The sequence below is a fragment of the Bos indicus genome, chromosome 15 (assembly GCF_029378745.1).
Source record: "Bos indicus isolate NIAB-ARS_2022 breed Sahiwal x Tharparkar chromosome 15, NIAB-ARS_B.indTharparkar_mat_pri_1.0, whole genome shotgun sequence".
NCBI classification, from domain to species: domain Eukaryota; kingdom Metazoa; phylum Chordata; class Mammalia; order Artiodactyla; family Bovidae; genus Bos; species Bos indicus.
The window spans coordinates 75,138,988-75,700,754 of record NC_091774.1 but is presented as its reverse complement, the minus strand read 5'-3'; the positions used below and the strand labels follow the sequence as shown (position 1 = coordinate 75,700,754).

Below are 561,767 nucleotides of genomic sequence, written 5' to 3'. Positions count from 1 at the left end.
GGACACAGGAATAACAACCCTCATTGCCAGCTCCATGTGAGGAGCCATGAAACTGTTTAAAGAGCCTAGCACCAGACTGCTCACAGTAGATGCTCAAGTAACGATAATTAACATCAGAATTATATGACTTTCAATATAACTATAAAAAGTTTCCTGAGTGTCTTTCTGCTCAGTGCCAGGCAGAGTGTTGGGTACTGGGGAGTACTGAGGTTAGTTAGACCTGGTCCTTTTAAGAGGTCTTGGTCTGGCCAGGAGATGGAGAAACTGGTAGTTAACTCAGATTAATTCAATAATTAATGCACAGCTTTATACTGGAGGCCAGGTGCTTGGGCAGAGAGAGGAAAGGACACCAAGGAGGAAGCCATGTATTCCTTTTGTGAAGGATTCACCAAGGAAAGGGTGTCAGGTGGGCCCTGACAGGGTTGGAATTTCCACCAGCAGTAGGATGGCGTTCCAGAAAGGCGAACAGCACTGGCAGAGACCTGCAGGTCTCAAAGCGGCAGGGTGTGTAACACGTGGCCAGCTATGATGACTCAAGAGTGGGTGGGGCAGAGGAGCCCAGATGAGGCCAGAAAGCCAAGAGGATAAAGAGAGAAGGTGGTCACAGCCTCCAAAAAGCAAAATGGTCTTTGAGAGAAAGAGCTGAGGAGTGAGGCAAAGAGGGAATTTTTCCATGTGGTGCTGGTTTTCTATTTAAATCTCCCCATCCATTTGGCCCAGTCTGGCTTCTCTTTGCCAGGAACAGTCGGTCTCCAGGCTCCAGCTCTGGAGTGAGGCTGGGTCCTTGGGCATTGCAGGCCAGGAGTCTCCAGTCGTCACGCTTGGTGGGCACAGAGAGTCTGCATGGTTCAGAGACCCAGGTCTGAGGTCCGGCCTGCCACCCCCTGCCATGGAACCTGGGGCTCGTGACTCTTCTGTCTGAGCTCCAGCTTTTTCCTGTGCGACATAGAATTTGCACCAGGGGTCCTACCTTGTTCCCTCAAGAAGTGCCCTGTAGCCACGTGATCAACACCACGGCTTGGGAAGGCATCTGAAACAAGACTGGGAGACTCTCTGGGAGCCCAAGACAGGCAAGGGCTGGGACAAATGCCTGGGGTCAGAGGGCAGAAAGTGGTAATTACCTATAGTGATTATCCCAGGGCCCGAAAGTAATCACTGTAGACAAGAGGTCTGGACAAGGTAGGCCTTTGAGACTATGCCTCAGCCTCTTCCCTCTGTGGGCTGAGTTGGGCCTGAAACACAGAAGTAAGGATGAAGAGGAGCTCCACTCAGATCCCCTGAGAACTAGCTGGGGGTCAGGCGGTACGAAGCGGGTTGACATGAATAGGGCACGTGACACACACTTTCAGGGACCTTACCATTTGACCCTCTCAGTAATCCAAGGCAATCGGCATCATTGCTGTTATTGCAGACAGGGACACTATGCTCAGAGAGGTTAAGAAACTTACCCGAAGCCGCACAGCTAGATTCACAGCCAGATGTGTCTGACTCCATTGCTCCATGCTCTCCACCCTTGGACGACATTGGTTTGTCGTCCTTCTCCATAAGACAACTTTTTAGCCTAACAGTTGGTAAAATATTTCCCTGGTTTCTCCTTTGTGCATTTCACACAATAGGAGCTGACCAGAACTGTGCGATGGGATGTCAGGCTCTTCATGATCGCCCCCTACAAAAAATTTACCAACAATCCCAGTCACTTCCAGGTCCCTGTGAGGACACTGACATGTTCTAAATGAATGAAGCTCAGATCTTCAGAAAGAAAAGCCAATCCGAGACCTTTCTCATCTACTACTGATACCCAAGTAAAACATTTATGCAACGAGCTGCGATTTAAATGCCCCCTGGATCACTAGAGATTCACTTCCACATTTGCTGTGAAGCAAGGACCAGTGTTTATTGCATCAATCAATGACCCTTCTGAAAGCCTTGAGGGAGAAATTTCATTCAGGATTTAGTGCCTGTAAAAAACAGACCAAAGATCAACTGCATTTCCCTCGAGGAGCTGGCAAGCATCTCCCTTGCTAACAAGAAGAGCTGCATAACTGATCAGGTTTCCCTTTTTACGCAGGTTGCCAGGAAGCTCAGGGCCAGATTCCACCCCCATCCCCAACAACTTTGGCAGTTGCTCCCTCCTCATTCCTCCTTTCCCACTTCTAATCCTACTAACTCAGCTTTGTTTTCTCTGCCTTTTATTAAAGATTCCCCCCCACCTTTAATGGCAAGAAATAAATATTTAAAATAAATCCACATTTGGAAGAGTTGCTGAAGGGAGTTGGATTCCATGGGCCTTGTGTTAAGCCAGGCATGGTTCTCTTTTGGTCTTGTCTTGTCCACTCGCCCAACAGCTGAGGGATTCCTCTCTTGGAAGGGAGGAGGGACTGGCTTATAACCAAGGGATTCCTCGCTCAGCTGCTGATGACTAAGATCAAATGCCCTGGGTCAGATTATCATGGCTATTTTTTGGTTCTGCTGACAAACAGCTTGCCTCTCCTGTCAACTGCCCAGGAAGCACAAACCTCTATCCCCTACCCCCCACCCCGCCCCCACCAAGCTATCCCTCATTCGTACCTCCTGCTGAGTTTTGGCAGGAAATAGATTCCTCTTTTCTACAGAAGCTACTGCCCCTCATGGGCTGTCTACCACGTGCCCGGCAAGGTGAGATGATTAAGATGCAGGTTGAAGGTGAAAGAGCAGCTTTAGAACCTTGGACAGGGAAGGTCTCAGAGATGTGGCATCTCATGGGAGTCTTGATCAGTGGGAAGGAGTCATCCCCATGCACGGTTGAGTAGTCGAGTCCCCTCAGCAGAGGACACAGCCTGGGGAAAGGCCCTGAGGCAGAAGCTAGCTAAGCTTGTTGTATGGGGTGGCCCAAGGCTAGTGTAGAGCATAGTGTAGAAGGAGAGACGGGGAAGGAGATGAGCAGAAGAAGGGGTTGGATCTAGGCGACGCTTTTCCATGGATTATTTGAACACCAGCAGCAGCCATCGATGCTTTACAGCTGGGGAAACGCAGGGCCTCACTTATGTTTTCACACCATCACCTTGGCTGCCATGTGGCTACTAACACTGACCAAGTGCCAGATGAGTCAGTAGGTATGTTCATAAACCATGTTATTTAACTGTCCCTCCTGCTTATGAGGTTGATGTGGACCTGTCTTTTATCTGGCTACCTAGTGTCTGACTTCCCTTCCAGTGACTGGGGAAATTCCCACCCTTCTGAGCCCTGGAGAGACCCAGGGTGTGTCCGCCCCCATGCCCACTAGAGAATCTGAAAACATCAAAAATTCCCTTTCAGGGGATGCATAGGTCATGAAGGTGGGGTCCTTATAAATAAGATTTGCACCCTTAGAAAAGAGACTCGAGAGCTCTCCTGACCTTCCCACCATAGAACACAAACAGAAGACCGCCATTCAAGAAGCAGGAAGCAGATTCTCACTAGACCCAATCTGATCTTGGACTTCCAGCCTCTAGAACTGTGAGGCATAATTTTCTGTGGTTTCTAAGTTGCCAGCGGTATTTTGTTGTAGAAGCTCAAAGGTAAGGTACAGACATATGATGGAGCCTCAGCCAATTAGATGAGATCCCCCACCTTTGGACTGAAATCTAGTGACATGTAGAGACAGGGACCATGGACGGTCCTTTCTGGTGAGAGTCGGGGTGCACTAGAGTCAGTTCTCGAGGGCAGGAGTGCCTGTAGCTGGATACGGAAGGGCTGCAGGGGCTGGTGGTACAAGCTATAGTGCCTCTCGGCAGTATCGGGCAGCGTCCGCATGGGCTCTGTGGCATGGTCTTGGCTGTGACTCTGTCTCTGCGCACCCTGCACTTGGTTCTTCAACTTTTCAGAGGGTTATGAGCTACCTGAACTCCTTTCAATAGGTTCCCTGTTGCTTAAATCAATGTTTTTGTTCAGTTAAGTCATGTCCCACTCTTTGCAACCCCATGGGCTGTAGCTCTGTCCATGGAATTCTACAGGCAAGAATACTGGAGTGGAGAGCCATTCCCTTCTCCAGTGGATCTTCCCTACCTCACGGTCTCTGAGAACCAGGAATCCTGGAAGCAGCTTAACTGGGTGGTTCTGGCCCAGAATTGCTCGTGAGGTTGCAGTCGGGTTGTCAGCTGGGGCTTGCCAGGTTGTCAGCTGGGCTGAAGGCTTGCCTGGGGCTGGCGAGTCCACTTCCAAACTCCCTCACATGTAGGATAAACCATGATGCAAGTTTGGCCGGGAATGAGGAAGATTCCCAGGATATGGGATTTTCAGCTTTAAAAGCAGGTTGGCTCCAGGCAAACCAGGGCAAGTTGATCACCCCATTCCTGTGATTGTTGAAGAGAGAGCTTAGATTCTTGATTTGGGCATCTCAGTATCACTGCTCCTGATACGGCAGCTGGTCTTCCTTGGAGTGAATGATCAGAGAGAGAGAGGCAGAAGAAAGTCATCATCTTTTATAACCTAACCTCAGAGTGGCATACTATTCCTTCTACTGTATTCTGCCGTCAACTACAAATTGCTGCTTTTCAAGGGCATTTAAAATTCTTAAAGAGCTGGGAATACCAGACCACCTTACCTGTCTCCAAAGAAACCTGTATGCTGGTCAAGAAGCAACAGTTAGAACCTTACCTGGAAGAACTGACTGGTTCAAAATTGGGAAAGGAGTACATCAAGGCTGCATGTTGTCACCCTGTTTATTTAACTTATATGCAGAGTACATCATGTGAAACGCTGGGCTGGATGAATCACAAGCTGGAATCAAGATTGCCAGGAGAAATATCAGCAACCTCAGATATTCAGATGATATCACTCTAATGGCAGAAAGTGACGAGAAACTAAAGAGTCTCTTGATGAGGGTGAAAGAGGAGAGTGAAAAAGCTGGCTGAAAACTCAGCATTCAAAAAATTAAGATCAGTCCCATCACTTCATGGCAAATAGGAGAGGGAAAGTAAAAGCAGTGACAGATTGTGTTTTCTTGGGCTCCAAATTTTGCAGCCACAAAATTAAAAGATGCTTGCTCCTTGGAAGGAAAGGAAGAGACGTCACTTTGCCAACAAAGGTCCGTATAGTCAAAGCTATTGTTTTTCCAGTAGTCATGTACAGATTATTGGACCATAAAGAAAGCTGAGCACCGAAAAACTGATGCCTTCAAATTGTGGTGCTGGAGAAGACTCTTGAGTGACTGAACAACAAGGGCATTTGCCATCTGCCTCTGCAGAGATTGATCCCTGTGCTGCTGCAGCTCTGACCTTCAACATGCCCTGAAGGGAATTCAGGGTGGAGAGTGAGGCAAGTCTGTGCTCCAGGGAAACTGGTGGAAGAGGTCTTTGTTGTTATTCAGTAGCTAATTCCCGTCTGACTCTTTGCCACCCCATAAACTGCAGCATACCAGGCTTCCCTGTCCTTCACTATCTTCTGGAGCTTGCTCAAACTCATGCCCATTGAGTCGGTGAGGCCATCCATCCATCTCATCCTCTGTTGCCCCCTTTCTCCTCCTGCCCTCAATCTTTCCCAGCACCAAGGTCTTTTCCAGTGAAAAGATGTTCTTCGCATCAGGTGGCCAAAGTATTGGAGCTTCAATTTCAACATCAGTCCTTCCAATGGATATTCAGGGTTGATATCCTTAAGGATTGACTGGTTTGATCTCCTTGCTGTCCAATGGACTCTCAAGAGTCGTCTCCAGCACCATAATTTGAAAGCAACAATTCTTCGGCCCTCAGCCTCCAGACACACTTAGACGTATGTTTTATGTGCTTCTCTCATTATTCCTTTGAAATAATTTCCAGAAGTGGACAAAGCATGTGCCAGGCTTCACATCCTGAAAAATTTTGCCAAAGTGCCTTCCAGAAAAGTGGTACCAATGTCAGTTCTCATTGGCTTTGTGAGAGCCTGCTTGATTCTCTAAACCCTTACACTGAGCATCATCCATCTGCTTAATCTTCAGTAATTTGATGTGAGAGAGATCTGTCTCATTGTTTCTTTAAATCACATGGTATTAATAGCAGGATGAGCATATTTTCATGTGTTTATTAATCATGGTGTCTCATTTGTGAATTGCTTGATCACATTCTTTGTCTAAGGTTGGGATCTTGTGTCTTTTTTATTGATTCATAAATGTAGTTTACATATTAAGGATAACAAAAGTCTTTGAAATTTTATCACTATTTTCTCAATTCAGAAACATTTGTAAATGTATTTATGATGTTTTTTTCTGTATGGAAATTAAAAGGGTTTGGTTTTCTGCTGTCAGAAAGACTTTCTTCTTCAGGAAATTGTAAAAATATTCTCTTAAATTTTCTTCTAATTTTAACATTAAAAAAAAAATGTGGCCCATCTGGAATTTATTTTGGTGCAGAGTGTAAGATGGAGATCGAATTTTTTTTTCCTTAGTGAATAAGTAGTTGTCCTAACACCAATTATTGGGTCATTCATCCATTTCTCATTGTTCTACAGTGCCATCTGTATCCCATGTTAAATTTCCGTATCACACACAAGCCTACTTCTTCTCTATTATGTATCATTGATTATTTGCACAGTACCAAACTGTTCACATTGCTATAGCTTTATAGTATATTTTAGTATTAGACAGGACACAGCCTCCACTTTAACTAACTTGATCTAATTCCCAGAGGCAGAGATTTTAACTCCTAGATGATATTTGCCTTCACATTCCAAATTATATGTTTATATTGCTAGCTGTTGAGTAAGTAATCTCAAACGTTGTCTGTCGATTTCCTGACATGGAAGATGAGTCTTCCACTCATTCACACTCCCGATTCGCGGATGCCCGCCCCACCCCCCCGCCCCGCACCCTGGGCTCATTCTGCTAACATCTTCATGGTGACTTGTGTCCCTGCACAGGGTCTTCATTGTAATGAGTGTATCAGTGTTGTGAATTGCTAAGCCAAGAACACACTGTTATTAAATTGCCTTGATTTTACAGCTTTCTGTTTTTCCTAGAGTTCATAATGGACCCATTTTTTTTTTTTTTGCATTTGCTTAGTTTTTTTTAACATCTAAGGGTTTATTCTAACATTGTAGAATGCCTTTCACTACAATTTTCAATACCCTCAAACCTTTTAGATTACGTATCAGAGCCTTTTGTTTTTCCTACACTTTTTTCTTACATGATGGATCAGAAATCTTTCTGAAGAGTTAGATAGTGAATACTATAGGCTTTATGCGCTCCCTGGAGTCTCTGCCACATATTCTTGGTTTTTACTACATTATATATTTGTTTTTACAACTCTTTGTTCAGGATGTTTTGAGATTCATTTATGTTGCTTGAGCCAGCAGTTTGTCCATTTTTGGTTTTGAGTAGCATTTCACTCCATTGATATACCACAGGCTTTGGGTTGTTTTTTTTTTTTTTTGTACTTTCTGGGAGATTTCCATGACCTTGTCTTTCAATACTTAACCTTTTTCTTAAAAAATTTCAGCCTGGGGACTTCCCTGGCAGCCCAGTGGTTAAGACTCCCTGCTTCCACTGCAGGGGGCATGGGTTAGATCCCTGATCTGGGAACTAAGATCCTGCATGCTGTGTGGGGTGAGGCCAGTATATATATATATGTGTGTATATACATATATATATGTGTGTGTGTGTGTGTGTGTGTGTATTCATCTTTCATAGTCTGAATTTCCATCAAGAAACAAGATTTCTTGTTCTTTGTTTGTTATAGCTTCTTTTCTTTTTAATGGAGGCAATGTTTTTTTTTTTAGAAATATCCTCTTCCCCCTCCTATTCTGTGAATTAGCTGCTTTCTTCAACTTCTTTCTCTCCTATTTATTGTATTCTCTTTCATGGTAGGATTGTCTTCAAATGTACAATGATCCTTGGCTGTCTTTCATATTTAAGAGTGAAGCTCCGAGTGTCCTCTGGGAGGTGTCGGGAGGGTGGGATTTGTGCACAGGGCTTACTGGAAGCTGAAGTTGGCTGATGCCCCTGGTGGCACAAGTCTTCACTGCATTTATAAAGAATGTTTCTCCACCCTGCTACCAGGGGACGTATGTGCAGGGGACATGGGTGGGAGTTGGAGGCAGTAAGTCCAGTCCTGGGCTGACTTCAAAGTGATGCCAGAGCAGAGGGACCTCTCTCTAGTTTGGGACCTGAATGAGGAGGAAGCTGGAGGTCTCTGATGTCTCCTTACTCATCTGTTTTCAATTCAGCACCTTTCCACCTTCCTCAGTGCCTGCTGAAACCAAGTTAGACTTTCTGTGTCCATTTCTTTAGAAAAGGAATCTCTAGCAGTCTTCAGAAACAGGAAAAGAATAGCCTCTTGGCTGCCATGGGTGTGCTTGGGACCGGTGATCTTGGGGTCTCACTGCATCTTGTATAAGGTTTTGAAAAAACATCCCTTTGTTTTCAGCCACAGGCTTCCCCACGACTTTCTTGGGGACCTGTTCCTTTCTATTCCCGAGCCGGTCAGTGGTGGTGAACGAAGTGGCTCCCTGCTGTCCCGGGGCCTCCACCGGACACTCAGGTTTGGTTCTTGCTCCTCTGCTTCTGTTCCTCCAGCTGCCTCCCATCTGCTCACCTAGAGATCTTAGGTTTCCGATGCATCCTCTTCTCAGGCAAGGTGGGTTTAGTGTTGTTTTTTTTTTTCTTTCTACTTTTGGTTTGGGCTGATCTTCAAGACGAGAGGAGGTGGAAACTCTCTGCACTTCACCTTAATTGGTAGGCACTCATTAATCGTAAATAGAAAATTTGTCATCATCCAGGTATCATTTCAAGTAAACTTTAAAGTTGAAAGTTTCTCCTTCTTTCCACCCCCTCAAAAATATCTCATTGGGATTTTTTATTTTTAGAACATAGGTTTTATTTTTTGAAAACAGTTTTAGATTTACAAAAAAATCAGAGCGTTTCCATATATTCCTCAGTCAGTTTCTCCTGTTGGCACCTTCCCTCAGTGTGGCACACTGGTTGCAATTCCTGAACCAACGTCGATACATCATTATTAACTGAAGTTCATAGTTTGTTGAGATGCCATTACTTTTTGCCTAGAGCCATTCTTCTGTTCCAGGATCCCACCCAGGAGACTACATCTCCCTGGGCTGCTCCTGAGTGTGACAGTTGCTCTGGCTTTCCTTCTCTTTGATGGCCTCAGTTTCGAGGAGCATTGGTCAGGCATTCTGTAGAATGCCTCTCTACCATCGTTTATCTGATGCCTTTCCCAAGTTTAGAGCGGGATGATGGGTTTAGGGGAGGAAGCCATCAGGATTTTGGTGAAATGCCATTCAACTGATAGAATAATTGGAGGAGAATTGACATTTCTACAATATCGAGTTTTCCTTCAGGGATGTCGCCCATTTCTCCTTTGTATTCAAATAATCTTTTACAATCTTCAGGCAGGCTTTATAATTTGCTTCTTATAAACCTAACATACTGCTTGCTTATTCCCAGATATTTTATAGCATTTGCTGCTCTTGTGGGTAAGATCTCCACAATTGCTTTTACTTCCTAATTTGTCCTTGCTGTTACATTGGAAAGCCACTGACTTGTATAAATGTATATTCTGACTAGCCATCACATAATATTTATAACAGTTTTGAGTTGATGCTCTTGAATTTTTTGATAAACAAGATCTCATGCAAATAATTATTTTGACTCATTCTTATAAACATTTGTGAATTTTAGGCAACCCACTCCAGTGTTCTTGCCTGGAGAATCCCCAGGACGAGGGAGCCTGGTGGGCTGCCGTCTGTGGGGTCGCACAGAGTCGGACACGACTGAAGCGACTCAGCAGCAGCAGCAGCAGTCAATTTTCTTATATTATCACATTAGCTTCAAACAATGATGATTAGGATGGAGACAGTGTTTTGTTACTGATGCCAGGTTTTCACCTGCTTTTATGTTTTCTATGAGTGCTGTGTGCTAAGTTGCTTCAGTGGTGTCAGGCTCTTTGCGACCCTATAGACTGTAGCCCTCCAGGCTCCTCTGTCCGTGGGATCCTCCAGGCAAGAATACTGGAGTGGGTTTCCATTTCCTCCTCCAGGGGATCTTTCCGACCCAGGGGTCGAACCCAAGTCTTCTGTGTCTCCTGTATTGGCAGGCGGGTTCTTTACTACTAGCGCCATCTGGGAAGCCTACAGGTTTCTGATAATCTCTTTCTTATCCTTTGGGAATGTCCTCCTATTCCTATTTTAGTAGGGGTTTATATGAGGAATGAAAATTGAAGTGTATCAATGCCTTTTTTTTGGTATGTCAGAATTGGTACCTGTTTTTTTCTACATCACCCTCTTATGTAATCATACAGCCATAATTACATTAATAGCTGCTGTGTTTCCCTTCGTGGTGCCAGTGTGCTTCCTAGCTCAAGCTTCCTGGAGGGAGCTCTGCCAGCCTTTGTGCCATACAGTTGGGGCACAGCTCACCTAAGTCTCCTTATACCCCTGGCCACATATAGACATCAAACGACGACTTGCCTACACAATTGTTGAGGGAGCTCACGTCAGCTACTGGTGGTGATCAGTCCAGTCTTTTGTTTTAAACAGGAACGGATAGTGAAAACTCCTTTGATGTGTGAAGAGAATCCATAGTCTAAACTGAATAGTCAGACCAAATGGCCCATGCTGAAGAAGAGTTAATACAGGGAACAGAAGAAAACTTTAACCTATGTTCTTTAAGATTCATGAGCATATTGCATTGACAAATAATCTCCAGCTGTTACAAAAAAGAAGCAAATGGAAACAAAAAGTTATTGAGGTTAACACAAACCTGATTCCAAAACTAAGAAAACCCACTCATACCAAAGTCAATAACATGAGCAATTTGTAAAAATGTTATTGAAATATAGTTGATTTACAATGTTGTGTTAATTTCTGCCGTACAGAAAAGTAATTCAGATATATACATATTCTTCCTCGTATTCTTTTCCAAATGCTTTATCACAGAATGTTGATATAATCCATGGTCCCCTTTTCTATACAGTAGGACCTTGTTGTTTATCCATCCTATATATATAATAGTTTGCATCTGCTAACCCCAGACTCCCAGTCCTTCCCTCTGCCACCCATGCCCCATTGGCAAACACAAGTCTGTTCAATACAAGCAATTTGAATGCAACAACAGTGAAAGTGAAGTCGCTCAGTTGCGTGCAACTCTGTGACTCCATGGACTGTAGCCTACCAGGTTCCTACGTCCATGGGATTTTCCAGGCAAGAATACTGGCGTGGGTTGCCATTTTCTTTTTCAGGAGATCCTCCCGACCCAGGGATTGAATCTGGGTCTCCTAAATTGTAGGCAGATGCTTTAGTGTCTGAGACACCAGGGAAGAATGCAATAATATATCAAAGGAATTACTTGACATATTTTACTCTAGGAATTCAAAGATGATTTGAGAAATATCAAAGCCAATAATGTATTGAATGTTTGCAAAGTATTGCAGATATAGGATTCCCATCTTAGTTTTGGTGGTTGTGGGAGTGTTCAGGTGGCAAATACCCATTTGACTTAACATGCTACCTGCATCAAATGAGACCTTAGAATTGGGGTGTGTGCTGAGACCAGTTTCTTTGTGTGGAGCACCTGAGAAGTTGCCAGTTCTTAGATGGCTCCTCATTAATTATACTCCTAGCCTCAGCTATGTGCTCTTTGAGAATGTGTATGTAGTTAGTACTATAGTTAGTGCTGCCAGTACCAGTAGCAGAAGGAAAGGAGTTATCAAAGGAGGAGATTTCACTGCTGTGTTCAGCTCCATTGGCCAGCCTCAAAAACCCAACTAAAACTAGTTTGAGGAAAAGAAAAACATGTTGGCTAGTGTAACTAAAAAAAAAAAAAAATCTAGTGTGGGCTTCAGGCATGGCAGGATCCAGGTGTTCAAACAATGTCACCAGGAATATATCTTTATCCATTTCCTTTCCCATGAAAAAAAAAGTTGTGGACAGAAAGTTATGAGGACTACATAGAATAAGATATCCTGAGAACAAAAAGGGTAGAGCATTCAGAAAGAGAAAGTAACCAATAGAGTTAAATGCAAAAAAGACATGCAGTAAGATAGAACTTAAGGAGATCCTCAGATTTCATGATAGGAGGTCACTGTCCTTGGCAAGAGAAATTTCAATGGTATGCCAGGGAAGACAGCAGATAAGAATGAGCTGAGAAAATTGAATGTGAGAAATTAGAAGAAAAAAAAAAAGACATGTAGATAAATCTTTTGAGCTATTTAGATAAAATGCAGTGGAGAGAAAGGGCAGGGTTAAAGGTTTTGTTTTTGGTTTAAGGATGGGAGAAATCTGGGCATGTTTCCAGCCCATGGGACTGGAGCCAGTGAAGAAGGCAAGGTCAAAGGTACAGCAGAGAGATGATACTACAGAGAGAAATTTACCTTTAATTTGGGGGTGGTTTGGAGGAGCGGGTAGCCCATCCCTAGACAGGCTATTACTCCTCTCTCCCCAGTAAGATGGCTGAGCCTTTGGTGTGTCTAACTCCTGCTCAGCCTTTGCTGCCTCCTGGATGACTTCAGGAACTGGAGCTGTGTATCCATCAGGGGATTTCCAAAGCATTCACTGCTGTGTTTAGGAGCTTCTCCACAGTTAGCTGGGTGACCTTGGTAAGTTGAACAAGCTTGGTAAGTTGTTCTCTTTCTGGGTTTCCTGTAAGAGATTGACCTCAATGTACTTAGAAGTTCTTCCCACTAGAGCACCACTATGAAGCCAGATTTTGAATAGCCCAGGGGCAGATTGTGAGAAGGTCATGGAACAAAATGGAAATAAAAATAGGAAATGACTGTAGCTTCTTAAACCATCATTCTACTTTTTAGAAACATATCTTTCCAATCTACAAAGTTCTAGGGAAGTAGTTAAATAATTCTCAAGGTCATTTTCATTTTTAAAGTATTATTTTAAAAATAACTTTTAGAATTTTCTTTGAGTAATGAGAACCCATTCTCCTGTCCCTCTCCCATGATTGGTTTAGGCATGGATGTGTGATACAGTTTGGCCAGAGAGATACAGCAGGGAAGACTTTGAGGAAATGTTTCTCTTGTTCTAAGAGATCCACAGGAGGTGATGGTCCTCTTTCCACCTAGACTTGGCTCTGTGAGGGGCAAATTCTGGAAGCTACCGTAACCATTTGCCAAGCAAGAAGGGACTAGGCTGAGAATAAAAACCAACACCCAGGAAGAAACTCAGGTCCTGGAAACATTATTGAACAACTTAATGAGCCAACCCTTATTTTTGGACTCCTGTAAGGTGAGGTAATAAATTGCCCTTATTGTTAGAACAAGTTTTAGGCGGGGGTTTTCTATTTGCAGCTGAAAAGCGTTCTAACTGTTGTAAATAGCATCATGTTGTATGTATTATTTTGCGCATGCTCTTCTCATTGAGCAATATGCCATGAACATTTTCACAAGTCAGTAATTTTTTGCCCCTAATAGGACTTTTAATAGCTGCATTGTATTGTGAGATATTTAGGTGTTAATAATTCTTTTTTATCATGGTAAATGATGGTGTAATGATTTTGATGGCACCTTTTGATGACATCGTTGTGTATTTATCTGGTTTAGGGATAATTTTCTCAGGGAAGAATTCATGAGTAAATATTAATAGTATATGTAATATTAAGATTTTCCTTAAATTTCCTTCCAAAACTTTGCATTGATTTTTAATTATACCAACAGAGTATGAATATGCTCATTTCCCCCCTCCCATTATAACTGACTTTCCTTAGTAGCGTGCTATCTTTTAATTTTTCTATCTTTTAAATTTTCACCGATGTATAACATACACATAGACAATTGCATAAATCCAATTTTTGCTCACAAATTGTACCCTCCATATAACCAACACCCGAGTCAAGAAATAGGACATTTCTAGCCCCAGAGAGACAACCACGCTCAGCTTCTATCACAAGTAAGTTTTGCCAGTTTGAACTGCAGGCAACTAGAACTTTGGAGTATGTGGATTCTGATGTCTACTCCTTGTGATTATCATTACATCGGAGATTCACCCATGCTGTTGAAAACACAGACGTTTGCCCCTCTGATTGGTGTGCAATGTTCACGTGTATGGATACACCAGTGATCCATTTCACTGCTGATGGGCATTTAACTTTTGTCCAGTTCTTGGCTATTTTGAACAAAGCTGCTGTAAATGTTTTTGTGCCTTTTTTGATGGACGCGAACTAATACCTCTTGCATAGTTACCTAGGATTCAACGTGCTTGATGATAGGGTAAGTATATGTTTAACTTTGTGCAAAATTTTCAGAGTTCTCTAAACTAATCATATCAATTTACTTTCCCCAAACCAATGTATAAGAGAGTCCCAAATGTTCCACATAACTGGCGACATTTAGTATTGTCGAGCTTTGTTTTTACTCATTTTAAATGTGTAGTCGTGTTTCCTTGTGGCTTTATATTGGTTTTTTCCTGATGAATAATGACATTGAGGACCGTCTCGTGTGTTTCCTGGCCATTTGGAGAGCCTGTCTTGTAAAATGCTTAAGTTCTGTGTCCAGTGTTTAACTGATTTTGGCGGGGGGCTTGGGGGGGGGGGTGTTTTATTTACTTTTCAGATAAATTTCTGTTGTGAATATCTTCTTCCATATGTGGCAACTTGCTTTTTCACTCTCCTGGTGTCTTTTAATGAACAGAGTTCTCCGTTTCAATGAAGTCTATTTTATGGTTCATGTGTTACATTCTCGTTAGGAATTTGCCCATCCCAAGGTCATAAAGATATTCTTCCATGTTTTCATCTAAAAGCCTTGCTGTTTTGTCTTTCACACTTAGATCCATGATCTGTTTCAAATTAATTTTGTACAATATGAGGTATACATCAAGGCTCATTTTTACCCATATGGAGAGCCAAGTGGTTTAGGAACGTTAGAACATTTATTCTAAAGGCAGACTTTATCCCCTGAAATGCAGTGGCCCATTGTCAAAAATCAATTGACCATATAAATGTGGGTCTGTTGCTGACTCTGTCCTACTTAATTCTTCTATTTGCTTATCCTTGTGCCAAATCACACAGATTTCTTAATCACTGTAGCTTTATATTTAAGTTGTAATATCTAGTTGTATGAATCCCCCAATTTTGTTCTTCTTCAAGACCATGTTGGCTGTTCTGGTTTCTCTGCATTCCCCTGTGTATTTTAGAATCAGATTTTCAACGTCTTTCTGGGAGTTTGATTGAAATGGCCCTCAATCTCAGTTAGGAGAGATACTGGTATTAAGAGAGAAATGGTATTGAGTCTTCCAATCAATAAATATGGAGTGTCTATCCATTTTTATATCTTATTTAATTTCTCTCAACAATGATTTATAGTTTTCAGTGTATATATCTTGACATTTTCATTGTTTCTATTTTTAAAGTATTTGATTTTTAAAATCCACTTGTTCATGGTGGTTTTATGCCTTTTAAATAAATTAAGAGAATAAAACATGTTTTTTCTTCAATAAATACTTACATGTTTACCATTTGAGGAATCCATTCCTTCCTGTAAACATATTTCTTTTAAGGATAATATCCCTTTAGCCTGAAGAACTTCCTTTGGTATTTCTAGTAGAGCAAGCAGCTCTGCTGACAATGAGTTCTCCCAGTTTTTATTTATTTGAACTATCTATTTCCCGTGTTTAAAGGATATATTTTTTCCTGGATATACAACTCTGGATTCATTATTTTTCAATCTCTAATGAAATAATTTTTTAAACACTTTGTTCAGAGTATTTAATTATTACCTGAAGGAATGTTTAATTCAATGAAAGCCATTTCACCATTACTGGATATAGAACCAAATCACACTGTTTTATTGGCTGAGTTTTTGTAAGACATTTTAATACCTGGCAGTCATGCTTCCCCTTTGCAGAATATTTTCTTGAGCGCTGATGAGTTATTCTTCCAGGTAAACTTTAGACTTACTTTGTTGTACTTAAAAAAAAAGGCCCAGTAGGATGTTTACTGGAATTTCATTACATTTGTAGATTTATATGGGGCTTCCCTCGTAGCTCAGTTGGTAAAGAATCTGCCTGCAGTGCAGGAGACCTAGGTTTGATCTCTGGGTTGGGAAGATCCCCTGGAGAAGGCAATGGCCACCCACTCCAGTATTCTTGCCTGGAAAATCCCATGGATAGAGGAGCCTGATGGGCTGCAGTCCATGGGGTCGCAAAGAGCCAGGCACGACTAAGCAACTAACACTTACTTACTATGGGTTATTATTGATATCTCGATAATATTGATACTTTCTGCCTATAATAATATGTGCTTTCATTGGTTCAGGTCCTGTTTTCTGTTGCTCACTACAAAACTACATTTTGTAATTTTCTTCATCTAGATTCTACTCACATTTTGTAAAGTTCATCACAAAGTACTTACGTATTTGGCAAAGAAAAGAAACATTTTTATAAGAATTGGAGGATAATTTGTCTCCTTTTTAAACCCCAAGCATTAAAAGTTGGATTTACCATATTGACTTACTCATGGCTGTATCAGTTGGGATCCAGCCATGAAACAGAAACCACACTCGTTTATGACAGAACGAGAAATACAGAGAGAATTGGTTAAACAGGTCCTGGAGGACAGAGCAGAAACTCTGAGGAAACACAGAGATGGTCCCTGGGGAAACATCTACCCGCCTCAGGGTAGACGGGGAAGGGAAGGGATCTTTTTGGAGGAGGTGAGCCCAGGGCTGGGATTCAGATCTCTTTGGAGGGATTGCTGCACGGTCAGGGCTGGCATCTCTGGAGCTCAAAGAGGGTGCTCTGCATGGCTGTCACTGAGACTTCTGAGCTGAGGGTGCTGGCTGGCTGCTGACGGCATCCCACATAGCTGGGTCGCTGATCCCTAAGGAAATGGGCTTCTTCCTCCTTAGTTTTTCCCTTGGGAGCAAAGATTTCCAAATCAGCAGAGTTCAAAGTCATGGGGACAAGAAGCAGAAATTCTGCAAGTGATTATTAGGTACAGTGGTGGGAAAGCGACTTCCGCTCAGTGTTTCCTGGCCCAGTTACTGTGGACTGGGGTGGGGAAACACCTCACATTGATTGCTGAATGGAAGCACATTCTGCCTGCTGTTAAGGCAGAACCTCAGCCTTTCAGGATGTTCTCTCTCAAGTAGCATTACCCGAGTCTTTTGAAGGTCCTTCCATTTACCAGTTAGGCTCCCGGTTTCCAGACGATGGAGTACATGGTGAGGGGCCAAAGCCCACTGCCACTTTTTCGCTATGAAATGAGTGTCTTGGTCAGAAGAAATGTAGGGTGGAAAATCATGATGGTAAATAAGGCATTCCATCTGTGTAGAGATGGCAGAAACATTACAGGCAAAGAGGCAAGTAAATATCTAGAATACTGATTTAACACAAAATGGAGAGACAGATCATCTATTGGATCATAGAAAAAGCAAGAGGATTCCAGAAAAACATCTCCTTCTGCTTCATTGATTTTGCTAAAGTCTTGGATTGTGTGGATGACAACAAACTGCGGAAAACTCTTAAAGAGACGGGAATACAAGACCACCTGACCTGCCTCTTGAGAAATCTGTATGCAGGTCAGAAAGCAACAGTTAGAACAAGGAATGGAACCATGGGCTGGTTCAAAATTGGGAAAGGAGTATGTGAAAGCTGTGTATTGTCACCCTGCTTATTTAACTTATATGCAGAGTACATCATGCAAAATGCCGGGCTGGATGAAGCACAAGCCTGAATCAACATTGCCAGGAGAAATAGCAATAACCTCAGATATGCAGATGACACCACCCTTTTGGCAGAAAGTGAAAGGGAACTAAAAAGCCTCTTGAGGGTGAAAGAAGAAATTGAAAAAGTTGACTTAAAACTCAACATTCAAAAAACTAAGATCATGGCATCTGGTCCCATCAATTCATGCCAAATAGATGGGGAAAAAGTGGAAACAGTAGCAGATTTTATTTTCTAGGGCTCCAGAATCACTGTGGACAGTGAGCGCATCCATGAAACTAAGACGCTTGCTCCTTAGAAGGAAAACTATGGCAAACCTAGACAGTGCATTAAAAACCAGGGACGTTACTTCACTGACAACGGTCAGTATAGTCAAAGCTAGGTTTTTTTCTGTAATCATGTATGGATGTGAGAGTTGGACCATGAAGAAGGCTGAGCGCCCAAGAACTGATGCTTTCAAACTGTGGTGCTGGAGAAGACTTGACAGTCTTGTGGACAGTAAGGAGATCAAACCAGTCAATCCTAAAGGAAATTAACCTTGAATATTCATTGGAAGGACTAATGCTGAAGTTGAGACTCCAATACTTTGGCTACCTGATGCAAAAAGCCGACTCACTGGAAAAGATCCTGATGCTGGGAAAGATTGAGGGCAGGAAGAGATGGGGACAACAGAGGATGAGATGGTTGAATGGCATCACTGACTCAATGGACATGAGCTTGAGCAAACTCCAGGAGACAGTGGAGGACAGGGAAGTCTGGTGAGCTGCAGTCTGTGGAGGTGGCAAAGAGTTGGACACGACTTACTGACTGAATAACAACAACAGAGAAAAAAACATGCTGGGAAAGAGGAGAAAGTATGTGTGCGTATGTTTGAGAGAGGAGAGCTTGAGGAGATTCAGTTCAGTTCAGTTCAGTTCAGTCACTCAGTCATGTCCGAATCTTTGTGACCCCATGAACTGCAGCATGCCAGGCCTCCCTGTCCATCACCAACTCCCGGAGTCCACCCAAACCCATGTCCACTGAGCCGGTGATGCCATCCAACCATCTCATCCTCTGTTGTCGCCCTCTCCTCCTGCCCTCAATCTTTCCCAGCATCAGAGTCTTTTCAAATGAGTCAGCTCTTCGCATCAGGTGGCCAAAGTATTGGAGTTTCAGCTTCAACATCAGACCTTCCAATGAACACCCAGGACTGATCTCCTTTAGGATGGACTGGCTGGATCTCCTTGCAGTCTAAGGGACTCTCAAGAGTCTTTTCCAACACCACAGTTCAAAAGCATCAATTCTTTGGCGCTCAGCTTTCTTTGTAGTCCAACTCACACATCCGTACATGACTACTGGAAAAACCATAGCCTTGACTAGACGGACCTTTGTTGACAAAGTAATATCTCTGCTTTTTATTATGCTGTCTAGGTTGGTCATAACTTTCCTTCCAAGGAGTAAGCATCTTTTAATTTCATGGCTGCAATCACCATCTGCAGTGATTTTGGAGCCCAGAAAAATAAAGCCAGCCACTGTTTCCACTGTTTCCCCATCTATTTGCCATGAAGTGATGGGACCAGATGCCATGATCTTAGTTTTCTGAATGTTGAGCTTAAGAAAGATAAATCTCATCTTCCATCATAGTCGTCAAAGATGACGTCTAAAACTAGGAAATCAAGAACCGGTTCTTTAGAAATCTGGAGATTAACAGAAGAAAGGTTGAAAGCATTTGAAGTGGTTGAAGGTGGGGTGTGGATGAGAAGAGGAGCTGCTGGCTTTTGTTGAGTCTTAGAGACCATTTTCACACTTTTAAAAAGTGAGGTATTGCTTTGATTAAAATTAGTGCTCTGTAAATAGAAAAAAGAATCTGACTTTCAGGTTTGAGTCTGGAGGGTTGTCCTTTCAAGATTCCTGCTGCCTAAAGAACATAATGGTTTCCCTGCTCTTCAGAAAAAAGCGCCTCTTCCTTGGAGCACAGTACTTCCCTCTGCTGGAGAACCGAAGTAATACCCGTGTAAACCGGCGCCCAAGCTCGGACTGAAGGCGCCCACTGGTTCATGAGATGCGCTGGGCTAGGATGCGCGGCCAGTGCATTGCGGCTCTGAGACACTTTGACTGGGCCGGTGAGGTCGTTGTGCCCGGGCGACCAGAGCAATGTGACCTGTGCTATGCCTGGGTGCTGCCACCCCACAGTTCAGGGAGCACTAGCCCAGCAGATGCTTGGGGTCAGGGAGCACCTAGGGTTCAGGGGCTTTTCCCAAATTGCCCTCATCTACAGTACGTAGTGGAGAAGGGCATGGCAGCCCACTCCAGGATTCTTGCCTGGAGAATCCCATGGACAAAGGAGCCTGGCAGGCCACAGTCCACGGGGTCGCAAAGAGTTGGACGCGACTGAGCGACTAATGGTACTACACTACGGTGTGTAGAGGGCTCCCCTGGGGCCCCAGGTGGTAAAGAATCCGCCTGCAATGTGGGGGACCTGGGTTCCAGCCTTGGGTTGGGAGGCGGGCATGGCAACCCACTCCAGTATCCTTGTGTGGAGAACCTCATGGCCAGAGGAGCCTGGAGGGCTACAGTCCATGGGGTCGCAAAGAATCAGACACGACTGAGAGACTAAGCACAGCACGGCGTGCAGAAATGCCTCAAAATGCAGAATGTGAACCTCTTTTCCTTTCTAATCCTCCCGCGGTCCTCACTGCCCTTCCCCTGGCATCACCCCCTCCCCCCGCCACCTGCCCTGCACAATGTATGTTTTTTGGTTATTCCAGTCAGGGTTGGCACGAGAGGAGGGGATGTCAGTACTTCCGTCTTACTCAGGCCTGTACTTTTCTGGCTCCAACACTTGGCCTCCACTATGTGGCTCTGGTCTCCTCTCCGAAGTGCTCATCTTTCCTGGGGAAGAAGCTGCCCCTAGAATAAGGGCCAGGAAATTCTTGGCCTTGCCAAGATCGTCTGCCCTGCCCCTCAGGGATGTTTGCAGGCAGAGGACATAAACCACTGAAATAAGGGAGAGATTCAGACAGGCACCACTTTGGGTCATTGAGTTTTCCTGTTCTAGAATTCTGACATGTGGACAGCCAGTTACCACACCTGGGCCGAGAACAGGCTCACAGGCCCCGAGCACCCACCTGTCCACCCCCGGCCCGCCCCATGCTTCCAGCTGAGAGGTGACTTTGAGCAGGCCTGGTTGCTGGAGCAGGGAGGTGACATCCTTGGACAGGGCTTAGAGAGTAGCGTAGAATCAGAGACTCAGGAGAGGAAGCAACTTTATAGGCTTGTAGTCCACCCGTCCCCATCTCATGCCTGGATTGCTCCACCCTTCCCTAGCAGGGGGTCTTCAGCTCGCTCTCTGTTGAAGCCGGTCCTGCTGTCTCTGGAAGGATCTGACTCAGAAAGCACTTCCTCCTTCCACCCTTCATCTGCCTCATTCCATCTCCCATGTCTCGACCCCAGTTCTGGCCCACATTCCCCCTTCCCTATGATGGCCTCCAAGTGTTTGAGGAAAGGGAAAAAGCCCCCCACCCCCACCCCGACCCACCGCGAGTGGTCTCCTCCCTAGGGAAGGTTGACTGACAGGACTCTGCAAGTGATTAAGCTTAGCTCTTACTAGCTTAATTGAAACAAGGGGAACCTATGGGCGCCACCCAGGGACAGCCAGGGCAATGCGGGACAGCTGGGTTCCATCCCTGGGTTCGATCCTTGGGTTGGGAAAGTCCCCTGGAGGAGGGCATGGCAACGCACTCAAGTATTCTTGCCTGGAGAATCTCCATGGCAGACTACAGTCCATGGGGTCGCAAAGAGTCGGACATGACTGAAGCGACTAAGCACAGCACCCTGGGACGGCCAAGGAGCTGTTGGATCCAGGAGGGTGAATGCCTTGTCTCTGGGCTTCCCCTTCCCTGGCTGTGCTGCTTCCACCCCCAAGCAGGGTGGGAACCAGGGCCCTGGCACTGCCCAGCCTCTGTCCATCCGAAGCAGAAAGAGATATCTCTCCTGATGGCTATAGGGCACTGGTCAGGGTTGACTACGGTTTCAGAAAGGCCGAAATGGGCGGTGGCTCAGAAAGGGTGTCTGTGTACTCCTTTTACAGAGGTGGAAAGTCAGAGATTTAGTCTATCTGAGGCATGCGGGGGGTGGGGGGCAACCTTCTCAAATTTCCAGACGTGAGCGTCCAGAGGCCCATGGCAGTGAGCTGGGTGTCTACAGAGTCACAGGATGAGCCTATCATCTTCCTGGAGAGTCAGTTTTGTTCAGTGGAAGCTCTATTTTTAGATTTTCACGAAAATGGAAACATCGTGGAGCAGAATGCCGAATCTGTAATTTTGAAAGAAGACCCAAGACTTCGAAGAAATCTCGCACTTGTGTCAGCTGCTTTGGGCTGGCTGCCTGCGCTGCTGGGCAAACTTGTTCATCCTTGCACGAGCAGACATTCTGGGGAGACGAGGCCTGGGGACCCACAGTCTGAGGGGCGCTGGGCCTGGGTCTCCACACAGCTGCAGGGCAGGCCCGAGAGGAACTGGGCTTGAGGGCTTCAAAGACAGCTGAGCTGGTGGGCCCTGGCTGGGCTCCAGCTTAGCTCATGCTCAGCTCCCTGGATGTGCAGGCCCACCAGGAGGACATAACTACCTCTAGAACCCTACCCGAGGGCAGGAGCCAGAGTCCACGCGGAGTGAGGGATCCTCAGGGCCTCTATAGGACAGGGCAGCTGAGAAGTGCAGCAAACACTGCTGACTCCTCCTAAGAGCTTTTCACAGGGCTGTGGGAACGTGGGCAGGGTGACCCCTGAAACATTTAACCCTAGAGGCTCATGGGACCAACCAACAGAACAGACTCCAGCCTCATACCTGAGCAGGGTCCTGGACCAGGCTCATGCCTCAGGGTGCTGGATCTGGTGGGGATTTGGGAATCCCAGGTTAGAGAGACCACGTCAACTGGGGCAGTGGGGAGCACTCGGGGCTGGGGGGACTGGGACAGCAGCTGTTCACCAACTGGTAGGGACATGTTTTGATATCCTAACAACCTAGACAGCTATCCTGCTGCAAACAAGCCTCGTATATGGATCTGATGCAGCAAGATCAAGACTCAAATCCAGCCCACGTTTATTGAGCACCTATTATGTACCGAAAACAGTGCTGCGAGCCTTCATGTGTATTCCCTAGCTTCATGTCAACAAGAGCACACAGATCCACTAACACATATCCAGGTTCCTGAGGTCTAAACGGGTAGCATTCTGCCTCCACCCTGCCAGGCCCCCACCCAGCACTCAGTTAGGGGCTCGACATTTTCTTAAAGGCAGATGGTGTGACAGCTGGGCCATCTGTTCCCAGCTTCCCCTTTGCCCCTCCCTGTTCTAGCTCATCAGTTCTCCAAATTTAGTTTTCTTTAGAATCACTCCACACGATTGTAGATGCAGAGCCTTGCAGATTCTTTACCAGCTGAGCTACCGGGGAAGCCCTGCATACGTGTTGGTGGGGAGGAAGCTAAGAGGTTTTCAAGGATGGTTTTGCCAGCATTGGCTTTTTGCCTTACTGATTTAGAACTTGCCCTAAAATAGCCCATGGCTCTGTGACTTAGAATTATCCCCATTTTGCAGATGAGAAAGTGGGGTTTGGAGATGTCATCCATCCAAGGTCACACAGATGGTGGAGACCAGCGTCCATGACCTTATGCCTAGCCATCTCGGCAGTGCCTGGCCTCTGTGCTGCATTATTTGCTGAGATGTCCAGATACACCCAGCGGCCCCAGCGCAGGCCTGATGGAGCACTGCACTTCTAACCTGGAGCGTACGTGTATGTGTTACTGCCTAGCTGAGGCTCCCAGGCCTTCCCCAGGTAGGTACCCATGGCTGACTACCTTCTGCCAGCTGTGCTGACCTAAATGACAAGCCCAGGTATGGCCCACCCACCAACCAATCACACTCAGCAGCTCTGATTTCCTCCCTGAGACAGAAAGAGTTCTGGCTTTTGACTTTTACTGACCTGCTCCATTTCTCCTCTCTAGGACCTCATTCCCAGAGCCTGCACTCTGCTCTGGACAGGGTTTCCTGCTTGCGGTCATCCACTCTGAACTCTATCTCACATTCCCCTCCGCGGGAGCAGCAGGTAGCCCAGTGCTGACCTGCCTTGCTTCTGGCAGTTTAGTGTTGCGTCTAGTCAAAGCTATGGTTTTTCCAGTAGTCATGTATGGATGTGAGAGTTGGACCATAAAGATGGCTGAGTGACAAAGAATCAATGCTTTCGAACTGGAGAAGACTCTTGAGAGTCCCTTGGACAGCAAGATCAAACCAGTCAATCCTAAAGGAAATCAACCCTGAATATTCATTGGAAGGACTGATGCTGAAGCTGAAGCTCCAATACTTTGGCCACCTGATGCAGAGAGCTGATTCATTGGAAAAGACGCTGATGCTGGGAAAGATTGAGGACAGGAGGAGAAGGGAGTGACAGAGATGGTTGGATGGCATCACCGACTCAATGGACATGAGTTTGAGCAAACTCTGGGAAACAGTAAAGGACAGGGCAGCCTGGTGTGCTGCAGTCCCTGGGGTCACAAAGAGATGGACACAACTTAGCGACTGAACAGCAGTGGCATACACAGGCCGGTGGTTGTTCTCTGAAAATGTCAGCTCTGGGTGAGGTGACATGGCAGATGGACTTTCTAAAGACAGTCACGACAGAATCTCCCATCCAGACGTTCTTACTGGGTGACCCTGAAACCACGGCCGTTGAGGGGTAGGGCCCGTGACCTGGGCAGACTTTGTGACCGCCTCCACCAGTAGGGTAAAAAAAAGGATGGCTGTGTAGCTTCCGAGGTTAGATCTGAATAATGCCGTGTATGTCTGCCTTGGCCCCTTGGGATGCTCACTCTTGGAATCCAGCCACCACATTGTGGGAAAGTCCAAACTAACACATGCAGAGAGGCCTCATAGAGAGGACACCCTAGAGTTCCAGCTGAAAGCCAGTGCTGGCCACCTGATCGGTGGGCGAAGACATCTCTGCTGATTCCTGCCTCTGCCATCAAGTCATTCCCAGCCTTCAAGTCTTCCAGCAGAAGCCCCAGGTATCATGGAGCAGGTACAGCTGTCTCCACCGTGCCCTGTCCAAATCTCTGATCATAAATAGGTGACTGTCTGATGACTCAGTTTGGGGCTGGTTTGTAACACAGCAATACTAACTGAATCAGGTGTAAAGTGACAGGAGCTAAAAGCAAAGTCTTCCAGCAGAAGCCCCAGGTGTCATGGAGCAGGTACAGCTGTCTCCACTGTGCCCTGTCCAAATCTCTGATCATAAATAGGTGACTGTCTGATGACTCAGTTTGGGCCTGGTTTGTAACACAGCAATACTAACTGAATTAGGCGTAAAGTGACAGGAGCAAAAGCTAAAAGCTCTTGCCCCTGGCCTGCTAAAGGGCAGAGGAAGCAGGACAAGAGAGGAGCTGGAAGGGTACCCTGTACCCTGAAGTACCCCCAAGAGATGCCAGGGCCTCCCAGGGGAATGACTTCACAGAACACCGAATGGAGGTGGACCCCAACCTGGGGCTGCCAACCTGGGCAGACACTCCTGAACCCAGGTAGACACAGGAGCGCGGGGCCTCCTGCCTTCATGGGCCAGGCATACTGCGACCTGTGATAACCCCCAGAGGCCCTGTCTCCATCTTTGGGGCTACAGAAACCTCTGTTTTGTGTGATCCTAGGTGGGAATTATTCAACCATGGGTAAGATTTCCCCGGTGGCTTGGTTGGTAAAGAATCTTCCTGCAATGCATGCAGGAGACCCAGGTTCAGTCCCTGAGTTGGGAAGATCTCCTGGAGAAAGAAATGGCAAACCACTCCAGTATTCTTGCCTGGGAAATCCCATGGACAGGGAAGCCCGGGAGACTACAGTCCATAAGGTCGCAGAGTCAGACACGACTGCGCGGCTAAACCACCATCAATCCCAGGAGGAGAAACTCAGAAGAAACTTTGGAATAAAACATGAAACAGGTGATTTCTTGACACCTGAGTTTGTGGACTAGGAGCCTGTGCAGTGCCGGGGGCTCTGTGTTGACCAAAGGAAATTGTGATAGAATGTTCCGCCCTGAGCCAACCCAACCTTGTGGTCTGAGATGCCTGACTCTGACCCAAGAAGAGACCCCTGTCCTGTTTACTCTGTAACCTGGGGGTGCAGCAACAGGCACTCAGAGATGCTGCCCACCAGAGCCAAGGGCTTCTGGGGAGAGTCACGAGCTCCGTCCTCCCTGCAAGCAGAGGCTGGCACAGCCCTGAGGGAGAGGGAGGCAAGGCCGGGCTGAAGCTTCATCCCGGCAATTCTTCCTGTGGCCACCAGATGGCAGGCCAAGGCCACACAGGGCTGCTGGGACAGGCCGTTCCGGGACCAGGAACCCAGTTTCCTGCAAGGGCTCCGGTGTCACCACCGCTAGGAGACGGCAGGGTCAACTGCAGCTGTGGAGGCCAAGGCTGTTGCCCTGATCTGAATTAATCAAAGGGCCATCACGTGTTCCTGGGCGCCCCACCCACCCATCCTTTTGGCCGCATACATCGTCCCATTTAATTGGCAGCGCTGAGGTTTCTGGACTGGCCGTAGAACTCCACAATCCCAGAACTTCGCTCCACTTTTCTGGGCTGTGTTTATGCCATGGCTCACGTTGGGGCTGAGGTCTAAGGTGGGAGCTGGGTAGGGGTCTGCAGCATCTAAGCCTCAGTTTCTTCATCTGTAAAATGGGAAGATTCTTGCCCCGCCTGCAAGATCAGTGGGAGGACGGAAGTGTCTTTGCCCCGACAGTGTCACTTTGCTCTCACAATAATCCCGAGCACCAGGAAGGGCCTATATTCTTATGCCCTTTTTACAGAGGAGGAAACTGATCCCCATGGATGAGAAGCAACCCATCTTCCATCACTCAGCAGAGCCTGGATTTAGACCCAGATCTGCCCTGATTCTCTCCGCTCCCCCATACTCCCACTTCTCCCCCGTTCTTTCCCTCCTCCCCCGTTCCTTCAGTGGACTGCTTGGCTCTTTCTCATCCACTCTGTTGAGAGGGGCCCCTCTGGTGCCTTGAGACCCAGAAAATACAGGTCTTCTGGGAACCTGCAGTCAGTACCTTAACCTGATGCATTGCTGGGCATAATGGCCCTTGGATCTGCCCAGATAACTGTGATGACCTGGGCCTTGTGCGGCCCAAACTGGCTTGAGAGCAAGGCCCAGGAGAAAAAATCTAGGAAATGGAATTAGACAATCTGGAGAACTTTTTCACCTCAATTCCCCAGCTATAACATGTAAGTCAACTTAGGACTGCAATAAAACTGGAACATAGCTGTACTTGAAAGTCTTTGGTGACAATAATGCTAGCCTTCATTGCCTCCTTAGTGTGTGCCAGACTCCAGGCTTAGTCCCTTTCCTACGTGATCTCACTTAGTCCTCACCAAAATCCTGTAAGACTGATGTTATTGTTGTTTATATTGTATTTTTATTGAAATACAACTTATCTAAAGTGAACCTGCCTTAAATGTACAGCTCTATGAAAAAGAGAAGGGGATAACAGAGGACGAGATGGTTGGATGGCATTGCCGACTCAAAGGACATAAGCTTGAGCACGCTCTGGGAGGTGGTGAAGGATAGGGAAGCGTGGTGTGCTGCAGTCCAGGGATTGCAAAGAGTTGGATACCACTGAGCAACTGGACAACAAATGACCTTTCAAAACTGCATAACAACCACCGTTATAGAGATCATTTCCGGCTCCCTTCAAGGCCCCTTCAAGCTCCTCAGTCAACACGTCACCAAAGGTAACACTATAAGGGTGGGGTTATTTACACCCATTTTACAGATGAATAAACTGAGGCCCAGGGAGGGTCTGTGCATAGCTGCTATAGGTTGGGACCCAGATTAGTTTGCCTCTCACCAAAGTGCATAGTGATCCATACAGGCTATAAAATAGTTACTTCTTTCTGTTCTCACCCTTCCTCTTCTTTTCCTCCTCTTCCTCTGCCTCAAATGTTTCCCTCTGCCTGACAACAGGTGGCCCTTTAGAAGAGACTACCTCCTCCACCCCAACAGCCTCAAGGGCCACCTGTTGTCATTTCACAGATTTACCACCAGATGGAGGCAAAGGACCAGCTGCAGAATTGGCTGGCCTCTAAGGAGCTGGAGGCCTTGGGCCTGGCGAGCCAGGGTTTCTGAGCTTTGGGAGTGGGAGTCAAGAGCAGAGAAGTCGCTGGTGGTGATCTTGGGCCCTGCCCAGCAGACACGGCAGAGGTGACCCTAACCCAGTCCCAGTCCATTGGCACCAAGACCAACAAGAGGGTGGAAATGCAAGCTAGGGCTCCTAGAACCCTGGGCTGCGAGCAAAGCAACCCAGGCTGTGGTGGTAACGGTGGTTTAGTCGCTAAGTCGTGTCCGACTCTTGTGACCCCATGACTGTGTCATGCCAGGCTTCTCTGACCATGAAGAGTACTGGAGTGGGTTGCCATTCCTTCTGCAGGGGATCTTCCTGACCCAGGAATTGAACCTGGGTCTCCTGCATTGCAGACAGATTCTTTACCAACTGAGCTACAAGGGGTTAACCTGTCAAACACCCTCAAGTTATCTGCCTACTTGACCTCAAGAGGTGGTCTTTTCCTTCTACAAGGTAAACTCTTGTCTCTCTGTTATTCCCTGTACCCAGCATGGTCTCCCCTCTACAGTTACCCATCCAATCAGCCAGCTTAAGAAACCCACCCCAATGGCCACTACCTCCAGGAAGGCTTCCCTGACTGCACTGTTACTGAATAGGTTATCTCGGGTGTGCCCTGTGCAGTGACTCAGTGAGAGGGAGTCTCACCCCGAGGCTCTTGGTCTTTTATCCCTCCTTCTGAGGGTGGCTGGATGGTAGAGGGCAGGGGTGTGCCTGGGCCCCTGCTGGGTTGCTGTGCCCTATGTCAGGCGAGGGGAAATGCTGAAAGGCTCAGCTTATGTCATCTGTGTCCAGCTGGCATTTGCCATCTCTTGCCCCTGGAAAGTCAACCTCGCAGGAGGCAGGTCAGAAGGAGCCCTCGGGGCCCGCTCATCGTACAATGGCCCCGGTCCCCCAGCACCTTGGCAACAAGACCTTGGCTCAGCACTGCCTTGAGACCCCAGCTCAGGGCTCCCTGGAGGCGGTACAGGATCCTCCCAGATTTAAGGACCTGGTCATACCACCTGGCCTTCTCCATGGGCTGGAAGTTCTTCTCCAGTGTCCTCCTCCAATGGAGCTGATTCATCAGGGACTTCTCCCCGCCAGCAAGAATCTGCAGGACGCTGTGGAATGGGGTCTGGAGAGGCTGCCTTCCCAGACTGAAGTCGTGGGGGTCCCCACCCAAGCCCCAGCGAATGCTCACTTGTACCGCTGGTGGGAGACCCTAGAGCTGTGGAGAGCCCAGCATTTAGAGTCAGACAGTCTTGGGTTCAAACTCCTTCTCTACTACTTGTCATCTGCATGAACTTGGCCACATTATCAAACCTCAAATGTTTCTTAATCTGAGAAACGGGAATAAGAATAGTTTCTACGTCAGCCAGCTGTGCATGTTCAGTGAGGGAACATATGCAGAACTCACAGCGCAGCCCTCACACCTTAAGGGTCACATTTGTAGTTGTCGTGAGCTCAGTCCCAGTGAGGGAGCTGGAACCCGACAGAGATGGATTGCCTGCTGGAGAAGTGAGTGCTGATTGGCTGATGGGTATGCAAATGAACCCGTGATGTTGCCACAGAGATGGGAGGAGAGGGCGGCTTCTCAGGGCATCGCACCAGCCAACCGGCTGCAGCAGGTGTCGAGTATTGGTGGGGGTATCGGTTGGGGGCGCTGGGGGTTGTGGACTACCCCGGAAGGGGAGGGAGGAAAAGGAAGGCAGATGGGGCCCATTGACTGGGAGTTTTGGGCTGCCAGTCCAGAGACCTGGGCTCCAAGTGTTACCCCTAAAGATGAAGAGCTGTTTGGACAGGTGGTGAAAAGACAGACGAGCATGAGTTTCTCCATTTGTGACATGGAGGTGGCCTCTCTGCTTATCTCCCTCATGGAATGGGTGTGAGGATCAGGTGAGCTGATGGACAGGAGAGGGTTCTGAAAGGCGCTCTGAATATGCAAAGCTCATAAAGGTCTCATTTCCTGGATCCTGGGAGCAAGTGGCCTATCTGTACAGCTAAGAGTTTGCTCCTTTAACCAAACTTTCAAATTTCATTTTAGCCTTTGGATGAAAATGTTTTTTTTTTTAAATATAATCTATTTCCCTAGTTTATTAAACAGAGTACCCTTTAACATAAGTTGTATTGTTTTTGAAATCTACCAAATGATGCATCTCTATTGTGATTTTTGAAAAAGTTTGCCTCTTAGTGTCAGGTATCATTCTTCACTGCTCTCAGTGTACCTATTCTTGGAAAACTTTTTACTTCTAATTTGCTGTAGGTTTAGGAATCAGGCCCTTGACTGTCAGAATGATATGTGAATTAAGAGTAAGTGGGCCCTGAGCAAGAAGGACTTATGAGTAAGACACATGAACTCGAAGGAGGCTATGCGGCAGCTGCTTCCTCACTCCTGGCCTTGGTTATGAACCCAAGAGACATGGGGCCAGAGCCTGTGGTCTTCACCACGTCCTCCTCGAGGGCTCGTGTGGTCATACCATCCACTCCATCCCCCACCCCAGCCTCCCCTTGCAGAATACCTGGTGTTCTGCAGCAGCCCCCTGGCTGGACATCCCACTTACCCACGGTCCCTGGCCAGTCCACCCCCCAATACACCTCCAGCCATTTCCCAGAGGGCAAATCTGATCACCTGCCTTCACTCCTTGAAACCTTTAGCTGTCTCTGCAGAGTTTAGATTAAAGCCCAACACTCTAGCTTAATACGGTAAGTCCCCTACATACAAACGAGTTCCATTCCAAGAGCACGTTCCTAAGTTCAATTTATCTAAGTCCAACAAAGTTATCCTAGGGGCCCAACTAACACAATTCGCTTATGTTGTTGCTTTCATACTTGCTTCTGTATATCCTGGGCTTGAAATACAGATACTATACTGCCGTGCTCTATACAGTCCGGTACAGTAAAGTACACAAAAGCACAACCACTTGTAGAAGACGCACGCACGTGACAGTGTGCACCAGACACGTGAACTAACTCACATGACTGAGCGTGCACACACACGTTCACATTGCTGAAAGCTCACAACTCGAAGGTTCATGTGCAGGGAACTTGCTGTACAACACTCCCTAGGGTCCCACCTTCTGGGACCCGTCCAACCTTTCCTTCCAACACTTTCCTGCTCCCACCCCACTTTGCTGCAGCCACAGGAACCAGTACAGGATGCTACGTTTCTCTGGCTTCACATGTGTTATTCCCTCTGCTGTTTCCTCACTTCCCCTCAGCTGGGAAAATTCAGCCCAGGTGTCATCTCACCCAGAAATTCTTCACTGCCTCCTCCTAAGCTTAACCAAATGCTCCCGCCTGCCACTACCTCATCGACTGTGGTAGTGGTTTAAATCACAGATTCTGGAGCCTGACCCCCTGGGTGCAAATCCCAGCTCTGCCTCTTCATCACTTTATGACCTTGGACAAGTCCCCTGACCTGGTTCCCCACCTGTACAATGGTACTAAGAACGGTACTTAGCTCATTCTCATCACTATTGTGAGCTGTTAGCAGGCATTTTGCTTATCTGTCTTATAATCACTGGTTTCCAGTCTCCGCCACTAGCCCCAAGCTTTTCAAGGACAAGCACCGTCTTTATTCATTTGTAATCTTCCTCCTCGGTATCTGGTGCCGAACCAGGCACACAGCAGCTGTTCAATAACAGCCAAATGCATGAATGGAAGTTAAGTGCAACATTGGCTGGGAGGGTCCTTTTGCAGTATGAGTGAGCACCCAGCACCGTGTGAATGGGTTTTCTCTGATGTAAGTCTTCTCCCTGAAACCAGATGGTAGGCTCCCATGGATGTGGGAGCAAGACCGTCCCTTCCGTTGGCCATGGTGCCAGTCACCGTGCCTGGCACTCTGAGGCCTGGTGGGTATGTGAAGGCGGATCTGGGGGGTGCTGTCCATGGTGCTGAAGAGAACTGCCAAATGACTAATTCCTCTGCCTGAGATGGATGTTGGGAAGTGGAGGGATTTGCTTCAGGGAAGCCAGGAATGGATTTCTCATCTCCAGATCTCAGCCAGCACATTTTGTTCTGACATTTCCTTGGCACCTTTGCAAATGACGTGACGTTGCCTATGCAGCTCTTTCCCCTGTTTTAAGAATTCCTTGGGGAACTATCATATCTATCCCTTCCCCATCCCCTACCACCACTGCAGGCACCTCCGAACTTAGATGTATCACCCAGAGACCTGGACTAATAAAGAGACTGGAATTCAAGCTGTGGTCCAACTTGCCAGCCAGTTCACTCCATACTCTCTACAAACTGCCTGTCTCGTCTACGGGTTGTCCCAAGCCCTGGCAACCTCCTGACAGCCATGTCCTCAAAAGCAAACAAAGCAGGAAACCCTGGTCATAAAATGGGGTGAAAATAAAATTCAAATCTTGTGCACACAGTGGAGGAAAATGGTTCAGACAGACACCCGAGTTAGAGTCCCACCACCCTTGTGGGATCTTGGCTGATTTCTCTCTTTCTTGAGCCTCAGTTTCCTCAGCTGTTAAATGGGAATAATAATAATACCTTCCTCAAGGGTTATTGTGAAGACAAAATTAGACAATATAGGTAAAAGGACTGACAGTTTTCCCTGGCAAATGATAAATGTTCACTGTTGCTGCTGCTGCTGCTAAGTCGCTTCAGTCGTGTCCGACTCTGTGCAACCCCATAGACGGCAGCCCACCAGGCACCACCGTTCCTGGGATTCTCCAGGCAAGAACACTGGAGTGAGTTGCCATTTCCTTCTCCAATGTATGAGAGTGAAAAGTGAAAGTGAAGTCGCTCAGTCATGTCTGACTCTTAGCGACCCCATGGACCACCAGGCTCCCCCGTCCCTGGGATTCTCCAGGCAAGAACACTGGAGTGGGTTGCCATTTCCTTCTCCAATGCATGAAAGGGAAAAGTGAAAGTGAAGTCACTCAGTCGTGTCTGACTCTTCACGACCCCATGGTCTGCAGCCTACCAGGTTCCTCCGTCCCTGGGATTTTGCAGGCAAGAGTACTGGAGTGGGGTGCCATTGCCTGATAGCTATTACCACCCATACTTTTCTTTGATAAAGAAGCTTTAGAATTTTAGAGCTGAAATGGAATCTAATCCAACTCCTTCAGTTTACATATAAGGAAACTGAGGCTCAGCTAGGGGAAGGGAGTTGTTTAAGGTCACATAACCAGGAAGGGAGAAGACTCAGGATAGAAGGGGATATTTAAACTTGTGAGCTGTTGATGTGTTATAATATCAGGAAGGCATAGTCAGGGGTATGGGGGTTGCCCACAGGTTGGAGGTCAGATGTTTTTATTTAGACACAGAAAAGGTCCTTGATTTAAACCTTAAAACCAAACCCCCTTGCCCTACCATCATCCCATTTACTCCTCAACCACACTGCCAGATGGGTATCAACATTATCCCCATTTTCCAGATGAGAAAACTGAGGCTTAAAGGGCAGAGGAGATGAAAGCAAGACCACACAGCTGCCTCTGTGCCAGGGATGGCAACGAAGATGAGACAGGAGTTCCTGCAGCGGGGCCGGCAGGAAGTGTGCTTTATTCCCCTCTTGAAGGAACCAGTCTTCACATGTCAGAGTTGGGAGAAGCATCTCTGTGGAATCCAGTATGTCTATGATGCCACAGGCTTAGAGCACAGTCTCCTCAGAAGATAACAGAAAAGATGCTGAAAATCAGAGCCAGTGAAGCAGCTGCCTAGGAGGTGAAGGGGAGATACTTAGCAAGTGGGGTGAGAGGATGGGATGGGGTGGGGGGCATTAGGGACCTCTGAGGATCCTTGTGTGTCCCAGAGCATGTAACCAGGCCAGAATCATGAAACCCTACTGAGCTCTATCCAGGGAACCTGAGCTCAAACCGCAGCACTTGTGTGTAGAGCTCTGGGACCTGAGAATGAATCACCGTCATCTCAGAACCTCAGTTTGTAGATCTGAAAAATGGGACTAACCAGCAAGTCCTACCTGAGAGTGTTAAGGAATGAGATGATTTACGAGAAGCATCCAGCACAGCACCTGGCCCATAGGAGGGTCTTGATAAATGCCAATTCCCTTCTTGTCCTTCCAAGCTTACCTATATGTAGTCTTTGCGTTTTCATTGAGCACTTAATGTATGCCAGACCCTGTTTCAGGTTCTCATGATCTAGCAGTTAATGTGGTGGGCGCTTGCTCTCACGAGTTCACATTTTGCTGAGAAAGTCAGAAACCAGAAGCAAATAATGAACAAGAACATTTCAGGCACCAGTGAGTCCTATAAAGACTTTAAACTTTGTTGCCCTAGGGAGGGAAACATGGCAACGTTAGGTGGGGGATTTGGGATGGACCTTTCTGAGCAGAAGATAATGAGCAGAAGTCTGAATAAAGATCTGGAGGGAAGAGCATTCTAGACAGAGGGGACAGCATGTGCAAAGGTCCTGAGGTGGATGCAAGCTTGGTGCCCTGGAAAGGAGGCCAGTGTAGCTGGGTCGGAGGCAGTAAGGGGGAGGGTCACAGGAGATGTGGAGGGAGGGGTGGGCAGGGCCCGATCAGCTAAGGCCTGGAAGCCCTAGTGAAGCACTTCCTTGCTTTACCCTCTCCAGTCCTGATGGACCTTCAGCTCTTGGTGACTTTTCTATTTTCTAGAATCTCCTGGTAGTCCGTAACATCAGTTCTTTATAGTGCAAGACTCTTGTTCAAATAAGTCAACTGAGACCCAGAGGCAGAAGGTGACTTGCCCAATGTCATATCACAAGTTAGGAAAAAAGTGAAAGTGATATTCGCTCAGTCATGTCCAACTCTTTGTGACCCCATGAACTGTAGCCCGCCAGGCTCCTCTGCCCATGGGATTTTCCAGGCGAGAATGCTGGAGTGGATAGCTGTTTTCTTCCCCAGGGGATCGAACCCAGGTGTCCTGCATTGCAGGCAGACTCTTTACCATCTGATCCACCAGGATAGTACGTAGCCAGCCCCAAATTAAAGGTGGCAATTCGTCAGAAGAAGGGGAAGACAGATAGTGAGGGACAGCTGGCCATCTCTGCCATAATGACAAAGACCAAAGCACACATGTCCTGACACCCTTGTGCTGTCTGCACGACTCCTCCCCTGCCTGCCCCCTCTCTCATTTTGAGCAAACAGCAGCCCAATGTAGAGAACCTCTTGGGGAGAGGGGCCTGGAGGACTTACAGGGTTGGGGAGGGGCACAAGAGGGAGGAGCCAAGACTGAGGGCAGCCCAGCTGCTGGGCCCTCCCCCACTGGGCTGGCAGCTGGCCCTGAGGCCCAGGACAGGGAGACGCTGCCCTCATCTCCTCTGGGGGAGGCAGCTGATGGCACACCTCCTGACAGCTCGCTATTGTTCCCAGTGGACAAAATGGTAGGTTGAGAGGATTCCCCTGTGGCGGCAGGTGGAGGGGCGGGGGTTGTTAAGCAGGGGGTCAGGCCAGCCTGCCCAGCCCCACCTCTAGCTTCCCCCTCCCCTCGCTTATGCCCGGGCTGGTTGCTGGACTGGGCGGCCTTTCTCCTCTTGACACTGAGCATCAGGTGCCTCCTGCTCATTCTCCTCCCTCCCTTTCCCCCATTTCTCCTGCCTCACTCCCTCCCCTTCTCCTTTCTCTGACATCTTCTCCACTTCCTAGTGTCTTTTCTTCTTCCCCTTCACTCCCTTCCCCTCCCTTCTTCCCACATTTTCTTTCTTCCTGCCTCTTTTCCTTCTTCCCCTTCCAGGGCTCCTCCCTCCCCTCTCCTGGCCTCCCCCACCCTCTCACTGCCCATGCCCTCCTCTCTGAGGGTCCTCCCTGCCTCTGGTCATGGGACAAAATCAGAAGACACTGAGAAGCAGCCTGGCTGGGGGGGTCACATCTGCTGGGCTTTCCTGGAGCCTCCTGTTCCCTGTCCAGCATCAGGAGTCAGGAGAGAGTATGGTGACCTGTCACAGCTGGGGACAAGGGACTCAAGTTCATTGAGTTTCAACTACACGCTAGCCACTTGCCTGGCACTTGATCCTCACCACAGTCCATTGAGGCTGGTTACTATTATTCCCATTTTAGAGATGAGAAAACTAAGGTTGACCAAGACAGAGTTGTTAGAAGCCACACAGTAAACTGCTGGGAGCCAGAGTGTGGTGGATTAGAGCCTCATTGCTGGCCTCTTGTCAGTCCCAGCCCTGGGCTGACTCTCAGTCCCCACGCCTGTTTGGCAGGCCAGCCCCTCAACCTTTACTGAGATTGAAAAATGAAGACAGAAACACAGTATCTGCTCAGTGAGGAGGATCCCGTTCTTTATAGTCAGCTTCTTGACTGTCAGGGCTGCTCAGCCTCAAACTCTTTAAATAGCCTCCCCCACCCCACCCACAACAGCCATTCCATCATACACACAGATGCACCCCCCCACACATGAAACCTCCATAACAGATGTGACATCCCACTCAGGCTGCCTGTGTAGATGGGAAGGCTTTTACACAGTGATAGTGATGGTGATGGAGGTGGTGTTGGAGGTGGTGATAGAGGCGGGGATGATGATGGTGACAGAGGTAAAGATGATGGTGGTGATGATGCTGGTGATGGAGGTGGTGATGATGGTGGTGATGGAGGTGGTTTTGGAGGTGGTGATGGTGTTAGCGAAGATGGTGGTGACGGAGGTGGTGATGGAGGTGCTGATGATGGTGGTGATGGAGGTGGTGATGGAGGTGGTGATGATGGTGGTGATGAATGTGGTGATGGAGGTGGTTTTGGAGGGGTGATGATGGTGGTGATGGAGGTGATGATAGAAGTGGTGATGATGGTGGTGAAGATGGTGATGGAGGCGGTGATGACAGTGGTGATGATGGTTGTGATGGAGGTGGTGATGATGTTGGTGTTGGTGATGGTGATTCTTGTGATGAACATCTTGTTTATCCATACATAAAACATAATATACATATTATACCTACATGTTACAAAGAAAAGAAAGGACATAATTGCTACTAATTGATGAGAAACTGTGCTGACAAATGGATGGCATTTTTAAGAAACCATGAGCTGTGCTCAGCATAGACGTGACAGGGCTACCCTGCAACCCCACAAATGACGTGGCACTCTCCTCTCCACCACCTTTCTGAGCAAGGGCAGCTCCCTCACCAGTGACAATCTGGCCCTGCTTTCATCCTCCAGCCTCCTAGCTCAAGATGATCAGATGCCAAGTTTTGAAGACTACTCAGTAACCAGACTGGACCAGCTTCCACAGTCCTCTTTGGGACCATCCAATGCCAGGCCAGACCATGAAGAGGCTTTTCCAAAGCCCCCTCATCAAGACACTCCCGAGCTCTCCCTGGGCTGCGCTCCCTTGCAGCTACAGGCTTAAAGAAATCTAACATTTTCCTACCACAAGTGTGTTCCTGGGTCTTTGGCTGGCTGGCTTCAATAGCACAGCCTTCAGCCCAGTGCTAACTAGGGCAAATGAGGTGGGGGGTGGGGGTTGTGCACAGGGGCAGGGAACATGGGGCATTCAGAGGAACTTGGCAATGTCGCTGAGGCTAGTGGTGAATATCAGGCCTCCATTTGTTTATTATTTTATAAGTAAGTATATTATTCTCTAAAACAAGCAATGTGGTCGCCCTTGCACATGCGATCACTGCCCAGGGGTGCACCCCCGGGCTCCCCTCCCTCTTTCTGGAGCTGAGAGTGGCTTGGCACCAAGTGCAAGGGCCCTCCCTCAAGATGGGCTGGGAGTGGGGAGCGGGGCCACAGAAGCAGCGGGAACGTGCAGTTAAAAAAGTAATCTGTATGTTATATAAATTATATGTATGTAATGTTTTACAATAAAAAGTACAAATAAAGTTAGTGTAAAAGGAAAACAGAAGCCATGCCCCTGTTGAAGGCCCAGAGGATAAACAGACTTACTCAGGGCACTGCTTGGCCTGAGACCAGCAGAACATTCTCAAAGCTGGTTCTCAGGGCCTGAGGGCAAGATCCCCTGGAGGGAGGGAGTCTGGACCAGAGTGAACTGCCTGCTCCCCTCTCCCCCCATTCAGGACTCTCCCCACCCATTCACGTCCCTGACCCGGGCCCCAGTGCTACCTCCCTTAGGGAGGAGAAACCTTTGAATGTCTGTTTAGAGACCTGATGTCCTTAAATGGCTGGGTTTGTTTTTATTTTGTTTTGTTTTGTTTTTTAAATCTATGTGCCTGCAGCTAATTTCATCTCCCCAAAGCCAGGGCATCAGCAGCCAGAGGGCAGGCTGGAGAGAAGGTGGGGGTGGGGGATGCAGCTCCTGGACAGACTTGGGACCCCCATTCCCTGACTTAGGAAGGAAGAGACACTGCCCAGAGAGATGGGAGGAGAGCTTGGGGAGCACAGGAAGGGAAGGCGTGCCCCCCACCCCCCGGCAGGTCAGTGACATCCTGGAGATCCCAGGCAGTTCATCTGCTCTGTTGTTGCTGTTGTTCAGTTGCTAAGTCGTGTGTGACTCTCTGCGACCCCATGGACTGCAGCACGCCAGGACGCCCTGTCCCTCACCATCTCCTGGAGTCCATTGAGTTGGTGATGCCATCCAACCATCTCATCCTCTGTTGCCCTCTTCTCCTTTTGTCCTCAATCTTTCCCAGTATCGGGGTCTTTTCCAGTGAGTAAACTCTTCGTATCAGGTCTCCATTAAATCTTTTCCTGCCCTGGGGCCTTGGCACCTGCTATTCCTTCTGCCTGGGCCATCCCTTCTTTGGCGCTTCTAATGACAAGCCCCTTTTCCTTCTTCAGGTCTAAAAATGACCTTCTGAACACAGCTTTCCTTACCCATGGTGTCTAAAGGAGGCACTATCCTACACGCCTGGTCCTGGGTGGCCACGCTGTCCTGGGTGAGTGGAGTGTGCTGACTACAGGTGAGACGGGTGTTACGTTTCCTATTGACAGCCACCTACTATATTTTTACACAGTGATTTCTTTTCTGTTTTCTGTTTACCTTTGCAGCTACATCTGAAAATCAACTGCTACTTTTACCATTGTATTTGCCTAAGCTATTTGAAGCAGTCATTTATTTAGATGTGAACTATACACACACCTCTCAACAGGTTAATCACAGCTATTGTGAACATTTGAGAACGAATGGTTCCTGAACTGAATCCAAGCCAGAAAATGTTTTATTTAGCCAAAAGAATGCACTTTGGCATTCCGGTTATTTTTCTTCAATGAGGCTTGATGTTATTTTAACAGACATAAGCTTTAATTTCTGAACTTTTAACCTTTTGGGTTAGAAGTATGAAATGAAGTCATTTTTAGATAGAACTTAAATAGAGCAAGTTAGGCTTGGTCAATGAGAAATTTCAAATTTGGGGGTAGGAGGTGAATTCTGTTTTTGTTTTCTTGGTTTTCTCATTGCCAAGAAAAGCAGTACAAGATTTCCTGTTTTTTAACTTCCCAGATGATTTATCGATTTAGTGCAATGTTATTTACGGGCAGACATCAGAAGAACATAATCTTTCTGTATTAACAGAAGGAATTTCGAGAGACATTATTGAATTCATAGTCTTCCTGTATCCCTGGTCAGATCCTTCCCTGCTTGGAACTTTTCAGAGGATCCCCCACTCTTAAGACAGATACTGAACTCCTTTGGAATTCACAGCCCTTCTTTGCTCCTCTGCTGCCCCAGTGTCTATGCTTCAGTCTGATTGGCATGCTCTAGTTTCCCAAACGAAATCTGCCCTGTACGCTTTCCTTCTGGCCCTTTATACACACTGTTCCCTCTGCCCGCTCGCTTACCCTCCTTACCCACTATTCATCAGTCTTTCCTTTTACAGCTTAGATGTCACTTCTTCCAGGAAGCCCTCCCTGATACTCCTGAATGAGTGAGTGATGCATGCCTCTTCTCTTCGCTTGGACAGCCTCCCACACATTCTCTATCATAATGCTTATCCTGCTGTGTCCTCTTGGCAATTTCTCTCTCCTTTGCTAGACTGTCAGCTCTGTGGGGTTAGGCACCGTGTTTATCTGACCTCTAGGGTCTCCCATGATCATCGTAGGTGTCTAGTTAGTGCCAGGTACGTGAATGTCTAAATGGCTGGAATTTGATTGGTATCCACCAAATGCTGTTATCACATCACTTGTAGTTTATCATTCTTAAATGATTTCTCCTTGGTCATTAATTTGGTTATTCACTCCATCCAATCATCTGTATATCCATCCAGCCATATGTTTCTGTGACTAGGCAGAAACAAGGAGGTTGGAGTTGTAGTAAGTCTTAGAAAAAAAAAAAAAATCAGGATCTCTGATGTTAACATCAGAATATAGGTCAGAGTCAGCAAGTTAGAACCTAGGCTGGGAATGCAAGGCACAGCAGAGAAACGGATCACCCACCAGAAGCTAAAGCAATTCAAGCCTCACACATATGGTGACCCAATAAATGCCGACTCTCCCCTCCCCTCCCTTCTTCCCTCCCTTCCTCCTCCCTTCCTTCATTGAACTTTCACGGAGACCTCTCTCTCTGGGCCAGGGCCAGTTCTGAGAACTGTTGAATCAGACCTGGATTTCAGTTCTGCTGATGCTCTGAGTTCACAGAGTAGGTGTGCGCGCGCACACACACACACACACACACACACACACACTCTACAGGATTACAAAGTGGCCTGTGCTCTAAGAGAGGCCTAGATAATGTTTCCTGAGGAGGGAAGGCTGCTTGGAGTAGGAGTCATTTGAACTGAATCTTGATGGATAGACAGGATTTGATTTGTGAGTATGACGGAAGAGCATTCCAGAAGGAAGCAATCAAATGAGCAGAGGTACAGAGCTGGAAAAAATCCAGCCATGTCTAGGGAATCCGATCGGCGGGGTGTGTGTGTGTGTGTGTGCACGCGTGTGTGCAGGAACTGGGAAGAAGAGGAGAAGCAAGGAGACAGTTAGCGAGGGGTCTTGGGGCCAGACCACAGCCTCAGCCTTGGAGGTCGGCCAAGGAACGAGTGATTCGAGGAACTCACTCACCCAACAAGGCCGCTTGAGCATTTGCACTGCCTGAGGGGCCTGCTGCCCTCCCAGGGCTGCAGTAGCCCCCGGCCTGCTCCACTGCCTCCAGCCTCGTCCACCCTACCCGCCAGGCAGGCACACGCCACGGTGCCCTTCTCTGCCTAGAGCCAGTCACAAGCTCGAAGCTCCTTTTCCTGGACTCCAGGCAGCCCCACACCCCACGCCCCGCAGACAGCCTTCCTCCCCCCAGTCTTCTTAGGCCTTGTGGGGTTTCCTACATTTCCTCCGATGGTCCTGGGGTTTTCACCTGTCTGAGCCGGTCCGCAGCCCCCACCGCCCACCCTGGGCTGGGCAGATAAGGATTCCTTGGAGACCTCGCGGCACTTCCTTGAGTTTATAGAGGAGGCTAGAATGTGCGGGCGGGCGGCTGCGCGCGCGCGCGCACACACACACACACACACACACACAGACACACGTGGGCCCACTCCTACATCACCGCACGTGTCATTGCTGCCTGTTTACCCTCCTCCCCCGCTGACCTGTGAGCCCCTGAGAAGACAGACTGTGGTCTTCATTCTACATCCGCTCCGACCCCAGCTTGGCAGCCCCGGGCAGAGCAGGCCCTGCTTTTCCTGGGGATGGAGGGCAGGAGACAGGCCTCAGCCGGGCATCCGCCTCCCGCCTCCCAGCTCCCGGCATCCCGAAGGCCGGCCGTGGCTGCCACCACTGGGAAGTGTGAAGTGGGACAGTCGCACTCAGGAGGAGGCCCTGGGAGGCTGCCTCCCGGCGGGAGGAAGGTTCCAGCAGCGCTGGAGAAGGAGGCCGGGATGCGGGGCAGGCGGCAGCCTAAGCTCAACCGGCAGCCCGGGTTTGGGTGGGAAGGGGCCGCCCCCTCCCATCTCTGGTCTAGCCAAGAATCCCGGGGACTCGGGACTCTGCTTTCATTCTGCCCTTTCTCCCTCTTTCTCTGTTTATCTTTCCAGCTAGGCCCGCCTGGGGCTATTTTTGCTTCCTCCTGGTTCTGCTGCCTGAGCAGCCTTGTGGCTTTAATTGGCCCATTTTCTGCTTGCTGGGAAGACAGCGTCCTCCTGGTCTTGCTGCCCCCCCTCTCCCCCCATGGGGCTTGTGAGTAAAAGCTAGGAGCGAGGCTAATTATGGAGAGAAAGGCAGACAAGACAGACAGCTCAGGAGAAAGGAAAAGGGAGAGACCCAGAGACAGAGAGGAGATAGAGACAGGGGTGGGGGGAGGGGAGCAGCACAAAAGGGTGGGCGCCTGGAGAGACAAAAGGCAGATGTAAGTCGCTGGGGTAAGAGAGAAAGAAACACAGAAAGGCAAAGAGAGATACAGACCCGGATGGACTGCTGTTCACACTGAACAAAACACAAAGATGGCCAGCCACCTCGAGGAGGGCGATGGGGCGAGTGGTGGGTCCAGGGAGGTTGGAGCGGGGGTGGGGGGTCTCCAGCCAGTGTCCTGGGCCTAATTGTGACACAGGGAATACAGATGACAGGTTCGGGCTCTCTGCAGGGGTTCTGGCAAGGATGTTGAAGTGTTTTGTTATGAGGAAGGAAAGGAATGGGCCGAGCTGACTCCATCTTGAAAAAGAAGGAAACTCCGTCTTGCACTTGCAGTGAGCTTTGGACTATGTGCCTGGTAGCCATGGGGATAACATACCTACAGCCAAACTGGCCTCCTGGACTGATAAACACCAGATTCCATACCAAGATTTCCCGTCACCAAAAAGAATGTAATACTCCCCTATAAGGTCAATCGCCTTTGTAATCTGGATGGCACCCATTGGTGTAGGCTACAGTATATAACCAGCTGACCCTTCCGATTAAGAATCATGGCTGTAACTTGACTGCATCTCCCTTTAACACTTTCCAGGCTAGGTTTAAGGAATTTGGGGATGTGGGCTTGAGCAGTACACTTAAGGTATACAAGGTTTTCACAAAAGTCGGTCATGGCCCTTGGCCAAGAGGAGACTCTGCCTTGGGCCCTCCACCATCTGCATTGTTCTTCTGAGTGAGTTTCTCAGAACGTGTGGCTACAACAGTAATAAATGATGAAGTGAAGTGAAGTGAAAGTCTCTCAGTCGTGTCCGACTCTTTGTGACCCCATGGACTGTAGTCCATGGAATTTTCCAGGCCAGAATGGGTAATTCTGGAGTGGGTAGCTGTTCCCTTCTCCAGGGGGTCTTCCCAACCCAGGGATTGAACCCAGGTCTCCCTCATTGCAGGCGAATTCTTTACAGCTGAGCCACAAGGGAAGCCCAAGAATACTGGAGGGGGTAGCCTATGCCTTTTCCAGTGGATCTTCCCGAAACGGGGTCTCTTGCATTGCAGGCAGCTTCTTTACCAACTGAGCCATCAGGGAAGAGGTCTTTACAAATGAGGGGCGGGAAGGGCTCTTTATTCTGAGAGGGGGGCTTTACGAGTGTTTATCTTCGGGCCTCTTGCCTTTTATACAAGTTAGGGTCGGGGAGGGCAGAGCTGACCACACTGATTTGTTGTTTGTTCCTGAAACAAACACTAGCTGATCACCTTCTGCCCCGCTTCCAGCCTCCTTTCCGAGCCCGGGAGATACAGAAAGGGCAGGCTGCTGTCCTCCTGCTGAAGGTGGGGCTGCATTAGTTATGAGCAGATGTTTGCGATTTATTGAAAACAATGCAGTAAGTAGGGGCTAATACTGAGAGCGCCTCTCTCCCCTGGCCTTTGTTGTAAATGAGGGGATGTCTGGAGAGAGCAGTCCCTACCTCCCCCTGAGTGCAGTCAGGGACAGCTTCCCAGAGGAGGCAACGTGGGAGAAGGCTTTCCCGCGTGACAAGTGATGAAGGCAGGGAAGGAGTTCCAGGTAGAAAGATCAGACTGCACAGTACAGGGATCTGGATGTACGCGGAGGACGGCACCTAGGCAGTGGAGAGTGAGGGCGGAGGGCAGGGTGCTGAGGCTGGGAAGGTAGGCGGGGCTAGATTGTGGGGGCCTGGAATGCCAGGCAAAGAGTTGGGGTGAATTGATGGTGATGTCCAGCAAAAAAAAAAAAAAAACAAACAGATGGTCAAGTCTAGGTTTTTCCCACAAGCAATGCCACTGACACAAGCCGGGATAGAAGCAGGGTGGTCTCGAGCTGGGAGAGCAGAGTGTGAGGAGGCTAGGGCAGAGGTCCAGGGGGGAGGAGGAGGGTCTGGATGGGGAAGCAGTGCCCATGGGTGAGCATCCTGCCCTGGGTGGCTGGCTAGGAATACCGGGCCTCCTGCACCAGCCCAGGTGTCTCTCCCTGGGCTGCCCCGGGAACCCAGGGCCACAGAAACCCAGAGAGGGGCTTCAGGACAGCTCCGAGACTGGCTAGCCCCAGTGCTCCACCTCAGGTGACCTCAGAGGCCAGGAAGGTGCTCGGGAGTGAGACAGGGAGAGATGGCGGGGCCACCCTGGGGTACACCCTTGAGGTGGAACTTTTGGAAAACGAGATGTTGGTTAAAAGAAACGGCTGGTTGACTTGGTTCCTGCGGCACCCCACATTTTCCATCTCTGGCTTCACCCCTGCCCCACGTTTCACAAGTGAGGGGATACTGAGGCACAGAGTGGGCGAGAGACTTGTCCAAGCGTGAGCCCCTTGTACCTCGTCACCCAGGTGGGTGGACACCCCCATTTACAGAGGAGGAGACTGAGTCTCAGAGAGGTCAAGTGGCTTAGCTGAGAACACCCAGCTCTGGGAGGGCGGGGTGGGGCAGGGGAGGGGTGGACCATATCCTCAGGCAACATTCATATCAGAAAATGACTCAGCCCCTTCCACCAGCGCAGACCGAGGGGAGGAGAAACCTCAGGGATGCAGGGAACTGCTAATCAGCTCACAAGAAAGAACTGGTGATGGGAGGGGGTGGTCGGCTTAATGAGAGGGCGGCTGGAGTGGACACATCACAGTATAAACCGACATGGGTGTGGGGGGAGAATGAGGATCCCCAAACGGGGAGGGGGGATGGTTTCCGACTCCTGGACGCAGCTGACTGTGGACCAAGGAGGCCCATAGTCCCCAACCAGCTGCAGGGCAGGGGGCCAGGCCCAGCCGAGGGCAGCTTAGCTTCAAAGGCCCAAATAGCCTCAGGCTGGGGCCTGCTGGGCTGCTAATTATTTGAGGTGGAAACCCTGCCAAGCTGGACTTTAGAGAATAATCATCACAACCAATAATAAAGCCTCCCACCTGCTCTGAGCTTTTAACTTGTGCAGCTACCAGCAAGAACAAGCAGCTGGTCTCATCTGGAGAGAATGGGCAGCGGGGTTGGAAGCAGGCCCTAAGGGCAGGAAAGAGTCTAACAGGGGTCCTTGAGCCTTGGCTTCCTCAGCTGTAAAATGGAGATGTTGGTCTTTGTCTCTGTTGATCTTTTCAGTCTCATCTTTTACCTTAGACCTCCCCAGTCCCTCTCACCCCATTCTCAAACACACACACTCCTCATTACCATCCAGACCCACAGAACCGTTGATCGACTCCTCTGAGGTCTCTGCTTTGTTCTGCATCGAATGCCAACCTGCTTCAGGATCATTACAGTGAACTCTTCTTTATCCTACAAAGCCCAGTGCCACCTTCTCTGTGAAGCCCTCCCTGATTCTCTTTCAACAGACGAGTTAATCTCTTCCTTCTGGGATGCCACTGTTCTGTGTACTTTATAGTGAGATATTATACCTATATCTTTGACCATCTCTTTCCCCTCCAGCCTGGAACTTCCTTTTTTTTCCCTTTTTGTTTATTTTATTTTTGACCACACCAAATGGTATGTGGGATCTTAGTCTCCCAACCCGGGATGAAACACACACCCCTTGTATTGAAAGTGTAGAATCTTAACCACTTGGCCTCCAAGGAAGTCCCTGGAACTTCCTTGAGGCCAGGGAGACTAGACCTTACTGATTTCTGTATTCCCAAAACCCAGACAAGTCTAGGTCACAGTGAGTACTCAAGCAATAGTTCCTGAATGGAATGATCACACCAGCTTGTGCTTGCCTCTGTGTCTGTTTCCTCCACTAGACTGGGAGCCTCCTGAAAGCAAGTCTGAGCCCTGTTTATCTTTATATATAGTACCTGGCACAGAACAGGTTCTCAGTAAAGGTTGGCAGGTGGCTGAACAAAGGAAAGTACTTTGTTCATTGTAAAGCAAGATCTGTGGGAGAGGAAAGGCATAGATATCCTTAGACGGAAGAGAAGCTGAGCACATAATTCAGAGCGTGTGTCCTTAGGGGGTGTGGGTGTGTCAGCATGTCCATGAATACATCTGCATTTGTGTGATGGGTCTTATTTGCAGGGTATGTGTGCAGACATGTAAGAATGTCAGTGTTGCTTGCTGTGTGTACGTGTGTGTATTATTATTGTGTGTGATGTATGGGTATTATCGTATTACTGTGTGCAAGTGTTCTTTGACTAGAATCTATGGATAAGTCTATGTGTTTATAACATGTATGTATCTGTGGTTGGCATGGAGATGTGTGCCTGTGTGTGTGTCTGTAGATACACCGTTTCATCAGAGTTTGAAAGATGAAGTAGGAGGGAGAGGAATAGACAGAACTTGTGAATGTCAGATGTCAAGTGCAAACAGCAAGAACACAGGGGTGTTCCCAGCAGAGACCCATCCCCAGGGTCTACTCCATTCATTCATTCCTTCACTCACGGATGCTAACTCTGCTGGCCCCTTTTGGTTGCCCAGGATCTGACAAGCCTCCTCCCTCTAGGAGTGCCCGACTTTCTCAGGGAAGCTCTGCAATAAACAGTCCAGGAAGTGTGCAATCAACACCACGACAGAGGGACCCAGGGGATGTGGGAACACCAAGGGGGGGCCCTGATGCAGCTGAGGGTCAGAGCAGGCTTCCCAGAGGAGGTGCCATCCCAGCTGAGCCTGGCAACAAGCGTCTTTCCTGGAGCGACTTTCCTGGGCAGCCAAGGTCTGCTGCGGACCCCTGCCTGGGGCTCCCTGCTTGGTGGGCCCCGCCTCTCCTCCGGGTGCTGGTGCAGCCTGGTTTGCTGGAATCCCCATCTTTGCTGCCTCCTGCCCCCTCCCTCTGTCCACCCTCCCAGCAAGGCCCTGTGGAGAAGAGGGCTATTTTAACCAGGGAGGAGTGCTAGGAAAACCAGCCATGAGGAAAGGGAGAAGGCTCCTGGCACTTCCTTCCGCAGGGGCCCTGGCCACGTGCCCCTCCGCCCTAGTATTGATGGACATGGATTTTGTGTGCCCAGCTTGACTGTTTAGCCTGGCAGTTCCTGGAGGGCAGTGGAGCATTTTCCATAGTCTCTTCCTCACCCCACACCCAGGGCTAGGGTGGTAGGAAGTTCAGACCTGTGTGGCTGCACTGACCTGCCAGTTTTACGGCCAAATGTAGACCAAAAAACCCAAACTGGCTGACAAAGGAAGCTGGTCCACAGACAGACTCTGGGAGAGAAAGGATCAGGTTCTTGTGATGAACATGACTGTAAATCCTTATTCATGGACAGGCCTAGAATATTTTTTTTTTCTTTTCTATTTAAGAAAAGAGCTTGAGAGAATGAGGTGGCAAGCATGCCAGAATTCTGAAGGCTACAGTTCCATTTAGTGTCTCTGTCTCTTATTGAGCATCTATTACGCAGCAGAGATCACGCTGCCAGAGCAGAGCCTGGAAGCAATGGCCCGGGGCAAGGGAGGAGACTGGGGTATGACTTAGGCCCCCACCTGGGTCTGCAGACCAAAGGTAGCTTCTTTTTTGATTGGAGGTGAATCTCAAAGAGCTTCAGGGGAGAAGGTGCTATTGAGACACGCTCCAAAGAAGGAAAGGTGTTTTCGAGGAAGAGCTCAGCATGTGCAAAGGCCTAGAGGTGGGAACGGCAAGTATTTTTTCAAAAGATGGCAGCACCCTTTGACTTAGACTTCCCTGGTGGCTCAGGTGGTAAAGAATCTGCCTGTAATGCAGGAGACCCGGCTTCGATCCTTGGGTCAGGAAGATCCTCTGGAGAAGGGCACATGGCTACCCACCCCAGTACTCTTGCCTGGGAAATCTCATGGACAGAGGAGCCTGGCAGGCTATAAGCCATGGGGTCGCAAAGAGTTGAGTAAGCGACTAAGACGTTCACACTTTGACTTTGGACCCAAATGCTGGTAGATCTCGGGAGGCGTGGAGAAGGGCAGTGAGCTCAAACGTGAGGACCAAGTGCCGGCCCTGGGCCCCAGTTCTCCATGGGCTGCTGTGTGGCGTTTTCATTTGCTTCCTGTGTGTGCTTTTATGGGTAACAGACCACAGACAAGGAAGCATGCCTGCAGAACCGTGTGCCGGTTCTTGCACCCCTGCGGTGCACAGGGCGGACACTCCTCTGTGTGTTGTGTTTGAGGAAGCACAGTGTGGTACAAAAGGGCAGAGGCTCGAGGATCAGATGACATAGGGTCAAATCCCAGCTCCCACAAGCTCAGTGAGTCCTGGGACAAGCCTCCTAACCTTTCTGTGCCTCAGTTTCCTCATCTGTAAAGTGGGGACAGGAGGGAAACCTCCTTTGTAGTGGCACTGTAGGGGAGTGAGCTCAGTTCAGTTCAGTTCAGTCGCTCAGTCGTGTCCAACTCTTAGCGACCCCATGAATCGCAGCACGCCAGGCCTCCCTGTCCATCACCAACTCCCAGAGTTTACTCAGACTCCCGTCCATTGAGTCAGTGATGCCATCCAGCCATCTCATCCTCTGTCGTCCCCTTCTCCTCCTGCCCCCAATCCCTCCCAGCATCAGAGTCTTTTCCAATGAGTCAACTCTTCACATGAGGTGGCCAAAGTACTGGAGTTTCAGCTTTAGCATCATTCCTTCCAAGGAAATCCTAGGGCTTATCTCCTTCAGAATGGACTGGTTGGATCTCCTGGCAGTCCAAGGGACTCTCAAGAGTCTTCTCCAACACCACAGTTCAAAAGCATCAATTCTTCGGCACTCAGCTTTCTTCACAGTCCAACTGTCACATCCATACATGACCACTGGAAAAACCATAGCCTTGACTAGACGGACCTTTGTTGGCAAAGTAATGTCTCTGCTTTTGAATATGCTATCTAGGTTGGTCATAACTTTGCTTCCAAGGAGTAAGTGTCTTTTAATTTCATGGCTGCAGTCACCATCTGCAGTGATTTTGGAGCCCAGAAAAAATAAAGTCTGACACTGTTTCCACTGTTTCCCCATCTATTTGCCATGAAGTGATGGGACCAGATGCCATGATCTTCGTTCTCTGAATGTTGAGCTTTAAGCCAACCTTTTCACTCTCCTCTTTCACTTTCATCAAGAGGCTCTTTAGTTGCTCTTCACTTTGTGCCATAAGGGTGGTGTCATCTGCATATCTGAGGTTATTGATATTTCTCCCGGCAATCTTGATTCCAGCTCGTGCTTCTTCCAGCCCAGCATTTCTCATGATGTACTCTGCATAGAAGTTAAATAAGCAGGGTGACAATATACAGCCTTGACGTACTCCTTTTCCTATTTGGAACCAGTCTGTTGTTCCATGTCCAGTTCTGTTGCTTCCTGATCTGCATACAGGTTTCTCAAAAGGCAGATCAGGTGGTCTGGTATTCCCATCTCTTTCAGAATTTTCCACAGTTTATTGTGATCCACACAGTCAAAGGCTTTGGCATGGTCAATAAAGCAGAAATAGATGTTTTTCTAGAACTCTCTTGCTTTTTCTATGATGAGCTAATGGATGCAAAATGCTGAGGAGAGTACCAGGCACACACTCTGCAAGGGTGCGACTGTCTCCCCTCGGCCCCACACACCCCAGTGTTTCTGAAGACCGTACTCCAGGCAGCCACTGTCCACCAGTGCTTGCTTTACCTGATTTAACTCAATCTCCTCAATGTCGATGGGAAAAACTAAGTTCGGGTCAAGAGAAGTCCCTGCCTGGGGTCTCAGTGACATGGAGCTGGAGTTCATTGTTTCCTAATCTGAGACCAGAACTGGTTGCATCACAATGAGTTATAGGAATGTGCTTGCAGACAGAATCCTGTAAGTGCTCAAGATGGAAACTTCTGGAACCTTAGTCTCCATCTGTGAAGCGGCTAGCTGATTTCCAGGCCCTCCCAGCCCTGCCGGCTGCGACCATCACCCCAGGGGAGCAGCACTGGGGCTGGGGGCCGGCCAGTACCCCCTCCTCTCCTGCACGGTGGCTCCTCTCCATCTGATTGCAGCTCGAATCTGAGCACATTCTCCTGGCCCCATTATTTTGACCCTTCTCAGAAGCTCCCGGAGAAGGCAATGGCACCCCACTCCAGTACTCTTGCCTGGAAAATCCCATGGATGGAGAAGTCTGGTGGGCTGCAGTCCCTGGGGTCGCTAAGAGTTGGACACAACTGAGCGACTTCCCTTTCACTTTTCACTTTCATGCATTGGAGAAGGAAATGGCAACCCACTCCAGTGTTCTTGCCTGGAGAATCCCAGGGACGGCACAGCCTGGTGGGCTGCCGTCTCTGGGGTCGAACAGAGTCGGACACGACTGAAGCGACTTAGCAGCAGCAGCAGTAGTAAAAGCTCCAGCTCCAGCCAGGGGTCTGGGACTTCTCAGGGAAGAATGTGTATCCCCTCAGCTGGCCCTTGAGGAGAGGGGCCAAGCCCCCATCCGAGGACCCAGAGGGGTCCACTCCAGTAGCCAGCACCAGCCTTCAGAGACATGCTGGAACCAAGTGACCTGGGTAAGAGGGGCCTCGGGCAAATGAATGGAGCCTCTCACTTTACAATCAGAACCTCTTCCAGATAAGCACAGGGGCTTCCAGCTTTTAGGGAGAAACCCAAAGAAGTGCTTCCCAGGTGGAGTTCAAAGCACAGTGCACCGGAGTCACCGGGATGGCGGGAGTAAAGGACGTTCATTGAAAACGCAAATCCCTGGACCTCCCCCAAGACCTTCTCCACCAGATTCTGAGGGCTGGTGCCCAGGAAACTGCCTGTGAGCCCGTTCCCCACACGATCCCGCACACGCAGGCGGGAAGAGCCTCGGGCTCCAGGGACAGCAGAGGTGGGGAGCCTCGGTACCCGGGGATCCTTAGTACCATCCGTGCCCCATCACCTCCCTCCCCCGGGGGGACTCCAGGGGCTCCGCTGGTCCCGATGAGCAACCCTGAGCCTTCTCTCCTTTTTCCCCAGCTGCCCACACTGCTCACACGTTCCCCGCAATTTCTAAATTCAAAGTGGGGCAGTTTTAGCTGTGTATCAACTCCCCTCCCCTGGGCAGCCTGCGTCAGGAGCCGCCCGCTGGGGAGGGGTCTGTGCGCCTCTTCTTCTGAGGCTTGCGGGCAGGGGACGTGGGTGGCACCCGAGGGGCCTGCTGCAGGTCAGAGCTGGGTGGGGGGGCGGCGGGGGGCGGGGGCGAGGCTCGAGGGTGTGGAGGTTTCCTGACCCAGAGCATCCTCTGACCTTCTGGACACACTGAAGCCCCACCCACCGCCCCTTCCCTCTAGAAGTCTCAGTCTTTCCCATCCATCCCCTTGGCAGCTTGGGACCCAAGAGGCTCACCTGCGGAGGGACGCCCAGGCTGGGTGCTGGAGCTGGTGCTGGGTGGGGGCGGGGAGCCCGACACCCACTCTGGCCCCTGCAGATGGTCCGATGTCTCATTCCCTCGGCAAGCGTTCGTGGAACACCTGCTGAGTGTAGCTCGCTGTGCTGGGTGCTGGAGGGGGGCGGGAAGGGAGACCATTTGGGGGTGTAGAAAGAAATAGAAGACTGGGGGAGTGGAGAAGCCCACACACGGCTTTAGAACAATCGCTAAGCGGCACGCCCGGCAGAGCGAGACGCGCTCGTCTAAATCCAGGCGGCACATGCTTGGCTCAGCCGGCCCCGGGCTAAACTGTCTCAGAGTGTGGCGTGGGCGCCGGGGTGGAGCGGGGCAGGAGAGAGGCAGGGACTCACACAGGACTTGAGTTCTAGACCTGAGGCCACTGCGGACGTGCTGTGTGGCCTTGGGTAAGTCAACACCCCTCTCTGAGTCAGTCTTCCTCCCCGCCCCCAACTGAGGCTCTCCCCCATAGATACTACCTGGAAAACGGCAGACCCAAACCAAGTTTGCCTGACACCGGGCAAACACTCTGGCTTCTTGGTCATCTGAATAGATACTCAGCTGGAGGTCTGACATCATCCCAACAGGCAATATCAGATAATGGTTAGAAACCCTGTGATTTGGGTCTCAAACTTGCAGGGAAAGCCAGCTGCATCACTTTCATGTCAGTGTCCCCATCTGCAGAATGGGCAGATCTCAGGCATCATTGGGAGGAGGATTGGGTGCAGTAATCCTGACTCAGGGGAGGGGATGTCTGGGTGGGCACTCAAGGATGGGGTGTGCGATATGCGGTTCATAAACAGAGCCCTGGTTTTCTCCTTTGCTTTTATTCATTGTTAATCACAATATTTGCTTTTTGAGGGATTGCATAGAGTACGAAAGCAAAGAGAAGCTTACTTCTATCAAAGACTGCATGCATGAGGTCAAGGAATCCCAGGATGAAGGGGCAAGTCCAGTGCCCAGAACGTGGGATGCTCCTGTGGCCTTCCCAGGAGCCTCCTGGCTCCTCCCCAGCTCCTCTCCTTAATGTTTCCCTCTGATTCTTTTCTGATCCTTCTCCTTCTCGGCCATATCTACTCCCTGAAGACAGTTGGGGCACTCCATTTTGTTCAGTAGCAGCTGGCTTCTCCCCCCAAGCAACTTGGTCCTGGTCTAAGCCTGGTCCCTCCCCTAACTGGGCAGCATATAGTTTAGGGGTTATGTGGTTATGTGTGCAGTGTTTGAAAGTGGAGACCCATGTTCCAATTGTGGTCTGCTATTCACTGGCTGTGTGATCTGGGACAAATTACTTAGCCTCTCTGTGCTTTAGCTCCCTCCTCCATAAAAAGGACTAATGAACTGACACCGTAGGGTTCTTGTGAGGATAGCCGGGGAGTTTGGGATGGACATGTGCACACTACCATGTTAAAATGGATAGCCGACAGGAACCTGCTGTAGAGCACAGGGAACTCTGCTCAACGCTATATGGTGGGAGGGGATGGGAGGGGAGTTTGGGGGAGAATGGGTACATGTGTATGCATAGCTGGGTCCCCTCCCTATTCACCTGAAACTGTCTCAACATTGTTAATCAGCTATGCGCCAATACAAAATTTTAAAAAAGGAGAGAGAAAATGAGCAAGTGCCTGTAGCACAGCGCTTACTAAACACTTGATCAGCGTGTTGGCTGTTCTTCAGACTGAAGCCACACACGCTATTGGCGGCCTTCTGTTTTCTTAACTTTAGCAGAGCTGTCTCTCTGCCTGTCTTGCTGGAAACTGGAGGAGTGAATAAGGAGAAGGAGCCTTGTGAGCATGTGGTCACGTAGAAGTTCCCCTGGAAAGGCAAGAGGGGAGGCGTCCAGGGAGAGCCTGTCTGGATGTCTTCAGCTGTCGTGGACCTGCAGGGTCTCATGGAGTGAGCAGCTCACTGACGCTTCTGAGAAGTTTGCAGTGTATACGGACCCGGGGCCTCTGGGGCCTGTCCGGTGAGCCTGCCAGGAGCTGGATTCCGGAGGGAAGTTTCCTCTGCACAAGGCTGGAGCAAGGAAGAGCAGCTCAAGATGGATTCTAGCCAGCAGAGAGGAGGAGCAGAAGCTGTGTGATGGCTGGAGCAGACTGATCTGAGCTGTGGGGCGTTAGGATCCTTCCCCCTCCCCTACTTCCCTCTCCTCTCTCCACCGCCCTCAGAAAAGTGATTTTGTCATGGCCAAGCGAAGAGAAAATTCAATCCAATAGCATTTTATGTAAATATCTTTAAGAGTTGTGGCATCCTAAGAAAAAGCAGAAAGAAAGAAAGTGTTCTTGTCTGACTCTGCAACCCCTTGGACGATAGCCACCAAGCTCCTGTGTCTATGGGATTTCCAAGGCAAGAATACTAGAGTGGGTTGCCATTTCCTCCTCCAGTGGATCTTCCTGACCCAGGGATCAAACTCGGGTCTCCTGCATCGCAGGAGGATTCATTACTGCCTGAGCCACCAGGGACACCTAAGAGGGCAAAAGAAAGAAGATTCCATCCACTTCACAAATCTTGATTTAAAAGTGTAAATACATGAATGCATGAATGAAGGTTGCTCAGTTGTGCCTGACGCTTTTGGGCCCTATAGACTATACAGTCCATGGAATTCTCCAGGCCAGAATACTGGAGTGAGTAGACTTTCCCTTCTCCAGGGGATCTTCCCAACCCAGGGATCGAACCCAGGTCTCCCGCATTGCAGGCGGATTCTTTACCAGCTGAGCCACAAGGGAAGCCCATGTAAATACATGAAGATACAATCAAATGTATGCAAGCCATCAACCTCCTGTAGGCACAGACAGATGAATAGAGGAGTGTATATATTGCCAGAATCCGGAGATTCGGCCAGGGACCTGCAGAGATAAGCCCTTGGTGTTTTGTATTCTTGAAATCCGTGACAGAGAACCTGGAGACAGGGTTTGGAGAGGCCTTGGGGCAACAAGAACTCAACCAACATCTCAGGAGAAATGTGCTGCCCTAAGCAACCTCAATTATCTGGCTCATAACTGCCTGCTTTGGAGTAGGCAACCCCAGTTAACTGGGATAGTGGTTTTTTTTTTTTTTTTCATGGCTGGACATTTTTGAACTCCAGAAGAATTAGGGTTACATTTAGACAGGCTTATGGGAATCAAAACCATAGTATTTGATTTTTCTGTTATTTGCTTACTACTTGTAATGCTAAGATAATTTGGCCCGGGACTTCCCTGGTGGTCCAGTGGCTGAGACTATGTCTTCCAATGCAGAAGGTGTGGGTTCAGTCCCTGCTCCAGTAGCTAAGATTCCCACATGCCTCATGGCCAAAATACCAAAAAAAAAAAAAAAAAAAACCCAAACATAAAAAACAGAAGCAATATTGTAAGAAATTCAGTAAATACTTAAGAAAAGGTCCACACCAATAAAATCTTTAAAAGAAAACAATTTGGCCCATTAAAATGAGAGTCTAATCATTTTAATTTAAAAATGTAATTGAATAATTAACTTTGATGTGTGAATTTAGGTTGAAATCTTACTAAGCTCAGAAATAGAGTATTTAAGAGAATTGTAGGTTCACCACACATGCACATTTAATTGACTAGCTGTAAAAGAATTAGTTGAGTACCTAGGGAGATTTTGCTAAACACAGGCAAATGAATTAAAAAAGAAATCTAACAGATGACTGTAAGAACTCTTTTGAGATAAACCATACACTCAGAAAAGTCCCCAGATCATAAAGTGAGCCTGAATCAAGTCAAGAAATCTAGCTTTGCTAGAACCCCAGAAGGTCCCTTACCCCCCATCCCACATCTCCTTCAGTCACTACCCCTCCAAGGGAAGCTACTCACACCAAGTACCCCATTTATAAATACAATATGAATTGTTTGAGACATGTCTAATTAATTACTTCCATTTATAAACAGGACCAAATATCATTCAAAGACTTCTTAGAAGCAGTGGCTAAAATCTGCTCAGTATAAACAAAGAAAGGTTTGTAAGCAGATTTAAAAGCTTAAGAGAGAGCTGGGGTTAAGAACTTGTCAGTTTAATAAATTGAGCCATAGTTATTTAAACTTGAAGTAAACTTCTCAGTAGTCTTTTTTGGGCACAAAAGCCACTTGTGAAATCGCCACAAAAATTAAATGAACATTCATCAGGCCTGGTTCAGAGTCACGGTCCGGAGGCTTAAAGGAATCTTCTTTAAATTGCACACTGTGGCTCTGTGCCTGCCTTAGGGGAAGGGCACATCCCCTATTCCCAAGGCTTGCTTCCAAAGCCACATCTTTGTCTTTATAGCTCTCACTCTCCTTTAAATGGCATTTAGTTGCCTGTAATTTACTTCAAAATGCTTCAGATAGACACTGTGACATGTCTTTTAGGCTACTTTTAATCTACACTCAAGGATAGTCAGCTGAAGCAAATAGGAGTACATGCTCCCAGGATGAGTGGTTAGTATTCGAAAGACCAGAAGTCCACGATTCACAGGGGCAACTATTACACGAGCATTTCAGTTGTCTTTTATCGCCAGTCGGCACCAGGGGCTTGCTCATTTGCATAATGGGTATAGAATGACTTTTCATTGGTGAATGCAGTGTGTAAGCAGTGTGTTGATTGGCTGGGGGTACGATCCAAGCACTGTTACTCTTGTAGAACAAGGTCTTAGAATCCAGTGGGTCCTACAGTCTACAGGATGTGTTCTGAAAGTGAAGTGAAGTCACTCAGTCATGTCTGAGTCTTTGCAACCCCATGGACTGTAGCCCACCAGGCTCCTCCGTCCATGGGATTTTCCAGGCAAGAGTACTGGAGCAGGTTGCCATTTCCTAATCTTCCCGACCCAGGGGTCAAACCCAGCTCTCCCACATTGCAGGCAGACGCTTTTACCATCTGAGCCATCAGGGATGTGCTCTAGGTTCAGAATTTCCATCTGCTCTTGTGCGTGACCTGCTTCTAGAATCGCAGCTGAATTAGGCACTAATACTATCGCATCTGCCTAGGGTAAATCTTTCATTCAAGAAACTTCTAGCAGGACAAGAGCTAAGACTTTACAGAGATCTAAAACAGAAGTTTGGGGGCCCTCTTGGTAATATATAATTATGCTTGCTAATAAATGAGTGCCTGTGTGGCTAAATTTGGTGTGAGGCTTGCTTTTATTGTAATTGACTGCCTGGTAACCAGGTTGTGGAGGAGAAGGAGATGAGCCCTCCCCTCCCTCCACCTGTCAAAAACTAATGATGTTTACTGCAGGGAGTCCAATATTTGTGGATGACCCAACTGGTTTAGTAGAGAAGCCTGGCAGTGGGGCTTGGGTGGAAGGGTGGGGGTTGGGACCCCATGGAGCAGGTTGGGGGACTGTCTTTGGGTGAGGGTGTTCCTGGCCCTTCCACTCCCTGGCTACTCCAGCTCTGGGTAGGAGTATCTGGGGCTCACCTCCCTCAGACTCTGTGAAAGCCTGCCCAGCAAGTCCTGGCCTCCCCTCTTACCAATCGCACGCCAGGACATGGAAGTTTGAGGGTGGGGTGGGTTTACTCGTACTGGAGCCTGGGGTTCTGGTGGGATGCTCTTTCCACTCTGACACTTGACAGCTAAGTGCCTGCTCTGACGACATCATACAGCCTTGAAGGGTCCGTGACCTCTCTTGGAAGTGATCCTTGGAGGTCGTCTGGAAATGGTTCTCTGGAAAAGGAGACCGAAGGCACTTAGCAGATGCCCCCCTGCCCCACTCCACTTCCTTTCTCCCTTCCTTTGCCCTCCCTCCCTGTCTTTCTTTCATCCTGAGTGTGGCACTCTCTAAGCCCAAGTTCGGTACAGATCCATCAAGCATACATTTCGTAACTCAGTTCTCTGGGACCCACGCTCAGCCTTAAAGGACATGGATGACTTTTTTTCCCCCCACTTCTTGTTTCCTTCTCAGCTTCTCCCAACAGCAGAGAAGTTCAAACTGGGGCCCTGATTTGTTTAAACTCTCAAGGTCACTCCAGGCAATCCCCTGACCACTCCAACAGTAAACAACCACCCCCCACCCTCACTCCTACCAAAACCTCCAGGCACACAGGGCCCAAGCAGGTTCCAGAACACTCCAGCCTTTCCCGGGGTACCCCTGCCCCCCAGGACTGCCTCCGCTCTGACACTACAGGTGTCCTAAATGTGTCACCCAGCTGAGCCCTGGTCCCCAGCGGACTGGGAGGCAGTATATCGTCTTCACATCGTCCACCACTCCCCTTGTCCTCCCAGCTGGCCAATCAAGGTCACGGCCGTAGCTGTGGCTACCTTGAGGAAAATAAGCGGGGTCCCCCCTCACCCCGTCTGTCGTCTGTCTCCCATTCTCTTCTCCCACCCATGCTCCCAGCCACAGCTCACAAGATATGGGGAAGGGTGGGGAGGGAGAAAGAGAGCCTGGAGTGGGTGATATTTTGGGAACAATTTTTAGAGGTAATATGTAAATATGCCCGTTGTTAGGATCCGTGTGGGGAAACACAGAAGGGAATGGTGTCAGATAGCCCTGGTGTCAAATGGCTCTGTCAACAACTCTGCCTGAGCCAGACAGGGAAGGGGGTTAAAAGACAGTTTATTTTGTACTCAATGCCCTTCCAGCAGAAAAAGCAGGCTCCCCCCTCACCCCACCTGTCGTCTGTCTCCCACCTCTGCTCCCAGCCATTCTCTCCTCTGTCGGGGACCCTGGCTCTGCCTCTGGGAGGTGACAATGGGCGGCCCCTGCCTTCAGCCTCTTCTGCGTGCAGCCTGGTGTAGTGACAGCCCATGCTGGCAGGCAGTTTCCAACAGCAGGAGTCGCTTTGCCCACAACATCCACACCGTCTGCAGTCTGACTAGGAACTGGGTCGTGTTAACCCGTCCAGATGGGGGTCAGTGTTCTGCACTTTGACATCTGTTCAAGTCACGCACTATAAGAACTCCTTAACCCAAAACCTTTTTTTTTTCTTCAGAATTCTGGATCTTGAAAAGAATGTGTCCAAGACAACTAATGGCATCTGGCTCAGAAGGGTGACAGCCTCAGCTTAGGGAGACCTGGGTCTGAAGCTGGTCCCTTGAACTCACTAGCTGGGCAACTTCGGGCGAGTCGTGTAACCTCTCTGAGCCTCCATTTTCTCATCTGAAACACGGAGATTTGCAGAACTGTGCTGGGGCTTAGCATCAGTTTTTTGGTCAATTTCTGATCGCTTCCTCTGGCTGCCTGGATATAGAGGCGTAGAGAGGCCCCAGGGCTCGTGGTGAGTCAGCCCGGCTGCTGGCTCTGAGGCACGGGCCGCAGGGCGGAGCACAGCTGAGGGTGGATTCTGCCAGCCACGCTTCAGGCTGTTTCTACAGCTGGGGAGGCCCCAGTCCCAGAGTGCAAAGAGGTCTCCAAGTCCCCACCCCACGGTGGGGAGCAGCCCAACCCAGGGAGCCTCGCGGTGAGTGGGGGCAGGGCTGAGCATTGCTGCTGGGCCTGCCACCCTCCTGAACCAGCTGTCATTAGTTGTTCTGGCCCATAATTGGGCTGAACCCACCCTTTGGGACCGTGATTATCTGTGATTAGCCTCTTCGTGCCTGGGAATTGCTGATCCTACACTATCCGCTCCTCTGCCTCCCCAGCCCTTCTGGAGGGCTTTGCCAGAAACAATCAGACAAGAGCTTCTTGCTCAGAGAGACCCGCGCAGCTAGCTCCTTGCTGCACTTTGCTACGCCCGTGCCAGTCAGACACCAGGAAATAGACTCTACTGAATTGCTCTGTTTCTGAGCAGCGGGTGCCAGATTCCTTCCTCTTCAGCTAGTGGGGGATGCAGGCTTATAAAAAAATAAAATCCAGCCCAGGGCAGCGTGGCCTGATGGTGTAGGGTGCAGAGTGAAGCTAGATGAACCCGGCATCCCACACCTGCTCTCCCACTTATGAGCTCTTCAGGCCAGTTAGGAAGCCCTCTGGGACTTTTCTCACCTGTTCAGTGGGGGTGCCTGCCTCTTGAGGCTGCAGCGAGGATTGTGTAGACTAACAGGTCAGTTATTCAGCTGGCCAGCTAGGCACAGCGTGCTCTTCAGCGAGCACCTGTAATGGGCAGGGTATGCACCTGCAGGTAAGGGTGAGTGGGACAAAGACCTCAGGCTCAGAACACACGCATCCTGGGCAGACAGAACAGACGGGCACGTTAATGAGTCAGTTTCAGGTTTGAATGGTAACCCCAGGGCCCAGCAGGTGTCGCAGCAGATGTGAGTGGGAGGTGCTGTCCTAGTAGGCAGGGAAGGGTTCTTCAAGGCGGCAGCCTTTGATGGGACCTAAGGCATGAGCAGAGTCCAGCCAGGCAATGAGGGGCGGCCCAGACAGAGTCCTGAGAGGTGAACCAGCTTTGCTCCGCTGAGGTCAGAGGAGCCCTGGGCTCACTGCATCCTGGTGGAGGTGGCAGGCGACATCGAATGGGGTCTTGTTGGGCCCCGTGGGGCATGTGGATTTCATTCTGATCACAGTGCAGTGGGATGTGGTTGCTCTGGAGGGCTTTCTGCAGGCGCGTCAGATCAGTGTTCGGCTTCGTAAGTAGTACTGTGGTGGTGTTTGGGGGATGAATTCCAGGGGTGCTGGGTGGTGGCAGGGAAGCCAGCTAGGAGGCTGCTGCAGCAATACAGGCCCGAGAGGGTGGGAGCTTGGGCCGCGGTGTCCAGTACAACCGGCAAGGAAAGGAAGGCTTTGAGATTTATTCAGCCAGCAGGACTAGCCTTGTGATTGGATGTTGACATGGAGAAAAGAGAGAGTTTCTGTTTTAACTTGAGAACTGGATGGGTGGTGCCATCTTCCATGAAGATGGGAAAGGCCTGGGGGCTGGTACAGGGTTTTGAGAGAACCGAGAGTGAGATGCCCATTAGACGTCGAAGCGGAGATGCCAAATCCACAGCTTGAGGTATCAGATGAGAAGTCAGGGACAGGGAGGCATGTGCTGAGTTGCCTGCGTGTAGGAGGCGTGGAAAGACATGTCCAGGTAGAGGTCATCATGGCAGTAAGTGCAGAGGGCTGGACCCAGGGCGCTGGGGTGTCCCACAGCCCGCCTTCAGGTGAGGATGGGGAGACCACAGAGCAGAGAAGGCTAAGAAAGAGTGGTAGGAGAGCAAGAGAAGGGCCAGGTAAGGCAGGGCCAGGGAAGGTGGCGGAGGAGGTCAAGCTGACCAATGTGAAGTGCAGAGGACAGCTGGCATGCAGTAGCTGCACCAGAAGTAACAGCTGTCCTTATCATTGTAGGCAACCAGTGATTTAATCGGGTTTCTTTCACTGAATTTTGGGGAACACAGGAGAGAGCAGTCTACCAGTGCAGTCAAAGAAGGCTTCTTGAAGGAGGTGGCATTTAACCTAGATTTTGAGGAACAAGTAGACATTTGTCAAAAAGAGGAAGCAATTTCTTTCCTTCCTCCCTCCATCCCTTCCTCTCTGCCTTCCTTCCTTCCTTTTTTCCTACCTTCCTCCAAGTACTTATGAGACCCACTGGGTATAGTAGAGGCCCTGTTTCAGGTTCTGGGGAAACGTCAGTGAAGGAATGCAGTTTCCTGGCATCTTGAAGGGTATGTCTTAGTAGAGGCCAGACCATAAGCAAATTAACGTGTCGTGTCTGGTGGTGAAAGATCCTCGCAGGGAAAGTATAGCTGGTGAAAGTGCAAGAGAGCCAGGGAGGGGCTCTAGGGACAGGAAAGGCCTCTCTGAGTGGCTGACACTTGAGCAAAGACCTGACTAAAGTGAGGGAGACCAGCTTGTGGTGGTCTTGGGAAAGTATGTTCCAGGCAGAGGGAACAGCGTGGCTTGGGAGTGTGTGTGCTGTGAAGGAAGAGGGGAGAAAGTGCATGGTCAGAGAGTCATGGGGGCTCTGGCAGGCCAAAGGGTTTGGAGTTACTTTTAATGCTGGGAGCCACTGAAGGGCCGCAAGCATCCCTGGAGGAGAGAGTGAGGCTGAGAGCCGTGGGCTGTGTGCTGGAGTTGGGGGGTGGGAATAGGTCCTTTAAACCTTGCTCCTCTGACCAAAGCTGGTGCTTTCTCAGCCAGAGCCAAGGCTTGTAAAGCTCTGAACCCTGGAAGGCTTCGGGCGCCCGGGGAGGGAGCTGGCACTGCCCAGGTCCAAGTGCAGCCGGGCCCAATGCCAGTGCCCCGCTGCCTCCCTGCCCTTCCTCCCCCTGCTGAGCCCTCTTCTGTGGTTTCCCTCCTGCAGCATCTGAAAGCAATACGCCTGATACTCGCCCTTGACCTGGGCTGCCCAGGCTTTGCTCAGAGCATCTGCTGATTTGCTGGCTGAGGAGCTTGGAGGTTGGAGACATTAGAATGATACTCGAACCTCAGCTCTGGAAAACCACCTAGGCCAACCACTCACCTGATGCTTCATCCCCTCTTCAGCATCTCTGCTAGCATACCTGCAGAGATGGAGAACTCACCACCTTTCAGAGCAGCACATCCCCTGGAAACACTGTCTCCTAGTCTTTTTATAGTCAGTTGAATTTTGCCTCCCACTGACTCACACAGAGAACAGTCTAAGCCTTCCCAGCCTTTCAGAGATGCGGTGCGCTCAGCACCTGCTTGGCCTCAGGCTCCTACCACGGAACCCACTAGCGGGTGACTTCACCTCTGCTTCTGGCCACTGTGCCGAGGAGAGCTCCTGACTCCAAAGGAAACTTCTGACCTCCATCCCCTCTTCCGAGATCTCGGGGCACCCATCAGCCCCTCTGTTCTGAGCCTCTCTCCCCAGCGCCTCTGAGAGGGCTGAGGACCACTGGACAGAGCTTGGCGACCTCTGAACCCACTGCCTCTGTAGCTGACCTGGGCAACCTGTGTCCGCTTTGAGCATCAGCCACTCCTCATCGTCCCCTTCTGCTTCCTCTCTGCACAGCTTTCCTGGAGACTCCAGGACAGTGCTCTCTCAGGAAGCTGCAGGAGGGAGCACTACTGAGGAGTCAGCCTCAGGGCGGTCTGGGGCCCCAGGGAAGAGAAGGACCAGAGAGTATTGTCTATCATCCTCTTCTCTGCCTGTGGTGGGTGCTTCCCAGGAACTGAGAGCTCACTTTTACGGAGCGGCGATCTTTTCTCAGGCACCGTGCTAAGCAAGGCTGCCAAGCACAACTGTGGAACTGGGCACTGCTCAACTCCCTTGCGTTTGTGCAGTGCCCAACTTGACACCCATACGTGGTGATCCTGGAAGCACTCTGCCCACTTTGTCTTCTTTATTCCTCACAATAGCCCTAATGAGAGCAGTGTTATTAGGATTCTGTCCCGTAGGTGAGGAAATGGAGGCAGGTCAGAAATGTGTGATAAGTCCAATGTCGAAACAGGGAGGTAGTGACCAGGTTGGGACTAAAACCTTCAACTCCAAAGTCAAGGGCTTCACTGATGTGATCTCATTGCAAGGACTCACACAGTAGAGTGTTCGTGGGTACAGACTATTGACCTGACCTTGCTTCAGAGCCTTGCTTCATCGTTCCCACCTGCTCTACCTGACTTTGGGAAAGGTAGTCTGAACTTCTGTCTCCTTTTCTATAAAAGGGAGACGTGAGCTCCACAGAGCCATCAACCAGACTCAAAAAGACAGTACAAACCAGAGCTGCCGGCACAGCCCAGGACCTTGTATGAGGAAAATAAATGGTGGCCTAAAAAAAAAATCATACTGTCCAGGGGTCCATGGCAGGGCTGGGGGACACCCAGGAGCGGCACCAGACTCCTCCTACCCACCAGCCTGGGGGATCGAAGCAGCCAGCCTGGCTCTACCCTCTGCTACTCCGCTAAACTTCCCAGGTCCATCCTCACCAGGGCCCATGAGTGGATTTATTTTGGAAGTGGCTGGTTTCAGGCCAGCAGCAGGACACTGCAGTCTTCTGTGCAGCAAGTGGCCTCTTCCAAGGAAAGATGTAATCATCAGCTGTGTTTAGCACCTGCCTTGTGAGAAGAGAAGAGCTCAGTCTGCTCCTTGGGGGGCTTGGGAGCTGAGGATACAGTGATGGGTAGCAGGCTGCTGGTTGAGGCTTTTCTGTCACTTTGGAATTGCCACTCAAGGGATGAGGCTGAAAACAGTGGGTGCTGTGTGGTCCCACATTCAGAAGAGCGAGCTGTGGGCTGACTGAGAGCAAGCTGGACTGCCCCCCTAATGTGCCCACACGTATATATGGACCCCACAAGGCCTTGGGATTCGGGGAGAATTCTGAGAAATGAATCACCAGCCAATGGGGGACATGCTATGCTGTCCTATGCTCTTTCCACGTGTGGTCCTTCCACGAAATCTAGTGGATGGGTCCAGGTGGACATCACAGAAAACAGGGGTGCCTGGAAAAGGCTGTTAGCATCTTGACCCCCTCTGGGTGTCTGTGGTGCTCATTCTACTCCAGGCAAGGCCAGGAGCCAAGAGCTGGAGAAATAACAGAGACAGAGAGGTGTCGGCAGGGGGTGGCGGGTGAGGACTGCATTCTGGCCCATTACTTGGTGGCAAGGATGCAGACGTTTGGGGTGAGCCCTTGGCTTGAGCCATCCTGCTGAACTGTCTGAAAAAGGGCTGGTCCCCAGTGAAAGGGTCCCTGAAGCAAGAGGTACCCCAGGGGAGAGGTGAATGGTGTGTCTTGCTTCCCCTCCAACCCCTCAGGAAAAGGGGAAGAGGGAAGAGCTGACTTTTCTATCTCCCTACACACCTCCTCTGGGGCAGGCCAGGGAGAACTGTTCTTGGGCCAAGCCCAAGCTGGACTGTTCTTTAGGAAGACGTTGAAGTTCAAACCTGTATCACTCTGGATTGGGTCTTTTTCTTAAAATATTTTTTATTTTATATTGGAGGAGCCAATTAATAATGCTGTGATAGTCTCAGGTGGATAGCAAATGGACTCAGCCATAAATATACATGAATCCGTTCTCCCTCAAACTCCCCTCCCATCCAGGCTGCCATAAAACATTAAGCAGGTTCCTGGATGATGTCTCTTATCTTCACAAAGTGCCTGGGAGGCTATGAGACCTGCCTGGATGCCATGAAAGCATCAGATGGAGAGTGGACAGAGCAGGGCTGGGGCAGTGACGGAAGAAAATGAAATGGGGTCCTGACTTCATGTACTCGGTTCCGACGCTTCCATCGAGGAAACAGTGTTTGACTTTTTTTGATCTGTCTTCTTTAAAAGAGGCCACGTGTAAATATATATAAGTTTGCATGTGTGTGAGAGAGACAGAGAACCCGAACCCTACTTCTCCCCGAGGGAAGTATAGCCGTTCCCTCCCTTCGTCACCCCCTGCCCCCACTCCACCACACGGGTCATGGAGCAGGACTGTGGAAGAAGCTGATTGAGCAGATGTAGGATCTGGTATGATGGGCTGGACGCCAAACCTGAAAAACGCAGGTGAAAAAAGGAAGAGGCAGGTCAGTTGAGTGTTTCACAGCATAGCTTTGGGGTTCATGCTCTGCCCCCAGGAGGCTGTGTGGCCTTGGCAAGTCCCTTAACCTCCTGGGTTACCTGGAGGCCTGCTTTGCAAAAATGCGGAAAATAAAGCTTATTCTCTAGAAGAATCACTGTAAGGGTTAAGTAAAATTATCTCTGAAAGCCTTTAGCTCAGTGCCCAAACAAGAAAATACAAAGGAAACAAAAATGAAGCAGTGATGAAAGCACTCTATAAAAGTATATATGTAAGAAAAGCCACTCCCACTCTCACAGTCCCTTCTTGGTATATATTCCTCTCGTGCATTTGAAGTCAGGTCATTCTAAATTTAACTTACAAGCTCCTTTTCAGGAATAACAGAAATAGCGAGCGTGGATTAAACTCTGGTGGAGTGCCAGATGCTGTTTTAAGTGTCCCATTTGTACAAACTCAACAGCCATTGCTGAAAGTGAGGTCTACGTGGGTGGCGGAGGTTTCACTCTCCAAGCTGGACCCCTGGCTACCGCCTCATCTGGACCTGAACCCCTCAAGGGTCATAGGGAATGCTGGTGAGTTTGCCAGGTGCCAGGGATACGGGTGCGTGAGCAGCAATGAGGGTGTGCAAGCACGTGGGCACCAACGCAGAGGCACCACCGTGACAGCAAAGATGTTTGTGACGGTTCCAGGCTCTCTTACCAGAGCACCGAATTATCCATGGCTAAGGGACCTCGGGTCCTCTGTCTAATGTGGTGGTCAGGCCCTAAGGCGACCTCTTGTTATCCTGTCTCCTGGTATCCACAGCTTTGTGTGATTCCCCTCTCCCTGGGTGCAGGCAGAACTTACGACTCGCTTCTCACCAACAGAACATGGCAAAGGTGATTGGATGTTGTGTGTGTGTGTGGGTGTGTGTGTGCTTAGTCACTCAGTTGTGTCCAACTCTTTGTGACCCCATGGACTATAGCCTGCTAGGCTCCTCTGTCTGTGGGATTTCCCAGGCAAGAATACTGGACTGGGTTACCATTTCCCCTTTCCAGTGAATCTTCCTGACCCAGGGATCAAATCCGAGTCTTCTGTGTCTCCTGCATTGGCAGGTGGATTCTTTATCACTGAGCCACCCAGAAGCTTGATTGGACGTTACTCCTGTGATTATATCTTACTATATGAAACTCTCTTGGCTGGTTGAAGACAGTCAAGAAGAGACTCTTGTTGGCTTTTCAGAAGTAATCTGCCACGTTGTGAGAGGGCTTAAGGAAAGGGCAATATGGCAGAAAACACCGGTAGGCTCTAGAGACTGAAGTGGCACCCGGCGGGTAGCCAGTGAGGAAGCAGCACTCTCAGCCATGGAGCTCCAAAGAGGTGAACTCCGCCAGCAGACTGAATGAGCGTGAAGCAGGTCCTTCCCCAGCTGAGCCTCTGATGAGACTGCGGTACCGGCCAACACCTGGATTGCAGCTAAGCCATGTCTAGACTTCTGAGCTACAGAAACTGTGAGATAAGAAGTGTGTGTGTCAAGTCTCTCTGTTGGTGGTAACTTGTCATGAAGCAATAGAACATAAAGTCTGTCTGTGTAAGTTCCACTTTTGGTGAAGTGGGGAAGACTAAGAAACTTGGCTTCCTTCTTTCATGACACCTGCCCACTGGTCTCACAGAACACAATGAGGTGATTTGGATAAACAGCTGTAAATTCTTCTAATATCCTGCAGAAAAGCACTAATACAGAATGTAGTGATTATATCATCAAAAGAGCCTTTTAAATTCATCCAAAGAGCAATTCTAATGAATTATATGACTAGCGATTTGGGGGAGGTTTGCAAAAATATAGTAAATGGTAAATGCTAGAAATTAGGAAGGCTTCTATTAGAGGTGCGCAGTTCTTATGATGGGTAATTATGGAGGCAGAACAGGATCTGCAAAGCAGCCCTTCCTGGGTCTAACAGCAGACAAAGAAGAATGAGGTTAATAATCCTTAATGAGGAAGACAGCTGACGTTGGTGTCTCAAAGAGTAATTGTTATCCCTACGGACAGCAGTGCCTCCTTGCTAATGTTGCCTACTGGGGCCAAAAGTTCAGATGGTGTACCTTTTGAAGGTGGCACAGCATGGGGTAGACATTATTGCTTGTGGGGAGACCACATCATTAGGCTGGGATTTTTTCCACTTCACCTCAGAGCTCTGGGTGTCAGCAGAATTTAAATATAATCAGTAGAATGTGGTAGTTAAAAGATCTTGGGCTTTGGAATCAGGTCTGACAGAATTCAAATCTCATGTGTATCTATAACACTGTATCAGTTAGCTCTTGCTGCATAACAAACAAGCAGACATTTAATAACTTAAAGCAACAAGCATTTAGTTAGCTCACAAGTCTGCAGAGTGCTTGGGAAGTGATACTGTTCTGGACTCAGCTTGGCTGATTTTTGATGGGCTTGCTCATCAGTGGTTCAGCAGAGGTATCGCTGTCTATCAGCCTCCTACAGGCTAGCTGGGGCTTATTGACAAGGCAGCTGGCAGAGCTCAAGGGAAAAAGCAGAAGCTTGCAAAGCCCCTTGACTAGTTTTAGACTATGCACGATTTCCTTTCTATTGCATTACATTGATTAAAGCAAGTCATAAAGATAACTCAGATTCAAGGGCTGGAGAAATCAACTCCATCTCTTGATGAGAGGAGCTTCAAAATCACATGCGTGGGGTATAGATCCAGGAAGGCTACTAGTTGGGGTCCCCAGTGCTTTTTCCCAAGGCAGCACTGCTCCAAAAGCAGCAAAAATGAGCAAGCCTCTGCTTGAGTCATGTTTGTTAAAGTTCCATTGGCCAAAGCAAGGTCCGTGGCCAACCAGATCATGAGTGTAGGAATAAACTCCACTTCTCAATGGGAAGGAAAACATTTGTGATCATTTTTGCCATTCTAAGGGTTATTTGGGAAAACCTCAACCATCACCAAATAAATGGATCCCCAGATGAGACAAATGTGGAAGAACCTTGACAACTGCTGAACCTGGGAAGGCAGCAGTCAACAAGCTGGTGAACATGGGGTCCAGCATTATCCTAGGTGTCTCTGGACCCCATGTCTTCACCCCACCACTTGAGTCTTCTCCAGCTCCTGCACAGGCAAGGCTCCTGCCCTCCGTCCCACACTTCAGGGCAACACCATGCGGTAGAAATCAAGTATGAACCATGCTGTCGTTGTTCAGTCGTTCAGTCACGTCTGACTCTTTGCAACCCCGTGGACTGCAGCATGTGAGGCCTCCCTGTCCTTCACTATCTCCTGAAGTTGGCCCAAGTTTGTGTCCACTGAGTCGGTGATGCCATCCAACCATCTCATCCTCTGCCGCCCTCTTCTCCTTTTGCCGTCAATCTTTCCCAGCATCAGGCTCTTTTCCAGTGAGTTGGCTGTTGGCATCAGGTGGCCAAAGTATTGGAGCTTCAGCTTCTGCATGTGTGAACCATGTATGTTGTTTTAAATTATTTAGTGTTTGTGTTTAAAAAAAAAGTAAAAGGAGACAGGTGAAATTCATTTCTAAGATAGATTTTATTTAACTTATATCTAAAATATTACCATTTAAGCAAGTAATCAATATAAAAGCGACTATGAGTTATCTTTTTTACCTGCTAAGGCTTCAAAGTCTGGTATATTTCTTGCCCTTACAGCTCATCTTGATTTGGACCAGTCACATCTGAAGGGCTCAATGGCCACATGTGGTGTGTGGCTACTGAACTGGACAGTGCAGGGTTCGAGGGTTCTGCTCTGGCTCTGCTCCAGCTGTGTCCCTCTCATGGAGTGAGGAGTCCAGGGAACCAAAAGCACATGCCCCCTTGGAGCTCATACCCCTTGTTTCTAGACCAGACTCCAAGTACACAGGACCCCAGAATACCCTGAACATCAGCCCTAAGCTGATGCTTCTAGGGATTCTTCTGCAGGTGCACCCTCCAGGTAGATGTTCTGGTGCTTACCCTTTAGCTTGGGTGGCCACAGGATGACTGTGGCTGGAGGGATGCCTTGGCCGTTACTTGGACGTTCCTAGGTATGAACCCCTTGTTGTGGGAGATGGAGGCGGAGGTGAGAAGAGAAGGGGCTGAGAGGCCTTGATGCAGGCCCCCAGATGTCGGCAGGCCGTCACTGCCTGGAGGAAGGGGCAGGAAGGCAGGAGTCCCCTCTGCTTCTTCCTTCTCCCTCCATACCTAATTCAGTGGGCAAGTCTTGTTGATTCCACTCTCAAATACAACTGATGCTCATTATTCACAGTAACTGTCCTGTGAAGTGAAGTGAAGTGAAGTGAAAGTCGCTCAGTTGTGTCCAACTCTTTGCAACACCATGGTATTCTCCAGGCCAGAATACTGGGGTGGGTAGCCTTTCCCTTCTCCAGGGGATCTTCCCCACCCAGGGATTGAACCCGGGTCTCCCGCATTGCAGGCGGATTCTTTACCAGCTGAGCCACCAGGGAAGCCCAGCTAGGTCGTGTTCTATAAAGGTGGGCAAATGATGGATGAGGGAATACGGGACCATTGCTCCTAGGAGAAATATAGGGTTAGGTTCCTGTGAGTCTCTGGCTGCAGCATTTTCACCAACTTCTCATCCATAACCTTGTTCTATGTGAGTTTCTCTTGAAAGACATCCCGTTTAACATACACTGCTTCATTAACACTGAACTCAAGGCCAACAGCACTATGTCTGAACAAAGCTTATCTAACACAAATATTTTCTCCATAAAGCACATCACAGCCTTCTTGTGCTTAGGAACAGTAGACAGCACTTCCGCACTATAATTGGAGATGGCTTTAAAGAGCAAAATCACCCAAAAAAGCACAAATGTGAAAAAAAATGCAGTGCTAAATAGCCTGCATAAAAGACGGTTGCTTATAGTAAGAGCTGAAACGAAGAGGCAGACCATTGTTCTGGTCGACCTCAGCGGGGAACAAGCATGTGGGCAACTCAAACATTCTGCTGCTCTGTGCGTATCCGAGAATGACCATGAAAGCATCAAGAGTATTGATTTGAAGTTATAAATAAAATGTTAGCAGGAAGGTGAATTTGCAAGTACAGAACCTGGGAATAGTGAGGACCGGCCATATATCCTCACTCTGCCTGGGCGACTGTCTCTCTCCCAGAGGAAGCCGGGGCCTCCTGGCCTGTCTCCCTGTGTCTACGATTAACCTACCACCTCCATTACACACTTTCCACTTAGCTGCCAGAGTCATCTTTCTGAAGATGTCCTTGTGTTCTCTTTCTGTTGTAGCCACGCGTTCCGGAAAACAAACTCACTCAGAAGGACAGTGCAGAGAGTGGAGTGCACTTTATTACACTTGCGGGCCCAAGGCAGAGTCTCCTCTTAGCCAAGGACCCCAACCAGTTTCTGTGAAAACTTTATATACCCTAAGTGTATGTGCCCAAACCCACCTCCCCAAGTCCCAGAAACTAGTCTGAACAAAGGACAAGAAAGATACAATCAAAGTTAACCGTGATTCATGTGCCTTAAGCCCAGGTATTTGACAGAGGACAATTATCAATAGGCCTGTGGTCAAACCCCAATAAACACAATAGAATGTACGATTCTATTCGGTTACACAGATAATTAGGGTATCCTTCCAGGCAAAGGAGAGTCTAGGTATGAGCCCTGGGGCTCTTCCTTCCGGGGGCCTGGTTTTCCAGTTGGTGTGTCGTTTCCATAGATCCTGGGCATATAGCTCAAAGTCCACAGTCCGGCCCGAGAAGGAGTCCTGCTTTCAAGATGGAGCCTGTCCTGTCCATCTTCTCCTTCATTTCCAGTTCCCTCAGGACTGAGTCTGAACTCCTCACTGTGGCCTGTGAGGAGTCCTCAGGTGTAGCCTCTCTCCATTCACATTGGTCCCCTAGTTCCTCCCGCCCCCCGACCTTTCCCCAGAAGATCACTGCACTTGCATCTCTTCCTCCTTTGGGTCCCGGTTTAAAAGTCTGCCTCCTGGGAGAGGCCACCCCTGACCACCCTGCTATTTTAAGGATACCACCCCTCCATCATTCCTCCAGCAGGGCCTGCGAGTATCCTTCCTAGTGATTAAGGTTTGCAAGGCAACAATAACTTATTGTGTTACTTGGTAGATGGTGCCTTTAATGCATCCACTGTGGCCTCTTCCAAGGCAAAACCAGAATGGTTTTATTCATCATGGACCGTGAGGTCTGGGACAGTGACACATGGCAGCGTGTGCGCCCCACGGCTGAGTGGCCTGCTATACTTAACTCCCCCAACTCACTGGAAAGAGACGTCTGGGTGAACGGTGAAGGCAGAGGGCCAGAGTTCACCCTTGTCCACGTGGCTGCCTGTGTCTCCTCCAGGCCCTGGGAGGCAAGTTTCTGATCGGGAACACTTGACATCGGATATCCAAGGCCTTTGCAGCTGTGGGCTCTCGTGGCCTCGACGTGGCCTCGCCTGAGAAGCCGACCTCTCCCTGAGGGAAAACCCACATTCCTAAATTTGGAAACCACAGGGTTTTGTGATCTCAAATAGAACATCCTTTAGAGTTTCACAAATCTCAGCATCTCACGGCCTCCACCCAAGAAACCAATCATGCTCTTGTCTTCCCAAACCCTCTTTTGGGCAAGCACCATATTTTTATAATTATGATACAGCAGGATCTCATGGTCCACCCAAGTGTCTGACCACATTTCTAAGACCCAGATTTGAGTAAACAACAGATCCTCGTGTTTCTGAGGCCACAGACCCTCAACGGCCCCGCCAGTAAAGACAGGCTCCTTGTTTTCCTGAGCTGCCCTTTGGATAAACACCACAGGATGGATGGACCCTGTGGGGCAGCATAAAGAGATGTTTTGGCATTATGCACAATTTGAAATAAAAACACAAAAGAAAATAGAATATCCCCATGGCATAGGCTCTGTGCCAGGAAAACTTGGGCTGTACTTGGCCAAATATGCAGAAATGAAAACCATCTCAGTGTCAGGACAGGGGATGTTTCATTCTCTCCTTCCTACATTTTCAGCAATACTGCTGCTTTTATGATAAAGAAGACCAAAAGAGGAAGTGCTTTGTCCTCCCCGTGGGGTAATGAAGATAATTTATCAGAGTTTAACAGCGGAGTTACCCCTCTGCCTCCAGGCTTCCTGACCTTTGGGAAATCACTAAGATTTATCATTATTACCAAAATTGATGCCCTGGGTCTGTATGTGGTACATGTTTGTTCTGCACAGTAAGTGGATGAGAGTGTCAGGGTGAAGCAGTGCATCTATCTTATCAGGGCACGTCACAACCAGACAAATTATGGTCCATTTCCTAGGGGGGACCAGCTCCTCCAGGATGAGGGCTCAGCCTGTTTTCTGGGGGAAAGCCCATCATCCCTGCAGTGACTGAAGTAGGGAGGGGGCTGCCCCCAGGGGGTGGATGAACATGCAGATCATGGGTAGAGGACCCAGGAGGTCTGCATCTGGGCCCTGGGGGAGGAAGGCCCCATTGTGGGGGGTAATTTTGCCCCCACCAGGGAATATTTAGTTATAGCTAGAGACACATTGGGCTTCCCAGGTGGCACAGTGGTAAGAATCCACCTGCCAACGCAGGAGCCTCAGGTTTAATCCCTGGGAGGGGAAGACACCCTGGAGGAGGAAATGGCAACCCACTCCAGTAGTCTTGCCTGCAGAATCCTATGGCCAGAGGAGCCTGGTGGTCTACAGGCAGAGAGTTGCAGAGTCGGACGTGACTGAGCGGTTGAACGAACAATGGATTCAACAGAGACACACTTAGGTTGTCACAACTGGTGAAGGATGCTACTGGCGTTGAGGGAGCGGAGACCAGGGATGCTGCTAAACCTCCTAAGTGCATAGAACAGTCCTTCCACCACCAAGGATTATCCTGCCCGAATGTCAGTAGTGCTGAGGTTGGGAAACCCTGCCCTGAAGTAAGAGAAGGCCTTGTCTCAATGGGACAGGGGCCTCGGGCATCATCAAGGTCCTGATAAGGAAGCAGGCCTGGCACTAACAGAGGTGCTGTCAGCGCCTGCTGACACGGGGCATAGAGAGCACCGGGAAGGCATCTTCTAAGCTGGTTCTATTTAAAGCTTCAGGGGCCAAGTCTTACTAGCATCTCCTAGATGTTGTTTTTTTTTTTAATTTTTATTGAAGTATAGTCGATTTACAATGTTGTGTTAATTTCTGCTGTAAAGTGATTCAGTTATACACAGATGTTTTTTTGTTCTTTTTCATATTCTTTCAAATTCTTTCATATTCTTTCAAATCTTTTTCATATTCTTTCCCATTATGATTTATCACAGGATATTGAATTAGTTCTCTGTGCTAGATGGTAGGACCTTGTTGTTTATCCATTATATATATAACAGTTCGCATCTGCTAATCCCGAACTCCCGATCCTTCCCTGCCGCAACGCCCCTCCCCCTTGACAATCACAAATCTCTTCTCTAAATCTGTGAGCCTGTTTCTTTTTCATAGATATGTTCATTTGTGTCGTATTTTAGATTCCACATATGAGTGATGTCACACGGTATTTTGTTTCTTCTTCTGACTTTGCTGAGTATGATCATCTCTAGGTTCATCCATGCTGCTGCAGATAGCGTTCTTTCTTTCTCTTCCTATGGCTCAGTGCTGTCCCATTGTATATATGTATATGTACCATATCTTTATCCATTTATTGGTCAACAGAAATGTAGTTTGTTTCCATGTTTTGGCTATCGTGAACAAGGCTGCCATGAACATAGAGAAGTGAAACGCAAGTGTTAGTCGCTCAGTGCCGTCCAGCTCTTTGTGACCCCATGGACTGTAGCTCACCAGGCTCTTCTGTACGTGGAATGCTCTGGGCAAGAATACTGGAGTGGGTAGCCATTCCCTTCTCCGGGGGATCTTCCTGACTCAGGGATCGAACCCAGGTCCCCTGCACTGCAGGGAGATTCTTTACTGTCTGAGCCACCAGGGGAGCGCCTCCTAGTTCTGAGTGACTCCCTTACCCCCTCCTGCCCACCCACCCCCACAAGAGGGACCAGGTGGTGCCCTCCAAGCATAGTCTATGCTGGGGTCCTCTGTGCCCTTTCCCTGCTGCACGTCTGCTTCTCCCTTCCCTCAAGTTTACCTGTTTAATCAGGCCCATCTTTCAAGGCTGAAATGCCACTTCCTTGTAAAGCCCACTCTGATGATTTCCTCCCCCGTGTCAACATCCGTGACTACCTTTCCTTCAAGGGGTTGAGTAGGGAATCACCTCCAGACTGGGGAGCCGTGTGTAGTAAGGTCCTGACTGGAGGAGGGGTGTGTAGTAAGTTCCCATGGTTAAATCAGATTTTGGTTTCCCAGCAACTGAGCTGACATCCTGTTTTTGCTGTTTATTCCTTAGTAGGTGTTAGACAAGTCACTTTAACCTTCTGAACTCTTTCACATACCTGAAATGGGGCTCAATCAAGGGCTTTGGGGAAGATTCGGTGCTTTAAAATGTTTCTGCAAAGCTGCTTCTTCGGTAGGAGAAGTAGGAAGGATAACACCTCAGAGCTAACCTTTACCATCATTGCCCCCACTTTCCAGGTGAGAAACTGAGGCCCAGAGAGGGTGGGCAGCCTGCCTGGGTCACAGCCAGGAAGCAGGGCTACAGTCCGCCCAGGGACGCCGGACCTCCCTGACGTGTACGGGAATCAGATGTGAGCACTTCCCTTTGTTGGGTGATCGCAGGCTCAGACTCTTGGCTGATCCAACCTGCTACTTTCTAAATGCATGGCACCGTCTCTCAGCTAGGCTGCCAGGTCCGTGTTCCATTCTGCCATTCCATTCTCCCAACAGGTCTTTGAGGTTGGTGCCACCATCCAGCCATTTTGCAGACGAAGAATGGGAACATCAGGAGGCGACTGGGCAGACGCAAGGCAGCAGAGCACCTAAGAGCTAAGGCCAGGTTCAAACCCAGGTCTGCTGATTACAAAGCTAACGAGGCAATGTTTTGATGATAACAGCTTAGTAACCATCACGAATGGATAAACATAGCTCACCTCAGACCGCACCGCATTCCAGGTACTGCACTCAGTTCTCTGCAAATATAACTTACACCGTAAGTCTTACAGGTTCCCTGTTGTCACCAACATACGAGTCAGGACAAGACTTTCAGGGAAAATGGAAAGATTCCCAGCCACGCTGCCTCTTACACTTCTGTGGCTTGCCGTGAAGTGTAAGCTCTCGTCCTGTCTCAAGAACTCTGTTCACACAGCCAGGACCCCGCCCAGAGCCCTTCGTGGACGGCCCTGGCCATACCACGCACCCCCGCTGGCCTGGTCTCGCCCTTGGAGCCTGGGCTCAGCTGCTCACTAATGAACGTCTCTGGGGACAAAGGCAGCTGGAGCTCCTTGTGCAGGGCCCTGTTGTGGAGACAAAGGCAGGAATTGACGTGTTCTCTGTTCTTTTGTACTAAAAAAAAAATTGGCTTCAATTAAGTGGGCTGGATGGAGTGAGGCACTTGGAGGAGCAAGAACGTGAAATGTTTGATAATGGAGGTGTGGGGTCAGGGGGAGCTGGGAGGAGGATGCTCTGAGCCCTGGCCGGGGAGAAAGTGGAGGGGAACCAGGGGAAGGACTCTGTAGAGGGGAGAGAGGAAGAGAGGAGCTCTGGCTGAGCAGGGAGGGGTTTAAATTGCACTTGGCAAAGGCCTGGGGGGGTCCACAGAGGTCTGGGGGTGGGCAAGACTCCGGACAGAACCCTCTGGAATTCAGTTAGGAGAGCGCCTTCCCTCTGTGCCTGTTTCATATACTAGGCTGTTTCCATCCGCTTTAGTTTGAGGAAAAGACACCTGGAAAGAAAGAAAAAGAGAGAGAGAAAGGGAAGAAAGAAAAAGAGAAAGGGAGAGAGAAAGATGGAGGGAGAGAGAAAGGGAGAAAGGAGTCTGAAGCCACCAGACAGAGGGTTTTTAGGGTCCACCCCAGCTTTGTGTGCGTGTGTGCTAAGTCGCTCAGTCGTGTCCATCTCTGTGTGACCCCATGGACTGTAGCCCACGTCCGTGGGATTCTCCAGGCAAGGATACTGGAGTGGGTTGCCATGCCCTCCTCCAGGGATCTTCACACCCAGGAATCGAGCTTGGGTCTCCTCTATTGGCAGGTGGATTCTTTACCACTGAGCCACCAGGGAAGCACCCACTCCAGCTCTAGAGCTTTCCAAACACCTCCTTGAGGTTTGAGAGTCTTAAAGCATAGGATTGGCATATCTGTCATCAAGGAGGCTTGGTCCAAGCGGCCTGATCTGTGACCTTGACCTGGCCTGACCTCTCTGAGCCCTGCTTTCTGCACTTGAGAGAAAGAAATTAATGGTGATGACGACAAGAGCAGTGACAAGACAGTGACTTCTAACCTTTCTATGTGAAGCCACGTGCCCACAGGTTGAGCACCAACCAGCAATCTTCACTGAACCCAAACCCCAGTGAGGCAGGTGCCAAGAGCCCTCACTCACCCACTGGGTCATTAATACGTGTTTATTGAGTGCCAACTACATTCTAGGTGACATGAAAAAACACCACAATCCCTACTGTCATGGCGCTTACATTCTAAAGTGGAGACCAACAACAAAATCATTGATAAGTAAAACAGAAGATCAGGCTGAGACGGGGGAGGGGTGGTGGGTTGGGTGGGAGGCTGTAATTTAAAGTCAGGTGCCAGGTGGCTCAGATGGTAAAGAATCTACCTGCAACGCAGGAGACCTGGGTTCAATCCTTGGGTTGGGAAGATGCCCTGGAGAAGGGAATGGCTACCCACTCCAGTACTCTTGCCTGGAGAATCCCATGGACAGAGGAGCCTGGCAGCTACTGTCCATGGGGTCGCAAAGAGTCGGACACGACTGAGCAACTAACACTTCCACTTCCAATCAGGAAAGGCCTCTGGAGAAGGTGGGATTTGATCACAGAGCTGAAGGAGCCATGCAAGTGTCAGAACAAAGTGCTCCAGACAGAGGGAACAGCCATCGTGAAGGCTTTAAAGGAGGGGGGTGCCCCTTAAGGAGTGTTTGGGGAGCAACTGAGGGTCTGTGACTACAGCTGAGTGAAGAGGAAGACAGACGAGGGAGGGGAGGAGTCTTTGTCTGGGATTTTCACACTGTCCTTGGTAGAGACTCAGAGACATGTGGACATCTGGGACTGGCACACCTAAGGCCTGTGGTCCCAGCCAGGGACCTGGGCTTTTACCTTGAGTGAGACGGAGCATCTTGGAGGGGGTAGTATTTGGGGTGGAGAAGTGACATGCAGGGATCACGCTGCAAGAAGAGGGGAGGAAGAGCGACATGGCCAGATTAGACGTGCATCCCGAGTGTGTGATGGACAGGAAGTGCTGACGGATGGGAACGGAGATCAGAGGGAAAATGCTATCCAGGTGTCTGGATGAGTGACTGGAAAGGGGAGATTCCACTTACTGAGATGAGGAAACAGGGAGATTCCGGCTGAGAGCATGGCAGATGTTAGATGCCTATTGGCCTCGGGGATCGGGCGTCCACCAAGCAGATGGGTCAGGGCTCAAGTCTGGGCTGGAAGGTGTCACTGTATAAATGGTATTTGGATCTGTGATCCCCGAGGAAGTGGGTGTAGACGGAAGAGAAGCCCATCAAGTCCCCGGCCCTGAGTGTTAGTGGAGAATAAGGACACGGGCAGCCAGGAGGTGGGAACAGAGCCAGGAGCCCTGAGTCCCCAGGAAGAGGGCGCCATCACCATGTAATGGGAGGTCAATAAGAGGAGGCCCAAGAAATGGCCTTGGATTTAGGGACACGGAAGCCTTTGGCGGTTCAGGTGGAATAGTGGGAACAAAAACCGCACAGAGGTAGGTCCAAGGGAGAGCAGGAGAGGACATGGAGAGGGTCTCTCTCACAGGGGTGGTCTGGCCAGCTCCTTCAGAGGCCACAGAGGACATGCGGGGGAGAGGACATGGAGAGAGGTTTTACAGTTGCTGGTTTGTTTGAAGGTGGGAGAAATCTGAGCGTTTGTCTGCTGCTGAGAATAACCCAGGGAAGGAGAAAGAGGACGGTGCAGGAGAGAGACAGGGAGGAAGTGACGGAACATCACCTTGAGGTTGGCTGAAAGGGGCTGGCATCTAGGGCGTAGGTGGAGGGCTGGTCTTAAACAGGCTACAAAGACAGAAGCTGAAGCTCGGAGAGGTAGCGTGACTAGTCCAAGGTCACACAGCTAAGCAGGGGATTAGCTTGGGATTGAACCCAAGCCATCTGGTGCCAGAGCCCCATCCCCTCACCACCGTGCGCTAAACAAAACCTTGTCTCCCTAGTTCAGGGATGTCAGTGAAGCCCACGGGGGTCCCCGTGCCCATGGTGGGGCATGGCTCAGAGGCAGGGCCACAGCGGCTGCGGCAGCTGGACTGGGGCCCGGGTCTCCCACACCTGGTGTGGCCACGCTTCCTACTGAGCAGGCTCGATCCGCCTGCTAATAGCGTGCTGACATCAGTGTGGGCTAAGAGAATCTCAGAGTTCCAGGGCTGGTGGGACCCCAATAATCCCCACTGCCCAGAGAAAAAGCACCCAACGGCGTGTTGAATCATCAATGTGACGAACTCCAACTGGACATTTGATTGAGTTGGTGTGTTTTGCTCTGAGCTGATTATGTTGTGACTGAGAGGGGAGGACATACCACCTTCACTTTCCCCCGGGTTCCTGCTGGAAGAAAGGTGGGTGCAGGCTCCCAGACTCGGGTGATAATTAAGGTCCAGCGAGGGCTGCAAACAGTCTGATGACACACTGCCCCGGACTCCAGCCATGAGGGAGAGTTTGTCTATGAATTTTAGTTTGTGTGTTTGTGACACGTATGCAACACACAACACACAGGTAGGTGGGGGAGCGTGCCTTCGTGTCGTTTGGATACATGTATGTGCATGGCTGCATTTGCCAGCCAAGGCTGTGATAATGCCAAAGAACAAACAGCAGCATCTCAGTGGCCTGCAGGAACTGGTTTTTCTCTTTCTCCCTTTTGGGTCTGGAGTCGCTGGGGTCAGCTGATCTCAGCTGGGTTTGATCAAAGTTTGGGAGACGGGGCCAAATTACGTAAGACACTGAAAACCTCACAGAAGGGCCACTCACATTCCATTGGCCCAAGGGGTCACGTGGGCAGGTTCTACCTGTGAGAAGTCTATTTCCCTTATAGGAAGGGTCCTGTTGAGTCACATGGCAAAGGGCATGGGTGTAGATTACAGGGGTGGGATGTTCATTTATATGAGGAGGGTGGGGAGCATTTGTCAGCAGCTTCCTAACCCAGTCACTGTCCTCACTTACAGCAAGAGAGGCTCATCTAACCCCAGAGAGCCCCCGGAGCCACTAGCCCCACACTAGCTCCATCTCCCAACTGGGCTTGTGTGTGTGTGTGTGTGTGTGTGTCTCTGTGTGTGTGTCTCTGTGTGTGTGTGTGTCTCTGTGTGTGTGTCTCTGTGTGTGTATGTGTCTGTGTGTGTCCGTGTGTGTGTGTGTCTCTGTGTGTGTGTGTCTGTGTGTGTGTCTGTGTGTGTGTCACTGTGTGTATATGTGTCTGTGTGTGTCCATGTGTGTGTGTGTGTCTGTGTGTGTGTGTGCCTCTGTGTGTGTGTGTCTGTCTCTGTGTGTGTGTGTCTGTATGTGTCTCTGTGTGTGTCTGTGTCTGTGTGTGTGTGTGTGTGTGTCTCTGTGTGTGTGTCTGTGTCTGTGTGTGTCCGTGTGTGTGTGTGTCTCTGTGTGTGTGTGTCTGTGTGTGTGTCTGTGTGTGTGTCACTGTGTGTATATGTGTCTGTGTGTGTCCATGTGTGTGTGTGTGTCTGTGTGTGTGTGTGCCTCTGTGTGTGTGTGTCTGTCTCTGTGTGTGTGTGTCTGTATGTGTCTCTGTGTGTGTCTGTGTCTGTGTGTGTGTGTGTGTGTGTCTCTGTGTGTGTCTGTGTCTGTGTGTGTGTGTGTGTGTCTCTGTGTGTGTGTCTGTGTGTCTCTGTGTGTGTGTGTCTCTGTGTGTGTGTCTCTGTGTGTGTATGTGTCTGTGTGTGTCCGTGTGTGTGTCTGTGTCTGTGTGCACGCACTCAGATGCTAAGTCGTGTCTGACACTTTTGTGAGCCCATGGATTGTAGCCCACCGGGCTCCTCTGTCTGTGGCCTTTTCCAGACAAGAATACTGGAGTGGGTTGTCATTTCCTCCTCCAGGGGATCTTCCTTACCCGGGGACTGAATCTGCATCTCCTGCCTCTTCTGCAGGGGCAGCCTGGGAAGCCTGGGAAGCCATGGGAGGGGACCAGTTCTAATTTTTAGGGTTTTTGAAGGAGGGAGTGTTCTGGATGATCCCGGGTGTGGCAGAATCTCACAGTGTCCAGTGTGCAACCCCTGGTAAACCCGAGCACTGCCAACAGGTTATGGGTGATTCGCAGGCTGTCCCCCGCCCTCCCCGCCCTGCCCTCCACGGGCCCAGTCCCTGCACCTGGCTCAGCCTGTGCAACTGCCCAGGAGGGTCTGGAAGCCAGAGAGGCCACACTGTCCCAAAGGAATCCTTCTGGGAAGCCGGTCTTTGGGCCCAAAGCACCCACTGGCGATGCCCCTTCCTCCCCAGGGTTTCTGCAGGCAGCTCCCCTGAACTGACACTAAGTGTTTAATCTCCTTTCTCCACAGTCCCGAGCCTTGCTCGATCGCTAGGGGAAGTGGCAACATCACCTTTGCACTGGGGGCTCGGCCAAGAGTTTCTGGATTGGCACTTTTCTCTCCCGCTTTCCTGCTCTGCCATCCCCCCGATGGACATTTCCTTGGCAGCTGGGATGAGAGCTGCCGAGCAGGAGCGATGGCACAGCTCCTGGTTTGGAGTGGGTGTCCCCCAGACAGGAGAGGAATTGGAGTCAAGCACCCTCTCTCCCTGCAGAGACACACCAAGTCTTCCCTCTCTTCTCCTCCACGGAGGATACTTATTTCAGAGGGGCAACGGTGCCCGTGGCAACCCTCAGAGCGGACCTATCTCCTTGTCTGTGGGAGTCCCCCCACCCTCCTGAAATGTCCCCAACTTTCCCTACCCGGCCTGGGCCACGAGGGCAACGGGCAGCCAAGATGCCCATACTAATGGCTGATGCTCTTGGTGGTGGTAGATTCTAGCCTTGGTTTAAAGATAAGGTAGAGTAATACTCCATTGTGTATATGTACCATAGCTTTCTTATCCATTCATCTGCTGATGGACATCTAGGTTGCTTCCATGTCCTGGCTATTATTATAAACAGTGCTGCGATGAACATTGGGGTACACGTGTCTCTTTCCCTTCTGGTTTCCTCAGTGTGTATGCCCAGCAGTGGGATTGCTGGATCATAGTACATATACACAATGGAGTATTACTCAGCCATTAAAAAGAATACATTTGAATCAGTTCTAATGAGGTGGATGAAACTGGAGCCTATTATACAGAGTGAAGTAAGCCAGAAGGAAAAACACCAATACAGTATACTAACGCATATATATGGAATTTAGAAAGATGGTAACAATAACTCGGTGTACGAGACAGCAAAAGAGACACTGATGTATAGAACAGTCTTATGGACTCTGTGGGAGAGGGAGAGGGTGGGAAGATTTGGGAGAATGACATTGAAACATGTAAAATATCATGTAAGAAACAAGTTGCCAGCCCAGGTTCGATGCACAATACTGGATGCTTGGGGCTAGTGCACTGGGACGACCCAGAGGGATGGTATGGGGAGGGAGGAGGGAGGACGGTTCAGGATGGGGAACACATGTATACCTGTGGCAGATTCATTTTGATATTTGGCAAAACTAATACAATTATGTAAAGTTTAAAAATAAAATAAAATTAAAAAAAAAATAAAGATAAGGTAGAATCCCAGGGACGGGGGAGCCTGGTGGGCTGCCGTCTCTGGGGTCGCACAGAGTCGGGCATGACTGAAGTGACTTAACAGCAGCAGCAGCAGACTCCATAGAATGGAATATTAGTCAACATTTAAAAAAAGGAAGGAAATTCTGACACATGGTACAACAGGCTGGACTTTGAGGGCACTGTGTTAAGTGAAAAAAGCCAGTCATAAAAAGACAAATACTCTATGATTCCACTTACATGAAGTACCTGGAGCCGTTAAGGTCACAGACACAGAAAACAGGATGATAATTGCCAGGAGCTGAGGGGCAGGAGAGAATGGAGAATTAGTGTTTAAAGAGTACTTAAAATTTTACAAGATGAAAAGAGTTCTGGAGAGAGATGGTGGTGATGGTTGCCCAACAATGTGAGTGTATTAAAATACCTGTACATCTGAAAATGGTTAATTGGTACATTTCCTAGTAGGTATATTTTTATTATAATAATGAAAAAAGATAAGTTGAAACCCAGCAGAGTGATTTGCCCAAGGTAACTCAGCCACTAGGAAAGTGAAAGTCCATCAGTTGTGTTCAACTCTTTGCAACCCCACGGACTATACAGTCCATGGAATTCTCCAGGCCAGAATACTGGAATGGGTAGCTGTTTCCTTCTCCAGGGGATCTTCCCAACCCAGGGATCAAACCCAGGTCCCACGCATTGCAGGCGGATTCTTTACCAGCTGAGCCACAAGGGAAGCCCAAGAACACTGGAGTGGTTAGCCCATCCCTTCTCCAGCGGATCTTCCCGACCCAGGAATCAAACCACTAAGAGGTGGAGCCTGAATCTGAGCCCCTAAGAGGTGAGGTTGGGCTGTTCCTCAAAGGAAAACCAGAGTGATGCTTCCAGGAGGAATGCTAAGCAAGTAAAAGTACCAGATGGCCTCTACAGGTAGCAAGAGCCAAGGTTGCGAAGAGAAGCCGTCCTTTAATTCACACCACTGTGCCCTCCCCCAACTTTCTCAGCGCCCCCCTCCCCCTCCAGTCTCCCCATCCTGTTCCGACAAGATGTACTCATTCGCACCTCCTTGGTTTCTCTCTCCCAGCCTCCTTGGATGCTGGGCGTAATCTGGTCCCCATCAGAGGTGCTAGCAACACCTTCTGGCAACATAGCATCTGCCAGCTGCCAGCCCCACCCTCACTCCAGTCGTGGCGACTTTATTTGAGTTAATGGGGGCTGGGGGCATGAGTGTCTCAGGCTGACCCCACCTCGTGTCGGTGAGATCCTTGACCATCCAGGGGAGCACGCGACTGTCTGGCCCAAGCCAGCCCTAATCAGATTTTTGAGCACAATCCCAGAAGTCCCTTGCTGTCTCTGCTGCTATGCCAGTACCAAATATAGAACAGGCCCAGCCACCCCACCCCTTAATTCTGTAATTTGCTCGAAATCAGAAGATAACGCCAGCCTGGAGAGATTTAATTTGTGATAACTGAGCCCCGCCCCCTGGGTTTGGTCCAAGAGGAAGCCAATGGAGAGAAGCGCGCCTGTGGTTTCGGCCCCCTTCCCTACATCATCTTCCCTTTTTAGCCCCTGATTCCTGGTCCTGAAAGCTGTCTACTGTGCTGCCTCTCTCCCCTCCCTCCAAGTCCCTGGAACACTCATTCAGTGTGGAGGAAACGGGCCGTTTACTTACTCATTCACCCTTCAGATGATTCCTGGGCTCGTACCACGTGTGCAGACACGGCAAGGTCCTGGGGACAGGCAGGACGTTGTCATAGACGGGCGCTGGTGGCTCAGGGCTGCTCAGAGATTACAGCCCGGTAAGGGAGGGGAGGCGGTGCCCCGTCTTGGGAAGATATGGGGTCTTCAGAGACAAGCCTTGCAGTGAAGCAGAGCTGAGGATGTTGTCATTATTTTGTTGCTATTATTCAGTCGCTAAGTCGTGTCCAACTCTCTGTGACCTCCTGGACTGCAGCACACCAGGCCTCCCTGTCCCTTACCATCTCCTGGAGTTTGCCCAAGTTCACGTCCATTGCATCGGTGATGCCATCCAACTGTCTCATCCTCTGTCACCCTCTTCTCTTTCTGCCCTTAATCTTTCCCAACGTCAGGGGCTTTTCCAATCAGTTGGCTGTTTGCATCAGGTAGCCTAAGTGTTGGAGCTTCAGCTTCAGCATCAGTCCCTTGGGAGGATATTGGGTCTTCAGTGACAAGCCTTACAGTCAAGCAGAGCTGAGAAGGATGCTGTCATTATTAGGGAAGCAGCAGAGACTTGGGGAGAAGTAGAGGTTTTCCCAATGTGAACAGCTGGACGTGCAGGGCTGGAACTCCAGCCCTCAGCCTCCCCCGAGAGCTCTGGCCCCTTGACCATGGCCACGGGCCCCCGTCCTGTCCAGAAAGCTAGGTTTGGATATGGGTTTTTCTCTCAGGGGAGATGTGAATACATGAGTGCCTCAGACCTTCCTTATCTGCCTCCTCCCCACTTCCTGGAATAGATGCTGTTCCGTCACACAGTGAAAACGGCAGCAACACCTGTTAACGCAGGACAAGGCCAGATGCTGGGGACAGCGGGGAGCCAAAGTGACTGCACAGAGAGAGCCTCCAGGGCTTCTCAGTGAATGCCAGACGATCCCTGCCCACACGGAAGCAAAAGTTCAAGGGCTGTGAAAAGTGGTAACAGAGCAAGCTGACTCCTGTGGGAGGCCAGGGTGAGGACCGAAGTGAGCCTTTGCAGTTTGAATTACGTTGGGGAGAGCGCGGAGCAGGGGTGGGAATGATCTCCCTCCTGGCCAGGGCCCTGCAAGGGTGAGGTCTGGAGGCTTGAGAGTGGGGTCGGAGGAAGAAGGGCCAGTGAGATTGAATGAAGCTGGGAGGTCGGGGTGTCTGGCCCTTGGCCCTTGGACTTCACTGGGGAGCAATGAGAGCCCCTTTGAAGGGGCAAATCCTGGGCAGGCGATCTGGGGCTCCCCTGCCAATCCAGCTCCCTGCCTGCACTCAGGAGACCCAATTATATTTGGGTGTTAAGTAAATAAAGAGTAATTTTTTAGGATAAGTAAGTCCTGGCTTCTCCATACTTACTATAAAAAAATGATTTGCAGTTTATCTGAAGTTTCAATTTAACTGGGTATCCCATTGGGTGTTTTGTTTCTTCACTAAACCTAACAGCCCCCAGTGCAAAGATGGAGAAGATTTCTGCTCCTCCTCGGGGCCACACTGTCACCTCTCAGATGGGAAAGTTAGACCTCACCCTGCCTGAGACCCTCACCTGCCCCTTTGGCTCGGTCTCCCCCACCTTCATCCTGCTTCCCGGGGTTCCCACTGGGGGAGCCCTGGGAAAGAGGAGGAGGCAGGACGGACAGACAGTCTCCAGAGGTCACAGTCAGGAGCAGGGAGAGAGCTAGGACCTGCTGGTTTGTGCCCTGCGGGCCAGTCTCACCTCTGAGCTTTTGCACCTGCTGTTCCCTCTGCCTGGCATGCCATCCTCGCCTCCCCAGCTGCCCGAGTTCCAGCCTGTCACCAGCTCAGAAGAATCTTTTCTGACCACGCCGTCTGTCCTGGCACAGGAGGCTCTGATGACAATGGTAAGGTCAGTTACCCCTTGCCTGGCACTGACCATGCTGGTCCTTCACATACCCCGAGGAGGAGCAGAAATCTCCATCTTCCCACTGAGGGCAGTGAGAAGGGGCAGGCTCCTTCCTCCTTTACTCCACAGATGAGAAAACGGAGGCTCAGAGAAGCGAGATAACAAGAGCAAACCTGGGCTGTGAGGTCTGGGGACCCCTCCCCACTCCCAGGGAACCAGGACACCAGGAACTTCAGCAGCAGGGGCTGTTTAGGACAGCGGCATTTTCTGGCCACAGAGACCCCTGGTTGCCCTCCCCACCTTTCTCTTTCCAATTATAAACCCACTTCCTGCTCAAACCAGCAGGAAGCCAGGTTTCCTGTTTCCTTTTTAAAACCCAGCTAGATTTTTCTTTGACCCCTGATTCCTGAAGCTGGATGAGCAGAAATCCATGAAGAATTCTTGACTGAACAAAATAGCAAGTCTGCCGTCTCCCGAGCCTTCGTCTTTCTTCTGTTGTCATAGAGAGCGATTTCATGATGCTTAGCCTGTGACTCACACGCCCGGCATGGCGAGTGGGGTGCGGGGAGATCTTAGCCCGCCCTCCCCAGCCCGTGGCAGCAGCCTAGGGGTCTCTGCCTTAGCTCACACACTATCTTGGCCTCTGCTAAATGCCATCTAGAGCGGAACCTCTCAAATTGTCTGGGATTAATCAGGCTGATTAGTTTTTAATCAGTTCCCCGTTGCCAACAATCTACCAGGGAGCAGAGTGGGGTTGGACAGGGGAAGGAAGTCTGCTTCAGGGACAGGGACTTGCTGTGTGTGACTTGCAGAACACCTGCCCTCTCTGAGCCTCATTCATGTAAACTGGAGAGCGCGCATATAATTCTATGGTAATAGAGGAATTCATTGATGAGGTGTTTCTGTGCGTATCCCACATGGGCTAGAAAATATTTTAGGCCCTGGGATCTATCTACAGATGAAAGGGTCAAGCTTTCCCCCCACCCCCAAGGACTTGTATTCTTCAGGGGGAGACAGAGATTATACCTGCACTGCCCACTGTGGAGCCCTAGCACGTGTGGCTATTTAAATGCAGAAAAACTAGAATCAAAGATAATGGCCAATTCCATTCCTCTGTCATCACGATCACGTTTCTAGTGCTCAGTCGCCACAGGTGGCCTGTGGCTATGTAATGAGCAGTGAGGATTATAGCATGTCTACCCAGCAGGAAGTTACTGGACAATTTCTAGAAACTAATAGACCACATGACCTCAGAGAGAGTGATGGCAAGTGAAGCAGAGGAGGAGGGGAGACATGGACAAAGTGATGTGTTTTTTTTAGAAAGAAGGAAATATTTGAGCAAATATGAGAGCTGTGCGGGAATGCTACCTGTAGAAATCTGGAGGACGACTGTTCATGGCAGAGGAAACGGCAAGTGCAAAGGCCCTGAGGTAGGTGCACAGCTGGGGCCTTGAGGGAAAGGCAGGCCGGCATGGCTATAGTGGACGAGCCTGTCAGCTTCTCCAGCAGTGAGCAGGGCGTGCATGCTGGGTGCTCAGTCACTTCAGTCGTGTCCGACTCTTTGCGACCCTATGGACTGTAGCCCACCAGGCTCCTCTGTCCATGGGATTCTCTAGGCAAGAATACTGGAGTGGGTTGCCGTGCCCTCCTCCAGGGGCTATTCCCAACCCAGGGATCAAACCTGAGTCTCCTGCGTCTCCTGCCTTGCAGGTGGATTCTTTACCCACTGAGCCACCTGGGAAGCCCCGTGAGCAGGGCAGCATTGCAATTCCAGGTCAGCCCTGTTGCTCCAGGAAACATCTCTTTCCCGGGACAGTCCTTTTTCTCCTTCCTCTCTGTCTGGGCATGGTGACAACTCTGTTCCCTCTCCCTGATCTGAATCTGGAGACTCACAGGACCTCAGAGCAGGAAAGGCCTGCAAGATGATCGTTCGGAGCAATCCACTCACTCACTTGAGGCCAGAAAGGTGAGTCTGGACTAGAATGCTGCCTCCAGTGTCCTTTTCTGAATCACATGGTCTGGAAGCCGTTCTTCTCTTTCACCATCTCAGAACTGACACTGTGCAGCTCAAAGTGAGTTTCCCCAGGGCAGCAGCCTCAGAACCACTCAAGCATAGCAGGAACGCAGTCCCTGGGCCTGGGGCCCAGCAATCTGCGCTCCACCAAGCCCGCCAAGTGATTCTGGGGCTGCCAAAGTTTGACATCCAGAAACTCTGGGCTGGCCTTCTTCATGCGTTCTTCCCTCCAAATCAGCTGAATTGTTCTAAAATACACAATCCACCTACAGTCACTACACTTTGCTGCCCCAGATCTTCAATAGAGTCTGGAAACAGATAACTTTGGGCATCCCTTCAAATCCTTTTGTTCTTGTCGCTCCCTCCAGCTAGCTACAGCTGCAATGCTCTGCTCTGCGCGGATTTTGTTTGTTTGTTTTTCGTACAGGTTTTTACCCACTTTGTGCAGGAGCAGCCTGCCTCTCCTCAATCTTGCCTGCCTCCTTCTGATCCTTCCTGGGGCCTGGGCCATTGTGGCCCCAAGAGCCCATAAGGGGGAGTGATTCTGGCCAATGGGGGACAGAGCCTGAGAATGAATGTGTTCTGCATTCTTCCTGGGCTGAGCGCTCCTGGAAGCCCCAGGGGACCCAGCAGCTTGGCTTGGGGCCCCTATCCCAGCACCCTGGCCAAGTCCCTGGATCACACTTTCTAAGTAATCACACTTAATAAGACTTTGTCGTAGGCCCTGCTTTCCGGAGACCCCAGACTAAGACATGTCCTTTATCTACCCACATTCAGCCAGGAGATGTTCACGTTCTACAAGGCTGGACTCTAGGATGGAGGTTACACCCTGAACAAGACAACCCCTGCCCTCCAAGGCCCCTAGTACCCAGTGTATCATGGGACTGGGGAGGTAGGGCACCTCCAGGAGGCCTCCTTCCTTGCCTTAGAAGTGAAATGACAGTGATACAAAATGATACCCACGCTTTCTGGGACAGGAGATTTCCCCTCCTGTGACCGTCTGTTCTTAGACTTGTTTATTCTTCCTGCGTTAGATGGGCACCTCTCAGTCCCGCCGCAGCCCCCAAACCCAGCGATCTCTAGATGCCCCAGAATCTCTGTGTCCCAACACAAATTGTTACCAGCTACTGAGCCTTTCCCTCAACTGGCCTCTGTGAGTAATGGTTGACAGAGTGGATTTGGGAACAAGACTCCTTGGGTTTGCGTCCTGGCCCCACCACATATATCACCTGTGCAGCTTTGGGCAACCTGTGACCCAGCATCCTTATTGGGAAAGTGGGGGCAAGAGCATCTCCCCCATAGAACTGTTACGGGAGCAACGTTAATATGTGAATACACACATATATGCTGAGAGCCACACAGGCACACCGGCAGTGCTATTCAAGGGTGGCTATTATAACTGCTAAGTCTATTCTCATCACAACCCTATGATCTAAACATTATCACCTAATTGTTCAGATGGAAAGCTGGAGTTCAGAGAGGTTAAGTGATGCCGACGTGCCCATGGTCACCAGCTGCTCAGAGGTGGAGCTGGCACCTGAACTCTGTCTGTCCCAGTCCAGAGTCCTTGGCATCCAGGGGCTGTTTCCTGGTGTTCTGGGGCTGAGCTGCAGCGTTAAACCTTTCTTATACCTTGAGGGGAGGACTGCTCCCTGCTCGAGCCCCCCACCTGTGGATGGGCTTTGATTATTTAATGGAGAGAGAGCATCCAGGGGGAATAAAGGGTTTCCAGAGGCCCTGGGGGTACCAACCATCCCCCACACCTCGAAACCTTGTTTGTTCCCTTTTCTCCTGATTCAATCTTTGTCCCCCAGTATCAGCTGTAACTGTGTGGTGATGTCTGGGCTGCTGGGATCAGAGAAAGGATTTTGTTCATAATAGTATTTCCAAGATTGCCTTCCAAGGAAAAGTTACGCCTTTGGAGGCCCAGTGGAGTTAAACCAAGAACAGCTCTGGGGTTTAAAACATCTAGAAAATGTTGGGTTAAATAAAGTCAAAAGATCTTCTGGCCCCTTTCCCACCCAGGAAGTCTGAGGACCTTTAACATGTCAGCGTGGGCTGGGACTTTCCAAAGGGGACTGCAGCCTACGTGTTTCCCAAACGGTTACCCGAGGAACCCTCTTTCCTGAAGACGACCTTTCAGATTTGCCGAACCAGCTTTGGGCACAGCTGCTGTAGAGTTTGGCACACTCTATCCTCTTCCAGAAGGACAGATTACCACAGCCAGATGGGGGCTTCCCTGATCCGGCTGCTCCTGCCTGGGAAGTCTGTTCCCTACTCTTGGGAGAAAGTGTGAGTCATCCATCTTGGGCTTTGGGTGCCAGTGCTGGGGAGCAGGAAGGGTGTGCTCAACGGGAAGGCAAGGGCTTTCTGTGTCTTAGAAAGGGCATGCCATCTCCAAAGCCAGGCCCAGTGGTGGCTAGGGTTCTGCCATGATGCCTTGTTTATTACAGCTATGAAAGTGAAAGTGAAATCACTCAGTAGTGTCCGACTCTTTGCGACCCCATGGACTGTAGCCTATGAGACTCCTCCATCCATGGAATTTCTCAGGCAAGAGAACTGGAGTGGGTTGCCATTTCCTTCTCCAGGGGATCTTCTCGACCCAGGGATCGAACTATGTCTCCCGCATTGCAAGCAGACGCTTTTATCACCTGAGCCACCAGGGAACCTATGCTGGTTACTAAAGTGGAAATTCCTCCATACCAGTTAAAAGCTGCTGCTCTGAGCCCTCGAGTTCCCTCACCTCGACTGCTGTTCCAGCCACTACAGCCTCTCTTGTGGGACCCTCGGCACCTTCCCATGATCTGGCAGCCAACGGGTTAATGCTTGGTGCAGGCTGGCACCCCTGGGGACCCTCCCAGCCTCCGGCGGGCCTGGGTCTATTCCAGCTGGTCACAGCTCTGCTGTGTTTTTGTTCTATTTGTCAGTTGCTCAGTCGTGTCCTACTCTTTGCAACCCCATGGACTGCAGCATGCCAGGCTTCCCTGTCCTTCCCTATCTCCTGGAGCTTACTCAACCCCATGTCCTTTGAGTCAGTGGTGTCATCCAACCACCTCATCCTCTGTCATCCCTTTCTCCTCCTGCCTTCTATCCTTCCCAGCATCAGGGTCCATACCACTTGATATAACTATAATATCATCCTCGGTGTCAACCATTAGCGCCCATCAGATGCTCTAAGTCAGAAGACATGAGCAGATGAAGAACACAGGAACAACGCCGTACTAGAGGAGAGAGAGCACAGACTTGGGACTGACCCCTCAGCCTCTTTCTCCGCCGTTCCTAGCTGTGTGCCCTGGGGAGGTTGTTCTCTCTCCCCGAGACTATGTTCTCATCTGCGCGCCAGGTGGTGCAAGGGTGAAGGAGACCCGTGGCCAGCACAGGGCCTGGGCCACAAAGAATGTTGGTGGCTTCTTGCTTCCCCACTGTGCCCAGTGAAGGTGCCAGTGGGTGGCTGGTGCCTGGAGGGATGATCCTCCAAAGTGCCTCTTGCCCAGAGCACCCTCCTTGTTAAGGGAGCTGTTCCATAGTCACATCTAATTACCCTCTAACTGCCTGCTCCCCACTGGGCCCTGCCTGGGCAGGAGCTGGTGTCTAATTGGAGCCACTCCACTGTCCTGGCAGGGCTCCATTCCTGCTAGGGGAGGCAGTCTGGGTGGGAGGCTGGCTCTGCCTGGCTCCTGCAGGCCGCTTCCAGCTGAGGGGTAGGACAGCAAAGGTGAGTATGGTTTCCCCTGAGTTACTGCTCCTGGTGAGAGCAGGACGCAGGACGGGGAAGACTGTCGGCTGAGCTCATGGTGTTGGAGGCTCTGCGTAGTTTATTTCCCCGTTAAAGCCGTCTGGATAATGTCTAGGGGTGCTTGCTTGGAGCCCAACAGACTTGGCTTGAATCCTTGCTCTCTGTTTACCAGCTTTGACTTTAAAATCTTCATCTGATCCTCAGTTTTGCCATCTGAAGAATGGGAATGTAGGGAGGAAAGAAGAGAAGGACATAAAGGGTTTCATACTGAGCCCAGGGCATACACACTTTTCTTGAGGCTATTGGTACAGCTTCACACTTCTGATTCCATCCCACCCACCAGGCCCAAAGGCCTCAGGCTGGATGCTTTCACATCTCATATCTCACTGAATGCTCACAACAACTCAGTGGGAATAATTTGATTTTTTTCATCAAAAGGGAGACTGAGATTCAGAAAGTTAAAGTGACTTACTTAAGATCACCCAGCCGGTAAGCTGAAGAAGTCCAATTTCAATGTTCTTTCTGCATCCACTCCTGACATTCATACATAAATAAACACTTATTGGGTGCCTATTAGATCCAGCAAGGATTGGCCTCCAGACTTTGGGTCACATCCAGAGACCTTCATATCTGTAGCTTCATTCCCTACCCCCTTCTTCCTTCATGCCTCTACTATAGAGTTGAGATTCAATTTCCCAGTCTCTTTTACAGCTAGAGATGGCTCATATATGTATCTGACAATCTGGCAGGGGGAGTTAGGGCCAGCATTAGTGGGAGGTGGATTGATCTTTCAAGGAATCCTGGTAAAGATTTCAAAAAGCTTTGAAATCCTGGTAAAAAATTAAAACCACATTAGTACATAGGTTAACTTCTACTCTCTTTCTGCCTTAAATACAGACATGACTTCTGGAGTTGCAGCAGCCATCTTGTGACCATGCGACTTCAAACATAAGAATGAAAACCAATAAGCTAAGAATGTTCAAGAAGAAGGATGATAATTCTGGGTTCCTGATGGCATTGCTGAGACCTGAACTACCACTCCAATCACCTACTAAAAGGTGAAAAGAACAAGCCCCTATTTGTTTAGGGGCTAAACTTTAGGCCAGTAGTTCTCAAGGTGTGGCACTTGCTTGAACAGCAGCATGGGCATTACATAAGAACTTATTAGGAAACCAAAATTTTGCCCTGCTTCCATGATTCGGACCTGCTAAAGCGGAAACTCTGAGCAAAATGAATTTTTACAAGCCCTCTGGGTGATTCTGATGCATACTGAAGTTTAGGAACCATTGACCTAAGCACCTCATTGATCTGGTACTCATTTACTTGTATCAGAGAGTAAATCCCACTGACACTATCTCTCTGAGCTTTTGCTCAAAGACTTTTCCCTGCCTAGAATGCCCAATTTGCCCTTCTCTTCTAGGATTTTTCATTAAATGAATTAATTTTAATAAGAGAAACCCAGAATGGCAGAAAATTCAGCTGCTGCAGCTTGGCAAGGTGCACGATTATCTTCTGGATTTGGTCTCAGCCGTCTCAGAGGGCTGGATATAAGCGCAAAGCTATAAAATTGTGCCATTTAAGAAAATGTCTGGTTCCAGCCGGAAAACCTAGAATTGGAGTTTGTCTCTCTTCTTTTTACATGAGACCAGAAGGAGTGATCAGCGTGCTCCAACATCCTTCCTTTCAGCTCCACAAGTTCCCCCAGGCCTCCTCGCAGTGAGGCCTCGATCCGAGCCCACATGGTCCGTGGTGGGCAGCTCGGATGCTGGGCTGATGGTCCAAGGAGGCAAAGGCAGAAGCTGAAAGACCTTCTGAGACCTAGGCTCCAAAACTCACACAACCTCACGTTGGCCAGATTCTACACTCACAGGCCAGGCTGTATTCAAAGGGATGGAGAAACAGGCTTTTCCTCTGGCCGGGACATTCAGTGCCTCACGTTGCGAAGGGGCCAGTGTCCTGGGATGGGAGGAAGGTATGGCCAGTACACCACTTACCACAGGCTCTTCCTTGTCTCTCACTCTGCTTTAATCTTACAGACAGCTTCATGTTTCCTCTGAGACATTATTGCAAATCCACTCTTGGTTCCAATTTTTCTGCGAGTCAGAGATTCTTTAGTTGCAAGGAATAGAAACGACTCAAAATAGCTCAAGGAAGCTGGGAAGAGTACAGATATCGTGGAAATGAAATGGATTTGGACCTGGCAGAACCCGGAGCTGGGAGGAACCAAGAAAGTACCTTTTTCTAGATTACTTTGCTTCCTCTCTTCTTTATCTATGTGGTCTTGCTTCTACAATTCTCCCTTTTCTGTCTACATACCCTGCATCCTTGTGGCTTCTTTCCTTCCCTGTCATTTTGGTCTCAGATACGCAAGCTAGAGTCTGCTGGTCTGTGGAGGAGGGAATGTGAAAGGCAGCTGGCAAGTTTGTGGTGTCCAGACTGGCCCCAATTCCACAGTCTGTTATAGACCCAGAACCCCAGTTAACTAGAGACTTCTTGTTTCTGAGTTCACATTTTTATGGACAAAGGGCTCCCTGGCCCTGTAGTGGGCCGGCACCCTGGGATTAGTTTTCTACTCCTCATCCCATCAGCTCATCGGCTGCAAACATCAAGGGAGGTGTGACACGAAATGGCTTCCCAGGTACAGCCCTGCCCCTGGGCTGTGAGTGTGCTGTTCTTGGGGGCAGCAGGCTGTCAGAATTTAACTGTGACTTCCCTGGGGTGCTGGGGCCCAGGGACAACCCTCAGTGTGTCTCCCAGGACCACAGTAAGAGGCAGCTTTGCTGGTTGACCCAGCAACCCTCCCCATGAGCACCTTGTCTTCCAGGCCCTCCCAGGGATTGCTCTTTTGCTCCCAGAAGGGTGAGCCCTTTCCTACTTGTGCTGTGGAGGTGCCCGAGGTCCAGCAGGAACCACAGGCTTGCTGGTTCTGCACTGTATGAATTGTGTAACCATAGGTCCATCTTCCCAGGCATCCATTTCTCCATCTGCAGGACAGGTGTGGGGTCCCTACCTCCCACTTGGGAAGGCCAAAGGTAGCAAATGTTAAGTGTCTAATGTATAGACAGTCCCTATATCTCAGGGAGTGTGTTTCTACTTATGGTTTTTCGACTTTACGATGGTATGAAAGCAATAGCATTCAATAGAAACCATACCTCAAATTTTTAATTTTGATCTTTTCCCAGGCTGGTAATATGTGGTACACAATTTCATGATGCTGGGCAGCCGCAGCCACAGCTCCCAATCAGCCACGTGGTCAGGAGGGCGAATAATTGATATGGTTACAACTGTTCTGCACCCAGACAACCATTCTGGTTTTCACTTTCAATACAGCGTTCAATCAATTACATGAGAGAGGCAACACTTCCTTATGAAACAGGCTTTGTGTTAGATGATTTCGCCCAACTGTGGGCTGATGTAAGTGTTCTGAGCATGCCTAAGGCAGACTGGGCTAAGCCACGATCTTTGGTAGGTTATCTGTAAAACTGCATCTTTGATTTATAACATTCTCAATTTACATTGGGTTTATTGGGATATAATCCAGTTGTAAGATGAGGAAGATATGTAGTGGGTGGTACTGGAGATACTAAAAAGTGACGGCTGAGTAACAATAATGGTACTGATAATAATGAACATACCTGACTAAGAAATGAACTCCCTCGGCCTGTTTTTTTTTAAGATTTGTTCATTTATTGGCTGTGGTGGGTCTTTGTTGCTGCACACAGGTTTTCTCTAGTTGCAGCGAATGGGGGCCGCTCTTCAGCTGCGGTGGCTGCTCTTGCTGGGGAGCACGGCATCTAGGCGCGCGGGCTTCAGCAGTTGCAGCGCGCGGGCTCTAGAGCACAAGCTGTGGCACAGGCCTCAGTTGCTCCTTGACATGTGGGATCTTCGCGGACCAGAGATTGAACCAGTGTCCCTGCATTGGCAGGCAGATTCCTAACCACTGGACCACCAGGGAAGCCCCAGCATGTGAGTTTTAAGGGGATGAATCTCTTACTGCTTGCAGAAGAGTAGGACCGCGTTGGCCCTGGGGACATAATCAGTGGGTATGGTACGACTCAGTTAAGCGACACCTTGGGTCTCCTTGATGCCTGGGGCAGGTGTGTGTGTGCATATGTGCAGATGTGTGGGCATGTGTGTGTGTGGACGGTGGGCCTCTGGTGACCCACAGCTCCTAACTTCCTGGTTCTTAAACCTACACAGCTAGGGATGCAAGCTTCTCTGCTGCATTTTACAGCAGTGTCGCTAAAGCTGGGCTCCCTCAGGGCCTTTCTACTTCCTCCCGAGGTCAGTCAGGTCCCTGCGAGATCCAGGGCCCCGCAGCATGGGCTAAGTCCTGGGACACGCTGGGTGGATTCTGGGACAGGTTGATGAATGTTGCAGACCCCTTTTTCTTCTTTTCTCGACCTTCTTCCTTGTGGTCACAGCCCGCTTGGAGCACCCCTGTGGGAACATGGGGTCTGGGTCAGGTAGAATTCAGATTTAAGAAATCAGTTCCCAGGCAGCGCACAGGGACTGAAGACTCAGGCTGCCTGTTGGCAGGCAGGGGCAGGAAGTCGAGCCCCTTGCGTGCTGGCTTTAGAGTTCGGGTGACTCAGACAACAGCTATTGGCCAGCTTGCCTCTGAGGTCTCCCTGAGATGGTCTTTAAGCCCTTTGTCCCAAGACCTGCTGCTGCTGCTGCTGCTCAGTAGCTTCAGTCGTGTCTGACTCTGTGCGACCCCATAGACGGCAGCCTACCAGGCTTCCCCCGTCCCTGGGATTCTCCAGGCAAGAACACTGGAGTGGGTTGCCATTTCCTTCTCCAACCTAGTGAAGTTCAAAGCCTTCTCCACTTTTGCTAATTCCCAGAAATGACTAAGGACCACAGGAAGGGGAGGGGTTCACCTGTCCTGGATATTCTTCTTCCTTCTGGGCCCATGCTCCCCAGACATGCTGCCTCTGAACTGTGCCTCACTGATCCTGATGTGAACCTGGCTTAATTTCCAGAAGAGAAGCACCAAACATTTACATAAAATATTCATGAATGCAATATCTTCTACTGGAAAACCTGGGGGGAGGGTGGGCCTTATCACAAAATGCACATTCTCATAACTTCAGCTGCTGCTTCTTTTGCCAGCTGTGTCGTATAGTGATTACCAGCTAGGGGGTTGGAGCCAGACTGTCTGGGTTCAAAGCCCAGCCTCACTGCTGTTTATTAGCTGTGCTCCCCTGGGCACCTTCCCTACCTCTTTGTGCCTCTGTAAAATCTTCCTGGAAAGTGAAGTTGCTCAGTCATGTCTGACTCTTTGTGACGCTATGAACTGTAGTCCCCCAGGCTCCTCCATCCATGGGGTTTTCCAGGCAAGAATAGTGGAGTGGGTGGCCATTTCCTTCTCCAGGGGATCTTCCTGACCCAGGGGTCAAACTTGGGTCTCCTGCATTGCAGGCAGACTCTTTACCATCTGAGCCACCAGGGAATCGCCTGTATAAAATGGAGATGCTAATAGGATCTGTCCTAAAAGGTTGTTCTGAGGCTCAGGCAAATTAATGTGTGTTAGTCGCTCAGTCATATCCGACTCTTTGCAGTCCCATGAACTGCAGCCCGCCAGGCTTCTCTGTCCATGGAATTCTCCAGGCAATACTGGAGTGGGTTGCCGTTCCCTTCTCCAGGGGAGCTTCCCAACCCAGGGATCGAACCCAGGTCTCCCGCATTGCAGGCAGATTTTTTATTGTCTGAGCCACCAGGGAAGCAGGCAAATTAATGAGTTCATAATTGTAAACTGCTTAGAGAAATGCCTAACTCAGGAGGTGCTCTAGAAGCAACTAGTAAATTTAACCCCTTTCACTTGAAAACTGGGACTTATCATACTGGTTATGAAGAAGAAATGACATTAAAAGCATTGTGGACTTTTTTTTTTTTTTTTTTGCTCTTTGATGGGGCCCATGCACCCGGAAGTCCAACTCCCAGCTTATTTGGGGAAGAATTCTCAGTCCCTGAGGTGTGGGTGGACCTGGAGCCCCTCCCCTGCCACCAAAGCCCTTGGCAGCTGAAGTTCAGACCTATGACCTTGCCTCTGTTGTCTGAGCCCCTCCCCTCTGGAACCTGATGCCAAGTTACAGGAACAGATGGTACGTCCTTCCCAGCGGCAGCATTGGCTATACGTCCCCGCCGGCTTGTCTATTAACACGACTGTGGTTGTGGGTCCTACCCCATGGCCTCCCTTGGTTCCTACCTGTTTTCTGAGCCTGATTCACCCAATTTTGTAAGCTCCCCAAGCTCTATCTGTGGCAGACTTCCGCCCTACCCCTCAGGAGCATCTCCCCCACTCACTTAGGTAACAGACTATTTAACTGGGCTAATGGCTGCTAGGCACACATCTAGACTCCCCGGCCTCCCTTGCCACAGGTGTGGCTGTTGAACAGGCTCCAGCTGATGGGGCGAGGTGAGCAGCAGTCAGGGTACACCCTCCAGGGGGGCCTTGCAGGGAGAGACCACTCCCTCCCCTCCTTATTCCCCTTCCTGCTAGCGAGCAGTGAACCTTCCTGGAGCATATGCTGAGGGCCTGAAAAATTCATGGAGCAGAACCACCATTACATTTCAGCTACTTCCTGAAAAAGAAAGAAACTTCTCTCATTTAAGCCATGTTATTCCCGGCCTCCTTTCTCTGGAGTTCCCTGCCTTATAGGTAGCTAGTTCAGTTCAGTTCAGTCACTCAGTCGTGTCCGACTCTTTGCGACCCCATGGACTGCAGCATGCCAGGCCTCCCCGTTCATCTCCAACTCCCGGAGTTGACTCAAACTCACGTCCATTGAGTCGGTGATGCCATCCAACCATCTCTAATACACCTTCTAGTAGATTTCCTCTGTGGCTTCAGCTACCGGAGGTGGTTCCTTTATCTTTGTTGTTTTTTTCTGCTCTGTGCTTGTCTTATTCTCTTTCTTCCTCTTTCTTTCCTTTCTGCTCTTTTTCTGGGATTGAGCACCTTGGTTCCTGCAATGCACAAAGCGCGGAGTGTACACATTCCTTAGCGCAGATCCTGGTATGGATAAATACTAGCGATTGTTTGCATTGTTCCTCGCCCCCGCCATGCTGGATGCCCTGGGAGCTGGCGAAGTCTCCCTTCTCGCAGGGCAGCCTCCTCCCTCACTCTGAGGCTTGGGCACCAGGCCCAAAGTTCTTACCTCTCTCCCCAACACTTGTCAAAATATTTTTTCCAAACAACGCTACATATCTTCCTGTGAGGAGCTCTGGCGCCAGCTGTTAAGTTAATAAAAGTCCCTCCCCTCGGATGGGCTTTTTTGGTTTTGTTTTGCCCGTGAGCCTGTCGTCCACCATTTCTATTCCTTTGATCTCTAAATGGAAAACAAAATTCAAGGAACCTGAGCCCATGGCCCATGGAGAGAGGCCTGGAGGGTAGAGATCAACAGGGCCTGAGCCAAAATGCAGCATCAGGTGGCAAATCAGAGAAGGCCAGACCCAGAAGAGCCTCGAGGGGCCAGATGGGAAAGTGATCACTGGAGGTCAACAGTGAGCCAGAGGCCACACTGGGACTCCTGCTCCCTCAGTTTCCTTACCCATAAAATGGGTATATTAGTATCTTCCTCACCTGTTGCTGAGGAGAAGTAACACAGGTAAAGTGCCTGGCACATGTTCCCCCGGATGGTACTTGCTGTGACTGCTTTTGTATTATCTGTTCTGAATTATTATTTTTTTAATTGGAGAATAATTTCTTGACAGCATTGTGTTGTTTCTGCCGTGTATTAACCTGAATCAGCCACAGGTATACGTATGTCCTCTGTTGTGAGTTAGGTGTTCCCAACTTGCCTCATCTTCCTACCACACTGGTTCTCAAACTTGAACATGCATCAGAGTCACCCAGAAGGCTTGTTGAAAAAGGGGCCCACCCCCAGAGCTGCTGATTCAGTAGGTCTGCAGCAGGACCAGGAATCAGCACTTCCAACAAGGTCCCAGAAGGTGCTGATGCTGCTGGTTCGGGGACCACACTCAGAGAACCACTCTTCTACTGCACCAGCGGCCTAACGACATACCTGAAGTTGATCTGGGAAGGCGAACGCAAAAGAAGAGAGCTGGAAGAGCTCTAGCAAAGCTTCTTACGGGACAACTCAGACCTGGGGGAGAAGCGCCTTTGCAGGGGTTTCGGGTGGAAGAGGAACTGGGGAAGGTGTCACAAAAGAAGTAATACTTGAGTGGAACTTGAAGAGCCAGGAGAAATTTGCCAGGCTGGCAAGACAAGGAGCATCCCCAGCAGAGGGAACAGCAGGTGCAGAGGTAAGAAGGCAGGAGAAAATACAGCACGTGTGAGGCACAGCGCTCCTTTCTCCTAACTCCCGAGGCATCTTTGGAGGGCACAATGGAGCTGACGGGACACGCTTAGCAGCCTGTGTGCGCATTTGAAGACTCCTAGGAAGGTATGTGAGGATCCATCCCCGGGATGGGCAGCTGAAGCCCTGAAATCGAAAGGCTTGCCTTCACACCCACCGGACACGTCATCTTTGATGATGCTTGTGGACTTCAGTGATACCACGCACAGACAATTCAAAAAGCGTTAATCCCAGGACTGCCCACTGGACGGATGTATTTCCATACCTTTACAGGAAATGGAGCGTGGAAGCACAAACGCTGGATTTCCAGACGTGTTTGGTGGGAGCAGCAGGACAGATTGTATAAAACAAAGTTTGGATTCAAAAACCCAGGTTGCAAATTCACTCAAGGACCCAGCTTTCCTCCCTGAAGGCTCCTTTCCCCCTGGTCCCCCAGCTTTCTCTCTCTTCCCATCTCCATCACGCCTGTTGCTCGGCTGTTTCCTGCTCTGCTTGTAAATCTCACCCCAGAGAACACAGCTACTCACCTGCAATAGCAATTACACATTATTGGAGGGTCAGTGGTGATGTGCGCAGGCAGTTTCTAGGCATTTGCAGGTGTCCATGGGGAGCTCAGGGTCCCAGGGGCCTACTGGGCCCATGCACCCCTCTGGGGGATCAGCAGGCTGGAGACCTCCAAATGTCACCACCTGCGTTCACATCCCACGTTAGCTCAGCCCTTACTGTGTGTGAAAGTCAAGGCGAGTTGCTGAAGGATGCCTGTGGCTCTGTCGGCTCCATGCAGTGACCTCTCCCATCAAATGCCTACTACTCACGGGCCCTGTGTGGGGGCCTGTCCATACGTTTGTGCTCTTGTTTCACCTTCTACTTTTCCAAAAGAGGCAGGCACTAACATGCACCTTTCATAGAGGAGAAAAGTGAATTTCAAGCAGCTTAAGTAACCACAGGAGCTGAGAGGCAGTATGGTGCAAGAGTTAAGAGCAGAGACCCTGGAACCAGCCTGCCTGAGTTCAAGTCTCAGCTTAGCACCGACCCGCTGTGTGACCTTGGGAAAGTTATTTAACCCCTGTGCACCTACTTCTTCCTCTGTAAAATGAGGGTCCCTTTGATGGTGACATAAGTCAATGTATCTTAAACAGTGGCTGCCATATATATGTCAGTTCTTCCTATTATTGATTCATGGAACTCAAGTGGGCTGACCCATGCTGGTTCCAATCTCCTCTCTGCCCTGCTGCCACTAAGGCTGGTTTCTGGGAAGAGAGAAGATAAAGACATGAGGGACCATGAAGGTGTCTGCACTCTCTACTATAGAGAGTCAGACTGACATGGTTTGAATCCTCAAGTCTCTTGACTCTCTGAGCCAGAATTTCTACATCTTTACAATGTTGTGTCTTCACAGTTAAGAACCAGGTGCTTAGGTTACATCCTCAGTTCTGCCATTTTTCCAGCTGCAGGACTTTGGGTGAAAGACATTCTCTCTTTGGGCCTCAGTTTTCTCATCTGTAAAATAGGGATGATACTAGTTCCCACATTGTAGGGCTGATAGAGGGATGACATGAACTGTCCCATGCAGTGTCCTTTGGGCTGTACTGGATGCACAGCAAGTGCTACCCAAGTGTGTGCTGAGATCCTAATGTACATAGTGCAACACAAGCCCGGCACAGAGCAGGTGCTCAGTAAGCAACAGCAATGATGAGGAGGAGGCAAGGAGGCTGCAAAGTTCCGTCTTTCCCCTTACTAACTGAAAAGCCTCTGGGCCAAGAATTCTCAATCCTGACTGCACATTACAAACTACATGGGGATTTTTTTTTTAATGCCAGCACCCAGAGATTCTTACTTAGTTAAGCCTACACAGGGCCTGGCCTCAAATGATTTTTTAAACCACCTACCACCCCGCCCCCCCCCCCCAGGAGATTCTAACAAGCAGCCGGGATTGAGAACCACTGTATTGGGAAATAATTGAGGGGCCCACTTAGAGGAGATATTTTAACTAGGGCAAGGCAGGCCTCTTGGAGGAGGGGGCATTTGACCTGAGATCTGAAAGGTGAGAAGGAGGCAGAAGACCTGGAGTCGGGGTGGGGGTGGGGTTTCACACAGCGGACAGAGCAGGTGCAAGGTCCTGAGGCGAGTGTGACCCTCAGGTGTGTTAGAAAAAGAGCAGGAAGGCCAGGGTGGCAGAGACGCCCATGTGTGAGAGGCAGCAGCGGAGGATCTGAGTCCAGGATGACAAATAAGGGAAACTGAGTTCCCCTCTGTCCAGAGGGACAGGGGTTAGCATTTGAATGAGGTAGAGAGCAGCTGAGGGCATCCAGCTGTCGTGTCTATAGCTGATTTAAGTCCCTCAAGTATCCTCAACTTCTTAGGAATCTGTTGACCGGGGTCTCAACCTCCCTGGGCCAGTTCTGTCCTGGCGCCCTCATCGGTAGGCCATCAGCCCTGGAAGGATCCTTTGGGACAGGAAGGTTGGGGGCCATTCCAGTGACCAGAGAGGGAGAAGGGCGACAGAGGCTGAGCTGACCGCCCCCTGGGGCCCATCACAAAGGCCACTTGGGCTGCTGGCTGCTCTGGCAGCGAGGGGCCGCAGGGCTGCCAGGAAAATGCCAGCCTCCTGTGAAGGCTTAATTAGTCTAGTCCTGCCACTGCCGGGGGATGGCTCGGCGGGGAGCAGGTGTTTCTATTTTCTGGCACAATTATCCGGGAGGTGAGGTCAGGGGCATCCGTGGATGTGTCTGCGGCTTCGCGTGTGTGGGGAGGAGCGCCCGTGTGGAGGTGCGGGTGCGTCTGCCTGGTCGTGCAGCGTTGCGGGATTGTGTGCCACGTTCTCGCGGGAGAGCGCCCCGCGGAACGGCGTCGTCTGTGCGTGCTTCTCGCGGCTGCTGCGCGTTGCCGTGTCTTTGTGTTTCCTGTCTTGCTATAACAGAGCCTGTTGTGTCTGGATCTATCTTCACTACATGCAATTGTGTGTGCGTCTCTCTGTGTGATCACGTGTCTAGACGCATAGGCCTCGTCGGAGGGTGCAGTCTGGCGCGGGAAGCACGTCCCTCCCAGGGCAGGCTGGTCCCGCCTCGGCGCCCCGTTCCCTCGGCTGTCCAGCAGGCCCGGTGGTCTCCATCCCCCGGGGTCACACGAGCACTTGTGCTGATGCTCTGCCCTGACGGCCGAGTCTAGTCTTGCGAGGAAGCGGCCTGCCTCCAGCTCCTTTGTCTGGGCAGTGGGTGTCCACTCCCCAGGCCTCGTCGGCAGGCTCATTTCCTGCTGGAGGCCCAGGTGGGGCCCAGCTGCATCCGGGCCGGGCCTCTGATGCGGGCTTGATGGCGGCAGGGGCCTGGACTGCTGCCGCCTGGGCCCCACACGCAGTCTGTGCGTGCAGATCGCCTTCCAGAGGAAGAGCCCTCCCGCCCCCAGTCTGCAGCCTCCTTAACAGCTGGGGCTCAGAGAGTTGCAGAGGAAGGGGAAGTGAACCCCCCTCCTCAAGAGCTCAGGAAGTGTTATCAGCTCAGAGCCAGCCGGGGCCAGGGGATATGAGACCTTGGGGAGCCTCTGGAGTCATCAGCCGGGAGCGTGATGGGTTTCCATGGAAATACTCCCCAGCATATGCCTGGACGTTCCCTCAGCACCACTCGTCCAGCTTGGACCGAGCCTTTGCTCTGTATCCGGCCCTGAACCCGGGCTGACGTCAACACCAACAACAACGATAACAAAGCGGCCCGTTTGCTTCTCCCATTAGCACCGGCTCCTCCACTTTGCTCCTCCCAGCACTTTGCGGACCCCCTCTCCTCCTTGCAAACCCTCTGGATTCCTGAGTCTCACCCACCTCTGTCTCTCCTCAGGGCCTTTGCATATCCTGTTCCTTCTTGTTAGAACACCCCTCAGGACTTGACAGGGAATAATTTATGAGACAAAGACTGTAGGTGGGGGAGGGGGGTGGGGGGAGCAAGTGCAAAGGCCCTGAGGTTGTGGAATGGGCTTGACATAGTCAAGACACAGCCCAGCAGCCAGTGTGACCGTGTAGGCCATGGGGAAGAAGGTGGACTTTATCCTCGCAACAGTGGCAAGCTTTTACATGTGGGAGAGGTAGGATAGGTCTGTGTTTTTCAGAGTTCAGTCTCCATGCGTTGTGAAGAATACACTGGAAGAAGGTAGGAAGAGAAGTCGGGCCGACTGAGAGCAGCTGCTACTTACTGAACACGTGTGTGTGGATGATTCTGATGTATTATCTCATTGAATTGTTCCAACCAGCCTGTGAAGGAGATGCCGTCAGCCTTGCTTTACAAACTTAGCAGGGCTCAGAGAGGTTGAGTGAGCGGCACAAAGTCACTCAGCTATTTTCTTGGTGTCCACGGTCTAAACAGTAAAGAGAGGCTACTGTCCTTCACTCCCTCCACACGCGCACCTTGAATTTCACTGAGCTGGGAGACACTCTGAAGGGGCGACTCTTTCGGCCCCTGCTTCTGGTCTGGGGGCCTGGGTTGCAGCACCGTGTTGTCTGCCGACCCATAGAGCTGCTTATGGACCCTGTCTCCTAGGCCTTCCTCCTTGGGTCTATTCACTATCCATCTACTATAACCTGCCATCCCCCAGCCTCATAAACTCCACCAATAAGAAAACTCACCTTCCTGTGCCCCCTCCCCTCTTCCTTCACAGCCACATCCAACTGGTCGTTCGGTCATTGTTGGCTTACCCGTGTCCCTCCAAAGGTTCTGAGAAGTGAGGATCCGTATCTGTGGCTTAGCCATATCTCAGCACAGAGACATAGCAAAGCCTCCCCTATTGCTGAATGAATGGATGTTTTCCCACAGTCTTGAGAGAGTAAAGAGTGGCAACTTAGACCTCATGAAGTCCAACCTCCAAACTGTCCAGGTGAGGAGCTTAAGGCACAGAGAGGGCCGGGAGCTCATCTGAGGTCACACAGCAGGTGAGCAGCAGAATGGGGGCTGGACTCCTAGTCCAGTGACCCCCACTAGGTCACAAATTCAGGGAGTGGAGAGAGGGATAGCCATCCATGGCACGTCAGGAGCTGTGCCCTGTAATCTGCGTGGGGGTCTGCAGAGAAGGGGGCATTAGTCTCATGACCACTGTAGCTGTCTTAGTCCATTCAGGCTGCTGGAAAAAACTATCACAGACTGAGGGGCTCGTAAACGATGGAAATTCATTCCTCACAGTTCTGGAGGCTGGAGTCTAAGATAGGCGTGCGGGTATGGTCAGGCTCTGGTGAGAATCCCCTTCTGGATTGCAGACCGCTGACTTCTTGCTGTACCCTCACGTGGGGGAAGGGCAGGGGATCCCTCTGGGGCCTGTTTAATGAGGGCACTAATTCCACTCACAGGGGCACCAACCTCATGACCTAAGGATCTCCTAAAGGCCCCACCTCCTAATACCACCTCCTTAGGTTTCCAGTGTTGCAAAGTTTAGGGGGACACGAACATCCAAGCTATAGCAATAGCCTCCAGCTTACTCATCCTTGAGCTAATCCCCAAGGCTGTGGCCTTGCTGCTCAGTCCTTCTGGGGGCAGGATGCTGGAATCCAAACCCCACTGTCCCCCAACCCCAGGATCCTCTCCCCTGTAGAGAAACTTGCTCAGGTTCCTGACTGGAGAGTGATGGAACCTCCCTCTGGCAGCACAAGCTCACAAAGGTCTCTTCATGCCTGTCAGCTGGCTGGCTTATCTCATGTCTGACACCTCCTGCCTTCCTGAGGGCATGGACTGATTTCATTCACAGCAGCACCTTCAGCTCTTAGAATGCTGCCTGGCACGTAGGAGGTGCTCAGTCAGGATCTGGGGACACCCGATCGGACGCCACGATACCGTGGCAAAGACTGCAAAGGGTTTGCCTTCTGGTGGAGCCATACTTTAAACCCATACCAACAGGGCACTCTTCCTGGCTGGGCCCCTTCTCTGCTCTGTGATCTTGGGCAAACAGCTTAACATCTCTGGGCCACAGTTCATCAAATGTAAAAGGGCGAAGTGCCGGGGCCCTGTGCCTGGGGACAGGCGGACATTGATTTCCAGCCTTCACACTGGACATTCATAGTTAGGTGAAGAAAACAATGATCAGGAAGTACAAAGCTCTTGCCCAAGGATTTTACGCTATAGATAGATACCTAGGATCCGGCCGTCCTCGTGTGTAAACTCAGATATGTCTAACTCCAAATTCAATTCTTCCTGCCTCCCTTACGCTATTTGTTCATCTGTCCCACGAGGACTGGACAAGAGAATTTGGCAGGCAGACACCACTCAGCTCCTTGACCCTGGAGTACCCCAGCTCTCTCACTGCCTGCGGCCACAGAGCCACAGCCTGGCGAGAGAGCCAACCGAATGAACTGCTGTTCTTTGCAGACGCTGCCTGGCCGTGTAATGAATCCTCATTTTCCTTCCTCTGCAAAGACTGACTTTGGAGACGGCATAGTCTCCTATTGAAACTGAGGTTGGTTGTTGTTTATGTAACTATTTAATTCGAAACCGTATGACACACAGAAGTTGCAGAGATATCTCAGGGTTCCCAGGTACCCTTCACCTGGCTTCCCCTCATGATAACATCTCAAGTAACTCGTGGTGCTCGTGGTAAAGAACCCGCCTGCCAATGCAGGAGACTCAAGAGATGCAGGTTCCATCCCTGGGTCAGGAAGATCCCTTGGAGGAGGGCGTGGCAACCCACTCCAGTATTCTTGCCTGGAGAATCCCCAGGGACAGAGGAGCCTGATGGGCTACAGTCCACGGGGTCACATAGGGTCAGACACAACTGAAGTGACTTAGCACACACATGCAGGCAACCTAAGTACATCGTCAAAGTCAGGGAACGGATGTTGGCACAACATTAGTAGCTCGCATACAGACTACTCAGATTTCACCATTGTGCATGCACGCCCATGGCATTGTTTTTAATTTCCAATTTTCGTCAGTTACCAGGCTCCTGGTTAAGAGAATGAAGCTGGTTTAGGAAGTTAGTTAAGACAAGTGGTCATTTCCAGCCCTTCTCCCCTCCCCTCCTTCTTCTCTAGAAACGGCCACTTCACTTCCTTCAGCTGATTTTCTGTGTTTAGCTCCCGATGGCCCCAAGCCAAATTTGTATCGCTGTGTGTATTTTTCAGTGTCAGACATCCTCCACTGCTTCCCTGCCCTGGGACATGCAATGCTCATTCAACCTCTGTCCTCCGCGCCCCACCCCACTCTTTCATTCCCCCTACCCTCCCTGAATAGCAGTGCCATCGTTTTGATGACATTGGCATTCAACGTTACAGCTGTTAGGATTTCTTCCTTTGCTTGGTTTTCTGCGCCGCGTCACTAATTTTTTCAGCTTCTTTGCCAGTTGTCTGAAGCTTTCTTAGTACTTTGATTTACAGCTAACTTTTTATCCATTTCATCATCATGAGAGAAGTCTCTCCTGGAACTTTCTGGCATTTCTAAACTGGATGCGTTGCTCTCTGTTGCTAGCACTCTGGGATTCCCGCCCCCACGCCCCACCCCCATCTCCACGGCCCAGCCCCCCATCAGCTTGAGGATTCCTCCTCATCTCTCCGGAGCTGGATTTCCTGCTTCCTGGATTGCGCATCTTCCTGTTTCTTGCCTCACTCCGGCTGTCAGTGGACAGCTTCCTCTCTCAGCTTCCTGGGGTAGAGTTGTTGGGAGACACCTTTCTCCTCGTTTGTCTAAGGATATCTTTACATTTTTGGTGTGACCTAGAATTTTAGGTTTTCTTTCAGAATGTAAAGGCTTCATTTCTTTATCATCTCTCTTCCAGAGTTTCTCACGAGAAGTTTTAAGTTATTGTGACTCCATTTTCACCTCTGGAAGTCAGTCAACTCTTCCCTGAGATCTCTTGACCTTCCTCGACGGAAGGCTGGCTTGTGTGCTGTGCCCAGCACTTGTGGGGTCTCTCTCATCTTGGGATTCACACCCTCCACTTGGGGGAAATGTTCCGAAAAGCATTTTATTGATATTTCTTCCCGTCATTTTCCTTCTCTTTCTAGAACTTCTATGATTTGAATGTTATAGTCTTTGTAGCAGTCTTCTTATTATCTCGTCATATATCTCCTGGTTCAGTGACTGATTTTGCTACATGTTCTTGAGGAATTTCCTCCACTTTGTCTCCCAAAGCTTTAACTGAGCTTTATGTTTCTGCTGTCATATGTTTTCCCAAGAGTTCTTCTTTTCCCCTGTAGTTCTTTTTTACGGCATCATGTTCTTTTTCGTGGATGCATTATTGTCTATCTTTCGACCTAGAGATTTTTTATTTTATTATGATTGCATCGTCTATGATTTTCTCCGTGTCTCCTATCTTTCCTGTTCTGGTTCCTGTAGTCCATGTGTCTGCTTAGGTCTCCGGTTCACATCAGCGGCTTTCAGCCATGCGCAGTGAGCCTTCACTGTCTGCTCTTGGTAAAGAGCCAAATGCAATAGAGGGTGGGCGTGTTGAGCATCTGTAGGGGATGTTGGGGTCCTTAGATCTTTCCTCCTGATCTGTCAGCTCCCCAAAGAAGACCCTTCCATTCTCCCATCTAGATATTAGAGGTCTGGCTGCCAGTCGTCTTTATGATACATTCATTTAACCCTCCTGCGTTTTTTTTGTTTGTTTTTTGTTATTGTCGTTTTGGCCGCACCACATAGCATGCAGAGCTTCCCTGACCAGGAATTGAACCCATGCCTCCTGCAGTGGAAGTGCGGAGTCCTAAGCACTGAGCCACAGGGAAGTCCCTCCCCTGTTTTTTATAAGGTACCCCCAGTGCCTTGTGCCTGGAGCTCTCCAGGACAGACGCCTGCTTCACAATCATCAGAGAATAAACTTGGGGTCCTCCGTCGGGTGGGGAGGGGCGTCACCCTGCAGCAGGGAACTGGGGAGAGGATCTGGGTGTCCTCCTGCTTCTTCAGCAGCTTCCCTGACGGCCCTTTCCTCTCCCAGGACACCCCACTGGCTCCTGGTCTCCCCTCCCCACAGGAGCCCAAGAGGATGTGAGCATTTCCTCTTTTACTATGTCCCCAGGCCTGTCCTGGGTTGGGTCCCCAAGGAAAAAAAACTGGCTTTTTAGAATGAATCAGGCCAGAGAGGGAGCTCCAATGTCAATCGGGACAGGGCTCCTTGAGCCCCATCTATGGGTTCCCAAGTCTCAGGGCACTGCAAGATCATCAAGCACAGGACTTCATGTTACTTTCCTGAGTTTCTGTTCCCCGGTTTGACCAACAGGAGTTACAGTGTCTCCTCTCTCATTTAAAGGGAATCTTAAAGTCCAGATTGAAATCAAAGCTCAAAGATTAGAATCTACAAGTGGAGACCCCCGTGCTCTCACCACCCTCCTCCCACCACTGCGCCAGACATGGTTAATCACTCACGACACTCTTTCCCACTGAGCCTAGAGAAAAATTTCTCCCCTTGGCATTACTGCCATTTGGGCTCAATAATTCTTGGTTGTGGGGGGCTGCCCAATGCATTGTAGGAATTCAGCAGCACCCTGAGTTCTACCCATTAACTGTCATCATCCCATGCACCCCAGATGTGACAACTTAAAATGTCTCCAGAAATTATCAGATATCCCTTAGGGGACAAAATTGCCCCTGATTGAGAACCAACCCTGAATATTCATTGGAAGGACTGATGCTGAAGTTCCAGTATTTTGGCCACCTGATGGGAAGAGCTGACTCATTGGAAAAGACCCTGATGCTGGGAAAGATTGAGGGCAGGAGGAGAAGAGGGTGATGGAGGATGAGATGGTTGGATGGAACTGACATGAGTTTGAGCAAACTCCAGAAGACGGTGAAGGACAGGGAAGCCTGGCGTGCTGCAGTCCATGGGGTCACAAAGAGTCAGACACAACTGAGTGACTGAACAACAAGAGCCTCTACCCAGGCTCAGCCCCAGCATCCCTGTGGACATAGCACTCCAAGCAGCCACTGTCAACCTGAGTCGGCCCATGGAATGAAACCTGTTTGGCCAGCAGAGCCACCACCTCACATAGGTTTGGAGCCTAGTAGGTTAGCAGCTTAATTTGGCAATTCTGTGAGCCAACTTCAGATCAGATCACATCAGGCGCTCAGTCGTGTCCGACTCTTTGCAACCCCATGAATCACAGCACGCCAGGCTTCCCTGTCCATCACCAACTCCTGGAGTTCACTGAGATACATGTCCATCGAGTCAGTGATGCCATCCAGCCATCTCATCCTCTGTCGTCCCCTTCTCCTCGGGCCCCCAATCCCTCCCTGCATCAGAGTCTTTTCCAATGAGTCAACTCTTCGCATGAGGTGGCCAAAGTACTGGAGTTTCAGCTTTAGCATCATTCCTTCCAAAGAAATCCCAGGGCTGATCTCCTTCAGAATGGACTGGTTGCATCTCCTTGCAGTCCAAGGGACTCTCAAGAGTCTTCTCCAACACCACAGTTCAAAAGCATCAATTCTTCGGCACTCAGCCTTTTTCACAGTCCAACTCTCACATCCATACATGACCACTGGAAAAACCGTAGCCTTGACTAGATGAACCTTTGTTGGCAAAATAATGTCTCTGCTTTTGAACATGCTATCTAGGTTGGTCATAACTTTCCTTCTAAGGAGTAAGCGTCTTTTAATTTCATGGCTGCAGTCACCATCTGCAGTGACTTTGGAGCCCAGAAAAATAAAGTCTGACACTGTTTCCACCATTTCCCCATCTATTTCCCATGAAGTGATGGGACCGGATGCCATGATCTTCATTTTCTGAATGTTGAGCTTTAAGCCAATTTTTTCACTCTCTTCTTTCACTTTCATCAAGAGGCTTTTGAGTTCCTCTTCACTTTCTGCCATAAGGGTGGTGTCATCTGCATATCTGAGGTTATTGATATTTCTCCCGGCAATCTTGATTCCAGCTTGTGCTTCTTCCAGTCCAGCGTTTCTCATGATGTACTCTGCATATAAGTTAAATAAACAGGGTGACAATATACAGCCTTGACGTACTCCTTTTCCTATTTGGAACCAGTCTGTTGTTCCATGTCCAGTTCTAACTGTTGCTTCCTGACCTGCATACAAATTTCTCAAGAGGCAGGTCAGGTGGTCTGGTATTCCCATCTCTTTCAGAATTTTCCACGGTTTATTGTGATCCACACAGTCAAAGGCTTTGGCATAGTCAATAAAGCAGAAATAGATGCTTTTCTGGAACTCTCTTGCTTTTTCTATGATCCAGTGGATGTTGGCAATTTGATCTCTGGTTCCTCTGCCTTTTCTAAAACCAGCTTGAACATCAGGAATTTCATGGTTCACATATCGCTGAAGCCTGGCTTGGAGAATTTTGAGCATGACTTTACTAGCGTGTGAGATGAGTGCAATTGTGCGGTAGTTTGAGCATTCTTTGGCATTGCCTTTCTTTGGGATTGGAATGAAAACTGACCTTTTCCAGTCCTGTGGCCACTGCTGAGTTTTCCAAATCTGCTGGCATATTGAGTGCAGCACTTTCACAGCATCATCTTTCAGGATTTGGAATAGCTCAACTGGAATTCCATCACCTCCACTAGCTTTGTTCGTAGTGATGCTTTCTAAGGCCCACTTGACTTCACATTCCAGGATGTCTGGCTCTAGGTCAGTGATCACACCATTGTGATTATCTGGGTCGTGAAGATCTTTTCTGTACAGTTCTTCTGTGTATTCTTGCCATCTCTTCTTAATATCTTCTGCTTCTGTTAGGTCCATACCATTTCTGTCCTTTATCGAGCTCATCTTTGCATGAAATGTTCCTTTGGTATCTCTGATTTTCTTGAAGAGATCCCTAGTCTTTCCCATTCTGTTGTTTTCCTCTATTTCTTTGCATTGATCGCTGAAGAAGGCTTTCTTATCTCTCCTTGCTATTCTTTGGAACTCTGCATTCAGATGTTTATATCTTTCCTTTTCTCCTTTGCTTTTTGCTTCTCTTCTTTTCACAGCTATTTGTAAGGCCTCCCCAGACAGCCGTTTTGCTTTTTTGCATTTCTTTTCTATGGGAATGGTCTTGATCCCTGTCTCCTGTACAATGTCACAAATCTCATTCCATAGTTCATCAGGCACTCTATCTATCAGATCTAGGCCCTTAAATCTATTTCTCACTTCCACTGTGTAATCATAAGGGATTTGATTTAGGTCATACCTGAATGGTCTAGTGGTTTTCCCTACTTTCTTCAATTTAAGTCTGAATTTGGCAATAAGGAGTTCATGGTCTGAGCCACAGCTCCTGGTCTTGTTTTTGCTGACTGTATAGAGCTTCTCCATCTTTGGCTGCAAAGAATATAATCAATCTGATTTTGGTGTTGACCATCTGGTGATGTCCATGTATAGCGTCTTCTCTTGTGTTGTTGGAAGAGGGTGTTTGCTATGACCAGTGCATTTTCTTGGCAAAACTCTATGAGTCTTTGCCCTGCTTCATTCTGTATTCCAAGGCCAAATTTGCCTGTTACTCCAGGTTTTTCTTGATTTCCTACTTTTGCATTCCAGTCCCCTATGATGAAAAGGACATCTTTTTTGGGTGTTAGTTCTAAAAGGTCTTGTAGGTCTTCATAGAACCGTTCAACTTCAGCTTCTTCAGCGTTACTGGTTGGGTCATAGACTTGGATTACTGTGATATTGAATGGTTTGCCTTGGAAACGAACAGAGATGATTCTGTCGTTTTTGAGATTGCATCCAAGTACTGCATTTCGGACTCTTTGGTTGACCATGATAGCCACTCCATTTCTTCTGAGGGATTCCTGCCCGCAGTAGTAGATACAATGGTCATCTGAGTTAAATTCACCCATTCCAGTCCATTTCAGTTCGCTGATTCCTAGAATGTCGACATTCACTCTTGCCATCTCTTGTTTGACCACTTCCAATTTGCCTTGATTCATGGACCTGACATTCCAGGTTCCTATGCAATATTGCTCTTTACAGCATCAGACCTTGCTTCTATCACCAGTCACATCCACAGCTGGGTATTGTTTTTGCTTTGGGTCCATCCCTTCATTCTTTCTGGAGTTATTTCTCCACTGATCTCCAGTAGCATATTGGGCACCTACTGACCTGGGGAGTTTCTCTTTCAGTATCCTATCATTTTGCCTTTTCATACTGTTCATGGGGTTCTCAAGGCAAGAATACTGAAGTGGTTTGCCATTCCCTTCTCCAGTGGACAACATTCTGTCAGATCTCTCCACCATGACCCGCCCATCTTGTGTTGCCCCATGGGCATGGCTTAGTTTCATTGAGTTAGACAAGGCTGTGGTCCTAGTGTGATTAGATTGACTAGTTTTCTGTGAGTATGGTTTCAGTGTGTTTGCCCTCTGATGCCCTCTTGCAACACCTACTGTCTTACTTGGGTTTCTCTTACCTTGGGCATGGGGTATCTCTTCACGGCTGCTCCAGCAAAGCGCAGCCATTGCTCCTTACCTTGGACGAGGGGTATCCAACTTAAGAGCCTTCTATTTGAGGGTGAGAGCAGCCCCCACCTGCCACTTCCTGAGAATAGAAAGAGGGAGGGGCTGGACTTGAGGGTCCCAGTCCTGCTGTGTTAAGTCTCATGCTGACAGCTGTGGAATTGATCCCCAGGGCTCCCAGAACCAGCTAAATATACCCGTGATGTAGGCTAAGGTATTTTTTGTCTGCAGAGTCTGGAGAGCAGATGTGCTGGTGACCAGATGTCTTAAAAGTCCCCCTCCAGACCCCTATCTCTGCACAGTGCCTAGCTCCAAGAAGGGAGGTGAAGCAGCCTAAAGGGTGATCTTTGAGGTATGACCCAAGATCTGTATCCAGATCACCTTGGGTGCTTGTCAACATGCGAGTTCCTGGGCCCTACCTCAGTTCTTCTGAATCAGCATATAGAGGATAGGGTCTGGAATCTGCCCTGTTAACCAGCTCTCCGGGTGAAAACTAGTACAATGGGTAACACACACAGACATTGACCTTGATTCAAATCCCGGCCCTGCTTTTCGGTAATATGCAATCCAAATAGCAGATACAACTGCTGCTGCTGCTGCTGCTGCTAAGTTGCTTCAGTCGTGTCTGACTCTGTGCGACCCCATAGACGGCAGCCCACCAGGCTCCCCCGTCCCTGGGATTCTCCAGGCAAGAACACTGGAGTGGGTTGCCATTTCCTTCTCCAATGCATGAAAGGGAAAAGTGAAAGTGAAGTCGCTCAGTCGTGTCCAACTCTTCGAAACACCATGGACTGCAGCCCACCAGGCTCCTCTGCCCATGGGATTTTCCAGGCAAGAGTACTGGAGTGGGGTGCCATGCCTTCTCCAAGCTGATATAAGTAAGAATGGTTAATATTTATAGAATGTTTATCATGAACCAAGCAAACCTGACCGTGCATTGGCTCAGTTGATCAATCACTCTGTGTAGTGATTGATCTATACTTAATCAATCACTGTTTTTAACCTCCATAGTTTAATGGGAAACTAAGATTCAGGGAGGTTAATTATGCTGCTCCAGTTTGCACACTTGGGAGTAAATAAAGCTGGGATTCGAACTGGGTGTTCCTATGCAGCGACCTTTGCAATTGTACTCAAATCTAAACGCTGAGGCCGGGTTCCAGCCCTGGTGGCCACTCAACATGCAGCGCTGTTCTTTGTTCCCACCCAGGGATGACTTGGCTGGGGCCATTGCTCCCTGGGGTTTAGTAACAGCCCCAGGGTGGATGGACCTCGGGTAAGATACCCAGCCCTGCAGTCTCCAGTCCCTAGTGAAGATGCCACTGGGTCACTTTGGAGCCAGGAACCCAGTAAGCTCCAGGGACAATAGCTGAGAATATGAAACCATTCAGAAACTGAGATTTGTCCTCTCTGTCCCCTTGCTTAATTCCCCAGAGTCTCTGGCTGTCAGAAGAGAAGGAGGAGGCAGCTCAAAAGAGACATGACAGTAGACTTAGTGTTTATGAAAGATCATTCTCAGATCCTTTGAGGCATGAGGCTCTTCGAGGTCAAGAGAGGGTGTGTGTGTGTGTGTGTGTGTGTGTGTGTGTGTGTGTGTGTACATGCGTATGTGTGCTATAGTGGAGATTTATTCACTCATTCAATAAATATTTGTCGAGAGGACTCCCTGAACTGTGTCTCCAGCCCCTGATCCAGTTAAAGTCAGGCATTTTACATTCTGCCAGTCACTGAATGTTTACTAATTTACTTCAAGTAAATTAAATGTAAATCCTTCTTTTACAGCAGAATGGGTAAAAAGGTAGATTCTGGAATTGGATGACTTGACTTTAAATCCCGACCCGACCCCTTTCTCTGCCAGAGATGAGACCTTGCACAAAATACTCAGTTTCTCTTCACCTCATCTGTAAACGGGCATCTTGCCAGAAAATACTCTCACAGAACCATGTACTTCTGCATCATAGCACTAATCTTCACTGCAATTATATTCTTTGTTGTGTGCTTATTTTATTCATGATTGTGTCCACTAGTAATAATAACAAAGAGATTCCTATTTCCAATAAGGATATAGAGAGATCTGAAGGTGGGCTGCCGTCTATGGGGTTGCACAGAGTTGGACACGACTGAAGCGACTTAGCAGCAGCAGCAGCAGCAGCAGCAGCAGCAAAGACCTTTGTTCCTGTGGTAGCAACAAGAAAAACCCAGAAAAAATAAAAACTAAAGCTTTCTGTGGTTCTAGGGAAGAATAATAGAATCAAAGAACTGAATCCCAGAAAGAAACGAGCCCTTCATAGGAGAGCAAGAGTTGTGACAGCTTCCATACCTGGCGGAGGTTCTGGTCTGTGTATAGGTGGAGAGAGGCACATCAGCCATAGATGGAGAAACCTTACAGGGACAGAGAAAACCATTCTAGACTTGGACCAGAGTATGGGACGGCAGGTCAGGTTGGGGTCTGGATGCATCCTGAATGAAATGAGACATCACTCATCCCATCAAGTTGGATGAGGCACCTTCTCAATGAAAGAAAAGATCATCTGGTCCCACAATTCATCCTCCCCACCTGTCCTCCCTAATCTTTTCTGAAAGGCAGTGGTGGAGGAAAGGTACATAAGGAGAGAAAAATGACATAGTCTTGTTTATTCTCACAGTGACTAGAATGCAGGTAAACCAAAAATATCTGAAACTGCAGCCAACCCCCTCCTAGCTCAAATCCTGACAAGACAGAAAAGGCAAGGGTGTTGGTGGTTGGGCTAATTACAGGTAACTAAGAATAATCGAAGCTATTTCTCAGTCCCAGCTCAATTACACTCCAAAAAAATCTGGACGAGCAGCCTCTCAATCCAGCCATTAGACAGAAAAAAGGGTTTAGACTTTCTAGGAAATAAATAAAACAAACATAAAATCAAACTGCAATCTCAATTGTTCTTTTATACACACTTTCAAGAATACAATAAAATTGAACACTAGACAATTAAACACTAGACAAGAAAATAAACAGGAAATTGGGACCCATAATTAAGAGAAAGCAGAAGTAATAGAACCAGATGTGTTATTAGAATTAACAACAAAAAGACCTTAAAAACAAATATAAACATATGAAGAAATTTATAGGGAAATAAATAGAATGGATGATGAGATGGGATTTTTCAGGATATCAATGGAAATTCTAATAAATAACCAAATGGCCATTCTGGAAATAAAAGTTAAAGTATCAGAACTTCAAAACACTGTATAGACAGTGGATCTGACACAGCAGAAGAAAGAAGCAGTAAACTTGAAAAGTGGTCAAAATAAATTCAAACTGAAGCATAGAGGGAAAAAATACTGAAAAATAAGGAATGAAGCATCAGCAACCTACAGGATAACATCAACCAGTTTGCAGACGTATAGTTGGAATCCTAGACAGAAAGATGAGGGTTGCAAAAACACAAAGAAAACCACAACTAGACATATAATGTTGATAGAAACCAGTGATAAAGAGAACTATCTCAAGAGTATCCAAAAGAACAAGAAAGAGCGTTACTTGGAGACAGGATAATAAGATTGATGGCTGACTTTTTACTGGAAATACTGCAAGTTAGCCAACAATGGAAAGCATCTTTAAAGTGCTGGTAAAAGTGAGAAATTATCTTTCAAAAATAAAAGTAAGATAAAGATTTTTTCAGATAAAAAGAAACTGAGAGAACTCATTGCCAGCAAACCCACACAATAAGACATGCTTAAAGAAGATGTTCAGGCTGAAGAGAAATGATAATAAATAGAAACTCAAATCTATAGGAAGAAATAAGGAGCAGCATAAAAGCTAAACAAGTGAATAAACAGAAAGGAATATTTTTCTCTTTGCTTCTTTAAAAAGCAATTGATTGCACATTGCAGACTAAATATACAATATTCCAGACACTTTGTAATAACAGTTTGGCAGCCTTTAAAAGTTAAACGTAAACTTACTATATAACCCAGCAGTTCCACTCCTGAGATGTTATCTAGGAGAAATGAAAGCAATTACCCATGCAGAAGCTTTTACAGAAATGTTCATAGCAGCAGTGCTCACTATGTCCCCAAAGTCGAAACAATCCAAAATGCCCATCAACTGATAAAGGCATAAACAAAAGATGTGATACAGTCACACGTTGGAATATTATTTAGTGATAAAGAGGAACAAACTAATGATAAAAGCTGCAACATGGATGAACCTCAAAAGTATTGCATTGCATAAAAGAAATCAGCTTGGCAAGACCACATATTCTATGATTCCATTTACATAAAATGTCCAGAAAGGGCAAAACTACAACACATCAAGTATATTGGTGGTTGCCTAAGGCTGAAGAAGGGAGGGCAATGGTGAGTCACTAGAATGGGCTCAACGGATCTTTTGGGGGTGATGGAAATTTTCTGAAATTACGTTGTGGTAATGGTTGCACAACTCTGTAGATCTAATTTTAAAAAAAACCATTCAGTTGTACACTTAGAATAGCTGGATTTTATGCTAGTAACATGTGAAGCAAACCTCTATTGAGCTGTTAAAAATTAACTCTGAGGAGCAAAAATAATAGCTATGCAGGGTTTTACATCACATATGGAAGTGAAACAGTTGACCAGAGCACAGTAGGTTGAAAGAGGTTAAGATGGAAGCATAATGTTTCAAAATCTTCCATGATACAAGAAAGTGCATAAATTAATTCAAAGTAGAATGTGATAACTGAGGACATTTTAACCCCTGGAGATGCCCCTAAAAATAAATAAATAAAACAAAAATATATACTTTAAGGGTCAATGTAAGAGATAAAATGGAATACTAAAAATTTAATGATACTTGAGTAATTTAAAAGAAGACTTCCAGGAAAGGCAAAACTAAGGGACAAAGAGCAGACGATTACAAACAGAAGATAAACAACAGAAAGTTAGACTCAAACTCAGTGCATCAAACTTTACAGTTATATTAAATAAATGGGCTCAACACTCCAGTTAAAGGCAGAGGTTTTTCAAAATGTATTTTTAGCATTTGATTTACTTATTTTATTTTTGGCTGCACCATGCTTGTGGCTTACAGGATTTTAGTTCCTGACCAGGGATCGGCAATGACAGCACCAAGTCCAAACCACAGGACCGCCGGGGACTTCCCTTTAAAATGTATTAAAAAAGCAAAACCCACTCTATGCCATCCACAAGAAACCGATTTTACATACAAGTACACTTTTTTCCAATGAAAGGTTGAGGAATGATAACCCATGCAAACACAAAGCATAAGAAAGATGATGTGGCCATACTAAGATCTGACAAAACAGAATGTAAGATGAGAAATATTATCAGAGCACTTCTTCAGGGTAAAGTGGCCGATTATCAAAAACAGCCCATAACTTGAAATGTCTATGTACCTAGTTACAGGTCTACAAAATATGTGAGGCTGAAATTGACAGAACTAGAGGAAGAAATAGGAAAAAAATTATAATGATCATTGGGAATTTACCAGTCTTCTCTGAGTAATTGAGAAGCAAAGTATCAGTAAGATTAAGAAGATGTAAGCCAGCTGACATTTTTAGAAATTATACTCAAAAACTGCAGAATATACATTTTTTTTCCCAAGTGCATGTGGAAACGTACAGATGATATGCTAGGCTAAAAAATGTTAAAAAAAAAAAGAGAAAGAAATGTCAAATGATTGAAATCATTTCTTAAAAACTTAAACATCCACTTATCTTATTACCCAGTTGTTTTTCTAGTATCCAAGAAAAATGAAAACATGTCCACAAGGAGTAGGATATAAGAAGGTTCACTGCAGTTTTATTCCCATTACCCTCAAGCGTGAACAACCAAACTATTAATCCACAGAAAAATGGATAAACAAAATGTGGCATATTTATATGATGGACTGCTTCTTAACAATAACAAAGAAAAAACCACTGGTACACACAACAAAAATGGATGAACCTTAAAAACATTAGGCTGAGCAAAAGAAAGCCGACCCAGAAGAGTACATTTTGTGTGAGTCCATTCACATGCATTCAGAAACCCTTTCGAGTGATAGCTGCTATTCTAGTGTCTATTACTATAGATCTAGCAGTCTCTTGGGGAATGGAGATTATCAGGAATTAACTGGGAAAGGGCACAAAGATCTGTCTGAATGGTGAGATGATCCATACCTTGATTTGGGTGTGGTTATGTGGATGGGTTGGGAAGATCCCCTGGAGAAGGAAAGGACTACCCACTCCAGTATTCTTGCCATCCTCCATGGACAGAGGAGCCCGGCGGATTACAGTCCATGGGGCCTCAAACAGTGGGACACAACTGAGCGGCTAACACTACGTGGGTGGAGATGGTGTATCTAATTTGTCAAAACTCTTCTCGTTATACTTTTAAGATATGTGCAAATCACATAACTTTGATTCTTAGAGTACAAATAAAAATAAAACTCTTGAATATTATGAATGCCAGGCACAGATCCAAATAGTTTGCATGCATTAACTCACAAACACTTCACAAATCTTACAAATGGGGAGATACCTACAAGTAATGTCACTTGCTCAAGGTCACACAACTCATAGCACCACCCAATGGCAAGGTTTGTGCCTGGCGTGCCCACCATTGCACTGCAATGCTCAAAGAATGAAGGGTAACTTTTGTTACTTAACAGGGCTTCCCTGGTGGCTCAGACGGCAAAGAATATATCTGCAATGCAAGAGATGCAGATTCGATCCCTGGGTCAGGAAAAGCACCTGGAGAAGGGCATGGCAACCCACTCCAGTATTCTTGCCTGGAGAATTTCACGGACACAGGAGCCTGGTGGGCTACAGTCCATGGGGTCTCAAAGAGTTGGACACGACTGAGTGACGAACACTAACGACCTTTTGAGGTAAGAATCATTCGTTGTGTTGTCTGAAAGCAACTGATCCTCAGAGAGGCTACGTGACTTCTAGAAGGTGGGTTTGAACTCAGGTCTGTGTGACTTCCAAGCCAGGCTCTCAAGCTTCCTGAGTTGAGCCAGTCCCCTGCCCACTTTCAGGGGGCAGGTATGACCCACACACAGCTCTTTGTATACAGCCAGGTGAGTTGACCTTTGCACCTCCCCTTTGGGACATAGTTTCATGCTCCATGCAGGAATTGGTCCTGTGTCATTTCTACCATGACCCAGAAGGCCTCAGACACTCTGTGGTATGGGAGTGGGTTTTCAATGAATATGGTGAACTTCAGGGAAGGGGAGTTAAGGCTTTCTCAATTTCTCAATACACCCATTCAACAAATTCGGTTACCACGTGACAGCACTGGGGATCCAACAAGGAACAAAATAATGGAGCTTTTAACTACTAGCATGAAACACACAAGCCAGGGCACAAAGAATACATTATACAACTTCTGATGGTGTGATGAAAACCAAATTAGGGGAAGGAGAGAGAGAGCAGCAGAATGGGGTCAGGACTCCTTCTCACAGGAAAGTCAATTGAAGGGGTGACATTTAGGAAGCCGGGGAGTGGGCTTGCGTCTCTGGGGGTGAAGGACAGACTTCAGGACTGCAGGGGAGAAAGTGTGTGAGAGAGGGTGGGGGGTGGCGGGGTGAATGTATGCCATCCCTGCGGAAATGGTCCCGGCCAAATTCACTGGAGTCCTCCAAGACAATGAGGGGAAAGAGAAGTCACCAGGTCTGGCCAGACCAAAATTAGGTGACAGCTGAGGAGGGACCAGAGCCAGGTTTTCTGCAAGAGGAGCAGAGAGACTTCCTTTCCTGGTGGCTTTGAGCACTTTTGCATGACAGCAGGTCCGGGGGTCCCTGCTTGCCCCCCCACACATGGAGCATTTAGAGGATGTTCTGCCATCGAGCAGGTATTGAGGATCTGCCATGTTGTAGGAACTCCATCAGGGGCTGTACACACTGCCTCCCTAAATCCCCATAGCAATCCAGAGGAAGGAAGTGGTGACTACATTTTACAACGAAGGCAAGTGACAGTAAGCTCATGGCTGGAAGGTGGCAGGAGAGGGGCTTGAGCACAGATATGTGCAGAATCTGGGTTCTTTCTATTCCGTGGTACAAAGAAGACCAAGAGCTTTAGAAGCGATGACCCAGGCAGCAAGGTGAGAAGGTCAGAAGGTCCTAAACGTTCAGTTCCTGTTGACTGGGTAGATGGATGGATAGATGGGTGATGGATGCAGAGATTAAGGGACAGGTGGATGGATGGATGATGACACAGATCCATGTAGGCAAGCAGACCTTTATCTATAACTTACACGCATATGTTTTAAAATACATATATAACTTCCTTTTCTAATTTTTAGGGTCTCCATCTAGAAAACTAGGTGGCTGGACTTGAGCACTTGTTTCCAAGCTTTTGTTTTAGTGGTGAAATTCTGTCTTCAGAGGCTACCTAACGGCCAATGTTGGGCATGATGAGAGAGGAAAAGCGGAGGGGGAGAGAGGTAGACAGAGCGCCAGAATCTCTGCTTCTGGACCTCGCCGCTGCTCTCTGGAGAAGCATCAGAGTCACCTTTGCAAAGCCAAGGAAGGCCTTGGGCAAAGGTGATCCAGAACATTCTGGTTTCAGAAACTAGGACAGACACTGGGGAAGGCTAGCAGAGGGATGGGAGATACTAGCCAAACCCTTGGCCTTTCCTCGATTATCACTGCCTGTTGGGTCAGCAAGGGCCCACCTACCTAGGAGTAGCCCAGGGGAACACAGTCATGTCTGCTTCTGACTCTCTGAGGATTACAAATGGGGGAGCTAGGTGTCATCTGAAACTCTGCCAACTCATTCACTCAACCCAGGGAGCCACAGAGGAGTCAGTCTGAGCAACCCCTGCCACCTACTGTGTCCCATTTGAGGATCAGATAGCACAGTGGGAGCTGGTCAACATGACCAATCTCATACATTGGGTGATGGGCTTCTTTGGGCTGCCCCAGAATGTGGGCCTAGCTGGACCAGGCAGGATGCTCACTCATTTTGAGCTGGCCCCAGCACAGGACTTGAGATGCAGCTGTAGCTGGATGGAGGTGATCATTCTGTGTGCTGGCCTGGGCCGGGGACAGGAGACAACACTCTAGCTGGGGGTGGGGTCCAGGCCCAGGAAACTGGAGAAGGAATCCACATGGGCAGGATTCTCACAAAGTTCTCAGGATGTGAAAGTCCTAGTTTCTCTGCTGTACAACTTCCTGTTGAAAGCAGTACCGAGTGCTTCGGTGCATGGAGGCGGCAAGACCTGGGCTGGATTTCAGGGCTGCCGTCTACTGTTCAGATGACCTTTAGGAAGTTACCCATCTTCTCTGAGCCTGAGGGCCGAGAGGGGCAGGCCTAGGGCCACCTGGCCTGGCTACACTCTACTAATTTCGGATGAAGTCCTAACTTCTTGGCAAGGCTGACCTGGCCTCAGTCCACCTCCCAGTCTTCCCTGGCATCACGCTTCTCTCCCTCTCTCTCTCTTGATCCCCAGGACTTTATACTCAAGGTTTCCTCTAAACCAGTCTTCTCCCTTTCCTCTCCGTCTCTCTTCATGGGGTGTATTCTTTATTCCTGTTAAAGCACATCAGCTACTATAATAAGTGAATTTCAAACACCCATGGCTGAAGGTAATGGGAATACAAGTGAGCGATGCTGCCCACGGGCAGCTCCTCTCCCTGCGGACTTGGGGACCCAGCCTCCTTCTGTCTGTGGCTCTGCCATGCCATCAGCATCTGTGTCCAGTTTGGGGAAGGAGATACTGGATAAGACACACCTGCTTCTTAAAAGCTTTAGCCCAGGACCTTCCTGGTGGTGCAGCGGCAAAGAATCTGCCTGCCAACGTGGGAGACACGGGTCGGAGCCCTGATCTGAGCTGATCCCTCTTGCCGCCACTGAGCAACTAAGCCCGTGCGCCACAACAGCTGAGTCTGTGCTGAGCCAACGTGTGGCCACTGCTGAAGCCTGTGGGCCCGAGAGCCCGTGTCCACAAGAGGAGGAGTCACCACAAAGGAAGCCTGAGCACCATAACCAGAGAGTAGTTCCCGCTCTCCACAACCAGAGGCAAGCCCATGCCGCAACGGAGACCCGGTGCAACCAAAAATAAATACATTTTAAAATTATTTTTTTAAAAAAGGCCTTAGCCCAGCAATGCCACAAGTAACTTTCCCTCATGTTCCACCCGTGACACCTCATCACCGGCCCCACCAGCAAGGAGCGGGAGAAGATACCCCCTTTCCAGGGACAACCCTACACCTTGGAAGGGGAGCCTGAGCTTTAGGAGACAGCCACGGTTGGTGGCCAGCTTCCCCCCATCCTTCGGGTGCCAAGTTTAAAGTTGCTTCCTCCAGGAAGCCCGCCCTGAGTCTCCAGGTACAGCAGTCAGGGGTTTCTCCTTCATGCATCCAGCACGCTGTCCTTTCCTGTATCACACTGTACTGTTTGCCGGTTTGCATCTAGAAAGATAATATAAACATGTTAAGTTAAATTCTGTGTTTCACAGGCAACCCTGGGATACAGCCTGACGCCTGGCCCATGCTGGGCACAACACACTATTGGATGGATGGATGGGTAGAGAGGTGTTATAAACAGGAAGGACAGACGTGTCTTCCTCACACAAGCCTTCAAGCTTGCCCATGCTTTGGCTCTTTCTTGCCTCTCTGAAAGCTGGCAGAGGACTGGAGGACTCCTGGCTACGTATTCTCATAATAGCGCCATGAAAAAGCTAAAACTGAAGAGCCTTTCTTTCTCCTTTTAAGCAAAGAACTCCACGAACCCCACCAAGTCCCTCCTTCTTCCTTCATCCCCTGGACAGCTTCTGTGTTCCCTCCTGGCCACTCATACCGCTCCAGTGCATCACAGACTCATTCTAGACAGAAATGGCATCACTCGCTTGTAACAGTGCTCTGTACATGGACTCTGTCAGGGGGACTAAACCCCCACAGCAGGTAGCGGGCAGGACTCTACCTGAAGGATGAGGTCACTCCTGGGGGAGTGCCCGGTGCAAACACATGGCCCTCCGACCAGGGACCGAGAGGAAGGGACATCAGCGGAGGACAGAGGGCTTGAGAGCTCTCTTATCTTGTTCAAGATGGTGAACTATCTAGATGGTGGGTGTAAAGATGGCATCCTCCCTATAGAGGATCATCCTCCTTACAGGCTAGGGAGCAGAGAGTCTAAGAGTGGGCATGCAGGTGGAGACAGGTGGAGCTCATTCGGTGAGGTCCAGACCACCCTGGGGAGGTCACACGGAGTTTATTTCCGTCCCTGTCATCTTCCTGGATTGTGTGGTCTTTGTGAATATCCAGTGAGTCTCAGATATGCTGCAGGAAGTCTGTGTCCACCCTGGTGCCAGCGTGCTTAAGTGGAACAGACAGCAGCTCGAAGCCACAGGAACCAAAGAGAGGAGAAGAGCCACAACCATCATAGCAGCTAAGATTTACTGAGCACGTACTGCGCGCCAGGCAACGCTATTCTAAGCTCTTCACTGGATTAACTTAATTCTCAGGCAGACACTACTACCACCCCCATCTTACAGCTGAGGAAACTGAGACAGAAAAAGCTGACAACTTGTCCATAGGCACGCAACTAGTAAATAGCAGGGCTAGGACTTTACCCCGGAGAATCCCATCACCAGGGGCCAGTGAAACTCACACCTTAATATTTGGCTCTACATCCCCTCCCCCACCAGGAGGAATCCCTTCCAGTGAGAGTGCTGGAAACTTCCAGTAATGTTGTATTAACGCAAATGTTTTCTTTTTAGAGTTTTGCCCCATATCCTTTTAAAAATACAGGTATAATTTATATGTAATAAAATGCACAAATCTTAAAGTACAGGTCAACTGCTGCTGCTGCTGCTAAGTCGCTTCAGTCATGTCCGACTCTGTGCGACCCCATAGACGGAAGCCCACCAGGCTCCCCTGTCCCTGGGGTTCTCCAGGCAAGAACACTGGAGTGGGTTGCCATTTCCTTCTCCAATACATGAAAGTGAAAAGTGAAAAGGAAGTCGCTGAGTCGTGTCCAACTCTTAGCGACCCCATGGACTACAGCCTACCAGGCTCCTCCATCCATGGGATTTTCCAGGCAAACTTCTAACAAATGTACACACTGGTGTAAGTATTACTACAGTCAAGATAGTGCAATATTTTTAATCACCTTCTAATCAATCTCCCACCACTAGAAGCTACCACTATTTCATGTTCTCTCTCCTGAAACTGGATGTAAATGAAACTGTACTACGTACCTACCTTCCTCTTTTGCCCTTCCCCTCCCTGGTGGCTCAGATGGTAAAGAATCTGCCTGCAATGCAGGAGACCTGGGTTTGGACCCTGGGTTGGGAAGATTCCCAGGAGGAGGGCATGGCAACCCCACTCCAGTGTTCTTGCCTGGAGAATTCCAAGGACAGAGGAGCCTAGTGGGCTACAGTCCATGGGGCCACAAGCAGTCGGACACGACTGAACATACACACACACATACACACACACACCCTCCCTCTCTCAGGTCAGTGTCTTCCTATTCTCGGGGCCTCGGTTCATTCTGACCAGGCAAGAATTGGCCACAGGGACAGCCATGAACCTGGTCCACGCTCGCGCATGCCATTCCCAGAGACTACAGCAGACATCACGAATCACTTAATACACTCATTCCCACCAAGCCCAGATACAGCCACGGAATCCTTCATATTGTGGGTTCTGATCCCAGAACACCTATCAGCTGGTTGCAACTAGCACAGAAGTTGAAATTTATTTGCCCACTCAGGATTACAGTTGATCCCTATCTCTTGGAGGCAGCAACATTTAAAACAAAACAAAACAAACAAAAAAATCCCGCTTTATTTTGAAATACGGGAAGCTTTTCAAGGAGTTGTAAAGTTGTTACAGAGAGTTGCCATATAGTCTTCTTCCAGCTTCCCAGTGATAACATCTTACACAGCCAGAAGTGATGATCAGAATCAGGAAACTGACTTTGGTAAGACACTGTTAACTAAAATGCAGACCTCATTTGGATTTCACCAGTGCTGTGCATGTTCATTTGGAGAGGAGGTATAGAGTGATATCAAATGTTATCACATCTGTAGACAAAGAAGTTCCCCTGTACTCACCCTGCATAGTCACACCGCCTCTCCCAGCCCCAGAAACTGATCTTCCATTCATGTCTGGGTCTCTCCCTCTGCCAGGATCTTGATTGCTGTCTTGATTGCTATAGCAGCAGAGTAAAAGCACTGCCTTTTAATAGGAATTCAGAACTTGGGCCATAAGTAAGAAGCTCTGATAGTGAAGTGTTGTGAAATTTGGATTCCAGGCTTGACTCTGCGTGATTTGGGGCAAGTCACTTCACGATTTTGGGTATTTTTTTCTTTATTAGTAAAGTAGGGATAATAACAATAGCCTTTTCATTGCAGAGCTGAAATGAGGAATCCAGGAAGCTATAAATAGTCTTTGACCTCTAAAGTGCTATCAAAGTGTTGTTGTTGCTCAGTCACTAAGTCATGTCTGACTCTTTTACACACCACAGATTGCAGCTTCCCTGTCCTTCACTATCTTCTAGAGTTTGCTCAAGTTCGTGTCCATTGAGTCGATGATGCCATCCAACCTTCTCATCCTCTGTCGTCCCCTTCTCCTCCTGTCCTCAATCTTTCCCAGCATCAGGGTCTTTTCCAATGAGTTGGCTTTTTGCATCAGGTGGCCAAAGTATTGGAGCTTCAGCATCAGTCCTCCCAGTAAACATTCAGGGTTGATTTCCTTTAGGATTGACTGGTTTGAGCTCCTTGATGTCCAAAGGACTCTCAAGAGTCTTCTCCAGCACCAGCTGGAAAACCTCACTTCTCCGGTGCTCAGCCTTGTCTATGATTCAATCAAGGTGTTAGTGTTGATGTTTTTGAGGGGGACTGATAATTGCCTCTGCTCATCCCTCAGTTCTGAACCAACTGAGAAGCAGAAAAATATCAGCGTTTTTACTGATGAAGCTGATACTGGAAATTGTAGCTTATCACCCGGGAGAAATGAGCTGCCTAACTCTGAATGCTGGAATCAGGCAGCACTGCCCCGACCCCAACCCCCACCAAGGAGTTCTGTGTACTATTCATCCGCCCTGGGGTGCCTTGGGCTGCAGTATCAGTGCCGAGATGGAGAGAAGTGGGTGATTCTGAGATCTCACACGGAGGCGGAGCTGCTGACAAGGTTTGCTGATGGATTAGAGGTGGGTGGTGTGGGAACAGAGGGAATCCAGGATGGCTCTTCTGTTCATAGCTTGGGGAATTGTGGGGAGGTGGTACCATTTACAGAGATGGGGGAAAATGGGGATTAGGACAGGTTACCTGGAAGGGAGGGAACCAGTTCAGCCACAGACTACGTGACGGGCCACAGTTGAGCCCTGACCCCTATTAGATTGACCCTTAACCCTGGCCACTCTCTAGGTCCTTTCCCTACTGATGTCCCCAAACTTGTGCCTTTGGTGTCCAAGTGGCACTCGTCTGTGGACAAGCATCGGCTAGAGAGGGCAGGACCCTGGGAGCACCGTTCAGTGCCCTTCTGAAAGGTCAGCTATCCCTGGGCATTCCTCTGCCCAAGCCCACATGGCCCTCACATTCTCAATGCAAGGAGCACCCCTAGGACTGAAGGTGCATAGGCCCTCTAGCAGGCTGTGGGGACCCCAGATAAAGAGGACACTGGTCTTGTCCTGCAGGAGGGCATAGCCTGGTGGGAGAGGCACACTGCAGTTATATCCTCTTATAAGACGCTGAGTGGTCTAAACTCGGGCCTCATGACCCCTGACCAGCGCTCCTCCTCCCCCATCGGCCTCCCACTCAGAACGATCCCCTCTCCTCCCAGGACACCATCCCCCAGGGGCTCCCCTCACCCCCATCAGAGGGGACAGGTGTAATGACAGTTCCTGGGCACCTTTGTGGGCTTCCCTGGTGACTCAAATGGTGAAGAATCTGCCTGCAATGCGGGAGACCCGGGTTAAGAAGATGCCCTGGAAGAGGGCATCCAACCCCCTCCAGCATTCTTGCCTGGAGAACCCTATGGGCAGAGGAACCAGGTGGGCTACAGTCCTTGGGGTCACAAAGCATCAGACACGACTGGGCACCTAAGCACGCACAGCACAGGGCACCTGTGTGACGTGGCTGGGTCACAGGACACTGAGGATTTCATTGTGCTCTCTGCCTCACTCATTCCTCGCAAACATCCCAAGGTCACCCCGGGAATGTCACTCCAGGTCATCTACAGACGGTGTTCAGGAAAATATTGTCCCCTCCCTGTAGAGAGCCCAGGAGTATTGAAGGTGGTGGTGGATGGGGGGAGGCGTGGAAAGGGCCCCCCACTGCGTGCTGCCTGAACTCGGTCCTGCAGGGAGGGGTGCATCTCGGGCACTAACAGCCAAGAGCAAAGGCCCTGCCCCCACAGGGGGAAGTCTGGGCAGCCTTGGCTCCCTGGTCTCGGCTTCTGCCTGTCTGACCTGTGAAGGTGACAGAGAGGACAGCTCTGTGATTCACAGTTGGGAAAAAAACAACCGCAAGGAAACCAGAGAACCACCCGGAAGGTGAGCTTAGGGCAGAGGAAACAAATCTCAGTTCAATACTACTCAGGGTCCCACCTCCCAGCTGCTCAGAGCTTGCCCAGCACAGGTTCAAACACGGAAACTGAACCAAGATCCCAGCAAGGACTGAAAAATGCAACCTACTCTTGCTCCGCCCATAAGATAGTTAATGATGTACTTATTCAGTATTATTTTTAGTGGATAAAATAATGTCATCTATTTAGAATTTACTCCAGGCACCAGTCTAAATCCACTTATGCTTCAGCTTATTGGATTCCCTCATCAACTCCAGGGCCATTATTATCCTCTTATTACTGAAATGAACTAGAGAAGATAAGTACACAGCTAAGAAGGGGGAGGTGAGAATTGAACCAGGTTTTTCCATGCAAAACTCACACTGGTTTAATTATTGTCACTTCATACTATATTTTGGTACTAATAAAGTAAAATCTCCTTGCCACATCTTTTCATCACTATCTGTCCATAATTTTCTTGGCTGTTTGCAAGCAATTAGTTTTCCAAATTAAGTTTACATTTCCACTACTCTTTTCCTTGGAATTACCTTATGTTTATTAATTATAGGAGAGACAGTTGACATCTTTACATTTAGGACTTTCTTTCTAGAAATATGATAATGTCTCTACTTATTCAGATATTCTTTCTTTTTTCCTGTTCTGAAGTATTAATAGATTTCTTTCTAGAGCTCTTGTAACGTTTCTTGTGAACCAAATTCCTAATAGGGTTTTCAGCTTCCTATTATAAGCAAAATCCTTTTTCAAATAAACTTAATCCTTTTTTCAAATAAATCAAAGGATTTTGAAATAATCCTTTGAAATGAAGTATACTAACTAGATGGGAAAACAATTTTTACCTAATTTTCATATCTACATCTTTTAACAAACATTTTTTACCAGCATCGCTCATTGCTATCCAGGCATAGTTGTCTGGATTTTTCAACTTAGAAAAATCACATCATCAGCAAATTGTTACCATTTTTGCCTTCCTTTCCAATGTTTTTCATCTCTATTTGTGTTTTCTTGTTCTTGGGACCACCTGGAGCAATCCTCTCATGCGCTGAGACTGGAACCAAGTCCTGGCGGGTTAAGAGCCTAACGCCCTCGTTCATATCCTTTACATTTCATATTTTGGAGTGCCCTCACGAACACTAGCTCATTTGATATTCACAACAATCATTTTGTGAATCGAAGGCTGTGTGCCAAGCACCTCCTCTGTGCCGGGTGATCCAAGACGTGTGTTTCTTGTCTCCATGGGGCGCACAGCGTGAACCCAGGAAGCAAACAAGCACACGCATTAGTTAAACAGTCACAGGAAAAGAAAACACAGGCCAGAAAAAGCGTGAAGCGTCATCACCTCCAACGTACAGGTGAGGAATCAAGGCCCAGGATGGGGCTGTGACTTGCACAAGGTCACGTGGCAAATTGGTGGCCTGGCTGAGATGCAAACGCTTTTTTGCCCCTTGAGGCTAAGGGCAACCTCCCAGCTTTCTCCAGCCTGTGCCGGTGGTCCTTCCTGGGCCCACAGGGCCAGCTGTCCTCCAGGCAGCGCCAGTGTCCAGCCGAGGGCGGAGGAGAGAGCTCTCTGCTTTCTTTGCCAGCCAGCCAGCGAGCCAGGGAGGTGAACGCTGCCATTGGCAGAGCTTCCATGGAAAACCTTGAACCCCACAGCTGTTGCTACTCTCTGGGCACCTCCTGCCCTCAGAGTTTGCCCTGCTGAGGAGTCCCGCTTCCCTTCCTAGAAGGCTCTGCCCTGGGAAGTGAGGTCTGGCTGTAGATTGTGACCTGGCTCCAGGACATGTGGCTTCAGGCCTGGTTGAGAACTGAGGCCAATGCCAAGTCTTGTAAAGTGGGAATGAGTGTGGCCATTGGCAAGGAGGCTACACTCATCTGCAAGTTTCCAGGGACTCCACAGTGGCTCAGAACAGGGGGGATGGAATAGAACCTTCTATGGCTCCACCTCCAAGACCAATCCTAAAGCTCCCACCTTTGACCCTCCTCCATCTGGCCCGGCCACACTTCACCCTTCATGGCCTTCATGTTCAAGGCCAAAAGGCGCTATTGCAAGTTCTCCAATTGCCTTCCTAGCTCACGCCCTCTGTGCATTTGCTCACTCTCGTGCCTCCAGTACTAACTTTGTCCCCCTCTAGCCCCGCCCCAACCCTTTGTCCACATGACCAGATCCTCTCCATCCCACGCACCCCAGCCCAGATGTCTCCTCCATCAAGCCTCCTGCACCCACCCACCGCCCTGCTGGAAGTGAACTTGCTTCCTCTGAACGCCCGGTCAGAAAGCCAGGTATTCTGATCAGGAGAGTTGGTGGACCTCTCAGAGCCTCAGCTTCCCTCTCTACAGAACTGGGATGCTCGTCCAGTTACCTGGGAGAATCACAGGCTCAGAGGATACAGTGGAGACTCACACAGCGCTTGCTACCTGCCAAGCACCATGCGAGGCGCTTGGCAAAGGTGGTGCTCCTCTTGTTCCTGGCCTACAAAGAGAGACTCAAGGCCCAGGGAAGTGAAGGAACAAGCCTAAGGCCTAATCAGCAGCCAAGGCGAGACTGTGCGAGGGGAGTCTCAGGTGATGCTGGCATGACCAATCCCCATGCCCCGAGCAGCCAGGTCCTAGCGCTGTGGCTGTCAGCCATATGGACTCAGAAGCTCCGGGGCGGGGCCCAGTGGCATGGGTGTTAGAGGGTGATTCGGAGACACGCTGGACTGCGCGAACCTCTGCTCCAGAGCTGTGTTAAGGGAACCAGCCCTGGAGCCAGGGCTGCCTCGATTCAAATGCCAGGGCGACTCTACTTGCCTGCACCTTTGTCCTGCTGTGTAACGGGGATGGGGGCGCTTCCCTGGTGGCTCAGTGGTAAAGAATTCACCTGCCAGTGCAGGAGATGCAGGAGGTATGGGCTTGATCCTTGGGTCGGGGAGATCCCCTGGAGAAGGAAATGGCAACCCACTCCAGTATTTTTGCCTAGAGAATCCCATGGACAGAGGAGCCTGGTGGGGCTGCAGTCCATGGGGTCATAAAGAGTCAGACACAACTGAGCAACTGAACAACGCAACAATGGGGATGATAACAGTCTCTTTCTCATGGGACTGTTTGAAGATGGAGTGAGTTAACACGTGCTTGCTGTCACCACTCTGGTGATTTGTCCAATGAGTGACTGGGTGTCAGCCAGAAGCTGTCAACAGGAGGTGATGGGAGTCGCAACTGAAGGTCGTGCCAGGCTGGGCATGACTTTCCAGGCCAGCTGTCTCGCTGGCTGACAAGGATTCCTGTTGCACTGACTCCAGGCTCCAGCAAGATTATAGGGTTGACCTAAGCACCAAGCCACACCTGCTCTGTGGCATTTGCTGAAGCGTTGGCCACACGGGAAAGGAGAGGTCCTGGGTTGCCAGGAGTGATCCTTCACCTGGCCTTGTTCCAGGGGTGCTGGCTTGGGGGTTGCCTGGGTACCATGGAGGAGGAGGGGTGGCTCTGTCACCAGCCCAGATGAAAGGCTTGACCCTGACACATTTCCCAGCGACCTCATTAGAGCATGTGTCAGTCTGTAAACTGGGCATTATCCCAATTTTACAGACAAGGAAATCGAGGCTCAGGGGAGCACCTGGAAGGATCCACAAACAAAGCTACTACTGATGGGGAAGCTGGAAGGGCTGGTCCTGACCCAGAGGGAGGTAGGTCCAGGACCCCTGCCCTAGGCATCCCCATCCTTCATCCACCAATCCCTGGAGACGGAGGGCAGCACCCCCAAACAAACTCAGGGTCCCAACCTGCCTTGTAACTTAACATACGGCCACAAGCCTGGCCCCTGATGACTGACGGAGGGCCAGTAACAAGACAGTGATCTGCCTGCTGGGGCAGAAGGGGAGCCAGGCTCTGAGACGAGGGCACGCCCTTGTCTCTGCCATACACCTTGCTAGCCGCCTGACCTACGGACACTTTCCCAGAGAAATTTTGTATTAATTCATAAAGCAAAGTATACATAATTATATAGGAAAACAGTTATGTTAAAATGTATAAAGCAAACAAAAAATTGCAATATAGTAACATAGAGGCTTTGTTGTTGATTCACTAGATAGCAAGATCCAGGGCAGCTCTAACATACTAGTGTGATTTCAAAGCAGTGATGATAAATGATGAGCACAAATGAGATTTCAAGACGCCTGCCACACCTAGCATGTGTTAATAATGTGGAAATACCTGTCATTTCTTGTGGCAACAAAGTCACAGGTGCTGCTCATCACTGCGGTTTGTTGCCTACACACTCTTGAAGGAAGTGGTAAATTTCAAAGAAGAAAGATGGAAGTGTTTTTCTCCATTCCGATCCGTGGATCTCAGTCAGAGCTCTTTAAAAGAGGCTGGAGCCCAGGGGTAGAGCCTGGAGGGGTGATGCCTGAGAGAGCTGCGACTATGGGTGGAGGGAGACAGAACCTCACCAGGGCCCTTTGGCTTTGCTGGTCTGCTCTCTGCACCATCGGTCTGACCATCGGTGCTCCCATCCCCTGTTTCACCCCACTTCCTCCACTGACTTCTCAGCATGATCTGAGCTCCCTTTGGTAAGGTCCCTTTGGGGAGAATGGGCTCATGGAGAAAGTCCCCTCCCAGAGTCTGTATCCCCTGGGTTTGTACCAGTTGCCTCCCCCCAATGTCAAGGCCAGCGGCGCCTGGAGGGAGGTGTGGATGGGGCAGGGAGGGCCTCCTAGAGCTGAGATCCAAAGGATGAACAGGAGGCAACAAGATGGGAGAGTATCAATGGGGGCAGGGAGCAGCTGTGCAGAGAAGGGGTGAGCTGTGCTGGCTCTGGGATCAGGTTGGTTTCAGATCCTGGGGGGTCTCACTGACTAGTTGTACAAATATGATAAGCCTTTCACACTTCGAGCCTCGATTTCCTGAAAATCAGGATGATAATAAACATACCTACTTCATAGGAGTGTCATGAAGATTTAATGGGGTGAAAGGAATAAAACTCAGCATGATGCCTGGCCCCTAGCAAAGGCTCTGATTCAGCCCTTTAGCTTTTTTTTTTTCTTTTTTTGGCATGCATGGTCTTAGTGTCTCAATCAGGGGTTGAACACATGCCTCCGGCATTGAGAGCACAGAGTCTTAACCACTGAACCACCAGGGAAGTCCCCAGCCCTTCAGCTTTTAGTAAGTGTAGACACAAATAATCACATCCATAAAAGCAGTTCACGAGAAGGTCTGGCCACAGCATAAACTGAAGGGGTGTGTGGAAAATTCTACTGGATCGCCCAGCAGCAGTTCAACCTCAGCCACATATTAGAATCATCCAGGTGCCCGGGGCATACCCCATCTCAGTTAAGTAACCAGGTTCTCTGAAGGTCCATCCCTACTTTATCCCAGTATCCAGCCAGGACCCAGAGCTACTGTTTTGGAGGGAGGCTTCTTTACTGTCTGCCATGGCTGGAGAAGGCTTCCAGGGCTGTTGGTGATTGAAGGCACCCTCCAGGAACAGATCAAAAAACTAAGATCATGGCATCTGGTCCCATCACTTCATGGCAAATAGGTGGGGAAATAATGGAAACAGTGGCAGGTTTTCTTTTCTTGCCCTCCCAAATCACTGTGGACAATGACTGCAGCCATGAAATTAAAAGACGCTTGCTCCTTGGAAGAAAAGTTATGACAAACCTAGACAGCATATTAAAAAACAGACACATCACTTTGAGGGTAGAGTCAAAGCTATGGTTTTCCCAGTAGTCAGGTAGGGATGTGAGAGTTGGACCATAAAGAAGGATGAGCACCGAAGAATTGATGCTTTCAAAAGGTGGTGTTGGAGAAGACTCTCAAGAGTCCCTTGGACTGCACGGAGATCCAACCAGTCCATCCTAAAGAAATCAGTCTTGAATATTCATTGGAAGGACTGATGCTGAAGCTGAAACTCTAACAATTTGGCCACCTGATGTGAAGAACTGACTCACTAGAAAAGACCCTGATTCTGGGAAAGACTGAAGGCAGGAGGAGAAGGAGATGAGATGGTTGGATGGCATCACCAACTCAATGGACATGAGTTTGAGCAAGTTCCAGGAGTTGGTGATGGACAGGGAAGCCTGGTGTGCTGCATCCACGGGGCTGCAAAGAGTCAGACACGACTGAGCGACTGAACAACAATAGCCAGGAACAGAGACACTTTAAATACACAGAAAAGACCAGGGAAGGAGTTCCAGACTTTGGAAAGAGGCTGAGAAAAATCTTAGAGATTGGGGTGTGGCATGGCATTTGGAAAATGAGATATTTCCTTCTTTCTTTGGCTGCACTCTGTGGTCAGGGATGAAACCTGTGTCCCCTGCAGTGGAAGCACAGAATCCTAACCACTGGACTGCCAGGCAAGACCAGGGAAAATGAAGTGAATGAAGGAGACTGGACTGGCTAGGGGAGAGGCTCACACAGCCAGGGGGCTGAACACAAAACTGGTATCAATTGTTGAGGAGGCCTGAGGACACAGAGAGGCCTTGGTCTGAGTAGACTGGAAATATTGTTGCAAGTGGATGGATTTGGAAAAACTCATCTGACCTGGGGCTGCCTCACTGAGAAGAACAGAGATAAAAAGGAGTATCACCTTAACATGCCAACTTCTGCTGACTGGAGTAGCTGCTGAGAGCGCTGTGTTAAGAAGGATTCTAAGCCTGCATCTGAGTGTGGCAATTGATTAGCAATGGTGACCAAGCATGTGGTGCCCATCATGGTAGCACAGATGCCAGGCACTTCCTAGCCTGGCTGGGTGGGGCTGCGGGGGGTGCGGAGCAAGGGCAGACAGTAGGGGTTGGTTTTTACTTTTCTTCTGTGGTACTTCCGCTGAAGTTGCTTCAGGAAGAGGACCTTCCCGACATGTTGGATATTAAGGAGCCAGCCAGGGGAAGGGAGGTGGGTCTGAATTGGGTAAATTACAAGACAGGAAGAGGTAGGGTCAGGAAAAATGGAGGAGTGGGCTTAGAGATTCTTAAGATTCCTTCTAGTTCTGATATTCAGTAGAGAAAAAATTCCCAAAATGCCTTTGAGAGGTTGTGAGATTCCCATCACTGGAGGCATTCAGGAAAGAGCTGGAAGACCAGTGGACTGGACTGCAGAGAGAGCCACATTTCAAACAAGCGCTGGCTGAGAGAACCTCTTAGGGGGTCCCAACACGGTGGTTCGGCAATACAGCCAACAGCTGACCGGGAGACTGGAAACTGGCCTGTTCCTGGAGGCAAGAGCAAGGATTGCAGAGGACTGGATCTGTGCCTCGGAGTCCCAGAGAGCAGAGATTGGGACACAGAGGGAGAGGAGTGGGCAAGGAGCGGGGCTCAAGGAGCCCAGAGCCTAAAATAAAGAATGCTGACTGCATGTTGGGTTCACCCAGCCGTCCCAGGCACAGGACCCAACCGTCAGCCAGTGGTCTTCTTGAGCGTCTTTCCTCTGCGCCGCCCTCGGCCTTGGAGCGCTTTGGGACCTGGGCTAATCTCCCTGGAGTCTCTCTTCTGAACAAGAGGCTTGTAGACTCTTGTCCTCTCTCTCCTCTGCTGTTCCAACAGACACAGCCTGGAACGGCCTGCTCTGCTGTGACCAGCCCTGTTTGCAGGGGGCTGGACAGGAGAGGAAGCGCTGTCTCTGGGCCTGGAAGGTCACCATGCCCATCCATTCTGCTGCGGACTTGCAGAGGCCAAGGCGATGGCCTAGCATCACCACGCACTGCTGCATGCATGCTTTGAGCCATGGGCTCAGGATGCATCCCCAGGAAGTGGCCTTGCTCTGACTCCTCCGGAATGGCACAGGGCAGCCACTAAGAGCCAGCGTGGATACAGAGCCGCCTCAAGACAGACACGGCTGCACACAACCAATTCTCCTCCCGTTTGTGGAAAACCTGAATCTGAAATACACACGTGGGTTCAGTGTTGGTCTTGATTTCACAAAGTAGCTTGCACTTTCAGTATTTTCTAAAATAAGGTACAGTGTAGAGCCACTGCAGTGCATCCATAACACGGGTAAATGTTCTGATTAAAAAAATAAAATACACGTGTATTTATGCACAGATGATCTCTGGAAGGGTGTTCAAAAGCCAAATACGCGTGGTGGATATTTCTTAGGAGGGGAACCGGGTGGCTGAAGGACAGGGTGAGAAGAGAGACTGGTCTCTCGTCACATAACTTACGAAAGTTTTTGAATCTTGGACCATGGGCATGAATGGCTGTTCAAAATTAAATCAAGCATAGGGCGCTGTTCTTCGGTCAGACTCTGGGGTGAAGACGGAAGCCTTGAGCGCATTACTTAGCCTCTGTCTGTGCCTCAGCGTCCTCTTCTGTGAAGAGAGGATGTTGACAGCATCTGGCCCGGAGCAGGTTGTGAGAACTCACGAGAAAGCGCGGTCAGGGATGCCCGGCAGACAGGATGTCTATGAAGATGCTGCTCTGAGTTCACCGCTGGTTAGCGGAACCATTCCCACCCGGGGAAGTTTCTAATAAGGAGACTGCGTCTCAGAAAGGTTAAGTGACCCAGCTAAAGTCCTTGTGTCAGGGGCCCGTTCTGGATGTGAGATCCAGTGAGATGCTGTCCCTTCCCGCACTGGAGGGTGCGGTGGGAACAACTGTACCCAGGGCGGCACGTACAAGGACCGATACCCCTACAAAGGGCTGTGCAAACGCAGAGAGGGGGCCTTGGATTCTGCCTGAAGAAGGGGCGGGCGTGCGGGAAGATGAGGGGGTTGCTGAGGACGGGGTGCATGGACAGGCATGCCAGGTGGAGGGCACAGCATACACGAAGGCTCAGAGGTGCTGATCAGTGGCAGGTGAGGGAAAGCGGAGAACTTGAGTGTGAAAGAAAACAGTGGGGAAAAAAAAGATGACTGGGGAGACGGCGAGTCAGCGCAGAGAAGTAGGACATGAGGAAGCAAACAGGAGTGGGAGACCAGCGTGAAGCCAACGGGAGGGGAGGCTGAGCCAGGGCAGAAAGAGAAGAAGATTTTCTCTTCTCTGCCTTCATCTTCCATCCATGTGATAAGGAGTAGGCGTTTCCTGTTACAGACACACCCAGACATGCACACATACACACACACACTCATACATGCACAGAAGCACACTCAGTCTTCATGCTTCCCTTGTCTGGGGTGCAGGAGAAGTCACAATTGGGCACCGATTTTAGGGAAGCAAATGCGAGAACATCAACACACGGACGGATGAAGCAAGATGAAGCTCAGAAACCAACGTCTTCTCCTCTGTGGGGCCGTGCGGACCACCCTGCGTAAACCACAGTACCCCTACTCCACAGCCCCATCCTCCTTCGTGTTGGTCATCTTCTGACCTTCTGATAATTTACTTAGTTGTTTATTATCTGTCTGCACCAAAATGAACACTCCATGAGGGTGGGGCTTTGTTTTGTTCTCCAGTTCATCCCCAAGACCTGGAACTGTGCCTTGGACACAGTAGATGCTCAAAGAGCAACATTTATCATGGTTGGGCAATTACCTGCTTGTCAATTCTCATGCATATTTTATTTTACTAATTGTCTCAATCCCACCCATTGAGGAAGGAATTTTGATTTCCATTTTATGGAAGAGGAAAGTTAAGAGGGATCCAGTAAGTCACCAAGATTTGAATCCAGCTCCTCGGGTTCAGTCAAACCTTGAAAAACCCCTGAGTGCCTTTCGAGCCCCTCTGAAGCAGGGAGGGGACAAGCCAGGCTTCCACCACCCTACCCAAGTTGGGCACAGAAGCCTGCAACTGGTGGGCCTATGGGCATGCAAAGCTTAGTCACTTCCACCAGGGACCCCCTTCCCTTGGCACCAGCCCCCCGCCCTTTCATAGTGGAGGCAGCAGCCCACCAGATTATCACACAGGCTTTGGACCCAGAGTGTGGAATGCTACTTCTAACTGTTGGCTGTGTGACCGAAGCCCCGCTCTCCCCTAAAGGGGAAAACAGATCATTAGGTATAAATAAAATAATTGAGTACCGTGTCTGACACGTGTTGGTAGCTGCATTAGTCAAGATCCCACAGGAAGCAGAGGCACAATCAAGGATTTAACTGAAGAGAACTGAAGAGCCTCTTTACAGAAGGGTCAAGTATTAGTTTCCTATTGCTGCTGTAACAAATTACTACGGGTGCTTATCCCTTAAAGCAATACAGGGCTTCCCTGCTGGCTCAGTGGTACAGAATCCACCTGCCGATGCAGAAGACATGGGTTCGATCCTTGGTCCAGAAAGATCCCACATGCCACGGAGCAACTAAGCCCGTGTGCCACAACTATTGATCTTGTGCTCTAGAACCTGGGAGCTGCAACAACTGAGCCCACTCGCTGCAACAACATGTGTCCCCTGAGTCCTTGAGCCTGTGCTCTATACCAGGAGAAGCCACCACAGTGAGAAGCCAGCACCCAGAGCTAGAGCGTAGCCCCAGCTCGCTGCAACTAGAGAAAAGCCTGTGCAGCAGTGAAGACCCAGCACAGCCAAAGATAACTAATTAACAAACTAAAAAATACTTTTTATAAAGTACAAATTTACTCTCCTGGTGGTCGGGAGTCCAAAATGCTGGTTCCTTCTGGAGGCCCTGCGGGGGTTCAGTTTCTTGTCTCTTCCAGCATGTAGAGGCTGAGGGCATTTTCCTAGCTCCTGGCCACATCATTCCGATCTCTGCTCCCATCATCAAATCACCTTGCCCCTCAGCCTTCCTCTTATGAGAACCCTAATGATCACATCATTGCACCTGCCCGATAACCCAGTAATAATCTCCCATCTCAAGACCCCTGATTTAATCACACCTGCAAAGTCTTTTTGGCCGTATAAGGTAATATATTCAGAGGGTCCGGGGACTAAGGCGTGGACATCTGGGGGACCATGATTCAGCCCATCACATGTAGAAGCGGATGGAGAGGCAGCCAGGGATTAGCATCTATAGGGAGCTCTTACCATCCCTAGGCCAGAAGCAGGAGAGGGGGAGATGAAAACTGACCTTTTCTCCTGCCAGTGCCTCCTGTTGGCTGAAGCCCAACCAGAGACAGAGGCGCAGGGCAGGGCAGGAAAGAGATGGGGGTGAAGAGATGGAAAACCAGCAGCAAAACGTACTGGAGTTGTCTGAGATATGCCTGGTGTTCTGAAGGGGGGCCCAAGGTCTGGGTTGCCTGCCTCTGTGCTCACCTCCCCCTCCAGGAAAAGCAGAGCCTCCCACACCATCCCAGCACCCTGGGTGGAAAGTCTATTCTCCCCAAGCCACACTGTTAGGATTTGGGGCGAAAGAGCTGCTGGGGAAATTCAAAGCAAAACAGCCAGCAAACTCTTCAAAGCCCATCCCTGCAACAAAAGACCAAGAGAAGAAAAAGGCGCAGGCCAGCAGGCAGTTAAGCAGACGCCACGGCTGCCTGAGAAGCAATTAGAGCCTCACAGCCTCTCTGATCTTGCACAGAACCCCTCACAGGCCCTTAAACAAATCCCTCTGGCGAGCTGGAGGCTGAGCAGTGAGGGACAGGGAGCCCAGAGCCAGGAATCTGGAAACTATGCTCTTGACTCACTATTTGACCTTGAACATGTGCTCATTATCCTCTCTGCACCTCGGTTTCCTCATCTGTACAATGGGGGCAAGGGGACTCAGTGACTCAGGACAGAGTCTCTAGAAGCAGGGACTGAGATGAGGGTTCTTGTGCAAGTGGTGTACAGGGGGAAAACTGGAGGGGAGAAAAGGAAACAGGACGGGCTGGAGAAGAAGCCAAGTGAAGCTGTGGGTTCAGCTGAAGTCTGGGTTTAGTCTGATCCCAGAGAAGTCTCAAGAACACCACAGACTTGTTCCCCTTGAGACAGACGTAGGGCCTTTGTATCTATGTTTGGGGAGGCATGTGCCTCCATCCTTCCCCCAAAAGAGTAGACTGAACAGTAACCCCCAGGGATGTCCACATTCTCGTTGTCACAACCTGTGAGTACATTTCCTTCTAGGTTGAAAAAAAGTAGAGTGGGGAGACATTGCAGTTAAGGACATTGAGACAGGGAGATTATTCTTGGTTAACTGAGTGGCCCAGTGTTATCACATGGGTCCTTATAAGGGGCCTAAGAATGTCAGAGGCAGTAATGGGAGAGGTGACATTAGGTGTGAGTGACGGCAGTGACGTGCGGAAGAGGCCACAAGCCAAGGAATGCGGGCAGCCTCTGGAAGATGCCAGAGGCAAGGAAACAGACTCCTCCAAGATGGCTGGGAGGAGCTCAGTTCTGATGCCACCTTGATTTTCGACTTCTAACCTCCAAAATGGTATGGAGCTTGCTCTATCTGGTGGCCCCCATTATACCCCGAGATGGGCAGGATGACAATTCTCATTTTACAGACAAAGAAACTGAGGCTCTGACCGCTCCTGACCACAGGGGTTATTAAGCCAGAATCAGAATCCACACACAGGAGAGACAATGCTTTCATCCACGGACCCTACCACTTTGAAAAGGTACCCTTCCCCCTGAGGTTGGGGGGAGCTCCTCTAGCCCTTGGGAATAATCGTCTGCATTTCCTGGGGGCAGGAGTGAGTGGAAGCAGACAGCTGGGCTCTGTTGGTGTCTTACCCTTCTGGCCCCAGCCTGGGTCCCCAAAGTGGGACAGTGTGGAAGGAGAAGGTCTAGACCCTGAAACTGGGGTTTCAAAGCCATGGCTGTATGACGCCATCAATTGCTGAAACTCACACAGTCTTCAAATAGATTCTCGGACCAAATCCTAGCAAAGGATTTATCCCTGGCAGGTAATTTATCTCCCCTTCCTTTTTCCTCTGTGCAAGAGGCTCATAGTCCTGTGACTTTCATCCTAGTCCAGGATGAAAGGAGTAACAGATGGGAACTGGCTAGGACAGACTGGTATGGTGTGGGGGAGGGGGGCAGGGGGGCTCCTTCCCTGCTTAGCTAATCTTGCTGAGCCTCAGCTTCTTCACTCGGAAAATGGGGATAATAGCATCTGCAGTGCAGTCGCAGTGGAGAGAGGCTCACCATACGGAGAAGCTGCTGTGGGGGTTCAGGAGTATGGCTGGGGGACCATGGACTAGTCACCTCTCTCTGTGTCTCTGCTTCTTCCTCTGGGTAGTAAGAACCATGCGAGTATACAGATGTGCAGAAGGGCGCCCAGCACATAGTAAGTGCCCTTGTTATCACCTATACAAAGGGCTCAGGGGCACCTAGTACGTGAGAAGTGCTCAGTCTTATTATCGGTGTTGCCTGGCCCCTGGAGTGAATGTCACCTCCCTACTCTTCCAACAGCTCTCTGGCTTCAGCCTCCGAGGCCCAGGGCCCCAGCAGACTGGTCAGGTCTAACTAGATGGAGATGATTTTGAGAGAAGCGTGGGCCCTCCTTGTCCCCTCCACCTTCTCAGGACCTTTTCATGCCTCCAGCTCTCACCCCAAACACTTCCCCTCCACCCTCTTTTTGCCCAACCCAAGGGCTCATCCTTCGCCCTCCGGTTCCCCACCCACCACCAGCTAATCCGCTGACTCACAGCGGAGCCCGGCCGATGCTGTGATGCCGGCGTAGGTGTGCCAGCCTTCCGGAGTCTCTCACCGTCTCAGAGCTCCTGCGGCACGGGACCTGCCTCCTCTGAAAGTCTGCCCACCCCGGGGCTCTCAGGGGTGCTGCGCTTTCTCCCCAGAGAACCTTCTAACGTGGCAGGAGGTCCCGGTGAGGTCGGCAGACACCCCCGCTGCTCCCACAACTCCAGACGTCTGCCCGAATGGGAGAAAAGCAGCTTCCGGTATCTATCTGACACCTCCGATACGGAAAACAGAGCTTTGGGGCTTTTACCTTTCTTTTTCTGGATGAACAGGCCCGGATTGCGGGGCTCATCTTCCTCCCTTCTTGAGGCTCAAAAGCCCAGGACAGACAGAGTAGCCCAGAGAAGGGATCCCCTTTCGCCCTCCACCTGCTCAGCAGCATGCCGGCCTCCCATCAGGAGCTCTAGAAGATTCTAGACCAGAATCCCCGCATCACCTCCATCACACCCAGGAGCTCAGCTGGGAACTGGGCCAGTCTGAGGGCGCTAGGCCAATCCATGTTCCAGGCAAAACCGAAATGGGGCAGGGGAGGATCTGAGTCTGAACCTGAACCACCTCCTTTGTTAAATGAAACGAACCTAGAAAACTAACAGAGTGGAAAAACAAAAACCCTCCAATTCCACCCACAGGGCTTCCTGCACGGCTGGTTGGTGGCAGTCCAGTGATGTGGACGGTACTGATGGTCTCGGCTCCGGCGGTACCTGGGCTCAGGGATAAAGCCACACATTCCCACCCCTGGAATTGTCACAGCCAGGTGGGAAGGAGAGCCTGAAGGGGTGCGGTGGAGGCCAAACAACGCCCAGGGTAGACAGAACGCGGTGAGGTCTTGCTGAAGAGGTCAGGGCCTCTGCTGGGAGCAGCGCCCCAACACAGCACACCTGTCCCCACACGGGCCGCTCTGCCACTGGGGCCTCTGCTGGCTCCTCTGACGACAGGCAGGGCCTTCTTATCCTTCCCTCTTCTGCCCCCAGAAGCAGCTCCAGCATCACTGGCTTCAGTCTCCCCTCTCCTAGACCCTGCTTCCCGCATCATCCACCCCCCGCTTCCCTCCTCACACACTCCACATCCCCGCCGTATTACCTTTTCTTACTTAAGTGTCCCCTCTGATCCCCCCACTGTCACCACCACCCTCCTCCCCTCGCCCCCTGACCAACCAAGAGAATCCGTAAAAGGAATGCCGATGACTAAGGGAAAGGCTACCCACTCCAGTATTCTGGCCTGGAGAATTCCATGGACCATAGTCCATGGGTTGCAAAGAGTCCGACACGACTGAGCGATTTTCACTCACATAGATATCTTAGCCTGATTTCAAATTGAAAGAAGCTTGGCTTTATTAAGAGTTAAACAGCTCAGGAATTTTTAAGCTCAAACACAAGGCTTCAAAGGCATTCCCTGCTAATGGGATTAAATGAGATAATGTGTGGAGCTCAGCGCACTCCCTGTGTGGACAGAGGCTGCTTGGGATAAAGCCCTCGGACCACAACCAACCGGGCTCCTGGCTCTCCTTTGTCAGGGCACTTTGGACGGGGTGTATGATGCTGGGGAACACAGCGGACACAGGAGCCCAGTCATCCGGGCACCTTCAGGCACAAGTGTGTACAGAGGGACGTGCATGCGTCTGACGGAGAGGTGAGGAGAGCAGGGAGGCTGATGTGAGAGCCATCTGACCACGTCCTGCTGAGTCTCGTCTCTCCCTTGGCGTCTCACTTAGCTGCTGTCTTGCTGCCACAGTCATGCTGGACTTAGGAGGTCACTGTGGTCAGCACGGTTCCCTCTGGCTTGGCCAGAGCCCTTTTCCCTTAGACCTGCTGTCACTTCCAAAATGATTTTGTAGGAAGAACAAGGTGAAAAGCTGATTATGTCTGTACACTTGATAGTTATTCCTTAAGGCCAGGTTTCTGGTTCCAAGAGACCCCCAAGGAATCAGAAAGACATCTTTGAACCTCCGATGCTCCCACTAAGATAACCACAAAGGCACATTTGGGCACACAAGCATTCTTCTGGACATTGTCTACTAAGAAGAGTCAGCCACGGTCCACGGGCATCAAGCAGGGGACAGACACTCCCAAACACTGAGTTCCCACGCTGCCCAGGCACTGTGCTAGGAGCTCCAGTTCATGAACTCACTCATTTCCCGTAACAGCCTCACGACACAAGGTCCAGCTAGACAAGGCCCTGGCCTAAGGGCCAGAGCTGGAAAGAACGACTCCAGCTCTGGAATGTCTTCTGGGCTGAAAGCTAATCCATATATGTGAGAGCACCGGACCCTCTCAAACCCGAGGTAAAAGGTTAAGTGCTTTCATTGTCTCCATCTTACAGATGAGGAAACTGAAGCTCAGGGAGGGGAAGGGATCCATCCAAGATCCCCCAGATGGCCAGAGTCAGCATTCTGGGACTGGAGAAGCTACTTCCCTTTATCCTCCCTGGCTTCTTGAGGAGGAAATGGGCTAATTTTGGCAGCTCCTAACTTTCTGAGAGTTTTGTGTGACTATCGTCACTTCAAAGATTTACAAGGGCTCAAGCTCAGACTAGGCAAGAAGCAGGGGTCTTTGTCGGGTGGCCCAGAGCCCAGCTTGGCCAGTGGCCCAGTTGAGTCGCAGGTCCTTCCCTTGGACTCAGCTGGAGGAGGAACGTTGGATGCTGAGGTCCTGTAAGCCTCTGCAGGTCTCCCTCCCCCGCTTCCCCTCCTCGGCTTCCTGCCTGACCTGGGCCACCCCTGGGTCTTGGGCAGCTCTCCCTCCAGGCTGGCAGGCTCTCTGCTGTCCTCCCAGCAGGGTGGCCGGGCAAAATAGGGCCAACACAGCTTCTGGCACCAGGACCAGAAGCTGATTTTAATCCCAGGTCTACTGCACACAGCCTGTGTGACCTCAGATATGCTAACTCACCTCTCTGAGCCTGTTTACCCCCACGCAGTGATTAACAGTAGTACTCTACTCCAAAAGATGATGTAAAACTTTCATCACTTCCACCTCTTCTTTTATTTTTTTTTCCATTTTCAGGGAACAGTATTTATATAGCACTTACTTTGTGCCAGGCACTGTTGTAAGTACTTGTATTCCTAATTTAAACCTCATCAAAACCCCATAAGGAAGTCACTGTTACTATCTTACTTTACAGATGAGGCTTCTGAGGCACAGAGAGGTTAAGAAACTTGCCAAAGGTCACACAGCCTTTGTTCAGGAAATATAATTGACATCTAACATTACATACAGCTTTTGAGAGGCAGAGACAGGATTCAAACCCTAGAGTTCACGTTTTTAACTTCCTACTCTGTACTGGGGCTTCCCAGATGGCTCAGCAGGTAAAGAATCTGCCTTTGGTAGAGGCTGATCCGGCCAGCTGGGACATCTTAGATGGATCACTTCCCCTCCCTGAGGGGGCAGGGCCCGGCTAGAGTGTGTGTGGGGATTCCCTCCTGACTTCCAGAGAAGGGCAGGGGGTGCTCGCTCACTTCTGCCTGCCCAAGCCCCCAGCAGACTTCCCCCACGTGCATCTCCTGTGCAATGCGGGAGACACAGAAAACTCAAGTTCAGTCCCAGGTCAGGAAGATCCCCTGGAGGAGGGCTCAACAACCCACTTCAGTATTCTTGCCTGAGAAATCCCATGGACAGAGGAGCCTGGTGGGCTATAAATCCATGGGGTCACAAAGAGTTGGACATGACTGAACGACTAGCCCAGCACAGCCCTCTGTACTGAGACAGTATGTATAAAGCATATTAGTATGAAATTTAACAAAAGGGAAATAATAAATGGTAGCTGTGGTGGCTGTGTGATCTTGGGCAGGTCATTTTACCTCTGTGTCCATTTTTTTAAATCTCCAGAAATGGGACTGGTGCTTCTTCTCTGACAGTCTTGTGAGAAGCGTTGAATGCAGTGATAGGTGTGGAGTATCCTTCGTAGATACCAATGCAGAACCAGGTATGGATTCTCAGGGGTCCTCCTTGCTGGAGGGGAGTGGGGAGAGGGCTCAGGGATGACTTTAGTTAGACACATCTGCAAATCCAGCAAGAACAAGGTGTAGAAAATCCACAGATCTGGTGGTGGAGGGGACAGGTGAAGCAACAGCTGACACAGCAGGTGTGCAGAGCATAGGCAGGCACAGGGCATCTAAGGAGGTGGCATCTGGGGGTCCAGGCAGGGGGCACTGGGGAGAAGAACGTGAGCACTGATGAGGCCGTGTAATCCTCACAAGCCTGACACAGAGGATGTGACGAGGCCACGCTTTTAGAAGAGGTGGCGATGGACTTTGCAGCTTAGCACAGCTTTGTGGTTTCTCTCCCACCGTCAGCAGGGTGAAGCATCCCAACTGGGTCAAGGTCTAGGCCAGGAGGCCTTGTTTCCTCCGAGGGTCCATCACAAAAAAAGGCGAGAGTTCCTTCTGGAGGAGCATCCTAAACAGGCCAGGGCTGCAGCGGGGCCCTGGGGGGCTGGCGAGGAAGAGGGCTCCAGCTAGGAGGGGGCAAGCAGGTTGGGGAGGCAAGCAGCAGGGGGACGTGGGCCGGGGCAGGGGCAGGACCCAGCTGGAGTGTGTGGGGGGATTCCCTCCTGACTTCCAGAGAAGGGCAGGCGGTGCTCGCTCGCTTCTGCCCACCCAAGCCCCCCTAGCAGACTTCCCCTAAGCACATCTCAGAGTCACGGCTACCCGGGCACCCACAGCCAGCGGGCGATGGGAGCCCTTTCCGAGGAAGCTGTCTGTTGTCCTCAGGGGCAGGAAAGCCACTTCCTGTGGCCCCAGCTGTATCCTGTAAGAAACCAATCCCTGGCCCAACAGCCTCTCTCTTAACTGTAAACCGGAGGTGGCCTGGGGCGGATTCACCCAGAGCCCGTGCTCGAAGAGGGCGGATTCCTGTCTTTGCAGCTTTTCCATTTCCCTGGTGGCGATGACAGCACAGCCAGAGCCCAGCAGCCCCAGAGTAAGGTCACCACACCGAAGTCTGACCTCAGTGTTGCCATGGGAACGCTAGGGATGCCACCGCCACCTGCGAGTGGTGGCAGGGAGGGCAAGCGGGAGGGGACAGCGGCTGATGATGCTCCTGGCTGCTGGGGGTGTTTGCCGCCAAACGAATGTTGTCAGATCTCAACCAAGCGGGTTGGGCAGTGGACACTGGGTGGGTAGGGGGGTTGCTGCTGGCTCCATGGTGTGTGTCTGCGTGTTCAGGGCATGGGAGAGAGGTGTTTATGAGACCTCCCGGGGTGCTTCACTTTCCTCTCCCCCTGGACCCAGCTGATCCCTGTGCTTTTTCATGGACCTAGACTTGACATTCACAGACCTGGTCTCCATAGCAACCAGCTGTGACATCACAAGGAACCTACAGACCCCGTAGCCAGAGCGAAGAAAGCATGAATGCATGTTCAGGGCAAGAAAGACTGCCTGCTTTCCCTCCTGCAGCCCCTCACAAGATAGGGGAAGTGGGCAGGATAGGGAAAAGGCAAGAGATTCTGGTTAGGAAACCAAGTTTTCCTGTGAGTTGCAAACCGACACCCCTTTGGAGGTTTGAATGGAGTCTCAACAAAGTGGCTCCCTCCCTCTCATTCTCTTCTCTCTTGGCAACCCTTAGAAATTACATCTCATTTCCCTCAACTTTAAAACGAGGATAATAATATCATTCTTTATTGAAGACTTGCTATGCGCTTCTTACCTGTCACCGTTTTTAAGCACCTCATGTGAATTTCCTCCTTAACCTCACCACAACACAGTCTTAAATAGTATTTCCCTCTTAGTATTCCTCATTTATGAGCAGAGAAGAATGAAACACAGCAGAAGAAATTGAACGCAGTCTGGTTGGAGAGCCCGTATTCACAGCCTCCCAGGCGCTCAGCGGCACCTCTATTTTCAGCCACGCTGTGGCACACAGTTTCACGCGGGCTTCGATTCACTTTGCACTGACAGCGTCTCGCCTCATGTGAGCACCAGGCATTTTTCTGTCTCCGCCCTAGAGCTTGTGCAGTGCCCAACATGGGCTGCTGGCCCAGGAGTACGCTTGGCATGAGGATGTGTGGAAGGAAGCTGTCTTTCTCTGGGCCAGCTTCAACCAACGAGGCCCGGAGTTGATGGATGGCTGCTCCTGCCAGCTCGCCATCTGGCTGACAAGCTGGAGGGCCCTTCAATACGCTGCTTTTGGAAGGTCCCAGCAGCGCTGAGCCCCAGTCACCCCCAGCAGTGACCTGGTGATGCTCCGTCACTTTGGATTTTCTGCTTTTCTTTTTTCAGTCGGATTGGTCCCTCATTTCTGCTCCCTGGGATCACCTCCAAAATAAAGTCCTTGGACACATATCCATTCATTGGGTTCTGTTTTGAGGGGACTCTAGGCTAAGACAGTTGGCCCTGTGGCATGCTGGACCGGATTACTTGGTGAGACACAGTGAGGACCCCACTGCAGTGGGACTGGGTGGGGGTGGGTATGACAAGCTGCCATACTGAGCATCACAGACTTTAAGACAGTGCGGGGCTGGCTGGCTACTGTTAACTGCTTTGGACGCCTTAAAGAAAGAAAATAACAGGCTCAGGCCAATCAAGTATCAACTCATGGCATATGGCAAACACCCAAACCCTCAATGGTACTGTTTAAAGACTCTCTCTTCCTGCAGCCAAAGGGAGCCCTGTACTGATGATCAGGCTCAGGGGGGACTTGGAGAGGGGCAGCGCTGCAAGGGAAACCAGTGTGCAGTCTAGACAGGTCTCCAAAGCAAAGCCAGAGCCCTACTCAGGAGAGAGGGGACCCTGACACCTGAAATGGGGACCCTTGGGTGAGTGATTCTGAGAACCTTAGAGGCCCAGACTCCTCTGAAACTTTGAGCACTGAATCCCTACAACTCAGCAGAGCACTTCTTGGCTAGCTGAGGCAGAGGGGCAGGGCTGGGCTGTCTCCGTGAAAGATTGCCAAGTCTCCCCACCCTGTCCCCTCTTCTGAGTCAGGCTTGATGGAGAAACCTCAGTCAGGGACAGGTCATGCATGTTCTCAAACAGAACACCAGGCCCTGAAGCTCATCTCGTTTCAAATGAGCTTGGGATTCAGATTCATCCAGTCTTGAGTGGATACACAACCTGGGCTTGAGCTCAGCTGGACCTGGGCTCCGTCCCACTTGGGGCCCAGGAAGCACGCTGCCTGGTCAATCCCATTGGTGGTTGGGACTCAGGGAATTTTGTGGATCCAAAACCCATTACTGCTGACCGTGCAGGTACTTACAGTATGCCAGGCTCTGTGAAATGGGGGGCTGCAGCCATAAATAGCTCCTATCCTTTCAAAGCACTTACAGTCCAGTGGGGAACACAGACATGTATAAACTAACACTAAAAAAATGGACTTTTTTGAAATTCCACTAAACACCAGGCTTTGTACTGAGCTCTTCAGGTATGTGGTATTATAAGATCCTTTAAAGAACTCAGTTGGGGGAATTTCACCCCGGTTCACAAATGGGAATGAGCGGTAGGGCTCAGAAGCATGTGCTCTGCTCTGTCCACAGTCTGCTTGCCTTCAGGGGTGTGACAGCCACAGCTGATGGATGTCCAAGATAAAAGGGAGAAAGACCACGTTGGTCTAATGGGAAGGTCCAGGAACATCTCCCAGAGGATGACAAGACAACCCACACACCTAAAGGGATGAATAAGTGGGAACCATGGTTAGTTTTTATGCAGCATCTGTAATAGGGGCTCTGTCTCAGGAAAGTTTTCAGAAATGGCTCAATCCCGCACATATCAAAGCAAGGAGGAGTTCTGGCTGCTGCCCCACACACAAATGGTTGGAGGGCAGCCCCTGGCCTTGGCAGCTGCTTGGGTTATTATTCTTCAGTCGTTAAGTTGTGTCTGACTCTTTGTGACCCCAGGGACTGCAGCACGCCAGACTTCCCTCTCCTCCACTATCTCCCGAAGCTTGCTCAAACTCATGCTCATCGAGTCAGTGATGCCACCCAACCATCTCATCCTCTGTCATCCCCTTCTCCTCCTGCCTTCAATCTTTCCCAGCATCAGGGTCTTTTCAAATGAGTCAGCTTTTCGCATCAGGTAGCCAAAGAATTGGAGCTTCAGCGTCAGCATCAGTCCTTCCAGTGAGTATTCAGGGTTGAATTTCTTTAGGATGGACTGGTTGGATCTCCTTGCAGTCCAGGGAACTCTCAAGAGTCTTCTCCAACACCATAATTCGAAAGTATCAATTCTTTGGCGCTCAGCTTTCTTTATGGTCCAACTCTCACATCCTTACATGACTACTGGAAAAACCATAGCTTTGACTATACTGATCCTTATCAGCAAATTGATGTCTTTGCTTTTTAATATGCTCTCTGGGTTTGTCATAGCTTTCCTCCCAAGGAACAAGAGTCTTAATTTCACGGCTGCAGTCAATGTCCACAATGATTTTGGAGCCCAAGAAAATAAAACCTGTCACTGCTCCCATTTTTCCCCTTCTATTTGCCATGAAGTGATGGGACTGGGTGCCATGATCTCAGTTTTTTTAATGTTGAATTTTAAGCCAGCTTTTTCACTTTCCTTTTTTACTCTCATCAAGAGTTTTTCAGTTCCTCTTCACTTTCTGCTTTAGGGTGGTATCACCTATCATCTGCATATCTGAGGTTGTTGATATTTCTCCTGGCAATCTTGAGTTCAGCTTGTGATTCATCCAGCCCAGCATTTTGCATGATGTACTCTGCATATAAGTTAAATAAGCAGAGTGACAATATATAGCCTTGACGTACTCCTTTCCCAATTTTGAAGCAGTCCATTGTTCCATGTAAGGTCTTAACTGTTGCTTCTTGACCTGCATACAGATTTCTCAGGAGACAGATAAGGTGATCTGGTATTCCCATCTCTTTAAGAATTTTCCACAGTTTGTTGTGATCCACACAGTCAAAGGCTTTGGCACAGACAATGAAGCAGATGTTTTCCTGGAATTCCCTTGCTTTCTCTATGATCCAGTGGATGCTGGCAATTTGATCTCTGGTTCCTCTGCCTTTTCTAAACCCAGCTTGAACATCTGGAATTTCTCAGTTCACATACTGCTGAATTCTAGCTTGAAGGATTGTGTGCATAACCTTGCTAGCATGTGAAATAAGCACAATTGTTCAGTAGTTTGAACATTCTTTGGGATTGGAATGAAAACTGACCTTTTCCAGTCCTGTGGCCACTGCTGAGTTTTCAAAATTTGCTGACATATTGTGTGCAGCACTTTAACAGCATCATCTTTCAGGATTTTAAATAGCTCAGCTGGAATTCCATCACCTCTACTAGCTTTATTTGTAATAGCGGTTCCTAAGGCCCACTGCCTGGGTTACAGAGCCCCACTTCTGCCCCCAGAGGAGACCAAACACTTCCATTCCCAGATCTTCTCTTTCAGGTTTTCTGATGAATGAATCCTGGAGATGGGGACTCCTGGGTTGGGTGTTTTCTGGCCTGGATGGAGGCAAGGACATAGTGGTTGGGCTCCAGAGTTTTGAGACCAAGAAACCAGTTCACGCTGGGTTCAGTGACCAGGGGGACATCTTTATGAAATCCTAATGATGTTTTCCAGATTGCCCATGCGGTACTGGCAGGTAGGGCCGGGTCTGGGAGAATGAGAGCTGGGCTCAGAACCGTGAGGAATGTCTCTCTCTCCTCATCTGGGTCCCCTCTGCCAGCTGGCCTTGCTCCTCTCCCTCTTGGCCAAGAGCAGTTTCCATTCCTCAGAGGCCATGGCTGCCTGGAGCAACTGGGGCCCCTCTTCTGGCTCCATCCCAGCCCCACAGAGAGACCAACCTGCTGTGTCCCTCCCTCTCCTGCCTGTCCCAAATCCCAGTGTTCAAGAGCAGGAACGACCGGCCCAGATGGGGTCACAGGTCCACCTTGAGTCTAATTACCCCTAGCTAGGGTGGAGTCACACAGTACCATCCCGCACCCTCCCTTGGGGAGGTGGACAGAGGAGTTGCTATAGAAAGGAGGGGTTTTCTCCTCCTAGGCTCTGCAGATCTTCCCAGGAGTGGCTGAGGCCAGGGACATACCTCTGCATCCACCTCCTACCTGCTCCCCTTTCCCCACCCCCACCCTGGTCAAATGTCCATAAAGACCCTTTTTAAAAAATATTCCACCAGCCCTAGATCTCAGGCAATGTGTAATTCATCAGCTAAAGCCCTAGCCCATCAATGGAATTAATACTTTCACCTTTCTCTTGATCATTATTACTGTCTAGCATTATTGAGGTCTTCCTATATTTCAGGCACTGGGTGTAGCCCTTTACACAAATTGCTTCTTTTAACCTTCACAGCAACACCGTGAAGCAGATACCATAATTATCCTCACTTTATGGAATTAGAAGCTGAGGCCCAGAAAGGTGAAGCAACCCGCTGACCATCCCTGTGGGTTGGCAGGGCTGCCATTGAAGCCCTCTGAACCAGCGGGCTCAGCTCTGTGCTGGAGGCTGCCAGGCACAGAGCTGTGGGGTTCTGCTTAGTTAGTGAGGCTTTTCTGGACACAACAAAGTCACGGACAGGACTGACTGAGTGCACAGCTGCGGGCTGGCCGGAAGAGATCACAAGAGGAGCTCAGAGAGGTCCTGATCAATGAAGAAAGGTTTCCTGGAAGGTGGAATGTGAGCTTCAGAGGACAACTGAGACTAGGGCAGTGGAACAGAGGCATTTGAGAGAGAGAGACCTGCATTGGGCGGCGGCTGGGAGGCGGCCAGGCTGGCTGCAGAGCAACCTTAAGGGCAGACGCTGGGGCAGGCGGGCAGACCCCGGGCTCCAGGCAGCTCTGCTTCCAGAGGCGCCCCTGCATCCCAGCGCTGCTAAGCGCGCATGGCTGCGACTAGCATTTCTTGAACTGTAAGTAAAGGCGACCCAGAGTGAGAGGAAGGTGGTAGGAGCTATGGCTGAGCGAGACCAAGTCCTCTTACAGGTCCTTTATTTGGGTCATGTACCTGCAGTGTCTCTCCAGGTAGATCCTCACAAGTCAGTAATGTCGACAAGGATCACTCCTCCTCTTTCCCAGACGATGAAACCAAAGCGCAGAGAGGTGAAGCAAGTTGTCACAGAGCAAGTGGGGGCCCAAACTCCGTGCCCTTTATTACAAATCCAGGCTTCCAACTAGGAGGATGTGGCATCCGGTCCCATCACTTCATGGCAAATAGATGGGGAGACAAATGACAGACTTTATTTTCTTGGGCTCCAAAATCAATGCAGGTGGTGACTGCAGTCATGAAATTAAAAGACGCTTGCTCCTTGGAAGGAAAGTGATGACAAATCTAGGCAGTGTACTAAAAAGCAGAGATACTACTTTGCCAACAAAGGTCCATATAGTCAAAGCCATGGTTTTTCCATGTATGGATGTGAGAGTTGGACCATGAAGTCTGAGTACCGAAGAACTGATGCCTTTGAACTGTGGTGTTGGAGGAGGCTCTTGAGAGTCCCTTGGACTGCAAAGAGATCCAACCAGTCCAACCTAAAGGAAATCAGTCCTGAATATTCATTGGAAGGACTGATGCTGAAGCTGACACTCCAGTACTTTGCCTACCTCGTGGGAAGAGCTGACTCATTGGAAAAGACCCTGTTGCTGGGAAAGATTGAAGGCAGGAGGAGAGGGGATGACAGAGAATAAGGTGGTTGGATGGCATCATAGACTCAATGAACATGAGTTTGAGCAAGCTCCAGGAGATGATGAAGGACAGGGAATCCTGGTCTGCTGCAGTCATGGGGCCGCAAAGAGTCGGACAGCACTGAGCGACTGAGCGACAGCAACAACAAGAAGGGGGGGTTTGAGAAAACCTGGGGACGGTTTCCCGGTGTCTAAACAAATCATGAAATGCTAAAACATTGACATTTAGAGACACAGGGAAGTGTTCTGGACCCACAGCAACCAGGGTTTGGATTTTAGCATTGTCACTTCCTGGGTGATCCCGGGCAAGTCGCTTATCTTCCCTGTGAGGACAACGGCTGGGCCTTCAAGGGTCCTTGTGAGAATTAAGGGAGTCGATCCATACACACGATGCACTCAGTAAATGTTAACTATTATTCATGACCACCGCACGTTGCTTAAGCTTTGAGCCTTGGTTTTCTCAGCCATGAGATGGGGGTAAACGTTCCAAAGGGATCCTAAACACGACAGGTGGGAAGACAAACGAGACAGTACGCCCCGGTCCCACCCCAGTGTCTGGCTGAACGCACATTCCTTCCATCCCCCTGCAATCCTCCGCTGTGTTGGACTCACTCTTCTAACGTACGTGACACACCGCTCGAAGAAAAGCACCACTTGAGAACTTGAACGCACAGGCGTGAGCTGAGGAGGCTTAATGCATGTTCCCAGCCCGACCTGGTGAGAAAGCCTGTGCAGACGTCAGGGTGAAATGGCCTGAGTGGGTGCACGGGTGCCGGAGGGATCATGCTGGATTCAGCTTCCAAGATTCCCCTCGGGGCCCGGGGTGCAGGCACTGGGGCAGAGGTGCTAGCTCTGGCCACGAATTTAGGCGGTTGGGGTGCTTCTGCCCAGAGAGCTTTTTGGTTGGCGGTGGGTTGACCAGGGGTAGGGCAGAAACTTTTGGGTGCAAGGCAAGGACAGTGTCCTCTCCCCAAGACTGAGCCACAGATCTGAGCTCCCTTTTTCTTTTCCTTTTAAATAAACTACCAAGTTACTAAGTTTCAGGCACTGTACCAAGATGTTTACCTGAATCACAGCCACAATTCTCTGAGCAGCCTCTGGCAAATCACCTAACCTCTCTGAGCTTCGGCCTCCTCATCTGCTGTTGTCGCTGTTCTTTAGTCGCTCAGTCGTGTCCGACTCTTTATGACCCCTTGGACTGCAGCCCGCCAGGCTCCTCTGTCCATGGCATTTTCCAGGCAAGAGAACTGGAGTGGGTTGTCATTTTCTTCCCCAGAGGACCTTCCCAATGCAGCAATCGAACTCACGTCTCCTGGACTGGCAGGCAGATTTTTTACTGCTGAGCCACCAGGAGAGCCCTCCTCATCTGTGAAATGGGCTTAATATGATGTCTGTATCCTAGGGTTGTGATGAGGGTTAAATGAGTTCATACACATGGTCTTAGTGATTAGATTTTGGTGTTTTTAAGTACATTCCTCAATTTAATCTTCATAATGATCTTGAAAGATTAGAACAATTGTCTTCTTTCTCACCTTACCCCAGTTTATTTGATGTGTTTTGTTTTGTTGGGGAGAGGGAAATGAGAACTGAGAGGTTGAATTTGTGGCTCCTGAGTGTTGACCTGACCGCAGACCAACACATGGTAGACACGGGATAAACAAGGTTCCCCGGAGTCCAGGGTGGGCCCGAGGATACGAGATGTGTTTGCAGTTGAGTGCAGCATCCCAGGTGGTCTGGGAGTGGGAAACTGGGCTAGATGATCTGGCAAAGGCCCCACAAGGGTAGGATTTGACTGTTGCGGTGGCATCATTTTCACGAAGAGCACTTTCGCTGGTGGGTGGATTCTAACCCACTCTCCAAGGCTCCCTGGGGCTTGGGAGAGGTGGGGAGTCGGGGTGTGGTTCTAGCCTGGCCCTCTGTCTCAGAGGAGAGCTGCAAGGGGCTGTCTGGAGCAAGGTCTTCTAAGCAGCCTTTTGCAGGCCACCCTGCCCCCGTCGTGGCTTCCTTTCCCAAAGCCACCCAAGGCATTTCATCAGCTCTTGTGCATTCAGGAAGGTCTTACCAAGGATCAGGGACCTGGCCCCCTTTGGCTCCACAGACTTCCTTTCCAGGACCCCGTCTCTGCCCTCTGGTGCCACTGGGCACGTGGAGAGCCTAGGGTAAGCTCCAGGAGCTGCCGAAGCACTTGGTTCTTTTGCTCATTTTATTAATAAATGTGCACTGATGCCAACAGCATGGAGACTGATGCCTGGGAACAGGAATGCGAGCTTGCTCTGGGGAGCTCTCTGGCTGGATCACGGTGGCAGGAGTGACAGGGATCGGGGCGGGGTGGGGAGAGGGGAGGCAGGCAGCCTGATAGCCAAATTTAGGGCAACTGGGGGCACCCAAGGACCGCTGGAGTTTGTGAAGACCTTTTTGGGAAAAGGAGAGCTTGGAGGGACCTGATGGGAAGGAGCCTGGTGCCCTGACCCTTCAGCCAGAGGACCTGGAGCTGTGTGGGGCTGAAGCCTGGCTTAGCCCAGCTGCAGGCAGCTGGACACATCTTTCCCCGGGTCTGCTGGACTCTGGGTGTGTGATGAGGGGTGGGGGAGATGGCAGCAGGGTTGTACCTGTGGAGGAGCTTAAGCCTGGAAGGCACGAGAAAGGCAGGGAGGCAAATTCCCCAGGGGCGCTGCCGGCCTCATGCTGGGCTCCAAGGGAGGCAGGCAGGGATGTGGAACGAAGGGCCTGGGGCCTGACACACAGCAGACCCTCCGTACTCACAGCACAGCATCAAGCACCTTTCCAGGATGCTATAAACAGTTAGCCCTGGTGTGGCTGATAAGGTCAGGCCAGAGAAGTGGGTCTTAGTATAGAGGTAGCCAGCAGGCAAACCTCACAGGGGCAAGCTCCCAGTCTCCAGGGCTCCAGCCCCATGTACAACCATCAGAAGCACCCTCTCCTTCAGCCAGGATATGTGTTCACTTCTATTACTGGCCGGTGAATAAATAAGCAGAAAGACTTGCCAGGATCTGCCGTTTACCCTTTAAGGGAATGAACTGTTTCATTGGGGAGTTAAAAAAAAAAATTCTTTCCAGACGAAAGCCTCACATCACAGTCCAGGGGTGTCTATCAAGCTTGCTCATGCCCCTGACACAACAAAAAGTTTTGATCACACCTACTGAATATCTCTCTTCATTTATAAATAATAATCATGCATAACTATACTCATGCAGGCTGAATGTTATTGAACATGCACAAAAATGTAAATTGAAAGTGCAATCCAATTAGATTACAACAATATTTTTAATGTTTTAATAAATGTGAATGGTTTTATGCCATCATTCCCTAAGATCACAAACCAAAAATCTACATTTATAATTGGAATCCACGGCTCAGTGGGTAAAGACCCATCCTGAAATGCAGGAGACTCAGGAGACGCAGGTTTGATCCTTGGGTTGGGAAGATCCCCTGGAGAAGGAAATGGTAACCCACTCCAGTATTCTTGCCTGGAAAACCCCATGGACAGAGGAGCCTAGCGGGCTCCAGTCCAAGGGGTCGGAGACAACTAAGCCCACAGGCACAGTCATAGTGCTGGATAGAAATTCTTATTGCAAACTGTCTTCTCACTCATATCTGAACTTTGGGGACCACTCTTAGACCCAGTTGGATCATCACGACGTTTGCTCCTCCGTGGCTGTCAGAGCGGATGCTGGGAGGCAAAGGGCCCGCACCAGCCTCGTTCTGGATTCAAGCGCTTGCATTACACTCAAGATTTCTTACGTTTTTGCCCTTCCTTTACGCTCTCAAGTCCTCATTCCGCTTGGTGAAAAACCAGTCAGAGAGAATTCTAATCTAGAGATTTGCTGAACCGGTCTCCAATGAAGAGAAAATTCTTCAAAATGCAGACAGGAAGGGAAAAGGCCGGGCTGCCAGCCCAATCTTTTCTGCAGTAACATTTGACATAGAGACCAAATATGGACATCAGCGTGAATCCATAAATACTGGTAAAACGAAATTCTCCTCGCGCCCCTTTTTGGATAAATGGAAGTAGAAATATCAGTTTTGAATATTCCTTTCTCCTCAGTGAACTCCCTTGCGCATCTCCCTGGGGTGTTTGCACCCCACTTTGGAGACCTCTGTGTCAGGTTCCTCGCCATCACAAACAGGAGCCGGCGGGAGCTCAGGAATATGCGGGAAATGTGGGTTTGGTCAAGTCACTGCCACTTCCTTGCTTCTCACGGCTTCCCAGCGGTCTTGGGAAGAAAGTAAAACTTAACCGGATCTGGCTACTTTTCCTACCTCCACTACAGCCCCGCTTCCGGATTCTGTCTCACTTTGCCTCCATCGTGAGGGCCTCCTGGAGTCCCTTGACCCCTTCACCTACCTCCGTGTAAAACAACAGGTGGCTGGCTCCCTCTCACCCTTCAGGTCTCAGTTCTAAGATCACACCTTTAAGAGGCCAGGGTCAGCCCCTCACCTAGAGATTATTAACCATCCCTCCCCTCTGCAAGTATCCTCCGTCTCCGTGCTCCTTCGCAACCTCCAGAGCACCCACCACATTTTGTCACTATGCAAACCCGTTTGCAGACTTTTCTGTCTCTTCTACCAGAGGATAAACTTAGGGGACCACGGGGGAGCCCCCGGGTTCGCCTTTTTCACTGCTGTGTGCTCGGAGCCTACCACGGTCCTTGCCACACTGTAAGGGCTCACTAAGCGAATGAATAATGAAATGAATGAATCTGGTCTGGGTGGATCCACAAAGGTTCTCTGGATCAGGCTCGTCTCTTGGCCACCGCCAGAAGCTCCACAATATGGGAACCAGCTGTCCATCTCTGGCCTCAGGCCTCTCCAGCCTTGCTTACATCAGGGGGGCCAGATGTCCCCGGACCTGTCCACGGTGCTCAGAGAAAGCTTGGAACAGCTCTCCAGGGCCGGCAGTCTTTGAAGAGCGAGATGTCAGCGGCCCTCCTTCGAGGGCTGAGAAACCAGAGTATCAGAGAGGGCCAGGGTTGTAGCTAGACACACAGCAATGTTGGGACAGGGAGCACTTCCAGGTGAAGAGACAGTTGGTGTTTCCTTGGCGCAAAGGACTGCGGCACTCGGGAAGTGTGTGGTCATGGAGGACAGTGGTGTCATCACCTGGGTGGGGCCCTACAAGGGACAGGGTTTGAGGCCTGACATCGCCCTCCCTGAGGACTGGTGTCTGTGCTCACGTGACCCTCCTGGGACCCTCGTGAGATGTCCCTACAGCCTGGTCAGGGAGGCACAGATGAGGTGCAGAGAGGGGTCTAGGCTCACGCAGGTTGTCAACAGTGGAGCCAGGACCACACCCGGGCTTCTCGGCAGGCACAAGGTGACGGCCCCTCCCCTCCCCACCTCCAGCTCCTCTTTCTGAGCCAGTTGAGTTGCATCGCCCTGGGGCCTGCTTTTCCTCGGCACACAGGGGAGGGACAGTCGCCAGCCTCATCTGGGTGCCGCTCCACTGGCACCCACCCCAGCTTCTCCTGCTCAGCGCTTGCCTCTGTAAAGGAAGGAAATCTGACCCTCTAGGAAACCTTGGAGAGAAAACAGAAAATTTCTCTCTTCAAGAAAGAGACCCAAAAGGACCCTGTTTCACCAGATTCCTTGTTAGCATCTGGGATAGTGAAGCTCGCATATATTTTTAAAGAAAACTTGAATCCCACAAGGTAGAACGTGGTGGGAATCATTTGTAAACATCGTTCCCTCTTTGGATATCAGTTACTCCTTTACCATGAAGGGAAATGGCCTTTATCACCCAAAGCTAACAGCACAAGCCTCCCATGTCAGATATCTAGGCTCCAAGGAATGTTCCTCAAACCTGGAAGCTGGATTTGGGTCTGGAAAGATTTGCAGGAGGAAAAGTTCGAGCAAACACACAGATGGGCAGGCCAGGGCCAGGTCTGGGGAGGTGGCCAGGGCCTGATCACAGGGTGGGGAGAAGGGCAGAGGGAGGGGGATGAGGAGGCTGTCGGAAGGGAAGGGGCAGGTGTAACAGGAAGAGCCTCAAATCCTGACCCTGGGTTCCACTCCCGGCTCTGCTGCTGACTTGCTGGGGGACGTGGGGTGGGGTCTCTGTCCCTTTGCAGGCCTCAGTTTCCCAACTGGCAAAACCAGTTGGGACAGGTTTAGACTTGTTGTTCAGTTGCCAAGTTCTGTCGGACTCTTCGAGACCCTGTGGACTACAGCACGTCAGACTTCCCTGTCCTTCACCATCTCCTGGAGTTTGCCCAAATTCATGTCCATTGTGTCAGTGATGCCATCCAACCATCTCATCCTCTGTTGCCCCCTTCTCCTTCTGCCTTCAATCTTTCCCAGCATTGGGGTCTTTTCCAATGAGTTGGCTGTTTGTATCAGGTGGCCAAAGTGTCGGAGCTTCAGCTTCAGCATCCGTCCTTCCAGTGAGTATGCAGGGTGGATTTCCTTTAAGATGGACTGGTTGGATCTCACTTAGACGAAGTGAGCCCTAAGCTGCCTGGGCCAGAGGTGGCTCTGACAGCCCCTCCCCTCCCCTCCCACTCCGTCCTGGCTCCAGCTGAAGCTGCCTGTGTCACAGGACTTCTCAGGCCTCTCCCAGCAGCAGCTTGCAGTGGGCCCCCGCTAATCTCCTTAAACCCACATCTTCCTGGCTGTGGTCACCACGAATGGCCTGTGGGAGCCTCCTCTCCCTGGAAGAGAGGACTTTGTGACTTGGCAGGAGCGAGGGGGGCAGGCCGGGCCTCTGCCCGCCCCCTCACCTGCCAGCGGCCCCCTGGCCATCTGTTCTTCAGGCTGGGTCCCAACAGAAAGGCCACTCAGCACTCCCTGCCTCCCCCGCCCCGGCCCAGGCCTGAGCAGATGGCCCGCTGCCACCCCTCTCTGGAGGCTGGGGAAGCCTTGAGGCCCAGCTGGAAGCTGGGGGTTGGTGGGGTCTGCCCCCTCTCTTAGAAGTGGTCAGGGCCCGATTCCAGGTCCTGGGCCCCAAACTCACTGGGCCTCTGTGCCAGACCCACGCCCTTTTCACCTCCTACTGCCCAGGCAGCCCCACCTCTGAGAACCCAGAGAGGCACCGTGAGGGCGTGGACACCCTTCAGACACGGCCCGGCCCCGGGCCAGTCCCCTGAGCTTGCACAACAGACGTCAGCCACCCACTGAGGCCACACAGTTCCTCAGAAGTTAAGCCAAGACGGAAACTCAAATTTCTGGCCCCTGGTGAGTGCTCACCACCTCACGGCTGTGGTCCTCAGTCTGCCTGGGCCTCAGGGTGACTTGGGGTAGGGAGGGGTGGCTAGATTCTGACCCGGAAGGCCTAGGGAGGGCCCTGTGAATCTGCATTCTTTTCACTGGGGCGTCGGCCGTGCTGGGTCTTCACTGCTGTGCGTGGTCTTTCTCTAGCTGAGCCGAGTGGGGGCTGCTCTTCATCGCAGAGCCTTCTTTAGTTGCAGAGGACAGGCTCCAGGGCATGAGGGCCTCACTGGCTGTGGTGCACAGGTTTAGCTGCCCTGAAACACGTGGGAACTTCCTGGACCAGGGATTGAACCTGCGTCCCCTGCGTTGGCAGGTGAATTCTTAACCACTGGGCCACCGGGGAGTCCGGAATCTGTGTTCTTGGTAAACCCTCCAGGTGATTCCCTGCAGGCCTCACAGGCGTGGCCTTCCTGGCTGTCCTCTGTGTATTTTTAGCCTGAATGGCAGTTAAAGTTTTGTGACACAGGCAAGTCACCATTCCCAATTCACAGGGGAAGAAACCGAGGCCCCCAAAGACAGGCGATTTCACAAAGTAAAGCTCACACAGGAAGGTCCTGCCAGAGGCTGGTCTGGTGTCAACACTTCTGGCTCCTTAGTTAGTGGCTCTTGGGGCACAGTCCCCTGCCATCTCCCAGGGGAGAGCAGGGGTGGCCCTGAGACCCTCCTGCCACTTCTCCCCTCCCCACACTTAAAGCAAGTCCTGAGAAGATGATGGCATCTCCCTCTATCCCCAGGGAAACTCTAAATAAAACATTAAACTCTAAAGTAATTGTAAAGAAATCCCATGATGACAATAGTACCTTGCATTTAAAAAATATTATTAAATCCTTTAAAAACACCTCCCCTCATTTTGTGGCCCTCCTTCTATGGCACCCAGAGCAATAGCCCCACTTCTAAGAGGTAACTCATTGTTCCAGGGGCCCTTTCCAACCTGGGGGTCTGAGTGAGGGGCCAGCCGGCCACTGAGAGCTGCCCTCTCTTCACTGAGCCTCGTCCTCCCCCTCTCTCCTCCAGTTCCACCCAATGTCCTCCCCACAAAGCTAGAATCCACTTGACATTGATCTCAGATGGGCCCTGGCAAGGCAGACTCTCATTGGTGGGGACTTGAAATACCTGCCTCTCATCTCCCTGACCATCAGCCTTCTCTTCCTGAGGAGGCCCTGAGGGAAGGTCCAGGCTCCCTCCTCACGCCTTTGGGGAAGGGGTTCCTCCTTAATCCTCTTCAGAGAGGAGAGAGAGGGCAGCCCTCCCAGGGATGGGGGCCCCTGAAGCTGCCCTCTCTCCTCTCGGGACCACTGGTTGGAGAATGGAGAAACCGAGAGGGACTTCAGGGGGCTAAGAAAGCCAGGCTGTGTGCCCTAGAATAGGTCATTTAACCTCTCTGAAGCTTACTAAACTGGAATAGGACCTGTATTCTAATCTTACCTTACACTGTTATCCAAAGGTGGAAGGAGATAGTACACAAAGACACACACACACACACACAGAAGGCACTGAGCAGAGCCTGACTCAACTCAGCACTCAACACGCTGTCCTTATTATTGCTGTGAGCTAGAGTGACATCAGAAGAAAGAGCACTGCAGAAGGAGTCAAGGCACCTGCATTCTAACTTGGGCTCTGCCACTAATGGGTAAGCCGTTTTGAGCAATTCCCACAGCCTTCCTGGGCCTCAGTTTGCCCACCTGTAAAATGACAGAGTGGGGCCAAAGAGGTCTCCAGTCCCTTCCAGGGCTGGTTCTCCATCACTCCACCACTTTCCATAGCTCCTTCCCTGCTCAGTTAAATGTCACCGTTTCTAGGAAGCCTGTCCCAAGAGTCCTAACTCACAAGCCTTTCCGGAAGCCCTGACCCCAGCACTGCATTCCTCCCACTGGCCCCGGGTAAGCTGACCATGTCCCCTGATGAGTTCCATACCGGCTGTGTGCGCCACCTTGACCTCTGACCCTCAGCCTCAGGGAGAGTCATGAGATGAAGCAACCCCTTGTCCCTTCCTTTGGGCCGGTTTTCCCTCCGCTCCACAGACGCAGACACAGAGGTCAGGGTATTAAACAGCCCAAGTGGCACGACTCAGGGAGCCCGGGAGACCCAGCGCCTCCCCCTGATGTGCTGTAGTGACTCAGGGCTCTGACAATCATTACAGGAGCGATTACTCCTCAAATTGGGTATTTTTCACTGTTGACGCCACCGCTGCCGAATGGGATTTCTTTTCTCTTTTTTTTTTCTTTTCAGTTTGCATTCACCAGGGCGGGGGAGGGACTCAGTGTGAAGCAAGGCAGAAGGAAAAGAAAGAGAAAGCTGGACTGAGCAGAGAGGTCAGGGTGGCTGAGGGCTGCCCTGTGTCTCTGGTGGGGGGAGGGGGAGGGGACAGGGAGGTGGAGGGGAAAGGGAGGGGAAGGGGAAGGGGAGGGGGAGGGGGAGGGGTGGGTCAGGTTGGGGGGAGTTGTTCAAAAGCTCGCTGCACCCACTGGAGGTCAGGCTCCTTGGACTCCAAGGGTTACGCTCTGGGCCAGGGAGCTGGATGTGTGTTGGAGGGGGGCTGCCGAGACCAAGATCACCCCTGCTCTCACAGACATCCCCCCGCCCCCGACACATACTCCCTACACTCCTCAGACACTCACTACATGCCGACTCTGGGCTAGGCACACAGATACGACAGTGAACTGGACACAGTCCTGCCCGGAAGTAGTTCTCAGCCGGCCCTGGGCACTCCGAACCTAACTCTCAAGTCCACCAGGGTGTCTTGAGAAAGTTGCTGGGGTCACCTGCATTCTAACCTGGGCTCTGCCACTAATGGGTAAGCTGTTTTGAGCAATTCCCACAGCCTTCCTGGGCCTCAGTTTGCCCACCTGTAAAATGAGAGAGTGGGGCCAAAGAGGTCTCCAGCCCCTTCCAGGGCTGGCTCTCCATCACTCCACCACTTTCCATAGCTCCCATTCGTCCTTCCTGGCTCAGTTAAATGTCACCGTTTCTGGAAAGTCTTTCCCAAGAGCCTTTCCAGCAGCCCCGGCCCCGGTTTGGGGAGGGTCTTTGGGAGCCCAACCTGGGACTAGAGTATGGGAGATGCAGGTGAGTGGCCAGGAAGAATTCTGAGAGGAAATGAGCTGAGCTAAGAGAGGCATGAACAAGAGCCGCTAGGTGAAGACTGGGCGTGGTGGGGGAAGAGCATCCGCGGAGGGAACAGCACACAGGATGGATCCAGACAGCAGGACCCGGCAGGGCCCAAGAGGGCACCTGGGAGTAGCATCTGCTCGGCTGTCTGCCTCCCCCATCAGATCACAAGCTTCTCTGTGGCAAAAACCACTTGTTTCATGTATGTGTATTCTCATATTCTTTTTAGCTTAAACATTAGAAGTTCATTTAAAAATCTCGCAAAATGAAATGACAGGTCTATGACAGCCTTTACCCCCGGGCTGTTGGGTACTGCTGCATAGGCTGTGCACTCCAACATTCCCAGCGCAATAGGGTAGGGTTAATATCTGGCGCTTCTGCTCTCCACTATTATTTATTCTCAATTATTCTCAATCCCTCTATCAATCTCCCCACCTCTCTCTCTCTATCTCTTATGTAATATGTACAGAATAAGGTGCTAGGAATACAATGGTGAGTGAAACAAATCAGGTTTCTATAGGCAAGGAGGGTATATTTATTGGAGGCAGATAAAAGAAACAGATACATTTAAAAATGGAAAGGTGATATTAGACGGTGACACCCGCCATAAGGGTAGAGAACAGATGGACCAGTTGGGTGATAGGGGTCAACTGTGATACGGTGACTGAGTAGGCTCTCTGAGATGACCTTTCAGTTGACACCAGGGTTGAAAGAGAGAGAGAGAGGCTGCCATGGGAAGGCCTTATGGGAACAGCATTCCAAGTAGAGGGAACAGCATGTACCAAGCGCCCAAAGTAGAGATAAGTTCAGTGGACACAAGAACTGGGAAGGTGGCTGGGGAATTCCCTGGTGGTCCAGTGGTTAGGACTTGGCACTTTGACTGCGGAGGGCCCGAGTTCAACCCCTGGTCAGGGAGCTAAGATCTCGCAAGCTGCACTGCGCCGCCAAAGAGACAGAACTAGGAAGGTGAACACCGTGTGGCTGGTGCAAGGGAATGAGAGGAGGCGGGCAGAGGACGAGGGCCAAGATGCTACAGCGATGAGTCTGGATTTTACCCGAAGCAGCAGGGGAAGCCATGTTTCATCTTCTCCAATCAACTTTTTCAAAGCTCTCTTGGACTGCTGAGTGGATGGTAAGTTGGAGAAGGCAAAGCCGCGCGCTGGAGGGGGACAGACAGCAACTGAGGAGACAGAGGACAGTGACTTGGGTTACAGCTGGGGAGACAGGGTAGGCGCCGGTAGCTGCGGTGAGGCAACACAGAGATGGGCACTCTCACTGCTCTGAGTGATTAACACCACCACCCACAATATGGTGCCTCATGAGCACAAAGCACTTTCACAGCCCCTGTTCTCTCCTTGTGGCAGGGACAAGGCCCTAGCAACAGGCCCATTTTCAGCTGTGTAGACTGAGGCTCAGAGAAATGAAAAGTCCTGCCCTTCAAATCCTAATGACCTGGAAGGGACCCCCAGGAACTCTCTCCCCACCCCAGGACCCCACTGGTGCCTCCTCTCCCACAGCCCTGCCTGGGCCGTGTCCTTCCCCGCCTCTGGAGTGCAGCAGCAGCCAGGCAGAGTGGGCCACTGTTTACTGCCTTGGGCTGAAAATATATTTTAGCAATTGGCAAAACACAAGGCGTGGCAGCTCAACACACTTAGATTGGCAAATGCACACTGTGCCCTCCTCTTAATATAAGGATATAAAACAATAATTTATTCTTACTCAGAAACCAGAACACTTCCTTCTGCCAAAGTCTTCCTGCAACCCCTTCCTTCAGCCACACCCCAACAGAGGGGCTCCCAGAATGCCCCTGGGGGGAGGGGCAGTGGGCAAATCTTGGGAGCTAGAGTGGAGGGGCACACACATTATTGAGCACCTGCTGTATGCTGGGCCTTCAGTATTTCTCATCTAATTGCCAAAATAATCCTGTAAAAGGGAGATTAGAAACATAGGAGTCATCGAGACTAGGGTTCGAAGCCAGGCTGTGTCCCTTACCAGCTGGTGATTTGGGGGAGTTTACGTATCTATGCGGGCTTCCCAGGTGGCTCGAGTGGTAAAGAACCTGCCTGCCAATGCAGGAGACGCTATTCGCTGTTCGATCCCTGGGTCAGGAAGATCCCCTGGAGGAGGGCTTGGCAGCCCAGTCCAGTATTCTTACCTGGAGAATCCCATGGACAGAGGAGCCTGGCAGGCAGGTGCAGTTACCAGGTGCTGCCAGGGCTGGAAGAGGCAGCCTTGAAGGCTTCCTGGTACATGTGTGATGGAGGGGGCAGGGGGGAGGGCTGGGAAGAGACAGCCAGGTGGGTGGAAGGAGGGCACTCCTGGCAGAAGGCCCAGCCTGGGCAAAGGCCAGGAGGGCTGAAGCGCTGGAGTGTTTGGGAGGTCTGGCGGTGTGGCTTCTCAGGGTCTGGGCTGGTGGGGAGTGTAGGGGCCGGGCCGATGTGCTGATCCCCACTCACCCAAACAGGCAACATCGTGGCCTTGGCACCCTCTGCTCAGTGAACACCAGCGCTTCCCAAGGGGAACCCCTTCCCCAGACCCTACCGGGGAGATCCACAGGAAACAGAGGCAACAACTGATCCACGGTGGTTGTAAAGACCTCTTGCAGGGTACCAGGGGAAAACCGTGGGTGTGGGAGTTGACAGATTGAAGGGCTGGAATTTCTGGGGCGCGAAGCCGGCCCTCTCTGGGACTCAGGTTCCCATCTGCAAAATGGGCCATGTCACAGACGGTTGATAGGTAAGGCACGGGTCTTGCACCCGCAGGTTGCCCAGCGTGTCGTCTTTTCTCTCTCTACCTCGACTCCAGTAAGGATTGGACAAAGACAGCGGCAGCCGCGGTGAGTGGGGGGACAGGAAACCCTGGTTCAGCCTGCTGGGGTGGGGGTGGGGGGGCGTGTAGGGAGACTGGGGATCTGCCTCTGGGGGCTCCCACCCCAGGAGCAGCAGGCTGCACCCAGCCACGCAGGGGTTAACCCGCCTCGTGGGTGGGTTAACCCGCCTCGTGGCTCGGGCGTGGGAGGAGGAGCGCGTGGGGTGAGGACTCCTCGGTAGGTGCTCCCTTCACCCGCTCGCCGCCCTCCTGGGGTCCCCGCGCCCCTGAGCCCAGCCTCCCAGCCGACTGAGTCCCCCGCCCGCCAAGTACCGGCGGCGGCGGCCGCGGGTGCCGAGCCTCCGGCACGCCCAGCCCTGCTCTCCTCCTCTGAGCAATTACATAATGGTGCCTCCGGCGCGGTGCGCGGCGGCAAAGCCGCCTTTGTTATTGCGACCCGCCTCGGCAGCGCCCCGCGAGTATTAATAAACCGATCCCGCAACACGCCAGGCTGGGCTGTATTTATGTGAATTTGGGCTGCGGCACCTCCGAAAGAATAATAAACACGGCCCGCCCCCTCCCCTGGAAAAGAGGGCATCTGGCTCCCCGCTCCCACCTCCAGTCCCTAGCTCTGAGCCCCTCTGCCTCCTCGCCTTGGTCAGCATTCTATACCCAAGAACGGAAAGAAAAAAATAAAACCCACAGGACCGAAGACTATGGGTCTCAGGCCCATCTTTTCCACTTGCCTGGTGGGTGATAATCTGGCAAAGGGGGATTCATTACTCTTACCTGTAGAATGGGCCGAATAATTGCCAAGTGTCTGTTTAAATAAGAGCGTCTAGGAACTTACTCTGCTTTGTAAACTCTGAAGCCATGTTCTTAAACTTTAGCTTCATCAGAATTTGCAGGGAGGACTGGTTGAAATGCAGATTGCTGGCCCAGCAATTCTGTCTCTTCAGAGTTTCCATTCCGTGTAATCTGAGGTGAGACTAAGACTGCATTTCTAACCTGTTTCCTGTAACGATGCTTTGAGAACCACTGCTCAAAAGCCATTTATGAATTACTGTTATAAATGTAAACGTATGCCCTTACTCCAGACTTGGATGACTACACTGGAGATGTCTGTACCCGTGCTAAGTCGCTTCAGTTGTGTCCGACTCTTGGCAACCCCATGGGTGTAGCCCACCAGACCCCTCTGTCCATGGGATTCTCCAAGCAAGAACACTGGAGTGGGTTGCCATTTCCTCCTCCAGGGATTCTTCCCACCCAGGGATCAAACCCTTGTCTCTTACACCTACCTTCATTGGCAGGTCGCTTCTTTACTAGGGCCACCTGGGAAGCCCCATACTGGGGCTAGGGCGGGGCCAAGGGTCTGCTCAGCCTTGCAGGAGATTCAACCATCTGTGCCCTGGTCAGCCTCACAGCCAGAACCATCTGCAGCACTGGGCCTGGGGTTCCAATCCTGACCTCATTGCTTCCTGGGGTGTGGCCTTGGGCAAGTTATGTAACTCAATGGGCCTCAGTTTCCACATCTATAGAATGGGGCTAATACTGGGTACCAACCTCGTAACATTTGTTAAGATGTGTGTGTGTGTGTTAGTTGCTCAGTCGTGTCCGACTCTTTGCAATCCCATGGGCTGTAGCCTGCCGGGCTCCTCTGTCCGTGGGATTCTCCAGGTAAGAATACTGGAGTGGGTTGCCATTCCCTTCTCTCCAGAGAATCTTCCCAACCCAGGGATCAAACCAGAGTCTCCCGCATTGCAGGCAGATTCTTTGCCATCTGAGCCACCATTGATCCTTTGTTATGATGAATATCTGTAAATCACCTAATAGGGGTCTGAAAGCTATCTACTTAGATAGAGCCCTCTGGGGTGTGGTACCCAAGTGGTCTCACAACCTCCTGGGCAGGAGGCGGGTGAGGTGCTGCTCATGGCCCTCGTTGGCTACCCAGGGACCAAGGTCCTGACCTCACAGCCCAGAGTGGCTGCTGTATGCTATCACTGTGAAGAAATGCTTGGGGTCTCCCAAGCTGAAGATCCATTATCTGCTGTCCCTGACCCCATAGCAATTCTTTTTTTGGTCAGGCAGGGTTCAGAGCTTTCAGAGAGTCTGCACCCATCCTGAGACTCTTATTTGATTTGCAGAAATGTCAGCTGTACCCACAAGCAGTAATCCTTACTCCATTCTGTCTGAGCTTTGGAAGCTGCCTTCTTCATACCAGCACAGAAAAACAGGTGTCCTGGGCCCCAGACAGCACCCACTCACCCTCCCCGTGCCCCGCAGATGGCAGAGGTTGGCTTTCCCAAAGACAGTCATATGCACCTCCTTCCACCCGACTCGTTGCCATTTTCACACGTTCATTCATTCACTGAGTCAATAAGCATTAACTGACCACTTACGTGAGCCAGGCTCTGAGCTCAGGACTTGGAGGTTGTGCTTCACTTAATCCTCACTTAATACCCATGCCTCGTCATGATTTTTCTCTTTCCATTTGACAGGTGGAGAAACCGAGACTCAGGGAGGCCGAGTCACTCGACTATGGCCACAGACCTAATTAAGACCTAAGACTAAGGCCCCAGAAGACTGGAGCCTTGACCCTAAACGCAGGGTGGTCTAACTCCCAAGTTCTGCCCTCACCTGCCCCCTTGAGCTCACTCCATGGACGTAAGAAAGGGCTGGCTGGGGTCGGCCGGTCCCAAGGCTGAGCTGTTACCTCCTTCCTTTAGAAGAGCTGAGCCTGCCTGCTTCCACCCCCATCGTAACTGGCAGCCTCTCCCCCAGGTGAGGTGCTGCTTGACTTTCTGTGGTCCTGGAGCAGCAACAGCAGCGGTGGGGATGATTCATAGGAGGGAGGGCGGCCGTGGAGGGAAGGAGCCTGGGCAGCTCTCCCTGAGCTGGAGGCAGGGGCCAGGCAGTGTGGGGGAGGCCGGTCCCAGGGTCCCTGAGTTCCCAGCAGCTCCTCCCAGTCCCTAAGGCTACGCTCAGCCTGGGCCTGCTGGGACTGGAGAGGAAAGACTCAGAGATCTTCTTACCAGACAGGCTCACAGGGAAGGAAGCAGCTCTGGAGGAAGTGAGGCAAACCAGGAAGGGAAAGCGGCAGGAGTTATGAGAGCCCATCTGGCCTGCTTTACGAAAGCCCTGTGTCCTGGGACAGCAGACTTTCGCCTGGGCCAACGCGGTGCTCATTGCGGCAGTTTCCACCACCCCCTGGCTTGACAGGGTTCACCCCAGAGCTAATTTTCCAGTTTCCAAAGCATCAGCCCCTCGGAGGCCCTCTCCCCCACTCCTCTTATGGGCTTCTTACTAATAATATCAGCCACGGCAGTTGGCTATGTGCCTTCTCTTTCTAAGGGCTTACCAAGCATCCTCTCTCTTAAGTTTCCAATAACCTCTAGGAGATAGGCTCCACTATTACTCCCATTTTACAGACCAGGAAACTGAGGTTTAGAGAAATGAAATCACTGGCCCAAACCAAGGATTTGAATCCAAGTCAGTCAGTTTTTGCAAGGAGATCAAAGTAGTCAATCTAAAAGAAATCAACCCTGAATATTCATTGGAAGGACTGATGCTGAAGCTGAAGCTCCAATACTTTGGCCACCTGATGGGAAGGACTGACTCAATGGAAAAGACCCTGATGCTGGGAAACATTGAAGGCAGGAGGAGAAGGGGATGACAGAGGATGAGATGGTTGGATGGCATCACCAACTCGATGGACATGAGTTTCAGTAAAGTCTGGAAGTTGGTGATGGACAGGGAGGCCTGGCATGCTGCAGTCCATGGGGTCACAAAGAGTCGGACACGACTGAGCGACTGAACAACAACAGTCTGTTCCAAAACCCCTGGGCTCAAGCACCACAGGCCTCTGACATCTTCTTCCTCTACAAGTCCTGCCCCCTGCCCCCCTCGCGTCCCTGGAGAGGGGACCCTGGCGAGACCTACCCCCAGTCCCTAAGACCAAAGACTAGACCAACCGGCACTCCCCCCAGCCTCTCTCCTCATCTCTTGGGTGCCAACCCTGCTTCCACTGCTGGAATTTTTGAAATCTAATTGCATCTGCATCCTTCAGGGATTCACAATCCACAAGTGATTTCTACCCACAGACACTGGCATTCCCTGTGCCCACGCCACCTTCCAACACCCACCTGCGCGTGCCACACAACAGACACTCGGGCACAAAGGAGGTGCAACCGCCCCGCTGCCGGCTGGGCCCTGGGCAGATGGAGCCCCAGCTGTCTCCAGGTGGGAGGCGGGAGGGGAGCGACCCCAGCCGCTCCACCGCACCCCACCCCACCCCCCTGGGGTTTTGAGGGATTCATTTCACAATAATGAGAATCACAGTACGAATGGTAGTAATAGGAATCCGCGTTTCCCGTTTGCAAACCGTTTGCATCTCATCACCTCACGTGACTCTCACAAGCACAAGAGGCAGGTAGTTTTCTATTTCCATTTTTCAGGAGCAGCAGAGGGCCCCATGGCTGATTAGAAGCAGAACCCGGGTCCTAACCCCTTTCTCTCTCCCTGTCAGTTAACGTTCCCTGTCTGGCACTGTAAATCATCAGGACATCTCACGGCTACCACGTGTCAAGCATCTATTCTTGCCTAGATCTGGGCAGCACTTTAAAGTGCTGGTTTTGAGGAATTCGCCGGCAGTCCAGTGCTTAGGACTCTACACTTCTGCTGTGGGGGTGCCGATTGTACAGTCCGGGATCTAAGATGCCTGAAGCTGTGTGGCATGGCCAAATCAAATAAATAAAATCAATGTGTCAGTTTTTATACTCTTTACATTTATGTTCATTGTAAAGATGAGGTAACTCAGAAATGTTAGGGGTAGAATGGAAGTCTAAAGAATGTTTCTGCAATAGGAGCACATCACTTTAGAAAATTGTATAGGAAGAAAGAGAACAGAACTTCTATTGGGCACTTTAGGGAAAGTGGACACCAAGGATAATGCCTTTTCCTTCTCCTCTGCCCCCCACCCCCACCCCCAAGCACTTTGACTGTTACTGTCAGCTGCTTCTACTGCTGCTGTTGACTATATGTGAGTGTATCTGTCTCCCAGGATCTGTGAGCTCTTCAAGGACAGGGACTGGGACCTTCGCAGCCAGCACCTTGCCTGGCACACCAGAAGGGCCCAGTCAACAATGCCTCCTTCACAAAGGATGAAGGAGCTTGTGCTCACTCCTCCCATCTGATGGGCTTAGGAAACAAGAACACAGACTCGAGTCACCCAGGGCTCAAGGTTTATCCACATCAAACACCACTAAGGCATGAACCCCTCCTTTAGCACCCTCATCAACTCTTCCCTGGCTTCTGCTTGTATGCTGCTAGTGACAGGGTGCTCGCCTCTACTGAGGCAGCTCCTTCTGTACTGGAGGTCTTGGAGCCATCCCTATAACCTCCTTCTACTGATATAAGGCAAGCTCTTGGGTATATGCAGGAGTCACACCGAGGGGGGCACTAGAAGTGTCCCCAAGTCAGTGGGGGCAATCAGGGGTGACATTGCATACCAGTGAGGCTGGTGCCTGCCCTTGGGCATGCTGCTGGGAAGGCAGGAGGAATAACCAATGAATTCATCATTCCTGCTTGAGCCAGTTCTGTTTAAGGCAGTGAGCTGAGATTCTAAGTGGTCACAGAGGCCACCACCAAGCCCTGAGACTCTGGTCAGGTAGATTTTGGGTCTGTGCTTCACACAGCACACCTAGGAATAATCCTGATCTGTAGTCGAATTCATACATTCATTCACTCGTTATTGGCTGTCACTGGCCAGGCACTTGGCTGGCAGCAGGGATGGTGACGCTGTGGGCACCGCCTCAGGATCAGAGTTGTTACCTTGCTAATTAGACAGCTAACCGTCACTGAGCGCTTCCTGTGAGACAGGCACTTCCTGTTTACTTCCGTATAAAGGGCATAGCATTTCCCACCCAGTCCTAACTCCCAGGAGGGTGATGCCAGTCTGCTGGGCACCCCAGCTCTGAGCACCTGATATAGTCAGTAAGTGTGAATTCCTGCCATTTAACTCTCCACAACCACCACAGCGGCTCCTAGTTTTGGTTGTCCCATTTTGTACACTGAGAAATTCACACCGCTAGAAGTTGGGTAACTCGTCTGGGGCCACACAGTTCCCAAAAGGCTGAGTCAGGATTTGGATCTGGGCCGTCCAAGATCCTGAAACCTGATTAAGGAATGGGTGCAGAAAAAAAAGAAAAAAAAAAAAAAAAAAATCAGAGCTGGAATCAAAATGCCCACCTAGCTAGAAGCCTGGGGGAACCACGCACCTTTCTCTGCCCCCTTTGTTTATCTTATGAAGAGGGAGTTTGCAGCCTTGCCTTCCTCTTCCAGCCACCTCCTCCCTCACTGAGTCCATCAGCCAAGATAAAGAGGTAGGTGTTTTTTCTAGGGAGGAGGTTGGTGGGAGGTGGGGTAGGGAAACACATTACTGGTAACAAAGGATTGAAATGAACCCAGAATCTTGGTGTGTGTCAGGGGAGTTGTTGCTGTAGGAATCTAGTTTTAGGCTGAAAGGTTTCCAGAAAGCCTCTGAGATCCCCGAACTCCATTCTCATCTCTCTTCCCCACCACAGGATGTGTGGACAGAAAAGGACTCACCACAGTGCCCCGCCCTCCCCCTAGGGTGCCAACGAGCCCCAGATAAGATCTTTGTCCCCTGACAGTGCAATTTGCAGCAACCTGGCTGAGGTCGGATATTAGGCTGGAGGATGGAGACGTGTGAGTGTGCGTGGAGACGTGTGAGTGTGCGTGGGGGGGGGGGGGTGTTTATGGTGTCAGGTTATTTGACAAAGTCACACCAAATAAGGGGCGACCAGAAGAGTGAGCCTAGGCTGGAAGCCAGAAGCCTAAATGAAATCAAACATTAATGAGTGCCGTCTACAAAATGGGATCCATCATCCCGGCCCCATAGGTGGTTGTGGGAATTACATGAGTTAATACTTGTTAATTTCTGCAGCACGCGGTGCCTGGCACAGAGCGGGCGTTCAGCAAGACGGGGACCATTGTTGTACAACTGTGTTCTTACGCATTTCGTTATCTACCAGTCAAAGCAGAGTCCTTTTCATTTTAGATACTGGCCTAGGCCCCAGGGGATACCCCAAGGATATTTAAGACAAGGTGGCTTGCCAACCTATGGGGGTGTTGATAGTCTGACGAAAGGAGAACTTGCCACGAAAGTCTTCCCTGGGAGGCACGGGCCCTCCGTTAGGATTCCCGACCGCCTTCCCCCCGGGGAGTGAGCGCGCCCCCCGTAGGCCATCTCCAGGAACGCCTCTGCTGGGAAGCCCGGGGGGCCCAGTCCCCCCAACCCCTCTCTCCCGCCCGCCCCGGCGGCCACCCTCGGGGGCGAGGCAGCCCGGCGCGTGGGAGGGGACGGCGCGCCATTGGCTTGTGCGCGGAACTGAGAGGAGGGACCAGCTCGGGCCGCCAGACTCGGGCAAACCCCGGCCGCACAGGGCGCCGCGCGCAGTCCAGCCGGTCCTGCCCTGCCCTGCCCCGCGCGGGCGGCGCGATGTGAGGCGCCCGAGGGCCCGAGTCCCCCAGCTCCGCGCAGCGCCGGCGCCAGCAGGCGCTACGAACGTAAGTTCTGCTCCCCGCCGCCGCTTCGGAGCCTCGCACTTTCCCTTCCCGCCGCCAGCCGGCCGGGTGCCTGCGCAGCACAGCCCAGCGGGGCTCTTGGGGCCGCAGGGACCGCCGGGGACAATGAGGACCCAGTGCGCGCGAGCCGGGCGCCCCAGCACCTCTCGGCGCCGGCAGGCTCTGCCGGGACCCCGGGGATCTCCGCCCCCACCCCCATCCTCGGCTCTCCCGGGCGCTGTCCCGCAGCCCCTTCTGGTCCTCTCGTTCGCGCTCTCCGCTCGCAGCCCTGTCCGCTGACTCGGTTTCCCTTTCTCCTCCGTCTCCCCGCTCCTGGACTGTTGATTCCGCCCTCGGCCTCCCCATCTCGGGCTCGGGCTTTCTGCTTCGGAGCGAGGGAGAAGCCGAGCGGAAAGCAGTTTCTCCCGCTCTGGGGTCTGACTCGGTCCCCGCGCTCGATTCTCTGTCCCCTCCCCCGCTCCATCCCCGTCCCCATCCTCCTCCTCCCTCCATTGTTCCCGGGTCCGGGGTGCGCGCGGCACAAACTTGCGAGACCCTTTCCTCGACCCCGCTGGGTCGAGGCTGGAGATGGCGGAGTTCCCGCTGCCCACAAGTCTGTCCGGATCTTCTGGTTCGGGGGGCCGGGGGCGGGGAGCACCGCAGGCGCCCAACCGCCCAGAGCTACCGCCTGGAGCCCCACGGCTCGCAGACTCGAGCCTCAGAAAGTGGGTGGGTGTCTGGAGCTGGGAGATAAAGGACCCATGGGAGGGGGGAGGAGCCAGACCGGGAGACCCCAGTCTCCCGGGTTGGGGGCAGCAGAGGCGGGAGCCGCGCCTAAGCCCCAGTTGTTGGGAGGGGGTTAGGGACTCACAGGTGGAAACCGGCGCTCCCCACTCTCTCCCGAGCCGCGCGTTTAGCGGGACGGGGGCAGTGCGGGGCCATTGTCCTGGCGCTCAGTGACCGGGGACTGCCAACCCTGGGCCGTGAATTCGGTCCGCCGGGGAGCCGACAGAACGCCGCGCCCACCACCCGGCGCCTCCAGCGCGGTGGGGATCTCGCTCGGCGTCCTGTCGCCCCGCCCTCCCCCGCCCGGTCCCGGGCTCCCGCCGCCCCCGCGAGGCCTCGGGGGAAGGGGGTTTCTACCCGGGAGCGAAGGGGGCGGGGGCGGGAGCTGGGTGGAGGGTGGAGGCTGAGAGCCCCGAGGCTTCTCCCGAGCTCAGAGCCCAGCGCCGACGCCCAAGGCGACCTAGACGCCCCACGGGCTCTGCACTTCCTGCTTGATTTCCTTCCGACAAACTTTTCCTGGTGGGGCCGTCCTGCGGGGAGGGCACCGTGGATGCCCGCCCCCACTGAGCGGCCTCTTGGACCTCCAGCCCTGGTGGCCTGTAGGGAGGGGGCTGATACCTTCTCTTCCTCCAGTCCGCAGATACCAGGGACTCCGTCATCACCTCCAGGCAGGTCCATGGCTCTGAGTTGCCACCTGGAAGGAGGTGGTGAGTGGGTTGTTGGAGAGCCAGGAGGGGGCAAAGTCCATTTTTCAGCCTCGTTCCGTTTAGCCCAGGGGGAGCGAAGATTTTTCTTGTTGGATTGTTAGTGTAATAAATAAGACCAAGTATTCTCCAGGCCTCTGTTACCCTATCTGTAAAATGGGCCCTCTGGCCTCCAAGGTCCCCTCCAGGCCCCATTGTCTTGGGAACCTGCGGCTCTGACTCCTCCTTTTCTGCCCACTTGCTGTCAGCTTAATATATCCTTCTAAATTTGGAGTGGAGGGCTGAGGCCCAAAGCCCTCCACCCATGTTTGGCTGTCAGCACCTGCTGGATCCTCAGCTCAGGCCTGTTCTCTGCAGATCTGTCAATCCCACCCCCTCCCCAGGGCCTCCGGCCCCACACTCAACTGCCTCCCCTCCGCCAGGATCTTTCCGTACTCTCTCCTCTGTCTACTGGAGGAAGGGCTTGCTGGTGCTTGTTGGTCCAGAGGTTGGCATGGGAGGGACAGTGGAATTAGCAGTGACCTGTGATATTCACACAGCCCAGAACTGTTCTTTCCTTTCTTTTATTTACTGAACAAAACTGTAAGTGAGGGCTAGGCCAACGTGATTTAATGAACAAAGTGCCAGATATAGTTCTGGGCACTGAGACAGCTATGAACAAAATTGAAAGATTCTTGCCCTTCTGGAGCTGACACAGAGTTGGGGAGGGACAAATAACTGATAAAGTAAATAAGCAAATTATATAGTATATTGAGAGGTGAGGAGGGGGGAAGTTGAGTGTTGAGGCCAAGGGTGGGGTCACCATTTCAAATAGGGTGGTCAGGGTGGTCTCCCTGAGGAGGTGACTTTTCAGCTAAGGTTTTGAGAGAGTGAGCTTTGGGGAGAGTTTCAGGGACTAAAGGTCTGGCAGAGAACAGCCTGTGCAAAGGCCCTGAGGCTGGAACATGCCTGCTTTTTTTGAGGGATTGTAAGGAGCCAGCGGCTTCTCTGGTGGCTCAGTGGTAAAGAATCCGCCTGCCAATACAGGAGACCTAAGAACTGTGGGTTCGATCCCTAAGTCAGAAAGATCCCCAGGAGGAGGAAATGGCAACCCACTCCGGTATTCTTGCCTGGGAATCCCAAGGACAGAGGAGTCTGGCAGGCTACCATCCATGGGGTTGCAAAGAGTCAGACAGGACAGAGTGACTGAGCACGCACACACAGGGAGCCAGTGCAGCTAGGTTAGAGTGAGAGGATGGGGAAGAGACAGGAGACGAGGCAGGCTGAGAGGGCATAAGCATTCCCATTTCACAGATGAAGGAAATGGTGCTCAGAGATGACATGTGAGTAACCCCAGGGCAAGCCACTCAGGAGAGGCAGCTGCAGGGTGGGGTGCCCAGTGTTCTAACTCCAAGCCCATAATATTTTCCCTTCACCGTGCATCGCAACCATTTATTCACAACAGTGGTTGCGTCTCTCGCAGGGTCAGGCCTGGCCAAATGCTGGGGACACGGAGGGGAGCCACCCAGGCTCAGTCCTGGCCCTCCCCAGGTGCTCCCTCCCCACCTGTGGTCAGTACACTCAGGCTGGCATCTTCAGGCTGGCGTCTTCCTCCTGAGCCAGAGTGACCCGAGTTCTCTCTTCCCACTTCTTTCCTATGGCCCCTCCCCTGTAAGCACCCCCACCCCGTATCCACATGTGGCCACTCCAGAGAGACCTGTACTGAAGCTGATATGGCCAGGGGAGAAACAGTTGAATTTCCTTGTCTGAAAATAATAGCAACATAATTTCTGAGCGTTCACCAGAGATCAGCACTGTTTTAGGTGTTTTTGTGCCACTTCTCATCGGTGGGAGGTACGTGTCATTATGACAGAGGAGGAAACTGAGGCCCAGAGAGGTGGTGTCACAGGCCCAAGGCCATGCAACTAGCAAGTGATGGAACCAGGATGTCAGCACAGGTCTTTTGAGTCATGCCAGAGCCCCACATCCTGGGGAAGGTGGTTGGTTCTGGTCTGTGGTTCTGGCCCATCCAGGCCCCAGGAGAAGTACCGGGACCTTTCTGCTTGCCTCTCCCAACCCACCCAAAGGGCAAATAGCTTCTTGCTTATGAAAAAGTTGGCTCAAAATAGTGGAGCATCTCTTCAGGGAAACTCCCTTTCTCCTCCCCTCCAAGTCTCTGAGTATCTTCATGGGTGGGGGAGGTGGGAGGAGTCAGAGGGGCGAGGGCTATGTCCACTGCCTTCTCATAAGAACTCGTGGGATCTGGAAGCCAGGCTGTCCTGATGACTGTGGCCCCACAGGGTCTGGAAGCACCAGCTGCCTTTGAGGGCCCTGACGTGGTCTCTGGGCTAAGGGGGAGGCTGGCCCATTCCTGGGTTGAAAAGGACAGGAATTCTCCATGTGTTCTGCCCTTTATGACAGTAGGGACAGGGATGCCCCTCGCAGTGACTCCTGAGTGGTGGTGGATGGCCGTCAAAGGGCTGCCCCCTCACTGTGACCCCCGCCCCCTAGGTCCCCTCCTTCTTGCCCCTTGCCTGCCCTGCCCTCTCACCCTCTCCAACACAGCAGGGGATGTTTATTTTTTTTCTGTCCCTAAGGCCTTAGAGATGTTCGTGATGAAAATGTGGGCTTTCCTCTGTCCTGGAAATTCTGTAGCTTCAAAAGAAAGAGAACTAGTAGAAAGGCAGCAAGAATGTGTGTTTCCAGAGCCAATGAGTGAGGTGCTGGTGGGACTTGGGGGCGGGACAGCCTGTGCTGGATTCTTTGCTGGAACTGGAGTGTGGCTGGTGAGTGACAGGGTCTGGAAACCAAGTCAGGAATATCACAGCCAGGAGGGGCCCTGGAAACTACACTTCCATTTTTGAGATGGAGTAAACAGTCCCAATATCAGCTTACCCTCTCCTACCGGGGCAGAGTCTGTTGTTGACCTCAGTTGTCCGGTCTCCCAGCCCAGTGACTCAGGACTCAGCCTTCCAGCTTCTGTCAAAGCCTCTGCTGCCAGCTCCTGTGTTCCTGGAGGTTCTTGGAAATGGGTCGTGGAATTCCTTTCTTGACTACTGAGCCTTGTCATGGGGGCAGGTTTATGTCCCTGCGGGATTCGAATCGTGTTCTTTCCTCTCCTCGGCCGGTTCTACTCTGTCATCCTCGCCCTTGATACATCCTTAGCCCGGGTGGTGAAGCTGGTACCCGAGAGAGGTGGATGGCGAGGCCCCGCCCTCCCCTGACCCACTGGCTTCTTGTGAGACAAGGCGGGCTGGCCTTTAGAATAACTGCGCTCTGCTCTCGAGGGACATGCTGCAAGGAAGTCCTGCCGCGTGGTACCCTCACCTCGGCTTCTGCCCTTAGCCCGTGTGCGCTGAGAAAACCCCCAACCCTGGCACAAGCCTGCACCCCAAAGGCCACCGTGGTCGTGGCCATGATGCAGCTGTGTAACCCTGCTGGCAGCCCAGTCAGGCGTTGCAGGAAGTCAATCTGCCCAAAGGCACAGGACTCGTAGGGCAGAGCCCAGAGACTTGGACCCTTGAGACTGGAGACTCACTCTGCCTGAGGGCCTAACCAAGCGGAGGGTCAGGGCTGGGGGTCTTTAGACCCCCACTCTTGCCCAAGGGGCTGATGGGCTGCCCTAGGGAAGGACTGCAAGAAGGATGATGCTGGCTCTGGATCTTAGCCCCCAAGGTGCCCTTGCTGGGGCTCTCCCTGCCCCGCTTCCCTCTTCGCAGAGCCGGGAGACTCCGGCTCTCACTTCCCCCACTCCTCCACTGCATGTTCCAGTCCCCATTTCCAGCTATTCTGTACCAACGTGATAACAGAACAATGGGTCTCCCTGCAGCCCTCCCCGGGTCCTGCAAGAGTCACAGGGCCTTCATCCAAGGGAGGCTGGACCCCAGGGCGGGGTTCACGTGCTGGCAACCCGCCAGGGACTTTCAAGGGGAGATGTGATGGGGAAGAAAGCTTAGAGCTCGGTTCTTGTTGGATGTCATGTTCAGCACACCACACCCCCAGCCCACACATGGGCATGTGGACGCACACACACACACACACACACACACATATGAGCTCCTCTCTGAATATCCATTAGGCACCATTAACTTGGTTGGAATTTCGGCTTTGTCACTTAGCCCGAGATACACATGTGCATAAGTCACTTGGGCCTTAGTTTCCTTATCTGTAATACAACCGTTCTCATTGGGCTCTGGGGGTGAGTGCGGAGTTCCTGGTCTGGAAGTACTTGTTCACTGCCTCCTTTCCTGGCATGGATGATCGGGGGGCGTTTCTCCTTACAGGTGCACTGGCCCTCTTGCAGAGGGTCATGTTTGCAAAGGAAGCAGCTCTTGGCTCTGATACTCAGCAGCAGTGACTCCCCACTGAATCACCAGAGGCTTGGCAGCTGGTGGGTGTTTTGGGCCCCCTCCCCTGCCGGTTAGGTTCCTAAGCCAGCCCTTGTGGGGGCACAGTCTTCAGGAAGGGGACTGCTCTGCAGTCCATCTGTTTCTATGGAAACCAGGCTTCCCTGGAAGGCTCTGGGGGGGGGGTTGGGAGAGAGGTCCTGCAAAACTGGCATGGGAGTGATGCCCCAGCCCCACGGATCTGCTGTGGGGGCAGGGCCTGGACAGCTGCCCCATTAGTGTTGTTAATTGCTGTCCTTTGGGGAGCATCAGGGGCCACGCCCCTCCACTGCCTTTTCTCAGTCTGTCTAATCAAAACCCTGAGAGCTAAGAATTCGTCCTGTGGTTTCACAAATGAGGAGGCTCGGAGAGGTTAGGTAACTTTCCTGACATCACAGAACAATTGAGAGAAAGGGTTGGGGGTTTGAACCCAAGTTTGCCCAATCATTAAGTATATACTCACCCTCCCATCCCCCTGCCCCGATCCTTGTAACACCCCCCCACAACACTCCCCCACCCCAATGAGCCCTTCTCTCGGTGCAGTCTCTGGGGGCGTTGCTCAGTCTCTGTCCCATCACAGCTCCTTCCGTCTTTCAGGCTCTGGGAGCTGTTTGCGGGTATTCTTTTCTGGCCTCAGAAAAGGAAGGAGGAAGGGCCTACGGGGGCGGGGGGGAGGGGGTCCGATCTTGGCCAGCAGGGTGCCTCAAAACCCTTCCCCCCAACTTTTGTCACAAATTTTTGTTGAACTCCTCCCACACCCCAACCTGTCCAGGCCCTGCCCTGTGGCACTCCCCTCCAGATGGCTGCGCTTTCTGAGGTCCGGGGAGGGGGGTCTCATCCCATGCTCTCATCCAATCACCACCCATTTCCTGGGCACCCCAGATGCCAGGGAAAACCCGAGTCACTCTCAGGGAGTCTTCAGCACCCCTGACCTGCTTGCCCAAGGCCGCCTGGCCGGAGGAGGTGTCAGATTGGAACCCAACTCTGCCTGACCACAGAGTCCCTTCCCTGCCCTTTCTGTGTCACCAGCTCAGGCATGGCCCGGGGCAGGGCCTGCCCGCGCTGGGCCTCAGGTGTCTGCCTTGTCCTACCAGTGTTTGGATCAGAGCCTCCCCTCGGGCCCTGCCAGCTCAGAGGGTGATCCTGAGTCTTCTGCAGGGGGTGGGGGAGGCCTGCTTGCCTTGGCCCCACTGTCTGGTCTTCTGTGCCGTTGAGTATCTCTGTGTCTGGGGGCCCGCGGGACGGTTCTCAGGTGGGGAGATTACCAGCTCTACCTTCAGATCGCTGGGTCCTGGGGAGGCCAACTGGCCCTGAAACCCTGAGAAGGATGGGCCAGAAGTGGCCTGTGGCCGCCACTGAGAGTTCAGAGCGACGAGGGCACTGTGCCCTGGGGAGGTGCCCTGGAGGAGGGCGCTGCAAAGCCCTTGAGAAGCCGGGGGCCTCGGGGTGGGAGGAGCAGAGGGCAGTGGTTCAGAAAGGGGAACAACTGTTCGAAGGCCCATGATTTGCTGGTTTATTGGGAATTGAGGTCAGAGAAGCTGGCTGGAGGCAGCATGCAAAAGGTCATGAACGCTGGGTCTGGGGGCTGCAAGCCGAATTTCCCCTTCTCCTAGCCTGGCTGGTGGAGAGGCAGCCCTCCTCCCGCCCCTCGCTCACTTGCCTTGGGCAGCCTGGCACCCCCCGGGGGAGCCCTAGGGGCCCTTCAGGAGGCAGTGGGGCCTGGGAACGGAAGCGTGACAGCTGTGACAGGCAAGCTTTTTCCACTTGCACGGCTGGGTGAGGAGAGGGGAGGCGAAGGAACTCGGCCTGGCCTGGCCCTGGGCAGGGCGGAAGGGCACTTTGCTGTTGGCACCTGCCCGTACACACTCCCTCCCTCCCCCGCACTTCCGCAGAGTGCCCCTTCTCATTAGCACAGGGGCAGAAACTGGGAGAGCTTCAGTGCCTTACAGAAGCAGGATTTGAACCCAGGTCTGGCTGTCCCAAAGCCAGTGTCTAGCTGGGGTGCAGCAAGGGAGCGGGGGACACTCCCTCCATCCTCTCTTAGGTTAAAGTGGGGCCACTCCTAAAAAAGATACCTGGAGAGGCCTTGAAAGGGAGGACAATTCATCGGCAGATGAGGGTGTGTGGGGTCGTCTTGGGATTGGGTGCTTAAGGGTTGGTGAGAGCTGCCCACCTGCCCTCCCTGGGGGGATAGGGCCTGGTCCTGGGGTGAAGGAGCCCCCGGGACTCAGTGCTCAGAGCGGTTAGCTCCATAGGGCCGGCTGGCTGCTGGGGATCCTGCTCCCTGGAGATAAAGTTCAGGATCTCACTTTGCCTGGGAGGCTGCAGGGTCCGTTGTCAGTGGTGAGCTCACTGCCGGGACCCGGGGGGCCTCCAGGGGTGGCGACAGTGGGTCCCCCCGGCCCAGGTGCCTGATGGCAGTGTCTGTGGATAAGGCTTATCCCACCTCAGTGATGCTGGACGTCCGATGGTGCCCAGGACGCTGTGACCTCCCCCTGTCCGTACCAGCCATGGGCCTGTGGTGCCAAGGGGAGCATTGTGCTGTGTTGGTGGGGAGGGCACAGGGGGCAGAGGAAGGCAGCCGACCCTCCTAGCAGGGATCGCTGACCTGGCCCGTAGCGTCAGTCTTAGGCGATGGGATTGAGATCTTGGGGCTTTGTCCAGCCGGTGGAGACGTTAGGAAATGCTAGTTCGGCCGTTCTCCTGACCCTCCCCAGTCTCCATCCGAGCCCCTGCCGCATGGGGGGCGTGGGGAGGAGGGGGTGTTTGTGTATCAGTGCTCATCTCAGCCGAGTGCTTGGCGTGGGCCCGGCACTGCCCTATGCTCTCCCCACACGTGTTTTCTCACAGCATCCTGGTGAGGGAAGACCCTTGGCTTTCCCAGCTGCAGATGGGGCCACTGAGGCCCAGAAAGGTTAAGTGACTTTCCCACAGGCACACAGCTAAGAAGTGGTAGACCTGGGCTTTGAACTCGGGAGAGTATGGCTTCGGCAGCTAAGCTCTTCCGGCTTTAGCAGTTAGCTGGCCCTTTATAAACTACTTTCTGGCCATTATTTAGTATCCTTTGACTAGCCCTAGGGAAGATGTAAGGATTATTGTTTCCATTTCACAGATGAGAACACTGGGGCTCAGAGAATCAACTTGCTCTGATTGGTGGCTGACAGATCAGCTTCCCCACCCCCACCCAGGCTGTAAGCTGCTTAAGGGCAGGGCTGGGTGCTACCACCCCGTGCCCGGCTCACAGCTCAGCCTCACTAAATGTACTTCTTTCCTTTAAACGTGCAGGTGCTCTGCTGTGTGCTGGGACCAAGCTTCCCTTTTTGCCCCTGAATCTCTAGGAGCTGAGAATTACAGCTCCATTTCACAGATGGGGAAAACTGAGGCTCCGAGCTACGTGACTTGCCCACACAGCTAGTAACAGGCACAGCAGTGAGTCAGGCAGCCTGGCCGGTCTAGGTGAGAAGGGTTAAAATGCCAGGGAGACCTATATGAAGGGTCAAAGTCAAGTTTGAGAATAGCTGATGCTGGGGAGACCAGGAAGGAATAGGAACACGCATGCGTTGTGAGGATATGTAAACGGTTCGCTGCTTTGGAACGCAGTCTGGCACTTTCTCCTAGAGTTGACTGTAGATTTACTGTATGTTGTAATTCAGTATAATTCCACGCCCAAGCATTTACCTTAGAGAAATGAAAACTCATGGTCACCCCCCCAACCTGCAACGAATATTTATGGCAGCTCTATTCTCAACAGTCAAACTCTGGAACAACTCAGATGTCCATCAGTGAGCGAGAGACAGGGGAAACGAACTGGTATGTTGGCATCCGGGAATACCACTCTCCTGCCAAGGGGAAGGGACCGTCCGTACACACAGCATGGATGGGTCTCAAAGGCAGGATGCTGAATGAAAGAAGGAAGCGGGTCTCTGAGGTTATATACATAAATGATTCCATTTGTGTAACACATGTGCACAAACAAAACTATAGTGACAGATGCCAGGTAACAGATCGGTGGTTGCCAGGGGTTAGGGCAAGGGGAGGGTCCGAGTGGTAAGGGTCCTGATGTGGAGGAGGTGGTTACCTGCCCCTGTGCTATGATTGTTAGCACTACAGACCACAGAGAAGGTCCATTTTGCTGTATGCAAATAAACAAAAGACCAAAGGGGAGGCTGGAAGCGGAAGGGTGGCTGCCAGGTGCTTCCTTGGTGGAGGGCCGGATGGGGGCCAGGTCTGGGCTGTTCCTCACAGTGGCTCACTGACTCCCGTGGGCAGCCTCCAGCGGTCCATCTGGCATCGGGAGGGATGCAAATCTAATTATACCTTCTACCTGGATCTCCAAGAAGGTGGTAGCAAGTGACTGAGCTGTGATAGTGCCTGGGCCGCCTCCCCCCGCCTCCCGCCGTGAGGAGCCCAGTTACACCCTGGCTGCCCCAGGCTGGGGTTGGCGGCCACCCCCGCTCTGACCGGCATTGGGCATTGGGCTGCCTTCTGGGTCACTGCCAGCTGCCGCCTCCCACTCCCCGAGCGTGTATATACAAAGGAGGGAAGAGCATAGCTGCCTTCTTTTAGATGAGGTGCTAGGCTGCGGGGCTTAGGAGGGCTGCTGGGTCTGGACATCACTCACAAAAGACCTCCAGTCAAAAGCAGGGACATTACTTTGTCAACAAAGGTCCGTCTAGTCAAGGCTATGGTATTTCCAGTGGTCATGTATGGATGTGAGAGTTGGACTGTGAAGAAAGCTGAGCGCCGAAGAATTGATGCTTTTGAACTGTGGTGTTGGAGGAGAATTTTGAGAGTCCCTTGGACTGCAAGGAGATCCAAAGTCCTGGGTATTCATTGGAAGGATTGATGCTGAAGCTGAAACTCCAATACTTTGGCCACCTGATGCGGGAAGCTGACTCATTTGAAAAGACCCTGATGCTGGGAGAGATTGAAGGTGGGAGGAGAAGGGGACGACAGAGGATGAGATGGTTGGATGGCATCACTGACTCAATGAACATAGTTTGGGTGAACTCCGGGAGTTGGTGATGGACAGGGAGGCCTGGCGTGCTGCGGTTCATGAGGTCGCAAACAGTTGGACACGACTGAGCTACTGAACTGAAACTGAATGACCATTATCTCCAGACTCGGGGCTGGTGTGCGCCATGCCCAGTTCATCCGGTCTAAAGCCACAGTATCTGAACGTCCCGCCGTTTGAGTCTTTGTTCTGATGTTTGTTTGCTGGGCGCTTTATTTTGTTCTGAGACACCGGGAGGCTGGAGGGCTGGAGGTGACCTGAGGATGTGTCCGTGCCCTCCCTCTGGAAGCCCTGGCTGTGGCTGGGAGGCTGAGACGTTGGCTAGGGCCACACAACAGGAAGACCTGCATCTGAGGCCTGGTCAGGGGCGTCTGGCAAGCCCACCTCGGGTCCCTGGCTGAGGCACAGGCAACTTCTGAGCCTTGTCGGTTATCGGGGGGTGGTTCTCCTGCCCTGCTGGAGTTACTGTGGGTGGGAATGAGGTGCAGGAATGTGGGAGGCACCCAGCATGCGTGGGGCACCTACTGCGGGGGGGGCTTGCTAACCATTTTTTAAACCTGGTCTCTGTTGAACTTCATTGAACTTGGCTTCCTCATCTGTAGAATGGGTACAAGCGGTATCCATCTAGCAGGATGGCTGTGGTCACAGGAGGCCCCCTCGGGGCCAGCTTCTGGACACCTTGACCTCACTGTGGCTTCCACTCTTGTCTCCTTCGCATAGACTTTGTGCTGACTGAAGGTGAGGACGGCCACTCAACTCACCTCAGCGTCCCCATCGCCCGGCACACAGTAGGTGCTCAGGATCCGGCCGGAGGTGGAGCTGGAGGGAGGCTGGCGACTGGGGGCCTTCGCGGTTTATGGGCTGGAGGTGGGGGAGAGCAGGGAGAGGCAAGGCCAGATTGCTGCCCCCGAGCCCGGCCAGCCCTCCTCTGGCTCGGCTGGGTCCTGGGGTCCCCCCTCCCCTTCTTTCCAGTGCTGGCAGGCTGAGTGGAGGTTGTCTGGGAGTGTGGGTGGGTGGGTGGGGGGGCTTGCTGGCAGTAGGAATTGTATGGGCAAAAATTTAGTAGGGGCCTGGACCCCAGCACTCAGGACCCCTACCCAGGCTTGGGCAGACCTTTCCCTTTTTTGGCAAGGCTGACCCAGGCCCCAGTTAACTCCTTGCCTCCAAGAATCTTTGGGTCTGGTCTCCATCTAGGCCTGAATGCCTAGTCCTAGGCCTACACTTCCCCTAGGACTGTCTGTAAGGCTCCCTCCAGCCTGGTCACTAGGGGTAAGCCACATCTGTTTAGGCCAGACAGGCTGATAGAGCTGGAAGGCCTTAAGAACATCTGCCCTAACCCATTTTACAGATGAGGAAGTTGAGGCCAGGATAGGGCAGTGAGTTGCCTGTTTCATCTCACAGCTGGGTGGTTAGGGAGCCCAGAACTAAGCCCAGGCCCTCAGAGTCCTCCTCTAGGTGTCCACCTGCTGCCCTAGGCTGACGGGGAGGCCTCCCCCAGGCCCCAGGCTGGGGTCTGGCTGCCTTCTGAGATCTGGATGCCAGTCAAGGTCAGTGTCTGAGACCGGTGTTTCCCCGCAGCTCTGCTGCAGAGGCCGGGCTCCAGGACAAGATGGCAGCCAAGCAGCCCCCACCTCTCATGAAGAAACACAGCCAGACGGACCTCGTGAGCCGCCTGAAGACCCGCAAGATCCTCGGTGTGGGCGGGGAGGACGACGACGGGGAGGTCCACCGCTCCAAGGTGGGCCGGGCTTGAAGGAGGGGCCTTGAACCAGCCACGCGTGGGGGTCTGCCTCTGAGCACCAATTTGAGGAGGCGGGTCTGGCCCACTGTTTGGGGAGAAGAGTAGCTGAGACCCGTATAGCTGCAGGGGGCCCCTAGATTCAGCTCATATTTTCTGGAACTGTAATGGATATGTCAGAGGAATAGCAGCAATAATGAAAACGGATGGTTAGAATTAGTTGAGTGCTGATTATTTGCTTGTTATGGCACCAGCTGCTCTATAAGCATTTTTTAATCTTCCTGTTAGCCCTGGGAGATGTAGGTTCAGTTATTAACCCATTTTATGGATGGGAAAACTGAGGCTCAGAGAGATTAAAGATTTGCCCAGGACCACACCAATAAATGGTAGAGCCAGGCTTCAAGTCCACAACTGGCAGATGCCTGAACTCACATTCTCAGGCCCCATATTTTCAGCTTCCTCTGGGCCCTGGTATCAAGAGGAGGCAGAGTGTGGCCTCAGTGTGACCCTCCCAGCCTAGGTCACTCTGGCTAAGCAGAGGCACCCAGGTGGGTCCCTGGGCATCTGGCAGGCTCTGGGAGGTAGGGAGTGAGCTGGGCAGACAGCGCTGCCTTCTGACCCCTCTCTGTCCACAGATCAGCCAGGTCTTAGGCAATGAGATCAAGTTTGCTGTTCGAGAGCCTTTGGGGCTCAGGTGAGCATTGACTTGTGAGTGTTGGCGGGGGGCAAGGCTGTGGGGAGGGGCCCTGTGTAGTCTTGTCCTCGGTTCCCTCCTCCAGACCAGCTATCCCTCCATCTTGCCTGGAGAAGGGAGGGTCCGGGGTGGGGCCTGAGGGTGGCAGCGAGCGGTCTGCCTCTGACCTTCCTCTCTGCGTCTCCCCAGAGTCTGGCAGTTTGTCTCTGCTGTGCTCTTCTCCGGCATTGCCATCATGGTGAGTCCCTGCCCCAGCCCTGGGACCCGGCGCCCTCTGCTGCCCTGGGACCCCCTGCTGCCGTTGCCCACAGGGCCATCGGACCATCATACTGACGCCTCTGCTGTCCAGGCTCTCTGGCCGCCTCTCTGACCTGTGCGGATGCTCATACCCCCTGTGCCCTGCCCTGGGGCATCCAAGGTCCCCTGGTCCACAGTCCTGACTGTTTGTCCTTGGAACCTGAGATCTCTGTTGCCATGGACGGGGTGGGGGCAGTCAGGGTCCTGGCCCTGGACTGCTGCTGGGGAAAGGAAGGAGATGACCAAGGGGAAGGTTCCACAGGGAGTCACCCCAAGCCTCCCGCCCACTGTCCACAGGCCCTTGCCTTTCCTGACCAGCTCTACGATGCGGTCTTCGACGGAGCGCAGGTGACCAGTAAGACCCCCATCCGCCTCTATGGCGGTGCCCTCCTCAGTGAGTATTGCTGGGCAGACGCCTGGAAGGTGATGAGCAACTGCGGGGGGACCATGGAGGGTGAGGGAAACCTGGGGGGCCTTTCTTTTCTTTGTGCTGGGGCTCCGCTTCCCCTTCAGCTGCCGAGTCTGTCTCTGCTGGGTGTGTGCTACCATCTTGCGGCCACTGGTGGAGCATCGCCTGTAGTTTGGGGCTGTTCTTACCCATCGTCTGAGACAAAGCACTTACTGAACGCTTGCTGTGTGCAGTGCTCCACCAGGGCACTGGGATAGAGAGATGAAGGCAGCCCAGGCTCCGCCCTCCAGGGTCTCACAGCCTAGACGAGGAGGCGGAATCAGCACAGCGTCTGTAAAACCCTCACTGCTTCTGTTTCTTCTCCAGCCTGAGTTACACGCAAGCAGTGCCTGTTAGGAAACTGCATTTAAACCCCAGCACCTGTGGTGCCCTTCGCGCCGCCAGAACTTTCTATGGCTCCCTATTACCTGCAGGCTAAAGTCCCAGTCTGACATTTCGGGTTATCAGTGGGGTGCAATCCAGCCTCCCTTCCAAAACCTCCCTGCCTGTGAGTGGGGGCAGGGGATCCCTGGGGTCCCAGCTACTTTGCCGAAGGGAAGAGGAGCAGACCCCTTGCCCCCATCTCAAGAGGGGGGATCAGGCCGCCCCGCACCCAGTCCCCTCCTTGTCCTTCACCCCAGGCATCTCCCTGATCATGTGGAATGCTCTCTACACGGCTGAGAAGGTCATCATCCGATGGACTCTGCTCACTGAAGCCTGCTACTTCTCGGTCCAGTTCTTGGGTGAGTCCTGAGCTGGACAGTTGTGGGGTGGGGGGGGGGCAGTGGGTAGCTGATGGGGTGCCAGTAACTTGGTCCCTGACCTCCCAACTCTTGCCACTTGATTTCTGGGAAGTGATGAAAACCTGTGTGAGGGGGAGGGACCCATGTGGCCGCGTTCACCTGTGAGCCTGCACGCTGTGCCCACACGGCCGACGTGCGCCTGTGCCCTCCTGAATGCACGTCCATGCACCCACCACCCACTGCTCCCTCGTGTCCCCAGCACAGTGGGGGACAACACACGCCCATCCGTGCCCACATGCTTGCCCCTGTCCCTGCCACACGTACCTGTGGGGTTGGGTGGCCGGCCGGACGCCCCAGCTCAGGACGGGGGTGGGGTCAGCCAGGCAGCTGCACCGGGGCCCCTGGCCTCCCGTGCTGGGGGGTGAGGAACAGCGCTCCTGACCCCTGCCCCTCCCGCCTCTCTCCCACAGTGGTCACTGCCACGCTAGCCGAGACAGGGCTCGCGTCTCAGGGGATCCTGCTGCTGCTGGCCAGCCGCCTCCTTTTTGTCGCCATCAGCGTTTACTACTATTACCAAGTCGGCCGAAAACCCAAGAAGGTGTAGCCACCCGCAGGGCCAGGGGCCCCTCAGGGGCAGGGAGGCCCTGGGACCGCCCTCGGGTCCCCTTTGGTTCTGGAAGGCAGGAAGCACCCTGCCCCGGGCAGGCAGGGCGGGCGCCTTCCCCTTCCTCCCTGGATGCTGTGATCTTGGGCCCTCAGGGCTGGGGAGGGGACGGGCCCTTCTACCCCGTCCTGCCCCCCCGCACGGTGAAGCCTCCTTCTCGTGGGTCTCCCGGCCTCTGGATCCCCTGGACAGACGCTCACGGGAGAGCTTGAGTCACAGGCCTCCGGCCAGGCCAGGCCCCTTCTTCCCCTATCATGAGACCCTTCTTTCTTGAGAGGCTGTGGACCGCCTCCCTGTCCGTCCCCTGCACCCCCCGGCCAACGATGCCCAAGCAGCCAGACTTGGCTTCCGCCCCTGCTTGGAAAACCCGAGACCTCGACCCAGGGGCCCTGCCCTTCCACGCAGGCCCTCTCCGCACACAGGGGCCCCTGTGCTCTTTAAGCACCCAGCACAGCTGTGGGCTGGCAGGGAGCCCTGTGGGGGGCCGCCTTTGAGCCGACACCTCCCTTTCCGCCTCCCGGGAGCAGCGGGGCCCTGTCCTCAGCCCAGCCTCACTCTTGGCTTCTCTGCCTCGGCCCCAGCTCGTGGAGGCCCCTTCCCCACCCCGGCCCCAGGCTGGCCCTGACAGATGAACACCCCAGTAACCCCGGATGAAGGCCACCTGTCAGTGATGGGGCTTGGGGATCAGGCAGAGAGAAAACACTTCCTCCTCACTTGGGCATGTCCTCTGGGGTCTGCTGCACACCTGACTCAGCCCCCTCGTCCACCGTCCCCCCTTCCCCAGCGTGCTGCCCTGAGGCCCGGCTGTGGGTGTGACTGGGTACCCTTCAAAGCTCAGCAGGGCAAAAAAAATAGAAACAATTCAGCAGGCCGCCTCCACTCACACCCATCTCCCCCAGTGCCCCGGAGGGGCTGAGACCCCTGCAGGTCCAGCACCCTGTGCCCACCACCCACCGCGAGTCCCTCACCCGACGCCCTCCCTCGCTCCGTCACACAGGGATTGGCGGCCCCGGTGTCCTGGGGACGCGTGTGCAGGGAAGCAGGCCGGGCCCCAGACTTGCCTCCTGTCTAAGCACCATGTTGAAGGGGCGGAATGGTTGGTCCTGAGGTGTAGCCCAGCTCCGGCTGCTGCCACGTGGGGGGCCTCCCACCCCGACCCTGGGCCTCACTGCCCTCCCCTACACCCACAGCCATCCCAGCGGCCACAAACCCGGCCACATGGCCTTTGCCCAGTGATGCCATCACTGTTAACCGAGGCCCGCCCGGCAGGTTGGGAGCCCAAGGCTGCTGACTGCGGCCGAGGGCAGGGGAAGCGGGACCCTGAGGACGGGCCATTCCCGCCTGGCCTCCGTCTCTTGGGCTGAGGTTCTAGTCTCTCTGTAGAATCCTGTCCACCCCCCCGCACCCCTCCACCGAGTCCCAGGCAGGCCCGGAGTCAGTGCAGCCTTTGGGAGGTGGAGGTGGTGTCTGGCGGGCCACGCCTTCCGGCCCTGCTGTGTTGAAGCTGACCCATGCTTTTTGAGGAGGTGGAGGTGGTGTCTGGCGGGCCATGCCCTCCGGCCCTGCTGTGTTGAAGCTGACCCATGCTTTTTGAGGAGGTGGAGGTGGTGTCTGGCGGGCCATGCCCTCCGGCCCTGCTGTGTTGAAGCTGACCCATGCTTTTTGAGGCCTGGCTAATGCGCCAGCAAGTGATGGACGGTTTGTCCTAAGAACCAACCGCTGAGCAGGGGAGGGATGCTGGCATGGAAGGGGGAAGCGTGGGCGCTGGAGCAGGGCCAGGCCAAGCCGGCCAAGCTGGGGTGGGCGGCACGGCCGTGGCTCCGGAGAGGGTGGACGAGGGCCCGCAGGGACAGCGCTGTCCCTCCTAAGGTTCAAGAAGATCCAGGATGGCTCTACTTGGTTCACTCCCGCCAAGCTCCTGCCCTGGCCCCAGCCTCCTCTGCCCCCACCCCCAATCAAGACCACCGTTCCTCACGGTCACTATTTATTCTTCGTTCCTTTTTCTTTTTGTAAGAAACAGTCACAAAAACCAGTGCAAAACCATCAGTGTGGGCGTCCTGTTTTATATTACAAAAACTCCTCTTGATAATATAAAAAAGGGAGGCTCACGGGGGATAAACATGATAAATTAGCTCTGCTACCTACGGCAGGGAACATGTACAGTTTCCAAAATAGACATATAGGACCCACCAGGGGAGGGACGACGGTCTTCTAGGGAGGTGGGGGGTTGGGGCCTCAGCTGGCTTGGAGGATCCTGTCTGGGCTTCTTAGGCATGGAGAGGAGAGGAGGGATATGGGATGCTGGGCAGGGTCCCAGCCCCCGGCCCCTAAGCAGGAAGGTGGCCTTCAGTACTGGGCAAGGTATGTGACCAACTGCAAGGTCTCCCTGGTTCCTGGTTTTATTTTCAGGCTCAGGAAGTCTCAGCAAAGAGACTTCATGCCCCGCCCTGCCCTGCTCCACCCCGTGTATGCATGCTAAGTTGCTTCAGTCGTGTCCTGATTCTATGACCCTATAGACTGTAGCCAGCCAGGCTCCTCTGTCCATGGGATTCTCCAGACAAGAATGCTGGAGTGGGTTGCCATGCCATCCTCCAGGGAATCTTCTCAACCCAGGGATCAAACCCGTATCTCTTACATCTCCTGCATTGGCCGGCAGCTTCTTTACCATCAGTGCCACCTAGGAAGCCCCACTTCCACCCCAGTAGCCCCCAAATTGCCATTTGTACCCATTGAGGGCTGTTGGGGCTGGGCTTTGCCTTCTCAGACCTGTTCAGAATGGTCGCAGACAGCCTTGCAAATAGCTGCCAGCCTGCGATAATGCTACAGAGCAGAGGCCTGCTTCCCCTTTCCAGCCCCAGAATGTAGTTGGTGGGGGAAGATCCAGGCTCCTTGACCCTTTCTGGAAAGCGCTTGGTGATGAGAGACTCTCACATCCGCCTTCAAACCCATCTCCCCCAGGTGTTCCTCCATGACCAGCCTTTCATCTCAGGGGCCTGGGGGTGGGGGGTGGTGCCTGATGCCTGGTTCTTCTTACCTTGAAGGCCCCAAATTCTCCTGGGCAGTGGGGACTGGATGGGGCCATGATGCCTAGGGTACCCCTAAACTGAAGCCACACAGTTGTCCAAATTGACTCTAACCCCTGCTTAATCAGCCTCTTTTTTTTTTTTTTGTCCACCTCATACCAGCCCTTTGCCTCTGCTAGGAAGTTGGAGCCAAGTGGGTCTAGAGACCTCTCTGGGGTCCTGGGGATGCCGGGTCTCTAGGGAGTTCATAACATCTTTATGGAGGTGCCAGGGCAGCCAGATACAGCACTATGGAAAGATTCAGACCAGAGAGGACAGTGGGGAGGGTGCAAGGGGGGGAAGGCAGCAATAAGGGGAGGGTCAAACCCAGTCTTTACAGCAGACACCGAGCTCTAGTGGTATCAGGTGGCAGGGCAGGGGGGCATGAGCTCTAGGCTGCTGCTCCGTCTCCTGGAGGCTGGAAGGCTGGAGGGGAGGCTGGAAGCTGGCATAGGGCCTGTGAGACAGAATGGGCCCTTCCCAGACCCCAAGGAGGGACAATGATAGGAGGAGAGCAAGCAACATACCGCCCCTTCCACGCCCATGCCATGGCAGACATCACCAATCCAGCCCGAGTTGCTTGGCAGACATTACTAATCAAGATCACACTGTCCTTGCCCACTGAGCCCAGACCAGAGCTCAGATCCTCTGCACAGCTGCCACTCCTGACTGGTCAGGGTTGAGACATCTTGCAATGCAGTTGCCAACACTGCTCTAGAATTTGAGACCTGCATATATAAGGGGCTGATCTGTGGGTGCTGTGTAGGTGTGGGTGAGTCTGTGAGGAAACCTCCCCCTGCCAGATCCTTGAGGAAACACTCAGAAGTGTGTGCTACAGACGGTGAAGGGACCGGAAAACGATGTCAGAGCAAAACTGACTAGGTGGTCTGGGGTTCTTCAGCCTGAGGGTAAAGGGGCTCGGAGGGGGGTGCGGACCATGTGTGGCCTTCACACTTTGGGACAGAGAGAGAGAACAAGTGGCATGACATGGAGAGAACCACAGAAAAACAGAAACCTCTTCATGTATTAAGCTGATGCTAAAGTCAGAGCAGTCCAAAGAGAAGCCTGTCTTGGGAGGTAGTGAGCTCCCTGTCCTTGGAGGTGTGCAAGAAGATGGAGAAGCCTTGGCAGGGATCTTGTGGAAGGCATCCAAGCGGCAATTCTGAGTGAGGAGAGGCGAGCCAGATGATCCTGGGGGTTCCTTCCAGCCCTGGGAGCCAGGGAGTTGGTGGAGACCAGGGAGGGCCTTGTGAGGAAAGGTGGGCAGTGTGGAAAAGGGGCTGTGATGTGTGTGTGCATGTGTGTGTGTGTGTTCCTGGGACTTAGAGAAGAGTGTGTGGGGTGGACAGCAGTGTGTGGGGTGGAGAGCAGGGAGGGTAGAGCCCAGAACATTCTTAGCTGTGGAGCTGGGAGGAGGCAACTCCTGAGCAGCTTGCCCTCTCTCTTCTGGGGAAACCAGGACGTGGAGGCCAGGGAGCCGTGAGAACATCAGATATGCTGGGACCAGCAGACCCTGGGAGGGGCGACAGGCAGCCTTGGGGAGACGGGGTTCTTGTTCGGAATGGCCATGCATGTGCTGCGTGACTGTGGATGAGAAACTGCCCCTCTCTGGACTTTCCAGATTCTTTGGTCCGACAGATGGGAAAGCGTGGACCCTACCGGCTGGGACATTCTTCGATCCAGTGTCTGGATTCTAATCTCGGCCCCAGCCTGAGGCAGGACAACTCCATCTTAGGGGGACCAGGGATTCCGAGGAGGTTTCAAATCCTCGAGGACGTGGTGACCAGGTCTCCTGGGTGCCCCTGGGCTTCGCCAGTCTTCCTCCACCATCTCCTTTTGCTTCCTTCTTGCCTACATCCTTACGTTCTTGACACCCAGTCCTGAAGCCCAGGTCCCAGGCTACCGGATCTGGTTGGGCCGAGGAGGGGACCTGGTTGCTTTGGTCTCCAGCACAGACTGCCTCCTGGGTGTGCGCGGGTCCATGCAGAGAACCTGCGGTGCCCACTCTGAGTCCAGACGGGCTGTATCAGTCCATAGTTTTGTCTTCATTTTGTTTTGTTAAAAAAAAATAGCTATTTTCCTCTGCCCCTTTTCCTGGCCACTCACGATGGCCTCACCTCCTCCCCCGGGGCCAAGAGGGCAGGGGTGCGGGGGAGGGGAGGGCGTTGGGCGCTGGGCAGTGGTGGGCGGGGTGAGTCTTCAAGCTTCAGGCCACACCCTCTACTGGATGATGCCCCGGAAGAGGCACATGGCAAAGATCATGGCAAAAAGCTGCAAAGAAAGTAGGATTTGGCTTGTCAAGCTGGGTTCACAGCCCTCCAGGGGGCTGTCCCACCCCGAGGAGAAGGGGCTGCCTGCCCTGGCACAGGAAGGGGGCTCACCCGTCACTCTTGGGACGCTCTTGCTGCAGGCACTCCTGACACTGCCTTGGGCAGGGGGCAAGCCCCTCTTGCCAGCCACTGGTCCCCTCATGCAGTGTGGTCATGAAAAGAAGGGGCTTTGACCATAGGTTCAAATCCAGCTCCCTTATTTTCCATCAGCAAACATGGGCCAAACACTTCCCTTCTCTGGGCCTCAGTATATATCAAGAGCTTACCATGTGCTGGGCACAGTTCTAAATGCTTTCTCAGAAGTATTTTCACAGATCAGGAAGTGAGACCCAGAGAGGTCATGGAACCCACCTAAGATCACACAGTGACAATGAGGAATCCAGGGTTGGAGTCCAGCATTCTGAGTCCAGAGGCCAGTCTCACAGCCCCTGCCCTCCCCTTCTTTTAGCTCACAGGACGGGGGTGAGATGGGAAGTCTAAGGTGATTAACAATGTAATGAGGCCTATTATATAGTAGATGTTTAATTAAAAGTTACTAGGAATCCGACACGACTGAAACGACTTAGCAGCAGCAGCAGGAATGTTATTGACTGGCAAGAAAGACGTAGCCCTTCCCCAAATTAGGAGCACAGTCCACTGAACACCTGTCCAAGGGTTCTGGGAGGGTGGGGTATGCAGAGACCCTGACTCAGGGATGCCTATTTATTCAGGCTGGCTTGCACCCCGATGCCAGAGCTCCTGAAAGTAGCACAAGGCACAGTCCCCAGACCACAGGCTCACGACCGAACCTCTGGGAGGGACTCTGGGTGGGGGAGGCGAGGCATATGGGAACCGTCCCTGCTGAGGTTCTGCTCCCCCACCCCCCGCCAGAGGCCGCAGCTGGGCTGGGGGGCTGGGTGTGAAGGCAGCAGGCTGGGAGCACAGACACTGCTTGATGAGCCCTGTCTCAGGGCCCCCACCTCTTGACGTCCACAGTGCTGTAGGAGCCGGCTTTTAGCATCATTTTGCAAATAGGGAAACTGCGGCTCGGGCATCCTATGCGCGGGGAGAGGCAGAGCTGGGAGCTGAACTCAGAAGCCCGTGTTCTTCCTGCAGGGTACGCACGTCTGCAATTTCCCAGGGGGCCTGGTACTGAGCTATGTTTCTTGATCATTGTTTCCTCCCAGGAGGGGACTTGTTCACCTAGAACAGTGCTGGTGCACAGCTGGGGCTCAATCTGTGCTTGATGAGTGAATGAACGGGTGAATGAATAAATCCATCTCCCCGTCCTGCAAAGTCTCCACAAAGCTGCTCTAGGACTGCAGGACACAGTACTCAATGGACGTGAGTCTAAGCAAGCTTCGGGAGACGGTGAAGGACAGGGAAGCCTGGCGGGCTGTGGTCCATGGGGTCCCCAAGGGTCGGACACGACTGAGCGACCGAACAACAGCAAAAGGCACAGTAAGGAGCTAAGCAAGCCTGGATTTGTGGTGCTAGGTGGGAGGGGGAGGCTGAGGATTGCGTTGCCTGATTTCATTTCCCCGCTGGCCAAGGACTGGCCTCCCCTTTCTTCATATCAACCGGCGTGGGCAAAACTGTGCAACCTCCCAGGACAGGGGATTTGAGATCCCAGACGGGGGTGAATAGAAGGAAGGGGGCAGCTCCATCGTTTGACCACAGCGCCACCTAGTGGCGGCTCTAAGCGTCTGCAGTGGCCTTCCTTTTAAGGGGGCTCAGCGCCCTTCTGATCTTCACGGCTGGGACTCCATCTGCAACTTGTGAGGTTAACAAGGCCCCGCGGCCCTGAACATCCCACAGAGAAAAGGAGGCCTGATCTAGAAGCAAAGGCTGCGGAGAAGGCAGTGGCACCCCACTCCAGTACTCTTGCCTGGAGAATCCCATGGACGGAGGAGCCTGTTAGGCTACAGTCCATGGGGTCGCTAAGAGTTGGACTCGACTGAGCGACTTCACTTTCACTTTTCACTTTCATGCATTGGAGAAGGAAATGGCAGCCCACTCCAGTGTTCTTGCCTGGAGAATCCCAGGGACAGAGGAGCCTGTTGGGCTGCCGTCTATGGGGTTGCACAGAATCGGACACGACTGACGTGACTTAGCAGCAGTAGCAGCAGAAGCAAGGCTGTAGCCCCTCCCTCAAATCAGCTGCACTGATCCTTCAGAGTTCACTCTGGACCTTGGGTGGGGTACAGGGGTTGGGGGTGAGTGACTCTCAGGGCCTATCTACCCCCATTGCCCGGAGACTTGCTCAGATGTGTCCAGAGCCCCATAACAACTCAGGGAACAGACAGGCACGGCTGGGCTTATCACCTCATAGTCCCCGAAGTGGGGTCCCACTGGGTCCTGGGCTAGGGATCTGGAGGTGGAGGTAGGCTAGGGGTGCAGGCTGTAGGGGAGTGTCTGCCCCAGACCCTGTGAGGGCGTCTTGCTTCTGGGGAACTGCAGAAGTGGGGGCCTTCACTTACCTCGATGGCCAGCACCCCTATGGCCAGGGCTCCGGCCAGGTAGACATAAGTCTCAAAGGCGTTGAGGATCACCGTGTAACAGCCCTGGAGGGGAAGGACCGGAGGTGAGGCCAAAGCCAGGAGGGACAGGGGTCAGGGGCCAGCCTCCCGACTGGGGAGTGAAGCCCGGGAACTGGCATGTGGCCCCAGAGCTCAGGCAGCAGCCGGCCTACCCTGTCCCACTGCTGTTGGGATAGTTTAGCAGGGAGGGGCTGGGAGGCAGGAGGCCCATAAAAACAGCATCTTGGCAGCAACGCACTAGAGACCCACCTGGCCCTTCAGCCCCTAAGGCAAGGCTGAAAATGGCCAGCTTGACTGCTGCTCAATCAGACACAGACCCTTTTTTCTCTTTTGATGGGAATATTGGAAAATTTCCAGTAAATGTCTGGACTCCCTTCTGTTCTCAAAAAGATCAGATGATCCAGTAAGGTAGGCCATCATTTCTATGTAGCTCTCCCTGGGGACAGGTACTCCCTGGGGATTCACAGTCCCCACCATCATCTATCGTCCCACACCCACCCTTTCTACTCCTCCCTGTTACCAGCCTGGCAGCAGGATTTTGGTTTGCAAACTCCACCCTAAGGAAAGCCAGCCCATTCTTCAAGACCTAGCACATACCTCACCACCTCCAGGCAGCCTTCCAGGACCAACTCAGCTCTCACAGTGCCCCTTCTAAATGGATTGAATCCCTGTGCTATTACTGTTTTCTCAAGCAGTCCTCAGGATATACGGACTGAGACAGAGATGGAGCCAGTGAGAGATGAGACAGAAACAGAGGGCCAGCATTATCAGCATGTGACTGCCACCCCATCTGACCCTGCGTGCCTCACGTCTTGGGTCATCTCTGTGCCCATGCTCCCTCTCTCTGCACCATGCTGACCAGAGACTGATGCATGGTATTTGCTTTGATAGGAATGTATTTTTAAAGGAGAGAATTTTCTTTCTTTTAGGAGAATCCGCATATTCCTTGGGCCCAGCCAGAGGACCTGCAAGGGAAGGAGTCGCCAGGGTGGGGGTTAGGGAATCGCACCTGGTCCCTTTTGGGTGACAGTGGCTGCGTCTGGGTCCTGTTGAGATTTGGGGGTGCTTCTTAGGTGATTCTTGGGGGCTCATATGCATTGTCAGTCACCCAGAAGCTGTGCCTCATTGGCTGGAAGTGGGAGTGACATGCCACGAGGCTGCACTCGGGCAGGCGGACAGCAGGACCTGACCTGGGCAGAGTGGCCAGGTGGATGGCATGGGGCCCTCCTGCTGGAGGCTGGCGGGGGCTTGGCAGGGAAGGCCTCCACAGGCCCCTCTTTGAGCACCCCGCAAACATACAGGATGTACCCAGATGAACAGACCCCCCAGCATGGTGAGCTGGATCCAGTGTTCTTGGGGCTGACGGTATGTCAGAATCACCTGGGAAGTAGTTAACAATACATATGCCGAGAGGGAGCTAAGATGGCGGAGGAGTAGGACGGGGAGAACACTTTCTCCCCCACAAATTCAGAAGAAGAACATTTAAACGCCGAGTAAATTCCACAAAACAACTTCTGAATGCCGGCAGAGGACATCAGGCAACCAGAAAAGCAACCCAAGTCTTCGAAAGGAGGTAGGGAAAAATATAAAAGACAAAAAAAGGGACAAAAGAGGGAGGGACGGAATTCCGTCCCGGGAAGGGAGTCTTAAAAAGAGAGAAGTTTCCAAACACCAGGAAACCTTCTCACTGCCGAATCTGTGCCGAGCCTTGGAAGCACAGAGGGCAACATAACAGGGAGGAAAAATAAATAATTCAAACCCGCACATTGCGAGCCCTACAGTAACTCCCCCAGCGGTAACTCCCCCAGCGGAGAAGCAGCGCAGACACCTGCACATGCCATTAGCAAGTGGGGGCTGGGCAGGGAGGCGCAGCGCGGGCTGCATCGCAAGAATCTGGCCTGAATACCCCGAGCACTATCTGAGCGAAATAATTTGGGCTAGCAAACCAGACTGTGGGATATCTACCACGCGAAAAGCCAGCCCTAACCTATGACACCGCCAGGCCCGCGCACGGAATAAAGGACTGAACAGAGATAGCCGGCAGCAGACCATCCCCCTCCGGTGACAGGCAGCCAGAGCCGGAAGGGGACAATCGCAGCCCCAGAGAGACATTATCTATAAAACTGTAAGCAGGCTTCTTTGCTAACTAAAACTTCTTGGGGGTCTGGACGGTCAACATCTGCCTGAGAAGGTGTGCCAGTGCACAACTAGATAACCGAGCGGCGGATAACCGAGCGGCGGAGAGGCGATAAGTCGCAGCAATTGCGCGCTCAAAACACCTGACCACCTGAGCTGCTCGGATCTGGGAAGGGCACAAAACGCAGGCCCAACCGAGAGTCTGCGCCTCTGAGGACTACCCGAGTGCCTGAACCGGAGCAGCTTGGACCTGGGAAGTACAGGCAGCCCAGGGCTGGCTGCGGATGGTTTGCAGCGGAGCAACCTAGAGCCTGAGCAGCGTGGGCAGAGAGGCTACACGCGCCGTGATGGGGGTGGGGGGGGGGGCAGACCCAGTGTGGCTGAGGCACTGCGAGCACACGCCAGTGTTATTTGTTTGCAGCATCCCTCCCTACCTCCCCTCAGTGAGACTGAACAAGCCTATAAAAAAAAAAAAAATTAAGTCCTCTATTATTCCTTTAATTTCCACTTTTATAACCGATTACTTTGCAAAAAAAAAAAAAGACCCTATTTTTTTTTAAAGCAAACTTCATATATATATATTTTTAAAATAATTTTTGACCTTTTTTTTTCTTTTTCCTTCTTTTCTTTAACATTGTATTTTTGAAATTCCAAACTCTACTCTAGATTTTTAATTTTAGCTTTTTAGTATTTGTTATCAATTTTGTACCTATAGTTTTTTTTTTGTTTTTGTTTTTATATAATTTCTGTGACCCTGTTTTATTTTTTCTTTTTCTTTTTCTCTGTTTCTTTCTCTTCTTCTTTTAAATAACATTGTATATCTGAAATTCCAAACTCTATTCTAGGTTTTTAATTTATGCTTTTTGGTATTTGTTATCAATTTTGTACCTGTATTTTTTTTTTTTTTTTATAATTTATGTGACCTTGTTTGTTCTTGTTTGTTTTTTTTTCTCTTTCTTTTTCTTCTTCTTTTTTTAACATTGTATTTTTGAAACTCCAAACTCTACTCTAGATTTTTAACTTTTGCTTTTTGGTATTAGTTATCAATTTTGTACCTATATTTTCTTTATAATTTTTGCGACCTTGTTTGTTTTTGTTGTTCATTTTTTCTCTCTTTCTTTTCCTTCTTCTTTTCTTTAACATCGTATTTTTGAAATTCCAAACTCTACTCTAGATTTAAAATTTTTGCTTTTATGTATTTGTAACCAATTTTGTACCTTTAAGAACCCAATCTTCAGTACCCATTTTTCACTAGGGAGCAAGATTACTGGCTTAACTGCTCTCTCTCCCTTTGGACTCTCCTTTTTCTCCACTAGGTCACCTGTGTCTCCTTCCTAACCCCTCTCTACTCTACCCAACTCTGTGAATTTCTGTGTGTTCCAGACGGTGGAGAACACTTAGGGAACTGATTACTGGCTGGATCTGTCTCCCTCCTTTTCATTTCCCCCATTTATCCTCCTGGCCACCTCTGCCACCTTCTTCCTTCTTCTCTTCTCTGTATAACTCTGTGAACAACTCTGAGCGGTCCAGTTGTGGAGTGCACATAAGGAAGAGATTACTGAATAGCCCACTCTCTCCTCTATTGATTCTACCTCATCTCATTCGGGTCACTTCTAACGCCCTCCTCACTCTTCTCTTCTCCATATAATGCTGTAAACCACTCTGGGCGAAACAAGTTTCAGGGCAAGACATACCAAGCAAATTCTCCAGCAGCAAGGAACACAGCCCTGAGCTCCAAAATACAGGCAGCCCAAGTCACTCCAAAACCATAGACATCCATAACTCATTACTAGACATTTCATTGCACTCCAGAGAGAAGAAATACAGCTCCACCCACCAGAACACTGACACAAGCTTCCTTAACCAAGAAACCTTGACAAGCCACCTGTACAAACCCACACAGAGTGAGGAAACGCCACAATAAAGAGAACTCCACAAACTGCCAGAATACAGAAAGGACACCCCAAACTCAGCAATTTAAACAAGATGAAGAGACAGAGGAATACCCAGCAGATAAAGGAACAGGATAAATGCCCACCAAACCAAACAAAAGAGGAAGAGATAGGGAATCTACCTGATAAAGAGTTCCGAATAATGATAGTGAAATTGATCCAAAATCTTGAAATCAAAATGGAATCACAGATAAATATCTTGGAGACAAAGATTGAGAAGATACAAGAAAGGTTTAACAAGGACCTAGAAGAAATAAAAGAGAGTCAATATAAAATGAATAATGCAATAAATGAAATTAAAAACACTCTGGAAGCAACAAATAGTAGAATAACAGAGGCAGAAGATAGAATTAGTGAATTAGAAGATAGAATGGTAGAAATAAATGAATCAGAGAGGATAAAAGAAAAACGAATTAAAAGAAATGAAGACAATCTCAGAGACCTCCAGGACAATATTAAACGCTACAACATTCGAATCATAGGGGTCCCAGAAGCAGAAGACAAAAAGAAAGACCATGAGAAAATACTTGAGGAGATAATAGTTGAAAACTTCCCTAAAATGGGGAAGGAAATAATCACCCAAGTCCAAGAAACCCAGAGAGTCCCAAACAGGATAAACCCAAGGCAAAACACCCCAAGACACATATTAATCAAATTAACAAAGACCAAACACAAAGAACAAATATTAAAAGCAGCAAGAGAAAAACAACAAATAACACACAAAGGAATTCCCATTAGGATAACAGCTGATCTTTCAATAGAAACTCTTCAAGCCAGGAGGGAATGGCAAGACATACTTAAAGTGATGAAAGAAAATAACCTACAGCCCAGATTACTGTACCCAGCAAGGATCTCATTCAAATATGAAGGAGAAATCAAAAGCTTCTCAGACAAGCAAAAGCTGAGAGAATTCAGCACCACCAAACCAGCTCTCCAACAAATTCTAAAGGATATTCTCTAGACAGGAAACACAAAAATAGTGTATAAACTTGAACCCAAAACAATAAAGTAAATGGCAACGGGATCATACTTATCAGTAATTACCTTAAATGTAAATGGGTTGAATGCCCCAACCAAAAGACAAAGACTGGCTGAATGGATACAAAAACAAGACCCCTACATATGTTGTCTACAAGAGACCCATCTCAAAACAGGGGACACATACAGACTGAAAGTGAAGGGCTGGAAAAAGATTTTCCATGCAAATAGGGACCAAAAGAAAGCAGGAGTAGCAATACTTATATCAGATAAAATAGACTTTAAAACAAAGGCTGTGAAAAGAGACAAAGATGGTCACTACATAATGATCAAAGGATCAATCCAAGAAGAAGATATAACAATTATAAATATATATGCACCCAACACGGGAGCGCCACAATATGTAAGACAAATGCTAACAAGTATGAAAGGAGACATTAACAATAACACAATAATAGTGGGAGACTTTAATACCCCACTCACACCTACGGATAGATCAACTAAACAGAAAATTAACAAGGAAACACAAACGTTAAACGATACAATAGACCAGTTAGACCTAATTGATATCTATAGGACATTTCATCCCAAAACAATGAATTTCACCTTTTTCTCAAGCGCACATGGAACCTTCTCCAGGATAGATCACATCCTGGGCCATAAATCTAGCCTTGGTAAATTCAAAAAAATAGAAATCATTCCAAGCATCTTTTCTGACCACAATGCAGTAAGATTAGATCTCAATTACAGGAGACAAACTATTAAAAATTCCAACATATGGAGGCTGAACAACACCCTGCTGAATAACCAACAAATCACAGAAGAAATCAAAAAAAGAAATCAAAATTTGCATAGAAATGAATGAAAATGAAAACACAACAACTCAAAACCTGTGGGACACTTTAAAAGCAGTCCTAAGGGGAAAGTTCATAGCAATACAGGCATACCTCAAGAAACAAGAAAAAAGTCAAATAAATAACGTAACCCTACACCTAAAGCAACTAGAAAAGGAAGAAATGAAGAACCCCAGGGTTAGTAGAAGGAAAGAAATCTTAAAAATTAGGGCAGAAATAAATGCAAAAGAAACAAAAGAGACCATAGCAAAAATCAACAAAGCCAAAAGCTGGTTCTTTGAAAGGATAAATAAAATTGACAAACCATTAGCCAGACTCATCAAGAAACAAAGGGAGAAAAATCAAATCAATAAAATTAGAAATGAAAATGGAGAGATCACAACAGACAACACAGAAATACAAAGGATCATAAGAGACTATTATCAACAATTATATGCCAATAAAATGGACAATGTGGAAGAAATGGACAAATTCTTAGAAAAGTACAACTTTCCAAAACTGGACCAGGAAGAAATAGAAAATCTTAACAGACCCATCACAAGCACGGAAATTGAAACTGTAATCAAAAATCTTCCAGCAAACAAAAGCCCAGGTCCAGACGGCTTCACAGCTGAATTCTACCAAAAATTTAGAGAAGAGCTAACACCTATCCTGCTCAAACTCTTCCAGAAAATTGCAGAGGAAGGTAAACTTCCAAACTCATTCTATGAGGCCACCATCACCCTAATACCAAAACCTGACAAAGATCCCACAAAAAAAGAAAACTACAGACCAATATCACTGATGAACATAGATGCAAAAATCCTTAACAAAATTCTAGCAATCAGAATCCAACAACACATTAAAAAGATCATACACCATGACCAAGTGGGCTTTATCCCAGAGATGCAAGGGTTCTTCAATATCCGCAAATCAATCAATGTTATACACCACATTAACAAATTGAAAAACAAAAACCATATGATTATCTCAATAGATGCAGAGAAAGCCTTTGACAAAATTCAACATCCATTTATGATAAAAACTCTCCAGAAAGCAGGAATAGAAGGAACATACCTCAACATAATAAAAGCTATATATGACAAACCCACAGCAAACATTATCCTCAATGGTGAAAAATTGAAAGCATTTCCTCTAAAGTCAGGAACAAGACAAGGGTGCCCACTTCCACCATTACTGTTCAACATAGTTTTGGAAGTTTTGGCCACAGCAATCAGAGCAGAAAAAGAAATAAAAGGAATCCAAATTGGAAAAGAAGAAGTAAAACTCTCACTGTTTGCAGATGACATGATCCTTTACATAGAAAACCCTAAAGACTCCACCAGAAAATTACTAGAACTAATCAATGATTATAGCAAAGTTGCAGGATATAAAATCAACACACAGAAATCCCTTGCATTCCTATACACTAATAATGAGAAAACTGAAAGAGAAATTAAGGAAACAATTCCATTCACCATTGCAACGGAAAGAATAAAATACTTAGGAATATATCTACCTAAAGAAACTAAAGACCTATATATAGAAAACTATAAAACACTGGTGAAAGAAATCAAAGAGGACACTAATAGATGGAGAAATATACCATGTTCATGGATTGGAAGAATCAATATAGTGAAAATGAGTATACTACCCAAAGCAATTTATAGATTCAATGCAATCCCTATCAAGCTACACGGTATTCTTCACAGAGCTAGAACAAATAATTTCACAATTTGTATGGAAATACAAAAAACCTCGAATAGCCAAAGCGATCTTGAGAAAGAAGAATGGAACGGGAGGAATCAATCTACCTGACTTCAGGCTCTATTACAAAGCCACAGTTATCAAGACAGTATGGTACTGGCACAAAGACAGAAATATTGATCAATGGAACAAAATAGAAAGCCCAGAGATAAATCCACACACATATGGACACCTTATCTTTGACAAAGGAGGCAAGAATATACAATGGATTAAAGACAATCTCTTTAACAAGTGGTGCTGGGAAAGCTGGTCAACCACTTGTAAAAGAATGAAACTAGAACACTTTCTAACACCATACACAAAAATAAACTCAAAATTGATTAAAGATCTCAACGTAAGACCAGAAACTATAAAACTCCTAGAGGAGAACATAGGCAAAACACTCTCCGACATACATCACAGCAGGATCCTCTATGACCCACCTCCCAGAATATTGGAAATAAAAGCAAAAATAAACAAATGGGACCTAATTAAACTTAAAAGCTTCTGCACAACAAAGGAAACTATTAGCAAGGTGAAAAGGCAGCCTTCAGAATGGGAGAAAATAATAGCAAATGAAGCAACGGACAAACAACTAATCTCAAAAATATACAAGCAACTCCTACAGCTCAACTCCAGAAAAATAAATGACCCAATCAAAAAATGGGCCAAAGAACTAAATAGACATTTCTCCAAAGAAGACATACAGATGGCTAACAAACACATGAAAAGATGCTCAACATCACTCATTATCAGAGAAATGCAAATCAAAACCACTATGAGGTACCATTTCACGCCAGTCAGAATGGCTGCAATCCATAAGTTTACAAGCAATAAATGCTGGAGAGGGTGTGGAGAAAAGGGAACTCTCTTACACTGTTGGTGGGAATGCAAACTAGTACAGCCACTATGGAGAACAGTGTGGAGATTCCTTAAAAAACTGGAAATAGAACTGCCTTATGATCCAGCAATCCCACTGCTGGGCATACACACTGAGGAAACCAGAAGGGAAAGAGACACGTGTACCCCAATGTTCATCGCAGCACTGTTTATAATAGCCAGGACATGGAAGCAACCTAGATGCCCATCAGCAGATGAATGGATAAGAAAGCTGTGGTACATATACACAGTGGAGCATTACTCAGCCATTAAAAGGAATACATTTGAATCGGTTCTAATGAGGTGGATGAAACTGGAACCTATTATACAGAGTGAAGTAAGCCAGAAAGAACACCACCAATACAGTATACTAACACATATATATGGAATTTAGAAAGATGGTAACAATAACCCTGTGTACAAGACAGCAAAAGAGACACCGATGTATAGAACAGTCTTATGGACTCTATGGGAGAGGGAAAGGGTGGGAAGATTTGGGAGAATGGCATTGAAACATGTATAATATCATGTATGAAACGAGTCGCCAGTCCAGGTTCGATGCACGGTACTGGATGCTTGGGGCTGGTGCGCTGGGATGACCCAGAGGGAGGGTAGGGGAGGGAGGAGGGAGGAGGGTTCAGGATGGGGAACACGGGTATACCTGTGGCAGATTCATTTCGATGTTTGGCAAAACTAATACAATATTGTAAAGTTTAAAAATAAAATCAAATTAAAAAAAAAAATAAAATAAAACAGGAAAAAAAAAAAAAAACAATACATATGCCAAGGCTGCACCCCCAGGACCCTGGATTGGGGGGTCTGGTGTGGAGCCCAGGAACCTACGTGGCGAGCAGATGCCCCAGGCGATTTCTAAGGCCTGTGCCATGGTCAGGCTGAGACACACCAGGCCTGGCAAGGACGACAAGGAAAGAAGGCCTTAGCTGACTGGAAGCCCAGCCAAGTGCTGTGTGATTGGAGCCCTAAGGGTGCCCTCCCACAGGCCAGCTGGTCTGGAACCCAGTGTGGCTGGAGGTGGCTTCAGAGCTGGCAGGGAAGCCCCATGCAGCCGGCCAGGCCTGGGGCCATCCTGGATCTGCCTGCAGACCCGTGTTGGGGCGGAACTCAAATCGCCAACCCCCTTGCTCTGTTTGCCTGTGTTTGTGTTAAGTCACTTCAGTCGGGTCCGACTCTGCCAGGCTCCTCTGTCCATGGGGATTCTCCAGGCAAGAATTCTGGAGTGGGTTGCCATGCTTTCCTCCAGGGGATCTTCCTGACCCAGGAATCAAACCTGTATCACTTTCAGTTCAGTTCAGTTGCTCAGTCGTGTCCGACTCTTTGTGACCCCATGGACTGCAGCACGCCAGGCTTCCCTGTCCCATCACCAGCTCCCAGAGCTTACTGAAACTCATGTCCATCGAGTCGGTGATGACATCCAACCATCTCATCCTCTGTCGTCCCCTTCTCCTCCTGCCTTCAATCTTTCCCAGCATCAGGGTCTTTTCACATGAGTCAGTTCCTCACATCAGGTGGCCAAAGTATTAGAGTTTCAGCTTCAGCATCAGTCCTTCCAATGAATATTCAGGACTGATTTCCTTTAGGATGGACTGGTTGGGTCTCCTTGCAGTCCAAGGGACTCTCAAGAGTCTTCTCCAGCACCACAGTTCAAAAGCATCAATTCTTCGGCACTCAGTTTTCTTTATAGTCTAACTTTCACATCCATACGTGACTACTGAAAAAACCATAGCCTTGACTAGATGGATCTTTGATGGCAAAGTAATGTCCCTGCTTTTTAATATGCTGTCTAGGTTGGTCACAGTTTTTCTTCCAAGGAGCAAGTGTCTTTTAATTTCATGGCTGCAGTCAGCATCTGCAGTGATTTTGGAGCCCAAGAAAATAAAGTATCTCACTGTTTCCATTGTTTCCCCATCTATTTGCCATGAAGTGATGGGACTGGATGCCATGATCTTAGTTTTCTGAATGCTGAGCTTTAAGCCAACATTTTCACTCTCCTCTTTCACTTTCATCAAGAGGCTCTTTAGTTCCTCTTCACTTTCTACCATAAGGGTGGTGTCATCTGCATATCTGAGGTTATTGATATTTCTCCAGGCAGTCTTGATTCCAGCTTGTGTTTCATCCAGCCCAGCGTTTCTCATGATATACTCTGCATATAAGTTAAATGAGCAGGGTGACAAGATACAGCCTTGACATACTCCTTTCCCGATTTGGAACCAGTCTGTTGTTCCATGTCCAGTTCTAACTGTTGCTTCTTGACCTGTATACAGATTTCTCAGGATGCAGGTCAGGTGATCTGGTATTCCCATCTCTTGAAGAATGTTCCACAGTTTGTTGTGACCCACACAGTCAAAGGCTTTGGCATAGTCAATAAAGCAGAAGTAGATATTTTTCTGGAACTCTTTGGTTTTTCGATGATCCAACTGATGTTGGCAATTTGATCTCTGGTTCCTCTGCTTTTTCTAAATCCAGCTTGAACATCTGGAAGTTCACGGTTCACATACTATTAAAGCCTGGCTTGGAGAATTTTGAGCATTACTTTGCTAGTGTGTGAGACGAGAGCAATTGTGCAGTAGTTTGAACATTTATTGGCATTGGCTTTCTTTGGGATTGGAATGAAAACTGACCTTTTCCAGTCCTATGGCCACTGCTGAGTTTTTCAAATTTGCTGGCATATTGAGTTCAGCACTTTCACAGCATCATCTTTCAGGATTTGAAATAGCTCAACTGGAATTCCATCACCTCCACTAGCTTTGTTCGTAGTGATGCTTTCTAAGGCCCACTTGACTTCACATTCCAGGATGTCCGGCTCTAGGTCAGTGATCACACCATCGTGATTATCTGGGTTGTGAAGATCTTTTCTGTACAGTTCTTCTGTGTATTCTTGTCACATCTTCTTAATATCTTCTGCTTCTGTTAGGTCCATACCATTTCTGTCCTTTATTGAGCCCATCTTTGCATGAAATGTTCCCTTGGTATCTCTAATTTTCTTGAAGAGATCTCTAGTCTTTACCATTCTATTTTTTCCCTCTATTTCTTTGCACTGATCACTGAGGAAGGCGTTCTTACCTCTCCTTGCTATTCTTTGGAAGTCTGCACTCAAATGGGTATATCTTTCCTTTTCTCCTTCACCTTTCACTTATCTTCTTTTCTCAGCTATTTGTATCACCGTATGTCTCCTGTATTGGCAGGCGAGTTCTTTACCACTAGCGCCACCTGGGGAGCCCTTGCTCTGTTTAGCTCTTTTTAAAGCGTCAGAACCCTGACATATAGAACAGCAGCAGCAAGCGGGCCTGCTCCAGAGGGAAGGGAAGGAGACTGGGAGAGGCCTGGGAGAGGTGCTTCCAGCCTCCCATCATTCCCTGAGGCTGCCACTCATCTCCTCCCCCAGCCCCCGAGTCCGCTTCCTGCCACCAATACCCCACCCCCACCCCCATCCACTCCCTCTACCCAACACAGCCTGGACTTACCATGTGCTTTGAGGGGCCACCCAGACAAGAAGCGCCAGTAAACCGGGGAGAAGTGGTTATACAGGTAACACCGGCCACTTGCTTACTGGGTGAACTTACAGGCACGTTTTGTTTTATTGCGCTTCACGGATATTGTATGTTTTTAGAAATTGACGGTTTGTGGCAGCCCTGCATTGAGGAAGGCTATTGGGGCCATTTTTGCAACAGTGGTTGCTCACTTTGCCTCAGTGTCTCATCTTGGTAATTCTCACCATATTTCCAGCATTCTAATTCTTATCAGATGTGTCACAGGGATCTGTGATCAGTGATCTTCGATGTTACTACTACCTCTTGCTTCCCAGGTGGGACTAGGGATAAAGAACCCACCTGCCAACTCAGGAGACGTAAGAGATGTGGGTTCGATCTCTGGGTTGGGAAGATCCCCTGGAGGAGGGCATGGCAACCCACTCCAGTATTCTTGCCTGGAGAATCCCGTGGACAGAGGAGTGTGGCAGGCTGCAATCCATGGGGTCGCAAAGAGTCGGACACGACTGAGCGACTGAGCACACCCTGCCTCTTGCTGATGGCTCAGATGACAGTGAGCATTTTTAGCAATACAACATTTTAAAATTATAGCACGCATACTGATTTTTTTCTTTTGACATAAAGTGACTGCACACGTAACAGACTAAGGTGCAGTGTAAAAACCATTATTTAAAAAATTTGCGGCATCCAGATACTGGTATCTCATCTAAGGCCATGGGTATCATGAACTCCTTCGTGAACGACATTTTCGAGCGCATCGCCGGCGAGGCGTCACGCCTGGCGCATTACAACAAGCGCTCGACCATTACATCCCGGGAGATCCAGACGGCCGTGCGCCTGCTGCTGCCCGGGGAGCTGGCCAAGCATGCTGTTTCTGAGGGTACCAAGGCCGTAACTAAATACAGCAGCTCCAAATGAGTACCTGCATAGGCATTTAATTCAAAGGCTCTTTTCAGAGCCAGAAGAAAAAAAAATAAAATATAAAAATAAAAATAAAAAATTTGCCTATTTCTTTGGCTGTGCGAGGTCTTGGTTGTGGCATGTGGGATCCAGTTCCGCAGCCGGGGATTAAACCTGTGGCCCCTGCACTGGGACTGCAGTCTTAGCCACTGGACCTCCAGGGAAGTCCCTGAGCATAATTTTTATGGACACCAGGAAACCAAAAATTTCCTGTCCCTCGCTCCATTGCAATGGTCTGGAACCGAACCCTCGGTCTCTCCGAGGTGTGCCTGTACTTAATTTTTCTCGGCCTCCTTTGCCCCGTCCAAAGACTGGGGCCTGTGTAGGACTACTTCCTAGGACTGGTGTGAGGATGAGATGAGATGCTACGGACAAAGCACGTGGAACAGTGTTGGCAGGTCCACCCCTCAGTCCCGTTAGGACCATGTGCTTTCTCTCTGGCCCCCCAGAGCACAGCCTGGGGGTGGGAGATGTCCGAGTGCAGAACTGGGTTGCCCTCTACAACCCGGGGAGCAGTGGACCACACACACACACACACACACACACAAAAGCACGCATGCACCCCTGTACCATAAGGGGATAGGAGAAGCAGTAAGCCCCTTCTGAACTTGATGTTGACTTTCACATGCCTCACCTGGGCCTGGGGGGCCTTCTTAGGCCTGGAGGGGGGCCTTATCTAGCAGAGGGAAGTTGTCCCTGCACCCCTCGCCTGCTGCGGGTGGGGCACCCGGGGCCTAAACTGCTCATCTGCCCTCTGTCGGGCTCTGACACCAAAGGTTCACCCTGGGCTGAACCAAGCAGATGGCTTGGCTGACGGAGGCCCTGCTACTGAGACGCCCTCAGGGAGAGCAGCCAGGGCAGAGGGCGGACGGAAGATGCCGCCAGGACTCAGCGAGTGTCCCCTCTGGCCAGGCTCTGCTGGGTCCTCATGTGCTTCTTCTGGCTTGGACCCCATTCCAGCCTCTTGAGGAAGAGGAATGGAAGGAGGGGGCAGATGACCACTGGCTCAGGGTCACCGCTGAGGAGGCAGAGAAACGGGTTGGTCCTAAGGGGAGTGCAAGCGTCTTCTCTGCTCTATTCTAAAGGAAAGCAGTCGCATCAGGAAGCCCTGATTCCTGCTCATCTGGGCGGGGTCCCTGGCTCAGGGGCCAAACTCCAGCCGGTACCCCTGGGTATCACCTCTTCCTCCCCCTCAGGACGGAGGCCCACCCCGACCCCTCCCCTGCCCAGTAAGACACTGCAGGGACCATCTTCCCCACCTGCCACCAGACTGTGCGTCCCTGAGCCGTGCTGCTGTTGGCAGCACCTCCCCTCATCTCTGCAGGGAGGGAACATGCCCCCACCCTGACTCCTGGCTGCAGTCACCCGCCCTCTGCAACCTCATCTGACAGAGGCCAGAGGGGCCACCAGGAAGACCGCCACGTTTCTACGTCCAGCACGGACCTTCCCCCGAGCCTGCGAGTCCAGCTGCCCACTGCCTGCAGGCCCCAAAGGCAGCTGACAGTCCACTCGCCCCAGGGCAGATCCGAGGTCCCCCCCAACTAGAACCTATGGAGTCACTCCCAGCACAGCCTCATCCTCCCTTCCCCAGAGGGAATCTGCCGCCGTTTCACCTCCTGATTCCTTTCTCAGATATATACACTTCTCTCTGTCTCCTCTACCGTCATCCTGGTCTAACCCATCCTCATTTCTCACTGGGACCAGTGTTCTATTCCCTCCTGTCTACTCAGGCCCATCTCTAACCCCTGGCCAGTAAGCAGCCAGAGAGCCAACATGGCCACAACCCCACGTAGAACTCGGGCTTCTTTGCTCGTCTAGCCTCTTTGCCCTGGGTCCACAGGCACTGCCTGGTCTGGCCCTGCTGATACCCTCGCCTGGAGCTAGTCTTGCCTTATTCACTGTCCTCCAGCCGTACTGGCCTTCCCTTGGTTCTGGGACACACCGTGCTCCCTCCTACCCTGGGGCCTTTGCACAGGCTGCTCTCACTCTCTGGCTGGAGTGCTTTTCCCTTGTCAAGAAGATAAGAGTGTAGAAATTTACATTTATGAGAGTCACAGCATCACCCATACTCATGACCACCCAGGAAGCAGGTGGGGAGCCATGAGGATAAAGCAGAGAATCAGTGATGCTATGCGGCAAGAAGACTTAAGACCACCCTGACAAGTGGGGGAAATAGATGGTTTCCTCTTGGGTCATGGTCTAGCTAGGTCACCACCTCCTGGGACAACCCCTGATTTTTTTTTCCAGCAGGGAAATACATTCTTGACTTGCCCATATGACTATCTTAACCCAGGGAAGGCCCAGGAATGGGCAGGGGAAGCTGCCATGGTGGATTCAACTCATACCAATGGAGGAGCCTGATTTTTCATCTTGGATCACGTTCTTTGGGGACTTCCTCATTTCTCTTCATTGGCATTCAGTGATAAACAGGGCTGGTGGACTAACTCAGTACCCATGGATGAGTGCCCTCTGCCTCAGCTCCTGACAGCCATGTGACTGAGTCCTGGCCAATGAGACCTAAGCGGATGTCTTAGGGAGGTTTCTGGGAAAGAAGCACCACCTTTTCAGTTTCTTCCCATCTTCAACGAGTGGAATGTCTGGAGCCATGGCAGCCGTTTTGCCACCGTGAAGTACTAAGCACAAGGAAAGGTTGCAAGGATTACCGAGACTAGGCCTTGGCTGACATGATGGAGCCACTGATAAACAGAGAAGCCACCATCTTCCAGAATTCTTACCGTGTGAAACACAGAGGCATTTGCCTTAAGTGTAGATTTTCAGTTTCAAATATTTTGCTACTGACTCAGCATTGTGACGAGGATGTGAGGCAAAGTCAGAAATGCATCGTGGGCTTCAGGGAACTGGGCTTTGGAGAAAAAACAGAGCGAGTCCCTCAGCAGAAGCTTTTAAAAGGAAGAGTACTCGGGGGGATGCTAGTGCCTCGGAAAAGGAATCCCAGAAGTCAGTCTCAGGCAGTCCTCATGAGGAGCAGGGGAAGAGTCACGGAACTAATGTAGCTGCACAGGGATCTCTCTGATGAGCTTCGATTTCAAAGCCTCGCCTGGGAGAAGGAAGGAGGCAGTGTAGTGGAGGATGAAGCCAGAAAAGAACAGGGCCCATGAGAAGCCTCCCTGAGCAATTCACAAGTGGCTTTAGGAAAGAGCTTTGGCTGCGGGCAGCAAGCAGTCCTATTGGTAGGAGTTTGTTTGTCTTTATCAACCCCTGTCTTCATCAAAACCATAGTCAAAGCTATGGCTTTTCCAGTAGTCACGTATGGATGTGAGAGTTGGACTACAAAGAAAGCTGAGCGCCGAGGAATTGATTCTTTTGAACTGTGGTGCTGGAGAAGACTCTTGAGAGTCCCTTGGACTGCAAGGAGACCCAACCAGTCCATTCTAAAGGAAATCAGTCCTGAATATTCATTGGAAGGACTGATGTTGAAGCTGAAACTCCAATACTATGGCCACCTGATGCAAAGAACTGACTCATTGGAAAAGACCCCGTTGCTGGGAAAGATTGAAGGCAGGAGGAGAAGGGGACGACAGAGGATGAGATGGTGGGATGGCATCACCGACTCGATGGACATGAGTTTGAGTAAGCTCTGGGAGTTGGTGATGGACAGGGAAGCCTGGCGTGCTGCAGTCCATGGGGTTGCAAAGAGTCAGACATGACTGAGTGGCTGAACTGACTGATCAACCCCTGAGTTGCTGGCTGCTCCGCTCCATATGGTTGTTGGTGACCCAAGCACCTTCTCTCTTGATGCTTGGATATTCTAGGGGATCAGCCTCCTCTGAAAGGTCTGAGATGGCTGTCAACCATGAGTTGGGGGTGGGGTGATGAGAAGGAGAAGGGGTGGGCACAGCGCTTTCTCTTAAGGACGTGGCTCAGTTGCACAGATCACCTCTACTTTCCTCCCTTTGGCTAGAACTTGCCATGTGGCCTAGCTGCAAGGGAGGCTGGAAGAGCAGGTTTACCTGGTGGTCACTGGGTCTGTAAACCTCCTCTTTCCAAGGAGGAAGCCTCAACCGAACACGAGGGCAGCCAGCTGTCTCTGCCATTGCATGGGGAATCTGAGGTCCAGAGAGTGAGTCTTGGCCAAGCTGACATGGCTGCTGATAGCCCAGGTCTGCCTGCCATCACAGCCTGAAATGGCCCCCCTCCCCATGCTCGGCAGCCTCTCCTCAGAGCTGAAACCTAACCCCTGGGGTTGCTGTCCCTGCCCCCCTCCCCATGCTCAGCAGCCTCTCCTCAGGGCTGAGACCTAACCCCTGGGGTGGCTGTCCCTGCCGCCCTCCCCATGCTCGGAGCCTCTCCTCAGGGCTGAGACCTAACCGCTGGGGTGGCTGTCCCTCCCCCCAGCTCCCAGCAGCCTCATCCCAGGACCTTTGTTTCTGCACTTAGGTCTCTTTCACTCAACGCAGGGACACAGGACCATAAGGGATGGAGGAACGTGACTCTCCGGGCCTGGGGAACCCTTTGAGATGACGTGGGCAGGTGCAGGAGGAGAGGGTGCTGTTTATGAGGCAAAGCTGAAGCTGGAAAGAGTCTCATCAGATGGCCAGGGTCAGGCCTCAGCCCAACTCTCCCCTTCCCCGGGGGGACTCTGAGAGGCTTGCCTTAAGCCCTACCCCCGTCCCACCCTAGTCCCTTCTAGCCCATCATCCGGTTTTATTTTCTTTATAGTGAAATGATTACTTCATGTGAGATTATGACTTCTTATGTGCTTGCTGCTTGCTTATCATCTGCTTCCTCTAGCCAGACTGTAGGCCCTGCAGGAACAGGGCTTTGCCTCCTGTCCCCTGCTGTGGTTCCCGGCATCTGGAGCTCTCCCATGGGAGCCTCATCGAAGGCCGAATCAAGCACAGGGTGCGGGGCTCAGTTCACCCTCATTCGCCCCCCACTGCCCTGCCCTCCCCCAGCCTGGCCTCACACATCCCCCTGAGGAGTGTGGAGACTGGTAAATAGGAAGGGGGATCAAGGTCAAGGGCACTGTGAGTCTCACCGAGGGGACATAGCAGGAAGGGAAAGGGCCTCTTCTGAAACTTAGATGAAATCCTTGGGTTGCGAAAGAAGCCAAGAAGTCTAGGAGCTTCCCTGACTTTGGAGGCTAAGGTCAGGGAAATCTTATTCTCTTGGGGCCCGGGGGTGCTTCCACATGACAAATGTGAGTTCTCCCCAAATAAAATGCACCGCTGAGGAGGGGCCCTGCTGTGTAACTCTGGTTTTCATTCTTGAGACCTGCAGTACCAGAAACTCAGGGAGTGCTCTACTTGGAACACTGGAAAACTCCTAGTTACCCTTGAACCCCAGTCAAAATGCCCACTCCTCTGGTCTGCGACGCTGACGGACTGTCTGCCATTCTCATCCTTTAACCCCTTTGGCTGGCTCTCAGGGGCATGAATGGAGCCTTCCTTAGCTCCCGTTCAGGGGTCCCACATCACAGCCAACATTTCCACGGGATTCCCCGAATGCCTTCAGATCTTCTGGGCTCACATTGCCACCCACCCAACTTGGCCAGCCACTCCTGATGCACAGGTCTCCCTGCCAGGGGAAGCAGGGCCTGGTACCTGCTTGTTCAGGAACAGGTCCCTTCCCAGGAGGCATTCCTCTCTGCTCAGCAGGACCCCGTCCCGACTCTGGGGTTCTCTCCGGCAGCAGGCCTCTGGCACCTCATCACTGTCCAAAGTCAGGAGTCGGAAAACTGATGCATACTTAAAGTCTTCGGGCCCGTTGACCCCACAGCAACCAAACTAGGACAGAGAAAAGAGAAGAGGGGGATAGAAGCTGGAGCCAGGCATGAGAGTGAGGAGACAAACGCAAAGCCTGTCCACAGGCCACTGTGAGGCAGCGTAGTGGGGGGTAGTCATGATCCAAGTGGGAGCTGGCTCCACCTGCTGCTCCTGTGCAACCCCAGGAAAGCCACTCAGCCTCTCTGAGCCTCCAGTGTCCTCACGGTAAAATGAGAGTGCTGGCAACAATTCCTACTTCACCGGCGCTGAGCACTCAGTAAGTAGCTGCTATGGTTACCGCCACTGATGACAGTTACGATTGCTTGAGGACTCAAGACAGGGAGGGCGAACAGCTTTCACCCTGAGTTCGGACTGTGGCTGATGGGCAACGGCTGCCCAAGATGCTGTGCGGATGGATGCCGGTTCTGAGGCTGGGCCTGGGCTGGCAGATCAGTGCCTGATTGATTATTGATATCTGCATAGGCGCAGAGAGCAAGGCTCTGGAGGCCAGATAATGGCTCCCCTGGGCGTCAGGGCTCTGAGGGCTCAGAGCATCCCTGGGGCCACTCACCGTGATCATGACGGAGTTCCAGGTGGCGGAGAAGACGTCCGTGTCGTTGCTGCCCTGGTAGTGCTTGGTGAGCTCCTTGGTGAAGAATTCACGGGTGAGCTGGAGGCAGAGGGAGGGGCTGGACTGAGAGCCATGGCAGCTTGATACGGTGCCCCCTTCTCTGGCTTCTCCACTGATCTGCTCTGGGGGAGGGTGGGGGAAGGCCTCTGGGCCCTAGTGCCAGGGACCCTCCTTGTAAGCAGCTGACTTGGGGCGGGCCCTTGGGGCCCACCCCCTACCTCTAAGGACCTGTGGCCTCCCTGCATCATCAGATCCCCAGTATGAATGCGCAGACTACCCACACGGCCCTCAGCAAGCCACCGGGGAACCCCTCCACCAGTACTGCAGCCCTTTCCAGAGGGTGGCTGGTCCTCAGTTGGGGGCTCACCCCTCCTGCCGCTCCCTAACCCTGAGCTGTTCCTCAGACAGAGCCGAGAGGATGCGCTGTGTCCTGGGCCCTGAAGAAGCCACTGTGTGTGCAGCAAGCCGTCTCTGCAGAGCCACAGTTTCCAGAGACCCTTGGAAGTCATTGCTACCTTCAAAATACTCCTCGGAGGCCTGACCACCCTGCTCCCCTCTGCAGGGAAGGGTGGGGCCTTCGGTGGTTGGAGCCTCTGGGATAAGATGGTCTCTGGGGGTAAGTGGCCCAAACTGCATACTGCCAGGGCCTCATCCAGGAGGGCTCTGCCCTGTTCTCCTGCTTGGCACAGATTCTGCGTGGGGGCTGGGGGTGGGGTGGGGGGTGGGAAGCCTCTCCGACTATCCTTGGAATGACTACTGCTGGGCCAGTGCTGGGCAAGGCATAGAATGGAAGATTCTAGAGTCAGAGATGGGTTGCACCAGACACTTGGAAAGAGCGGAGACCCTTAAGGGCCCTCTGACTCTGACCTTCTGGAAAAGTCCTTGCAGGGACAGGCTCGCAGGTTTCTTTTGGGGCTGTGGGGCTTCACTGGGTGGGGTGGTGGGTTGTGATTGGAGCTGGAACGACTGGATGAGGGGACACTGACTCTCTGAGACCCTCTGGGGATGGAGGGGCTGGCCATGAATGGGCCGGGGCACACAAGGCCAGGTACGTACATTTCCCCTGAAGATGAAGGCCAGGATGGCTGCTGAGAGCTCTGCCAAGAAGATGATCAGGATGAACAAGAAGAACTGCAGAGAGAAGCAGGCAGACTTGTGAGTCCCGAGGGCAGGTAGGAAGGGGACAGCTGACCGCTCTCTGAGGCACCCTTCCATCTGTCACACGATGGCGGCAGCGTACCGATTTCGTAAGACTGAGGAACTCAACTGCCATAAACCAGACATCTTTGATCATAAACACCCCGACAATCCATCTTTGGAGCCAACAAAGTTGTAATACAAATATGGAACAAATAATCATACAGATATGCCTTCTGTGCAAATGGCACCCTTTAGAGGCCCCTTGTGCAGTGGGTGCTCTGAGCAACCGTACTTGGCAGCCCTTGAAGAAGATCGATGTTGAAACTTGTTTGGACCTCCTCCAGGTGGACTGTCCAAGTAGTGGGAATCCTGAAGTCCCTGGGGATCCCTGGCTGGCTGTCCTCACCCCATCAGGCCCAGGCCACCTCTCCCTGCCTGGCTGCCTCTCATTCCCATGGGTAGTGGGGGAAGTGATGTTACTTTTCAGCTGCAATAAAGGAGCATGATCAGAGGGAAGGTGGTATGTCTATCAAAATCTGAAAACCCAGGGGCTGGGAGTCTGGAATCTAACAGAGCGCCCCTCTGTGCTACTCTCTGCATGTCTCTATGTTGCCCAAACTTACCACGACACCTCTTGCCTCGGGCACCTCACACGCTGAGCTCCCTGGAAGGCCCTGCCCTTGCTTGCCCACCAGCATCCTGTTTTCCAGACTCGGTTCCTGGCTCCCCCACATCCCAGGGCCCTGCAGAAGTGTGCACCGCAGCCGCTGCATCCCCGCCGGGTCACCACCATCAGCTGGGATCCAGTGGGCAGTGCTCTCGAAGCCCAGACAGCACCGGTCTTGGTATACGGCTCTCCGATGAGTAAATGAATCCATGAGTGACCAGCTCGCCATAATGACCTTGCCATCTGCTATCTCCAGGCCCGGGCCATCATGGGCACTGCTGTGGGTGGATGGTTGTCGGCAGAAAGAAGAGGAAGCGGCCGTGCCCTCATCACTCAGCGTTGTCCCCCTGCACTGGGACAATCCTGGAGCTGTCAGCCCACCTGGAGACCCCCAGCAGGGCCCTGAAGCCCCAGCCGCACATGCATACGGCGACCCCGGGACCTGCTCCCTTGCTCGGGTCACAGTCCTCTGAGCTTCCAGTGCACACCGTGTGTGCCCAGGCTGGAAGGAAGCGAAGGGCCTGAGCTTGTCCTCAGCACTTCAGCACCGCCCCCCCATCCCCGCCCCGCCTCGCTTTGAAAGTCTTAAGACCTGGAGGCTTTTCTGGGCTCCAGGATTACATGGTGTTAGGATCCTCTGTTCTAGAATCAGAGGTCCCGCATTTATTTCCACTGTGCTGCTTGCCAGCTGGGCCAGCTCCGTCAGGTTCTACCGTGTCTGGGTTCCAGTTTCTCCATCAATAGAACAAGAGTGTTGATGGTCAGCAGCTGCTTTGCCAGGCTGCCCAGAGGCTTCAGTGAAATGACTCATGTAAGATCCATGCTTAGGTGTTAAGCGCTGCATGCCTGCGGGAGTGCATGAGCGCTAAGTCACTTCAGTTGTGTCCGACTCTTTGGGACCCTGTGACCTGTAGCCCACCAGGCTCCTCTGTCCATGGGATTGTCTCCAGGCAAGAATACTGGACTGGGTTGTCACGCCCTCCTCCAGGGGATCTTCCTGACCGAGGGATTGAACCTGCGTGTCTTAAGTCTCCTGTGTTGGCAAGCGGGGTCTTTAACAGCAGTGCCACCCAGGAAGCCCCAAGCGCTGGATAGATGATAGTTGTCGTGCGTTTTCCAGAGACCACCCACGCCAGTGCTTGTCTCCAGGAAGGCCACGCTCGCGCTTGATTCTGAGCCACCATCTGAGCCTTCCTCACGCTGTGCACGGCGCTGCACCCGCATTATCTCACTGATGCGGTGCTAAGTCCCCTGGAAAGCGCACGCACGCTCCCAGAGTGATGAGCACGTGGAGTTCATGAGCTCCGTCTCATCCATAGTTTATAACTTCTAAGCCAAGATCGATAGGCAGAGACAGCTCGGTCACATCACTGGGGTGGAAACCATTTCCGAGGCTGCTCTTTATGCCAGCCTGAGGACTGCCAGCAACTCCACCGAGAGGGCAGAGGGCAGGGTGGGGCTCCATGGAGACCTTGTGAAACAGAACCAGATGACCATCTGTCACCAGCCAAATGGAGGTGCCAGGAGCCCTGCCAGGGCCCTTCACCTCTTAACCCAAGGACCAGCTCGTGGAAGTGGAGGGGGATGGGATGGGCACTTCGGCCAAGGGCAGGCTGCCCAGGGTACAGGACGTCTTCTGTCACTCTCCTTTCCGGGTGGGGAGCTCTACCTCCCAGCTTCAGCCCTAGGTCACCCCACACAGCTGACTGCAGCGAGGCTGACTGCAGGTCTGCTTCCCGACCTGTCGGAACCAGAGCCCCAGGTTTTAAGACTCGGCTGGCCTGCAGGGTCTCTTGTGGATCAACACCAATCCTTTCGTTTTCAACTTATCAAACGCTTATATGTGCCAGGAAAACAGTTAAGCAAGATGTACATTTTCTTATTGAATGCTGATCAAAATATTATGGCTGGAAAGGCAGTATTATTGTCTCCAGCTTACATGTGAGGAACCTGAAGTTCAGAGACCTTAAGTGATGGACCCCAGGTCACACAGCCGGGAAGTGGCATGGCAGGGATAAGAACCAGGCTTTGCGGACTGCAGAGGCCAGGCCCTGCCCCACGCCTCCTCTCTGTCCCTTCGGTCCAGGCCCGTGTACTGAGCACATGCTCTGTGCCAGGTACTGTGCTAGGTCGTCGTTGTCCAGTCGCTAAGTCGTGTCCAACTCTTCTGCAATCCCATGGACTGTAGCCCGCCAGGCTCCTCTGTCCCTGGGACTACCCAGGCAAGAATACTGGAGTGAGTTGCCATTTCCTTCTCCAGGGGATCTTCCTGATCCGGGGATCAAACCCTCATCTGCAGCCTTGGCAGGTGGATTCCTTATCACTCTGAGCCACCCAGGAAGCCCACTGTGCTAGGTACCGATAAACAAATACAGACAAGGGCGATGTGATCCCCACTCTGGTGGAGTTTCCGCTGAGCCAAGATTCATGGTCCACGAAATGAAATTCACGGGATGAAAAGCATACGAGTCATGAGATGAGATGAAAAAACAAACCCGTAACTCATTGATGGGGAAAGCAGGTCTCCCCAGAGGAAGAGTGTCTGCAGATCTCCTGGCCACTGTTCCCGCCTGAAGCAGGGGCCCCCAAAAGCCTGGGCACGGAGCTGGTGACATGAGTGTAAGTCACCTGGAGGAAAGTGCAGGGCTGTGGGGCCAACATCAGCAACAAGGTCACTTCTGCCAGCATCTCCAGCATGAAGAATTGCCTCCGGCTTGACGAGATTACTACTGGTTATTTGAAGGGGGTCCCGCCTGGACCCAGCCACAGGGCTGATGCTTTCTGGGGCTCCCCCGAACCAGGGCCTTTCCCAGAGTGTGTTTCTCTTGGGTTATCTGACCTCATCCCATTTGCCTAAGGGCACACTTGCCAGCAATTCCTCAACATCAAATTTACAACGCTTTGCTTAGGATCAGGCGATTAATAAAGGGGTAAAAACTGCTATTTTGCCTACTTGTGAGCATTTCCAGACTTTTCTAACCCATCTGCCTACAATACATCTGCTTTTCGTTCTCATTTCTAATAATATTTACCAAATTTACATACTTGATGTAATTCAGCTCGTTTTATCGCTTTTAAATTCGACTCTTCCCTTTTTGCTGTTCTCTTTTCCAATTTAGCATGCCTTGGTTATAAAATATTTTTAAAATGTGAAGCTTTCAATAAATGGGTTAGAAACATTCCTTGAACTGTTTATAGGTGAGCAGCTAGGCAAAAAGGGATGCCACAAAATGTCACCAATAGGCTGAAGTTGTCTTGTGGTCCATGAAAATGCTCTAGAATTGATCAACAGGACTGTTTGGAAAAAAATGTTTTAGAAAAGTAGGTCATTAGGTGACATTAGGGCCATGGCTCTTGGGCTAAGGGTCACCGGGGCCCCTCAGGGCTTAGCCTCCGAGCAGGGGCAGGGGTTGCCCAGTGATCTCCATCTCCAGGCCTCCTCTCTCTGGGGGCTTTGAGCCCCAGTTCCAGAGGGGACTGAAGTCATTCTCTTGGCTTCTCCCAAGACTAGTCTTTGCTTCTTCCCCGAAGGGTGACGAGACGGCTCAGGCTTCTTTAACGGCCAAGGATGGGTGAGACTCGGTGCTGGAACCACCCTGCGCAGCTGAGTCCAGGTTGGAAAAAAAAAGTGGTTCTTCTTACTTTTCAGGTCATGAATCAATCTGAAAACCTTGCAGAAGCTGTGGGGGCTCCAGAAACACGCAAGCACGCACACCACACACACAGAACACACAGGTATAGGCACACACAGAGGCCCTGACATAATATTTTGCATATAATTTTGGTTGAGTTTTGAACCACTTGAGTGCACTCCAGGTGAGGAGCCTCTGGACCAGTCCCTCTGAGACAGCAGACCCGGGTCCAAGCGTCCCCTGCCTTTGATCTGCACGGTGACCTCGGGTTGTGTGCCTTAGGCTTGTGACAGAGAGGAGAGTGGAGGGGACTGGATGAGAGGGAAGGGGAGGAGGAGAGGGGAGGCAGGGGAAGTCAAGGAAGTGGGGGGAAGGGAGAGAGGGGCAGAGACAAGGGGGCGTCCAGGAGAAGGAGAAGGAAGGGCAGCAGGAACAGAAACCAGGGGATCAAGAGGAAGGCAGAGAGACGGGAGACAGAGGCGGAGGAAGAGCTAGAAAAGAAGGGGAGAAGCAGACACGATGAGACTGGAGGGAGACTACAGAGGAGGAGGCGGAGACAGGGGAGACTTTAAGGTTTGGTGGGCAGACCGGCCACAACCAGGACTTAAGTCTGTCTCTGGGGAGAGCTGCAGCCAGTCCCCTCCTGGGTCTCAGCCTTCTCCCCTAGGCACTGGGGAGAGCGATGCCTCCTCCAGCTGGCAGGCTCTGAAGGAGCCACTTAACTGGAGAGGGCTTGTGAGGCCCCCAGGTTGCTCCTGGCCCAGAGCGCCAGCGTAGTTTCTATCTTGACTTCAGAGATGAGCCCGTTCATGCTGGATGAGCCCCAGACACCGAGGTGCAGGGTGGGCGGGTGATGGTGGCTTTGGGGTGTCCTGGGACCGTCCTCAGATCCTTTCAGAGTCCCAGGCTCCCCAAGCCCAGACCGCCGGCACCACTGGACACTGCACAGAGCTGTCCACCAGGGGGCGCTAGACGCCTTGCGAGGACGCATCGCTGACCGGCCCACGCCTCCCTATCACTTAACTCCTGACCCACCCGCCGGCTCGCTCGTGAGGCGAGTTTGCAAGTTGGCCCAGCTGCACAGCCAAGGTGGGCTGTTTTTAACTTCCCTTCCGGCAAGATTGCGCTCAACCCAGTTTTCCTAACCCTAAAGGCACAGGACCTGGGAGGGGAGGAAGCCCCATCACCAAGGCCGACAAGTAAGGAGAGAAAGGGCCACAGTCCATGTGAATACAGAGGGCCCGAGAAACGCAACATTCACTGCTGGTCTCGTTTGACTCCCGTCTACAGCCGTGTGAGTTGGCCTCTCACTTCACCAGCAGACGCTAAAGCTCAGAGAGGTTAAGAAACTAAACCAGAGTCACACTGTTATGAGACGGAGCAGGTCGCACACACAAACCCAGCTCATCCTCCTGGGCTCGCCCGCCCCTCCCCGCCCCGCAAGACTATGGATGGTCACTCAGCCCTCGATGCACCTATAGTGAGTGAATCACGTGGTCAGCAGGTCAAAGACCATTCATTTAATGAATAAAGGACCCACCGAGATCATATCACTTCCATTTTAGAAGGGGAAATGTGAAAGCTGAATGATTTATCCTATAGCGATCTTTGCTCTATTATCACGGAGTTGTATATTTGAGTTCTCAGAAGCAAGCAAGTCGAAAAGCATCATGAGTCAGTGCTCTCAGCTGACCCTGCTGTGGGGAAGCCTGGCCGTTCGGACCTGGAGGCTGAGGCCACCGCGTGCCTGGGGGCAGCTCACCCAGGCGGCAGGCATGGGGCCAGCATGGATGCATATGACAAGGGTTGGTGGCTCTCCCGCTCCTGGAGGCCAGCCTACCTGGCTCAGACCCCAGTGTGAGTCCCCCCTAGTGTGGGTGCAGGGCTCTATCCACCCCCCTCCCCAGGGCACCCATGCATGGGGTGGGGGATGGGATACTCACAAACAGCAGCAGACACTTGTTCTCCCGGACGGCCCCGCAGCAGCCCAGGAAGCCGAGCAGAAAAAGCAGACCCCCCATGGCCAGGAGGATGTAGGCGCCCGTGATGAGCAGGGGGTTGGCGGCCACGATCTCCCGGAAGCCGGTGGGGTCCACCATGACCCAGATGCCGATGCCCAGCAAGCAGGCCCCGCCCAGCTGCTCCCCGGGGCCAGGCAGGACCATGGGGAAGACACGGGGAGACATGGTGGTTAGACACCCCACATACACACACCAGCTCTCTGCTGGAGGCCCTGGGGCAGAGGTGCCAAGTGAGCTGGGCAGAGACTCCCTCTGTGTTTTCCTCTGCTTTGAACTTCCCTCCTTAACTCTGACCTAGGGTGCATCACGCATCCTGCAGAGCCCATCTCTGACCAACACTCTACTTTGGGCTGCGAGGAACCATGTCCTGTAGAGTCTATCTGCCACGTTCATAGTCTCCTTAAGTGTTAGAGCCACTGGGCACTGAGGTCGTTCAGTCCAACCCTCTGATTCCACGCTGAGCCCCAGAGGGGGCCAACAATCCGCCGAAGGTCACACAGTAGGTTCATAGCAGAGCCAGGGCTGAGCCCCAGGTCCCCCCGACTCCAGCCCCAAGATGCTCCCCAAGTTCGTGAACGTGCTCTGACGCCTATGCTGGGAAAACACAGACCGAAGCCATCCTGGTTGTCCGCACAGGAGCTCTCAGTCGGGGCGGGCTCCCCACTCTCAAATCCGCTCCTAGAAAGCCTTCTTGTTCATGACTTCCTCTCCACGGTCCGCCTCTCCATGCCTCACTTATCTCTGGAGACAGGCAGCTTAGTCCAGAGAAAGGGCTGTGCCATGCGTTCGCTGTGAGACCTTGGTCAAGTGCCTTAACCTCTCTGAGCCCTAGCTTCCTCATGGTTAGACGAAGATACCGTTTCCCACCTCCCAAGGACCTGAAGGTGCCTAGCAGGGTTCAACAGACATCATTCCATTGGTCTTGGGCACAGACCAGTCTTGGAAACAGATCTGTTGCAGGAGAAATCATCTGGCATCATGGACTTCAAAGACTGGGAAGTGCTTGAAATCTCCGTGTGGTGGGAAGACCAGAGGAATGATGCAAAATGATGCAGAACTGCCGGCTCACAGACAGGGTCTGTAAGCAGGGGAAGAGCTGGATGGTTTGGGGCAAAAGATGGTCCTTTCAGATGCAGTGGAGGGAGGGGTGGGGCGCAGAGGCCCGGGGGACCTGGGCGCAGCCAACAACAGAAGCAACATTTTGCCGTCTGCGGTGGCCTGCCTTTCTCCCTGGTTTTCCCCCAAAACCTCCAGGAAAACCTGTGTCCCTTCCTCACGGCTGTTGGAGGTGTGGGAGTTTAACAGTTGCATGCTGAGTTCTGCTTCAAGGGGGGCTCAGGCACAGACTGAGCGGCCCAGGGTCATCCCAGTTGGAAGTTGGGTCTAGAGTTCAAGTGTGTGGAGTTGCCTGCTCTTCAGAATTACGGGCACGGGAAGGAAATCCAGGAAAGGTCTGAAGAGTACACAGAATAGATGGAGACAGACAGACAGAGTCAGTCTTGACTGGAAGGGGCCTCTCCTTCCTAGTGACCCTGCCCTGGCGGACTTCAGTGGGTCTTTACTCATCCAGGTCTTGGCTGCACTAAGGTCAAAGGTTGAGGTGGGGTCACGTGATGAGTGTGGCTCTGCTCCCGGGAGAGGCCATAGGTCTGAGCAGAGCAGGTGGGCTGTGGCAGGGTGCCGGCCTGGCCCCCTGAGCCCTTGGGGACTCTGTCCTTTCATGTATAGAATCCATAAGTTGGATGGAGCTGATACATTCCAGGCACTTCCTAAACTAATCTTGCTTCCTTTTCAAAGAATCTGTTGAGGTGGAAGATTAAGGGATGACGATACTGAGGTTCAGGGAGGCGGTATGTATTGTAGATGACACAGTGGGTGAGGCGCAGAGTTGGGCTGTGAACCCAGGTGTCTCAGACCCAGAGAGGTTTCAGACTGCATCAGACTGCCTCACATCCACTTCACTCCGCTGTCCACAACTGCTCAGGGGGTCAGGGCTTCATGGCGGCTCCTGCTACCTCTGATCATCTCCACCTTCCCTTTCACCTGAACTCCCTAAGAGGGGTCAGACCCCAGGATAGTAGCCGGGGCTAAAGCCTCTGCCCCCTTTCTTTTAGAACAGCTGAACTATACCGGGGCTGTGCAAAACGTCTCTCCTGTGATGGCAGGCTCTCCGAGTGGGGTGGGCACTACTCGGGGTCTCCCCACCACGAACCCCCAGCCAGGCAGGTAGGGCAGCTTCTAGCACTGACCCCTGGACCTCAGCCCAACGTGACTCTTCCCAAGCATCAGTCAGTTCTCCCCCACCCCACAGAGGCCTGGGGAGAACCCCAGACACGTTCCAGGAATACTCACAAATATGAAGAAATTGAACACGAACATCAGATACTTCATGCAGCTCAGACAGTCGCCTTCCATGGTGATCCCGCTGCAAAACAGCAAGGCCCCTTCAGTCCTCTCACTGGAGGACCCCATCCAGAAAGAACCCTTGCCCGTCCTCTGACTCCTCCCCCTCGGGGTGTCCCAGCGGGCAGTCTGCCTCTGGAGCCAATAGGGGAAGAGAACAGTTGATCACAGTTTCCTCATCACAGGGCTTTGTCCTGGGGGCTGGAGTTAGGAATGAGGACTTGTGACCCAGCCAGCCTGGGTTTTCTACCATTCAAGTGCTGCGTGGTCTCAGGCAAACGGGGGCTTCCCAGGTGGCGCTAGTGGTAAAGAACCCGCCTGCCAATGCAGGAGACATAAGAGATGAGGGTTCAGTCCCTGGGTCGGGAAGATCCCCTGGAGGAGGGCAGGGCAACCCACTCCAGTATTCTTGGTGGAGAATCCCATGGACAGAGGAGCCTGGCAGACTATGGTGCATAGAGTTGCAAAGAGTCAGACACGACTGCAGCGACTTAGCACGCACGCATTCACTCAGGCAGATGACGTCACCTCTCTCAGTCCTGCTTGCTCCAAGTTGAAAAGGGAGATTAAAAACAGAAGCTTCCTCCCCAGCAGTTTTGGGAGGATTAACTGGAATAACGCATAAACATGCTTAGCACCACGGGGCGGACCCTCAGAGGTATGACGTCATGATGTTACTTGATTGCAGGCGTGAGCCTTCCGTTTGATAGATGAGAAACTAAGGCTCAGAGCCATGAGGGACTTGCGGAGGTCGTGGAGCAGGAGCAGGACCCAGGCCTGACAAACTTCCTGCCACCCCACATGCCCTCTGACCAGAAGGCCCTGCCCCGGGGGGGAAGCAGTGTTACAGGGAAAGAGCTGCTGGCGCTTCCCGGGGCCTCAAGTCCCCAGACGCTCCCCCCACCCTGACCACCTCCATCATGAGACCTACAGCATCCCACCTCCCCCTGGAGCCTCCCTGGTCCCTATGGACTCGTCAGCACGTCCATGGTAGCCGGATGGACCACTGAATACAATTCTATTCTGCCAGCATTTTTTGTGCAACGACTTGATGCCAGGCACTGCAGCTTGAAAACAAGCCTTCCCCTGTGCCCGGGGGAAGCAGATGGCATCTGCTGTTACAAGTCAGCCTTCAAGGTGCACATAAGTCATGGTCCTGTGCAGTACACCATATTCAGTATTCCCAGGCTTTCTTTCTGACAGCCCTGGGCAGAGGACGGCAGGCCCAGGAGGATCCTTGTTCCAGGCCCTGTCCTTCCAGCAGCCAGCAGAAGGCTGAGATGCAGTGGGGACCTGTGGGTATGGCAGGCCTGTGTAGCTAGCATCTCTAGGTCCATGCCATGCCCATCAGTTGTTAAACCATCATCCCTGGCAATTGATCATCCTTTTCTCTTGCATCATCTCCAAGCCCAGGCTCTCTACCTCCAGAACAGGTCCCCAGACCAAGCCAGCCACCCTCGTCCAGCTCCTCCATCTCTGACCTTCTAGAAGCAGCATCTAACCTACGTCTAAACACGACAGTTCCAAGCAGGGTCTCTGAAGCCAGACATACCTGGGCTCCGACCCTGGCTCTTCACACCTCTCTACCTCTGTGTCTGGTAAATGATGGAACCTCTTAGAGCCTCAGTTTCTTCATCCATGTAAGTGGGTATTTAGGACCTACATCGTGGCATGTCGTGAGGATTAAATGAGACATCCTACTTCAGGGCTCCCCACAGAACCTGCTTCAGCGAGGGGTGGACAGCTCTTACCAGGAACACACCTAACTTGACAGTCACAGGTGACTCACTGGGCTCTTGTGGCCCATGAGATCAGCACCCCAGGATAATGACCTGCACCCCAGGCACTGCATGCTGACCCCTCTCCCTTGGGCACTTGGCCGATGCAACTCCACACATCTGCTGAGACCCCGTGCTCCTTGGACAGGGGGAAGAAGACAGGAAAGAGCAGTCACTGAGGACAGAGTCCTTGCCAGCCACACGCCAGCTCCAGGAAGTGACTGCCCTGAATCTTTCAACAGTGTCATGGGCAGGAAGCACCGTGTTCGTTTCAGAGGTGAGGACACTGAGGCTCAGGGCAGCGAGGTGGCCTCAACCTCCTGGAGCTTGTGAGTGGGCCCCTCATCCCACTCCACATCCTGCGCTCTCCCTGTCCCAGGGGCTGGTGATCGGGCACACAGAAGGGCAGAAGGAGCCCTGGACTGGGAGCCGGGAGCCCCAAGCTCCAGCTCTGCAAGTCACTTCTCTCCACCTCAGCGTCTCCATCTGCAAAATGATGGAGAAGGAGTTTGACGGCCTGTGAGCTCCTGCCATCAGGTTCTGACTTGGACGGGCCTTTGGAGGGCAGGAGGGACCGCCCCTGTGAGATGCTGAGAGAGTCTGCAGGAGGCAGGGCTCTGGGGCCCCGTCCTCTGCCCACCCAGGCAAAGCCTAGTCCCCAGGGTCGGATCTGGCTTCAGCTGGCTCTGACTGTTTAGCAATTAAGGTGCATAATAAACATAGCAGCTCATAAACGGGCTACCTGTATTTATTATGTATCATGTTCATTAGAGATTACATCTAATGAGCAGCTTGTGGAGTGCTGGGCTCCCAGACGAATGCAATAAAATAAGACGTGTCTCCTGGGAAGAGCCTCTGACCAAGGTGAGGAAGGTAGAGGGAGAGATGATGTGAGATGGAGGGTGGATGGAGGCGGGGGGGCCTGGGCCCAGCTCCAGGGCAGGGAACTGAGTGGACAGAGGGCTTGGGAGCCTGACAGAGGACCACGTCCCAGCTCGGCCAGGCCCAGCTGGTGGCCTCGAGCAAGTTCTTGTACTGCGTGCATCTGCGTTTCCTCGGCTTTAAAATTAGTATAAAAATAATGCCTTCCTCATAATGCATGGAAAATACAGACCACAGAGCTTGGTGCAGGTAGACGGTAACAGCGCAGTGAGCAACATCCGGCTCCCCTGGAGTCTTACTATGTGCCAAGGAACATGCACAGCCTCATTTAGTCTTCCTAAAGCTCCTGGAGGTAGGCAGTGTCATTGCCCTTGCTTCAGGTGAGGGAATTACGCCTCCGAGGAGTCACTTGTCTAAGGTCGCACAGCATGGAAATGCCTGAGCCAGGGTTTGAACCAGGTCTGTCTTAATCTAGAACCACAGCTCTTTTTTTTTTTTTTTAAGTTAATTTTTATTTATTTGGCTGTGCCAGGTTCTAGTTGCAGCACGTGGTATCTTTTAATCTCGGCATGCAGACTCTCAGCTGTGGTGTGTGGAATCTAGTTCCCTGACCGGGGATTGAACCCGGGCCCCCTGCATTGGGAACATGAAGTCCCAGTTACTGGACGACCAGGAAAGTCCCTGGAACCACAGCTTTTAATCCTAGTTTTCAATGAATGCTAATCCCCTTGCCACATTCATCCATTTTTCTCCCAAATTCAGGCCTGTCTTCACACCTCCTCTGCCCAAGTACTCAGTCATGTCCAACTCTTTTGCGACCCCATGGACTTTGGCCTGCCAGGCTCCTCTGTCCATGAGATTTCCCAGGCAAAAATACTGCAGCGGGTTGTCATTTTATACGCCAGGCAATCTTCCTGGCCCAGGGATCGAACCCGTGTCTCTTGTGGTTCTCACACTGGGTTCCTCTAGGCTAGCAATCTCCTAGAGCCATTTTCAGGATTTTAGGTAACATCTCAGAAATCATCCCCTCAGCACCAGCTAACTCATGGGGCAAGTGTCTGGTTTTGGAGCAATTCAACCACCCAGGCTGGGAACCCTATTTCTCAGCTTGTTCAGAAGTCCTATGTACCAGGTACATATGAGGCCACAGTTAAGAAGAAACATACTTGGTAAATGATGACTTGGTAAAGGCAGTGCTGATTGGCCAAAAAAGTCCTTTAAATCTTGGGGCCCAGAAAGATGAAATGCAAGAGTCAGTATCACAGGTAAACTTGACCTTGCATGTGCGTGGTCAGTTGTTCGGTTGTGTCCAACTCTTCGCGACCCCATGGACTGTAGCCCACCAGGCTCCTCTGTCCATGGAGTTTTCCAGGCAAGAGTACTGGTGTGGGTTGCTATTGCCTTCTCCAGGGGATCTTCCTGACCCAGGGATCAAGCCTGCATCTCTCACATCTCCTGCATTTTGTGCTTAGTCGCTCAGTCGTGTCTGACCCTTTGCCACCAGGCTTCTCTGTCCCTGGGAGTCCCCAGGCAAGAACACTGGTGTGGGTTGCCATTTCCTACTCCAATCTCCTGCATTGGTCTCCTGCGTTGGTAGGCGGATTCTTTACCACTGCACCACTCATGAACTCAAGTCTCACAGGTGCTGGGACGGCAGTTGAGGTGCTGTGGACCTGGCTGCCCTTCCACCAGGGTGCCTGCCCCAGGGTGAGCCTGAGTGGGAGCTGTGGACTTGCTGCCATGGGTCTCATAGTCTCAAGGCTCTTGTGCCTGTCACAACGCCTCCTGCTCCGGGACACTGAGGCTTCCCAGCTCATGCAACTGGCTGTTTCATGCATGACAAAGCCAAACGTGGAACTATAATGTGACACTTCTGTCTGTGTAATAACCGATTTAGAGTCCAGCCCTTGCATAACTTACGTCACCGTGGAAATGGGAAAACAGACTGCAAAAGGGAAAGGAGGTGTAGCCAAGTTAGAAAACCAATTAGTGTGGGGTCTGGGCCTGGAGACCTGTTTCTTAAAGCCTAGGCCAGTGCCTGTGGCTCTTCTCCATTTTACTTATTTCTTTTGGTGGCACACACCTGCCCATATTAGAATGTTCCCAGCGTCCAGAGCAGTGTCTGGCGCGTGTTAAGTCCTCAATTTCTCTGGATGAAGGAATGAATGGAGAGTGGGAAAAGAGAAAACAGACAGAGAGAACAATAGAAACTCAGTAAATCAGAGAGATCGGCAAAGCCAGGAAGAGAGGGGAAGATGGAGAAAGACAAGGTGAGGTACAGGGAACGAGAGACGGCAGGAAGGGGTCCAGGAAAGGGCAGACTGAGAGCTTATGGGGAGACGGGGTGGAGTCAGGGATACAGCAGGTGCAGGGAGAGGGCACGGGGAGCAGTTACTGACTTGTCACCTGGACAGTTCTTCCGACGTCGGCAGGACAGCGTCTCCTGGTCAGTATCCCTTATTGGCCCAGCTTGTCCTGTAAGAGAAAATACTCAATTACTCTAGAAATAAGGAGCAGCCACTTTTGAGAAGCTGCACATGAACACCTGCCCGCCCTTCAGACACACACATTCAGGGCAAGTGCCTTGCTGATCTGGGCCCATTAGTGCTGATGAAAAGCTCTCGGCACCTGGGGCCCTGCAGCTGGGGAGGCCGGCACGCCGCGCCCGCCTTCTGCCCGCATGGCAGCTGCCGAGTGCCCTCACTGGGGCTGCGAGGGGAACCTCATCTCCAAGAGACTCGCGGTTTCTGGCATAGGCTTCATCCCTGCTGACACACTGCTGCACGTGGCGGATGAACCGGGAGGAGGGGTGGGGGGCCCATACCCTGGGATGCAACCTGGCTGCTCCCTGGGCATCTGCAGTGATGCCCCAGCAGAGAGAGAGAGAGCCAGCCGGGCCCTGTAAATCCAACACCCTCCCCAGAAACCCTGACTCCCAGGGGGAGAGAAATTTGACGCTGGAAAGGGTTCCTTAGCTTTGCCTAAGGATTTGCCAGAAGGCTCCTTTAGCTTGCCAGCTCCCAGCAGTGGAAATGAGGGCGTGGTTTCAGCAGTCACGGGGGCCCATACGGAGACGCCTGGCCGATCACACGTGTGGGGAATTCCACAGCTGCTCCTGCTCAAACACTGGGCTGGAGGACACTGCCAGGGAAAATCAAGGCCTGGGGTGCTTGGGCTGCACGGGCATCCCCGTGGGCAGGAAGCGGGGATTTCTGGGCTTCGGGTACCAGTTCAGATTCCTTTCCAGTCTCATCAGTGGTGGCGGGGGTTGGGCTGTAGACAAAAGATTCCTCTCTGTCCATCCATCCATCCATCCATCCATCCATCCATCTACTAGGTTGGCCATAAGATGTTATGGAAAAACTTGGATGAACTTTTTGGCCAACACAACACATCCCTTCCTCTCTCCTTCCATTTATCCCTCCCTCCATCCATCCACCCATCTACTCTGCGCTGGGTGCTGTGTTAGGGAGTAGAGATGCAAATAAGCGTGAACTCACACTTGGGTGGTGGTCAGGGTAGGAGATTGGAGGGGGCAAGGGAAGGGCTGACAATAGGGCTGGGGACCACAGGAAGGACGACAAACTCCCCTGGGGTAACTCCACTGGGGGCAGTTGGGGAGCCTTTAGTTGGGAAGGGGATGGTGCAGGGGAGTAGGTTGGGAGGGAGTGTAGAGGTGGCGATGGGCAGATGGGAAGGAAGGCAGGAAAAGGGGCCTCCCTCCTGGAGCTCTCGGAGGCCCTGGGAGTTGGTACTCTGCCCTAAACATAAATGTGTGGAAAGTTCTTCAGCCACCTTCCTTGGTATCTGCTGTATGACTTTAGGCTACACGGTTACATGCATGAGCTCATTAGATGCCAAGAACAAGCCTAGGAAGTAAATATCTTACCATCGTCCTCATTTTACAATGGAAACTGAGACCTGGAGAAGGAAGCGACTTGTCCAGCATCACACAGCTAGTAAGTTACGGACCAGGGATCCACACCCAGGAATCAGAATCAAAACTAGCCTTCGTGGACAGGGCTGTACATCCACCCACGTGATTATGGTGAGTCCTCATGACAGCCTTGGAAGGTGGATTATTGCCCCATTTTATAGAAGGAAGTTGAGCCTTAGAAATTTAAGTGGCAAAGCTGAGTATCCTCCTGAGATTTCTAGGCTCTTTCTCCTAGAAACTCCAGGCAAGATGTTAGAAAAACTGTGTTGGGGGCAGGAGTTAGGAAGAGGCCAGAAACCAGCCCCATCTGAGCAGTGAGGGGTCCCCTGAGATTGGCCCTGGGGGTGTGGCGAAGGGAGGACATTGTCACTACCAGGTAGGAGCCTGCTACCCAGGTGGACATCTGCGGTGAGATACCCCCGGGTCTAGGCAGGGGCCAAGGACGTTTGGGCTGGAACTCTGTCCCTGGGTGGCTTACTGGGCAAGATGAAGCCAACTTCATTTCCCCTTAAAACTCAGGTTTCTGCAGCCTTAAGAAGGGGAGCTCTAAAGTCTAGTTCAGGGGTTGCATCCCACGCCTGACCTCAGGGCTCAGGGAAGCAGAAGGGGGTCATAGTTTTCTCTTATCCCTGTCCTTCCCCTGCCCCATCCCAGCCTGTGCGCCAATATCACCGTTTTCTGGCCAGCATCTCAGGCTGGTGGTTGTTCTGGGTGTGATGTGACCCACCTTCCTCTGGACACTGAGGCTGGGAGGAAGGCCTGGGTGATGCAGAAGGCACCCCCCACCCCAGGGGCAGGGAGGAGGTGTTGATCTCTGCATGCATCTCTGACATCTCCTGCCCTCCTCTTTGCCAGGATGCCCCCTCCCCAGCTGTTTTCTGACACAGCGGAGATCTGCTCTAAGGGGAAAGGATGGCCTGGGAGAGGCCCGCCCCGCTCAGCCATCACCGCTGCCTCTGCATAGCCTGGGACGGCCCCTGCCTCGGCCAGCTCCCTGGAGGCCTTCGGAAAGGCACTGCCCTCCCTGAGATGCTGGGTTCTCCTCTGAAAACTGTGATTCTCAACTTTGAAGCCGGAGGTGGTTGTAAGAATTTGTGCAGTGAAGCACATGGAATGAAGTGATATGACATGAAAACACGTGGAGAACCGCAAAGCCCTGCTCCCAGGAGGAGTTATTATCAGCATTCTCATATATTGAAAATAGGTGGATGCCCAGACCGTGTTCGCCAGTTATCCATGGAGGTAGGTGTGGGGCAGACCATGGACATCTGGCTTGGTCAGTAGGGATATATATATATATATATATCTTTCCTCTTAGTGGCCCCAAAGTCAACTTTGTTGCTTCAATTTTGTGGTAACTGAACCTCATAATAACTGGTAGTATTGAGCATTTACCATGTATCAGACTCTGCTAAGCATTTCTCCCACATTCTTTTATTCAATCTTCATATAGGAGGTGGGTATCATTGTTAACCCATTTTACAGATGAGGAAACTGAGGCTCAGAGGATATAATTAACTGGCCTGGAATTTTAATCACATGTTTAGTAAGACTTGGCTATGAGTCAAGCCTAAGTCTGCTAGACTCCAAACCAGAGCTTCCGATAAGGTCCATGGACTTGGCTTGCCAGAAAGAAGGAGTGCGATGCCTCTGTCTCCAAAGTTTCTAGCCCAGTGCCGTCAGCCCAGAGTCAGGCAACCAGGCGAGCGCATCCCAGGGACCGGCTAGCATCCTCCCCCGTGCCAGCTGCAGGCCTCTGGGGGATGACCCCGTGCTGCCATCCTGTGACAGATGGGAGCCCCGAGGCCCAGAGAGGGGCAGACGCGGGGCGAGGTCATGCAGCACTGCTGTGTTCTCCTCTGCAGGCGCCGGCCTGGGCCAGACAGCTTTATTCATCTTCCCGCTCCCACTGCCCCGAGACGGCCACTCAGTTCCATCTGCACGGAGCAGGCCCAGGAGCGGTTCTTTGATGAAGAAGAACAGCTCAGTTCATAAATCACTCCTTTTATTTTCACCGCCTCTAGCCCCCCGGGCGTGCTTTCTGGAGAGAGGGAAAAGAAAGCACGTGGACAGACAGGGCAAAACCCGCATCGGAGGAAGCAAAGGTAGGTCTGCTTTGGGCTGGTGGGAGCCAAGAAACGTCTTGTATTCACTCCTGCCAGGTGAGGGCCTGTGGTGCCGGGTGGAGCCTCTGGGAGTCCCAGGGGACCAGCCTCACCTGGGTCTCAACCAGTGCCCTTGCCTCCAGCAAGCTGGGAGGCCTGGACCAGCCTCCTCATCACCTGAGCCTCCATGGATGGCTTCACCTCTGAGACGGGCATTCTCACACCTAACTCCCAGGCTCAGTGCGTGGATTCAAAGAGATAGTGTCGGTAAAAGCATTTTAGCGTTCCTTCCTTCCTGTGTGTTTATGCCAGCACTGGGCTGGGTCCAAGACACAGAGGCCAGCAGCTTCCCTCCTGCAAGGACTCGAGTCTACTGAGAATGAATAACCTGGTACTCAGAACTGTTAACAGCCACAGGGACCACGAGCATGCCGGGCAGGAAGGGAAACTAGCACTGACTGACTGCCTTAGGGGTGACAGGGGGTGTGACAAGGGCAGCCTGGAAGCCTGGGGGCCCTGTGTGGGGAGCACACACATTTTTGTTGGCAGGGACCAACATTTTTGAGCCTCTGCAGGGTATTGCGTCCTGGGCATTCACCTATAATGAGTGACCTTACTTGATCCTCCAAAGAGATCTGCAAATTAGATGAATTGCCATTGTTCCCTTTTACAGAAGAGGAAACTAAGGCCCCAGGGGGCTTGAAAACCCTTAGAGCCAGAACTGACTCAAGTCTGCCTGACTCTAGGACCCCTGTGTTCCTTCTTTAGGACATGGGACTCAGGCTTAGGGGAAAAAAAAAGGAAGGCAGTATTTCCCTGGCAGTCCAATCCCTTCAGGCCACAGGTTCGATCCCTGGTTAGGGAACGAGAGCCCATTTGCTGAGTCGCCTGGCCAAAAAAGAAAAAAACAAACGTAAGGACTTGGGGCTGAGACTTGCTGGAATAACAATGATGCTTGTCATCAGGTTCCAAGCCGAGGGGGGAGGAACTTATTTGCTCACTGGTGGTGCTTGCTGTGCTTCATCTCTAGACAGACGGTCTCATAAGCAATTGGCCCCAAATCCTGGCGTACTTGGTGAATGGCACAGACATGGGGACATGGACACAGCTGATGGGGGGTAACATCTAATTAGGCTCCTGGAGGCAGAGCCTGTGGTGGATGTAGCAGATCCTGAGTGACAGCCTTCCCCGGCCTGCACTCACTGACTCTTGAATGCTGAGGAAGCAGAGTGGCTGCAGCATCTTGGAGAGCACAGTCTCTGATCTGGGAGCTTAACCAGCTCTGGGCACTCTGTGTTCCTGCCACGAGCCCTCTGCTCTGCCTTCGGAGGATCTTCAGAGAAGGAAGCCTTAGTGACTCCAATTCTCTCTTTTCACACCAGGGGCATGTGGAGGCCCAGAGAGGGGCAGGGTCTGGTCCAAAGTCACACAGCAGGGCCAGAACTAGGAACTCCTGATTTTAAGCCCCCTGCTCTGCCCACCTGGGGCTACTGGTAAAGAAGCCACCTGCTGATGTAAGAAATTTAAGAGATGTAGGTTTGATCCCTAGGTTGGGAAGATCCCCTGGAGAAGGAAATGGCTACCCACTCCAGCGTTCTTGCCTGGAGAATCCCATGGACAGAGGAGCCTGGCGGGCTGCAGTCCATGGGGTTGCAAAGAGTCGGACACTGCTGAAGAGACTTAGCAGCACACATACCCTTCCCATCATTCAAGGCAGCCTCCTGAGACTAACATCTTAATTTATTTTGACTTCAGAGAGCATTTTACACACACTATTTCTCAATCACCTGGGAGATAGGCACTCCTGCTTTATAGAAGAGGAAACTGAGGCCTGCAGAGATGAAACCCCTGGCCCGAGGTTGAGGAAATTTCTGGGGCAACAAAGCAGGATCCCCATCCTTCTGCCCTGGTCATCCTTCAGAGGCGTGGCCCAGGGACTTTGGGCGGTCGGTCCCCAGAGTGGCCCTTGCTACAATCCTTGTCTCCTGCCCCACGGACCTGACCTGGACTCAGAACCACAGAAGGCGCTCATCTCTGACAGTTGCTGGGACAGGGCCATGGCTCCATCTTCCTGCCTTTGCACTTGGGACAACTCCGTGCAAAGGCCTCTGGGAAGGCTCTGTACCCTCTACCAAAGGCAGGTAGGCAGCCTGGCTGCTTCCGTGGAATTCAGAAAGCGTCTACCCCAGGGCCCGCGGGATGGGCAAAGAACAAACTCCCTCCCAGACAAACATTACTCTTGTGGTAATTTACATCAGAAAGCATTTCATTCATGTAGACTGTCTCTCATTCATTCTCCGTTTAGTGAGCACTGCAGGTCTTTGGAGTAACCCACAGCCCTGTGGGACGAGGTGCTGCGAAGTGTCACTGTGTCCCCAGACTCTGGCAGCCGTCTTCCCCATGTGGGTTTTCCCTGCCCAGCCTGGCTCATGTGTGGCTTCTGTTAACACCTCTGCTTCCCCTCCTTGAGTCCTCTTATTCTCTAGGGCACCTCCTGGAAGCTTGTATTAAACTTTGTGCTACCCAGAGCCTGCATCTAGTTAACTCTTCCTGTATACCTGGCCTTGAACTAACAGCATACAGATCCTCACAAGAGTCCTAGGAGGTGGGTCTGCTCCCCCACTGACCTGTGATTGAACCGGGCTCAGAGACAGTGAGCAGCCTGCCTTAGGGATTCCCCTGGCCTGATCCTAAAGTTAAGCTCTTTCCCCCCACCCCTGCATAAAATAAGATACATGGAATTAAACCAATTATATTAAATAATGTTATCAAAATATTTTCAAAATGTTTGTAATACGCAAATACCTCTTTATTAACTCATTAAATCCAAGACCTAGTGATAGGTTTGACAGCTATTGTAATTTCAAAAGATCTGCAACAGTTCAGGGGCGATGTGAAAATATCTGCTTCCACCTATTGATGACAATATTATGAGTACAGCTAATAATACTACAGCTTGTTGCCTGAGCTCACAGAGGACGAGATGGTCGGATGGTGTCACTGACTCAATGGACCTGAGTTTGAGCAAACTCCGGGAGATGGTGAAGGACAGGGAAGCCTGGTGTGCTGCAGTACACGGGGTCGAGAAGAGTTGGACACGACTGAGCGACTGAACGACAACAACAATAGTAAAAGGATATGCTCAATGTCAGGTAAATGTTAGTGAAAGTAAAGAGATAATGTTTCCCCCAAGCTCACCAGTTTCTCGAGTTCCATGTGATCTGTGGACCCTGGGACGGGAAGTCCTGTCTTAGACGTAGATCATCCCTGACAGTGACGCCCTCCCTGTCTGTAGCTCATTAATCCAGTTTGTTACTTCTGATCTCCATCCCCCCCGCGCCCCTCCCCCCCAGACAGAGGCTGCCCTCTCCCCTCAGCCCCTGCCCCCAGCAGAGGGGCAGCGAGTCCACAGCAGGAGCAGGTGGGACCGCAGGGGCAGGGCAGAGGCGGCGGGTGGGATGGAAGAATCAGAATCCTAAACTGACCATAGCTGAATGTGGCCGCCTTCCCGCTGGGAGCAGACCCAGCCAGCGGGGGTGGAAGGGGCGGCCAGGGAGCCAGCCTGTCTGAGAAGCCCCTGGGGAATTTGTTAATAAGCCCTCAAACGTCCAGGGTCCAGCCCTGAGATTTGGATTCTGCGTTTTCCAGGAGGGGCCTACCCCTAGGCCTTTCCTTTGGATCCATCCCTGGGGGCGTCTACACTGTCAGGTTCAAAGACCTCAAGGTGAGAGTCCCTCCTCCCCCCCAGCTCTATCCGGGATGCTGGGGCCCCAGGCCAGCTGAAAATCATGCTCCCCAAATCTAGAAGGGTATCGGTGCAACCAGCCAATGGCCGTCTTGACATAGATCATCCCTGGCAGTGACGCCCTCCCTGTCTGTAGCTCGTTAATCCAGTTTGTTACTGCTGATCTCCATCTCCCCCCTGCGCCCCTCCTCCCCTCCCCCCTAGACAGAGGATGCCCTCTCCCCTCAGCCCCTGCCCCCAGCAGAGGGGCAGCAAGTCCACAGCAGGAGCAGGTGGGACCACAGGGGCAGGGCAGAGGCGGGGGGCTGCCGTTCGATGCCCAGCGTCCCTCCTCCATCACCGTGGGCAGCCGCAGCCCAGGTTCCCCGACATGACCCAGCATCCAGCTCGTGGCTCCTGGCCCCCTCTGGGCCTCCTACTCGCCCCCTCCCCTTCACGGAGAAGCGGACAATGATTCCGCACCACTGGCCTCTGACTGGGACTAGCCAGCACGTGTCTGGAGCGTCTGGAGTGGAGATGTTAATTCTCTGGAAATCCTCCTGCCTTTGGAGAGAACCTGGGGCTGGGGTGGGAGGCAGCAGTGGGGTTTAAGAGGGGAGAAAATACAGGAAAGGAGGCGCTTTGAGGACTAGAGAGCAGAGTCCATGAGGAGGTCACAAGGAACTTGCAGGGCTGGCCTCATCCTCTCGGGCTTACTTCCTAAAGGGGCATCACGGGATGAGGTGGGGTGGGGAATGGGCCATTTTATGGGTGGCTGGTGCCTCCATGCCAGCTGGAAAGGGGGCTGCCATGGAAAGTGACTCAGAGTCACCCTCATCCCACAGCCAAGGAGACTGGCATCCAGAGGGCGAGGGGACACAGCAGAGTCACGGCTGGACGGCACAGCCCAGGCTCCCAGCCTGGGTGCTCCCTGCCATATGCTGGGGGCCCGGTCTCAAAACACATCCCAGGCAACTCCCAGGTAGACTCACACTGGGATTGGAGGGGACAGGGAACACTGGATACGTCCTCAGAATTTACCATTGCTGGCAGACCTTCCCTTATATCCCCAAAGATATAACCCTTTGGTGGCCGGGGCTGTGTCTCCCACTTTCTCAGAGTCCCCTTAGCGCAAACAGGGGTAGTTGATGTTCAGTCGCTAAGTCGTATCCAATTCTTTGAGAGTCCATGGACCGTACCTTGCCAGGCTCCTCTGTCCATAAGATTTCCCAGGTAAGAATACTGGAGTGGGTTGCCATTTCCTCCTCCAGGGGATCTTCCTGACCCAGGGATTGAACCTGCTTCTCCTGCATTGGCAGGCAGACTCTCTACCGCTGAGCCACCAGGGAAGCCCCGGGATGGAATATCATCAGTATAATAACTGCTCCTGCTTCACGTGGGCCAGAAGCCGTGCTGAACAATGTTCCAACATCATCTGAAATGAGTGAATTATCCCCAGGAGTACATGCAGACCCAGAGAAGGTAAGCTTCCCACGGTGGTCTAGCTGGAGCGGGCAGAACTGCGGTGCAGACCCCAATCCAGACAGCACGCCCACAGGTGGAAACAAGTCAAGAGAACACGCTGGCAGGCGTGAGGCCTGGATTCAAGTCCAGACTCTGGAAAACCGGGGAGAATCCTGCCCTGTCTCTGACCCTCCAGTCCTCTGGCTGATTCCCACGATGACTATGACGATCTCTGTAAGTCTCAGTGGGGCTCCGGAGCCCCCAGCCTGCCCTCCCTCTGACAGTTCTCTCTTCCCACATTTCATCCCCCTTCGGGCCAGAGCAGCAGGAGACCCTTTGAAAGACTTGGTAATCCATCCCAAAATATGCAGGACTGTTGCTGGGGCAACCTGGCTGCCACACAGCCCGGATTTAAATATTTAATGGCTCCTCGGGTATTAAGGGGTCCTGGGAACTGGGCAGGAAAGGGCACAGGTCTGAGCTGGGGTAAGGGGGTGGGGGAGCCCTGGCAGCTCCTGCCAGAACAGCACCCCCACCACAGGGGTCTTTGAAAAGACCCTGATGCTGGGAAAGATGGGAGGCGGGAGGAGAAGGGGACGACAGAGAATGAGATGGTTGGATGGCATCACCGACTCGATGGGCATGAGTTTGAGCAAGCTCCGGGGGTGGATGATGGACAGGGAGGCCTGGTATGCTGCAGTCCATGGGGTCGCAGAGAGTCAGACACGACTGAGCGACTGAACTGAACTGAAGTGTCTGGCGGGATAAGACAGAAGCCCAGGCAGAATTCTGCTGCAAGCAGGGGGAGGGGAGCGGGTGATGGAAGGGGAGGGGACGCTCTCTGTCACAGGTGGATTTTCTTTTCTTAAGTGCCGCAGTGCAGCGGACACTGCGCTAGTCTTACGCTCTCTCCTTTGAGGTCACTCTAATCCTATGAGGCACGCATGCTATTGGTCCCAACTTACAAGTGAGAATGGGGATCAGAGAGGTGAAGTGACTCACCCAGGGCCACACAGCTGCCCCGAGAGGCACACTGGACCCCAAGGCCAGGTGGCTCCACAGCCAGTGCTCTTTCTGCTACATCTATCGGGAGGCAGGCTGGAAATCCTGCTGAAAGTTAATGCCTGTAACAGTTAAGAAAGGCAATGCCAAAGAATGCTCAAACTACCGCACAATTGCACTCATCTCACATGCTAGTAAAGTAATGCTCAAAATTCTCCAAGCCAGACTTCAGCAATATGTGAACCGTGAACTTACAGATGTTCAAGCTGGTTTTAGAAAAGGCAGAGGAATCAGAGATCAAATTGCCAACATCCGCTGGATCATGGAAAAAGCAAGAGAGTTCCAGAAAAACATCTATTTCTGCTTTATTGACTATGCCAAAGCCTTTGACTGTGTGGATCACAATAAACGGTGGAAAATTCTGAAGGAGATGGGAATACCAGACCACCTGACCTGCCTCTTGAGAAGTCTGCATGCAGGTCAGGAAGCAACAGTTAGAACTGGACATAGAACAACAGACTGGTTCCAAATAGGAAAAGGAGTACGTCAAAGCTGCATATTATCGCCCTGCTTATTTAACTTTTATGCAGAGTACATCATGAGAAACGCTGGACTGGAAGAAGCACAAGCTGGAATCAAGATTGCCGGGAGAAATATCAATAACCTCAGATATGCAGATGACACCACCCTTATGGCAGAAAGCGAAGAGGAACTAAAAAGCCTCTTGATGAAAGTGAAAGAGAAGAGTGAAAAAGTTGGCTTAAAGCTCAACATTCAGAAAATGAAGATCATGGCATCTGGTCCCATTACTTACTGGGAAATAGATGGGGAAGCAGTGGAAACAGTGTCAGACTTTATTTTTTGGGGCTTCAAAATCACTGCAGATGGTGAATGCAGCCATGAAATTAAAAGACGCTTACTCCTTGGAAGGAAATTTATGACCAACCTAGACAGCATATTCAAAAGCAGAGACATTACTTTGCCAACAAAGGTCTGTCTAGTCAAGGCTATGGTTTTTCCAGTGCTCATGTATGGATGTGAGAGTTGGACTGTGAAGAAGGCTGAGCGCTGAAGAATTGATGCTTTTGAACTGTGGTGTTGGAGAAGACTCTTGAGAGTCCCTTGGACTGCAAGGAGATCCAACCAGTCCATTCTGAAGGAGATCAGCCCTGGGATTTCTTTGGAGGGAATGATGCTGAAGCTGAAACTCCAGTACTTTGGCCACCTCATGAGAAGAGTTGACTCATTAGAAAAGACCCTGATGCTGGGAGGGATTGAGGGCAGGAGGAGAAGGGGACGACAGAGGATGAGATGGCTGGATGGCATCACTGACTCGATGGATGTGAGTCTCAGCGAGTCAGTGATGTCCGGGAGTTGGTGATGGACAGGGAGGCCTGGCGTGCTGCGATTCTTGGGGTCGCGAAGAGTTGGACACGACTGAGCGACTGAACTGAACTGAAAGTGCTTTCTATAGGCCGGGCACTGTGCTAAGGGCTGTACAGGCTCTAATGCGCTCAACTTTCATGACAGCCCTGTGAGGGAGGTGTTACTGCCCCCATTGTACAGATGTGGAAACTGAGGGCTTGAGAGGGGAGGTCAGACCCCAAGATCACAGGGACATGGGGAAGCCTCTATTCCGGCCTCAGCGGGACACTCCGGAGCCGGTGTCCTTCATCTAGTTCTTAGCCCAAATTTAGAATGCTGTATAACAAAAACAACAACAAATAAATAAAAATCAAATTCAAAATGACTTTTCACCCTGGTGCTTTGTCCATGTCCCCCCAAGATGGATAGGATGGCAAGAGGAAATTCTTCCAACCATTCAGCAATGAAGATGAGTCACCTTGAGGTTTTTTGGCTTCAGTCACTTTCTCTACACATAAAACATGGGCACACAGACAACAATGTAGACAGCCTTGGAGACACACAGACGCACACTAAGACAAAAGTACAAGACACGGACCCATGGACAAATGTGGGTGCACACACAGGCACAAGCACCGGCGCGCACGCACACACACACACACACACACACACACACACACAGATGGACTCTGGTCGCTTTCCTCCTGATTGAATTAACTCGAGTGTCAGGAAAGGGAAAAGACATCCAAAATCATTTGGCCAATGCCTCTGCCAACCTCAAGGCTATTTTAAATAGCCAAACTGATCTGATCTTATTTTTAAAGCTCTTCAGGAAGGAGGACAAATCCCATAACCTCATTCTGATGTCTCCCCCTTAAGTAGGGAAGTTCTCCTGACATCTAACCAAATTCCTGCTTTAGATGGTAAAGAATCTGCCTGTGAATGCAAGAGACCCAGGTTTGATCCCTGGGGAAGATCCTCTGGAGGAGGAAATGGCAACCCACTCCAGTATTCTTGCCTGGAGAATTCCCTGGACAGAGGTTCCTGGTGGGCTACAGTCCATGGGGACAAAGAGTCAGACACGACTGAGCGACTAACACTTTCACTTTTACATTAATCACAATGCAACTTTTACCATCAATACCCTGCTTTACAGCTCCCAAAGCCCTCCTGTATTTATGTTCTTGTTTAACCCTCACAGCCGTCCAGCGAGACAAGCAGAGCAGAGATGATTATAGTAGTTTATGGCGAGTGTGGCCCAGAGAAGTTAAGGAGCTTGCCTGTGGTGACACAGTCCCTGTTGAAGCTGGGCTGCAACCCAGATGTAGAATGTTGGTTTCACGGCTCCTCGAACTACGCCAGGTGCTGCCAGCATCCCACCATTTTCGCTTTGTCTTCTCCTCTCAGCCTCTGAGCTTCCTTGGACCTGAGCCTGTCAGCGAGGGGACCACACGGCACCTGGCTTGCCTCCCTTTTGCCTGAGTGATGCCTGCATGCGGCGTAGGGGTGGGGGCCTCTCACAGTTGGGTGATCCCAACAAGCTCCTCCACCCAGAGGCAAACAGCACGCTCCCTCCCGAGACAGCAGTCTTCCTGTGCTGAAAGCAGGCTGGTGAAGCTGCCGGCTCCTCCTCTGAGCATCCTTCATCCCATGGAAGGCTCCTCCAACTCCCCAGGGACCAGGACTTGTCACCGGAGATGGAGCCAAGCTGCACCCAAGCCTCACACCCACCAAGCGCACGGCCCCACTTACATTCACTCGGTAGTAAATATTAGAGACACCCGGTCTTCTTAGGGCAACTGCAATGATTCTAGTCATCTGGCCTGATTTAGGGAGGGCCACAACCCCTTCCCATTAGAGGAATGACTACAGGTATTTGGAGTTCAAGTTATGGAGGGAAAGCAACGGAGAAGTAGAGGGCTCATGACAAAGAGTCCTGGCTGGCTTGAGAAGATCCTGAGAGGAAATGAATCAAGGGAAGATCCGGGCTGGGGCCTGAGAAGAGGAGGAGGCGGGAGGCAGAGAGATCTGCATTCTTTCCTCCCCATAAAAAATCATCCCAGCTGTGCCTAGGAGCCCTAAAGGAAGATGTGGGCAGGATGGGGCAGGGCTTAGATGGAGACAGGCGCAGGCTCAGGCAAATCCACAGCTCCAGTGGATGTAAGGATCAAAAGTCCAGGGTTCTGAAATCAAATCCCGTTTGGGATTTCACGGCCACCAGCTAGCTCTGTGGCTGGACCAGTCCCCTCTCACTCTGGCTTAGGTTCTGTGTACCAGGCTTCCCTCTGTCTCTCCGTCTTGAGTCTCATTTCTCTGCTCTGTCTGCGCTCTCTCCCCTCTCTGAATGTATGAGAGCACGCGCGTACTCACACACACAGACACTGTGACCCCTTCCTGCAGGGGTGGAAGGCTGCCTGCTGTTGGTGGCTAGATCTCTTTCCTCTTAAAGCCCACCTCCCTGGGGGCCTGGACGGAAATCCCCTAGCCCTGCCCTGGGACTGTGACCCCCAGCGGGTGGCAGCCACGTTTAATTTAGAGGCTCTGCATGTGTGAGCCGTTGTGCACAAGCCTGCTTGCCCAAGGCAGCCCGAGGACTGCCGGGGCCCTGCTGGGAGCTGGGGGCCTGGGGAGCCTCCTTGCTGGGAAAAGGAAGAACGCGGCAGGTGTTTCATTTCCCCCTGGCCGCCTGCTAATTAAGAAAGAGGAAGACCCAGAGAGTTCAGGGGGCAAGCTGGGGTTTCCTAGAGACCCTGTGGGGGTGAGGAGGGGGCAGGGGTGCAGAACGGGCTTTAGGACGAGGCTGTCCTGGGCTGCCCTCTGAGCCTACCCCAGGTGCTCGTGTGACCTTGAACAGGCACCTCTGAGCCCCTCGAAGGTGACTCCAGAGCCCCTAGGGCCCCAGCCACCTGTGCAGACCTGGGTCACGTCCAGGCAGACATAGGCGGCAGGGCTATGCCGGGAGCTAAGGGACGTGTTGGCGAGATGGTTCTGTATTTGTCTCAGGCCATTACTCCACCAATTGCCCCTTCCTGGGTGTAATTCTGAACAGTAAATGTTATTGGAGGAGAAATCCTGTGGGGAAGTGGATCTTCTGTGCGTGAGTGCACAGTCGCTTCAGTCGTGTCTGACTCTTTTGTGACCCATGCACCGTAGCTCGCTAGGCTCCTCTGTCCATGGAATTCTCCAGGCGAGAATACTGGAGTGGGCTGCCATGCCCTCCTCCAGGGGATCTTCCCGACTCAGGGATCAGACTTGAGTCTCTTACGTCTCCCGTGTTGGCAGGCAGGCTCTTCTGTGGAGGCCTCATATCGAACTTTCCAAGGTCAGTGTTCCAGGAGGAGGCAAGGAAAACCTGGATCCATAAACTGGGTGAAGCAACAGGGCGGGGATAAACCACCTCCGAGCTCCACCCTGGGGATGAAGGAAATACAGAGGTGCTTAGGACAGGGCCTGGCACAGAGTGGGGCCTCAGGGAAGGCCCACACGCATTGCCTGGCACTGGGTGGAGAACACAGATGTTCACAAACATCCCACTGGAGCTTTCTGATGCCTTGTGACTATCCTTAGCTGATGGAGGAGGAGACTAGGATGAAGACCCTGAAGGATTGGAGAGCAGTGGGAGAGAGGGAGAGGGCTGGGGCTGCACTGCGTGAGCTCTAACGCCCAGACCTGCACTTTCTCTCTGCTGCTTTTCAATCACGTCACACCCTGTTAGGTCATGTGTCCCTCCAAAATATGGATTTGGGGGTCCTTTGTTCAACTTCATCAGTGGCGCCCAAAGAGATCCTTTCTTCCCAGGTTTTTGTCCCCATCATGAGGTTACATGTGCCAAGCTGCTTCCGGAAGGGACTGGCCCTCAGGGGCAGTGGCAGAGGTCCAGAGGGTGGGAGGGGTCTGAGAAGCCAGGGTCTGGGGAGGAGGGTCCCTGCCCTCAGCAGTGGAACCAGTTCACCAGGAGAGAAAGAATAACAAGAACGTGTTGCATGTCCACAGAGCTGCAAGAGCCAGACATGGTTCTCATTGGCTTCCGCAGTCCCATGTAGATGCTCTTATTATCCCGTTTTCAGCTGGAACAACCGAGGCTCAGAGAGGTTAAGCCACTTGCTCGAGGATGCACAGCGAGAAAGCAGCAGGGCTGACTCCAGAGTCTGGGCCTGTAACAAAGGCCTGACGCTGCCCTTCTCCCATCTGTGATAGCAGCGGTCCCAGGCCTGCTGCAGGAAGCCTGACGGCCAGCGCCTTCAGCCTGCAGGCCCGTCCCTGAAGGGCCACTGGGCAAATGTGGGACCTGTCGTCTGCTGTCCTCACACGGGGACGAATGGTGTCCTGGTGGACGGGGTCTCATGGAGGACTCCGTCACTTTCCCATCTTAGAGAAGGCCAAGCCTTGAGGGGGCCCCCGAGGTCCTAGAGTCTGTCCTTTTCATGGTACAGATGACGGCTCTGCGGACCTGCCCCCGGTCACACAGCATGTCCTGAAGAGCCTCAGCATTACGGGCTGGGCTTCAGCTTGGTCTTTCACCCTCCGCCGTTCACTTCCCAGGGCGCCTGTGGCTGGCTGCTGAGTCTCAGAGGGGACACTCAGGCTGACACCCCACTCCCAAAGGGTCTCAGGGAATGACTACTTCCCAGGTTCCATGCGCTTTGATTGCCCTTTCATTTGATCCTCACATCACTATTAGTATCCTCATTTATAGATGAGGGGATGGGATCCCTTCCCCAGGGTCACAGAGCTTGGAGGAAGAGAGGCTGTGGGCCTCTGCCCTGGGGCCACTGGCAGGGAGAAAGGGTCTCTGATTACCCACATGCTCAGCGCAGAACAGCTTCCAAAGCTCTGCCCAAGGGACCTGGAACCTGAGGCCGCCGGGCTGCCACACTCCCTGGCGTTCATGCCATCCATCTCAGAGTTCATTGGAGGAAGGGGACAAGGCTTATGAAGCTGTACCGCGATGGCCGCCTTGGGGGCACTTCTGGCACACACAGCATGGGGGTGCCTTGGGGTGGCCTGGTTATTTTTTTGGGGGGTGTTGGCCTTTTGATCCCACAGAGGTGGAGCCTCAGAGGCCTGGGGAGGAGGCAGAGATCTAAGGCAGGAGTCATCACCTCTCACCAGACCAGAGGGCCCGCCATGCATCCCTGCCCAGGGACAACGCATCCCCGAGTTTCCAGAGGACAAAGGGACACCTTCATCCTTCCCGCTGCCATTCTGGCCTCCAAGTACTAACGGCAGGGGACGAGAAGCAACCAGCACTGGTGAAGGAATCCTCTACCCCCGGGTCATTTATTGGGTTAGTCAAAAAGTGTGTTCAGGTTTTTTTTTTTAACATTACACAAAACACTTGAATGAACCTTTTGGGCAGCCCCATACTTAGCAGAGTCGGACTCGACTGAGCGACTGAACTGAACTGAATACTTAGCCCCATCACATCCTCACAACAGCTTACAAGGCCCCCCTCCCCAAGCTCATCTTAGGCTACCTCCTCCTCCCTCGCCCCACTCCAGTCAGCTCCAGTCACCCCGGTCTCTTCCGCATGGCAAGCACACATCGGCCTCAGGGCCTTTGCACCAGCTGGTCCTTCTGCCTGGGACTCTCCTGCTAATATTCTACACATTGTATTCCTTCACTTCATTCAGGTCTCTGATCAAATTCTGCAAGGAGATCTTCCCTGACCACTCCCAACTCTGTTCCCCAACAACCTAAAATAGTACCTCTCCCCAGTCACCATCACCGACTCAGTGGACGTGATAAGCAAACTCCGGGAGATGGTGAAGGACAGGGAAGCCTGGCGTGCTGCAGTCCACGGGGTTGAAACGAGTCACACATGACTGAGTGACTGAACAAGAACAACCAGTCAGCATCTATCTCCTTGTTGACACTTATCTCCAACAAAGTTCTCTTTCAATTATTTGTCTTCTGTCCCTTTCCCTTGAATGCAGGAAGGCAGCAACCTTGTTCATCTGCTTCATTGCTGAATCCCAGCCTCTGATACAGTACCTGCCACAGAAGGAGTGCTCAGGGGACGTCTGAAGAAGGAAGGAAACAAGGGAGAGGCAAGGAGGAATAAATCTCTGTGTGGGCCTCTTTCACACGATTCTGATTTGACTCTTGCTGAAACAGTATCGGAAGACACAGGACCAGTTACATAATTTGTGAGGCCCAGTGAAAATGAGGGTGTCTCATTCAAAAGTTATTATGACTTACAAGGTGGCAACAGAATAGTATTAAACCAAGCGCAGGGCTCTGGGCCACTGCCCAGGTCGCATATTTGAAGTTGGCCCTGAGGTGGTGTTCTTACCATTCCCCTAGTGCTGCTCAGAGATGGGAGGGTCAGAGAGGTATGGTGACTTGTCCAACATCACACAGCACTGTGCTATGGCTTAGAAACTCACAAACTCTCCCCTCCTCGGTTCTTTTAGTGGCTATGGAAGGAATCCTGTTATCCCCATACGTCTGCAAATCAGGGGAGCCAGCCCAGAGAAGAAGGTAGGAGAGCAAAATTCCCTGTAAATCTATTTCACCTAACATATTCATGTCATATATATATATTTTTTTCATTCGACTGCAAAGTATATCCACAGTTGTTTTAATAAAAAGATAAGGTATTATCTTCCAAATCTTTGAGTGCATTGATGTTCCATCAGGACACGCAGAGCTGGCCCTGAGACTCTGTGCAACCCCTGGCTTGGGGAGGAATACCCCAGGTGCTGAGGGTACCCACACCTCAGCTGAAAAAGCACCTCCGTAGACGATCCTCGCACGGGTGCAACCGTGCACACTGCACGAGCATGTTAGTTTCAGCTCCTCACTCCTCGTCTCTCTCCTGCTTGGTCCAGAGGAAACCTCTTCCAGGATGGCCCCAGACCCAGATGGCAAGCAGTCTTGCACAGATCTCCTTTTCACAACAGAGAACAGGGGATGGGGTGGGGTGGTGGGGAGAACCTTCCCTCCTGGGGAAATACGCCTCGGCCTGTTAACAGTGAGAGGAGAGCGTTATTACCCTGCTCAGCCAGCCAGCTTCACTCGCTGTGCTAATTGGAACGTGTAATGGTTTGTTAATACGGTCTAATCTGGGGAGCCCGGCTCAGAGGGGTCTCTGTGATGGGGGTATGGCGTGGGGGTGGGGGCTTCTGAGGGTACTGCCAAGAAGGGCTGGGAGTGTGCCTGTGGTGCCTGCTTTGCAAAATGATGTCTTAATCCAGCATCCAAATCCAGCAGCACAACTTGCGATCTTGGGCTGCTGCGGTTGTGTGTGTGTGTACCTGCGGTTGTGTGTGTGTGTACCTGCGGTTGTGTGTGTGTGTACCTGCGGTTGTGTGCGTGTGTACCTGTGTGCACGTGCATGTGTGTGTGCACAGTGGATACGATGGCTGGCGGGTGTGTACACGCACGGTGCCGGGTATAGGACTAAGAGGTGGGGGGAGAGGAGAGAATGTAGCTGCATCACACCTAAAGGCAGGACGCAGCCCTCTAGTTTCGACAACGCAAACAAAGACATCTATTTTCCCATGACTGGCTCACCCAGCCCCTATTAACACTAATTAGGAGGACTGGGAATTCCCCATAACTTCATAATTACTGTTAACAGATTTCACAGGGGCCGTGAAGGAAATGGAACACCCCATCCTATATTCACAGCCCAGGTGACGATGGTTCATGTGGTCACTGCGTCCCCCTGCTCCAGCCACAAGGCTCTGCGATTCCCCCCAGGGACCCCAGGTGCCCAGACTGCCCGATATGATAGGATACTGGAGGTGGGGGTGGCACCAAGGTCTCCATCAGGACTGTTTCAGTCGTGCCAAGTAGACAGAGTGCCCTGGGTGAGGCCTCTGGGGAAAATTCTCTGGTGTTGGGAGCTGGGAGAAATGAGGCAGGAGTCCAGGGAAGATGGGGTGCTACTCGGGAAGAGACTTCAAGTTCGGCCTTGGACCTGGAGGTCGAGGAACGAACAGACCAGCCCGTGCTGATGCTGACCGACCACTGCCAGCTCAGGCCACCCCCGGCCCCGCCCCTCCTGCCCCTCCCTCTTAGCTCCAAGTCCATTAAGATGAACCATATTTTAAAGGTGGCGCTGAAGAGTTGGCAAGATCACAGCAGTACCTCACAGTGTCATTAGGCCCCCTCCCCAGGCTGCAGCCAGACGGCTTAGGAAACCACAGTTGAGCCATGCCGGGACCTCTCAGCTGCTTGGCGGTGGGAGGGCCACTTCTGCCAGCTGACAGAGTCAGGGGCATCCCAGCAACCGCAGTTGCTGGTCCTCGTGACGAGCCCCATCTGTGCTCACGAGACCCTCGCCTGGCCTCCCCGCCTCGGCCCCGGTGGTCCCGCTGCAGGCCCTGCGCCGAGTGGGGTCGTGGGGGCAGGCGCCAGCGCTGTCCCCCTCGCCCGAGTGTCTGCCTGGGCGTCTGCCCCTCACCCCGGCTGTGACCTACCCAGCCCCCACGCCCGGGAAATGCTGTCGCTCTGTGCAGGGCTCGGGTTCTGGCTCCAGTTCCAGAGGACAGGTCTTTGTTCTTTCCCTGTCTGCCCAGACTCTGAGATTCTCCATTTATTAGTGAGTTTAAAGGCCCCTTACTTAACCATATTAAAAAGTGCTGAAACAGTATCAAACATAAACTGCCTCTTAGTGACTTTTTCTTTTATTCTTTATATTCAGTGACTTTTTTTTTTTCTTACTAGGAGCATGTATTATTCATCTAATTAAAACAAATCAATGCAAAGGGGCCATTTCCTCCACACTCTGAAGCTGCTGGGTCTTTGTGAGTGTTGCAGCCTGGGCTTGGAATAGCTTTTCTTTCCTTGTCCGCCTAGAGAACTTCTCACCCTTCAATGCCCTGCTTTATGGCTCCTCACCACGAAGCTTTCCTTGATTTCTCCAGCATTGGCAGAGTTCTCTTCAGTTTTTTTTTTTAATTTTATTGAAATATAGTTAATTTACAATGTTGTGTTAATTTCTGCTATACAGCAAAGTCATCCAGTTATGCATACATATTTATTGTTGAGTCGCTCAGGTTTATCACAGGATATGAATGCCGTTCCCTGTGTCACACAGTAGGGCCTCGTTGTTGGCCCATCTTGTAGACATTAGTTCGGCTTTGCCGGGGGCTCAGCTGGTAAAGAATCCTCCTGCAATGTAGGAGACCTGGGTTCCATCCCTTGGCTAGGAAGATCCCCTGGAGGAGAGAACAGCCACCCACTCCAGTATTCTGGCCTGGAGAACTCCATGGACTGTATAGTCCATGGGGTCGCATAGAGTCGGACACGTCTGAGCGACTTTCACTTTCACACATTATTTGCATCTGCTAACCTTCTGTTTACTTCTGAGACCCTCGTTTTGGAGATAAGAGGATGAGGCCCAGAGAGGGGCAGGGGTCTCCCCACCAGTCTCACAGCTAGGTCACGGGCGCTGAGGTTACACCCGGACCCAGAAGGGCTCCTCTTACAGCAGGGGTGGGGGAGGTGGGGAGGGAGGTCAGTGCAGACCCTGCTTCATTCTCAGTCCCCCGTCCTTCCCGGAGTCAGAGCCTGCCCCGTCTGAGCTGGCCTTGACCTCTGGCTTTGTTCTCCTCGGGAATGAGCCAGGGTGCTCTTCTCCCTGCCTCCAGGGGCACAAATCAGCGAAGCCCGGGATGAGGAGCAGAGAATGGGCTGGTTGTTGTTCCACAAAGGGGATGGGAGACAGGAAGCACTGGGGCCTCTACTCCTGCTCTGGACCCTGAGGCTGTGTCTGAAAGGCCACCTCTTCCAGGGCCCCCCTGCCCACCCAGCTCCTGCCCTGGGCCCCACCCTGGCTCAGTGGCTAGAGGCCAGGCTCACACAAGGCCATGCCTTCATTGCCTTGAGTATGCATCTCAGCTTTACCACTGAAAAAAAGCTGGGAGTTCACCTATCTGAGGTTCTTATACCAGTGCTAGGTGCTAAGGTACTTAAGTCACGTCTGACTCTTCGGGACCCTATGAACTGTAGCCTGTCAGGCTCCCGTGTCCATGGGCTTCTCCAGGCAAGAATACTGGAGTGGGTTCCCATTTCCTCCTCCAGGGGATCTTCCTGACCCAGGGATCAACCCCACGTCTCTTGCATCTCCTGCATAGGCAGGTGGGTTCTTTACCAGTAGCACCATCTTACTTCTGAAAGCAGCCCACTGTTTATTAAGCCGCCGGGATCGGGGGCCCTGGTGAGGTGTTTCATAGACACTGCCTCATCCTGACCACACTCTGAAGAAGCTATTAGCACTCCCATTGTATGGGTGAAAAATTGAGGTTCACGGGAAATGAAGTCACTCCCCTTGGGTCAAGAGTTAGAAAGTAACTGAGCTGGGACTTGAGTCTGGATCTATTTGGGGGTCAATAAGCCCAACTCCCAAGGTAGTTTCACGGATTGGAGGAGATAATTACACAGGCCAACTGCTCTGCAGATAATAACACACTGAACATTATAGCTTCTTCTCATTTTCTTTTCATAATGAGTGCAAACACTGCGGGGAACTGGCTTGTGGAACCCGCCCAGCGGATGGTGGGTGGGGAGGCGAGACATCTGGGGACCTGGCAGGGCCTGGCAGACCTCCTGGCGACCCCAATCCCTCGAAGCCCCAGGGCCCAGACTCGCCCTGAGACAGAGTACTGTTTGAGAGTAAATATTATTTTACCCTCCAGCTTAATCCAGACCAAGCTTATCTTTCCCACTCAAAAACCCACAGCCCAGAGAAAGTTAAGCGCTTTGCTGCTCTCCTAATTGCAGGCTTGCAGCTCTGCTTGGGGACACTGGTTCCCTGGAAAAACCCGATAAGTGGTCTGGTATTTGGCTGTGGCATCAGAGAGGCTGGCTCTGGGCTGGGCTGTCTGGCTTTCAGGCCCACATTGGGCTGGGGGAGCCCTACGGGGGACAATGTAGGCTGCAATACAGGGGCTGGTTCCTGGGGTCCCCGTTTCCCATGGATCCCAGAACCACCGCAGACCTGGCTACAGTGGGGATGAGGAAGTGAATCCTGCCCTTCTGTTTGATGCCAAGTCTCAATTGGCTGGAAAAGCGAAATGGGTCAGTGGGCCACCAGACCCCCTTCTCTTTCAGTTACCATGTCTGTTTCCCTTCTGCCAAGAGGAAGACCTCTGAAGTGTGGATAGAACTGGTTCTTGTTCAGACCAAAAGCTCTGACACCCTCCACCAGCAGTTTCTCTAAAAACAGGCCACCAGAGGGCAGGGGTCCAGTCTACTGAAGGAAGGGAATCTTCAAGGGGTTCAAGGAAGAGCCTGGGTCCAACCCAGCCAGGTCAACCCACCCAGGCACCAAATGTCTAATTAGTTCTCCAGCTGCTTCTCATCTCACTGTTTTCCTCTTTCTCCCCTGGCTGTTTCTAGAAAGATACCTGGGAAGAGAAGTGATTAGCGTCCAGGCTTTGCAGTCAAGACAGACTTGGATACAAAGGTTTTCCCTGTTTCCATCAGGTGACCTGGGGCAACTTGGCTGCCTTCTCTGTGCCTCGGTTTGCTTGTCTGTATAATGGGGTGACCATATGACCACCCACAGTGTTGTAGGGAGGACTATGTGAGGTCATGAGTGTACAGCTCTTAGCCCAGTACCTGACAAAGGCAGCTCTCAGTTGACTCTGCCCAGGATGAAAAAAAGGCAGAGGTACCAAGACTTTCCTGGGGCCAGATGGGCTCTTCCACTCGAAAAACCACCCTCTTCCCCATACCCGGGGTACCTAGCTCCCATCTCTGCACAGAGGTGGAGGAGTTGGGGACAGAACTGGCACTGGTTGAGGAACCATTGTGTGCCCTGCACTGAGCTCCTCTCATCTGCTTTCTACAGATGAGGAAACCAAGGAAATCCCGTGGTACAAAGGAGTTTTCCCCGGAGCTCACGGCACCTGTGGGGAAGCAGGACCGTGTTCTCGTGCTTTTATACAGGGCTCTCCCCTACCCACTCGGCTCCTCGAGCCCCCCATGAAATAGTGGGGATTACCAGTCCTACTCCACAGGCACGAACTGGAGGCCCAGGCAAGTCTCCCAGCTGGCCGGGAGCAGTGAGTGGGGCTGGGATGAACCCAGCGGTACCAGTCTGGCCAGGTTCAGCTCATAGGAGTCCCTGGAGGGGCCAGTGCTGGTGTCCATGAGCGTGCAGCCCCCCGCCCCCGACAGTCACAGCCCTGCGTGATGCCGCTGCTTGGAGGGCCTGGAGGAGCAGCGCCTGCGTATCCAGGCAACAGGTGCATCCTTGGTCGTCCCCAAGTCACAGGTCTGCACATCAGGACAGTGCTCCCTGCAGACCTCCCGGAGGGCTCATTTTAGCTTTCCGGAAGGAAATAGACCCTAAAGAATCCAGACTCCTTGAATCCCCCAGGCTTCTGGAGGCAGAGGGCTTCTAGCCACATCTCCTTAAATGTTCCACCTTGTTTAAGTCTTGTAAAGGGCTTCCTAGGTGGCGGTAGTGTTAAAGAATCCACTTGCTAATGCAGGAGACATAAGAGATACGGATTCTATCCCTAGGTTGGGAAGATTCCCAGGAGAAGGAAATGGCAACCCACTCCAGCATTCTTGCCTGGAGAATCCCATGGACAGATAAGCCTGGCAGGCTACAGTCCATAGGGTCACACAGAGTTGGACACGACTAAAGTGACTTGGCACAAGTCTTGTAAATGCATATCCAGGTATAGATCTTTCCATGTTTCCTTTTCCCCCCATCAAAAAGTTTGCCTACTCTGAGTCTGCATATTCTTCTTTCTGAAAATATAAAGAGTAGGGCTGGGGGATGCCAGAGATGACACACAATCCTCAGGGTTGTCACAGAATCCCCAGGGTTCAAAACATCTGGAACCCTCAGAAGCTGCCACAGTGATCCTGCGAGTGTCCAGATCCCTGGGCTGTGAAACTGTGCTGACCACACAGGTCCCCTGAGTGCCAGAAAAAATTGAGGGGCTACGATATAATTCTCTGAACCAGTATGGAACCTCTAGGTTTCAATGGAGTGGGGGGGATGCAGCTGGGCTGCTCCAGGGTGCCTAGGCGATATCAGAGACCCTGGGCTACCAAAGCACCACTGGAATATCTTAAAATGGAAATGATCAGCTTATGGATCTTCCAACAACCCACAACTTCACACTCTCATTCCCAGCTCTGTATTCAGGATATGTTCTTTCTGATCTCAGTTTAAATGTTTCTTCTTCCAGGAAGCCCTCCCTGGTGTCTCCCTGGGCCTTGCTAGGTACCACAGCACAGATGTGATGTTATGAGCTCCATGACAGCTCCCTGGGTTTGCCCTATTGGAGCACTTGGCACACAGTACTGCCACTACCTGCCCTCGGGTCTGTCTCCTCCACCAGCCTGAGAATTCCTGGAGTTCAGCGACTGAGTTCTCGGCATGGTCAGATTACCCTTAACGAATCTGTTGTTATTATTGTTTAGCTGCTAAGTCATGCCCGACTCTTTTGCGACCCCATGAACTCCAGCCCACCAGGCTCCTCTCTCCATGGAATTTCCCAGGCAAGAATACTGGAGTGGGTTGCCATTTCCTTCTCCAAGGGATCTTCCCAACCCAGGGATTGAACCTGTGTCTTCTGCATTGACAGGCCGATTCTTTACCACTGAGCCACCAAGGAAGCTTAATAAATACTATTCAAATAAACAATGGCATCAATGCTATTAACCTACTGGGCACTTGATGGCTGTATGACCTGGGGCCAGTCACTTCACCTCTCTGTGGCTCCGTCTCTTCACTGCACAATTGGGGTACTAAGAATATCTGTCTCACAAGGCTGACATGAAGCTTACATCCGCTCTATAAAACACTTCGATGGAGCCTGGTATAGAAGCATGATATAAATAGATGCTGCTTTTTTTTTTTTTCTCTTTTAAACCTTTTTTATGGTGATAACCACCCACTCCAGTATCCTTGCCTGGAGAATTCCCATGGACAGAGGAGCCTGGCAGGCTACAGTCCATAGAGTCGCAGAGAGTCAGACACGACTGAATGACTAAGCATAGCACGCACAGTACATGGTGATAACATTTAAGATTTACTCTTTTAAGAACTTCCAAGTATACAATAGAGTGTGGTTACCTATAGTCACCACGTTGCTCATTACATCTGTTGAGTTCAATAATCTAATAGGAAGTTTGTATCCTTTAACCAACACCTCCTCATTTTCCTGAACCACCACCACCAATCTGATCTCTAGTTCCAGGAGTTCAGCTACACTAGATTCCCCATATCAGTGAGCTCACACAGTATTTGTCTTTCTGACTTATTTCTCTTAGCATAATGCCTTCAAGGTTCATCCATGTTGTTTCAATGTTGAGATTTCCTTCTTTTTGGTGGCTGAATATAGATCTCTATTATTATTGTATCTACTTAGGTTTTCACAGAGTCTAGACGCGCAGCAAGGATATCGGATTCTCCCATCCCCTGTGTTTAATGCTAACGGCACCAACAGTAGTGTCCACAAACATCTCTTACCACATGCCGGGCACTGCTCTTAATGCTTTACACACATTCGCCCAGTGGATCTCATAGCAGCCCTCTGAGGTTGCTGCTTGTTATGGACTGAATTGTGTTCTCACACATTCATATGTTGCAGTCTTAATTCCCCCAGTGTGACTCTGTTTAGAGATATAGCCCTTAGGGAGGTGATTTAGGTTAAATGAGGTCATAAGGGTGGGGCCCTCATCCAACAGAATTAGTGTCTCTCTAAGAAGAGGAAGAGACCCCAGAGACTCCTCTCTCTCCTTTCTGGGCACACACAGAGCAAAGGCCACGTGAGGGCACAGTGAGAAAGTGGCCGTCTATAAGCCAGGAGGAGAGGCCTCAGCATAAACTGAACTTCCTGCCACCTTGATCTTGGACTTGACCGTCTGGAACTGTGAGAAAACAAATGTCTTCTGTTTAAGCCCCCAGACTGTTCTATCCTGTTATGGCAGCTCTAGCTAACTAATATACTGTAATGTTATTCTTAATCTCATTTGATGCATGGACAGTGAGGCTTGGTGAACTTAAGGGGCTTGCCCCAAGGTCATACCTGGTGAGTGGCAAAGCTGGGCTGTGAACCAGGCATTGGCTACCAAGTCCACACTCTCCCTGAACCTGCCTCCAAGTTCAAGGGCAGGGGACTGGGCATCCCAGAAGTAGGTGGCCAGGCCCGAGCAGCATGGACAGTCTATATCAAGGAGCATGGGTGGAGGAACAGGGCACATTTCGGCCAAGACTTTCAGGCTGTTTCCAAGACCTGCCTGCTATGCCCAGCATCTGAAGGCCGGTGGTAGGGAGAGGGCCTGACCGCATCCTATGTGACTACAAGCCGGCTGTGGCTACCGGGAGTCACCTTCAGCCTGGCCTAGAGCCAGAGCAGTTCTACAGTGGAAAAGGTTCCCAGGTCGGGTGGTAAGCTCCCTGTCCCCAAAGGTATTCAAGCACTGCTGTTCGACCTCTACTTACTGGTGATGTTTGGGGAAGAACGAACAGCAAGAAGATATTTTCATACCGTATGAACAGCAAGAGTAGATATTTTCAATAGTTCTCTCCAGCCTCAAGCAGCTGTGAAATATTAGAAGGGGCAGCAGTTAGAGGAGTCCCTGGAAAAAACACTTCCTGACCAGCTTTGCCTGTTAATTCTTGCTCATTTTCCAAGTCCCAACTCAGATATCACCTCCTCCAAGAAGTCTTCCTTAACTCTCCCTCCAACCTCCTCATGTCCAGGTTGGTGGCATGGGAGGGTCCTACCGGGGCTTCATGGGTGGTGCTAGTGGTAAAGAACCTGCCTCCCTATGCAGATGAAAGAGACTTGGCTTCGAGAAAACTTCCTCGAGGAGGGCATGGCAACCCACTCCAGTATTCTTGCCTGAGGACTCTCATGGACAAAATAGCCTGGCAGGCTACAGTCCATGGGGTTGCCAAGAATCAGACACAAGTGAAGCGACTTAGCACGCCCACACGCATGAGTCTAACTGGCAAAACTAGAAATGACATGTGACAATTGTAGGGAGACACAGTTCATCTTGATACAGTAATATGAATCTTCCATCTCTACGGAGTCAGAGAGGCCTAGGGTTTAAATCCTGGTGTCCGCCACTTCCTGCTTTTGGGGGAATGCCTCAATCCCTCTGAACTACAATTTCCTCAGCTGTAAAATGATTTCATCTCAGAGGATGAAACCAAAGATGAAAGATATCAATAATATCTGGCAATACAATATGGGGTATGGGCCACTGGCACTCGGCCTGTGATCAGGATATGCACATTTCCTTCCGTCTCTGGGAAGGCATAAGGTGGCGGAGGTAGTAAGCTGTCTGACACTGGGCGTATTCAAGCAGATGTCAGAGTTTGAGTGTTAGGATCGGGGTCAGAGTTCTTCTTCTTTGCACTGAAATAAAGATTGTACTCAGCAGTGTCCTTATGAGTTCTTACAACTCTCTAAAAGCACACGTATGACTCGGCCTTGGCCGGCTACGCAAAGAGTGGACATGCTTTCCACCCACCTCCACCAGGCTATGAAAAGCAGGAGTCCACTCACAATGCATGATTCCATTTACAAAAAATGTCCAGAAAAGGCAAAATTTACAGAGACAGAGGGTAGATTGGTTGTTGCCTGAGGCAGGGGGCGGGAACGGGGACTGAGAGAAAATAGGAAGCAGGTTTCTTTTGGAGGGTGATGGAAGTAGTCTAAAATTGGATTGTGGTGATGGTTATACAGCTTCATGAATTTACTACAAATCAGTGAATCATACCCTTAAAGTGAGAGAGTTTTATGGTGCATAAATTGTGCCTCTATAAAGCCGTTAAAAACAAAGCCAAAACAGTCACCAATAAAACAGGATTCCAGAGGAACCAGTGCTATGGTGGAGGGTGATGTCCACGCCCCACAGGAAGCATGGTGGGAGCAGGTTGAGGTCAGAGGTCAGAGGCCTGAGGTCACCTCCTGTCTCCTCGACCTGGGGCTTCACCTGGGTACTTCCTTGTTATCTTTCGTTGGGTAAGATGCTTGGGTAAGATGCGAGGAAATGGAACAGGCCCACTGGCCAACCTCATTAAAAGCCTGCAGAGAACCTCAGGCGATGTGAGGAGGTGGGGTTCTGCAGAAGGGTGAGGAATCCCGAGTCCTGTAGGAGACTGGCCTCCCAGAAGGCTTCAGAGGCCAGTGCTGTGTGGCAGCTCAGAGCATCTTGTGGTTCTGGGTCTCTGAGTTAAGATAAAAGCCAATGACTTGGCCTGGCCTTGTCTTAAGCCACGGCTGGGTCCACTTGAGGGAGGAGAAGACACAACCCATTATCTGCTGAGCACCTACTATGTGCTGGGGAGGGTGGGCATTCACCCTGGTGATGTGACTGGCTGGGGACCTGCAGACACACAGCGAAGTCTTATCTGGACACCAGACCTATGCACTGCGGACAGATATGACTTGCTCATGGTTGTAAAGCTGTCTAGTTTAAATATAAATGAGAAGTCAGTATTTATCAAACCTTGGCTTCCCAGGTCACTCAGTGGTAAAGAATCCACCTGCCAATGCAGGAGACACAGGTTCAATCTCTGGGTTGGGAAGATCCCCTGGAGAAGGAAATGGCAACCCACTCCAGTATTCTTGTCTGGGAAATCCCCTGGACAGAGGAGCCTGGTGGGCTACAGTCCATGGTGTTGCAAAAGAGTTGGACACAACTGAGGAACTACACGGCAATATTTATCAGACCCATCTAACATGAAAGAAAACCAGAGCTATGGACGCTACGTCACTTGCCTGAGACTGCACAGGAAGTGGCAGAAGTAAGATTTGAACCCAAGGTCTGTGTCAAGCAGGAGAATAAATTTCAGAGCAATCTGAATGAAAGCGGATTCTTGGTTATTAGTGAGCTCCCCATCACTAGAGGTATGTAAGCAGAGGCTTAATCTCAAGAAGTCAAAACAGATGACCTTGGAAGCCCTCCTAGTCCACTTAGCTTGCAAGTCCACAAATCCGTGCTGGTCATTTTCCTTGAGAGTTAAAACTGGACTGAGAGGAAAGTAGAAAAGCCTGAGCCATTTCTGAACCCCTGAGGGAGGGGATGTAGAGGGCAGGGCCTGGCTGGTATGTCCTCAGCTGGAACCATAGCTCTTCTGAGCTCCTGCTGCACACCACCACTGATTGCTGTTTGGGACTAACATGATACTCGAATACACTGGCTGGACCGGGGAGAGCGTCACTGGGCTCCAGGCAAGTGAACTTCATCCTAAACTAGCCCTGGGAGTGAGGGCAGAAAGAGCAGGGGCTGCCATCCCAAAGCTGCAAAAGGGCCCTGTCTGGCCCTCTAGCCAGAGACCTGTTTCATACCTGCCCCACCTCTGCCCTGCAGGGGCACTCGGATCTGGCCTCCCTGAGGACTCTGCATCCTCCCAGCTCCGGACTCACCACGGGATGAGCTCAGCAGAGGCCCCTTGCCAATCAAGAGCCCCAGGCCTGGGAGAGGCCTGGGCTCCATTTCAAGTGCTGGCCTGGCCCTGGAAGACAGGGAGGGGGGCTGGGCCTCAGAGGAGGGGGCTGGGCTGGGGGCTTCCTCTGCCTCCTCCTCTTCAGGGGGCTCCCCAAGCCAGCACTGAGGTTGGGAAGGCCAGGGGCCCTCCGGACCCACACCGTCATCCACTCCGGGGCCCTCCCGCCTCCCCAGCCTCTACCCTGCTCCACCCTCAGAGGGGATCTCCGCTTGCTCTTCCTTCTCTTGGTGCCTCCCTCTGGACCTAGATCCCAGATGTACAGAAGGCACTGTAGTCTTTTCTGCTCAGTTGTTAAGGAATCTACCTGCAATGTAGGTTCAATCCCTGGGTTGGGAAGATCCCTTGGAAGAAAGAAAGGCTACCCGCTCCAGTACTGCGGCCTGGAGAATTCCATGGACTGTATAGCACATGGGGTTGCAAAGAGCTGCACGAAACTGAGCGACGTTCACTTTCACTTTCACCCCAGAAACAGTGACTGGGGACTCTGGGGATGGAAGGCATGAACGCACGGACTAATTGCAGTACAAGACAGTTACAGCAGCCTTCCAATGTCTTAAGTCAGGCAGGGGCAAGATGGTTACCTGGGCTCTCGTACTCTCCTGAGAGAATGTTCCAGCAACGGGGCCGGGCTCCTCCACGACTCAGGGCGGCCCAGCCCCACACTGGCTCCTTCTCTTCATCCGCTGCAGGCTCAGCCATGCCCTCCAGAAGACAGCCTGCCCCCTGCTGTGATCCAGGAGCCCCACGCAACCATCCATCTTCCCACCATCCTTCCTCAGCATAAACCCTTCCATGGCTCCCCGGCACGCCTGGGGAAAAGCCCAAACTCAGAGCACAAGACGCCTATTGATTGTGCCCTCCCCTCCCCCACGCCCAGCAGCACCCCTCGTAGCTCCTTGAATGCTGGGGCTCTAGCACGCCCCAGGGACTTTGCATGGGCTGATCCTTCTGCCAGGAATCCACTCCCCTCCCCTAAGTCACACACAGATGTCTTTGTCCACCTTTAAGTCATTCATAATCCAAGCCTTCCCCAAGACCTCCCCCTTCCCCAGCGTGGGCTCCTTCACCCCTCTGAGTGTGAGTGCACCTCAGTGTGCTAGAGCCTGGCTGCCGGCCCATTGTTCTCAAACTTGATCTTGCATCAGAATCCTCTGGAAGGCAGCAGAGAACACACACAGGGAAGAGCAGACTGTCAGAAGGTGGACAGGAACGCGCAACTGTCTTGCCAGGAACAGGGAAGCTTGCGCTGGACCGAGCCCTGGGGCACGGTGACAAAAGAGGGCCTGGCCACATGGCCAGACTGTGTCTATGAGCCTCCCACCTCAAGCCGGGTAGGAACGTGACCCCTCAGGCTACCCCCCAGGACTCCAGGACACAACACTGGAGACCCTCAAGGCTCAGAGCAAACTGGAGCCAAGGACACGCAGGCTGCCCTGGTTCCAACAGACCACTGGCACTGACCGCAGCACTTTGGGCCCTGATGGCCATTTGATGCAACGGCCAACTGTCCACTGCCCGCTTCTGACTGTCTATCTGCCCTTAAGGCAGAAAAAAAGCCTTCCTAGGCTTGCCAAGCTCCGCATTCTAAGATAATATTGCTGGGGAAGGGGAGGGAAAGAGCTGGAAGGTGGCAGAGAGTGGGTGGGGGGTACTGGCTTTTATATTCAAATCCTTTCACTTGAATTTTTAAGGAGCATGTACTACTTCTATAACAATAACCTGCAAAATTAATTTTTGTCTTAAAAATGCAAAGCACTCTGCAAAAGTGTGTTCAGAAGGGAGAAGTCTATGCCACAATAGCTTAAGGGGTCATTAAATACATCATCATCCTCTCTTGAGCGTCTACCATGAGCCCAGAGCGCTACTCCACGTTGTAACACCCATTATTTAATCTAATGCTCATCACAGTGCTACGAGTTGGAAGCTATTAGTATTATCATTTTCTAGATGAGAAACAGAATTTGATTCAGGCTAAATAACATGCCCAAGATTACCCTCCCTTGGAGCGGGGGTCTGAACTCTCGCGTGTCTGACAGACAGATGTAAGGTCTGATAGACCTCAGGTTTCGTCCTTAGATCAGGGTACACACCATGCCGCCTCCTGCAACTGAAGCTGAAAAACTGACAGGCCCCAAAGCCATTTGTTTGGTGTTTACTCCACTACTTGAAAACCACTGGTTTTGCACAGGAATCCTGGTCAAATTGTCAAAGAAAAACAAACCCAGGACCTGGTATCACCACATCACCTGGGAAATGTGGGCCAAGGCGAGGAAAGAGTGTGAGACAGTGAACCCACTGAGATCCACCCATCCGTCCAGCCATTCCCCAACCCCTGACTGAAGCCTGGCATGCCTGGCTCTGTGCTAGACGCTGGGGACCGGAGAGCATGAGATGCCCTCAGCTACCAGGAGAGGATCAGGTGAGCGCAAGGCAGACAGGAGCCCTTAATGCTCTCCAACTTGCCAGCTTTGTGTCCTCCAGAAGGACCCCGAACCCTGCAATCTGGGACCCAAACAAGCATAACAGGCAGTGAGAGGAGAACACAGCCCTGTAACCCAGGCCCACTGCTGGCCTTTCTCTCCCAAATGCCTTCCTGCGCGTAACGCCAAGCTTGGTCTTGGCAATCCAGTCCATGCATACACCAGACCAGCTAGATGTGGCGGATTCTGTGGCATTTCATCCATCAGCCCCGAGATGGAAAGGAAGGGGTTATGCAAAGCTCCAGGAACTGCAGGGAGCAGGATGGGATTTCTCCCCACGTTCCAACTTGCAGACTTGAGTGCACTTATGTTGCCATGAGCTCCTCTGTCCAGTGGTATCCACGGGGCCAGCTGGAGGGCAGAGACTGCCCCAAGCACAGTCTGAGCTGCTGAGAGCAGGCAGCATGAGTGCCCCATTCAACAAGATCAACAGGATCCCACGTGCCTCTCAGAGACCCGGGAACATGGCATGTTTGATGGATGAATGAATGAATGTGATTTTGAGGAAGGCAGCTATGTCCCCATTTGGAGATAGGAGAGGTGTGACTCTTGACCCCATCACCCGATTTTTGGGGACATGGACATAGGCTGCCTTTCAGGCACCTATACAAAGAGTCTGTTGAGGAGTCCTCCCACAGAGTTATAAAACTGAAAATATAAATAATGTTAATACCAACAGCATCAGTGCTATGTCATAAAGTACTGAGCTCCGGCAGGTGTGCGATCAAGCACATTATCTCACTTGGCTATTTCATTGCATCTTCACATCAGTCCTGTGAGAAACAGAGTACTATTAGCCCCAATTTGTAGATGAGAAAACTGAGGCTCAGAGGGCCAAGCCTGTGCCAGTAGCAGAGTTGGGGTCTGCACCCAGGTCTGACCCAGAATAAAAGTTTAAAGCTGGAAGGGGCCTCACGCCTTATGTTACAAAGCACAAACTACAGCACAGGGAGGCTGAGGTCCTCAGTAGCACAGCTGGGCCAAGAACTCGAGAGTGCCCCTACCTTCAGCGGCCACTAGGCCGGCTGCTTGCAACATGGTCCCCGATCATGGTTTCGAAGTTCTGCAAAGAACCTTGAGATGGGAAGATTAATTATTCTTGGTCGGTGTGCAGCACTGTCTCTTCTAAAGGGCCCCTCCAAAAGTCCTCCTCCTGGGCATGGAAGGGAAAAGGAGAAAACAGAAGAGCCACTCAGCTCCAAACCCAGCCCGTGGTTTAAGGCGGCCTTGCGCGGCCAAGCCTGGAGGACTGCAGAGAAGAGGCTGAGTGCCTTCATCTCACTCCCTACCTGGCACAGTCTTCCCAGCTCCAGAGCTCCTGCCTCCAGGCTTCGGCTCTCACTGTTCTTTCTCCTAGAAAGCCCTCCCCCTCAGCATCCTCGCCTGTCCCCTGTCCTACCCCGTTTTCAAAGCAGATCAAATACACTGCTTTCCCCTGATTTCCCACCACTATCACCACCTAGCAGAGTCCGCTTGAACTGGTCTTTGAACCTCCTAGCCTTCCTTCATATTTCTGCTCCAAACTCTCCCATTCTCCACCTCAAATGACAGGACTTACTTTCATGTCTATCTCCCTTATAACCAGGTGGCTCGGAGCAGGGCCCCCAGTGCTGGCTGGGAGTGGAAAGGTTGGCCTACCCTTGACTCGTGCACACCCCTGACTGTGTTTGTATACAGATCTCTAACCTTCCTTCCTCTTAAGGGCCCATCACCAGCTTCATCTTAAACTCTCAGTCCTAGAGGGTGAAGACCAAATCATTCCAGTGTCTCTGCAGCATCAGTCATAAGTGGGGGCTTCAAAAAATAATGTGGAAAATAATTGTGACAAGCATCCGCCAAGTCCAACTACAGTTTGGCATTGAATGAGACACTATATGAGGGGTTGGGGGCATAAAACCCAGAGGAAAGATCCTGCCCTCAGTGGATCTCACAGAGGAGATGGGAGGGATCCTTGAGGGCAGGAACATTTCGACCTTGCCCACGCTTAATTCCCAGCAAATAAACAGTGTCTGAAACCCAGTAGGAGCTCAAAAGACAACGGCTGTAGAAATGAATTAATACATATTGACCCAAGAGCAGTGAGCATCCCATATAAGGCAGGGTGGTGCTGAACGCTGAGTTGGTCTGTGCGGTGAGTCAGAGCTGCAGAATTCACAGGGGAGAGAGATGGAGAGAGAGAGAGAGAGAGACACGGGTACAGGGCCAGGAGATTTGTGGTTGACCGAAATCAACAAAGGGCAGATCTTAAAAAGCACTTGGCCACAGTTGCCTGGGAGGCAGCATCAAACACTGTGGTTTTCCATCTTTTTTCTGCAGAGCAGTCTTTTTTCAAATGAAATCAAACACCGTACCGTAAATGCATAACAGAGCTTCCACGGTGGACGTCAGCTGGGGCTACGAGGCTGGCCTGCAAACCCAGGGACTCCTGGAGCCCCTCCAGCTCAACCAGTGACCTCCTCCTCTCCTCTCCCATCCCTCCGAGAGGCCCCAGGAAGGAGGTGGCTGAGGGGAGGGCTGTGGGCCCTCTCTGGGTTGTCATAGGCCAGGTCTTCTGGGAGGCCATTTAGGGCAAATAAATGCTAAAGTGGGCTTCCTGGTGGCTCAGCCATAAAGATCTGCCTGCAATGCAGGAGATGCGGGTTCAATCCCTGGGTTGGGAAGATACTCTGGAGGAGGGCACGGCAACCCAGTCCAATATTCTGGCTGGAGAATCCCAGGGACACAGGAGCCTGGCGGGCTACAGTCCATAGCGTCACACAAAGTCAGACACGATGGAAGCAACTCAGCACGCACACACGCAAATGCTAAAGTAGCTCAAGAAACTTTCCCCAGAGATGAGGGAAAGCAAAAGGCCCTCCCAGCAAGGGAAGGGCAACCCAAAGCCTCCAGGTAAGTGGTAGCTGTTGTGATTCAGCTGGTCAAGAATCCACCTGCAATGCGGGAGACCTGGGTCTATCCCTGGGTTGGGAAGATGCCCTGGAGAAGGGAAAGGCTACCCACTCCAGTATTCTGGCCTGGAGAATTCCATGGACTGTATATAATTCATGGGGTCGCAAAGAGTCAGATACGACTGAGTGACTTTCACTTTCAAGTGGTAGCTGAAATAGTGTGGTGGTTACTAGGGAACACAAGGACTCAATTTAGGACGCCCTTGCTTTCTGGACTATGCTTTTGAAAAGTGAAGCGCTGCCTGCAGAGTGTGTGTGTGTGTGTGTGTGTGTGTGTGTGTGTGGCTTTCAGATACCAGATCCACTGAAACTGAATGCATATCAGAGAGAAGCTACCTGGGTGCTGTAAGCCACAGGAAGGGTCCGTTTAGGACAAACCAGCCCCCACCCCCTGCCACGGCACCAGTAGGGAGCACCTGTTGCTGTATCTGCTCAGCATCCCTTCTTCCATCTTCTGAAAATAGCACCCGGGTTTCCCCTTTGGGGTACCAGCCCTCTCACACTTTCAGGCTGAATCCTTCCACTCACAACACACACACACACACACACACACACACCTCCAAACACAGACCACTCAACACAGGCCTAGTCTGCTCAATGAGCACATTCTCTCCTTCAGTGATTGGTCAGAGGTGGTCATGTGACCCAAGACCAGCCAATAAGCTTCGACTCTGGGACTTTCCGTATCCCCTGCAGCCGACCTTCACTTCTGGCCCATCACTGGTTCTTCTGACCTGGGCAGCAGCTCTAGCCTTCCCCTCAGACCCAAGGACCAGGCACAGGCCAGTAGCCTGTGGGGCTTACCCGTACCCCAGCGTTCCCAGCTGTGTGGCCCCACCTAGGGTTGTGTTTTGGCTGATCTAGTGAGATCCCTCCAACCTGGGCTCTAATTCACTCCTGGGAAATAGAAGCACTCCTTTCATTGGGTTTGCCATGAACAGGATGTCAGCCTGGAGCTGCTGGCCGCTGCCCTATGCCACGTGGGGAGTGTTGACTAGGGACTTAATCCCACAAAGAAGGAAGCAGAAGGCACAGACCTGGGCATCTCTTGAAATTTGGACACCAATAAACAGGCCCCAGATTGTCACGATATTGGAAAACAAAACAAACAAACAAAAAATGAATATGTTGCGTATCTTCTTGCTTTATCAGGTTTGAAATGAGTGTTGGCTCCCAAATGATGCAGCATCTGACCTCAGTTCAGGCTTTGCCTGGCTTCCCTGGTGGCTCAGACAGTAAAGAATCTGTCTGATAACGCAGGACACCCGGATTCAATCTCTGGGTCGGGAAGGTCCCCTGGAGAAGGAAATGGCAACCCACTCCAGTATTCTTGTCTGGAGAGTTCCATGGACAGAGGAGCCTGGATGGGCTCTAGTCCATGGAGTTGCAAGGAGTCAGACATGACTGAGAAACTAATACTTCACTCATCACCCCACCCCACCCCACCACCCTGTGTCCGCTGCTCCACCTAGGGGTCTCGTTTGGCTGATCGAATGAGACCCCTCCAACCGGACTCAGATCCATTCACTCCGCCCCCATCCCTCCTTGTTCTGTTAACTGAACTTCAGTTCTGCTGCAAGAAACTGACACCACACAGTGAATGAGGGCCCCCCTGAGCTCGGGGTGGGAGGAGTCACCCCGGGGCTTTGGTCTGTGCCTCAAAGAGATCTGTGAGGGCAAAGGCAGTGGGGAACGACTGGGCTCATTGTCAAGCAGTGGGGACCGTTCCTCGATCTTTTACCTGCTGTATCGTCTTGGGCAAGCTGCTCTCTCTGTCGCTGGATCCTCAGCTTTAAGTGGGGATCACAGCACTACATCCCTGACAGAAGGACAAACATCTACAAAATAGACAGCACCAGCTGGTGGTGATGAGATGGCGCAAAAGGAGCTCTCACTCGCTGCTGGTGGGGATGCAAAGTGAAGCAGCCACTTTGGAAGACAGCTTGGCAGTTCCTTAAACAGCTAGATATACTCTTACCGAATAATTCAGCAATCATGCTCCTACATATCCACCCAACTGATTGAAAAGTTATGTCCACACAGAAACCTGCACATGAATGTTTATAGTAGCTTTATTCATAATCACCCCAAAATGGTAATAACCAAAATTTCTTTCAACAGATGAATGGATGAACAAATTATGGTGCCTTCTGTGGAATATTACTTAGTGATAAAAATGAATGAGCCATCAAGTCATGAAAAGCCATGGAGGCATGCATATTGCAAAGTGAAAGAAGCCAGTCTGAGAACGGTGCCTACTATGTGATTTCATTATACGATGTTCTGGAACCGGCACAACGAAGGCAGTAAAAGGACCACCGGTTTCTGGGGGTGAGGGAGAAGGCACGGAGGATGAAAAAGGGGGATCATCTCATCTGGCAAGGCAGAGGGTCCCTCGGTACCCATTGCCCCTCCTTTCCTTTTAATAGAATTATAATTGGATAGATAATCCCCCAGAATAAAGACTCTAACTCCCAGCCTCTCTTGCAGCTAACTGTGCCACAGGACTCCATTCTGGCCAATGGGGCCTGGGAGGAAGTGATGGGTGCACCCTCTTAAAGGAAGAGGCACCATCTCCTTTCCCGATCTCTTCCTTCTTGCCGACCAGAATGGAGAGACTGTCACGGGCCATGGTGGGTCATGTAGACAAGCGATGGGTACAGCCACAGGACAAAAGGAACTCAGGTCCCTAATGTTTTTGTGTCAAAGGATCCCTTTAGCTTAGAAATTTCCTTAGAGAAAAATCAACCTGTCTCTTGCTTAAGGAACTTTAGTTTGCATTTTTTATCACATACAACCAAGTGATTATCCTTATAAATGCAAGGACCCTCAAGAATTGTCCTGAGGATTCTGCATAATATAGGTAAAACAGCTTCACTCACTCATTCATTCATTCAGCAAATAACAGCCAGTTTATTCTGATGACTCAGGCGGTAAAGCGTCTGCCCACAGTGCAGGAGACCTGGGTTCAATCCCTGGGTTGAGAAGATCCTCTGGAGAAGGAAATGGCAACCCACTCCAATACTCTTGCCTGGGAAATCCCATGGATGGAGGAGCCTGGTAGGCTACAGTCCATGGGGTCACAAAGAGTTGGACACGACTGAGTGACTTCATTTTTACTTTCTTACTCTGCTGGGATCTGGAGGTTCAACTAGGAACGAGACAGACAAACCCCTGTCCTGTGGAGTCCATATTCTATTGCAGGAGACAGACGAGGACTCAACATGAGGATGAGTTAATTACAGATTGTCACAAGTACAGTGATGCTATTAGTAACAGCTAACGCTTACTGCATTCTAAGCTTACTACATGTCCTGTTCTAAGGGCTTTTCATATATTATTTCATTTTATCTTCACCACAAACCCGAGAGAGGGATGCTGTTGCTTTCTCATTTGACTGAGGAGGAAGCAGAGTCATAGAAAGGTTGAGAAACCTGCCCAAGGTCACACAGCCAGTAACTGGTGATTCAGGATTGGAACCCAACTCTGTTCGACTTTAAAGCCTTAACCACTGGGATCTCCTGCTAATGAAGGGAATACAACAAGACACAGGTATAAAGAATGATTAGGGTGTCCTCCGACGGCTGCTGTTACCAGCAACAAAACCAGCAAAAGCTGCTAAACACCCCGAGCTCCCTTACCTGGGTAGCCGGTGTTGAGAAGTCTGGAAAAAGATTGTGCCCACGCTTTTAGGAGTTCAAATGCAAAGGGTTCACGTTGCTTTGATGACAGTGTCGGAAAGTCTGGTCCCTGCAAGCCCCGACTGTCAAGGAGATGCCCACCTATGAGAGACAAGAAGAACTGGTCACGATTGCTAGTGGGGGACCCCATCAGCTCCCACTGCCCAAGGTCTGTTTAAAATGCACTCCAGGCCCTGAGGAGAGAGTGCGAAGCGTGGCTGGCGGGCGGGAGCCTGGGCCTGGGCCTCAGGATTGGGGAGTCACCCTCTAGGTCCCAGCTGAACTTGCCTGCAAACAATTCCAAGACACAAGATATGCATATGCCTGTGTGTGTGTATGTCCTGAATAGAAATATGCAAGCGTCACGCCCACTGTGTCTAGCACAGCACCCTTTGCAGAGCGGGAGGTTTGATAAATGTCTCCCGATTTGCTTTGATGTGAAACATCATTTTATATGTCTGAGTGAGTGGGAGGAAACTGAGAGTTCACGCGCATTGGAGGATAGAGTTTTTTTCCTCGTGTGAAAATACACTCCTCGGATGCTCCATCCAGCTAGACCAATGTCCTCGTTTTACCGATAAAGAGACCCCCCCACCCAGAGAAGGGCAGCGACTTGCCCAAAGTCACAGAGCAAGTTGGTGGCAGAGTGAAGCCGAAACCACAGGTTTCACCTAACCCATGGCTGGGTGCTCTCTCCCGGCCATGCCCTCCCTTGTGGTTGTCAGACAAGTACCCTCTGGAGCAGCGTGGGCTTTGCTCCTGGCCTGACAAATGAATGCTGCTCACAGGCCTGAACGAAGAGTGGTTCTCTGGCTGCGTCCAAGCCTGGACAAGCTATGGGAGGTAGTGCTCACGGTGGCTGGGAGCATGGGCTTGCAGGCCAATGGACCTCTGTCACATGTCGGGGCAGCCTCTTTCCAGGAGTGAGAGACCCTGGGGGAAGCAGGCGTCCTCTCAGAGCATCGGCCTCCTAGTCTGCAGAACGAGAAACCAAGTAGCATCTCTCTTGAAGGACTGCAGGGAGTGAAAACGACTCTCCTGAGTCTGTGGGGCCACAGCAGAGCATCTGGCTCATAGCCATCACTCCAAAAAGCTAGGGAGGCGACCCAGAGCGGGGTCTGTGAGAGTCGGAGCATTGGACTTGGGAGGGGCTTTGCGCCCTTGGCAAGTCTTTAGACAAAAAATCTCTCGATGTTGCCAGTGATTCGTGTTCTCAGCTCCCACTGTCCATCCCCGTCTCCCCCTTCACAGCCCAGCGTGGGGCCCGAGTCCAGTGTACCTGCCTCTCCCTGCTGGCTGCAACTCCCCACCTACCCACGGGCTCCCCACACCCCAGCCCACATTTCACCAGCCAGCAAAATGCAAATGTCATTAGCACGCGGCAAGCTGGTGAGCTAATGTCACCAGACGGCACATGAGAACTAGGGCGGGCTGGAGGGTGGGGGCGAATTCCCCAGGAGGGGTGGCGTTCCCAGCTTTTCCCAATAAGGGTATGATGAAGAGCTAAATGAATGGCTGCAGGAAAGAGGTGACCGTAGAGACCGTTCTGGCAGCCTCTCTGCAGCTGTGGCTTTTTCCAGGTTCACCATGGCCGCCTGCGGCCCCTGCTTCAACCCCCATCTGGATGATGGATGTGTCTCGGCCTCTCTGGGCCTCCACCTCCTCCCCCAACTGATGAAGAAGCTCATAGGAGGGACACTCAACCTCCACCCTCTCATTTCCATCCCAGCCCACACTCCCTAAAACCTGATGAGAGAAGTAGACCACCCCCGCAATTAACATGGCCCTGGGGGGGCGTCCTCTCTCCCAGGAGGAGGAGGCAGCCTTGGACCCCTTGGGTCCGCAGGCTGGAGTTCTGGGTTCCAGCCCCAACACGGAGCTTTCTTGCCCTGAGCACTCAGGCACATCCTCCCCTTCGTGGGGTTCTTAGCTTCTCTAGTTGTGAAAGGGGGTGTCAGACTCACCACCAGTCCCAACAATCTCTCCAAGTCAGCTCTAACCACCACCACTCACCCCACCTCAAGCAACTCACAGGCAGAGATGCCAATGTGAGTTTCCTTCTCTCTCTCTTTTTTTTTCCGGCTGTGCTGCACACTTGCGGAATCTTAATTCCTTGACTAGGGATCAAACCCGTGCCCCTGCAGTGGAAGTTCAGAGTCTCAAACCCTGGAGCACCGTAGAAGCCCGAGGCTCCTCCTCCTCTAATGCCCTTATGATGCTGGCACTGATGACACCAGCAGGCACATTAAGGCTTCCTGGAGGAGAGGGCAGGTGTGTGTGTGTGTGTGTGTGTGTGAATATGAGGGCAGGGCACTGTGGGCAGGGTGCCCGGGTGAGTGAAGGCAGGGGGAGACCCAGCGGAGGGGGGAAGGACTCGGAGCCAAAGCTGCCCATGAGGTGGCTGGAAAATGAGATGGAAGAGTCCTGTGGTCAGTGCTTTCCACACATGTTCCCCTTTAATCCTAACATTGCTAGCTTTCCCGATTTATTGATGAGAAACTGAGAATCAGAGAGGTTAAATAATGAGCAGAGTCACAGCATCAATTGCACTTGAACTTCAGAGTTGATTGAAGAGCAGAAGCTCTTGACTGCTGTGGGATGCTGCTGTCTAGACTGTTTAAAATAGAGGGACCACTAGAGAAATTGCGGAGCCTTTGTGTCATATAACACATGCAAGGCGTGGGGAAGCTGCACGTGTGAACGTGTGGACATTGTAGATGTGGGTGGGTCACTGCCGAATGAAGTTGCTGCCCGAAGTCAGGGCCCAGAAATGCCGAATGGAGAGGACATGGCCGAGTGGCCAACAGGGCTGGGGAGTGGGCAGGCAGAGGGCCCAGGCCACCCCACAGTGGCCCCTGAAGCCCTGCTCTGCTGGCTACGAGTTGGGCCTGTGCTCCCAGGTCCCGCCTTGTGGCCTGGCCCGCATCACTTATCCCCGGATCCCATGCTCCCCTGACTGCTGCCCAGGAGGGTGGCATGTCCTGCCCTTGGCCTCTTTCTTGACTCAGTCTCCTCCATGGCCCCTGGGGTTGCCTGCCCCAGCCGGGGACAGATCCTGCAGACAGAGCCTGGTCGACACCTGGGGCTGCTGCCGGCGAGCGGGGAAGCCAGCAGGTGAGTGGCACCTTGCACCTTGACCAGTAGACCTGGACTCCAGCCACTAGCCACTGGCTGTGTGATCGCAGCTGCAGCCCACCGCTCTGAGCCTCAGGGACCCCCTCACCGAGCTGCTAAGATGACCACCTAAGGGAAAAGGCTTGCAAACCATAACGTTCCGTGCCCACAGAGAGGGCTGTAGTGGTCAAGGCAACCCAGGAAGTAGCAGAGAGTTCCCGAGGGAACAATGACTGGGAATCCAGCCAAGGCCTTTGTGTTAAGTCCCCCTGCTCCTCCCCTGGGCCTCAGTCTCCCCATCCATAAAGCAGAGGGTCTTCAGGCTTGGATACGGAGTAGTGCTCGGCCCCTCTGTGTGTACTGTTCTTCACCATGATTCACTGTTAAGGTCACGGCAGGATTTCACTTGTCAGAAACCAGAGGGCTCTTCATGCAGCAGTACGCTGAGTAACTGGGGCCCAAGACGGGGAAGTTTCGACGGGTGGAGAGAGGTTTCATGGTTGCATGTTCAAGTCAGTGACCAAGAAGGAATGACTCTGAGCAGACAGAAGGAAGCATGCAGGAACAGAGGGAAGCAGAGCTGCTGGAAGCTCATAGAACTTGGACAAACTCTCTTGCCAAGTTTGCACTGGGCTGGCCCTGAATGAGAAGATGCAAGGCGTTCTAATTCCTGGAGATCTCAAGGGACAGGAGCACTAATGGCGAGCATTAATGGAGCACCTGCTGTGTACTGGGACTCTGGGGGTGCTAGGTGAGGTACCAACTCTGCTTTATTATTATTTTTTTTCCCCAACTCTGCTTTAAAAAGAGCTCCTGTTACAGGGAAGAGTGACCATGCCCAGGTCTCCATACTTCAAAGTGGCTTTGGGGGGCTCATCACTTTGCTTTCAGTTCAGAAGAAGGAGGGGCCCCTTCCTGCTTGGGCCCCAGGGAAGGCTTCCTGGAGGAGGGGGCAGATTTGAATGCATGGAGATGAGGGCACAGTGGGCAAAGAGACCAGGGTGAGCAAAGGCAGGGAGGCGCTCAAGTGTGCAGTGGGTACTCAGCACTAGAGGCAAGGCTGTCCACAGGGGTGGAATGAGAAGCGAGATAGGAAGGGGCTGGATGACTTAGGTCCTTGAATGTAGAACCAAGGACGATGAGCTCTATTCAAAGGCAGTGGGGAGCCACTGAAGGTCATAGAGCAGGAACATGCTTTAGGAGATTGAAAATAGCAAGGAGACCAGGCAAGTGGACACAGATAATGAGAGGATGGGAGGAGGAAGGGCAGGGCCTGATGGTGGGGATGGAGGTGGATGAAGAGTTGATGGAGGGGAGGTGGGGGGGATACTGAAACTGGCGGGTTGTGGGCAGGCGACACAGGTGTGTGCAGGGAGACGCTGGCTGGATTAGGACATGTTGGGTTTGCATCCCAGCTCTGTCGCTGTCCTCATGCATTCTCTCAGGCAAGTCAGTTTACCTCTGGGCCTCAGGGGCCTCCCCTCTAAATTGAAAAAAATAAAGAGATGTGGAATTCGACCAGATAATCCATAAGAGGTATTCTGAACAAGCTAAGTGACTGTTGTAGGCTTGCTTTCTAAAAGGTAAGCATTTATTGCTTTTATTAATTAGTGGCGACCTTCCCCTATTACAAATGAAGACACTGCAGTTCAAGGTCAAAGGAGTGGCTGGAATTGGTAGTCTTGGGCCTCAAATCACAGGAGAAGCAAATTATGAGCAAATAAATGTGGGATGACTCAGAGAAGAGTCTTGATTTTAAATTATTGCTAAAGAAAGGGCTGGTTTATGACTTTTGTGCCGTGTGCTTATTAAACCCAAGCTATAAATGTGAACTAATAAGTAAAATGAGTTAAGTTAATGAAAAAAATCAACCTTCAGGACGGATCCATATTACCTAATGGCAGTCCATAAACATAAACATAAAATTTTAAAATACAAGAATGAATTGCAATGCCCAGCAGCTCAAGGAATCTGCAATTTCTCTGCCTTAAAAATAAAAGCTATTGATTTTAGCTTGGGTTCTCATTGCTCATGAGTGAGCCTTTGAGAAGTCATAAAGGAAGGAATTATTTCCAATTGTTTACTCACTAAGGATCATATGTATTGAATTTAAATTGTCTCTGATTCCTAATTAGTACAAACCAAATTAGAATCCGAGTACAGCAGATTCGGAAAGGCCCCTGGAGACACGTAAGCCCAGTGTTCTTTGTGTTATAGGCCTGGAGCCAGAGGGACAGAAGGAGAACCAGCCCAGGACCACATAGCAGGTAGGGGTAGGAGGGTCCAGGCTAGCACCCAGGCTCCGGGCACCAGGGTCAGCACCCCTCTCTGGTCTCTGCATCGTCTGGGATCAGATCGTTAAATCCAGGGTGTGCAAGGCTGTTCCCTGGGCCTTAGTCCTGGTGATCCTGTAATAAGAACTTTCTCCTAGCTCTGGGGAAAAGTCATCTGCTCAAGAAAGGACCCGCAAAGCCCAACTCATCCAATACTGATAGCAAAGGGTGTTCTAAGAGCCTCTAGCACATTGCTGTGTATGGGACCCCTGAGTCCCTGTGCCCACCCTGCTAGCCAGGCAGCTCAGCCACGAAACAGACACACGGGGGGCCCAGGGTTCTGTTCTGAGAGTGGCGGCAGATTGGCATAGCCCAGGCCCAGGGCAGTTCCTCCCCGTGTTCCAGTGAGCAGGGGGCACAAAGGCCTATTTGTATGGTGAGGAGGGGAGGGGTCGCTTAACTCTGCCAGGCTCTCCCTCCCTTTCTCTCTCACACACACACCCACACACACACCCACAGGGACCAAGGAGCTTTGCATGTGGCCCAGGCACGCATGCGTGCACACATGTATGTTAAGCTTCAGCCCACACTCGATTATGAAGCAGATGTTTAATTACTACCTGAGTGTTATTAATCAACACGATTAATACACAACCCATACCACATAATTACTTTGCAATTACACCGAAACGAAATATTTTATTGCCGAGGGTTTGATAATTAGCCGGCCTCGCCAAAGGATAGGTATGACGGGCAGCGATTTTTCTTGTCTCCTTCCTTTCCCTTCCTCCCCTGCCCTCTCATTAATATTCTGGCCGATGTCCCCACCAGGCAGAGCGAGGAGCCCAGGCAAGCTACTGGCCTCCTCCCTGCAGTGCTGCTTCCGCACTGACACTGGTTTTAATGTGATCCTCATTCGTTCTATGGAGGAGGAAATGACAACCCACTCCAGTAGTCTTGCCTAGAGAATCCCGTGGGCAGAGGAGCCTGGTGGGCTGGTGTCCATGGGGTCGCACAGAGTCGGACACGACCGAAGTGACTTAGCAGCAGCAGCAGCATTCATCCTGATCCTCTCCACTCAGCTCTCCAGCTTGGAAATCCATGTCCTTTGCAGAAATGAAGCCGGCCTCCCACCGGCCTGTGGATCGAGAAGCAGAGGCCGGCAGGGTGCTCTGCAGGCAGCTGCCTAGAGCCGAGTCTCAGCTCTACCAGTTACTCACAGTGACACCTCTGTTGGGTCAACCATGCCTCGGTTTCCCCAGGTGCAAGATGGAAACGGAACAGTCATTACTTCAGAGGGGTCTTGTATTGCATATGATAGAAAACATAAAGCATTTAGTACAGAGCCGGGCACGGAGTCACACTCCAGTAATATCTGTTATAACTACTCCTGTTATTATTTGGGCTTCCCTGGTGGCTCAGATGGTAAACAATGCAGGAGACAAGGGTTCAAGCCCTGGGTTGGGAAGATCCCCTGGAGAAGGGACTGGCTAACCATTCCAGTATTCTTGCCTGGAGAACTCCATGGACAGAGGAACCTGGCGGGCTATAATCCATGGGGTCACAAAGAGTCAGACACTATTGAACTACTAACACATAGCTATTATTTACCCAGAAATGGCCTCTCCAGGATTCCTCCCAATCAGAGAGTCTCCCAAACATTCAGGTTTTTGGATTCCACTCTCAGTCCCTCACTTAGAGCTCGGTCCCGTCTATTAGGAAACAGCTTCCCACCTCGCCCTCTCCCCTCTGCCGGCCGCCTCCATGGGCCCCACTTCCCAAATCCAAGCCTTCATCCCTTCTCTCCTGGTCCACGGCCATTAACCTCCACGCCATCTCCCTGCTGCCCTCCCCCTGTTCCATCCTCCACTGGGCAGGGAGACAGGTCCTCAGGGAGCAGAGCTTGGACCATGCCACTCTCCTGCTCAACAACCGTCTGGAACTCACTATTGCCCATGCCACCTGCCCTCGCTGGATGATCACCAGCGCTCCAAATTCCATCATTGCTTGGTTACATGAGCACCTAAGCTTTTGAGGATGAATGAAGGAATGAATGTCTTGCAAGATTTGACAGGCATTCACAGCCACCAAGGTGGGATGCCCCAGAGCGTTTTATGAGCCTGCATATCTCCATGGACTTAGGTTTATCTTGGAATTTGGGGTTTATTCCTCACTGGTTATTTCCCCTCCCCTCTCCCCACACAAAAATCTTCAAACCAGCTGCATTTAAGAAGGATTCAGGACTTCTCTGGAGACCCAGTGGTTAAGACTCTGGGCTTCCACCAGAGGGCATGGGTTCAATCCCTGGTTGGGAAACTAAGATCCTGCGTACCGTGCAGTAGGGAAAAAGGAAAAACAAGCAAACAAAAACCCTGAAACAAATAAAACCAACCACATCCATCAAGAAAAAATAAAAATAAAAATCCATATTTTCAGACACAGAAACCACAAGTCCAGCTGAGCAAAGAGACTATATCAGGAGCTTCCGATGCAGGGGCCAGTGTGTGGTCTGCTCAAGAGGTGAGTGCAGGGACATGGTGGCAACTCCAGCAGGGATGGCACACACTGGAGAGAGCCAAGGGGTGGTGGTGGTGTGCTTGTGTGTGCAGCTGTGCCCGGTGTGCATCAGGTACACTCTTCTTTGCAAGGACAGGGCCAACGGAGCTACTTCTCATGTGACTTAACTCCTTCAGTTACAAAAATATCAAGAACTGTGAGTCAGTCACTTACTTGAAGTGAGAAGTGAAGTCGCTCAGTCGTGTCTGACTCTTTGCGACCCCATGGAGAGTGTAGCCCACCAGGTTCCTTCATCCATGGGATTTTCCAGGCAAGAGGACTGGAGTGGGTTGCCACTTCCTTCTCCAGGAGATCTTCCCAACCCAGGGACTGAACCCAGGTCTCCCACGTTGTAGACAGACACTTTACTGTCTGAGCCACCAGGGAGGTGAGAGTTCACTTATTTGGTAAACATAAAACTCTGGGCTCCCGAGTCAGCCCACTGGTGGAATCCTGTCTCCACCTCTGACTAGCCATGTGACTTCAGGAAAATCCCTGAACTTCTCTGAGCTATTAGCCTCCGTTGTTGTTCCGTTGGGAAGTCGTGTCCAACTCTTTGCGACCCCATGGGCTGCAGCACGCCAGGCTTCCCTGGCCTTCGCTATTTCCCAGAGCTTGCTCAAACTCTGTCCATTGAGTCAGTGACGCCATCCAACCATCTCATTCTCTGTTGCCCCCTTCTCTTCCTGCCCTCAATCTTTCCCAGCATCAGGGTCTTTTCCAAAGAGTCAGCTCGTCACATCAGGTGGCCAAATTATCAGAGCTTCAGCATCAGTCCTTCCGATGAATAGTCAGAATTGATTTCCTTTAGGATTGACTGGTTTGATCTCCTTTCTGTCCAACGGTTAGCCTCAGTTATTAGCTGCAAAGTGAGGCTAATAATAGCTCCTACCAATAGCGTTCTTGTGAGAAGGTCATGCACACTCTGATCACATTGTTTGGCATATGGGACGAGCCAGACAGTGTTAGCTATTTTGTTATTATTAGTAAGAATAATGGGGCTTCCCTGGTAGCTCAGATGGTAAAGAATCTGCCTGCAAAGCAGGAGACCCGAGTTCGATCCCTGGATTGGGACGATCCCCTGGAGAAGGAAATGACAATCCACTCCAGTATTCCTGACTGGAAAATTCCATGGACAGAGGAGCCTGGTGGGCTACAATAGTCCATGGGGTCACAAGAGTCAGACACGACTTAGTGATTAAGCCACAGTAAGAACAGTAAACCCTGGGAACATATAGCAACTCAGTGTCTAAAGCAGAACACAGCAGGTAGTTCTAGACCTATGGGTGGAGAAGTTCGTGCAGAATCATTTCAACAGAAGGCAGGAAAGTGATATGTGTCATTCATTTATTCATTCAGCAAACACTCCTGAGTGCAACTGTATAAATCTCCGTGTTAGGTGCTGCGGGAGGGCAGAGGTCACGTGGCAGATGTAGTTTACAGGGAGCTGGGGGAGGGCAGAGGCTGGGAAGAGCTTCAAGCCTTCATTTTAAGGTCACTCACTGCTCTGCCTCCAAAGGCTCAAATTGCTGCCCGTCCCCAGGCGCTGGATGGGACGGATGGCAGCATGGATGAAGGTGTGGGAGATGGCTCCTAGACGAGTGGGCTCTGGTCCAAGGAGAAGGCGAAGAGGAGGAAAGGCAGAGGGCCCAGCCCAGGCAGTGGCTCAAGGGCCTTTCCTTGCATGACAGGTGGACGGAGCAGCCGGCAGGCTGTGCTGTGGAGGAGACATGAAAGGGGAGAGGAGAGGGAGCCAGTGGTCATGGCTGCAGCGGCAAAGCCTGGGCTAGTGGGGAGCCAAAGGGAATTCACAGAGGGGCTGATGGGGGCCCCTCAGGTCCAGGGTTTTCCTTCTTTGTCTGAGATTCAAGCCTTGTTCTTTGGAGCTCTGAAGCCTCCCTCCCAGGAAGCTGATGGGAACACTTCCGGGCACTTCGGATGGAATATTTCTCTTGCCTGGAATTTACATAAAGTTCCCCGCTCAGCCACAGGGCAAGGCCACAGGGCCAGTGCCCTGGCCACCAGCCTCCAAGGATGCAGTATTAACCCAGATGACACTCAGGGAGCGTGACCCTCCAGGCAGATGTCGGGAGGCGCGTGCAAAGCCAGGGTGCAGTTGTCCTCACTTACAGCCAGCCGGGCTCGCTGCTGGCACTCGCTCAGCTATACACGACGAAGGTGGCGGAACACGGAGGTTTCCTTCCTCGCCCCGTGGGCCTCCTGGGCCCCCTCCCTCCCCTGACCCATTCTGGCTCTTCACTCACACATACACATACAGACATGCACACACAAACACATACAAGCACACACACACATACAAGCACACACACGCGCCAACACCCAAGGCAAACTCTGGCGTTGGATTAAAGCAATAAGGTCAAAAACACCAAGAATGCTGGCCACAAGGCAGAAACCTTTGTTCTAGTCTCAGCTCTGGGACAGCCTTGCTGTGTGCCCTGGGCTTCTGTTTACTCCTCTACAAAATGAGATGTGTGTGCTAAGTCACTTCAGTCGTGTCCGACTCTTTTCGACCCCATGGACTGTGGTCCGCCAGGCTCCTCTGTCCGTGGGATTCTCAAGGCAAGAATACTGGAATGGGTTGCCATTTCCTCCTCCAGGGGATCTTCCCAACCCAGGGACTGAATCAGTGTCTCCTAAGTTTCCTGCACTGACAGGCAGGCTCTTAACCACTAGTACAATGATCTTCAATGCTCAAAGGGAAGGGGGCCAAGTTCCGGCAGATGGGCAAAAGTGAGATGACCAAGAATTGAAGAGCCTGAGTCCTTGGGGTGACATGCCCTGTACCTGGGAGAAAGCCAGCCAGGTGCTGACAGATTCAACAATCTGGGGCTCTTACAGCTTTATTGAGGGTCGGGGGTGAGACTAAATTCAAAGGCTGAGCCCATGGTTCATTATGAGATTGGAAACCTTATGTAAACCCCTCTATGCCTCAGTTTCCTCACCTGTAAAATGGGTTCAATGACATTTCTCATTCGTAAAGTTAAACAAGAAGACACAAGGAGATTGCCCAGCATGGTGTCTGGGCCCATTTAGCCTCAGTAAGTGGGAGCTTTTATTAGTATTACAATTACAGCTCCAGCCATGTCACATCTGGGGGAAACCCCGGCTGCAGCTCCCTCGCTGCTCTGTGCCGCCCTCAGGCCAGCAGGGACTCTGGGAAGTGGCTGGTCCTCACAGAACGGAGTACAGCCCTCCCAAACCCCTGCTAGCCCCACTCTGAAGGGGCGCTTGTCTTATGACACCTTGGCCACATGCAAACACGGCTCTGGACTTAACATCAGTTTTCTGGACAAACAGTGGCCACTTCTCAGAGCTCTGGAGAAAGGAACACACCATTAGGGCTTCTAACCTGCCCTGAAATGTGTCCTTTTTATTCATGAGGGGAATGTCTCCAAGTATTGTTAAATACCGATGAGAATACCTCAATCATCTGGGGACAAACATCTCTGGGGAAATCCCAACCCTGGTTGACCCTGATGCTGAAAGCTCCAGCTGCGTTTCTCATTCCTGGAGGAAGGGAACTAAGAACAATGGCCTTCCCCACTCCTGGCCCTGGGGACAGGGGTTACTAGAAATCACTAGTCCACCTCCAGTCTGGACGAGGGAAGGAGCTCCCGCAGGCGGGGCCAGGCAGGAGAGACTGGTCCTGGGACGGCCTCCACGCAGATGGTGAGGGCAGGAAGCCTGACGCCACCCACCCAAGAGGTGCCCGGGGGCTACAGTGGAGCCACTGTCCACAAGGCATCTGATGTGTCCTCCTGTGGACCCTATGGGGGTATTGTGCTCAGATACTCAGTTGTGTCCAGCTCTTTGCGACCCCATGGACTGTAGCCTGCCAGGCTCCTCTGTCCATGGGATTCTCCAGGCAAGAACACCGGAGTGGGTTTCATTGCTCTTCTCCAGGGCATCTTCTCGACACAGAGATCAAACCTGGATCTCCTGCACTGCATGCAGATTCTTTACGGCTGAGCCACTGGGGAAGCCCCCTCGAGGATGCACAGCCATGATGGATGCAAAATCTCCACGGGCACCTTCTCTGGGGGCACTGCTGGCTCTGGCTGTTTGAGTCCACATCACCCAGTGATGCCTGGGAAGCTAAAGCCCTGTCCCCATCCCCAGGCATAGCCCATCGCCCCCGACAGAGCATGCTGGCCACAAACTCAATGTCGTTCACACCCTGGAGCTCCCCTGAGGTCCAGCTGAGGCTAGAAAGCTCGTGAACCCCGTCCCTGCTTAGCTTCTTCTCTGCCTTGTCCTGCTCCTCTCCTTGGTCCTGAGAATCCTCCGGCGATAATTCACTTGCACAACCGACCCTGTTCACGTTCTGCTTTTAGACAACCCAACCTAAGTCACAAGGAAGACAGACACAGCTCCTGCCCTCTTGGGAGTCTGCACCCAGCGGGAGTCAAACCTGAGACACAGACTGACCATGATGCAGGTCCTTCAACCACGGCCACTGCTCCCCCACCGGACTGAGCATCAAGAGCTTCGGACATGCTGGGCGAACCCCATTCCCTTCTGACATCACTGAACACCAACAACAACCCAGCCAAGAAGTTTTGTTAGCTCCTACTTGATAGATGGCGCTGAGGCTCAGAGAGGTTATCATTTGCCCAGGGTCACTGGCAACTCCTACGTGGCTGCACTTGGATTTGACCTCAGTTCTGCCTGATTGCTGGACCCCAGGGCTTGCCTTCCACTCACAGAGGGGACCTGAATACATCTGAGATGGAGGGCAGGGATTCCCAGTGGTTAGGGTCATCCCTGGGGCATGACCCAGGGATGCATGAATAGCTGGCTACTCCCCTCTGCCACCTCCTGGGACAAGCGGCTCAAGGACAGCAGCCAGTGGAGGCAACTCGCCAGCGGAGAGGTAGTGTGGGTCCCCGGTGGCTGCTTCCCTGGTGCCGCCTGGCCCCTTCCCACATCACAAGCCTGGGGGTCTCGCCCTCTCAAACAATTCTCACGCATCAGGCTCCTCTCCACCCCTCCCCCAATTCTTGTTATGTCACAGATCTTGCAGCTCAGCCAGGCGGATAACAGGCAGAGAATGGGAATTTTTACCTGTTAATTCAGTTTCTGAGCCCCTGCTGCTGGCCAAGCCCAAACAGCTCCATGTCAGGCTCTGAAAGGAGTGGAAGGGGGAGGGGGCAGGAGGCAAATGGGGGAAAATTACCCCTGCAGGCAGTGGCAGCTCCCCCACCCCCAGGCCCAGGCATGAATCTGACAGCCAGGCCCCTGAGTGACGGCGGTGCAGTGGGGCCAGGGCAGGCTAGCCTCCTTGGATCCAAGAACAGGATGGGGTTCTGGTTCCCAGAGCACCAGCCACCTGCTCACTCTGCCCCATCTTGGAGAGGAAAGGGCAGAATGCCTCAGTCAGCCCACCGCCTGGGGATGCAGCTGAGCCCACACCCTTCAGCTCTCTGCAACAGGAGCTCTCCCAATGCACCCTGAGCCCTGGTTACCCTGGGTGTTGGGCTTCATTTAATCCTCAAAAATCCTGTTCCATCGACCGCGTATGGGAAAGTATCATTATCATCCCCATTCTACAGATGCAGAAACTGAGGTTCAAAATGATGCAGTGTCCCCAACAAGTTCAACATAAAATCACCACGTGTGTGCATGCAAGCTCCGTTGCTCAGTTGTGTCCGACTCTTGTGACCCCATGGATTTGGGCCTGCCAAGCTCCTCTGTCCATGGAATTCTCTAGGCAGGAATACTGGAGTGGGTTGCCATGCCCTCCTCCAGGGGATCTCCCTGACTCAGGGATCGAACCTGCATCTCTTGCATTGGCAAGAGGATTCTTTACCATTGGGCCACCTTATGACCCAGCAATTCCACTCCTGGGTCTGTGCCCCGGAGAACTGAAGACAGGACTAAACAGACACTTGGACCCAAATGCTGACAGCGGCACTATTCACTAGTCGAAAGGTGGAAACACCCCAAATGTTCACCAGTATTTACATGGATAAACAGGAATGTAACAGATCCATTCAATGGAATATTATTCTCTCAGAAAAAGGAAGTGGCAATACATCCGACAGTGTGGATAGACCTCCAAAGCATTATGCTAAGTGAAAGAAGTCAGGTACAAAAGGCCATGTGTGGTATGATTCCATTTATATAAATTTTCTAGAATAGGTCAGTCCATATACATAGAAAGCCAGAGGCTGCAGGGACGGAGAATCCCATGGACGGAGAAGCCTGGTAGGCTGCAGTCCATGGGGTCACACAGAGTTGGACATTACTGAAGCGACTTGGCGGCGGCAGCAGAGGCTGCAGGGAGGCACCCTTGATGTGTCTGGGGTTTTCTTTTGGGTGAAGGAAAGTTCTGGAACTAGATAAAAGCGGTGACTGCATAACACTGTGGACTAAATGCCACTGGGCTGTTACTTTAAAATGGTTAATTTTATGTCATGTGAATTTCACCTCCATTTTCTTTAATGAAGTTGTAATTATTATTATTATTTTTGGCCGTGCTGTGTGGCTTGCAGAATCTTAATTCCCCAACCAGAGTTTAAACCTGGGCTCCCGCAGTGAAAGCGCTGAGTCCTAATCACAGGACTGCCAGGGAATTCTCTCACCTCAAATTCTTTTAAAAGCTGAGGGACACTGACAAGGGGGAAGGTGGTACAATTCACTGAAGATCAAAGAACAGGTGCGTGGGCAGCCAAGGCTCACTCTTGGGTCTTGCAGACTGCAGGGCATGCCCTTGGCCACCATCCTCAGCTGCCTGACCTTGCTCTCCCATCTCTGGCCTTTGCCTCTGTGTTGCCTCAGCCAGCACGGCCGCCTTGTCCCATTTCTGCCCTCAAAATCTTACCCATTCTTCAAGGGCCTTGGTTAAAAGTCACTGCCTCCATGAAGCCTTCCTGATTTCTCTCCGTGGAGGCCCTGGCCCTGTGCCCTGTCTGGGTCAGCCTTGCCTCCTGCCTCCTGCGCAGGCTTCACAGTGCACAGGCCTCTCCCTGGCTCCCCCACAGCCTGAGGGGGTCATCACACTCACAGGTCCTGGTGAGGGTTAAAGGACATGAATGCCACGGCGTTCTCCACTCTGGGCTTGGCAGGCAGAGAGCGCTCAATCAATGGTGCTTGTTAACAGGGCCGGGTTCACTGCGAAAGGACTCGAACCTGCTGGCTCATCTCTGCTTCCCTGGCACAGGCCCTGCTCCCAGCGGAACTCCTCAAACAATTGTGGAATGCAAGGGGAGAGACAGAAAACTCCCAGACAAGCAGGCACTTCCCTACCTGTCCTCCTGCTGGGCAGGAAGCCTGTCTTGGTTCACAGTTTATAATAAATGCAACTCCATTTCCTCCCGGCCACGTCGGCCCAGCACGACACACCCGGAGTCGGCTGTTTCTGCTGAATGCCTGGGGCTCCTGGGACCAGCCAGGCCCCGACTGAGTCCTGATGTTTTGTTTCCTGAGGTATCTCCAGCCCCAGGTTCTGCAGATCAGAACAAATCAGTTCTGGCCTCTGGACATGAGCTTGCTAATGACTGCTGCCCTGCTTATTTCACTGGCTTAACTAATGAATATGCAATAAGACATTCATCATGGAAGCACTTTCCAAACTAAACGAATTATATACATTTAAGGTATTGGCATTAAGAATAATCCCAAACACCAGGCCGTGCCAACCTTTTCAAGATGCTTTTGGAAGCTCTTATGAATCTGCAATGGAATGTGAATTAGTTAAAGATGCCAAGAATTCACTTCAAATAAAACAAGGCGGCCAAATTAGAAAGTCCTCACTCCAGGAAAGGCAAAGAGATATGCACCTCCTTGATCTTTCTCTCCACTTGGCTGTTGACGGCAAGACAGGCTAAGGATGGGGGTGGGGGGTGGGAGGTAGAGTGGACGACTACCTCTCCAATTGACACTCGAAAGAGAAAGAGGCAGCTTGGGACCAGAGAAGTTCAGCCCAGACACTTGCCAACTCTGAGATGGTGGGCCAGTTCCTTAAATCCCTTATTGTCAGGTGGTATGGGGGCCTGGAGAGATGGGGTGATGATATTCACCTCCCTGAGTGGTGATGAGCATCAGCAAAGGTGAGATGGATGTGCAGAGCACCTGGATGGGCACAACAGAAGCTCTCCATAGTATTCATTCCCTTCCTTCTCAAACTATCCCCAGACACCATTTAAAGAGTAAGAAAAAAAAAAAAAGCCGCAGACTGAAAGCTGTATTTATTATACATATGTATGACAGAGGACTTGTATCCAGAATATGTAAAGAATGCCTACAAATCAATAAGAAAATAGCCCAGTTGAAATTGGGTGAAAGAGTTGAAAAGATCCTCCCTAAAGAAGATACCACGTAGCTGATAAGTATATGAAAAGGTGCTCAGCATCATTACTCACCGGGGAAACGCAAATAAAAACCACAGGATCTCACTGTGGTACCAAGATACTGACCCATGAGACACTGACCCATGAGATACTGACCCACTGGTTGACTAAAATTGAACAGAGGGATGACATCAAGCATGAGTGAGGAGACAGAGAGACTAGAACATTCATACACAGGTGGCAGGACCTTCACATGGCACAACCATCCTCTTTGGTACTGTCTATTAAAGTCAAACCCACGACAATTCAGCATTTCCACTCCCAGCTACACACCCAAGAGAAAAGCCTGCATGTGCCCACAAAATGACCGGGATCACAAAATATTTGTTGCAGTTCTATTTATAAGCATCCCAAATGGGACACAACTTGATGCCCCCACAGAAAAATAGATGAATCGGTTGTAACACACACACACACACACACACACACACATATGTGCTGCACTAAGTTGCTTCATACGTATGCCGGTGGTGGCTTAGGCGCTAAGTTGTGTCCGACTCTTTGTGACCCTATGGACTGTAGCCCACCAGGCTCCTCTGTTCACAGGATTTCCCAGGCAAGAACACTGGAATGGGTTGTCATTTCCTTCTCCAGAGGATCTTCCCAACCCAGGTATCGAACCCTCATCTCCCACACTGCAGGTGGATTCTTTTACTGACAAGCCACCAAGGAAGCATATGTGTGTGTGCGTGTGTGTGTGTGTGTGTGTCTGTCTCTGTGTGTGTCTGTGTGTGTGTCTCTGTGTGTGTGTCTGTGTGTGTGTCTGTGTGTATGTGTCTGTGTGTGTCTGTATGTGTGTGTGTCTGTGTCTGTGTGTCTGTGTGTGTCTCTGTGTGTGTGTCTGTGTCTGTATGTGTGTGTGTGTGTGTCTGTGTGTGTGTGTCTGTCTGTGTGTCTGTGTGTCTCTGTGTGTGTGTCTCTGTGTGTGTGTGTCTCTATGTGTGTATGTGTATCACTGTGTGTGTATGTGTGTGTGTCTGTGTGTCTGTGTGTCTGTGTGTTTGTGTGTCTGTGTGTATGTGTCTGTGTATGTGAATCTGTGTGTGTCTGTGTGTGTATCTGTGTGTATGTCTGTCTGTGTGTGTGAATATGTGTGTGTGTGTGTCTGTGTGTATGTCTGTGTGTGTGTATATGTGTGTCTCTGTGTGTGTGTCTGTGTGTGTGTGTCTGTGTGTGTGTGTCTCTGTGTGTGTATGTGTGTATGTGTATCGCTGTGTGTGTATGTGTGTGTGTCTGTGTGTCTCTGTGTCTGTGTGTCTGTGTGTGTCTCTGTGTGTGTGTGTCTCTGTGTGTGTCTCTGTGTGTGTGTATCTCTGTGTGTGTGTCTGTGTGTCTCTGTGTGTGTGTGTTTCTGTGTGTGTGTGTCTCTGTGTGTGTGTGTCTCTGTGTGTGTCTCTGTGTGTGTGTGTGTCTCTGTGTGTGTGTGTGTGTGATGGGATATTACACAACAGTTAAAAACAAGAACTACTGTCCTATGCAGCAACGTGGAAGGATCATGTTCACTGTGTTGAACAAGAGAAGCCAGGCCTGAGGAACTCAAGCTGTATGATTCCATTTATATGAAGTTCAAGAACAAGAACAGCAGCTTGATTGTGCCTGAAGCCAGACCAGTAGGTACCTGGGGGTAAGCGGGGGTGAGGAAAGGAGAGTGTCAACTGGGATGGAACACAGGAGCGCCTCTGGGCTGGTGGGATGGGTGCCTGGCCCCAACCTCCCTGGCCTTGGCTTGAGCCTCTCCCTCATCTGTCACGAGGCCATATGGTACTCTTCGCTCCATCCTTCCCCACTTAAATCCATCCCTGCCCCCGGGCCATTGCACATCTGCCATCTCAAACCGGAACCCTCATCTCCCCAGTTCTGCATGGCCAGGCTTCACCTCCAGTTTGGTCTGCATGGTGGTTATTCGGTCCATAAAAGAATCACTGAGCTGTATACTGGAGATGGATATATTTTACTATATATGTTTTATCCCTAAACGGAGTTTTTTTTTTTTTTAATTCCCAGAAGATTGAACTTCTCTGGTGATTCAGTGGCTTAGACTCCACACTCCCAATGCAGGGAGCCCAACGCGGGGTTTGATCCCTGGTCAGGGAACTAGATCTCACTTGCTGTAAATAAAGACCCTGCATACCGCAGCAAAGGTAGGAGATCCCACATGCCGCAGGGAAGACCTAGTACAGCCAAATAAATAAATAATCAGAGGATCCACTGGATCCAGCCATCTCTAAGGCATGTCAGCTCTATCATTTTATGATTCTCAGAGCCTGGAGAATAATTCTTAGAGTCTGATGCTAGCATCTGAAGGTGGTATGTTTATTTTATTCTTTCTCTTCCCTTTCACTTGCCGAGAGAGGCCCCTTCTCTGGCTTGCTCTCCCTCCCTGACTGCTGTGTAAGTCAGTCGGCCACTCCTGGCCTCATCACTCCATCTGCAAAAAAAAGAGGGTAGTGCTGCCAGGACTCGTCTCCAAGAGGGAGAAACATGGTCATGCACGGGAAATGCTCTGAGCATCACAGAGCAAAAATGCTAACTGCATTCCCAGAATTGCTAGCAGATGTCTCTTTGCATGGGGTCAAGTACATTCAGGCAGAATTGCAATTACTACAGCGAGGGTGTAGTTTAAAACTCAAACTTGGCCCATGTGTGTTTCTTCGGTGTCGAGGGATCTAGAGATGGTGGCCATGGAACAAAAGTCATCATGGGAGATGGACAGCCACCGGTTTGACCTAGGAAAGCGCCGGTGCTAGCGTGGCCGCACAGGCTCTCGGGCCAGGACCGAGCTGGGCTCATCCTTGAAGGAGACAGAAGCAGTTCCTGGGCTGGGGCTTCTGCTGACCTTTCAAGGGAAAGAGAACTGAAGCTGGAGTCTGGGTCCTGCGTTCCAGGGATGCTTCTGCCTCCAAATGCTGAATGACATTACCCACCAACTTCTCACCTCCAGAGCCTCAGTTTCCCCGCTGTAGTATAAACGGATGGACTAGATCCTATTTAGAGATTCTTTCAGCTAAGTTTGTGCTTAGTTGCTCAGTTGTGTCCGACTCTTTGCGACCCCATAAACTATAGCCCACCAGGCTCCTCTGTCCATGGGATTTTTCAGGCAAGAATACTGGAGTGGGTTGCCATTTCCCTCTCCAGGGAGAAATGTTTATGAGCTTGTAAACTGCTTACTTCTTAAAGTCAAAATTATACCATGTCCCTCCTTGCTTAAAACCTTATCTACTGCTTCTTATTCAACTTAAAAGTCCAAATCCGTGACCAGATCCTCATAGTTAGATCCCTGCCAATCTCCCCAGCCTTGGCTTGAACCTCTCTCTCATCTGTCACCAGATCCCAGCCATCATGCTCTTCCCTCCAGCCTACAACATTCAGATCCATTTCTGCCCCAGGGCCTTTGTACATCCTGCCCTCTTACCTCGGAACTGTCCCCTCCCTAGCTCTGCACGGCCAACCCTCGCCTGTTTCAGGACCCTGACTCAGAGCTCTGCTCCTCAAAGACCTTCCATGACCAGAGAAGCAGTCCCTCCTTGTGTTTTCTTTTTCTACCTTCATTCCACTGATTAAAACATGGAATCATTGGAGGGACTCGTGGTTTTCTTATTTTCTGTCTTCTACACTGCAGTGTTAAGTTCCGTGTGGTCAGCCACGGTGTCTGTCACCATTAAACCCTCTGACATGTACACAGTAGACACTCTGTGTATATCTGCATTTTTTTTCATCCTCTCAGGCAGCACTCCAGAGCTCCTGCTGCTTTCAGAAGCTCATGTCAGAATTTCCCAAAGAAAGAAAATGTTCAGGTACAGAGGACCCCGCAGGTACTGGGACGATGCCAGGCTCTCTATTCTTGTATCATCTGATTCTCAGCAGAGCCTTCAGAGACAGGATTAGTTGGGTAACTGAGGCTCAGAGCAGTGAAGAGATGTGCCCACAGTCACACACCTGAAGCCCTGAGCTTGGACACAGACGGCTCTGTGCCATCTGTGGGCGGGAGATTCCATCTTTCCAGGCTGTGCTTTTCTTGTCTGTAAAGTGGGGCTAAGGTCTCCTGCCTGCGCTGCAAGCTGTGTCATGATCACGCAGGATAATTAAGGAGGGACGCTTTGCACACCGGCAACAGCATGCAGCTGCACTGATGTTGAAACGGAGGTTGGCTTTGCCCATCAGAGTCTGCGCCTGCCCCTCCCAGAGGCAGCCAGTGAGGGGAAAGAGAGCCTTCTGGAGTCAGACTGCCCTGGATTGGAATCCTACTGCATCCTAGCTCAGAGCTGAGTGCCCTCAGGCACATGATACATGTCTTTGAACTTGAGTCTTCTCTGCAAAATGAGAAGTATAATTCCCTCCCCCACAGCCCCCCCTCCCCCGCCCAAGTAGTTAAGAACATTAAGCGCGATCACCTATGAAAAGGGCTTTATTTCTTCCAAAGCACTGTGCAAATGTTACTTTTGATGTCCTTTGGCTTCCAGCTCTGATTATATCAACTCCCCGCTAAAGAGAGAGAAAGAGGCCTGTGCAGGTGAAACAGGCAAGGATACTCACTCCACCCCCAGGTAACAAGGCTGGCTGGACTTTATGGGCCTTCACGGCATGCCCGGCACTGCAGGACACCCTCTCAAACAGTCTCCTTGTGCGCTTAGCAGTGCCCTCTGCATCACCTTCAGTCCCATTTAATAGATGGGTAAACTGAACCAGTCACTCCTAAAGGAAATTAACCCTAAATATTCATTGGAAGGACTGATACTGAAGCTGAAGCTCCAATATCTTGGCCACCTGATGTCAAGAGCCGACTCACTGAAAAAGACCCTGATGCTGGGAACGATTAAGGGCAGGAGGAGAAGGGAGACAGAAGATGAGATGGTAAGATAGCATCATTGACTCAATGCACATGAGTTTGTGCAAACTCCAGGAGATAGTGAAGGACAGGGAAGTCTGACTTGCTGCAGTCCATGGGGTCACAAAGAGTCAGACACGACTGAGTGACAAGAACAACAATGATAAACTGAGCCTCAGGTAACCTTGCTCAAGCTTCCCTGGCTGTCGTGGGGATGTTTTATCCCTGTGGAGGACTTGGCCAAGCCGGCACCTTCGTTTCTTGTAGAGCGAGATCCAGGGTGACTTGGGACACTGCTCATTCCCGAGGTGGCCCTGCACTCGGGGAGGTGCTGGCCGTGGGCTCCACTCTGCAAAGGACCAAACACAGTAACCCACCCCGAGTGTGGCACCTAGGAATGTGCACACAGAACAGGGAGTGTGCCTGGGGTGGGCAGGACCCAGCTCTGGGCCCCAGGAAGACCTTCCTGTGTGGAGATCCCTGGGGACTCAACACATCACGTTCACCTCGGCCTCCTTAGAGAATCACTGGCCCAGCCTGCCCCCGGCTCCTCCCCATTGCCCAAAGCCCCACCCCTACTCCTGAACAGCCCTCAAGCATCTGGGGGCATCACTCTGTCACCCTTCCCCCCATCACATGCTCACTTCTGATGGTGCCAGTCTTGGCTTCCGTAAGCCATTAGACAAGATTCGTGAAGCAGAGAGAAGGCAAGTGGTGGGGGTAAGAGTTGGCAGAAAGGGACCCTGGGACAGACAGACTCCAGGGGATGGGGAGAGAGGGAGACAGAGAGAGGAGGCAGGCTAGATGAGAGAGGAAGAGAGGCATCAGGATCTGGACGCGAGAGAGGATGTGCAGGCAGACAGAGATGTGAGGACACCCAGGGAGCCGTGGGAGGGAGAAAGATGGACCAGAGGCCCCAGGAAAAGGGGACGGAGAGCCCGAGGGAGAACCTCAGCGGACTCAGGCTCATGCAGCTGGCCTTGTCCCAGAGGGAGCCCGTAGGAGGGAGAAAGACGGACCAGAGGCCCCAGGAGAAGGGGACGGAGAGCCCGAGGGAGAACCTCAGCGGACTCAGGCTCATGCAGCTGGCCTTGTCCCAGAGGGTGTCTGGGAAGTGGTTTCCCCTTGCAGGAGGCCAGGGAGGCAGCCTTTGTGGAGGGAGGGCGGGGTGGGAGCCAAGAGACCCAAGTCCGGGACACTAATGCTCTGAACCACGGGGCCACTTGCCCTGGAGATAAAATGAGCAGAAACACATTTGCGTGGCCACCACAGCGTTCACGGCAGCACGGTCTACAACAGCCAGAAACACTGGAAGCCACCTATACCTGCCAGTTCTCCAGAGACACAGAACCAAGAGCAGTTTTATATATATATACATGTATATATCTATGTATCTCATATAGATAACATCACACATATCATATGACATATCATATATGTACAATATTACATACGTGTAATAAATCTGTGTGCTTTTCTATTGAGAGATTTCTCTGAAGGAACTGCTTCATGCCATTGTCAGGCTGGCAAGTCCCAAATCTACAAGGTGGGTTGGAAGCTCAGATGGGAGTTGATGCATTCTCGAGGCAGAATTCCTTCTTTCCTGGGAAACCTCAGTTTTTGCTCCTAAGGCCTTTTAATTGATTGGATAAGCCCCTTCTACACACCTAAAGTCAATGGATTGCGAATGGTCTAGCCACGTCTACAAAAGACCTTCAGGGCCACGCCTCGATTGGTGTCAGCTCTGGTCACTGGGTACGACAGCCCTGCCAAGCTGATACATCACACCACCTCATATGGTTTCCTCTGGCTGCTCTAATGAATTACCACAAATGTAGGGGCTTATAGCAAGACACGGTTATTATCTCACAGTTTGGCAAGTCAGAAGTCCTTTGAAATGGGACTCAGCAAAAATCAAGCTGTTAGCAGGGCTGTGTTCCTTCCGGAAACACGAGGGAGAAGCCTCTTCCAGATTCGAGATGCTGCCTGTGTTTCTTGCCTCGTGGTCCCTCTGTCCTCAACGTCAGCCAAGGCCAGCCTGCATCCTCCCAACACTCCCCTCTGTAGTCAAACTCCCCTTTGCCTCTTTTAAGGACCCATGTGATTAGACTGACCCCACCCAGATCATCCAGGATAATCTCCCATCTCAAGACCCTTCACTTGTCTACAAAGTCCCTTTAGCCACGTAAGAAAATAAATTCAGAGGTTCCAGGAGGCATTAGGACCTGGGCATCTTTGGGGGCTCATTACTCTGCCTACCACTCCACCCGGAGGCTCACCACCAGTGGAGGGGGCACATCTTGGTGCCGCCACCCACCCAGGGAAATGGACACAGTGTGAACAGAGTTGGGCTGTAGATGGCTTTCCCAGCAAAATCGGATCCCTGACAGCCATCCAGACCCCGTGGAAGGCCCAGAAGAGCTCTCAGGAAATAAGAGTAAGATCAGCTTAGAGCTCCAAAGGACTGTGATGCCTGACAAAGGATTTGCTGGCTCCCTGCACGAGTGTGCTACACATCTACAGGTCGAGCTACAAGCCTCTCTGTGACCATGTCGGTGGCTGTGTTGCTGTTCAGTCGCTAAGACTCTTTTATGGCCCCATGGACTATAGCCCGCCTGGCTCCTGTGTCCACGGGATTTCCCAGGCAAGAATACTGCAGTGGGTGGCCATTCCCTTCTCTGGGGGATCTTCCTGACCCAGGGCTTGACTCGTGTCTCCTGCACTGGCAGGCGGATTTACCCTTACCTTCATTACTTGTCCAGTGATTCTGATCCCTGGTACCAGTCTGCACCCTAAGCGCTAGCTAAGAGTGTCACATATGGTGGCAGCTTTGTCGGGGCTCCTCCAAGGTCCCCTTTTTGTGTGTTTCTTCCTCCCAAGGCCTGCACCTGCCACCCTCATGAGAAGACTGCGCTTGGGCTGCCAGAGCCCTTTGTCCCCGTGTTTAGGGAACCAGACGTGTCTGGGAGCTTACATCCTCCCCCATATGCTTGGGTGGCCCTCAGCCAGTGTCTGAGGGCATGGGCAGATGTGAGCCCAGCTTTCCTGTCTCAGGTTGAGACAAACTCAGAGATGCAATCTACACCCCAGAGTTGCCGGTGGGGTCGGGGAGCAGCCTCTGCAGGACTCAGCCTGACTTTGCTCCCTTTCTCAGCTTCTTTTCTTTCCCCATTCTGCTCCCATTTCTTACTGGTTTCTTCCTGAATAAATCCCTTATTCACAAATGCTTATCTCGGAGTCTACTTCTGGGGCATCCAGACAAGGATACGTATGTCATCTCATTTAACATCAACCCTTCGAGGTGAACGCTGTGATGATTTCCGCATTTCAGATGAGGAAACTGGGGCCAAACAAGTTTAACAATATAAGAACGGGGTGACAGAGGATGAGATGGTTGGATAGCATCACTGACTCAAAGGACAGGGGTTTAAACAAGCTCCAGGAGATGGGGAAGGACAGGTAACCCAGGCATGCTGCAGTCCCTGGGGCCAAAAAGAGTCGGACACAACTGAGTGACTGAACAGCAACCAAGTTACAAAGTGGCCGAGCGGGGTTTGAACAGCCGTCAGTCTGAGACCAAGCATTCTGGCCTCCCCTCCTCTCTGTGTGGTGGCTTCCCCAACCCCCGGAGATGTGAGAACGTGGAGGAAGAGGGCTGGGGAGGGGCGTCTAGTAAAGGACGACGGGGGAAAAGCCCTTGTGGGTCTTGGGCTTCATCGAAGTAAAAAGCAAATACAAACAAACCAGATTCATCATTCGCCAGCTCAGGCACGCAGTGCGATCTGAAGCCCATCTGTCAGGCCTTCTCCAGGGCTGCTTCTCCCGCTTCCCGAGAAGGAACCCTCTGGACTCTCCCCCTCCCAGCCAACGCAAGGCCCAGCTCAGGCAGCGGTTTGCTTTCTCAGCAGAGAAGGGGGCTCTAAGGGGCCGTGGGGGCTGGCAGGTCCTTGCTTGTGTCTGCGGGGCTGAGGTACAAGGCTAGGAAAGGGCTAATGACTTGCTCTTCAGTGCCTTGGTCCCCTCATCTCCCCATGGGGTCCTTTCAAAAGAAAAAAAAAATTGTAGACAGATCCCTCTTTGCTCCTAGTCTCGGAGACCCGCCTGGGTTTAAACCTTGGAAACAGAGGCTGATCCCTGGGCTGCATGAGGCCGGGCAGAGGGGGGCAGCAGTAATTAATGATCTCCCAGCTGCCGTCATAAATTCCTTTGCTGTGTGTTATTTACCTGACCAGCAGGTTCCATCTGGGCAGGTGATGGGCAAATCAGCCTCTGCTTTAGATGGGAGAGAGCACTCAATTACAGATGATCCTGAAAGGGGGTGTCTTTATTCTCCTGCAAGTCCCCACATCCCAGAGACCCAGGTGACTTTTAAAGAAGGAAAAATCAAGGCAGAGGTAAGGTGTAGATCCGGGCCGATGTCTGTACATGGCACCTTCTCTGATGCTCCCAGTTCCTCTTCCCTGCTGGCCACCCTTCTGGGTTTACCAGGATCCACAGCAAATTTAGCCGCCATAATTTAAGATTATGTCATGCACCCTCATAAGATGAATCTAGCGTAAAAGATAAGATCATTTAACAACTGTTATAAGGGGGAAAATCGGTCATTAATGAAGTGCTGGGGGGTGTAAGAGGAAAGAAGTACTAAGCCTGGAAGGCCAGGGAGGGCTTCCTGGAGGAGGTAGACGGTAACACTCTTGGGGTCAGGGCAGGTACAGGCAAAGGAGGAGTAATTATCATGGAGCTACCATTTGTGGCATGCCAGGCTGGAGGTGGGGGCTTCACTTAGCCGCTAATCATTAACTGAACCCCGCAAGGTAATCCTGGTTAATGATTAATGATTTGGCCCAGTTCACAAAGGCGGTGATGGTGGTGGTTTAGTTGTTCAGTCACGTTCGACTCTTTGTGATCCTATGGACTGTAGCCTGCAAGGCTCCTCTGTCCATGGGATTTTCCAGGCAAGAGTACTGAAGTGGGTTGCCCTTTCCTTCTCCAGAGGATCTTCCCAACCCAGGGATTGAATCTGGGTCTCCTGCACTGCAGGTGGATTCTTGCATTGTGGATTCTTCACCAACTGAGCCACCAGGGAAGCCCCAAGGTAATCTTACTAGTCCACTGTATAGATGAAAGAACGGGATAAGAGAGGTTTGGCTACTTGCCCAAGGACACTAAGCCAACAGGAAAGAAAGCTAGGATTTAAGCCCAGGTCCACGTGTCCTGCCCTGTGCCCTAAGTCATGAACAGCTGGGCACAGAAGTCAGCAGTAAGGGGCAGACCATGCTGTGGAGCTCTGAGCTGAGAGAGAGTGCTTCTGTTGGAGCAGTGCAGGCAGGCTTCCTGGAGGAGGTGTCTTCCAAATGTGGAAGCTTTGGGCCGTCAGAGAAGGGAGGAAGGGCATTCCTGATGGATGGCATTATGCGGGGCAAAGGCATAGGGTAGGAGTACAGAGAGGTGTTAGTGAACAGCCTCACTTAGTAGGTGTCAAAGGGGCACTGCTGAAAAATAAAAGTCCCCAAGATGTTCTACTCAGGTAGTCTGGCTATCTGGGTACTGGAGCTCCCTCTGGTAAGAATCTCTTATCCTGGATCTTTGCTCGATTCATTCCCTTATTTCGCTCAGGTCTCTACTCAGATGTTACCTCCTCCAAGAGGCCTTCCTGGACCACTCTGTCTCAGGCAGCTCCCTGCTCCACCAGTTACTCCCTGAAGGAAAGTTCTGGGGGATGCAGACTTTGTTCACTGTTTTCCCAGCATGGAGAATATTGCCCAGCACAGAGTGGACATGAACATACATTTGTGTGGTAGCCAAGATATGGAAGCAGCCTGTGTCCATCAACAGGTGAACGGATAAAAAAGATGTGGTATATGTCTACAACGGAATATTACTCAGCCACAAAAAGGCTAAAACATTGCCATTTGCAGCGACATGGACGGACCTAGAGATTATCACACCAAGTCAGACAGAGAAAGACAAATGTATGATACAACTTACATGCGGAATCTAAACAAAAAATACAAATCAACTTGTTTACAAAACAGAAACAGGCTCACAGACGGAGAAAAGAAATTTACTACAAAGGAAAGTGGGGAGAGGGATAGATGAGGAGGATGGGATTAACAGACACAGAGTACTGTATATACAACGGGACTTCCCAAGTAGCTCAAATGGTAAAGAATCTGCCTGGAATGTCAGAGACCTGGGTGCAATCCCTGGCCCAGGAAGATCCCCTGGAGGAGGGCACAGCAACCCTCTCCAGTATTCTTGCCTGGAGAATCCCACGGACAGAGGAGCCTGGCGGGCTACAGTCCATGGGGGCGCAAAGAGTCGGACACAACTGAGCGACTAGGACACAGGCATATACAGAATGGGTAAACAACAAGGATTTACTGTGGGGCACAGGGAGCTGTATCCAATATCTTATAATAACGTATCACGCAAGCGCAGCTCAAGCTGTACACCTGAAACTAACACGGTACTATAAATCAACTCTAATTAAAAAAAAAATACGGTTGTGACTGACTGAATGAATGAGTAAATGAATGGCCAGACACTCTGATTACCCACTTGCCCAGCAGGACCAGGGAGTGGGGAATGGGCTATATGAATAAGGACAGTGATGGTCAGGTCTGGATTTGTGGGTTGGCTTGTCCCAAAGCCAAGTTCGCGGGTCCCTGGGGCGAACTTGTAACACAGGACATGTAACACCACTCATCAGCGCTAGTGTGCCATGGAGTCCTGACTTTTTTTTTTTTTGAGCCACATCTTCGGAGGCCAGAGCTCTGAGAGCACACACTATCTTTTCATCTGTTCCTGAGGCAGGAGAGAGCCTCTCAACGGGCCTGATGGGGCCGGACAGACTGAGATTCCCGAGGAGCTTGGCTGTTCTGTTTCCTGTGCTCTAAACCAGAGTGGAAAGCTAGTGTCTGGGAAGCCAGAGCTCCGTTGGCCTAGCACAGCGGTAGCACATGGGCATTTAAAAATAAAAACAAAACTATGAATGAGTCAGCAGTATTTAACTGTTGGAAAATATCTCTTTAAAAATCCAAGTTTTGGACTTCTTTGTTCTTTTTTTTATTTGCAGAAGATTTGAAAAATATTGGAACTAAAATGTAGCTTCTCTCCTCGGAGGGAGTGTGTGTTGAAGCTCACCGCAGTGTCTACCCCTCCCAGACAATCAAGTCATGGTTTAAATGCCCATTATCACTGAGCCTGGGCTCCTGGTTTGTTTGTTTATTTATCACTCAATCTACTCACTTATTTGCATTAGCTGCTTGGTCCAAGTCAGAACTCGAGTGATCCCTGGTCTAAGTACCCTTCGCCTCAGTTTCCTCACTTACAGAGTACAAATGATCTTTCCTCCTAAAAGCAAAGAAGAGGAATGAAGGTGGTCAGACTCTGGCTGGTACCTAATTGATGCTCCATAAATATTTCTCCATCCCCTTCCTGTCTGGCTAAACCAGTACAGCCCCTCATCCTCCAATCAGCAAATAAATGCCGAGTAACACCTTTATGCCAAGAGCCGGGCATGACCCTGGGATGCGTCTGAACAACAGATGGACACGTCACTGCCTCCGTGGCACTTCCAGACCATTGTTAAATCAAATCACTATTATTAAATCCAAATCAATCTGTAAATCTGGTTTGAGACATGTGCCATCACGGCAATACATAGAACGGAATGCGAGAGAAGACGAGGGAGGGCCCCCCGGGCAGGCTGAACACTGAAGAAAGAGAAGGGCCTGCCACGTGCAGAGGCCGGACAAGTGTTCTAAACAGGGAACAGCCTCTGTGGGCCCCTGAGGCAAGACAAGGGCTTGCCCGGCTCCAGGAACTGGCACGGGGCTGAGGGGGCAGGGATGGCAGGGGACAGGCAAAGGGAACGGTGTGGGTGAAGTGGCCTGGGGAGGAGGGCAGGGCCAGACTGTCCGGGGAGCAGGGGTCTCACTGTAAGTGCGGCGGGGCACAGAATGCTGGAAGAGGCATGTGGACCCAACCGCCTCACTGAAAAAGGCAGACAGGAGAAATGACACTAGGCAGAGAGTAAAGCCATGCCCTTCACCTGGACTCGCAGAAAGACACCGCCCCCACCCCCGCCACGGCTGACTCACGCTCCGCTCAGAACACAAGCACCTGTGTGTGTCCAGCCACAGGCCACCCGGACGTGAAGAGGCAGACCCACGGGATAAGGGGCTCTGGCTTCAGAGACGGATTTCCAGTTTTAGTTCTGCCTCTATAACCTGCCAGCTGTGTGACCTGGGCAAGTTACTTAACCACTCTGTGCATCTGTTTCCTCATCTCTAAACCTAGGGAGAAGTGAGGCAGCTAAAGCCCTGTGCACAGAAGCTGAGGTGCTAATGTTGCTGACATTTGCAGGCAGCAGACTCGGGGACTATCCCAAAACGCCTGCACTTCATGTACTGGTGGACGCAGACATTTGTTTAGCTTTCCGTTCCAGGAAAGCCCTGCTTTCTGCTGTATCCCTCTAACTCTGGAATGTAAAGAGTGATTTATGTCCCCTGTCTCCGTTAAGGGAGATTTTATCATTGTTCCATTTTACTGATGGGAAACAGAGGAGGGAAGTGTCGAAGCTCCAGGCCCGAGGCCCCACAGCCAGCGGAGGAACAGGGTGAGGGCGCAGAGCCTGATTTCCAAGGCCACCTCGCCCTGCACATACTGCAAGACATACTGAGGAATCGCCCACCTCGAAACACATTAAAGGAAAAACAAGTCCGGCAGGGTCTCCATGTACAAATGGGGAAGCTGAGAATCCATGAAATGGCCTTGTAAAAGAATACAGGCCCCAGGTGACACGGGAAGCCACAAACAACCTGCCCTGACGCATTTCCATCAGGCTCAAGGGCTGATTCAGAGACCTGCCAGAATCCTTAAACAAGTCAGCCAGACCCTGACTCCTGTTCCCAGCTCACGTCCATCAGGAGATCCCCCACAGAAGGGGATTCCTCTTGGGTGCATCAGGTCAGGCAAGGCTAGCCTTCTCCGAGGTGGGGCTCCATCTCTGCAGGTACCTGAGAACCCTGCAGAGAGCACCCAGAGGGGGAGAGGTTTGCAACAGGCAGCGAGACCCAGTGAGAAGCGTGAAGGCCCTGAAGTCCACAGATCTGGGTTACCACCCAGCCGCCCACTTCCTCAGTGACGTGAACAGGCCCAGTGACCTCAGTCCTCTCATCTGTGAAATGGGGACAAAAGTCAGCCCTATCTCAGAGGGTGTCCTGAAGATTAAACGATCACTGGGGTAATAATCTGTACAAGCTCCCACAGAAGTTTCTGACACATGGAAGGTGCTGGATAAACCTCTGCCTCCTAATTGGTTGCATTCTAAGAGTCCTTTGGTTTGGAGTTGGAAAGAGATAAAAAAAGCGAACTCTTTGACCATTTTCGGTACTCAGCAGGCATCTAGGGTGCTCAGATCAGAACACCCCTGACCTCCCAGCCGGGCCCTGACCAGTGCGTACCCCTCAAAAGGCATTGCTTCATTCTCAGCATCACTTCTAAACCTTGAGTTTGTTCTGATTGTTCAGCTGGCCACACGGAACCACAAGGATCTGCCTGGTGTCTGTCTCCAGGACCAGAGAAGGGCTTACTAAGGACAGGGATGGGTGGATGTTGATTCTACATTCCCAGCAGCAAGCAAAGCCTCTGGTACCAGCTGGTGCCAAATAAATGTCTGTGGCATGAATGGATGAATGAGTGACGGCAACGTCCCTGTGGAAGCATCAGACAGGCAGTCTGTCCTCGCTCAGGCTTCTCCTGAAATGGAACAGTAATCTCCATGATCACTGCATAATGAGGGCGCTGGCCTTGTAAGCGCAGGAAGCCCAGACGTGTTTACCCGGCAGCCTCTTCTCACTGGGCTGAGAGGAGCCGGCCTCCGGAATCCCAGGCACAGACCCCAGGGCCCTGGGCTTCCTCTCCCTGCTTTCTCCTTCCTCCCATTGTCCCCGCCTGGCTTCCCACAGCCCCAGGCCAAGGGCCCGGTTCTGTATGGAGGTCACTGAGTGGCCCTGCGGGCCTGAGGTTCTGGGCAGAGCAGAGTGGCCAGTTCCCCTTCCGCGACATTCCTTTCCCAGGGACCCTCCCCGTCACAGCTTGGTTTTCTCAGAAACTGGGAGGCCTCCGCTTGCTCTGTCCCTGCCCACAACCCCAGCTGGCTGGTAGTTCACTCTGGAGGCCCCCAGGAAGCCAACTGATTAGCTGAAGTGGGGATGATGCCACAAAGCTCCAGGCCAAATAAGTAACCAGGGCTGGTAACTTCAAATGCTAAATAAGGACCCTAGAAAGGGCATGGAATGCCCTTTGTGGGGAGGGGCGTACCAAGCCCTCCCCACGCCCCCAGCAGAGGGGAAACTCCATGGAGGAAGAAGGCATGTGAAAGCACCAGGAGTCTATGGCTTTCTTAGAACTCAGGCTGCTCAGAGAAACTCAGAGGCCTTAACTCCAAACCCTGGACTGGAGGTGGTGAGGCTGGTTTTCCACTGGGGGAAGACCCAGAAGACAGGAGGCAGGGGGTGGCAGGTGGGGCTCAGCACCAAGCCTCATCTTCTAATTGATTTACAGCCGCTGCCACAGAGCAGAGCTCCCGTGGCTGTCAGAGACAGGCAAGAAACACGCCTCATTGATCCTGGTCTTCCAGTGCGAGTGTGATGGGGACACCCAGCCCCCAGAGGCTGACTTCTTTCCCCCCTCCCCATCTTGCCCAGCTCCAGCTCCTTTGACTCCAATGCTATGCTGTGCTAAGTCACTTCAGTCGTGTCCCACTCTGTGCGACCCCATAGACGGCAGCCCACCAGGCTCCCCCATCCATGGGATTCTCCAGGCAAGAACACTGGAGTGGACCCTCTATAATTGTCACAGAAGGGATGGAAAATGCGGAAGACAAGATCTCCAGTCAGTTCAGTTCAGTCGCTCAGTCGTGTCCAACTCTTTACGACCCCATGAACTGCAGCATGCCAGACCTCCCTGTCCATCACTAACTCCCAGAGTCCACCCAAACCCATGTCCATTGAGTCAGTGATGCCATCCACCCATCTCATCCTCTGTCGTCCCCTTCTCCTCCTGCCCTCAATCTTTCCCAGCATCAGGGTCTTTTCAAATGAGTCAGCTCTTCGCATCAGGTGGCCAAAGTACTGGAGTTTCAGCTTCAACCTCAGTCCTTCCAATGAACACCCAGGACTGATCTCCTTTAGAATGGACTGGTTGGATCTCGTTGCAGTCCAAGGGACTCTCAAGAGTCTTCTCCAACACCACAGTTCAAAAGCATCAATTCTTCAGTGCTCAGCTTTCTTTATAGTCCCACTCTCACATCCATACATGACCACTGGAAAAACCATAGCCTTGACTAGACGGACCTTTGTTGGCAAAGTAATGTCTCTGCTTTTGAATATGCTATCTAGGTTGGTCATAACTTTCCTTCCAAGGAGTAAGCATCTTTTAATTTCATGGCTTCAGTCACCATCTGCAGTGATTTTGGAGCCCCAAAAAATAAAGTCAGCCACTGTTTCCCCGTCTATTTGCCATGAAGTGATGGGACTGGATGCCATGATCTTAGTTTTCTGAATGTTGAGCTTTAAGCCAACTTTTTCACTCTCCTCTTTCACTTTCATCAAAAGGCTCTTTAGTTTTTCTTCACTTTCTGCCAAAAGGGTGGTGTCATCTGCATATCTGAGGTTATTGATATTTCTCCCGGCAATCTTGATTCCAGCTTGTGCTTCTTCCAGCCCAGTGTTTCTCATGATGTACTCTGCATAAAAGTTTAAAAAGCAGGGTGACAATATACAGCCTTGACATACTCCTTTTCTTATTTGGAACCAGTCTGTTGTTCTATGTCCAGTTCTAACTGTTGCTTCCTGACCTGCATACAGGTTTCTCAAGAGGCAGGTCAGGTGGTCTGGTATTCCCATCTCTTTCAGAATTTTCCACAGTTCATTGTGATCCACACAGTCAAAGGCTTTGGCATAGTCAATAAAGCAGAAATAGATGTTTTTCTGGAACTCTCTTGCTTTTTCCATGATCCAGCAGATATTGGCAATTTGATCTCTGGTTCCTCTGCCTTTTCTAAAACCAGCTTGAACATCTGGAAGTTCACGGTTCACGTACTGCTGAAGTCTGGCTTGGAGAATCTTGAGCATTACTTTACTAGTGTGTGAGATGAGTGCAATTGTGTGGTAGTTTGAGCATTCTTTGGCATTGCCTTTCTTTGGGACTGGAATGAAAACTAACCTTTTCCAGTCCTGTGGCCACTGCTGAGTTTTCCAAATTTGCTAGCATATTGAGTGCAGCACTTTCACAGCATCATCTTTCAGGATTTGAAATAGCTCAACTGGAATTCTCTCAACTCCACTAGCTTTGTTCATAGTGATGCTTCCTAAGGCCCACTTGACTTCACATTCCAGGATGTCTGGGTCTAGGTGAGTGATCACACCATCATGATTATCTGGGTCATGAGGATATTTTTTATACAGTTCTTCTGTGTATTCTTGCCACCTCTTCTTAAGATCTTCTGCTTCTGTTAGGTCCATACCATTTCTGTCCTTTATTGAGCCCATCTTTGCATGAAATGTTCCCTTGGTATCTCTAATTTTCTTGAAGAGATCTCTAGTCTTTCCCATTCTATTGTTTTCTTTGCACTGATCACTGAGGAAGGCTTTCTTATCTCTCCTTGCTATTCTTTGGAACTCTGCATTCAGAGGCTTATATCTTTCTTTTTCTCCTTTGTTTTTAGCTTCCCTTCTCGTCACAGCTATTTGTAAGGCCTCCTCAGACAGCCATTTTGCTTTTTTGCATTTCTTTTTCTTGGGGATGGTCTTGATTCCTATCTCTTGTACAATGTCATGAACCTCCGTCCATAGTTCATCAGGCACTCTGTCTATCAGATCTAGTCCCTTAAATCTATTTCTCACTTCCACTGTATAGTCATAACGGATTTGATTTAGGTCATACCTGAATGGTATGTGGTAACTTGGACTGGCAGGACTTAATATTATAGAAGTGGGTAAACAGAGGCCCAGATCAATGACTTAGCTCTCTTTTGCCCTCAGGAGCAAGGCCTGGGCTTCATTTGGAGTCTAACATTTTCTTGGTTAGTTAGATTGTGTCTCCTCAAGCTGTTGGAAGGTGCTCCTCAGAGAGCTGAAAAGGGTTGCAATTCCAGTGCAGAGAGATTGGCTATTCCAAACACTCATGCTCTCCTTCTAGAGTGAAGAACTATGGCTGGAAAAAGCCTGCTCAGCCAGGAACTACATTTCCCAGGCTCCCTTGCACCTTTGGGGCCACGTGAGTCATTTCCACCAATGGGAGTGGAAGTGATGTGAACCCTCCTAGTCCAATGTGATGAGGAAGCAGATGGACCCTCTCTACCTTTCCGTCTTCTTTCCATGGTGACCTTGGAAGCCACATGTTGAAGATGAAGGGAAATAGCAGCCCTCAATTCTGTATGATAAGCCGCCTTCCACTTTCACTGAACTGTTGCTGAGCAAGAAATAATTTTGCATTGTGTTAAACTACTGAAATTCAGGCTTTACCTCTTATAGCACTCAGTATTGCCCTAACCAATACACTAGTCTTAGGTTCTCAATTATTACAACCATCTCATCTATAACCACTATTGAGAATCCTTGGAAAGACTCTGGAAACCCCAAGGGTTCAGCTAGAAGTCTGTTTAATTCAGGAAACATTTACTGAGCATTTCCTATGCCTTGCCCTGTGTCTCACCAACGTGTAAAAAGTTCTCTGGTAAACCCATTACTTTATCTCCACCCCCATGCACAGCGATGATTCTTTCCTCCCTTTTGAAGCCATACCTCTCACTGGAGTTGTCTGTACCTCTTGTCACCATTTCTGCATCTTCCACTCACTTCTCAACCCCCTGCAGTCTAGCCTCCATTCCAGCTCTCCTAAGAAAGAGAACCAGCAAACATCCTCTCTCTATAGTCTGGGGTACCTTGACTTCTTGAAATCTCAATTCCTGCATCAAATGGCCTCCCCTTTCAGGAGCACAGCTGTGCACACAACTTGTCTACAAAGCTGACTCCTTCTGACCCTCATGACAGCTCAAAAGATCATTCAGCATTTCTAGAAATTCCTAGAAATATGTGTTAGGCAACATTCTAGAAAAGCAAGAAGAGGTAAAAAAGAAACCATCCTTGCCCTTGAGAAACTTTCAGTCCAGGTAGGGTAATATAGCCCCACTTTTCAGATGAGGAAACTGAGGCTCAGAAAAGCTAAGTGTCTAAAATAACATAGCTGATTGGTGACATCTTGCCCATTGACCCAACACATTGGAATCATCTGAAAAAGAAGATCAACAAAGATGATGTACTTCCTTCAAAAGACCAAAAGCAGAATTTCCAAATGGAGACAAAGAAAAGAAATTGAACAATCCCAGGTTCAGATTCTCTTCTACTTTATTTTATAATGTGTAATATTCTAATAAAATCAAGCGCTCTTAAGCAGCCCCAAATGAGATCTAAGGAGATGTTTTCATTTTAGCTCCACGCCAAATAGCCCAATATTATATAGTTAAAATTATTTAACTAATTATGAAATTACTAAAAGGTTACATCCCTTCTCTGTGCTTCAGTTTCCCCTTGGGAATAATAAAGAGCTAACCTAACAGTCACTCGGGCTCCCTGCAGTCTTCAGTGTCTGTGACTCTAGAGTTCTCTTGCTTGCTGATGGAGGAACTGCCTCCCCAGTCCACCTGCCCCTACTGATAAGTGAACATCTTACTGAGTGTTTATCCAGCGTGACACAGAGTGGTCATGTATCTTTTATAACAAACCTAAGAAGTAAGGGCTATCACTTTATTGAAGAGGATACCAAGATGCAGCCAAGTTTAAGTAAATGGCCCAGGGATGCACAGCAAGTAGGTGGTCAAACCAGGATCCAAATCCAGACAGTCAAGCTCTCAAGGGCTATGTTGGCAAGACCCACAGTCCCATCTATCCACAAAAGGCTTTGCCTGTAGCTTCTGAAGAGTGGACGGCAGACCACAGGACCCCATCTCACCGTACACAGCCGACAGCATCAAGAAGGACGCCTGGCCCGGGGCAGCCCACTCTTTAACCACTGGCAGTACCAGGCACAGCCTGCTGGGGAAGGCATTCAGGCAGGCTTGCCCAGGGAAGCTCCAACGGCCCTTGGTCATGAGACTGAAATCCAAGAGATCGCAGGGTCCCCTCACCAGGATCAGAGTCCAAATCAGCAGCCACTGCTAGTCAAAGCCACGAGAGCGTAGAGCTGCCCTGAAGGGCCCGATGGGAGTTTAGAATTCTTCAGATGTTTCTCTGGATCTAGGAGCTTAGAAGTGGCCCACTTCGGCTCCTCAGATTGCCTTGAACTCTGGATATGTCTCGACAGCCACCTCCCTCGAGTGGCTCTGGGGCACGTGGTCCTCTGTCCCCCCACCCCCAACCCCACCCCGCAAACAGCTTGCTAAAACCAGCACCTCTGAGCAAACCAACTCCCTTTCTGCTTGCCAGACACCTTCGTTGGGTCTGCCGGCACCTTTACGAAACCAACACGCTCCTTATAAGTAAGCCATTGGCTCAGGCACTGGACTTTTCTGTAACACAGAGATTTGTGCTGTCACAATATTTACTGTAATAGGATTTGACAAATAGAGCAGTGGTGTGAGAGACAGTCTGTATAAAAGGGGGAAAAAATAGAGAGAGAAAGGAGGCGCTTTTTTTTTTTAAATAACCCTTCCTAGCTCAAGAAAATGGAAAAAGCAGAGTGCCTAACAGAGGGGAGAAAAGTCAATTAAATCATGATAATTACTTCCGCTGCCATGCCCGAGAGCAGCATGAGCGTCTATTAATTAGGATTTCCATGTTGACTGTGGCCGTTTGACTTCAACGAGACTGTCAGTGGGCTCAGTAATAACAGTTCTCCTGGAGAGCGAATGTGCGAAAATATTTTCACCCTGACAATTAGCAGTTTTAAAGAACCCAAGACACACACACACACACACACACACACACACACACACACACACACACAGAGAGCTGGGTTCCCTGGGCCCCTGTGATTAGCATGAAATGTAACCCCCACCTCCAACTCCAGAAGTCAAGATACCCCAACCCACTCCTTATAATTAGCAGCTCCTCCCCGGTCTCTAATTAGCACTAAGATGCTTCTGAGGGTGCAAATTCCTACACAGGAGCACAGACCAGGAGGATGAAGGAAGTGGCATGGTTCTCTTGTCCAGACCACTGCCTCTGGCAAGAGCAGCCCCAACCACTCAGGAGAAGAGCCAGTTTTAAGGCAACACTGAAGGAAGGACGTTCAGCAAAACTTGACTCCATCCTCAGAACCACATTCACATCTAGAAACCAGAAGCTTCAATACCGGTGAGGGTTCTAAACAATCCACAGAACCTGGGTCTGAGATGATGCTCCCTGTTCAGACAGGCAAAGGCCTGCAGCATCTGCTCACGAGGGGCTCTCCAGCCTGTCTCTAGAATATCAGGGTCAGGACCACTGTGAGAAATGCTAGGCCACTTGGCAAATGGAGAAACTGAGGCTCAGGGAAAGCAGAGCATGTGCTTTCATTTGCAGGACCAGGACTCAGGCCTAGGCCTCTTGAGTCCCAGCTGGGTCTCAGACAAATGCAGGACACTGGGCCAACCATGCCAAAAAGCCCGTGCCACCTCCCCACCTGCCCTGATGAGCTGGAAACAGAGAACCCTGGCTGGGAGCCTGGGTGGGGGGCCCTGCCACGTGCCCTCTGGCCCCCTGGTGGGGCTGAGCCAGGAAATCCTCCAGCTCTGGGGCCCCAGGCTTGCCCCAGCCTCAGAGCCCTGGGCAGAGGAAGGTCAGGGTCAGGGCCCAGGAGAGCTGTGTCCTGGAGGATGTATAGAAATAGCGTCCCCTGCTTGGGCAGGGCTCGCGGAGGGAAATGGGCTTTCCTGTCATTCACCGTCTATCCTGCACCGGCCAAATCAAACAACAGAGACTCGCCCACATCACACACCTAGCCAGAGGCAAAACCTGGATATCCTGACTAGCAGGCTACTGCTCCCAGCCATCCTAGCCTAAAACATACTTACGGCTAAAAGGAACAGATATGAGCACTCAGCGTGGAAAGAACTGGAAGTCTGCAGACAGACTCTCTGGCTTCTTGCATGGATGGATGATCTCACTATGGGACTCCCCTCTCTGGCTTCAGCCAGCCCGTGTACAAAGCAGGTACCTCTAGGGACCGTTGGCAGGTTGGATATAAGCGAATCGGCACCGAGGGAAGTGCCTGGACCACTGTGGCTAAGGGTTTGGACCCAGGGAAGGGTGGCCTGCTGAGACTTCAGATCCTGAGGCCTTGTTTTCCCATCTGGGAAGAAGACCGGGTGGGGAATCGCCACCACCACCATAGCTGATGTGCCTGAGGCACTCTGCATCGTACCTGGATGATGTGGGTGCTGAGTCTGCGCTGGGGATGGTGTGTGAGTCCTTCCGCGTCTCAGTGGTGGCTGGAGTGGAATTAAGAGTTCCCAAGCCTCCCCACCCCCATAGTAGAATTATTCATCCACACCCTTCCCACAGTCTCACATGGGCAGTGATCGCCCACCCTTTGACTTCGGGCCTGAGTGAGTGACTTGCTTTGACCAGTAGGATGTCAGAGCAGAGCATGGCTGTCCCTGCACGGCTGGGAGGGCCCTCCTGGGCACTGGTCAAATGCTGGAGCAGACCTCAAGCCGCAGTAGCTGCTGGTCTAAGAAGGATGAGACACGTAGTACAGACTCAAAGCCCAACCTGCAGCACAGCCTGGAGTCCAGGCCAGCCCAACCACGGCGCAGCTGTCTCACAGCCCATGAACAGGAGAATAAATGTGGCTTTAAGCCCCTGAGCTTTGGGATCTTTTGTTATGCAGCATTACTTTGATGATAACAAATGCAACTCCCATTGTACTATGAGGAAGAGAGGTTAAGTGACTTGCTCAGCTCATGATGCTGGCAGATAGCAAAGCTAGGGCTGAAACCCAAGATGGCCCCCTGAGACAGACCCTCAGGCCTGCCTCTCCAGCAGGCCAAGGCAGTGATGCCCACCAGGTATCCCCTGAGGGGTTGCTGCCAAGCAGATCCCTACATCCTCTCTTCCAGCCCCACACTTTCCTGAGCAGGGGGTGGGGTTGGGGGGTGTTGGTTGGAGTAGCCCCATCAGACTGCATCCAGGCCACTAACCCCAGCTCTGGGACCAGAGCCCAGCTGCCCACAGGACCGGATCCTCTGCCCTAAAGGGTGCCCTCACCAGGATGGACACTGATCTATCACCCTCTCATTTGCCCGTGGCAGGGACAGACCTGGCTGAAAGGGAAGGAGGGGGAAAGCAGACAGCAGTCAGAAGAAGAGGTTGTCAGGTTCTTGCTGGGCCCACCTGCCTCCTGTACCTGGACAGCAGGCAGCCAGTTCCTTTGAATAAATCTACATTCACTTAGATTGGCAGGCAGCAGGCTTGAGCGGGAACAGGGGCTTCCCTGGTGGCACAGACGGTAAAGTGTCTGCCTGCAATGCAGGAGACCCGGGTTCGATCCCTGGGTGGGGAAAAGCCCCTGGAGAAGGAAATGGCAACCCACTCCAGTACTCTTGCCTGGAAAATTCCATGGACAGGGGAGCCTTGTAGGCTACAGTCCATGGGGTCGCAAAGAGTCGGACACGACTGAGCGATTTCACTTCTTCTAGGAGGGCATAGGAGAAGCAGGCAGTCAGTATCTATTTCCATGGTCTCACTCCCCACGTGAGTCTCTGTCAGGGTACAGTCTCCAAACATGTGCAGGTCCTCCCCTTCTCTGAGAAGGCAGCAGTTACAGCAGAAAGAGTGTGTTGTTTGCAGTGAGAGGGGTTCCAATCAGGCCTCTTCCTAGCCGCAAGGCCAGAAACCAGTTCTTTGGGCCTCAAAACCCAGTATAAGGAGGAAAGACTTAAGACCCACCCCCAGGGTTGCTATGAAGACTTCACAGGTTATGAACACCAGAGTCTGGTGTAAACTCTAAAGCAGTGTCACACATTAGCTAACACTGTTCTCTGATTTTAAAAGACACTTGGTCCTTGGAAGAAAAGCTATGACAAACCTAGACAGCATCTTAAAAAGCAGAGACATTACTTTGCCAACAAAGGTCCATCTAGTCAAAGCTATGGTTTTTCCAGTAGTCATGTATGGATGTGAGAGTTGGACTATAAAGAAAGCTGAGCACCGAAGAATTGATGCTTTTGAACTGTGGTGTTGGAGAAGACTCTTGAGAGTTCCTTGGACTGCAAGGAGATCCAACCAGTCCATCCTAAAGGAAATTAGTCCTGAATATTCATTGGAAGGACTGATGCTGAAGCTGAAACTCCAATACTTTGGCCTTCTGATACAAAGAACTGAGTCCTTGGAAAAGACCCTGATGCTGGGAAAGATTGAAGGTGGTAGGAAAAGGGGACAACAGAGGATGAGATGGTTGGATGGCATCACTGACTCGATGAACATGAGTTTGAGCAAGCTCCGGGAGTTGGTGATGGACAGGGAAGCCTGGCGTGCTGCAGTCCATGGGGTCACAGAGAGTCAGATACGACTGAGCGACTGAACTGAACTGAACTGATTCTCTGATGTTGGTCTGTGCCAAGGGTGGTTACAAAAGCACTTGATTCTGATGAACCAGAGGGGAAAACACACAGATGCTGAAATGGCTACAAGCACAAACATACCCAAAGCGGCCTCCTGCCAGTTTGGTCACAAGCGATGCAGGAAAGGCAGATGTAGCACACACGTAACTATCGTGCCTTCTAATTCCCACCGGGGCAGACATCACTAATCGATGACAATACTCTGCTGATCAACACAGAAGAAACCTCAGAGTCATTTCAGGCCAGTGCATTGGCAGCTGCTATCAGTGGTCTGAGTAGGTACAAGACTAAAACCTGTTTCTCCTCCCTGGTCCAGTCCAGCAGTCTTGTTTTACAAAACAGAAGCCCAGGGCGAGTGAGAGACTGCACAACAACAACTCAGGTCTCTAGATTCTGCTGCTTCCCCCACCGCAGCAGCATTTTTCACTCTGACGCTGGCTTTGCTTTCTGGACATACTGAGGGAAAGGAAGGGACCAGTCTTCCCTGTCTCATCAGTCTCTGACATGTGAGGCTCACGGAGACCCTCCGTCTTCTCGCCCCCTCCCCAATTTTCTCTGCTCCAGCCCCCAGCCATCTGTACGTTCCTGGATCTCACAGTCCCCACACAGTGGCCCACATCTGGCCCCTCTGCCTCCTGATGTCCCAGGGCTGGAGGGCTCTCAAGCTCGACTCTCAAAGACCCCTTCTCAGAGAGGCTGCTCTTTCCCTGGCCCCTCGCTCTGAGGTGGCTGCACCCTCAGCCCCCATTATCCTGCTCTATGATCTCCTTTCCTTTTCTTTAGCATGTCATTCTCACCATAGCATCCTCAGGGCCTAGAACGATCCCCAGCATTGAGTAGGTACTTGATAAATATTTGTAAAATGAATCTTATCTATCCCAGCCACCCAGATCCCAACACACACACACACACACACACACACACACACCCCTCTGCAGAGGGGCTGGCCAGCTGTAGGGTTGGGGAATTAAGCTTCTGCCTCTTCATTCTCAGTCAACTTCTGGGAATAGGGCAGGTTCACTTTGGTCCCTTGGTTTCGGGTGTGAGATGGACTGAGAAGGACTCTGAGATAATGTGGGACCAGCTCCTTGTTCCTGGCTCACCCACTCTGCACCCAGATCACGTGTCACAGAAAGCAGGTCTCAAGTGAGGGCTGGGAAGTTCCCCCAGGAGTGCTGCCTTGCAGGACAGCCCCTGAACCCTGGTGGGCTTCCATCTTCACACCAGCCAAAGTTTGGGCAGACCCTAAGGTGAGGCCCATGGGGGCCCCAGGCTCGTACCAGCTGAGTACCCAGTCCCTGGGCTTTCTCCCCCAAGGGTCAGCAGCTGGAGCCTCTGCACCTGTTTTTATTCCTTTCTCCTCTCTCCTCTTGATTCACCACCTCCAGCTGCAACAAAGGTCCATCTGGTCAAGGCTATGGTTTTTTCCAGTAGTCACATATGGCTGTGACACTTGGACTATAAAGAAAGCTGAGCACTGAAAAATTGATGCTTTTGAACTGTGGTGCTGGAGAAGACTCTTGAGAATCCACTGGACAGCAAGGAGATCCAACCAGTCCATCCTAGAGGAGATCAGTCCTGGTGTTCATTGGAAGGACTGATGCTGATGCTAAAACTCTAATACTTTGGCCACCTGATGCGAAGAGTTGACTCATTAGAAAAGACCCTGATGCTGGGAAAGAATGAGGGCAGGAGGAGAAGGGGACGGCAGAGGATGAGATGGTTGGATGGCATCACCAACTCAGTGGACATGAGTTTGAGTAAGCTCTGGGAGTTGGTGATGGACGGGGAGGCCTGGCGTGCTGCAGTCCATGGGGTCACAAAGAGTCGGACACGACTGAGTGACTGAGCTGAGCTGAGCTGAGATGTCACTCTGCAACTTCGTGCTGCTGCTCCCCCGAACCGAGCCCACTTCCCCATCAGAACCATGGTTCTTGCCCCTGCCTGTGCCTGGAACGTTCCTCCACCAACTCTGCATGACTGAGTTCTTCTCATGGTTCAGGTCTTCACACAAATACCGCCTCATCACCTGCCCACCCGTCGTCACCCCGTCCTGTCACCCTGCTCCATCATCAGTGTGTCATTTTCACCCCACCCACCAGAATCACCTTATTTATTTGCTTCCTTTAGTCCTTCCTTTTATCTGTCTGTCCCACCAGGCTTCAAACCCTGTTAGGCGGTCCCCAGTGGCTCTATGTTAGCTGATCTATTGCGGTGGCTCAAAAAACTATTGACAAATGAAAGAACGAGAGAATGAGTGATCGATTCTTCCTGTGGGATCCAGTCCTCCTCGGTGAAATTTCTCTCTGAAGCCCCAATACTGACCCGGGACCTGGGGCAGTGCACGAAACACACCCTCAGGAAACATCCAGGAAAGGAGCTGTCTTGTTTTCAGGGTCTTGGTTTCTACCCCTATTCAATGAGGCAGCAGGACAAGTCAACACTCTTCAAACAGTGTGGCTGGAAACCCTCTGGAAGCGGCTCCCATTGGTAGCGCTCTTGCTGCGGATTTCAAATCCGCCAACGAGCAAACTCCAGCCAGGTAGTGAGGTTTCAGGAAGACGGGTGTCCTCCTTGCAAAGCCCTGCCCTTCTTCACTGCGGTGGAGAGGGAGCCAGTCCTTCGTCTGAGAAATAATGGTGCTGGGAGATGGTCGTTGTCTTCTTTTTAACATCCTTACTCTGTAACAGGAAGAGGCTGTCAACCAGACGCAGATGTCAGTCCTGAATCTTTTTTTTTTTTTGGTAATTTTATTGGTAAAGGAAATGAAGTCTGGGCCCCTCCACCCTGGTGCTCTGCTGACATGCCCCAAACAATGAGCCCTTTTCCACCAACAATGAAGAATTAAACTGCCCAAGACTCCCTTGCTTTTGTCTGTTTCCTATTTTGAGCTTCCTTTGAAAAAGCCGTTTTACTGCTTTATAGAGTTTGATGATCTCAGGACTGATCTCCAAGGCTCCGTTTCCTTGGTCTCTGTGCCCTTGATTCTTGTCACATCTGAGCCCCTACGCCTAATAATCCTAACCCTGTGCTAAGCTGTGCTTAGTCACTCGGTCGTGTCCGACTCTGCGACCCCCTAGACTATAGCCCGCCAGGCTCCTCTGTCCGTGGGGATTCTCCGGGCAAGAACACTGGAGTGGGTTGCCATGCTCTCCTCCAGGGGATCTTCCCAACCCAGGGATCGAACCCAGGTCTCCCGCACGGGAGGCAGATTCTTTACCATCTGAGCCAACCAGGGAAGCCCAAGAATACTGGAGCTGGGTAGCCTATCCCTTCTCCAGGGGATCTTCCTGACCCAGGAATCGAACTGGGGTCTCCTGCACTGCAGAAGGATTCTTTACCAGCTGAGCTGCCTGGGAAGCCCAACCCCTAACCGGAACTTTCCTCGAAGTCTAGGTGTGCCTGCACGCCTGGTGTGCAAGAGCCAGGCTCAGATTTTCTGGTCCGGAAGGCCCAGAAAGTGTCCTGCTAGCCCAGCTCGGCCCTTCGTGCTGCGCTGGCAGTGACCCCACACTGCCAGAGCAGCTCTGCCCTCTGCCCCACACCCTGTTTCCAGGGTCTCTCGGCATCAGACTTTGTGCATCTTGCAAACAAACACAAAATAACTGCACTTGAGGTGCGGCGGATGCATCTGGGGCCCTGGCCCTGGGAGTGGTTGTCCTACCTTCGTTTTTAGCCTCATTTAGAGAGACCCACGGTCGTGTTCAAGGTCACACAGCAAGGGGAGGCACAAAGCCAGTTCTTGGAGGTCTCTCGCCCAGCAGCGTCTGCTGAACGGAAATTTCAAGAGCCCTTTGGCAGCCTGTCCCGGATGTGAGAAACGTTAAACCTGTCTCCAATTTGCTCACCCTGTGTTCATAACCCCGGGTGTGGTGTGCTGGGGCTGTGCCAGGCACTTCAGGGCATCTTCCCAACCACAGATGCAAGCCTGTGTCAGGAGCCCGACTAGCGTCTGTGGACACTGAGGCATGGGAGGTTTCATAAGCTGCCCATGATCACACGAAAAGTCCAAGATGGGGCTGAGCCAGGATCAGGCTTGAATCTGCTCTGCCCTCTTTCTTTGTGTCTTTTCCCCAAGTCATGGCTGCAAGTCCCCATCCACAGGACATTCAGCTGGCCTTTTTCTGCATAGGGTTGTGTCTCTAAAAACAGCCTGGCTGAGACCCTGTCTTGCAGAAGCAGGAAGCACCAGGCTGCTGAGGCCAGGAGTGGCTGGAGAAAATCTCAGATTTGGAGAAAATCTGAGACTTGGAGACACAAAGCTTCAGGGCCACTCTGAGTGAGACCAGGAGCAGAGCAGTGAATAACGGCAGGCTCTGGCCATGTGAGGGGTGCGGGAGGGCTAGTGCTGGGGAGGGTTGCAGAGAGACACGGCTCTGCTCTGTCATTTCACTAATTAACTCACACACAGAGCATTTATCTCTGTCACAGGGCAAAACAAGTCATTTGTGCCCCTTTGTGGGCTCCGTGTGTGTGTGTGCGCGCGTGTATATGTGCACTAATAGGTCCTGGCATTTCTGGAAACCCAAGAGGCCCCACTAGTGCCAATAGCAGCAGCATCACTGAAGGAGGGGCTGCCAGCTACATCCCCCCTCCCTTCTGCAGAAACTCGCTTCGGCTGCAAATCCACCAGCCCCTGTTCCAGCCCAGGGAAGCTACTGCATGAACCTGGCATGTGCCTTAATGATCATGGTGCCCCACATCCTTTGGGTGTGGATGGGTGGGGAGGCAGCTGGAGAGGTCATCCCGTCATTTGCTGAGCCCCCATTTCCCGTCGGGGTTCCTTCTTTGAGTACCCTCTTTGAGCCGGGATTAGCTAGTTCTGCAGAGAACAAGAACCACACCTTGTTCTCCTAACACACCAAAGACAGACCCTAAGTTCCAGCCTTAACTTCTAACTCATCTTAGGCTTCATGTAATAAGGCATTGGGCTTCCCAGGTGGCCCAGTGTTCAAGAATCCACCTACCAAATGCAGGAGATGCAAGAGATGTGGGTTTGAACCCTGGGTTAGGAAGATCCCTTGGAGGAGGAAATGGGACCCCACTCCAGTATTCTTGCCTGAAATATCCCAAGGACAGGGGGGCCTAGTGGGCTACAGTCCATGGGGTTGCAAAGAGTTGGACACAACTGAGCGACTGTGAACACATGCAGTAAGGTATTATCAGATCTCACCTTAAACACACACACACCTGGAGACCTCGACCCACCTAATTTCACACTCACGTTGTTCTGAAACACCTCCCTGCCTCTGCCCGGGTTAGGCCCTCATGGGAATGAATGCCAACCTGCCTCTTCCACCAGAAAGACTGCTGGTCACCCTCCAGGAGCCAAGCAGGGAGTCAGTCTCAGGAAGATGGGTCCACGGCCCCAGCAGGATTTCTAGCAGTGCATGGTACTTCCTCCATGGTTCCATTTGTTTGTTTGTTTGGTTTTGCTGTTTGTTTTTTTAAGAGTTTTTTTAATGTAGACCATTATTAAAATGTTTATCGAATCTGTTACAATACTGCTTCTGTTTTATGTTTTGCTTTTTTGCCTGAACAGCATGTGGGATCTTGGCTTCCTGACCAGGAATAGAACCTTCACCCCCTGCATTGGAAGGCGAAGTCTTAACCACTGGACCCCCGGAGAAGTCCTCTTTTTTTGTATATCATCCCCTTGGACTGCCCTTCAGGACGGCAGAGGAGTCACAGCTCCCATCACATACCAGAAGCAGAAAGTGTCTGGAGTCTGGAGGGAGGAAGGAAAAGGGCACAGTAAGAACAATGGTAGGACTTGGTGGGTTCCTGATACCCACCAGACACTGAGCACAAAAGCTCAGGCTCATTTCCTGGTTACTAGGACCTCTGAGAGGTTGAGTCATTTGTCCGAGGTCACACAGCCAGGAAGTGGCCAGGTTGGGAATCTGAAACCAGGTCTACAGACCTGCAAAGTACATGCTCTTGGCCCTGGTTAGGCCCACCTGGCCTCAGAGGACGGAACGTGCCCAGCCTGGAGGCCCATCTGGTGGCGACCTGGGAGGCCGGCTTTGATTCATCACGGAGAGGGCCGTTTCCAGCAGGCGCACCGGGGGGAACGAAGTGATGGCTGCACGTGGCGCTGCCGGCGCTGCCCACTCACGGGGTTAACAGTGACAGTGGCCACCCCAGGAAGTGAGCTGACCCTTCTCCGCTCTCCCTGGGGGTTCCTCACTTCGCCCACGGCTGTCTTCATTAAGGAGCTTGTCAGCACATCAAAACTGAACAGGGGCCAAGCCCCACATGTGGAGCCAAAGAAAAACAGCATAAAATACTGTACGTGCCGTCAAGGAGTTTATCACTGGAAGATGAATTGTTCTTGCATTTCTGAGTCCCTCCCCAAGGCTAATTGGTGGCTATGCTTTCTGCCCCCGCCTCTTTTCTCACATCTTTTTAGTGGCTCTGAGTGCCTAATGGAGGCAGTTACAAACCCAAACATCAGATTATGTCAATAAACATCAACAGAGACACAGCCGCCCAGTTGGAGAGCAACTGTTGGAAAAGCGGTGGCTACCGCCTGAGAAGGCTCAGGCGTGTATTTGTATGTGTGTGTGCACACACTTGTGTGTTTAAAACACGAACCAGAGAAGTTGAGGTATTTAAACCGCATTTGAAGGACAGGAAGTCTATTATTTTGGGGGATGAGACAGACACGAACCAAATTCTTTAATTACAAATGCCTGTTGGCTTAGTAACGTTAAGACATGACAATGCAGCACGCATCTGTCTAGTTCTTTAAAATTTTTAAGGAAAGTATTATAAACCCAAGAGATTTTAAATAGGTAATGAAGCAAGTCTATGTACGTGCACGTTGACAGCAGTACTACTGACAGCAACCAAAGGGTGGAAATAATCCAAGGCCCAACAACAGACGAATAGACGACAAACTGGTCCATCCACCCCGGGGAATATTACTCAGCCACAAAAAGGAATGAGGTACTGACATGTGTTACAACATGGATGAAACTTTAAAACAACTTGCTAAGTGAAAGAAAGGTTATATCCACAAAGGCTGCATATTGTAGGGTTCCACTGATATGAACTATTCACAATAGGTAAATCTATTGAGAGAGAAGGCAGATATGAGGAGCTGGAGGAAGAGAGGAATGGAGAGAAACTGCTTAATGGGTGAGAGGTACTGCTAAGGAATGACATAAATGTTTTAGAATGAGAGGTAATTGCACAAGATTGTCAATGAACCGAATGCCACCGAACCGTTGGCCTTAACATGGTTCATTTCATGTTATGTGAATTTCATCTCAATAAATTATCTTTTTTAAAAGAAAAAAAATTTTTAAGGAAACCCTGAGCTTTCCATGATAAAAAGGAGATGGTTGATGCAGGGTACTGGGTTACGGGTCAGGGGCCCTGGTGGTATTCTTGTTCAACCTTATCTAACCCTGGAACTTAAGGCAATCACTTCCATGCTCTCTCAGCCTCAGTTTTCCCCTCTATAGAAAGGGGGTTTTCTGGGCTGTGTGAGGGTCCAGCAGGTGCGAGATGGGGAAGTGATTCTGAAAACGTTAAGATGTATTAAGCAAACGTTTATTAAAGATTGATGGGTCACTTACTGTGTGGAGCATTTATGACCTTTTTTTCTCATTGAATCTTCATAAGTAAACCCATTTTACAAATGAGGAACTTGAGGTTTAAAGAAAATCAGAGCTGGGGAGCCGGAGTTAAGCCCAGGCTGCGCTATCCATGATACCACACTGCCTCTCCCGCCTCATACTTGCTACCATTGTTTAGGAGGGCTGGCTATTGCTGGGCTCAGGGCATCTCAAGGTCAACAGCAAGCACCATCCCCTCCAGACTCGTGAGTCCACCTTGTCTGCATACAAATGTTCAGTGTTGAGCAAGGAGCCGGGTCATCCTGCCCCATGTCTCACCAACCAGCAGCCTCTGTGGGCTCTTTCCTCTTCAAATGGCTTTTCCTGATTCTCTGTGCCCACTGTTGTAAATTTTTCTGAAAGTGAACTTCAAATTTGAATATTTATTTTTTTAAACAAAAACAACATTATCGAACATTCTCCATGTGCCAAGTGCCGTGCTGGGTTCTGAGATGCAGAACCGAGGAAGCCCAGGACCCAGCTTCAAGGAACTCGCGGTGGAGAAAAATAGGAAAATAAATGAGTACTCTTGAGTATCATAAACTTATTAATCACCTTCTACTCAGAATATGCTGGATGCATATCCAAGGAACTCATGGGCATTCCTTGGATATGCATGGATCTGCGTGGCATGGATACGCGTGGCAAAGTGTTAAGAAGGCAGACTCTAGTTCTAATCTTGTTTCTATCACAGCTGAGCTGTGTGACTTTGGCCAAGTCACTTAACCTCTCTGGGTGTCACATCTAAAATGAGGCTAACTGTAGCTGCCTCAAAGGGTTGTGCTGAGGATTAAATAATTAAGAACATGAGACATGCTTAGAACAAGGCCCGACAGGTGAAAAGTGAAAGCCCCTCAGTCATGCCCAGGTCTTTGTGACCCCATGGACTTCCATGGAATTGTCCAGGCCAGAATAGTGGGATGGGTAGTTGTTCCCTTCTCCAGTGGATCTTCCCAACCCAGGAATCAAACCCAGGTCTCCCACATTGCAGGTGGATTCTTTACCAGCTGAGCCACCAGGGAAGCCCTGACAGGTGGTAATTGCTACATGATTAGTGTTAAGTCTTGTTATCATCACCCAGGTCTCTGCCCGTACAGAGTGTAGGCCTGGGGAGAAATTAAGGCGCAAAGTTCAGACAGACATCCGGTGAGCCACAACAGACCCAAAGGCCAAATGAACTCAGGCCTGTTTTCAAGGGAAAGTCCACATGCCAGTGTGAACCTCATAAGAATAAGGGCAATCGGCGGCTATCATGACCGTGGCGAGAGAGACATAGCCCAGGAGACAGTCCACAAATTCAGATCTACTGGGAAGTGAGAATATCCATTTCCAAGAAATGTCAAATTATACCTCCCTCCCTGTGCAACTGCCAGGCCCCAGGGAGTAATTTCATGTTCAAATTGCTTTTTAATCCCAGGAGATTGCATCCCCCGGCCCCCATGGTCTCTAGAGGATGCGTTTGGACGATTTTACTGGCTCTTGTGCTGCAGAGAAATGTGAAAGCCTCAGATGAGGTGATGATCCCCCGTGTCTCCGTTCTAGAAAGACAGGGGAAATGAAGAGTATGAGCCTGTGGGGTGCCTTTACTTAGGGGATGCTTAGGTACAAAGCGGTGTAGGATTTTCTGGTCCATTTCCTGTCTCTTCTCCTAGGCCAGGTCTGTCTGTCACCACAGCTATTCCCTGCATCCAGATACAGAAACACCCATCCTGAGCGGGCGGTAAGACCAGGGTGTTGGAGTAAGAAAGATGGTGAAGGTTTCTAACCCTCCCTCCGCCTCTTCTAGCTGTAAGACCTTGGTCAAGTTACTTCACTTCTCTGAGCCTCAGTCCCCTCATCAGTAAAATGGGAATAATATCACTTTTCCCCATTTGGGGTTGTTTTGGGAGTAATAAAAATTCAAGTGAAGTACCCGGCACACAGTAGGAGCTTTAAAAAATACATAAAAAATCAAATTAAAGCTTCCTGAGTTAGTTTTTTCTCCTGGTCCCATTCTAGCCTCGAAACCGCAGGAGGCTGCCTTCTCAGGATACTTCCTAGAGTCAAGCATTCTCGGGGAGCTGGAGGGATCCCTTATAGCCCAGAGCCCTGGAGCTCAGCCAGCCCCACACTGCCCCCTCTCTTGGGCAACTGGAAGTTTGGACCTGTCTTCCAATCTGAATGCCACCGGAGGCACCTCTGATTGGACAGCCACTTCCAGCCCACATCAGCTCTCCCTTCGTGCCCAGTGCTCCACAGGGATGATCCTCTCTCTGCCATCGGATGGAGAAACTGATGCCCAAAGGCATTAAGTGACTTGCCTGAGGTTCCCAGGCCAGTAAGTGGTACAGCCAAGACCCAAACCCAGGTATGAATGCCAGCCTCTCTAATGCCCTCAGCTAGTGTTCCCCAAACTTGAGTCACTCCTACAACCCCATCACAGTAACTGCAATAACCCATATCCATTGCATACTACCTCCCTTCACTCACCTTATCATATACATATCCCATTTGTACTATTCTTTACTGAATCTTGCTCTTTCAAATGACTTAAATAAACAATCTAGTTTTTAAAACCTGACCTTAAGCAACACTATCCAGGAAACCATGGGTTGGAGATGTTTAATAGCTATATATCCATTAAATGAAAAGTGCTCTAATTCACCTGCTGCTGCTGCCGCCAAGTCGCTTCAGTCGTGTCTGACTCTATGCAACCCCATAGACAGCAGCCCACCAGGCTCCCCGGTCCTTGAGTTCCACCTAAAATCATCGAGCATGTCATGGGCCTCTGACTCCTAATGTCCTTTCTCCCTGCTCTGGAAGTGTTGAAGGAACCAGACTCCCAAAGTTCTGTTTGACTTAGATCTGCCAAGACTTCCTAGATTATCCAGTCAATATTCCAACAATTGTTGGATCAAGAGTGTGGAATCAGAAAATGTTCCTTCAGGCTCAAGACAAATGAGACAGAGTTTTATAATGGAAGAAGTGACATAAAAAATAATAGCTCTGACATTTTTCTTTAGACGTCCAAGGAAGTTTGAGGTTGTCTAATGCAAACACCACAGGTGTTGTAGTTAAGCGGCTACATTTCTCGGGAAAAAGCCCTGTCTTCTTGGAACCCATCCAGCCCCCAACAGGCCTAGCTCGAGTTCAGCCGACGTGGACTTGTTATGAATGAAGCTGACAAATCCAAAACAGTGTCTTACTCATCTTTGGAAGCTCCTTCCCCCGCACTCTGAACCCAACAAGCACTCAATAATTGCTTATGAACTACGCATGTTGAACTCCATAAAATACAACTCTTTAAAGGAGGAAGATATATTGAGTTGAACCGTGTTCCCCGCAAACACAAGACCATGGGAACCTCAGAACGTGGCCTTATTTGGAAAAAGGGTCTTTGCACGTGTAATTAGTTGGGATGAGGTCATCCTGACTTAGGGAGGGTCCTAAATCCAACGGCTGAGTCCTTGTAAGAGGAGGGGAAGCACAGAAAAACAGACACAGAGGCCAGACAGAGTCAGACGCTGGAGCGATGCAATTACAAAGCCAAGAAACACCCCAAAATGCCAGCAACCACCAGAAGCTGGAAGAGGCAGGAAGGATTCTTCCCCAGAACCCCGAATGGAGCTCAGGTCTTGCTGGCCCCTTGATTTCAGACTTTCATCCTTGAAAAATGTGAAAGACTACACTTTTTTCTGTGGCACTCAGCAGCCCTAGGACTAACACAGAAGGCGAGTACAGAGACCTAGAAAGAGCTAAGACCCCACGATTCCTTAATCTGAGAGCTGGGACTGAAACTCAAGCCTCCCAGGTTGGGTCTTAATCTTTCCTTGAAAGAGACAGGAGCACCGTAGAAGCCAGCAGCCAGCACACAAGGCAGGCAGATCCTACCTCCAAACTTCCCAAATCCCCGAGACTGTACTTGCCTCGGCACAAGCAGCTATTTTTTTTAAACTTTTCATTTTATATTGGCGTATAGGCGATTAACCATGTTGTGATAATTTCAGGTGATTAGCAAAGGTACTCGGCCATACATACGCATGTATCCATATTCCCCTCAAACCTCCCTCCCCCAGGCTGCCACATGATAGTGAGCAGAGTTCCCTGTGCTCTACAGTAGGTCTTTGTTGGTTATCCATTTTAAATATAGCAATGTGTACATGTCAACCCCAAACTCCCTAATTCTCCCTTCCCCATAACTTTCCCCCCTGGTAACCATACGTTCACTCTCTTAAGTCTTTACTTCTGCGTCACAAAGAGCTGTGAAAATTGGCCAGAAATGCCACCTGTCATTAGCCGAGTCTCCCCACGTGTTCTCACGGGCTGTCTGCACAGATCTGCACATCCACAGCTCCCATTTAGAGCTGGTTTTGTACTCTGCCAAGGGCTTCCCTGGTGGCTCAGATGGTAAAGAATCTGCCTGCAATGCAGGAGACTGGGGTTCGATCCCTGGGTGGGGCAGATTCTTGGGAGGAGGAAATGGCCACTCACTCCAGTATTCTTGCCTGGGGAATTCCATGGACAGAGGAGCCTGGTGGGCTGCAGTCCATGGGGTTGCAAAGAGGCGGACACGACTGAGCGACTAACAAGGGTTCCCACCCAGGCATCGATCAGATCCAACTTTTGTAAGAAGCAGTAACCAGAGCAGTTTCTTCTGGGTGGACAATGCCGGGTTGCTTCAACAACTCCCACTACCAAGACGCCAGACAGGCACTCCCTCTGCCTCCCCCAGGGTGGCTGTGGTTTTTGCTGCTAAATACAGCCAGCCAGGAGAAGGTCTATTACTTCCCCATAAACTGATTTCTCCCCCTTTCCTCTTCCCAGCACCCCTGGGGCTGGGCTGGTGGCTCACCCCACTTAAACGCCCCTGGCTGTTTTTATAGCTCTAACCTCTATCCCAGAAATCGGCAGGGGGTTGGGGATGGAGAAGTTTTCTTGTTTTCTCCTCTTCCTTCTTCCCTCCCCCACCATTCCTCCTCCTTAGAAATGCAGCCCGCTTGTTTTATAGGCTGAGGTTTGTAAATGCCTCTGGACTTGAAAGGAAAATTTATATCCAAACCTTAAAGATAAATACACCACTGACTGTAAACATGGCAGCTACCAGAGAGGAGCTCTGAAACCTCAGCCTGCAAAGAATCCCTCCTCCACTGCACACCGGTCCATGAATATCAGTTAAGAAGCTTCTGAGCGCTAGGCTCAGTGCTCAACCGAGATGAATAAGGCCTTCCTCCCTCCTTCCCTCCCTTCCAGCCGCCTTGTTGAACTCTTCTGTTACCAAACACAGCGACGTGTTCTGGGTCCATAGGAGTAAAAAGAGAACAAACGTGGCCCCTGCCTTGTGGCCCCAGATGAATTCAACATCTGCAAGAGTTGAAAGAAACACAGTCAAAGACACAGAGTGAAGATGAGTAGCAATGTAGTCTGACAAACACCACACAGTTAGGCTCCAGGCTGGCAATATTCTGTCCTCCTTTGCAAGCCTTAGTAAAGGTTGGTCGAACTCCTCTCAGGGCTGAGAGAGTACTGCTGGAATGGAATTCTGATACAGGAACAGCGGTGGAGTAAGAATTATAGCTCTTTGCTCAAAGCTGAGTTTGTCATCTCCCTGATGCCTCCAACTTTCTCTTTCCCCATCCTTTGAGCTCCCACTGTTTTTCTTAGCAGCCTCAACAATCACCCAGCCACCTCATCACTTCTGCTGCTGCTCCTCCCCAATTTGTTCCAAAGTCCGATAGAGTCTTCGCATGGCTTCCTGCGTTTGCCCCCTTTTCTCTACCCCAGCCTCCCTGCTCTACCTGACATCTGCATATTCTATTGCTCAGATCTCTGCAGTAGCCAGAGGTCCCCAGCCTCTCACCTCTTCAGTCCACCCTCTGTAGCTCTGTCAGAGCAAGTCCGCCTTGACCACTGGCTTGATCCAAAACTTTCAAAGTCTCCCTACCCTCCAAAAGGCGGAACAACTAAGTCCAAACTCAGCATTCAAGGACTTCTATAATGTGATTCCAACTTACCTTTACAATTTAATATTCCACTACTCCTCTACATGTTGCCAGAACTGTCATCAAAAGAGATGATTCCTTCTTTGCTTAAAATACACACCCCATGCTTTCCCACATCCCCGTGTTGCCAAATGCTGCCCCGCCACCTGAAATGCCGTCCCCCCAACCCCAGTCCTTCAAGGCCACCTTGACGAAGGCTTTGCTGACACCTCTCTCCCTTTTATCCTCTTGAAAAGCCTTAACTATCCTTGTGGATTTTGCTTCTGGCACCATTCATACCCTACTTCAGTGTCACAGTCTGTAGTTACCCCCTTGCTTTTCTTTCTTAAAAAGACAGTCTGTTATTTTATTGTGTTAGTCTCAAGTGTACAGCAAAGCAGTTCAGTTATATATATAGTTAATATTATGAGGCTGAATTCCTAGGGGCAAAAACGTGTCTTATAGACTACTGAATACCTTTTAATACCTAGTAGGGTCCAGAAAACACCAGGGTCCCAAAGAATGGGTGGCTAAGGAAATTACACTGTTCCTCTCTCCATACACTGTCCTCCCTACTTCCCCTACCATTAAGAAGTTGGTGTACCAGTTGCCCATAGCAGCTCAATCTCAAAGTAATAGCATTTTTAAATGATTTACAAAATAACACTAAAAATGTTATTTCTTATTAATTAATGTTTGAATAATAAGATGAAATGTATAAACAACAATAATTAAATCAATAGGTTCATGCATACTCCGGGTGGGTGGGGGTGCTCCCCTAATAAAATCCTCTGTGTAATTTTCCTCTCTCCATTTCCTCTTCTCTCCCACTATTTTGAGGATCAGTCTAGACAAACTGAGGGCCCCTACCTCCCAGCTAGATGCTAGGGTTCTCCCTAACCTGTAGCCCCATCTGTAGACCCCCAGTGGCCTCTCTTCCAGGTTCTTGAATCCACCTGAAAGAAGGTGTGTGTGTGTGTGTGTGTGTGTGTGTGTGTGTGTGTGTGTGTGGTGTGTGTGTGAGCAATGCTCACCCCCTAGCAGGTCCTTCCTGGGGGTGCTGGCAGGGGTGGGGCAGTCCTGACTTCAGTCTGTGTTCCTCCAGATCCTTGGCTCCTGCTTTGGCCCCTGTAATCCATTCTCCATGCAGCAGCTAGAGATTTATTTAAAATGCAGATCAGAACCTGGCATTCATGCTTTAACCCCTCTGCAGGTTTCTCATTGTGCTTATTTTATTTAAAAAAAAATTTTTGTCCATCCCATGGTAGCACGTGGGATCTTAGTATCCTGGCTAGGAATGGAACCCACGCCCCCTGCATTGGTAGCACAGAGTTGTAACCACTGGACCACCTCATTGCGTCTCATTGCGCTTAGAATAAACCCAAACTCTTCAAAGACTACGGCCTTCCCACCTGTGACTTTATCCCCTAGTCTTGCTCCCTACTCACCCAGCCACATCAAGCTTTGCTTCTCTGAGTCCCTGAACACATCCCAAGGCCCCTGTGTTTGCTGTCCCTCTCCAGGAGGGTTCCTAAACCATCAGAGACCCTGGGGGTCTCCCAAGGGTTCCCCCCATCTACTTCTTTCTCCACTCACCAAAGGACCTCCCTCCTTTCTTAATGAGGAAACTCCCCAGACCTACATGGGAGTTTAGTCCAACTGCGTGCTAGCAGACATGGATGCACTGGTCAACAAGCCAACGCAGGAGCACACAGAGACAGACGTAGACACATAATAAAAAGAACTGTGAGTTAGGGGACTTCCCTGGTGGTCCAGTGGTTAAGACTCTGCGCTCCCAATGCAGGGGGCCCGGCTTCAATCTCTGGTCAGGGAACTAGATCCCACACTGTGCAGCTAAGAGTTCACAGGCCTCAACTAAAGATCCCGCATGCTATAACTGAAAAAAAAAAAAAATGATCCCCACTGTCACACCTGAGACCTGGAGCAATTAAACAAATAAAAAGAACTGCGAGTTATCCTAAGTTTTGTGGAGGAAGCAAAGAAGGACTGCAGAGGAGAATAGTAATCTAATATTTTCTTTCAGAGAAGGCCTTTCTAAGGAAGTAATATGTAGTTTAAGATTTTAACTGATGATTGTGGAAATTTTCAAATATATACACAGAGAGAATACCGCAGTGAATTCTCATGGACCAATCACTCAGCGTGAACAATCCCGCCGTCCTCATTCTGACGCCATTTAAAAAATAAATAAATAAGCATGTGTAGCTGAAAAAGTATCAGACTGGGGGCGTCAGAAGATCTGAGTTTAGGTCCTGGTGCTGCGCTTGACAGGAGAAGGAAATGGCAACCCACTCCAGTACTCTTGCCTGGAGAATCCCAGGGACAGAGGAGCCTGGTGGGCTGCCGTCTATGCGGTCGCACCGAGTTGGGCACGCCTGAAACGACTTAGCAGCAGCAGCTGCCCTTGACCAGCTGTGTGGCCTGAGGCTGTAGGTCAGGCCCTGGCAGCCCCCAAAAGGCAGGTGGGGTCCCTGCATGGTTGAGAGCCATTGTGGCCTTCTGGAAATCTCCTTTCCCAGGAGACAGCCTTCCCTGAAAACACTTGCTTCTGGTGGGGAAAGCTCTGCAGGCTGGCCCTGATTTAGGATCTGACAGCAGGCACCCTCCTCCAGTCCTGGGAAGCCGCCCTTTTGGGGAGGGGACCACACGTGGCCTGGGGGATATCTTGTCCAAGTGGGGAAACCAGAAACATCCACAGACAAGAGTCGCCCAGAGTCCTGCTGGACAGCCCAGGAAGAGCCCCCCTGGGGAGATCAGTTTCAACACTATGCAAATAGAAGCCCATCAGTCAGTCGGAAAGGGCCCTGGACCAGGCGGCTGGTTCTCTCACAGGTTAGAGGGGCTGGTTCCCGCTGGTCTCCTGCATTAACCTGGTTTTCATTCACAGGTTGACCCTGCCCGAGGACTCAGGTGAAAATCAGTTGAGCTAGAGAGGCTGGTTCCAATGCTGGATCCACGGCCTCTGGCGCTTCTGGCAATTCTGGTCACCCCTTGGGACCTCAATTTCTCCATCATCAAAACGGGCATTGTAATTCCCAGGTGGTCAGTCTGAAGACCCTAACTGGAAAGAGAATCTTGAAGCATGTGCGCTCCAGAAAGGCTGTTTTGGCAGCAGACACAATGCATGGCTCACAAATGCTCACCAGACCTTCTGATAAATGCAGGGGATGTAGAAGAGCAGGTCTGAAAGCAGCCTGCCAGGGTTCGAATCCTGACTCTGCCGTGTGCTGACCATACATGTGCCGTGTGACCGCCTGGATCATAGCTGGCACATCATAAAGACGCAGTAACGCTCCTCCGGATACGTGTCTGCAGAGTCACCTACCCTGCCTCCCCCGACTGCCTCCGCCCCACTCGCGAGTCATTGCTCGCTCGCGGTTGTTCTCCCACGCGGTGAGAGGCTAATAGATGTTTCTGGAATTGGAATACAATTGAATGGGGGTTGGGAAAACCTAAGGGTAGAATGAACTGGCTGATCTAATAAAACGGCTAAATCCGAGCCTGGCGCTGTGTTGCAGTTGTTACGTGGACCATGGGTGTGGACCGTGCAAGCGCAGTGGGGTGGGGCAGGGGGACAGGCTCCTGGGGCAAAGAAACCCATCTGCCGCACCCCAACCCCGCCCCGACTGGTTTAGTCTGGTTTTCCAAGCGGACGAGGTTCAGGGAGGTCTTAGGCAAGGCTGAGGAATGTTCCACAGGCCCCGTGGGGAGGGGGCAGAGGGGTCTACAGCCTCACAAGGGTTCCATTGTGTCCTCTCCGCACCGGCAAGCCCCACAGTGGCCCGGGCTCTGGGGAGCTCTCAGAAGAACAAAAAGCTGAGGGAAGGGAAGGATGGGGGGGCTACACTGGTTGGGACGGAGCCTGGGAGAGGGGGCAGGGAGGGGGCGCCATATGCCAAGTCACGGGGGCCAGGGTGGGAGGTGGGGCGTCCCCGCACTGGGGTCCCCTGGTCGACCCCAGTCTTCCTCAATTCAGCGAGGGATGGGAGAGCCTAGAAAAGCAGGAGACGGCCAGGCCCGGACGGGGCTGAATAAAAGTCCTTTATTTGTCTTAATATCCCTAAATGCACAAACTTGAAACCCTAAACCCTCCCTCTCTATTTCTTTTGGACGTGGCTGTGCCTGGCAGAATTCTCCCTCTTGCCTGAGCTCCTGACCAAAATTATACCAGCTTCCTGTTTAAAACTCTCCGATTCCATGGGCTTCTGAGATGCTCCGCATTAGCTCCAGGATGGCTGGGGGCAGGGCAGGGCAGGGGGTGGGCTTCCCATCCAGCTAACAATGCAGACACCAAACTGGGGGCTCCCCCCACCCTCCCCTCAACCCCCCTACCATCACTGTGGTTTGGCCAGGGTCTGGGATGGATGGGGGAGGGTGCCAGCCCCTAGCTGGTCAGGCTGGGGGAAGGGTGCACTCTGAGACCTTCCAGTGACTACCTGCTGATTCGTCTACTTTCCAACCTTGGGACCTGAATCCTCCCAAGTCTTGCATTTGAAAAACCCTGATGCTTGGAAATATAGAAGGCAGGAGGAGAAGGGATGACAGAGGATGAGCTGGTTGGATGGCATCACCAACTCAATGGATATGAGTTTGAGTGAACTCCAGGAGTTGGGGATGGACAGGGAGGCCTGGTGTGCTGCATGCAGTCCACGGGGTCTCAAAGAGTCGGACACGACTGAGCGACTACACTGAACTGAACTGAAAAAGAGGATGGCGGAGATAGTATCCAAGTCCCAGGGCTATTCCGAGCTTTCAGTGAAAGATGCCTGGGAACTACTCACAACAGCGCCTGGTCCAGGGTGTGACTGAGTAAGGAATGGCCATTATTATGATGCTAATGATGGCACCATCTTCAGAATAATCCTCAACCTCAGGGAGTGATTTCCCAAGAGCCAAGTGTGGGAGGGCACCGTGCCCCTTGACCCTCTTCAGCGACAGCCAGCGATTGAGCAGATACGAGGGGGGCCCTCAGCCAGCAGAGCCTTTCTTGAAGTGTGTTCAGATGTTAAGTGCATCAGCAATAAAAGGCCCTGTGATCGGTGAAGTCTGGGAAATGCTGGCTTAACCCAAGTTAAATAAGATCTTTTGTGAGGGACTCATCAAAGTCTTTGTTGGGCCCAATCTGCATCTCGAATCTCCAGAAAGGGAGGCAGAATACACACTCTGCTTCACAGCCCTTTAGAGCCCAGGGTGAGCATTCTGTGTCACCCACTGGGGTGAAGGCCGGATGCTGACGCACCCTTTCCTGCTTCTTTATCCACACGCTCCTGCCTTCATGTGCTCTTTCTCCTCCCTCATTCACACCCACGCTCCATGAGCCAGTCATGGGACCCTCATCCCACGAGGCCCTGCCCAAGAATCTTTTTGTCTTATTAGGGAGACCTGCAGCTATGTCTATCTGCTCCCCTATTTTTGATAATGGCAGGACTCTTCTCCTGGAGGCTCAGGTCCAAACCCCCAGCCACTTTCTATCCCTCCTGCCCCTCATCCCTCACACCCCCTCCATCAGCAAGCCCTACTGGATCTACCCCAAGATATGTCCCAACTTTAACCATGGCTCACTGTTTCTAACTACTACTGTACTCGTCCCAGTCCCCGTCATCTCTTGTCTGGACGCTATCGTTGCCTCTTCACTGATCTTCCAGATTCCCTCTACCCCCACCAGCCTTTTCCCCACAGTGGTGGTTTAGTTGCTAAGTCGTGTCCAATTCTTGCAACCCCATGGACTGTAGCCTGCCAGGCTCCTCTGTCCGTGGGATTCTCCAGGCAAAAATACCCTGGAGTGGGTTGCCGTTTCCTCCTCCAGGGGATCTTCCTGACCCAGGAATTGAACCTGGGTCTCCTGTATTGCAGGCAGATGAGCTAAATGCAATCAGACCATGCCACCCCCCTGCTGCAAACTGTCGAATGGCTTTCTCTCACAGTAAACCAAAGCCTTTGCCTTCTAAAGCTCCCCATGATCCTGCCTCACCCACCAACTTGCATGCAATTCACCCTGCCACTCATTGTCCTGAGGCCTGGTTGGTTTCCTTTCAGATCTCACCCCAGGGCCTTTGCACTTGCTGGTCCCTCTTCCTGCAATGCGCATCCTCCGGAACTTCAAGCGGATGTCAGGAGTCTGCCTAACCATCCACCTTTGCGAGGAGACCCTCTCTGACCACTCCATCCCAAGTAGCCCGTCCCATCCTGATGGTCATAGGTGCTGTCACATTTCCGTCTCCTTCCCAGCACTACCTCCATTTGAAACTTTTGTGTTTAATTTGTTTCCATGTTTCTTTTCTCTCTCCTTGAACTAGAAGGTAGGAAGCTCCGAGGGCAGGAGATTGCTTTATGCGTTGCTCTAGCCTCAGTATCTAGCATAAGACCTCGCACTGCAGGTGTCCCAGCAACATTTGCTGATAGGGTGCGTGAAGAGAATGCTTAGCAGACGGTGGTGAGGACAGTCACTGGCTCGCGGCTTTGCCAAGGATGAGCCTGGTCCTGGCCCAACTAAGAAAGTACTCTTGCATGTCATCACCCACAGGCCTGACAACAGGGACTCAGGCTCGAAGTCCTGGGCAAACAGCCAGAAGCCTGCCCCACCTGAAGAGTTGTAGCTGAGGTCAGGTATGGTGGCAAGCACTGAGCTAGGCACTGTTACATGCTGGAGGTAAGTTTAAAACCCTTCACATCAACACTGAGAAGTAGGTTTCATCTCTCTAATTATAGCTGAGGTCACACAGCCAGTCTGTAAAGCAGGGGATCAGTAACAGATCTTTCCGTCTAAAATGGAGGAATGAATGAATGGATGGAACTTCTAACTGCCAAAATGCGGAGGGAAACAGTGGTGGCCAAAGCCTCTCCTCCTCTCCCTTCTTACCCTTCAACCACCCCTCAGCCCCTCCTCCCCTGTTCCCTAACACCCACCCCACATCAGGGTACAGCAGGGCTCAAATGTTCAGAGTCTGGTTTGTGAACTCACTGGCCTTGAGCCTCACGAGGAGTCAGCTTCTTGGAGCCTCTGGGTTCTCATTGGTAAAATGAGCAGAGTGAGCCTTGCTTTGTCTGCTTCCTGGATAGTCGTGAGAAATCAGATAAGCCAACTGTGCAACGTGCTCAAAAGACATGGTCATTATTAGAGCCCTCCTCGTGGCCTTAATGAGCAGCACCTCCCAAGCGCATCCTCGTTAGAAGGGATGCCAAGGGTAAAGCTTATCCCTAAAGACAGATCCTCCCATGGCAGAATGTCAGGTCTGGTGACACCTGGAATGAGATGAGGGTATTACTTGGGGGGCAGGGGTGTATCCTTGGCACCCCCAAAGCCGGTAACAGAAGAAACCCACCTGGTAGCCCTGATGAAACCCCAGGGATGACCACACCAAGCCTGTATCTCAAGAGGGACTATTTGCCCTGTAGACTCGGGCCCTGGGACCTAGGGATACACGTGTCAATGAACTGTGTGCTCTTGCTTTCGTTTGCAGCTGGGGCAGGAGCACAGGGGCAGACAGAGGAGGGAAGGTGGGCTCGAGTTCACCTGGGGTGCGCAGGTCTGGGCTTTGTTTGTTGCTGTGTGACTGAGGATACGCCTGCCCCTCTCTGGTCATTATTTCCTCTGTGCACAAACACGAGGGCAAGACCCGTCATCACGGATATTCTGCTTAGTCTAATATTCCAGGTTCCACTGTAGGCACCATGAACGAGCCACCCCTGCAAGAGGGCCAGCAATACAATCCAAGAAGGAGCAGACCAGCCTAAAACAGGGGGCTCGGCCCCCCACAGGACACTGAACCCTGGGATTTTGCTTTATACCTCCTGGTATGAACCCAGACTACTTCTCCAGGGATGGTGGAGGAACCCATGAGGTGAAAGTGGGGAACAAGAGAGGACTCTGACGTCTTTTCCCTGCGAATCAGCAGAAAACCTAAAAACCAAATCTCCCATTTGTGCTTCCTCCACCGCGATAAATGCACACCTCCAGCCTTTTGCTGGTGAACTCTGAAGCATGAGCATAAATAATTAAAATGAAATTACAGTTGTCAAAATAAATGAGCAAAGAACCAGGAGCTTCCTCCTTGCCATCCCGTGAGTCCTTAGTTGGCTGTTCTGCAAAAGCTGATAATCACAGGCAAAGGGTGCCCTGGGCGCTGAGATAGTGAGAGGTTTCGATGTGGGATGGGCCCCAGGGCGATGGGCTGGGGCACGGAAAAGGACGAGCAGGTGTATATGCAGCTGTGGCAGAACCTCGCAGTTTGGGGTGGTCAGTGGCAGTGACAGATTGGGTCTGTGGGCCGTGACTCCACATTCAGCAGGCCAAAGGGCAAGGGTTCTGGCCAGTCCTCATTCACCGCAGAGCCCCAGAACACACTTGGAGCAAGTCTGCTGTGGGCTCTGGGCCCGGAGGCGGTCCCATGTGCCTCCACTAAGGAAGCAGATGCGTCCTTAGGCTCCAACCACCTGGGCACTAATCAGATTCTGAGACTGATTCCTCCAGGGGTCTGGTGAGAGAGTCCACCTTTCTCCTGCTCTTAGAGCAGGGCCTGGACCACACTAGAAGCGGCAGGACTCAGAAGGTGGCCGTTCCTGGGTGTGAACTCACTGGAGGTTTGGTGCATGTCTGATCCTGGCTACCACCCTTGTCTGCTTGAACTAATGCCTCCTACCCAGTCTCCGGGGCCTCTGCCCTGCTGTTTGGTAGAATGAATGAATGAGGAGAGGTAAGCTTATCATTATGCCCATTTTACAGATGAGGAAGCTGAAGTTTAAAGAAATGATCTGGCTCATGCTTACTGGGAGAGGTGAGGTGGGACTGTGGATTTCCTTCAGATAGGAAGACTAAAGGGCAAGCATCTTAAACGTATCTGATGCCAATATCAGGACTAGGGGACTGGGCGGTCGTGTCTGCTGGATGATGCCAAACATCTCCCACAGTGAGGAAAGAGGGGTCCCAGCAGAGAAGCAGGTGCTATGAAGTCAAGAACTGACTTGGTATGCTGAAGGAACCCAGGGAAACCAATATGGCTGGAGCAGAAACAGCAAAGGGGAAGCGGTAAGACAGGTTGGCAGGAGCCCGCCCACAGGATGGGCTTAGATCTTACTTTAAGTGTGATGGGAGGATCCTAGGGGGCTTCCAATGGCAGATGGGGCAGCAGCTCTTAGGGAGCAGGCCTGGATAATAACAATTTCTGCCCCAAGCCCGTTATGACCCATCTTTCATGCATCAACCAAAGTGGCACCACTGACTTCCATTGATTAAGCTAATAAATATAAATGATCATAGAGAGCATTTGAGTTATGATGAGATGAAAGGATGGCATCACCGATGCCATGGATATGTACTTGGGCAAACTCTGGGAGACGGTGAGGGACAGGGAGGCCTGGCATGCTGCTGTCCATGGGGTCGTGAAGAGCCGGACACGACCGGACGACTGGACAACAACGAGCATGTGCTAAGCTTCTACTGTGTGCCAGGTACTGTGCTGAGGACTGTCCCATATGATACATTCATTCTCTCATTAAACCCTCATGCCTATCCCATGACACAGTTTTACGTACAACATGATTTACTTTACAATAACACACAGGTGACTTTTGGTACTTTGTCATTTTACAGATGGAGAAACTGAGGCTCCAATGGTTAAATGCTTGTCCAATACCCCAGCCACTGGTAAAGCCAGAACTTGAACCCATGTCTGTGTGAGCACAGAGAATGAGTCCTTAATACTAACCACCACTGCCTCCCCGCCCCCGAAGACACACACACACACACACTTTGGGTTTTAACTCTCTGGGAACTAGGAAGACTGTTGAGGGGTGGAGCTGGTAGTGGGTTACAGTTTCTCAAACAGAACTTGACTGTGGCTCTTTCTCTTTGGTCCTCTTGCTGCTCTGGCCCATGAGATGGGGCGCCAGGGGAAGGAGGCCCACTTCTCCCTCCTGTAATGGCTCACGTTCATTGCTGGATAACGCAATCAGAGCTCAAGGATTAATGGACTTGGCTCTGGCTTTCAAGTCCCACCCGCTGACAGATCGCCTAATTCCCCCCTGTTCCTGAACCTTTCAGAAAAAAATGCAGGCGGCTTGCTTATCTTAGTGTGGGGTTGCCGTGGAAACTGCATCCCTTGTGAGATGCACTGTCATAACATTTCAGTCCTGTTCTGAACACTTAAAGACACAGCCTCCTCCTCTTGGAGGCCTCAGTCCACGGGCACTCGTCAAGTGGCTGGGGAGCGGGTAAGGGGTGAGTGTGGTGGGAGGTGAAGAAGGAGGACCCCTGGCTTTGGAAATGTCGGCTGCCATCCATCTAAGGCTTGGGGTCACCTAGTGCCCGGCAAGTTGGGTTCAGAGAACATTCTTCAAGTGGCTTCTAGTCTGGGGAACGGGCTCTGCTTGGGTTATTTGTGATGAATCCGACCATCTGCCCCATGAAGTTGGCAGAATTATGAACCCCATTTTACAGAAGAGGAAACTGAGGCTTGAGGAGGTGAGGTCATTGTAGAGGCCACTGTGGCAATGCTCTGGGTGACCGAACATCCTGGTTTTAGCACTCAAAGTCCCGCGTACCAGGAAACCCCCTGGTCTCTGGCAAACTGGGATGGTGGGTTCACCTCCTGTGCATTTGTTTCTAATGCCTATACCTGTGACTCTCCTTCACATCCCAGAGATGCTCTGCTCCCCCCGCAGACAGTCAGAAGTGCTCTGAGCCACCCTCCTCCGCGCTGGGGGCAGGACGGCGGTGGGGTGGGGTGTGCTGAGCCAACAGCCGACAGGAAAGCCTGGTTCCCTGGCCTGGGCCTAGGACAAGTTCTGAGCTCCCCTCAGGCTCAAATGGAAGCCACCTTCTGCCGGAGGTTGTCTGGGATCCCCCTGGGTTGACGCCCTCCCCTCCCCTCCCTCATCAGTTCCCCTGGGGGCAGATCCTTAACAAATCACTTGCACAGGCCCCTCCCCTCAGGCTCTGCTCTGGGGACAGCCTGGCCTCAGGCACCCGGGGGTCATGTTGACCTTGGCTCTCAGCCCTTCCCACCCCTCGTGCACCCTGAAAGAGGGCCGTTCCCCACAGCCGCGCTCCTCCGATCCTCAGGGCCTTGGCATGTGCCATTGGTCTGCGCACTCGGCTTGGCATCTCCTTCCCAGGCTGCTTCCCCTGGGCTAAGGTCCACGTACCCTACAAGGGCTGGCTGAGGCATCCCCTCGCCTGGGAGGCCTTCCCTGGGCCTGGGCCACCGCTGAAGGGGCTCAGAGGGGCACGGGGACCACCTTGTGGCTCCATCACTTCCACCAAAGCCCCAACTTGAAGGGGCTGCCCTTGGTGTCCCCAGGGCAGGCACTGAGACGGCCTCTCCGCATCCTCACGTCCTGCTCAGGGTCCATCACTGAGGAATGAGCAAATGCAGGCGCACTTAGGCAGCACGTAGTCTGTGCCGAGCCATCGGCAGACAAGCCGCACGGTCCTCACGACACATGCAAGATGCCCAGGCTGCCTCCCCGGCCTCCTTGCACTCGCTCCCCAACGCATCACCCCAGCCCTGGAAAGCCAAGCCCCTGATGCCTGCGATTCCCCTCTCTGCTGCCCTCTGTACCACAGAAGCCCTGGGCATGTTCCCTCACTTCCTCTGGTCTCTGCTTAAACATCCCCATCAGAGGGCTCTCCCCAGCCCCTCTATCTCCTCTATTGCAAACAGCATCTCCCATCATTGCTCACTGATTTTCTCACTACCTGAAGTACATATTTGTTTATGGATAATATATGAGCCTACAATAAGTATATATTTAATGACAGGCATAAATAAATACTATGTGTATAACCTATAAATTGATTCACATTGACCATGTATTTAGTTGTCTGTCTCTCCCACTAGAGTATAATGTCCAGAAAAGAAGGACCTTTGTTCACTGCTATAATCCCAATACCCAGAGCAGTGGCGGCAGCACACTGTAAATGCTCAACAAATATTTTTGAATGAAAGAATACAATCTTAGCCCCTAATCGACTGCTGAGAAACAGTCCTTCGATGTAAGTGCCATTACACACTGAAGCTCACCAGGTGAGATGACTTGCCCAAGGCCACACAGACCAAGGACACCCTGACTCTACAGCCCTGGGGCCCAGCCTTGACCATGAACCCTCGCCAATACCACCACACCCCGCATACTGTCCCCAGACCTGTCTACTCTTTCCAGAGCAGACGCCCAGACCCTGGTGATGGCCCCTCCATGGAGGAGACCTGGAAGAGGAGATGGTCCACAGAAGGGGTGGCTGGCCCACCTCTGAGCATCTCTCGGTGGCCATGAGGAGGTGTGGCCAGTGAAGGCAGGGGCAGGTGTTCCTCAGAACAGAAAGTTGCCCCCATCAGCTCTTCAATCACAGCCAAGGTTTCCAGCCTCCTCATGTTGGGGGTCCAGATGCAAACTCTGAAACCTCTTCAGGGGACCCAATATGTTGTTATTAATTGAACACGTGAGCCCATTAGCTCAAGTGTTAGAATGTGTATCATTATGAACGTGTTTCAGGGATCCCTTTGGTGGGGATCCCTTCCCCCACCAAAGCAGGAGAAGCAGGGGCCCAATGATACCGGTCCCTTTGCTCACCCTCCAGACCCGGGCTGGGTCAGCCAATGGCAGGGCATCTCTGCTGACCTCACCTTCCGTCCCTGCTGTATGCTTCAGTCGTGAGTCTCTCAGGGGGCAGGACAGACTACCCCAGACCCAGTTTCCAAAAGTTCACGGGGCATGGAGTCGCTCAAAAGGCCTCGTAACCCAGCTTGGGGCTGCTGCTGGCCTCGACGCGGGGACCAGAGTAGCCTTCATTCCCTGAGAGCCTTGCCCTAGATGCTCTAGAGGACTCCCACCTCCAACACAAAGTGCTCTTCCTAAGGGGGTCCACGGGAGGGAGCCACTTTAGGCTGACTCCATCGCCGGGCCGCCCTGTCCTGGCTCCCACTGTGCAACTGGCCCCGCGCTGACCTGTCCTCTTGCCCTGTGAGCTAGCTTCCCTCAGTCCCACTTCCCAGATGAGGATGTCGAGGCTCAGGAGGGAAGTTCAGGGCTCTACACCTCATGGTGTCCCTGTGTGGGGTACCTCACTCTGCTTGACCAGGTTCCAGGTATCCATAGATGTCTGCTATCCCATCACTTTTTCTGTTCTCTGAGAGCTCAGAACAAGCATTCACACAGGTGTGCGCAAGCACACCCACACCCACCCACACACACACCCACACACACACCCACACACACACACACAGCCAGGCACCTTCCTGGCCTGCAATAGCCCAGCAGTGAAGTTATTGCCCAAGTGACGGGTCAAGGGCTGTGAGTCTATGATGCCTGAGGTCCCGGACTCAGGGGCAGGATAAGGACATTCTCGTGATGGGTGTCCTTCTGACACCTCATAAAATCCAAGAGACCTTGCTCCCCGGAATACCAGCCAGCATCACCCCAGGCCCCCAAAGCACTCACCAAGGGGCTGTGGCATGGGGTGAGGGCTCCTGAAGGGGTCTTTCTGGTCCATGCACAGTCCCACAGACAAAGACTGGGCGGAGGGAGCCAGAGCTACATTTAAACACGGACTATTATTACTGTTTTTCCTTTTCCGATGCCTGCAGTGTCCTGCTGACAGACTATGAAAATAAAGATTCATTTCCCACTGATCTGGGGTATTTTTTTTTCTTTTCATTCTACAAATACCATATTTCTGGGTTTCTGGCACACACTCCACCCCTGGCTTGCTCCTGAACCAGCATAACTAATCTTGAAGGCTCCTTGTGAGCGCACCTCCCTCTGCCGTATGACAACCCTGCTTTTTAGTCTCAGCAAATTCCTAAAAGCCCCCTGCGAGGTACCATTGCCCACCTGTGTCAGATGGCGAGACTGAGGTCCAGAGAGGGTAAGTAACACTTCTTAGGCCACACAGCAAGTTTACAAAGGAACAGACAAATCGTGGAAAGCTTTTTTCTTAGTAGATATAAAAGCCAATAGAGCTATTTTCCTTCTCAAGGCTCCAAATTGGACAATTTAATTCTGGCGGTGATGGCTACAGAGGGGAAGAATCCTGTAAGCCCTGCAACTGGGTGGTTTTTTTTTTAATTTCCCCGCCCGTGACTTATTTTTGTTGGGAAGTGAGAACCTCAGCTTTTCTGCCGAACCCAGCCCTGCCTCGTGTAAACATTCATAAGCTGTGAAAAGAATTCATTGATGAATTTATACAGCACTCCCTTATCCCCGGGAGAATGAAACCCAGCCACTGACACGAGGGTGGTAGGGCAAGGCTGTTGCACACCGAATACCCACATGTCTCTCTCCTCTCATCCCTGTTCTCATCGCTCTCTGGATGCCCAGGCGCTCTGCACAACCTCATCTGCAGAAAGGCAAAGGCGGCCGGACGCCTGGGTTCTTCCTTCCTCTTGCTCTCTTCTCTGCTTGGAGCAGAGGGGAGGGAATTCGTGTAGAAATCAACTCTGACACATGACTTCCTCAATCCTGGCTGGCTTCTCCAGTACAGGAGAAATAAAGCCAGTGATGAGGTGCCACCAGCTCTTGTCGAACACCTCCCTTTGGAGGAAACCCCTCCTCCAAACTGCACGGGCCACTGTGGCCGCCACTGGCCACACATGGCTATTAAATTTAAATCAATAAAACGTAAATAGAATTAAAGGGCCCGGGAGCGAAGTTCTGCTTTGCCAGGTCCAGTCAATGACCCGATGCATACAGAGTGGAGCAGAGCCGGGGAACCTCTGGACAAAGGGAGCACTATTAATGGTATAAACCACCTTGCCAAAGCCACAAATATTTTGTGGAAAAATACTCACAGAGGGCTACACTGTGTGCCAAAACGCAAAAGAGGCATTTGAGAGGAAAAGCTGGCTTCACGGAGTGGTGGGGGGTGGGAGACACACACCACCAGGAGGAATTTTTTTTTTTTTTTTTTGGTCAGAAGAAAAAAAAAATCACCTATCTTTCTTCCTTTTTAAAAACTGCAGGAGTGGGACTGGGAGACTCTGTAAGGCTCCCCCTGAGAGTAGAGCTCTACTAGCATTTGCTGGATGAATGTATCAATGAAGAGAAAATATTAAAGTAACGGATGTGGAAAAGTCATAAAAAAAATATAAAAAAAACAAGGCTAGAGGGGGATAAATACAAAATCCGGGCTGGGAAGAGACTGGCTCAGGTCGGGTGAAGCCTCTGCTGTTTCTGGGTTGGGGCGATGGGTACTCACGTGTTCAATGTGTTGTTATAATTGATCCCCTGCACTTATTTGACAAATATCCTTTGCATCCCAATGTTCAACAGAAGCATTCACACGTGAGATATACCAAGATCCTAAAAAACATCTAAATTTTAGCCCTAATCCTGCCCATGTTTCAAAAGATGCTTTGTCTCATTATCGTAGTTGGGGATGATTAAAATCAACATAGATATTTTTAATGATACCTTTTATTTATATAACACTGCACATTTTTATAGCATTCACCACTTTCTTCCATTATTGGGTTTAAACTTAGGAGGAAGAAATGTAGCCATCGTAGGGCAGGAAATGCCAGAAACCAGATTTGCCTTTTCCTCATGACTCTGCCTCTCATCAACTGTGAGACTCTGAACAAGCCACGGAGTTTCCTGGAGCCTCCGTTTTCCAACTGAGAAAATGGAGGAATGTATTCAGTTGTCTGGGCTTCCCAGATGGCTCAGTGGTAAAGAGTCTGCCTGTAATGAAGAAGACTCAGGTTCAGTTCCTGGGTCATGAAGATCCCCTGGAGAAGGAAATGGCAACCCACTCCAGTATTCTTGCCTGGGGAAATCCCATGGACAGAGAAGCCTGGCGGGCTACAGTCCATGGGATCACGTAGAGTTAGACATGACTTCGCGACAGAACAAGAATAACTTAGCTGTCTAGCATGGCGGGTGGTTGTTAGTTAACCTTCACTGATTGGTGGCAAATTCATTGAGCAATTCCTGCATCCCAGGCTCAGCTCCGAGTGCTGGGGACAGGACAGGGGGTATGACAGAAGACTTCTCAGCAGCTGCTGTCCCAGATACAGACAGTGGGCAAAGAACATTATAAAGTGCCTCATTTCATCGAGAGAAATATGCGAAATGATGGCACGCTGTCCCCAGAGAGCTCTGGCCAAGGGTTCAACAGGTCTGATGGGGGCACTGATGCCTGAACACAGCCTCATCATCTGAAGGCTTGTTGGAATGATAACGGGTTGACATGAATAAAACGGCTTTAGAGAAAACAGGGTAAAGGCAAGACCATGAGCCAGGACCAGAAGGCCAACCAGACAGGCCAAGAGCTCGCCTGCACACACCAGATCTGACAAGAGTCCTGCCATATGCTGGCACCGGTTGGTATTAATAATTAACTGCTGCTCTGGGCTCCAAAGTCTCCCCACAGCCCCACAGCCCCTCCCCAGCAGCTGAAGGAGGGGTGTCTGCTCCCCGCAAGGACCTCTGCAACTCAGCACTCTGACCAGGGTCTACCTTGGCCGGCCAGTACCAGCACCCACCTGTCATTAAATGCTGGCGTTTTGCCCTTGGGTCAAAGGATGGAGGTGGGTTCCTTAATCGCCCCTCAATCTCTCCATGCAATGCAGGCTGAGTCCCGACCCCTTCCTTTCCATCCAAGCCCCCGGGATGAGTCAGCCTCCACCTCTCGGGTCCAGGGAAGTTCCACTCAAGAAGGCTAACCTCCGGCGAGTTCTGAAGGTGGAGGCAAGGCCGCTGTGTGAACCGCCAGGAAAAGTCTGTTCTTCAGGAACAGCCTTTGTGAAGGGAGCCCTCGGGGCAGAGCTTAGAGCCTCTCGAGCACCAGTGGCGAGCATAAGCTCTTGAGTGGCAGGGGGCGGAGTCTTGAGGCCACCTCCAGGGCGCTGGGACTTACCCTGTGGGTGCTGCAAGTTCAGCAGGGTTAGACTTGCGTTTCAACAGAGAGCACCCTGGCTGCTAGGCGAGTGGGATCTGTAGGACCTCGTAGGGTGCGGCAAGTGCCGGGTAGACGCAAGTCCTCATAAAATGGCTGTGGTACATCCTGGGCACACGTGCTGTGATTCTCTTCTTCTGGTCTGTGGATTTCCGATTCACTTTTCTTAGTAGAAATAAGTTTTAAATTTTGGTGAAGTCCAATTCCTCCATTTTTCCTTTCACGGTTCCCATTTTTTCTGTCCTGTCTCAGACGTCTCTGCCCACTACAAGACTGTGAAGCTATCCTGTCAGGCTGTCTTCCAAAAGTTAAATAATTCCTTTAACTCAGTAATAAAAAGACAATCCAGTAAAAAATGGGCAAAAGACTTGAATGGACAGTCCACAAAAGAAGACATTCAGATGAAAGATGCTCAACTTCACTAGCCCAACAGGAGAGTACACATGAAAACCATAAGGAAATAATGTCAGACAACTATAGCATGTCTAAAATCGAAAAGCTCTGTTGACCATACGAAGTGTTGATCAGGCTGTGGAGGAATTGGAACCCTCAGACATGGCTGGTGGAGGTGTGAGATGGTACAAGAATTTTAGAAAACAGCTTGGCACTTTCTCTTAAACATACACTCGCCCTCTAACGCAACCATTCTAACTCCTATTTACACATGAGAAAAGAAAGCGGGATCCACACAAAGACTTGCACTCAAATGTTCATAGGAGCTTGATTACATAATAGTCCAAAACTGGGAACATGCAAATACCCATCAAAGGATGAATGTATAAACAAGATATTGTGTATACATAAGATAGAACATTGTGCAGCAGTACAAGTGATGAGCTCCCCACATAGCTCCCAACAACAGGGATGAATTTCAGAAACATCAAGATGGTTAGAGAGCATCACTGAACTTGAGCAGACTCTAGGAGATGGTGACGGACAGGGAAGCCTGGCATGCTGTAGTCAGTGGGGTCGCAGAGAGTCGGACACAACTTGGCATCTGAACAACAACAACAAGCTGAGGGAAGGAAGCCAGACACAAGAGTGCAAATTGTGTGATTCCATTTATAGGAAGTTCTAGAACAAAGCTAACCTACAGTGATACAAAGCAGAGCCACGGTTAACTGGAAAGGGGCCTGAGGAAACTCCCCGGGCTGATGGGAGAGTTTCCTGTCGTGCTGGGAATTCAGATTACAGGGGTGTAAACAAGGTCAGAATGTATGGAACACTTTAGATCTGAATGTAAACTGTACCCCAATAAAGTTTCTAATTCTTTGTGGCTGGGGCGGGGAGGAAAAAGTTGCTGGATGAAAGTATATATAATTCCTTCAACTACTGGTATTTCATTCATTTGAAAAATAAGTTTACTTATTTATTTATTGAAATGTATTGACATATTTGTTGTTGTTCAGCTGCTCAGTCATGTTTGAGTCTTTGCAACCTCAAGGGCTGCAGCACGCCAGGCTTCCCTGTCCTTCACCATCTCCCGAAGCTTGCTCAAACTCAACATCTGTTGGTTGGTGATGCCATTCAACCATCTCGTCTTCTGTCGTCGCCTTCTTCTCCTGCCTCCTGTCTTTCCCAGCATCAGGGTCTTTTCTAATGAGTCAGCTCTTCGTATCAGGTGGCCAAAGTATTTGACATATAACACTGTATAAATTCAAGGTGTCCAGCAAGCTGATTTGATGTATGTATATTGCCATTATAGTGATAGCACCTTTATTATATTACATGATTATCATTTCTTTTTTTTATGTGGGCCACTTTTAAAGTCTTCATTGAATTTGGTACAATACTGCTTCTGTTTTATGCTTTGGATTTTGGCCGCAAGGCATGTGGGATCGTAGCTCCCTGACCAGGGATGGAACCCACATCCCCTGCATTGGAAGGCAAAGTCTTAACCACTGAACCACCAGGGAAGTCTCATCATTTCTTTTTTGAGCTGGGAATAATTAAGACCTAGTCTCCTAGCAACTTCAGTGACTTTAATACCATAGTGTTTTCCATACTCACTACACTGTGCATTAGCTCTCCAGGACTTGTCTCCTAGTTGCAGCTTTGGACGCTTACCTGACATCTCTTTTATTCTCCCATTTTCCAGAAGCTCCGTAAGTCTGACATTGTTACTAAGCATGCCAGGGATGGGGAAGAGACAGAGGCAAGTACAGGCAAGTTGCTGCAACATCCCATTCCTTCCTCATCCAACAGAGATTTGCTACCCCTACTGCGTGCTATTAGGATCTTTGGAGCAACAAAGGCCGATAAGCCAATTTAACTCAGTAATAAAAAGGGCCTATCCATCAAGGGCCTCACAGTCGTTCTGTATGTGTGCGTGCGTGTGTGCGTGTGTGTGCGTGCGTGTGTGTGTGTGTGTGTGTATCTCACTTCTCAAGAAGTTAGCCTTCTCAAGAAGTTAGCCAGTGGCTTCCCTGGGGGCTAGGTGGTAAAGAATCCACTTGCCAATGCAGGAGACATGGGTTTGATCCCTCGTCCGGGAAGATCCCACATGCAGGAAGCCCATGTGCCGCAACTGCTGAACCTGTGGCCCAGGAGCCACAACTACTGAGCCCACGTGCCATACCTCCTGAAGCCCGTGCGCCCTAGATCCTGTGCCCTGCAACAAGCGGAGCCACCACAGTGAGAAGCCCACACATTGCAACTAAAGAGTAGTCCCCACTCGCCATTACTAGGGAAAAGCCTTCACAGCAACGAAGACCCAGCACCGCCATGAGTAAATAAATTATTTTAAAAAATGAAGTTAGCCATCATATTTTCCAATAATCATTTAAAAGTGTAATAATGTTGGAAAAAAACCAAAACACAGCCACTAGTCACCTCTTCACTCCCCCGGGCCCTAGGCAGCCCTAACTTCTGGACCTGCATCACGAAGGCCCAGGGTTGGGGAGGGGCGGGTGGGTCTCTCTGGAGATCTGGAGACTGTGGGCTGCCCTCCACAAGGCCCAACCTTCCGCCGTCAGCGAGGTTTCCCTAGCCTTCAACAGGCTTCACTGTCTGCTCCCTAGAGACAGCTAACTGCCGGGGGCCCTCCAGTGCAGCCCCCTGATGGCTAAGCCAACAGTTTCTGGCTGCTCCTCCTGCCCTTTGCAGAAACCTCTACAGCAGCACATTTCCTTAATGTGTGTGATAGCTAGTCCTTTCTCAATCTCTTTCTCTTAAAAGAAAAATAGAAACTGACCAACCATGGCTGAAATGTAGGCATTCCGGAGACAGACCCAAAGATCCACCAGGACCCACATCCTTGCTTCTCATTCAAACCCTAGGAAGCTGCAGGTTGCAGGGAGTTTATTTTGCCTCGTTTCATCCCTATTTTAAGGAGGGTTTTGACTTTTTTATTGAAGTATAATTGATTTACAATATTATGTTAGTTTCTGACGTACAGCAAAGTGATTCAGTTATACATATGTATATTTTTTGTATTTTTTCCACTATGTTTTATTACAGGACATTAAATATAGTTCCCTGTACTGGATAGTGGGACCTTGCTGTTTCTCTATTTTCTATATGGTAGTTTGCATCTGTTAATCCAAACTCCTAACTTATCCCTCCCACCCTTTTCCCTTTGGTAACCTTGTTTTCTATGTTTGTGAGTCTATTCTGTTTTGTAAATAAGTTTGTTTGTGTCCTATTTTAGATCTACACACAAGTGATATCATATGATATTCGTCTTTCTCTGTCTGACTTATTAATACTTCTCTTAGTATGATCATCTCTAGGTTCATCCATGTTGTTGCAAATGGCATTCTTTCTTTCTTTCTTTCTTTATGACTGAATAGTATTCCACTGTATGTATATATATGACATCTTCCCTATCCATTCATCTATTAATGGACATTTGGGTTACTTCCATGGTTGACCGTTGTAAATAGTGCTCCTGTGAACATCGGAGTGCATATATCTTTTCGAATCAGAGTTTTCAAGGAGGGTTTTGATGATGGACACAGAAGTCCCCAAGTTAGTGCTCATGGCTACCATCCCCAGGGCCCAGCACTCTTCCTGGGATGAGGCACCATGATTGCCATTTTACAGGTGGGGAAACTGAGGCTCAAGGATGACAGGACATGACCAAGGTCACAAAGCTAGCAAAAGGCAGAAACTAGATTCCACGGTTTCTGGTTTCAAAAACAAGTATCAAGGCCCTATGTCATTTCCTCCTTAACAAATCTCAGAACCAAAGAAATGCCTGGTTCACTGCTATGAGTACGTGCTGGAATAAATGATGGGTACGTTAATAAGCGAATGGATGGACTGCTGAATGGATAGATGAAGGATGAATGATGGATGGATAGAAGGGTAAATGGATGGATGGATGGATGGATGGATAGACGGGTGGATGGATGGATGGATAGATGGGTGGATGGATGGATAGATTGATGGATGTGTGAAACAGGAGTCAGGACACTTGTCTCACAGGGCAGTTGCACTGGATCCAGGCTTATTCTCTGACTCAACCTTCCCACTCTCCCTGGAGCCCTTGCTGGGCTCAGTATCTGAGTAAAAAGGGTCCCAGATAATCCAGAGCTCTGCAGGCTGAGAAACGAGCAAGATCATGTAAAAGTCTGGATGCAGCCTGTGCGTGTGTGTGTGCTCATGAATGGTGGGTCGGGAGGGACTCTATGGAAAGGGCAGGGTACGTATAGGGAGGCTGTGGGTGGGAAGCGGGAGCTGGGGTGAGTGTGGAGGAGAGGCGTGTGCCGGGATGTGAGGGCATTTGCACGAATGGGTGCGTGCGGAGATGAGTAGGTATACACAGGCATGTTGGAGGTGTGCACAGGTGTGCGATCAGCACGTGCCCAGGATGGTGAGCATGAAGGTGGGGCTGGCAGGTGCGTGTGCCCACCAGAAGCAGTTGAAGGCAGTTTGTGTCTTAACAAGGCCACGGCGCAGGCTCTCAGGGTGATCAATTTCAACCACAGCCATGATCCCAAAGCCTCCCAGCCTGGGAACCTCGCTGCCTCCCACTACTCCTCCCCAGGATCTGAACCGGCTGGCCTGCCCCACTCCCTCCCGCCTGTCACAGGCCAAGGAGGGCCCCTCACTAAATAAAAAAAACACACAGTGCTTTCATTAGCCTCTGAGGGTGGCCAGGCCAGGGGAGGCCTAGACAGTTCTGAAATCTGTGCTCCTGTCCAGCCTTGTTTCAGAATCCTGAGGGCAAAGGGTTTGTCTTACGGCCCCGGATCTCAGGTAAACTGAGGACAGAGCCAGCAGGGCACCCCAGGAGGGGCGGGCTGGGGAAGAATGAGCAAATCTGGGAGGCAAGTGAGAATGAGCGAAGGTTCTCCCCACTGAGAAGAGTCCAGTCAATTCCAGGGCAGGTTCCCAGGACCGACACACTAGGCCCGGCCTGAGCCCCCTACGAAGTCCCTGGTGGGCAGCCCAGCTCCTCCTTCAGGTCAGCAGGACCCAGAGCCCAAGCTGAGGTTCTTACTGCCCAGGCTGGATGTGGTGGGCATCTGACCAACTGCCCTGGGGAGGCCTCGCGTGTGGACCAGGGACCAAGCCCAGTGTCCCAAGGGACCCCCATGCCCTCTGGCCATTGGACAGGTGGCCACACAGACTGCCATCTGTCCGGAACAATCCAGGCCAGCCCTGCCCTTGGTGAGAACTGACCCTAACACTTGAGATTCTGAGAACCACAGACCACAGGACTGTCAGCTCAGACCAGGGGGAGGGGGAGGGGAAAGGGGGCAGGGGCAGGGGAAGGGAGGGGAGGGAAAGGGAAGGGAAAGGAGGGGAGGGGAGGGAGAGGGAACGGGAAACTCCCTCTTTCAATAGAGGCCATTATTCACCAACTTAGTCCTTCGCCACAGGACAAGGGCTCCGCCTGGCTATCTCTGGAAACTGGGCAACCCTGGTCCCTGTCTTCTCTTCTAGGTCCCCTCTCTCCCCAGCTCAGAACCAGAAACAACCCAGCCCACCCACATTTCCAGCTCCTCCTCCTCCTGCTTCCTTCCACAGGTGCCATGTCTAACCACCAGAAGGTTCCCTACAACCCCACCCCCAGGAAGTGCCGTCCTTCGCACCTCCAAGGCTCTGTGCTCTGGCCTCTGCCCAAGAGACCTTTTCTGCTGGTAAAAAGTCCTTCCAGGCCCAAGACAGGCAGCCTTGCTACTGCCCAGCCTTCCCCAGTGTTATACAGACAGATCCCATCTTGCCCATCCCCCTCCCACAGCCACAGGTCTCAAAGCAACTGTTTCCTCCAACAGACACTGCTGTTCTTATCCACAGGCCCCCTTGAGGGGAGGAGCGGGGACAACAGGCGCGATGCTCACCTCGGTACCCCCAGCACCTGAACTGGGGGATGGAATACAGTAGGCACTCAGTAAGTGTATGGGGGAATCACACTGACGCATCTTCCAGGCTGCCCCTTCTGGAGCTGGTGTAAAAACTTACAAGGGGGACTTCCTTGTCAGTCCGGTGGTTAAGACTGCGCTTCCAATGCAGGGATCGCAGGTTTGATCCCCACATACAGCCGCGGCAGAGCAAAAAGACAAAACAAGCTCAGGGAGGGCTGTGGGAGGCAGGCGTGGGGAACCACAGTGTGATCTGTTAACAGTGGGAGAGGAGACGGAATGAATTCATTTCCTCCCTGTAGTAATTTGCCTGTAAATATTCACAAACCGCGCAGTTTCTCTCAGCCTTCCCATTAAAGATAAACGCATAAATAAACCAGCCTGCCCGTGGCTTTGCACACAGGCTGCTGTTCCTGTACCCAAGTACCAGGGTGACTATTCAGCTGCTGCAAAGAATCCCAGAAGGTGTCCAGAGTGGGTGACTCGGAGAGCAAGGAGGTGGTAGGCAGGACTTGGCACTCCAGAACTGGAGGAGATTTGCCTGCAAGACCCATGGAGGTGTGGACCCAGCAGGCCAGAGCCCAGAACAGGTGGCTTCACTGGCCTAGGTTTGGTTTGATGAAGTGTCCTCCCCACCCTCCAGCCCGGACCCCAGGGGGAGTCCAGAGGTCACACACAGAGAGCCCTCTGTGCTCCAAGTGGATCCCTTGGTAAGGAGAAAAACAAACACCTTCTGTAATGCTAGGGATCCATGACATACGGAGAGGGAGCACCGAGGTCACAGACAGACCGATTACTGGAGGGTGATGACCTCTGGGCAGGGGGCCCTGTCAGGGCCAAAGTAGGGCCCTTTATAACCTACCCATGGCTCCCTCTTGGTGTACTTCTCTGAGCACCCAAGGAGGGGTAAACACCCCTCACAATGGCAGGAAGAAAGAGCGGCTCTTTCCTTCTCCCCAGACTGACGGTACAAACTCCTGGGGCACCAACAGGGAGCCGGGTCTGCAAGCGTACTCCTGCTGACATGCTCAGGGTATGGACCAAATCCTAAAAGCCTGATTAACCTGGATTCACTTAATCAAGTCCCAGAACGACAATGGCAAATCCTTGCCTAACACTGGCCTGGACAAGCTCTCTTGCTTTTAATCCTCATGACAACCCTAGGAGGCAGGACACTACTATCCCCATTTTATAGGTGGGAAAACTGAGGCCCAGAAATAGCACCACACAAGGAGTGGGACACAAAGTCAGGATTCAAACCCAGACATTCTGGTCCTGCAGTCTTGCAAAAGGATTAAGGCACAGAGGAGGCAGGACAGCAAAGTAGAAAGGAGCTGGAGGCCGGGTCCCAGGAAAAGAGCATGTGGGACATTTGGGGATAAAAGGTGTATGCACATACACCTTTTTTAAAATATATATATATATGAAGACCCAGATGCGCAGCCCACCCACGATTACCTCACTTCATCTCAGCAGCTCGGTATGGAAAGGTTATTATGCCCAATACAGAGATGGAGAAACTGAGGTTCATAAAGCTTAATGGTCTTCTTCCAGCCAGGAAGTGAGGGCCAGGATTTGAATCCAGACCAACTCACCACCACCATTTCTACTGGCTTCAGATTCATGTCCTCCACCAGCCAGAGTGACTTGAAGCGAGTCCTTCGCATCATGGACCTCAGTTTCCATATCTGTAAATGGGTCCCTTCCTTAGGCCCAGTCCAGGGCGGCTGGGAAGACCGAATAAGGTGGCGGCAGATGTGAAGGAAGGGCCACTGCATGGCACATGGCCTATGGCACAGGCTCCAAAGCCCAGGTCCTGATTGTACCTAGAAGACTGACATTTACAACAGCATGCCCCGACGCCCCACAGGATGCTCTGCCAGCAAAGAGATTCAATTATGGTCATTATGGTGCACTTAGGAAAACCAGGGAGCAGGCTAATACATTTCAGAAAGATTTGCAAGAGCAGAGGATGAATCAAAATGAGTTTTCTACTTAACCCTCAGTTAAACAGAAAATCCATTTAACCACAAGGCATCGCTCTGTCTTCCCACTTTCCAGTCAATCATTTTTTTTTCTTTACTGTCTGCCACTTCGATTTATATTTTTATTCCCTGAAGCTGCCTTAGAATGAAAAATAAGTTCACTGATGGAGAGAAAGATGTCATAAACCTCTTGGGGTCTGCAGCCCTGGACCAGCATCCTCAAACCTTTGCTCCTTCCAGCAGGGCAAAGGTGGGCACACTGCTTATATCTGTGGCAGCCAGAGAAGCTGATGGGCTCTGGAGGAAGCAGCTCCATGGACCCAAGGGGGAATGCTAATATACACCTCCCACCAGCCCTTCCTTCTCCCTCCATAAAGCAAACCAAATATCTGCAGTCATTGGCAGCTTCCAGAAAGAGGCTGAGGGAAAGATGTACTCAAAGGGACCACAGGGGATGAATTCATTGACCTCCAAGTGTGCTAAGCCACAGAGCCATGGATATCAGAGTTGTCGGGGAGACACAATAAAAAAGCAGGATAGATTCAAGCTAGGGAGACTGTTCCCCACAAAACGGGAAGGGAAACATCACCAGCTAGTTTTCTGTAGCATTCAATAAAGCAGCCTTGACTACGCATGCAACAAGACTCTCCAGGTACACAGTTTCCAGGTAAAATCCAAGATGCTCAGTGAAATCTGAGTTTCAAACAAACACTAAAGAATGTTTCAGTTTTTGTTCCAAATAGTCCATGGGACTGATACTGATGGAACTTAAGAGCGTAAAGCATTAGTTGCTCAGTCCTGTCCGACTCTTTGCAACCCCATGGACTATAGCCCGCCAGGCTCCTCTGCATGGAATTCTCCAGGCAAGAATACTGGAGTGGGTAGCCATTCCCTTCTCCAGGGGTGTCTTCCTGACCCAGGGATGGGACCTAGGGATTGAACCCAGGTTTCCTACATTGCAGGAGGATTCTTTACCATCTGAGCTGCCAGGGACTCCTACTGATGGGAGACACATTTTACTAGACAATTCGCTGGCTATACGAAGTTTGAGTTAACCTGGGCGTCCTGTAGTGTGATCTGCTAACCTAGCAACCCTTTCCAGGAGGCACGCATTTAGAATCGAGCACTGGTGGACATCGGAAGCAAGCTGCAGGAATGGGGGCCCCTAGCCGGGTACTGCCCAGGAAGGAGTCTCACATGGCTATTTTGCAGCGGGACCTGGTGCGCAAAGAAAAGCAGGAAGCCGAACTCGGTGAACTTTCTGGAGGCATCTCTGCTGTATGTGTGCCTGAGTGGGAACAAAAGCAGGAAGCGAATGGGCCTCTTGTCCTGAGAGGGGCACTGCCTGAGTTCTCTTCCCTCCATTTCCCAAGCTCTCTCTAATGTTGTTTTACGGCCTTAACAATAACAGTGTGCACTGGCATGCCCGCCCAGGCACACAAAGCGCTCGATTTTTCTTATCTTGGAGAGCAATCAGGTTGTTCTATCAGATTTCAAGCTTGTTGAAGTTACGGACTGGGGATTTTTAATTCCTGTATCCCAGAGGATGCTCAGTGAATGATGAAGGGAGAAAGGAAAGAAGAAAGGGGGTGGGGGAGAGAGAGGGGGGATTTGTTGGTACAAATGCCAAGAGCTGGGATATCTGGGCTTGGAAAGGGGCTCCCAGGGCCCAGAGGACCGCCCAGGCTGCAGAAGCTGCTCTGCCACCCCGGGTCTCCTTGCTCCCTCCCCTGGGTGTGGAGGCCTTGGCAGTCATGGGCTGGGGGGCTATTTGGGGAGCAGGCAGCACAAAGCCCAGCCTCAGGTCTGAGACCCCCGTAGCCTCCGCCCCTCCAGCGCTCTGCATTTACCCAGAGCCACCCCCAGCAGGAGGACGCACCACTAGAAGGAGGAACAGGCCTGGGGAGCTTTTCCTAGGCCAGAGAGCAGATTCTGCACCCTCCTGCTCCACCCTGTCCCCCTCCTGTGGGGGATGCTCCTGCCTCCCGGTTCAAGTTCGGTTTAAACAGATGTTGTGTCCCTAAGAAGCCAGCACTGTCTTTGAAGCCCGGGAGGAAAATCTCAGCTCTAAAGGGATATTTCCTACCAAGGAGGCTCTCCGGGGAGTCTTGGCAGAAATAAAAACCCAAGGTCCTGGATGCTTATCTCCTGGTATTTATGAGATTTTTCATTAGAACGGCTGTCTTCACGGACTGCTCTGCAGAAGAAGGAAAGGGAAGGAGAGAGAGGGAGGGGAGGAGGAGAGCAGGGATCCCGCTGAGCAGGGCTGGATGCAGCTCCGGGGGATGTCGTCTCACATCCACCAGGGCAAACTGTCACTCCACGGAGGCAGCGTTCCCTGTCCGGCTCTCTGTTACGCTAGACTTTGTACATAGATGGTGCTCAGACGCAGGGGGGCCTTTAGGAATTAGCGCCTGGGGTCGCACAGAGTCAGACACGACTTAACAGCAGCAGCAGCAGCCAACCTACTCAGGGTCCTCCTGCTTCTCTCCTTAGTGTATACAGGACACCTACAAGGCCTTTCTGCACCTATTTCCACCTGGAAACTAGCTGGTCACACAGCAGGGCCTGTCCACAGCATCACCTCTTCAGAGTCCTCCGCCGGCCTCCCCTCCACTGCCTAGGACAAGAGGCCCATTGGTTTTCTGCAATATCTGCCAAAAGCCGGGTGGTAGGGGCAGTCTGCACAAGGTGAAGGCAATAGGGGATGAATTGCCTGCAGGAAAGTTTAAAACAAACATAAAACCAGCTAGCTAAAAGCTGACAATGCTAAACAACGTCAATGATAAAATGTACTGCCTCGAAGAAAAACAATCTCGTTGTTCCAACTTCTAAACAACTGCTGTAATCACGACTGCGTTGTAATAATACGTGTGGAAACTCCAGATGAGCACACTTTTATTACTTGACCTTTCATAAATATTGTGCTCACATGGATGTGAGTTCAGAGAACAACCTCTGGTTCAGCAGACCCTAACACGAGCCGATTCTGCCGCACACGTTCGTTGTGAGAAAAAGGACTCAGAGCCGAGCGAGTTCTGTCTGTACGGGGTGGTGGTTCTAGTACTCTGCACTAGTTCTCTTTGTACCAGCTCCTTTGATACTAGATATTCTCACAGATACCAGATCTTCTACTCTTAAATAGTAGACTTGAAGTAGGCAGTGACAGCACAGTGACTGCAAGGACGCTGAAACAGAGTATTGCCAAGGCAGCCACCTCTGTTCACGCTCCCAGCCTTGCAGGGTTCACGCGTTTGGAACTTCCTTTGTGCAATTTCTTTTCTTTTTTCAAAAAATCCATTAATTTAATTAAAAAGTATGAACTCATTCCTTCTCCCCCCGCTTCTTTTGTGCTGTAATGTTTGTTGACTGGCATGGTTCTGTATATAAAGTCCACTGAAAGGAACATTTTGCTGTTTCTTTTCTGGCCATTATTAGAATTGGCTTTATTTCATCACTATTACTGAAAATAATTTTGTTGTACAGAGATGACAGGTGTTAAAAGCCATCTTCCCCGGGTGTTGCATATCCCAGGTACCTCATCCGGCTGCCCCACTCGAGCTTTGTCGAGCACCAATAATTGAACAGCGCTTGCCTTCAGGGCAAGCTAAGCCTGGGCTTGCTCTTGCAGCTGGCTTCTCTTCCACAACAGTTTCCTGGACAATGCAAAACTAAGATCTGTTCGCCCTGGTGTCCCAGATGGGCCGCCCTCTGGGCAGCTCTGGGTAGCCGCCAGCAGGCACCTTCTGCAGGTTCTCCAAGACCCTGCACTGCTCCATCATCTTCTCCATCTACACTCACCCCGAGGGGGTCTCATTAGGGATGAAGGCTGGAAATACTCTGTCAGCTGACGGATCCCAGATTTGTCTCTCCAGCGCAGACCTCACCCCTGCACTCCAGGTATAGGCCTTCATTCGTGTTTTTGCCCCCTCCATTTGGATGGATCAATGTCCCACCTTAAAATGGCTCAAAGGAGAGCTCGGTATGTACGTGCCCCTCATCCTTCCCCGAAGCCCAGCCGCCCAGGCTCCTCCATTTCCAGGCACAAAACTCTACAGTCATCCGTGACGCCTCTATTCCGCTTCCTCCTCATCAGTGAGTCTGTCAGCTCTACTTTCCAAACAGATGATGAAAGATTTGGCTTCAAAGCACCTCCACCACCCTCGTGTCCTTCCAAATCACCTCATTTCTGGCCTGGATCAGTCTCTACCCCAGTCTCCTTGTCCCCTATAATCTGTCCTCTATTCCGCAGTCAGAGTGATCTTGGTAAAATGTATTATTTTATTGGGTCCTGTCTCCTCCTTGTACACTGGCTTCCCCTCACACTTAGAATCCAAATCCACAGTCCTCCCCTGGCTGGCAGCTCCCTCCTGGCCTCCCCCTACTCCTTACTTCCCTCACTCTATCACTGTGGCCTCCTTGCTGATCTTCCAACGTGCCAGCTGCCGTATGGCCCTTACTCTTGCTGTTCCCTTCACCAGGAAGCTCTTCCCACAGATGAAGTCCAGGCTCACTCCTCACTGTCCCCAAGTCTCTGTTCAAATGACATCTGATCAGGATGCCCCCTATCTGAAATAGCACGTCCCTGGCCCCTCCCTTTCTCTTCCTGCCTGTAATACTGTCTGACACTAAGTTTATTTGTTTGATCTCTGTCTCCTCCAACTAGAGTCCAAGCTCCATGAGGGCAGGGACTTTGCTGTTTTGTTCACAATACTACATTCCTAGCATTTAAAGCAGAACCTGGTACATACACACCAGGGGCTCAGCAGTATTTACGGAATCAATGAAGTGGACTTACATTTAACATCTTCTCTCAGACTAACTCTGGGCAAAGTATTGCTATCATCACACCCATTTTGCAGATGTGGAAACTGAGACTCAAAGAATGGGAGGGACTTAGCCTCAAGACCCCTCAGATCCATGTTAGTTAGTGACACATGATGATTAAAACACAGGCTTCAAAGAAGAGGAAATCAATACAGAAAATCAACAAAATCTTTTGATTTTGTTCTTCGAGAACAAAATCTGGTTCTTCGAGAAAACTGGCAAAAATGAAAAAACCTCTAGCAAGGCTAAGGAAAAAAGAGAGAAAATACAAATTATTAATATCAGAAATGAAAGAGAGGACATCACTATAATTCCTACAAACATGAAAAGGGAAATAAAAGAATACTGTGAACAATTCTATGACCATAGATTTGATAACCTAGATGAAACAGACCAATTTCTTGAAAGACACAATCTGCCAAAAATCATACAAAAAGAAATATGAAATCTGAACAGGCCTGTACCTATTAAACATTTTGAATCAATAATTAATAACCTGTCAAAAAAGGAAACATTAGGCACACATGGGCTCACTGGTGAATTCTTCCAAACATTTAAGGAGGAATGTATCAATTCACAACAATCTCTTCCAGAAAATACTAGCAGAGAAGATACATTCTGACTCATTCTATGAGACCAGTATTAACCTAATACCAAAAGTGAAAACAGGGCTTCCCTGATAGCTCAGTAGGTAAAGAATCTGCCCGCAATGCAGGAGACCCCAGTTCGATCCCTGGGTAGGGAAGATCCGCTAGAAAAGGGATAGGCTACCCACTCCAGTATTCTTGGACTTCCCTTGTGGCTCAGCTGGTAAAGAATCTGCCTGTAATGTGGGAGACCTGGGTTAAATCCCTGGGTTGGGAAGATCCTCTGGAGAAGGGAAAGGTTATCCACTCCAGTATTCTGGCCTGGAGAATTCTTTGGACTGTATAGTCCATGGGGTTGCAAAGAGTCAGACACGACTGAGCGAGTTTTAAGTTTCTCTGGTGGCTCAAATGGTAAAGAATCTGCCTGCAATGAGGGAGACTCGGGTTTGATCCCTGCATTGGGAAGAACCCCTGGAGAAGGAAATGGTAACCTACTTCAGTATTCTTGCTAGAGAATCCCCATAGACAGAGGAGCCTGGTGGACTCCATGAGGACGCAAAGAGTTGGACATGACTGAAGTGACTTGCATGGCAAAACTTAAAAAGACATTACAAGAAAACTATAGACAAATATCTCATAAACATACATGTAAAAATCTTCAACAAAATATGAACAAATAGAATTGAAAAAAAGTATAAAAAGAATTATAGGATATGGCCAAGTGGGATTTATCCCAGATATACAAGGCTGGTTCAATATTCAAAAATCAGCTAAAGTAATCCATTATATCAATTGGCTAAAGAAGAAACATCACATGATCACATTAATAGATGTAAAAACAGCATGACAAAATCCAATACCCATTCATGATAAAACTCTCAGAAGACTAGAGAAATAGAGGGAAATTTTATCAACTTGATAAGGAATGTCTATAAAAACCCATACCTAACATCATCCTTAATGGTGAAAAGCTAGACATGTTCCCATTGAGAAACAAGGAAAGTACATCCCTTCTCACCACTGCTTTTCAATATTGTACTGGAAGTCCTAGCTAGTGCAATAAGATATAGGCTTTTTTATTTTCATGTATTAGGAAGGAAACTTTTCTACTTTCTATGGGTATTTTAATTTTACAGATTGGGAAGGAAAAAATAAAATTGTCTTTGTTCACATATGACATGATTGTCTATCTTTAAAATTTGAAAAACTGACAGAAAACTGCTTGGAACTCATAAGTATTTATAGTAAAGTGAGGTTGCAGGATACAAGCTTAGTATATCAAATCCATTGCTTCCCTATACACAAGCAGTGAACAAGTGGAATTTGAAATTTTTTTTTAAAAAGTATACATTTCCATTGGCACCAAAATAAATGAAATACTTAGGTATAATTCTAACAAAATATGTAAAAGATCTATATGAGGAAAACTACAAAACTATGATGAGAGACATCAAAGAAGAAACTAAATGATTAGAGAGATATTCCATGTTCATGGATAGGAAGACTCAGTATCCTCAAGATGTCAGTTCTTCCCAATTTGATCTATAGATTCAATACAACCTCAGTTAAAACTCCAGGAAGTTGTTTTGTGGATACCTGCACACTGATTTTAAAGTCTCATAAAGAAGCAAAAGACCCAGAATAGCCAACACTACAATGGAGGAGAAGAACAAAGTTGTAAGACTGGCACTCCTGACTTCAGGACTTAGAAGCTACGTCATCAAAACAGCATGGTACTGGCAAAACAGTGAACACATAAGTCAGTGGAAAGGAATAAAGAGCAGAAACAGACCCACATAAATACAGCAAACTGACCTCTGACCTCTGACAAAGGAGCAAAAGGAAGGCAGTGGAGAAGTAGTCTTCTCAACAAGTGGTGCTGGAACAACTGAATATCCACAAGCAAAAAGTATATATAGACACACACATACAGATCTTATAACTATCCAAAAAGTAACTCAAAATGCATCACAGACCTAAACATAAAATACAAAACTATGAAACTCCTAAAAGATAACAGGAGAAAGATCTACATGACTTTGGGTATAGCAATGACTTTTCAGATACAGCATCATAATCCACGAAAGAAATAATTGATAAGCTAGACTTGATCAAAAGTTTAAAATTCTGTTCTCTGAAAGACATTGTCAAGAGAACAAGAAGTCACAGACTGGGAGAAAATGTTGACAAAAGATGCATAGATAAAGAGTTATTACCCAAAATATACAAAGAGCTTGTAAATTCGTAAACTTGCTTTGTTGTAAAACCGAACGATAAGTAAACAAATAACCCAATTTAAAAATGGCAAAAGACCTGAACAGACAACTCACCAAAGATCCACAGATGGAAAATAAGTGTATAAAAAGATGCTTTACACCATATGTGATCAGAGAACTGCAAACTGAAACAAAACTGGATACTGCTGCACACCTGTAAAAATGGCCAAAATCCAAAACACGGACACACCACCAAATGCTGACAGAGATGCAGAACAACAAGAACTCTCATTCACTGGTGTTTGGAAAACAGCAGTTTCTCACAAATTTAAACATACTTTTACTGTATAATTCAGCAGCTGTACTTCTTGGTATTTACTCAAATGAGTTGAAAATTTACATCCATGCCAGAACCTGCAGAAGTTTTACAGTAGCTTTATTCATAATCGCCAAAACTCGAAAGCAAACATGTCTTTCCGTTGTGCTGTGCTTAGTCGCATAGTCATGTCCGACTCTTTGCGACCCCATGGACTGCAGCCCGCCAGGCTCTTCTGTTCATGGGGATTCTCCAGGCAAGAATGCTGGAGTGGGTTGCCATGGCCTTCTCCAGGGGACCTTCCCAACCCAGGGATCGAACCCAGGTCTCCCACATTGCAGGCAGATGCTTTACTGTCTGAGCCACCAGGGGAGCCTGATATCCTTCAGTAGGTGATGGATAAATAAACCGTGATGCAACCAGACAATGGAATACTATTCAGTGCTAAAAAGAAATGAACTTAGCAGCATTACTGATAATGGCTAAAATGTGGACGCACTCCAAGGGTCCATCAACAATGGGTTAGCAAAATGTGGTTTACACATACAGAGGAATATTGCTCAACTTTACAAAGGAAGGAAATTCTGTCATACCCTACAACATGGGCAAACGTTGGGGACATTACACTAAGTGAAATAAGCCATTACAAAAATAATAATAATGGATGATTCCATTTATATAAGGCACTTAAAGAAGTTGAAATCACAGCAACAGGAAAGATGAATGGGGTTTGCCAGAGGCTGGGAGGAGAAGGGAATAGGAAATTATTGTTTAATGTTTATTTTTACAAGATGAAAACCATTCTGGAGATGGATGGTGGGGATGGTTGCACAACAATTTTAAATGCACTTAATACCACTGAACTGTGCACTTCAAATGGTTAAAACATTAAATCCTGTTATATATATTTCACCACAATAAAAAATAGGGGGGAAAAAACCAAGTTGAACTATCAAAACATGAAAAGACATGGAAGAACCTTAAACGCACATTACTAAGTGAAAGAAGTCAATCTGAAAAGGCTCCATAGTGTATGATTCCAACTCTATGACATGCAGGGAAAAGGCAAAACTACAGAGATAGTAAAAAGATCAGAGGTTTCCAGGGTTTAGTGGCGGGGGAAGGATGAATTGGTGGAGCACAGAGGATTTTTAGGGCAGTGAAACGACTCTGTATGATACAGTGATGGTGGATACATCGTTATCCATTTGTCAAAACCCATAGAATGAATATCGGAGAAGGCAATGGCACCCCACTCCAGTACTTTGCCTGGAAAATCCCATGAATGGAGGAGCCTGGTAGGCTGCAGTCCATGGGGTTGCTAAGAGTCGGACACGACTGAGCGACTTCCCTTTCACTTTTCACTTTCATGCATTGGAGAAGGAAATGGCAACCCACTGCAGTGTTCTTGCCTGGAGAATCCAGGGACGGTGGAGCCTGGTGGCTGCCATCTGTGGAATCACACAGTGTAGGACACGACTGAAGTGACTTAGCAGCAGTAGCAGCAGCATAGAATGAATATACAGCACCAACAGAGAACCACAGCATAAACTATGGGCTTTGGGTGATACCATGTGCCAGTGTAGGTTCCTCAACTGTAATGTATGTACCACTGGGTGTGGGATGTCAGCAGTGGGGGTGGCCACATGTGTGTGTAGGAATGTACAGAGACAGAGAGAATATGAGAATTCTCTGCACTTTCCCCTCAATTTTGCTATGAATCTAAAACTGCTCTAGAAAACAAAGTGTACTTTAAAAAAGAAAACAGCTTCAGAGTCCAGACCCCACTCTCCTGCCCCCATCCCATAACACAGCCCTGCCCATGGCCCAGAAAAGGAAGACATCCTGGCAAACCCCAAAGCACAGGGAATGTCTCCATTCATTTCTTCTCACATCAACAGCTCTGGCCTGATTATATACTACCATGGCCACCAAAGCAGCACTGCCGGCTGATTTGGGCTTTTTTCTTTATGTGTAGGCTATTAACTAACATACATTAGTTTACACAATTTTCTTAAAATTATTTTTGGTAGTGCTGGGTCTTCTTTGCTGTGCACAGGCTTTCTCTAGTTGCGGCAAGTGGGGGCTACTCTCTGGCTGCGGTGCATGGGCTTCTGATTGCGGCAGCTTCTCTTGCTGGGGAGCCCCAGCTCTAGAGTGTGCGGGCTTCAGTAGCTGCAGCATGCTGAGCTCAGTAGTTGCAACTCCTGGGTTCTAGAGCATAGGCTCAGTAGTTGTGGGGCACAGGCTTAGTTGTTCCGCGCCATGTGGGATCATTCCGGATCAGGGATCGAGCCCGTGTCTCCTGCATTGGCAGGTATATTCTTTACCACTGAGCCACCCAGGGAAGCCCTAGTTTACACTGTTAACCAATAAAAAAGGTGGCTGGGTGTAGCAGGATGATCACCAGTCCAGGTCAGAAGACTTGCAGACTAAGCCCATCTCCTTCCATAGCTCTGTGACTTTGGGCAAGGCATTTCCCCTCTGAGATGCTGAAACGCATCTGAAAATGAATACTCCCTCCCTCTTTGCCACATCTGGCTATTTGAAAGTTCTTCAGCTGTGATTCATAGTGTGGATATATGTCATTTCTTAAAAAAAATAAAACCTTTTAAGGGCATGTTATGTTCATTTTTGCTACGTGAACAGAAAAGTAATACTTTGCTTATTCTTTAGATGAGGAAGTTTAGACTTATTATTAACTATCCATGATGTGAAGGAGTGGTCACCCCACAGAGTGAAGGGTCAGTCTGGCCTTGTTCTCACAGCCAACCAGGTCAAGGAGAGGGGGCATTTCAGAGGGAAAAACACAGGGACAATGTGTGTGTGGTCCTGGGATGAACTTGTGCAAATTTAAAACAACTTGAAAAAGAAAAGAAAGGAAAGGCTTGGTATGGACAATATCCTGGAGGGCAGAGAAGGACCAGGTTACTGTCGTGAGCCACAGGTAGATGAGCTGGACTGGGACTCAGGTCTTCCTCCAAATCACACTAGGGTTGGGTAAGAGGTTAGTCAAGCTCACCTGGACCACTGTCTTCTGTTTGGCATCTCTAAAGCCTTTCCAGAATCAAGGAAAATCAGGATATCTCCCTCATTCACCTCTTTCAACTTTATCATGGCCTCTTCACCTCAGTGACTGAAGCTTTAGTTCAGGGTCACATCTTCTCTGCCCTGGATCATCCTGGCAGGCTCCCAACCAGCCTCCCTGACTGTGCTTTATCTTCCTCTAAACCAGTAGTGCACAATCATGGCTGTACATGGGAATTACCTGGGGAGTTTTAAAATATACTAATACTCTTCTTAAAATTTACACATAAAGCTACAGTAATCAAAACAGCATGGTAACGGCATAAGGATAGGCATACAGACCAGAGGACAGCAAGGAGACCAAACGAGTCCATCCTAAATGAAATCAATCCTGAATGTTCATTGGAAGGACTGATGCTGAAGCTGAAGCTCCAATACTTTGGCCACCTGATGTGAAGAGCTGACTCACTGGAAAAGACTCTAATGCTGGGAGAGATTGAGGACAGGAGGAAAAGGGGATGACGGAGGATGAGATGGCTGGATGGCATCGCCGACTTGATGGACATGAGTTTGAGCAAATTCCAGGAGGCAGTGAAGGACAGGGAAGCCTGGTGTGTTGCAGTCCATAGGGTCACAAAGAGTTGAACAAGACTTATAGACTAAGCAACAACAACAAATAGATCCGTGGAATAGAATTGAGAATTCAGAAACAAACCTATACATCCATGGCCAATGAACTTTCAACAAGGGTGCCAAGACTATGCAGTGGGGGAAAACAGTCTCTTCAGTGGTAGTCCAAGGATATTCAAGTGCCAAAGAATGAAGTTGGACTCCTACCTCAAACCATATACATAAATTAACTCAGAATGAATCGATGGCCTAAATATAAGAGCTAAGGTCTTAAAACTCTCAGAAGAAAACATGGAGGTGAATCTTTATTAGTTTGGATTTGGCAACGGAGTCTTAGACATGACACCGAAAGCACAAGCAACAAAAGGGAAAATAGACAAGTGGGTAGAGGCTCCACTGCGGTGGCAGCCAGGCCTTCTTCACCACCACCCACCCCCACCAGCCACCTGCCTCCTGCTGGGAGATCTCAGCAGGAGGATGATCTGCAGGCTTCCAGGAAGCTGCCTTCACTCATTTGCTCGGCCTGCTGTAAAGGGCTGGCTGGGGAGATGAAAACATCAAGGGACTCCCCATTCTTCCTGAGCTCCAAACTCCACGCAAGGCTGGGCAGAGAACATAGGAGCAGTGCCAGCATGGGTGCCTGCCGTGGTGCATCACTGCAGGCATGCAGGGTGCTCTTAAGCCACATGGGGACCACCATGAACGCCATGGGGTGATGATGTGAGTCCTGGGGGGTGCTTCATGAAAGTCTTAGCTGCCTCTGTAGTACTATGCGGGGTCCCTAAGGACATACACCATGCGCCTCTGGAAATGTGAACGAGTGCCTTTGAGGGGGCTGCGGGTGCTGTGGGGTGCTATGGCAAACACTCACTTTAGGGCAGGAACCCTGGGTTTGGGTCCTAACCTTGCTGCTTTTTAGAGGTGAACCCTAGAATAATTTACCACTTTCCAAAATCCCAATTGTCCTTAAAAAGAGTTTACTAATACCTGCCTCCCTGGGGAGGATCTGTGACTACCTCCAGAGAGGGTCCAGGAACGATCACTGGGAGTCAAACATAAACCATGGAATTAGGGCTCAGGAAGAACTGTTCACACCCGACATGGCCTCACGCCCCAGGAGTGTCAGTGCAGAGAGCTGACACAATCCAGGCGCTTCCTCTCGGGCCATTTTTAGATCACGTACAGAAAGAGGTATGTGTCTCCAGGGTGACCCCACTGTGTGCTCACAAACACCCAGCTTTCTCATGTCAAGAGCCCAAGCCTCTTCACAGAGGTCACCTCGGAAGGCCACCCACATCATTCCAGGGAGCGACCCTCATTCAAAGCAAACAGGAGCATCGCGCTGGCGATTTCCTGGCCCTTACAACCACCCAGTGGGGGTGCATGCTATTTGCCCACTTAATAGATAAGAAAACGGAGATCATTCTGGGTGATCAAAGCACTCATCTGGAGTCAAACAGCTACTGAAGGGCGGAGCTGGGACTCAGCCTCTGTCAGTCTGGCTGAGAGGCCGGCAAACATTTCCCACAACAGTGCACGCCTGTCTGCCCGTAGCTGATGGTCATCTTTACGTGCTCCCTGTGACTATAACATTTCTGTTTCCTGATTAACCACAGAGGCCAGGCGAGATCACTGCCGTCTCAGCAGCCTTGCTGATGGTAAACCAAGATCAACAGCCTCCTTACTGTTTTTCTTTCTGTACTTCAAGAGACTCTTTCCTCTCACCCAAGGCCCAAGGCTTCCCCCGATGGAGAAACGTCCCTTAAAGAAAGATCCTGAGGAAGTGAAGCTATTTCTGACTCACTTCAGCGCCTTCCCCTGATTAAGAAAATCAGGCAGGAATCCAGGTTCTGATAAGGTGATTGCTTCCTGCGGGGATCAGGAGGTTTACATAGAATATTATGGCTGAGGTGGCTGGTTGAGCCCGGCGAGCTGCAGGACAGATGCTGGGAGGGCTCCAGAGAAGCCCCCCACCCCCGATTCCTGGCCTCAGTGCTCCTCTGCATTGTCCACTTGGGTGGCCCTTGACCTGGTCCTGCTTTATCTGCTTCTAGGACCTGGCCACCCTGCCTTGGATTTCAACCTAAAATAACCCCAGCCAGCCAGGAGGCACACTCCACCGTTGACAGGATGAGCTTGGAAACTGGTGGAGTATCAGATTAGTGACTCAGAAAGTGACCAAGTACAAGCTCAATCCCGGGCACCAGAAAACCAAGACCCGCAGAGATTTTAACAAGAACCCCAACTTAAAAAAAAAATTGTTAAAAAGATCTTCGTGTCTTTTTCAAGAAATGAAGTTCAGAGATGTGATTTGGTTTCAAGGGATTTTTTGACCTTAAGATTCAAGTCATAGAACCGGTAAGCAAAATGCACAAGAATGGTCAGGTAGTTCAGAGAGGTGCTTCAGATTCAGCCACACAGTGCTGTGTGACCTTGAGCGAGTCACTTAACCTCTCTGAGACCCGGTTTTCTCTTCCCTAAGATGGAAGTGACAATAGGGCTGTTGGTGCAGGAACTGCAACTTAACCCTGCACTCGGCATGGAGAAGCTTCATTCAAGGTTAGCAAATCTGACTCTTCTGATTAGCGGGGACTCAAACACAGTTCCATCTGCATCTCTGTGGTCTGCACCTGTGGTCTTTCCCCTGAGGGTCTGCGTCATCCTTTACTCAAGACAGGCAATCAGATCTCTCAGAGCTTTCCAATCCCCTCTCCTCGCCACAGACTGGACCAAACCGCTGCCTCCCTGTCACTCCCCCGACCCCATACCACCACCTGTTCCTTCCTGTAGCTCAGCCCTGGTCTTGGGACCTCAGCAACTGGGGACGTGTGGTTGGAACAGAGATTCAAGTCACTGCTGCCCCATATTTACAGATGAGGAAATGAGGCACAGTCTGAGAGCCAGAAGCCAAACATCCTGGCTCCTCATTCAGGAACTTTCAGGGAAAAAATGAGGCAACCCGGCCTATCACCAGACCTGGGATGGTGAGCAGCCCAAGAAGCTTCTAGAACCCAAGAAGCAGACCAAGGCTTTTCCATTCCCAATTCCATCGTGGAATGTGATGGCTGATCCTAGTACTTGTGGATTTAAACTTTATCCAAAAAGAGTCTTGGAATGGGGGAGGCGATGAGGGAAGAGGTTGGGGGAGGGGATGAGGGGAGAGACATGGGTGGAAATCACCCTAGGAAGGTATTTCCTTCCCACAATCCCAAGATTACGGTGGGTGTGGGGGAGGGGGTGTGGGAGGGAGGGGAAGTGTGGGGGAGGTGTGGGGGAGAGGTGTGGGGGAGGTGAGGGGAGGGGCATGTGGGGGAGGGGAAGGAGGGGTCTTTGACAGAGGTGGGACCCTCTGTGAGCCTCCAGGAACTCTGCTTTCCCCCAGAGGCTCACCTCCTCCAGCCCTTCAACCCTCAGCTCTTGGGTTGTCTCAGGACCAACCCTGACCTTCTGCCCCACAGTGGGGCAGCACCCAGTCTGGTGAGATTCCCGCTTCAGCGTCAGCCTCCTTCTCCTCATCCCTCACCCCTCACCTTTGCTCCCATCATGCAGCAAACATCTGGGGGTGAGGACAAGAGGAAAGCCGCCTTTCGCCTGCCCTGCAGCCTCCAGCACAAGCTGAGAGCTTTCTCACTCAGCCACAGAGGGTCTGGTCTGGGAGCAGGGAAAGGAGAGAAGAAGATTCGAGCCTCTTATTTGAATAAATTGAGATCCACGCCTCCGGGGCACCAAACTTACCTTTTTCAACTGGTGTCTTCTCCTGTCTGGGGTGTCAAGATTCTCCTGAGGTCTCTTTCTGATGGTGGCTTCAGGATAAACTCTAGAAGGAGGACAGAGAGAAATACATTTTAAAAGGCTAAGGGGGCCTTCCCTGGTGGCTCAGGGGTAAAGAATCCGCCTGTCAATGCAGGAGACGTGGGTTCGATCCCTGATCCGGGAAGATCCCATGCACCACGACTACTGAGCCCACACGCCACAACTACTGAAGCCCGTGTGTCCTAGAGCCGGCGATCCACACCACACAAGCCACCGCAATGAGAAGCCCGCACACCACAATTAGACAGTGGCCTCCACTCGCCCCGACTGGAGAAACGCCCACGCAGCAACGAAGACCCAGCACCGCCAAAAATAAATAAATAAGGCAAGGGATGGGGGGCATGCAGCTTCTGGGGCCACGTCTCTTAGATGTTCCCCCACTCTCACCTCCCATCTCTGCGGGAGGTGATACAGAAGCCAGACAGGGCCCAGCAAGACAGAAGCAAGCATCCAGCCCCACCGAGGGTCCCAGGATGGTGTCCCCAGTGCCTAGAGCCCGGGGTATATTTTCAATCTTTCAAAATAACCCCGGGAGCCTGTACAACGGCCCTGTGATGACACGGAGCGGGCTGATCGCAGCACCGCACTGTGTCTCTTTGCTTCTAGCTAGAATGTTATCAACTTGGTGTGGGGACTCCACTTTCTTCAGGCGAAGTAAAGGCTCTCTGAGTCATTTTGAAAATGCGAAAGCGAATTAATCATTGCTTAATGAATGCAGGCTCTGGGGCAGACTCACACTTTCAAGATCTGGTATTCAGGCACAGATAAGTAGTAAGTGGAGAACACTCTGATGGTGAGAAAAACAACTCAGCTCCAGAGCCTAGGACCCAGAAATCCAGCCTCTCCCCACACCCCCCACCTCCTCTCTGTCAGTTTCATGTAGAGTTCGAAGGTCACTGGAGAAGGATCAAATTCACTGCATACCTGTCAGCCAAGGCTTAGGCTGGTTCCAGGGGACCAGCTCGTTCACATGCCCAGCTGAGCAAAAGACACAGCTGAGCAGAAACAGGGAGGGCCGGGGGCCCCCATCCCTGCCTTCCAATGACCCGGCCGCACAGAAGCCCCTATTAAATTTCATATTGCCTCAAATAATAATGACAATGATCCCAACACCCTCAACAATCTCATGAGAAAGTATGGCCCCGTTAGGAATGAGGACCACGATGAATTCCGAGGCGTTAACTTGCCCACACGGCCATGCTGCTGAAAAGGGACAGACCCGGGACGACACTCAGGGAAGTCAAGCCCTTGAAACTGCCCTCTCCATGGTGGGGGAGGCCTAGTTCAAGGAGAGCAATGAGTTCAAGGTCTGCCCTGTAGATCCCAGCACCAGAGCACCCTATGCATAAAAGAAGTTCTCGGAACTTCCTGCTGACTGATGGGGAACAAGGCTTGGCCAGAGGACATGACCTGGTTTTATTTGGCTATCTAATTTGGCTCTTTATTTGGATGCCTCAGACATCCACCCAGGCGGTGTCAGCCCAGGGGGCCTCAAGTGTCATGGGCCAGACTAAAGCTACAGTCAGAAGAATTCATGATATATATACATGTACAGATACACCTACAGCCATATCCGTCTCCATATACATCCATACACATATGGATAAGCTTGTATATGTATAAAAGTTTCATTTTTAACTACAAATGTGCGTTTTCCCATACTCATTTATCCTGTTTAACAGACTCACTGTGCAATCTCCGTAATATGACCTTCCAGGCTATAGTCCATGTAGTCACACATGTGTGTGTGTGCATGCTAAGTCATTTCAGTCATGTCTGACTCTTTGTGATCCCATGGACCATAGCCCACCAGGCTCCTCTGTCCATGGGATTCTCCAGGCAAGAATATTGGAGTAGGTTGCCATACCCTCATCCAGGGGACTTTCCCCGCCCAGGGATGGAACCTGCGTCTCTTGTGCCTCCTGCACTGGCGGGCAGGTTCTTTACCACCAGCACCATATTTGTGTACATGTGTGTATAAGCATGTACCCACGGTGGCCCACATGCAGACTGTGGGATCTTACACGTGTTATACAACCCCAGCTCTCTGTGAGACCGTGTCTACCTCTGCAAGTGAGCACACAAGCATCTTCTGGAGTCTTCTTCACAGTATCCATGGTCAGTGTGGACTACAGTCCCTCACCTCGCACCCCATGCATATGTGCGTATTTCCATTTTTGGCTGTTACCACCTTGTGGCCATGGGCCCCTTGGTGCACTCATTTCTGTGTGGATGTTTTCAAGCACTTCCAAAGCCTGGATGCCTCGAAGTTGGACAGCCAGGCAGAGGCTCTGCAAACATCACATTTGACAAACTGCCTTCTCCCTATTGTTGTTGTTGTTGTTTAGCCACTTAGTCTTGTCTGACTCTTTCGCGACCCCATGGACTGTAGCCCTCCAGGCTTCTCTGTCTGTGGGATTTCCCAGGCAAGAGTACTAAAGTGAGCTGCCATTTCCTTCTCCAGGGGATCTTCCCAACCCAGGGATCAAACCCAAGTCTCCTGCATTGGCAGGCGAATTCTTTAGTGCTGAGCCACCAGGGAAGCCCCACAATACTGGATTTACTCCCTTCAAATAGCAGGGCAGGAGCCCCTTTGCTTGAATGCAAATTTGAACTCAGAGTTCAGCCTGCAGAGTTTTTCTGTTCACCTCCTGGTGGCCTGGGAGGTCGTGTTCCCTGGATGAGGCAGGATTTTATTTCTTGTCTTATGTAGCTGTCCACTGTTCCACTTCCCCGGAGCATCTCTGTGTTCCTGGTCCACCTGAGCCCGGGAACTACATTTACAGGCTCAGAACTGATAATGAGCTTTTATGAGCTCTAGGGACCGTGAGGAACACGTATTAATGTCAAGTGTGCCCGTCAGCCACACAGCCTGTGTGAATGTCACACATTAACAAAATTAAAGGCTGCAGCCACGCTGGGAAGGAGCCGCGGGCTGCGTGTCAGGAGGTGTGAGCAAGGCCCGTCAACAACAAAATTACTTTTCGGGTTTTGCACTCCCGAGCCTGAAGCTGTCTTCACTCTTCGATGGAATTCTGTCTTCCTGCGCCTAAGAGGAGATTAGTTTATTACCAGCCTGCCAGGAGAGGTGAAATCCGGCACTAATCCTAATTCCCATTTAAGCAAATCTGCATTGTGTGAGGGAAACCAGCTGGGCTCGGAATTTCTTCCCCTCTCCCCTGAGATCTCCTCCCAGCCCCATCCTCTCTGTGGGGGAGGAAGTCACTACAGATGTTAGACCCAGAGCCCTCTGAGGAGGGGAAAAGAATCCTAGGGTTTAGGGCCAAGACGGCAATGTGGGGGCCGGGGCTGGGGGCTGGTGACAAGAGGCAGCATCGAAAGGTGGCCGGCAGGGTGATGGAGTCTGAGGTTGACCAGGCAGTCTTGTGCCCTGGACTTGCTCTTGCTTTTATCCAAAGTCCCCCACCCACCCCCTCCACCTGCAGGTTTAAAGTGAAACAGGTTGGAATTCTGTTGTTGTTCAGTCGCTCACTCACTCTTTGTGAACCCATGGACTGCAGCACGCCAGGCTTTCTTGTCCTTCCTGTCCTTACCATCTCCCAAAGCTTGCTCAAACTCATGTCCGTTGAGTCGGTGACGCCATCCAGCCATCTCGTTCTCTGTCGCCCCCTTCTCTTCCTGCCTTCAATCTTTCCCAACATCACGGTCTTTTCCAATGAGTTGGCTCTTCACATCAGGTGGCTAAATTATTGGAGCTTTCAGCTGCAGCATCACTGACTACGCTAAAGCCTTTGACTATGTGGATCACAATAAACTGTAGAATCCTGAGTCCACCTCTGACAAGCTCTGTGACCTTGAGCAAATGAACTTCCTGCTCCACGCCTCAGCTCCTCATCTGGGAAACAGGGTTAACAACAGCTGATGACTCATACAATGTGAGGATGACATGACGAATGTACACACAGGACTCAGCTAAGAGCCTGACACGTAATACCCTCTCTCTTGAATGTAAGACTCCATGGGTTATAATTGCACCATCATTTTATGGGTTTCTGATAAAGAGAAAACAGTGCCTGTTAAGCTATTTGATTAAGGCATCACTTTTTGTATGATGCACCCTCATTTCAGAGACCTTAAAGTATTTTTTTAACAAGGGTGCCTTCAGTTCAGTTCAGTCGCTCAGTTGTCTGAGCAACTCTTTGCAACCCCATGGACTGCAGCACGCCAGGCTTTCCTGTCAATCAACAACTCCCAAAACTTGCTCAAACTCATGTCCATTGAGTCGGTGATGCCATCTAACCATCTGTCGTCCCCTTCTCCTCCTGCCTTCAATCTTTCCCAGCGTCAGAGTCTTTTCCAAGGAGTCAGTTCTTCACATCAGGTGGCCAAAGTATGGAATTTTCAGCGTCAGCATCAGTCCTTTCAATGAATATTCAGGACTGATTTCCAGTAGGACGGACTTGGTTGGATCTCCTTGCAGTCCAAGGGACTCTCAGGAGTGTTCTCCAACACCACGGTTCAAAAGCATCAATTCTTCAATGCTCAGCTTTCTTTATAGTCCAACTCTTACATCCATATGTGACCACTGGAAAACCCATAGCCTTGACTAGATGGACCTTTGTTGGCAAAGTAATGTCTCTGTTTTTTAATATACTGTCTAGGTTGGTCATAACTTTCCTTCCAAGGAGTAAGCGTCTTTTAATTTCATGGCTGCAATCACCATCTGCAGTGATTTTGGAGCCCCAAAAAATAAAGTCTGTCACTGTTTCCCCATCTATTTGCCATGAAGTGATGGGAGTGGATGCCATGATCTTCATTTTCTGAATGTTGAGCTTTAAGCCAACTTTTTCACTCTCCTCTTTCAAGAGGCACTTTAGTTCATCGCTTTCTGCCACAAGGGTGGTGTCATCTGCATATCTGAGGTTATTGATATTTCTACCAGCAATCTTGGTTCCAACTTGTGTTTCATCCAGCCTGGCATTTAGCATGATGTACTCTGCATATAAGTTAAATAAGCAGGGTGACAATATACAACCTTGACATACTTCTTTCCCAACTTGGAACCAGTCTGTTGTTCCATGTCCAGTTCTAACTGTTGCTTCTTGACTGCATACAGATTTCTCAGGAGGCAGGTCAGATGGTCTGGTATTCCTGTCTCTTTAAGAGTTACTATAGGCAAGAATCCCTTAGAAGAAATGGAGTAGTCCTCATAGTCAACAAAAGAGTTCGAAATGCAGTACTTGGGTGCAGTCTCAAAAACAACAAAATGATCTCTGTTCATTTTCAAGGCAAACCATTCAATATTACAACAATCCAAGTCTATGCCCCAACCAGCAATGCTGAAGAAGCTGAATTTGAACGGTTCTATGAAGACCTACAAGACCTTCTAGAACACCCAAAAAAGATGCCCTTTTCATTATAAGGGACTGAAATACAAAAGTAGGAAGTCAAGAGGTACCTGGAGTAACAGGCAAATTTGTCCTTGGAGTACAAAATGAAGAAGGGCAAAGGCTAACAGAATTTTACCAAGAGAACACACTGGTCATAGCAAACACCCTCTTTCAACAAAACAAGAGAAGACTCTACACATGGACATCACCAGATGATCAATACTGAAATCAGATTGATTATATTCTTTGCAGCCAAATATGGAGAAGCTCTATACAGTCAGCAAAAACAAGACCAGGTGCTGACTGTGGCTCAGATCATTAACTCCTTATTGCCAAATTCAGACTTAAACTGAAGAAAGTAGGGAAAACCACTAGACCATTCAGGTATGATTTAAATCAAATCCCTTAGATTATACAGTGGAAGTGACAAACAGATTTAAGGGATTAGATCAAATAGAGTGCCTGAAGAACTATGGACAGAGGCTTATGCCATTGTACAGCAGGCAGTGATCAAGACCATCCCCAAGAAAAAGAAATGCAAAATGGTTGTCTGAGGAGGCCTTACAAACAGCTATGAAAAGAAAAGAAGTGAAAGGCAAAGGAGAAAAGGAAAGATATACCCATTTGAATGCAGAGTTCCAAAGAATAGCAAGGAGAGATAAGAGAGCCTTCCTCAGTGATCAGTGCAAAGAAATAGAGGAAAACAATAGAATGGGAAAGACTAGAGATCTCTTCAAGAAAATTAGAGATACCAAGGGAACATTTCATGCAAAGATGAGCACAATAAAGGACAGAAATGATACGGACCTAACAGAAGCAGAAGATATAAAGAAGGGTGCCTTGGAATCCATGAAATATACAATAAGGGCTTAGTCAATGCTAGTTAGTGATGATACTAGCCAGGTACTCCCATTTTGCAAGGTCTGGTTCAAAACTTAGATTTTCTTCCTCATCTTCTTTCTTCCAAGCAAAGCAAATCTGCATTTTAAAATAAATGTATAGGAAAAAAATCTGACAGCCACTTTAGTATCCTGGATAAGACCAGATGAGAGACTTAAATATCTACCCTGATGTTTTCTACTCTATATTAAAATTGAAATAGTACACACACACACACACATATATATATATTTGTTCAATAGTGTACACACTAGGAGTATACAGCCTACTGGCTTTTCAAAAGCAGAGCACCCTGTGGAACGGGACACCCAAATCAAAGACTTCCCTATTCTCCCAGTCATTGTTTCTCTTCCATCCCAGGTCCCCCCAGTCATCCCTGTTTCTCTGTCCTCACTGCCGCTCCCTGCTGGTCCCTGCCTGGGCACAGCCCGAGGTCGGCTGTCTGCTTACTGCAAGTAGGCTCCGTCTTGTCTGCCAGCCTGCTGCCTCTGTTCCATCCAACATGCCCTCTCCTTTGCTGTCAGACAGAGCCCATGTCTTTCTCTTCTGCTTCAGTGGGTTTCCTGGCCTCCCTCTACCTATACACAGGACCTTTTATCATCTGACCCCTGGCTGCCTTTCCAGGCCCATTTTCAGGTCCTTGCAATATGCACAGACTCCATAGTCAAACTGAACTGACCTGGACACTCATGCTACACCACCACACTCAGTCGGATCTGGCTGTTTTTCATTCTGCCTGGAGGTCCATTCTGTCTTTCCTAATCCTGAACTTCAGCCCCACCCCCACATCCCCAAATCACTAGGAAAAGTCCTAGTGTTTTGGAAAACTTATCCTGCAAAACCCTTCTTCAATATCTGCTCTGAGAAACCTTCCCAGACGTACACAGGCACGATTAATCACTGTTCTCTGGGCTCTTATAACACTTTGTGTATATAGGTAGTAAAGTCTGCATCGAAGCACAGTCTATTTTTTTGTTCATGTGATTTTTCTCCTCCATCAGACTGAAGGATGTGGGTGATGTCTTACCCACTCTGTGGTCTCAATTCCTGACTCAGCACATAATAGCTGGATGAATGGATAGTTGCTATGATAGATGAATAGATGGATGGGTAGAGAGTGAAGAAGAACTGAATGGTAGAAGAGAAAAAGGAACTAGATTGTAGTTGGTTGCAGAGATGGATAAATAATTAAAGATATAGAAAGACGAACGATGGATACATGCATGCAGAAATGTACAGATAAATGGATGCAAGCATGCATGGATGCATGGAAACAGAAATGGATGACCGATGATACACGTAGATGGATGGATGGGTGATGGATGGATGGACAGGTAAACGGAGAAATGAATAGGAGGACGGATGGAAGTGACTGTATCTATAAAAGAACGGGTTTTATATGAAAAGTAGGAAGGCAGAACTTGGTTAATGGAGATAAGAGAAGGAACGAAAGACTCTTAACTATTTGTGTAACTTTCTGTGGACCCCAAGAGGCTATGTTTTTTCCAGTAGTCATGTACAGATGTGAGAGTTGGATCATAAAGAAGGCTGAATGCCAAAGAATTAATGCTTTCAAACTGTGATGCTGGAGAAGACTCCCGAGAGTCCCTTGGACAACAAGGAGATCAAACCAGTCAATCCTAAAGGAAATCAACCCTAAATATTCATTGGCAGGACTGATGCTGAAGCTGAAGCTCCAATACTTTGGCCACATGATGCAAAGAGTTGATTCATTGGAAAAGACCATGATACTGGGAAAGATTGAAGGCAGTAAGAGAAGGGGATGACAGAGGATGAGATGGTTGGATGGCATCCCCAACTCAATGGACATGAGTTTGAGTAGACTCCAGGAGATGGTGAAGGACAGGGAGTCTGGTGTACTGCAGTCCATGGGGTCACAAGGAGTCGGACACAACTTAGTGAATGAACAGCAACAAAATGGGTGAAAAGTCAGGCTCAGTGGACAGTGTAGAACCATTTGGATGATTACCTGTGAGTAGGCTCAAAGGGAGCAAACCCCCACTAGAGCCTGCTGCCTTTCTGCAATGTGGGGCAGGGTGGGTGGTAGGTGGAATGCCCTCAGCATCAAATGGCAGTGAGCACCATGGTCAAGAGACCAGGCTTTCCTCTCCCACAGGCCTAGGTATGAGTCTCAACTAGGCCACCTGCCACCCTTGGGGCCTTGGGAAAGTTCCTTATCCCACTAAACCTCACATTAGTCATATGCAAATTCTGGACCACCATAGTCCTACCTCAGTGGCCTGAGCTGTATATTAGATGAGCTGCTGGTGCTGCTAAGTCACTTCAGTCGTGTCCGACTCTGTGCGACCCCATAGACTTCACCCACCAGGCTTCCCCATCCCTGGGATTCTCCAGGCAAGAGTACTGGAGTGGGTTGCCATTGCCTTCTCCAATTAGATGAGCTAAGGGATTATAAGTGATTCTCACGGTGCTCAGCACAGAATAAGCCCTCAGAGCCCAGAGAAATTACATGAAAGAACTTGTTGCTACTTTCTATAAAGAGGGTAGTGGCCATGATCAGTGGTTCCAAGCACAGTCCTCGGACCCTGCCCTCTCTCCTTCAGGGGTCTACACTCAGAACCGGTGGCATCTACACCCTGTTGTACAGCCTACCACTTTAATTCACAATAGATGGACTTTCTAACTGATTACATAGTAAGTTTCCAGATGATGTTGAAGATGACTAATTGAGAGCCTCTTGATATCCTAGAATCCCAAGTCAGTAGGATTTCAGAGTGGAGAGCTGGGAAGTCTTCCTGGAAGAGGCAGCAAGAAAAGGACAGAAAAGAAGGTGATCAGCTCAATGATGAGCCTTTTCCTGGCTAGCTCCTGTTTTCTCTCTCTCTTTCTCTCTCTCTCTCTGTTTTTCTCCCTCCCTATCTACTAGCCACCCTACATGGACCAGCCTTCCTTCTGAATTCTGTGATCACAAGGACTCTGGGTCTTGAGCCCCAAGAAGGGACAGCATCCTCGGCGAGTCCTGGAAGCCAGCTCAGCCTTGGGCCCCCTCGCCCCACACCGATGCCAGGCCACAGGATCCAGGCTGGGCTGCAGCCAGCCGGATGCATCGCTTGTAGACGGATAAAAGCTCTGCAGTTTATGGCTCCAAAGCAAAGCTGGGGCTTTGTTTGGCTTTGTTTTAAATTAGCAAGGCAGGGGGTTGGCGTGGGGGTGGGGGAGAGGGAGAGGAGCCAAGGCTTGTTCAGGACGAGTTCCTGCTGCGTCCTGCATCTCAAAGATCCCCTGGGCAACCCTTAATGAAGCCGCCTGAGCTCATCACGCCTCTGCCTTGCCTCTCCACCTGCACTTGTCTCGCTGGGGGAGGGAGAGGGCTTCCCAGGGCCGCCCGCCCTGTCACTCAGCCCCATTACCCTCTGTTCCCGTGATGAGTCCCTGAATGAGCCTGTTAATTGTGTCCCAGGGTCTCGATGGGGCTGAAGTGGGAGCCGTGACATCCTCAGAAAGACTGGGAGGTATGATTTATCTTTGCTCGGGGAGGGGAGGGATGCACCTGCCATCGGGCACAGTGCAGGGGGCGCTGGCACTGCTAGCCAGGGCCCAGGATGATCTGCCTGGTCGGTGAGGGACTCCCAACCTGAGCTCAATAGCTCTTGGTGGCTTGGGGAGGGTGGAAGGGCCCCCGAAGAGAGAGGCACCTTCCCCACAAATTAACATGTGAAACTGTTAATTCTCACTGCAACTGTCGTTGGTAATCATCTCCCCTTCTCGGCACCTGCTGTCAGGCCTGGAGTTGTTCCGCACATGCCAGTCAGGGTCTCTGGTGCTCTCTGCATGGTACTGGGATCCATGGGACAGATGCCACCCCTACGGTGCCTGACAGAACAGGAAGGGCAACTGGTGAGACTGCCCTTCATCAGCGGGCAATGCTCTGCATCTGCTCCCCCTCTTTCCCGACTGGAAGCACTTTTTGGTACCTGAAGGGGCGGGGGGACAAAGGCTGTGCCTCCCCTAGAGCAGACTGTACTTCTGATCTTCATTCCTCTTCCTCCCATGCTGCAAGGAGAGAATTGCCACTCTTCCCATTTCTCAGATGAGGAAAGTGAACTGAGCCACAGGGTTTTTAGGTAACTAAACACTGGTTTGTGAGCATGTTAAGTCGCTTCAGTCATGTCCGACTCTTTGCGACCCCATGGACTGTAGCCCGCCAGGCTCTTCTGTCTATGGGGATTCTCCAGGCAAGAATACTGGAGTGGGTTGCCATGCCCTCCTCCAGGGGATCTTCCTGACCCAAGGATCGAACCCACATCTCTTATGTCTCCTGCACTGCCAGGTGGGTTCTTTACCACTAGTGCCATGGGGGAAGCCCAAACATTGGTTTAGTTCATAGTGAAAGGGGAAAAGAATCAATAAGACTATCTGCCAAGTAAGGCTCACTCATTCTCACAAGGAGACTGGGGCTCCCGCAGACCTGCCAGACAAGCTCCCAGAGGGACCCAGGAGCCCTAATGGTTTGAGGGACTTTTCTCTGAAGATGGAGCCTGACTTGCTTGGCCCCAGCTTCACTGTGTCACCTGAAGCACAGAGAAAGGAAAGATCTGAGCCCCAGTACTCTTGTGCTAAGTGGCCAGCATCCTCTCTTCACTAACAAAGGGAGGAAGTGATGCTCAGAGAGGTCACTTGTCTGCCGTGACGGAGCTGGACCAGGCAGAGGGAGGACCAGCGCTCATGATGCTGTCTGTAGCCAAAGTTCTGGAGCCGCTTCTCTGGAGTCCAGTGTGCATTAGGCTAACCCCGTAAGTATCCTGTCTCCAGAGGATGCATCTGAGAAGTTCTCAGGCCTTTGGGCTGTTTGGACAAAGATGTCTGGCGTTTCAAAGGCTTCAAGAACAATCCAGCATTTCCCAGTATAGGGTTCAAGAAAAGCTGAGACCGTCTCAGTGCTGAAGCTGACTTTGGCATAAAATGAGTCTCAACACGCTGCAGACCCTGAACTCAATGGGGATCCACTGTGCAGCCAGCTTTATACCTACGGGAACGCCTGTCTGAGGCTATTCTGCCTCTGAGAGAATCAGTATTAAAAAGCCACACGACAGTAATAGAGATGTTTCCAAACCAGCCGCCCTGCCGTTAGCCAGGAAGCCGAAAGCTGAGAACTCATAACTGAAGGGCCAAGCCTGCAGCCCACCACAGCTCTCCTCTGCAATGTGGGGCTATTAATTCAGCCTTTACAACCCGCAGGGCTGCGGTGGAATCGGAAAAAGGCACCTCAACTCCTTGTAATTCTTCCCTGCTCAATATATTTCCCTGTAAATATATTCCAATGCAGAAAAGGGTCTGCGGGAGGTGAGACGGCAGATCTATTAGCATTTTGATGGGTTTTTCCCAACACATGGAACAAGAGGGCTTTAAAATTCATCGCTCAGAGATTAATCCTTCCATCACCCCTCTCCCTCCACAGCTGGAGGTGGCCAAGAACTTTTTACCCCTTTCAGACCTTGATTAGGAAAAAGAAAGTTAGGAACTCAGCTCAGTCTCAAGAGTGCTACAGAGAAGAGAGAGCTGCGTTATCTAGACTGAGTGTGTAGAGCCCTCCAAACACAATTAAATGGCAGAATCAGGCATGGGGGGTGAGGGGGGGCAGTCAGAAGGCTGAGATACTAAGTGGGGGTTGGGAGCTTCTCTGACTCAACAGAAGCACACAGCCAGTCCTGGAGAGGAGCCCTGCTAGCTCGGAACAGCACAGTTCATCTTTTGTAATGGACGAAGGCCAGGCCTCTTAACATGCCTGTTCGCTCACTCGACAAGCGTGGCAGAAGAATCACTATGTGTCACCTATTAGGTGCTTGGGAAAGAAGGATCAGGAAGACGGTTCGGCTCAACAAATCTCTGCTCTCAGAAAACTCAGTCTAGATGGGGAGACAGAAGGAAATTGACAAATACAAGAAAATGCAGCAGGCGACTGAGGCCAATGTAGTTGCCCTGGGACCCCAAGGTGGGGGGGTTCGGTTCAGTTCAGTTCAGTCGCTCAGTCGTGTCCGACTCTTTGTGACCCCATGAACTGCAGCACGCCAGGCCTCCCTGGTGGGGAGGGTGGGGTACCTCAATCAAGCTGGGCTGAAGGACAAGTCACACCATTGGGGGACACCTGGTCCTTCCTCGAAACTTGCTTTTGAAAAAAAAAATGAATGTGAGGGAATATTAAGTTTGGAAGGTGAAGCGTGCCGTTAGCTAGGATATGATCAGGAAGAATATATACACACTGGTAGGATAAATAACTGAACTTTCAACATCACACTGGAGCACTGTTAAGCAGACTCACCCAAGGAGCAATTATCTAGGGCAGGGGTCCCAGACCTCCAGGATCTAATGCCTGATGATCTGAGGTGGAGCTGATGTAATAATAATAGAAATAAAGTGCACAATAAATGCAATGAGATTGAATCATCCTGAAACCATCCTCCCCTCCCCAGCCAGGTCTGTGGAAAAGCTATCTTCCGTGAAATAGGCCCCTGGTGACAAAAAGGGGTGGGGGACCGCTGATCTAGAGGATTCTAGAGAAATGTGACTTTGACTCATGGGAGGTCACAGATGAATTTGTAGATGTTTTTCAGTCTGGTAGAAAAGATAACCCAAAGGTGGGATTAAGCTTTGTGTATCCAATCCAGCCATCTTATCCCAGTATTCTTTCTCCCTTGCCTACATAACTGCTGACTCTCTAGTTCTCCTGAGAACCAGCTTTACCCACGAGCTTCTCCTGTTGGCTCCCTCACTTACAAGTTAAATCAGTCTTTGGTCTTTGTTCATTTTAGATTTACATGTGATTCAGGATTTATAATTTTTTGAAAAGTATACTTCGACAGTACACACCCAATTACACACACACACACACACATACATACATGCACACAATGCACAGCGGTAAAAGTGGAAAAAAACTACAGCAAAATGTTACCAGGGGGCATCTTTAGGTAACTGGTGTTTGTGTATGAGTGATTTTTACAATCAGAAAAAAAGCAATAAACATTATTTTTTAAACGGAGAAATACGCACCCATGTAAGATCCCCAGGCTAGCTAATACAAGCTGCTTGCTCATCCCGTCTGTCAGGGCATATGGGGCTCTAAGCACCTAAGTGGACCACCTCATTAAGGCCTCACCATCACACCATCCATGCCAAAACTACCATTACTCTTCCCATTCTACAGATGAGGAAATGGAAGCATACCAGTTAGCCTCAGATTCTGAATCTCAACAGTAAGAGCCAGGATCTGAACCCCAGGCAGCCTGGCCCCCACAGCCTGCCTGCCTAACCACCCTGCCAGACGCCTGCCTCCCAAGTGGAAAAGGAAGAAATAAACACATCTGCCAGGCTGCCAGGGTCAGGCTTGGAGAAGACCGTGTTCCCACCCACTCCCAGAGCACCATGTGCTGGGAAGTCGAGCGCAAACCTCGCCAGCCTTGAATTGAATTCACATGTGTCTCTCCCACACTTGCAGGCTGGGAGTGCTCTTCTCCATTCTTGGAATCTCCCATCAGGACTCAGTGGATGCTCAGCACATGTCTCAGAACACTTCTCTCCCTGCTCTGATGGCAACTCTTCTAGCTAACCCCGTTCAGGGACTCTAAAAGGTAGCCTCTAATTAATAGCACACTCCATCTCTCTCCTTGCCCACACAGGCACTACAGACTGGTTTATTACCTGTATCTTAAAGCAAAGGGCAGCCTGGCTTCAGCAAAGAGGGGTTCAGCGTGTTGGAAAGGGACCTGGCCTTGGAATCCTGGAGGACATGGGCTCCTGCCTCCAGATCACTGTGTGACCTTGGGCAAGCCACCAAGCATCTCTGGGCCATGGCCTTGCCCTTAAAATGGGCAAGAGGGAGCCGCTGTGCTGTGACGCCCCAGATGTCTTGCCAGCATCAATCTTGCTGTCGCTTCTGGGGTGTTTTATATGTAGCAGACGTGCAGCACATACCAGAGACCCATGCCTATTGATTCTTAGTAAAGCTCTTCACGTGGCAGGTCACTGCTGGTTAAATCTGTGCGGAAATTAGGTGTTGAGGGAAGAATACCCTGTGATCTGGAAAACCAAATTGGGGTGGAGGGCTGCAAAAGGGGGAGTGGGGAAAGTACTTCATCTCAATAGGGCTCTTAAGAGCCCCTACAAACTACCATATCTGTGGATTCATTCTGCCCACAATTTATTATTATTTACTTTGGTCAAATATGTTTACAGAGTTGGGCAGGATTGTTTGGGTAAATACTCTGTTTCAGAAGATTCCAAGCCAAAAGCCCCATTTTCCTTGATTTAACAATAAATATCCATCCACCTCTACCTATGACTTTGAGGAAGGCAGAAGAGAATAATTCAGAAATGTCAGCCGCTAAGTGTCAATATTGAAAAACACATCTCTAGGTGATTAATTAAGATCAATGGCCAAAAGAAACACAGGAGAGCCCTCTTCTTAAAATGGGAAATGATACTGCTAATGAAAATGATTCTAGCAGACGTGTCGGCCTCTGATGCCTGGGTGAGTTCATGCCCCTTTCAGGATCTCAGTTTCATTAACTGTTACCTAATGGCCTGTGATTCTCAGAATGGGTTTCCCAGGGGTTCCTCAGGAGACACCCACGAGGAGAGGGAGAGGAGAGGGGGGACCAGCCGCCTATGCCTGCTTCACCGGGGCAGCTCCTCTCTGAGTTGTTTTGGAGGCTTCATGGTGAACTTTTTTTGAGGTCTGTGACCACAAGTAAGTTGAATGCCACTGGACTAAGTAATCCCAGACCTTTTTCACTTTGGCGTCTGGAATCTGGGATGCTGAAGATGGCACCTTGGTTAAGAAACTCCAAGGTCATCTGACGGGCAAATGGTTTTTCATCCAAAGGCCTAATAGTGGTCCGTGTGGAACAGTACTGGGGACAGAATGCCTCTGACTCTGGGATGGGCTCTCTGAATGTGCATGCATGTGTGCTCAGCCGCTTCAGTCGCCTCTGACTCTTTGTGACCCTCTGGACTGTAGCCCGCCAGGCTCTTCAGTTCATGGGATTCTCCAGGCAAGAATACTGGAGTGGGTTACCATGCCCGCCTCCAGGGGATCTTCCTGACTCAGGGATCGAATTTGTGCCTCCTGCATTGCAGGCAGATTCTTCACCCACTGAGCCACCTAGGAATCCTTTACAATGAGTGACTGAGGCCCAAAGAGGGTAAGAGATTTACCCAAGGTTCATAAGGAGCTTGTACTAGAGGAGGATTAATTTTCAGACTCCCATCTTGAAATCCCATTTCTTCCCACTCCACGTCGGCACCACTGGGCCACTCAGGACAGCGTGCTTTGGGGGTCAAAGCTTAGCACAAGTGCAGGTCGCTGCCCTGTCACAGACCCAGCTATGCCTCCCAGGCTCCTGTCTCACCACCCTTAAAATGGGAATGATTTTCATACATAACCTGTAGGGCTGTTGCAAGTACTCAGGAGGATAGTATATGCCATTTTTTGCCATAACCTGGGGCAAAGACAGGGACACAAAGTAAAGTGGATCCTTCCGCTGGGCTCGGTGCAGGAAGCATAGCATCTTTCTCCTGATTTCCACCCCCTTCCCGCATCAGCAGTGGCAAGCTGACCACCATCCCTGTTTCCCTGGTCACCTCTCCTGGGGATACCAAGAAGAAGAGGAATGGGATCCAGTGAGATGTTATGACGTTGTGTCCCTCCAAAGTCAAGCATGAATCACCGTCTTGAACTTTCTGGTTTCTCCTGACCTCATTTTAAGTTCTAGGCTCCAAATAAAACGATGTCTCCTCAGCACTGGGAAATGGCTAAAGAGCAACTTCAGGTTGGCGCACAGTCTGCCTAATGAGATGGAATCCACTCATTTGCAGCGTCAGGGAAATTAAGATGTGGAAGGAACTTTATCTCTGAGCCTCTGAGATACTGCAGAAGAAAGTGACGATCCCTCTAAATGCAAACTGGTCGCTTCGCCTCTGTTGTGAGAGAGGAAACCAAGGTCCAGAGAGGCTGAGTGATTCTGCCTGCGTCACACAGCCATAGAGTCTTTGGGTTAAAGAAACTGGGTGAGAATCAGATCTCCTGACCTCAAGGCTCTGCTGGGACTTGGAGGGGCGGGGAGTGGAGGGGATGAGGCGGAGCAAGGGTCAGGAGGGAAGTCTGAGTGTGAAAATGACCGTTCACACCTCCGAGTGTAAGTAGAGAGTGTAAGGCTCATGAGAGCACGAGCCTCTGAGGAAGAAGGAGAAACCTCTGGGGCATCTGACCTCCCCGGTGCACTTCAACTGTGAGCAGAGAAGTGTGAACAAGCGTGAGCAAGAGGGCTCTGAGCGGGGAGTGAATGAACGGGCGAGTGAGGGGAAATCCGAGTGTTGGAGAGAGAGAACAAGAGGAGGAAAAGCATTTGGGCCATTTTCAAATTCCCACAGTCAAATAAATCAAAACAGATTGTTCTGAGACAAAGAGCCCATTTCAAACCACATCCTTTACCCCAAAGTCCACCCTCAATGGCCCACCTGATGCATTCTCACGGCCGACAGTAACAGCGATGGTAACATTCACAGTCAGGATTCTTGAACAGTCCTGAGGAGCAGGTGTGATCAACACCCAGTTTCCAGATCAGGCCACTGAGGCTTGGACAGGGGAAGTCCCTTGGTCCCTACATTTCCTCGCCCGGGTGATTCCTGGGATAAGGAAGCCTGGTGAGCAGCAGAGATGCAGCCAGCAAGCACCTTCCAGAAGCACTCTGTTCCTGAGGACCCTCCCTTTAAGAAGGGCTGCTCTGGCCACTGCACGCAGGATGGAGAAGCAGGCACCAGGACCAAGAAGGGAGTGAAGATGGCAGGTTCCCAGCTGTCCACAGGGCAAAGCAGATGCCCGCCTCTGCAGGAGTACCTGGCACCATGATGGGCAGTATTAGCTATTAGGAGCTGTGGGCATCACTTTGCCTGGGCGCCTGGCCCTGACCAGCCAGAGGAAGGCCCTGCCCTTCCATGAAAGCCAGGCCCTGGTGCACAGGACTAGACCAGAGAGAAGGTCTCCCATCTCCCACATCGACTTCAGTAAAGGGACGTGGGCCACATCTCAGTGACCATAGCCTCTCATGCTCCCAGTGGACATGAAGGGACAGCACCAGGCAAATGTCGCTCTGCCAGGCAGACCCAGCCACAAGACACACCACGCATTTTCTCATCCTAATCTTGTCCCGACCCCTGAACAATCCTTTGCAGTGGGTGTTACTCTTCTGGCTTTGCAAACAGGTTAACCGAGGCTCAGAGAGACTAAATAACTTGCCCAACGTCTACAAAATTTTAAGTGTCCGTGTGGTCGGGACCGAAGCCAGCCTGACCTGGAGACTTTGCCCATTCTATGTCACCCATCACTCACCAACAAAGCCTTTCTCTCTGAAGGAGGCTGGGAGTCACCGAGGGCAGCGTTTCAAAGGCAAATCCTAACAAACGACCTGAAACAGACAATCTGCTCCGAGGGGGCAGCCCCTGCTCACCCTCAGCCTGCTCTTGCCCTGAAGGCGCCCCTTTGTCAAGGAAACCAGAAACCTAGAGTTCTATACTACATCTCTTTTTCAACTGGCTAGAATTCTGTTTTCTGTTAACAATGCAATATATTGAAATATAACCTATAAGCAGAAAAGTACCTGGATCTGAAATGCACAGCTCCGTGAATAGTCCCAAACTGGACACACCTGTAAACCCAGCAAGCAGAACACTAAAAGAAACAAACCAGCTCCCAGAAGCCCCTGGTGCCCTCTTCCAGGCTCTTCCCGACTTATGCCCAAATGGAACCACTATCATGGCTTGATTTAACACCATTGCTTCATTTCGCTGACTTTGAACTTTATATAAATAGAATCCTTCTGTGTATTCGTTTTCACCTCTGGGGTCTTTTGCTCAATATCAGTTTTCTGAGATTTCCCCCCAAACTGCCATCAGCAGCAAGAGTGCATTCATTCTCTGCTGTGTAGCACTCCTATATCCATTCTAGGACTGATGAAAATTGAGTTGTTTCCAGGTATCATCTCTTATGGAGAACGAGGGCACAGACATTCTTATACATGCCTTTTAGGAGCACATATACACTTCCTATTGGAAGTATACTTAAGAGTGGAATTCTTGGCTCATATGATCTCTGTATGCATGGTCTATGTATGCTTTAGCTGGGCTTCCTAGGTGGCTCAGTAGGTAAAGAATCCACCTGCAATGCAGGAGATGCAGGCAGACACAGGTTCGATCCCCAGGTCAGGAAGATCTCCTGGAGAAGGAAATGGCAACCCACTCCAGTATTCTTGCCTGGAGAATCCCATGGACAGAGGATCCTGGTGGGCTACCGTCCACTGGGTCGCAAAGAGTCGGACATGACCGAAGCGACTAAGCACGCACGCACACCCAATATTTTAATGTTGAGTCGGTTACGTCCTAAACATTGTGCGCCTTAAACAAAATACATCTCCAGCTAGGATCTGGCCTGCAGGCCACCATGTTCATGTTCATGTTGCACCTTTGGCCTATGCTCTTCATTCATTGTAGCCACCAGCCAAACCATCTTCTGCAGTGCCTCACACGTTCATCTGATACAGTAGGGAAGATTCTAACATTCCCCCTCACCACAGTGATGAGTGACTGAGACCTCAGTTAGTGTCAAAGGCCGTCCTTCAGCGACTATTTCTCTCAGTTCAGTTCAGTTCATTTCAGTCGCTCAGTTGTCTCCAACTCTTTGCGACCCCATGAATCACAGCACACCAGGCCTCCCTGTCCATCACCAACTCCCGGAGTTCACCCAAACCCATGTCCATTGACTCGGTGATGCCATCCAACCATCTGATCCTCTGTCATCCCCTTCTCCTCCTGCCCTCAATCTTTCCCAGCATCAGGGTCTTTTCAAATGAGTCAACTCTTCACATCAGATGGCCAAAGTACTGGAGTTTCAGCTTCAACATCATTCCTTCCAATGAACACCCAGGACTGATCTCCTTTAGGATGGACTGGTTGGATCTCCTTGCAGTCCCAGGGACTCTCAAGAATCTTCTCCAACACCACAATTCAAAAGCATCAATTCTTCTGTGCTCAGCTTTCTTTATAGTCCAACTCTCACATCCATACATGACCACTGGAAAAACCACGGCCTTGACTAGATGGACCTTTGTTGGCAAAGTAATGTCTCTGCTTTTGAATATGCTGTCTAGGTTGGTCATAACTTTCCTTCCAAGGAGTAAGCATCTTTTAATTTCATGGCTGCAATCACCATCTGCAGTGATTTTGGAGCCCAGAAAAATAGTCTGTCACTGTTTCCACTGTTTCCCCATCTATTTCCCATGAAGTGATGGGACCGGATGCCATGATCTTAGTTTTCTGACTATTGAGCTGTAAGTCAACTTTTTCATTCTCCTCTTTCACTTTCATCAAGAGGCTCTTTAGTTCTTCACTTTCTGCCATAAGGGTGGTGTCATCTGCATACCTGAGGTTATTGATATTTCTCCCGGCAATCTTGATTCCAGCTTGTGCTTCTTCCAGCCCAGCGTTTCTCATGATGTACTCTGCATAGAAGTTAAATAAGCAGGGTGACAATATACAGCCTTGACGGACTCCTTTTCCTATTTGGAACCAGTCTGTTGTTCCATGTCCAGTTCTAACTGTTGCTTCCTGACCTGCTTATAGGTTTCTCAAAAGGCAGGTCAGGTGGTCTGGTATTCCCATCTCTTGAAGAATTTTCCACAGTTTATTCTGATCCACACAGTCAAAGGCTTTGGCATCGTCAACAAAGCAGAAATAGATGTTTTTTCTGGAACTCTCTTGCTTTTTCGATGATCCAGAGGATGTTGGCAATTTGGTCTCTGGTTCCTCTGCCTTTTCTAAAACCAGCTTGAACATCTGTAAGTTCACAGTTCACGTACTGCTGAAGTCTGGCTTGGAGAATTTTGAGCATTACTTTACTAGTGTGTGAAATAAGTGCAATTGTGCGGTAGTTTAAGCATTCTTTGGCATTGCCTTTCTTTGGGACTGGAATGAAAACTAACCTTTTCCAGTCCTGTGGCCACTGCTGAGTTTTCCACATTTGCTGGCATATTGAGTGCAGCACTTTCACAGCATCATCTTTCAGGATTTGAAATAGCTCAACTGGAATTCCATCACCTTCACTAGCTTTGTTCATGGTGATGCTTCCTAAGGCCCACTTGACTTCACATTTCAGGATGTCTGGCTCTAGGTGAGTGATCACACCATCGTGATTACCTGGGCCGTGAAGATCTTTTTTGTACAGTTCTTCTGTGTATTCTTGCCACCTCTTCTTAATATCTTCTGCTTCTGTTAGGTCCCTACCATTTCTGTCCTTTATTGAGCCCATCTTTGCATGAAATGTTCCCTTGGTATCTCTAATTTTCTTGAAGAGATCTCAGGTCTTTCCCATTCTGTTGTTTTCCTCTATTTCTTTGCACTGATCACTGAGGAAGGCTTTCTTATCTCTCTTTGCTATTCTTTGGAACTCTGCATTCAAATGGGTATATCTTTCCTTTTCTGCTTTGCTTTTCACTTTCCTTCTTTTCACAGCTATTTGTAAGGCCTCCTCAGACAGCCATTTTGCTTTTTTGCATTTCTTTTTCTTGGGAATGGTCTTGATTCCTGTCTCCTGTACAATGTCATTGAACCTCCATCCATAGTTCTCTATGAGGATAAAATTACTGGGTTGGCCTAAAAATTTGTTCAGATGTTTCTGTAACATCTTATAGAAAAATCCGAAAGAATTTTTGGCCAGCCTAACACATTGCAATCATTTGAACAATCTCTTCAAACTACACATGCCCAGCACTGCGCTAGTACTGATGAGACTTCCTGAGAACACAGACACCCAGGCATGATTATTTGGGAATGTATCCTAATTAAGAACCTTTGCGTTAGGCCATAGAGCACAAAGCCAGTGACAGCAGAGCACCCAGCTTCCAAGCAGCTAGTCTCTAGCACCCTGGAGGTGCTCCATCACTTCAGTCGTGTCTGACTCTGTGTGACCCTCTGGACTGTCACCCGCCAGGCTCCTCTGTCCAGGGGATTCTCCAGGCAAGAATCCTAGAGTGCCGTGCCCTCCTCCAGGGGATCTTCCCGACCTAGGCATTGAACCCACATCTCTTTGTGTCTCCTGCATTGGCAGGTGGGCTCTTTACCACTAGTGCCACCTGGGAAGCCTACCTAGCACCCTAGGGTACCCTAAATCTACCCTGTGGGCTAACACTCCAACTTCCTCCAACCATAACAGACATCAATAATTGATCTTGGCCCTCCTTCCTGCTGAGCCCAAGTAACCCAGCCTGATCTACCCTTCAGCAGACCCTACTAATTGATCAGAGTTGGCATTTGAGATTAAATGTATTTGCCACCAGGCCTTCCCAGTTGGCGCTAGTGGTAAAGAACCCATCTCCCAGTACAGGAGACTTTGGAGATGTGGGTTAGACGCCTAGGTCGGGAAGATCCCCTGGATGAGGGCATGGCAACCCACTCAGGATTCTTGCCTGGAGAATCCCATGGACAGAGGAGCCTGGCAGGCTATGGTCCATAGGTTTGCAAAGAGTCGGACACGACTGGAGCAACTTAGCATGCCCACGTGTGTATTTGCTGCTCCTGCTATTCAGTATTGGCCTCTGGAAATGCTTGCTCCTTTCTCAAGTGGCTCAGCTTTTTTAACATCTGGATGGGTAAGAAACAGAGAAGGGACCAAACCCAAGCCTGGCTCCATTCTTCAACTGCTCTGATTCTGATTCCCACGCCAACCCAAGAAGCTTGCCATGAAGATAATTTATCTCTGCCCTGGGATATTTTTGTTTGTTTGGGTTTTTGGCTATGGGTTTTATGGGTGGCAAACAAGTCCAGAGAGGGCTAGTGCCTTGCCCAAGGGGAACTTGAACCATCTCCCCATTGCTAATCCAGGGCTCTTTCACTCTCTCCAGGGGACCTCTCACAACCAATTAGGAACTACTGGAAAAGCCAGAAACACAATGGTAACCTCATTCATCCCGCACCAATCACATCTGGTTCACTTCTTCCCCGCTAAGCAGTAAACAGTGGAGACAGCGTCCAGGCTGGCCGCGGGCTGGGATCTCAGCTCAGAGACAAGGCCTCGGCCCACAGCCGGCGAGAAGTCATTCTCAAGCTGATCCCTGGGCTCCAAGAAAGAGATTTTCCCTAATGCAGCTGAGTTCGGTGACCCAACATGGTTGAAAATTGTTGTTTTCCAATGCGATAATCCACACAAACCCAGGGAGGGCTCCAAGATGAAGAGCTTCCAGCAGCAGCCAGGGAGGGGCGGGGGGGGGGCCTCTGTGGTCCCACCGCTTTCTGTCTTTATTAACATTTGCAGAAAAACTCACAGTGTGCTTTGCTGCAAATGAAAACCAAGCAATTTCATTTTCTCCCCTCAACCAGGCCAGATGGCTCCTTCTCGCTCTTCTCCCCTTGCTCATGCTAGAATTTTTTTTTTTTTCTTTTAAGCTCAAAAATACTAAAAGATCCCTCACATCTGCAGATCTGCCTTTCCAGGTCATTTTTAGCCAAAGGTACCCAAAACTGAGTCCTTGGATTGTCTTAAAACAGCATCTCCCCCCTTGGGAACAGCTGTATCTTCACCTCCAAAGTCTTTGCCTTCTATAGAGCTTTGGGGCTCCCTGGGGTGGCAGAGAAAGGCACCCAACATGCCCGTCCACGCCCACATCCACATCGGAGACTGAAGGCAAGACCCGGAATGCCTGCAGTGCTTGGGAGACGTCCAGCTCAAAATGTGGGGAATTCCTACCCTTGCACACACCTCTCCCCAAACTTCTGAGGACTCGTGTTCATGGCAGGACCTGATGGAGTTACTCAACTTCCCACCAACCTGCACTGCTCTTATCTAGTTTCACATGGAATGAAAAGAAACTACCTCGAGGTTGCTCTCTCTCTCTCTCTCTCTCTCTCTCATACACATACACACACACACAAGAAAGTGACAGGGTCAGAATCTACCCATGATGGCCTGACCCCAGGCCCAAGTTCTGACCGCTGCTGCACAAGGTTCTCGTCCCATTACTACTGAACTGGCTGGAATGGACCTTGCCCTAATCCTGTCCCCATCCCAAAGGTACAGTCATCTGCTGCCTTCAACATCGCACTGATTTCCACCATGGCCCTTGGTGATGCCTTAAGGCCCAGGTTCTTGTGTGTGTGCCAAGTCCCTTCAGTCGTGTCTGACTCCTTGTGACCCCATGGATTGTAGCCCTCCAGGCTCCTCTGTCCATGCAATTCTCCAGGCAAAAATACTGGAATGGGTTACCATGCCCTCCTTCAGGGGATCTCCCTGATCCAGGGCTTGAACCTGCATGTCTTCTGTCTCCTGCATTGGCAGACACGTTCTTTACCATTAGTACCACCTGGGAAGCCCAAGGCCCAGGCTCAGGGCCCAGAAAAACCCATCCAAGTGCACACATGTGTACGCATTGGTGTGACATCAGCTCCTTAATTCTCTTTTGGGGGAATAAATACTACCTCTGTTCACACCATTCTGTTAACTGGCAGGAGAGACAAGACTACAGACGTGTACTAGGGAGATGACCTCCCACTCCCTATGGGAGGACCTTTAAGAAAAATATTCTCTCAAGATCCTTTAGGTACCAAGGCACAGATAGTCTCAGAAAATCAAGCAGCATCAGGAGCCCAGCCAGGACTGGTAAAAAAATCTCTGACAAAGGGCGACTTTGTGTGGGAGGGAAGGAGGGCGAGGTGGGTGCTGGAGAAGCTGAGTTCCCATCATTCTCCAAGTGAGAGCAGTACCAAGCCTGAGTCACCCACATAAGCAACAGGGGATCTTCCAGGAGACCAGAAATTCCATGTCCTCAGAGAGAGGGACAGAGGGGACCTGAGACAGGGGCAAAGGTTGGGACATGAGAGGGGTAGCCAAGAGGGTGAAACCTGAGTCAGGGACCCAGGAGAGAATTGCTCACAGTGGGTGTGGTTCAGGGGCTTCAAGACCAGTGTTGAACTGCGTGGTTATACACCTTCTGGGTGTAGCCCCCTCCACCTCAATCTTCAGTAAAAGTCTAGTACAGTCATCCCTCAAGACTGATCACAGGACCTCCATGGATAGCAAAATCCACTGATCCTGCGTATAAAATGGTGTAGTATTTACATATAACCTACACCTATCCTTCTGTTTCCTTGACATCATCTTATGATAATACCCAAAGGGAAAAGTGAAAGTATGAGCTGCTCAGTCATGTTCGACTTTTTGCGTCTCCATAGACTCACAGGCTCCTCTGTCCATGGAATTCTTTAGGCAAGAATACTGCAGTGGGTTGCCAGGGAATCTTCCCGACCCAGGGATGGAATCTCAGTCTCCTGCACTATAGGCAGATTCTTTACCACCTGAACCACCAAATGTAAATGCTATGTAAATAGTTGTTCTCTCTCTCAGTTGCTCAGTCCTGTCCGACTCTTTGCCACCCCGTGGAGTAGTTCACCGGGCTCCATGGTCCATGGAATTTTCCAAGCAAGAATAGTAGAGTGGGTTACCACCTTTTACTCCAGGGGATCTTCCTAACCCAGGGATTGAAACCACGTCTCTTGCATCTTCCGCACTGGCAGGTGGATTCTTTACCACTGAGCCACTGGGGCAGCCCAAACAGTTGCTGGAGTGTGGCAAATTCAAGTTTTGCTTGTTGTGGAACTTTCTGAAATTTTTACCTTTGAATGTTTTCAATCCACAGTTGGTTGAATCCACCGGTGCAAAATCTGGGGATGCGGAGAGCTGACTGGACACATGATGGAAGAAAGAAAGAATGAATGAATGTCTACACCAAGCAACACCAGGAACCCTCTTCTGCATTCAACAGACCTCCCAGGCCAGGATCCTCTTGCAATGGAAAAGGCTGGGCCTTGTAATGGTTCAGAGAAACCCTTACCACTCCAAACAACCTGCTGATCTATGGGATTTCATTATCTTAGCACCTCAAGTTTCCCTTCCATAAAACAAGGATTAAAAATCTCACCCCAGTCGGACTGTTGGGCATCAAATGAGATCATATACATGGGTGTCTACTGGATACATGGAAAAATTCTGCTGTGCTTCTGGGATGGAAAGGGGAGGAAAGAGAACCAGTGTAGAAGGTCATGCCACACGCAGCACCAGGTGGATCCAGCTTGAACTGTCCCCTTTTTTCCAGATGAGGAAACTGAGGTTCAGTTAGGATTAAAAACTTGCCAAGGCCATGAAGCTGGTGAGGATTTGGATAGTCAGGATCTGAAGTATGGAATTCAGAAGCCGGAATCCCCCCTTACGTATTTTATATCCCCACTCAAATACCACCTGGGCTCTACAGCTGCCTTCAGAACTCTTCCTTCTTGAAAAGCATTTAATTTTAATCCTGTGCACTTCTCCCCAGCAGACATGCACAGAACTTTATTTAAATTTATTGTTATTATTATTGCTTTGCTTAAAGATTCCTTAACAGAGATTTTTTTTCTTTGCCCACAAACACACACACATGCACCTCTCCAACAGGTTTGAATAGAGCTTTGTGACTGGTAGGGCTACTCAGAAACAAAAATTGCCTATTATTTCAATTCAATTACATAGCAACCACTTTTTTTTTTTAAAGACTATATTTATTTGAGCTTATTGTGCGGCAAATCATCAGACATTTTATTTCTCCAAACTATTTTGAGAAGAGAAAATGATCAAATGAAAGGGAGGAAATGTTAGGCATATCATCCCCGCTATTGAGAATAATGCTGATGGATTTTCCTCTTGCACTTTTAATTTATTTAAACACCACCCCCGCTTCCATCAACAACCACGCCTTGGCTTCCTGAGCGCTTTTCTCCAGGGGATTGGAGGCCTTTCGGTTGTAGTCCCTGTTGGAGACACTAAGGGGTGGTTCTAGAGTCAGAGGAGACGTGGAGGAGGAGCAGTCGTGCTGCCCAGGCTGTGGGTGTGATGTCAGAGGTCTGCAGCAGACTTGAGCGCTGGCTGCAGCCCAAACAGGGTTAAGTCTAGGTTCTGACTGTCTGGACTCCCAGTCCAGTGCTCGCCCCACCTCTTCAGTTGGGGAACAACGGTAAGGACGGCAATTCAGGGGTTCGGTCTAGTCCAGCCCTCTTGGTGCATGCATGTTAAGTCGCTTCAGTTGTGTCTGACTCCGCGACCCCATGGACTGTAGCCCACCAGGCTCCTCTGTCCATGGCGATTCTCCAGACAAGAATACTGGAGTGGGTTGCCATGCCCTCCTCAGTCCTCTTGGTGCCCCTATCCAATTCCCAGGCTTTTGTGAGCCCATCCCAGGCTCTGAGCTTGGCTCCCGTAGTCCCCGTTCGGTCTCTGGGCTCAGAAGAGGGAAGGGCCCCCCCCCCGGGGAGAGCCACCACCTGTGACCCCCGCTTCAGCCCCTCCGCAGCCCCTGCAACCTGACCTCTATCTCCTCAGCCTCACAGAACCAGCAGCAGTGGCCTCAGAGGTCACTCTGTTTGCCTTGGCTCCACAGCCTGCTTCCCCAGCAAGAAGCCGCTGGAAAGGAAAATAAAACAACAACAAAAAGCCTTTTGATCTGCCAGCGGACGTCCTCGTCCAACCCTGGGGGAAGGTGGAAACCACTCTCCGGAGTGACCTGCTAACCCCTCTCTCACAAATACTCTCCAAAGGGCCCCAGAGTCTTTCAGAGACCCCACTAGGGCAGGCTCCCGGCCCCATGAGATGAAAGGGTCATAAATGACATCTGTAGGGACTAAGTAGGGATGGGCAGGGGCCAGGAAGAGGCCAGAGAGGACCCAGAAACCATGGAAAGAGAAGACGGCCACTGACCCAGGCTGGCCACTCCACAGGAGGTGGTCACCACAGACTGTCTGCATGAAGGAGCAGCGAGAAAGAGGTGTGTCCCAGAAAAGCAATTCACTTCAGCAGTAAGGAATCCAGCAAAGGCATCATGCTGTCCACACAGGGGTATACCAGGCACCCATCCTGAGACGACGTGGCAAGTAACTGACACGGGAGCCGTGCCTCTCCCCTACCCCGCAGTCCACTCTGGAGGCTCCCTATGTCTTTGGGGACAGTTCCGCTGACTCCAGGAGGCCTTACTCAAGCATCCCCATTCAGTCTCTTGGCTTGAAGGCAGGCTGGAAGCTTCCAGAAGCTGATGTCCCCAGGAGCCACCCTCAACCAGTGAGAGATGGAAGTTGGTGACCACTTGCTGGGCCAAGTCTGAGGGGTGCTTCACACAGTCTCTGGGAGGGTCCCCAGCGGGATGGGGCCCCAGTTGCCCACAGCAGGAGGCAGCCTGTTAACACATCTTTGATTGGCTCTCCTCCCTTCATTTCCTCTGGAGAAGGGATAGGCTACCCACTCCAGTATTCCTGGGCTTCCCTTGTGGCTCAGCTGGTAAAGAATCCGCCTGCAATGCGGGAGACCTGGGTTTGATCCCTGGGTTGGGAAGATCCCCTGGAGAAGGGAAAGGCTACTCACTCCAGTATTCTGGCCTGGAGAATTCCATGGACTATGCAGTCCATGGGGTAGCAAAGAGTCGGACACGATTGAGCGTCTTTCATTTCACCCCTCCCTGCCCACTCACCCATCTGGGACAACCTCACCATACATACACTCTTTGTACCTGGGTATTCTTTGGAAAGAATGATGCTAAAGCTGAAACTCCAGTACTTTGGCCACCTCATGCGAAGAGTTGACTCATTGGAAAAGACTCTGATGCTGGGAGGGATTGGGGGCAGGAGGAAGAGGGGACGACAGAGGATGAGATGGCTGGATGGCATCACCGACTCGATGAACGTGAGTCTGAGTGAACTCCGGGAGATGGTGATGGACAGGGAGGCCTGGCGTGCTGCGATTCATGGGGTCGCAAAGAGTCGGACACGACTGAGCAACTGAACTGAACTTAACTGAACCCAAACCCTTGCTCAGGGCATGTTTTTGGAGACCCCCATCTAGACCAAGGCAGAAGTGTACATGCTAAGACAGAACCAGTGAAAACATGCAAGATGCAAAGTAGAAAGGGTGAATGCCTCCAGGGGCGGTAAGACCCCTCGCTTCAAGCTGCAAACATTCAACAATGCAACCCTGGGTGCCAGCTGTTGTCCTGGTACTACTATACTCTTCAAGGTACTGTACTGAAAGATTAAAAATGTTTTATTTATTTATTGTGTTTGCTTTTATGTCTTGTCTTGCCTGGAAAATCCCATGGATGGAGGAGCCTGGAAGGCTGCAGTCCACGGGGTCGCTGAGGGTTGGACACAACTGAGCGACTTCACTTTCACTTTTCACTTTCATGCATTGGAGAAGGAAATGGCAACCCACTCCAGTGTTCTTGCCTGGAGAATCCCAGGGACGGGGGAGCCTGTTGGGCTGCCGTCTATGGGGTCGCACAGAGTCGGACACGACTGAAGTGACTTAGCAATAGCAATAGCAATTGTTAGTGTGAAAAGTATTATAAACCTGTTACAGTATAGTACTATATAGCAGATCGTGTTAGTTGGGTACCTAGGCTAACTTTGTTGGACTTACAAATTGAACTTATGAACATGTTCGTGGAATGGAGCTTCATACGTGAGGTACCTACTATATATAGGACAAATATACATATATATACATATATACTGGCAGACTTGGTTACTCAGACGGTAAAAGTGTCTGCCTGCAATGCTGGAGCCCCAGGTTCGATCCCTGGGTCAGGAAGATCCCCTGGAGAAGGAAATGGCAACCCACTCCAGTACTCTTGCCTGGAAAATGCCATGGGTGGAGGAGCCTGGTGGGCTACAGTCCATGGGGCCGCAGAGTTGGACGTGACTGAACGACTTCACTTCACTATACTGTATATAGGACATATATACATACAGTTGGGTACCTAGGCTAACTGTTAGACTTACGAACTGGACTTAGGAATGTGTTCTTGGAAATGGAATTCCTTCATACGTGAGGGACCTACTGTATATAGGAATAACGGGCAGCATATACACAGCTGTGCTCATTTACTGGGCAAACAATTCAGCAGGATTGGGGGTTGCCCACGACGGGGCTGGGTAAGGAGATGGGCTTAAAACTCGGTTTCCATTGAATCTGCTTTTGTTCTATTTCTATACTCTCTATGTTTATTCTGATTATTTTTTTCTTTGGTCTTTTACCAATAAAAAGTGGTTCATTTCAAAGAGCTTCTGGAAAGTAAAAAAAAAAAAGAAAAGAAAAAGAACTATAGAGAGTGAGAAAAACCCAGAATCAATGACCCACCCCGACTTCCTAGGACCCTCCCACTTCTTCTCACCTCCCTCTCAGTCCCCTGCAGTACCATGGGTCCCAATTCCCTTAGAGGTTTGGCAGTTGCTGTCAAACAGAGGAGTTAAGGACTGGAAGGGAGCAAAGGGCCAGGGTGAGAGGCCTCGAGCCCCCTGGATCCTGATTTCCTCCCACTCTGGCTGATAAGACACGAACCAGCTCCAACAGAGAAGACGGTGTCCCACAGAGGAGCAGAGCCAGGGAACAGACCATGTAATGCCGGGTCTTTAAAGAGATGATCAAATTAAAACGAGGCTTTTAGGGTGGGTCGTAATCCAATCCAACTAATGCCCTTATAAAAAGAGATTTGGACCCCCAGGGGACACCAGATTGGACCCTCAGGGGACACCAGAGGTACATGAGCACAAAGGACCCAGGGAGTAGACAGCCTGCTGCAAGCCTAGGAGAGAGACCTCAGAAGAAACTGCATCTGCCAACACTTTGATCATGAACTTCTACCCTTCTACCCAAAACTCTGCCCTCCAGAGGTTACACTAGAATGGGGAGATGGAAGTTAAATAATCACACACACAAGTCAACAATCACCCAATTTTGACAAACTTCCTGTTAAGAAGAGGATAGTGGAGCCATCGGGGCTTCCCTGGTAGCTCAGCTGGTAAAGAATCCACCTGCAATGCAGGAGACCCTGGTTTGATCCCTGGGTCAGGAATATCCCCTGGAGAAGGGATAGGCTACACACTCTAGTATTCATGGGCTTCCCTGGTGAGTAAATAATCTGCCTGCAATGAGGAATACCTGGGTTCTGTCCCTGGGTTGGGAAGATTCCCTGGAGGGAGCATGGCAACCCACTCCAGTATACTTGCCTGGAGAATCCCCCAGGACAGAGGAGCCTGCTGGGCTATAGTCCATGGGGTGGTACAGAGTTGGACATGACTGAGGGACTAAGCAGACAGCATAGTGGAGCCATCAGAGCCAATGGGTGAGAAATTTGGCCCACTTGGAAGTCAAGGACGGCTTCTTGGAGGAAGTGATGGGATCCAAAGGATACAGGGGAGTTGGGTAGCTAAAGAAGGAGGGAGAGATTGTAGTGATTGGGGAAGAGCATTCAGAGTGGCCCTGTTCGGGTAAGGGCAAGAGAAGGAAGCCAGGTGGTGCTAGGCTGGAGCAGAGGGTGGTAGGCTTGGGCGGCAGAGGGGGCAAAAGTTGCCAGAAAGTCTTAGAAACACAAGTGAGGTGCTCGCTTTGGCAGCACATACACGAAAATAAACGCAAGTGAGAATCTATGGAAAGGGTTTCCAAAAGAGTGCAAGATGGCCAGCACGATCACATTACACAACAGATGTTTCCTCTAACAAAGCATGCAGGTTGAACGTCAGTAAATTGAATTTTATTTTTAAGGCGGTAGGGAGGAACGGGAATCTGAGAGTTAACTGTCTGTAAATGGGATGAGGAGCCTCTGATCCAGCTGGCATTTCATAGATCCGGCCACCTCGAGTGAGGTACCCCTGCTAGGTAACAATACCGGAGGAGGACTGGCCTTCCGTGTGGCAGCGTGTGGGCGAGTGTCTCTGCTGGTTGTGGCCATCTGCTCCTTCATGGGTCTCAGGGCACTGGAAGCTCGTGAGCATGGCTCTCCCCAGCGGCCACCCCACAGCCTGTTTCCTGGCACCCACAACCTTCCAGGCTCCTCTTCCCCAGCTCCTCCTCATCCCCCAAGCTTTAACTTGTACTTACTTCCATGGGGAGGCCTTTGCTGCCCCAGCCCCCAGATGTGTCTGTCTTTCATGAGTTTGTCCGGGCACCCCTGGCACCCCCCTGGGTTTGTCCCCATACTATCCCCAGGGCCCCCACCTAAGGGGGTTACCGGCAGAGGCCTTGGTGCACAGCAAAGAAGGATGAGATCCCAAATAGCTCTAAGAATTCATTCATTCATTCAGCATGTATGAACACCTATGAACATCCATCTATTCTGTCCCGGGCACTGAGTTACACATGCTGTGGGCACCATGGAGAATGAGACAGACAAGTCTCTGCCCTCACCCCGCTGAAGAAAACACATCATAAATAAAGTAATCAGAATAATTCCAACATTCATTGAACACTTTTGAGGTGCCCCGTTCAATCCTACAAGATACATTTATGCATTTTAATCTTATGTTATCTTCATAAAAGATAAAATGATGGTGATCATTTCGCAAAACATACAAAAATTGGGTAACTATGTTGTACATCTGAAACTAATATACTGTTTTATGTCAATTAGAACTCAGTTTTAAAAAAAACCTTATGGTGGTACAGAGAACTTAAGTATTTGGTTAAAGGCCACTGAAAGTCATGGGCTGTGGCCGAACTGGGACTTGAACCAGGGCCCTTACGCTCAGAACGCCTAACCCTGCATGGCATGTTGCCTCTTCTGCTTTCAATGCACGGGATGGAGCTGTGTATCTGAACCTCGGCCTCCACAGCTGAGCCTCCAAACCCTCCAGGGTCCCTGTGGGATGGGCTCGGGGACTGGGAGCCTCAGCTAGTCCATCCTAGGCCCCCTTCTCATGCAGAGAAGTCGGGACACTGCCCCCGGGGGAGAGGAACCCAACTTGCCAACATCACAGTGATCTCTGGTGCTGAAGGTGAACCTAGGGTAAACAACAAGGATAATTCATCAGGACCAGACATCTTAGCCTGAGAGGAGATGGAGACAACAGGCACCCCACCCCCAAGAAAGGTAAGTCAAAAAAAAAAAAAAGTAAAGGGTGCCTTTCCTGCAGTCCTTTCAAATCATTCTTTCTAGAAAACATCCTATCTGCAATCAGTTACGATCCACATGCATTGATGTTTCTTAAGCCCATACTGAACACCCAACACCCTTCCAAGCCTGTTGTGTGCTGTGTGCTAAGTTGCTTCAGTCGCCTTCGACTCTTTGTGACCCCATGAACTGTGGACCGCCAGGCTCCTCTGTCCATGGGATTCTCCAAGCAAGAATACTGGAGTGGGTTGCCATTTCCTTGTCTAGGGGATCTTCCCGACCCAGGGATTGAAACCATGTCTCTTACATCTCCTGCACTGGCAGGCGGGGTCTTTACCACTAGTGCCAGCCGGGAAGCCCCTCCAAGACTGTTGGGAGGGAACAAATATGGAAAGCAGCATCTGACAAATGTCAGTGGTGGACAGAGTATGTCTGATGCAGACACTGACTCTTCCGATGCTTTTAACTAGGCCACGAAGTGGGTGCAAATCCTCACTTTATTGATAAGAAGACTGAAATATACAGAGATTACCCGTTACTAATTATATAGTCGAATGACCTTGACTGATAACATACCCACCTGTTATGGATTGAATTGTGTGCCCCCCAAAGCTGTGTTGCCATCCTAACCGCCGGTCCGTGACCTTATTTGAAAACAGGGTCTTTGCCAATGTCATCAAGTTCAGATGAGGTCATTAGGCTCTAACCCAATGTGACTGGAGTCCTCGTAAGAAGAGGAAGGACAGACACAGGGAGAACACCTGTGATGACAGGAGAGGAGACTGGGGTGATGAGTCCACAAGCCAAGGAACAGCAAGAGCTGCCAACAGCCCCAGGAGCAAGGGAGGACCCCGCCCTGGAGCCCTGCTGACACCTTGGCGTTGGACTTTCAGCCCCCAGAACTGTGAGAGGATGAATGTCTGTGGTTTGAAGCTCCCAGTTTAGGGTATTTATCACTGCAGCCCTGGGAAACCAATACAGCCTCATGGGGCTCTTGAGCTCGTCCAAAGCTCTGTCCCAGGGTTTAGTGGGGAGGGGCTGCAGCAGCTGACATCTGGGGACAGGAGTGAATGAGATGTGTTTTAGGGACCTCACAGTGCCTGACTCTCAGCCTAACTGGCTTGCCACCCCCCCACCCCACTGCTTCTCAGAGAAGCCGCGGGCACCTTGGTGGCAGCCGCAGTGGGAGGCCAGTCTCTCTGTGCCCCAGGAACAATCGTCTCCTCTACTCAGGGGTACACAGGCCATCTCTGAATCCTGTCTTAAGGAGTCAAACCTTCCCAAAGACCCTTCCACCCCAGTGTCCAGTCCACCAGCTATTCCTGGGAGGTCTTTTGCAAGGGAGGGGACAGTAAATCCCCATTATCCTAGGGGTGTTTATATTTTGGCTGGAGGAGCCCCTCATTGCCCTGGAGGCTAAAAGAACAGAAAAAATGAGTACCTTGGGCTCGCCCTAGGGAGGGAGCCCTGTATGCCAGGAACCAGGTGGTGGCGGGCTGCCGCGCCCCCAGGAGGCTGAGGCGCTCTTGGCCAGCAAGAACGCGGCAATCTGTCCCAGCCGGAGAGGCGGCACCAAGGGAGGGGGCCTCTCTCAGAGGCACCCCCAGGCCCTGCGCCCACAGTGGTAATTAGACATGAAAAGACGGGCCTAAATCCAAGGGCCGGGGCTCCAAATTCTTCTCCCATTTCAAATGGAAGCCGTATTAGTTCAACACAAGAGCCCAGCCGGAGGCCACCCAGGATGGGAGCCCAGAGCCTCTCCATCCAAGAGACGGGAGTGAAGGATGGGTGTGTTGGGGGTCGGGGGGGGACTTTGGGGAGGGGGGAGCACTTGGAGCCTTGCCTCAGATGCTGGCCCCTGGCCAGAGGCTTCGCTCCCTTCTAACTCAAGTGGGCGAGGAGCAATGCGCAAACATCCTGACACCTACTAAGTGCCAGGCGCGTAATTAGCTTTATAGCTTTCTACATTCTTTCCGTTTTACAGAGAAGAAAACTGAGGCTCAGAAAGATGCACTCATGCTAAAGCAGGGGAGTCAGGATTCAAATCTAAATTTGACCATCTTACAGGGCTGGGAAGCCTCATTAGACTCTCTTTACTTGCTCAGTCCCACGAGGAGTGAAAAGGGAAGGGGGAAGCTACAGAGATGGGAAAGGAGCCCAGGTAACTTTCTGTCATTTGGGGGGCACCCTAAAGCTCGAATGCACAGCAGTTCCCAAAGCAATGTATGTAGGGCCCAAATGCCTATGGCTTTCACCAGGAGAATTTACAACCAAGCCTTCTCAAGCCCCAGTGCTACTGCCTCAGCTTCCAGATAGTTCCTGCAGCCTCCCCCAGCCTCCTCTCCCCCTGCCCCTTGCACACACAGAAGATGAACACAGAGCTCTTCCCCATTAGGGAGTGGGAAGAAGAAACAGAAGAAGTAGGTTCTGGAGGGTCTTGGAAGAAGTCCTCAGAGCAGCAAATTTCAGTAGGGCAAAGGAGGCCATGGGAGCTCTGGGTCGAAGGTCAAGGGCCTGGCTCTGCACCCTTGCTGTGTGTTCACGGGCCAGTCCCTGGGCCTATCTGAGCCCTGCCTCTCTCCCGTGTATTATGGGCACTACATCATCTGCCCAGAGATTGTTTCCAGGTACACGGTCTGTAATCTCCTAAGAGCAATGCACTGCTGATGCTAAGTCATGTCAGCCATGTCCAGCTCTGTGCAACCCCATAGACGGCAGCCCAACAGGCTCCCCCGTCCCTGGGATTCTCCAGGCAAGAACACTGGAGTGGGTTGCCATTTCCTTCTCCAGTGCATAAAAGTGAAAGTGAAGTCGCTCAGTAGTGTCCGACTCTTAGCAATCCCATGGACTGCAGCCTACCAGGCTCCTCCGTCCATGGGAGTTTCCAGGCAAGAGTACTGGAGTGGGTCGCCAGTGCCTTCTCCAAGAGCAATGCACATCAAGGATCATTAAGGAAAGGAAGCGTCCATGTTTTAAGGACTGACTACGTGCCAGGTCTATGCTAGAAGCTTCAAAGGCATCATCTCAGTGAATCCTCAAAGTATTCTATCCAGGAAATAGAAATGCAAGGAGTTAGTGCCTGGTAAATAGCAGCCTCCCTTGCAGCTGGTTTGGGGCCAGGTGACAGTTCTGACCGATCCACCGGAGCTGAGGTGATGTGTGTCGCCTCCAGCTGAGGCAGTGGAGTCTTCCTGGGCCTTTTCCTTCTCCATCACTCTCCTCTCCTTCTGCAGTAACCATGGATGCCACATCACCCATGATGTGCAGCTACAACGATGGTGGATCCACCGTCCGCCTGGGTCCCTAAGTGACCGTGTGGAGCAGAGACCCCTGTTAGACGAGCACATGAGTGAGAACTGCACCCACAGGTTAAGCCACTGAGAGTTTGGAGTCATCTGCTGTGGTTGCTGGTGTTACTTCGCTTGATACTGGAAACCAAGGATACCAGTAAACGGCAGGCACCAGAAGCAAGTTCACATCTGCGACTCCAACACGCATCCTCTGTCAGCTACAACTTTCTGTGGCTGAATGAGATCATCCTCTTCCTATAAGCAACCTTGTCCCAAAAAACTCCTACCTCTCAGCGTCCCCAGGATGGCTAAGTAATCAACACAGGGTGAAAAAAAGAGCATCTCGTAAAGCACTCTGAGCCTGGAAGGTGAGCAAAAGCAGGGAGAAGGGGGCCTGATTATCTCTCAGGGAAATCTTTCCTGGGCTTTGGGGCTCCACAGGCGGTTTTGATGGGAAAGAAACATTACAGAATGGTTTCAAGCACAAAAGGGAGAAATAGATCGACCTAGGATCTAATTCCAGCCCCCTGCCCCCCACTTACTGACTTGCTTTTTCTGAGCCCTACATTCTAATCTGTGAAATGGGTGCGATATCTGAACCAGCTTTCAGGGTTGGCGGTGAGATGAAGCATTGTCTAGGTCCTAGCCGATGGTAAGCACTCCGCAAATATCTGCCATCGTGAAGATCATTGCTGGAATGCCTCAGAGAACAGCCTCTGCTGGAGGGAGATGAGGTCGCGGTGCCGCTAGAGGCTGCCCCGCCAGGATGGCTGACATAGCCCAGACCATGGGTCTGGCCCGGCCCACGTCCCTGCAACAGACCGAGGGGCAGAACACTGAGAGGGAAGAAGGGCCAGCCAGACATAGTGCAATGCAGCCAAGGAGCCAGATTATTTATTTTAAAGTCGAAAGTGTCTTCTAGGAGGATGGCCTTTTATTTGGGTGAATCTGGGAGTTGTTTATCAGCTTAAACTCATTATCTGCACATATGGTCTTCGTACTATGGTTAAGGGTGGGAGACAAAGGATGGGCATCTACTAGCTGATGAAATATCATCCCTCAAGTGCCAGAAAGCAGGATATTTTCAGTGACGTCACATTGGGCTTCCTGCCACAAGGATGGGGCTATCATGAGAACATGCACAAGATTTTAACTCAGGAGTCCCTCCAGTGAGGCAGGGAAAGGAAGAAAAAAGAAAACAAGCAACAAAAATATTCACCCTAGTCTTCCATCTCAAAAGCAGACACACAGACACACACACACACACACACACACACACGTATGCTGCTGCTAAGTCGCTTCAGTCGTGTCCGACTCTGTGCGACCCCATAGACGGCAGCCCACCAGGCTCCCCCGTCCCTGGGATTCTCCAGGCAAGAACACTGAGTGGGTTGCCATTTCCTTCTTCAATGGGTGAAAGTGAAGTCGCTCAGTCATGTCCGACTCTTAGCGACCCCATGGACTGCAGCCTACCAGGCTCCTCCATCCATGGGATTTTCCAGGCAAGAGTACTGGAGTGGGGTGCCATCGCCTTCTCCAACACATACGTATACCATGCCCCAAAATATCAGAGCTGGAAAGGATCAACGTTGATCCCCCAACATTTCACAATAACAGTAGTAGTAGAAGTAATAATAATGACAGTGATGATACTGAACGTTTGCTGAGCATTAACTCCCTGCCTGGCACGGTGCTGTTTCACATGTTTTATCTTGTTGACATTTCACAACAATCTGAGGGAGTATTATTAGTCCCATTCTACAGATCAGGAAACTGAGGCACCAGAGGTTGAATGGCCTAAGGTCACACAGCTAATAAGTAGAAGCTGACATTCAAACCCAAGCAGCCTAACTGCCTCACCATGCTGCATCTAGAAAGATGGGGAAACTGAGGCTCAGAGAGGGGTAGTGTCTCACTCGAGGTCCCACAGCTCCAGCTGTAACAGAATTGGGGCTAGAACACAGGTCTCCTTCTGATTCAGCTGGTCCAATGACCTTTCCACTGCATCCTGTTGCCAATCAGTAAGTACACGCATGCATACGACTAGCACACGTGGTTTCGCTCATCTCCAAGTGGTTTAATTACTAATTAAACCAGTAGTCTTGGGTACCAACAAGGGGCAAGGGCTGGACCTTAAGATAACAAGTGCCGAGATGAAAGATCTGCCTTGCCAGCTGCAAACACTGGAGCTCATGTCTCTCTCCCTCTCTCCTTAATCAGCGTTTCATTATCTGCACACTCTATGCCCCAACCACCCAGGGCAGAGCACTGATGCGGGTCCAAGGTGGCAGCTCGTGCAGCAGGAGGAGCCCAGGCTGGTGGGTTACTTAACAGCATCAGATTGTGAAAATACCCATCAACCCATCATCTGCTCTGGGGGACCAAAGTGCTGGCTTCCAAAGGGCCCCCTCCCTTTGCTGTGTCCCAGCTGAGCATGAACAAATGTTCCTGGTTTTCCTTCTCAATGGCTGATGAAATAGACCAGAAAAGCAGCCCTCTGGAAAGAGGGGTCCCTAACAGGGGCCACCATTTGCTCTGCCCAGGAAAACAGAGACAGTGGAAGCTAGACAGACATCCAGAGAAAGCTAGTGTGCAAGCTTGCAGGTAGAAATGTGGAGCCCAGCAGGAACTGGTCACCAACACCACCATCTCTGTCCCCAAGCCACAGTCTGATGGCTGACAGGCTCCTGGTTGACGTTGCTGTGCAGGGGCAAAGCGGAGCAAGACATGGCCAGGAGAGGTGCCCCCCACTGGATGGAAGACAGACAGGGTTGCCTAGCACCCTGAAATGTCAGACTCTCCTGATTTTAAGTTGCAAGGCCCCCTCGGAATCTCCTGGGCTGACACCCTCATCTTACAAGTTTATCCTGTGCTCTATCTCCATTCTGCCTCCTCCAACCCCAGCCCGGCTCCAGACCATTAAAAATTCATTCAGTAATTCAGGGAGCTGTTTCCCGGCTGACGAGGCAGTTTTGAAAGGAGGCGGGGGACAGTTTTTGCTGGATCAACCCAAGATGTCCTAAATCCTACTCCAGATGAACTGATGCCTCTAAAAAGTGGTCTGGAACTTTCATCCATATACTGCCATTTCAGCCTCGGGCTGGGTAAAGATACCCCAGAGGTCTGCCATCTGAATGTATCTGGGGACTGTTGGACCAGGAGACCTGAAATTCTACTGGATCAGAGATCTTAGGGTTTCCCAGGGAGCAGACTGAGCGCACACGTGGTACTCGAAAGTGGACGTCCGCTGCCCTCGGAGTCTCAGTCCGCTCCTCTTCTCGGGGCAGGTTGGGTGTGAAGCGGGTGGGCAGGGAGGACAGGTAGAACGTAGACCTGCCAGCCCTCTGGAGGCCCCTTGCTCACTCCCAGGTTCCAAGGGCAGGGCTATTCCGGGCAGGCTTCCCTCCGCCGAAAATCAATTCATAAAAAACAAAACCGAACACAAACAAAACAACCCCTTTTGTTTTCTGGCCCCGTGGAATGTCTTGAAGACGAACCCAGAGACAGCAGGCCTCTCCACCCTTTCCTCTGTCTCCTCCCTTCATGTCCTCTTCTATTCAAAATAAAAACCATGCTGCTCTTTCTTCATGGCAACTTTGTCCTACAGCAATTTGAGAGCATCCAATAAAAAACACATTTGCTACACCGAAAGCAAGAACCTCAGCTCTCTTTCAAGGACCACCCCGTTTCCATCACCTTTGCAGGGGACTCTGGGGACATGAGAGGAAGGAGGTGGGGGGCTGCCCAATGAGCCACTGTCTGGAGCCGAGAGAAAGATGAAAATTTCCACCGGCCGCTACGAGGCCACTGCACATTCTTAGATTTGCTCACTTGTACTCACTCAGGGTGCTGGGAGGAGGGAGAGAATTAGAGAAAGATGAGACCACAGTCCCTTTAGTGTCCCTTCAATGTCAGACAGCCCCACACATGACAAAGATGGGGCTCTTCATGTAAGCCTGCAGTTTTCTCCTTTCCAAGGCCTTAGCACAGACTCACAGATTCAACACACAGGGGCCCTAAAGTCCCACAGTGGGACACACAGCACGTTTCCACCAATAATTGTGAAATGAGCGGATGAATGTGGCCTATGGCCTCCAGACCCCAAGAGGAGGGGCTCTTGTTTGAGAAATTTACCACTAGACTGCTAAAGTCTTTAAGGCGCCCCCATCAACCCCACCCTGTGCCCAGAGAAAGGATCGACCCCAAGACCCTCAACCCACCCAGACCAGAAAAGGCTCTGGCCAGATCCCTGGGACAAAGGTACAACTTTCACAAAAAAGGGTGCATTCAGCCAGCTAGGTTTCAGGCTTCATAGAAAGCTCAGAAAGTTAATTCTCCCATCCAGTCATTTCACACCGATTTGCTGTTAATGTCAAGTTCCCCTCCTTTTTGTTTTTCTGGGGGTAAATTTTTTTTTCACCCAGACATCCTGCCAGGTCGCCCAAGAAAAACCAGCTTCTGAAAGCCAAGCTTTCCAATGCACAGTTATAACTGGGGGTACCCTAGCTTCGCACTCCGACCCTCTCCCCCTTTCCGCCTGGGGTGTGGTGCTTCCTCGGGGGTGGGGGGGTCCCTCGTGCGTTGGGGGTTGGTCTGTGGTTGCGGTCTGTCGCTCCTGGATTTCCGTGCGTTTGTCTCGCTGGATCCAGAACTCGCCTTTCTAGGGGTGAAAGGGCCAGAGAAGGGCGCCCCCTGGCGGGAGCCAACTCCCCTCAATCCGGCCGGGACGCCAAGCCGGCGCGAACCCACCCGTGCCCGCCAACCCTCCAAGCGTTCTCCCGCTGCGCCCCTAAATCTGGATGTGCTCGAGTTTCGGATCCACAGAGCACCTACAGGAGTCTCGGCTTCCCCAAACCGCACACACCGCGTTCGGAATAAAGGGGGAACCACCCCCTCCCCGAAGGAAAGCGTGGCGCCCCCGCCCCGGCCCGCTCCCAGGGACCCCGAAGGCGGCCGGCCTTCAGTGGCCCCGCTGGGCCGGGCAATCCCCACAGCCCTGATCCTAGCTCCTAATCCCTAGTCCCTACCTGCGCCCCCTCCAAATCCCCTTACAGAGCGGCGTGGCGCGCACCCCCTCCCCTCCGGACTCAGCCCTCGCCGAGCCCCCAGACCTCGTAACCACACCTGCCCCCGCCCCGCGCCGTTCTGGAGGCGCCCCCTCCTCACCCGGCCCGGAGCGCCGGGCAGCGGTGCACCTGTCCCCGGGGGAAGCCGCCGGCCCTCGGCGGGTTCGGAGCGCGGATGCGGGCGAGCACGTCTTCCCCGCCCCTTCCCCAGCCTATAGCCGAAGTAGAACTCGGTTCCCGGGCTTCCCCAGGACCATCCTGGGAGGTACCCCCCTCCCCCATTCCACCTCCACCCCCACCACGCCAGGGTGGGGGGGAGCGCGTGTGGGTCCCCAAGTCCCCAGGGGGGCGCGGCGGCGGGGAGCGCGGAGGGCACAGAGGTGCGGGGCCCCTACCTTCCAGCCGCAGCGGCCGGACCCCGCGCCAACTCGCGTCGGCGGCCGCGGGGGAAACTTTCCCCCGGGCGGAGAGGCGCGCTCGCAACTTGCTCGGCGCCCGCTGCCTTCCCGGCGGTGGCGGCGGCGGCGGCGCGTCCAGGGACCGACTGGCGCGAGGCGGCCGCGGCGCTCGCTCCGGGCTCGGGGCTCGGGGCTCGGGGCTCGGGGCTGGGGCTCGGGCGGCCTCGCGCGGCTCCGCGGTGGATCGCTCGGCGCTGCGTCCGCCCCGCAGCCTGGAGCCCCGGAGTCGCCGGCGGCAGCTGCAGCCGCCCGCCCGCCCGCCGGCCCCACCTCCCCGCCGCCGCTCCGTCCCTCCCTCGCTCTCGCCCGCACTCCCTCCCCTCCCCGAACCTCCTCCCCTTCAGTCTCCAGCCGCCGCCGCCGCCGCCGCCGCCGCCGCCGTGAAGGCACGTCTCCTCCGGCGGGCCGGCCCCCCTCGCTCCCTCCCGGCCTCGGTCCCTGCCTTCTGGACGGCATCCCGGCCTCGCCCCGGGGGCCCCTGGGGCCTTCCTCTGCTCTTCTCCCCTTCCTTCCCTCTTGCCCGCCTCCCCGCCCTTGGTTCATCTGAATTCAGGAGATCCGCTGGGGTTGTGGAGAGAGGGGTACCCTAGACAGGGGAAGTGTTCCAGGGAAACTTCCACGCTGCCCCCTCCACGTCCCTGACCGGACCTCAGGGTAGGGGGTGGGATGATCCTCCGTGGGGACCTCGCTCCTCGGCTTCCCGCTGCCCTGGAAGGACCTGTTGAAAGCCAGTGGGATTCACTCTCCCTGGACTGCTTTGGACTACTGTCTTTAACAGAGACACCTGGAGGGGGTGCAGCAGGAAGGGGGGTTGTCCAGGGGGGCTGGAGGGTGCGGCCCCCAGACAAGAGGCAAATGACTTGATTTCAAGAGCCCAGACCTGTGTCTCCATCTCAGGGCTTATCTGTTCATCTTTGTACAACTGCCTCAGCCACAGCCCCCCGCTCCAGCCACTGACAAATGACTTCACCGAGACATTTAACCTCTGAACCTTTTCTGTGAAGTAGCTAACGCCCCGCCTGCCCCAGACAAAATGGGCAAGCAAGCCCACCGAAGCAGACAGCCCAAGTGAAAGTGCCCCCAAACCCCCCAGAGGAGAGGAGGCCTGGGTTGCCCAACTCTTTTTCCCTGGGCAACAATTTTTTGAGTCCCAGTTCTGAAGCTTCCACACCCAGTGCCTGGCTGCCTGAACATTCAAACACGCTCAAGCTCTGCGGGAGGCCCTTTGGTCAACTGATTCGCACTAAGGAGTGAGTGACTGATACGAGTTGAACCTACTTCAGTCTTGGACAGGAATGTCCAAGATGATGTCAGGCCACCGGGCAGTGTTTGCAAGGGGCAGGAAGTCGCTGCCTTTCCTTGCCCACATTCCAGGAAAAGGATACATCCTTCTAAGGACTTCGAAGATGTCTGGTCCTTACAACTGTTTCACTGAGTAAATGGTGGCAAGGGTAATACCTTAGAGCAATGACTGGGAGAAAAAAAAAAAACCTGGATCCAAAGTTTTTAAATGGACCCAGAGTGAGCAACGCCTAACCCAAGGAAAGAAAAATCTTTAGCGCAGTTTCTGTAAAACAAGGACAAAGAACACTTGAAAGGGCTTCAGGCTCCACATTCATCCCTTCAGCTGCCAAAATAGGGTTGGGGGAGAGGCTGACCCTTTGCACTGAGAAACCCCATAGGCTCTGTGTTTCTGGAATGCTCTTGGAAGAGGCTGTCTGTGTGGGCCTCCTTGGATGCGAGGCGCCACATAAATTTAAAGAGGAAGAAAGCGTGAACCTACCATGAGGGTGCTGGGGGCCTGGGAGGTGGGGGCCAGAGGCACCAGGAGGGAGGGATGGAGTTTCTGAGGGTCGGGGGTATTGGCAGAAGCAAGCAGGGCTAAGCAGGAGAAGGGAGCTGTGAGAGGAGGACCGAGCAGGCCATTTGGACATTGGGACACCCAGCTGGGAGGAAAGCTCTGATTCCAAGTCAGAGTTTCCCAGACCTCAGCCCTTCTGCCTCCATGGATAATCTGGCCATATCTGCACACTAGACAGAACCATTTGCTTAATAGCTTTCTTTAAATCAACTCTTGGGTTTTTTGTTTGTTTGTTTTATCGCTCTCTCCCTTTTTTTAAAAACTTAAATGTGCTTGTTTTTACAATGAAATGTTATATCATTACCATAAATGGAAAACGGGCATCACGCTACTATAAATAGGAGGTAACCATAAAAATGAATACAATGAAAATAAAATAGTATTATTAAATTCTAGCAATGTATATTTAACCACAGTAAAAAAAAAAGAAAACAAAATTCCAAGAAGATACTGATGCCTAGGGAAGGTGTGGAGCCAGAGGCCCCTCTGTCTCTAAAAAAGAAAGCTTAACAAGGAAAAAAAAAAAGTGTTAAGGCCACAGCAGCAATAAACCAAGACTCCAGATCAAAAGGACTGAGAGTTGGAAAGGGACGTCCACTCCTCCTCCCCGGGAGGTCCATTGGGGTATTAATGGCCCCTGTAAAGTTTCCTTGAGAATCTCTGATGCCCCATAATCGGGAAACCCAATTCTAAATGTATTAGGCAAAAAGTACTTTTTGGCAAAAGTCAGGAACCACAAGAGTTTAGTCCTGGACAAGAAAAAGTGATCTGGGTTCCAGAGAGCCGGGCTTGCTCCTTCTCACAGGATGGCCTTGGGAAGTCCTACCTTGTCTGGCCTCGGGGTCGCCACCTGCACCCCAAGGGGCCAGGGCAAATGGCTTCTAGGATCCCTTTTGAGATCATCCTTTGATGCAAGCAAGGGAGGAGCTAAGATTGTGGCTCGTTGGAAGACAGAGGAAGATGGCTTCACCGAGGAGAGGGGGTGGATTGGGGTGAGGCCAGTAAGGGAGAAAATGTTGTGTGTGGAGTGGGGGGTTGTGAAGAAGGGTTAGCAGTCCCCAGGAAGGAGTGAAGGTGGTGTTAAGGCCACTGCAGACCAACTGGAGCTTGTTGTTGTTCAGTTACTAAGTCGTGTTTGACTCTTTGTCACCCCATGGATTGCAGCACGCCGGGCTTCCCTGCCCTTCACTGTCTCCCAGAGTTTCCTCAAATTCACGTCCTCTGAGTCAGTGATACTATCTAACCATCTCATCCTCTGCTATCCCCTTCTCCTCCTGGCCTCAATCTTTCCCAGCATCAGGGTCTTTTCAAATGGGCCGGCTGTTCACATCAAGTGGCCAAAGTATTGGAGCTTCAGCTTCAGCATCAGTCCTTCCAAAGAATATTCAGGGTTGATTTCCTTTAGGATTGATGGGTTTGATCTCCTTGCAGTCTAAGGGACTCTCAAGAGTCTTCTCCAGCATCACAGTTCAAAAGCATCAATTCTTCGGCTCTCAGCCTTCTTTATGGTCCCTTCTCACATCTGTGCTTGTTATAAACCCAGAAGTGGCCTGGCCCCGAAAGTTCTAGATTCCTTGTTTGCCCACCCTGGCAGCAATCTTGTGGAGAATTCCCTGTAATCCAACCACTCATTTTATAGATGGGAAAAGTGAGGAGGAACCACAGACCAGCTGCCACTCGTGGTCAGAGAACTGGGCATAGAATGAAGCCTCCTGACTTCGAGGTCAGGGCCCTTTCTACTTGCCTGGTGTTTGAGGATCTAGTACAAATGGTTCTTCTGAAAATACTCACCTCTCCTCCAAAGGGTTCTTAGATGTTCTTTTTCTCTGTCATTGTAAAGAAATGTCACTGTAAACAATGTTGAATTGGCATGAAAGGCCCAAACTCACTGAGTGTGGCCAGCTGGGCAACCTGGGTACCGTGTTCCAGTCACTGGGCACGGGATACCTGGAGCGAGCAGCCACACATTGACATCCTGGGGGCACTCAGGCAGAGCCAGGAGCCCCAGAACATGAGTCCATGGAGCGGAATTCCAGTCCTGCGCATCTGGACAGTTCCCTTCCCTCTCTAGGCCTCAGTGTTCCCATCTGTAACATGAGCTGTTTAGGGGGACTCAGTGGGCTTCAATTCAAGCTGGCAGTTCCTGCTCCTAAAGACCACGGAAGAGGGAAGGACATCTCCCTCCAGGCTTTAGCCAGAAGCAAGGTCCCTTTTCCTCTGTTTTGCACGCTGGTGTCTCACATTAAGATTTCAAGGAGAAAGTGTCCTTCACTTGAAAAGAATTCGAAATCAGTAGAAGAGATGACCTTTTGCTCCTGACACTTATAAATTTATGGCTGATTAGACTGTGAGCCTCTCAAGTACTGGGGCCCTGCCTTGTTCATCTGCGGGCCTTCGGCCCCTGGCAGCATCAGTGCTCAGGGGACGTGGATGCCACTTTCTACCTGTGCCACCTTGAACTGGCCACTTCAGGACTCTCTGAGCCTCAGTGAACTGATGTATTTCTAGATGGGAATTGTAAAGACAATTCACAGTTGTAAATTGGGGTGGCTGTGGGAGTCTCCTGGAAAACCCCTGGCATATAATGAATGCTCAGTCAAGGTGTACCTCACGTGTGAATGGCTGGCTGAGCCAACGCTAGTCAGGTTAGATCCTTTTCCCAGAAGACATCGTGACCTTCCAACCCAGCCTTTCCAAGGCAGTCTGCATTATAAATATTTAATCATTGCCTCCTTGATTTTTTTTTCCTGAATTGTCTCTTTTTATATGTAATTTGCAATCATTTCCCCCAAAATAACAGTTCATTAAATGTACAACTGAGTCTGATTGAATTTGTTTATCTTTGCAATGATCTTCATAGAAATAAATTTGCAAATCCTTGGAACACTCTTTAGAGCTTTGATGAATATGATTTTGACCCTCCGGAGCCTGGACCAGTTACAGGATCGCCCCACCCCCATCCCTTCTCTCTTTTTCTGCCTCCAACTAGCTTACCCACAAGACACTGGCCAGTCTTTCTGAGAGTTTTCAGCACCAGGCCCAAGGGCCTGCCTGCCAAGGTCTTCCTCCACCCCCAGGAATGCTGCTGGCTGGGAGCTGGGAGAAAGGGATGGCCTGTGCCCCCTCCCCCACCCTCTGCAGGAAAAGAGGTGGATCCTTAGTAGTTGGGCTTCCCTGGTGGCTCAGATGGTAAAGAATCTGCCTGCAATGCAGGAGACTGGGGTTCAGTCCCTGGGTCAGGAGGATCCCCTGGAGAAGGGAACGGCTGCCCACTGAATTGCCTGGGCAACTTCAAGGACAGAGGAGGCTGGTGGGTTACAGTCCATGGAGTCACAAAGAGTCTGGACACAACTTAGAGACTAACACTGGATAATTGCGCTGGGAAGGGCCCAGGGTTGAGTTTCCTTTGGGTATTTTGTAGCCCAATTTTCCACAAAGCAGCCCTTGACTAGATCCTGCCAGATAAGGAAACTTCTGAACCTTCATCATTACCTGCATTTTCTTTATCAACTGATAGTAAGTGATACAATACTATTGGGTCGGCCTAAGAGTTGGCTCAGGTTGTTCCAGAAGATCTTAGGGTAAAAAGCCTGAAACAACTTTTTGGCCAGCCCAGTAGTAGCTACCATTCATGAGTGCTTACTTGGGTAGAAGCTCAGGATTTAAGGTTGGATAAACCCAGGTTCGAAAGCTGGCTCTCTTGTGTGCCAGCTGTGTGGCTTTGAGCAAGTTACTTTCCCTCTCCTTAGAGTAGACTAAAGAGAGATGGGAAAACTGCTTTAGACTCCTCATCTTGAACAGGAGGAATGTACACTGGATGACAGGCACTGTGCTAAGGCTGTTAAAGCACCAGCTCGCTGAAGCCTCCAAACAATTCCATTAGATGGGGACGGCTAGATAGAAAAGCTCAAAGACTTCCCACAAGTTGCCCAGCAAAAAAATGCACAAGAATTCAAACCTTTCTCTTTTCACCACCTTTGGGGGCATATACTCAGAAGGGAGAGAGTGGTGGGCAGGAAAGAGGTCAGAAAGAGGGTCATCCTGGCACTGAACATTCTGGCTGTGTGACCCTGGTCAAGTGGCCTAACTTCTCTGAGCCTCCCTGTGCTTTTGTAAAGGAAGATGATGGGCTCCACACCACGGGGCAGTTGTAAACGTTGAAGAAGATGACATCTGCAAAGCGGCTTTGAAAACCAGAAAGCACGTAACAATTCCAAGTTGTGGTTTTTTAAATCATCTTCATCATCTGTGTTTAGGACTCAGAGTCCTCCTGGTACAATTCAGTCAATCCAATAAATACTCCTGAAGATGCAACCATGAACAAGAAAGTGACTCCACACCTGAACATCCAAACCTGAGTAAGAACAGAGAATGTATATGGTCCCTGCCTCTCTGTGGATGATTGAACCATCAATGCAATCAGAAAGTTTTAAAGTTAAGACTCACCCTGTAAAACAGACTTCTCACTTCACAGATGAAAACACTGACTTTAAGCCCAGGGTGGGTAGCAACCATTCATCCATCTGCCAGCAAGTTGACTTCAGAGTTTAGGCGAATTTGAGTCCTGCTTCCAAATCGGTGTTCTTTTGACCAAACCACCTGCCTCATTTTCTGCTCTCAGCGCCTAAGTTGCTAGTGGCTACCGTCTGCCCATTCTGACCTAATAGCAGACCCCCACACCTCTACCCCCTAAACTAAGAGCCTGTGTCCACGCTTTCTGCCCTCTGATGAACACAACTTCCGAAGAAGGACGTGGCCATGCACATTCTTGGTCAATCAGGGGCCTTAGGCAATATCCAGGAATTGACTGCAGAAAGCCCTTGGAGATGGGTCTTTGGCCAAGGGCAGTTCTGTCCATGGGCCCTGGACCCCTCATCTGGGACACTCAAGCCAACAGGAAAGTCATGGGGATTAAGGTGAATTTCCTTGCAGTGTCAGCATGTTGCAACTCCTGGACTCCAGGGCAGATTAGAAGGGGCTGTGACTTAACCTCTCTGAAGCTCAGTTTCCTCCTCCGCAAGACACAGGGTAAGTATTCAAGACTGTTGTACTTATTTTCCTTGCAGACCGAGTCTCACTGATACACTAAGTGTAATGAGCCTACTGTGTGCTTAGAAGGAGGCTAAGCTGCAAAGGCCACAGACAAGAACTTTATTGAGCTCTTACTGAAGCCCAGGAATCTCGCTTAACACTGTAACTCTGTTCCTCCCAAAAATCCTATAAGGAAGAGTCTATTAGTGTCCCCTTTTAAAGAGGGGAAAACTAAGGTTTAGAGGGATTAAGTTGCCTGTCCTTGATGCCCTAGCTGGTGAGTTGGAATTTGAACCCAGGCAGTCAGCTGGATTCCAGAGTCCAGTTTCTATATCCTGACTCACTCCTTCACACACATTGTCTCTCCGTTCTTCCCGATAACCCTGTGGTTATTAGAACCATCCCCATTTTACAGATGAGCAAAGTGAGAGTCAGGGAGGTAGAGTAACTCACTGAGCAGAGCAGCAGCAGAACTAGAAAGAATCCTAGATGTTCTGACTTCAGTGGCCTTGACTTCTGTGACACAGGCCAGGTGACTGGCCTACAAGCTCCCTCTAGCCAGGAAGGGCTGCCTGTGTGAAGCTAAGTGACCCTTCAGGGGTCATACAGGGCTCTCAGGCCTCTGGGTTGTGTACTGGGCATGATGACAAGAAGGTGAGGCCACCTTGTGGCCCTTGATTTTGATGTTCATTCCATGTGCTCAGGTGCCAGATAGCTCCAGAGAGTAGGGCTGGGAAACCTGGCTCCCTGCCAGGCCAACTCCAAGGACAGATCTGCACTTGGCTGTCATGGTGACAGGACTTGTGAGCTCCCAGGACCTCAGAGATGGAAGGAACTGGGATGGTTGGCTAGCCTTCTGCTTGAGTGTGTGTGTGTGTGTCTATCTGTCTGTGCTTGTGTGTGTACATGCCCATGCTTGTGTGTGTGTGTGTGTGTGTGTGTATAGGGGGACACATCTATGCTTATGATATATATATATAGGTTACATGTAATGATATACATCTGTGTATGTGTGTGTGATGGTACGTGTTTGTTATGTAAGTGTGTGTGTTGGTGCACGTCCACACTGCTTAATGGCATCTTTTTTCTTTCTCAGAGAGAGGCTGATTCATTTACTCAAATTAATGTTCACATGGGGACTGACTCATTTAATGGGAACAGCTAGCCCATGTGCCAATAAGTGAACTGACCTTCGAGACCCCTCCACCAACAAAATATGGAGTGGCTCTCATTCCTGAGTTAACAAGCATCAGGCAACAGTCAGCTTTTCTCTGATTTTGTCTTGTTTTGCACAGCGATGTCTACTGACCTCCGTCTAGCGTTCTGACAAAAGAGGAAGTTTGAGAGGCTTGCAAAGGAAGATAGGGAATAAAAACTCCCGGAGGAGAGGTAAAGGGGAGTATTTCCTGGTTTATCAAAAGTGATTTTAGCCAGCTGACTTGCTGTGCAGCTGTGGAACCTCACAGAACACAGCAGGTCCATGGAAGCCAAATTCGTCTGCTGACTTGCAGCAGAACGAGGGTCAACCCCATTGGTCCAGCTTCTCTCCTTCTGTTTTTTCCTTCTACCCAGGTTTTTCTCTTTCTCTTCTACTGCCTGCCAGATCCCTTACTTTTTATTCCAAATATGTAAACCTCTAATAAACTTAGAGACAGGCTTATGTCTGATTTATTCCCCAGTTACAGAGGAGCCCGAGCCAATTATAAGGTGGATAAAAGGCCTCATGTGCAGTTTATAGAAATGCTTCCCCAGCATAAACAGCTTCACTCCACAAAGTGCCCCAGAATGTCTGCATTCTGGCTCCCTCTTTTTGAGGCCAGCCTTTGCGACAAGACCCTGGGTCCACTCAGACCATCACCCCAGAGCAGATCACAGGGGCTCACAACCAAGGATTCGTGAACCATTCACTTCCACTGTCTAATTCACAGCATCTAGCACCTGGTAAGGATTCAATAAATACCTAGTGAATGAAGGAGTGAATCAAATAAATCAATAAGTGTTAGCTTTAGCAAAGCAGAATTAGAAGATAAATTCCTCTAAAGGGAAAATAACAAATAGCATATTCATCCTGGGGGAAAAAAAAAATCTTGTTCTGATAACCTCTGCCTTTGAGCCCCGTGTATTTAGAGACCGTGTGCTGCATTCTGGGGAAAGATCCTTCAATTCAGAGGTTTCCTTTATCCGGTCAATGTTTTAGAGTCCTGCCCATGGGCCAGCAGCTGGATAAACACTGGGCATTTAAAGGTGAGCCTGACAGATGCAGCCCCTGCTTTTGAGATGCTCCCAGACCATAGGAAAAGCTGTCCACCTTGGGACTCGCTAGACATGAGACTGCCCAGTGAAGGCAGAAGTGGCCCAGCCCCTCCTCATGGCCCACGGCAGGGAAAGACCCCAGGGCCACTTATGGGAATAGAGGGTGACCCTCCCACACTTCCTATGAGGCCAAGCTGAGCATTACTGCTTTACTAATAGAGATAAAACTCACTGTACAATTCATACTTCACTTTCTAGAGCCCAGAACCACTACTCTCTAAAACAAACTGACAACTCAAGGGAATAATTAGGCCCAAAGAGGGGCTCCTTGGAGCCCTGAACACGCTCAAAACTTGGAGGCAATGGGAATAGGGGTGGAGGGGTCTGACTACCCTGGTCGTCAGTAGATGAAGATTCTAGCTGGAATTAGTGATAGGCTTGTGAGCTGGAGAAGGCCTTGCCCTCTCTGACTTGTACAGGTTGGATAAAATGAGCTGTGAATTCCCTTCCAGCTCAGACCTTGGTGTCTGTATAAATACCTCTAGTTCCCTGCCCTGTCCACACCTTTTGCCTGTCTCCCCCGACTCAGGATCCTGCTTTTGCCTGGATTGTCCTCTGTCTCTCTCCGTCATGTGCTCTCACTCTCATAATCAAGTTCCCCGGGGAACCACTGGCCACAACAGCCAGCCTCAAAGACTCAGCCAACCTCAGTTCTGGGAGGGAGCGAGCTCCAGCCTTCACTGTTGGGCTCCGAAGTCAAAGGCCAAAGATGCCCATGCCAGTGTCCAGGGACACAGGGACTATCTGGGCTCGGGGCTCTGCACACGTGGCCATCCTGTGGCTGGCCAGAGACCGTGATCCAGGCCTTTCTGTCATCCACAGGGGCGTTCACTTCTGCTAGGGGTTTTCCCACAGATCATCCCCACCCCAGTGCAGACCTCTGAGAACTAAGGTGGAGGACAGATCAAAGGGCAGCCTGGCATGTCCACGCTGCTTCTCAGAGTAAGAGCTGAAGTTCTGACAATGAAATAGCAGGCTTACCTGTTCTCCCCGCTGCAGCCTTATATCCTCTCCTTCCATCTCCTACCTCACTTATCCTGCCCCAGTCATACTGGCTCCAACAGCGGCATGCCAGACACATTCCCACCCCAGGGCCTTTGCACGGGCTGATCCCTCCACCCAGGAAAGGGACGCCGCTAAGCACTAGTGCGTCTGCCCCTCTTGTCTTCATCATTTGCGCTGGTGCTTCCAGCAGAAGGAGGCAGCCCTCTGGGAGCCTCTTCTCCTCACCTGGGCTCAAGTCCCCCCAGCACAGTAAGTGCAAGGACAGAAAAGATAAGACGGGCGAGCTTGCTTGGCCTAAATGGGGGTGGGGGGTGGGGGGAGAGAAGAGTCCTTTTGTGAGAGGGGTCTAGACAGAAACAGGATTTATTTTCCTTTTTATTTTTTCCACGTGGCATGCAGCATCCTAGCTCAGGGATTGAACCCACGCCCTCTGTAGTAGAAGCACGGAGTCCTAACCACCGGACAGCTAGAGAAGTCTCAGAAACGGGATTTACTGCAAGTCTTCTGACACATGCCCTCTCTTCTCAGATTCCTCTAGTTCAGGTCACATTTACAGAGGCCCGGTAGAGGCACTAGGGACACTGAGAAGCTCAGATAGCAAATTAGGCAGGCAGGTACGTGTTTATTGAGTGCCTGCTGTATACAAGGCATCACGTGAGAAGTCACACCAGCGGGGAACTCGGTCAAACGATCGGGACAACCAACCGTGATCAGGCCCTGCTATCGGCTCTACCCCAGGCTGCGTGTGTGTCAGCTGGCTTCATCTTCATGACAGCAATTATCAGCTGCTCCCACCACGTTGCCCCCACCTCACAGAAGGTGTGGCTTCAAAGGAAGGGTTAGTTATCCAAGGGATGGGATAAGCCGAACCCTGACTGCCGCCTCCCCCCCCCCACCCTTTTTTTTTTTTTCTTTTGGCCATGCCTTGCAGCATGCAGTATTTTAGTTTCCCAATCACGGATCGAACCCGTGCCCTCTGCAGTGAAAGCACAGAGTCTCAATCACTGGGCCACCAGGCTAGTCCCTGCTCCCTTTTCCTTAACCCTTTAAAGGTCATGAACAGCTTTGAGAATGTTGAGAAGCTGAAAATTCCTCTGCAGAAAAATTTACATTCGTGGAATTGGTTTGGATTGAACATGTCCCCCCAAATTCACATGTGGAATTCCTACCCACAACATGATGGTATTTGGAGGCAGGGTCTTTGGGAGATTATTAGGCTTGTTACGTAGACCCGCATGATGGGATCAGTGCCCTGGTAAGAGGAGGAAACACCAGAGCCTCCTTTCTTTGTCATATGAGGATACAGAAAAAAAAAAAAAAAAATATATATATATATATATATATGTGTGTGTGTGTATGTAGAGAGAGAGAGAGAAAGAGAGAGAGAGCGCCATCTGTAAGCCAGAAAGAGAGTCTTCACCAGTCATTGAATCTGCTGACACCTTGATCTGAAATTTCCCAGCCTCCAAAACTGTGAAAAATATATGTTTGTGGTTAAAGCCATCCAATCTATGGTGCTTTGTGATGGAGCAGACGAAATCATTTCACACACAGTATCAGGGGCTGTAGAAAGCCCTGGTGATCCAAAGGAGTCAAGTGAAGAATCGCCAACTTGGAAACTGGTTATACACGCATGAATTATGACCATTTAGATTCGAGCTTCCCAGCAGCCAAGGCAAAAACGTGATAACCAGGTTGTGTAGCTCTCGTTTATCTTCAGAGGGGAAAAGGCATCTTAAGTTCTTTGAAAGAGAAAAATCTCCTTGCTGGCACCACCGTCTGGGAGGAATTTATCTCTTGGCAGCAACACAGTAGCTCTTATTTTTCCACTAGGCAAGAGCTGCAGGTTGCCTGGGAATCCCAACCTGCAAAGATGGCAGTAACACCTTGAAATGTAAAACACTGCCAGCTTCCTTTCTCCAACAATAGACCGTCACCCGCCCTGGGCGTAAATATGGCTCCCAGTTTGGAGGCAGGTTGCTGAACATATGCGTGGGACATATGGAGGACGGGAGAACACAGCCTCCACCAGGAAACACTTCGGCAGCCAGCCTCCTGCGGCATCATCACCGCCACTGTTCCCAGTGGTCCCCACTGAGCAGCTGGGCCCCTCGTGTCTGGGCCTGGGGGAACTGATGGCACATTGGCTGTTCTCCTGGGGAGACAAGGGGCACAGCACTCGTGACCTTTCCTAGGGCAGATCGAGGTTCTCCCGGGTCCCTCCCATGGCTGGGGCTCAGATCCCAGTGGGGCGGGGCTGGACACCCACTGCCAATCTGATCATCTTTCAGCCTCTATCTCCTGCCCCCTTTCTTGCTCATCTCTCTATTTCTGATTCCTTTTTCTTTTCCTCATGTTTAGCCATTCTCTCTTCCTTCTAAGCCCCTTTCTTTCCTCTGCAGGTCTCTCTCGCCTGCCTCCTCTCTGTTACCCTCTTGTGGATTCTGGTTTCCTGCCCCAGTGTTCTTCAGCCTCCCTTTGCTTCTCTCTGTATTTAATCCTTCCTCTGTCTCACCTTTTCTTTTTTCCTTTCATTCTCCATCTCTTATTAGCTTTATTGCTTCATCTCTCCGCACGTCTCTGCAGCTCTGCATGTCTCTCAGTCTCCGTGTCCCTTTCTGTCTGTCTGTCCTCTGTTGGCACTTTATGTGGGAATCTGCCCTGTTCCTCTTTCTCTCTCCTCTGTCTGTCCTTTCTCCTCCTAATAATCTCTTTCTCCCTCCCTCTCTGCCTCCTGCCTCTCTCTTTCCAGTGTCAGTTTCTCTCTCCATATTCCTCACTCTGTCTTTCTTTCCTGTTCTCAGAGAAGGGGGCTGGGACCCAGAGAATGGTGTGCCATATGATGCATAATGGTGGTTAACCAACTCAGAGCCCTGAATCTCTGCCTTACGGTCGTCCCTTTCCCACAGCCAGTCCTGGAGCACCCCTTCATTTCCTCCTGTACCACACACACACACACACACACACACACACACACACGGTGACCCTGGAGCCCAGCCTGGCCCGCAGGCCTCGCCACGGGTCTGGCTCCATCCATTCCTGGCTCCTGTGCCTGGTTGCCATGGTTACCTCAGCTCTCCTAAGAGGCCACAGGGAACAGCTGGCGCTGGTGGCTTGAACTAGCTGGGACCAGAAACACCTCCCTGGCTGCCGTGCCCCTCCTCAACAGACCTCTCTCCTCCAGTCCAGGGGACTCCAGCCTGGAGAACCCTCCATCATTCTCTAGGAGGCCTCACGGTTCTCCAAAGAACACTGCTGACAGTTCATTTGCAAAGAGATGTTAGACTCACGGCCAGCTCATCTCAGCTGGGCTCATGACCAGATACCATTAGCCAAGGGTGGGTCAACTTTAATCAAAGCTGGGGAATCCTTACTAACCCTCATTCATTCAGTCGTTCAGTTATTCAAATACTTGGAGATAGAGGGATGAATAAAGACAGGTCCCTGCCTTTGAGAAAACCCTGCGGATAACAGGGTAGAAGACTCTGGAAACACCTATCTCTTTGAGTCTGGGGCATCGGAAAGGTCCCCAGAGGAGAGGAAAATGGCTGGGCCTTGGTGAAAAGAGGTGAATAGGGGTAGGAGAAAGGTGACTGGATTTGAGGCAAATGACACAGCTTGTGCAAAGGCACTGAAGTGTGTAAAATGCGATAGTGGGAGTGACTGCGAGCTCCATGAGGGCTGCAGCCTTGAAGTCTAATTCAGTGCCGGGCATAGTAGATGCTAATGCTGAGTCAGTGAGTGAATGAGCTGAATGAATGAATGAGCTGCTAGAAGCTCAGTGGGGCTGAACACATACGGAGCATGGAGGAGGTTGAGGAAGAAGAGCTGGAAAGATATGTTTGGCAGGTTTTATGAATGGCAGCCCACTCCAGCATTCTTGCCTGGAGAATTCCATGGCCAGAGGAGCTTGGCGGGCTATAGTCCACGGGGTCACAAAGAGTCAGACGTGACTAAGTATATAACACTACACTATTCATGACTTTTCCATCCATGCTAGGACTTCATGCCTTAACCACGTAGAGTTTTTCTTTTTTTTTTGCTTGTTCATTCATTTGTTCATTTGCTTTTTTGCTTATTTATTTATCGATGTCTGAGCTGGGTCTTTGCTGCTGCGAGGGCTTCCTCTCATGCGGCGAGCAGGGGCTCTCTCTAGTCGTGGCGTGCAGGCTTCTCTCTGCGGTGGTTTCTCTTGTTGCAGCACAGACTGTGGGATGTGTGGGCTTCAATGGTTGTGACTTGCGGGTTCGGTTGCTCTGTGGCATTAAAATCCTCCCAGACCAGGGATAGAATCCGTATCCCCTGCATTAACAGGCAGATTCTTAACCACTGAACCCCTGGAGAAGTCCTGTTTTTTGGCTTTTTAAAGAGCCATCACTTCGGCAGCTATTTTGAAGATGAGCCAAGGTTGGGACTTGTAAACTTGACAGATCCCAAACCAAACTCGTGATTTTCCCCATCCCCGCTTCTCGAAACCTGCAGGAAGCAGGAAGTATACCATGGTTTTCTCTACCCCGCTGATGGCAACTCCACCCTTCCAGTTGCTCGGGCTAAAATCTGGCGTCATCCATGACTCAGCTCCCTCTCTGCCCCCTTACATCTGATCATTCAGGAAATCCTGTCAGTTGCACTTTGAAAAAAGTGCCTGGACTCCATCCACTTCTCCCCACCTCCACCACCACCATCCCTTTTCCAGACACCATCATGTCTTCCCTGGGTTGTTGCAATGCCCACTTTTTGTTTCCCCTCCCCTCTTCTCTTCCATCTCCCCCTTCCCCGTACCAAGTTGCTTCTTGCACAGGAGCCAGGGTGATTCTATTATAATGTAAGTCAGATTGCGTCACTCTTCAGCTGAGAATTCCGCTGTGGTTCCACCTCAGGCTGAGTAAAGACCATAGTCTGTGCAATGGCCTCAGGGCCCTGTGGGATTGACCCTTTATCTCCTCTCCTCTCCTGCAACACTGCACTCCTCACTCACTACTTTCTGGTCTCCTTACTTTTCTTCAAAGACTTCGGGTAAGTGCTTGCCTCGGGGCCTTTGCACTGGCTGTTTCCTCTGCCTGTGCGCCGTTCCCCCAGATACTCTCACTATCTTCCCACCCGTGTCCTTCACATCTTCATTCAGAAGTCATCTTCTTCATGAGGTCTACATGACCACTGTATTGGCTTCCTAGGGCTGCGTAACAGAGCAATACAGCCTAGGTGGCTTAAAACACAGAAATTTATTGTCTCGCAGCTCTGAAGGCTGGAAGTTTAGCACCAAGGTGTTAGCGGGCTTGATCGTTTTCGAGGGAGAATCCCTTCTACGGTCTCCTCTAGCCTGGGTGGTTGGATGACAGTCTTTCATATTCCTGGACTTGGGGATCTCAGCCTCCCTCTTCATGGGGCGTTCCCCATGTCTTCACTGATGTTGTTGTTCAGTCACTAAGTCGTGTCTGGCTCTTTGCGACCCCATGGACTGCAGCACCCCAGGCCCCCTGCCCTTCACTATGCCCCGGGGTTTGCTCAGATTCCTGTCCTGGGAGTCAGTGATGCCATCTAACCATCTCACCCACTGCCACCCCCTTCTCCTTTTGCCTTCAACAACTTATGAGCATGTGTGTGTCCAAATCTCTTCTTTCTATAAGGACCTGATAGGAGCCTATCCTACGCAGCCTGACTTCACGTTAACTAAACTAATTACATCCGCAACAAGGTCACATTCTGAGGTACTGAGGAGGATATGTACTTCAACAAATTGAACTAGGGGGACACAGTTCAATCCACAACAGTCACCAAAAAAAAAAAAATTTTTTTTTAACCGTGTCTCATGGCTTGTGGGATCTTAGTTCCCTGATCAGGTATTGAATGCTGGCCCTTGGCAGTGAGAGCTCAGAGTTTTAACCACTGAACCGCTAGGCAATTCCCAACAGTCCACAAATTTAAAATTACAGCCCTGCCTCTGAGCTTCCTCATCTGGATCTACATTTCTTTTTATCCTGTATGGTCCCTGTCCCACCTACTTGTTTGTTATGAATGTTGCTGGCTTCCCTTTGGGCTCAGATGGTAAAGAATCTGCCTGCAGTTCAAGAGACCTGGATTCAGTCCCTGGGTTGGGAAGATCCCCCGGAAAAGGAAATGGCAAGCCACTCCAATATTCTTGCCTGGGAAATCCCATGGAGCCTGGTGGGCTGCACTCTATGGGGTTGCAAAAGAGTCAGACACGCCTGAAGTTTTAACACTTGCAACACTTTCTCCGCCTGTAAGGATATAAGCTCCATGAGGGCAGGAATTGTTTGTTTTGTTCACTGAAATACCCCTAATGCCTAGATCAGTGCCTGACATGTTGCAGGTATGTGATGAGTTTTGTTGTATGCAGGGGAATGGGCAGGAAGCTGAGAGACTGCTTCGGAGCTGGTGTGGCTCCCAGGCCTTTGCAGCCCCAAGTCCACACAGAAGGGATGACAAGAAGGGGCCAAACTAAGAGGACATGATGGAGTTAAAATGGACAGGAGTTTGCAGCTCTTGGATGATGATTAATTTTAAAAAGCTGCTGAGGTAAAGATAGAAGACATTCCCAAATTCCCTAATCTCTTTCTGACTCCTGAGTGTCTTATGGCAGACACTGCTGGTTAACTTTCCCAAATCATGACCAGCCCCCGTCTCACAGAGAGGCTGGCAGCTCTGATGTTGCTGTGACAATCACCCAACACCAGCCATCCTTTCCCCCGGACACTTCCCTGAATCCCAAATATGCCTGTGGGGCTCAACATACAACATCACAGAGCAGCTCTGCTGCCTGAGACAGATTCCGTGTGCCTCAGATCTGCCCAAGGTCCCTCTGCAATCACTAGGGCGCTACATCAATGTACATGCAAATAATATAAAGCCCAACTCAAAGTAGCCTAAAGAGTAAGGACATAGCATTTTCTCATATAACAGAAGTCTAGAACTAGGGTACATAATTTATGCTCTGTGATGGCATCACAGACCCATTTTCCTTCGTTTTTCTGCTCAGCCATTCATGCCTGCCTCATGATGCAAAATGGCTATAGCAGCTCCAGGAATAACACGCTCAAACAACATCTACAGACCTGAAGACAGTGGGCTCCTTCCTCCTCTTGTTCCTTTTTTAAGGAGAAAAATCTTCTAGAAGCACATACTCAGACTTCCCCTTGCATTTTATTGGCCAGAGTTACACATGTGTTCTAACTCCGTGCCTGGTGGCTTAGTTTGCCGGGGCTGCCATAATAAAGCACCATAGACTGGGTGACTTAAACAACAGAGATGTGTTTTCTCACAATTCTAGAGGCTGCAAGTCCGAGACCACGGTGTTGGCGGGGTTTCTTCTGAAGCTTCTCTCCTTGGCATGCAGATGGCCATCTTCTCCCCGAGTCCTTACATGGTATTCTCTTTGTGCATGTTTGTGTCCTAACCAACCTTTTCTTTTCCTTTGGATTTTTAAAAAACTTTTTATTTTGTATTGGTGTATAGCTGATTAACAACATTGTGATAGTTTCAGGTGAACAGCAAAAGGACTCAGCCGTACATATACATGCCAACAAAGGTCCGTCTAGTCAAGGCTATGGTTTTTCCTGTGGTCACGTATGGATGTGAAAGTTGGACTGTGAAGAAGGCTGAGCGCTGAAGAATTGATGGTTTTGAACTGTGGTGTTGGAGAAGACTCTTGAGAGTCCCTTGGACTGCAAGGAGATCCAACCATTCTGAAGGAGATCAACCCTGGGATTTCTTTGGAAGGAATGATGCTAAAGCTGAAACTCCAGTACTTTGGCCACCTCATGCGAAGAGTTGACTCATTGGAAAAGACTCTGATGCTGGGAGGGATTGGGGGCAAGAGGAGAAGGGGACGACAGAGGATGAGATGGCTCGATGGCATCACTGACTCAATGGAGGTGAGTCTGGGTGAACTCTGGGAGTTGGTGATGGACAGTGAGGCCTGGCGTGCTGCGATTCATGGGGTCGCAAAGAGTCGGACACAACTGAGCGACTGAACTGAACTGAACTGAATCTCCCCCAAAACCCCCTCCCAGTCAGGATGCCACAGAACACTGAGCAGAGTTTCACGTGCTATACAGTAGGTCTTTGTTGGCTATCCGTTTTAAATATAGCAGTTAATCACCTCTTATAAGGACACCAGTCATACTGGATTAGGGCCCATCCTAATGACCTAATTTTGCTCCCTTAAGATTGAGAAAGATTACAGTTTGAGGTACTGGTTATGTTAGGGTTTCAGTGTAAATTTTGAGAAAACACACTACAGTTCATAACACCTGGTAATAGCTCAGAAAATAGAAGCTACTAGTATGTGTATTTGCATTCGAATTCACACTTGTTTGGGTTTTTGTTTTTTTTTTTCAATTGCATTCTGCATCTCTGTAATGCAAAGTGAAGGCTACTCTGACTGAATTGTTCAAAACCAAACATCTGTAAGAGATGTTACAGATGTTGGGCTTCCCAGGGGGCTCCGGTGGTAAAGAATCCACCTGCCAATGCAGGAGACGTAAGAGATGTAGGTTCGATCCCTGGGTGGGGAAGATCCTCTGGAGGAGGGCATGGCAATGCACTCTGGTATTCTTGCCTGGAGAACCCCAATGGACAAAGAAGCCTGGTGGGCTACAGTCCATAGGGTTGCAAAGAATCAGACACAACTGAAGCGACTTAGCACACAGGCATAAGAAATACGTTGCAGACAAAAATCCTAACTCAGGGAGGAATCATGGCTAGTAGGATTCAGGGCTAGTATCCTCTAGGGGACAGGGAATGTATTCTTGATCCCTGGCTCCTGCCTGATTTGCTCCTGAGGACCACCTCGTGGTGATGTCCTGTTGACCCTGGCCTTCTGATTTTGCCTGGAGTGGTCATAGCTGAGTGGGACCACTTGGCAGCAAGGAAATCAGCAGTCCTGGCAGTGGGATAGACCAGTTTCTGGGCAGGGCATTAGGCATGGCAGTTAATGGCTGATGAGTGGAAGGTCCCTGAGCAGTCTTGGCCCTCTGGGGACAGACTGCATCCCTACTCTGAGCTGCTTTTCAGCTTTTGCCAGAGGATTCCTTCTCACAGAGGCTGGTTTCTGGGAGGGAGAAGGCAAAGAGTGGAGGAGGAATGACAGCCAAGATGAACAGAGCGTCAGAGGTGCCTCCAAGGCCATGCCCTTCAAGGCCAAATGCTTTCATTCGGCCAGCCAGCCTTCACTCATCCATTCAACAAACACGTATCAAGCACCTTTAGGCCGGGCAGGGGCTATTCCGGGTTCCAGTGATACAGTGGCTCCTGGCCACGTGGAGCTTATAATCTAGGGAGGAAGACTGACAATAAAGAAAGCAACCAGAACTTCTAGGATGTCATGTCAGGTCATGTCATGTCAGAAGCAGGGCAGGGGATGGACATTGAGACAGAGTGGTTCTGAAAACAGGGGTTCTGGAGGGCCTTCTGAGAGCTGACGCTCAGGTGAGGAGCCACTTGCAGCAGGGAAGGAGCCGCATCCACGGGAACAGGACTCCAGCCTGACAGAGCTGTGCCGGCAGGAGACCCAGGAGAAGAACGTGCTTGGCAGGTCTGAGAAGCAGCCGGAAGCCAGTGCGGCTGGAGGTGGATGAGCCAGGATCCTGCGGGCCCTCAGAGGCCATGGGGAGGATGTTGGCTTTCGCTTCAAGTGGAAAGGGAAACCACTGACAAGTGTGAGTGGCGGGAAGACTCGGTGTGATTTGCCGTGGGCAGACGGGAGGGCTCAGGCTGCACGGTGCTTGCAGGAATGCTGCTGCAGCCGTGTCCGACTGTGTGCGACCCCATGGACTGCAGCCCTCCAGGCTCCTCTGTCCATGGGGACTCTCCAGGCAAGAGTACTGGAGTGGGCTGCCATGCCCTCCTCCAGGGCATCTTCCCCACCAGGGATCAAACCCAGGTGTCCTGCATTGCAGGCAGATTCTTGACCACTGAGCCACCAGGGAAGCCCGCTTGCAAGAATAAGGTAACTTAATTCCCCAGAAGTCTTCATACACTTCATAGGAGTGCTATATATTTTCTATTACAAGGATTGTTGCTTTTCCATTTTACAGAAGAACCAAGGCTTGGGTGGTAACTCACTTGCCCAAGAAAACCACTAGCAAGTGGTGGAGCCAGGCTTTTGCCAGACACTGGGCTTGGCCTCCCTGTAGACTGGAGGTCCACAGACGCACACCCCAGCCTTGGCCCTGCCACTTGTTAACTATGACTCTGGGTGACTACATTCCCATGGCCCCATTTCTGCCTCTATAAAACGATGGGGCGGCACATGGGCTCAGACCCGGCATCTGTGATCCTGCCTCCCGGTGTTCACAGCCTTGTGTAATCTTCTCCACCCAGTAGATTGCTTCTAACCGACAGAATACAGCAGTGCTGAGGCTGCTGCATCCCCGATTCAGTGAGAAGAGATCATGAGTTCCATCTTGCTGGGAGACGCTCTCTACTGCTTTCTGGGGCTTCCCTGGTGGCTCAGCAGTGAAGAATCCACCTGCAATGCAGGAGATGTGGCTTTGAGCCCTGGGTTGGGAAGATCCTCTGGAGGAGGAAATGGCTACCCACTTCAGTATTCTTGCCTGAAAAGTCCTATGGACAGAGGATCCTGGCAGGCTAGAGTCCATGGGGTCACAAACAGTTGGACATGACTGAGCACGCACACAAAGACTTTGATGAAGAAAGAGGCCCATGTGTAAGGAGCTGGGGGTGGTCCCTGGCTGCAGCCCACAAGGAGCTAAATTCTGGCAACCACTGAGTCAGCTGGGAAGTGGACCCTTTCACAGCTGAGCCTTCAGATGAGACTGAGACCATGGCAGATGGCTCGACTAAAGCCTAGGAGAGACCCTGAAGCAGAGTCCAGCTAAGTCCTGCCCAGCTTCCTGACCCACAGAGACTTCAAGACATAAGTGTGTCTGACCTTAAGAGGTTGAGATTTGGGGTAATTAATTACCCAGCAGCAGATAACTAATAATAGAGGACAGAATACTTGTGTACCACTGATAGGAGTTTCGGATGATTAAACACAATGTTTCCTAGAAAGTATGTAGCCTGCAGCCTGGCACAAAGTGAGTTCTCAATAAAGAGCAGTAGCTGTTTTCATTTTAATAATTAAGTCCTCCCAGAGGGCAAATGCGGAGAAGGCAATGGCACCCCACTCCAGTACTCTTGCCTGGAAAATCCCATGGACAGAGGAGCCTGGTGGGCTGCAGTCCATGGGGTCGCGAAGAGTCGGACACGACTGAGCGACTTCACTTTCACTTTTCACTTTCATGCATTGGAGAAGGAAATGGCAACCCACTCCAGTGTTCTTGCCTGGAGAATCCTAGGGATGGGGAGCCTGGTGGGCTGCCGTCTATGGGGTCGCACAGAGTCGGACACGACTGAAGCGATTTAGCAGCAGCAGCAGAGGGCAAATGAGAAAGCTGTATTCCCTGGACTTTGAGCACGAAGGACACATGGGTTTGCTCAGATCTAGGTCTTGAAAGACCGGGATTGGCCTTCCTGCTCAGAGGACAGGAATATCCCTGGCTGATTCACTTTGCCCCTTCCGGGGCCTCCTGGTCATGCTGACGCTGACGACGTGGCCGATCGCACACTGGGTCCTGGACTGGTTTGCACCCAAAGTGACCACAGGATTCAAGCTCCTGCCTCCCCACCTCCAGAAACCCACCCTTCTTGGGGAAAGGACCTCCCTCCTCCATCCCAGAGCAGAAGCACAGGAGGAGGGCACAGCCCAGCCAGAGGCTCAGACATGGGCTTAGCCTGGCCTCTCTTTTAGGGGCCAGCCTGTCCCCACCAGGGGCACCCAGACAGTAAGCAGGCCTTGGGGGACCCGGCCTTGGCTCCAGCATTCCATCCTTGGAGCTGTCCTGATGTTCTCTGCATGGGCCGAATCCCACACTGCACACAGACAAGGCTGCAGTCTCTAGCTGTGAGTCACTGGCTCCATCGAGGCCTTTTGCCTGTGACCACTTCTCTAGAAGAGATTAGGAGCCAGCTGTCTGTCCACTCTCTCAGGCATAAGCAGGACACACCACATCCAGGCACCTGGACCATCCTCCAGCCTCCCTCTCAGCACATCCCCTGGCATGTTACGGGGTCCTGGTACAGCTCTCGTTCTGCCTCTGTGTCTCTCTAAAATGTCTTGTCCCCCAAATCTCTCCCTGCCCCCCACCTCTCTACTGCTTCATCACTCCCCTTCTGCCCTGCTTGCTTCAGGGAGATGCCCTCCAGACACCTCCCACTCCCTGACACCACCTTGCACTCTCCTGCCTGTGTGTCTCCTGCCGCCATGTCTGCACGGTCAAGTCCCGGCTCAAGGACCACCTCCTCCTTGAAGCCCACCTTCATTACCTCCTCAGCCGCTGCCCGCAACTGATAGCTCACCCTACTGATGTCTAAGAAATCCATCTCTCTTTCTACCTGTGTCATGTGATTTGTGAATGGGCCTAACTTCCCTCTCCTCTGCTTCCTCTACTCCCACCAGGCTCAGCTATCCTCAAGGGCAGTGACCATCAGATGTGACTCAGATCAGAGCTCAGGAAGCCTTCAAGGGAGGAAGGAGGGAGGGAAGAGAGAGGGGACAGATATGGACATAAATGCACCCAATGAATTTCTTGAGCATCTACTATGTGCCAGGCATCATCCCAGATGCTGCAGAACTGCAAGCCTCCTCAGAGAGCTGGGGAATTGGAAGCAAGAATGAAATAACTGTGATGAGTGCCATATGAAACAGAAGGCCAGAACTGTAGGAGTCAATGGGATACATACCTTACCTTGAACTTGGGGGTCTGAGAAGACTTCACGAGGGATGTTATGTCTCGGCTGGGACCTAAGGGACAAGTTAGGGAAGTCAAAAGGGAAGGAAGAGTGTTGTGGATAGAAGGAACAGCTAGTAGGAAGCTTAGAGACAGGGAGGGAGGCAGGATGTGTAGACAGACAGATGAGCAGGTGGGGTGAATGGGTGGCTGATTGAATGGGTGGGTGGATGCATGGATCAGGAATACAAGGAAGATGCAAGAATACAGGACATGCTTAGCCAGCTATAGGGGGTCAGAGCACCGAGCTCTAGCAGGAGGCGAGGGGGAGGGTCCTGAGTCTAGCCTCTTATCTGCCGCTTGGCTCTTTGATCTGAATCCCAGGCAGCCACTAATCACCACTGCCCCCACCACCAGCCACAGAGACCAGACCTTCTGGTCTCAACCCCTTTCCTCTACTCCTGGGGATTCTAGAGAAAGGGCTATTTATAGCTGATAACCTCCAGGCTGACTTTTGCCTCTCTGGTCATTTCCTTTCATTCTTCTGCCCTGATCTCGGGGGGGCAGTGGCGCCCTCGCCCCCATCCCTGCTCCTTTCAGAGGCCTCTCCCCTCCTCTCTTTTCTTTTTCTCTCTCCTGGCACATTTCCTGCCCCAGGAGATAGAGAGAGAGGCAAAAGCACGCCCCCCACCCATCGTGAGTGTTTGCGTGTGAGAGAGAGAGCTAGGCTCTCAGAGGCTCCAGGGACAGGTGAACTGCTCAGGGCCGGAGGGCCCCGCACCTCTAATCAGTTTCCCCCCGCCAGCACAGGGCATCCAGATATGTGGGGCCCCTGATCAGGTCCCCCTGCCAGAGCAGGGCACCCAGATATGTGGGGCCCCCAATCAGTTCCCCCCACCAGCGTAGGGCATCCAGATGTGTGGGGCCCCTGATCAGGTCCCCCCTCCAGCACAGGGCACCCAGATGTGTGGGGCCCCTGATCAGGTCCCCCCACCAGAGTAGGGCATCCAGATGTGTGGGGCCCCCGATCAGTTCCCCCCAGCAGCATAGGGCATCCAGATGTGTGGGGCCCCCTATCAGTTCCCCCCACCAGCATAGGGCACCCAGATAAGTGGGGCCCCTGATCAGGTCCCCCTGCCAGCGTAGGGCATCCAGATGTGTGGGGCTCCCAATCAGCTCCCCCCACCAGCATAGGGCATCCAGATGTGTGGGGCCCCCCGATCAGGTTCCCCCACCAGCACAGGGCACCCAGCTGTGTGGGGCCCCAGATCAGTTACCCCACCAGCATAGGGCACCCAGATGTGTGGGGCCCCTAATCAGGTCCCCCTGCCAGTGCAGGGCATCAAGATGTGTGGGGCCCCTGATCAGTTCCCCACACCAGTGCAGGGCACCCAGATGTGTGGGCCGCCCGCCCGTGGGGCTGTGATGGTGATGACCATGCGTGGGGCAGGCGGCTAACAGCACGTGGTTTGGCCTCTGCCCAGCTCTGTGCTTGCTGAGTCACAGCCGCCCTCTGTCTCGGGTTCCCCGTCTGTTGAGATGGAACTGGTGACGGCTCGTCCCCAGGGCCGGCTGGGACTCAAGGCAGACAGCGGACATCACAGCACGACTGAGGATGTTTAACTTCTATCATGCAGACAGAAAACCTTCGGAGGAGCCCTTTCAGGAGGGGAAAGGGAGTGCAGGAGCTGGGGCATCTAGGATGGTCCCAAACCTGGGGACGCGCAGGGAGCACCATTCTAATTGGTAGGTGGGTAAGGCAGGTGATGAGCAAAAAGCAGGACAGCCGGGCCCCGTGAGAACGGTCTCAGGATCCACATGGCTTTCATGTGTCCTGCTGGACCTTCCTGTAAGGAGGAAAGATGTTTATGATTTTACAAGTCTAGACTTTAACTTTGTTTTACGTATAAATATAAGGCGTTTTTGCGCAGTGTGAATACACACTGAATTTTCCACGGGTGCGACTAACTAAAGACAATAACAAGAGAAGTCTGTATTTCGTTTTATTCAGAACCCGCCAGGAGCGGCTCGCAGTTTCACATGGTGGCCCTTCTGAAGGGTTGGAATCTCTGCTCTGAACCCCACATCTGGACCAGCCACCGTCTCGGTGGTTCTGCAGGGACCGCGAGCTCCTGACAACTTCATTACATCTTCTCGAGCAGCTGTGGATTTTATTTTGAACGACGTTCTTTGTATTTCCACTTTGCATTACAGTGGGGACCTTAAAGACGGATACTTTAAAAAGAGTACGTAGGTAGGTTACAGGATATATGAGGTTCATTTCAGAGTATTAAAGAGGATGTTACATATTTGAACATAAAGAGGTGTCGAGTGTGAGAAGGTTGAGGCTCAGCGACACAGAGACTTACGAAGTCGTCAGAATTCAGACATTATTGTCAGAACGCAGCGCCTGTCTGGTGGGAGAAGGAATAGGGGACTGGAGACCTGTTGCTGAAGGAGGCTCTCTGGTGACACTTAATGCTACCACCCGCTTGGGCTGCCTGCTCCCCGAAGTTCTCTTTTGCATAATTTTATTTTATGTGCTTATTTTTAATTTCTGGCTGTGCTGGGTCTTTGTTACTGCATGGGCTGCTCTTTAGTTGTGGAGAGCAGGGGCTCCCCTCTAGTGTGGAGCTCCAGCTTCTCATTGTGGTGGCTTCTCTTTTTGGACTCTAGGGGGTGAGGGCTTGAGTTGTGACTCCTGGCTCCAGAGCCCAGTCTCAATTGTTGTGGCTCATGAGTTGCTCTGAGGCATGTGGGATTCTCTTGGATCAGGGATTGAACCCGTGTCTCCTATTTGGCAAGTGGATCCTTTATCACTGAGCCACCAGGAAGCCCCCCAGAACCTTCTGTGGGGGCAGCTAAGCATAGATGTTCTTGGTCCTGGTGGCCAGCTATTCGCTGGGTCAGGAAGTTGCTCAGGATACATTTAGTCCTGCCTACAGGGTCCCTGAGCAGAGGCCACCTGGCTTTGAAGGCCCAGCCAGAAAACCAGGCACAGTATCCAACCTTTCGGATCTTTGCGATGTCCAGCGATGCCAGTGGGGGTTCCTGGGTCTGGCCAGAGGTGCGGGAAGAGAGAGCCATGGTTCTGAGTATCATGCTCTTTCCTCCAACAATAAAAATCATCACATTTGCCTCAAATGTCTTCATTTACACATTTCTCTCTTTACAGGTAATTCATGCTTGCTGTCAGAGCGATTTAAGTGGTATGGGAGTATGGGATTCTTTCTGGCATCTACTCTCTGTTGCCAACCAGAGGCAGGCTGGCATCATTAATAATTGAGCATGTGCCCTGCTCCACATTTTTGCTGAACACCCAATACACTCACTGAAATTTTGTTTTTCCTTTACAAAACTCAGATCACCTTGACTTGGATCTTCTGCAGTTTGTTTTTCCACTAAATATTGTGTGGAGGACTCTTCCCAAGATAGCACATGCAAAGAGACTGCTTGTCATTTCGTGGATGTATTTAATTTATTTGGCCCTAAAATTTTTCTTGGAAGGAATACATGATATGGTTTAAAAATAATTAAAAATGAATTTCTCTACCTTCCTAAACATTCTATGTTTGCTTTTCGTTTGTCTGAACTAAACTTTTAAAAATACACTCCCTTGGGACTTCCCTGGTGGTCCAGCGGTTAAGAATTCGCCTTCCAGTGCAGGGGACGTGGGTTCAATCCCTGGTTGGGGAACTAACACCCTGGATGTGGCAGGGCAAATAAGCCTTTGCACCACAACTAGAGAAGGAGGCTGTGTGTCACACTGAAGACCCCAGACAGCCTAAATAAAAAAATAAAGTTAAGATACACTCCCATTTCCTCATTTGTCCATTTTATGGACTATCTACTGATGACCTTTCAAGAAAGTGAGGAAAATAATGAGTAATCCCTAATCTGGTGGTGTGATTTTATTTTTACATTGGCAAGGTGGATAGCATTCACATTCTATTTTAATACTGCAATTGCAATTGACTGGAGAGATTGAAGGCTAATAACCACATGTTTAGTAACAGTTAACACATATAAAATCCTTAACCTGCTTCTGACATCATTCAAAGCCTTTCACATAGACGTGAACTTGCAAAATCCTCACAACCACCATAGGAGGTGTCAACTTTATTGCACCCATTTTACAGATGAGGAAACTGAGGCACAGAAAAGTTGAGTAGCATTCACCCAAGACGCTACTGTGTGACAGAATGGGGAGTGGAGCCCCAGCTGATCCGTGTTCCTAACACTGGTTTGCGGTAAGCCCCTTTCTGTGACTTTTTCAGTCTTAGGATTTCCAAAGCATGGATATACTCTTTAGCTCATCTGAGCTTCACTTCTTCTCATGTCACAGATGGAGAAACACAGCCCTAGATTATAATCTTTAAAAAAGAGAGAATCTTCATTTGCTGAGGGTTTACCAGATGTTCCCTGCACCAGTCTCTGTGTTCAGCATCAGCTAGTGAGACCTTGTCTGCCTCATCACACGTTCCTAAGCGGACCCTATGTCTGTCTACGTGTGAGATGAGGACATGGAGGGAAAGAGGTAAAGAAACCGGAGGAGGAGGGGCTTCGGTCTGCCTGAGTGTGCAGGGCAGGCATCCCGGAGTCAGTCCTGGGCTGTTACCTGGGGCAGGGAATCCAAGCCCCTTGGGCTTCGTATTCCCCAACGTAATGTCAACATGTCAGTCAAGTTGACTCCAAGTGGCCCCAGTCCTAGAATCCCGCAGCCCTCCTGCCTGACCCCACTTAATGTGACCTTGGGAAGGTCTCCTCTCTTGCCTGAGCCTTTGGCTGCCTTGGCTGTAAGACAGGGCAGTAGCCAGCTTCCCACACAAAGTCGATGCAAGGATTAAATCAGATGATGTGGGCAATGCCCAGAACACACGAAGAGGAGGGTGGGGAGGAGGAGTCAGAACTGGAACCCAGGACCCCTGAACACCCAGCCTGCAGCCCTCCCCTCTACAAGTTCCTCTAGGGGTATCCTCCTTTCCCCATTCCATTGGCTGAGGCTGGAGGCTGTGCCTGGGTGCTAAATCATTTCAGTCTTGTCTGATTCTTTGTGACCCCGTGGACTGAAGCCCGCCAGGCTCCTCTGTCCGTGGGATTTCCCAGGCAAGAACACTGGATTGGGTTGCCATTCCCTTCTCCAGGGGATCTTGTCGACCCTAGGATCAAACCCGGGTGTCTCCTGCATTGCAGTCTCCTGCACTGCACATGGATTCTTTACCAACTGAGCCACCAGGGAAATATAGTTCCTAGAAGCTGTGGGACTAAGCAATTGCCAGGACTGTTCAGACCTGCCAGCCTACAACTATCCTTCCCAAGGAAATCTTATTGAGATAAGAAGTTGGTGGGGGCAATGCTTCTGTGGACCCGGACTGAAATGTGGAGCCAGCAAAGACATCTGGTTTTCAGATCTTCAGACCCCACACACTCAGGCTGAGCGAAAGAGAGGCAGGCCTATGGGGGACTCCTTAGACACCCCCCATCTTGCTCCTCTCCACTCAGGCAACTCTTCCCAACCTCCATACCACCCAGGTGAGAGTCTGGGACTCAGCGCTGGCCCAGAACGAAGGGCAGACCCTGAACTGGAGACCATCCAGGCAGACCCCCACTCACCCACATACTCTCTGCCCCGCCCACATCCCCTCCCCAGCCCCCAGCAGGGGCCTGCAGCAGCTCTCCACTCATCACTTGAAGTGGGACTGACTTCCCTTCACCCCCAAGGGCACAGCCTGGGGGGCAGTCTTGATGGGAGAAGCAGGCGGGCTGCCTGATGGGGCTCCAGGGAGGGGAGGTGTTGAGTGTGGCAGGAGGGAGTGTGGCCAGAGAGCTGATGGTATTAACAGACCCTACGGGCAGGCAGGGCTGAGTCTCCTCCTGGGGCCCTGGGAGGGGACAAAACGCAGGAGTAGATGCTGGCACAGGTGCCCTGTGGGCCCTCACCCCTTCCACTTTAGGAGCGCAAAGGCCTAGTGCAGGCCGGGGTTAGCAATAAAATTAATACTAATAACAAAGAGAATAATGGTCCCTACCAATGGCTGATGCTTACCAGGCAGACCCTGAGAGGTCTCTGCTCGGTCTCAGGCTTCACAATGATTCCCCGAGGCAGATACTCTGTTGTTTCCTTTTTGTCTCGGATGGAACCAGAGAGCTTAAGTCATTTGCCTACAATCACATAGCATCTAACCCAGGTCAGAAGGGATCCATAGCCTGACGTGGGACTGGCTCTCTTATTCTCGATGGTTATGTGGCTCTCCAACTTTGTTGCTGGTAAAATGCAGATTCTTGAGCCCTGCCTTGACTCACTAAGTCAGAATGCCCGGGGAGTGAGGCCCTGGAAGCTGTAATTTTGACAAGCGCCCCAGGTGATTCTTCTTTGTGAAATCCTGCACTAGGCTGTCAAAGGAACCTACTCAGAGAAAGCTAGAAAGTACCCAGATGGCAATGTCAGGTTTCTGAGGCTGCAGCTTGTGGAGGAGGGAAGCGGGGTCTCCCCTCCCCGTGACCAAGGTCGTCTCAGAGGGGCAGACGGGTGGTAGGTAGAAGCCGAGGCTGGTAGAAGTCTGGGGCCATTGTAGCCCTGCTTCCGTTTCCTGCGCCCTCCTTGTCTGGCAGCCTGGACAGAATGCGAGGTCAAAGGCCTCATCTAAAAGGCTCTGACAGGTGGGGCTTGGGGCCCAGTCGATGAACGGGGTCTGTCGGCCCCGGGGTGAGGCCTGGCGGAGGGTGGCAGATGGACTGCTCCTTGTCTCTCCCAGGGGTCAGGCAAGAGACCTTTCTGGCGTATCTTCCCCAAGAATGGAAATGCTCACCTATTGTTTTGTCTGCCCAGGCTCCACCCTGACCCTTCTTTCTGTTGGTACTGCCCTCTCCCGACTCCATCTGTCCTTGGAGGAGGGGTGATCCTGTTCTTAAAGGACCTCATCCCTAGATCACAGCTGATTGGTGGGGATTTGATCTCAGTTGGGCCAATCAGAGTGCCTCCGCTCTGGAATGGAGGAAGCGGTTCTGCCTGGTGCGAGGACGTCAGGATATGATTCCAGAGATGTCATTGACCACGTCGTCTACCCATGGAGGGCTCTGTCTGCAAGGAGAGGGGAGAAGCATAGCCTGCAGAGAAGACAGAGAGCCCCTTGGCATTTGATTTTCTGCTTTCTGTCCCTGAGAACCAGGGACATCTCTGCCTTCTCACTGTTTGCTTATTCATCCCTCCTTATGTTTGTTGGCCTAGCTAAGGGGAACCAGTTTCTGCTGCTGGCCACGAAGATGAAGAAAAAGGAGAAGGAGAAAAAGGAAAAGGAGGAGGATGGAGGAGAGGATGGGAGAAGAATAGGAGAACGAAGCTGCTTTCCAGCCATTCTTGCCCTTCTATCATCCTGACAGAGTCTGTATCTCGGTCAGGCTTCTTTAAAGACAGGGGATTGATCCAGTATGAACCTTTGCCAGTGAGATGGAGGGAGAGTTTGATGGCAGTAGCAGAGGGTACCTGGGAAGATTTTCCTTATTATTCAAAGGGGACAAGGGACAGAGTCTGTGAAGAGATAGTTTGTTGTATGCAACTATTTTATCCCTTTTCCATATAGGAGGAGTTTTTAGCTGACTCATGGTTGTCCAACCAAAGACTCCATTTCCCACACTCCCTTGCAGCTTGATGTGGCCATGTAGCCACATTCTGATGTGAAGAGCCCACTCATTGGAAAAGACCCTGGTGCTGGCGAAGACTGAGGGAAAGAGGAGAAGAGTGTGACGGATGAGATGATTGGATGGCATCACTGACTCAATGGACATGAGTTTGAGCACTGGGAGATAGTGAAGGACAAGAAAGCCTGGCATGCTGCAGTCTATGGGGTCACAAAGAGTCAGATACAACTGAGCAACCGAACGACAGCCTCAAAGCCAAGTTCTAACCAATGATATAAGTACAAGCGATATGTGTGACTTCTGTGGTTGTGCCCAGGGGAGGTATATGGTCTCTCCTCCCTCGTCTCTTCTTTCCTGAGACTAGAATACTTCATGATGATGAACCATTTTCATCCTTGCAGATAAGGGCAGTAAGATAGAGGAATCTAGTCCTCAATTCCACTGGTTGGCATGTTAACTATGAGCTGGTGTTGGACCATAAAGAGGCAAGAAAATAGAACTCCATGTTGTTTAATATACTATAATTTTGGGTCTTGTAATAGCACTGACCTACCTGACACAGGATTTTCTTGTTTTAGATCATGTTGTGCTGTTGGGAGCTGTGGCAGCCATATTGTGACCATGAGGGGAAAATAAAGAAGGTAATTGAGAAGGCAAGTGAGAGTCCTACTTCCATTGAGTTGCTGAACTTTCCACCTCTGCAGCCACTCATTCCAGATACCTTGTTCAGTAAGACAACACATTTCTTATTATTCGTGCTATTTTCATTGGTCTTTCTATCACTTGCAAGCAAAGCATGCCTATTGAGGTACTCCAAGAGATCTGTGGTAGAGTTGCCTAAAGTCACAGGCTGGCCAGGGACAGTGGAAGGCCACAGCGAATTGGGGCTTTGTGACCCAAGCCCACTGCTTTCTCAGGTGGTTCTGCCCTTTCCATCTAGGATGTGTAAATCCAGCCTCCAGACTTTCCTAGCCAAAGCAGCTATCAAAAGAGCATTGAGAAAACAGAAACTTTCCATTTATCCACCATGAAGAAAGAGAGAGAAAGGGGTGAAGACATTCCACCTAAGATATGTGGTGGGGGGAGCATAGCTTGTGTCCTCTAACTGGGAGTAAATGTGAGTCTCTCCTGGGTCCCTGGAAGCTTTACTCTGAAAGCTTTTATTTCTGTCTACAATTCCCATTTCATGGAGCAAAAAATTCTGTGGATCACTTAGGATCTTGGAAGGAAACAGAAATCACATCAAAGAGGATTTGGAGGAGGATTTAATGAAGGGACTTTACAGAGGTGTGTGCAGGACTGAGGGAATTCTGACCCACCCACCAGCACCTGGCAAGGGCTGCAATTGGGAGGCGCCCCCCACAGGCGCTGCCCCTGATGAGGGGTGCAGCCAAGACCACGATGGAAATATCCCCCTTTCTCCCCACTCTCTGATCGCCCATCAGTATCTCCTCGTACCTGAGGCCAACCGTGACGGAGCGAATAAGGGCACCTGGGGGATACAAACCTTAGAGATCGACTTCCTGGGGCAGGGAGGGAAGGACAGAGCCTGGAGTGGGGGTAGGGGCAGGTATGAGAGAGGAGGGCAGGGGGATTTTGGATCAGATCCGCTTGCTCTAGAACTTCCCAGCTTTGTGTTGTCGGGAGGTGCAGGTGAGGAAACGGGGGAGACAAAGACCCTTGGGTCAGACAGTTCTGGTTGCAGAGGAGCCAAGCTCAGAGGCCGCTGAGCAGGCAGCTGGTGCTGGGCTGTTTCACAGGAAATGAGGAGAAGCCCAGGGGTGAGGGAGGAAAAGAGCCAGCTGCCCTGCCAGGCGGACACCAGAGGGGCTCTCGGGAAGGGCCCTTGCAATCAATGGCAAATGATGAAAAATGCAGGCAGATAAATAACTTAAAAGACCCAAGCCTGCCGGAAATGTTTTCTGATCTTGGGTTGGCTTGCTGGGCAGCCGGGCTGGCAGACTCTATTTTTATTCAGGGCCAGTTGGGTGGAGACAACTGGTTGCTTTGGGTGGCTTTGAAAGGAGGCTCTGCCTCGGTCTTCCCTGTGGGGCTGCCTTTGCCGTGTCATCCACTGCAGACCCAGCATGAGAAAGGTCACCAGAAGCCCTTCCCACGTAGACAGGGGCGGGGAGACCTCAGAAAACAGCGGATTCAAGCTACAGCTCTGCCATTTAAATTGTATATTTAATTTAATCTTGACATATGACATAAAGTCGATTCAGTTGTGTCTGACTCTTTGCGACACTATGGACTACAGCCAGCCAGGGTCCTCTCTCCATGGGATTCTCCAGGCAAGAATACTGGAGTGGGTTGCCATTTCCTTCGCCAGGGGAATCTTCCCCACCTAGGGATCAAGCCGGCATTTCTTAAGTCTCCTGCATTGGTAAACGGGTTCTTTACCACTAGTGCTACCTGGGAAGGCCTAATTTAATCTTGTAGAACCTCAAATGCCTCATCTGTGAAATGGGATAACAATAATACCACCTAGCAGGGACATTTTGAGGATTCAATGCAACTGTGTGTGTGCAAAGCTTAACACATGTGATGCTTGCAGAGGAAGTGTTTGATGAGCATTAAAGGAAATGGAGGTGAACTCCCGGGGAAAGGCTGCCTGGAGTCCTGTTCAGGCTCACTTAGCCTCGCTAAGCTTCAGCTTTCACATCTGTAGGAGAGACATCCACCTCCTATGGTTAGTGTGATGATTAGCAGAGTGACAGCGCCAGAGGAAACAGTAAGCACTAGCTAGATGGCGGCTGTTGTGATGATTGTTGTTGTTATTTCATGAGAAGATTGGGATGAAAGAACAAATAACCCAAAGTCACTGCTATAGGATGGGGTCTAGACTATATAGCTGGGGAGGGGGCTCTTGTAGGCTGAAAGCCTTCCAAAGTTGGTCCTTCATCTCTCATCATCAGAGTAGGAAAGGACATGGAAAGATGCCCCTCGTGGTCACAAAGTGCGTCCTTGGGGTAGACAGGGGGTGCTGGTCAGTTCAGCATCGTGAAAAAGAGCTGGAGCTCCAGCATCACACAGGCTGTGCTAACAGGTTGTGAAAGCTGGAACAAGTCATATCCCCTCTCTGAGCCTCAGTTTCTTCATCTGTAAGAATCCTCCCAGCACAGCTGTTACGGTTGAATGTAAACATATAGGGCCGGGGTCATAGTAAAGGATGATTGCTTTCAGAAAAATTATTCCTTGGACAGGATTAGGGTCTTTAGCATCCCGGAGGGAAGGCAACCTAGCTGTTCCCTGGAATGTGGAGAGGGACACACAATCAACATCAGCAGTTGTCAGGGGAACGCAGCCTCAAACCCCAGGAGTTAGCACCTCACTGTCAGGGTGGCATTACGAAGATAGCAGATGGTGGGGAGCTTATACACTGCTGGTGGGAATGCAAACGGGTACAGCCACCATGGGAAACAGAATGGAGGTTCCTCAAGAAATTAAACATAGAACTGCCATATGACTCAGCAATTCTACTTCCGGGTATTTATACAAAGGAGATGAAACTATTATCGCAAAACATATCTGTACTCCCGTGCTCACTGCAGCATTAGCCACGACAGCCAAGATGTGGAGACAACCTCAGTGTCTGCCATGGATGATGAATCAAGAAAATATAATATATAATAAAATAGATACACATATGCACGCAATAGAATATTATTTAGCCTTTAAAAAGAAAGAAATCATGTTATTGGTGACAACGTGGATAAACGTGGAGGGCATTAAGCTACATGAACTAAGCCAGACAGAGAAAGACACATACCACCTGGTATCACTTACATATGGTATGTGAAAAAGAAAGCAAAAGCTCAACTCAGAGAAGCAGAGACTGGAAAGGTGGTTGCTAGGGTCTGGGGTGGGAGGTTGGGGGAAATATGCAGAGGTTGGTAAGCGGGCACAAGTGTGTGTGTTAGCCGCTCAGTCGTGTCCGACTCCTTGCAATCCATGGACTGTCGCCGGCCAGGTCCCTCTGTCCATGGAATCTCTCCAGGCAAGAACACTGGAGTGAGTTGCCATTTCCTGCTCTAAACTTGCAGCTATAAGATGAATAAAGCCAGAGGATCTAATGTGCAGCATGGTGACTGCAGTTGATAACATTGTGTGAATAACTGAAATTTGCTAAGAGAGTAGAAATTAAATGTTCTCATACACACAAAAAAGTGCAACGTGGGGGTGAAAAAAAAAACACAGGAAAGGTCATGCTCATAACCCAGTGAACAGACTGCCCCCAGAAATGCTGTAGGTGGGGCATCCCTTCCAAGGGCCTGTGTGTTCAGTTGATATCACAGATATGGGTACCACATACCACACATATGTGACTTCTCATGATGCCTCCCACCACCACCTGGGAATCCCCGGGGAGCACGGAGACTTGGTCTCCCTTCCTCTGGCCCCCATATCTGCATTCTACACTGGTATGCAGTGGGTGCTCAATAAGGAGAAATACACATTTGTGCATCATGTTACCATCTGGGCTTCCATGGTGGCTCAGATGGTAAAGAATCCGCCTGCCATGCGAGAGACCTGGGTTCAATCCCTGGGTGGGGAAGATCCCCTGGAGAAGGGAATGGCAACTCACTCCAGTATTCTTGCCTGGAGAATCTCATAGACAGAGGAGCCTGGCGGGCTACGATCCATGGGGGTTTAAAGAGTCAGACCTGACTGAGAGATTAATACACACATACATTACTGTCTACAGAACACATTCACCCCTGTTTTACCAGCTCAAGTGGACCAGGGGACTTGCCCAAGTCGCACAGCTGGTGGAAGTCTAAGGATGCCCCCTTCACACCCTGGTAGTCCTCTAAAATGGTAACCAAAGTGCTTGTTTTCTTTTTAATCCGTATGGTACCTCAGATCAGGTGCTCTGCACTTTACATGTGTCACCTCATTCAGTCCTCCTAATAGCTGGTAAGGTAAGTGCTACTACTGTGTCCATTTTACAGGTGTAGAAACTGAGATTCCTAATGCAAGACTAGCCTTGGGGTCACACAGCCATTGGAGCAGAGCTGTGATTGGGAAATAGATCCATTCTTCAGAGCCTTCCAGAGACCCTTCAGAGCCTGTACCCTCAGGCCCCACACTCTACTGGCCAAAATTTCCTTCCCCAGCTCCAAAGCTGTAAACACTATGCAAACCTCTTCCTGTGCCCGTATTCCTATACGAGGTCAATATTGCTTGTCCTTCCACCTCATCCCCCACACCCAGGACGAGGCAAGGCAGAAGGAACAGGCAGGGGTGAACCCAGAGAGCTGAAATAGCACGATCAGGCTCAACGCAGCAGTTAAGCCACCCATCCAGGGTTAGATTTGAGGTTTGTCAGATTCCAGAGACTCTCCTCCTAACCATGATACAGATCACCTCCAGTCATATCTAGTTAATTTAGTATTTAATTTTATACACTTACAGTGGAATACTTAGAGTTCATGAGTCTCCCTGGCCATGGTTTCTACACATTGTACTATAATTTGCTCTCAGCTCCTCTGGAGCAAGACGGGATGTCACTCACCTTTTCAATGGTGGCACGAACGCAGTGGCTGTCATAGCATTGAAACTGAAATAATGAATAAAATAAGTGGAAACTTTGAGCCGTGAATAAAATAAGCAAATTCTGGCCACAACTTGCCGCTTTCCTTTGTTGATTTTCAGGGCTCCTTCCTTTACCTCACAGCCTCAGAGAACTGGAGCTGCCAGAACACCAGTGTACAATGCCACAACCCAGGATAGGAGTGAGCTGCCAAGGCCTGGACTGTGTACAGCAGGTTGGCTAAGCCTGTGGGCTCTGGACCCAGCTTGCCTGCATTCAAATTCTGACCCCAGCACACTGTAGATCTGGGACCTCAAGCAAGTTGCTTCATCTCTCCCATTGGCAGGAGGGGTTGCCACAGCCAAGGCTTTGGGAATAGGAATCACCTGTGTCTGGGTGAAGGCATTTGGGCTCCACCGATGGGCAAGGCTGGAAAAGGCAGTGGCACCCTACTCCAGTACTCTTGCCTGGAGAATCCCAGGGACGGAGGAGCCTGGTGGGTTGCAGTCCATGGGGTCACGAAGAGTCAGACACGACTGAGCGACTTCCCTTTCACTTTTCACTTTCGTGCATTGGAGATGGAAATGGCACCCCACTCCAGTGTTCTTGCCTGGAGAATCCCAGGGAAGGGGGAGCCTGGTGGGCTGCCGTCTATGGAGTCGCACAGAGTCGGACACGACTGAGCGACCCAGCAGCAGCAGCAGCGCAGATGGGCCAGGCGGACGGGGAGCCTGCAGTCAGTGCCTCAGTGCTTCTCCTCCGTCAGACTCGCCTCTCGGCTCTGCAGTCCTGCCCGGCCGAACGCATCAAGCCTTGTTAATAATGAATAGGCCCCCGTCTGCCTTACTTAACACTGAGCTCCAAGCAGATGTACAGCCCTTTATAAATGATCCAGTCCAGCTGATTAGGCCCCACGGGGCACGTTCCTGCAGCCAGCCTCTTGTTCCCTGTAATGGAATCATAATGTTAATGTGATTTCAATTAGGGCTACGTTACAGAACACAGGTGCTGTAGTGCGCCCGTGGGCCGGGAGGTCTCCCTGGGGACTCATTTTCCTGGGAAAGGTACGAGTGTTTCCAAGGTCTCCGCCAACCTCTGGAAAAGGCAAGTCATCCAGACTGTGAGGAAGCGGTGAGAGGAGGGATGAGATACCCTGAGCCCACGTTCCCAGCTCCCCAGGGCCCTGGAATCTGTGTTTCTCGTTCCAACTAGACTCGCATGTAGGCCCTGTGATGGGGAAAAAACATGTCTTGGGGACTGTAAGGTCCACAGACCCTGATTTGCCATATACTGGCCCAAGAACCAAAGTGTCCGTCTAGGAAAATGTCTTTCTGTTGCAAATTATCATTTAGAAAGAGAGGCTTTGCCTTGATAAAAGGCAATAGCCTTTTTTTTTTCTTAAAAATAACTCCCATGAAAGGAGGGTTTACTATGCACCAGACATAATTCTTAATATTTTATGTGTAGGAACTCATTTCTTAGATTTTATCATCAAAATGAAAGCATGCAAACATTTTTTTGAAAATTATCATAGGATGCATTTCTACATTACAGTATCTGTAACTATAATACATAGTATAATATATATGTATATAATATATATTTTATTGTTTTATTTATTTTATTTTTGGCTGCACTGGGTCTTCATTGCTTTGCACGGGTTTTCTCTATTGTGATGAGCCAGATGGTGAAAGTGTCAGTCACTAAGTCATGTCTGACTCTTTGTGACCCCATGGACTATATAGCCCAGCAGCCTCCTCTGTCCATGGAATTCTCCAGGCAAGAATACTGGAGTGGATTGCCATTTCCTTCTCCAGAGGCTCTTCCTGACCCAGGGATGGAACCTGGGTCTCCTACATTATAGGCAGATTCTTTATCCTCTGAGCCACCAGGGAATCAGGGCTACTCTTGCGTTGTGGTGCACAGGCTTCTCATTTTGGTGGCTTCTCTTGATGCAGAGCACAGGCTCTAGGTGCGCAGGTTCATTAGCTGTGGTACACGAGCTTAATTGCTCTGCTGCTGCTGCTGCTGCTGCTAAGTTGCTTCAGTCTTGTCCGACTCTGTACGACCCCATAGACGGCAGCCTACCAGGGTATATGGAATCTTCCCGGGCCAGGGATCCAACCGGTGTTCCCAGCATTGTAAGGCAGTTTCTTAACCACTGGACCACCAGATGGAAATCCTGATATATATCTTACTATATGTAAGGTTGTCAAGGACATCTTCAATATATAAAGCACACATATATGTATAAATATATAATTACTATCTATGTAAATTTATTATTTTATTAATTTAAATTTAGTGATTAAATTAATTGATTTAAAATTATTCATTAAATTTATTGATTTTAATACATAATGTATAAATGTATTAATTAAAATTAAATTTATTAATTTAAAATTATGACTTTATAAATGTATATTTTTATCTTCTAGACATTATGGAGACCCTGTATTTTCACAGATCAGTCTCCTTCACGCCACAGTGAGAACTGGAAGTTAGAGATCTGGCATCTTCATTCTCGTATCCTCAGGGAGTACTTAGTTGATTATTTATCTTATTTTCCTCAGTGTAACACTGGATGCATTAGTAGACTGAATGTGGATACTGGCTAGGCATAGATTAAATGAGATCATTCAGTGAAAGCAACGAACACAGCATCTAACACACTCTCAGCTTTCAATACATAGGGACCGTTACTGTGCACAGCAATACTGCTGTTGCTATGGTCATTAAGCCTATGGGTTTTTGAACAAGGAGTTTTCAGAGTGAGGAAGGAGAGGCTGAATCAATAGATGATGGATGGATGGTTAATGACTGAAAAGATGAGAGGATGGAGAATGATGGGTGATATACAGAGAATGGACAGATGGCCTTCGGATGGATGGATGGACGCTGGATGGATAGATGGATAGAAAGATGGATGGAAGGTGTATCCTCTCCTTTCATAACCTGAGGCTAGAAGAAGGGAAGCGACAGGATGGCTGGAAGATCAAAAGGTTTTAGTGACTGGAGACAAGACTCAAAGTCCACTTGTCAGCCAGCCTTTGACCCCAGCCCAGTTCTCAACTATGCCCTATAATATAGCCTCCCCCAGGCTGCCTCTAGGCGGACTTGAGACCGTGTCCCTGGAGTAAGTAGAGACTTCCTTTGGAGTGCAGAGGGCCAAATGCTGGACCAGAAAACTGCCCTTGGTCAGAAAGTTTCCCTCAGAGCCCCGGCAACCTCCAGTTCACCAGCCATGAAGTTGCTCCTTGGGGAAGAGAAGCCCTGAGCTCCTCTTCCGCTGACAAGAAAGAGTGAATATCGTGGTGCCCCGAGGACCTCAGAAACAAGCATTGCAGTGCTGCCCCCACTGGCCCTGGTCTCAGATGCACCCTGGAGAAGTCTCGGGGAAGGATCCCCACTCAGCTGGCATCAGTGACTCAATGGACATGAGTTTGAGTAAACTCTGGGAGTTGGTGATGGACAGGGAGGCCTGGCGTGCTGCAGTCCATGGGGTCGCAAAGAGTCAGACACAACTGAGCGAATGAACTGACGGACTGACTGACAGGTGCCCAAGCTGAATTGCAGGAGGAATGAGGAGCAAGATGAGCCTCTGGGAGATGGCTTGGAGAGGGTCCAAAATCCAGGAGCCCCAGCGGCGGCAAAGACACACAAATCCTCCAGACCACTCCACCAACTGGACACATGGAGACTCGGAGGTAAAAGGGGGGGCATTCACACGGTGCTCCCTAAATCAGTCAATGGTAGAGTCTAGGGTTCACCCCCTGGAGAAGGAAATGGTAACCCACTCCAGTGTTCTTGCCTGGAGAATCCCAAGGACGGGGGAACCTGGTGGGCTGCCATCTATGGGGTCGCAGAGAGTTGGACACGACTGAAGTGACTTAGCAGCAGCAGGGTTCACCCCCATCCTCACTGCTGAGAGGCCCTACTATCTATTGCTTAGCCCAATACATGGCACCAGGTGGCTGGGGGCAGTTTCCTGAGGGCTTGTTTATAATTGGAAACTGCTCTTCCTGTCACTACAATCCCCATGATGTTTCAGGTGAGTCCAGGATTCTGAGAATCCAGGATTCTCAGAGGCCGATAGACCCCTCTCCCAGACCTGTGGCTGATGCAAGGAGGTGGGAAAAATCCCTCTTCCTGTGAGTGCCCCTGGTTGTTATTTCGGGGACTCTGGCCTGAGAAGGGAGCACGGATGGCATAGCAGTTCCTTAGGAGCCACAGGAGAGAGCGTGCCCAGTGGCAATGAGCTCACACCCAAGAAGCCCTGCCCCGTAGTGGTGGAGGGGTGCCCGACATTGGAATCCCAGCTCCTCCCCTTACCAGTGGTGTGGCCTGCAGAGGCACCTCCATCCTGCCCACATCGCATGGATACAGGAGGATGGAGCAAGGCCCACAAAGAAGGAGTGGTCTGCAAGAAAAGAGGAATATTAAGCGTGTATTTCAGGTTCTGGAAGCTAAGGGAAGGGTTTTCAAAGAATGCAGGAGCTTAAAGTGGCAGATTGAAGGCCGATTGACCCTGTTTCGTGTACCCAAAACTACTGAAAACAACAATTAATTTGGAGAAGGGGGAAAAAGAGCAAGCGCTCTCTTTTTTTTTTTTAACAATTAAAAAATGAGATGTAATTGACATATTATTTTACTTTCAGGTATACAATATGATTTAATATTTGTACACTGCGAAATGAACTTTTAAGATTTGCTCTTGGTGCTGATGCTGCTGCTAAGTCGCTTTAGTTGTGTCCAACTCTGTGCGACCCCATAGATGGCAGCCCACCAGGCTCCCCAATCCCTGGGATTCTCCAGACAAGAACACTGGAGTGGGGTGCCATTGAGATTTGCTCTTCAGTTCAGTTCAGTTCAGTCGCTCAGTCGTGTCTGACTCTTTGCGACCCCATGAATTGCAGCACACCAGGCCTCCCTGTTCACAAACTCCCGAAGTTGACCCAAACTCATGTCCATCGAGTAGGTGATGCCATCCAGCCATCTCATCCGCTGTCTTCCCCTTCTCTTCCTGCCCTCAATCTTTCCCAGCATCAGGGTCTTTTCCAATGAGTCAACTCTTCGCATGAGGTGGCCAAAGTATTGGAGTTTCAGCTTCAGCATCAGTCCTTCCAATGAACACCCAGAACAGATTTGCTTTTGCTGCTGCTAAGTCGCCTCAGTCGTGTCCGACTCTGTGCGACCCCATAGGCGGCAGCCCACCAGGCTCCCCTCTCCCTGGGATTCTCCAGGCAAGAACAGTGGAGTGGGTTGCCATTTCCTTCTCCAATGCATGAAAGTGAAAAGTGAAAGTGAAGTCACTCAGTCATGTCTGACTCTTCTCGACCCCATGGACTACAGCCTACCAGGCTCCTCCGTCCATGGGATTTTCCAGGCAAGAATACTGGAGTGGGGTGCCATTGCCTTCTCCGAGATTTGCTCTTAGCCACTTTCAAATATGTGATACAATATTATTGACTATAGCCACCACGCTTTACTTTATATTCCCGAGTATTTTATCAGATAAGTAATTTATCAGATAGCTTGTACCTCTTAACTCCCGTAACCCATTTTACCCGCTCCCCCAGGCCTTTCACCTCTGAAAGCCACCACTCTGTATCTGTGAGTTTTGTTTTGTTTTTTAGATTCCACTTGTAAGTGAAGTCATGTAGTATTTGTCTTTCTCTCTGATTTATCTCACTTAGCATAATACCTTCAGGGTTTCCCTTGTGGTTCAGCTGGTAAACAATCCTCCTGCAATGCGGGAGACCTAGGTTTGATCCCTGGGTTGGGAAGGTCCCCTGGGGAAAGGACAGGCTATCCACTCCAGTATTCTGGCCTGGAGAATTCCATAGACCATACAGTCCACGGGGTTGCAAAGAGTCGGACATGACTGAGAGACTTTCACTTTCAATACCTTCGGGTTCCATCCATGTTGTTGAAAATGGGAAGATTCCGGTTTTTTTAATGGCTGAGTAGCTTTCCATTGTGTGTGTATTTATTGACTGATACCTAAATTGCTTCCGTATCTTGGCTGTTGTAAATAACGCTGCAATGAACATAAGGTGCTTATGTATCTTCAAACTAGTGTTTTCCTTTTCTTCAGATAAATATCCAGAAGTGGTATAGCTGGATCAAATGATAGCCCTATTTTAAATTTCTTGAAGAATCTCCATACTGTTTTCCATAGTGGCTGTACCAATCAATTCACATTCCCATCAACAGTGCACAAGGATTCTCTTTTCTCTGTATCCTTGCCAACACTTATCGTTATTTTTTTGATAATACGTGTTCTAACAGGTGTGAGGTGATAAATCACTGTGGTTTTAATTTGCATTTTCCTAATAGTTAGTGGCCTGGAGAAGGAAATGGCAACCCACTCCAGTATTCTTGCTTGGGAAATCTCATGGACAGAAGAGCCTGGTGGGCTACAGTCCATGGGGTTGCACAGAGTCGGGCATGACTGAGTGATTGGCACTGATAGTGATGTTGAGCATCTTTTCATGTGTCCATTGGCCATCTGTATAGACGTTTTCTTTGGAAAAATGTCTATTCAGATCATCTGCTCATTTTTCAACTGGATTTTTTTGTGGGGAGGTCTGGGTTTTTTTTTTTTTTTTTTTGCTATTGAGTTGTATTTATAGATTTTGAATATTAATTCAAACTAATTAATAAAAATAATAATGCTAATTATTAATACCTTATTTAATATATAATTAGCAAATAATGGCTCTCGTTCAGCAAGTTTCCTTTCATTTTGTTGATGGTTTCCTTTGCTGTGCACCTCTTTCTTTTACTAAAGCAGAAAGTACATCTGCTGATGCTACAAAAGATGACCTCAAACAAGAGGGGAGACAGAGGTCTGAGGAGGTAGTGGTTGTCTCTCCAGCTGGCACAGTTGTGAGGTCTGCTCAGCGGATGACAGGGTCTGGGCTGAGTACAGACCATGGAGACACCAGACACTTCTGGTTCAGATCCAGCTCAATATCACAGGACGGTGTGGGGTGGGCAGGCAGCTTGCGGACCCGGCAACTCTCCCTGCCCAGCACCCAATGCCTCCCAGCACGAGGAGGCTGCTAGGCTGAGATGGGGAAGGAGGGAGACAGCGGAAACTGCAGATTGCAACTCTGAAGCTTGGCAGCCCGGAGGCTTTTCCTGAGAGTCAGCGAGTCCTGAGGTCTGAGACTGAAGGGCTGTGAGCTCCCAGACAAGGAAATGAAGGATTTAGTAAGAACAAGTCAGAGAACACAAACCCTCATCACTCCCGGATTACCTACGCTGTTTCTTTCAACATCATCCTTTGACAAACGGCCGGCCTGTTCCAAGATGAATGATAATCACAAAGAAACATCCTGGGACTGGCGGTGGAAAAGAGGAAATGGAAGTAAGCAAAAAGCAAAAGAGCTTACAGCACAAGAGGAATTACTTAACAGACAACAAAAACAGAGGGAGAGTTCAGGCCCAGCTCTCCATCGACTCGGATTTCAGGCGGTCGGACCTCTCTGAGTGAGCTAAGATGTCAAGGTTTTTAAGGGATTGTAAGGCAGCAGACATTGGAGAAGGAAATGGCAACCCACTCCAGTGTTCTTGCCTGGAGAATCCCAGGGACGGGGGAGCCTGGTGAGCTGCCGTCTATGGGGTCGCACAGAGTCGGACACGACTGAAGTGACTTAGCAGCAGCAGCAGCAGACAGAAAGAGAGTGAGTTGGCAGCCCTCAGGAAAGAAGTGGAAGTCACAAGTACAAACGTTTAGAAATGAAAAAGACATTGGAAAGAAGAAAAACAACTGAGAATAAACAGAAGCCTGGAATTGAGAAAAGGCATGGAGGGAAGCACCTGAAGAAAAACACACAAAAATAAATAGGAAAGAAGAAACAAACATTCAGACAGAGCGCGTTACTTCCCTGGGGCTGCTGTGTCAAGCACACACCGATGGGGCGCCTCAACAGAAACCTACTCTCCCACCCGGGGTCGCAGGGTCGGACGTGCCTGAGCAACTTTCGATACGACTACAGTGCTGCAGACCGGAAGTCTGAAATCCAGGTGTCAGCAGAGTTGGCTCTTCCTGTGGTCTCTGGGGCATGGCGGGGAATCTGTCACAGCTGTCCCCTAACTCCTGGGGACCGCAGGCCATCCTGGCATTCTCTGGCTTGTGGCTGTAACTCACTCCCATCTCAGCCTCCATCATCACATGCTCTTCTTATAAGGACACTAGTCCTGTTGAACGAAAAGTGCAAGTCAAAGTGTAGTTCGTCAGTCATGTCCGACTCTTTGCGACCCCACGGACTGCAGCCCACCAGGCTCCTCTGTCCTTGGGATTCTCCAGGCAAGAATATTGGAGAGGTTGCCATTCCCTTCTCCAGGGAATCTTCCCAACCCAGGGATCAAACCCGGTTCTTCTGCACCGCAGGCAGATCCTTTACCATCTGAGTCACCTGGACAAATGGCCTACTCTAATCCAGTCCCACCTCATCTTAATTCATGATATCAATAATGCTATTTCTCAACAAGGTCACCTTCTGAGGTACTGGCTGCGAGGACGTCATTATGTCTTTTTGAGGGGATACAAGTCAGCCCATAACAAATAGTTATTTGTTGTCATCTAGTTGCTAAGTTGTGTCCGACTCTTTAGTGACCCTATGGATCCTATGTAGCCTGCCAGGCTCCTCTGTCCATGGGATTTTCCATGCAAGAATATGGGAGTGGGTTGCCACTTCCTTCTCCTGGGGATCTTCCTCACCCAGGTATTGAATCCAAGTCTCCTGCACTGCCAGACAGATTCTTTACCAGTAAGCTGCCTGGGAAGCCCAACAAATAATTATCGGAAAGACTAAAAGATGTGGAGGACAAACCCAAGAGATAAAACATTTGCACAGTTAGGGTTCCTGAAAAGAAAAATAGAAGAAATGGAACAATGATGAGAAATATTCAGACAACAGGCCCAAACTTGCCTGAAATAAAAATATGAATGTGGAGATACAACACTGATTCAGGATCATCAGCATCAAGTATGATATTCTAATGAAGCTACTGAACATCAAGGCTAAAGAATCTTACGGGCGTCAAGGTGCAAATCTCGTCACATGACTAGGGGAAATCCAACTGGCTGCAGACATCTCTCTATAGATGTTCTGTGCCAGGGTCAGGGGATACCATTGACAAGAGGCTGAAGAACAGAAACTGTGACCCAAAGAATTATACCCAGATAGATTTCTTTCAAAGAAAGCCCTCAGACAGACATTCCTGAACATCCAAGAACATGGGGAATGACAATTCCCTCCTAGTCCTCCTTGAAACACAAACTACTGTGCAATGAAATCTAGTCAACAAAGGGATTTATCAAAATAAATGGCTCAGAGTGGAGAAGCCAGAGAAAGCACACTGGTCATCGACACTGAACCCATTTAAATATAAAAATAAAAATTCATCCATAATTCAATAAAAAATAAAAATCTTTGTGAATTTGGAATATAGGACACAGAATAATGTTGTAAATATCAACAACCATAGGACATTGAAATACACAGGACCTAGTACTGACATTGAAACAGTACTAGGCTTCCCTGGGGGCTCAGCTGGTAAAGAATCCACCTGCAATGCTGGAGACCCCAGTTGGATTCCTGGGTCGGGAAGATCTGCAGGAGAAGGCACAGGCTACCCACTCCAGTATTTTTGGGAAATCCTGGTGGCTCAGCTGGTAAAGAATCTGCCTGAAGTGCCAGAGACCTGGGTTTGATCCCTGGGTTGGGAAGATCCCCTGGAGAAGGGAGAGGATACCCACTCCAGCATTCTGGCCTGGAAGATTCCGTGAACTGTATAGTCCGTGGGTTCGTAAAGAGTCGGACATGACTGAGTGACTTTCGCTTTCATTCACTAAAGTACAGATTTTACACAAATTTCATCCATTTTCTGTTCCAGGATCCAGTCCAGGGTAGTATATTATGTTTAGTTGTCTTGTCTCCTTCATCTCCTCCCATCTGTGACAGTCTCTCAGTCTTTGTCTTTCACAAATGACACTTTTGAAAAGTCCTGGTTGGGCACTTGGAGAACGTGTCCCAGTTTGAGTTTGTCTGATATTTCCTCATGGCTAGATTGAGAGTCTAGTTTTTGGCGAAGGATATCAAATAAGTGAAAATTCCCTTCTCGTATCATATCAGGAAGTACATGAAATCAACATGACTTATTACTGATAACATTAACCCTGATCACTTGGTTTCACTTGGTTATGGTGGTGTCTTCCAGGTTCTTCTGTGAAAAGAAACTCTGTCCCCTCCCATACTCTATTAGACAGATTGCTGTTGCTGTTCAGTTGCTAAGTCACGTCCGACTCTTTGCGGTCCCATGGATTGCAGCACGCCAGGCTCCCCTGTCCTTCACTGTTTGCTGGAGTTTGCTCAAATTCATGTCTGTTGGACAGAAGTGAGTCAGTAAGTCCAGCCTTACTCAAGGGGAAAAGAATTAATCCCCACTTCCTAGAGGGAAGAGTATGAAAGAATTTGCGAATATTTATTAAAACCACCACAGCAATGAATAGATATATTTGGAGAGATACTTTGAGGACATCATTCAGTGCATCTTGCCTGGAATAATTATTGCTCTTGTATTCAAACGATGATTTTCTACCGCCCCCATTCCCTCTACATTTATTATTTGGAATTCCCTCTAAGGAAGATGTGTCCCTTTCATTTATTTATTTAGTTAATCATTTGTTTATAGCAGTATGGACTCATGAATATTCATTTTTATCCTTTGGGTCATAACCAAGGCTATCATTATTTGTTTTGTTCTCTAAATTATTCCAGCCCTGGCCATTGAGAGCTTCATCAGGTTGGTGCCAGTGTTCTCCCCTCCCTGACTTTTTTTTAATTTTCACTGAATAGACTTTATGTTTTGGAGCAGTTTGGGGTTCACATAAAAATTGAGCAGGAAATACAGAAAGTTCCCCTTCTCCACTGCTCCACACACAGCTTTCTCCATTACTAATATCTTGCATAATTTGTTACAACTGATGAGCCAATACTGACACATTATTACTCACTGAAGTCCACAGTTCATAGTTCACAGAAGGGTTCACTCTTTAAAAATTTTTTTTGGTATTTATTTTTATTTATTTGGCTACACATGGTCTTAGCTGTGGCATGCAGGATCTAGTTCCTTGAGCAGAGATCATACCCAGGCCTCCTGCACTGGGAGTGCAAAGTTTAGCTCCTGGACTACCAGGGAAGTCCTAGGGTTCCCTCTTTATTTTGTACATTTTATGGGCTTTGACAAATGTATAGTGACATGTATCCACCAGTGTAGTAACATGCAGAGTAGTTTCACTGCTCGAGAAGTCCCTTCTGTACTATCTCTTCATCCTTCCTCCCACTCAGTTCAGTTCAGTCGCTCAGTCGTCTCCAACTCTTTGCGACCCCATGAATCACAGCACTCCAGGCCTCCCTGTCCATCACCAACTCCTGGAGTTCACTCAGACTCACATCCATCGAGTCAGTGATGCCATCCAGCCATTTCATCCTCTGTCGTCCCCTTCTCCTCCTGCCCCCAATCCCTCCCAGCATCAGAGTCTTTTCCAGTGATTCAATTCTTCACATGAAGTGGCCAAAGTACTGGAGTTTCGGCTTTAGCATCATTCCTTCCAAAGAACACCCAGGGCTGATCTCCTTTAGGATGGACTGGTTGGATCTCCTTGCAGTCCAAGGGACTCTCAAGAGTCTTCTCCAACACCACAGTTCAAAAGCATCAATTCTTCGGCGCTCAGCTTTCTTTATAGTCCAACTCTCACATCCATACATGACCACTGGAAAAACCATAGCCTTGACTAGACGGATCTTTGTTGGCAAAGTAATATCTCTGCTTTTGAATATGCTGTCTAGGTTGGTCATAACTTTCCTTCTAAGGAGTAAACATCTTTTAATTTCATGGCTGCAGTTACCATCTGCAGTGACTTTGGAGCCCAGAAAAATAAAGTCTGATACTGTTTCCACTGTTTCCTCATTTATTTCCCATGGTGCCATGATCTTAGTTTTCTGAACGTTGAGCTTTAAGCCAACTTTTTCACTCTCCTCTTTCACTTTCATCAAGAGGCGTCCTCCCACTAACCCCAGGCAATTGATATTTTTAACCATTGATCTTTTTATTGTCTGTATGGTTTTGCCTCTTTCAGAATGTCACATAGTTGGAATTAGAGTACATATCCTTTTCAGCTTGGCTTCTCTTATTTAGCAACATGCATTTAATATTCCTGCATCCTCTTTGTGGCTTGAGAGCTCATCTCTTTTTATTGCTACATAATATTCCATTGTATGTGGAGAAGGCAATGGCACCGCACTCCAGTACTCTTGCCTGGAAAGTCCCATGGACAGAGGAGCCTGGTAGGCTGCAGTCCATGGGGTCGCTAAGAGTCGGACACGACTGAGCGACTTCACTTTCACTTTTCACTTTCTTGCATTGGAGAGGGAAATGGCAACCCACTCCAGTGTTCTTGCCTGGAGAATCCCAGGGACGGGGAAGCCTGGTGGGCTGCCGTCTATGGGGTCTCACAGAGTCGGACACGACTGAAGTGACTTAGCAGCAGCAGCATTCCATTGTATGAATGTACCACAGTTTGTTTATCCATCCACTTATCTATTCACCTATTGGAACATCTTCTTTGCTTCCAAGTTTTGGCAATTGTCAGTAAAGCTGCGGTGAACATTCATGTATAAGTTTTGTGTGGACACAGCTTTCAAATAAACTGGACAAATGCTTAGGAGCACAATTGCTGGATAAACTATGTTTAGGTCTGTAAGAAATTGCCAAATTGTCTTCCAAAATGCTTGTAACATTTCGCATGTTCACCAGAGTGTGTGGATGTTCCTGACGCTCCACAGCCTCACTAGTACTTGGTGGTGCTGATGTTTCAGATTTTAGCTTTTCTAACAGGTGTGTGGTGGCGTCTCCATGTTGCTTTAACTTGCATTTCCTTAATGACTTATAATGTATATCCTCCTGTATCATTGATATATCTCCATCCTTTTTTTTCTTTGTAAGGGTATCCAACCAGTCCATCCTAAAGGAGATCAGTCCTGGGTGTTCATTGGAAGGACTGATGTTGAAGCTGAAGCTCCGATACTTTGGCCACCTGATGCGAAGAACTGACTCATCTGAAAAGCCCCTGATGCTGGGAAAGACTGAAGGCAGGAGGAGAAGGGGATGACAGAGGATGAGATGGTTGGATGGCATCACCGAGTCGAAGGAGATGAGTTTGAGTGAACTCCAGGAGTTGGTGGTGAACAGGGAGGCCTGGCATGCTGCAGTCCATGGGGTTGCAAAGAGTCAGACACGACTGAGTGACTGAACTGAACTGAAGCACTTTCTTACTTCTTTCTGACAGTAAAAGATGCTCCAGGCTCATCTTATATATGTGTATTTTTTTTTTTTTAGAACTCAGTCCCAGAATCAGCCACTTCTTCAGGGAGTCCTAGTTCCCTTTGTTAAAGAATGATATTTAGAAATCAAGATCTAAGTGCTAAATGTGCTTGCTGTTATGGGAGTGTTACTGCTTCTAGGTCTTCTCAGCAGACAGAGCTAGGAAATGTGTGTATACACACAAAACTATATTTATCTGTGCATTTACTTGTATATGTATGTCGCAGTAAGCATGATGTCTTGGTCGTAATCCAGCGTTACAGCATTCATTCTAGTCTCTCCTTACTTGTTTGTAATATCTTTCTTTGACAGTGAGAAACCTGGCCGCCATTATCTAGTGTATATATATGTAGATAGCTTTAGAACAGAGAATGACTACCCTGGATCCCCTGGGAAACAGGTTAGTGACAGTATAGTGTTTGTTCACTGTGTCTCGTCTTTCTAGTATTGAGTAAAAAAAAAAGCAAAACTGTTTTCAGAGTTAATTAGATCAGCTCCTTTTCCCCACTAAATTTGCTTTCATACTTTTAGAATCAAGTAAAATTACACACGATACTTTTTATTTTAAAATAGGATTTTTGTTATCCCGTATGATTGCAATACACACCTCTCTATTTTCCTATTATCGTGTGTGCATCCTTCTCTCCAAAAGAACACATAAAGCAATGTCTGGAATTGTATTAAATGTTAATAACAGTTGCTTCTAGCTGATGGGATTTGGGGGGATTTTTAACATTATTCAGGTCTATATTCTGTACCTCATTTTTATAATATGAATTTTGTTATTTTTACAGAAAACAAGGAGTTGTTCTGTAAAATCAAAGAGGAAATGGTCAACCTGTGGAACACTGCTGAGGAATAAAATCCTTAGGATTTAGCAGCTAGGAGACCATTTGGGGGCCATCACTTTGGAAGATTGAGGGGCAGGAGCCAGATTGGAGGGGTAGAGGAATAAATGGAAGGCGTGGACAAGGGGCTTCCCCAGTGGCTCAGCTGGTAAAGAACCCATCTGACAATGCAGGAGATGCAAGAGATGCAAGTTTGATCCCTGGGTCTAGACGATTACCCTGGAGGACAGCATGGCAACCCACTCCAGTATTCTTCCCTTGACTGGGCACACATGCATTCACCCCACGTGGACACGGGGAGCAATGAAGCTGAATGCTTCCTGAGGTGTAACATGCCTGGGAACCACCCGGAGCTTGTCCAGACATATTTCAGGCCCCACCCCCAGAGGGTTGATTCAGCAGATCTTGGCTGGAGCAGAGAACTTGCTTCTCCATCAGACTCCCAGGTGATGCAAATGCAGATGGTCTTCGGACTACACTGCGCTGCAGGGAAGTAGGCAAGTCTTTTGAGATGACTGGCTGTGAGGGAGGCAGGAGAGGACACTGCTGGGAGGTTGCTTTGTTTGGATTATTTTTGATGTTGATATCAGTTTGTTTTTTTACATGTACCTAGTCATAGATAAACTTATTAACTGCTTATTAACTTATATTCAGAGTACATCATGCGAAATGCCAGACTGGATGAAGCACAAGCTGGAATCAAGATTGCCAGGAGAAATATCAATAACCTAAGATATCCAAATGACACCACCCTAATGGGAGAAAGTGAAGAGGAACTAAAGAGCCTCTTGATGAAAGTCAAAGAGGAGAGTGAAAAAGTTGGCTTAAAACTCAACATTCAGAAAACTAAGATCATGGCATCCGGCCGCATCTCTTCATGGCAAATAGATGGGGAAACAATGGAAACAGTGACAGACTTTATTTTTCTGGGCTCCAAAATCACTGTAGATGGTGACTGCAGCCATGAAATTAAAAGACACTTGCTCCTTGAAAGAAAAGCTATGACAAACCTAGACAGCATATTAAAAAGCAGAGACTTTACTTTGCCAACAAGGGTCTGTCTAGTCAAAGCTATGGTTTTTCCAGTAGTCATGTATGGATGTGAGAGTTGGACCATAAAGAAAGCTGAGTGCTGAAGAACTGCTGCTTTTGAACTGTGGCACTGGAGAAGGCTCCTGAGAGTTCCGTGGACTGCAAGGAGATCAAACCAGTCAATCCTAAAGGAAATCAATCCTTAATATTCACTGGAAGGACTGATGCTGAAGCTGAAGCTCTAATACTTAGGCCACCTGATGCGAAGAACAGACTCATTGGAAAAAACCCTGATGCTGGGAAAGATTGAAGGTAAAAGGAGAAGGGATGACAGAGGATGAGATGGTTGGATGGCATCACTATCCAACATGACTTGGAGCAAGCTCTGGGAGTTGGTGATGGACAGGGAAGCCTGGTATGCTGCAGTTCATGGGGTTGCAAAGAGTCAGACACAACTGAGCAACTGAACTGAACTGAACTGAGTCATAGATAAAACACATAGAGAATTACAAACAGAAATTGACAAATCAGTAACCTTAGTGGGAGATTCTAACACATATCCCTCAGTAACTTTAGAGCAAGGTGGCAAAAAATCAAGTGCATAGATGATATGAATAACTTAATTAACAAGTAATGCCTGACATATACAGAGAAATGTATCAAATAATGACAGAATTATTTTCAAGGGACATGGAATTTGCCAAAAGCATTCTATTGGGGCCATAAAATAAGTTTCAGAAAATTTCCAAAGATTGAAATAATACAGAGTACAGACTGGTCTTTGACCATTGTGAAATCAATTATGATAATAACCACAAAATTTTTAAATGTTTAGACGTTATGTAATACACTTCTATTTTCTTAACCTTTTATTTAGAAGTAATGTCAAATTTACAAAAAATAGTACAAAGAATATTTATATATTCTTCACCCAAACCTGGGATTCCAGGTGGTGCTAATGGTAAAGAACCCTCCTGCCAATGCAGGAGACACAAGAGAAGCTGGTTCAATCCCTGGGTGAGGAAGATCCCCTGGAGGAGGGCATGGCAACCTACTCCAGTATTCTTGCCTCGAGAATCCCATAGACAGAGGAGTCTGGGTCACAAAAAGTTGAACACAGCTGAAACAACTTAGCATGTACGCAGTTCCCTCCCACAACCTCCTGACCCCAACACACACACACACACACACACACACACACACACACACACAATTTTTCCCAAGTTCTCAACTGCTTAGTGGCCTTGGAAGTATGTTCTCCAGTCTCCACTGAGCTGCCCCATCTGAGGCCAAATGGAGTTGGAGTGAAGCCTTGCCCCAAATCACAGACTTGTGAGTTAAATAAATGTTGTTGTTTTAAACCAATGAGTTTTGGGGTGTTTTGTTATGCAGCAGTAGGAACTGAGCTAGATACTGCAGAGCTTGAGAGATGAGTGGTCTGGAGATACACTAAGCATTGTGGGTATTAGGAGGCTCTTGCATTTTCATGGGAACAGCCCACCCTAGTCGGGGCCTCGGGCATGGTGGCGATTTTCTCCTTCTGTCCTAGTACAGGTAAAGAGGAAGATGAGCATCAACTTGTCTAGGGTTGGAGTGTTGTAGGTGGGTGCAAAACGTAGATGGATAAGGATGATTCAGTAACTGGCCAGAGGATCATTAGATCACCATGGATCCCAAGTCAGATGTGGAAGAAAGGGAGGGTAGAAGGTGGTTGACAGAAAGGAAGTACATACCAGGGTATAATGGTTCATTTTATGTGTCAACTTGACTGGATCACAGGGTTCCCAGATATTTGGCTAAACATTATGTCTGAGTGTGTCTGTGAGGGTGTTTCTGGATGGAATAAACATTTAAATCAGGAGATTCAGAAAAGCAGTTTGCCCTCCCCAGTGTGGGTGGCAGCATCCAGGTCACTGAGGGCCTGAATGGAGCAAAAAGGCAAAGGAAGGATTAATTCAGCCTTTCCTACCTGATTGCACAGTTGGAACGCCCATCCTTTCCTGACTTCAGTGCTTCCGGTTCTCAGGCCCTCAAACCTGGACTGAATGAACACTGACTTCCTTGGGTCTCCAGGTTGCTGATGACATATGGTGGGACTTCTCAGCCCTGATAATCACACAAACCAATTTCTTATAATAATTCTAACATCTCTCTGTCTGTCTATCTTTTACTAGTTCTGTTAGAACCCCGACTAGGAGTCAGGACATTCAAGACCCCAGTGAAGCTTACAGATGGTTGTCACAGAAATACAACCATTATCCAGCAAAATGGAGACCAGGAAGCCTGGGCCTCCGCTGAGAGTTGCCGGAGCAGCGCTGGCCAAAGGACAGGGCAGTTTTCAGTCTAGTGAGGACTTTCTCCTCCTGGCTACTGCTGATTGTCTTTCAGGAGTCAGCCTTCCCTGGTCTGAGCACCAGGAGCAGATACCCTTCTCTGTGTCCCATGGGGCTCGGCCTCCCCTTCGTCAAGAGCTCTGATCACCCTGAATTCTCTTTGTTTTCTCCCCCTCTGCCTCTCTGAAGACTGGCTCTGTGTTCCATTCACCCCTGCATCCCCAGCACCTGGCCTGGCACACGTTGAAGCCCAGAAAATGTTTGCTAAGTGAATCAATGCCTGAAGGCAGGACTGATGGATGGAACTCAGAGTCCAAAGGGACTTTGACAATGGAGGAAGTCCTACACCCTCTCAACCTCATTATTTCTGCCCCACCTTCCAGAAGGTAAATGGGAAGCCAGAGAGGTTAGAGGTCTGCTCAGGTCACCCAGCAGAACAGCCCCGGGCGGTTGAAGCTGCAGCAGAAACAAGATCAAGGGCGAGGTGGTGGTGGGAAACAGCTGGAGGAAGCCCCCAAATCCCTGCTCTGCGGTGTTTCAGCACTTCTCTGGACTGGGGGAGACCGCGCCCCCGTCACATCTCCCTCCCTTCACCAGCTGGCCGCAGGAAGCACACCAGCCCAGGGGTCAGGGGTGGCTGCCCCAGAACATTTGGCAGCCTGTTAACCTAATCCTTGCCTGCCTGCAGGGGGTGGGGGGTGGGGGTGGGCTGGCTGTCACCTCATTTCAAGCTGCTGGGCAAACAGCTGGAATGGCCCAGCTGTAGCTCCACCCTCAACACCCCTCAGCAAGTAAAGGGGAAAGGACAATTATAAGGAAACCCAGAGAGGGGAAACCAGCTTTCCAAGCCCAGGATTGGGGCTTCCCTGGGAGGAAGAGGTGCCCTAAGGAAATCCCGTCAAATGGATGTTTATTTTAATGAAGCTGAAGGGAGAAGGGCTGAAACCAACCCTGAAGGGTACAGAGGAGGGAGGCAGGGGAGAAGATGCAGGGTCTGTGCTCACACCGGGGTCTATTTGAGCTTCCTGAAGGCTGCGCATCAAGTGAGTAAGTGGCCAACATACTAGAAGCAGCCGGCGTGGACTGGTGTGGAGGCAGCCATCTTGGTTGGGGGATGGGTGGGGGACGGAAGTGTGGGGGTGGGTGGGACTTATTCCCACCCTCCTTCACTCACACCTTCAACATCCCTTGGGTACTGATGACACCTTGACTCCATGCTGTGTGTGTGTGTGTGTGTGTGTGTGTGTTAGTCAGTCATGTCCAACTCTTTGCAACCCCGTGGACTGCAGCCCGCCAGGCACCCCAGCTCTTGCAGCTCTCCAGGCAAGAAGACTGGAGCCAGTTGCCATTTCCTTCGCCAGGGGATCTTCTTGATCCAGGAATCGAACTCGTGTCTACCACATTGCAGGCAGCCTCTTTACCATCTGAGCCACCAGGGAAGCCCAGCTCCACGCTAAGGGCTGGATAAATAAGAGCCAATCATCCCTGGAACCTGCCCTCAGGCAATGGGGGAGACCTGGAGCTAGGTGCCCTGCAGTGATCTTGGTGGCTCAAGCGCTGAGCCAGCGGCAAGCACAGCGGGTTTGGGAGCACGAGGAGGCCCAGGGGGCTCAGGGCCCAAAGCCTTCCCAAGGTTGCCTCACCATGTGGGAGCCAGGGTCCTGCCGCAGGGGCACACTGGGGCTTGTCCTCACCTCCTGGCAGTGATCTGGGGGCTTCCGCCCTCTCAGTGCCTGGACACCTAACTGGACAACGCGCAGCCCTCCCCCAGCTCCTCCACTCAGGTGGGTCCCTGTCATCCTTGATGGAGCCGGAGACCTTCCTGATGAGCGGTGGGACCCTGACCTTCTCAGGGTCTCAGGGATAGCTCGCTTCCCTCCCTCCTGCTCACTCCCTCATTCAATGCACAGCTCTTTTTGTTTTCAGTTGCGGTGTATAGGACTTTTAGTTGAGGCAGGCAAACTCTTAGCTGCAGCATTTGGGATCTAGTTCCCTCCCTGGGGATCGAACCCAGGTCCCCCGCACTGAGCGGGGAGCCTTAGCCTCTGGACCATCAGGGGGGTCCCCTCACAACTCTTCACTGAGACGTGATGGGGTGTTCAAGTTCTGAGCCGAAAGACTTCATTCCCTGGCTCACTCATTCATTCTTTCATTCACTCCACAAATCTCTACGGGGCATCTCCTCTGTGCCAGGCAACCCCTGGGTGCTGGAATTTGCAGGGAACAAAAACAATTAAAAATCTCTGTCTTTGTGGCACATCTTGTGGATGGAGATGATAAAGAAATGAGTAAACTACACCGACCGTCAGATTGCAACAGTGCTGTGGAGAAACACGGCCCGGGGGTAGGTGTAGGAACTACTGTAGGGGCCATGCTGTTCCTCCTCTTAATGCTGAGAGGAGCATCTGGGCCTGGCTCCAGGTCTGTGAGTCAGTTCTGAGATTATCCTGATGTCGGAAGTGACCACACAGAGGCCCCCAGAGAGGGTGCCGCACTGGCCAGTGTTGACGAGCCAGTCGGAACGGGGCCGCGCCCCAGTCTTTACCCTCAAGCCGTCAGCTCCTGCTTTGGCTCAGACTCCGGAGGCCTTCAGGGATCAGAGGCCTTGCTAAGTGTGTGGCTCATGTGGTCAGTCCTCCTGGGGGTCCCACCTGCCCCTGGTCACAGCTGGGGAAGCAGCGGGCTCAGAGAAAGAGTTCTGGATGGAAGTAAAAGGATTCCAGGCCTGCCCTGGCCTCACCTGCCTTGCGAATTTGAGGTGCCTTTCCCACTCTCTCTGTCTCTCTCCTCGTCAGTGGAAGCAAGGAGTTGGGTTGAGATGACCCCTGAGGCTCTGCAGGGTCCACAGTTCAGTTTCCTCTGCATGGGACGCTCTTACACGGACCACACTGGGACAGGCACGTGACAGCCTCTCCTGCTGATTCAGGAGGAAGCTGTGACTCTGGCAGCTGGGGAGGGTGAGAGACTAGTTCAACATCCTTTCAAAGTATCTCAATTTTCAAAATGAGATTGGTGCGTGTATTACCAATTAAAAGAACAACAACAACAAACGAACTTCAAATGTAAGCCTTTCTAGCAATACGCTTCCTCCTCTTCCAGGAGCCAGAGTCTGTTTAGGAAAGTACAGCCTCCTGACTTGACCTTGGGGCCACCTGGCTGGTGACGCAACATCTCAGGACCCATTGCAGCAGGAGCTTCAACCAACACCCTCTGCACTTGTCCCTGCGAATGTGGGTGTGCCGCCCTCTCCAGGGGCACACCTGCTAGAGTCGGGCCCCTGGGCACCAAAGCCCAGTTGGTTCATCTGGGAAACCGCCTCTCCACCCATCCCCTACCCTGACACCCCGACACACACAGACATGCAGACGCACATACACCCAGCGCCCTCTGGGTGCTTTACCCATCCCTTAGTCAGTGATTAAGACATATTTGCTAAATAATAAATGAGCACAAACTCTCAGATCCAGGAAACCAAAGAGCCGGCTGGGCCCTGCCTGTCTGCAGCTCCGCTGGCTTCCAAGCTGCCTGCAGTCGGCTCAGAGGGAGAAACCGCTGAGCTGGGCTGTCCCACGGAGGCTGGCCTGAATGCTTCTTTCGTAATTTTTGAGACTGGGAGAGCTGGCACTGGTGGGGGGGGCACCTCGGGAGGAAGAGAAGATGAAAGGGGTGCTGTGTCCTAGGAAGGGCTTCTGGAAGCAAGGCTCTGGCCTGGCCTGGGAATGTCTCTGAATCCCGCACTCCCACTGCCTCTGATGAATTCCCCACCCCCACGTCTGGCAGGGCCCGTGAGCATGGAGGGTGCAGACCAGCCAGTCCACATGTGCTGAGGCTTACGAGCCCTCAAATATGTCTTCTGTGGTCTGGTCCACCCAGCCTAACTGGCTGCTCCGCTGCTGAACTTGAACTTGACTCTCTCCAGATGCAGTGCAGTTCACAGGGAGCCTTGGTCAGCCCACATGTGTCCTATGTGGAGTTGTCCTGGGGTGCCTCTAAGGAGTCTGCCCTCAGGATCACCAGAGGAATGGACTGGTCCCAGTTCAGCTGGGTGTCTGGTATAGAGTTGGGGGTGGGTGGTGGCCAGTGAACTGAGCATCCAATGGAGCTGAGCTGGATTGTTGAAGGTGAGGCCCTGTTCTGGCCCCAGAGAGCATCCCTTTCTTACATCAGAACCTCAAGGACACTGCTGCCCCCAGGGGCAGGTGGAAGGTTCAGGAAGGAAACTGTAGGCATTGAGGTTCCAAACTCAGGCCCTGGTGGGAGAAGGAAGCAGGAGGTTGGGGGGGGGAGAGCGGGGGTGGCACGGGAGAGGGTACATCTGAGACAGAATCTACTCCACTATGGAAGGCCCTTTAGGAATGATCTTGTCCAGTGTTTCACAATCTGGGATTTTTGTGTACCCTGTTAAAAATTACAAAAATAAACGAGAGTTGTATGACAAAGTTACCATTATCAGACCTTATTTTACAAAAGAAATGGCAATACTTAACCTCCAAAATGTAGGAGGAAGAGCGGGTGTGATTTCAAGATGATGGACGGTCCTTCATACAGAAAACGCTGGGCTTATTGGAAATCTCAATGTGTAGTGTTTTTATTTCTTCCTTGGGGATAAAAACCTCCTCACTGACTCGCTGCTGTGAGCAGGACGGTGTTTGGAACGATGTGGATGTCGAGGGCCAGAAAGAAGGATGTGTTTGGGATCCCGCAGTGAGTGAGGGGCAGAGCAGACCTCGAGTGCAGGGCTCATTCCACAGCACAGGTTCCTGGGAGCTGCGTGGGCTCTGACGGCCTGCACGGGTGGGGATCTGCTCCCCGCTGGAGGCCGGGCAGGACGACTGTCCTCAGAGCCCCAGGGGACAGGCAGCCTGGACCCCACCCCTCCCAACCTCCCACGGTCCCCCGAGACCCGCTCCAGCACCCACTCCAGGCTGTAGCTTCAAGTTTTGCTTCCTGCCTGGCTGCCAGCAGTTCCCTCTGGGAACGCTCCCTGCCCTTGGCTGCCAGCTCTCCTGGCATGACGCGTCTCCGGTGCCAGGAGGGAGGGGGGCCACATGTTCCCCATATGCCACTAGGATGGGTCGTTTCCACTGAACAGCTGAGCTGCCCTCTCCTCCTCCTCCTTCCCCCAGCAGACTTCCCTGCCTCTCTTCCCTTTTCGCTCCTGGAAGGACCTCCCACTGCTGACCAAGAAGGAGACAAAATGGGAAGTTTCAGTGTTTACAGGGTCTGTGTACTTTCCAAAGCATGGTCAGCTGCACTGGTTTCAGTTACAAATCTACAGAGCCTGGAATCAAACAGGTGCCTAGCTAGTGCCAGGGTCTGCAGAGACAGGTAAAGGTGAGCTCCTTAGGGGATGACCAGCCCTCTGTCTCTCCATCCGTTCTCCACGCCATCGTCCACCCACACATCCATCTCCCCATTTCTCCGTTCATTCCTCCTTCCCTTTCTCCATCCTTCTCTCCATTCATTTTTCTCTACCTCTCGATTCCTTCCTCAGTCCCTTCTACCATTCTATCTCTCCATCTATCAATTTCTCTTTCTGCATCCTTCTCTTCACCCCTCCCAGATTCCTGCACTCAGACTTCCATCCCTTCTTCCAGCCAATCATCTTTCCCTCTCTCTCTCTCCATCCTATCAACCATCCATCCATCCAAGCATCCACCCACCCACCCACCCATCGAGTCACCATCGACCTCTTAATCCCTCCCTCTCAACCCCTCCGTTCTTCCATCCACTTCCCACCCTTCCATCCCTTCATTGGTTCCTCCAGTCCTCCACTCATCCCTTTACCCCTCTCCTTCTATTCTTCCCTCCTCCCTCCACCCATCCCTGCCCCTCTTGACCCTTTTTCTAACCATCAGCCCTCTCTCCATCCCCCTTCTTCCTCTCCAGCCCTCCTCCACCTCTCCTTCCATTTGTCTGTTTCTCCATCCATCTCTCCAGCTTTGGAGAGCTCTCCATGAACCAGGCATTACCACCGTATTCCCTCAGGGGGCCAGCATGCTGCATGCTGTAGTCTTTCAAGAAATGTTCGTCCCCTGGTGGTCTAGGTTAGGATTTGACACTCTCTCGATGTTTGTTGACAGGACCTAAATGGTGCTCCTGCCTTCTGGAGTTTACCCTAGCCTGAGAATGAACTCCATAACTAATTCTGATTCTCCTAAGTTGGTGGTCAGGACTAAGTCTGTGCTTGCAGAGCAGGTGGACAGAAGAGAAACCTTGGAAGGATTCAGCTTTCCTGCATACCTACCATGAGCCAGGAGCCTTACTTATTCTCTCTCTTTTTAGCTCCTAGCAGCAGTGCTGTGAGGCAAATGTGATTTACCCCCATTTTATGCATGAGTGAGGAACTGGGCCAGAGGCCCTGGCATGGGAAGGAAATGAGTCTCTGCCCTGCCGTGAGCTCCACTCGGGGGATCAGATGGTGGTGCCTTTTCTGGTTCCCTTGTAAATTCCTCCTCCGGCACATCCAGCATTCCACCAAACACAGCCTCCACCTCAAGGCTGATTTACTTACTCCTGTTTGTTCCCTCAGTCTGGGATACCCCTGTCTTCTTTTCCACCAGAAGAAACCCTACCTACTTGCCAACACTGATCTCCATGAATGCCTCCCTCTGGAGGTCTTCTGAGATTACCTCCACCTCCACCACCTTCAGCGAGAGGAAATCATTTCCTTTGTTCCCACAAAACTGTGTTTGCTCCCCGTTCACATACCACATACTCTGCCTTGTCTGAAGATGTGCGGAGGGAGAGTGTTGCAAGTCCGTCTGTCCATCATCTTCCTCTAGGCTCCTCAAGTGGGGTGAGGGGCCTGCTATCTGAGTTACCTTGGTCGTTCCCCCCGCCTCTTATCCCCACACAGAACCTAACACCAGAACACACACAATGGGAAAGCGATATACGTAGCTGGACCAGATTTATTACCAGGACTGATACGAAGAATATTTGCCAACCATCAGAGTGTGGACGCCGACCCATCAGAAAGCTGAGAACCAACAGGGTGTCGTCCTTGTCTATCGTTTCCAAAGAGCTTCAGGCTTTCACTCAGCCCCTCCTGGCCTGATCTCTACTTCAGAACAGGAGAGAGGCCAAGAGGGGGTCAGCCTCTGGGAAGGCTGGAGGACCCCAGCTGTGAGCTTGGGGAGCCCAGGCCCAAGGAGGCCACACTGGACGCCTCCTTATTTTGCCTTCCCGGCCCTAGACCAGCCCTGTCCAGGCCATAGAGCATCTGGGAAGGGAGGAGGAGAATCTGGGAATCAGATAATCAGAGCGAACATGTAACATGCTCTGGGGGCTGAAACTTGACATGCCCCATCTCATTTAACCCAAACCACTCTCTCAGGGGCGCACCTTGCTTATCCTCATTTTGCAGACGGAAAAGTGAAGCTCAAGAAGATGAGATGAGAGACTTCCCTGGTGGTCCAGTGGTTAAGAACCTTCCTTGCAAAGCAGAGGACATGGGTTCGATCCCTGGTTGGGGAACTAAGATCCCACAAGTTGCAGAGCAACTAAGCCTGCCTGCTGCCAACTGCTGAAGCTGCATGCCACAACTAGCGAGTCCAACTAGAGGGTCCATGCACCCCAACAAAGACCCTTCGTGATGCAATGAAGCTCTCATGTGCCGCAACTAAGACCCGATACAGCCAAACAAATAAACATCAAGAAGATGAGATGATTTCCCCCAAGACTTCCCAGCTAGTAAGCACATGGCCAGGGGAGGAATTCAAGTAGTGGAACACCCAGAGCTCAGAGCGATCCAAATGACCTGCTCCCCTACCCTGGCATGGAGTGGGCCAAGAGGGAGCCTGGGCGCAGGTGGCAGGTGGGGCCCTTTTGGACAAGAAGAAGGTTGGAGCTGGGTCACCAGGCCTGTGCCATTCACCCCCGGTTGTCTCATTTGTGGGAGCTGAGCCTGCAAGGACCATCTGGAAAAGAGGCTGCTGTGTGCTGGCAGGGCCTCCTGCGCCAGCTCTGATGCAAGCCCGGCTTTGCCACCAGCATGGCAAGGCAATCTGCGGGACCCAGGAGGCATCATTGAACTCTAAGCTTTTATCCATAAAATAGGTGCCATGATATTTACATCGCAGGCTGATTGGGAGGACGTGACAGGCACTTGCCTGGTCTGTTGCAGGCAATGACCTTAGTCCCCTTGTTCCTCTGGCCCCGGCCTGTACCTGGGTATCCAGGCTGGGCGCGGAGTGGGGTGGGAGTGTGAGTGGGCTTCTGCCACAGCCGAGGTCCCCTCTTTGGCACACATGGCCTGTCAGTGCAGGTGTCTTGGCCAAGCATACTGCAGGTCCCTCATTGGCCAAAAGACGGGCCATGTATAAGCAGCAGCGAGGACCAACCACAGCCTGGCCAGCCTGGGGCGCTCTCCCTGGGGGATGGCGGTGCTTTCTCAGATCCCTCCTCCTCAGTGCCTGGGACACCCAGGATGAGGGCTGAGGTAATAGGGCCGTTTCCTCGGTGCCATGCTGTGAGGCTCACTGCATAAACACCTGAGTTCTCACTTCACAAGCTATTTTCAGGGCCATTTGACAGATGAGACAACTGAGGCCCAGAGAGGCTAACCGCTTTGTCCCAGATGGTACACCTGGGGCAGTGGTCAGGCCGAGGCCAGCCCCAGCCGTGTGGCTCCCCTCACTGTCCCTCTCAGGTTCTTGCATGAGTGATGGTGCCCGGCCTCCACAGGCACAGTTCGACCATCATGGGACAAGGTCTGAGCCCCAGGGCGCTGGCCAGGAGGGCCGAGCTGGGTCAGACAGCACAGGGGAGAAACAGAGGGCTTCCACAGAGATGAGGACCACCACCTCCTGGGCCTTAAAGGCCCCCAGGAGAGACCCTGGCTTCACGGGAGCCCCTGCCCTGGGACCTCCTTATCCAGGCTTCCAAGTGGGAGTCCCTCCCCAGCTTTGGGTCCCAACTCGCCCGATGAGAGTGACACCCACTTCAGTGGTGCCTTCAGCAGGCGGGCAGAAGGGAGTCAGAACCCCCAGCCTCACCAGCATCATGTGCCCAGGGACTGTGCACAATGAGTGTGGGAAAATAGGCCCTCCTCCCCACTGGTGGTGCCCCTCTGCAGAGTGAATGGGGAAGAGGGGAGCGAAGGGGGACAGGGTGATGGGACGGAAAGCAGCCACAGAGAAAAACAATTCAGAGCCCAGCTTTTTTAAGTTTCTTCTTTGGGGGCCCAGAAACTTGATCTGGGTGGGAAGGGTGCCACCCGCCTGCTCCCGTATATCCAGTTTCAAGGCCTCCACCTCTGAGCAGTTTTCTGTCCCTGGGATCCCGCTGCCTGGCAGGTGAAGAGAGAGGAAGCTAGACCGGCTGGGAACGAGGCCTTTTTCCTTCCTCTGGAGCCTCCTCCCACTTTGATCCCTTCCCGGCTGGCTGGAGGAGAAAGGCAAAGTCAGCGAAATCCACCCCCCAACTCACCCGCCTGGGCCCCCAGCCACCCTTCCCCTCCCCACGCCCCAGGGCAGTTACCAAGCTGGAAAGCCCTGGAAAAATAGTGGCAAGGATGCCATGGACTGGGAGGCAGTAAAACCCAGCTCCTGGGCCAGGACCAAGCATGGGAATCTCCAAAGCTGCTTCTTCACTGAAAGCTGTGCGGGGGTGGGGATGGGGTGGGTGGGACAGGGGCGAAAGGGAACTGATCGTTCAGTGGGACCCTTTCGTCTCCTGCAATTGTCACAGCAACCTCGTGGGTGGGAGTCGCTACCCCCCGCTTTACAGATGGAAGCACAGAGGTTCTGAGAGCTTGCAGCTGGGGAGAACCGTGGTTGGGATCTGAGCTTAAACTTGTATTCCTTCTGAGTCTGCCCACCCAGCCAGGGGTGGCTGCAAGGTTTTCTCTGTCACTACTTCCTTTTTGAATGACTCATCTTTTAAGTAATTTTTCAAAAATTATTTTACTTGTGGCTGCGCTGGGTCTTCGTTGCTGCTCACGGGCTTTCTCTAGCGGCAGCAAGCGGGTGCTGTGTACAGGCTTCCCGTTGCGGTGGCTTTTCTTGTCGCAGAGCACGGGCTCAGCAGCTGTGGTGCATGGGCTTAGGGCTTACTTGCTCCGCGGCATGTGGGATCTTCCTGGACCAGGGATCAACCCTGTGTCTCCTGCATCAGCAGGCGGATTCTTCACCACTGAGCCACCAGGGAAGCCCCTGTCACAACCTTCTAAGTGATCCTGCTGCTTTGTTCTGGGCCACCTCAGAGGCAAGCTCTTTGCCCCCAGGGGAGGCCTGAGTGGATCTGCTGGACCCCCTCTGAGGTTTCCTGGAGAATTCCATCTCAGTTCCTGGAGGGCTCTCAGCCCGAGTGACTGGTCACCGCAGGGGATTCAGTGTCCATGGGCTGAACACAGAACTTCACAGGTCAGCCCTCCCAGGCTTGGTCACATGGGAGAGAACTCAGGGCCTGTGGTCACTGACCGTGGCTGCAGAGTGACCTTCCATGGGGATGCCCAGTCCTGATGATACACCCTACGAAGGACGTGCAAGATGAAAAGTGCCAGGCGGTGGATGTCAGAGTCCAGAGATCTGCCTGGTAGAAGTCTGTCCTTGCGGCTGTACAAGGGATTCATGCCAGCTTTGGGGGGAAGTATGAAAGGAGGTCAGGGCTGGGGAAGCTCTCTCCAGGGTGCCCCATAAGCTCCAGCCCCATCACCACCCTTTCAGGCCCGTCTCCGTGAGGAACTGGAGAGATAGGGGGCCTGATAGCTCCCGTATACTTTGCTGAAAGGTATCGTCCATGGAGCCCAGGTTTGCTGTAACCCCAGACAAATTTACATATTTGTGTGATTGCTTTTGATTGGGTCTCCAACCCAATCAAAAGCTCTGTGGAACCCCACAAACAATTCTACCTGTATGTTGGTGAGTCCTACTACCTACCCACTACCCAAGCACAAACTCCTTTCCCCCAACAGTCTGTCTCTTTGAGGGCAGAGAGCGCCTTCCAGCCACAAAGCCCCATTAGCGGACTGTGCCAGCCAGACCCCAGCTAGGAAGGTGCCTGAGCCTGGGAAACCAGGGCTGGGGGAAGGGGGCCAGGGCTGGCATCCCCTGATCCGCCCCAGCTGTTCAAACATCCAAACCCCCTTCCCTCTTCCTTCCAGTGTCCCTGGTCAGCACTCGACCCGACTCACAGTCACCCTGGGTCCCTGCAGTAAACACCCGGCAGAGATTTCCTCCTGGGACTGGAAGGCCACCAGCTCTGGGCAGCTGCCCCAGGAATGGGACAGAGGGCCATGCTGAGCTCGGCAGTGGGTGCAGGAAAGGGCAGCGGAGGAGGTAAGTGATCCCGAGGGTCGGCTGCACCCAGGTCTTCTTGCCTTTTGCCCATTCTCCCACGGACATTCACATGATGCCACAGCTTCCACCATTGGTGATGGATCCATTTCAGTGCACAGAATTCCTCTCCACCCATCCTTTGTTGCAGCCCACACTGACCCCTGTGTCTCTTTGCTCCCACCTCTAGCTTTGACCACACTATCCTCTCCTTTGGGCTCTTCTCTGAGTATCTAAATTCTGTCTACTTTCAAGTCCCCCAATAAAGTGCTTCCAGATAGGAAGCACCTCTCTCCATCCTCTGACCCCACGGTACCTTGCCTCTGTGGCTCTGGTCATTTTCTGTCATATCTGATAGATATTTGGGTGAAGGTCATCCCTGCCTTCCTGCAACTCTTGAGACCAAATGTGAGCTGAGTCCTGCCTTGGAGTCCCCAGCAGGTGCCTAACCCACTGCCTTGGAGATGAACAGGAGGAGCTGACACTTATTAACCTAGTAACTTTTCACTTGCTGGTACTTCTTACTTTTCTCAATGAGCCCCACACAAACATGGTGAGGTGGATACTACCATCCACATTTTACAGATGTGGCAACTATTGTAAAAACTATTTTTTTATTATTTACATTTTCCAGTGTACTGGGACACACAAGCAGGATAGATTCTTTTCTGTGTCGATTTTGTATCTGGCAGGCTTGCTAAGTTCTCTTGTTAAACCTAATACTATATCCATGCATGCTTTTGGGTTGTCCATGAAATAATCACATTGTTTGCAAAGAGTTATTATTTGTTTCTTTCTAATATTTATAGCCTTTCATCTTTGAGAAGCTTAACTTTGTCTTATTATCTGTCTTACTGGGCTGAGTGAAACTTCCAATACAATACAACTAGAAGTGGCATTGTGTGCTGAGTGGTTCAGTTGTATCCAATTCTTTGTAACCCTTTGGACTATAGCCCACCAGGCTCCTATGTCCATGGGATTTTTGAGGCAGGAATACAGGAATGGGTTGCCATTTCCTCCTCCAGGGGATCTTCCTGACCCAGGGCTTGAACCCACATCTCTGTCTCCTGCTTTGCAGGCAGATTCTTTACCTGCTGAGCCATCAGGGAAGCTCTAGAAGGGGCATTAGCACGTATGTTTGTCTTATACCCAATTTTAAAGGGAATGTTTTCCATCACTTCTCATATTTTATGAAGTCTGCACTAGAGTTTCTCAGATACTACTTATTAGGCTAAAGAAATATTTCTTCTCTTTCCAGGTTCCTACCAGTTTTTGTCATGAATAGATATTTACTGCACTTTTTCTGCATCTGTTGATTATTATATAGCATCTGTCCTTTGACTTGTCTGATGCGGCAAATTACATTAATCTGTTTTCTAAAGTCAAACCAACTTTGCATTCCTGGAATAAATTGAACAAGTCATGATGTGTTGTCATTTTTATTCTTTAGAAGATTCAGTTTGTTAACATTTGGTCCAGGATTTTATCTCTGTGTTCACAAATGAAGTAGCTTCCTTTTCCACTGTGCTGTGTCTGGCCTGGGTATCATGATTTAACTTGCCTTATAAAAACAAACTGGAGATTATCTTCTTTTTTCCTGTCCTCTGGAATATTTTGTGTGGAATTAGAATTATCTGAAATGATTGTTTGGTAGAACTTGCCTATAAAGTTGCCTTAGCCTGGTGTTTCCCATTTGGAAAGTCTGAAACTTCAGATTCCATGTCTTCTGTGGTTCTAAAACTATTCAGATAGGGGGAGGGGGTGGGGATCCTGTGTTTACAATTTTCGAGATATCGTTTTACCTTGCATTTCTTCAGGTTCAAATTTTTTAAGTTTTATTTTTCTAAGAATTCATTCATGTCACATAATTTTAAAAATGTATTTGAAGAAAGTTCATAATATCTTCTGATAATTTGGGCAACTTAACTGAGGTATAACCTCCATTAACTTTTCCCATACAAAGCATACAATTGGATGAGTTTTGACAGAGATATACACTTGTGAAACCATCACTGCTTTCAAAATACTGAATATATCTCTTGTCCCCCCAGATTTGCTCATGCCCCTTGGTAATTCCAAGGTCTCCCACACTGCAAGTGGATTCTTTACCATCTAAGCCACCAGGAAAGCCCAAATATAGAGTTACTATCAGTTCAGTTCAGTTCAGTCTCTCAGTTGTGTCTGACTCTTTGTGACCTCATGGACAGCAGCACGCCAGGCCTCCCTGTCCATCACCAACTCCCGGAGTTTACTCAAACTCAGGTCCATTGAGTCAGTGATTCCATCCAGCCATCTCATACTCTGTTGTCCCCTTCTCCTCCTGCCTTCAATCTTTCCCAGCACCAGGGTCTTTTCAAATGAGTCAGTTTTTCACATTAGTTAGCCAAAGTACTGGAATTTCAGCTTCAGCATCAGTCCTTCCAATGAACACCCAGGGCTGATTTCCTTTAGGATTGACTGGTTGGATCTCCCTGCAGTCCAAGGAACTCTCAAGAGTCTTCTCCAACACCACAGTTCAAAACCATCAATTCTTCAGTGCTCAACTTTCTTTATGGTCCAACTCTCACATCCATACATGACTACTGGAAAAACCATAACTTTGACTATATGGACCTTTGTCGGTAAGGTAAAGTAATGTCTCTACTTTTTAATAAATATTGTCTAGGTTGGTCATAGCTTTCCTTCTAAGGAACAAGCATCTTTTAATTTCATGGCTATAATCACCATCTGCAGTGATTTTGGAGCCCAAGAAAATAAAGTCTGTCACTATTTCCATTGTTTCCCCATCTATTTGCCATTAAGTGATAAGACCAGATACCATGATCTTAGTTTTTTGAATGCTGAATTTTAAGCCAACTTTTTCACTCTCCTTTTTCACTTTCGTCAAGAGGCTTTTTAGTTCCTCCTCGCTTTCTGCCCTAAGAGTGGTGTCATCTGCGTATCTGAGGTTATCGATATTTCTCTCGGCCATCTTGATTCCAGCTTGTGCTTCATCCAGCCTGGCATCTCACATGATGTACTCTGCATGTAAGGTAAATAAGCAGGGTGACGTACACAGCCTTGACGGACTCCTTTCCCAATTTGGAACCAGTTCCTTATTCCATGTGCAGTTCTGTTGCTTCCTGACCCTGCATACAGGTTTCTCAGGAGGCAGGTAAGGTGGTCTGGTATTCCCATCCCTTGAAGAATTTCCCACAGTTCATTGTGATCCACACAGTCAAAGACTTTAGCAGAGACCATGAAGCAGAGATAGATGTTTTTCTGGAATTCTCTTGCTTTTTCTATGGTCCAATGGATGATGGCAATTTGATCTCTGGCTCCTCTCCCTTTTCTAAATCAGTCCCTTTGCCAGATTCCCAGGTTGGGGAATCTGTTGTGGGTCCCAGAACTTTTGCAACAGTGTGAGAACGTCTTTAATATAACTGTTGTCCAGTTTGTGGGTCATCTGCTTGGTGGCTCTGTGGTTTATGCCACATGATGCGCGTCCCAGGTCTGCTGCAGCCAGAGCCCCTGTCCCGGCGGCAGGCCACTGCTGACCCAGCCTCTGCAGGAGACAAACACTCAAAGGCATGTCTGGCTCAGCCTCTGCGGGGTCTCTGGGTCCTGGTGTGCATAAGATTTCATTTGAGTCCTCTGAGCATCTCTGGCAGATATGGGGTTTGTTTCTAAATGGGATTTCGCACCTTCTACCGTCTTGTAGGGGCTTCTCCTGTCCCCTTGGATGTGGGGTACCTTTTTTGGTGGGATCCAACATTCTCCCGTCAATGGTTGTTCAGCAGTGAGTTGTAATTTTGGAGTTCTCACAGGAGAAGATGAGCACATGTCCTTCTACTCCGGCACCTTGAGAAAAAGGAGAGTCACTATATGACCCAGCAATCCCAGTCCTAGTAGACAAGTGTCCACAGAAAAACTCGTACACAATTGTTCATAGCAGCTTCATTCATACTAGAAAAAAGTAGAAACAACTCAAAAGTCCTTTGGCTAATGAATGGATGGACAAAATGGCTATCAGACAATGGGATATTATTTGGCAATAAAAAGGCATAAAGTATTGGGTTGACCAAAAAGTTTGTTTGGGTTTTCTGTAAGATGTTACAAAAATCCAAAGGCCAATCCAATACTGAGACATGCTAAAACATGGGTAAACCTTTAGAGTTTATGGGTTATGCTGAGTGAAAGAACCAAGTCACAAAATACCACATAGCGTGTGGTTCCATCCATCACACACCTGACATCTGAGAAGTCCAGAACAGACAGTTTTATAGAGACCAGAAGAGACCAGAAGTAGAACACAGTGGCAACTTAGGGCTGGGGATTTAGAGAGAAGTGGGGAATGACTGCTAATGGGCATGGCGCATCTTTTCGGTGTGATGAAAATATTCTAAGATGGATGATTGCACAACCCTGTAAACATACTAAAAACCATTAAATTTCACATTTTAAATTGGTGAATTGTGTGGCATATGAATTATATCTTAATAAAGCTGCTGTTTAAAAGAAGAAAGACAGAAGCATACAAGCAAACATTGGCTCAGACTGAAAAATAACTAGCTTAGAGCTAGAATTTAACTTTTAATTGAGCCTGAAAATTTTGTCTTTTAATGAGAACATTTAGTTCATTTGTATTGATTGTGATTACTGGAGTATTGGGCTTATTCCCACCGTCTTATTTTGTGCTTTTTATTTGTACAGCTTTTTCCGTTTCTTTTCTTTTATGCCTCACTTTGAATTAAACAGATTTAGTCCTCACTGAAGAACTCATTAACTGGAGAAAAACTAACAGGAGGGACAGAAAGTAATGATATCCGCCAATGCCCCCAGATCCGCCCCCAGAAAGGTCAGTCTATTTTGAGGTGAGCTTTAGCTTCTCTGTGGCATTCTGCCCATAGGGCCAGCTGCTCTGTGATCTGCTTATATACCCAGGAATAAGGCGAGGTCCAGATTTTCATGCATGTTGAATTCCATTCCCCCAACTAGTTCGGCAGCTTTATTTTCTATCTATTCTTTCAGTTGTTACCTTTAGTAGTTTCACATTCTTACTCGGCAAAACAAAGCTCTGCTGCTGCTGCTGCTAAGTCGCTTCAGTCGTGTCCGGCTCTGTGCGACCCCATAGACGGCAGCCCACCAGGCTCCCCCGTCCCTGGGATTCTCCCGGCAAGACCACTGGAGTGGGTGGTTCTACTTTATTATGTTGGACTCCCCCTAATTAGACGTTATTTGCTTTGTATGATACAGACATTGTGTTTTGAACTTAACCACATGTTTACCATCATCTGCTCACCATTCTTTCTTGCACTGCTAGTCCTATCAACTCTGAGATATTTGCTTTTCTGCCTAGAGTACATTACAAAAAAAAACCCCGTTTCATCGAGCTACAATTCACATACCATATAATTTATCCATTTAGTACAATTCGATGATTTTTAATATATTCACAATTGTTCAACCACCACCACAGTCAACTTTTGAACATTTTCATCACCCAGTATGGCTATCCATAACCATAACAGTTATAGTCATTCCACACTTCCCCCACAAATCCCGCAGCCCTAGAAAACCACTAAACTATTTTCTGTCTCTGGTGGTGTTGTTCAGTCACTAAGTCATGTCTGAGTCTTTGCAACCCCATGGACTGTAGCGTGCCAGGCTCCTCTTTCCGCCACTGCCTCTTGGTGTTTGCTAAAATTCATGTCCACTGAATGGCGATGCTATCTAACCATCTCATCCTCTGCCGCCCCCTTCTCTTTTTGCCTTCAATCTTTCGCAGCATCAGGGTCTTTTCCAGTGAGTCAGCTCTTCACATCACATGACCAAAGTATTGGAGCTTTAGCTTCAGCATCAGTCCTTTAATGAATATTCAGGGTTGATTTCCTTTAGAATTGACTGATTTGATCTCCTTCTAGTCCAAGGGACTCTCAAGAGTCTTTTTCTCCAGCACTGTAATTCAAAAGTATCAATTCTTCAGCATTCAGCCTTCATCTATGGTTCAACTCTCACATCCGTAGATGACTACTGGAAAAAACATAGCTTTGACTGTATGGACCTTGGTCGGTGAAGTGACATCTCGTCTCTGCTTTCTAAAGTGCTGCTAGGATTGTCATAGCTTTCCTTCCAAGGAGCAAGCGACGTTTAATTTCATGGCTGCAGTCACCATCCACAGTGATTCTGGAGCCCAGAAAAATAAAGTCTGTCACTGTTTCCACTTTCCCCTCATCTATTTGTCATGAAGTGAGGGGACCAGATGCCATGCTCTTAGTTTTTTGAATGTTGAGTTTCAAGCCAGCTTTTTCACTCTCCTCTTTCAACTTTATCAAGAGGCTCTCTAGTTCTTCACTTTCTGCCATTACAGTGGTATCATCTGAGTATCTGAGGATGTTGCTATTTCTTCCAGCAATCTTGATTCCAGCTTGTGATTCATCCAACCTGACATCTCACAAGATGTATTCTGTTAAATAAGTTAAATAACCAGGGTGACAGTATACAGCCTTGTTGCACTCCTTTCCCAATTTTGAACCAATCGGTTGTCCATTTGGATGTTTTGCATGAATGGAACCATGCAATATATGGTTTTTTGTGGTTGGCTTCTTTCATTTAGCAGAGCACTTTCAAAATTTATCAAACTGTAGCATGCATTGGTACTTCATTCCTCTTTATTGCCAAATAATGTTCCACTGCATGAATATATCACACTTTCTTTATCCATTCATCAGCCAAAGGATATTGGGGTTGCTTCTGCCTTTTTATTGAGTTGTTTCCAATAACGCTGCTCTGAACATTTGCGTATGATTTTATTTTGTATGGATGTATGGTTTCATTTCCATTAGGTATATATCTAGGAGTGAAATTTCTGATTCATATGGTAACTCTATGCTTATTTTTTTTGAGGAACTGCCAAACTGTTTTTCAAAATGACTGCACTATTTTACATTTCCATCGGCAACATATGAGGGTTCTAATTTCCCCACATCCTCACCAGTGCTTTGATATTTTATTGGGAGTATAAAGTGATATCTCATTGTAGCTTTGATTTGCATTTCTGGGATGACGAATAGTGTTCAGCCTGTACTTCTGTTTCCATGCACTTATTGTCCATTTGCATGTATTCTTTGGAGAGATGTCTATTTCTAAATCTTGTGCTTATTTTCAACTGAGTAATTGGTCTTTTTACTATTGAGTTGCAAGAGTTCTTTATATATTACAGATAGTTCTTTATCAAATATATGATTTGCAAATACATTCTCCCACTTTTCGTTTGTCTTTTCATTTCCTTGGTGGTATTCTTTGAAGCATGAACGTTTTCCATTTTGATGAAGCCTAATGTACCTATTTTTTCTCTTCTTGCTTGTGTTTTTGGTGTTGTATCCAAAAAGGATCTAAGATTTACACCAAAGTCATTAATATTTACACAAATGTTTCCTTCTAAGAGTTTTACAGTTTAAGCATTTGCATTTTGGTTTACGATCCATTTTAAGCTAATTTTCATGTGTGATGTAAGGAAGGCTCCAACTTCATTCTTTTGTATGTGGATAGCTAGTTGTCCTAGCACATTTGTTGAAAAGACTATTCTTTCCCCGTTGAATTGTCTTGGCACCCATTTCTATAAATGCACTAGCTTACTTCTGTATCCTCAGTGTTGTTCCATCGATCTTTAAGTCTATCCTTATGCCAGTACCACACTGTCTTGATTACTACAGTTTTATAAGTTTTAAAATTAGTAAGTATGAGTCCTCCACCTTTGCTCTTTTCCAAGTTTTAGCTATTCTTGGTCTCTTGAATTTCCATATGAATTTTAGGATCTGCTTGTCATTTTGCTGGGGGTGGGGAGGGAAATAGACAGCTGAGGTTTTGAAAGAGGTTGCATTGAATTTATAAATCAATTTGCAGTGTATTGCCGTCTTAACAATATTAAATCTCCAAATCCATGAACAGGATATCTCTTCCCATTTACTTAGGTCTTCTTGATTTATTTCACTTGGGTCCAGCAGGTGAAAGCTGGCATTGTATTGATTTACATCCCAGATATCCTGAATTGAAAATCATTTTTGGCCTCTGCAAGTTTTTGTCTTTTAATATTTTATCTGGCTTGTTTTAGTGATGTATTTAGGAGGGAAAGTCAGAGCAGCTCAGTCATCATATGACTTAAAGAGTCTAAGCATTTTACATGTACAGACTCACTTTGTATTCTTAACAGCCCTGTATATGGGTACTATTATTTCCCCCATTTACAGAAGAGAAAACTGAGGTGGAGGGAAACTGAGTCATTTCAGCACTACACGGCCAGTGTTGCTGAAGTGGAGACTCTAGCCCAGGGACTCTGACTCCAGAACCACACACTCAGCCACTATGGGCCAGCTGCCTCTAAGTGCAGCAGAAGATGAAGACGGCGGCGGCCTCCAGATGAAAAGGATCCAATGGAGATGATTTGAGTCACAGTGAAGGTCACCCACAGTGGCTTCCATCGGATGACATGTTCTTTGCTAATATCCACAAGCCGCAATGCAACTTCTCAATGACCCAGAGTTGATCAGGTTCATGGAAGCTGATTCACACTTAGTGTGAATGATTCACATCATTCCCAAAGGATGCTGCATAAACCAGAGCGCCAGCTGGTAATGCACAGAACCACCACTGCCTGCATATCACCTCCTCTCTAGGAAGGCCAAGGCTCCGGATGTTTGCATGGGGAGAGGGGAGCTGGATGTGGGATTTGAGTGTGCACCGGTTCCCAGAGTATACTCTGAAACTCACCCCTTCTACAGGATTAGTAATACGGATGTCAGAGAAGTTTGACAAACACCAGAGTAGAATGAACAAAAGGTAAGCCCTTTTTAAAAATAAAAATCCAAGCACAGTTGATTTAGAACGGTGTGCCATTTTTAATACCATTTTAGGCACTGGGGACCCAGTGAAGAAGAGCAAAGCAGATGGAAATCCTTGCCCTTCTGGAGCTGCCAGTCTAGGGAGGCACAGAGGCCAACCGTTATGCACAGAGCCCGTAGCACAGTGTCGGACGCGATGTGTGCTGAAGGCAAAGGGAGCTGGGCGAGGCGAGCAGGGCATCACGTGGCGGTGGGGGAGATCTAATTAGGGCAGCCAGGGAGGGCGTCAGAAGAGGGAACGTGAGCTGAGTGAGCCCTGCATGAGCGGAGGAACTTCATCTTCAGTTTCTATTTGTCTCCACGGTGTGACCTTTTAACTGTAACCGTGTGTTATTTTTATAACAGAAACGTGAAGCATTCACGAAAAGCTGAGATGAGGTTGGGTAGGTGGGAGGTAGGTGAGGAGGGTGCTTTTGCACTGCTTCCTAAACTGACTCAAACACACTGCTATTATTTTACCGGTGGTGGCGGCGGTGCAGGTGGTCTCTGATGAAGCCCGTGCAGGACTGGCAGCCTGGGGGACACAGCTGGGAGGCGCCTCCTGGGGCAGCCTCGGGGCCTCCTCCCTGTGGGCCTCAGGGCAGGCAGATGACGCTGTTGCTGCTGTTGTTCAGTGGCGCAGCCGTGTCCGACTCTGCGACCCCGTGGACTGCAGCACGCTACTCTTCCCTGTCCTTCACTATCTCCCGGAGCTTGCTCAAACTCATGTCCACTGAGTTGACGATGCCATCCAACCATCTCATCCTCTGTCACCCTCTTCTCCTCTTGCCTTCAGTCCTTCTCAGCATCAGGATCTTTTCCGATGAGTCAGCTCTTCACATCAAGTGGCCAAAGGATTGGAACTTCAGCTGCAGCATCAGTCCTTCCAATGAATATTCAGAGTTGATTTCCTTTAGGATGGGCTGGTTTGATCTCCTTCCAGTCCAAGGGACCCTCAAGAGTCTTCTCCAGACAGAGGATGCAGGGAGAGCAGTCTCCCAGGTGGAGGGTCTGGGAGGCTCTCCCATCTCCCAACACCAAGATAGCTGCCCTCTATACTTCAGATTCTGGGTCCCAAGTGGCAGGAGGTGGGGATTAACAGCCTCATGGTGTGAGGTTGTTCCTGAATAAAACCTCCATCTGGGTATTTGCTTGTGCGGCACAAGGCCCTTGGCAGGAAGGATGAAGATCTAGTGCTGGGCGCTGGGGCTGCAGGCTTGGCTCTGACGGAGGAGCAGGAGTTCGTGCAGACAGAGTAAGACCTGAGCTGGGAATGTGCACACACAGCAGGGCCTCGCGCTGGGGACGGCCGCCGTGGTGCCGGGAGGCGGGTGCTGAGAGCGTGGGTGGGAGGTCCTTGTCCCCCAGCTGGCCACAATGACAAAGGACCAGATATCTAACTTTGAAATGGACCTTGAGGACTTAGTCATGAGCATCCCACTGGCCAGCAAGATGGCCTGACATTCCCCTTCCCCAGGGCAGGGCCCCGAGGAACGTGATCTCATGTAAGCCTCACACTCCCCCTGTGAGGCCAATCTGGTTACTATCCTTGTTTTAGAGATGAGGCTTAAGGGGCTAAAGTTACTCATCCGGGGCCACCCAGCTGGTGGATGGAGAAGCCTGTGGTGTATTCAGATCCCTTGGCACGGCCTCCAGGACCATACTGCTCCAATAAGACAGGGCAGCTTCCAGCCTGGGGCAGGGGGCAGTGGTGGGGAACAGGGCAGCCTGAGCCCCCTGAGCTCGGTTGGGGCTGAGGACCCCAGGGGACGACTCCCTCCCCCACCCAGGATGTGTCATATTCTCAGGGGCAGCCAAGGGTAAAGGGTAAGCTGGCCGGGGGCAGGGTGGGACTCGGGAGGGTGACGTCACCTCCCTCTTAGTAATGCTTTGGCAGAGCCCGAAGCTCCCACCTTGGGAGGGAGAGGGGGAGGAGGGGCAGCCCTGGAGCCTGTGGCAAGGAGGCTGCCAAGTCGGAGATCAGGAATGGGCACCCTGCCAGGAGCAGCTGGGACCAGGCCTCCTGGGCAGGGGGTCTCCGGGAAAAGAGACGCATCCCCAGAGTCCTGGGAGGGGACTCTGGAAAGAGTATGCACATCAGAGGGAGTGTGGAGCATTGGTCTGTCTGTCTGGCATTGCTGGCAGCCAGACGTCCGCTGATCAATGCTCTACTATCTGACGGCCTGAGCATTCATCCTCCGCAGTGTGGGATGGCCTGACTTACGTGCCTGGCCCTTGGAGACGGCGGAAAGGATGGGCTGAACCTCCATCCACTTCTATGAAGCCTGGGGCTAGTCTCTCACAGGGGCCACGTGTCACCCTCTCTGAGCACCCAGGGTCAGGTTGAAGGAAGGGAGGAAATTAACACCCAAGGGTGGCCAGGTGCCAGAGCTGAATCTGACAAGGACCTGCCCACGACGGCTTGCATTCTGGGAGGGGAGGGCAATTCATATGCATGAAGACAGACCCCAGCCGGAGCTTTGGACAAGCCCACTGGTGGAGTGGAGTGGAGAGCCTCTTTACTCTTGTCTTCTCATGTCTCTTTACGAGCCATTTGTGGGAGATAGTTTACCCCCCGTTTCTGGATGAAAACTCGGGCAGTTCCACTTGTTTTCTGTCTTCTGCGAGGGGACAAAAATTCTTAGGTCACTTTAAGTGGCAAACATGAAGTCAAGCTAATAACTCAAAGCGTCTGGTCCGCGGTAAGCGTCACACCTTTGAACTTGGCTTAGAGTTACTTCTCCTGCCCTGCTGTCCCCCACAGGCCATGAGCTGGAGAAGGCCAGACCTTCCTTCAACCCGCACACGCCCTTGCTCCCCTGCCTTCTTTCCTCATCTTGTGTTGAATATTTGAGTTTCAGAGGCTGCCAGAGCCAAGAGAGGAAGAAGCCGAAGTCGAGGGAAGGAAAGGTTCTATGTCACTCGTTCCCTCCTGAGCTGGCTTCTGCTCCTGGGGCCCTGCAGAGGACAGCACTGACTCTAGGGGTCCTCAGGACCGCTTCCCACCTGCCACAATGTGGGCGTGTGCCTCCTCCATGCGGCTGCTCCCTAGTCAACCTCAGGTTCTCCAGGGCCGCACAGACTCTGTTTATTGTTTCTCAAATTTACTAGACCACAAGATGGTGATGATGATGGTGATGATGGTGTTGATGTCCTGTGTCTTGTAAAACACCTCGGCAGACCAGGCCCATGTGTGGACCACAGAAAACACACGTGTGTCCTGTACATGCTCTGGGGTCCTGGCCTGTTCCACGCCAGACACCCCTCCTTCAGCTCATCCCTTTTCTGGCCCTTTCAGATTTTCCTGGTGGGAGCCAGCTGCATCTGGGCCACTGTGTGCCTGACCACTGGACACACGTGTGACCAAGCAAAGCTTCTCACCAAGCCGGAGGGAGGGGGCGGATAGTCCCACCTGCCCCCCTTCACAGGGGCCAGAATCCAAGCCCCCCTAGATCTCCCTCCAGAGAAGTCCTTCCGACAACATCTCTCTCCTCCTCTCTAGGTGCCTGACCCATTTACACCCTCAACATGGCATATTGTGAACCTGTTTTTCTGCCCAAGCTTCCACTAGGGCTCCTGCCAAACGACAACCCCTTATCTGTTCCCGGTCATGTTCCCCCTCCAGGCTCCCAAGCTTTTAAATGGCCCTTAATCATACTCAGTTGTCCATGTTGGAATCTGGGAACTTTCTTTGATCCTTCCTCTCTAACTCAAATCAGCCCCCTTACTCTGGGGCTTCACCCATCCTGGAGTGACCAACCCATCCCATTTGCCTGGGACTTCCCAGTCCTTAGCCTTGACAGCCCCACATCCCAGAGATTCCCTCAGCCCCAGGCAGACCAGGATGTCTGGCCACCCTCCTCTGTCTCCCCCGCTCCAAATGATCCAGGCTGCCAGCACCTCTTGTTCAGACAACTAGTCTCCCTGCCCCAGTTCAAGCCCTTCCAAACTGCTCTCCATACAGCAACCAGAGTTATTCTTCAGGAGGCCAACATGGTTATGTCCCCCTCCTCTAACACCCCCCACCCAAATCCTCACTCACTTGCTCTTCACTCATCTCTCCTCCATCCTCTCTCCTCTCACCAGCTCTGTACCTTCTGCCCCAGCCCATGGAACCTGGGAATTTCCACTGCTAAGGAGAGGCTCAAGCGATTGTTACATCAGGCAAGCGTGGGGCAATGCTCAACGGACTGTTGCCTGACTTCTTCTCTGCATCACCTTATTTCTTTCTAGCATGCAAATCACATTCATTCATTTAGCAAAGAAAGAAAGTGAAAGTGTTAGTTGCTCAGTCATCTCCGACTCTTTGCAACCCAAGGACTGTAACCTGCCAGGTTCCTGTGTCCATGGGAATTTCCAGACAAGAATACGGGAGTGGGTAGCCATTCCCTTCTCCAGGGGATCTTCCTGGCCCAGGGATCAAAACGGGGTCTTCTGCATTATAGGCTGATTCTTTACTGTCTGAGCCACCAGGGAAGCCCAAGAATGATGGCATGGGTAGCCATGGGATCTGGAGCCATGGGCTCCAGGGGATCTGTCCAACCCAAGGATTGAACTCACATCTCTTACGTCTCTGTCTCCTGTACTGGCAAGCGAGTTCTTTACCATTAGCACCACCTGGGAAGCCCATTCATTCAACAAGTATGTATCAAATACCAGTGTGTGCCAGGCACTGTGTTCCAAGCAGGAGGTGTGACAAAGAATAAGTCAGAAGCCCTCCCTGCCCTCAGGGAACCTGGAGTTCAACAGAAGATACAAACCGTAACCAACAATTACAATTACTGTCTCCAGAGCCCCAGTGGGAAAACAGTGCCTGGTATCAGGCATTGAGAGCCTGCTCTGTGTCTGCCAGCAGTTTTACACACGCGCTCACTCATTCAGTCCTTCCATCAGCTCTACCTGGTGGGACGGTGATTACATCCTTTTCTCAGAGGAAGAACTAGAAGGTTAACCCATCTGTTGCGGGCCATACAGCTTGGGAGGGCAATCTGGATTTGAACGCGTGGCCCATGTGTGGCCGGGCAGGCGTCAGTGCTATCTTGCCTTGGGAGGAGAGGGCCATGGGAGAGCACAGCAAGGCACCAGCGTCACTTGGGGTGTGGTCAGGGGGTCCCCCTGATGGCTGATCTGAAGGAGGAGCAGGGTTAGACAGGCGACCAGAGGGAGATGGTTCCAGACCCGAGCACAGGACGTTTCTGAGTGCGCTAGCACAACAGAAGCGCTCAGGGCAGTCCTGGAGTGCAGGGCTGGCAGCTTAGTCCAGAACACCAGGCAGGCGAGTGTGGGAGGTCCACCTGCCCTGCAGCTGGTGAATCTGGCAGCGTGTCCACACATGTGCAAATGGTACCTCCCCCAGAAAGGAGGCCAAGCCCCCCCGGCTGGGAGTCGGGGTGGCTCAGTTCAAATGACCTGTGGCCACCACCCACTTGCCAGCTGTGTGACTCTGGGTGAGCCACTTAACCTCGCCAAGCCCCTTCAGTTTTCCCACCTGTAAATGGGGTGATGCTAAAAGTTCTTAGGTCTTTGGGTTGGTTGGAAAAATAACTAAGAGAATGTGTATGAAGTTCTGAGCACCTACTAAGGGCTGTTTTTTAGTGTCTGTGCATATGTGGCTCTGAGCATTTTCCATACAGTTTAAAGATGAAGAGACGGAGGTCCAGAAACTTAGAGTAACTCGTTAAAGGTCAGTGAGGGCGCCCAGTGTAGGGGTCTTCCCAGCACCCAAGGCCCCCCAGGGGAAGAGAGCCCTGTGTGGTTGTGGGATGTGAAATTCCCGCGTCGCCAAGAAGACCCTCAGGCCTTCTAGCCTAGTACCTCCTTACTCTCCCGCTCCGCCACACACACCCCTTGTCACTCCTGGCCACAGGAGGGCTCCTTGCAGTTAGACTCTGATCGGCCAGGACACAGGGGTGGGGCCTGATGCCAGCCTAGAGGAGGCAGCCTTGGAGGGAACGGGACTCTGGGAACCTTTGAAAGCCTGCGGCTCAGCCCCCAGCCCAGAAGTGTAATCACCCTGGGAGGAGGAGACAGCCGAGACCATCCCCGAGTTCCCCATTTGTAAACAGTTCAGCCAGGAGGGGCAGGGCGCTGGTCCTGGTGCCTGGTGCTGGAAGATGGCTGTGGTCCAGCGGCTAAGTGGAGGGGCGGGGCCGGCGGGTGGGGATGAAGGATGGGCAGGACTTGTTGGCTCTGGGGGCACATGCTCCCTTCTCCCTTACCTGCTGCCACGTGCAGCATTACCTGAGCATCACGGCAGAGAATCCAACGGTTCTTGGAGTTGGGGAACATTTTCCAACACCCCACTACACTTTCTTTCTCTTCTCAACCTCCCAGTCTCCTGTCTGCCATACTCAAAGCCCAGGGGAAATTTCAAAAAAAAGTTGTTGTTTTTTTTTTAAGCCACAGCTATGGTAATAGAGTAAGAAGAGGCTCGACCTGAATTCAATCAAACCTGGAATAAAATCATGTCCCGGCCACTCACTCGTGAGGTGGCCTCAGGTGGCCACGTCACGTCTCTGGAGCCTCAGTCTTCCCATCTGTAAAGTGGGGATGACCTTCGATCCCCCAGTGTTGCTGTCAGGGTTACACATGCTGAGTGAGGGCTCAGTCGGGGTCCAGGAAACGTCAGCAAAGAAAGAACGCTGTGGGAATAGGCACACCACAGACCCTCGACAGATATTTTCTGATTAAATAGGAGACTGAATAAAAAGGAAATAAATTATCCCGACATCTGTTCTTTTGTCATCCTAAAAGCACACGGGAATTAGAGGCACTGGATGGGGTGAGAGAGGAGCAGGGTGAGACATGGCATAACTCTTGGGGAACGGGAGGCTGAGAACATTCTTAATGACGTCAGCTCCCGTGTGCAGAATACATTATGACCTCAAGTGCTGCTGGCTTGCTCTGACATTGAGGCTTATCTGGGAAGGAGATTCAGAACTGAGTCCACCGAGATAGATTTTAGGTTCCCATCTTGCTTCTGCCTCCAGCCATTCAGGGAAGTTTGGACAAGGCCTGTGCCTTCCCCCGGCCTCAGTTTTCTTGTCTGTAAAGTGAAAATCCAGTTACCAATGTTCAGAGCTGCAGGGAGGGTTAAATGGGCTTCCCTGGTGGCTCAGAAGGTAAAGCATCTGTCTACAATGCGGGAGACCTGGGTTCGATCCCTGGGTCGGGAAGATCATTTGGAGAAGGAAATGGCAACCCACTCCAGTATTCTTGCCTGGAGAATGCCATGGACAGAGGAGCCTGGTGGGCTACAGTCCGTGGGGTCGCAGAGTCGGACACGACTGAGCGACTTCACTTTCGCGACTTTCGTGTCGAGGGTTTGGTCCAGGAGGTTCAGCAAGTGGTAACCACCCCTGTTATTACCTAAGTTCATCGCTGTATCGGTTGGCTGCTGCTGTGTAGTGCCCACCCCTAAATTTAGGGCCTAAAACAGTCACCGTTTAGTTAGCTCACGGTTCTGTTCAGCAAGTTGACAATTCAGGCTGGGCTCAGCTAGGCGGTCCTTTGGCTCTCCTCTTGTGTCTGAGGTTGGCCACAGTCAACAGATGTCCAGGACAGGAACCCGGTCTCTCGATTTGCAGTGCAGTGACCCTCCCTCAGCTGCCCGCTCTGCCCTGTGACAGCATCAGCAAAGCCCGTGGCTTTCTCAGATGGCTTCATGGTTCCATGCTCCAACCGCAGTCGGAGCCGGGTTGCCCTCTTCAAATCCCTGTACCCTTAGGAGATGGAGACCAGACCCCACGCAGGCCAGCTGCATGAATCCCATTCACGGAACTGGTGACCTGAGTCCACCAAGGAAACCCCACGGAGTCCCCGCCCCCTCAGTCCTCAGAGGAAGGAAATACATACAGTACCCCTGGACACGCGGGGGTCCTCTGCCCCTCCCCGTAGAATCGCCCCAGCTGTCCTCCAAATAAGCTCATTGAGCTATCCCTGGGAGCTGGTTTAGACCATCACGAGCTAGCGATACCTTCTGCCGCCCACATCCAGTGAACAGGAGGCCGTGTCCGTTCCCCTTGGTAGGGGCGCCTGGTTCCTGTGCCTCTTCTCGGGTCACCAGCCTCTTGGTGGCGGGGGGTGGTGGGGTGGAGGGGGCGGCAACCCCTGCAGTGCTCCAGGCAATGAGGACATCAGGCGACAATGACCAGTCGGGACAGGCTTCTTCCATCCTCTGTGCCTTACTGGCTGGGAGAGGCAGGGTCTTGGTCATGTGTCCCCAGAACGGGGCACATTTTCCAGTTTCTGTTTCTGTTTATGGCCCGTGCCCCACCATAGACTGTGAGCCCCATGATGTCAGGGACTGTGGCGAACCCCAGTTCCTTCCACAGACCCTGGCACGTAGTGGGTGCCCAATAGCTACTGCACAGATGGACGGATGAAAAGTTGGATTTGACTGCGTTGAGCCTCTTCACAAAGGGCTTACTTCCTCTCTCCTTTTCTGAACCAGGAGTCTTTATTCCTATTGGCCTTGAAAGTGAAAATGGCTCAGTCGTGTTCAACTCTTTGCGACCCCATGGATTATACAGTCCATGGAATTTTCCAGGCCAGAATACTGGAGTGGGTAGTCTTTTCCTTCTCCAGGGGATCTTCCCAACCCAGGGATAGAACCCAGGTCTCCCACACTGCAGGGGGATTCTTTACCAGCTGAGCCACAAGGGAAGCCCAAGAATACTGGAGTGGGTAGCCCATCCCTTCTCCAGGTGGATCATCCTGACCCAGCAATCAAACCAGGGTCTCCTGCATTGCAGGCGGATTCTTTACCAACAGAACTGTCAAGGAAGCCCCTTGGCTTTGAGGTCTAGCAGAAAGGGCCTGAGCACAGAGCCACTGGGCTGGTGGCCAGGGTGACCGTCACGGGAGGCGGCCGTGTGCAGCGGCACAGGTTGCCCACGGCCGCCTCCAGGGGGAGTCGTTTCTTCAGACTACAATGTGACTGACTCCTCCGGGGTTAGTGTAGTGGGGCAGTCACAGCAAGTGCCTTAGCTTCTCCAAGTCTCAGTTTCCGCAAACATAGGGGGCATCCAAGGTGCTGGGGTGTGAGGGGCAAAGGTTGACACTCAGGGCACGGCGGCCGCTGCGATGGTGATGACAGTGGGGATGATGACAGGGAAGGAGGCAGGTGCCAGGGAGACGCGCCCAGCCTGCGTGACTGCTAGCTGCCCGCCCTCGCTCTTCTTACCGCCTGGCACAGGGGAGTCATGCCTTGCCCTGCAGAGCTGGCCCAGCCCTTATTCCCAGCTCCTCCTCCAGCCTCGGTCCTGTTCAGAGCCTGCTTCCCACACTTGCCCTCCCTCTCTCCTCCCTGCAGCTCGGCAGGTGAGCCTGCGCCTCTCCCCCCATCCTATCAGACCCAGGACTGGGACCCCTCCAGTCCCCCAAGACACCGAGTCCTGCATGAACCGGCAGGAAGAGGGGGTCACCCTGAAAGCCCCAAAGTGGGCTCTCCCAGGTGTGTGGTGCAGGGCAGGGGGCAGACCCCTCCACACTGGTCAACCTCCATCAGTGCCTTCCTGCCCGCACTGCACCCCCACCCTGAGGCTGCTGGGTCTCTCCGGCTCCCACCTTCCATCCTCCCCTCCCCCCAGCCCCCCCTGTACTTCTGGCTCTTCCTGCCGGTGCCCCCACACCCCCAGCATCCTGCAGGAAGCCCACTCCTGTTCCCAGAGGCGCTGCTGGAGGCATCTGCGGTAACGTTAGGGCGTGAGAGGGGAGCTTGGCTTTGGGCCTGACATTCCCCCGGGCCAGAAGGCAGGTGCTGGGGAAGTGACTTCAGAGGGGGCTTCTGGGGGATGGGGGGAGTGCATGGCTCCCTGCCTTCTGGCGGCCCCTCCTACCCCTCTGCATCTTCCCTCATGGGGCAGGGGGCTGGACACACATTCCTTCCTGCCCGGCCGCAGCCTCATAGCCCAACCAGCAGTTCCTGGTCTGGAGGCACCAGAGTCCTCCAACCTGCACGTTCACATCCAGGGAGGCCCACCCCAAGGGGATGGGGACCCCCCTGAGGCCTAGGACCGCCCTGGGAATCCACTAACAGGAAGTAGCTCAGGAAGTGCTTTAGGTCATTTGATTCCCACAATAACCCTGGGAGTCAGGAACTGTAGTCCCCATTTCACAGATGAGACTAACAGAGGTGATGTCACTGGGCCTGTCGCCCCCCGCCCCCCAGGACCAGCAGGTGTTCTGAATTTATTTGGTTTGGGCCAGGAAGGGGGGTGCCAGGGGTCGGGGGAGGATTGAGTCCTGCAGAGTGTGGCTGGAGGGGCGGGGGCTGAGTGATGAGCCTCCCACCCCCTTTCCTGTTTGTTCCACTGGCTGTTCATTATGCTACTTCCTTCCACAGGATGCCAGAGGCCTTGGATGGGCCCCAGGGGTCCCCAGCAACACTCAGCATGGACCGTGCTGTCGGCAGCTGGCGGTTGTGTGCGTGTGCGTGTAGGTGTGTACAGGTGAGTGTGCAAGAGTCCCCTGCATTCACCAGAATACAAGTGCTGTGGAGGTGTCTTTGCAGCTGTGTTCTCAAGGGTCTAGAACAGGGCTTGGCTCATAACAGGTGCCCATTAAATGTTTATGGGATGAATGAATGAATGAATGAGCCCATAGGTTCCCAGGGAGCAGCGGGTCTTCACCCGGAGGCAGTGTGACAACTTAGGTCTCTGTCCCTCTGCAGGGGGCGGAGGTGGTGGCAGTCCTGGCCTAGGAGATGCGCTGGTGATGGCCATGCCAGCATCACAATGACTCACTTCGCTGATGGCTCCTTGGCCTGGGGAACTTGCTCACCTGGAAGACCCCAGAGCAGGGACTGGAGGAGTCTCTGCCCTGGAACAGGCACGATTGGGGTCGGTGGAGGGGGGCTCTGCCACACAGGCCTGGAACATTCCAGGCTGGCAGCATTTGGCCTTTCCTGCTACCACCAGCCACCTGCAGCTGAGAGGAGAGCTGGAGGTCCTGCCATCCAGGAATGGACTGAGCTCAGGAGGTTTCAGGGCCCGTGTGTGTGTGTGTGTGTGTGTGTGTGTGTGCACGCACAGGGCTGACATTCAGAGGTTCTCACCTATACAGCCATGCTAGTTACTAAAACATTGGAATATTTCTCTACCGGTGGAGGCAGTCAGGCCCCCAGGCCTGCTCCCGGGAGACCCTGCACTGCCTGCCAATCCACGCAGAAGAGCCCTATTCTGACCCAAGTGATGGTCAGCATCCATGTCACACAGCATTTAGCCTCCTGAACACTTCCTGGGAACCACTGTTGGCTCCCCCAAAACCCAGAGAGCAAACTGGTGCCCACCTAGGCCTCCTACCTGGCCCCCGGGAGCCATGAGCAGGCACTGCCCAGGGGCTCAGCACCCAGGCACTGTGGGGGCCCTTTGTGGCCAGTCCCCTGCATAGCATGCCCCCCGGCCTGGGCATCAGTGGGCGAGATGGCAGCCACAGAAGGTCTGGCAGCCCCTCAGCTGGCCCAGCTCCTGGGGAGGGAGGCAGGAGGCCAGAGCCCAGGGTCCCTGCAGACAGATGACCGGCTCTCGGGGCCAGCTGGGCATTAGAGAAGCCGGTTTATGGTCCTTCCTCATGGAACTTCGTGGGCCTGGGGGCAGGGGGAGGGGAAGGAGGTGGAGAAACTGGGTCGTTCCAGGAAGCAGGAGTGAGGCTCAGTGCTACGGTGACTGGGTTTTGTAACACCACCCTGGGGTTGTCCCGGGAAATCGGGGGGTGGAGAACAGCTGTGGAGGCAGGGGGATATCCTCAGAGTCAGCTTCCTGCCGGTCCAGGCCTGGCTCTGGCACCCTCCAGCTGCCAGGCCTGCACGTGCCTCACGAAGTGGGCCTGCCCCAGGAAGCGGCCCGGCAAGCATCTCTCTGCCATCGTCTGTCCTCTCTAAGGTATTCGCAGACGGGGTTTTGAGCCCGCCCCCACTCCCTGTGTCACAGGGCCCGTGAGGACTGGCCCAGTAGAACCTTCAGCACCCCGCCTCCCATCCCCTTCACCCGCCTTGGGAGGTGGCCGAGGACCCGTTGAGGTCGCTGGTCAGCAAGCGGCTGGGGGACAGGAGCTACCTCAGGGCTCCCTTGCACCCCCACACCAGCTTCTCAAGACTCCCAGCCTCAGCCCCAGGGCCCCAGGCATCAGAGCCCGGCCCACCCGGATTTCACATCGTGTTCTCAGCCAGATAACGCTGTTCCGCTGCTGTTCTGTGGGGAGGGCGCTCTGGGCTTTCTGGACCATCCTGGCTGTCCTATTCTGCCACCCAGGCCCAGGGGGATTGAGGAGGAGAGAGGCGCGTGCGGAAGAAAGGAGTTGGAGGTTTCCTAGTGCTCACCTGACTGCTGGCCCCACACTGGTGTCAGCCCCAACTCCAGGGGCCTGAGGGACCTGAGACGGACCCCAGGCAGAGATCCCCGGGGTCTGACACCCTCCTGCCTACTTGTCCCAGGCATCCCGCTGGGCCCTCCCCCACCCCCACGGGCATGACTGAAGGGCAGGGAAGTTCTGCCCTATGACCACCTAGACTCTCCCCCCACCGCCTCACAGGGCCCCGGGCTCCTCTGGCCCCGCCTCCTGCAGCCCCTCACCCTCCACATGGGCCCCACACCCTCTGCCACTCTGGTCTCAGACAGACAGGACAGACGTCTGCTCAGTTGGGCGCACTAGATGGGCAAAGCCCAGGGAGACAGTTGTTCACTCTGGTTTGGGGTTCCTGGGGGCCCAGGTGCCTACAGGTTCCACATCCTTCATGTGAGCTGAGCCTGGTGTAACCCTGTCATCCTCCCAACATGCAGATGAGAAAGGTGAGGTACCAATGGGTGACGAGGTCTGCCAGGGCTCGCGTGGCTCCTGAGCCCCTAAGCTTCCTGTTTGAGCCCAGATCTGCCTGACCCACGGACTGAGCCCTTCTCAGGCCAGGGGATGGGTGTCCCCCACCCCCAACCTCGTGCGGTGGAATTGCTGTCTGGGCACCGAAGGACGGCTAAGCTGAACCAGACCCCATCCGTGCCCTCATACGGCTCTGAGTCCAGCTGAAGTACCAGATTTTCCTTATCTGGCCAGGAAATGCAGCCCTCAGCCAAATACCAAGCCTTGTCTCTTTTCTTAGCCTCTCTCCCCCTGTAAGCCCACTGTGGGAGAGGGGTAGCTCATGGGTCCCTTTGCAGGGCAGAGTGATGGTGGGTTGTTTAGTCGCTCAGTCGTGTCCGACCCTCAGCGACCCCGTGGACTGCAGCCCACCAGGCTCCTCTGTCCATGGGGTTTCCCAGGCAAGAATATTGGAGTGGGGTGCCATTGCCTTCTCAGTGGGGTCAGCTCCCAGCTGCCTTGGCAGTAGGACCACACTCTCACCTGCAGACTGTGCCACCCAATGGACAGGATATGGCTCCCACTCCTTTTATTTTTAAAATTACTTTTTTATTTCGACTGTGCTGGGTCTTCATGGTAGCACACAGGCTTTCTGTAGTTGCAGCTGGAGGGCTCAGTTGCCCCAGGCAAGTGGGATCGTAGTTTCCTGACTGGGGACAGAACCCACATCTTCTGCATTAGAAGGCAGGATCTTAACCACTGGACCAGCAGGGAAGTCCCTCCCGCTCCTCTTAGCAAAGCAGAATGTTGAGGGAACTAGTTAAGCTCTTGTTCTTCGTTGTCCTTATCTGTAATCATGGAGTATGATTTTGAAACTCCAAACTGGGGGTAATCATGATCATGCACCTCACTGGACTGTAGTGAGCAAATCAGTTAACATTTCAGTGGGACTAGTACAGAGTCAGGGCTGGCCAAGCGCCAGCTATGCAGAATGTCACCCGGTGGGTCCGAGCACCTTCACTAGATCTTCCTGGGTCCTCCTTGACAGATAGCACAGCTCCTGTCCCCATTGCCAATAACCAGCTTCCGGTCAGGCCCAGTAGGTCCACTTAAACTTTCTGCTCCTGCCATGAAGGGATTTCAAAGTTTGTGGATCTGAGAGCTGTCTTGGGGACTTTCCTGATAGCTCAGTTGTAAAGAATCTGCCTGCAATGCAGGAGGTTCCAGTAGTCATGTTTGGATGTGAGAGTTGGACTATAAAGAAAGCTGAGAGCTGAAGAATTGATGCTTTTGAAATGTGGTATTGGAGAAGACTCTTGAGAGTCTCTTGGACTGCAAGCAGATCCAACCAGTCCATCCTAAAGGAAATCGGTTCTTAATATTCATTGGAAGGACTGATGCTGAAGCTGAAACTCCAATACTTTGGCCACCTGATGCAAAGAACTGACTCATTTGAAAAGACCCTGATGCTGGGAAAGATTGAGGACAGGAGGAGAAGGGGAGGACAGAGGATGAGATGGTTGGATGGCATCACCGACTCAATGGACATGAGTTTGAGTAAGCTCCAGGAGTTGGCGATGGATAGGAAAGCCTGGCGTGCCGCAGTCCATGGGGTCATGAAGAATCGGACACGACTGAGTGACTGAACTGACTGAACTGAGCCGTCTTGAATTCTAGATTCTGGCCAATTGCAGTCTTCCTAGTGGCTAAGCTAAGGAAAGCTTGGGAAATTAAAGCTATCTGAAAATTTTCCCTTTATTGCCTTTACCACCAGGAAGCTCAGAGGTAAAATTATATAGGGTTCAACTAAACAACTAGAGCTCAAGGTTGGCAACTGCTTTCACTCTGCATTCCAGCCAGACTGATCGACTGTGCTGAGCTGAGAAGGATTCAGAGGCTGCACTGAGGGAGATCAGCTGGAAGCACAGCCCGAGTACATCTGGGCTCAGAAAATGAGAACCGTGATCAATTAGTGATGTCTGCTGTGAGTGCAGCCATGGGGAACACACTCTGTGCACACCATGCATTTGCCATCACCAGGCTGGGCAACTCAAACTTGTGTTTATTTCATTCAAGTCTATGCTTCTTCACTGTGGTGGCTGTTGTTTAGTCACTCAGTTGCGTCTGCCTCTGCAACCCCATGGACTGCAGCATGCCAGGCTTCCCTGTCCTTCACCGTCTCCCAGGATTTGCTCAAACTCATGTCCATTGAGCTGATGATGCCATCCAACCATGCCATCCTCTGTCTCTCCCTTCTCCTCTTCCCCTCAATCTTTCCCAGCATCAGGGTCTTTTCTAATGAGTTGGCTCTTCGCATCAGTTGGCCAAAGCATTGGAGCTTCTTCATAAATTTATTATTTTCTCTATTGTTTTATATTTTATTATATGTATTTCCTTTGTGGAATGAGGCAGATTATTAAAAAATAAATAAATAAATAAAATCAGCTGGAATGGCTTCACTGGGAGCCCTCAGCCCTCTGAGCTGGGTAAGAGCTCCAGGGGAATCCCTGATTAAGTAAACAGCACCTTGGAGTTAAAGGTTTCTTCAGCCCAGGGCTGTGTCTGATACCCCCCACAGGCCCCAACTCGGTTTGCCTAGGGTTTTAGCCACAGAAAGCCTCTGGCAAGAATTTAATTAGGTTCAGATCAAGTGTTAGACTGCTCCTAAGATGTGTCTCCGCCCTCCTTCCTGGATAGACAAGCACTGTCTGCCCCGGCCCACCCTCCAGCCTGGCTCTCTTTGGGGAGGGAGCATCTCTAAGCCACATCTTGTAAGGGCCTGAGAAATGAAAGCGACTTGATTCAGGAATCACCTTGGAGGGCTGTCCAAGATGCTGGTTCATTCTCCCTGGCCCAGATCTGCTGCGCCTTGGGATCAGTACTTTCGCCAGGTGCACCCCAGGGAGAGACCCAGGGGGCTGGGAACCATTCTGGGTCTCACCAGGCTCCTGGGATGGGGCAGCAGCGCCACCTGGTGGCTCCTGCTGAAACACCCTACCCACCGCTCTTCCCGCCCCCCTTTAGGGAGGTGAGTCCCCCCACCCACCCCCTCCTCTGCCTCCAGGGCCTCAGAGAAGGCAGAGAGGAGGAGACAGTGGAGGGAGTGACCTCCTAGATGGGCCTTTCCCCCGGCCTTCCAGACCAACCACACTTCCAGACCCACCCAGGGGACTCCCCACGCTCATATTCCTAAAGCAGCCGCCAGGGCAGAGCGTCTGCCCAGCCCCCTGAGCTTCGTGATGCTGGGCAGGGGTCTGTACTGGGCTTCAACTTCCTTACTTGAGTAAGTACAAGTAAGAGCTTTCTTTAAAGATGCTTCTTGCATCTTTCAAAACCTCCTGAATTCTGCACATCTTACTCCATCACATTTCTTCAATATGAAACTATTTCCTTCCTTTGTGTAAAAAAAAAAATAGATCTCTAGAAAGAGGCAGACTTTATTCTGTGGCTTCACTGACCCACCTCCACAGTCAGCCCACTTTGGGTTATTTTCTGGGGGCACCTGTACCCTAGGGGTACCATCGACACCTGTTTGAACACACAAATCAAACCCCAGCCATGCCGGGAGCCAGACAAATGGATCAGAGCCAGGCATCACACTTCTCATGTGCCAGCTTGAACTGGGGGCCAGAGGTGCCCCTAAAGGAGCCCCTATCCTGGGAAGAGCAGGGAGGCGCTCACCACTCTTTCCCACAGGCCCGGCCACCCTGTCCACATCAGCTCGCCCCTTTGGTCCTTCCCCCCCCCACCCTCAGGAGCAGCATCTCCACCACGGCAGGCTGGATTGTTACAAATCCTCTTTAATAATCAGTTGTGTGTGTTTTACAGAGCTGTGCCCTGGGCCCCTCCCCACTCCCCTTCAAGGCACAACCTTACCCACCCATTCCCTGGGGGACAGAGGACAGGAGAAAGCATCTTCAGTTCCCTGGACCGCTCAGGGTCCTGGTGAATGCAGGGCCAGCTCTGTGCCACACTGGGAGGGTTCACCCCCTGCTTCCTTAAGTGGCCCAGGGCCAGTCCAGACCTTCATGCCCAGGCCACCCCCCTTCAGCCCAGCTCATGCAGGCCGTGCCCCCACAGCGTGGCCCAGACTGGCCTGAGCTGCTGGGTGGGGCTGGGTCAGGCTGAAGAAGGGGTGCCGCTTCTCATGTCAGGTCAAGCCCACCCTCTCCCACAACCTCAAGGAAGATGGAAAAACCAAGGACAGAGCATCAGAGTGGAAACAAAGCTGCCCCACGCAGTGGGCAGTGACAACCCAGGGTGCCTTATCCAACCCCCACCCCCCCCCCCAGTTTATAACACACTTTCTCCCATACAATATATACAGCCCCCAAGGCAGGTAGAAACCCAGCCCACCTGTGCAGGGAGCATTTTCTTTGGGTTGCTAAGACAACCCTGGCAGACAGGGAGTGTGTGGAGGAGCCACAGAATAGCTGGGGCTTAAGGCTGATGGCAGAAAAGCAAAGGAGAGGGGTTCAAGTCCCCAGGAAGCACCCCCCTCCGACTTCCAGCCAGCACGGGACGGACAAGGGGTCTTGGCAGTGAGGTGGGAGGCGGGCCTGGAGCGGGGGAGCCTAGGAGAGACCCCTAGGAGCCCTGAGGTTGGGGGGACAGGCAGGGAGGTGGGGACAGCAGCCGCCTCAGTACTTGGGCACCTTGCTGTAGTCTTCAGAATGGACACGCCGGCATAGGAACATGGACAGGAACATCCCCAGGAGCTGGTGAGGGAGAGGGCGACAGTCAGAGGCGGGACCCCAGAGGAGCATCCCACAGTCCGGGTCAGCACGCAGGGTCTGACCTGGACAAAGCCAATCCTCAGCTACAGCCTCAGGACCAACCTGTGACTCAGGTGGCAGAGGGCCCTTCGAGGAGCAGGGGTCAGGCCAGACTTGCCACGGGTCCTCTAGAAGCCGATGGACCTCAACTCACCCCTCCCTCCACCCTGAACATCTGCAGAGCAGATTGAATCTGGTGGGGGCAGCACGGGGTGGGGGTGGAGGGTAGGGGACCCAGACCTCGATGACAGCGACGCCCACACACACGCCAAGGATGACTCCCAGATTCTCCTGCAGCCAGCCCTGCACCTTCTCCATGCAGCCCTGTGAGCAGAGAATACAGCCACGTCACCCCACGATGGGCCGCATCACCCAGACACGCAGGATCACGGGGACGGGGCCACCCCCAGCCCGGAGGTCCGGCAGAGCGGGGTCTGGGTGGTCCTCGAATGGATCCATTGATGAACGCAAAGATGAAGGTGCAAATGATGAGCAAACAGATGAATCAAAGGAAGGCGGGAACAGCTCCGTGAAGAAAGGTCGATGGAGCAATAGCCCAGATGAGGCTGGGGGCCGGAGGGTCTGAACCCACTGTGCCCCAAGCCCGGCCCCACCCCGCCCACAACCATCCACGCACCTCCTGGTACACCGGCCAGTCTTTGGGGTTGTTGCCGCTCTGGGTCTTGTTGCCAAAGGGGACCTCGCAGAAGCCCTTCTGCGGCATCATGAGGGCGTCATCCTCATCACTCTTCTTGCAGGAACAGGGGAAGGTGATGCTGGTGCGATTCATGAGCTCGGTGTTTTCTGTCCAGTTGAGGTAGCTGACCCAGCCGCAGCACTTCACCTGCCGGGGGAGGGGACAGGGTGCTCGAGCCCACCGCCCGCTCAACTGGGGGCTTCCTGGACAGGAGCTCAGGTCTGCCCCGTCCAGGTCTGCCCCTCGACTCCCACCCCCCACCCCGGTCTCAGCCAAACCCCCAGGATTAGAGTTCAGGTTTCACTTTGGCCTTTGTGAGCCACAAGGAGTTGAAAGAGGCTCTCGGGATACACCATAAACTATGAAAACAGCGGGAAACAAAATAAGAAGCAGCAAAAATAGAAAACAACAAAGGGACGGTCAAGTTGAAAGGACATGGGCATGCGGGACATGAGGAGGGCAGATGGCATACGACGGGGGTGTGGGGGCTGGAGTCAGGCTACCGGGGTCAAATCATTCTGCCACCTACTAGCTATTCAACTCTGGTCCAAGTGCTGACCTCAACTTTCCCATCTGGAAAACGGGGGAAACTAACTCCCTAACTTATCTGTTACGAGGATGAAATGGGACGAGGCAGCAAGGTGTCCAGCCCAGGTCAGGAGGGCACAGCAGTCGCCCAGGAGAGGCCGGTTCCACCTGCAGGCCTGAGCACATGCTGGAGCTGAGGTTTGGCTCTGAGCTTCCTGGTTGCCAGAGCGAAAAGCGAGATGTGGTACATCTGCCTTTTTAGAGGAGAAAATGCTCAAGATGATCCTGACACAAAGCTAGTGAAGGGGACCCCGAGAGGCTTCAGATCACAGGCAGCTTGAATTACCGATGGGACCGGGATCTCAGGGGCGAGGCCTGTGTCCAGAAAATGCCCCTGAAGGCAGAGAGGAGTCGGGGGTGGGCCCTGTCAAATGTTGGCCCTGCCCCATGCACAGGCAACTTGCTGCACTTCTTTGAGCCCGTTTCCTCATCTGAAGATTGGGGTCATGACGGCCACTCTGCTAGGGCTGAAGGGCTAGTACGGGTCAGCTGCGTGCCATCATGCCCGGCACGTGGTCACTTCCCCGCCGGCCTCCTTCCGGTCTGAAGAGACGAGTTCCTGCAAGCAGCCCGGTGGCCAGCAGGGGTGTGCCAGGCACACTCAGGCGTTCACCCGCTCTGGTCAGTTTCTAGTTGAGGGTTTATCGTCTACCTTGCTCCTTTCTTGCTGGCTGCCTCCTCTCCATCAAGAAAGGCTGGCACCTCTGAGGGGCACCCACAGCCCCTCCCACACCCAAGAGGCAGCTTCTCTTGGTCGTTCAACTGCACCAGGCAGAGCCCTGCTCACCAGAGCCCCCTGCGAGGACACCCCCGTGTCTCAGTGCCCCTGCATCATAACTAAACATCACCACTCACAGGCCACATGCTAAGTGCCTCGGGCTTTACAAACTCATCGCACGTGAGCGTGGGTCAATAGTCCCATTTTAGAGATGAGGAGACTGAGTCAGAGAAGGCCTGGCCAGGAAGTAGCTGGGTTTTGTATTTCAGTCCCTGGGAACCTGACTCGCTGCCTGTTTTCTTACCACCATCCCAGCAGCATCTGATAGACATCAAGTCACCAAGAGGTCCTGCCTGCTGCAGGAATTCCCCCAGTCAGTCCACCTTCTCCCCCGACACTTGTTTATCCTGGGACCCACCCTCCCGCCCCCACCCTGATCTCAGCAAAGGGTCTCGGCAATTGTGGATCAAACCAAAGGTGGGATGACAATGTCTTCCCGTGTGCCTGGAGCCCCTCAGGTGACACAGGCCCCTCATGTCACCAAACCTCAGTGACGCATGTCGTCCAGGAAGTGTCTCCCTCCCCTCCTTCACTGCTCAGAGACCAGATGTGCCCACGTGGCCAGGGCAGAGATCCGCCTCTGGTCTCCGGGGTCTCCTGATGTCAGGCTTTCCTGTGCTGCCCCTTCCCTGCCCCTCACACCCACAGGCCTCCCCAAAGGCAGTGGGTGGGAGGGCCAGCAGGTCCTCTTGTGACAGTGGGGGAGGCTACTGGCTTCCGGCCGGGGAGGGCAGGTCCCAGCCAAGGGTGCACAACATCCGGGACCACCCAAGGGGGGCGTCTGGGACCTTATCACCGAGGGTGTTTGCTGTGTGTGGTGACTGGTTTGACATCAAGGCAGGAACACGGACATCAAGACAGGCTGGGAACCCAGTCAGTCAGTCAACCCGTCTCTCTCTTCCACTTTAATTGAGGTGAAATACGCTAAAGTGGATTGGGCTTCCCTGGTGGCTCAGATGGTAAAGCGTCTGCCTGCAGTGCGGGAGACCTGGGTTCGATCCCTGGGTCGGGAAGATCCCCTGGAGAAGGGAATGGCAACCCACTCCAGTGTTCTTGCCTGGATAATCCCCATGGACAGAGGAGCCTGGTGGGCTACAGTCCATGGGATCGGATCGCAAAGAGTTGGACATGACTGAGCAACTTCACTTCACACTGAAGTGAACAAATGCGTCTTGATGAACTTTTCTACCCATGTTGTCATAACCGCCACCTGGATCAAAATTTGAATAGAACATTCCTTTCGCCCTGGAAGGTTCCCACGCCACCTCCCCAGAGGCGGACTTCACGTGGGCCTGTGTAGCCTCTCAGCCTGGACACGCAGTTTCCTCCAGGGGGGACGCCCAGCCTGGCTTGAGAGGAACGGGTGGAGGACTGCCCCCACCTCTCCAGCCAGGGGTGGGGAGAGTGCTGTGAATCCTGGATCAGCCTCTGGGCCCGGGGCCCCTGGGCAAAGAGCTGTGGGGGTAACCGGGGGTCGGGCAGGAAGAGGGGCTGCTCAGGAGCTCCTGACCCCAGCAGACACACAGTCACACCACCAGCTTCTGTCTGTCGGGCACGTCCAGGCCCACAGGCACCCAGAGGCCCGTGCGCGTGGCCCCTCACCTGAGCCTGCACGTAGTCCCAGGCCTCCTGCAGATTGTCCCCGGAGCCGTCCGTGTAGTTGTGAATGAGCTTGGTCACGATGCTGCCCATCTCCTGCTTCAGCTGCAAAGGAGAGAGCACAAACCACAGTCAGCATACTTGAAACCCGCGGCCCCATCCCTGGTCACACGTACTTAAGCTGCCTCTCTGCCATGCCCTGAAACGCCAGGGCTACGCTCACTGCTCAGAAGCATGTTGTCGCCGGTTCCAACCACTTTCCTGGTCCTCCCTGGGTGCCAGCACCCGCGACCCAGTGCAGTCGGGTCAGCCCCCCGCCCGCCCGTCTCCTCAGCACTCAGCTGCACGTGAGCCTGTGGGCGAGAATCTCCACGTCGTTGCTGCAAACTGTCCAGCGGCGGGCATCTCACCAAGCTCGGGAGAAACGCTGCCGTCTTCTCAACTGCCCACAAGGCCCTACACCTTTTGGCCAGCTCTTTTTGTTTGTTTTTAATTAACTCTTTTAACTGAAGGATAATTGCCTTACAGAATTGGCCCTGCTGCTTCCAGACCTCGTTTTCCCTGCTCTTCCACCTTCCTTTTCAGTTACCGGGTCTTTGGGCAAGGTGCACTCCTGCCTGGGGCCTTCGACTTGCTGTCCCCTCCGCCTAAAATCTTCTTCCCCCAAATATGAACGTGGCTCATGCTCCCACTCTCTTTAGAGCTCTCCTCAAATGGCTCCTCCTCAGAACGGCCTTCCTGAACCACCCAGGAAAATCTCAGCCCTTCCCTATCCCCTGCCAGGCCCTCCTTATCCTACGAGGGGAGGCCCACTGCAGGTTTTTCCCTGTAGCCTCATCATAGCACGCTCATCTGCTTCCAAGATTTACGGTCTCTCTCACCACTACAACATCAGCTCCGTGTGGGGGGCAGCGACTGAGTCTGAGCCAGCCTGGCCAGGGGAAGTGTGCGGCGAGCATGGAGAATGAACGCACGAGGAACCCTGCCACCTGCCCAGCTCCAGGGCCCCCCAGAGTTCACATCTGCCTAGGCTGGCTGGGGATGTAGGGTCCCTGTGGGAGAAGAGGGAAGCACCTGCTTTTCGCTAACCCCGCAGAGGAAACCCTCGTTTATAAAGAAGGTGGGTGAGAGGTGCCAGGATCAAAAGGCTCTGGCCCCGAAGGCCTCTTTCTGGGCTTTGAACAGAGGATCTCACTATGGCAGCTTTTCAGGAACCAGCCCACTGTGCAGCGGGAGGTGAGACCCAAACCAGCCCCACCTGCAGACCTTGCTCAGGGGCCTCCCCAGGCGCCCCAGCTGGAACAGGCTGCTCACGGTCACCTTTGTCCCCACAGAACCTTGGGGCAAGGGGCCTGAGAGGAGCGGAAACACCAAGGGGATGGCCCCATGCCTGTCCCTCAGTTCCTGAGAAAGAGGAATCTGGGAGGTGCGACAGGGACCTCTAGATGGGGGCTTTCAGAGTGAGCCAGCTCAGAACTCCATGAGCGGGGGCTTCCTCCAGCTCCCCACGAACACAGGGCTCAAAGAACCCACATCCTGCAGACCGCCCTGCGGGCCCGGCCCCCTCCATTCACCCGCCCAAGGATCGCTCTCTGTCCCTCTCTTACCATAAATTTCTTAGTCAAATATTTCTCTGGTTTTACTGGCAGAGATCTACAACTTGCAAAGCTTGCCTGTCAATAACTAGTTACAACAGCAGCAGCCAACTTCAATCAAGCTTGTTATTACAGTACTGGATGAAGGACTTTTAATGCATTGACTAACCCTCCAGGCAGATCGATGGCCTAGGTATTATGGAGAGGCAGAAAACAAGGCCCAGAGAAGTTAATTAACTTGCCCAAGGTCTCACAGCCAACATGTGAAGAGCTGGGGTTTGGACCCATGTCTGACTGATTCCTGAACCCAAGTTTTTATCCATTGAGCTCTATCAGCATTTAAACCCCATGGCCATCACTTGCAATAGGTCATACCAGTTTCTTTTTCTTTTTTTTTTCTTCTTTAGCACTTAATCTTTAATATGTTTAATTTGGTCAAAATCTGTGGAAGTCTACAAAAATCTACAGACCATATGGCTGTGTAATGCAACACATGATAGATTGTAACAGTACCGTATGGAGAGTGTAAAATGTAAAGTTAGACATTAGGTTAACTCACAGATGTGAATATAGTCTTTTCTCCGGTGATGACAAGGACCACTTACTTTAAAATTCTCTTAACAAATAATTAAAAGCTGCCTAGGTATCATTTTGAACTGTGGTGTTGGAGAAGACTCTTGAGAGTCCCTTGGATTGCAAGGAGATCCAACCAGTCCATCCTAAAGGAGATCAGTCCTGGGTGTTCATTGGAAGGGCTGATACTAAAGCTGAAACTCCAGTACTTTGGCCACCTCATGAGAAGAGTTGACTCATTGGAAAAGACTCTGATGCTGGGAGGGATTGGGGGCAGGAGGAGAAGGGGACGACAGAGGATGAGATGGCTGGATGGCATCACTGACTTGATGGACATGAGTCTCAGTGAACTCCAGGAGTTGGTGATGGACAGGGAGGCCTGGCATGCTGCGATTCATGGGGTCGCAAAGAGTCGGACATGACTGAGCAACTGAAATGAACTGAACTGAACTGAGGTATCATTTTAAGCTCCCTCAGTTCTCTTGTTTGGAATGAAAGCCCTTGAGGTCACTGCAATGAGCAGTTTTAAACCAGAGCAGCTCGGTGGTTTCCCATGTCGCACAGCGAGGGCTGTCTGCCTGCAGAATCTGAGCCTCTTTGCCCTGACCCTCTCCGCTCCACCTCTGCTCCCCAGTGAGCAGGTGACCCCTGAGGCGTGGAAAGAAGGAGGTCCCCAGGGGCACTTGCAGAGAGAGCGGTCTCCCCCCACATCCTCCCACCAGCCCTCCCCTCACCGACCTGGGCTCTATTTATACCCAGCATGGTTGCCACAACAGCCCAGACTTCCCTGTTTCAGCCCCCAGAAATGAGAAGGCGATGGAAGCTGGGTGGTTTCCACCGAGGCTGGGTGGTTTCCATGGAAACACCACATCCATCCTCCAGCCCAGAATGGGGCCAAGGGACACAACTGGGCCAGGGGGGCCATGGCGGCAGGGGCTGATTCAGCTCGGCATTGATGCCTTGGGACCCCATTGCCCAGGAGGCAATGTCGGGAGCCCGGGGAAGTTACCCTGGCAGCCAGGCTGTTCCTGAGACAGGGAGGAGCAGGGAGAAGCAGCTCACCATCTCGCTTCATCCCTGCAGGGGCCACTCTGTGGTTTCTGCCTGCCCCATGTCCACTCTCCCTCCTTGAAACAGCAACTCCCTTCCTTAGCAGTAAGCACCCCTCAAACCCTCCACGTGGCCGAGGAGTCCTGCCCCCTCGCTGCCAGGGGCAAGCAAACACCAGGCTGCCACTTAGCACCTTCTACACCCTGGCACAGTGAGTGGTTCAGGGATGGGCAAGTGACCCAAGGTCACACCCGAGGGCCCTCGCTTTCTGCTAATTTGGTGGAATGAGGGCCTGAGTGGCCACCCCAAGCCCCCCTGGGGACATCTGGCCTGAGAAGGAAGCCAACGGAGGTGAGCAGGGCTGAGGATGAAAAAGTGCCGGTGGCAGCCTTTAGAAGCCTGGATCCAGCTGAGCCTGCAGCCAGGTCAGGCCAGTTTCAGTTGGGTTACTGTTACATGCAATAAAGAGGCTTGCCTAGGAATGGCTGCATAATTTACAGCCCAGTGTAAAGTGAAGATGCAGGGCTCCTTACTTCAAAATGATTAGGAATTTCAAGACATCAGCCCAAGCACAGAAACCTTCTCAGTGTGGGATGCTGTGTGGCTGCTCAGTGTACACTCCTAGGAAGCCAGTCCTGCTCTTGTCCAATACCATCCTCCCCGCTTCCCCAAAGAGAAAACCAAGGCGCAGACAGTGAGGACAGCTTCACAAGATGAGACAGCGGGCAAGCTGTGGAGATACACCCATCACCAGCTACATGCATCTTCAGGGCCCTGAGATCCTGTCACAGCAAGCCATCCAGCATCCCCACCCGGCCCCGACCCTGCCGCCCTCTGGGACCCCTCTCCCCCGACCCCCACCCCAGGCTACACTTCTATGTCGCTTTGTGGTGCGACTCCTCTGAGAGAGGTACATTCAGAAGACAGCATTTCATCCAAAACGAAGAATCCTTTTCGTACTTTTCCAGGCTCTGCTTAAATGCTCCCTGTGATGGGGAACTCAGTACCACACAAAGTAGCACATTGCAGGGAGGCTCTTGGTACAATCAGTTCATTTTAAGTTGAGCCCAAATGGCTTCTATCCATTGGTTTCCATCCTCCATCTCCCTCCCAAGTCCCAGCTGGGACCAGACAGAACAAATCGAATCGTTCTCTCCCAGGACAAACGTCATTCAGATGTTTGAGACCCAACCTCATCTCCCTTTACCCCTTCCTCCCCAGGGTAAATCTCCAGGCTCCTTTGCAGCCTCTTTGGGATGGTGTTCAGCCCTCTCTCCATGCTCTTATGTGCCAAACTGCCTCTCACAATGAGGGGTCCCTGTGCAACGAAAGGGACCCACACCTTCTCGGCCCCTCCCCCTGTACACAGAAGGGGTTGCCAAGCACTTTGAGGCTTCATCCTGGGAACCTGGTAAGAAATGAGGACCCTTCGGCCTGGAAGATGTGGAGGGGGTAGCATTTTCGCTCTTAGTGGCCACCTAGGTCTTTCCTGAAAGTCCGGCTGCAATCTACACAACCAGCTACTGAGGAATTCAGCCGGGGGCCACGCCATGTACATCTGTCCCGCCCCCCCACGATAGGCTCCCTGAGGGTGGGCCCCAGTGAGGCGCTGGAGCCAGACACGCAGGTCCTTGAGAGTGTCTGCCCACTCGTCTCCAGAAGGACAGTCTGGGTGCCTTCTTCCCCTTTCCCGAAAGGGAAGAGAAAGGTCCCCACCACCCCCACCTCCACCCCCGTCCCGACTCCAGCCATCTCCCTGTGGCCGTGGAAACCCAAGCTAGTGAATCAGGAAGTTTCCATGGCAGGGAGAGCTGTCTCACAGAACACGCTGTCCTCAAGGAACTCGTACAATCACCTGTGTGTTCCCTCCTATGGGCACTGGCTGGTTGGCTACTGTGGGCCTCTTGCGTGGGAGAGGGAAGGAGGAGGAAGGGAATAATGGCTTTCCTGGCCGGCCACCCTCTATGCAGAGCACACAGCAGTCCAGCTCAGCCCCTGTCACCACCACCAGCCCCCTGCCTCCGCCCCGGCAGCCACCCAGACCACGCGAGCCCCTCCCCTCACGCTCTCAGCCCTCAGGCCTTCTGCTCAAGTTGAAAGTGAAAGTATTAGTCGCTCAGTCGTGTCTGACTCTTTGCGACCGTATGGACTGTCGCCTGCCAGGCTTCTCTGTCCATGGACTTCTCCAGGCAAGAATACCGAGGTGGGTTGCTATACCCTTCCCCAGAGGACCTTCCCGACCTAGAGACTGAACCCAGGTCACCTGCATTGCAGGCAGATTCTTTGCCGTCAGAGCCACCCAGGGAAGCCCCCTGAGGAAACTCTCAGAGCCTCAGTGGCCTCACACAGGCAGGTCACTGGGACGGCCTGTGTGGGCGCACCCAGCCCAGCACCCAGCACATTCTGGGAACCGGTTACTAGTTCACCCTCTCCTGCACTGACCCCTGCCCACCCTCCACCACCCGGAAAGAACAAGCCAGCAACCCAGAGTGACAGAGCTGGGAATGGCCCAAGAGGTCACCAGGGGCTCGGGGAGGCTGAGTAACATGTCCAGGTCACATAGCAGGCAACGGCAGAACCCAGACCTGAGTTTTTCCCACTAAAGGGGGGCTGGGTAATGATCAGACAAGGACACAGCCAGAGCAGTCTTAACTCCATACCTAAATCCCGGTTCCCACAGCCCTTGCTAATTTGAGCATTGATACTGTTGACAATAGGAACAGCTGCCCATTCACTGAGCCCTTACGAGGCGTTGGTGAAGTCAGCAACGGTGACGATAATAGCAACTCTTGCAGTGATGCCAGCCCGCATCTGCCCTGGGCCAGGCAGACACTAGGCCCTTCCCATCTGTCAACGCCTCCACCCTTGGTGCCCCACTTATAAGGTGGCCTTCGGGGCCAGTGCGCCCCGGCACTGAGCAACGGTCAGATTTTAGGCAGGGCTGGAGGGCTGCATATCACCCCCATGATCTCTTCCATTCTGTACTTCCTGGGGGCACCTGAAGGGGGTCAGCCAAGGCCATCAACAAGCTCATTTCCATCCGGGTTCGATTTTGCCACCAAATGAGTTGTGAGTGGTATGTTGGATTTCTGAAGTGTTTTTTGGACTTTGGAATTATGGCTTAGGGAGAGCGGACCTGTAGGATCACTGCCATTTGACAAAGGAGGAAACTGAGGCACAGGGGGGCTGAGTAACTTGACGAGGGTCTCAGAGCGGGGCTCCCGCATGGGCAGCTTGGTTCTGGGGTCCAGGCCCTGGGCCAACACACCTGTGTTTTCTACAAGCCTTGAAGTCTGGGCTCCCAGCAACCCTGGGGCTGAGGGGAAGCCAACCAGGTCTATCCTCCTCCATTGACAGAAGCAGACCCCACAGCTTGGAAGGCCCATGCTTTGCTCAAGGTGCCAAGCCTCCCCTGCTGCTGCCCTGGGAACAGTGGCTGCTGGGAGGAAGGACACTGGAGACCACTTCAGGGAGACCCCAGGGGCTCAGTCCCTCCCACCTGCTCAGGAGGCCTGGAGAGGGAGGAAGACAGGGCCCGTCGCCTTCCAAAAAAGCCTTTTTCCTTCAGGCTCACCCAAGTCCCACCTCCCCAGCTGGGCCTCATCTGCAGGAATAAACACCACCAAGGGCATGTTTAGTCTTCCACTGGGATTTACAATGTGCTGGGGAAGAAAAAATAAATCATTCATTCCAACTCGGGCGATCGGGTGGCGCCAGAACTTCCCTGGTGAAGCCAGGAAATTTCCCCCTGCTTTCCAGAGGAGGAGGTGGGCTGGGGCTGGGGGCTGGGGGCATGAAGTGTAGAGTCTGGGGGCTTGAGGGAGGCAGAGAAGGGGACAGTGGGGTACCGTGACACAGACAGCCTGGACTAGAGTCAGGAGAGCTGATTCTCCAAACCAGCCCGGCTCTGGGGCTGGACGTCGTCTCTGGGGCATGGCTCCTGGTTGGCAGCCAAGCAGATTATGCCAGCTAGAGGGAGGCAGCGTGGAAGTAGAGGGAAGCACAGGCCTTGGGTTGGAGTGGATGGGAATCTCCGCTCTGTCGCATTTGAACTGCATAGAACCAGGGCCAAAAGTCACTGCCTTCCTGGGCCTCAGTTTCTTAAACTTGAAAATGCCAGTAAAAGTAAAACGAGTGTCAAGCGACCAGCTCAGCCCTTGGGACGTGACTGGTGCTCACAGATGGACACTGTCTTCATTACTGTGAGATGGGACAACACGAGGGTGAAGACGCAGCCTGCCCAGCACCGTCTGACTAGCTTCTGCGTCACAGGAACCGCTCACTGTGGCCCCGTCCTCATCCCCTCTCTCGGTGATGTGCCACTGACTGGGGCCCAGAGAAGCCCCAAGTGCCACACAATGGGAATGAAGAACTGGGAGAGCAGCTTCCCTTCCCTCAACATTGGCTTTCTGTATGGTAACCAAGCCGACTTCCTTTCATCTACCAAACTGCTATTTTCCCTTTCACTTTGGCTGCCAGGAAGCTCAGTGTTCAAGTTAGCTCTAAGCTCCCATGAGTATCTTGTCCCCCAGATCAGAAATAATGTTTTTCTTCTCTCCCAGTGTGTCTTCTGATATTCCTCATATTGATTTTAGCTGCTCTGTGGCTACGTTGGAAGCTAGCGCCATTGCTCCTAGGAAACAGACTGGGTAGATTATAAATAAGCAAAGCTGACTCAGGTAGGAACCACTACAATGGAAATTTCACCAGTGTGAACGGGGAAGCCAGATGGCCTGGGTTCAAACCCTGGCTCTGCCACTTACTAGCTGTGTGACCTTTGGCCCAGTGACTTAACCTCTCTGTGCTTGGGTTTTACATCTGAAAAAGGGTACTCATACCCATGACCTCAAAGGCTTGCTATGAGGAACAAATAAACGCAGTATATACAAAGCGTTTAGTACCAGGCTTGTTCTAAATTCTATGAAGTATTACTTGATGACGTTGCTGTAATGTTTTCTCAACTTCCTTCCAAGAAGGATCTGTGGCAACTTGACCTTCAAAGTGGTAACATGTAGGAGTCCACATGGCCACTGGCTCTGCCAGCCCTGTGGGTGGATGGGAACTGTGGTCCTGGAGGGAAGGCAGGATCCAGCCTCAGCTGGGCCCAGGGTGAACTCTGACTGGCCGCGTGGCGCCTGGGCCCTCACCTAGGTGGATGGGAACTGTGGTCCTGGAGGGAAGGCAGGACCCAGCCTCAGCTGGGCCCAGGGTGAACTCTGGCCGCGTGGTGCCTGGGCCCTCACCTGGCCTGGCTACTGCCACTGTATGCCCTCAGCCCTCACCTGGAGCACGAGGAGGCGGGGCTCAGGGAGAGCAGGCATGGAAAGTGGCTGACACTGAGCCCTGTATCTGGTGTGTGCTCAGTGGGGATTAGGGATAAGGGGCTATCGTTACTATTACTGATGCTGTCGTTGTTAATCACCTCTCTGAGCATCTGCTTCCCAGCCCATCAACACAAGACTTACACAGTAGAGCTGCTGGGAGGACAAGACGAGATAATGTGTGTAAAGCTTCTAGAAAATACCAAGTGCACAGAGCAGGTGCTCCATAATGCTAACCGTGACAGTCACAATCAACTGGCACACCCAGTGGCCAACAGAGAGCCCCCTTCTCTCTTGCGTCTCTGTCTTTAGAGGCTGAAAGCTGGTTACTCACTTTCTCAGCCTCCCTTGAAGCTAGGAGTGCCTTTAAAACTCAGTCTGGAGGAGACTGGTCAGCGGCTTGCTTTTTGGATAAAAGGGATGGCCATGGCTGGCACTGCCCCACTCCCTTTCTCCTGGCCAGAGCAGCACAGATGTCAGGCCTGGTGCTGTGGCAGCCGTCTTGTGGCCATGAGACAAGTGGCATGATGGAGGAAAGATGTCATGATGAGCGTGCTGAACAGACAGCCAGAACCAGGGCCTCTGGAGCTTCCAAACCTGACTTCTGGTTAAATCAACAACAAACATCCTTAGAGTTTAAGCCCCAGTATGTCTGATTTTCTATTCCTTAATACTGAAGATCTTCCCTCTGACATGGGAATAACGTTTTCATGGGCCGTCTCCTCCCTAGGCTTCATCTGCGGACGAGATGCTGAGAATTACGCTAAGTGTTTTGCTAGGATAATCTCGCTGAATCATTGCAGCACCCCTGAGAGTTAAATTATTAATTTCCCCTGTTACAGAAGGTGAAACAGGAACAGAGAGGCAAGCAGCTTGCCAGTGGCCACACAGCTAGGAAGTAGTGGGGTCCAGTCAATATTGGGCCCAGCAGCGACTCCACCCACCCTGTATTGTCCCCACCCACCTCTAGCATTCTGCCATGCAACCATAGGGAACCGGAGGCCCTGGAGGCTGACCTGGCACCTGCGAGTTTCCTTTTTTCTTTCTTTTTCCTGCGACACATGGCTTGGAGGATCCCAGTTCCCCGACCAGGGATTGAACCCACACCCTTGTCCGTGAAAGCATGGAGTCTTAACCACCGAACTTCCAGGGAATTCCCCACTTGGGTTTCTTTGTGACAACCACGAGGCCTCTTGTCTGTCCCCCACCCCCAAGCCACCCCCACCCCCACTCCCTACCCACGTGGCTAGTCCAGCCCAGGTCAGGGTGGGGCCGGGGTCGGGGCGGTGCTCACCTGGCCCATGTTGAAGTAGAAGAAGACCCCGGCAGTCACCTGGGCGATGAGGATCAGCAGGAGGAAGGCAAAGTACTGGGGGTGCAGAGCAGACACAGAGTCAGCAGGGTCCCCACCACGCCCCCCTCCCCTTGGATGCCCCCACCCAGACTGGGCCAGGGCCCCCCGGGCAGGATGAGATGGGGGCGCTGGGTGGGTAGTGCTGGGGGGACCGCACTCACCATCCCCAGCAGGCAGCGGACCTCTTTGACGGCACCCAGGCAGCCCAGGAAGCCCATGAGCATGGTGAGGGCCCCCACGCTGATGAAGACGTAGGCCGCCACCTTGAACGAGGTGGAGGAGGTCTCTGCGGGGGAGAAGGACATTGGATTCAGCCTGTCTCGCCCTTGCTGAGTGCAAAATTGGGGCAGGGCTGCAGCCACATCCCTGCCGTGGGGTCGGGACACTGGGGTCAGCCATCCAGCCAGGCACCTGCTCCCTCCCCTGCTTTGGAAGTGGCCTCCCCTAGATGTGTGCCCCGCCCCCTCCCTGCTTTCCTTTTTCTCCTTAGCACTTAGGGGACTGAAAAGACTAGTTTTACTGACTTCTCTTGCTCATCGTCTGCGACTCCTAGGAGCCTGTAAGCTGCATGAGGGCAGGGACAGGTCCCTGCTGAAACCCCACCCCCGGGACAGTGTCCAGCACAGCAAAGTGCTGTATTAGTCACTTGCTGAATTAACGAAACAGACTGGCAGGTTCTGCTGGGGCTACGGACGCAGAAGCCCACCTTTCTCCATGTCCATAAACAACAAGCGTGGCTCCTCTTGCCCACTCACTATGCCTCAGGGCTTCACACATCTGCCAGAACTCTGCCCGGCAGGCACTAGCACACCCATCTCACAGATGAGGAAACTGAGGCTCAGAAAGGCACATCAGCAAGGGCCAGAGCTGGGATTTGCGAATGGGCAGACCCAATATTTTGTCCACCTGATGCAAAGAGAGACTCACTGGAAAAGACCCTGATGCTGGGGAAGACTGAAGGCAAAAGGAGAAGAGGGCAACAGAGGATGAGATGGTTGGATGGCATCACTGACCCAGTGGGCATGAGTTTGAGCAACCTCCAGGAGAGAGTGAAGGAGAGGGAAGCCTGGTGTGCTGCAGTCCATGGGGTTGCAAAGAGTCTGACACAACCGAGCGACTCAACAACAGACTCCCGACGCCAGGCTCTTTCCACTTCTGCACGGGCCGTGCGCACTGATGCAGGCGTTTCTCTCCTTTATTTGTTTGGCCCACAGAGATTTACCAGGAACCTCTGAGTGCCAGGCGCTACGCCAATGCTAGGTATGCAGCGGCCAGTCAACCTGCTGAGATCCCCACCCACAGAAGTGACGTGTGGCGGGGTGAGGGGTGTGAAAGGCCATGAAGACACTGAGGCTGGCTAAGATCAAGTGAGCACGGCACACGTCTGAGACGGGAGGAAGCTTGGGGCACGGGAAGACGGAAAAGAAGGTGAGAGAGAGAGGAGTCTGGCAGGGGATATGCCGGGCGGGGGAAGGGGGGCGGTGCCTAATGGCCATGACGGAGCACCCCCGGGCGGATGGAGGTCAGAAATCTCGACCAGCATTTCCCAAGAATCCCAAGAGATCACGCAGGGAAGAGCTCACGCCCTCCTCCAGCTCCCAGGTGTGGGGTGTGTGGAGTCCACTCCAAACCCCAAGGCTGTGACGTGCCAGGAGGGCCCGGGGGTCGCGCCTCCTGTGGGCAGGGGGCTGCGGGCGCTGTCCTCTGACAGCCCCAGGCGCTGCAGGGAAGCTGGTGAAGCACCCTCAGGGTGTGTGGGGGGTGGGCAGAGCTTCCAGACGGCAACAGAACAACCCCGAGAGCCTCAGCAGATCAGGAGGACCGCCATCGGGGATGCAGATTCCTGGGTCCACCACAGCTGGGCAGACTTTGCAGGAGATGACCCGGAATCCGCCTGTTCATCGTGCTTTCCCAATGACTTGGGCGCGCCCAGGGCTGCCAACGGGCTGACTGACAGCGACTCTGGCAGGGTGGGGGCGAACCTCAGAGGGGCTGAGGTCCCCACCTCAGCCATGGAGGGTGCGCGGGGGCCCTTAAGGAACACCACAAAGCTGGCGCATGGGTGGGTAGGAGCAGGTGATCCAGCCCCACTTCCTGGGCACAGACAGAAGGTTCTGGAGCTGAAGAAACGCCCTGGCCAGCCCACCTCACTCTCAGGCATCAGGGCAGGGCGGCCGCCCCACCCAGCTCCCTAAAGGAGACCCGGAGAAGCTGAGCAGAGGCCCCGAGGGGGTGAGTGAGGAGACTTCCCTCTTACTCCAGGCCCTCACCGCCTGGGCTCTCATCCACCAACAAGAGCAGTGGGGAGGCGGTCAAATGTTGCTTTTTCTTAAACTTCCTGGGTTTGGGTTTCAGCAAGCCCTCCCAGTGAATCCTCCTCCTCCCAACATCAACTGGCACTGCCTGGAAATCCACGGTGTGCCAGCCCTGAAGAAGGCCCTTTATCCAAACCAGCCTGCTGAATTTCTGCCACGGCCCAGAGAAGGTGGCTCCACACCCTGATCCGTCTGTCGGGGCCCGGAGCAGCTAGGAGGCTGCGGACGGGGCCCAAGGGGCAAGGCTGGGGGCTGAGAGCCCGCCGCCGCCGCCACCGCCACTCGGGGCCTTCTCCTGGGGGACCAACCGAGGTGCGAGGTCTCTGTTTCCCGGAACATTTTGTCAGTCCCTGTCCTCCTCCAGGGCCTCAGGCCTGCTCCTGATCTGAGCCACGTGACGTAGGAAGGGGGCACGCGTATAGCCCAGGCCCTATGCACCAAGACTGGCATCCTCTGGTCTTGTTGGGTCTCAGAGGTACCAGCGAAGTGGGCAGGAAGTAGCCCAAACCTCCCAAAGAGCCCAAGGGCCACACAAAGTCGGTTGCTACCTACCCCCAACTTTGCTGCCAATGGCTCTGACCCCTGTGGGGTGTGGGCAGGCCATTTTCTGGGCTTCTGGCTTGTTTGTTTTTTTTCCTCTGTGAAATAAAACTAGTAATTCTGGCTTCTTAAAGATGTTCTGAGGATCAGATGGTATTATAAACTGATTTAACAATCATTTATGCAGAGTTTATGGTTTACCAGAAACCCTTCCAAATTCGTTCAGACATTAACTTGCCTAATTTCTCAGGATGGACTTCATGACGTGGTCTATTATCACCTTCATATCACAGATGAGGAGGTACAGAGGGTGGAGTAACTTGCCCAGGATCGCACAACCAGTAGATGGCAGAGCCAGGACCGGAACCCTGGCATCGGGCTTGGTGCTCTAGTCCTGACCCGCCGTGCTGGCTTCTGCTCCTGACGTTGTGAATGTGGGGCGTGCTGCGGGGCCCGGTGGTAGGGGGTGAGGGGGGCGCTCAGGAGCCATGCCCCCTGGTTCCCATCCCTCTTCCCCCACCCTCTAGCTGTGCCCTTGGACAAGTGTCTACCTTTCCCCTCAGTTTCCTCCGTTGTAAGATGGGGCTGGTAATGCCCAGCCCCAGGGACTCCCAGTGAGGACTCAATTAGGTAAGAGGAGAGCCGTGTCACGCAGGCTCTGGGCTCACGCACACAGTAGGCCCTGGGCTCCCGGTTCTGACTCTCATTTGCTGCGAGACTCTTAGCAAGTCTTTTTCTCCCTTTCTCTGAGCCTCAGTTTACATAGTGACTGGGCTAACACATTAGCGTTTCTGAACTCTGGCTGCCCAGGAAACCCCCTAGGAAGATTTTTAAAAGCCTCAGGGGGTGCTCTGGAGCTCCACCCACACCCCTGGAGTCAGATCCCTTGGGGGTGGGGTCAGGCCTCGGTATCTGTAAAATCACTCGGGTGCATCCAGGGGGCCTCCAAAGCCTGGCCAACTTGAGATTCTCAGCCCTGAACAGGGAGGACCCCGGGAGCGCCGGGCAGGCGGGGTGCAGAGGGCAGGAACGCAGTGGGCCGGCTGGGCCCTGAGACTTTGCCCCGAGGCACAGTGCCCGCTGAGTGTGCACCACGGCCCAGGAAGCAGGCAGCCTGGGCCGAGCGAGCGCGGCCAGGGAGAATGTGTCCCATCCTCCTCGCAGGGAGGGTGTTGGGGGTGTGGGCACCCGACTGTGGCAGGAAACCCAAACCTTAGCCCCCGGATGGGGAGCCGTCCACGCCCTGCCCCCAGCAGAAGTCAGGACTGACAGTCCCAGACAGCAGCGGATATGGCGGAGGGGGCATCACCCTTGCTTCCCTTCCCTTCGCGTCCGAGGGGAGGCACAGCCCCCGGGGCCCCCTCCATCACCCATCCTAGCCTGGTTCCGTTTCATTCAAATCAAGCAGCTGTCACGGGCCTGAGTCCAAACCTGCTGCCTCGGGCAGCTGCTGGGAGGGGAAGTGAGCCAAGGACCCGCTCACTGAGGGGCGTGGCATTGGACTCCGCTCTCTGCCTCCCTCCCGCCTCAGGACGTCCACTGGAGGCGAGCTCAGCAAGCCTGGCAGGCTTCCTGGAGGAGGCGGCGAGAGCACCAGGAAGGCCTCCTAACGTCCTGGCAGGGGAGCCCTGGGCTTCTTCCCCTCCAGCTTCAAGAGGGAGACAAGGAGCTTTCCCTACCATCTGGACCAAAGCTCTGGGGGTCCGAGTCCCACACCCATCACTCTGAGGTTGGGTGAACTTGAGCCAGGGATGTTACTTCTCTGAGTCTTCATTTGAAAGGCGGGAAGTTCCTATTGCCCAAGGCTGCTTGAGGTTAAGGCAGTTTATCTATGCCAAACGCTTGGCTCCGTGCCTGGCACACTGTGACCACAAGCGGTAGACGCTGGCCTGGCGCCTCCTCATCGCCACACTTGCCTGGCCCACCTGGCCGGGGCCAGGCACGTCGCAGGTGCTTCGTGCGTGCCTGACGACCTGCCACTCCTGGCTTTTCTTCTGAACTGGGAAGGGGAGGCACCACTGCCCATGTGTTGCTGAGCAGGCAAGTGGAGGCACGGAGGAGGTAAGAGGCTTTCTCAAGGTCAGGGCAGAGGGAAGGGGCCAGGATGGAGAACAAGCCTCTCTCATCCCCCAGCCTTCTCCAGACAACAGCAGCTTTGTTTGGAGAGGGAGAGAAAATTCCTTCTGAAAACCCCTGCGGAGAGGCCCGGGGCGGGGGAGGGGGGGGTGTGGGGGGGTGGGGGGGCGGCGCAGAGTGGTCAGCAGCAGGACCTGGGCAAGGCAGGCCCCGAGGGCAGCTGAAAAAGGGAGGGTCGAGGACTTGTGGGAGCAGCCCCACCTGCTGCCCCACCCCTCGTTCAGAGGCAGCTGGGCCAGGGAGGAGCAGGGGGACCCTTACGTAAGATGGAGATGAAACTGTTCTTGTCGACCAGGATCCACATCCCGAAGCCCAGGATCACCGCGCCCAGGACCTGGAAGAAGAAAGGGGCAGTTAATGGGGTCCCCTCCCAGCTGCCCCCGGGTCGGAGGGACCACATCCATCTTTGCCCAGCCCAGGATGTCAGGGTGGCCTCAAGCCCCGAACCCCAACTGCAACCAACTCCAGCAATCCAGAGAGCAGGCCAGGAGTGGGAAGTCCCTCCTCTCTCTGCTCTCCCCTATCCTACTCTGTGTGCGGTCAAACCGAGGGTGCCGGCTCTGGGGGTGCCGCCTCCTGCCAGGGGGACCCTCCTACTTATCTCCTGGCCCTTCCCCAGCTTGGGGGCTGGGAGCTTCCCAAACAAGCCAGGCTCCGGGGCACGTGGAGCCTTCCGCGGACTTGATCATCGAAGCCTAACCTGTCTTCAGATCTCTCGGCTCCAAGACCACTTTTCACGGGAGGCTTCCTGACCCCCAGCCAACTAAGGGGCTTCAACTGCGGGGCAACCACCATCGGACCCTTCTTAAACCCACTAAACCCACTGGGTTTAACTCTGCCGCATATCCCTCTGGCTGGACTGTGAGCTCCCTGAGGGCAGGGCTGGGTTGCATGCAGCCTGTGGACCTGGGCACCTACTGTACCAGGGGCAGAGGACTCAGCAAGGGACTGAGTTCATGAACCAGACTGTGTACATACAAGATTAGAAAAGGAAAGGAATGGGGTGTGTGGTGGGGTGTGGTCGTTGTAGGCCCAGGCCCAGGGATTTCCTGCCTCCCTTCCCTGCACCAGCGGGCAGACCCACAACCTGAGCCTACCTCCCCAGGTGGAACCGCCACCAGGATCCACCCTCCCATCAAGCCAGCTAAGCGTGGGGAGGGGCCCACAGTCTGGGCCAAAGCACAGATTCCCGTAAGGGGACGCATCACCCTGCAAGACTGGCCTTCCCCTGGGGCCTGGCCTGGGTCCACCTCGGGGATAAACCACCTTCAGGGTCCCAGTGCGTCCCCATGTCCCTTTACCACCAGCCCTGGGCTCCCGCCTCAGTCATCATCCCATAATCTCAGGGGCTAGGCCAGCAGCTGCTGATAAAGCCCTCAGCCTGGGATGAGCCCCTTGGCCCCAGGGGCTTCGTCAGTCTTGCTCTACAATTATTAAAAAGCTGGGGCCCTGGGTAAGGTGAATGGGGCATTTGCTTCACATGTGAACTGTGACTCAGGGGTCACCAAAACCACTCAGTAACTGAGATAAATGAGTTCACAGAGACCATTTTTAAGAAACGAAACCTCATGGGGAAAAAAATGCATGATGAACAGAATATCAATCTTTTATAAATAAAGACAGGCTTGGTGTTAACTGCTTTTGCCTTTTGAAAAGGCCCAGGGCCCCAATGTGGTGGGCTATTGCCGACCCCAAAGCAAGTACCTTGCTCGCCTCACCCTTAGAGGCAACACCCCTTAAAGACAACAGCAGCTGCGGCCAGGAAGTGGAAAAAACAATGACCCCCCGACATCTGTCCCCAGCAACTCACCTGTCGCCTCCTCTCTCCCTATCAGATGGGCCCTGTTATTGTCCTCACTTTACAGACGGGGAGACTGGGGTCCTGACCTTGCCTGAGGTCCCCCAATTCACCCATCAGGGGCTCAATGTCAGGTCTGATTGTACAGCTTGGTCACGTGGCAGCAAACCAGGGTCAGGGATTCTGGGGGTCTGTCCTGGGCCTCGGCCCAGAAAGCCAGTCCCTGAAAACAGGAAAACTCCTGGGACCCTGGGGGTGGAGGGGGGGTGGGGTGGGCGAGTGTCCACCCGTAAGTGGCAGGCACCTCAGACCACACAGCTCTCTGGGAGGAAGGTGGGCTTGACAGGGCCTGGCAGTTAGGTTTCCAAAGACTCCTGAACCCTTCCGCACCCCAACATGGCTGGCCCGGGGTCTGCCCTGCACTCACACCCACGTGAAGCAGCCCCGGTCTGCTCACCTGCACTCATGGGCAGGGCTGCAGGAAGAACTGCCCTCCCAAACAGAGAATGCAAGACAGGGCGGAAAATTCCCTCTGGGCAAATATTTTACCCCCAATAGAGTAAAATCCCAGACTGCCCAGCTGGGCTCCTCAGCTCGCCTCCAGGAGCCCAGCGAGTAAAGCGCCTGGTACGATCTTTTCGGTTCCTCTGCAGGTCTGGGGACTACGGCCTGACCGCTTGCCAGGTGCTGCTGGATCCGCACCAGGCCACGGGACAGCCAGGAACGAGGCCAGGTAGGGGGCCAGGACACCCCCTTCCTCTGTGAACCCAGACTGGGGCCACGGGGCACACGCCTCATGAACACCTCTCCCCAGACCCACCAGAGCCTCCTGGCAGGGGCCAGGCACCTCACAGGCCAGCATCCTACCTGCAGAAAGGCCACGGCACCCGCGGCCTCAAAGTTTCTTTAGATCTGAGAAAAGCTGATGCTGGGGTAATTTCCTGGGGAGTTTGGGGTCACAAGGGGGGTAGGCCAGGGTGTACACGTGGACCCGAGTGCATACGTGAGAACACACGGCAGCCAGAGAGATTTGGCCAAACCACAGGTTCAATCACGTAACCGCTTCCCGCTGTGCAGGAAACACAGACCCAGATCCTTCCTGGAAGGGCTGCTTGCCCAGCTGAGAGAGGCTCGCTGGGACCCACTCCCCCGGTGCTGGACTTGTGGTCCTGCCAGCCGCATACGTAACTGCAGGGTGCTCTTGCTGACTGCCCCGGTGAGGTCGGCTGCCTTGTTATCTGCTCTCTTAGGGACCATGTCCTTCAGGCCCAGCTCCTCCCACAACTGCAGTACTACTGTCCACTTGAGCCGGTACTTGATGGAAGTCCATCACTCCCCGGACCACAGGCCCCCGAGCGCAGAAGCCACGGCTCTTCCACCAAGTGAATGTCTACCTGGCACCCAGGACGGGGTCTGAATACACAGGGCTGTCAAGTGTACCCTTGGTGGATGAGTGACGAGTGATGGGTAAATGGACACACACACACTGTCTCCTTTCATTCTCTCATTTCTCTCTCACCCTCCTGAGATAAAAAGCTCCCCCTCTCTCCCACTACAGCCCCCCCATATCCTGATGAGCCCTCCTGGGCCCTGGCACCCGGGGAGGGAATACCTGCTCCCTGCCAGTGTCCTGGAGCAGCTGGGAGGAGACGAAGCGAGACCAACCCTCAGAGCGCGGCCCTAGGGAAGCTCGTCTAGGCTCTGGTTCCGCAGGTAGCCTGGGAGTGGAAGGGACACCCTGGCCCCAGACCCTCAACCCCTCTCCCTTCCTCCATGAAGTCTCCACCTCCCTCCCTCCCGCTGCATGGGGGGCTGCGTCCCCAGGCCCTGCCACCTCCTAGCCTGTAGCCCAAACTCCCCACTCAGGCCCTGAGAGCCCCAGGGACAGAACCACCGGCTCCCACACTCCACCCCTCATCCTGGCTGGCTGGCCCTTAGAGCTGGGCCTCAGCCGGGAGCACAGTGCCTGCCAGGGAAGGCGTGGTTCGGGCTGTGCAGACAGCCGATTTCCAGAAGCCTGGCCCTGCCGGGAGGGCCCTGACTGCTGAGCTGGGAAACTCAGGTGCCCAGGCCCTGCGGCCATCAATGGAGGGCCGGAGCGGCAGGGCGGCCTCAGCAGCATCCTTGAAGCAGGGAAGGTAGGCCAGAGCCAGGGTGGACCCGCTGCAGGGCAGGCAGCACCAGGGCTGTCCATGTCCACGCAAGTGTGTGCATGCATGTGTGGGTACATGTGTGTGCATGTGTGTGTGCATGCATGTGGGTGTGTGGGGTACATGCATGTGCACGTGTGTGCGTGCGGGTGTGGGTACATGTGTACATGTATGTGTGGGGTGTGTGGGTACGCGTGTGTGCATGCGTGTGTGCATGCATGTGTGGGTACATGTGTACAAGTATTGTGTGGGGGTGTGTGGGTACGCGTGTGTGCATGTGTGTGTGCATGCATGTGGGTGTGTGGGTACATGTGTGTGCACATGTGTGTGCGCGGGTGTGGGTACATGTGTACATGTATTGTGGGGGTGTGTGGGTACGCGTGTGCATGTGTGTGTGCATGCATGTGTGGGTACATATGTGTGCGTGTGTGTGCACTTCTGTGTGCACTTCTGTGTGCACGGGTGTGGGTGTGTGTGTACATGTATGTGGGGGTGTGGGTACGCGTGTGCATGCGTGTGTGCATGCATGTGTGGGTACATGTGTGTGTGCACTTCTGTGTGTGCTTCTGTGTGCATGGGTGTGGGTGCGTGTGTTCATGTATGTGCGTGTGTGGGTGCATGTGGGTACGTGTGTGTGCATGCATGTGTGCCAGCAATACACCTGTAAACATCTATGTTTTGGGTTAAAGTTATGAGAGGGAGTTTAGCATGATGCTTGGTTTGGACAGAGGAGCCTGGTAGGCTATAGTCCTGGGGTCGCTAGGAGTCGGACACGACTGAGCGATTTCACTTTCACTTTTCACTTTCAGGCATTGGAGAAGGAAATGGCAGCCCACTCCAGTGTTCTTGCCTGGAGAATCCCAGGGATGGGGGAGCCTGGTGGGCTGCCGTCTATGGGGTCGCACAGAGTCGGACACGACTGACGCGACTTAGCAGCATACTCCTGTGTAACTTGTAATGTAAAAAAACTTTTTCCACAAGGAATTCATTGTAGAAAATTTGAAAAATGCAGAGAAGCAAAAAGAATGAAACCAAAAATCTCAGGAATCCCAACATGAATATTCAGAAGTATTTTCTGTTCCTCTCAAAAATATGCATATATATATATACCTTTTTAAAAATAAAATTGAGTCATAATAAACATCCTATAAACATTTTGATTTTTTTTAATAGTGTCGGGTGAACCAGTAGCATGAGAGGCCACAGCCCCAGCACCACTCCTTTAACGGTCTCTCCAGTCCACTCTCCACCCACCCCAGGCCACAGCCCCCAGCTCCACTCCTTTAACGGTCTCCAGTCCACTCTCCACCCACCCCGACCCCCATCACACACTCACACTCTCACACACTACTCATACACTCACTCACACACCCACACATGCACACCCACGTTTGCTCACACATACACATGCTCACATACCCCCACACACACTCACACATAATCTCACGTTGACTCACACACATACTCACCCATAAGTGTGTGCACATATGCATGCACACACACACACACTCACATATAATCTCACATACACTCACACACACATACTCACCCATAAGCATGTACACGCATGCACACACATACACACACACTCATTCCATCATCCTGGCAACTCCAAGGCAGGAGGAGTCCTCCTGTGCCAGACCAGAGAGGAAAATCAAGGCCCCGGGAAAAGCAGCTCCAGATGTGCACGGAGCGAACAGCTGGGCGGCTCCTGGCCCGAGAGGAGGGTGGGTCTGGGGAGGGGCGACGGTGTCCTCACTCTGCCCACCCTCTGGGAGCTCGGAGCAGTGGGGGACACCCCTCACCGTGTGGGTGGGGGTGTGGTGGGGCAGCTGAGACCCAGACCTGCCGCAGGCAGATTCCTCAGGGCTGGCGGAGGAGGATGGGGAGTCAGGACCGGACAAGGAAGATGCCGCTCTCCCCATGCCCACCTCCCACCCAGACCGCCCTGTGGCCTCGGCGGAGCTCCGGGAGAGGGAAAGACTGGGGCAGGGGCCCAGTGTTCTGCCTCCGTGCCAGCTGGGAACGCTGGGAATCTCCTTCCACCCCCACCTGCTTCCATTTCCAACAATCTGCCTGAGGCCCCAGCCCCGCCACACCCCACCACCAGCCCCAGGCTGGAAGGTCTTGGACTGGGATGTCCCAGGAAGAGAGTGTCTTTCCTAGGCAGTTGGAAGGTGCCGGTCATACTTACAAAGAAGAGCAAGTTGAAGAGGAAGAGGAAGTACTTGGTGACTTTGATGCAGGCTGACCCCATCCTGTCGGTCCTGGAGCTCCCTGGGCAGAAGAGAGACGGCAGGTGGGTCAGTGCTGCGCAGGACCTGAGCTGGGGGGAGGACAGGGAACTGATGCTGACGGACACCCCAGACCCACTGACCCTCGATCACCCCAGCTCACCCTCGCCACAACCTCACGAGGTAGGTGCTAACACATCAGGTCCTATTACAGGGGACCCTGAGGCCAAGAGGTTAGATGACCGACTCGGAGCCACACTGCAGTGGGGTGAGGGTGTGGGTGGCAGTTAGGGTCTGGCTTAGCCGCTCCACCAGGGCTGGGCCTACAGGAAAGTTACCAACAATAACCCTCAGGCTCCCTGAGGTCAGACACAACCAGAATGCCTAACAGCCAGCCTTCAGGCCCCACGGGGCCAAGGGAGCCAGCAGAGGCAGCTGGGGCTGAGACAGCTGGCCTGGGACAGCTGCAGGGGCCGAGCTGGCCTGGGGGTGGGGGAGTAGGCACCAGACCCTGTTCCCACTGCCCCGTGGAGGGTGGGGAGAAGCAGCCACGGAGCAGAGGGAACAGAGGGCCCAAGGCGTGGACTTCATCCCTTCCTCCTGCAAGGCTGAAAGGCCATCCTGAGCCTGCGGCTCCCCGTTCACGTGGAGGTCCCCTCACCCTGGTCTAATCCATCATTTTTGCCAAATGGGAGCTCAGCTTCAATTTTCTACACCTCTAGGGACGGGAGTAGGGGAGTTAAGGGGGAGATTCGGGCACAACATGGAACAAAGCCGTCCGAGGAAGGAAACGGTGACCTGGGTGGTAGTGAGTGCCCTATCCCAAGTGGCGTGCAAGCAACAGCTGAATAAAGACTTATGGGAATTCAAGTGCTACAGGGGGATATTAGACTGAACACTCCTCCAGGCTACCAGCGTCCAAGGCCTGGGTCTGAGAAATGTGGGAACAGCAGTGACTCAGAGCCAGGGAAGTCCAGCCTCAGTAACTCCACCTGGGGCCTCCTCCAGGCCCAGAGGGGCAGAAAACAAGGGTTCCCCTCTTGTCAAGAGATCCAGAGATCTGAGATCCTGAAGCCAGGCCTGGCCCCAGGAAGGCCTGCTGGGGGTGTCCCCATGAAGGAGAGCCATTGTCCTCTGTCTCCCCTCCCAGGGCAGCGCCTGACAACCACAGGCACTTGGTAAACTGGCACAGAACAAAACAGCAAGAGAAGAAAGAGCCTCTCGCCGAAGGAGGCGTGCTTTTCCTGCCAACCACGGCCCTGCTTGAATTTCCTCCCCGTGAAGGCAGAGGGGCTGCCCCAGGCTCAGCCCCAGGCTCAGCCCCAGGCCGCCTGTGGCTAAGTCATCCCTTCCTGAGAAGAACCCCACCACTTCGGGGAGCGGGGACGCTGGCTGAATTCTTGTGAAACTGGAGAAGTGTGGAAACGGTCGTTCCTTTGGCAATCGATGCTGGCCGGCGCTGTTGCACAGGGAAAGGAGTTTCTACCCTTTCTGGCTTCACGTCCTCCGTCCAGGCTGGGCCTCCAGGGCAGCCTTGCAAGATTGCAGATATTCAGAAAGGGGCGATTTTTAGACAAGAGTAACCACCTGGCCGGCGCTTCCCCAGTGGCTCAGCAGTAAAGAATCCACCTGCCAGTGCAGGAGACTTGGGTTCAATCCCTGGGTCGGGAAGATTCCTTTGGAGAAGAAAAGGGCAAATCTACTCCAGTATTCTTGCCCCAGAAATTCCATGGACAGTCCATAGAGTCGCCGAATAGTCAGACATGACTGGGCGACTAAACAAAAACAGCCACCTGGCCTCCCCATGAACAGCGCCGACTCCGGGCAGCTGTCGGAGTGTGTCATCCCTTTAGTGTGGCGGGTCCTCCTCTCTGGCGGGGGTCGGGGGCAGGTGGAGGCAAGTGAACTAACTTGCCCGAGTCACAGTGATCCTTACGCAGTGGTGTGGTATTTGAGCCATAGAACCACCATATTCCACTCTGTTTGATGAGAGTGGCATTGCTTTTTATTGATTTTTATAACGTGGCACTAGCAGTAAAGGAGGACTTCCCTGATGGCTCAGCTCGTAAAGAATCTGCCTGCCATGCAGGAGAGCCCGGTTCTGTTCCTCAGTTGGGAACATCCACTGAAGAAGGGTTAGGCTACCCACTCCAGTGTTCTTGGGAGAAGGCAATGGCACCACACTCCAGTACTCTTGCCTGGAAAACCCCATGGACAGAGGAGCCTGGTGGGCTGCAGTCCATGGGGACACGACTGAGCGACTTCACTTTCACTTTTCACTTTCATGCATTGGAGAAGGAAATGGCAACCCACTCCAGTGTTCTTGCCTGGAGAGTCCCGGGTACGGGGGAGCCTGGTGGGCTGCCGTCTATGGGGTTGCACAGAGTCGGACACGACTGAAGCGACTTAGCAGCAGCAGCCAGTATTCTTGGGCTTCCCTGTGGGCTCAGCTGGTAAAGAATCCACCTGCAATGTGGGAGACCTGGGATTGATCCCTGGGTTGGGAAGATCCCCTGGAGAAGGGAAAGGCTACCCACTCCAGTATTCCGGCCTGGAGAATCCCATGGACTGTGTAGTCCATGGGGTCACAAAGAGTTGGACAGACTGATTTTCATTTTCACTCCAGTATTCTTGCCTAGAGAATCCCACAGGCAGAGGAGACTGGTGGGCTACAGTCCACAGGTCGCAAAGAGTCAGACACGACTGAGCCACTAACACTCTGGTAAAGAATCCGCCTGCCAGTGCCAGAGACGTAAGAGATGCAGGTTCGATTCTGGGGTCGGCAAGATCTCCTGGAGGAAGGCATGGCAAGCCACTCCAGTATTCTTGCCCGGAGAATCCCGTGGACAGAGGAGCCTGGTGGGCTGCGGTCCATGGGGTTGCAGAGTCGGATACAACTGAAGCGACTTAGCACACACGATAGCTCCAGACCCAAGGGCTGTGAAGCGCTGCCTCCCAGGAGTGGCCCTGACTGCAGAAAGGGGTCTCTGGGAATGGCTGGGATTCCATTATGTAGGTGGTGAGGACCAAGGCCACTGTTAAAAGGAGCTCTGGTTTGCAGGCAAGGAGGAGGCAGAGGCTGCTCGGCTGGGATTCCCTGATACTACAGGCAACCTCGCTGGTCTCTCTTCGTGCACTCAAATTATACTAGGAGTTCGGCAAAGTAAGCCCTTCAGCATCCTATGAGCAAACTGGAGCTCAGAGGGGTGAGGGAGCTTGCCCAAGGTCAAGGGTACATGGACCAGCAAGGACAGAACCCAGGCCTCCTGGCCCCTGAGGCCACCTCCTCCTCTCCAGGAAGTAGCTGGGTGGATTCAGGTGCTGAAACAAGCAGCCCCATGATTGACAGGTAGGTTGGCCAATCAGGGAAAGCCCAGAGACTACCTGAGACTCATCTGAGGGAAGAGAAGGGGCTGAGAATCAGAGCCTGGGGTGATGGGTGGTTCCTGGACCTGTCGGCCAAGATCCAGGATACAGAGTGTTTCTGCCCCGCGAGTGCTGACACTACCCCTCACAGAAGCTGGGAGCAGGAGATGAACACGTCTTCCATACTGGGCAGAAGATGGGTGGCCCCACAAAGGGCAGGAAGTCAGCTCAGGCTGGGGACACACCTAGGCTGCCCCTGATGCAGGGTGACATCAACCTCAGTGAGATCACAATGACCACCAAGCCCTGAGGAGACCCCAGAGTCGGAATCCGAGGGTCTGGGGTCACACTCTAGTGGTCTCAACTTTAGTCTCTTCATCCACAAGGTAAGAATAAGGGTTGGTGTAAGGCAGGGATTGGCCAGTTAGGGCCTGTGGATCAAATCCAACCCACCCTCTAGATTCTGTACGGCTCACAAGAACAGATTTTACATTTTTAAGTAGTTAGAAAGTAGAAAAGTCTCTCAGTCATGTCTGACTCTTTGTGACCCCTGGAATTCTCCAAGCCAGAATACTAGAGTGGGTAGCCTTTCCCTTCTCCAGGGGATCTTCCCAACCCAGGGATCAAACCCAGGTCTCCCACATTGCAGGCGGATTCTTTACCAGCTGAGCCCCTAGGGAAGCCCCAAATCATACCTTCCCTGACTGGGAACCATTTTAAGTAGGTGGGAAAAAATAAAAAGAATATCTTGTAACACACGAAATTCAAATAAATAAAGTTGTCCTGGCCCCCAGCCATGCCCACCCTTTTATGTATTTGCCCATGGCAGCTATCACAAGAAATGGCAAAGTGGACTGGTTGTGACACAGACCACTGGCCTGCAGAGCCTGAAACATCCCCTGCCTGGCCTTTTACGGAAGAAGACTGAAGGCTCCTGGGCTCAGGGGAGCAGACGGTACACGCACACGTGTCTGGAAGAGACGGCAAGAACCAGGACTGCTGATAGCTTGGGATTTTGGTGGAGAGCGAGCTGGGTGGCAGAAAGTAAATAATCAGGAAGGAGAAGATGCAGGATCCCCCAAGGGTTCAAATCCTCATTCTGTCAATGCACGGCTAGAGAAGGGACTCCCGGGGCCTCGTTGCCCAGTGGAAGCCCGTGTTATAAAGAAAAGCGAGGTCAGCGCCTGGCACAGTCAGGGCTGGATGAGCTGGAGCTGGGGAAGCGTCTTCATCAGCGCTTTCCCGAGAAGCGATGGGTGAGCGTTTCACTTGCACATCAAATTAGACAAAGAGGGAGGCTCCCGATGTTAGGCTTTCCTGTATACACTTTCTGTAAACACGAGGAGGTCTGCTCATGCTTTCCTGCGAGGATGTCTTGACAGTCACAAAACAAGGGAAGGAGATGCAAACCCATCTCTTGGAAAATTCCGGAACAGTCACTGACAGCTCTGTGAGCAGCAGGAAGGAGCTGCTGATTTCATGGAATACTCTAGAGCAGGGAAACGGACCATTTCTAAGCAACTTCAATTTAAATTGACCAAATACATAAATTCTACACCAAATCAGTTTGTACAATGAAATTATTACACTACCGGTATTTTACTAACTCCAGCTCATCCTTAGACACTCCAGACATCCACCTCCTCCAGGAAACCCACTCTGGCCATCCTTGTCACCACCGTCACCGCCACCCGCTCCCCACTAACACACAGGCTGGTTAGGAGCCCTCCCCGCTGCTTCCTTCCAGCAGCACTGGGTACTACAGCAGTTCCCACAACAGGTCCTGGCATCAGACTGCCTGGGTTTGAACGCTGTTCTATCACCTCCTGGCTGTGTGACCTCAGACAAGTGACTTAGCCTCTCTGAACCTCACCTTGCTCATCTGTGAGAAGAAGAAACATATAACCCGCTTGGCAGATTTGCCCAGAGATTAAACTAGATAATGTGGGTCAAATGCCTGGCATGAAGGAGGCTTTCAATAAATGGAGGTTACTATTATAACTCATGAAGCTGTACAGTAACTTTCTGCTTATTTGTCCATCTCCCCAAGGACTGTGATATCTTGAGGGGAAAGGTGATGTATCCTTTATGAGGTCAAAGTGGGCTCATCCAAAATTTGCTGAATGGGAGACTAGATGGATGCAGGGAGGGAGGGAGGGATGAGTACATGGGTGAAGGCATAGGTGGGTGATGGACAGATGAGTGGATGGAGGGAGGGGTGAGCGGAGAGGGGCTGGGTGGGGAGAGGTGGATAGAGAGGTGAAGGGGAGGGGAAGGAACTTGCACATGGAAAACCAGGACTTTTCAGATGCTCAGTCACTCGAAGGGGGCCTGAGATCCGTTGCCCCTAAGTCAGCTGAGACTCCCTTTTCAGACTTCTTCTGTCTTGTCCCAAGGGGGATGTGTAGGGGCGGCACTCAGGGCCAGCTCTGCATGCCAGGACCCACAGTCACGGCTCCCTTGCCTTCCCCGGGGGTGGGGGGGAAGCCCGTGGGGAAGAACCCCTTCTTTAAGAGAACCCCTCGTCCGTGCCGGGCCCCAGTTCACCCTGGTAGAGTGGGAGGTAGGTTTATCCTGCACCTGATGAAGGAGGAACCGCGCCCCCCCGCCCCCCTCCCGCGGCCTGACCCTGGAACCCAGATGTCCCTGAACAGCCCTGCGGAGACCAAGCGGGGCGGGGGAGGGGGATGCTGTGGCCCCTCCAGGCCCCAAGTCTGGAGCTTTAAGCTCGGTGCGTGCTCTGAAGGGACGCCCTGCTTGAGACCCAGCACAGGTGACTGTCCTTCCTACCCCAACCCCAGACCTGCCTCTTCAACCGTCAAGTGACAGGCTGGGACCAGAGCAGAGGCAGTTTCCAGGGTAGTTCTTCGGAATACAAGTCCTAGAAGACAGGCCGTTCGGAACTAGAGACTCCCCTGTCACCAAGTCTATGGAGTGCCAATTCTTCCCAAGGGTCACATTAGGCTATTAGCGTCTCCAAGACACCCGGCAGTAAACACCACTGACCGAAAACCATCTATCACTCAACAGCCTAACATCGCACGGAATACATTTCAGGAAATGCCAAGCCCAAGGCTCCTGGTCCCCTGGGACCGGGGCTCCTGAACTCTAAGTGCTGCAGGATTCAGAGACGGGGAGATGAACGGCCCTTCGACCCACCAGCTGGCTCAGACACGACACCGGAGCCACACTCGGGTCTCCTCCTCCTTCCTTCATCCCACAGCCGGAATGGGTCTCCTCCAACCCTTGCCCCTCCCAGCTCCCCATCCCACCTCCAACCTAGACCAGTGCAGCTCCCTGGCTGCTCACAGGATCCCCTCCTGCCCTCGTCAGGCCATCATGCCCACTGCAGGGAGGACTCTGAGAAATGCAAACTAGATCTTGTCACTCTCTGGCCTGCAACCCTCCAATGGTGATGGAGCCGAGGTGTTCGCTGTAAGATCCAGACTCTTACGTGGCTGGTGAGGCCCCGCCCGGTTGGTCCCTCCCCTCTTCCATCCTCCCCATCACACATTTGTTCCTAAGGCCGCTCCTTCCTGTTGTTCTGTACACCAGGCCCCTGCCCACCCGAGCGCCTTTGCCCTCTCAGTTCCTGTGCCAGGAGCCCTCTGCCCACAGAGTGGGCTCCCTCCCTTCCCCTAGGCAGGCGGAGGTATTCCCCCCAGAGGCCTTCTCTGAACACCTGATCTACACGCCTGGCTGGCCGGCTGGCTGGCCACAACTCCAGCTGCGTGTGGGAATCAAAATATGCTAATATGCAGCCCCTGGCCCCTGCCCCAGTCAAATCATCGGACTCTTGGGTGTGGGGTCGGGGAGTCCCCTGGCGCAGCTTGGACGCCTGGGCCCGTCACATGGCCCTGCTCACCGCAGTCACCTTGCTGCTCTGCTACCATGACTGGAGCCCCCATTAGAACAGAACATGGTTCTGTTAGTTCTATGCTTCTAGTAGAATATGGTTCCTTTAGGGGAGGGGCTGCATCCCTCTCATTTACCCAGCAACCCACAGTCCAGACAGTGCCTGGAACACCGTAAGCCTTCCGTGCGTATCTGCAGGAAGAAAGAAAGGAAAGGAATATCTGGGGAAGTCAGGAACAGTTCCTTAGAGGGGATAAGGCAAACCAACTTTGATCCTGCAACTGCGGGTCTCTTGCTGTTGTTCCACCACTCAGTCGTGTCCAGCTGTTTGCGACCCCATGGATAGCAGCACGCCAGGCCTCCCTGTGCATCACCAACTCCCGGAGCTTGCTCAAACTCATGTCCATCCAATTGATGATGCCATCTAACCATCTCATTCTCTGTCGCTCCCTTCTCCTCCTGCCCTCAGTCTTCCCCAGCATCAGGGTCTTTTCCAGTGAGTTGGCTCTTTGCATTAACTGGCTAGGGCTTCCCTGGTGGCTCAGATGGTAAAGAATCTGCCTGCAGAGCAGGAGACCTGGGTTCCTTCCCTGGGTTGGGATGATCCCCTGGAGGAGGGGATGGCACTCCAGTATACTCCCACTCCAGTATTCTTGCCTGGAGAATCCCCCTGGACAGAGGACCCTGGCGGGCTACAGTCCTTAGGGTCGCAGAGTTGGATGCTACTGAGCAACTGAGCATATCAGGTGGCTAAAGTATTAGAGCCTCAGCATCAGTCTTTCCAATGAATGTTCAGGGTTGATTTCCTTTAGGATTGACTGGTTTGATCTCCTTTCTGTCCAAGGGACTCTCAAGAGTCTTCTCCACCAACACAATTCAAAGACATCAATTCTGTGGCAGTCAGCCTTTTCTTGGTCCAACTCCCACATCCATACATGACTACTGGAATGAACAGTATGAAAAGGCAAGTCAAAAAAAAAAAAAAAAGAAAAGGCAAGTCTCTGGTGCTTAAAAATAACATCATTGGCTTGTGGGGAGGGGGTTACTTCCCTTCCCAAGAGATTTAATTTTAATCTCTGCTGGGTCAGAAAAGGCTGACAGAAGCCGTGAACCCTCTCTCTAGAAAGATGCACGAAGACAGGCAGGCACACGCTTTCTTCTGGTTCCATGGGGTCACTAACCCTAGAAAGCCAGGGCCTTACTTCCCCCACCTCCTGATTGCTAAAGCAGGGGCCCCCAATCTTGGCCAAACCTTAAAATTAGCTCTAAACCTTGCTGGTGCCTGCCCTGCTAACCCTGCCCCCAAGCCCCTGAAATCCTGATATAATTGGTCTGGGGTGCAGCCTGGGCACTCAGTTCAGTTCAGTCACTCAGTCCTGTCTGACTCTTTGCAACCCCATGGACTGTAGCACACCAGGCTTTCCTGTCCATCACCAAGTCCCAGAGCTTGCTCAAACTCAAGTCCATCAAGTCAGCAATGCCATCCAACCATGTCATCCTCTGTCCTCCTCTTCTCCTGGACACTAGGGTTTTATTTTTTTAAGCTTCCCAGGGGATTCTCATGCATCAAGACCCAGTGTGGCCTGGTTCCTCTGCTCTGAGTGGGGATGTCTCGCACCTGGGAACCCTGGGGCAGCAGGTTCTGGCCAGGGAGAATCTCACGTGAAGCTTCCTGTACCTCTGCTCTGTCCTCCACTTCCTGGAGGCACATTCCTGGGGTGATTCACACTCCTCCGCTGTGTAGGAGGAGACTTTTGAGATCATTACTTTTCTCAGAGGGGCCAGAGAACGCAGGAGAGCACAGATCCCACAGCAAACTCAGGGCTGAGCACACCATGGAGGACTTGGAGATTCCCGGTCCAGAGCTTTTCTCTTTCCACCTGCTACCCTGACCCAGCTCCCCGGGCCTTCCTCATAGAGAGTTAAGGAGAACTGACTGCTTCACACAGTCATCCTTGGTTCTCACCCCTGCATCTGCTACCTCCGGGCCACACAATCTGCAGAGCTGCCTCCTTATCAGTGAATGGAGAAACTAAACCCACCCACCACTCACAGGTGTGAAGGTGAACTGGACTCAGGCTCCACGTAGTAGGGCTCGATCCATGCAGGTCCCCTGGCCCCCTCCTCCCACTATCCCTGCCTGAAGATGCCTAATCTGCCATCTCTTACCAACTGTGCGGCCTTGGGCAATCACTTCAGCCCCGTGCCTCAACTTTCCCACCTGTAAAATGGATTTAATAATGGGCTGTGGTGAGGCTTACATGATTTAGTATCTGTAAAGCGCCTGGCACCTAGTCCGTGTCTAATAAATGCCACCAGTTATGATGATGATGATGATCCAGAAGTTGTTGATTTCCTGACCAACAGTCCAAAGCCCTCTGCAGGGCCTCGAGCCAGCCTCTAGATACCTGCAGGGGAGTGCCAGAGAGTGACTACCCCTGCTCCTGGCGAGGGGGGCAGGGTGAAGCAGGGCGGGGCTGGGCCACCTGAGGAAGGAGGCCTCTGCCCTCCGTGGGGCCAGGGCCTCTGTCTCTGAGCCTCTGGGCTGTGTCTCAGCGGCCTGCCTGAGACCTGGGTGTCCAGCCAGTTGGGTGAGTTGGACAACTGATCCCGTGGGAGCCCAGGCAGCTTGGACAGAAAGAGCAGAGAGCAAACCTGGCTGGCTGCTCAGCTCTGGAAGCCTGCCTGTCAACAGATAAGGCCACCTGCACGCTGGTTCTCGGCCACCCAGCTCTGCAGTTCTCTGGACTTTGTCCCGATTGCCCGAGAAAAGAGACGGGTCACAGGTGGCTGTGTTTGTTTTCATCTGTGGCAGGTGATGTGGTTCCTGAAACCCATGCTGACTCCCTGCAGGGGGCTGGCTTTTTGGCCTCCCTATATCCTCCTTTTCACTCTCTGGTTGCACTTTTCCCCTTGTTGTTAGAACAGAAAAAAGAAAAGCTATTACCCTGGGCAACTGGAAAATTAGGAGGCCCTCGGAGTTGGTTGCCATTTCTTTCCCCAGGGGAAATGGCAACCCTCTCGAGTATTCTGGCCTGGGAATTCCATGGGTAGAGGAGCCTGGTGGGCTACAGTCTGTGGGGTCACGGAGAGTTGGACATGACTGAGCGACCAAACAACAGCATGATTAGGATCTCAGCTTCCTTCAGGACTTCGGTGTGAATCCCAGCTCTGCTTCCTACTGCGTGACCGCCAGCGAGGAATTTACTCAAGCTCTCTGAGCCCAACGTCTCAGCTCTAACACGAGGATGCTAGCAGGGCCTCCCATCTTATAGGGTTGTTGAAGGACTGAGATGAAGTGTGTAAAGAGCTTTAGAGACACTATCAGCTCCTCACAACGCAAGTGAGCAAACCCCACAACCACCACCGTGGGGTGGAAGAAACGGGTCCAGATCAGACCTTCCCAGGAATCCCAGGATTTTAGAGCCCAAGTTCAGTTCAGTCGCTCAGTCGTGTCCAAACTCTTTGCAACCCCATGAACTGCAGCATGCCAGGCTTCCCTGTCCCTTCCCTGTCCCCAACTCCCGGAGCTTGCTCAAACTCATGTCCATCATGGTGATGCCATCCAACCATCTCATCCTCTGTTGTCCCCTTCTCCTCCTGCCTTCAGTCTTTCCCAGCATCAGGGTCTTTTCCAATGAGTCAGTTCTTTGCATCAGGTGGCCAAAGTATTGAAGCTTCAGCATCAGTCCTTCCAATGAATATTCAGGACTAATTTCTTTTAGGATTGACTGGTTTGATTTCCTAGAGCCCAAACCAGAGCTCAAAGCCTTCTGCTGGTCTTACCCCGCCAGACTGCAATAGCAGAGGGACAGCACCATGTCTTCGTATCAGTCCATACCCACCATCCCTCATTTAATCCTAACAACCCTTGAGATATTATCACCACTATTTAACAGATAAAGAGACTGAGACTCAGGTTCAGTGACTTGCCTCGGGTCACACAAGTCAGTGGCTAAGCCCTGACTGAACTCCAGGTCTGCCTTGAGACCGGAGCGCCTCTCTCTTCACCTGCTGCCAAAGTGAAGGAGGTCGATGGTGGAGCCTGCCAACCCCACCCTTCCGTACCTCGATCTGCTTGCCTGACCCCCCATCCCACGCCAGCTCCAAAACCTGACTCTTGGCTTCCTGCCAGGAAGGAAAAGCTCAGCCCCACCAATCCTGGCCACGCTGTTCCTTCAGGGGCTGATGAGGCCAACAGATGTGGCCCTTCCTTGCTTTTCTCTAAAGCCCAAGCAGTGAGACCAGAGGGCCTTCAGCATGAAGAAGGGGCCGCTCTGACAGAGGGTGCAGCTTGGGGAAGAGCAGACCCTTCAAATCTTGCAACCTCCCCACCAGGTCTGATGCAGCCAAAGACTCAAGCTGAGGTTGAACCATAGCCTCTGATCTTTCCCTGCCCATGACTCCCTTTCCTATGTTTTTTGCAGGCTGCTTGGGCCCCATGCAAACCCTGCTTCCTCCTAACCCTGGGAGCTAAGGCTCACACACTCAGATTCACAGTGCTAGGAAGGCCTTTGATGTCACCTATTTGAGTCTTTATTTCTACGATGAAGTGACCGAGAAACAGAGAGGACCGTGGGCCCCCCTATTCTGGGGGGTGTATGTGTACAGAGCAGGAGGAGGGTTGGTTAGAGCCATCAGTACTTCCCAACCTGTTTCACATCATGACACGTGTGGAGAAGTGCACATGTTTGTTCAGCACCCTGAGGTGGACAAATAGGACTGAGCCAGAGCTCTGCTCCCAGGGGCTGAGGAGATAACCAGCCATTTGGGAACATCACTTGGGAGATGCTAATTTAAAGGGATCAGTTCAGTCCAGTCGCTCAGTCGTGTCTAATTCTTTGCAGCCCCGTGGACTGCAGCACACCAGCCTTCCCTGTCCGTCACCAACTCCAAGAACTTGCTCAGACTCATGTCCATTGAGTCGGTGATGCCATCCAACCATCTTTAGGAGTATATGAGAGGATGTCCAGGAGCCCCAGAGTCTAGGGGCCCTAACAAGAAGACCCAGATTCCCAAGTGGGTGCTCAGGGTGTCAACCAGCTTCTGAGGACCCTTACCCAGCCCCAGGTATGGAGGCAGAACAATAAATCAGTTCACAGTATGAACTCTGAATTGAGAGAGACTTAAATTCCAATTCCATTTCACAGCGACATGTAACCTTTGGCAATCTGCCTACCCACCCTGAACCTCACCATCCTTGTCTATAAAATGGGGATATCAAAGCTTGTTCAGGAGGATGGTGGAATCAACTTGCCAAACCCTAGGAAGCAAGCATAGCAGAGGCAGAAGTCTCTGGGAAGAGGTCATGTTAGGCAGAGTCCCCTCCTCACATGGCAGGAGGAGGGTATGCATAAAGATTGTCCCTTGAGATGTGGGGCACAAAGAGATTCCTACAAACTGCCTCTGGAAAGTTACCATCCATCACCCAAGAACTTGAAACAGATCCCAGGCAGAGGGAGGGCTGATGAAACGAATATCTATGAAAGCATCCTCATGTGAGTGGTGCTTCACTGATCTCATCTCCTTTAACCCCACAACCCCCTGCCACGTGCGGAGCATGGCTTCTGTTCTCTAAGCGGGGTGTCTGGGGCTCGGGAAGGCAGTGGCGCCTTCTCCAGTCACGTGGAGGACAGTGGCCCAGCTGCACTGTGTCCCAGACCCTCCAACTCTGGAGTCCAATGTCCTACCTGCTTTGTGACACTGCTCCCCCCTGCCAAGTCTTCTCATATGGGGTCACAAAAGCCCAACATCAAAGCCCATGGAATCAGAGTATCCAGGAGCCGGGCCAGGTGTCTGCAGGTCTGACAAACACACAGGTGCTGTGGGACTCTCACCTTATACCCGGCAACTGTGGCAGCCATGGGTACAGAGGGCCAGGGGAACCTCCAGGACATGAGTAAACCCAGGACTAATCCTCAGAGGCGACCTCAAAGAGGGCAGCAAACCTCCTCCTCCCAGAACAAGAGGGGACTTCCAGAATGGCTCATGGGGACTTCCCCAGTGTTCCAGAGTTTAAGAATCCGCCTGACAATGCAGGGAACATTGGTCGATCCCTGGTCCAGGAAGATTCCCCAGGCTCTGGGGTAATTAAGTCCATGTATCACAACTCCTGAGTCTGCTTGTCTTAGAACCTGTGCTCTGCAGCGAAAGAAACCAACCGCATGAGAAGCCTGAGCACCACAACCAGATAAAGTCCACATGCAGCAGTGAAGACCCAGGATAGCCAAAACAAAAAGAAAGAACGTTCATGGGTCAGAAAGCCTGAGCGGCTGCCCTCCCAGAGGGCCCCCCAGTGGCCCTGTCTGTTAGGTTTCCGTCCTGAGTCCATGCAGTCCATTGAACCCCCAACTCCGGTGGCCCCAGACTGGACACAGGAAATGAACGGGTGAAACCTACCCTGCCCTCGGGGAGTGCTCAGTCTGGAGAGGGGACAGACAGGAAAGTGAGCAACTGGACACTAGCAATGTCCCCCAGGATTCAAGAATCACAAAAGCCAGCGCCCTTGCGGTTACTAACTGCCAGAGACTGTGCTCAGTCCTGCACATGGCTCCGTGTATCCTTGCAACGACCCTATGGGGCAAGCACTGCTTTTGACCCCCTTTTACAGTTGAGGAAACTGAGACTCAGGGTGGCAAAGGGACTTGTCCATGGTTTACGCAGACCACAGGGCTGGGAATTGAACCCCGAAGCCTGACCAGAGGCCCTGAGCATAACCTACTACCTGCAGAAAAAATGTGATTCATGATACAAAACTAAAGTAACCTCGCCTAGGCCCAACCTACGTTGACTGGGTTTCACAGCCCAGCCTCTGAAGCCAGGCAATTGCAGACATTCCGCCAAGGCGCCAGGCCCCAGCTTGCAAACCCTACCCACCCAGGGGCCTGGGCAGCTGGGGGCAGGTGCCTAAAGAGGGGTTAACCTCTGAGTCAGGGCTGCGGAAATGGAGACTGGGTGCTGGGTGTGGGCCCTCAGCAAGGTGATTAGGGAGAAGGAGGGGAAACTCTAATCAGGGACCTCACATAGCAGCAGCCACAGCACACACACCCCCCGCCCTGGGCTCAGGAAGGAAGAGATGGGGCCACTGTGACGCCACCTCCTCCAAGCAGCCTCCCCAGAACATTCTCCTACACAGACGCACACAGGGCACTATCTGGCAGCCCTGATCATCTCAGCCTGAGTAGTTGGGGTGGGCATCGGGCAGACAGAGGTTCAAACCTTGGCTCTGCCCACCCCTCAGTGTCACTTAACTTTTCTGAGCCTCAGTTTCCTCATCTGAAAAGTGAACTAACACTTCCTACTTCCCAAGCTGTAGTTCTCAGCACCTTCCTAGGGCCTAAGAGCTATCCTGGCCTTGGGGATATCTGATGGACAGAGAGACACAGAGAGAGGTGAGTGAGACACAGGAATGGCAAAGAGCTGCACACACAGGTATAGGGGCGCTGTCTCTCATGAGTCCTGGGGGGAAACGCAGAAAAGATGGGGAAGGAAGGAGGGTAGGGGCAGGTCTGTGACTCTAAGAATATGGAGGAGGGGGGCGGGATGGAGCGGGGTCTTCCACCCCACTCAGCGAGGGGAAGAGGGGCCAGGGCAGGGCCTCTGGGCCCGCCCTGCTCTGTCCTGCAGCCCTTCCTCCTCAGCGTCTCTTCCTATCTGCATCTGTCCGTCTGTCTTTCTGGGGCTTCCTCCAACCTTCCCCTCTTCCTATTTCTTTGAGACCAGATCTCAAGTCTCTCTTCTCACATCCCGAGGGCCTCTGAACACCCAGAGTGTCCGGGGCACTCACCCTAGACTCCAGCACAGACAGTCCTCCCCATGGCGGGCATGGGCTCCAGGGAGGAACAGCCCAGGGGACCCATTTCCACAGTCAGCTGCAGGGGTCCAGGCCCCCCGAGGCTGGGGGGAAGGGCTGTAACTCCACACGGCGGGCAGAACCCAGCCCCCAGTTCCCGGGCAGGGCAGTGGGCATGTAACTGGCCCAGACATGCGGCAGCTGGGGCGGGAAAACGGGTCACGGGGGAGACCAGCTCAGCCTGCAGGGGCTCCCTACCCAGGGTCCCCGGGACTGCAGAGGGGCAGGGCCGGGACAGCTCCCCTACGCTGGGCTTGGCCAGGGTGGCCCCTCAGCCCCTGCTAGTTCCCCCAGAGATGCCCTGGCTTCAGAGGCACAGGAGACTGGCGGGGATGCTGGTGGCAGGGGAGGTAAAAAGAGAGGCGGGGAGAGGGAGACAGGCCGGGATAAGGAAAGAGAGAGAGAATGACAGGCGGAGAAGGGCCTCCAGGGCAGCCAGGGCTCCGGGCTCCAGACCTCAGGCCCTGCGGTCTCCATGCAAGAGCCCAGGCGGCCCTGAGGCGACCCCTGACCAGGACTGTGGGCCTTACTGGTCCAGGCAGGACACCACCCTAGGAGCCAGCTCAGCTCTGCCCCCTGACCACCCCTGCCCTCACCTGCCTCTGTAGCCGAGAGCCCTGCCTCCCCCTGTGGCCTCACGGATGGACCAGCCAGCACCACCCTTCTCCCACCAGCTTCAACCAAGGCCCATTCCCTCCTCAGCCCGTTCTTCTCAGCCTCAGCCTCCCCCAGATTCAGGGAGTGCCAAGCAGTGCCTGGACAAGCACCCCCTCTTCCTACACACCCACACCCCACAGAGACACACACACAGAAACACACATACACAGACAGAGGCACACACACACACAGAGAAATATACGCACACATAGAAACACATGCACACACACACAGACACACACAGAGACACACACAGAAACAAACACACACACACAGAGACACAGGCCCACACACACACAGACACACACACACACACACACACAGAGACATACACACAGAGACACAAGCCCACACACACACAGACACACACACACACACACACACACACACACAGAGACATACACACAGAGACACAGGCCCACACACACACACACACACAGAGACATACACACACAGACACAAGCCCACACACACAGACACACACATAAAGACACAGGCGCACACACACACACATGCTCATTCCTGAGGAGCCTGGGTCTTTATCACCAGATAGGTGCTAGAGTTGCTCCCAGGCCTAAAGGAGCTGAAGCCGGATGAGGGACTTGACCCCAGGCAGCAGCACCTAAGCCACCAAAATGAGCACCCAGGTCCCAAACAGCCGCCTGGAACCTCCCCAGCTCGGGCCCTGGGGAGGAGAGACGAAAGCCCAGGCAGCCCCACACTCTCATTCCTCGTCCATCACCCTGAGCCGCCCTGCCTCAGCCATGGGGGTAGTCCCTCTGCTAGCCCCTAAAGCAGGGAACCTGCCACCCTGGCCCTGGAGATCTAGGGCTCTGCCACCCTCACCTTCTCACAACCCACTTCTCACTCCTGACTCCAGGGGCACGCCTGCAGCAAAATGCAGCCAAGATAAGAACGGCCACTGAGGGCTGGGGAATGGGGCTGGGGAGACAGGTCATGAGGCCCCCACTGCGGGCTTTGAAAAGTTCCCTCCCCTGTCTAGGATAACCACAGTTCACTCCTACCTCACAGGGAGGAGACAGGCTTGGAGAATAAAAATGCTCTCTCACAATCAAGGGAAGTATGGTGATTATTATCACCGTGAGAAGGTTCCGGGCCACATGGAGTTGGGAGGAGCAGGGTATACAGACAGACAGACAGATAAAGTGGAAAGGAAAGGGGCTTGCTGCTAGGATCTCTGCCCCCCGTGAGCCCCAGGGACCAGGCATGGGGTTCCGAGAGTTCTCAGCACAGGGACCCTCCTTCCGTCAGGTGGTGCTTCGGGCCTGGGCCGGCTCTCCAGGCTGCACAGGAAGAAAGGAGCCCGGAGGGCTGGCAAGCCCGGACACCAGGCCCAGAGCCAGGAACACAGCAGCCTGGTGAGCCTCCAGGGGGCCAGAAGGAACAGGGACTGTTTGTGTTGCAGGAGGAAAGTGGACATGGAAATGAACTGTGACCGGCCAGACTCCAGGCTCCTGGGAGAGAGAACACAGCGCTTCAGGTCACCTGAATTCCCACCCCTACTCCTCCAGCTCTCCCAGGAGGCCCCGTGTGACCCTAGGAACACAGGTCACAGGCGTGTGCCCCTTCCACAGGCCTGGAAACTGAGGCTCAGGAGGCCCCGTGCCCAGGGCCACAACGTGGGGCTGGCAGAGCCTGTTGGGAGCTGATTCTGTCTGTCTGCCCAATCATCCCGTTATCTGCCTAGAACACCCCCAACCTGAGCAGATAGAGTTCAGGCCTGACACCAAGGCCCAACCAGACACCCAGCCCCTGGCCCAGGCGGTGGAAGAGGAATGAAACCCAAGCTGAGTGCAGGGAAAGGGGAGTGGCCAGCGTTTCCCGAGAGCCTCAGGGGTTGGTGTTTTATCCATTGCATCTCACGCCAGCCTCACAGTGACTGGTGAGGAAGATGGCGTTCTAATTTTCAGAAAGAAGCCGGTGGTCAGAGAGGAGAAGTGACTTGCTCATGGTCTGAGGCTGACCATAAGTAGCTCAGCTGTCCCCAGCCCACACAGACCCCCGGGGGCTCGGGGCCACAGCAGCCAGTCACTGCCCTCCTTGCCACCTTGGAGCACTAACTAATCCTGTGAGCCAGCTCACCTGCAGGACAGAACCTGAGACCGCTGAGCTGGCTTGGCCACAGGGAAGAAGGTGGTTGGAGTTGGGTCTGGAGGGAATGAAGAAGACCCAGATCAGGAGAGGCGGAGCTGAAGGCATTCAGGCAGAAAAAGAGGGCAGGGGAGCTGAGTCCTGAGATCTGGAAAATTCTGCATGGTATATCTGGAGGGCAGGTACAGTCCTCAGGGGGACCAGGGGTTGAAGTGGGAGGAGGACCTTGGCCAGACCACCCTCTGTCCACCAGGGACCTCACATGCCTGGGCCTGGGGAGGAACTGGTAACAAGGGCAGCCTGGACCACCCTATCTTCCTTCTCCATGGTTCCCAGCCCAGAGCAAGGATCTCTGGCCAGCCTTCCTGGAGTCCTGGGCCCCTGGCACCCAAGAGCCAACAGCCCAACTAAGAGCCCTGGGACCCCCAATCCTGAGCTGAGAACAGGAGCCCAGAGTTCTCCCTTCTTACTTAGGAGGCAGCTGGATGCTGGACCAGGCTCAAGATGGGAAGCAAAGACAACATGGGTTCAAGTCCTAGCTCGAGCCCTCCTTAGCTGTAGGATGCTGGGCCTCTCACTTACAGCCTCTGTCATGATCTGTGAAGTGGGCCCAGTAATCGCCACCCCCTGCCTATTTCATAAGGGGCTGGGAGGCTTGCAGGAGTAAGCACACGAGAAGACGTCCACTGCTAAAAGCTATAAAGCATAAGGTATCATTACGAGAAATGAAGACTTGGGTGCCCCAAGGCCGAGGGTGACTTGCCATGGTCACACAGCCAGGAGGCAACTGAGCATGATTTGAAGTACGGCTCCTGGTGGCTGGGCCAGAGTCCTCCCACTGCAAGATCCCGAGTCCCCGGGGAGCCCTGTCGCTTGGGCTGACCTTCTTTGCATGGGTGGTGGGAGGGGCACAGGCTATGTCCCCCACACCCCAGCTCCTTCCAGGACCTGCTACCACTCCAGACCAGGGGGCCCAACCTTGGGGTTTAGAAATGAAAGCCCAGCTCTGCTGCCTTCAGCTGTGACCTTGGACAAGTCGTTCCAGCCTTGGGAGCTTCAGTTTCCTCATCTGTAAACGGGGGTGTGTGTGTGTGTGTGATGATAACCTCTACTGGGGGGAGGGGGCTGGTGGGAGGATGACCAGACATCACAGCTGCAAAGTGTCCAGGGCCAGGCTTGGCACACATCAGATGGGCTCTCTCCCTTTCCTCTGCTGTGCCTGCCAGACAGCGCCTGGGCTCAACCAGAGAAAAGTTGCCAGCCTCCCAGAAAAGCGGCCCAGACCATAACTGGGAACATAAACTGGCTGGGGGACACGAGATCTCGGCAGGAGCTCACATTACTGGACAGTCAGTGGGGATGAGATGTGGAGCAAGACGCTGGCTCAGAGGTGATGTGGGGGAACCTGGCTTCCCGTACCCTCACATGGAGTCAGCCCCCAGGGCAGGCACAGGGCTCAGGGACTGCATCTCTGCTCCTGCACGACCCCTGCACAGGGGAAGCCCAGAGATAGCACGTGCATTTTTGAGGGGGTGGGTATTCGGGAGGAGCATGGAAAGGTGACGATGTCAGCGGTCCTATATTAGAGCTCCTGGTGGCTCTCCTTGGACGTATGAGGTCACCTGTCAGAGCCTCAGTTTTCCTTTCCATAAAGTGGGAATGGTGGTGATTATCTTCTCCTCTTGCACACGGTTATATAATAGTGCATCCTGGAGAAGGGTGATGAGCTGGGGGCAGGGACAAGCTGAGTTCAGATCTCACACCAACCTTTGTTAAAGAAGCCAAGGTTCCTACCGGCAGCAACCCCAGGAGCTGAAATTCACTGCAGAGCCTCCTCTGCCCTAACCCACTACTCCATTGTTCTCAGACTGGGATCCCACACCAAGAACAGCAGCACGTCCCGGGGACATGTTAGCGACACACATTCCTAGGCTGCACCCAAGACAGACGGAACCAGAAACTGTACGATCTGCATTTTAACAAACCATCCAGAAGACTCTGATGTATGTCAGGGTTTGAGAACCATTGCAACACCCCATGACCTGCCTCCTATTCCAGAGAAACTTCCTCCCACGGACTCATCTCCCATTCCCTGGCTCCCAGCAGGCTGTTGGGAAGGAGTCACCATGGAGAGAGGTCATTAAATAGTAAAGATCCCATAATTAGTTAATGACATGCCAGGCTCCCCGACAGGAAGGTCAAAAGTCAGACTGCAGTCGTAGAGGAAAAGCTCCTTCATATCTGTCTTCCTCTTTGTCTCTGACTGACTGTTCCACATGCATGCCCCAAGAGCCTGCCTGCTTCCCTCCATGAACCTGCTCGGCACCGAGGGACAGACGGTGCCTTCCCCTCAGGAGGTGGCGGTTTAGTCGCTAAGTTGTGTCCAACTCCTGCGACCCCATGGATTGAAGCCTGCCAGGCTCCTCTGTCCATGGGATTCTCCAGGCAGGAATACTGGAGTGGGTTGCCATTTCCTTCTCCAGGGGATTTTCCCGACGCAGGGATCGAACCGGGGTCTCCTGCATTGCAGGTGGATTCTTTATCGACTGAGCTACGAGGGAAGCCTCTCCTCGGGAGACCTGGAGCTAAATGTAGGGGAGGGGGGACCATACACTCTGGTACGTATCACAGAGAGGGGTTTCCCTGAGAATCTGGTCCTCAGACCTTGAGTTTAAAAATCATCTGACAGGAAAGCCACTTTGAAGAATTCAGCCTGTGAAGATCACTCAAGTTGAGAACCAGACATATGGACAAGGTGGTCACTATGGCAATGTGGGCACGAATGAAAAATTCAGAACGGCCTAAATGTGCAACGGCAGGGGCATGTTTAACTGGGTCACGGCAGACCCATGTGGTGCGATGCTAGGGACCTGGGAACCACGCTGTGGAAGAATATTGAATAACATGGAAAAATCCTGCTTCTATAGTGTTACCCTGAAAGCATCAGCACAGGAAGTGGTTCATATGTGAGACTCCAATCTTGTGTGCGTGTGTGTGTGTGTGTGTGTGAACACCAAACCCTTCTCGGGACTTATCTCTGAGCAGTTATTTCCTCCTCTGCATCTGTTCTTCACCCTCAAACTTTTTCCACAAAACTATTTCTTCAGTAATTAGAAAGTGTTTTTTTTTTTTTTTAAGGGCCCATTAGTTCAGGCAGAGATGAAGGTTGTTGTTTTTTTTTTTAATTGACCGAAATGGATTGGGACTGACATACACACACTACTATATATAAAATAGATAACTAATAAGAACCTGCTGTGTAGCAGGGGAGCTCTACTCAATACTCTGTAATGACCTGTATGGGAAAAGAATCTAAAAAGAATGGGTATTTGATTATATATACAATGGATTCACTTTGCTGTACATCAGAAATTAACACTGTAAATCAACAACACTCCAATAAAAATTAGTAAAAATAAACAACAACAAAAAAGTTGATAGAAATGTCTCTTTCCTACATCAGAATCATTGACCTGAGGGCAGAGGGGGAGGGTGCTGTAAGGGAGGCTTGGTTACCGCCCCTCCACGCACACACTCAGGGAGTAGTCACACTCTGCGTGGTCCCCAAGTGGCCCCCACGACCACGATCAGGACCAACAGGTGGAAGGGAGGATAGGTTTGTTCAAATTCTACACGGTATTTTTTAAGAGTCTGATCCATCTGGAGATGAAAGACAGTGAGTTCTCCAAGCCTTGAGGTGTGCGAGCAAAGGCTGAATGTTGTCCAAGGGATCAGACGGGGCAGATAGGTTGACTCAGGGAGCTATAATGCTGCTCACAGGACAGCATTATATGATCTTGTGAATTTAGTCACAAGCCCCCAGCTTTGCCCTCGCTCTCTGCCAAAAGCACATGCGGTGGAGGCTGGTATCGGAGAGTCTCATGCAAGACTGAGCCCATAGAGGCCCAAGGCCCTCCTGACCCCAGATTTCCAAACAGCCCCAGAACAGTCCCTCACTCCAGATCAGGGGACCTCGGTCTTTGGGGAAGAAGGACTCTGTTATCTCCCCAAAGGGGAGGCAGGGGCAGCCTTCATTCATCAATATCACCCTCTTCATCCTCTGGCTTGAGTGGAGGGCATGCTCTGTGCTGGGCCCACCACCGTTTCACCCAGAACTATGATCTCATTTAATCCTTACCGAAAGTCATGAGAGAAGGGATCAGAGGGGCATCGGAGAGCCTCCAACATGGCCTCCTGCGGCTGTGAGTTCAGAGAGGCCAGGGGTCAGGCCACGGAGGCCTCTCTGCCTAAGTGCCCGACAGTGACCCAGGGCCTGGCAACCCACTCACTTGCGGCGAGATCTCAGACAAAGCAGTCATATCCACCCCCACTGAGTTTCTATCTCCTTTATGCATAAGGACGTCTCACCGTGTCCCATTGCAACAGCATTCTCATATTCCATCTCCTAAGACAGTGTGTGGGAGAGTGATTTTCCAGCCTCAGTAGTAGAATTACTCATTGCTAACATTATCGTCAGCAACGTCAAATGAACATTAATCAGTGTTTGCCTACCAGGTATCATTAGAAGCGCCCTGTAGGTATGAGGCGGAACACATATTCTTCTCTCCACCTGTTTCCCTAAACACCCGTGCTGGCTGAACACCTGAGGCCTGGCTCCACCCACTTCTTCGCTTCTTGCCAGGACCCCCAGCAGAAGCTTGTCTGATTGGTTCTTCTGGGAGGTGTACTCAGTACGCTCAGTGGGGGTCTCCCCTTCTCAGTGAACCAGGCTGTCTGCTGGAAGCATTCCATCTGGGCTACTCCCCTGCACACTACCAGCTCTTGCGGAGAGGCTGGCTCCTGTTCAGAGCCGCCTGTGACCGGACGTGTAACTCTGCCAGTTCCAGGGAAGAGTGAGCCAGCCCTCCAGGCACAGATCTAAAGCCACGTTTTCCTGCCTTCCTTTGCAGCTCCATCTTTGTCAACTGCGCTTTTCACTTGGTTCCAAATTCAGAAGGAGAGGGCTTCCCTCTAAACTTAAAGTGTGAAGCTCCTGTAACCTTCAGAGCATCCCTCTGAATTGTTTATTATTATCATTCCTATTTGACAAGTGAGGAAAGTCAGCCCTCTGGAGTGAAAGACTTTTGAGATGCTTTCTCAACACCAGGCAGCACGGGGCGCGTCCACCACGACGCAGGCTGGAGTGGCTCCCATATATGTCTGACTCTTGGCTTCCTCCACAGACACTCCCTCAGTCTTTTGAGGCTTGACAAATTGACATTCATTTCAAACCAACACCCCACCCCCTTTTGAAATAAATATGATTTATTAACAACAACAAAACCCTCAATGTGATCCCCAAGTTCACATAATGCATTTCTGTTTAAATATGTATAGTACGTTTTTTGATAGCTTTATCGTGTCTGTTCTTTCTTTCTTGAGCATAAAAATAATGTGGGTTTATTGCAGAAGATTCAGAAAATGGGGAAAAGTTTTTTTAAAAGCCTGTAATTTGATCGAGATAATCCCATTATTATGTTGTATATAAATGTATTCATCTGCTTTTTAGCCTTGTTGAATGCAGTCATGGGGGTGGGGGGGCACTCGGTCATTCTGTTTCTGAGGTGTCTCTATGACACTGTGGGGACCTGCCCACCTCCAGTGACTATTTCGGGGCAGAAGAACAGGGTGGGCACCCACAAGCCCTTTCCCTAAATAAAACCCTGCAGCTCCCCACTGTGATATCGCACGGGCTTCTCTTACAAAAGCCAAGTGCAGCCAAATACACGATAATAAGAGTTTTGCAGCCAGAGAACGGCTATCTCTTGCCCAAGGTCATATGGTGAGTAAAGGATGAGCTGGGATCAGAACCCAAGTCTCCAGATTCCCAGACTCAAGCCTTTCACCAAAGACTGCCCCCAAAGACTGAAATCCTGCTCCCTATGAGCTTACCAGGTAGCCCAATAGTAAAGTATCCACTTGCCTAGGCAGGAGACACAAGAGACGCAGGTTCAATCCCTGGGTCAGGAAGATTCCCCAGAGTAGGACACGGCAACTCACTCCAGTATCCTTGCCTGGAAAATTCCATGGACAGAGGAGCCTAGTGGGCTACGGCGACTGAGCGCAAGCTCATTAATAATAGCAACACTACCCAAAACTACCGGCACATATTAATACAAAGCACTCACTGTGTGCCAGGTACGTATCACACAGGCTTCACATCCATTGATTCGTATCATTCTCAAACAACCCTATGAGAGACATACTCTAACTGTCTACATTTTAGACGCTGAAACGGATGGGCAGAGGGGTTAAGACCCTTAGAGTGTGCCTAAGGTCACACCCAGCAGGTAAATAACAGAAGCAGAAATGATAGTCCGATTCCAGAGTCCACAACGTTGCCTATGTTTCCTTCTCCACTGTCCTGGGCCAAGGCCAGCTGGACCTCCGGCAGGCTTCTGGAGCATTTACTGCATGAGAAGCAAGAGAACTGGCCTAGGGGACCAGCCCCCTGGACCAGTTCACGCTGCCACTTCACAGCGGAGCCAGCAACCGAACCAGGCTTCCTAACGCTCCGTTTCCAGCACTTCATCCACTTTCCTGCACGGGTCCTATGGGCCCAGGTCTGGAATCCTCAGTAACTCCCATCCTGAATCACCCCTCAACACAGCAGGGAAAGTCAGGGGTGGGGCCCAGAGAAAGGCAAAGAAAGAAGCCAGGAAAGAAGCCAGAGGGGCGAGCGGACAGGCCTTCCAGAGCTCCTCACTGGGTGGTCTCCGGGGATGATGTTGGGGGGAGTGGGGTTGGGAGGGCATCTTCCCATCCCCCAGCCCTGTGCCTGCGCCTCATGGGACAGGGCACCTGGCACAGATAACTGCTGACTTGAAGGTGGCTTTTCTGGCTGAGTCAGGGTTCACTAAAGGCCAGAGATGTCCCCATCAGGCTGGGGCTGGAGGAAGTTGGGCTCTTCCCGTCTCAGGAGGGGAAAGGCCAGGCCTCACACGGGAAGCCGAAACCCAGGCTGAAGCAATCCAGCCGCCCTGTTCCCACCTCCCTGGACCCCAGTTCCAGGCCCAGGGTGGGCAGTCCTGAAGGGCAAGGCAGGGGCGTGAGACCCCCGCATCCCGGCCCCAGTCACGGAGGATCTGGCTCAAACTGGGTCCCACTGGGCCACCCTGAGGAGAATCACTTACTCGTTCCAACTCTATTTCCTGAGTGCCCGCTGTGGGCCAGGCTTTGTGCCTGGAGTCGGGACACAGAGATGGACGGGGCCATCCCTGACTGGGAGGGTTCCCAGGGATACTCCGTGTGCCACCAAACAGCAGCCGGGAGGCAAGGGCTCCGGGTTGTCAAGCACAGAGGGAAGAAGGGAAGGGAAAGGAAGGGTTTCGAAGGAAGTCTGCCACTGATGTTCAGACCCACTTCCCCTCAGGAAGCTTAAAGTCACTCTGGGGAAACCCAGGGACCCCCAGGAAGGACACCACGCAGGCGGAAATGACTAGTGTCTTGGGGCACGCACACGAACGCTGGCGAGGGGCAGAGGGCCTGTACGGAAGGCTGGGGCTCTGGGGGATGTTTCTGGGGGCCTGAGGAGCAGCCTGGTACAGCCTAGAAAGACTGGCCAGATGTAGAAAATAAGGACAGTGGCAGCTCTCATTGAGGGAGGGTTCACCATGTGCAGGCAGAAAATTGCTAAGCGCTCCACAGGCAGTTTTTTTGTTTTATCCTCATGTCACCCTATGAAGTATTAAGCATTATTATCCCCAGTGCGCAGATTCAGAAACTGAGGCTCAGAAAGGGTCACCTAGCTAGGGATGGGCAGGGCCAAAACGTCAGCTCCAGTTCTTCACCACCATGCTGGTCTATATTCCTAATCTGTGTGGACAGGCAGAAAGAAGCGAGGGTGCTTCAGGTAAGAAGTAGGCAAGGCTAGGAAGTGGGATCGATTACCGTGTGTTTGAGAGGAGTTGCCCAGTTCCACTTTGTACGGCCCTTGTGTTTTGTGTGTGTGTGTGTGCGCACACACACACTCACATGTACCCTACTTTGCAAGTGTCCGGTGTTACAGAACTTCCTGAGAGCCAAGTAAAGAATAAGTCATTAGCAGAGCAGGGAAGGACAGACAGCCCAAAGAGGAGAAGGAACTTCTGAAAAGTCACACAGAGGAACCAGGACGAAGTCTAAGGCGCAGACTGCAGGCCTCTTCCCTCCCCTCAACTGCCTCTCCAGGTCAGCCCAGAGTGAATCTGCTGCTCACAGGAAACCCACGGTGTCAGGGGAAACCTGGGGATGAGTCAGGAACCAGGCAGCCCTCAGACACCAAGTGGGCCCGTCACAGAGGCCCTGGGCCTGCGGTCTGCCTCCTCCGAGGCAGTGTCAGGGGGTGAGGGAAAGAGGGAAGCCAGCGTAGCAGGACACTCAGCCCATGTTTACCTCTGGGCTTCCCTTCCTGGCTCCTCAGACCCAGGCCTATGGGAGGGGAAGCCGGTGGGCAGGACAATTCCTGCTGAGATTAAACCAGCGCCCCCCACCCCCACCCCGGCCCTGGCCCTGGCCTGCCCTAGAGAGGGGCCGAGGCTCTTCCCTCCTGCCTGCCTCTCACACAGCCAACTCCTGACCATTTGCTGCCCCCTGAGTTCACCGTGGGGTGGAGGAAGTGGGTTTAAAGATTTGGAGCCAGGGGTCAAGGCCAAGCCCAACCACGGGCCCCAGCGGGCCCCAGATGCTACAGCTCAGAAAGAACGCCTGGGGCTTGGGGCTGCCGCCCTCTGCGCCAGGAGGGGCTGTCTGGCTCTCAGAGGGGGACAGGGGCTGCGTCCCCAGGCTTGGGGGGTGAGAAGGTGGGAAGAGCTTCCAGGCATGGTTCAAAACTCTGAGGCCTCAAGAGAGAGGGGACTGCCCCACACTGCCGAAACTTCAAAGGAGCCCTGGAGGAACCAAAAAAAATCCCCCCACCATGTGAGAAATGTGTGTTCCCACTGGCTAACCTTTCACCCTGGCCCCTCTGGGCTGGACGAGGAGGGGAGGGGCTGCAGGCACTTCTTCCCAACCACCCAGCTCTCCAGCCCCCGCCCCCTGACGACTGGCTCCTGTTCCCTCCACTGGCCCAGACACCTGTCCTGCATAGGCAAACACAGAGCCTTCTTGGGCGACTCCCTCTCTATCACTCTGTAGCACTCACCACCCTCCCCAGCGCCCGTACCCACCCAACCCAGCCACCTTCCTGAGTGTCTGCCATACTCTTCGGTCTAGGCTGGGTGGGGGATAGAAAGACACGGAGGGCAGATTAGACACTGGGACACTCGCTCTCCCCACCCCCAACAGCGCCTCCCCCCAGCCCCAGCCCCAGACCTCCCCAAAGCCCCTGTGGGCCCCCCTTCCCCATCACTACCGCCATTGGCTCATTCTCCCTTGACCACTGGGTCCTGAACCCCAGCACATCTGGCAGACTGTCCATCCTAAAGTGCCACTCTGACGAGGTCACTCCCCTGCTCGGAAACCTTCAGCAGCCCTCAAGGTCTATAAAGCAAATCCAAACATTTCATCTTGGCATTCAAAGTCCTCCACGAGTTGATGCAACCTACCATTCTCCCTTCCCATTCCTGCCGAGTCTCAACTCTTCAGCCAGACTGATCAATCAAGCAGTTTCTTCAAAATTCCCTGACCCCTCTTCCCTTTTCCATCAAATCTGAACCCTGGTCTTGGTGGTCAAAAAAGGAGGCACAGTGGTACTGAAGCTGTGCTTATAGTATCTGCTGTATAGCATGGGGGCTACTTTCAAACAAGGTTGAAAAAAATTTCCCCTGAACACGGTGACGCCCTTACCTTCCTCTAGGCATCTGTCTGTACCCAAAACACTGCCTTAGCTGTGGATGCTGAAACCTTCGAAATGCTTAAGGCCCACCCAAGAGTCCACTTGCTCCAGAAACTTTCCTGAAGATCCCTTTGACTCTTCGTCTATCTTCTATCAGAGTCCCCTTGCCTAAGTTCCTTACCAGATTGTAAGCAACTAAGGATGGGGTCAGCGTGTCATCATCCGTCAGTCATCACAGGGGGCGGAGGGGTGGCGGGAGGACTTTCCACTAGATGTTTACTAAGCACCATTGGAAAGGAACATCTCTTCCCTGTGCCCCACACAGGCAACACCTATGACCCCTCTCCCTCCCCACCATACCAAACTCTTAATCTTATGCCACTCAAAAGCTTAGAGAGGGAGTCTGGGGCCCCAAGTTGATCTAAGCCCAAGCAGGACTTGGAATCGCAGGCAGAAAGTCCTGTTCAAGTCTCGACAACTCCAGGAAGCCCCTTCACCCCCTGCCCTGGTTTCTCTAGTGTCTCACCTCTCTTGGGCACCACTCCTCCCATACCTCCACATGCTGTCCCCTCCACATATTCAGAGTACAGCCCTCAATCAAACTCTGTCCCATGGTGGTTTAAGTTGTGTCCAACTCTTGTGGCCTCATGGACTGTAGCCTGTAAGGCTCCTCTGTCCATGAGATTCTCCGGGCTGCAATACTGCAGTGGGCTGCCAGTTCCTTCTGCAGTAGCGCTTTCCAGCTGGTTCCAAAGTATAGGGCTCCTCTTGCCAGGAGATGCAAGGAGTCAGTCACCTTCAGTGCCCAACCCTGATCAAACAGATAAGAGGTACACACACTGCCCCTCACCTCCACCCTGAGCCCAGCATGCAATGGGAGAGCTGGATTCTGGCCACCAGAGCAGTTCCATATCCATGACATCGCATCTGGCCTTGAGCTCTGGGTGTGAGTTATCTTCTCCAGCAGAGGCATGGTGGGGGTAGGGACCCTACTGGGAGCAACTCAAAATGAGTGCAGAACCCGAAGGCTATCACCTAGCTCCATCTGATATATAATAGATGTTAAGTAAACATCTGGGGGTTATTTAGCCAGATACCTAACGACTGGAAGAGTATTACCCAAAACTCAGCTAGGCTTTGGTCTAGACGACACCTCCCCCCAACCCCAGAATGGACCAAGTATTGGTGGTGGCAGGTGGCGAGTTTTGGCTCTCACAAGGTCAGGAGGAGCTTCAGCCAGCCCTCCAGAAACAGTCTCATTCCCAGGCAGGAAGCCAGTCTATCACCTGCCCATCCACATCAGAGCAGCTGTCACACAGGGAGGGCTCACTGGGTGCCTGGCGCCTTGCTAAGCACTGTATACACATTATTGTATTATGTCCTCCCTACCAGGTGGCTCAGTGGTAAAGAATCCGCCTGCCAGTGCAGGAGTTGCAAGTTCAATTCCTGGGTCGTCGGGAAGATCCCCTGGAGAAGGAAATGGCAACCCATTCCAGTATTCTTGCCTGGGAAATTCCATGGACAGAGGAGCCTGGCAGGCTACAGTCCACAGGGTCACAAAAGAGAGGGACACAACTTAGCAGCTAAACAACAGCCACCATCACTACCATTGATTATCATCACTACGCCCATTTTACAAATGAGGAAACTGAAGCATGAAAAGTGACCGGAATCCAAATCAACGTGGTCCCAACTCCCTGACCACCGAACTAGTTACTATGGCCCAACACAGAACACCCACCGCCACCAGGGACAGAAACCTCCAGCCCAAGAAGGAACTTGGCATGCAGCAAGAGCCCCAGGCTCTGGGCTTGATTTTGGGCCGAACGTTTGGTGGGGTTTTCCCTTGTCTTCCCCACTTACCCAGATAAGAATTTGTCCCCTGGCTTCTGCCAGGGGCCTCCCAAGCCTGCTCACCTGGAAAAGCCCTGGGGCGGGGGGCAGGTGGCAAAGTCCCGCTGAGTTTCCCATCCCACGTCTTACTGGGCTCTCAGAGGTGTGGGGAAGGGGAGGCTGAGACTTCCCTGACTTGGGTCTCCACGCCCCCTCTGCCCCCCAGCTTTCCCAGGCCTGTGAGTTCAAGTCCCATCGGAGGAACGAGTGAGACCCTTAAAGCAATGCGCTTCAAGCTCGCAGAGAGTTCGCTTTCCTCACTCTGAGGGGAAACAGACTGTAGTCTGGATGACGCGATCTGAAATACCTGTTGCAGTCCGCTCTCTCTTGCCGGCCTCACCTTCCGAGGGTTCCCAGCGAGAAAGGGCAGTGGAAGCACGGAGTCCACCTGGGTCCAGCCCCTCCTTGTACTGGAACCCGAGAGGTCCAAAGCCGGCTAATCGGGGGTCGAGGGGGAAGCGCCTGGGGTCACACAGATGGTGCGCGGCGGAGCCGGAGAACTGGGAGGGGGGGTGGCGGTCAGGACTTGGGAACTTAAGCTCCTTCTCAATCAACCACCAGCTTGCCTTCGCGGCCAGACCTGTCACTTGTTCCGAGAAAGCTGCCCCGAGCGGGTTCTGGAAATTGGGGGCGAAGACTAACCTTGCTCGTGGTTTGCCGGAGGGCCTCCCCCACCCACTTCTCACCTGCTGCCTCTGCTCTTTTTTTTTTTTTTTTTTTTGCTCGGAGGTGCAAGCTCAAGAGTCGCCCGCTTGCGCCCCAGTCCTCCGCGTCCGACTGCGCAGCGCCGGGTTCAGTCGCTGGATCGTCGGTCCCCCTCCCGGCGGTCTTCAGAGAACTCAACGGCCTCGGCCTGGCCCCGCCCCATCCAGAGGGCACGCCCCTCGGCCTTCGGACTGGGCCCAAGTCCCGCCCCCAGCCCCGCTCCCAGGCTCTGCCGGAACGTGGCTGGCCTCCCAGCCCAGCCCGGCTCCGCTCGCCTCGGCCTTCCCCCTGCCTCGGGCCCTGTGGCGAGTGGAGCTGTGCCCCTTGCCCCGCCCCGCTTACGGCTCCCCCCAAAAACACTCTTGGGCGGCTCCGCCCCCACGGTCACTCTGGGGATGGGGCCCTCCCTAGGCCTACCCCACCCCACCTCCAGCCCCCGGGTCTTGCCTGGATAAAAAGCTCTCTCTGGCCCAGGCCCCGAGCTCCAGCCCGGGCTGGGTGGGAAGCGCCACCCGCGCCCCACCACCCCCCGTCTCAGTGCTACCTAACGGTCCCGCCCCCTCCTCAGCCTTCCTCAACATTCCCAGGCTCCTCCCAGGCCGCTGGAAGGTCCTCCCAGCATCCCGCCTCTGCCTCCCTCAGCTCCGGGGCTATATCGCCCCGCCACCAGCCCTCCTAGGAAGAGGCCACTCCCTAGGAACGCCCCTTCCCTCGCTTCACCGCCTGTCTAATCCTGCCCTGCCTTGGGAACCCTACCCCGGGCAGGCACGCCTCCGGGGGAAGAGGGGGGTGCCCACATTGGCATTCCAGGGCGGGTGTATCCGGGTGCAAAGGGGGAACGGCGGCGTGGGAGCGGCTTGCGTTCCAAGTCCGGGCCTCTATCAAGACGTAGCTTGGACCCAGGCACTATTTGAAAATACTAACAGCCACCACGGATTGAACTCTATCGGCCAGGCTCTATGCCAAACTCTGGCTTAAGAAGAGTACTTTACAAGGACTGGCCGTTGAATTCACAGGACTCTGGCCAAATGTTGCGTCCGTTTTACCGATGAGCAGCCTGAGGCTTAGAGAAGGGAAGTCAGGGGCCTCCCGAGTCTCACACGGGTGGTGAGCAAGACCCAGCCCCAGGGCCGTGAATCATAAGGCTTGATGCTGCACCAGCTTGTCTGGACTGGCCCCTGGAGAAGTAGCCCAGACTAGCCAGCTACTGAGACAGTTCTAGCAGGCTGCCGGAGGTAAGGGGAGGAGGCGTGGGTTGATGAGCTGGGTGGCAGGGAGGGGTTGCTGGTCCATCCCTGTGAAGGTGGCTTTCTCTCTTGAGAAGAAATGGCTCAGAGTTAAGATGGGTGGCAAAAGATCTCCAGATGGCTGTGGTACCCCCCCCCCGACTTGGATCCCATCGCCAGCCTTGGGTCCCTGTGTAATGACTAGAGCCATTGACCTGTCTTGCTGACAAAGCTCTTTCGCTCCCATTATCTCACTGACATCTCACAAGAACGCCATTGTGGGGAGGGTATGATTATGCTGGTGTTGCCTGGGTGGAGTAGGCTGGGGAGCTGGATCCCTGCCCAGCAAGGTGGTTCCCGAAGCACGGTCCTCAGACCAGCAGCAGCAGCAGCAGTGGTAGCATCTGGGAACTTGTTAGGAACATGTGTTTGGGGGCCCATCTCAGATCTACTGAATAAGAAACTCTGAGGGGTGAGCCTAGCAAGTTTGCTTTAACAAGGCTTCAGGGTGATTCTGAGTCACACTCAAGAACCACTGTGAGAATCACAAAGACCAGGGAGGCTCCTGGGAGCCTTGTGACCCAAGGCAAAGCAAGGAAGGTACTTAATTAACCTCTCTAGACCGAGCCCTCGAAAGGGAAAATCATGGGAACAATCTTGAGGGTGGCTTTTGAGGATTAAATGTGGTAATGCCCATGAAGTGTTTGGCTACTCTTAGATACCCTCCCTGCTCAATAAATAACTGTTCTCTTTCTAGTAAAAAGTCTCCTTCATAGAATCTCCACATGAAGCTGGAGGAGTGGGGTTGGGGAGTCCTCTAAGCCTAGAAATGCCCCATGGTGTTGTCCTTCCTAGAAGGACACCGTCTTTCCTGCAGAGTGCCAAGAGCCTAAAAAGCCCTGGGTGATATTGATTCTGCTGGTGCACGGACCACACTTTGACAACCATGGTGCTATTCTGCCTTGGGCTGGATTCCCACTCCCCACCCAAGCCAATCCGTGCAAAATGGCCATAAACTACCTTCCTTTCCTACCCTGCTCCAGATCCCCTTCCCTCAAGCTGGGGGTGTTGGTGATGGTGATGGGCAGGTGGCTAAACAGCTGGATTCCATCATCCCTCCCTACCCCCTTCCTCGACTGAACGGAACTGAAAATAAAACATGTCTGTTCTTCTGCCGTGAGAAATATTCTTTACAATGACCAAGAAGGCCATGCTGAAATTTCGAATTCTTGTACTGTTTGGAATTCTGTGCGGGAACGTGATGGTGTGGAGTAAGTTGGCCCTGACCCCAGCCCTTGGTGCCACCCACCCCAGTTTGCTTCCTAGCTCCATCTCTGCCCTGTGTCACAAGTAGCCTAGGACACTGGCCTGTGAACACCCCAGCCCACAGGCCCAAACTCCATCTACACAACTTGCCTACAGCTACCACTAGTCACATCTCTAGGGGTGCAGAGGGGGGCATGTTGTCCCCCTGGATGGACCTGGAGAAGTTGCTCATATACATCCTAAAACTATGCTTGGGCCATTTAGGCAGTGCTATCTAGGTTTTTAGATACCTGAAGCATGATAGAGGAGGGGTTGGGGTGCAGGCTCTGGGTAGACACAGGTGGCCTCCTGTCCAGGGTGATGAGTGGCACTGCCGTTCAGCCTGGTCTTCCCAGCACCTAGCCTAATGCCAGGCACACACTGGAAGCTTAAGGTACAGTCATTGAGTATATGCGTGTCTCAGTCATTTAATGAAATATAAAGTTGGGTTGGTTTTCCAGCATTTCCTTCCAGCCAGAGTCAGCCTTTGTCATAACTTGCCTCAGGCATTTTTTCTGGCTGAGAGCTGAGCCACCTCTAGCGAGAAATTACAGATAGAAGTCTTTTGGGAAATCTCCAATCCATTTCAGAGGTGAATCTGGGAGTTCTGGAGGCAGGAAAAGGAGCAAGAAGAACTACTCTAGAAAGACTTAAGGCAAGCCTTCAGATGACCAACTTGGAGGTAGGGGAGACAGTGGTTATGGCAAGACCTCCAAAGGGTGTGGTTGTGGGGGTTTCAGCCTCTCAAAAGATTCTCCACTCCAGAGGTGGCTCAGGAGCTGCAGAGCAGGAGATCTGAAGGTCCTTGTGTGGTGCAAGAGCATGGGTGTCAGGGTTTCACTGATGCCTGGCCCAAGGTAAGTGGCCAAGACATTTTATAGCTCTGGGGGAAAAATGGAGGGCAAGAGGTGCATCTGTTTCTGATTGTTGTGTAATAAACCACCAATCATTTATTCAGCCCACGAATCTGCCGTTGGGGGTTGGTTCCATAGGGAAGGCTTCTCGCTGCTCTATGCGATATCAACCTATTCAACTGGAAGTCAAGGATCCATTTTCAAGATGGCACACTCACCCAGCTGGCTAGCAAGTTGGAGCTGGCTGTCGGCTGGGAGCTCAGCTAGAGCTGGGGACCTGTTCCTCCCCATGAGGCCCGGCAGGCTGCTGGGGCCTCCTCACAGCAAGGTGGCTGGGTTTCAAAAGCTAAGAGAGATCAAGATAGAAACATGTGACATTTTGTGATGTTTAACAGCCTAGCCTCAGAAATCATGTTGCATCACTTCCTTTGTATTCTGTTAGTGGTGTGTGCATGCTAAGTTGCTTCAGTCGTGTCCAACTCTTTGAGACCCTATGGACTGCAGCCCGCCGGGCTCCTCTGTCCATGGGATTCTCCAGGCAAGAATACTAGAGTGGGTTGCCATGCCCTCCTCCAGGGGATCTTCCCAATCCATGAATCGAACCCACGTCTCTTGCGTCTCCTGCATTGGCAGGCGAGTTCTTTACCACTAGCGCCACCTGGGAAGCCCTCCTAATAGTAGAGGGAATCACAAAGTTCCACTTGGTTCAAGGGAGGGGGCATAGTCTCCTTCTCTCTATGAGGGGTTGCAGTGTCCTAGAAGCTCTTGCAGGACAGAAAATATTGTTGCAGATATTCCTGTTGCAGGAGAATCAATCTGAAAAATACAATCTGTTTTGAGCAGGACCTCAGAATGACTGTAGTAGAAAGTCCTCTGGTGGGAACTGAGAGTCTGAATTAAGCTGATTTCAAGGAAAAGGTGCCCAATATTTGCTCACACAACCATTTGTGCACAGATAAATCAGAACTCTGGCAACAGACACATAGTCTTGAGTGTTTGGGTTGTTTAGGATCGTCCTTCTTCAGAGTCCTCAGAACTTCGGCCTGTACTGTGTCTCTAAAGTTCTAAACTCAAATAGCAACCGTTGGATCCTCGTAACAACAATCCTGGGAGGTACACACTATTGATTCCCACTTCTAAGACAGGGGAATGGAGGCCCTGAGAAGGTAGGTAATCAGCTCAGGGTCGTATAATTAGTAAGTGACAGAGGAGAGAGAAGTGAGAGTTTATAGGCAACCCAGTTTTCAGTCACAAGAAACAGACTCCAATGGGAAAGGCCCAAGTTGGGCAGGATACAGACATCCAGATGTTGACCACCAGCACCAAGCCACAAGGTCTATCTCTGAAGGCTCACACTGAATCAAAGAGCTGCCCCCCGGGGTCTTAAAAACACCCACCTTCCTGCCTGAGAAGCAGGAAAAATGCTGGTCTCTGGGGAGCTGGGCTCCACCCTTGCTTGGCACACACCTGCTCCTTGCTGTGTCCTCTTTCTGAGTCTCGGGCCAGGAAGTGGTCAATAGCAATTTTTCAAGCCTGGGTCTATGGTTGAGCACGGTAATGTCTGCATTTGAATGGGCTCAGCAGGGCCAAGGCCTTCACTTTCTTCTCCAAAGGACTGGATGAGGATCTAAAAAGCTGGGTTAGAGCTGGGACAGGACCCGAAGTGAAAGCGAAATTCACTCAGTCGTATCCAACTCTTTGCAACCCCATGGCCTATACAGTCCATGGAATTCTCCAGGCCAGAATACTAAAGTGAGTAGCCTTTCCCTTCTCCGGGGGATCGTCCCAACCCAGGTATCAAACCCAGGTCTCCCCCATTGCAGGCAGATTCTTTACCAACTGAGCCACAAGGGAATCCCCAAGTTCCCACCAAAGGGACTGAGCCACTGGTTTCTTTCTTTTCTTTTTTTAATTTTCTGTCTCAGCCATTTAACAAAGATCATTTAGACCCCTGCTTGCCCCCTATTACATCTGAAGGTCTGAGGGTTAATCCCATACAGCCCTGGCCTCATGGGGCTTTTGGTACATTTGGGAAGCTGACCCAGAAACCAGGGCAGGGGTGTCCCACAGCGTAACAGCACCAAGCATGATGGCAACATTAACAACAGAGCCTCCATTCTTAAAGTTAGCTCTTACCATGCACCAGACGATTTAAAAATGGCTATGAGTATATTTAACTAATTGGATAACTAGCGTTTGTGTAGTGCCTTATATATTAAAAGGGTCACAAAGGTGGCTCAGACGGTAAAGCGTCTGCCTGCAATGTGGGAGACCCAGGTTTGATTCCCGGGTCGGGAAGATCCCCTGGAGAAGGCAATGGCACCCCACTCCAGCACTCTTGCCTGGAAAATCCCATGGACAGAGGAGCCTGGTAGGCTACAGTCCATGGGGTCGCAAAGAGTCGGACACGACTGAGCGACTTCACTTTCACTTTACATATTGTAAAGCTTTTTTAAAAACACCTCGGGCAACTGTTTGTTAAAGGATGTCTCCCCATCCTCAGTTCCCTGTTACATCTGTTGTTTTCCGCTTTTGGGCATCAGGTCAACCCCATGGCAGGGGTTGGACACCCCAAACAGTCATGAGCCCACATGCCAATGAATGTTCGTTTATTTATTTATAATTGAGATGCATGCGTCTTGATTATAAATAAATGTGGAGATGTATGCTTCTTAATTACATATGTTATAAATAAACGGTAGCATTTCTGTTATAAATAAAAATCAAGATGTAGACCTCTCGATTATAAATACGTAAATAAGTGGCAGCACCTAGCTCCCATTTGGCATAGTTTGAACTGTATGCGAAATCAAAATTTTTAAAAAACAAGATAAAAAATCAAAAATATTCAAGATACGTAAAACATGCACAAACATAAAAATCAATAGACAACCCTATTATTTTCTCCTTGAACCCCAGTAAACCCTATTGGAGACCGTCTCTCATGGCCTCTGTGCCCACAGGGAAGAGCAGAAAAGAAGAAAACAGAGAAGGCTCCTCTGGGCAACCCTATTTCAGTGTCTTCAAATACGCCTACATCCCTGAGATGGATGGGGAACTGTTACCAAAATGGGGCCAGAAATGGCGGCTCTCACACCTGCCATTGGGTGGAGCTGCACAAGACCAGCGTGAGAGCCTTCCCTAAAGGAGGTGCAAGGCCAAAAAGAACGCTCCCGTGACCCCAAAAGCCAAGGGTGTGGACAGTGTCCTCCACAGTAAAGTTGAGGATGCCAAAGCTCAGAGAATTGAATTGAGAAAAAAAAATTTTGCTTTTGTCATGAGTATTTCATCATTGGGGATTTCACAATATTTAGATGTACAACTTCTGAGAAAGAAACAGAAAGTCCAGAACACCCTGATGTGCCTTCTGATAGGGCAACAGCTAGTGGACCTGAGTATGACACCCCCTTTGTCTGTAACGTACACCCCCCAGCTGACCACAGTCCCCACCTCTCCCTATTGCCTACCTGCCTTGCTCTCCTCATCTCTGTGGGGCCTGCCTGGTTGCGGTGGGCAACTGAGCTTGCAAGTCCTGGGCTCAGCACAGGCTGGTTGAACTGGCGTTCGTACTGAGAGCTCTCTGGGTAGCAGCACTGCCTCACAGACCTCTGCCAGAAGACACCACAGACTTCCTTCCCTTCTCCCCACGACCCTCCCTAAGAAAGCTGCAGTGTTAGCACTGTTCTCTGTGAGAGATGGTTTAAGCTCAAGTCCCTGCCCTGATAACTTTCTGGCCAGATGACCTTAAGCTTGCATCTTCACTTGTCTGGGTCTGTTCCCTCGTCTGTAAGCTGCAGGCAACATACACGCAACATTTGCTACAGTGGGGCATTAAGGTGGACCAGTCAGTCGTCTCCGAGTCGTTGCTTTCACTAGCAGGCGTGTAGAAACTACAACGAAAACAAAACATTAAAAAACTTTTCGCCGGCTTCCCTCTGAAATGAGCATTGAGCGCCGTCTGGTGTCTGTAGCTCTCAGTGCAACTGATCAAGAGAAGCTTGGAGAGGAGAGGCTGGGGGGAGAGGCAAGGGTCCCCAACCTGCACCCTGGGCCTCGGGTCAGTTCAGGCTCCCAGGAGCAGAGTACAGGCCCAACATGAGGGCCAGGCAAGGGCGGCTGTGGAATTAGGTCTCCTTAGGGGGTTCCAGCTGCAGAGTCCTTACCCAGTGCAGACAGAAACTTGGCCTGGGATGTGGGAGCCAGTGTTAGTTGGCCTGCAGTGCCTTTGGGTGTCTGAAGGCCTTGAAGATCGATGACTCTTGTTTAATAATGGTGATGAAAATATATTTAGTAGGCATTGAGATGATATTCAGTAGGCAATGAAATAATATTATAGTAGGCATTGTATGGAGGAGATACCCCACGTCCAAGGGCAGAGAAGCCCAAGCAAGACAGTAGGGGGGTGAAGTCGCATTTAGAATCAAACCCCATACCCGCCAGAGAGGCTCAGAGGGCTCAAACAAACCTTATGCACACCAGGGCCCAGGGACCCCACAGAGACAGAGGCACAACTGTGTCTGAGTGTCTCCTGTGGAGGAAAATTCTGAAAGAGATGGGAATACCAGACCACCTGACCTGCCTCTTGAGAAATTTGTATGCAGGTCAGGAAGCAACAGTTAGAACTGGACATGGAACAACAGACTGGTTCCAAATAGGAAAAGGAGTACGTCAAGGCTGCATATTGTCACCCTGCTTATTTAACTTATATGCAAAGTACATTATGAGAAAGGCTGGGCTGGAAGAAGCACGAGCTGGAATCAAGATTGCCGGGAGAAATATCAATAACCTCAGATATGCAGATGACACCACCCTTATGGCAGAAAGTGAAGAAGAATTCAAGAGCTTCTTGATGAAAGTGAAAGAGGAGAGTGAAAAAGTTGGCTTAAAGCTCAACATTCAGAAAACTAAGATCATGGCATCTGGTCCCATCACTTCATGGCAAATAGATGGGGAAACAGTGGAAACAGTGTCAGACTTTATTTTTTATGGCTCCAAAATCACTGCAGATGGTGACTGCAGCCATGAAATTAAAAGATGTTTACTCCTTGGAAGGAAAGTTATGACCAACCTAGACAGCATATTCAAAAGCAGAGACATTACTTTGCCAACAAAGGTCCATCTAGTCAAGGCTATGGTTTTTCCAGTGTTCATGTATGGATGTGAGAGTTGGACTATAAAGAAAGCTGAGCGCTGAAGAATTGATGCTTTTGAACTGTGGTGTTGGAGAAGACTCTTGAGAGTCCCTTGGACTGCAAGGAGATCCAACCAGTCCATCCTAAAGGAGATCAGTCCTGGGTATTCATTGGAAGGTCTGATGTTGAAGTTGAAACTCCAGTACTTTGGCCACCTGATGCGAAGAGCTGACTCATTTGAAAGACCCTGATGCTGGGAAAGATTGGGGGCAGGAGGAGGAGGGGACGACAGAGGATGAGATGGTTGGATGGCATCACCGACTCAATGGATGTGAGTTTGAGCAAGCTCTGAAAGCTGGTGATGGACAGGGAGGCCTGGCGTGCTGCAGTCCATGGGGTCGCAAAGAGTCGGACACGACTGAGCGACTGAACTGACTGACTGAGGCATTAAAAACACAGGAAGTCGAGTCTAGCTGTTAATGCAGAAAAATTTACTAAACAGCACTTGCAAAGCCCCCTGAATTGTTGAGTGGATTTGGGGTTGGCTAGAGATTCAGGCTTGAGCTCAGTTTCCAGGAATAAGGCCTCAAACTGCACTACATGCTTCTGCGTGCTTTGTCGCTCAGTCGTGTGTGACCCTTTGTGACCCCGTGGGCCATAGCCCGACAGGCTCCTCTGTCCACGGATTTTTTTTCAGGTAAGAATTACTGGAGTGGATTGCCATGTTCCCCTCCAGGAGATCTTCCCAATCCGGGGACCTAACCCTCATTTCCTGTGTCTCCTGCACTGCAGGCGAATTCTTTACCCACCCAGCCATCAGGGAAGCACAAACCATGCTGCAGCACTGGCGCAACAGGACAACTGTCCCCTTCGCACCCTCCTCCTGATTCCCCTCTACCCCAGGACCTGCAACCCTTGGGAGCCCGCCACCTCTGTTATGACAGCGAAATACAGAAGCTCCTTGCAGGGCCTGTTCCCTCCGAATGCAAGCCTTGCAGGCGAGTGTCAGACCCAAGGCCCCAAGGCCGCTGGCCTGCAGGTGCCAGGGAGGCTGGGAATTGAGAGTTCTGATGCTCACTCAGGGAGGCAGAGCTTGCAATGTGGGGATTTCTTCCAGTATAGAAAGATTATCCAAAAGA

The 561,767-nt window shown here is 51.2% G+C and overlaps 3 protein-coding genes, 2 long non-coding RNA genes and 1 other non-coding gene across 17 annotated transcripts; 4 read left to right on the top strand and 2 right to left on the bottom strand.

Moving 5' to 3' along the window:
• Positions 1–165,271: 165,271 nt before the first annotated feature.
• On the top strand, positions 165,272–170,528 carry LOC139187366 (uncharacterized). Its single transcript, XR_011570928.1, has 3 exons — positions 165,272–165,561; positions 165,718–165,791; positions 170,289–170,528. It is a non-coding gene; the product is annotated as an uncharacterized lncRNA (long non-coding RNA).
• Positions 170,529–173,193: 2,665 nt separating this feature from the next.
• On the top strand, positions 173,194–190,845 carry TP53I11 (tumor protein p53 inducible protein 11). Its single transcript, XM_070804105.1, has 8 exons — positions 173,194–173,350; positions 184,936–185,003; positions 185,794–185,953; positions 186,589–186,647; positions 186,837–186,885; positions 187,242–187,338; positions 188,034–188,135; positions 188,606–190,845. Exons 3-8 carry the CDS (start codon positions 185,825–185,827, stop codon positions 188,737–188,739), a joined length of 570 nt encoding a protein of 189 aa, XP_070660206.1. The 5' UTR covers positions 173,194–173,350; positions 184,936–185,003; positions 185,794–185,824; the 3' UTR covers positions 188,740–190,845.
• Positions 190,771–405,893, bottom strand: TSPAN18 (tetraspanin 18). 6 transcript variants are annotated; one of them, XM_070804099.1, is made up of 12 exons: positions 405,676–405,890; positions 389,636–389,703; positions 364,614–364,695; positions 269,695–269,835; positions 230,980–231,055; positions 225,870–225,942; positions 223,440–223,634; positions 217,114–217,188; positions 215,998–216,096; positions 215,265–215,447; positions 196,651–196,734; positions 190,771–194,132 (listed from the first exon to the last, which is right to left on the bottom strand). In XM_070804099.1, the coding sequence occupies exons 6-12, from the start codon at positions 225,930–225,932 to the stop codon at positions 194,082–194,084; spliced, it is 750 nt and encodes a 249-aa protein (XP_070660200.1). In that variant the 5' UTR covers positions 225,933–225,942; positions 230,980–231,055; positions 269,695–269,835; positions 364,614–364,695; positions 389,636–389,703; positions 405,676–405,890; the 3' UTR covers positions 190,771–194,081. The 6 variants fall into 6 exon arrangements, with proteins under 6 accessions (XP_070660200.1, XP_070660201.1, XP_070660203.1 ...); XM_070804100.1 differs by lacking the exon at positions 389,636–389,703 and having other exon boundaries at positions 230,987–231,055; positions 405,676–405,893; XM_070804102.1 differs by lacking the exon at positions 269,695–269,835.
• A 90,305-nt stretch (positions 405,894–496,198) lies between these two features.
• On the bottom strand, positions 496,199–552,653 carry CD82 (CD82 molecule). 4 transcript variants are annotated; one of them, XM_070804097.1, is made up of 9 exons: positions 552,559–552,653; positions 521,878–521,960; positions 515,997–516,069; positions 510,906–511,030; positions 510,685–510,759; positions 500,855–500,956; positions 497,827–498,033; positions 497,430–497,513; positions 496,199–497,132 (listed from the first exon to the last, which is right to left on the bottom strand). In XM_070804097.1, the coding sequence occupies exons 2-9, from the start codon at positions 521,938–521,940 to the stop codon at positions 497,055–497,057; spliced, it is 807 nt and encodes a 268-aa protein (XP_070660198.1). In that variant the 5' UTR covers positions 521,941–521,960; positions 552,559–552,653; the 3' UTR covers positions 496,199–497,054. The 4 variants fall into 4 exon arrangements, with proteins under 4 accessions (XP_070660198.1, XP_070660196.1, XP_070660197.1 ...); XM_070804095.1 differs by lacking the exon at positions 552,559–552,653 and adding an exon at positions 552,093–552,273; XM_070804096.1 differs by lacking the exon at positions 552,559–552,653 and adding an exon at positions 551,747–552,069.
• Positions 506,135–521,076, top strand: LOC139187365 (uncharacterized). 4 transcript variants are annotated; one of them, XR_011570927.1, is made up of 4 exons: positions 506,135–506,272; positions 511,959–512,172; positions 518,187–519,000; positions 519,092–521,076. It is a non-coding gene; the product is annotated as an uncharacterized lncRNA (long non-coding RNA). The 4 variants fall into 4 exon arrangements; XR_011570926.1 differs by having other exon boundaries at positions 518,187–519,671; positions 520,493–521,076; XR_011570925.1 differs by having other exon boundaries at positions 506,137–506,272; positions 518,187–518,266; positions 518,784–521,076.
• On the top strand, positions 549,364–549,486 carry LOC139176168 (small nucleolar RNA SNORA61). The gene has a single exon (XR_011560626.1). It is a non-coding gene; the product is annotated as a small nucleolar RNA SNORA61 (small nucleolar RNA).
• Positions 552,654–561,767: the final 9,114 nt, after the last annotated feature.

Bases quoted from the DNA above. Each gene is read 5' to 3' on its own strand.
- CD82 (XM_070804097.1), bottom strand. From the start codon at position 521,940: ATGGGGTCAGCCTGCATCAAAGTCACCAAGTACTTCCTCTTCCTCTTC. The intron at 516,070-521,877 runs GTAAGTATGACC...TTCTTCTTCCAG, and splicing joins TCTTCAACTTGCTCTTCTTT to GTCCTGGGCGCGGTGATCCT. The intron at 497,514-497,826 runs GTGCGTGGATGG...CTCTGCTCACAG, and splicing joins ACTGGCCGGTGTACCAGGAG to GGCTGCATGGAGAAGGTGCA.
- TP53I11 (XM_070804105.1), top strand. From the start codon at position 185,825: ATGGCAGCCAAGCAGCCCCCACCTCTCATGAAGAAACACAGCCAGACG. The intron at 185,954-186,588 runs GTGGGCCGGGCT...CTCTGTCCACAG, and splicing joins GGGAGGTCCACCGCTCCAAG to ATCAGCCAGGTCTTAGGCAA. The intron at 186,648-186,836 runs GTGAGCATTGAC...GCGTCTCCCCAG, and splicing joins CGAGAGCCTTTGGGGCTCAG to AGTCTGGCAGTTTGTCTCTG.
- TSPAN18 (XM_070804100.1), bottom strand. From the start codon at position 225,932: ATGGAAGGCGACTGTCTGAGCTGCATGAAGTATCTGATGTTCGTGTTC. The intron at 223,635-225,869 runs GTGAGTATTCCT...CCCGGGGAGCAG, and splicing joins TGTTCAATTTCTTCATATTT to CTGGGCGGGGCCTGCTTGCT. The intron at 196,735-215,264 runs GTACCAGGCCCT...CTTCCCCTCCAG, and splicing joins ACCTGTTCCTGAACAAGCAG to GGCTGTTACACGGTGATCCT.